At 41.6% G+C, this 576,716-nt stretch overlaps 3 protein-coding genes across 7 annotated transcripts; all 3 read left to right on the top strand.

The window, feature by feature from the left end:
• The first annotated feature begins 117,146 nt into the window (after positions 1 to 117,146).
• Positions 117,147 to 416,466, top strand: THSD7B (thrombospondin type 1 domain containing 7B). Of its 4 annotated transcripts, none has more exons than XM_071435444.1 (29): positions 117,147 to 117,279; positions 171,169 to 171,262; positions 173,252 to 173,425; positions 222,883 to 223,678; positions 231,914 to 232,168; positions 238,227 to 238,396; positions 249,665 to 249,820; positions 251,472 to 251,669; positions 279,164 to 279,355; positions 282,774 to 283,008; positions 284,703 to 284,818; positions 290,461 to 290,593; positions 291,583 to 291,686; positions 320,297 to 320,491; positions 324,550 to 324,813; positions 340,156 to 340,334; positions 383,311 to 383,444; positions 384,120 to 384,273; positions 393,362 to 393,503; positions 394,905 to 395,020; positions 395,504 to 395,621; positions 401,902 to 402,047; positions 407,023 to 407,182; positions 407,528 to 407,701; positions 407,791 to 407,886; positions 408,966 to 409,048; positions 410,006 to 410,198; positions 413,520 to 413,607; positions 415,326 to 416,466. In XM_071435444.1, exons 3-29 carry the CDS (start codon positions 173,287 to 173,289, stop codon positions 415,405 to 415,407), a joined length of 4,818 nt encoding a protein of 1,605 aa, XP_071291545.1. In that variant the 5' UTR covers positions 117,147 to 117,279; positions 171,169 to 171,262; positions 173,252 to 173,286; the 3' UTR covers positions 415,408 to 416,466. The 4 variants fall into 4 exon arrangements, with proteins under 4 accessions (XP_071291545.1, XP_071291548.1, XP_071291546.1 ...); XM_071435445.1 differs by having other exon boundaries at positions 117,154 to 117,308; XM_071435446.1 differs by lacking the exon at positions 117,147 to 117,279 and adding an exon at positions 119,099 to 119,152.
• Positions 416,467 to 436,172: 19,706 nt separating this feature from the next.
• LOC139593916 (carnosine N-methyltransferase 2-like) lies at positions 436,173 to 449,031 on the top strand. Of its 2 annotated transcripts, XM_071435450.1 has the most exons (9): positions 436,173 to 436,274; positions 437,636 to 437,888; positions 439,899 to 439,960; positions 441,276 to 441,414; positions 442,938 to 442,990; positions 445,965 to 446,072; positions 446,180 to 446,310; positions 446,618 to 446,711; positions 447,687 to 449,031. In XM_071435450.1, exons 2-9 carry the CDS (start codon positions 437,863 to 437,865, stop codon positions 448,040 to 448,042), a joined length of 969 nt encoding a protein of 322 aa, XP_071291551.1. In that variant the 5' UTR covers positions 436,173 to 436,274; positions 437,636 to 437,862; the 3' UTR covers positions 448,043 to 449,031. The 2 variants fall into 2 exon arrangements, with proteins under 2 accessions (XP_071291551.1, XP_071291550.1); XM_071435449.1 differs by lacking the exons at positions 436,173 to 436,274; positions 437,636 to 437,888 and having other exon boundaries at positions 438,307 to 439,960.
• Positions 449,032 to 473,187: 24,156 nt separating this feature from the next.
• LOC139593917 (histamine N-methyltransferase-like) lies at positions 473,188 to 487,945 on the top strand. Its single transcript, XM_071435451.1, has 7 exons — positions 473,188 to 473,300; positions 476,185 to 476,374; positions 477,655 to 477,707; positions 481,053 to 481,160; positions 484,548 to 484,678; positions 485,197 to 485,290; positions 487,494 to 487,945. The coding sequence occupies exons 2-7, from the start codon at positions 476,238 to 476,240 to the stop codon at positions 487,847 to 487,849; spliced, it is 879 nt and encodes a 292-aa protein (XP_071291552.1). The 5' UTR covers positions 473,188 to 473,300; positions 476,185 to 476,237; the 3' UTR covers positions 487,850 to 487,945.
• Positions 487,946 to 576,716: the final 88,771 nt, after the last annotated feature.

A 576,716-nucleotide genomic window follows, 5' to 3' on the forward strand; every position in this document is an offset into this window, starting at 1 on the left:
GAGTAAATCATTTGACCTTCTTGGTCTCCTGCCAGCTCAGACGGAAAATTAGGTAAAAAGCAAAGGCTTCAGTGGAAACTTGGTTCTGTGACTGAACTGAAGAGATGAAATGAGTAAATGTACAGGTGTTTCCCTGTGTGTACATGACTGATACCAACAGGAGCCACAGCAGGATTTAGACAAAAGACAGAAAATAGCACATTTGGCTTTTTTTTCCTGACTGAACAGTCTTTCATAATATGTAGCATTTCACTGGAAACAACCCACCACAAATGTGTTAAAACAAAGCAGTTCAGTGTGCTGTTATTACCAAAGTGCCATCCACGAGGAATGTGAATTTGATAACCACAGTAATTTTTTCTGCTCTTATGTTTCCCCTTGGCTTTGGCATGGCATTTGATAGCCCTCACTTCCACTTGTCCTGCCTTGAACAGAAGAGCCCCAGAAGTTCAGAAACCACTTTGAAAGATTCTACTTAATGAGTGGAAAGGGTTCCCACTCTCAGAATCACAGTTCCTACTTCTCCCATTCTCTCACACTGAACCTCAGTTTTCATTTTACCAATCTCTAAAGCATTTGCATTGAAATGTTCTCTAATATACTGAAATTAGCAGTACTTGAAAATTTGAAGATCAAGTACTCAATTAAAAAAATTGGTCTGCTTTGAAAAAAAAAATAGCTACCTATGGAAGTATGATGAAAGCAATGGCTGTAATTATGTTGAGGTTTTATTGCCTCTAGGAGGGAAGGTACAATTAGCAAGGGAAAAGAATAAAAATCATTATATAGTCTGAGCGGGAACTGAAAACAGATAAAAAGAAAAGTTTTACATTGTATTCCTTCTCCACCCACATTACTAAAGCTCCTTTAAAAACTGAAATTCTGGAAAAAACTGTTGCAGTTGTGGTTGTATCATAGGCCACTTAATCAAGGTTGTTATGATGTCACCAGATCTACAAAATTATTTCGAGTCTTACTGCCCACATTGCTTTTATAATTTTTCTTTGCATATCACTGTTACATTAGAAACTGTTAACACCAGCTGTGAGTTTGTTTGACATTTCTCTAAGAATTCAAGAGCTACTGACTTAGTCCTAGATGTAGTTTTATTGCATTGTGTTATTTTTATTACCATGCCATGGAAAACATGTTCAGATTACTGTAATCCATCTGAGAGAGATCTTATTACCTAAAAAAAGTGGGGATTTTGATCTTCATACATCAAAGGTAATCCTTTTCCACTCCACCACTGGTTTAGGACCAGCCACATGAATGCCACTAGTATAAGTGTTTTCTGAGAATGTCAGAAACCTCCCTGTTCCTCAATGCCTTGAGTTTACATGCTTTTTTATTTTTCTATCTAAAAATGTATAACTATATATTAATTATATTTCTTTTTTCCCTCTGGTGCAAAGCAGACTCCAGCCATAGATGCCTTAAAGCATTGACATGGAGTAAGCAAATTTTATTTCCACTGTTATTAAATCTGTGACATTTTCCCTATTTAAGAATTATTTTCTCATGTACTGTTTTCCTTTACTATGTGAGCCTAAAATGATTTTTATTTTTTATTTTTTATTTTTTTGGCTCTGAACATCTATTGCCTATGGACTTAGCCTGGTGCAAGCTACGTAAGGTGAAGGCGAGATAAAATCTGAACCTTGGACTAATCCTGTCCTGCAGAAACTCCAGCCTTTGAAATAGAAGTAAAACTTTGATCTGAGCTTCTGGGAGGAGTGTCTGAAAACAGGACTGAGATCTGAATTTCATGGCCTGATCCTGTCTTGCTGATTGGAATTGTCCTATAGTTACACTGAAGTTATTTTGATTAGGGTAGTAAAGGAAACTGTTTCTGATTCAGTCTTATTCACCATGCCTGGACTTCTTTCTCATGACTGATTAAACAAAACACCATTTATTGTGTGTGCAGGTTACCATGGTGACAAGAAACACTGAACACCAATGAAACTGATTAGAAATTGTGATTCTTTATCTTCAGAAACTTACCTTTTGTGTGGGGACTTTCTTGTAAGTTTGGATTCATGAGTTAGCTTTGGGAAAGCAATCTCTAAATTTGCTCCCACAAACATGATTTGGTCATAGGTGCACACTAAGAACTTGTATGTGCAAATTAGCATTTTCAGAAGCAAACAAAGGCACATCATTTGTTTAAGATGTGGATCTGGGAAGCCTGAGTCCTTTCCCAGATTCAAACACAAACATCTTGTTTGGCCTTGGGCCTTGTCACATTAAGACTTTTTAAAGCACTTGTTCTTGCAAGCACTTGTATTTTCAGGCACAAAAGGTACTTTAGGCCTGTTTTATTTCAAATATTCTGTATATCTGTGATTTTAGTTGTCATCTGTGAGAAATTTTACTTTTTTCCCACTCTAAAATACACATCTTAAGTCAAGGCAGTACAGCATAAATATTTTGTTTTCATGTAGTAGCCCACTGTGTGGAGCATCTTTTCACTTCCCTTTTCTGGACTATTGATGAGATCTTCTTAAAATCAGAATGATGTTGTTGTGTTCTTCTACCAATAGGTTCCACTTGCTGGGTTTGTTTGGTACTGTCTGTCTCAAACAAGTAGCATCAACTAATCAGGCCATTTTCATGAATGAATGAAGATTATACATAACAAAGATTATAGCAGGATGAACCTAACTTCAAAAATTAATCTAGCTTGGCCTGAATCAATTGTGTGGAAAAGAAGCAGCTTTGATCTTGCCCTGTGTAACGGAATTCAGTGGATTTTACAGTTCCTGTGAGTGCACCTGCTTAGACCTTGGAAGAGGGTGAAACATAAACATAAACAGAAATTATCTTTGCATTTATTCTTATATCTGTTAAAGACTACCTCCTGGATAGTTATTCATGTCTGGAGTGAGATTCCATCATTTTTCCTGTGTACAGGAATGCTTCAGGGACAGGCATCATCAGCTAATGCCTTAGCCCTTATAATTTTGTGGCAGACAATTCAGAGATCTTCAAGCAGGACTGGGGTGGAGAGAAGCTTAGCATTGCCAAAGTGTGAAACATTAATGTGGTGGGTTCAGTGTAAGGGATCTGAGGTTTTCTTTTTCCCCACAAAAAGACCCCAAACAAGCTCGCATGAAAAATGAATTGATGCATTCCATACAGAATATGATTTGTCCTGGCCATGGAAAGGTCACTGATAGGGCAGTGTAGGTAGGATTAGACATACAGACTTGGCTTGATGATTTATTTTTGGTTTGAAACTAATATCACTTTGCTGTTATACTGCTCAATTGCAGTCCATGACAGATGGGAAGAATCCACAGCCATTTGAACTGGTTATAATATTTCAGCATTTACCACTGAAACTCTCTAGTTCATTGTGTGTTATTTTAGAGAGAAGTGATTAAAACAAAAAAATAACATAAATCAAATTTTCTTTCTCTATTTCTTCTCTCTCTGCCCCCTCTTCTGTCTCCCCTTCTTTTCTTCTTTGGAAGGGCTCCAAGAGATACATTAGGAAATCTAATGCCAAATGCCAACAGAGACTCAACCAGTATCAGGATAAGACTTTAAGATTTTTTTTTTGTTAGTACATAAAAAGGCCTGCAAACTAAAAACTTCTTTATTTTACTGAATTACAGATAAATACTGAATAGCAGTCATCTCAATCAGACATGAAGCTTTTTGAAAAAATCCATTTGACTTTAATAATTGTGTAACAGCTTTTTCTCCAAAGCTTTGTTTAAAATAAAGCTTGGGAGTTTGACACCAAGACATGTTTGTTCCAGTCAGCTTATAGTAAAAGTGTTTAGTACTTCTTGGCTGCAGATGCCCATGAACTTTAAAAGGTGATGAAGGATTTTTCAACACATAGGGAGACTCAAGAAAAAGATTTTATTTGATTTTTTTTTTAAATTTGAGAATATTACCAAAAATATGTCAGAGGAACTGATGGCAGAATTCAGGACTCTTGACTCTGTTGAGCACCACCACTTTGCCAGACGCTGCTTCATTATTCCTGTGCTCTGTGGGAATATTAACTTCAGCAACAACTTTTGCAAGAGTAAACTTGTATTTGCCAACATTCTTTTGCTAGTGATATGGATGGATGAGAGCATTAGCAAGTTACAGACTATTCTTAATCATTGTTCTTGTGGTTAAATCTCTGCCAGAAGATAATGAAAAGTGGAAGGATTGACAGATAACAGCCTGGCACTTGTTTGATTGTCTAGGAGGTGGTATCCTGTGTAGGACAATTTCCTATATTCCTGTAATAAACACAAACTAAGTGTGGTGAATGAGATATTACAGTGCTAAAATGCATTAAAATGTCCAGGGAGATGGGTTCAAGTCTGTCATGGAATGGGCACTTCTTGGAGTTAAAGCAGCATTATATCCCACACAATGGAAAGATTAGGTGGGGAAAGGTCTTAATTTTGATGGACCAGAGGAAATAATCACACAAGAATGAAAGTGGAATGATGTCTTCAGCCCCTGCCTAGAGTTGCTGACTTTTTTGTGAAATTACATAGCCAGCTAGCTAAGAATATAAGACTTAATTGATGTACAGTAGGTATGGATGGAAACCTGAGACACTTCCTTAGGAACGAGGGATGAGCCAATACATGTCACAGTAGGAATCCTGCAATCCACTGAACAGAGGGGTTGAATGGTGCCACTAATGTGGCTAATTTCTGCTAATGCCACTAATAGTTTCTTTGTGGGCTAACTATTCTCCCCATGCCTTTCTCCACTGCAGTGCACTGAGTTTAGGCTCCCACATTCCCTGCGGGATGCTGGGGGCAATAGGCTCAGCTGACTGCACTGACAATATGGGATGTTACTGCCAAAGATACAGCAGAGGGATTTATCCTGTACAACAAATTCTGCCTGTTTCATATAAAAATCTTCCTCTGACAAACAAACGGTTGTATACACTCCAAAGCTAATCAGTGCTGCAAAACAAGTGGTCTTTGGTAGACAGCAATTAAGGAATTAGGGGGATTCTCTAAAAGGGAAAGTCCTTTGCAGTAAAATAGGTGCCATGAAAGTGACAAAGTGATTATGTGTCTTTGGTGTGGAAGGGAAATGTCCCGTCACACTGGCTCCAAGACCCAGCAGGTGGGTCTCCCACCTGAATGGTGCTGGGGACATGTGGCTGCACCTCGGAACAAAAGGAACATGAACAGTTTGGGATGGGCTCACAGGCCGACCCTGAGCCAGGAGATAAAATCTTGAAAGAAAGGAACAGGACTCAAATTCACTTTCCATTCTAAGGAGGAAGATGTTTTGGACTAGGATGAAAAAAAAAGGAAAACTGAGAGTTGTCGAAAAGGACTGTAAATAAAAGCAGGTTAGGACAATTTAAAGAGTCGATGTCCACTGTCTGATCATTTATTTCTTGAAAGAGACCAGTTCTTAAGTTGCTATGGACTAACTGATCAGTACAATGAGAATTCATCAGCAGAAACACAAACCTTTCCTGTTATTATTGCTAACCCATTTTTGGTAGTTGTTGTTCCCTATGCTCTGGGGACAGTTACAGGATCTAAGTCAATTGGTGGCAGAAGGGAGAGAACTTTATAAGAATGGGACAGAAGGCACGTGTGTGATGCACAAATACATCCCCATTGTTATAAATAATCTCATTTATTTTGTCTTTTTCTGGTCACTTTAATTCTATTCACTTTTGTTTCATATTAATTTAGTTTTCCTCTTTTAGTTTTCTATGTTCTAGCTAAGACAAAGAATGATAATTGGCCTGAATATCTGGACTGCTTTATGCTCTGGTTTTGCCTGCCTCATTTGATTATATCTGCTTTTCTATTTCCCACCTCTGTATTTTCTTCTAATTAGTTTTTTGTTTCTCCTCTTTGTTACCCCTCTCCTTACAATGGCGATTTCTGTCCAGTTCACCAGGAATTAGTTTCAGCCCCCCCAATTTACTTCTCAGTTGCCCAGTTGTGGTGACTTTCAGTCACTGGAGGCCTGGATCCTATTGGTACCTCTGACCTGAGCTCAAGGTTCTGTAGTGGGCTCTGATTAGCTGCTAACAGGGCCTGGGAGGAGAAACTACAAATCTCTCTATTGTGAAATAGTCTGACCTTCCATTTGCTGAAATCGGTGATACCCAGGGAATCAGGATTGGGTCCAAAGTCTTGGAAGAAGCTTAAGCTGTTTAAATTTTCATGTGTAGCAATAGAAATGGCATTTTTGGCTCTCTAAAGTACAGCTCTCACAAGGCCAGTGCTGCTGTTTATTCTCTCTTGCCATACTCTCTCAGTTATGAATTCATCATGTTTGAGACCCTAAAACACAGAGTCAAACAAAGCCACTTGCAATGATCCAGAGTCCCCATTACTGCCTCTCCTCGGCCATGGGTAGCTAGCCTTGCATACATCACCCCAGCAATATTTACCCAGAGCCATGAAAACTGCTGGAATTGTGCTTTGCCCCTGCTAGACAAAGTACACTTTTTAATAGGCATGGGTTGAAAGCAAATTGACTTTTTAAAGGGAAACAGGCTGCTCCTCAAAAACTATTAGAGATTCTGTCATCTGGAATATCCCTGTCGTGTTGACCTTATTTACAGATTTCATGAAAAATACAGCATCATAACATTGATGTATAGACCCTCTAGCATCCAATTTCTTTAAAGGATGCCTCCATATGAAATAAAGATGCTGGTCGTGAATCCATGCATGCTGAGGCAATACTAATGAGAGTGAGCACTGTGGGATATATTGCACACAAAGGCTTTTTTTAAATGTAGTCATACACTTTGGAAATAAAGCAATTTGGCATCTTACCATGGCTACAAATGAGGTGGTGTTATGGAAGGGGGAGTCAGGCAATAAAAGTGACAGTGGTGGGGTGTTATTGACAGCTCTTTTCGTAATTACAAACTGTGTATGCATCTATCCACATTATCCAACCTCTGGTCTTCTTTAGGAGTAAAACACAAGCACAGGATGGCAACATTTCATTCAGTCTGTTGGAATAACACTTTATCATTAGCAATTAAAATACCTCTTTTATTATTTTTATGCTTTTTATTGTTTCAGTGATGCTCACGAACATAATTTAAATGCTCCAAGAACCATACCAGACAAATAGGCAAAATAGACACAAATCAGGTGTTTTACAGTCCAAATTTACAGTGAAGAGGTCAGGATTCCTTAGGGATTCAGGGTGAATCTAAGGAATATTCGGGAGAGCTGAAAACAAGGCAAGTGATAATGTGCTCCTTTGTCTAGAACTGCAAATGGGAACTGCTCTGGGGAGCCTTTTGGAGAGAATAGACTTGAAACAAACAGGCTTGGGATTCCTGGGCCTTTTACTGATAAGGGCTGGTAAACTGAGAGCTGTAGTCCAAAAGATCGACCAAACAACAGTCTACTGATGCTTGGGCTAATGTGAAGGACATTGGGGAAGCGAGCGTCCAGTTAGGGGCTTTCTGTCAGACAGACTCGTGACTTCTCCAGTTGTTTTTAGTGTCTCCGTCTTCTCTCTTATTTAAACAAACCTAGCAAGAAAGCCTGGAAGTGTTTATTCTGCTAATCTTTCCTGTAATTCCAGGGAATTCTTTACTTGTCTGGAGTGCTTTAATACTATCCATGATTTCTGGGTCACAATACAATGGAAGTCGTTGTAAAACGATTGCATTTATGAAAGCGAATGTATGGTCATTTTAACAATTTATATATATGATTAACAAAATGACAGCAAAATACTAAAGATATTATCTAATTCTCTTTCAGAATATTTTCAGTATTTTTTCTCTTTTAAATTGAAAGCTAAGAGCTTCTTTTTTTTAAATTTGAATTGGTTTCAGCCTGTGAAAGTTATGCTACATGTTGCAAACAATTTGTTAGTGTGACATAAATTCTCATAATTCGGCATTCAGGAGTACAAGCATCCCACATACAAATACATTCAAAAGTACTTTCTAATAAAATAAAATAAAATAAAATAAAGCAAAATAAAATAGTGTTTTTGAGATAGGAAAGTATCTTTTGCCTGGAGGCTAAAGTTATCAAGAGCAAAGATCTTTAGGCTGAAACGAGGATGTCTGTTTGGCTTTCATACCTTGGCCAGCAGTGCATTTTGAGTCTGGTTTAGAAATTTACAGCAAGTGTTGCACACACTTTTAGCCTGCATATTTTGTGTGATCAATAGATCAGAATTGAATGATATCTGTACCTTAGAGTCAGCAATTCAATTTAATAGACAACTTATTAAATTATGCAGAACCTCATAGGTCTTTAAAACAATGTTAAAACTCAATTTCATGTTCGGCAAACAGTCAGCGTCGCTCTGTCAATGCCCAGTGAACACTGAGGTCATACAACAGCAAATTCTGCTCCGGGGTGCTCATGTAATGAACAAATAACCCCATTAAAATCAGTGGGGTGACTGACTTTACTATGGTGGGTACTGGGGCACGATGGGACTTTTATGGGAAGAGTCTCTTCCTGCTGCATCTGAACAGTGAGGAGCAGATGTAGATTACTGACAGAAATGGAGTTTAGATTTTTCACTGGCAGGTGGGAGCCTTTGCTGACAAACCTCAGCGTGTCTGTAGGTCAATGTGCTTTGATTATACATACTGACATATTGAGTTAGTTCAGAAGTAATCATTCTTCCAATAAATGATAAAATTATGTTCTATGCAACATTGCTTACTGGAAATTTGACCCCTGACTCTCATATGTCTCCTCAAATTGTGTGCAACAATGCAAATGTTCATACATCAGGGTGCTCTGTGCAGCACAAATACACCTTTTTGAGCAAAAGAAAAAACAAGTCCATCATGTTTTCTGTATTCCATTTTCTGTAAGCCTTGTGCTGACATGTTGGTATACTTTCAGCAGGTAAAATTAGCTCCTTTTCCAATAATGAAAATGTATTTCTGCCCTTAATAATGTGGGTTCTTTTCTATACACATCAATAGAGTCAGCTCCTTAGGTGGTCATGTTTTAACCTGAGTTTAAATGAGTGTTGTTTTTCTGAGATAAGTAACCTTTGGATATGACTGCCTGCCATTCTCAACTTGTGCCACCAGAGAAGTTCCTGCATTTGGAAGGTTTGAAGATTTCCAGTGAGCTCTTTGTTTTCACCTGGAAGAATTTAAACAATTAGTGGATGGAAACTTCAAGGCTGTAACTGACGAGTGTCCTGTCTTTGAAAATAAATTAGTTTAACTTATGGCTTATGGCAATTACAGCACATCCTATGAAATGATATTTATGGGGCCTCATCCATCTTAATCAGTTGTGACAGAAGGCACTTTGTGGGGAGGATTGAGCAGGACTTCAGAACAACTCATTTCACCTTCAGTTGCTTAAAGGGGAAAACTAAGGAAGTTCCACACTTCTGATTCAGTTTTTGCCAAGGCTGGAAAGTAAATTATTTTTATTAGTGCTGCTATTAGAGCAGTTTTATAGATTTTTGTTTTATGTCATCAAAGGCCTGCTATTTTGTACACTGGAAGGTGCTCCTGGTGTTGAGGGTGATCCCTGTGGCAGCAGTGCCCTCACTGATCCTGGCACAGTCCTTCAGGGTCTGGCCATGGTGTCAGACAGGGACAGGAGCTGATGGCAGGGTCCATCAACAGCCCCAGACAAGGCAAAGGATGAACCAGGTCCAGGATCCTTCCAGGGAGCCCAGTCAGGGCTAAAGGGAGACTGGGCCAGGGGTGGGACTGGAGACAAACCCACAGGTGGGTCCAAATTCCAGCAGGGGGGGGATGAGGCCCCAGGCAGGGTTTGGAGCTGATTGTAACACACATCTGCAGTGTGGATGCAGCCAGCAGGCTGCCAAGGTCCATCCCGAGACAGGCCTGGAGGCAAACATGCCTACAGAACAGCTCAGGCAAGGACTGAAAGCCTGGAATTAAATGGAGCCCTGGGGCCAGACCCCAGGGCAAGGGAGTGCCGTGCCAGGCGAGGCAGAACAGGGCCGTTAAGACCTATTAGTGCCCGAAAATCCCAGCATTTTAGAAAAGAGAATCCTTTCACTGAAGATCTTTGTCTACCAGTGGAAAATACAGAGAGATAAAGGAATTGTGCAACTCAGTTTCTCAATGTGTCTTAGTACCAGGTTATTTCTGTCTTTGCAGAGGCAAAATAATATCTAACTAATATTTTAAATATCTTTCATAGAAGGAACTACAATGTTACAGGGGTTAAGAGAATAATTGGGAAGCCTGTTTTGAAATTTTGTACCTTTAATATGTGATCACTACCAAAGCTCTGACAATCGATGACAGAATTTGAAATCATTTTAACAGTAATTTTGACTATTGTGTTTTAACTTCTGTGTTATTTGGCCATTAGATGCATTAACCCAGTGTGTTTGTCTAAAAGGCAGTGGAGAGGAAGAAGCAGGAAAAAAGAAATTATTTCTGAGTGGTGCCTTATCTCGATCCCACACTTGAGAGCTGTCGAGGGACAATGGTTGAGCCATTGGTTTTGAGAACTTTGTCCTAATCTCCTGCTGAGTTTACAGTAGTGGTTTTATCTAGGAAGGGCAAGCCCTGAGAATACAGAGGAATAACCCCCTTGTGACTGGGTGGTTCAATGAGGCTCTCCCTCAGTAGAGAGGTCACTGAGTTTTTGGGGGAGACAGGCTGGAGTGTGCAGTGTTTGAAAGAGCAAGGTCTGCCCATCCCAGTGGCTGACAAGAGTGAGCCTTTGACAAAGAAAAACCAGAAATGTCTGCAGCTCCTCACAGTCTCATTTTTAAATGACTGATTTGATCCTACAGTTAAATAATGAATGTTTTTGACTTCTGGAAGCTGTTTTGTCAATACCTGACGCCTGTCGTATGTCTGAAATGGAACTAAACAGGCTGATTCCTCTTAAACTGAACGTGCTTGACTAATCAATTCAAAGTATTAGTTTTACATTTATTTTTGTTTAGAAAACCAGGGCTAGGTAAAGACACATGGTGGCTATGAACAATGAACTTTAGCAGTAATGGAGGAATTACTAATGTCTTGTGCCTCACAGACTGACTTCCAAGTATATCCTTCCATATAAACTTATTTTTGTGGTTGTTGTACTCCAAATTGAATGCTATAATGCATCTTCCAAAACATCCTTTCTGGTTTTTATATTGCAGATATCTGAAGTGAGAAGAAACTCAAGGAAGTTTTTAATACTAAATACTTTTTCCCACTTGTGGGATCCCTGTAATTTATGAACTACCATGACAAATTTTGCCAAGCTGCAAAATTGAATGAAACAGAAGCAGCTGTTTACTTGGTAATCATTTACCATATAATTTCCATTCCCCAATGGTGGTACTACACTGCAATTAACTGATCAACAGTGATTATGAGTGCCAGGACTACTCACTTTATATTGGTGGCCAGCAAATAAGCTGTTACAAAATGCAACAAGCTAAACTGCACTTGAATTGCTGAAGGTACCAACCCATGTCTGGCTACATGCTCAATTCTCTCTACAAATGCACAAAGATAACGCTGTTATGTCACTTTTCAGAAGTGCAGTGTGAACCTGGATGCTGAGAGCCCATATAATGTATGTCATAGATAGATCAGTTCAAAAGAAAATCAGACTGTTTATATCAGCTTTTAGGAAAAGAAGTCCTTGTTTCAAAAGTTATTCACTGAGAAACAAAAAACCAGTGAGTTTATTTGCCATAAAGGAGTGGACTACAGGAGTCAAGGGCCTCTTGTCTCTTTTTGTAGAGAATCCTCCTCTGCTTGGCTCTAGAACATGGGAAGCACTGATGCTCCTGCTCTCCTATCAAGGAGAGATGGATGAGGGTGGCAGAAGGTATTACAGCTTTGTATTTGTGCAGCTAGTGAACACTAGAGGGTAAAAGTGGATTTTCTCATTCAGTGTCCTGCTGGTTGTTGGATTCAGCCTTCACCCATTTATTACCATTTTCATCTGTTCTTCCTGTGGAAATGTGGCAGGTATGGTGATGAGACCACAGAAGACTTTTCCCAAAACTTCCCATGAATTAAAACTCAGGAAAAGATTCCTCCTGGAAGGAAGGAAGGACAAAGATGGTAGTGTGTCAGCCAAGTGACTTGTAGCATGAGATGTTATACTCAGAGTTTTCCTATTAAACTTTAATTGGAGCCTTTTTTAAAAAATCTGTTGCTTTGTAGAATGGGGAGGCCAATGAAATATTTCTCCTGGCTAAAAACTGACTGGATATTTGGAATGAAGAGAATGGTAGCTTAGAAGAAGAAATTCCATGGCTTTCAAACTATAGATCAGTGGGTTACTTGCAGTTTCTTCTTGTTGTTTGCTCAACTGGTATTTTCAAATGTCTCTCTTTGTTGATTTTTGGCACTGAAATATGAGTAGGGGCATGACAATAGAAAGTGGAAAGGCACATTCCCAAGTTTTTGGGTACATTATTCCATGAATCTATTTTGTCGTTGCACATGACCAATTGACCTTTGAAACTGTGTCAGAAATAACTCCGCATCTTGATGGATGACACTGACCTTAATAACAATAACAAAAAGCGAGTAAAAAATGGGGTGCCTTTTCTTTGTAATCACCATGGACTGCTGGCTGTCAGACTCAGACTTTCCTTATTGTTCTTCTCATTTACAAGCCAGACAGCATTACAATGGTTTTTACTTACTGGCTACTGCAAGACCTAGTGTGGGGCTGGATAGTGCAAGTGCAGCAGCCAGAACTCCATGGTAGGACAGAAAGGGAAAGGAGTGGGAACTGACTTCAAATGTATGGCAGAGGCTTTGAGGCAAGAGTGTCACAGCCTGTTGGGGCACACTGAGACTTGCTGGTGTTTTTCCAGCTTATTTCTCCTGTAAAGAAAAGGCTTTCAAACACTGCAGTGATAAACACGGTGTTTGCACCTAGCAGCGTGCACAGATGAAGACATTTCTGGCTCCTGATAACACACAATATATGCGTTATTGTGTGTGTATTGCATTAAGAAACAGATGTGGATTAGATTCTTGTGGACAGATTATAGAATGTTTCCTTTGTATTCATGGCTGAAACGGACTAATAGGATTTACTTGATTCAGAGATCAGATCAGGCCTTGTTTAAAGGAACAGGCAAACCAAGAATGGGAGCAGCAACTTTTGTATCAGTACAAGCAGGGAGAAATAAAGAAATATAATGGCTGCAATTTCTATAATGCTTTTATCCTGGTGTGGCATGATACAACCTACTTATTATTATTATTTTTAAAAAAATCTTTTATGTAGCCATTCAATTGAAAATGTCATAGTTTTAAAATTTTGATAAGAAAGAGGTAGGAAATAACACAGCATCTGGAGTTAATGGGAAAATGCTATATTGATCTGATACACCTTTTGTGCCTCTAAGTTTAGGAAGCAGAGTACTCACAGTACACACTTTACTAAACTTGTCTGAAGAAGTGAATCCAGTATGATGAGCCTTTACCCTCATGCTTTAAAAAAGGCCTTTGTGAATCTATTCTGACTGGGTACTTTTCCAGATTTCATGCCCATTAAAGCATCAATTACCTGTGACATTTCTATCAGTCTCCCATTAAGTTTGCACTTACTAAATTTCCAGAAATCCTGAGCAAATTAATCCAGGCATTAATCAGACTGCAGAGGGAATAACTTAAAAAAGGAGGAAAAAGAGACTGGTATAATTTATGGTAATAGATTTTGAAATAAATTGCTTCCTTGAGTTAATAATGTGTTCTCTTGTGACTACATATTTGATATTACACTGGAAGCAGTTCTTTTTTGACTAGATCAATTAGTTATTGTTTGCACAGCACTTTGAAGGTGTAAAGTACCATGTAAATGCAGGCTTGTTGTTATTATTGCTGCCTCAGTCAATGATCTACCAAGATCATATTGCTCTTTGCAAAACATATTTAACATCTGTCTAGCTGCCTTTATCCACCCCATCAAAGTGGTTGTCTTTTCTTTCTCTTCCATTTAGAGAATCCTCAGTTGTGCTGGTGGGTTTTCAATTGGAAGGTTTCTTTCTTATAATATTCAATAGCCACCTCATTTTGCTGAAAAGACCCAGGAGGGAGACAGGCCAAAGTTATTATTGCCTATTATTACTTATTATTGCCTCAATTAAGGGGTTTAAAAGCCCCCCAGACCTGGAATCAATAAGATCAGAAACTGAATAAATTAGTTATTAGTTACTCTGTTTATTTTCCTCCTCTTACATGACTGAATCTCTTACCACAGGAATAGGGTTACATCTCTGTGAATTTCAAAGCCATTAGAGTTTTGAAATGGTAAGGATTAACTGAACTGAAATAAATACTATTTTCAAAGCGGCTTGTTTTGGGGCTGCACAGCAGGGGGACATTCTGCATTGTATGCTGAAGACAAGTTAGATATGGAGACACACAATGGGTAAGTCGTTAAGCTTCAGTTGAATTTAGAGGCTTGAAATACTCAAAGCTGGTGGGATTCTGGCTGTTTGCAAGGAAGCTCTCAGGTACTAATCCAGTCATTCCTAACAAAGAGGTGGAGTTGCTGAAATGCAATCTTGTTTTTCTCTCCTATTTTTTTATCTAACCTTATAAATATTTGAGCCTATTGCTGAGCTTCTATGTGGCACAGGACTCTGTACATCACATCCTAATTGTTCTTTCAGAACAAAATGAAAGCTAAGCAAAAAAATGGGAAAGTGAGAATAGGGACACTGCAGACATAGACATCTAAGAAATTGTGATTAATACCACTCACCGGTTTTATAACGCTTTTGTCAGGTGGCACTGGCCTGGAACAAACAATAACAAACCAACCATAATGTAACATCCCCTGAGAGCCATTTGGATCATGCAGGAGCTGGAGAGCCGACAGCATGAGCTCGTGAAAATTGCTCTAATTACTTGTTAGGATACACTCAGGAGTCTGGCAGAGGAAGTTGCGCTGAGCACCACAAATGGTGCAGCAGTGCCACCACCTGAAAGAAAGGGAGACTAAGGGGGGAGGAGAAGGCATTGAGGACAATTAACGAAAGCACGGTAAAGGGGTTTCTCATTCTGAAACCTAATGGAAACCCTGCTGCAGCCAGTCCCAATGAGGGTGGCCTTTGACCTCACACCCAGAGATCAGCTTGTTTCCATCTCTAGCTCTAAATCCAGGATGTACTGGCTATGGTACACGTGTGAAACCTGAGCAGTAGAGAAACAAAACTGGGACAGGAAAGGGTTTTCTCCTTGCATGTGTTGTAGAAGGGCACCATGAAGGATCTCTTGTTCCCTGAGCTCCTCCTGGAGACTGATGCTCCTTCTGCAAGCCTCCTGCTTTCCTTTCATGCTTTTCCTTTTAATCCTTGCACAGCATTTCAGAGGTATTAGAAGGTGAAAGTAGAGGTAAGAAAGAACGACGGCCTTTACACTCTCTTTACATCCATCTCATATTTGATGACTGGGTGACAAGATAGTAATAAGAAGTGTGATCACAAAGGAAATATATTTACTAAGGGATAGAGCTGAGCAACCTTGCCTTCAGGCTCTTATCTAGTCAGGCATACCTGATAGAGCACCAGGGCCAAATTATTGGAAAAAAAGAAGAATTGAACTCTTTCTGGTGGCAACTTGTGTCTCTGATATGTGCCAGGGACTGCTAAGATTTTATGTTAAATTAAATGCCCAAAGTTTGAACATTTCTGGAAGAAACCCCAATACTTATGGAAGAATCTCAGATGTAATGGTTAGGACAAGACAGAACATCACAGAAAGAGGTGAAAGCTCTCTATATAAATTGTTAATTTAAAGCTTTAAAGGATTTATGATTGTCATCCTTGGCTGATTTTGTAAAATGTCATCTTTGGATGATTTTGTGGTATTGTCATCCTTGGCTGATTTTAAAGGCCCACATACTGTGGCTTCTGGAGAAAAAGTAAGACTGAAATGTGCTGTTTAAATAATTAAAATTTTTAACCAGGAGTCATTGTAAATATTTTCTATGTGTGAAATGGTTTTGCATTCATAATTTCAGTTGCCACTTTTAGTCCTCTTCAATGCTGGTGTCTGGGAGTTGGATCATTAACTATCATTAACTCTTAGCAATCAAATCTCTGTTGTCATTAGGAACATTGCATTCAATTTAATATTGGTTATGTGGATTTGAGTTTTTGGTAATGTTTCATTTGTTATTCAGCATTCAGGCCAGCCTCCCCAAGCACTAACAGGTTATCAAAAGCAACTTTGTGATGATTAACCAGTCTCAGTCTTTGCTGTCTTAGTTATGTTAGGTTTCCACTGCAGATTTTAACGTGGATTTCTAATAAACACTATTCCTAAAAGTAAAGAAAATAAAAAGAAATAAATTGCTGAAGTGTTTCTATCCATTTATTGGCAGTGAATGATGAAAAACCAAACAGGTGCACAACAGAGAGGTCAAATCTTAGTGAGCCTGTAAAAACAAACTCTCCCTCCCTCTTTTCTGCTGAGGTGAATGTAAGAGGGAGCCTTCCTGTTTGTTTTTTCCCAAACAAGGAGGAAGCACTGAGCTTTATTTTCCTATATCTTGTTTAGCCACCTTGATTGGAGCCTACATTCAGGTTCCTTAATGGACAGCGTGTTATATAGGTTGTTTGAGGTTAAGTAACAATGGGGAGCATGGCTAGCACAGTTTCCCATGTCTCTAAATATAAACACAATAAGAATCCTGTTAAGACAATGAAGCAAGATAGAAAGAGGCTTGCTGCTCGAGCGTGTAGGTTCTTTTTCTTGTTTTCTGCCCATTATGTAAACTGACATTCTGGTTTTCCCATTTGAGAGCAAACCTCTGCCTTATCATCGTCACTGCAGATGTGCCCAGAGAGTGTTTACCAATAAGGAAAAGAGACATTGCCGTTGTCTGGGTTGTTATTTCCTACAACAAAGAATAGGGGAGTCGGGATGAAGGAGGAGGACGGAAGGCAGCCGGTGCTGAAACGCTGCAGGCGGCAATGTAAGCGGAGCCCCTGAGGCGCGCTTAGAGCGGCGCTGCCGCGGAGCTGCACCTTCCCCGGGCACTGTGGGTGTACGGGAGGAGCGCTCACTGCGGCCATGCTGCACCCAGACCCACGGGCACAGCCTCGCAGCATCTTGTGATGAAAGACAGCCCTGCCAGCTTTTCTCCCCCCACCCAGTGACACTCACAGCGGATCAGACCCTTCCGTGCAAGTTTGCGACACTCCGCTCAGACCGCACAAGCCATCTCTTTCTCACCTTGGTTTTATTCTACTGCAGGCCATTTACACCAAAATCTGTCGGGTTCGGCTGTCTGTCTCTGCCCCGACACGGGTAGAGTGGTTCTTGGGTGGCACGCGATGCAAAGGACGAGTCTGGACTCTTCAGCTTTTCGATCTTCAGGTTGTTTATTATTTCTTATCTACAAAATTTTCTGTCTGCCCAACAGAGGTCTGATCTGCAAGCAGTCACAGGCACTCTCTGACCACCCACGGGGTGGTCATGTCTTTTTATACTAAAATCTACGTACACAATATTTACCTTTATTTCCCAATGCTTTTCACCCATGTTAGCAAGTGCACCTCCACCAGAAACCAATCCCCAAGTGCCAACATCATCACAGGAGATGGAGGACAAGAAGAAGAAAGAAGAAGGACGAGACACGCCCTGATCCCTCCATCTTGTCTCCATAACCCCCCTGTACCAAAAACCCTAAAGTTTATATTTCACCCTCTAAATGTGTCTCTTTTACACCTTTTACTCTAAAGTGATTCTCTTGTCCTCAAACTCTTGTTACTTCTGTGGATGGATCAAAATCAAGCCACCAAACACTCTTGGCAACATTCCAGGATTTTCGAGACCCCCAAGGGTTCTCCTGGCATCTCTGGACATCGGGAACAATGTGCTGAGATCCCACAAAAATCAGCTGAGTTATTAATTAATGTAACCTTAATGCAAAAGGTTCTGCCATCAGTAAGGCCAACAAATATTTTCCAAGGATAGAGGAGAAGTTATTTCCACTAGAAAACTGAATTCTCTGCAAAAAAAGACAATACTTGCTTTGGAGCAAAATCAAATTAAAGTATAAACGGAGGCAGAATATAACAATTTGTAGGCTGGAAGAATGTTTGTGCAGTAATAACAATATTTTAACTGTTAAATATTCATGAATATAACAGAATTTAATAAAGACAAGAAAGTTACAAAATTCAGCTGAGCTCCGGATCAGAGCTTTTCTCCTTGCTCAGATACAAGATCACCTTCTGCCTAAAGTGGCTGTGACTGCTAAAAGGCAATTTCTGAGTCATGGAGTATTCAGGCTTGAGATTTTAGATTGCTTCTTTGTCGGGAAAAAAGTAAGTTAAATGTCTTTGAAAGTGTACATGAACTCCACCAGCCACTAAAACCTTCCTTCTAACCACACAGCTGTCACTGCACTTGTGGCTCTGTAGTTTCTGCAAGATACAAATTATAATTTTCCCTAAATAATCGTAGGACAAGGCTTTAACAGATACTTGATTAAGATCTTGGGGCATAAACAGTTAAAGAGTGTAAAGATCTGAGAAGTGGTTTTGCCTGTGGTACAAGCCTTATGCTGTTTGTTTCTCAGCGACACAAAAGAGTCTTTGAATTTTTGCTGTGGGAATAATAAGCACAGAGTTCAGGCCTCACTTTTGTGGCTAAGAGAAATAAAAACCAAAGGTAAAAGTGAAATCCTGACCCTGTTAACAAGTGAGTGTAGAGTGTCAGGACTTGAAGTCATTCTGACTTCTCCAAGCTATAAGTGTTAAAAAACCCAGCAGTGTTTATATTGGAGTGGAAATGCCTCAGATTCTGTGTTCACTAAAACCAGCTTCATTGTCTCTGCCGTAGCTGATGAAGAGATGCTCAGCTGCAGAGCAGCACAGGTATAACCAGGAGCAGAATTTGTGATCTTTGGGTTATTTGGGTCCAGACTCAGCCTCCAAGACAAAGTGTCACCGTCTGTGAGCGGAGGTTTGGCAGCTGTATTCCAGGTGGCCACTGCACTCGTATTAATATAGCTTCACCCTCTGCATTGATCCCTTTGTGACAGTTTGGAGATGCCATAGAAATGGAAAGCAAGGGCACAAGGTTACTTCTCCTGCACTGGAGTCACACACATAATATGTTTTGACCTCCTGGGACTTGATGGAGTGGTTCATTAATGCAGTGGAACTTATTCAAGACTCTAAGCTTTTTTCTGCCAGGTATTTGTCTCTTTTGTCTATATAATGATACGCCTTTTTTTTTCCTCTTCCTTTTTTTTTCCCCCCTCCCGAGAAATACTTGTTTCTAGAAAGCTATAGGGCTAATGAGCCTGGAAATTTAAAAGAAGCCTTTATGTAATTGTTATGGCACATTTTATATGCATTGCAACATCATATTCCTATGGAGAAGAAAATCTATATTTCTCCATCATACTTTAAAGACTAATTCCCTGGAGTAATCTCCATTCTTTACTAGTTTATTCTAAATAAAATTGATTTTTTCCTGGGAGATTAAAACCTGCCTTGAAGATTGTGAATGGTTTTGTTGTGCGGGACTTTATTAATAGACTCCCTGCAGCCTAATTCTGTTTATACAACTTGAAAACAATAAAAAGAGTTGACAGTTTTGTCAGTTGTGTTTGCTTTAAAAAAAAAAAAAAAACAGTAAAAAAAGGAAACGCAGAGCCCTCCTTGCCCTGATGTAGCAAGCGCCAGCGCTGTAAACAAACTTCAACGGAGCGTTTAGGAAGATGTGAGTCATTAGTCAGGGCAGAGCGGGCTGTTGGGTTTATCTGTGAAATGAAATGTTCCATCAGGCAGGGAGGAGCCCTGGGGCGCGCTGCGGAGCAGCACACGCGGGTTTATCGCCATCAGCAGGGGAGAAAGAGAGAAAGAGAGAGAGAAAGAGAGAGAGAGAAATAGAGAGAGAGAAAGAAAGAAAGAAAAAGGAAAAAAGAAAAGAGAAAAGGAAAGAAAAGAAAAGAAAAGAAAAGAAAAAAGAAAGAAAAAGGAAAGGAAAGGAAAGGAAAGGAAAGGAAAGGAAAAGAAAAGAAAAGAAAAGAAAAGAAAAGAAAAGAAAAGAAAAGAAAAGAAAAGAAAAGAAAAAAAAAGAAAAGAAAAGAGAAAAGCAGGGAGCGTGCATCGCTCCAATAATCGCATTTTGCACTGGCAGGACTTGCCCCTCGGAGGCGTCTGCCAGGCAGGGGAAACGGCACCGCCGCTAAACAAATGCAGCGTTTAACTGGTAGATAGGAGTGCAAATTTCACTGGTAGATAGGAGTGCAAATCTACAGTTCCTAGGCGATTGTATTCGAAGTAAGAGAAAGGAGCTGAGATCGAGGGTGTTAATACAGAACATTGAATTTTAAACGGGGTTATCTTCACGGAACTGAGGATCGCCTTGCAGGTGATCGGAGAAACTTCTCAAGGCCCTACAGTCGGATGCCTTTGTAATCTGCCTTACTTTGGGAGCTGAATGAACCGTGGCTTCCACCCTGGCACAGCACTGGAGTTTCTACTGCTATAAAAGCAGGGCGAAAGCTTTTTGTTCAAGATAATTTGACAAAAGTGACTTTTCAGCTTGCCTAGATTCCCAGCAGCTTAGTTTTGATATGGGTAAGGCTACCGCAGCTGAGTTCCGCCCCCCCGAATTCTGTCACCAACCCATTGATCTTAAAATTCCAACATTATGTTATTTAGCAGCTTGCATTCATTTAAGATACACAGTTTTATTCAAGACACATTCTCTATCTCTGCTTCGTGGCGAGTTGCTTCACATATTGGAATTTGTACTTAAATCTCTCAGCAAACTGTTACTTTAGAACAGATAAGGATAACGCAAACGTTTTTCTACATGAAACACGATCAAAACATCTTTCTTAGGTCCTTCCTAAAAACTTTCACTGTTCCTCCGCTGACAGATGTGCTCAGTAATAAACACGTGTATATATTCCTACTGATATGAGTTCAAACTGGTCTTAAATTTCATCAAATGATGCCCCGAAACTAATGGTGGTCTTTTAATTGTGGTAAACCAAAAGTGACTTCAGAGATATCAAAGCGTGATATGCATTTCAGTAGTCTAAATCACCACAAATAATGATCTTGTGACACTAGCACCTTGCAGTGTTCAATCTGAAATTTACATCAAAGTTTATAAAGTTTGTGTCCAAATTTTGCTGTGGTGGTCCTGCCCATTGCGCTTAGGCATTTTTTAAATGGAGAGATTTTGCTCTTTTGAATAAAATTGTAGGAACACGACTTATAAGGTGTCATCCATTCATTTGCAAAAGGGTTAAATTTCACTTTCTTTATAAAAATTCGGGAGATCCTTTCCCTAGAAAGGTAGGTAAAAGTGCATTTAGAACACATAGGAACGTGTTACGAATGGGTGTATCGGGAGTGGGTAACTTGAAAGGAAGCCTTTGTCACAGAAATGAGGAAAGGAAATAAAACCACAATTTCTGTTTGGCTGACCAGCAGGCTGGAGGTGTGAACCAGGTCAAGGAATCCCAAGCAAAGGTAGAGGCTGAGAAGTCTGAAACTCGAGAAAGGAAATGAGCTAAATATCAGTGTTTCTGAACAACCTGAAGGTTCCCGTGATGGAAAAAGTGAGCTCTTCTGTCTTCCCTAAGTCAGAACTTCAAAAGTTTTGAACTTTAGCTATCTTTTGTGCTTTCCGGTTGATATGGGAATTATCTTCAAAGCACTTATCTAAAGTTTTCTGTCCACATAAAAAAACAACTAACAACTTAAAAGGAATACTAAATACAACTGAAAACTGTATAAATCTACTCAATGCTGAGTAAAACAATTGTCCTTTTATCTGTAAGTAGATCGCTGATTCTGACACAACCACATCATACAGTGGGGGGAAGAGGAGCTCTAAAGGAATAGATAGGAGAGAGGTTAAAAAAAAAACAAAACTATTTTTATGTCCACGAAATATATTTAATTTTGCATGGTCTTTTATAGTATATTTATGTAAGACAGGATTTCTATTGAGCTAATAATAATCCAAGAAACATGCTGTTATAAATTCCTGGGATATATGTCCTTAAGGTTTATTTTTTTACCCTCTGAAAATGCATTAAACTAATAATGAATGGGGACTCCAGGCCCATAAATAGAAATGCTTAGCTTCCAATCTGTTTTTGGGAGAACTTGCTCAGTTTCATGGAGTGATTTGATCCAGGTGCTGTGTACAGTGACCTGGATCTCCTTCCAGTGACACTGGAGCTCATTGCAGGCAGCAGGATTAATTTGTGTGAGAAAGAGGAGAAAGCTGATGCTGCAGCCTTCTGCTGCAGACAAAAACAAGAAGAGATGAACAGTTAGATTTGTTCTCATGATAGCTTCAGTCTCATCTAGTCTGATTGTTGTAATTTAGGATGTACACACTAATGCAGAATAGAAATATATTCCAGTTTCTAGTTATGGCCTACAGTTGGTATCATCTGATGAAGTACTGAATTATTTTTTGAGTGATACTCTTGCTGCTATGATACTCCCACTCCTATCAGACTATTAAATAAAACTGAAACCATTTGCTGGTTTTCTAAGAAAGATAGTATTTTGTACAACTAGAAATATCAGGAACGAATCCAGTAGTGGTGAATGTTTTCTGTAGAGGTGGAGATACCACAGAAGAACAAGGTCAAACTGGAAAAAAACAAACCACAAAAAAGAACAAAAGCCACAAAAATTTATGTTTAAGAAAACAAATATATTCTCATTGTGTATTGGATTAAATTACATGTACCACAAATGGAGTTAGACTAAGGTAAAAAGGGTTGCAAAAAGAGAAAATCTAATCAGATATTTTAAAGCAAGAATAACATTTACATGCAAAAAACTGTAAGACTATTAGTGATATTATGCAACTTATTTGTGATGTGTTTTTCTGAAATATAATCAGTGTTGTTTGAACCTGGCCTTTTTCTTGGAAAATTATTTTCAGCAATAAGCAACAGAGGTGGAAAGCAGTGTTAACATTAGTCAGCTGTGAATCTCATTAATTTAAATAATGCTGCTCTCAAAACTCATCCAACAGCAACAGCTCAGTTCAACAATTTCCTTTTCAGTCCAGCTCATTGCTATCAGCCTTTTACCCAGTTTCCTCATCACCTCATAGTGTCCACAGAGCTCTGCTGCTCATTTTCCTTGTAGCACAAAGGCTGTTCCTGGAGTGCATACCCTGTTCACAGAATCGAAAAGAAATTGGACTGGATGTGGTGAAAGGGGTTAATTATCACTGCTAGCAAACCCCTTGTGTGCATGTGAGCCTGGTGATATGGGATAGTGGAGGTCTTTGGGAAATCCCAAACTCCTCCAATTTGTGTCCAGAATCAGTCTGCAGGAGAAAATCACCTGTGTATAAATATATATATATATATATATAAATTTTAAATTTTTACACATGCTTTGATCCTTAAGATTATTATGAAGGAACTTATTCAGCTTCTGAGAAAGTGCTTTAAATGAAGTATATTTGATATATATGTGCTTTTTAAGTTTTTGTGAAAGGTCATTTTTTTACCTTATAAAATATGCTTTGAGGATATACATCTCTGAGACAACCAAATGAAAACAAATACTTGCTATGTCTTATTCGTAGCAAAAGGTGGGTAACGAATAATTCAAGTTACTGGTAAATGAATTTCATCTTTACTTGACCTTTGAAAAGTAATAGAATAATAATCACAGGTCTCGCTCCACGGTTGTTCCATTGTTTTTAGTCTCCTGGTGCTGTTCACACACACAGGTATGGTGCTTACAGATGCATTATCATGTTCTCATTTCCAAAGAACTGCTTCGGGCAAACCGTTGATGGAGTGCTGCCATCTCTTGGTTATGCAAATTATATGTTGCAAGATATTAGGCACTTTTCTGAGATGGAAATGCCCTCCCTGAATAGCTTTGTTATGTGAAGAGTGATGCTCAGCTCTCATGTTCAACACATTTACAGACATTTTCCATTTAATGTATCCAGCAAGGTTACTAGAGATTTTTGAGAGGCTTTGAGTTTGTCCTTTCTATTAAAGATGGGGAGGTTGGCTTACCTTGAAGCTGCCAAAAGCATTACAGTGCTGTTCAGACACCCAAGCTGTGTGGACCCCTGTTATGTAGCTGGTGATGTTGAGGAGACACCTGCACACGTGGCACTAATGGCTATGGTTATGTGTGCCTCTGTAACTAATAGGTAGTAATGACAAGTTGTCCTTAGTGAGAGTCAATTATCCATGACCCTACAATAAAACACAAAGTAGAAAAGAACAGGCCGGTGATGGGACCAGACCCCTTGGAAGTATGGGCACAGGATGGTAGCAGCAGCCACAGGGTCATCAGAGGAAAGAAACTTAACAGCCACCCAAAATGTTAAAGTTCCTTTTCCATAATGCTGAAAATAATGTGGATTTAATCAGAACCTCAGGCACATTTCTCCCTGTGGAGCTAGGGGGACTTGAGTCAACCCACTTGTGGTATTCCAGGTGAGCTGCTCACTCAGGGGCACCCATTGCCTACTCCAAGTCCTCATAAAGCCACCACACTTTCCCTCAGAGTCCATTTGCCATGGCAGTTTCCCTGGGAGAGCAGGATGACAGATAAACATAAGACACTGAGCTGATTAAATGGCACACACTGAGCTCCCCGAAGGAGGGAAGCTGTGCATCCCCTTGGTATGCCAGCTCCTACATTGTATTATGCATTCTCCTCCTGGTTATTATCTTCTATAATGCAACTTTAAATTGGTTATTTATCCATGCATAAACATGTAGAAAATTCCACTTACTGGCAGCACTATTTATTCAGTTGGTGATAGGCATCTTTAAATACTCAAGTTAGGTACTTCCTGGTCTGTACAGGCTTGTAACATGCCACAGATATGCTGGGTAGATTTTGGTTAGCCCTTTGATCATTTACAGATATTCTCGTTAATTTTCTGCCTGCTAAGCAGTCACTCCACTGTTTCAGTTGGATTCAGGCATAATAATTAGGGCACAGGCTTTCAGTGATAGCCTAAAAAAAGGTTCCTGTAATAGCTCCACCTACAACAACTTTCCTGGCTTTCAGTGTTGACCTCTTTTGGAACAGTTCTAGTTTTGAAAAGGTGTGAAACGTCAATTTGATTTAAGTGGTGGTGAGTAAATAGGCTGCGTTTACACAAATACTTACAAGTTAGAGACATGACTGTCACTCTGTTTTAAAAGAAATGGTTGAAAATATACCTCCAACACTCTGCTCAGGGAATATGGTGTCTCTAATTAGCAGAGTAAGGAAATGACACATCTGCTGTATCCTAGGGACATGATACATGCATGGGCCTGAGTAGGAAAGAAAGGAAAATACCTTCTTAATTAAGCTTTAGTTTACTTTTCCAAGTTCATCTTTCTTTGCTCAGTTGTTTATAGTAGGTGACAGCAACAGTGGGAGACGAAATAATTAAATGAGATTTTTTAATCCTTGTTCTCTGTGTGAAAAGTGGCTGCAGTCTATGAAACACCCTGATGGTTTGCATACTCTACTGCTCTTTAAATATTCTCAAGTCTCCCATGTTCCTTCTTCAGCAGAAGAACGAGATAAATAGTTTTGCTAATTGGTTGATTCAGTTTCTCATAACATCATCTTTACCAAATTCCTTGTTAAGTGAGTGGGAAAGAAATAAAGACTGCAAAACTTTCAATTTTCTTGCTTTGTCTGGGTGAGGATCAAATATTCATGGAGAAAATGAAACACTTTCATGAGACTTAAAATTCAGAATAATTGGTTTTGAAACTACTGCCTAAGGACACGTTTTATAAAGCTTGGAAAAAATGGTCTGTCTGCTCTTACCAGCTGTAATCTGTATGTGAGAGGTGTAGTGGGGCTACATTGAAAATCCTTTTCCCTCCCTCTCCACTTCACCAACAGTGCAGCAGTTTAAAGAATGCGAAGGAATAAAGAATGTGAAGGCCTTCCAAATTCACACTTGTTGTTAGAAAGGTCAGGAAACCATTTCTCCTTGGCTGGTCTTGTCTATGTTTGCATGGCCAGTATGGCCACCGCATTTCAGCAGTGGTGTGAGAAAAACAAGGTGCTACCTCCATCCCCTACCAGGACAGCCTGAAACTGCTGTTTAACTTTAAGCCTACACTTCAGCTTTCCTTCCAAAGTGAAAGTCTCCTGCTGTGTTGCCAGCAGTGTGGACAATGTCACTCTTCACTGTATACATCAGAACCTTGGATGGGTTTTTTTTAGAACACTGTTTAGGTCAGAGAAGCATTTTGGAGGTAGAATAGCTATGTCTGCATTATGTGAGAATTCTGAGGCACCTGCAATGCTAGGACAGAAATGAGATTCCCTTCTGTGAGTAAAAATAGATAAGCTGGTGTGGCTGAACTAGAAAGGCTGCTGGAAATCAGGGAGAAAAAATGTTTCATGGCCTTATTTGATATACACTGATATTCATGTGTTGCATGTCAATTCTGATGGATATTCTCCACGGCCTATAGGACAACAATACAACCACCTGCCCTGCTGATTATGTGACCTCTCAGGGGATTGTTTCTGCTCGCTTACACCATGCCAAGTGAGCTGTAGTTTTCATTCCCATTCTACTCTCTTCATTGCAATTAATGCATTTGTGAATAACATAGTTATTTCTTCTCATACTTTCCACTTTCGTATGAGGAGAGGTTTTGCGCTTCCTGGACCCACACAGGGACACCCCATGCAGCTGGGGAGATGCCTTACTTTAAAAATACATTGACTAGTTTAATCAGGGTAGAAGTAAGTTATTCTTGTCTTCACTTCCTCAAAAAAGAAAAGAAAAGCTTTGCTTTTGATTCTTTCTCTTGTCTTTGTCAGCCACAGGCGATCAGAGGGTGCCCCACGTAAGCAGCTGACTGCTCTAAGGTTTGGAGGACACCAGTAGCTCCCTGGAGGTGACAGCAGCCGTGTGACAGCACGTTCAGAGTGTTGGTGATGACCAAGGAAATGCTTCCTTCCCCAGGACCCGAAGCTTGGAGGCTGACAGTGATAGAGTGAATGGGCCAACTCACCTTGCAGAAGGCAGCCATCAGCAGCAGAGATGGCAGTTTACTGGGAAATGGCCATTTCATTTTCTGTGTTTGTGCTAGTAAAGGACCCTGTCAGTACACATTCACACACACAACTCTAAGTGCAACTGTCTTTGATCGATTACACTGCAAGGAGGCTGCTTGTAATTCTTTGTTTGTTCCAGTTTATATACTAGACTGTCTCTTGGTCACCTTATTATTCTGATCCTTGGGTGCATATTTAATATATAATCACCTATTTTTAGAAATTATTTTATTTCCTGGCTCCTATGTTAAAGCTAATTAATATTTATACTTTATTCAAATAAGGGATGATTTTTTTCTTCTAGATATTTGACCTTGTATAAGATAACAATCCTTTCTCTGCTATAAAACTGGGATGTTTTCAATCACCCCTTTCTTCACTGATCTAGATGCTGGCAGTAAGTTTTACAAGCTTTTGTTTTATTTCCCACTCCTCTTAGATGCTCCCACACAAATGTATCTCAAACAATTGGCTATGAACTATCTATATTATTCTGATCCATATGTTGGTGAAATTATATCAACAATATTTACTGCACTGAAAAGCTTTGAGAGCAACCAAGAGAACATCAGCTTGCCTTGAAATAACTTTAAAACAGAAATAGGTTACATTTTTTATAGCTTAAGAAAAAAAGGTAAATATTGATTTGAAAAATTCATACACAGCCTTTTTTTGGTTTTAGTGTACTCAATAAAAGAAAAGAAGCATGCGTATGGGTCAGTTTAAAGAAAATGTGCAAATAATGGGAAAAATACTGACCAGTCACATTGTTCTAGCAGGTAGAAATATCTAAACCTTAACATCATTTGATTATGTGTTTTTGTGTTGCAGAGAGATTGCTATGTTCCAAGTTTTAAGAATTTCATGACACAATCAACTTACCAAGCTATCCTAGAGAAACAAACTCTAGCATAAAATTCAAGTACTGTAGAGACAGGTACATTTCTGCCATAGGTGAGCAGCACTGTCAGGTTCTAAAGTGAATTGGCAGTCACTCTGGTTTTACACTGCTTTTAAGGACATAGTTTTATTTGAATGCAATAGTTAATATAAGAATAGTTTTATTTTCCAGGGTGTGTGTGCTGTATTTCTACTGTCACTGTTCTTTGCAAGCTTGCTCTTGTGCTTCCTCAGGAAATTGAGATGAAAAAGGGCTTCCAGCTACACTATTCTGTGGCAGTGAAACTGTTTAAAAAGTTCAATTTTTATGCAAGTGAGTAAAGATTGCATATCATTATGCATATGTCCTCTTGATTTTTTGGTTATGGCTCACATGGCCCAGAACTTGAGATGACAGCATTGTTGGTGGGCATTTGGAAAGGAAGGCTGCTGCCTCCTCCCCTTTTCAGCAAGTTACAGAAAGCTGTGCTTCTAACTTCCAGTGGAATACCAGTACAATTTGCACAAGACAGAAGAAAACAAAAACCTGAGCTAAAGAGCAAAATAGAACACAAAGTCAATGAAGTTTATTAATAGCACTGTTAAAAAATCATAGATATCTAAGTGCATACATGTTGTCTGTGTTCCTGGACTAGTGAAAGCATCTTTTATAACAAAATTTTCTTCCAGACATAGCACAGAACTTTGCCCAGGACAAAACGGGAAAAAATGTGTTTAGAGTTCTTAAAGCAGACAAACAATTTCTGACACACTGACTGATATGCAGAGCAATCATTTGATGAACAGAGAAATCTGCCTTGGCATGATACTGATATGTTTTTCTTAAATAACTTGTACCATAGGGTGTAGAATGCACACCAAAATACACACCAAACACACACCGTTATAACAATTTTATTTTTTATAAAATACACATTAAAATACTCAGACCATGAAGTTCTACATGAGGGCTGCAGCATCCTCCTTTTTTAAAAAAGGACACTCTCACACTTCTTACACTGTTTGTGCATGAATAATCATTGCAGAATGAGTATACAAGTCCTAATGTAACTTGACATCCACTTGAAATTTTAAAGCTCCTTCTCTATGATGCAAAAATTAATGAGGATTTAATCAGAAACATCTGAGAATATGGGGCACAACTGTAAGCTACAAATGAGAGGTATTCACTAACATGTTACTGAGGAGAAAATCTGATGGATACTTTTTTTTTTCTTTATTTGTGAACAATTAATCAGGTGAATCTGTGCCCCTGAAGGCAGAAATGTTCTGAAGAGCAATGGAAATGTCCTCACAGTTAACAATAAACTGTAAGCGTTTTACATTTAAATATAATTTAACTAAAAAACAAGTCCCCTTGTTTAGTCATACAGAGACAAAAGCAGAATGACTTGTTTGGGGGGGGGGTTATGGGGTGTGGGGTGGGTTATGGGTGGTCTTTGGGTCTGGGGGGTCAGGGTGGTCTTTTTGGGGGGTCAGGGTGTGTGGGGGGTCCCTGCCACACTCACACAAGGGGGGGACACAGAGGACCACCCCAAAATGGGGAGGGAGTACAAAAGGCTTTTCCCCCAAATTGAGGGCATAGCAGAAATAATGAAATTACACCAAAATAATCCCCCAAAAAATGAGGTGGGAGGGAGGAATGATATCAATATATCTTTATTTTGGTGAGGGTACTGCTGGCAGGCCTTTCAGTGAAGAGTGACTAGCACCCAAGTCAGGAGGGATTTCTGTCTTGGCCAACTCTAATGATATTACTTTGATTATTTAAAATTATTAGGAATTAAATAATGATTTATTATTAAAAGAAAAAAAAAAGAAAGCTGAAAAATTGCTAAGAAGAATCATTAACTTGGCTGCATGTAATTTGCTGCCTGTGGGTCTTGAAAGGGTGTAGGTTGAGGACACTGTCTCACCAGAGGGGATGTGCTCTCTGTGAGGCAGAACTCAAGGATTTCAGTTCTGCAAAGCTAACAATGTAACTCTCCTTTCCTGAGGTGAATAGACTGCACAGGGCTTTCAGATCTAATTACTGCACAAAGTGGGAACTGCAAACAAAGATATAATCCCTATTGATAAAGTGATTCATAACACTGTAAGCGAGGAGATGGCAAACCTAATTAGGCTGTTTTATAATGATCACTTTCTGTATTTGCTGCTGCTTTATGGGTCACTGTTTGGGAGACAAAAGCAGCTGTGACCACCATGTGATCCAGAACCTCCTGAGCTGTGCTCAGCTCTGCTCTTTGACCCACTGCTGGTCCATGCAGTGTGTCATTGTCGGGCACCAGGAGCACCAAATTAACACTTGATACTGTTAAAGCTGACTCCCAAAAAAAGGCACTGGATTGGGTCATCCAGCTGATGACTGCTTGCCACAACATCAATCCACAATCCCCTCTTGATCCAAACATGATCACAGCTGATCATCCAGAAATGCTGCTGGCTTGTACTCTGACAAAATGAGTATATACAGTTTAAAAAGGAAAATATGAGATTGCAGTGCTCATTTGGAAACAGTGGGAATGGGAAGTCAGGAAAAATATATCAGGATCCTGACCTGGGAAAACCAAGCTGTGCCCATGATCTTCCATGCTCCAGGATGGAAATATGTCCCTGTCACATCACACAGTCCACTCACAATGGACACAATATAATGCAGATGTGGATTAAATACGCTGTTTGACAACTATTTTATTTTTTATAAACTTCTTCATTAACTTCATCCATTTGAGCAGGAAAGTTAAATAGGAGGGTAAGTCAAAGGGAAAAAACATCCAGACAGTCCCTATTCTTACTATGATTTTTAAGAGGATTTTCTTTTATTTTTAATCTGTTGTAATATTTTATGATGTATTAGTCTTTCTATGGATCACTGGTGGATAATCTTGTACTGCTGCTGATTTACATCACTGCAAGCCATGCCAGTGTTTGTACGACAATGTAAGGCAGAAGTCATTCAACTCACTTTCAGCTGGTGGAATTAAGAAAATTCATGCATATCCCCACTGTTCAGACCTTGAGGACTATTAATTGCCTTAAGATTAAGCTTAGGAACAGAGCAGAACACTTAATCTTCTAACAGGTCTAAATCTTATTTACCATTCAGCTACAAGCTCTTTATTAAAAAAAAATCTTCAGCAAGAGAAGGTTTTAACTGCAGAGATTTAACCCTTAACCAGATTTCTTGTTAGATTAAATCTGATCTAATAAGCTAATTGTTAAACATCTGATGGTGTATGTCAAATCTCTGTCAGTTGCTTATGGCAGTGCTTGTACCATGTGCACCCAGGTTTGTGGTGCTGTGTAAGGCTGACCTGTACATGAACCTCATTGATGTGAGTGCCATATTTCCATTCACATTGTTTTTGTGAGATGCTTTTTAACCCTAGCAGTAGAGGACCCTTTAAAATAACTGCAGGACACCCTTTCTCTCATACTTAGACATGGTATAATTGAATAAAGTGCTTCCTCATACCATTAGTGTCCATTGCAAACTGACTTTGTAATGCTGATGTTAGGAAGACCTGGCCTGGCATTTGATAGTTTTCAGTGACAAAATATAAGACAGCCAAGTGGAGCTATCAGTGATGTTTTGGGATCATAGGAGTTGAAACAACCTCCAGTGTATTCTTATAAAATATCTCTGCCCCAAGATCTGTAGAATACATGTGGCATTAGGTCCTCTTCTGTAAAATAGCAGCCTTTTGCAGAGTTTGCTAAATAGTCATGTAACACTTTGCATCTCCTCTGGCCACTGTTCTCTTAAAGTTAGAGGTGTTCTTCCATGTAATTGTGTTGGAAAATAACTCTAAAATTCTCAGTTTGAAGGAAAATAAGAGCTTTACCAAACACAGAAAGCAAGAGAAGATGGCCTCATACCTGTTGACAGATGAATGACTTTCAGTGCTGGCTTTGGCTAACTCTGTATCCTGTCAGCAGCCAGAGCTGTGACACTGCTGCTTTCCCCACCACTGCCAGTGCTGGAATTCACACAGAAATTCACATCATTGCTGCAAGGGAACGATCTGTGGTTCCAGGTGACTCCACTCCCATACTTGTGATCGAAGCAGGCTGAACAGGAACAAACCTGCTGGATCCCACTGGCCCCAGGGGCAGCCTTTCTGCACTGGAGCTGATTCAGCTCGTAGAATACACAGTGAATACACAGTGACAAATTACTAAAGGTCCCCTGTTCTTGAGAGGCATTCAAAATCAAATGGGAACAGGTAAGACCGCTGCACTCTGAAAGCAGGCTTCCTTTTCCTCTTTGAACACTGATAATAGCAATTGACTTGAGGGTGATAGTAGCCATCTCCTCTGAAAATAAACGAGAAGCATTTTCCATTCATCTTGCTGTAATAACTAAAGGAAGCAGTTTTTTCAGAGTGCGTAGAAACCAAATGCAATTATTGCTTCCTTCCTAACACTGACCCAGCAGCCTAGAATTGGTCCCTGAAGAATCACAGGCAGGTTGAAAGCATCAGCTGAACACACCATGCCCACAGGCGGCTCATTCACGGGGACACAGAGCACCAGGAAGATGCTGTCCCCACGGACAAGCTCACAGGGACATGGAGCACCAACCACTGGCAGGAACCACACGTGTTTGGGGCAGCTCACTGCTGTTTAGATTTTTATTTCAAAACTGCTGCTAAGAGATGACAAAGAACGTGTTCTCCTGTCTCTGGTTCCCCCCTCCAGAATGCGGGGATCTGTTATCCTGTGTCTGTGTGTGGGAACCCACACTGGCTGTCCAGGATGGCCAAGACCCCTGCCAGGGGGCTCAGAAGCCTTGGCACAGAGCCCAAAACACCTGTGGGTTTGATTATGACTCGTGGAGCATATTACCAACCTTATATGAAGATCAGCAAGCCACAACAGTTTAGGTAGAATAATAGTGAAGTTATCACGGGGTGAAAAAGTAGATTTTGGGGTTTCTGGAATTGCGGTTCACGAGGCAAGATGGAGGGAACTGGGCGTGTCCAGCCTTTCTCCTTCTTCTTGGCCTCCGTCTTCTGCTGTGATGTTGGCACTTACAGACTGGTCTAGAGTAGAAGCTCACTGTCTAACATAAGTGATAGGTATTGGGAAGTAATGATAAACATTGTATATGTAGTTTTTAGTATAAAGACATAACACCGCCCCGGGGGCAGGCAGAGTGCCTCTGCCTGTCTTGCTGAGTGGACCTCGGCAGGGCAGGAGAAAGAATTTTATAGATAAGATGCAATAAACAACCTTGAGACCGAGAAACGAAGAGCCCTGACTCTCTTCAAGTGCCGGGCTGGGAAAAGAGACTTTCCAACTTTTCTCGGGGTCACTCTGACAAGCTAGAGAGACCTCGACATCTGTGGAGCTCAGGGAGCTCCCGGGCAACTCCCCTGAGGCTTTCGGGATCCCCGAGCTGCCGGTGTCCCCGGGCAGCCCAGCCCGGCCGCTCTGCGCTGGGAGCGCCGGGGAAGCGAGGCCGGGAAGCGGCTCTGGCCGAGCAGGGAGCGAGCCGCCGCCGGAGGGCAGCCTGGTGTATCCAAACACCAAAAACGGCGTGGTTTAAAAACCAGCCCGGTCTCCAGAGATGAACTGCTCAACGAAAAACGCTTCCATGGAAATACTTGTTCCAAACCTTGAAGTCCGCCTGTGGTTTTGCAGACAAAGGCGCGGCCAGCACGGGGACATTATCAGGTGCCCTCACAGCCAGCGAGGGCTCGCAGCTGTCAGTCCAGGGAAATGCAGATCTTTACCCCTTCCATTTTCCTCAGAGGAGCAGGGAATTACGGGTGAGAGGAAAGGTAATTGTTTACAAACAATTTGATGGTGAAGATATGGGTGTTATGTCTTTGAAGGGGGTCTCAGTGTCTCTGCTGACTCTGGGCCGCAGGTTCCTTACAGGGCCCGGACAGCTCGGCTCCTGAAACAGACATGGGGCTGCACAAGCCCGAACTTCTGAGCTGTGGGGCACAGCAGTGGCTTCAAGGGGGAATATGTGCACAGCGGTTCAGGAAGGCTCTGCCAGTTGGGAAAGGAAGGGGGAACAGGCGGCCGGAGTCTGGGATAAAAGGGAAGCTGAGCCCTCGAAAGCCCGAGAGAAAAAAGCCCGAGGGAGAAAAGCCCGAGGGCTTGTGCGCCAACGGACTCTCTCCCTTTATTCGAATAAAAGCTGCAGGACTCCTCTGTCTCCTTTCTGGACACAAAGCTCTGGCGTTTGTGGATTCTCCTGACACTGGCAGGGCTGTGTTGCTGTGCTGTCTGCCGGAACAGGATCTGTGGGCAGCCCGGCTGCGTCCCCCCGTGAGGACAGGAGCGCTGCCAGTCCAAGGCTGCCACAGAAAATCAGGGGTAGTGCTAAAGCTGAAAGGAAAAGAGGGAAAGAAAAACTCACCACTCCCCAGTGTTTGGCGTTACACGTTCGGCTGTAATGGCAGATATATTAACCCTAAATTACATGGAAATGTCAAAGCAAATACCCCATGAAAGCATCTAAAAGCATGTTTATTCCCTGACACTCTATTGCCTTTGAGCTGTTATCCTATATCTGTGTAGCTATAATTTATAGATGTAAGAGGGAATTTCACAAAATAGGCAGAGGCAGATAAAAAAAAAACCACTTAAGAGGAGCAAACATCTATTTAAAGAAAAAAATATTACCTTGTGGTGGGGAAAGCTCTTATTTAGATTTTGGTGTTTGAAGCATTTCTTGGCTGACCACCACCAGAGGAAAAAAAATCAAAACAAAACAGTTTTTTGTCTCAGACTTTGCAATCAGCTAGTGGTGTCACCTCCATGTGTGGGTTTCAGATTCCTCTTGTCTGGAGGATGCTGGTGCAGGTCAGAGGTGGCACAGGTGCCACTTCTGCAGCTCATGCTGTACCACAGAGCTGAGAGAGCAGGGAAATCTTTTTGTACTGCATGAAAACAGCAGCTGATCAAATCATCCACCTGTGCATTGCTTTGGAGGAAACGAATCATGTGACAACTCCATTGAAAACAGCAAAGGAAGTTGGCTTCATTACCATTCAGGAAGGTGTCAAAGGATGACTTCCTATGAAAATGCTTTATAACACCCCTTATGTGTGTTTTTGTCTGATCCTTACTCTATCGAGTAAGACTTTGTAGAGAATTCAGCTTTAAAAAGTAGCTACCAGATGTGGATGCTTTCATGGTGTCCATAATGGAAAGACTAAAATAAAAACCCATAATGCATTCAAGGATACAATATTCAACAGGGATAGAACAGCCTATCCCTTAATATCTTTTGTGCAAATTTAGATCTGGATTAGGCTGAGGTGCAGAGCAGTAAGATTTGAAAATGAACATAAAGGCTGTGGGTTAATGTGGATGAAGTGTAGTTCTAACATGGTTTTTGCACAAGACTTTGGACATAAATGTTACAAGCCTCATGAGGCCTAGGGTGTGAAGAAGAAGGATATACTTCTATTTATACTGGAAAATATCCTTTCCTATTTGGCATCCAACTTAGAACTTCTATCCCAGGTATCAATTTGCATGCAAAATCCCTCAACTTTTGTTGTTATGGTTTCCTAAGTTCTTCTATAATTTATCAGTAGCCATCTAGACTATAACACCTCATACATTTTCCATGACATCTAAAAAGCTAAATTTCCCAGTAGTTTAAATTATTTTCTGTTCCAAGCACAGGTAAAAGATTTTTTCCTGTTGTCTGTCATTAGATTCCATACAAAGCCTTGTTAACTAGATGGAGTATGTAAGTGAAGTTTGTGATTGCTTCTTGATGCTGCAAGTCTTTTTGTGGTTGCAGGTGTTCTGTGGAGTTTAAATAACAAGACTTAGTCATAAGATGTTCAGTAAACAAGATGAATGAAAAAATTTGAGTATCAAAATAGTTCAGTGTCACCACCAGTGACACTGTGACAGCACAGTAACTTCCTATGCTCACAGCTGCAGGGACTTGGCAAAGGGACTGCACTCCTGATATTCTACAAGCCAACCTAAAAGCCAGATGGAAAGGCAGGAGGAGGTCTGGAAACTCCTGGATGACAAACTGTTGTGTCATAAACACCTTTGCAATGTATTTTAAAACTGAAAGGCTGGACATGGCTAAGCAGCATCAAGAGCTACAGTCTCAAGCTGGGGTTCTCTGGGATCCCTTGTAGCCACAGTAGTTCCTATTTGCAGCCATAGAAGTCAAGGTGATGCTTGGAGCTGAACTCATAGAAGCAAAGTCCAAGTAGCATCTGAAAATATTCACTCTAATCACAGTATCTGGATGTAAATTGCATTATAAATCTTGGATAAAGGCAAAGCTATATAAATTGCAGCACTAGCAGGCCTTTTGATGAACAGAACAGGAGGTGCTCTCTGACAGACTGCAGGGCAAGGATCTCTCCTTGGCATCTGTTCCCCCTCTGATGGTGGCTTTGGCTAATTCTCATTGGGTCTGTCCAGTTTGAAGATTTTTTTCCAGTTCCTATTTTCTGTAGAAGGGGTAGAGATTTACCAGATGTTTGATTGCTGAATTTACCTGGAAGATACAGACTGCTCTAGCTTAGAAACCTTTGGAAAAAGCCATATCTGGACAGGGAGTTCCTACATGTACAATATGGGAATATGGCACACCACAATGTCTCACCCTTAGTGCTGCCCCTGTGTGACACTTCTCCCTCCTGTCTCCCAGATTTCCATTCTGTTACTGGTGCTGTGTCCAAGAGGCCATGGAAGCAAACCCACAGGGAGCTCCATCAGGCTCCCTCTTGCTGGACTGGAGAGGGTCAGGATCTGCACCTCTGTTGGGATTTGGAAAGCTGGGAGGAAGACACAGGCTGTGCTCCTTCCCAGCCTCCTCAGGTGAGTATCTAGCATCTGTACACAGGAGAGGGAATTTACAGCGGGGTGAATAAATAAAATGTGAGGATCTGCCACACAGTCAGCATTTGTGGGATTCTGGCTCCTGAGTGTCTCTCTGATCCTTTGGACTGGCATATTTCCTCTGCAGCCATCAAACAGGCTTGGGCTGGGATGAAGAGGGAAGTCAAGCAGCCTCTGCTTCTGCTTGCATGCAGTGCTGGGGTTGGCTTAAGGACGTGAGATACTTACTGCTAAGTTTAAATTCAGAAAACATACCTACCTGTAAATCCCTTCTCCTCCCAGTGGAGGTGAAAAGACAGCAAAAGACCAACTGAAGTAAAGTTAAATTTGACAAAAGTAGGGAAAATAGCTATTATTTATTCATTAGCTTAAGCGGTGAATAACAGCACAGCACTGTAAGTGTGAATGACAGGAATAACCCAGTGATTCCCATATAGAGCCACAAAATCTGGATGTAGGCAGAAAGACTAGTTTGATGTGATACTGATGTAGACAGGTAATTCCAAACAGTTGGTGTGTATTATCTTAAATGCCATTAAACTAATCAGTTGTGAAGGTACTACAGACTTAAATTTTCAAATATCCCTGGATGACTTGAATATAATGCTATGGATCTGAAGTGAAATCTTCTTTTAATGGATTTAAAACCGTCGCACGATATTTGAAGACTTGAAAAATAATAATTTTCAGGATTTTGGCAGACATAATGTGAATTCTTTTAGGCTTAGAGGTAAGTATTAATAATACAGCTGAATGAATGTATTCCTTTTACTTTTCTGTGATTTATATATAGAAGAAATTTCACAATAAGTTCATGTTTTCAGCCTGTATCTTCAATTTCCTAAGTAAAAAACATAAGCACTATTCCAAAGACCTTTTCTGTTTCTTTTAAAATGTCACATATGTAATTATTTGACTGTAAATACAGGTCCTTAATATCTAAAGAGGAAGCCTAAAGAAAGAGGTTAACTGAAAAAAGATTCCTTTTTAAAAAGTGTGGGTTAGTTTAGAATGTGAGTTGTTTCAAATGTATCAGTTGAACTGATTCAATGAGGGAGTGATTTTTGGATGTTTTGGGTTTGCACAGCATTTCAATGGGTATTGTTCTCCCCATGCTTTGTTATGTACTGCAGACTCGGTGAGACATATCCTTACTGCTAGTCCTCTGTACAGATGTGGTTTTAGACCTGCATATAACCTCCTTCATTAAAAATACTGGTTTTGATATTAAAAAATGCTCTTTTCCTGATCCTCACAGCCCTTAGGAGGCAAGCCTTCATTTACAAGCTGTGACTCTTCCTGTTTTTAGAATGGTACAACTGAAGAGATACATTCTTGTGTGCATTATTTTGAGATTCACTAATTCCTTCAGTCTGGAAATACTGGCATTAATGTACAGCAAGCATCCATGCATATTGCACAGTGGTTTTACAATGGGGAGAGGCACACACATGAAATAGAAAACAAACACCCTAGGAATTACCTCCTGGGATTTCTTGAGAGAAAAGGCATTGATAACCAACAGAGGGTGTTTCAGCCTGTTAATGAGCAGATGTAGCTGGCAATCTTTCCTGCCTCACTCTTTAAATAAATCATTATATGAGTAAAGCCTAATTTCTGATGTGCCTTTGGTGAGTTGGTTGAGAAACATGCACAAAAGAAAGCAGTCCATGCTGCACCATTCATTAGGCTTCTTTAATGGTTATTTATGTGTATGTCAGAAATGTGTGGTGCTGGTGAGAATGGAATACATGAACAGCTGTAAAGGCAAAACAGTATTTTGGAACTTGTGCTGTTCGTTCCTGCTCATTACCCTCAGGTATAGGTATTGTCTGGGTGCCCATTTTGAGGACTTGATATAAAAAATTGCAAGTGACACCTTTTTTTTGGCAATGCCTTGATATTATTTTCTTCATTTGAGTTTTAAGAAGGTTTTTGATTTTGTCACATGTACTTGCCTGAAGTATTGGTATTTCCTCACATGATGAGTCAAAGATTTGATATAATTATTTAAGTTCAAATTGCGCTGTGTTTTGTTTAATCTCCTTTTATATCTGGGGAGCTCAGAAGATCCAGGCATTGTGAAAACATTTGTCTAAGTCTTAATCTTTTTATTTGATCCACAATGCTTCGTTTGAAAGCAGCTCAAGGACTTTCAAGACAAACAAAAAATCTCAATGAACCATTCCAACAGTCAAATTGAAAAATACCTGATTTTGATGTTGTGATTCTTTGGAAATCAAAATACTTAGATGTAGAAATTTACTATTTTGTATTCCTGTTTAATTATTCGGCACATTGATATAATTGAAAAAATAGGTGCAGAAAGGTTTTGAGATTTCACCAGTGAAGCAGTTAACCTGACATGCACTGAGCAAGCCTGGAGCTTAGCAGGAATGCCAGTCCAGAATTGTGGAAAACAGATACAGGAGGTTTTAAGAGGGGAACCATGGTTCTTCTAGCACTTAAGGAATTATGTGCAAAAATATATTGCTCAACTATCCTTGTGCCTGGTGACAGACATATTTAAGTTCTCAGTGATTCTTTCATTCAAAAGATGAAACTTTTGGAGCTCCAGTTTTGTGGAAATCCATAAAATATTTTCCTTTAATGTTTTTTTTTCCTCAAGAAAGGTTGCTTGTAAGACTGTGTTGCAGATGGCTATCAGTATCCATTTACAATTACATTAATTCATTTGTGACCAAAACAAATTAATAAATGTAGCATATGTGGATGCTCATTAGAAAGAAGTACTCCCTGACACCAAAAAGGAAGTAATGAGATGAATTGCTTATACTTGAGCAAGATCCAAGACGGTTTAAGGGAAATTGAGAAGGTCTCAGAAGATATTAATCACAAAAATATCAATAATGCTTGAATACCAGAAAAAGCAGCATACTCTCAAAAATACACAATATTTTTTATACACTAGCAATACTTAATTTTTATTCCTAAATTCTAGTCAGGCTGAGCTTCAAAAATGGGATAGGTCAGAAATATTAAATACTATGAAAACAAAATTAGCATCCTACTAGTTTTGGCTTCTTATTCCTAAAGTGTGCATGGGAGAAAACAAAGAGATCTGTGGCTTAGAAAAGCTGCTTCCAAAAGAACCTTAAGCTTGTAAGAGTTAGGAAGAGACTCAGTGTCACATACTGAGAAACTCAGACTCAGTAGAGCCTGTAAAAGTCAACTCATGAACTATGCCATGAAATGTCCTTAGTGCCATCAATAAAGAGACTTTGGGTTATCTGCATGTAGACAGGAGAGAGAAGGACAAAATGAAGTTGTATTTCATATCCTCTCTAGGCAACTGTGATAAAGTCAACTCCTATTTGTAGCTCTAAGCAAGAGGAACAGGACTTTGATAATTCTGAATCATAGATGATTCAGAGTTTTGGACTTGTATTTGTACAAGTGTTAAGGTGTATAATTCCTGTGGTTTTGTACTGATGGAGGGGATATACCACATACGTGCAAACACACAAGCTTAAATAGGTAAATTACTGCATTCCACCACTGCAGCTGCAATTACAGGGTCTTACACCTACATATTGCTTTTCAGCAGTGAAGAAATATCCAAATATGAATGAACCTCCTTCTATGCAAGGGCATTACTCTCATACTGTGCTCCTTTCCAAACTGATATAGATTGGTATATGAAATGAACAGGCATGTTCAGTGAGAGAGTGACAAAAAATTTCCTCATATTTTTGCATCTGAAATGGATGAATTCTCTGTCACTCTGTTTTTCTCCACAAAATATTCTGACATCAAGGCTGGATAGCATAGCAGTACAAAGGCCATTATCATGTTGATTGAGGTAAAGGGCAGCAGTGTTGGTCGTGGCAATGCAGAAGAGAAGAGAAATTTCTTACAGCAAAATTAAAGCTTAAATCAATTTAAATAAAAAACCCTGTACTATCCATAGGTAAGGCACTCTCACAGAATCTGGGAGCAGAGGGGGAAAAATGTGATGGGAGAGAGAATAAATCAGCAGAAAAGAGAAAACTGCCCTGGAAAAAAATCCAAGTAGAGCAGAGGAGAAACATGAAAAGCAAATACACTCCTTTGTTTCAGACTCAGCAAAGATGCAGTGTGGATTGCAGCTTGAGGTTAAAAAACCCCTCAACCTCAAGATGCTTGGGTCAAAAACCACCTGAGCACAGCTTCAACCCTCTCTTGCCAACATGTATCATTGGTTTTATCTGGACCTCTACAGCCTTTTCTTTTCTGGCCTTTCAGGACCCTTTATGGTCCATACCAAAGAGCTCCATTCTATACTTTTATTTCTCACACCCTACTTGTCTCTGCTTTTCACTGGCTCTGATAATTCCTTTAGCGTCTGCTCCTACCTACTGCACTGCTCCAGATCTCCCTGTCAAGATTCTTCTTTTGTATGATCCTGGTCTCTACATTAACCTTTCTCTTCTCTTTGCTTTTTCTTCTGTTCTGTTAGCATCTCTTTTCCATAAAATCCATTTGTAGTGTCCTGCCCTGCTCTAGACACCATCCTTGTGCTGGACCTCATGTGACTTTCCTTCAGTCCATTGTTTTTTTTTGGAGACTCTTGACAAAGCACTTTACCTCCCTTTACTTCAAATTTCACAGCTGTAATATGGTGATAATATTATTGAATTTCTTTGTAAAATGTTTTTAAATTTACCAGTGAAGCTCTGCATAACAGGTGAATATTATTTCTATTGAAATCAATAAGCACTAAGGTGAGCAGTGGGTGTCTCTTTAATGTAAGATCCTGTTTGATCTTCCTCTGTCCAGCTGAGACAAAGAATGTGCATGCTGTGTATCAAGTGCAGGCTGCAGCCTGAGCTCCAGCTCAAATTTATTTATAATACACAGTGTGTACATGATTTCAAGGTTATATCATTGGCTTGAAAACCCAGGATCTTGTCTTAAGGAGGGATTGTGAGCTGCATTTGTGGCTCCCTTCCTGCCATGGGTATGGGTACACAAGAGAAAGCGAGGGCAGGTGTGTGAGCTTCCATTCTTGATCTGATGGACATTGGAAGCACATTGTCAGCTGCACGGTAAGCTTTTTATGTGTGCTAACTCAAACATATGGTTATGGCTTTCCTTAAAATTTCTCAAAAAAAAAAAGTCCTTTCTCTCTATGTTGAGAATGAGTAAGAACAGTTCTCCCCAGAAGGTGAAGTTCAAAGCTGCTATTTCTGAGAACGGAAGTTTAGAAAGAAAATGCCACATCAGTTTTGGTTCTGGCATCTTGTGAGCATTTCTAGGTGTCTTTCAACTTACTCTTTTGTGAAACAAACAATACAGGTAAGAAGAGAGCTGGCATACATTTATCCTGCTTTAAAATGAAGGTTGTGTTGAAATTATTTCAGAGAGCTTTTTGGTTTTACATTAATTATGAGTTGTAAGCTTTTCTTAGTGGAAACATCTTAAACATTTACCTTGTGAAAACATTATTGCCAACTTCTCATTAGTTTTATGTGTAGCAGAATAGTATGATGTTTAATCAGGTACTGCAATACAAGATATTCTGAAAAGTATATAAAATATTGTGTGGATACATGTGTTTCCATAAATAGTTGTTAAGTTTTTCTACACCTGTGAATGCTAAGTGTTACACATTGGTATCAGATAGGAATTGGTGTGGTTACACAACCTCTCAAGGTCATTTTCACACCCAGATTCTAGTGTTTGTGGTATGATCATAAGCAATCTGTCAATCAGTCATATATCAATGGATATAATGGTGTTTATTTTTATCTTTGCTTGTTTGCTTGTTTGGGTTGCTTTTCTTAAATCCATTTAGTACTGATATTTTTACAAGAAGCCATTGTGCTCAAATCTTTTAGGGATCTTTGGTAGAACTGATCACCAACAATCCCAATGTCTTCCTTTATTTGTACCCATTTATTCCCATGTTCTGAACAAGCATGTTGGTAAGGGTGCTTTAGAGTTTAAGACTGTGCTGAATGTGCAAACTCCCACTATCCAGAGATGGACTCATCTCATTAGGTCTTGCTTAATTTCTTCTTCAGTGGTATTTTCTTTTTTCCTTCCACAATAACCTAACGTATAAAACTTAAAAGGTCTGCAGACACTAAGAAATGAAAAGGAGAGTGATTCATCTTGGCTGTGGACTGAACAATAGATTTCATCACTGTCACTGCTGAGCAGAGTTCCTTGTCTGCTCCTGACATGATAACAGTCAGCTGCACTACCAGCCTCCAGTGCCCCAGGAGGGAAGCATAGAATCTAAAGCTTTGTCTATACTAGCAAAAAAAAGAATTTAAAACTATTGAATATTTGCTGTTCCTAGTATAGACTTTAGTTCCTAGTATAGACTATAGTTCCAGTATAGACTTTATACAGAGATGGGAATATTTCTGGATATTTTTAATTAATCCATAGACTGTTTAAGGAAAGGAAAGCTTGGATAGCTGCTGGCTTGGTCTGCTCAGTGTTTAGTCCTTCCCAGGCCTGATCTGTGTGGCTTGATCAGAGTGAGATGGGGCCTTTGTTAAGGCAGAGGGGATGTTTAGGTTTCCTGCTGCAGTGCTGGTGAGTGGCAGCGACATAAACAAGAAGCTGTTTGGGTGGTGGGCAAATGGGGTCTGGTAAGAGGGATCAGAGGGGTCAGATCTGCACTTGCCCAGCAAGGCAGGACTGGGTCTGCTTATGATGGTGACCAGGTTGTTGAACCCTATCTCCAATCTGCCATTCTCTGAGGTAGCTTCTTCCTACCATTTCTCTTGAGGAAGGAACATACAGTTTTCTCTCCTTCTCTTCTGGTGTGTACCCAGCTAAATCTGTCGTAATCTCAGACCTTGCAGCTCTGCTTTCTCCAAGAGCAATGACTGTATAGTTCCTTTAAAGTGTAGTGTTTGCTCCAGTGAAAGCTCTTTGCAGGAGCCATGACTTTAAGGTTTTCCTTCAGTCATACCATTCTCCGAACCTGGGGAAGATGCAGCATCTTTGGGAACTCTCCTGGAATCTCTGCTCTGTCAACAAGCTGACCTCCATCCTCTCTTTCTATGAGATGTCCTGATTTGCTGGTGTTCAACCCTCACACTCCTGCCTTTGACAAATCCATTTGTGGGAGTGGAAATGGGATCCTTGGGTGTGACTCATTTGTCTGTCATCTTCCACGTTCATCCTGGACATCTGCTCTGCCGCCTTCGTCTTTGCTCTTCCTCCTGCTACAGCACAGGCACACAGGGGATTGTCACCATCTGCCCTAGCTGGTTATTTGCCACTAAATAGTGTGTAAGTAACATTTTGTTTGGTAAAAATAATGAAAGCATAATTTACTTTTGCAAACAAGCAGTTTACTTTATTGACAGTAGAGAGGCTTGTACCAAGGTGATGGAACTTCCTAACTTTTTATACTGAACTGCTTCTCTGGAAAAGGAGAAAACTTACTCCAAAGTGGAGATAAGAAAAATCATTGTCTGAACTGATACTATCTGAAGTCTGAGGATGGTGACTGCATAGACAGAGGTCTCCAGATTAATTTCTTGTACATCCAGTAGGATTAATCTTAGAGTGGCATTATTTTGGATCGGTGCAGTGTTGATGTAAGAAAACCTCTGGGAAAGCAAAGAATTATTTTTATTAGTATCAGGACTGAGCAGAGAAGTACCTGAGCAGAAGATACAGAAATGTCTGTTTGCATGTGATAAGCAGTAAATCACTTTATTTGAAACATTTTCCATGCAATATGTCACTATTGTCTTTGCAAGGTGCTTCTTGTATGTATGTGCTCCAGTCTCACTGTGCTCTACACTGTCCAAATATAAAAAAGAGTAAAAGCTATCCTCAAATAGTTGAAAATCTAAGTGAAAGGCAAACATAAAGATAAAGCAAACAGATAAAGGGAAGAGTAGAAGATGTAGGGAGTACAAATGGTTTGAGAGAGTGAGTCTTAGCCTTCTGACTAGTTCCTGCAAGAAATGTAGAGATCATGCTGGTATGGGGTTTTATGAATCATTTCGATAAAGCTGTTATCAAAGAATGAATCCAAATAGTTCCTGTTAAAGAAAACATTATCTTTGCAGTCTATTAGAATTCTTTCATTACTTGAGGACAGGAAATCTTGTAGCTACAATAGTAAATACAGTTTATGTGGATAAAGTCACTCAAAAAAATTATCTCAGTATAAGAAGGAAGTTCTCTTGCGGATTAGGGAGCTCTAAGAAGGTGAGAAATAAGGACTTGAGAAAAAGATTAATAGTTGAGCAATGTAAAGATCCATACTGGAACTTGTGAAAACCGTCTGGAAAGGCAATAAATGGTACTTTCTTTTTTTTTGTTGCTGACAAGGTGAAATTGCATGGGCCTTGTTAACTCTAAGAGATACCAGGAATGCAGAGGGATCAAATGGTGATCGAGCACTCAGCAATAAATGACAGGTGAACTTCAGGGTAGACAGCTGATGGTAACTGATGCTGAAGGGACAATTGGAACTAATCATACTGCCTGATAGATTCTAAATTAGCTGTAACAACTCCGAGAAAAATACTCGGTCATTGCAGGGAACAACATTGAGAAGGCTGCAGTTCAGTGCAGTCTAGAAAGAAATTGAGATGTTAGATTGTATTAAGACAACACAAGTATCGTTACAAGAATTTATAGTACACCTTTGCCTGTATTAAAGTGTTCAATCTCAGCATTCTATCTCAAAGAGCACATGAAATAATAGAAAAGGTCCTAAAGAGAGCAACTGAAATGATGAAAAAATATCAAAACAATTGCCAGAGAAGTAAATGTCAGGATATTTGAAGACAGTGCTAAGGGGAAATTAATATGGGAAATTGTAATAGATGAATGATAGTGAGGTGAACTCTCTTTTGTTATTTAAAATTAAGTGAAAAGGATGCTTCAATTAACTTTACCAAAGTGTAGTTAAAAGGCAGCAGACTCGATATAATGAGCAGAGCAAACTGAACACTCTGCTAACTGAACCATCCAAATGTTTTCTTTCTTGACACTTTGCTGAGGGAAAGATGACCTGAGATGTTCAGAGTTGGCTATTCCTTAGTGGTGTGTGGCCACTCTGGGCTCCAGGGCCTTGGTACCCCAAAGTACAGCTGGTCACCAAAGAGCCACAGCTGGCCAGTCCAGAAATGGTTTCTGATCCTGTTTTTCAGGACCAGACCTAAAATTGTACCTTGTCCAGCCTCGGAGTAACTGACTAACCCTTAAGTATTCTGGTGAGTGCAGCACTTTCTGTACAGGTGAACAAACAGCCCCTGATGCAGCCCAGCTTTCTGGCATCCCACACCTGAGAATTCAAACTACTGCTCATTTCTGCCTTTCTGCCTTCAGGCCCTTAGATGTTGTATCAAGGATCCTGTCATGAGCACTTGAGCAGGTTAATTACCTTTCACCCTGCAAAACTTCATTATCACCACCATCTGTTTAGTGAATACTTTATCTGGACAAGCTCTAGTCTGAGTTTTCTCCATACTGTACCTTTGATATTTTGTGTAAACTTTTAAAATGGGCAGATAGATGATGGTAAAATGATCAGAATATCTAGAATCTCTCATTCACTCCCTCAGATATGTCATTGCTCCAATTGAATAACTGCAGCATTTGCAATAATTTCCCTTTTTAGTCCTGTGTACCATTATTTAACCTAAAAATGACTGCTGATTTTTGGTAACTTAAGGGTGACTCATTTTCTAAAGTTCACCTAAAATAACTCTGTGAAATTTACCCTTTAATATAAATTTAAAAACAAATAATAAGAGTAGTATTTTTGTTATTTTTCTTAGATTTTCATGGGCAGAGCAAGTATGCTTTTACAGGAGGTTTGAAAAATAACATTGATAAGACAAGGGCAGCAGACAGGATTGGAAGATTCTGAGAGATCCCTCAGCCCTCTGAAATCATTCATGACTAAGTTTGTTTAACTTGTCCTTTAGTACTCCTGTCTGCAATTGAAACATTTTAACAGAGTGGGCAGTAAGATTAACCTCTTGCAAAACTTCTCTGTTATTTGATGACTGTTGTTGTGTCTCCTTGAGTCTTGGCTGAGTTAAACAAATGCAATTCTCTCAACCTCTCCTCTCAGAAGGTGTTTTCAAACCTTTGATTGTTCCTGCTGCTCTCAGCTGTCCAGCTGACTTGTTTCTTCCTGGAAGTTTGGTGAATTAAACTCCTACCGTGCTCCAGCCTCAGGCTGTGGCCTGCTGAGGGCTCCTTCAAACGTCCTATGTGTGACATCTTCATCACACACCTTGCAGAAAGGTAATTTTATTAGCAAAAATACTAACTCGTGTTCTGCTGGTAACTGTTTATCCTCCACATCTTTTTTTTTTTCTGAATTAATTGTGTTATTAGGTATTCCACATGTTGTATGTGCACAACTGATGATTTCTATGTAAGTATATTGCACTTGTTTTCCCTGAATTGTATCTTATTTGTATCTTCAGTTTGTTAAGATAAGTTTTGAATTTTAATCCTGTTTCCAAGAGTCCCTATGCATCCTGCCAGCTTGATATTATCTGTGAATTTAATTACTGTGTGTTTTATTCCATCATTGAAGTCATTCATAAAAATGCTGAATAGCACTGAGCTCAGCTTAGGCTCTTGCAGGAGCTTTGCTCAACACATCATTTCCTTTTGGCAGTTAACCAACAATTTTACAGACATTTTTTAGTGCTTGTACAATAACTTCATCGAGATTGTGCCAGCTTAGCTCATTTTTGACAATATCACAAGAGATTGTGTAAAAAGCTTTTCTGAGGTTAATCTAAAACTAATCCTCAGCTCAGAAGCCTATTAACCTGTCCTAGAAACAAGTCAGGCTGACTTTTAGGGAGCTTGCTATTTTATAGGTTGCCTTTCTCTGTTGTTAGACACTTGCCTGCCCCTCTGACTTCAAAGGTAAATCACAAATGGGTCCAGGTTTGAATAAAACCAGCACAAAACATTTCTGTTACTTGATTTCTTTCCCCAGACTGTCTCTTTCTATTTATTGCTAATGTATTTAGGAACTATTCTCATGTTGCTGTTTTCTTGTGTATTTATAGTTGTGCTTTAGCTTTTGTATTTTGTCTCTATGCTCCTGCAACCACATCAAGATATTAAATAGGAGGTAACTGGCTTTTGTTTCAAAGCTAAGCCATTTTTCATCTTTAATAAGATGACCTAGTGGTCACTGCTGGCCTGTGCTTTCCAAGCAGAGTGTTCACAGTTTCCTGCATTGTGTGCCTTTGCATATTTTCCAGTCTATATACACTGGATATTGACTCCATTAAAAAGACACAGCGTAAGCTCTTCTCCTGGTGTGTCACTCCTGTACATTCCTTCCTGTTCACGTTCAGATAAATAAAGTCAGCTGTAAGAGAGCTGATTTCCACTGGTTATAATAATTCTTGGTTTAGATGGCTTATTTCTTTCTCTTTCTGATGCAGCAAAGAGTTGGTGATAATTAGAAACAAAAGAGCTGGTGTGTATATTCCTTGTAAACGAAGCATATTTTGCTGCAACAGGGGTGATTAGACATGAGCTGTCAGCATATTCCCATGTTCTACAGTTAACTGTGCATTAAAAATAATAATGGGAATAATAACTTCTATTATACAGAGCAGAGATGCTTTGCAGTCCCTACCTAATGTGCTGTGGAAATGCAGCCTCCACCTGGGGCAGGTGACAATCGAAGAGCACAGAGCATGCCAGCTAAGTCTGGGAAAAGGAAAATGTTGGCAAAACTCACAGAGGAAAGGAATTAAGAAGAAGCAGGAAATTTTCTTACAGCCCAAGACAAACATTTCTGTTAATTGACTGGCCAGGGATGGGAGGATGTTCCTTCTTTTCTGTGAGTTATATGGGTAAAGGTTTAGTGTCTGCATTCTGGCCCAAAAAGGCAATTTCACATATGGCAGTCCCTGGCTGCCATAGAAGTTATCTGCTCTCTGTTACACAAGCATAAACTTCTTTTAATATTCCTCTCTATTGACATTTAACTGGGCTGTTTGTGACATTGAAATGGTGTGACTTACAAATCAACTCTGAATGAGGTAATGTGGACCTTTTCAAAAGACCTGATTATGGCACACTGTGAGTCTGTTTGAGATGAATCTGTTTGTTTGTGTTCACTTTCTGTTGAACTTTGGTGGCAATAATACTCATAAGCAATAATAGCTGATTTTTCTCTATGATCATTTGCATAAGAAGTTAGATGAGAAAAATGGTATTGCCCAGTGATCTGTGCATCATCATCATCATCATCATCTGTGCATCTAATCAGCATTAGCTGTGGAGCTCACGCTCCGAGCTGTAATACCAAGGAAAAGAATGAGAGCTGTGATTAGCAATTCTGAAAGATGGGGTGTGATTGGGGAATCCCTGCCCACAAGAGTGATTGAACTCATTCTCCCTCAGAGTGGAAGCTGCTCCTGGTAGTGATATGGATGTCTGTGTGCTATAACTTGGACTGAGGCCATCCTTTCTCCTCTGAAAGGTCACCGAAGAGCCATCAAACAGCAGCAGCTTTCAGCTTCATGTCAGAAGTAGTTTGCCAGTCACAAGGCAGCACTTCACAAAGTTTTAAATTCACCCTGTTACATCAAGAGCAATGTAATAAGCTCTGGTAGTCACACAGGACACGAACTATCTTCTTGCATAGCTCTTAATGTATGCTTTGTCATCCCTGAAACTCCAGTCTTGTATTGTGCTATTATAGTTAAGGAAGAATATCCACCTGGTGAATCACTCCTACTAAATCTGATTTACCTGTGGCAAAGCCTAAAACAAACAGCCCAACACATTCACAGAAGTGAGATGTACAGCTTTCCCTTTGCTATTCCACACACAGGATAATGACAATGGAAATAACAGCGAAGGGTACCAAGACACCTTGAGGAAATGACTGGTTGTAATCGTGCCTGACCTCTATCTGTCGCCCGTCCTTTGTTCCTGGTCTGTACAACAGTGGAACCAATGCACATTATTAAAAAACAAAACCAATTCTGTACTGGCTGAATGATAGACAGGGCATGTTATTTTTCAGGTCTACTGTCTTGCTTTCTACCACCTTTCTCTTAGTACCAAAAAAAGGGCAAAAGGAAACATTTATTTGTTTAAAAATGTGTGCCTTGCATTTCTCTTCTGATAACAAAACACCCAGTGTTCCTATACTGTTATTTATTACTGTGCATTGTCTGCTAAGGCTATGTTTTCTATCATGGGATTCAAATTGCTTCTTGTGCCATCAGCATTTTCCTTTTTCACATTTCTTTCAAGGCAAAATAGAAAATCTATTTCTCTGCAGTAGCAACAGTGATCTGGGAAAACTTTATTTAGGGTGAAAGGGAAAATAATGGAGTCAGAATAAGCATCTACTCTAAAAGTCTATTTAGAACATCAAACCCCAATGTATTCATAAGACAGAATTGTATCAGTTTTAAATTAAGCTCAAGAAGATATAGAAACATAGTGTGTAATGACCACCAACCTGTCTATTTGCATTGCAGATTAAAAAAATCTGAAGATGTAGTAATGAGGAGTTCAGATGAAAAGACAGTGTGTTTATGGCAGACAGTATATTTATTTTGCAGAAAAGCTGTGTGAAGGCAGTGCTACTCTTGTAATGATAAAACCTGGAGTGCATTTAAAACTTAACAAATGCATTTCCATCCAGGGTTATTGCACAGGAGACCACATAAATAAAAATTCAAACACTGCTTTCTTAATTCACACTTACAGTTACATTTAATGATGCCAGGACTTCCAACATGAGTAAAACCAGCAGGGTCTGGCCCATAAAAATGATTCTTTGCAGCTTGCCTGTTTTCTACAGCACAGCACTAAGATATCCTTTACTGTCTTTGCAGCAGCAGCAGCAGCAGCTCTGATTTAAGGAGATGCTGACTTCTACCCTCCAGCTCCTCATCCCTTTCCATGGTACCTCCTCAGCTGTAGCAACACAAGTCTTCATGGGGCCATTAGACCAACCAAATGTGGGAAAAAAATTACAGCCAGTACCCTGTCCTTTTTCCACACACAAATGGCAATGCAGAAGAAGAGATCTAAGAAGTTTAATGAGTGTAGCTCAAAGATAAATAAAAGCAGTCATTAGGCAATGACAGATAGAGAAGCAGGGTCTGGTTTTTTGTGCCAGACCTCTCCTCTAGTGCAGTAAATCTTTTAGTGATACAGTGGTCAAAAAAGAAAGGACTATGAAGGCAAATTATTTAGTTTAAAAAGCAGTACTTATGTACTTATTCCAGCATCTTCTGAATTTCAGAGTGAGCCTGTGTGTAACAGTAGCATTTACAAAATTTAGCTATTACAGGAACTGACAGGTTTATGTTGGACAGCTTAAACTTTCAAGTTATCCCCTTTTTACAGGTAATGAGAAATGATAAGAAATTCTGTCTACAATGCAAGAGAAAATAAGGAACATAAATTGCAGTGCAATTAGCTTCTTTTTCCTTTCTTCTCTGAATACACAGGCTAATGGATACCATTCAAACTGCTGGAGTCACAGATGGGGTACAAGGCTCTGTTCTGAAATCATTTAACTATGTGCTTAACTTAGAGATGTGAGCACTGTAAAAGCTGAAAATGCTGAGATCGCCTACTCTTAATCTTTAGGGGCTCAGTATTTTGCTGATCAGGGCTGGACTACTGAGCCTTTACAGGAATGAATGCAAGCTGATCTGCTTATGAGAGGGTTTAATGGAAATTTCATTTTCCCTTTCATTTAAAATTCTGTCAACAGTATGTCCTTCCTGGCCCCTGCAGGAGGAAGTGTATCTACATAATGCTTCATTGTTGCTGCAGCAAATGGGCTGTAAAGTAAATGTTCTAATTAGTCTTTGAATCATTAGGCTGGGTGTAGTTTGTCCGGCAGAATGGTGAGCTTGTTGGTATTCTAAAGAAAAGAAGAGAAAGTCCCCCGCATATTTTCATAGTTTCTTTTTGCTTTAAGACTGTTGTGACTCAATCGTCACTCTTCTGCTGCCTGTTAGCAAGGGGAGGATCCTTATTTTTGGTTTTATTTCTATACTTGCCATTTTTGACCTGAGAGGACAGCTTGGTATCCCAGAAACAACATTTACCTTAAATTTTTTACCTTGAGGATTTCAGGTGCAGTATAGGCATTCTGCTTCAGAGGATCATTTATGCAGATGAAAAATATAATTTTTGCCCTCCAGACTATTTTTTCACATAAGACATAGGCATGTCTTGGTATCCAAAGAGACTTTTATGTGGGCCTTGAATAATTTAGTGCTGGTACTAACAGCAATACATGCTGACATGACTATGTGTCACCTAGAAAATCTCTACAGAGAGAGACTGTCTAGCTCTGAGTACTCCAGTGAGCTCTTTGGAGTGTTGAGGTAGCTTTCAAGTACAGAAGAAAGAAGGAATAAATGTATGAAAAGAGAACCCTTGTGAGAGCTGCAAATGGAGTTTGGATGTACAAGATCCTCAATGTGTGAAATATCTGAGGCTCTTAGGAGGATAAATGCACAGTAATAAGTCAAGGAAGAAAGAAAATAGAGAAGCTTGAGATGAAATTCCACATTTGTAATTCCAGGTTGGTTTGGGTGTTCTAAAATTTGTGTTGTGGTATGAAAACTCTTTGAGGCTCTTCCAATTAAAGACCTTATTGAAACCAAAGTGGAAAAATGTTCTCATTTATCATGTTGGCTCTAGACTTAGTCAGTTCCCTCCAGAATACATCTACAGGCACAGAAAAGTCCTTAGGATTAGCTTGGCAGAGGATGCAGCCTGTAGTGGCAGCTCGAAGTGAAGTTGAGGAACTCAGGCTCACATCTCGCTAAGACACTGCCAGGAGATTAAACAAACAGTCCTGCTCTGCAGGAGGACTGCCTTTTGGAACAGTGACACTGGGAATTTCCCTGCTGCTGTTTCACCTTATCTTATCTATTAACATGTTTGCCCTGGGTTTTATCTTCACCCTGAGCAGAGCTGGGCAAGCAGTGATAGTGCAGATTGACATGGAGAGTGATGTGATGTGATCTGATTTGATCTGATGTGATCTGATCTGCCTGGGAAGCAGTTGGCTCAGATGCAATGCTAATGCAGAACAGCATTAAGAGTGATCAGATTTACTGGCACAGACCCGGCATCAAGGTTGGCTTAATGGCAAAAATGGCCCATAATGGCAAAAATGTCCCATCTGCAACTAGTGCTGTCAGCTGGAGTTGCACTAAGTCTCTGGAATGGCTGGTTGCTTTCTCTGTGTGCTGTGTGATGAGTCTATTACTGTTTATCTTGTAAATATACATTTAGAGACCTTATAAACCTGCCTGAATTGTTGCATCTGTAGACTAACTGCTCCTTCATAGCCTTGGTGGCTTAGTTAAAGTGCATGTCATTAACTTGATTGACTACAGGAGCTCCCAAGGTTTATCATACCAGTGCAGGTGCTGAACTGGAGTGTGGGAATAATTCGAGTGGCTGCAGCAGAAGAATAGGAGGCTGGAAATGTCATGGAGTCTCTCACTAGTGTATTTTGAGTCTCTCTTAACCTCACTTCTCACCTTTCCTACAGAAGTATTTGAAGAGAGAAAGAAATGTCAGCAAAGACTTTCAGAATCTTGTATTTTAGGTGCTGTAGAAAAGCAAAGTATTTTACAAGCATTCCAAATCAAATGTCTCCATTTAGGAAATAACAGTTATTAATTCTTTCGATCAAACTACTCAAAGCTTTTATTCTTGTGCAAAGATGTATCTTACAGCCTATTTAGGTTAAAAAAAAAACAACCAAAAGCAAGCAAACTAACAAAAAAAAGGCTTTAATAGGGGTTTATTATAGGAGTACCATAAACCTTGCCACTAAAATTGCCCTTTTGCAGGAGAAAAATGGCAGCTAAGTTCTCTCATTAAAGAGATACTGGCTAACTGCATTAAAAAAGATCAAAATAAAAAAAGCACTAGCTTAAGATAGAAAGGAAAATTTCAGCCCTTTCCAAATGCTGCCTCTTCCCATGGAGTTTGTGAACTTGCAACATAGAAAAACACAGTTTGGAAGGGACCTCTGAGGGCCATCTTGTTCAGAGTCCTCCCCCACACAGAACCAACGACATCAGGTCAGGGATTGCTCAGAATTTTGTCCTGTCTAGTTCTGAAAATCTCCAATGACTCAAACTGCTCCCTTGAAATAAAAAAAAAGAAAAAAAACCCATGAAACTATTTTGGAGGGATTGATCTGGCTTCTGCCTTTGGAATCATATGCCTAAAGTTCAGGCTTTCAAGATCAGTGAGCAGCTGTTGATTGAAGAACACAAAAATGGTCTCCGAGAAGGAGGTGCAAACTGTCCCTACACAGGTGTAGATTCCTTCTGAATAGCTGTCCTTTAGTACCTAAAGAACAAAACAAACAAACAAACAAAATGAGCAACTTTCCTCTCTCTTTCGTTTCATTTCCAAGCTAAATTTTAAACCACACTGCAGTGTTAGGAGTGCTGTACATAAAATTTTTGAAGTCAGGATAAAATGGAAACACAGACAGAGCTTTTATTACAGTGCTGCTAAGGACGGTGCTGTAGTAAATAAAGTACTGTTAATATTTTAAGAATGGCATCCCTGAAGTATCTTATAAGATATTTCTTCTCAACTGCCTTTCTTTAGCTGAAAAAAGGAAAAGTGGTTCTTGTAAACACATATACCTCTATCTTGTCAACTACGCATGGAATTTTTTCAGGCGGCAATTAAATTTAATTATATAAACTTTTCATATCCAAATTAAATACTTCGTTTTTATACTAAATATAAATTAAGAGTTTCTGAACTGAAATAATTTGTACATTTTTCATTTTTTTTCTCTAAGTGGACATTTACTGCCTTAGAATAATGAATATAATTATAGAAAAATGCCCCCAAAGGACAGAAATGTGCTTAGTAATTTTTATTCCAAGCAGAATATTGTAAGCTTGTGTTTACAAGGCTTGTCTTGTGCACGTGGGTGGATCATGAAATTATTTATCAAATTATTTCAAATAATTAATGAGATGATTGCAAATGTTCACAAATAATTCAAACAAAAAGAGATTACGTTAAGCGAGTAAATAATTGCGAACCATTTGCTTAGCTCAATTCCAAACGAATTCTTCCAATGTCAGGGAAATGAAAGAAAAGGATATCTGTAATACCCACAGATTGCTTTCACACTGCTCCAGCGCTCCCTCACTGATATGGAGTCATTGCCAGAGTTTTTCTGTAATTTCCCTAAATTGCTATGTGTGCATATTGTGTTAAATGGACTTCAGTCATAGGGAAAGTCATCTGGGGTCACTAAAAACTGAAAGACAAAAAGTGACTTAAAATGACTTAAAGGAGAAGTAAAGATGTAGAATGTATTTTAAAGTGGCTTTGGAGCAAGGAACATTTTAATGAACTATGGAGCACAATAAATGAGTTTTTAAGTAGAAGGAGAGGACAGAGATGAATGGGGAAAAAAAGAAATGGAACTGAAGCAACAAAATGGATCAGGTATGAGCAAAACTGCTCTGCCATTCTGTGAGAAGGAAGAGAGCAAACCTCATGAGTGCCAATTCATTGTGTTTAGAAAAAGGCACTATTTGTTTGCTAGGCAATGTAGGCCATTATCAGTCACTGATACTTCAAGCATAACATGGGGAAAAAACCATTAAAATAAGCTCAGGTTCTATTTTCCCTCCCCTCTTCACTTGTTAAGTGCAGGAACAAAAACCTCTCTTCTAAAAGATGCATTTATCTATTTATTTATTTACTATGTTACCTATCAAAAGTCAATGTACAGTTGTATTTGGTAATTTATTTCACCATGAAACATGCAGGGGTTTGTTTTCTTCCATGGAATATTTAATGTTATGTGAACCTCTACTTTACACTACTCTGTTGATAAGCTAACCAAAAGGGATATTAATTATCTCCTATTGGCCATGATGTGCATAATTTCAGATAACAAATGCAGAGCTGGACTGTGTGTCTCTTCTTATTTCCACTCTATCTCCATCTATTCATAGGACATTGCTAAAACAATAATGGAAAAAACAAGAGACTCAGACATAAATAAGATATCATAGGTAAATAAGGTACATAAGTTCACTCCACAGCAAATGATTTTTCACTACAGCTACTCACAAAATAGCTTTTTTCTTTCATGAAATATCCAAGTTCAAGCCTGACAAATATGTACAGAAATCCCTGGGTTGATGCAGGACTGATCCAGACGTTCTGAAGAGCTCCTGGGTGGGGCAGTCTGATGAATGGGGCATTTCAAACAAAAGTATTTTTGTTTTCAAGACAAAATTTTGTGGGAGATTTTTTTGTTGTTTGTTTGCATTTTTTCCTTGTTCCTTTCAGGCAACAGTAACCTTTCCACAGAAAGGGAGCACCACTAGTAATTGTTGAAAAAATAGAGTTGTAATTTTTTATTCATTTGTTTAAATTGGGACTTTTTCCTCATCCTTTCCTCCATTTTTTGCCTGCATTGCTGGGCTATGGCTGAGCCACCTGTTTCACAGATCTGTCATAATCCATTTCTTGGGTGGCTTTCTGCTCGTTGTGTTTAAATTAGAGGTAGGGAAGGGGATTGAAATATTCTCCTGCTACTTCATAAATGTTAATTCTTCTGCAGAAATACAGATGAGAGCAAGACTTTGTCTTCCCTTGTGAGACGTGTAAAATACACAGACAGTAAATGTTTGTACATGCTCAACAACAAGATAGTTTAGCAAATCCTTCCTTAATATTTTTTTCTATGTAAATAAGCACCAATAAATGTTTTGGCTTTAAACAACTTGATTGTTTAGCATGCAGAATTTTAGACATGTCAGCTCTGGTTGTTTGATTTATACCTTTGACCTATCTCTAATTATTTTAACCTTATAATTTGCATAAATCCAATCTTTGCTGTCAGACTTGGAAGACAACAGAAATCCCCTTATGCATTGTGATTCACTGAAGAAATTAGAGGTGTGATATGTTTTCATTTGACCCTTTACAATTTCTTCTAACTTTGAATTACTCCAGTGAATTTTTCTGTTGTTGAAAGTAAAAGATGTAGAGAACAGATTACTGCTGAGTGCTTTTTGCCTTCTTCTGACAAAGGGAATCGATGACTCCCTGCAACATCTGTGCTGTACCTGAGCTGCCCAGCTCAGCAGGGAGGGTTGGACTGTGGCTCTCAAGAAATTCAGGTCAGAGGCACTGGTTTGCTTCATTATATTATCCATCAAACTTGCAAACTCGAATTTGAATTCTGTTTTGAATTCTGCACGCTGACTCATCGTGCCATAGGGAATTCAGTTTTTTTAGACCTTTGGTTCAAGCCCCCTTTGAGCTGTGAGGATGCTGCCAGACTGCTATTGACACTTAGCACTGTATGAACTGGGAGATCTCTCTGAGGGGCAAATGGCCCTTTCTGGCTTTTCTCAGCTCCCTGGAGCCAGAGTGAGCATCTTTCCTGTGTGGGTGGTGGAAAAGTATGCAATGTGAGATGACAGTTTAAACTTCCAAAACTTATTTCTGTGGAAGAAACTGTTGTGAGAGGAGAAATGGTGCCCTTATCAGGCATGGTTTCATACATAAAATTGAAAAGTTTATTTAGTTGGCATTTGCCTGGTGCTTTACCCCAGTGCAGGAGGGTGGTTAGTACTTCTTTACCTCACAAGATGTGGTGACAGGCCTTCATCTGAAAAAACTGGGAGCTGTTCTGATGTTGCAATAATGAAGGCCATTTACTATCTATTAGCTCGGATGGATTAAAAGGTTAAACCAGTTTCTGGTGAAAATTAATTATGCTGAGAATTCAGTTAGAAGGGTTCTTTGATGTCTGGCATTTGCATGTCTGTGATGAGGAATAGGTCACCTGCTTTGTGCATAAACTCTCAAGGCTTACAAGAAGAGGAATAGCAAAGTTCCCTGCTAATCTACTTCTCCTGCTTAAGGATGAGTTTCCTACTGATGTGGAGGGAGTCACACCTCGCTGATGTGATTATCTGCAGGTTGGCTAACATTGGGCAGAAATTAGAAGCAGCTTTGTGGCTTCATTTAGGGATAATCTCACTCTCCTACTTAGCTACAGCAAGGAACTCTCCATCCTCTTTCATTCTGCTCTTCTGAAGGTGCTGGGGAGAAAATTGATACTAAAGGGTGGAAATGCAATATATTTAATAGTAATGTGACAAATTAGGCATTCATTGGTCTGGCCATGGGCTACATGACCCTTCCACACCATGAGGGTTGATTAGCTGCTGACTTTGTTCACCTACTGGAGTCCACCTCGGCACAGGCACTTCTGTGTCAGTGCTGGAGAGCTTCTCACTTTGTACACCTGGCACTTGCAGGCTTGGGCAGGTGCTGCCCCCACCTCCCTCTATGTCTCTGTGTCATGAGGCAGTGCCACAGGCTGTTGACAGAGTGTCTAACACAATTTGGGAGTGACCTAAGTGGCACTTTATATACACAAGTTCCTTTATGAAGAGAAGAAAGGAACTGGGTTATGATGACCTGTAAAAATAAAAGCTTTGAGAATGAGGTCAGTGACACATGCTTAGGAAATTGCTTGCAGTGAAGACTCATTGCCTTCAAGGCAGTAAATGTTACCAGTCTGTAGTTAATGCCTCGATGAGAAAGGTGCTGTATACTCAAGAAGTGGCAGAACCGCTCTCTTGGCAGCTCCTGACAGTCACACTGCTCATGGGGTTGGTTTCAGAGCAGCCTCAAGGATGTTAAAAATCTGCAGTGCAAACTTCTACAATCTGCTCACTTTCTCTACAGCCTCTGCTGCCTTCAGCATGAGAGTTAGTCATGTTAGTCACACGGCTTCCCAGCCCTCTTACAGACAACCTGAATTCAGAGTTTGAATGTAACTGCTGGTTTGTAAGCCTGAGACATCCAACTGACCACTCCAGTTACACTGTGAACAGAACCAAAAGCAGTGCTTGAGTAATTCTTATAATGATGGAATAGATTTGCAATTGTGTTTAATCTGAGTCTATTATTGCTGAAGAAATTGTTGATTCCACATAGGGCAATTAAGTGCTCAATACTGCTTCTACCTGGAGTGAGCCTTGCCTTTCAAAGAAAATAGAGAGCCCAGCCAGCTCTGTGTTTGCAGCACTTTGCTCACCTCTGCTTTTGACCTTTATGTAAATGAAATAGCCATTCCACATCATTGAAACCATATGCACAGAGCAGTTTAAAATATTGGCTACTTCTCGGGTCAGTGATGCCGGAACAATGTGGAAGCAACAAAGAGGAAGATGATTATGCAAAACAAGAGTTACCCTCTCAAATGAACAAGTCACAAACATTTTCCTTTCATGACACCTAGGAGAAATGTCAAGTTTGCAAGCAATTCGGATCTGCTAAATCCAAAACTTGCCACCATTAAATATAATCTGCAATTAAGTAATTATCTCCCTTCTCCCCATTGTCTTCCACTATACAAGAAGCCTTACTGGGAGTGAGGATTTTGTTAGCTGACCTGGTGATTAAGTTTTAAAGATATAGGTTTGGAAAAGTTGCAGTAAACTTACTTCCCTAAGTGCTGTAAGTGCCCGTTACTAAAGCGCACAGCATTAGAATAAAGACTATAATTCACTACCTATGACTTGTAACTCAAGTTACTCAAACTCTTACCTTTATCTCCTTTTGGTTAAGGGCTCTGGCTTCATGCAACTATTTCATTTCTAGGCCCACTCTTTACAGATGGAACATAATCTTTGATGAACTGTGGCTTGTATCTTGAGTATCTTTAGACAAGTGTTGCTTAACATCTCTACTTACTGTAGAACTATTGAAGATAGTTTAAGCCTAAATTCATCCCTAACAGTTCCAGGAAGGAAAATGGAGCCAGGAGTGCGTATTTTGCTACATGGGTTTTTTTCCCCTACTTCCCTTTATTGAAGTCTCTGACACCACTGCAGAAGAGGGAATAAAAGCAGCTGAGGAAGAAATAAGAATAAACAGGCATTTGGTGACTTTGTAACTCCACTTGTGCTGTGGTGGAGCAGTGTGAGTGTGTGGAAAAGCGAGCAGCTCATCACGAGGATTCCCACTTTTATCTGAAGAATATCTCTTATCCAGAAAGATCATGAAGAGCTTTGCACTCGGGGAAGTGTGAATAACACTGCTAAGTCCTTCTAGTCAGAGAGGTGAAAAGGCAGTCATTGGACTGGCAAAGGGTAATTGACTGATGGCTTCTGTGACCCTGCTACTCAGAGAGAGAAGGACCTTGTCAGTCAGACAAAAAATTACTGCTTAGGAACAAGCCCAGAAATTCAGTGATATAGCTGCAATTATTAGTTAGGTCTGTGCATTTTAACCCTTCACGAGATGCTTTAAAAAAGGAGGGACACACAGAGCTAGCAGCAGTTGGAAGGCATTTATGCCTTTAATGAGAGACATCCTGGCTGCTGGTGTCCTTCCTCTAAAAGCACAATTAGAGAGCAGCAGGAGGGAAGGGAAGATGGTGAAACCCGAGGGAGCTCTGGGATCTCTGCTCCCTGCAGTGCTAATGGTGCTCCTCAGAGGCACCTTCATGTAGGGGGTGTGATGTGTGCCTGGCAAGGAAGGCTGAAGGTCGCTGCTCCAAATGTTGTTTTTACATTGAAATGTAAAAGGAATTGCTCAAGCCTTATAGAGGCTGAGAGCAGATTTTGGCACAGTCTTCATTTGTAGCTCTCCCTATCATAAGATGAAAGCTTTGCGGTCCAGCAGGGTTTGCATGACCTCTACACCTCAAGGTCAGGCAGGTTTTTTGTCTGAACTTCTAAGGCTTTCCTTGCTGCTAATCTTACGTGTAGAAATAGAAATTTTTCCTGGCATGTAAATGCACCTGCCTCAAATCAAAATCTGAATTTGACTTCTTGAAGATGTCAAGAGAGATCTTTCCTGTTCCTGTTCTGTTGTGCAGTAGCTCTGAATACACTGACTTCTGGATTTTGCCCAAGGAAGATCTCAGAAGCCTCCTGTGGAGTTTTGTTACTGTCATCAAATGGACTTAAAAGAAGGAAAACAACTTGCTGTGTTTTCAGACAAAACTAACACTTTTTTTTTTGCTCCTTGAAGGCTGTTCAGAAGGGGGCATGTACTGTTTCAACTGGCTAGGACTTTCCTGGTGTGTTTCATCACTTTCTGATTCAACATTTAGGTCTTTGGAAAAGTTGCTTAAAGCATTGAGGTACCTTTTTTTTTTTTTTTCCTGTTTGAAAGGGAATTTCATTTCTTTAAAGTGTCAGCAGGTGTTTAGAGTACAGACTTTCAGCAAGGAGAACCAGCCTTTGTTATGTGTGATTTATCTGTGGGATGTTCCTTCATTTGTCATTGGCAAGGCAGAAAAGTAGGCAATGTGGAGGGAGGCTGGAGTGGTGTGAGCAAAGATGACTTGTCCTGGTAAAAGGCTTTTTGCTGGCCAGCTCTGCCTGAGAATGAGCAGTGGGGCTAGAGAAAGGCAGAGCTGGGCTGCAACGCAGCTAAATCCATTTAGGGCAATTTGGATCTGAATTCTTTCCGATTATTTGGCCTCAACTACTCTTGAGTGTCAGTGAGTGTAGTTGTAGAAACATATCCTTCTCTGCAGTGGAAGAGAGAATTGACTGTGCCATGTGTAATTGTAGAAATAAACAGTGTCGTTTTCCCTTGCTCTAAGACAGATTTCTGTGGTTGTTTCCAGAGATCACACAAAGGCTCTGGTCTGTGACTGAGCACATCACACCAGCCAACCTCTCTTTTGATTGATACTTGATATTTGCAGATGCTGTGGTACTGCAGATGGAGGTCATGAACTATATCCTATACTTTTGTCTGTCCAAATCTGGACACATGTACTATATATTAAGAAAGGCATTAACTTAGATAAACAAATTTATAATGAAGTTAAAAAAAAAACCCAAAACCAGACACTTTAATACAGAGTTAGGATATAACAAAATAGTCCAGGATCACTTGTTTCAGTCTCATAATTATCAGTTCATCATTTTTTGACCTTGTGTAGAGTCTGTAGGACACAGCTCCCGTGGTGCTGTGGCTGAGCTGACGCTGGCTGGGCACCAGGTGCCCACCAAAGTCACTCTGTCACTGCCCTCCTCAGCTGGGCAGGGGGAGGGAACTTCATGAAAGGTTCATGGGGAGAGATCATTCAGTTACTGTCACAGGAAAACAGGCTCGGGGAAATTAGTTTAATTTATCAGCAATCAAATCACAGCTGGATTAGGAGATAATAAATTTGATTTTTTGGGTTATAAAACCAAACCTTATAGACACTTTCTCCTCACTCCTCCCTCTTTCATGTCTCCCCTTCACTCATGATTTTCTCCACCTTCTCCCCCCACCAGCCATGCAGGGGGATGAGGAATGGGGCTGTGACCAGTCCATCACACGTTGTCTCTGCCACTCCTTCCTCAGGGGGGATTCCTCACACTCCTGCCTGCTCCAGGGTGGGGTCTCTTCCATGGGAGAAGTCCTCCATGAACTTCTGCAACGTGTCCTTCCCATGGGCTGCAGATCTTCCCAAACTGGGTCCTTCAGAAATGTGCAAACAGGCTGAGCCTCAGTCTGCCATCATTGTTATTGATTTGTATACACCTGACATTCCAAGGAGCTGATGAGTGTAGAGATAATACCTTGTGCTATTCAGTGTGTAAAATATGTCTTCTTTTTCCCTCAAGTGGAGCTGAATAAAGACTGTTTATTTTCCACACTCATTAAGTGAGGAACACAGTGATTGACTGTAGCTGTGAGGTGTACATATCCTATTGAAACAAATTATGGGCAAAGAGTTGTATAATTCATTCACTGATGTGAGCTAAGTTCATATAACACTGTCTCAATATCTGACTGATATTGCTGTTTAGTAGATGTGACATTTAAAAGTTTAATCATGATCCTGCAGCATTCACTTGGCTCATTCTAAATTGTGGAATAAGAAAGGGGGCATTTGGCATGCTTTCAGGCACACTGCTATCTGCTGCAAAGTACTCAGGAATATTTCTAAATGCATGGATCAACCTTTTCATCTATTGATCTCAGAATGTTTTACTGAGCTAAGTAAGAATCTATTAAAAAAAATAAAAAGAGAAGAGAGGTAGGAATGAAGAACTTTACAAAAATCTCTTTCTTCTGACCATATGTACAGGAGAGCAGTGTCCAGCACTCCTGTGGTTTAGGAGAATCTTTCAATGTCTGAGCTTTGAGGCTGATGTCTGTTCAATAAAGTGAATAAAGTGAGACTTTATTCATCTTCAAAATACCAGCTCTGTCTTGATGGTATTGTAGGTGGTTGCACAGATGAGGACAGTATGTATCACTTGTATCTCTTTCTCCTTGCTTTCACATTTTATGTTTGTTTGGGAATTTGAGCACTAAATCACAGGTGAAAAAAGAAAGAAAAAGTAAATTATATGTTGGTATTGAATATTTTCTTATTACAGACATCAAACAGCAAGACTGGACTTGTGGAGAACAGATTTAAAGTACTGAAATGTCAATGCTGTTATGCACATGGTTTAAATTACTTTTCCCAATGAAGAAGAAACGTGGAAATATGTTCAAATCTTTTGTCTGTCTTCAGTGACCTAACATAAATTTAGATTCACAGTTTTAACTTTGGTTGCTGTTTTTTTTCCCCCACAGTCAATTAATAAAATGCTGTTCTTGTAGATAAGTGTAAACATACTCCAAACTTTTAACTTAGGTTTACCTGAGACTTTATATGGACTGTTTTACATGGGAAAAGCACATAGCCTATTGGGAGGATTTCTTTTGCTAATTGTTTGGGGGATTCTGGAAATCTGAGTATATGTGATTCAGACTCAATTTGATCTTTTAAGAAAAAGACAAAAAGCCCCCCAAACCCCACCCCACATACACAGAAGAATAAACACAAATATTCTTTGGACCCTTTCTTGATATTTCTCTGAGGAGTGAAATAGGGTTTGCTTTTATGACCCTTTGAATATCAGCACTGGTTTGGAGAGTTGGGGTGGAAATGCCTTCCTTGCAGTTTGAATGTAATATTTTTGGAAGTTCAGGTGCTGGCATCTGTTGTGGTGGTTGGAGTCAGAATCTTAGCTTCACCAAAATGAAGCAGCTGTACTGGCTCTGGCCTCATTTCTTCCTCTGCCTGATGTTATGAAACAGGTTTAATGGTCTGGTTTTACCTGTATTTTCTTAGAAATCACCAGTTTGTAGCCATCTTTGTTTTGGGGCTGGGTACAGAATATCAGCATGTGTGCTTTTACCCCGTGCCTTTGAGCACACAAGGTGCCTGCTGGCCAGCAAGGACTGAGCCGCTGCTGCATCTTGGGAACAGCAGTTTTGGGAGCAGGGGTGAAGGCTGATACAATGGAAGGGGTGGATATAATTGTGATATTGCATTTCCTTAGTTTGGCCTTGATCTACACCTCTCCCAAGCAGTTTTTTACTGGCCTCATACAGTGGGTGCTCTTCCCTCCCTTTAGTTCTTGTGCAAATCTGTGATGTTCACCTAATGGCATTTTCATTGTACAGATTTAGTGGGGGAACAACCTGAGGCAGAAGGACAGAAGACAAAAAAAATCATAGTGCTGAGAGGCTCCAAACCAAACCTTCAAAGAAAGATTTTAGCACTTGCTGCTCACAAAATGTTTTGGTAGTTATTACATGTGATTGCCTCTCATGGTCACAGTGTGTAAAACAAAGCAAGGAGATCTTTTCCATTTTATACTGATGAGGAACTGTGAGGAAATGCAGATATTAAAGAAAGCCTACAGTTGAAACAGGAGTTCAACAAGGTTCAGGGAGAAAGAACCTTTGTTCAGTTCTCTCTAAATCCGTTCTCCTCCCTCCTTTTACCTGTGCTTTTCACTTCTCTCTAACTGTGTGTTTAACCTGCTTCTCTTTTTCAGTATCATTTACCCCTTTACTATTTCCCAGAAATCAAAAGCTTTGCTGGTGCTGGTACCCCACAAAGCCCAGCAGAGAGAACCTCTGAAGTGTAGAGTGTTTGTGTGACCCACGGGGGAGTGAAAGGTGCTTGCACAAGGGAATAAACCTCCTACTCCAGCCAAAGCAGAGGAAAAAGGTAGATTGTCAGTCAGGAGTCTTTTGGGCTCTTGTAAACTGGCGTGATAAAGCCATAGGTAGGGAAAACTTAATCCCATTTATTATGCAGAGATTAAAAGTGACTTTAGCATCCATGTCAGCGAGATGATGGATGAAAACTTCTTATTCACACATTCTCTCAGTGAACTCTATTAAGATGCAAGTCCAGGTAGAATTTAGTATGCTAATTTCAGAGCAAGTCCATTACACAGCTGAAGCTAACAAAATATGTTTCCTTAGTAGATCATACAGTGTTTCTCACTGAAAAGAATGTTAAATATTTTAAACTATTTAAAAATTGATTATTTAAGAGCAAAAAAGTGTTCAGTCATGGTTTCCTTTCTGGACCCAAAAAAATTCCCACTCAACATTTTATTTCTCAAAGCTCTGTTAACTTTTTTCCAGCCCTCATATTCTAATGAAAGTTACACTCAGGAAAGTTTTATGTACCCTTTAATACTGATTTTTCATTGGCACTACTTTCCTCACCCTGTTACCTTCCCTGTATGTGAAGGGGTGCAATCCCTGAGCTGTAATTTCTGTTATTGTTTCAGAGGAGGTAAAATCCCACTGGTGTCTCTCCAGGGAGTCAGACATGTGTTATAATCCTGAGTTACACAGCTAAAGCTGCTGAGGGCCTTTCTCCTGCTTCTCTCCAAAATCCTTTGAGTAGCATTATCTGACCCTCAGCACTCAACCCCAGCTGTACTTAAATACTCAAATACTGAAACACCAGGCAGAGGGAGGAGGCAGTGCCCATTCAGGCAGTGACTGCCACCCACAGCCATCCAGTGAGATTGTCAGAGCTCTTCAGTGCTAGGGAGGGGAACACAAAGTCTTTGAGTTTTAATGATTTTTTTTCTTTTAATTTTAACCATCAGTTTGTATCTGTTTTAACTTTCCTAGTGATTCAGTGGGTGGCACAGATTTTTGCAGGTGAGGAGGTTTTAGTCAAGGCATACCTGTAAAGGAACAGGAAAAGTCCACCTGACCCTATCTGGTATTTTACAGGAATGCTGAACAATTGTTAAAATCAGAGAGAATTCTACTGATTTAGATAGTGTTAAGTTGATAAACAGGAGGTAAGTAACCAGACTGTACAGCAAGTCAGGCTCAGATTTAAAACCTGAGCCTTCATCTCCTTGCTGCTATGCTGGTCCTGCTGGAACAAGTTGCTTCCTTAGGATGTTTGTCTTTTATTCCAGAAAAAAAAGTATAGGGAAGTAAAATAAGAACAATAAAAGAAAATACTTCCTTATTCACAGAGTATGTGAGTAGATGGAATGCAGATACAGACAGAATTTGAGAGTGCAGCTGTCACCACTGGCACAGGGATTGCCCTAAGGTGTGCCTGGATGTTAACTTAAGGTTAACACAGTCAATCTCTCCAGTAAAAATATTTTCAAGAGCAAACATGTTGAGATAGTCCTTTACTATATCTGCTAGAAATCAGTTGTGATTGGACTTTAAGAAAATGGCTTTTTTTTTCAATACTTCTATTTTTTATATCAGACATTGTAACATCTTCCATCCAATACATCTTCTAGGTACAGGTAGTGCAAAACTCATCAATTTCATATGTTCAGAGAGACAATGTATTAAGGAAGCTGTGACATATATACTAGAAATACTGTGTACCTGTAGGAAATACAGCCTTGTATTCCTACAGAACCTATTTACATGAAGTTATTGGCACCCAGAATTTCCATACTTCTGTACCTACCCAGCAAGCTGCTATAAAGTTTCTGTGGTCAGTCATTCCCTGCTTTGCACCTTATTTATGCATTGCACAGCTGATGTCAAATCAGACCTGGCACTTTGTTTATGCTGCACTTACTTTGCACAGATATGAAAGACTGACAGGACTGCAATGCAGAAAGGAATGAGACCCCTATTTCATGTGTGTGTGTGTGATCTTCTGGATTCTTTAAAGCAATACAAAAATGAATAATCAAATCTAAAGGTAGAGAAATTACAAGGAAAAATATTATTATTAAAAAAATCAGTGATGCCACTTTGAGGCTGAACATGCTGAACAGAGAGATTTGCTGAGGAAGTTTCTGGGACAGATGGTTTCTGAATGGATTGATGATACAACTGCAGTAAGACTACTCTGAGCTGGCTGTAGGTAAAGTTCTTTCTTTGAAAGTGTGGTGCAAATGTGAATAAAAGGGAAAGATTCAACTGAAAACACAGTAACCAAAAACCTCAGCCTAGTTTTGTCCAAGATAACAGTATTTCACTCTCTTTTTCTCCTCATTAGTTTAGATTAATTTGTGAAATAATTTCAGATGTTTTTTGTTGTTTGAATCAGAGTATTCTGTCCTATGATATAGGTATAGGATTCATTCATGGAGAGCTCATTACATGTTTGAATTTCCTTTTGTATGAGAAGCAAGCTTCTTACCAAACTGCTGAAATGTAAAGAACTAACATATATATTTTCAGGAGATATGTTGAACTGTAGCTTTTTCTTACCAAACACTTGATACTGGGAAGATAATGAAAACTGTTCTGCAGGTTAACTCACTTCTCCAATAATAATGGTAGCTCTAATGTAGATACTGAAAAAATATGGTTGCATTCCTAGTTGTAATAAAAGACAGTTGTGTTTTTATCAATTCTTTCCTGTAACCACTGCAAACAGGTAAGAAAGGTGCAGCTCTTGAGTGAAACAGGACAAGATTGAAGAGCTGGCAGATCCCTTTCTGCTGTCTGGTCATGGTCTGAGGGCACCATAAGTGAGGGCACTGGAGGAAGCAATGAATTCCCACTTCAAGTGGAGCTCAGTCAAAAATTAGTGAAAAGGCTTCAAAGCTGATAAACCAACTGGGAGCTGGAAGGAAGGGAAAGATGGTGTTCTTCCATTCTGGGGGTACACTCATGACATCACTGAAAGTGGTTTTAAAGTGTGAAAGACACAGGAAGCATTTGATCTGCAGACTGATTACCTGAGTGAAGTTCAAGTACAGAGCCTGGGCTGGAGGATGACGGCAGTCTGTTTTTTTCTGTGGTATCATGGAAATCGATCACTTGTCATGCACAGAGAGTTGAGAGACAAGCACCAGACATCACTGGACATAACCTTATTGATTTTCTTGATAATCAAGAATGAAAAAGTCACAGGGGAAACAAGAGACAAGATGAACTCCAGACCCCTGACTGGCTGATCTCTCAGTTTTACCTGTACTTACAGCTTGTTTGTACATGAAAGAAAAGCTCGTGTGTCTGTTCCTGTGCTTCTCCTCTGCTTTTACAAAAGTGGATTCTCTGAATGTGTGCTCAAGCAAAAAGAGAAAAAAAGAATAATCAGGTGCAAGAGTTGAAAACCAAAATTTTTGTGAGTCTAAACCCAAGTAATCATTTGGAATTTGTCAATAATTTGAACTTTCAACTTCAGCCTCCCTTACACGCATTGGCATTTTTTTGACAGTATTTCATTGCTAAGAAATACCTTGGATTTATTTTTCTTCCCAAACTTAGGTTTATCTTTCCAGAAAATGTGAAAGGAACATCTGAATGAATTCTTCTGCTTTTACTAGTTTTTCTAGGTCAGTGGGGTATTGTAATCATGAACAAATGGTTTAATTCTCCTGGACATCCAGCTCTGCTCCTACTCACTCAGATAACAAAGGCTTCCAGGATGAAAAAGTCCTTCCTATTAAGGCAAAAGCCAGCCTGGAATCCCAGTGATGTTTATTGTCATTTTCTGTGGATTTTGAAATGTGTCAGTCTATTCTCTGAGGTTATCATATGTAATAATGACAGTAATAAGTCACTGTGAAATAATTGCATTTCCAGACCATTCCAGGAGAAATAAACATCAGAAAATATGTTATGAAATAATCACAAAAATATTGTTAGTGTTTAAAGTGAGGTTTCCAGCTGCCTCATCCACCTTGACATTGCTTTTTTATGGGAAGTAATAGCACTGGAAACCTGTGTGTAATAAGAGAGGAGAGGGTGGAGGAAGGAAAACTTTCTTGAGCTGTTGTTTCAGCCTGGGGGTACAAAGCAGATCAGCCTCCTAACTGAGTGTTCTCTTCCTACAAATGCTGGAAACACATGGACAATTTCAGTCTCAGCTACAGGAATTTCAGTCAGATGCAATTCCACTGATTTCTCTGGAAACCTTTGAGTGATTCAAGAGAATAGGAAACCACAGCAATAATCTTTGCAATGAAAGTACTCTGTATTGGAGTGTTTTCTGGGGCATGTGCTGGGTTCTTGAAGAAGTGGGACAATCCATGGGTTATAGAAAGGAGGACAGGAACTAATTGTCAAAAATTGCAAGCACAGCCTTAGGGTTATTGTACTCCAAACTCTGGCAATAAGGTACAGGTTAAACTGGGGCCACTGCAAGCTCTTCTGGAGGTGGCAAAGGCAGTGGGACAAGAAACACAGATGCAGTTTTCAGTTTGGAAAAGCAGGATTTGCTCCATGGGTTGGTTTAAAATCTAGAGAAGACTTGAAGCACATGACGAAGAACATTTTAATTTTGCATTGAAGAAACTGGAAGACTTAAAACTTGCAGTCAGTAATGGAAATCAGCATGCCAGAGATCCCTCAGAACTGCAGGGAAAACGAGAACTTCCTGATGAGGTTTATATTGAGGTGCATTTTGAACATTCCCTTAAGAGCTGTTCCTGCTTCAGCCACAATATGGAGGGCTGTCCTGAGACCATCCTGGATGTTTCCATGCAGATGACTTGAGTTTTCATCATAGGTTCCAATAAAATAATGTTTAAAGTGATCGAGATCTCTTGGGTTAAGTACTCTCTGTTGTGTCTTAAAGTAGTCTTTAGCCACTACAGAAAAGACTGATAACTTACAGAATCTCCTCCTGAGAGAGCCAGTTTAGACTTTAAGACATAACTGAAGACTTTCCTGGGAAAACTTTGGAAGAAATACTCCAAAGTGCAATACATTTATCACCAGGTCTAAATTTTATGTAATTCGGGTTCTTTATGATTATATTTCAGTTGTTATACTGCCAGCCTTGTGCATTTTGTTCAGTGCCTGCCCATTTGTATGTTGTGTAATTGGAAAGCAGGATGAACAATGGGGAAATAACTGTTACACTGGTGCTTTTATAGGCTCTGTATCCAAGGAAGAGGCAGCCATAAGGGACTCCCCCAGTCCCCTTCCTCCCTCAGAAGAAATGTTCCACAGGGGTTGGTGGAGGAGTGATGCAGATCGTCTGTATTTTCTGGCCAAATATAGGAAAAAATGCTGACCTCTTTCTTGCATTGTCTTGCTGGAGTGAGGAAAGTGAATGAAGACTTGGGAAGGGCAGAGTTTTCTGTGGAAGTGCTGAATAATGCTGGGAGAGTGGGACTGTGCTGTGCCTGTTGCTGCCAGGGGGGATGGCCCTGAGGGAATGGAGGCAGAGGCAGAAATTCCAGGGCAGGAGAGGGGCTCTGCCTGCCACTTCCCTGTCACAGTGAAAATGCTCAGTTTGGTCCTCTTTTACAGAGCTGAAAACAAGTAAACACATTTAAGAGGGCTTCTTCTCTTGCACTTAAGAAATATTTTAAAACATCTTTTTATGGTCAAAAAGTTCGTCAAAAATTTGTTGTTTTCCACTCAAAAAGAGTGGAAAAGTACTGAGAGCTCTGAGTGTAAAACAGACAGGAGGTGGTCACACAGTGGCTTCACTCAGACATGGCAGATGCAGAGGTGAGAATGAATAAGTTTAACAGGAAATAGAGGAGAAAATGTGAGGACCCAAGAGTCTATGAGAGAGTGTGGCTTATAGGCATGGGGAGGGAAGGGGGCTCTAGGGGAGAACAGCTTGGCTGTGGAGCTTCTGCCTTGGATCTATGGGGCTGAGATTGATGGATCTGGGTGAAAAAGTTGGTGATGGAGAAAGAAACTGAAGAAGCAGTTATAGATATAATTTGAGGCATTGGGAGGCTTTTGCAGGTATAGGGAAAAAAGATTAGTGCTGGTTTGCAGAGAAATAAAAAAAAGTGTAAAAGAAGGAAATCAGTTCAAGTTCATGCAAAGAGACGGAGGGGAGGGAGAAACACAGCTGGAAGAGTGCTTGGGGAAGGGAGGAAAAGTAGGAAAGGAGGTCCTGATGTTCTGCATGAGATCCCTTTGGTACAGGGATAAAACCTAACAGCAAGGGGACGTTCTGTGGGACTGCCAAAGCTACCTTGGTGGGAGGCACAGAAAGAGCGAAGCTACAATTAAGTTTGTAAGAAAATGTACAAAAGGAGAAGGAGAATTCCCGTGGAGGCAAGAACAAAAGTGAACAGACAACAGAGCTGCACTGAATAGGTGAAAACTGCTCCCTTCTGCATCAGCTGTTCAATGGCACATTTTCTGTGGCACTGTGAGGAACACCTGCTCCGCTCCCCGTGATTTCTGTTGAGGAACCACAATGCACATGAAAGGTCCTTTATAAGTGACCAATTAGAGGACAAATAGAAACTGTTTTCCTAGCAGAAGTGCACTTGAACTGCAGGTTGAACAGAATGCTCTGGGAAGGATACCACTGTCTCTGGAGACAAGGACAGGCCAGTGGAGATGGAGCATTGCTGAGCAGCCCCTGCGGTGTGGGGAAGGGCGGGATGTGCATGTGGCTCTCCAAAGCCATCCAGCTCCATTCATGCTTCCTAGTTTCTACAGGCATCACTATTTTAGAACATATTTTTAAGCTAATGGAAAGGTTTTTAAAAATCTGTTGGGATTTGCAGACTTTGAAGAGAGGTTTCCAAGAAAGTAATTGGCTTTGCCTTCCTTCAGACACTGAAGCTCAATTTTCGGTGCAGGAGAGCATTAAAAACAGCAAAGAAAAATGGCCTAGGTGCATATAGTTGTAATACATGCTGCATTTGTAGCATCCCCAACAGGATACAAAAACAATATAGCCAAGGCACTTTGCTAGCATGAAAGAGCATCATTCCTTTGGTATTAGTTTACAGCACATGGAGTCATCTCTCACTTGCAGGAAAAGTCACTGAAATAATTTATGTCACTATTAAACAGCTTCTCTGCTGATCCATTGCAGCCTCAGCACATTAACTATATTTACCATCTAAGATACAGAAAGGATTCTGTCCTATCTGACGAGGAAGCAATAAAGTTTTAGTGAAATGGATGTAAATCAAAGTTTAAGTTTGCCCAGTAAAAATACATAAAGCTATGTTTCACATCATGTTTTATGCATAGCAGTATTCTGCATATATGAATAAAACCTGCATTTGTTGGTAAATACTGCTTCCATATTGTTGATTGTTTTGGTCTGTAAATTAAACCTGTGTACATGCAATGATCTAAAGAAAAATGCATTTTTTGGCCCATAACTGTTTGTAAAAAAGATGCATTGAATGGTAGGAGGAAGAGAGGAAACAGCCTAAATATGTAAAGCATTCACTTGCTGGCATCTTCTTGGTTTCAAGTGCACAGCTTGCTGCATATACCCGAATTTCTACTTTTCTTTTTGGAGCTTGAACTTTTGCATCGAGCTGTCACTTTATTAAAATCTTGCAGAGTGTCTCTGTACATGTCAGACTGGCCACAGGATGAGGTTTGTTTCTGGAAGTGCTTTCCTGGAAGATGATTTGGCCCCCAAGAACCCTTGTATGTATAGGGTAATGACACTTTACTTGGTCACAGGGGAACATAATACAAGCTTCTTCCGTCCTTGCTTTGGTAATCCTGAAATTATCATTCACTGACTGCCTTTACTCAGACAGTTGCTGAAATTCTGGGGTAAGAGCTGGTGGATGGCTGTGGCTGTTGTAATCAGGCCCAATGTTAAAATGTGGCTCCTTTCAGTGGTGCCAAAGAGCAGCAGGTCTGGGGGAGTGGGGTCAGGCCTGGGTGTGCTCCAGGGTGGAGTGGCAGTGCCCTGGAGATGGATTGCAAAGCTGATGGGAGCGGGGTGCTGGGTGAGGCCACGGAGCTCAAAGGAAGTGCTGTAGGGAAGGCAGCAGTAATAGGTCAAGGAAATTATCTTTTTTTTCTCCATGTAATTATTTTGTAGTGTGTTTGCCAACTTGAACCACACAATGTGATAACTGCTGGCTCTCTTAGGCATTAGCTGAAGCATTACCATCACTGTTTTAAATGTGGCGATGTGCTGGATGTTCTTCCATCCCACAGAGAGGGAAGAAAAGGCCAACCAGTGCCTAGAGAGAAAATCCTGCTGCAGACAAAGGGCTTTGTGTAATCTCTTGAAGAAGAAAGACTGTTTTTATGTGCTGGCCCTCACCTATCAAGGTAAAAATTGGGGAGGAATAGGATGCTTAATTTTGATACTATGTGATATTTCAATATAATCTATCATGGTTACTTTAATATATCCCTTTTCTGTGTATCTTGAAGGTTTAAAAAGTTTCCCTGAGAAATATCAGCAAGATAGAAGCTATGCTGAAGGAGGCAGGTATCAGCTGTCCCAGAAAAAGAATATTCAGAATCCATCAGAATCTGTAGCCATCACCTTTTATATGGACAAAGTTACCATGTCTGGCAGGCTGTCTCAGTGTGTCCAATTGTCTGCTTTAACAAACACATCTTTAGGCTTCCAGAAAAGTAAGGTCATTGCTTGGATGAGTAATCTGACACTTGGAAAGAGATGCAGTGGGATAGGTCTACTGCTCTCCAAACAGTGTGCAGAAAAATAATAGTAAAACTAAAAGATTACATATAAGCAATAAAAATAGCAGGTATCTCTTCCTAGGCACATCAATCCCGGCATCTTCAGCCCAGCCACGAGTTAGATGGTGAGGGAAAAACAGAGACAAAATGTGTCTCATTTCAGCACTGAAGATTACATGCCATCAAAAAGATAAAATTACCTGAGACCCTTTCAGATCACCTAAAAGTTGGGGTTGTGTATATGCGGCACATTGGAAAACTAGCCCAATTTATCATCTTTGCAAGAAAGCAAATACTTGGCAGGTTTTGTATTTTAAACAGCACTCAAAGTGCATGAAAATAAATAAATAAGGTAACCTTAAAGTCTAAGCCCAGGAATGAAAATCTGAGCAGACTTCAGCCTTCATCATCAGCTTAGCTCTCTGGGTGTGACAGGCAATTTTCCTTTTTAATTTTCTCCAGCAGTAAGGAAGCTAATGGTACATCTTAAAAGAAATGACCTTATCCTTGTAAAGCTACCTGAAGCTTGGCAGAAAATAGGATGGCCTCACTGTCTAAGAAAGGCTGGCTTGAAGGGAAAAATTCCCTTCTTTCTTGCATCAATGGGCTGAAGAATGGGAGGGAATATTTTATTCTTGTACGCCATTTTTATTCAGCTCCAGATATCATCCCTTTGGTGGTTTTTACAGGTACCATTTTATATATTTTTGGATTATGGATGCTCCACATAGATAGATATGACTCTGTTTGGCCAGAATAAATATTGTTAGGGCCAAATTTCTCAATAGCATACCTAGGTACAGACTGTTCCTCCTCACATTCTTCTTGAAGTCCACAGCCTGATGTGCATTCATAAAGCTGTGGGTTTGCTGGGCTTTAACATGGCAAGGGTTTTGATAAAATAAAAAGTATAAATTGCAGCCAGAGCTATTTCAGTGAGCAATCTGTCAAAATATCATTGGTGCTCTGAATTTGTCATAACTGTGGTGAGAGAAAATAGTAAATTCTGCTGTGTTTGTTTCTGTAGGGTTGCTGACCTGGATACACCCACATTCATTGGTAAATGATACATACAACTGTATTAATTTTATATACATACACAAACATCCTTCTCTATCATCCTCTGGGGTTTTTAGCAGAGCCAGGCATTTCCCCACTAGTTTTTGGCAGTAGTTACTCTGTTATCTTATTATTTCATCTGCTGTCAGAAAATGAAATGTTTAACACCACGAAATTCCTTTTTTAAGATGTCATACAGGACAGAGCCCCGTCACAGGGCTGTAGTTACAGGATGAGTGTATTTTCCTTTCACTGCTCAGCTCTGTTGCTGTTCTGCTTTTCATTTGTATATTTTCATTAGAAATGCAATGTTGCATCCTCTCATGATTCATGGAATTAATGAACTCTGAGACCCTGGTCTGTGCAAAGAGTACAATCTGGTACTTTGCAAATATTTTGAATGGATTTCCAGTTTTGTGGCCAAAAGCTGGGATTCCATGCCAATCCAACCATAGATGGCAAGGGAGAGCAGGAGGTAGAGCCCTGCCATTCTGGCACCAACCAACCCCCAGGTCCCTGTTGGGAAGTGTGTGTGGTTTAAACCTTCTGCCAAACAACTTGTCCAAATTCCCATTCTCTGTGTGGCTCAACAGAAAACTAAACCTGAGCATCACAAATGCCAAAATACTCATCTAACCACTGGACCATGTGTCCTCTGTTTAACTTGACTTTAGAATTTGCACTCTGCTGACTCGAATAGGACGGTTCACACGTCCAACTACTGTTATTACAGGTGCCTAAAGACTTGAGCACACATTGATGCATTGCTTTAAACTCATTTCACATTTCAAAGGTTTGCTTTGTGATCAAAGGGGCTGGAAACTTCTTTCTAAATGAAAGCAGACATTTTGGGACTACTTTGTCACTATAGCCACCACTGAAAAGAAAAGACTGGGAGGGAGGAGGGGGACTGGTAATCAAGTCAAAGCAGGCTTCTTTTTTCCTGGTCTGACTCTGCAAGACTAAGACTTGGTTAGAAAAAGGAGTATCTTCCCATTCTCTAGGTGTGTTTAATCAGGAAGATTTTGAAATGCAACAGGAACTCAAATGGAACTGAGAGTGCTTCTAATTGATCTAAAGAATACTTTTCTATAAGAGAACTTAGTTTTTCACCTCAACTGTGACATTTCAGAGCCTCCCCACCTGTCCTGTCAGGGTAAGAGTTACTAGTTTGTTACTAATTTTCTCACTTAAACCATCTGAAATGTAATGCATTTTCTTCATCCAAGGGCAAAATCTACCCACTTTGGCTGGACTGGGTCCATGTATGTGACTCTTTCCAGTTTGGTGTGGATCTCCTGGAACCCAGGTGGCCCTCTAGCCCATTGCTCTGTGTTTCAAGAGCTCTCACAGATCTGGCAACTGTTTTTCATGACTGGTATCAAGATGATCTGTAGAGATATCAGGCAGGGAGAAAGAGAAGATTCAGATGCTGTCAGGGTGTTTGTTTATTTGCTTTAATAGTTGCAGTGGATGTTCTGGGTCATTAGTTTCAATTCAGGAAGATTCAAGCTAAGGTCACTTAGCCCAGCTGGAGACAGCAGCTCAAGCTGTTTGCCTCCACATGTGGGTGGTACAGAGGCAGATGTTATTTTGGATTACTTTAATGTTAGTTCTGCATCCTTGAAGCTTTGTAGTTTTAAGTGTCTGAAGTGAGTGAGTGTCCTGGTGCAGACCCTTGAAATTTATGGCATCTGAGGGTCATGGTTTGAAGCACAACTCTATATTATCTTCAGAAACACAAGGAAGAGATCTCCTGGAGATAATGTTTTGTCAGACAATAATAATTGACTGGACCTATCAACACTTGTTTGCTCTCTGACTGCTAACCCTGACTATTACTGATCATGTAGCATGTTAAAGCTGATGGCTGACTTGAGTGATGTATTGATAGGGATATTTCAGTGGCTTTGAAGTCTAGAAGAGTGATGATTTATGGAGGCTGTGCCTTTAGAAAGGGAGGAACCATGTTGCAACAACAGGAGCTCAGAATGCGGGGTCGGTGGTTGTCACTCATCCCCCAGAGTCCCATTATTTGTGCCTTCATCCAATAGCTGAGGCCAAATGCTTTCAGATGTTTTATACCCCAGGACATGCCTGCTATTTTGGGAGCAAAAGGAGGTTTGGATGAGTTGCTGGATTTGTATTTGCAATGCTCCTAGTATGAGAATCCCTCACCTCAGGTTACCTTTTGGAAGTGATCTGTGAAAAATTTGAATATCCAAGGACTATTGTAAAGAGTGCTGTGTAATGCTTATGAGCTTAATCCTTAGTATAATCCCTAAACTTAGTGTATCCTGGCAAGTTTCCTTGAATAAGTGTACTTTGCAGCTAGATCCAGAAAAAGAATAAACTCCATGAGTTAAGCAGAGTGGCCAATATTCTTTTTTGAAATTAATTCTTGCTTATGTGGCTCTTGCATGGCAGCAGTTGCCTCTGCATTGAGTATTGAAAAAATAAATGTTCTTAATCCCCCAGAATCTCTAACACTATTTCTGAAAATTAATGGCTTCATTTGTTCCTCTTTCTCTTCTATTTTCTGCCACCTTTTCTCACATCTGTCTTAGTGAGCTTGTCAGAACTCAAGAAGTCAGCCAGTACAAGTGGGAAAGGGGGGCAGGATATCAAGGAATGTCTTTAGGACTTGGTAGATATTTAGTTGGAATGCTTTACAGGTGATTTTGTGTGAGAGTATGGGTTGGTGCTTGTCACTTTTGATCTGTGAACAAGAATACTTGCCATGAACACATCAATCACTTGGAATAAGAAGTTGCAAAAGGACCTGATCTTCCTTTGAAATACCAGTTCAAAGCCTTATTGTTCCCAAATTATCCTTAGGATGGAAAAAAATGGTAAAAGATGCTTTCCTGGTTAATGATAGATAAAACTGAAGTATCATTTTCCTTTTTTTAGAGCTTTGGTATAGATTTCTGGATATATTGCCTGATTTCTTAATGTATTTCCAAATTTCACTAAATCCTACATGTGGTTCTGGTTTTTAACCATCTTCATTCTGTGCTGGCTCCAGATCAATACACCAATTCCATGAGTACAGAATTTCCTCCTGAAACACAAAGATCAGAAGAGGGTCCTAGGAGGCGGTGGTTACAGACCCTTTTGGAGGGAAGGGGGAACACAGCCTCAACAAGGGGCTGGCAATCCTTTGCCTTGGCACTGTCTGCACCAGAGCTCTCAGGATATTGCTCTTAGTGAGGACAGTTCAACAAACAAACACCACAACTGACAGGGCAGAGCAGCTGAACAAACAGACAAGGGTATAATTTATCCCTTTCCCTGGTTTTCAGTGTCTATTTAATGCATTAGCTAACATGATCCTAACTGTGTGATGTCAGTTGTGACAGAAGCAGCTTCATCTGTTGTTTTTAGCTTGGATTTAATTTAGAACAAAGGAAGACAGGGCAGGAGGTGGAAGGGATGGCACAAGAGAGGAAGATGGGAGGGCTGGGCAGAGAAGAGAGAAAGGGCACTGTCACCAGTGACTGTGGGACAGAGAAGTCCCTAATAATCTTGTCTAGGCTTTAATTACTCGTGTCTTGGCTACAGCAGATAATTTTCTCTGACCTTGACAATTGTAGCTGTGCCAAATGCCAACTCTTTTCCTATCCCCTTGGTCACGATGGATCATCTCTGAGAAGGGACAGATCATCCCACATCCCACAGCACCAGCCTGGCTTTGTTGCAAGCACAAGGTTTTCTCTCAAAGTGCCTTCCAAGACATGTCTTGGAACTGTCTTTGTTGCCGTCCCTCACATTGCTCCTCATAATTCATTCCTGATGGAGCCTGTCTTGTTCTATTGCTTTTCTGGCTTCCTCCATGTTAGGTCCTCTTTGACTTTGGGGCTGAATCTGTCTTTTTATTATTTGTGTACAAGGGGCTTAGCAGAATGGGATTATCTCCCATGACAAGGGTTTTTGCACACCATGCTGATAAGCATGACAAAAATATATGAAAAAATATATTGGCAAACAGCTTTTCCTTGTATTTTAGTAATGTCTTTGGATATCTCTGTCTTTGGATATCTCTACCAATAACTCCCACTTTTCCCTTACAGTTAGGTGATGACCTCCAGGGTCATCAATACCAAATGCTTTTTTGTTTCATTTGGCTGAAGGTGCCACTGAACCTGGCTGCTATTGCCACCACTATTTCCATGTGAGTGCTTCTGCAATAACTGTTATTCACAAGCACATGCTAGGATACTGGAGAGCTGGAAAACTACTACCTATGAGGAAAATTAGAAGAAAAATTTCTGCCTTGAAATGAATTTATCTGATTCCTGTCTTCTTCAGATATTCAGATTGAGCCTTAAATACACAGAGGAATTTTTTATTCTTTCTGTCAAGGAGGATGAAGTAAGGATTCTGATTGAATAAATGATGTGTGTGAGGCATGTCTGATGACTAGCAATCACTGATTTACCCAGCTTTAGTTTTCAAACACTGCAATTGTTTCCCTATTTTGTGTCCACTGTCTCTGAAACTATATTATATGTAAGTACTCAGAATATTTTATATTGCCATGCTTCTTTTTCCCCAGGTTTCTGCCTATCTTCTTTTATCAGCATTGTAATGGCCTGGGCTTTGAATTGTTTTATCACTTTAAAAGAAATTGACTGAACAAATAATGTTGCTCTTTTGTTGATTGCCTTGTTGTCACTTAAATACTATTCCAATATAATGGGTAAGTTATTACTTCTAAGACAGATTTGCTACTACATTTTCTTTCTCTGGCTTTGAGAAGAAGGAAGTTCTCTCAGTCAAAATTGTATTTCTTAGGAAGGAAGAAGATACTGTGCATTTGAACATGATGAGAATAGTTGATTTTCAGTTTAGGGTAATAAAGTCTTTAATTAATGAAGAGGAGACTTTCAAAGGTAAAATGCAAGTGAGGTTCATGGTAATCCCTATGTTTTCTCTTTTCTTCTCTCATTGTATGACTCTGCACCTTTTTTGACTAGTGGCCCAATAAATAAATAAACACTCTTTCATCTATATTGCTCTGATTGTCTGTGAGAGAAGGAATGCAGAGCATCCAAGCAGGAGAGGACCAAGCCAGCAATTCCTGCTCTCATTAGTGATGTTTGGCCACACAGGCTTTGCCCAAGCCTTTGAAAGCAGTGCAGTTACTCTGAATTTACTGTAAGGAATTTGCCACAATGAGCTGAGAAAGAATGCAGGTCTCTATTAGATGTGTAAATAATTGCACATTTGTCACATGTGGAAAGCTGGCTTGATGTATGTGTAAAGATAACTGTTTCTTGATGAGCTCAAGTCCTTGAGTTTTAGTGCTTTATGGATAGTTTCAGATTTATGGATAGTTGGCTGAGACAGCACAATATCTATGCTTGGAACAATGTATTTTAGAACCTATGCATGCAGGTAGCAGGCCTGATATTTACATCTAAGGAATACCCCAAATGAATGCTGTAATCAATACCAAATCTGAAAGGTCAGCATCTCTGAAAGTTAATGCCCAGAAAGAGAAGCAAGTGGTTTTCCTTTTGTGAAAGAAGAAATCAAGAAACAGACATCAAGAAATAAAATACAGAAAAGGAAAATAAAAAAAAACACCAAACAAAATCTCAGCTCTCCTCTGCTTTTCAGAAAATAAGGGGTTTGTAAAAAAAAAAAAAAAAAAACACTTTTTTTTTTACCATTTATGTCTCTTCTAAGTGTGAAGGACCAGCTATGAAGAGGAAAATGCCCAATCAAAGGTGTCATATGTAGGAGAAAAGGAGCTGCTTGTTTTCAGGCTGAAGAGGTAGAGGTTAAGTGACAATTTGAAAACAGCTGACACTCATTCTATAAAAATCAGTGTGGTGTGCTTATTTGGAAAGGAAAAGAGTAAGAGCAGAGGTGCTGATTTCTTTTTCTCTTCAAGAAAGAGCTATGTCTAGCCTCCTGTCAAAAATAATTAATATTGTGAGGCATTAAAAAAAACAAAACAACCCTCAGAACCCCCAAAATGTTCTTTGCTTTGTGGCTGCCTGTATCACATTGCCCTGCAGCAGAAGCTGAGTGAAATCAAAGGCAGCTGCAGTGAGATTTTCACAGGGGGTGAGGCAATGGTAAAAAGGTGCATCAAGAGGGAAGGACCTCCTGCCTGGGTCAAAACAGCCTGAATCAGCTGCAGCCTCTCCAAATCAATATCCAGGATGATAAGGGGTATAAAACTTTTAGTGTTGGCCTGAGGAAATAGTAGGAGCTATCAGAGTCCACCTGAGAGGCAGGTGAGCAAGAACATGAGCAGTGGGAATGGAGCTGTGCTTGCCTGATGAGGAAAGGGGGTGCCCTGGGGGAGAGGCCTCCCACAGTCACATGGAAATGTCCCAGGAGGATGCAGGTACTGGTTCTGTGAGCCCTGCTCCAGACCTCTGTGAGGTTCCTTTGGATAGCCAATGGCACTGGGAATCCCAGGTGACTCTGAGAAAGTGGAATTGCTGCCCTGCTCAGGACCCAGGATGCCAGGCAGTGCTTAAAGATGCCCACGAGGTTCCTTGTCCTGTCTAAAGCGCACGGAGAGCATCCTGCAAACCTCTGTTTTATGACTGTTTTCATAAAACAGTGTTTAATTTGGTAATTGTTTCCTGTGGAAATATTATTTCCTGTGGAAAGCAGGAATATATATTGGGATAACAGATTGGGGTAACAGATGAAGAACACATCTATGAGCATGAATGTAGAATTATATAAAAATAGGGTTTAAGGAAAAAAAAAAGCAAATAGATATTAGATGTATTGCAATTTTCTTTTTAGTATAAAAATTATGTACTCCCTGCTGGGAGGGCCTTTATTAGTCTATTTAAACTGAAGCTTTGCAAATTAATTATGGAGGCAACTTCTTTGAATGCAGCAAAGAACTGCTGGAGCTTGCATGAGTCCTTGTGTCTCTTGCTTGATTTTGAAAAGCTATCAAAAAGCAAGCAGTCATTATAATTTATAGGTAACAGCGTACAGAAAAGCTTATTTGTTGCTACTCCACAGAGTTATATGCTAATTGTCAGCTACAGTCTTTTCTCCAAAATATGAGTCTGTCTGTCTAACCACAGTGTGGCACTAATGGTATAAATGCAGCAGAACACAGATGGAAATTAAACAGCAGCTGGGTAATCATCTTCATAAATGTAATATTAAAAATATCACAATCCTTTAATTTTTGTTCTGCTTATATAAGGCAGAGCTGCATGACAAATAGCTATCATAACTTTACTGAGAGAAATGCAGCTTGTGGCTGGTTTCAACCAAATTACTCTTTTGCCCTGCTGTCCTCACTGGAGCTTTTGAGTACCAGTGTTTACAATCTGGTAAACACCAGATCGGGGTCATAAGCACTCATTAGCCTCTCAGAGAAAGGCCACCTCTGGTTTGTTGAATATTGATTAGGAGGCACCAGAACATACCAGTCTGAAGCCACCAGGGAAGATGCTGAACATCTGAAGCATTCCCTCTGCATTTCATGAAGCTCTGGATCAAATCTGCTGTGGCCACTTTCATTGTTACTGACCACCTTCTTTGTCCTTCTGCTGTTCTACAGGACTGGGCACTGTAAAAAGCTGATTGAACAATAAACAAAAGTGTTGCTGTCACCCTGAGCCTCTTGTGGGATGGAGGAGTACACTGACAACTTAACTTGGCTTTTCCATCCCTCATGGACAAGCCTACTTCCTTTCCTTCCTCTGATGCATTGCAAGTGTAATGTGTCTTGTTCTGCTGCCAATACCACCACAATAGATTGCAGTGCTTCTCTGAATAGAGATACTGGTGAGTCATTTTCATCTCTACTGAAATTAATTCATGCATTTTCCCCCCCAGTTTGCATTGAAATCAGGTAACTTGACTGATTTAGAGTCCAAACTCACGACTGGTAAATATAGAAATCCCTTCTAAAGACAGTTTCTTGAAATTGGTAGCATAATGGTAAATACTGTTGAAGATGACCTTGAGGTAATAACTTCAAAAGCTGATAATAGGATTTATGCTCTGGTAGTAGAAGGTGTTTAAAAATTAAACAAGCAAAACATTGTTTCAGTATTAAAAAAACCTCATATGTTGTCTTAATATGTGCTATAATCCAAGCCTGACTGTGCATAATAAGCTTGTAATTCCATTGATCCATTGATGGGGAGATAACAAACCCCTGTAAATGGCAAATGGCTTGTGTGTGAGCAATGTGATATTGATGGACCTGCTGCAGTGCTGTAACTTTCTGTGTCTTGGCTGTGTCACCATCCTGCCTGGGGATGCCCTGCCTTGCTCAGTGCCCTCAGCAGGCTGGAAAGCCAACCAGTGAGGCTTTGCAGAGGATTCCACCAGTTCAGGCTCTGCTCTGCCTGCACTTGGCAGCCCTCACATCCTATGGGTGTGCAGACAGTGATTTGTGAGCATGCAGAGCTGCATAAAGGGATCCCTGGACTGGTTATCACACAGGAGCCACACCAGTTCCTTATGTTGCTTGAAGTAATTTTCCCCATTTTTCCCTATGCTCACAACAAGAATTTTCAAGGGGTTGACATTTTATGGTCATACACACAGTGTCATAAGGGAAGTGACTTTTTGATGTAAAGTTAAACATGAATGTTGAATAAATGTGGGATATAGATATAAATGTTAAAGGGGAGTGTTACAGTTAAAAGGAAGTGTTTAATATGGTGAAATTAGTGGCACAGGGAGGGCAAACTGCTCTTCAAATCATCTCACTCCCACAAAAAACTGCATTTAAGGCATGATCCTCCACTGTTGAAGTCAATGACAAAAAAAAATTTCCATACTTCTTTGATAAGTGAAGGTTGAAGCCTTAAAAGAGCTTTAATATCATCTTGCCCATAAGTTGTTTTGGAAAATGAAACAAGCTCCTTTAGACCTTTCTTCCCATCTTCTATAGCTCCAAAATCAGCAAAACTGATTATGGGCTAGAGATACAATCTCACTTCTCCTCTGCTGTCTAGGAAGTCCAGGTTTGTTTTTGCCCTTCTGAAGCATAGTCCTACAGAAAAGAGGAAAATCTATTTAATTTTGTTTTGCGTTATACACTCCAGAAAATGCAACTTTATCTATATAACAGCCTGTGGTGAGGCAGAGGGAAGAAGCTGCTCATCTAATAATGTGCTTGTTTCCAATTCAGAATCTTGCCACACTTTTGTGAGGCAACACTGATCCAATCCATCCTAATTGTCTCTCTTAGCTCAATGTGGGCTTCATAAAAACGAAATATTGGGTTCATGCAAAACAAGTTTTGCTTTGCTGAGCGTTAAAGTCTGCCCTTCTGATGCAGACCCTTATTTTTATTCAGAGAAAGTCAGTGGATGAGGCTCATAACTTTTTGGGAACATTTGTACCATCCATATGGTTGTTTTTTTCTGAAGAGCAATATGACTGGAGTTAAGGCATTTGCTGTTAAATAAATGTTTCTTGTTTTAATTTCTCATCACTCCCAAAGAGTTGGGATGGAAATCATAGTGCTTTCATACAGATGGAGCTCTGAGGTAGATTGCTGCAGTGATGAGGAGATATTATGGACTCCTTAAATGGTGTGTGGGTGTCTGGGGAGAGTGGAATACAATCTTGTCTTGAGCATCAGACAAGGTGGTGATGCCAAGAGCTCTGGTTCCAGGGGCAGAGTAGGAGACACCAGCTGCCTTCTGCCCAGATGCAGGGGCTGTTCACCCTGCAGTGCTGTTGTGACACACTGGTCACCCTCTAGCTCAGGTGTGTTTAAGCACCACCTTCTTGTTAGGTTGGTGCAAGAGCCTTTGTTTCCCCAAAAAACCTCACTGTTTCTATTATTTTAATTCAAATGGAGGCTTCATTAAGTGGGAAGTCTAGTTTACGTATTTGAGCCTCTCAAGATGTGGAGAGGAAAACATTTGTCAAGGATTATCCCCAGGGCAGGATGGCCAACTGAAAGGAGTGAGAGGGGGCACAGCTGAGATGCAGCAGAGCTGCTTGGAGGGATCTCTTGGATTCAGCTGGGTGCTCTAGACCCCAGCCCAGGGCTGCTAATGCCCAAAGGACAGCAGTTTCCCATTTTCTGACCTCTTTCCTTTGGCTTTGGGGAAGGCTCTCCTGGGGCTGGCAGACAGGGAGCTGCCCTGAGCTCTCCCCTGTGACTGCCCCTTGGGAAATGCCTGTTGAGGGGGACATGTGCACACAAATAAGAACTGCAAATACACCAAGATGCAAAAGGTGAATCTTTCAGTCTGTGTGCAAGCTGTGCATACCTTGATATGATAAAATGAAGTATTGCAGTGTTCAGATATGAGTTTGGTGGGAGGGGTTTAGAACATTTCAAATTAATGCAGTGTCAGTGGCCTGTAACTCAACACTGCCAGATCATCTTCAAATCACAGACCTCAACCTCTTTTCTGTTCAAGATAAGCCTGACAGCTTTCAGTCTAAACTGTTTGTTACATCCCTTGCCAAGATTGTATCCCACTAAAAATAGAGTTTATAATAGAAGGTACAGCTTTTAGCTATGAGGCCTTCAGGATGGCTCCATTATATTGCAGTTCTTTTAATTAAAATGAAGGGGGAAAATACATATAATAGGCTTGTGCTAATAAAGCATGAAATGAACAGTCTTACCTTAAGACACTGCTCTGTTTTTCCTTACTGTGTGAGCAGTTGTCTTTGTCTTCCTCAAAATACACTGAAATTGAGGGAAGATATTTTTTTTAAAAGGAAACTTCTAAGCCTTCCTATGCACTGTTATTCTGGCACTTTCTGATTTGTCACAGAATTGTGTTTAGGCATCTTTGGGCAGTGGATGGGAGCACAGTGGAGCCTGCTTGAATAGGTGCTTCATGTTGAATTCAGATTGCCAAGTGCTACAGACTGAATTGCTGGAGCTGCTGCATTAATAGGCTGGGATTTTTTTTCCCCTGTGTGCTTTCAGGAGAACTTGTACTGAAAAATAACTTTCACTTCTCACCTTAAACCTGGAGAGTTTCTCAAATAGTCTGTGGTGTTGTAAATCTGCAATACAATTGGTAGACTCTTAATAGTGATCATAATGCAGAAGCAAAGCTTTTATAGCAATATGACTATAGCTGGAAAGAAAATTGAATCTTTCCCCATGTTTTCTGAATTAAAATTTAAAACATGCAGCAGCAGTGTAGATCTAGAAGCAGTAGGTGATGTTGAACTCCAATCTTTGAGCATGATATTATGCCCCCACCATTAAATTTTTTTGCATGGTTGTACTCCATTTAGCTTCATTCTTCACATGAAATCTATGCATTTATATTTTTTATACATTTCCACCCAACAGAATTGGAGCTCTTATGCAATGGATTGAAGTGACCTCAGATGTTAACAGGGTTGAGTACAATAATGGCTGCATTAAATACCATTTAAACATTATATTTTGCTAATACTTTGAAGTATTTTGCATTAATGTGAGCAATGTCCACAAGAATATTGGTTTCTAAAAGAAAGAAATAATGCAGCTGTCAGGTTTAAATAGAGAGAAAGTTCATGCAGAAGTCAAGTTTGTCCATGCACTTTGCAGTAGAATTCAAAGGTGAGAGCAGAGCACGGGGTTCAGATGGGCAGAGTTGCCTGGCACTGAGTTGCCCCTGGGACTTGTGCCACTGACAGAGCCAGCACAGCTTTCACATGGGCTATAAAATCCTGGAGATCAAAGCAGAGGCAAGATGTAAAATATGTTAACTTCTGTCGCTTGCAAGGCTCAGAGACACCACTGTAGAAATAAAAAGTAATATTCTGAGTAAACCAAAATGACAGAACATGCATTGCAAGTGCTGCTCAAGCATATAAAGTGCAATCCAGCCACTAACTCGAATGAAATATTCTGCAAACTGTTATTGAGCACCAGCCTCGTGCCACAGAGTGTCTGCACAGAAGAGCTCTGGGTAAGAACTGGAAAAAGTTCTGATAACTTATCCAAAGAAGTCATTAGAGCTAGTAAAGTAAAAATTTTTGGAGTATAGCTGATCAATCCATCTGAAACTGCTGCTAAAAGGAAACAAAAATATATTTCTTGGTAGGAGTTTTGATGGCTGAAGTGAGGTTTTTCCAGAGTTGAAATGCATCAGGTTTCTGATAGCCATTATTAGATGAAATACTGTTGGGAGACTTCAGCTCTGAGCTGATCTTGTCCCATTTCACCAGAATTAAAGGGTGATTTGTGAGGTTGCTGTGGTGGGAGCAATAGCAGTAATTTTTTGTTGCAGGGCTTAAGATTTTATTGGGTGTTGTGCAAAGGAAAATGAAAAATCTCAATGTATGTTCTCAATTCTACGTTTCTAAAATGTGTAACGATGGAGCTTAAACTGGGCATTGCTTTTGGTGTGTGAATAGTGAAGAAAAGTCAGATTTTTCATCATGTACTGGCTGTGAAATATTTAAAAGTAATGAAAATAGTCCCGATAAAGATTTTAATCTCAAATATAATGAATGTCTATATATTTGTCTGCTCAAACTGAAATTGGATATTAATGAAAAAAAAAAGAAACTCCAAACTTTCTAGTCCTTCACTGGTAACAAGGAATGTGAACAGCACACTGGGCACTGTCTGTCCTGGTGGTGCCACACATCACATCCCTGCTCTTCAAACTCTTCCTGCTGCTCCCAGACTCCACACTGTGTTGTGATCCCTCAAGTGTGCAATTGCCTGTCTGAATCTGGGACTTCCTCCCCTGTTTGGGAGTCAGAGTGCTCCTGGTGTGCCCTTCCCCCCTGGCTGCACACCCTGGCCAGCCTCTGGCAGTGCCAGGTTCCCGGGACCGGGGGCACTGTGCACTGGGCAGGGGGTGGGATGAGCTCAGCCAGAGCTGCGCTGAGCAGGGACAGTTCCACCTTCTCCACACCAGGGAGGGGACACAGCTGCAGCTCTTGGTGGCACTTGCTGACTTGTCACAGCTTCTTCCTGAGCAGAATCTCCCTTGGAGTGTGTGTTTTGTGTGAACAGGACTGAATCCACTGCTTCAGGCGGCCAAGCCAGTGGCTCATGTGACAAAGCCTCATTCTTCAAGGGGGTGACTGCAAGCCAAGCTTTTCTCTGTGACTGGAAGCAAGAGAGTCACAAGTGGAGTTTTGGAGTCCCTTGAGAACAGCTGGAGTTGTAAATGGGATGTGTCTGATGCTGTGGTGGGAAATAGACCCAGAATCTCAGGCTTCTGGGGCGAGACATCAGTCTCTAATCCAGTCACTAGGGACAGACATAATCACACACATTAAAGACTTATTTTATGCCACAGACTGTGTGACTAAATTAGCCTGACATGTTTATCTAGATCCTTGTGCTCACATTGCATTTTAGCTGTGCTGAGAGCTGCCTGGGCCCTCTCCTTGTCCCTGCAAGGCGCTGCTGCAGGCTCAGTGTCCTGACAAGGACGCCTGCCCTGCCTCTGTCACACATTTGACTACATAAGTACCTTAAACTTGTGGGGTTTATTTCCACTGAGCTTTTCCATTTGGGTTGACATTTAGATTCTCAGCTAGTGCTAACTGGGTGTTTCTCCCGTTGTTTTAACAATGTTTTTCTTTCTGCACTTTTTCCAAGCACACCTCAGGGATACAGATGAGATTTGAAACTGGGAGCCATATCATTTGAGAAAAATTCAAACCCTTCAAAAAGAAAGAAACAGCAGGAATTATTTGATTTTCAAATCATGTTAGAGGGAAAACTTTATACAACAAGAACAGAAACAAATTTGTTTGTATGTTTGCTGGGGTTTTTTTTGCCAGGCCTCAGATTCAGGGTATCGAATGGATTATTATTGGTTCTTATCTAAGTTTAGAAAGAGCTGTGAATATATAATGAATACAACAGAGAGATTTCAGTGTTTATTGGTTTACTGGTTTATTGATGCTTCACTTGCCTGTCTTTGCGAGATGTGCCATTTATGAATACTTGGCTAATCTCCAAAGACAGTCGAGATTTGTTCCATTTATTGCTCTTCTGAGTTTGCCTTTTGGCAAAAAGTCTCAGCTCAGGAGCCATTTGCATATCAAGGCTCACAGGTCTCCTTTGAAAACCTGCCAGGTCTTGGAAGTCATGAAGCCTCTCACTTTAAATTAAGGGAACAATAATTGAATGTATTAATTCTAATTCTTAACATTGTTTTTGTAATAGGCATACTTAATTTTGCCATAACTTCATGTAACTGAGTCAAGATGGGATGCACTCTTCTGGCTTTCACTCAGGGGAAGTACAGGGAAATGCTGCAGAGGGGGAGGTCTTTTGGACATAAGTTACAACTAAGTTTATGTTTATTATGCCGATAAGGGAACAGCCAATGGAACACTGGTCATGCTGCTGGTGGTGTCCATAGGGAAAGGTCAGGCACAGTTGTTTCATCCCTTTTAGAGGGTTCTGAAGCTGTTTCATAAATGATGGTTTATGTTGGTCAGTGAAGCAGGGATTGCTGCACAGCTTAATAACAACAAGCAGAGCAAGAGGAAAATGCCTTAAACATCTCTGTTCTTGGGTGGAAGCAGTCTGGCAGCAAAGAGAGCAGTGGAGCAAGCACAGCTTGGGGTTGGACCCATTCCCCTGGAAGCTGGGGGCTGGCTGGGCCTGTGAGCAGGCTGGAAGCACCTTGTGGCACTGGCCTCAGAGGGGTTAGCAAAGGATGGCTTTTACCTTCCCTAAGTGCCTAATTAGAAATATGTCTCCTGAAGGAGCTTCAGCCTGCAGAAGGAGAGGGAAAGTGCTGTGCAAGGAGTGGTGAAGTGGTGGTGATGAGCAGAAAAAGCAAGGATTGGCAAATAGTGGGAGCTGCAAAGGCACAATCAAATGCTTGTAAAGGGCACTCTTGGGTTTGAGAGCAGGAGAGGGAGGAGGATCTCCTGGAGGCGCTGCTCAGGGAGCTGATCCACAGTCATTGAGAAGTATCTTTGCTAGCTACTTGCTGAAAACAAAATAGTGCTGCCTCTTGCCATTTTAGAGAGCAGGAACTGAGCTTCTCTCTATCCAGCACCTCCTTCTGTTCCCAGATCCTCATTTGTGCCACGGGAGAGCTGGACTTGTGGTTACAGAAAACAGCGGCAGTACTCTATCGACTCAAGCGCCCACAAACCACTTGTCACTCTTCACAACTCAGGGAGGATTGATGCCCAGAGAGCCCATCAGTCCAGAGCAGCAAGGCAAATAACACCCTAACTTATTTAATATTTATCCCAGACCTATACAGTGCTCCTCCCTCTGGAGGTCAATTCCAGTTTTTGCTCATTTGATCCATCTTTGAGCCAAATATAGAGGTGTTCTTTCAAGGGGGGAAAGAAAATGAGTGCCATCATAGGGAGCTTGATGGCAAATGTGCACCTCAGTGTATTCCACTGTCTATTCTCCCAACAATCAATCCATAAATGACCCTTTCCACTCTACTGTATAGCAGAGTTTTGATTTTATAAGCTGACCAGCTTCTTTCTGTTTCCCAAATCCTCCTATTGTGCTGTAACTGCCTTATTAAAATTTCCATGAGCATGTGGAAATTTTATAATAAGTTTCTCAATATGAAGTTCTAACAGTGACTGTTCAGTTTTGTAGGCTATAGATCATCTCTCATATGCTTTTGAATCAGGTATTGATGTTGCTCTATATTATAATGGGGTTATATTTCATTTTCTTAATGTCACATTTTTATTAATTTCTGATATTGGCACCATACTAAGTATCTTACTCATATGACCACAATCTCTTAGGTCAAAGATATAATTAAATATGCACCAGAAAGGTGTGGCTTGCATCTTGATACTGAAAATGACTTATAATCTTTATAACTCTTACATATCTTATGTTTCATAGGCAGGTGTGTCATATTCCACTTAATGCTCTGACAGTGAGGTTCTTCAGTTGTAAAGTATTTTTGTGTATTCTGTATTTCCTATCAGTCTTCAAATTGCTGTTCCTTTCACTTAACATCTTCTTTTTGCTTTGCCTCAGAATTTCTCCCCAGTCTATGAATATATTGATTCTGTCACTCATCCTTTATTACCTAATGAGTTTTAGTTGCACTGGTAGGACTTACATACTAATTGTAGTCTCCTACAGCTTTTCCAATGTGACACTGCTACTATGAAGGCAATGCTTAGCAGGAGAATTCTAGCAGTGGAAGTCACATGGAAGACTTGAAACAGTGAAAAGTCTCAAAGTCTGGGGAGCAAATAAAACCCCCTGAAATTTCGGTTCTGATGTGAAGGACAGCCTGAATTGTTATGTGTTGCCTCCTGTTATTGCAATAATACTGTGGGAAATAATGCTGTGAGTGACTTTCCTCTGGAACTGAAAGCAGGAAAGATGTCTGAGTGCAAATGGATACAGCTCCTGTTAGCTGCTGGTGTGCACAGAGGTCAGGGGAATTTGCTTGGTACAAGATATGGTTTATGAGACTTGTGATTTCCTGCTTTGTGTAGTTTGCCTTGCTTGGCATCTTCTGCTAAGATTAAGGGGAGGGTGCCAAGTAGCTAAAGCCAAAATATCAGTTGTGTGTTTTGGAAAAAGGAAACATTGTAAGATTAAAATACTCTTACTTTAATAGTAGCTTTTTATCAAGGATATAAGAAAGCCAGGTCTTGCATAGGGAGCTAGTGTGGAATATGGTCAACAAGGTTCAAAATTGTAAATTGGCTGAAATATGGAGCTAAATATTTAAGTTTTCTCTCTGAATAACCTATTCTAATGGTTTGAGTGTCAGCTGCATAAAGTTTGCACTATTTTCCTCTCCTCAGACTCCAGTGATGACAAATGTTCTTACAAACCTTTTGTTTTTCCAAATAGAAAAAGAAGTAATGTAGTTTCCCAGGATCCCTTTAGCAACAATAATGAATCCTCTGGCACTCCTTACTATGCATTTAATGTCAAGTTTACCTTTCACCCTTAACTCATCTAGACATTAACTGATCTATAAAATTCACTTGAGGATTCATTGCCAATTATAAAACTCTTGTTCTGAAATGTGGATTTTTTCCTTTACATTAAAACATTTTAGTCAGTGAAATATTTTCACGTCAAACAAATGATGGATGAATGTTTGATTGGTTCATTCAGTTTTGTGTTTTATTACTTTGTGGACCAGGCAGATATTATCCAAATTCTTCTGTCAATGACACCAATGGAAACCCTGACTAATCGTTGTAGTGAACGGCACTGATCTGCATTTTCACACATCATTGACCAAAATACAGCCCAGAGCACAGAGGAAGAGGTGGCACTAAGGGAAAGCTGTGAAGGATACAATTCCATAAAGCTCAGAGCAACTGGGCTTAGTTAAAAATCCTTGGAGCCTTGCCTTGCTACAAGCAGATTTGATTTTCGATTTTTCACTGTCTTTTCACCAGGACTGAGTGCTGCTGCTTGGTGGGAAACATTTGGTTTTGTCAGGGGCAAGCTAACACCTGTTCCTTAATGGAACTTCCATAGAAATGGCTGGTCCTGATGCTCTGGGAGGAATGCAGCGGAGGGGATCATCGTGGAAAAGCAAAAGTCAAATCCTCTTCTTCATCTAGAATGAGAGGAAAATGTGGAAGCCTTCTGCTCTGTTTTTTGGTAAAAGTTTGCTGACATGTTTTATGGACTTGGAGGCAGATATGATAAGATTAAAAGGGAAAAGAAAAGGAAATGGGGAGTCAAGGGAAAGCTGCTGTTTGGGGCCCCTGGATAGGACAGGAAGTATCTGGCACTGCCACCTCAGTCGGGTGTTGGCCCATTCCACCAGCTTCCACATGCACAGCCAGCCCCATCCCTGGGGCACTGATGTTATTTGGAAGGAGCTCAAGTGAAAACACGGTCAAGGCTCCTGTTTACCTTGAGGAAGGAGTAGAAAGAAATGAGGTGAAAGCTGTATTTGCAATGAATCACTCCCAGAAAATGGTTTATTGCAGGGATATCTATGAAAGGGAAGGGAGGATGAGAAGCACATGTATGAGCCCACCAGATCTATTAACTGAGGTTGTGCAGGGCAAGAATCAACAAGAGAAGATTTTGCACTTATTGCTGGAAAATATGTCAGCATCCCCTCAGGAATTCCAACTGCCCTTTGATAATAACTGCCAAAACCCAGTGTTTTCAGGATTTGCAGGTGTCAATCTAACTCATGTTTTTTCTCACCTGTGATGTAGATTTCAGTTTATGTTTTTTTTTCTCTTAAGTTTCTGTCAATGTGCTGCAAAAAAAAAAAAAAAAAAAAAAACCAGTCCAAAAAGTGCAACACGTTTAACCAGCAGACATCAGCTACGTAGATTTTAAATGTATTTGCATTACATAGTTAAGCATAAAATGGGTTTACTCATGGTCTGAAGTGTTCTGAATAATAAATTTTAAAAATGCTTTTGTATTTTCTGGAGAATGAGGCCACAAAGGTAATTTAGATGTCTCTTTATGATGGTTTATCTCAGTATTTTAAAGTGGTGTATCATTGTGTGAAAACTTTAAAAAAACCCAAAGCAACAAAGGAAAACAAAGCATGGTAACCTCTATTTGGAGTGGCTGATGACAGTGAATTGGAAATGTTAAACAAGAAAAAAAATGGCTGCAGTGTTCTGTGATAGTTCTGTGTATATACTTGACAAATGCTTTGATGTTGAAAACTCCCATTGTGATATTTTTCAGAAAGGAACACTTCATTTTTTTATTATCCAAACTGCTTTAAAAGTATGTCATTGTTTCCATGTTTACAGTTTATGTAGTCTAATAACAATGTTTAGGGAATAAAAGGCACTGAACACCTTCTTGTAGGGGCCAGAGACATTTCTTGAGAGTGAGTATTTGCAATATTAAACAGGTATTTTGCTTTGAAATGGGGAAGAAGAAACAGTCATTTTTGGGTTTTACTGTGAAAAGGGCAATTTGGCATTGGGCAACTAAAATACTGGTTGTACACCCATATATCAGTGAAATAGATTCTACAGCTGCTTTTCAGCTCTTGGTGCATAGCCAGGCTATGATAATGCCAGGAGTGCTTACCCTGCAATGCTGTAAACTCACCTGAGCTGCAATTACACACCTGCTTCCCGATGCTGCTGGGCTTAAAATCACCCTGGCTGCATCCTCTATGCTAACTGGTGTCTTAAATACAGGTATTTTTCAGTCTTTGTGGAGGTTTGTACAGCTTTCCCTCAGGCCAGGAGCCTGAGCATGGCTCCTAAATGCTGCAGTCTGGAAGTGTCAGTGGCATAAATGCCTGACACAAAACACAAGTTGCATTTTCTCCCCTTGCTGCTTGATGTCTGTCAGAGCTGGTGGTTCAGCTGGAGCCCTGCATGCTGGGAGAAGTTGGAGCTGGGTTTGTTGGGTTCTGGCTCCAGCTGGGAATGTCTGAATGTTTCCAGAAGGAAATGATAGCCTTGCTCAGGGCTGCTCTTACACCTTGGAGCATCATGGAACTCCCCAAAGTCAGAAGGGTTGTCCTGGCTTTATACCCTGGTTTTCTTCCTCTGTTATACTCAAGCTCTGTGTAGATTTTGAGTAGCTGTAGGTAGAGAAACTCATCCCCAAAGATGTTCTTTTCTTTGTCTGCAGAAGTTTCTGTCTTTCCGAGAAGGCAGGTACATTACACTGCCTAAACAACGTTTTTGAGATTGACTGTGAGAGTACACGGTGAGGCAGCACTAAAGACACTATAAATAGTGAATCATCTGTCGAAGACAAACCAGCTCCTGTAATGGAATCACTTGGATAGGTGCCATTTATCCTTATCATTTTTCTAGTGAGAGTTTTACATTAGGGGAAAAAGACATGAAGAAATGTTTTCTAGCTGCCTGCCCGTCATCCTTGAACCAAGATTTATACAGGAACTGATCTTTGTATCTTTAACATTTATTGGTATTAAAACACAGGAGTGTAACAAATAGTCAGACTCGCCATTTTTGCAAGATATCAGAGGTCAGGTATCATTTTTGTTTCTTTTTTTCTTTCTTTTTGGATGTCACAAGGTCATTTATGAAATAATATTTGGGAGGAATACGAAGAAAGTTAGAAAAGCTGCTGCCTGTCCTACTAAGCTATTTAGAAAGATTTACTAATGAGTCACAGTGAAAGAAGCCAGATGAGCAAGAATGCAATTATTTACACTAGATTTGCAACATGAGATGTGTAACAGCTACACCAGCTTAAGGAGCACCCAGCTGCCTCCCTTTGTCTCGGTTGGTGAATTCCCACCTGTGCTGTGGCTGTTCCTGCAATTGTTCAAGCGGCAGCACAAATTAGAGCAATGAAATTGTCTGGGTGGAGTGGTTTTTAGCCTGGATAATTTTACTGGTCTGCAGTGTGGCACCACAGAGGGGTGGCATTACAGTTTGGTGGCAGCTTAAAATAGAAATGTGAATGAACAGTTGAGAGCAGGGAGGAAGAGTAGAAACTTAGATTAATTTTGGTGCAGTCTTGGTATGTCCAGACCTGGCATAATTGATTAGAAGCACATGAACTAAATTCTCTTTCATTGTTTCATCTGGTTTCCTATTTTATTAGTCCATGTAGCTCAGAGTGAATAAAACCCAACAGTTTGTCTCTAAATGCTTTAATTGTTCACTGTACCATTCCCTGTAACAGCCTGGTGGAGAAAGTGGTAGGAAAACCTGGGTGAGAAAGATTCAAAACCAGCAACAGAGGGGGAGGAACTACCTCAGAAAAATAAGGTACTGTACGAAGCTGGGTCTAAACACAAGTCGAGACTGATTTGCTGGCAGCAAAAAGACAAGGAAAAAACCAAATGTGAGATGCAATAAAAAACCAATGATGGTGAAAGTAAAACAAAACTGTTTTCTGACTTAAGATCAGTCATTTTATTGATTTTTAAAATAAAAGCTCTATTTTCTTATGTGTGCCTGAATATACCAGGCAAAACGTAAACCCTGAAATGCTCACATAGCCTGAGGCAGCCCCCAGCCCCCTGGCCAATAACTCTTGTCTGGCTCGTGCTGCAAGTACAACAGTGTGTGTACTCTGCAAGGTCGTTTATCCACAAAATCCCAGAGAACTGCATCAAAAGGGTCAAGAACAAGCTATTTTGGATCTACACTAGGCAAATCACTGAATTTTTGTTAAAACAATTGTAAAAAATCACAGAGAAAGTTTAAAAAGACTCAGTGCAAAGGCACATGATTACTATTGTGCGTGTCTAGAATCTGCTTCTTAAATGTAGTTCTGCAGCGGTTAAACACTAAGGTACCCCTGGAGCTCAGATTTGTCTGACAGAGGAAATCAAGGGATAAAATCTCTTTTCAGACAAAGCCATACTGAAGCCTATGAAAGAAAAATAAAGACAGATGATGCTCATTGGGGGTGTCCAGAAAAATACTAATATGGTAATGTCTTTATATCTATGGATTGTGCAATTCCATTGCCTTCAGTAGAATTGCACCAGCTTAGCCTGCTGAGTATTTCAACCAGCACACCCATCTTTGCACTGGATGAATCTCCTGATAACAGATTTGAGAGGTGTGATTCAATATCTCCTGCTCTCATAGGCGCCAGAATGCTTGTAGCACATCTAGAAATGCAGGGCACTTGATCCTGCCAAGGAGCCCTTGCTTCTGTTGAGGGAGTTGCCAGTATAATTGCAGAAGGTGAAAGGGGTTAAGTCTGTGAGAACTGATCACTTGAGCCCCCTTTAGGGAGGTGAGAAAGGCACCGAGTGGAGTGGCACTGCTGAGCTGGCTCCTCTCCACCCCGGAGGGGTGACTCAGCATCCCAGTGTGGCTGTGGCATCTCAAAACTGATGTGGACGTGATCCTGATTTCTGACCAGGTATTGATTGAGAAAGGTGGAGTTGTGGGACAGCTGTGCTCATTTGGAGCAACTTCTGGCTGCCAGCAGGGTGGATTGGGGTTGGGAAAGAATTTGGTGTGGAGCCACTTGTTGACTGAGAAATGTGGACTTAACCCCACTAATTGTTCTAGTGCCCTGGGAGTTTTTCTTTCCTGGGCCTCATTTTGATAGCAGGAGTCCTCTGTGACAGTTGTGTAAATGCAAAATAGTTTGAGACAGAGTGACACAAACCCCCTTCTGTATTTGGAGGAGGAAGAACAATACATACATACCATTTCCATACAATCCAGCCCTCTGTGGTTGTTCTGCTTACTCCTGGGGCTCTGAATTGGAAACTTCTGCATTTAGGCACACACTGCAGTATTTTAGTAGTTATTTCAATTTCTTTCTGGATTTGCTTATACACAAGTCTTATTTTGGTTTTGGACTTTGCACAGTATTTGAAGAGAACAGCAGAAAATACAAGGCCCTTAATATTTCACGTTGGACTCTAAAATTAGCTTAATGCCTTTCATAAAAGCATCATTTGAAAGTGAGCCTTATGCTGAGCAAAAAATGAATTATTTTAAGTGAAAAGAATAATTTAATGATTGTATTTATCTGTAAATTTCTGTATAATTAGTGCAAAAATATATTTATTGATGCTTTAGCTTAGGTTAAAAAAGGGAATTAGTAGGATTTATAGAGATTTGAGAATTTTTCTTAATTTTGAGTGATCCTTGTAACAAGAATTTATTAGGGCTTTCCTCAAATGTATCAAAATGATCAAAATAAAACCAAAGACTCTTTGGTTTAAGTCTCTGAGTAGCCTTAAGACTACTTAAGATTAGTACTTGTAATCAGCTTTTTTCCCTGTTAAATACTGAGGGCAGTTCCTAGGATCCCAGAGACAACTTGCTGTACTGTGTCTTCTTCCTGACACTGTGCATGCATTGAGTCACAGGAAGCTATTCAGATATCCTAATAAGCCATGATAGAAAATCCTACATGAAATTCTTATCAGAACACAGCTTAAAAACTGAAGCCCTTCCTCAGCTCAGATGGAAGCTCTGATATCAAAAGGAAATGGAGTAGAAATCTTTCCATGGGCTCTGTTAGAACTGGCTGCAAAGTACTCTGGAGGTACCTAAAAGTTAGCAGGCGTTGCTTTCTGGCTGATACCAGAGAGAACAGATAAGTAAGAAACAGTCATGGATGAAAGGGGGAAAAAGCTTTCCATTTCACAAGATAGTGGTATTTGTAGGTGTAACTACAGCACCCTTGAGTAAGAAGAATGGCAATGTTCCTTGATAGTGCCTAAGACCTAAATTAAACTATGCTTTGCTCAGGGTATGAACAAACTGAAACACTTCTCTATTAACCATGGGCCATTTTGCTTGGCAAACTGCCTTGATATTTAAATGGTGAAATACTTGATAAAACCATGCTTTAGTCTGGTAGTGCTTCGATAAAATTAACCCATTAGTCAGCCCAGGACAGGCTGTCAGTCCCTCTGCAGTGATGGGACTGGTGTTGACTGCCAGCAGCCTCATCACTTCTTTTTCTTGTGCTATTCTGTATTACAAGAGAAAGTTAGCAGTTGAAAAGTTATTTTTATGCTAGTGCAGAGGCAATATCTCAAAAGGGAAGCTTCTCCTGGAATTTATTTTGCTTATCTGAAGCGAGATGTCCCACTGCAGAGCAGAGCAGCCACTACCTGTGTTTCTGTAACATGGACGAATGTGTCAGTCAAGATAATGACTATTCCAACACAATCTGGTCTCTTCATTTCTCCGTCCCTTTATTCCTTGACTTGTCATCATACCCACGCCTAGAAAATCCAGGTCAGCCTGGCTCCTTTCAGGCAAAACAAACCCAGTAACAACCCCCACACTATTAGCAGAGGATGGGGACAATTTCTTGACGTGTGAGGAAGGTTCTCAAAATTCCCTTCCTTGTGAGTCATCACGGAGAAGACCAGCATGAAAGGTTGCATGGCTCCCACACCCCCACCCCCCAGGCTCTCTTGTACAGACTCCTCATTAATGGAGGGATTGCGTTAAAAGGAATAAACCTTCCCTCAGAGGATCAATTAGCAACCTTAAAAATAGAATAAAGGAAGACAGAAGCCCTTGCAGAGCCTTTCTGCCAGTAGCTCTCCTTTGCAGTGAAAAATCCAGGAGTAAGCAGGAGTGTGACAGATGATGGAGAGGTTTCTGTCCTCGTTCCCTTTTAACACTTCCTTCACTGTAATTATTAGAGTGTTACTGGTCACAGCAATCCAGTTAGAGCTGCAGCAGCTCTTCCATTAACAGTTTCTATTTCCAGGGCTTTTCACTCAGTTGTAAATACGCGCTAACGGGGACAGTTTGGCACACAAGGCCTTACTGAAGGCACAAAGTTCAGAATGATTTTTCCATGCAATTGTTCTAAAATCTCAATATCTCATTACTGCAACAAAATTACAAGCATTGCAACGGTTTCTGTGTCTATGACTTTGAGTGAAGAGTTCAGCTATAAAACCCAATCCATCCCTTGGATCTGCCAGAAAGACCCTATTATGTCTACCAATCAATTGGCAAAATCTTGGGAAATGAAAGTGTTTTGATAATTAAATATCAACATGCAGCTGCAAAGGAATACTGAAATCTTTTTGATATGTATAGCAAAGGCAGAAGGCTTAAAGTATCCCTGAAAATGTCCAATGCAGACTTTATTTAGGAATTCATCTAAACAGTCAAATCTAGGTCACAACTAGATAGCATTGCCCAATGTGTCTTTAAAATTTCCTGCTACTTTATTTTTACTTTACAATTCATATTACTGCCCTCCTACAATTGGCCTTAAGTGTTACACTTCTCAAAAATGTTAAATGTATTTTTCAACACCCTTTGCTATCAGTAATTTGACACAAAGGACACAAAGCAAAGATTTCACGAAATACCCTTGGCTTTATCACATTTCATTATATAACATTTTGTGGAAGAGAAAAATGATTAAAATGTCTCAGTCCAAAAGTAGTTGGAATAAGTTGCAGATTGTGTATGTTCAGCTGCCCTTATACAGCTTTGATTTGTGTGGCCAGCACTTACTCAGCAGTTCAGTATAACTCTTATTGACCTTGGCAGCTGTCACATCGCTTGCTGGATTTTATGTTGCTGGAGGTGTCAGTGTTCAGGGGAAAGATGTGCAGAATATGCGTGGTTTTATTTGCAGGCGGGAATGAGGTAGAACCCAAACTGCATTTCCAACAGCATTATTTCACAGATGACAGTCACAGGAGACCTGTGACCAACTTTAACCTTTTAATAGTACGCATAAATTAAGGCTACGAGAGAATACTGAGCTGCCAATTATAGAAGCTGTAGTTCCAGGGTCTGTGATTAGCATATTCTTCCCTACTTGCCCCATGACAAAAATGAATAGCAGAAGCTTTATGAAACATTTTCTGAGAGCAGAAACTCATAGAAACTTATCTCCAAATAAATTTAGTGTGCAAAGTAGGTTAGTAAAGTTTCCATTAGCTACTAAATACCCAGAGTGAGAAGGTGGAGCAGAGTGTAGACTAACCTGCCAGTTTCCTTTGTTCCTTAAACAAATACCTGATGGGTTTTTATTGGCCTACAACCCCTCCTGCAGAATGCAAAGAGCGGAAGTCTTAGATTGACCTTCCCCAAGGCAGTCAAGTTCATCCTGAATCCTTATCTGCATAATGGTTCTGCAATAAACAGATGTGGCTTTGCAGCATTTGTAATATAAAATATAATGTTTTCTGAATGTGTTGGATGTCCTCTTGAGAGTGTCCCAGGGTGAGTTTGGATTTCAAGTCTGAATGCTGTTGCACCTCAGGGCTTTCTTTGGGAACATGTTTCTAGGTGGTGTGTGAGACTCTTGGTGTCCACAGCCTGGTCTGATCCTTGTGTGCTGAAAAGGCTGAGCTCTGTGGGTTTGGGGTTTTTTTCTGCTATATTTTTCACTCGGTTGATCCATCAGACCTATTGGCACATGTAAGCCACTACTGGGCATGAAATATGCCTGAGAAATGGCTTGTGGATGTTGCCTGCAGAAGCTCCCCACAGAAATGGCCTCAGCAACAGCAGCTGCAGCATCGTGCCAGCTCCTGCAGTAACTCTTGGTGACAGATGTCACCTTTTTGGAACGTCCAGAGCCATCTGTGACACTTTTATTTTGACCTTGTATTGATTAGCCCTTTGTTTTTTTAAAGTTCCAGCAAATAACAATGCTAATCCAGGTAAACCCAGTCACAACTGAAGGTCAGCATTATCTAGATGTGAGCCTCCAGCCCTTTCCTAATGGCAACTGAAATGGCGCCTGAAAGATTTTATGATTTTAGTGGACTTTTAAGAGGGACTAATTTATTGATATAATTCTGTATATGGTGATTTCAATCACTGTAGTTAACTGCACATGATTTCCCAATAGATTTAAAAATACAACATTTCATAAAAAATGAATAAGTTGCAAAAATTTAGAAGCCTCAGACTGATTTCAGTTGGTGTTACACCAGAGCATTTTTCTTGTATCCTGTGTTTACAAGTGTTTTTTAATCAAGTATAGAATAAAAAGCAAAATAGCATGAAGACACTGATATGACACTATAAGAAGTGCACATGAGCCACTGATTTCTACTACATGGGTAAAGCTTAACAGTTCCATCCTGTGTTATATCTTTAGTATTTTTAATGGCAGATATTGACTTAATTTTAGTGCTGTGCTGTGAAAAGTATCTAGACCACGTCCCTGCAATCCCAGACATTTCAGTCTGTCATACAAAGCTGAGAGAATTGCAGACTGATACAGGGGTTTTGCACTATTTCATTGGAACTAACTTTTCATTGACCTTTGGCAGAGAAATCTCTTTAACTACAGCCTGGTCTTTTATTTCCTGGAGAGCTGGAATCAGAGTTAATGAGTGTATATTGAGGTGAGAAACCCTGGTGCCCTTCTCTTGGAATCATGCTCCCCTCTCTATTTACCATTACAGGGTGGCTCTTAGGAGAAGCACACCAGCACCACAGAAATAAAGAGCAAAGCAGATGCTATCTCTTTGTTGCTTTCTTTTGGACAGGAAATTTTCAGTCTAATCCTAGTTTGGGGTTTCCTTTGTTTTCCCTTTTATTACAGAGAGGAGTATATTCAAACACATTCTCTAAGACCAAAATATACAAGGCTTTAGTTACCATGTTTAAACATGGCTTGGGAGCCTTTTCTGCCCTTTTGCTGTAAAAATGATGCCCTCTCTCCCCTTTCTGAACTCTTCCATGAATGCTTTGGCTATTCAAGGCCATGAAAAACAGAGTGGGAGACACTTTGAACCTCAGCAGCAGTGCTGTGGCTGTTGAACAAGAGCTCTGCCATTTCCTGCTGCCCACTGCTGTGTTGCAGGTGTGCCCCAGACGCTCAATCAGACACGTCCATTGCAACTGCTGAGTCAACAGAGTCGGGAGGCAGAGGGTGGCTGTGTCATACTAAATAGTTTTCTTTGCAGATCCTTTCCTTCCCGAGTCTCTTTGTACCCCTGATCTTATCGATTGAATTGGCCCTGCTAATTTAGCAGTCCTTTGGGCTGATGATCATAATTACAACACACAGCACAGCTTGAGTAAACAGGTCCATTGCAGCCCTAACGTTTTTGGCTGCCCGATGGCAAATAAACACGTTTGGCAAGAAAGTGCTTCTTTAATGACTTTCACTGGTTGCTACAAAGCTGGAGGAGCTGTTGCAGTGTTATGCAGAAGAGGGGAGCTATTCTGTATAAAGTTCAGCTCCATACACTTTTCCATGCAGCTTGAAAATTGTTGTAAGACTGAGTTCTTTTGAAGCAGACAGACATTGACAGGATTCAAGATAATTTTTATTATGCCTACCTAACTACAATCTTTCTATTGTAAATAATGAGGTAAATATTTATGCTTGATTTTATTTCGACAGCTATCTTGGAGTAGATGTGTCATGCAGTTGGCAGAGTAGGTTTTAAATTAACATGTTTGCTTTAAAGTTCAGTGGTAAAATGTAACTGCAGAGCAGAAAGTTGCATATATTATAGATAGTAATTGGAAATAATTATAAAATTCTCTGCTAGAAAATTGTGATGAAAGAACACTTAGATGAATGACAAATGAGCTGCTCAAAGTTCCAGTGATGACAAAGGTAAGGCTGTGTGGGCAAGGTTAATTCTCTTCCTTTGTGCATGTGCACTGCAAGTACTAATGGTCCCCCCTTGCACCTTGAAAGTTTTCTGCTGCAATCAGTGGGCAAGCCCCACACTCTTTATTATTTATGCCTACCCTTGAAGGTGTAAAACCCAGTACCATTAATTGCAGTTGGGGTTATGCTGTGCCCTGGTGCAGGCACTCAGATTCTCTTCATTAACCCAATACTACAACAGAATCTGGGCCATAAGCAAAAGCCCTTATGTTCATCATTATATATTCCTATCCCAGTCACTCTTCCCTTAATTTAGCTGCAAGGTAGGATAAATAATTCTGCTTTGCAAAATAAATGTTGTGAATTGGAGGGATTTGTGTTTTCCCTTCCTGGCATGGCATTGCAGCCCCTGCCAGGGGCAGTTTGCTGGAGGTGACTGGGGCACTCACCAGGGGAAGCTCTTGGTCCTGGGCACCCAGGGAACCCCCCAGGTGAGGCTGACGCCCACCAGCTGCTGCCCACTCTGCCAGGTGGCTGAAGTTTTGACAACAAAACCCACCTTAGATCCAGGGATTCAAGCCTTTAGCATTCCAGGTGAAGTCCACAGGGACTTTACAGAATCTGACAAAATCACCTCTTGAATTATCTTTTGAATTAATTTAAAACTTACATGCATTCAGTTCTTAAGTAGCACAGATACTTGCAGGCAAGTATTTGAAAGGAATTTAGTGATCCAAGATATGTCTTTAGGATGCAGCAAGGAGGAGTGATCAGTGTTGGGAAACAACTGATGTGATCAGTTTTAGCAGCATATTTTTCTGTCAGTTTTATCCATGCAGCTCTTTGGATAAAATAGATTTAGTGGGAGTTCTGGGCATACTGTGATTCATCTGGCTGGAGCACTTAAACATGTCTCAGCAATTTGTTTTTAGTTTAAACAGCATTTAAACTCAATCTTTTAAGTAGGTACAGACATTATTTGTACATTATTTAATCCTATGCAAAAATTTCTTCAGTTTATTGCTAGCTGTGATACCCAAATCAGTTTGCTGCCAGAACATCAAGTACTGTTTGATCTAATACAGCTTTATTGGATGAAGATTATACTGTAAGTTAGGTTTACTTGTGAAAGCCTTTCTTTCCTGTAGACAAATATTTAATATCTGCACTCACTTGTAAAGCTCACCTTACAAGAGAGGTACTTCAGAGAAAAATGTTATCACCCCCAACGTGACTTTACCTGCCAGGAAAGTGCAAAACTAGAAACTGTAAGAAAATGAACAGAAATAGTGTTTTCTCTTGGGTGTGATCCTAGGACAAGTGCCAAACTGGGAAAGTCCATTTCTGGCCAGCTTTCATTTTATTGGGATGTGACTGTCGAGCTCTTGCCCCCACTGAAGCCTGCAATTAGGTCAGAGGGATTTTCCATCTGCTTGGCCTTCACCTGATTTGTGGACTGTCGAGGTTCAGTCTGAAATGTAACAAACTGGGTAAGGAGTTTTTGGGCCACAGTAAGCTCTATATTTTCCAGTTAACCTTTTACTAAGTGTGAATCTACTTTTGGGATGATGGCCCTTGAGTAATGATTAGCTGTTATTGATCACTGTATTTTGAGGAAGAGTTCCTTTTTGGTTTTTTGGGGCTGAGCAGCCTGTCTTTGTGAGCTGGTGCTTTGCAGAAGAAGAATCTGTGAGATCATGACATATATAGGAGCAAAAAGAAGAAGTGTTTCAAGAATGTCCTGCTGTGGCATTATCTCCCCTGCAGAAGACAGCAGCTGAATTTGCACTCTGTCAGGGAGCTGAGAAGTCAGGCTCTTTCATATGACCCACAACAATTTCTAGAACAGTCTGAAGAGCAGAAGGTGATTTTTTTTTTTTTTTGACTCCTTTTACCTGGATGACAGGATGCAGACAGCCCAGCACAGATTTAGTTTATGTGGAGACATTCCCAGGCAGCCAGGTGCTCCCTTTGTTTTTAGCCCTTCCTCCTGTTTGCACTCCTACACGTTTAAATGAGCAATGCATGCCTGACTTAGGAGCAGCAGAGAAGCTACCTGATATAAATGAGGTTTCCTCTCTCCTTTCTTTCCTGCCTGAAGAAATCTAAATGAAGGATCATCTTTGTTATTATGAGACAAGATGTGCCTGGTTGTTCTGCAGGATTATTTATGAAGTGAATGCCAACAGGAGAGTTAGCTCTCTGAGGATCAGTGCTCAGGTCTGAGCTACTACCTTTGGCACAGTAATAACATCACTGTCAAAAAGTGGAGGGTTTTTTCCCCTTCAACCTACAAATTTCTTATAGCATATCTTTTCTATTATTTAAATTTTGGTATGATGTAACTCAGCTGTGCAATCTTCCTTGTGACTAGGCCCTTAAATGCTTGGCAGTTCAACTTTAAACTCTGGGAAAAGTGTAGGCATCAAAACATTTTCATAGAGGGAAGGAAGGTTGGTAAATATTAAAGCTATGTTGAATCTGTAGTCACAGGGAAGCCCTTGGATGCTGTGGAATACAGCACAAGGAAGAGTTCTCAGAATTATTGATATTCAGACCAATAAATGTCTGACATTTACACCTTGAGAGGATGGTGACTCTTCACCTTCCAGGTATGCTGCAGCTGGAGATCTTAAGCAACCACTTCTCACAGAGCAGATAATTGAGTCACATTAACTTCAAAGGTATCACTCGCATAAGAAAATGAGATTTAGTGCAAGGTTTATAAATATGCTATAATTAGACCATTAATTGTGTCATCTTTTTGGCACAGCAGTTGACATTGCCTGTTCCTGTAAGTGTGTGTTATTTCATAGTTTGATTTTAACAATTGTTTTGCCTCACACTGAGGAAGTTTGACATATGCGATGCTGACGATGTGGAAATAAGGCAAATCTAAGAAGACATGGGTTGTGCACGGTAGTTAATTGCCAGATTTTTTTAGTTCCTTATTGCAAAAACCCACTTCTAACAATTATTAAAATTGTGTATTTCCACTGACTAAAAGATTTGCTGGATGCCAAATGGATATTAGATCGATTTCCTATTAAATGAAGAAGAATTAATCTGAGTATACAATGAGACTGGTGAGCAGCAGGGTTTATTTTTAGATTATACTTTTAAAGCTGAACACTATCTTTAAGTCCAAAAGGAATGTGCCATTTCTTTCATTACTTTTTTACACTTGATTTCTTTTGGCAGGTTAAGACAGCAACTTTACATGAAATGGATGATTGGTTGGGAGATTGTGATTCCTGGTTTCCAGGTTATTTCTTTTCTAATAAATCATTTATAGAAAAAATGGTCTTCTGAAGTTGTCTCATTAGTCTTCATTTTTTCTGCCTTTTCTCGATTTTCTTTTAAAAAGACTCTGGTTAAATAACCACCGTCCTCTTTCAAATTCATGGGTGCAACTAACCCCTCAAAATGAACAAATGGCCCCACTTTGATCATTGCTGTGGTTAAGAATTTAGATTTCACTATGAATATAATACTGAAATCCTTTTCTTCTAAAGCTAGAGATGAGTCCCTGCCCCTTATTAAGGTCCCTTTTTGCCTTCCTCAGTACCCAGGGCGTTCATCACTGGCTGTGCACAGGTCCTGCCCTCTGCAGTAGCTGCTGCAGCCTGTGCTGCAGTGATCCCAGGCTGGGAAATGTTCTCTGGAGCTTGTCAGATCTGGAAATAATTTACTGTGCTGAGGGTCAAAATGCCTTCTCACTGCCACTATGGTTGTGAGCACAAATGAAATTTTAAAACTACCTTTGTTCTGCTTTCCTTAGTAGAGGCACTGGAATCCAGCCACCTCAGGCCCTAGCCCAGTGTGTCTGCCATTTAGAAAGTCATGTAGGGGTTTTTCTTTCATTCATTTTGCTGCCAGGAATCAAATATTTAATCATTTACAAGGATCCTTTTCAGATTTCTACATGGATGAGAAGACATCAATCAAATTATGGGCACTTGCTGGCAATTATGTGGACTTGGTCTGCCTGCTAAGAGGAGCATGAATGAATTTAGAGTAACATTTAATGCCTCAGAAAAAAATTTCTGTTTTGGTCATCTCCACATGAAAGTGTTAGTATCTGGATTCAGGTAAACTGAATAGCTTGTGACTTTCTCTTCCCATTTCCTTTCTCCTCACTGTGTTTGCTCTTGAAACTGAAGGAATGAAATCTGCAGGAGTCTCAGATTTTTCTCTAAAACTTCAGTCCATTTAAGCCAAGGTGCCCTTTGTAGGAGTTGGGGGAGCACTGAGTTTCCTCTGATTTATTTTCATTTGGGCTCATGTAGTTCTAGATACAAAACTAAAAAGAAAAACGTTTTTAATTCCTTCGGCACTGTTGGTTATAGCCAAAAATGGTGTAAATTAAAGAGAAGTTGGTGGCTTGTTGTGGATCACCCCTTTCAAACTGCAGCTGTTTGTTATCACTGTCTTACTCCCTTGCCAAGGTGAAGCCAATCAGACCCCATTGCAGGCTACAGGGCTTCAGAGAGGACCATAGGAGACACAGAATGGTGGAGGCTGCTCTAAATTTTGTCTGGCAGTTGGGAGTGTTTGAAAGTATAAAACCAATTTGGGGCTTCCTGCAGCTGCTGGCAGCCTGAGGTGTTAGATGGGAAAAGTATTTATCAAGGAACAAATATTTTTTAACTGAATCAATGCCTCAGAAAAGAGAAAGTTAGTTTTGAAGGATTTCTGAAGACTAGGAATAAGTTTCAGGGAGTCATGGAGGAAGGAGGTCTTTACAAAAAAATGTCTGACATGGTAAAGAAAACTATTATGTCTCTAGAGCAGCTGGGAACAACCCACCTTGTCTGATTTCCTCTGGGGACTTTTATAAGCAATTATTTTATTCCAGGTATGAAATTCTTCATCAGTTGCTACCAAGATTCAAATATATAGTTAAGTTTCTGTCATTCATGTTTGAATGAATGATAACATTGGCCCTGTTCTTGCTTTATTAATAGATGGAACTTTTTACAGCTTTGATTTGCTCATGAAAGGCAGGGTCTGGATGTTACTCCTTTAATGTGATGGAGTCAGATCCACTGCTGATAACTGTAGAATATCAGAATGGTTTGGGTTGGAAGGCACTTTAAAGACTTTCTCATTCCACCCCCTGCCATGGGCAGGGACACCTTCCACTATCCCAGGTTGCTCCAAGCCCCATCCAACCTGGCCTTGAACACTTCCAGAGATCCAGGGGCAGCCACAGCTTCTCTGGGCAACCTGTGCCAGGGCCTCACCACCTTCACAGGGAAGAATTTTTTTCTAATCTCTGATCTAATCCTGCCCTCTGTCAGTTTACTTCCATTCCTCCTTGTCCTATCAATTCAGCCAGGGTTGTGGCATTAGAGCTGTGCTATGCCTTTCCATATCCTGGAAGAACATGAGGATTTACATGCATTGATTGATCTTGTATAAAGCACACTGGCACCAATAGCACTGGTTCACCCCTTCAGGTGTTTTGCCCAAGGGATGCAACTATACTTTGGTGGGTCTTTGTTCAGAGGCCACCTTAGTGTGTGTGTGACAAATGTCATTGAACTTCAGAGCAGGAGATCACCAGTCAGTGAGGGGTGTTACCTCATCTACTCAGTAAAGGTAAATGCACAAGTACAGCACAAAAGCTGAGCAAATGTGTAATTTCCCCACTTCTTTACATCCGCTTCAAATATTTTGGTATTGCATCTTTCATTAAATGTTGTTTAAATCATCTTTTTACTGTGTATGTTTTCGTAATAATGAGTTTTAGAAGGTTGCAGAGAGACTGCAGAAAGGGAATGTTTTGCCCTTCAGACTGGTGAGGAAAGGCTTGTGCTGCATAAACAGGAGAGGGAATTAAGCCATGTCCCAGAGCTGATCCCAAAGAAATGAAGTTGCTTGTGTATGGTGTGGCTTACCTGCCCACACTGAAAATGAGACCTTGGCTCTGGTAGGAGCTTCCTCCTACAAGGCAGTGAAATCCTCACACCTTACACAGAGCACTTCAGTCACCAGCAACAGCTTAGAGTTACATGAAACACAACTAGGGGGGAAATCTCCCTTAGTCTGGAACTTTGAGAGAAGTATAAATCTTTTTCACTTGGGGTAGTATTGTATTTTTTGTGCTAGTGTTTTTCTGGTCCTTAGCACAAGAGATATCTTACTGGATCTGACCAGGGATATTCTGTCCCATATTCTGTGTTTGCTGGTGGCAGTGAAGATGTTATTCAGGGAGTGCACGAGTGCCTTGCCCTCCTGTGTGATCATTCCTCTCTTAATTCCCCAGAATAATTGAATTATGAACATTAGAGCATGATTTTTAACTGGAAGTAGATGACTCTGATATAAAACATGACTTATTTTAATATTGCATTCATATTTACAATGCCATCCATTTCTACCCCAAATAAATAAAATCTGTTCACACAGGAGCTGTAAATATTGGGGGTTTGTGGTGAACCACAAAAAACTGACAACCAACATCCACAGCTAATTTTATTTAAGTATACCTTCATAGTAACTGCTGTTAATGTGTGTATTATGAAAATTATCATGTCATGGGTGACACATAGGTGAAAGCTATCACCTATCATAGAGGTGGGAGATATGTGTTCTGTTGCAGAGCTTAGAGACCTATGCTAGACTAGGAAAACCCCAAATTGTAGGTAGTTTAATATTATTTTTAGTTAATATAGATTGCAACTGGTGAGCTATCATTAGTTGTCATCGGCTCACTGGTGAATTCATGTCTTTTAAATGATTTTTGAATGTGTGCCTACAGGCTCTAACAGGCTCCTTCGAGCAATATAAATGAATAAATCAGCAAGAGGTACCCACCAAACTATTACACCAGGGGGTGTAAATGGTGTAGAAAGGAAGCACTTAATATCAAATATTTGTCTTAAGCTGCTTATAACTTCTGAAGAACTGACTCTTCAGCTGCTGTTAAAATGCTTATTTTTGTGTTGTAGACAAGGCCCAGGTATCTATGTGAAAACTGAGATGTATGTGGAGTAGAGCTTGTGACCCCCATGAGTTAAAAATGAAGTTTGGGATGGGAAACAAAGAGAGACATTTTAATCATGGTTGCTGCTAGGGGATTTCCCTCCCCCCCCCCTTTTTTTTTTTAAATCTGAGTCATTGGGAGAAAAATGACATGATGACAGTTAATTATAACTAATCCTGCAGTGCTTCAACACAGACTAATATAAAGTTCAGAGAGTTCCACTAGCAGTTAGTTATATCCTTAGGAAGCAATGAGATTTTGCCTAAAATAGTTGTATTGTTTCTTGGCATCTGAAAAGAACCCCACATTGTGCAGTAAATTTGTCTGATGTGGTGCTGGAAACCAAGGATATAGTGAAAGAAGGGATTTTTTTGCATATGTATGTAGGTTCTAGGACTATGAAATGTCTTTTAAAATAGTTTTTGTTAAAAAAAATAAAATAGAGAAATGTCATTCAAAAATGAAACCTAGCAGTTAGTAAGACCATGGGTCAAGTGAACTGTTTCAACTTCTATAGGCATCCAGAATGGAAAAGAAATAACTGCAAAGCAGAGAAAGAAAAACTAGGTGGGGATTTCATTAATAAAGTTAGTAACTGTTGCCCTAATCAGTCAGTAATATTAAGGCATTCAACACCTCATGATTTTGCCTTTAGAAGGGTTTGGGTCCATTATTCCCCATCCTGTTGCTCCTCCTGGATGTGCTGCATAGGATGGCATTGTGGGAGATGACTTGTCATGGAAAAAAAGAGGAACAAATACACAGAACTAAGTCCTAAATGCTGTTAGGAGGCTGCAGTGTTTTTCTGGCAGGACAGTCTGGGTGGGAAATGATGTGCACAGCAAGCAAGCCTTCAGGAAAAATGAACCTAAACCCCTGGCTTCCCTGGAAGTGTCAGACAAATTCACTATCACCCTTAAATACAGAGGAAGAAAAATGTAGGGGATGATTTTTCAAACCTTAAAAAATGTAGCAAAAATAGTTTCTAATGTTTTGTGGCTGTTCTTGAACTTTGGTTGAGTTCTTTTCTACATATATCCCACCTACACAGATATTAATGATGTTTGAATTGAATCTTTACTATTGAATTGAATCCTTACTGCTGGAAACTAGTTAAATTTAGTATGTTATTTTCTATTAAAATTGCAAAAAAGTGCAATTCTAGAAAGTTATGAAAAGCTTGATAAGGTGACAGAAAGTTATGTATAATGCATGTATTGTGTTTGCATGTATAGACAGAGAGGACTTATGCTCAGGTATTCTAAGTGCTTTTCAAAGGTACACAAGGTGCATACAAATTCTGGAGAGTGCTGTGATGTTTAGTCATTAAACAGGTAGCCCCTGGAGAAGGAAAGGGACCTGGTGAGAAGGGAAGGCTTTTAGCTGAGTTGAACATCCCTCTCATCTTTGGTTCTTTAGGCATAAAGTGATGACTGCTTTCTAGTACAACAGAAATCAGAGAAACCTTCTGAAAAATGTGGCTGAATATTAATCTGTTGGCTGAATTTCTGTTTGTTCTTTCATCTCATTTCTAGTCTGTAATTTTAATTTTTTTTTGTCTTAAAAATTGCTGCCCTTTATAGAGTGAACATTTTCCTATTTCATGGGGTTTTTTCATGCTTGACAGGGAATTTAACAGCAGTCAATTGAAACAATGAATTGCATCAAGGTAAATGTTTAAGGCCAGGCAGGATGGAGCTCTGAGCAACCTGGTTTAGTGGAAGGTGTCGCTGTCCATGGCAGGGGCTTGGAACAAGATGAGCTGTAAGTTGCTTTTCAACCCAGGCCATTCCACTACCATAAATCTGTAGCATTATCAAGGCAGATGTTTTTCGTAGTGTTAGAAGTACTTATGTGTACTGGCTTTGTAAACCATTCATGAGATAAAAGCAGCCAAATCCAGTACAGTATGATAGGAAGTGAAAGCTGTTCATTATGAGTGTGCCTGAGCCAGACCAGATTTCTGCAGACATGCAAAAAGTGCTTACCACCACTGGCATGTTTGGAGGGACCATTCCTCTCTTCAGTGGATCCCCAGGAGAATGCAACAGGATCCAACCTCCTTGAGACAAAGTCCTTCTTGGGAACCTCCTGTGCTGGCATGTATCTGCAGAGCCCAAGGCGTGACTAAGGATGATAGGCAATAACTAAGCAGCATGTTAAAAATAGCAAGTCAATTTAAAATCAGCATCAGAATGCCATTATTGATTGTGTAGAGCAAATCCCCTACCTTGTACTCAACACTTAATTAAAGCAGTGGAACAGAAGCACTAATAGAGAGGAAAGAAAAAAACCCCAAAGCAAAACCATAATGATTAGAAAATATCTTTAATTTTAGTGTTCTGCTCCATAGTCATCAATAGATTTCAAATCTAATTACTAGTCACTAGCATGAGCCTTCTTTATCTCTTGTTATCACTTTTTCTACTAAATAAGCAGTGCATTGGGACAAAAAACCCTTAACACTTGACAGGTTCCCAGCTGCTAAATTATTGCCAGTTACTATTTGCAGGGAGACCCTTCTTTGAGTAGGTGCTTGCTGCTCTTTCTGTAAAGCAAGACTCCAATCAGGAAAGGTTAATAGCTTGTGAAGAGCCTCCATCACAGCTTTTCTTGCCCTGCCATGGCTGGTGAATAGGTGGCAGATGCATTGCTTCATGCTGCACCCTCCTCATGTTTTTCTTTAACCTGCACACCACAGTGCTTAAAAAGGACTTTCTCTTACTCACAAATGCAACTGTCGTGTTTCCTCAGACATTAACAAGAGTATCACAGTTTTAAGCTCTAGGGGCTCTAGCCAGCAAGATAATTGGTGTTTTGTAGGAGTTCTGCTCTGTGCTTTAATTTGTAGTGATTATTTATTTGGTAAGTGTTCCTCCATCTTCAACCCATCACTGGCATCAAAAGGTCTGATCCTGCATTCTCAAAAATAACACTCAACAGGATCTTGATATTTGAACAGGACAAATGATTCCAATTTACACCCTCTACTACCTGTGCCTTGAACTATGGTATGCAGTAAGGTCATGTGAAAAGGAGCTTTGTGTCCCTTGAGAAACACTTGCCACCATTTGTGGGGCAGTTGGGTGGAGAAGAATAGGAAGGGACAGATGGGTTGTGGGGAACAGGGGGCTGCTGTGCTGATCAGTCCCTGCTGGTCTGTGCCGCGGGGAGGATTGATTTCAAAGCCTGGCTCAGAAGTTATTTCAGGTTCAGGCAGGGATGCACACTGGGATTTGGGTATTGTACTCACTAATGGGTGGTGGGTTGGGATCCAGCATTAACACTGGCTGGATCTATTCACAGAGGTGTGCTCTAACTAGGATGTTGGTAAAGATAGATATCCTGCCTGAATGCATTTCTTCTGTTGCTAAAGTCATCATCTAAGGATATGATCACAACAGGGCTGCCATCAATTATGCTGGTACTCCATAATTAAAAATAAATTACGCTTGGTCCTTAATAGGACTAGTATTAAACTGAATGCCTGTTTAATCTCTGTTAAATCTGCCACAAAGAAATGACACCATGAGAAGTGTGAATGAATGATATCCCTTTTTTTCCCCTTCCCTGATTCTAATTACACATGATGGCACTTGCAGTGTCCCTTGTGAATGCACAAAATTGGTGCAGCAGGGGAAATGCAAGCTTCCCTGTGCTGCAGTCTGTTCATTAGCATCGATTTCTGAGGCACTGCCCCTAAGGATGAGAGGAGAATTTCTTTTTTCAGTTTCTCATGATCCCAGCTTGTAGTAGACTATTAAAAAGAATTTCTAAACCTCAGTGTAAGTTCTGGAGCAGTGAGAGATGTACAAAACTCATAACCCTCCTTTCTATGGAGCATTAATGCCCAACTAACCACTCCTACTTTGTCCCTGGCCTGTAACTCTTACCTAAAGCTGTGCCTTTGGGCTGCAAATCCATTGTGTCAGCCTTTCATTATCTTCTTGGCTTTCTGCTGCTTTTCCATGGTGCAATATGAAAACTGATCAACATTCCATATGGAAAAAGCTGTCATTTATTTGGTTAAGTTATGAACATCCTGGTAAAGCTCACATTTTCAGATTTCTTCTCCTGAGTTGTACTGGCTTTTATGGTACAGTGTAAAAACATCACTGTGACCACATTTACAAAGTCTTTGCTATCAGAAAAATAGAAACCTGATCTATTCATCCAGCTGGCTTTGCTTTGATTTGTACAGTCCCTTCTATTAACTTGAGGCACATGAATAAATGCTGAGTATTGATGAAAAGAGTCCCTATTTCCTGAGTTCCACATTAATTATTATTGGAAAAATTGCACCCAAGACACTTTCCCTAAGTTTTTTTTTTAATCTTCCTCTTTTGAAAAAAATGGCCATTGCAGAAAGAATAAAATTGAAGTCCAACTAGCTTCAGTAACAAATCATAGTGTGCATATTAATGATAAAGACTGAGAGAACAAATCATAGGTGCACCCTAATTTCGACAGCTCTTCATCCACATTACTCTAGTAACTACTTTTAGATAACACAAAAAGTGAATTATGAAAGTATTAAGAAAGACTTCCTAACAAATGCAGAATATATTGGTAGGGACACTGTAACAGTTTGCCCACTGCCCATTAACGCTGTAGTGGGTGGCTTGTACCGTTTTGCTCTGAATCTCTGCTCCCTGAGAAGCAGACAAAAACTTGGCTCTGTGTTTTTATGCAAGATTACCTCTTTGTTTTTAAGCCTGGAATGCCATGTTTTGAAACTGCTCTCTGTTCCTGCCTAAGCTGTATTCCAGATGCTGTGCAGGCAGGTTGGTTCAGGTCCCCACGGCACCGAGGACAGGAGGAGGTGGCTGCTTTGCCCATCTTGCTGAAGATGGACCTGCCTGTAGAGTGTGGCTTTCTGCCCAGCTCTGCTGGAACTGGCTGTTGCATCACAAGCCTTGCCAAAATTTTTCACAATAACAAGCTCCAATCTACATAACACCTGGCCTGTACAAACCAGGTCATTATAAACCTCATCCAAGCTGTCATTCAAGCGGCTTTGTTATTCCCTTCTTAGCCTGGGCCAGTCATCCATAAGCAGGAACTGGCTTAAACCTTCCAGGCCTCGCAGCACTCGGGTACCACTTTTCTTTCTTTGAGCCCCACATAACAAGGGGATCACAGGTAGCAGAAACATGAAGAAACAATGAGTGATCTGGGCTAAAACCCAACCTAACAGGTTACTCCGAGTTCCAAGCTCCTTCCTCTCTATTTTTGTGCTTTTATTTTCCTGTTGCTGCTTCTTGGTCTCATCCTTCAGCTTTTCTATTCAAATTGAAAAAAGCAGGTTTATTTAATGTATTTCCTGCATATTCACTCGGCATTAATTTCCTACATATCTTTTAGGTATATACAGTCATCCATGAACATTTTGAGGAAAGAGGAAGTCCTGAGGAAGAGAATCAAAGCCAAAATGTGTGTGATGAGGGGAGCTGGCACTCAGCTGGCTGGAGAGCCGCAAGGACTCTCTTGCCCTCTTGTGCTGCCTCTTCTTTTCATTAGTGCTACTCTTGGGGCTGCAGGGAGGAGCTCAGCCTCCCATATCCAGATGCTGGATTAGCTGCATTAATGCAAGCTCTGCATTAGCAAATTAAGCTAACAATTGCAGCACTGCAGTTCCATGTAGGCTTCAACTCCAGATTAACCATGAGGGGCAAAATGGGGCTATTTTTAGCAGACAGCACCACAAGGGCTGTGAGGAGGCAAAGAGAGAGTAACTGCCTGTAGTCTAGAGCCAGTCAGGAAAAAGGAAGTGTCACTTGCAAAAAACTCCTGACATTTCAAGAGGTGCCTCCTGTTCTGTATCAGGCAAAAATGAGACCTTTAAATTTTTTTCAGTGGAAAAAAGAGAGCAGTGAAGCTGGGGCTGGTGCAGCCCTGGTGGGTGCCCTCTACCACTCTCTCTTGGGGGCAGGGCTCTCTGACCTGGGAAGGAGCCAAGAAAAAAATCTTCTTAAAATCAATCCTCTTTGGCCAAGTGTTTCCACTTTGACAAATACAAATTTTTTCACAGAGCTTCGTTTGGAACACTTCTGACCAGCTGTGTGCAATCTCTAGTGAAATCTTCCCCAGAAAATATCCAGGATTTTATAATTCATGAGAGCAGTAGGACAGGCTGAACCTGGAGCCAGGAAGTTTGTGTTTCAATCTCTGATCAGGATTTCATATCTTATGATATGTATCATCCATCTCTCTGCCTTCATTTCTACTCCTCTGTCTCCCATCTTTGTAAGGTAGAACTCTCTGAAAGTAGAAACACTGATTTTTTTTTTTTAACAGCATCTACTACAATGAAGTTCTGGTTTCATTTTGAGTTTGTAAATGATGCGAACAATCCTTGCATGAAGATTTGACATTTCTGTAAACAGAAAATAAACTGAGGGTCACAGATGATGCAACCATCATCTATGGTCAATTAAAATACTATATATGTTGTTCTTGTTAAATGGAAAATACCCAAGTGAAACTTGACATTTTCAAAACTTGAGTAGGTTATCCCTTGGGCTCTTTAGCACACAAGGGACGTTCTGTTTTTTAACAGAAATAAGAACTATGTGAAAAGCAGGAATAGATATTGTAGTAATTTCCTTGTGCATACACAGTCACCTCTTACTGTCTGACTTAGATATAGGCATTAATTTTTCCTGAATAACTCCTAAACTTAATGACTGTCAAAAAAAAAAAAAAAAAAGAGGTTCTGCAGAATAATGCCTATTTGAATTTTTAAATAGTGCAGATAAAGTAAACTGAGATCATTCACTTCATGTATTTAAAAAGTGATGGATTCAGTATCCTCCCTGCAATCAATAAATGTTCTCTCCTTAACCGAGGACTTCCGCCAGTTTGGTGATCTCTTGCACTAATTACTTCCCTCAAAAATATGACATAGATGAATTTGAAACTAAATGGGACCAGTGTTGCTTGGGCAAAGATGGTGATTTTGTGTTCACTTGTTGGCCCTTCATTTCAGGATGGACATTGAGGAGCTGGTGCATGTCCTTGGAAGGGAAAGGAGCTGGGAAAGGCTCTGCAGCACAGGTCTGATGGGGAGCAGCTGAGGGAGCTCAGCCTGGAGAAAAGGAATCTCAGGGGGGACCTTCTCAGTCTCCTCAACTCCCACCTGGTGCAGCCAAGTGTGGGTTGGGCTCTGCTCGGGTAACAAGTGGTTAAACGAGAGAACGTGGTTTTAAGCTGTGCCAGAGGACCTTTAGGTTGGATATTTCTTTGGAGGAATTGGAAATTCTTTGGAGGCATTTCTTCACAGGAAGGATGGCTAGACATTGGAACAGGCTGCCAGAGAGACGGTGGTGTCACCATCCCTGGAGGCGTTTGAGGAGAGCCTGGATGTGGCACTCAGTGCCACGGTCGGGTTAACAAGGTGGTGATCGATCACAGGTTGGGCTCTATGATATCAGAGGGCTTTTCCAACCCAATCGCTTCAGCAATTCTGTGATTACCGGGAGCGGTTACGGAAGCACTCCGAGCACCCTCAGCACTGCACGGCGAGCAGCGTGAGGAGGTTGGTGACAACGCGCTGTTCGGAATCCGGTGCGGGGTAAACATACAACTAAAATTGAGCTTTGACGAGTTTTGTAGCGCTGGGCCGTGTTTAACAACACCCGTGGAACCCCCGCTCCCTGCGCTGCGAGCCGGAGCAACTTCCCGGCTCCCCTCAGCCCTGGGCCCTGTTCCGGCGCCGCCCGGCAGAGGGCGCCGCGCGCGCCGCTCCCGCGCGGGGCCGGGCGGGGGCCGGGCCGCGCCTCCTCCATCTTCGCTCCGCCCGCGGCCCCTCCGCGCCGCGGGGCCGAGCGGGGACTGCGCGCCCGTCCCGCCCCGCTCGCCCGCGGCGCCGGCTCCGCAGACCTCCCGCCGCAGCACGCCGCGCCGGGCTCCATGCCGCGCTCCGGGATGCCAGGAGGTGCGGCCGCCCCGCTGCCGGGGGAGAGGGTGGGTCCGGGGGTTCGGCTCCGGGGGCGGTGGTGCGGGTGCGTGGATGGCTGGACGGACGGACCCGCCGGGTCGCGCCGCGCCGCGCGGGAGAAGTTGCCGCGGTTTTGGGACCGCTCCGGCCGGGATCTCCCGTCTCGCTGCTGGTGGCATCCCCCGCGCCGGTCCGGCTGCTCCGAGCGCCCCGGCTGTGCCGCTGCGGGAGCAGCGGGCAGGGCGCGGAGCCGGCAGCCCGTGAGACAGGGCAAGTTGGGATGGGCACGGGCAGCGCCCGCCGCCGCCGCCACCGGCGGGCTCGGTGCGGGCACCGCCGCAACTCCGCTCCGCCGAGCAGCGCGGAAAGTAGCGCGGCTGCCGCGGGCAGCGCGATCGCGGCTGGCTCCGGGCTCTCTGTGGCGCAGGTTGGCTTCCAAACCCTACTTTTTCACCTGCCCACCCACCCCCGGTCACAGCATCGCAATGTGTTTGGGCTGTCTTTTTCCCTCCGTCGATTCTTCAGTCAGTGTTTTTAAACAGAGCACGCTTATACGCTCCTTCATTAACCGTTCATTACTTTGAACGTTCGTTCTTAATTTGTGCTCGTCTTTGTATTTATTTTGCGTATTATTATTTATTCAAGGTCAAACCGTATAGACTTGGGACTTTATTTATGTGAAGATATGATGAGGACTCTGTGATGCTGTTCCTTTCCTCCTCCTCCTCTCCCTCCCACTCCTGTGCCTGCCTGAGCGTTTCTGTAGAAGGCTTTTAAAAGAATAGATGAGGGTCATAAAAAAGTACTTGCTGACCACTGCCTCCAGTTTTTTTGTATAATTGAAATATATTGGTGAATTCCTCTAATGCAAACAGAAAGTCATCTTAAAGAATTGATTGCCTGAGGATGTAATTTTTGGAACAAGTTGTACAGGGAATGTATGTTGTGTGTGCAGGTGAGTGGCGTAATCTACCTGTTAGAACTGGGTACCGCTGAAAGTACCTGTGAGAGGATGTGATGGTAGAGAGCTGCTGTTTGTGCCTTGTGTCACACAGGTGCCTTGCATGGCTGCTCAACTTGCTTGATGAAATCTTCAAACTTTAGGGAAACTGAAAGAAGTAGTGAGCTCGTTAGTATCTGAAAAGATCCCAGTGGAATACCATGTCAGAGGTGAAAGAGATGGTGTTAAAGTGAGGTGCTGGAGTTCGGGGATGCTTCCCAAGGAAGGCGGGCAGGGCTGTGTCGGGGTGTGTGAGGTGTGCGGGCTCTGCTGTTCTCGGCTGGTCCACGGGGCTGAGGCCAGCTCAGAATGCACAACTTTGTGTCTTTGCGGGGGCATGCTCGGGGTGTTAAGTGCTGAATTTCCCTGAGGATGCAAGCAGGGGGATGCTGTGCCTGCCTGTACCTTACATAGTGCCGAGCTGGTTTTAGAGCATTGTGCAAGTTGCTGCTTTTACTGCTGCAAACATAGGCAAGGAGAGCATGACCCTGCTGTGAGTTGTGACGATTTTGCTGCTTGCTTTGGTGGGACTGGATAAAGTTTCCATTGTTAATTCTTACAAAAATTATCGAGACACTGTTCTCAGCAGTCTTTTCTGCAAGACGAGGGAAGCGCAGGAGATTGTACACTCTGCTTTTTTGTCTTGATTCTCTGAGGGGAAGCTGCGTCTAGTCGTCTTCCTACATGAAAACAGAGGATTTTCTTTTTTAGATCACAGCATTGAAAAGCATTTTCTGAAGAATCAGAAGTAAACATCATTCATTAGTAAACTTCCTCTTCTGCTTTGCCTCGATGATGTTTCAAAGATCCCATTTCACTCTGGTAATGGAAGACCAAAAGAGCTGTTAAGCTCCATCTGTATGCATTAGGGTAGGTGGTTGATTTGTACCCTGGGGCCATATTATCTGCTATTTCATTACTTCTGGATCAGTAATGATATTCAGGAAAACGGTATTTGTAGTGACTGCTTTCTAGGGATGCCTGCTCACTAGAAAGCCTCGCCGATAAGATCGTGCCTGCCGCGTGTTTGCTGACGTGCTGCGCTGGCGGAGGCACCCGGGCTGCTGCCTTCAGTGGCACAGAACTTCTGGGGTTTCTGGGTGAGAAATGGGGATTCCCAGGGTCTCCTTGCTCCTTAATGGATTTTTTTTTTTTTTTTGCTTAACCAGTATTTGGTGGCTTACTTGCCCTCAGGTGAGCTGAGCTCTTGTGCATGTTTAGACGCTTTCTTCTTTAGTGTTTGGGCACAGCTGCAACTACCCCAGTGGTTGGGAGCAGAGGAGAGCACATGAGGAACCTGAGTTGGGGCAGAAGAAATGTCCCAGATGCTGCAGGTACCCTGTGCCAAGCTCAGTGCTGGATAATAGCACAAAGGTAGCCATGTAAGAGTGGTTTTGGGCAGAGGAAAACCCAGGTGGTGATTGTACTTGGGAAGCTTTTGCCTCCCTGTTGGTAGGTGAGCAGGGGGGTTGTGGTGGAAGATGTGCTGTGATGTGCATGGTTTCATCCCGGTGTCCAAGGCAGCTAAGCTTGTCTGGCTTTGTAGGCTGTAAGCAAAGAATGGGATAAGAAAATGCCAAAAAAATAAATTACCCTGAGTTGACAGTGCTTCACTGACACCACAAGTACCTCTGTCTGCTTTGCTTCCCTGCCCTGAACCGCTGCTGGCATCCCTGTACCTTAACTGAAGTGGATTATGAAGCTGTGCAACAGGGATGCTGTTTCAGATTAAAGAGGTGGTGGAAATGCCCCCAGGCTGTTGTTCAGGGAGGTAAGTTTTTTATTCCCCATTAGAAGTGTATGCTGGGCTTTAATGGGTTGTGCTCAATGCTGTGGTTGGGGGAAAGCAGAGACCTGTCTGCTTGAGCCACCTGACACAGAGCTGGTTTGGGGAACTTCCCCAGGCATCTTGTAGGTGAGGGAAACTGACCCCATGGACTGCCTCAAAGTGTGTTCAAAAACTGTGTGTCTGGCTTGTCAGTTTTCAGGAACTTTATTGAATTTTGGGGGGCTTGTTCCAGTATGGTGAGACAAAAGCATTGTTTTCACAAGACAGAGCTGCTCTGTGGTTTGTTAAGGTAATAGAAAATGAAAAGTTGTCTGGTTCTGGCAGCAGTTCACAGGCTCCGGTGCTGCCGGGTGCGGCTGAGGATGGGGAGTCCTGCTGGGGCTGCCTAGGGGTGAGAGCTTGTGTGTTTTTCCTCTAAACCTGAGAAGCTGAGAAGCTGTGGATGGGCTGTCATGCCTTGTTATAACTGAGTTTTATGATACAATGGCATCAGACTTCATGGCCAAGCTCTGTGCAGTTATGTGTGTTTCTCAGTGTTCTAAGTCCTCTCACATTGTTGAGTTTTTGCCCACACATCATTGCTTCAGTTCTTTACCTGAACTTTGAGAATATTGATTTTTTTTTTTTAACTGAGATTGCATTCCAGCTTTTCTGTTATTTGCCCCAGTATCATGTAATGGAAGGTAACTGTGAAGGTGGGGTGTGAAATGGGGGTATGATTGCCAGGGGACACCAGGATGCAGCTGAGGGATGCTGAACTCTGCTGGGCTCCTTCTGGAAGCTGGGCATCCCATCTCATCCAAAGCTGCTTCTAGGGTGGTGAAGTGGGTGCTGTGGCAGGAGAAAAAGATGAAGCACCACAGGCAGAAGAAGTACTGTTTATTTGAAGACAAAAAGAAAACCCAGGAGTTGTGCCAGAGGATGAGAGCAGTGTGGGTCATTTAGAAGCAGGAGCTCTGCAGGGAATGCAGGTTTCTCTGCTTGCTCTGTGAGGCTGCAGAGACCCAGCCTCTGAGTCACTGCTGACCTGTCCTACCTTACTTCTGTGTCTAAGCACAAGTGCCCACTGACTGCAGTCTGGTTTGGAACAAGAGAGCAAAAAAATACTTTGCTTTGGACTGGCAAGCTTATCAAGAGTATGCTGGTAATGCTCTTTCTGCTTTGAATGCTTCCTTATTGAGTCATCTTCAGACATTCTTTTGTACTTCTGCTGTATTTAGTTAAAACACTTGAGTATTAAGGACATGCTGCATCATTTTTGTTGGGAATGCTTTTAGTTGTGCTTCTTTTCCATTGTGATTTTTATTTGTTAAGCTTTTGTTCTGATTGCAACAAAATCTTCTGCAAATTTTTTTTGGAAAAGCATCTTAGTTTTTCTTTTCAGTCCCATCTAACTACATATTTGTGTCTGAAAATAAGGTAACTACTTTAAGAGGGGATTGTTTTTTTTTTTCTATACCATCTGCACTGACAGAACAGGCAGCTCTTTTGAGAAAGTGAATGGAATGGGTAAGGAAAGAGGTTCAAGGGTCACCAAAAAGTGAACAAAAAGCTGTGTTAGTGATGCAGGGCCAGAATGTGTGTGTGATGTGTTGTGCCCATGCATGTCCCAGGCAGGTGGGGAAGGAATCCTACACAAGATGAGCTCCTGTCTGACCCCTGTGGTGGCTCCCTTGGTTGTGCAGACTCTGTTGATAAAGGCAGGATGTGCAAACCCATATACAGTGCAATGAGGTATCTCATTGTAACCTGAAAAGCTAGAAAGAAGCAGGAGAGAGGGAAAAGGGTTTTACAGGTGGAATGAAGATTTAACGGTACTTGAAAACTACGAGAAAATGGAGAAATAGTCACTTTCCTGACTCAGTTGCTTAAACAGAAAATGTTTGTGCAGGAAAGGGATATTCTCTTAGGGAATAGTGGATATTTTTGAAAGGTTGAATGTAGGATAACTTTATGTGGCAAACTTTTGATCCCAGCCTTGTTAGGAGCGAGGGGGATTCCTTATGTGTCTTGAGGTTGCCAGGAATGGACAGAAAGACACAATGTGCCATTTGGCTCTGTCAGACTGGCATAGCCTTCCAAAAGAAAGATAAATGAAACAATCTTTTCACTCGTTAGGTATAATTGTGGCTGTTTCTGATCCATCTCCCACAATAACCTGTAATTCACATTGGCATTGTTTCAGCACACGGTGACAGCAGTAGGGAATTCTGTCTGCTGTGTGTTCAACAGGGATTTCTGAAGAGGATAAGTTGCCACAGCACATTGTGGGATATATAAGTGTGTGTGTATATATATATGTATATATATATATATAGTGGGATATGTGTGTGTGTGTGTGTATATATATGTATATATATGTATATGTAATTTTTTGTCCATGTATAACAGGACAGTGGTACCGAGTCTTTAGATAGATGTTTTTATCTTGCTTAAGTATCTATTTTAACTGAATTGCTGGGTTTTCATTGCAAAATTGATGTCAGCAGATAGCAGAGAACAGAGCAGAGAGCCTGAGGGCACTGCAGTGTGGGGGAAATGACTCCTGGGCATTAACATATGCCTTTTGAAACACTTCTGAGAGCTGTAGGCTGCAAATATTTATGATTCTGTAATTGATTTCAGGTATCTGTAGTAAATAGGATATACACCTTTGGTAAAGGAGGAAGCAGCAGTCTCTGTGATTGCCATTTTCTCCAGCAATGGTGCAGTTTATGGAGCATCAATTTTTAGTGTGTGATATTTATTCAGGAAAGAAAACTTAGGTGGTGGGAGGCTTGACAGTCACGGCAAACTTTATTTTCCAAAGTCATCCTAACAGAAACATGCAATAGCATTTCTTCTTGTGCTTTTTTTTTTTTAATCTGTGTGTGCTTTGTTTTCCTATTTAAAAATTTTTCTGTGTTCTGCTTTGTGAAATGTTTTGAAATAGTCAAAAAGATCACCTGTCCTGTGTAGGAATATCTATTGAATTAAACTACTGTTAATAAAACAGAGAACACACTGGCTGTAATGGATGGAGGAGCAGCCTGAGGATGTGGCACAGTAAGGGTGAGCACTACCCCACTGTTAATGAACGGGATTAAAACTGGCGCTCATGGGCGGGGGAGGCTCTCCACGGGCATGGAGTCTGTTCTGTGCCTGCCTTTTTGTCTCTAGGGGCCTGAAACAGAGCTCTCTTCCAGAGCCTTTCTGAAGCTCAGCACACATGATTTGTATTCTCCCAGAGAGTAATTTGTCAGGAGATGAACAGCAATATGCTCAGTGTTTGCTGCAATAGGAAAGACAAGTCCAGTTAAAGACTTATTTCTTGGAGTAAAGTAATTTTTAAACTTTCCATCATAGAAAAAAGTCATAAATACCCCTGCCTGGCCTAGATTTTTTTTCCATCTCAAGTACTTTGGTGGCAAATTCAGGTGTGCAGGAAATGAAGCAGCCCAGAGCTTCCAGCTGGGGAAGACACAGGGTTGGTCCCATTGCTCATGAGAGGTCACTGGCTCAGAAGTCAGATGATTTGGGAACTTGGGAAATTTGTCTAGACATTGCGATGTATTGTTAAGTAAAACTTTAATGCAAAATGGAAATTGAAACAAAATAAACAAAAGGTTAATTTTCCCTGAAATGAAGCCATAATTTTTCTGTAATAAAACTTGGCTGACTAAATGAAAGCTTTAGTGTTGATTTCTAGCAGAGGCAAAAACAAAATAAGCATTCAATTCTAGTTCAGTTTTTTTCCTTTGGGAAGGAATGTGTGGGGTGTGTGGCACTTCTTTTTTCTCTTTTTCTAAATTTTTTTTTTTTTTCATTAACAGTGAAGCCAAATCATGTCCAGCTCTCTGTGCACTGAGGCTTTCTGCCTTCCTGTTGCTTCTTTGGGGCAGAGCTGGGAATGATTCTTCTTCAGTATCTGGTGTAAATTAGGTTTTATGCCCAGATTGGATGACTCTGAGCCACCTGATTGAGTGGAAAGGCTCCCTGCCCATGTCAGGGGGTTGGAGTGGGATAATCTTAAGGTCCCTTCCAACCCAAACCATTCCATGTTTCTGTGATTCTGTTGAAATTTGGTACTGGGATGAGGGAAAAGGGGTGTGTGAGTGACAACCAAGAGAAGATGGCAGCTTGGAATGGAGCTGTGATGTGATGGAGTTTTGGGGTCTGCCAGTGGGAACAAGAGAGGCAGGCAAGTGAGCTGGTGTTCAGGAATGGGCTTGGACTGTAAATGTGTTCAGAAAGCAAGTGGCTTGAAGCCTCTGATTGGCAGGGAGGGAAGAAAAGACATGAAAAGGAGACATGATGCAACTTTGATTTTAGTTATCTGCAGCAAAAAAAGGGATGTTTTGTGCCACTTTGACTGTGAAGGAAATAGGAGCCACAAATGAGAGGTTTAATGAGCAACAGGATGGAGACAGACACGGTGGAGGCTTGTCAGGATTTGTTTTTTCCCTTAAAATCTGTAAAACCCTATTCCCATCCTTCAAAAAGCCTTTATATATTTAGGAACATCAATGGTAATATATCATGTCAAATTCGTTTGTTATATCTGCTTCTATCATGTCTAATTTTGGCAGGAATTATAACACTAATTACATTTACTGTCAAGTTGATTGCCCCTTCCCTGTGCAGCTCTAGCTGAGCCTGTCTTGCTCTCTGTTTAAATAGGTATAACTTTTTTTCCCTGGCTATTTGGAAGAGTCTTGGCTGTGGAATACCCTTTCTCTGGGTCTAGAGAAATATCAGCTTTTCAGTCTTCCAGATGAGCTGTAACGACTTTCTTATCAGAGAATGTTTAAAGGAGAAAGGTATTGATTTCTTTCTATCAGATTTTTTTTTTTAAATTTGAGAGAGGGATTGGGATGGATAGAATATATATATATATATATATTTTTTTTCTTTTGGAGTATATGTATGAGGTATTTGCCACCTTGTAAAAGACTACCATATGTCCATATGTTAATTACTTGTTGAAAAGAAAATGCAAGATGCTTTGTGGGGCAGTTTTGAACATGACATTGACCATTCTTGGTTTTTCAGGGTATCAAATCAGCCTCTGTGTTTGACAGCTTAAAATACAGATTAGATGAAGACAGTGAATAGTAGACACATTATTTTGATACTGGGATGCTCTTTATGAATATTTCTGAAAGAAGCAACAGGGCAACTAAGTAAGAAGCTGTGGGGAAAAATGCGAGGCAGGAAGGTTGAGTAGGGAGTGATATTAGCAGGAATAAAGAAAATGGAACTTGGCACTGTGGCTGCACTGAAAATAATCATAGCAATAGGCATCCTCCTGCAGAGGATGATGAGGGGGAATGCAGTATGGGATGCAGAACTTCTATGGAAGCATTTTCAAAGTGTTTTTGCCAAAATACCTCTGGAAGGCAGAACCTGAACTGCAGTAGTTTGGAAGGGCAGAGTTTGGGAAGTATCTGATCCTGCAGAGGAGCACATTTGGAAGTGAAAAATTTGGAAATTACTTTTCCAAAATGAACTCCAGTTTGAGGTTAGGATTAATGCCTGTCTGCCTTTAGGAAGATACAAATAGTGACTATTTTCTGCTAAACTTGAAAAGAAAAATCCGAATAACACTACTGGGACTGAGAGTTAAAGGTCAGAAACTCTGAATAGCAGCATTAATTGCTCCCTTTAAAGGATATAAAGGATCAGAGTCTTTCAGGGCTTGTCTAAGGAGGAGAGCAATATTAATGTCAGTAAAGGATGATGCAGCAAGACTCAAAAAGGGGAGGGGGGAGGTTTTTTCGTTTGTTACTCCAAAATAAGATCAACCTTCAATTTACTTGGGTGTAACTTTTGAAGTATTGCAGTGTTGCTTCAGTTGGGTGTTGTGTTTAATACTTTTTATTCCATTGAGCAGGATCAAAGTGCAAGAAATATTACCGGCAGGATTAGATGTTGCAGTGCACACAGGATTGCCTTGGCCCATCCAGTGCAGTGAACTTATTTCCTTATTTTTTAAAGGTTTAAGCTCTTTGTTGAGATTGTTATCACAGCCTTTCAGCAAATGATGCCACACTTGATTTCTCACCTTTGTAATCTTCAGGTTTGAACCAGTCTTTGCAGGTTGTGCTCCATTCTCTTAGGTGGTGTTTTAGTGTTACTGACTCTAATTAAGAAATACGGGGTGCCTCAGAAAAAATGAATTATCTTATGCATACTCCTACTGTTGCTGACCTCTTATCAATAGTTCAGGCTATGTGGGAAAAATGTAAATATTGAGGGAATCAGTGATATATGATAGAACTTGTTGAAATGGATTATGCATTTTTAACATGGTGATAATTTTTAAGGAGCCTGGGTTCCCACAGCTGCCTGTGAGATTCTGTATAATAATGAGGCTATTTCTGCTTTCCTTCTCTCACTCATATATTCAGAAGATTACTTACATGCTTTTTCATGCAAGGAAGGGTTTGGAAATCAGAACTTCTCAGTGCTGAAGAAACAAATAAAAAGCTTTGTTTTATCTACAGTTAGATTTGCAAAGGAGTCCTTGTTGTAAAAGCACCTGATGCTAAAAATGTTGTTGGGTTTTTCTTACTCATTTTCTTTGCATGAGAAAAACCCTGTTTTCTCTAGGGAATGAGGAGAGTTGAGGGGAAATTATCTTAATTTTCAAACAAGAATGCTTTTAAAGTATTTACATTTGTTTAACTTCATAGCCATGGGTGGCAGATTTCTTTTTCTTCCCTTGATTTCATATATGCTTCTTGATGATCTGCTGAAAAAGATTTAGATTTGGCTTTTTCAGTTAAAATAAGAGAAAGTACTTGCCTGCTGACTATTTTTTTGTTTAACTTCTAGGAGCTTGCCTTCACTGGGATAGATTTTAGATTTTGTAAGCAAATCCTGTTGGACTATGCAATGATGTGTTTGGATTAAGTTTCCTTCCTATTGCACATTCTAGAGGAAAATGTATTTTCTGTTAGTCTGGTAGATGGTTGTATAGGATAGATTTTGATTGCTTCTGAAACAGCAGAAGTCTCCTAGGCAATTCTATTAAATCCCAGGTAGTTCAAGGGAGGGGAGGGAAAGGCTGGGCTCAGGTGAAATGTGCGTGAAGCTAAAAAACTTCTGATGCTGAGGATCTGGCATGGAACGTGGTAAGTAAAACATAAGGTTGCATACTAAAGATGGTTAAAAAGTTGTATCCAATACTTCCAGCTCTTTCAATACACTTTTAGAGTGCCTCAGTGTTCTTGATTTTTGCATTTTTCTCTCTGTATTTTTGTGCTTTCTCTAAAGATGGTGTGAGCTTGCCTGTTGGATCAAATAACAATGAAGAAGGAAAACACTTACGCTTAAACTCAACTTTAAATACTTGAAGTATTTAATTATAGTAAGTGTATTAAAAAAAAAGTTCAGTTGATATTGGGCAGAGCCAAGACTTATATGCTTAGGATGGACAGTGCAGACCTCATTAGGCAGGTGTTCAAGATCTGGTGTTCTCCCTGTAGACTGGATTTTTGTGCTAACAATGTTTGCAGTTATGCATTGTTGAAAATACTTGCATTTTCTGTGGATTCAAATCTCTGAAAACAAATGGTTGCAGGTTGAAATATTGGCAGCCTGGCAGGGTATTTAAGCTTGCACTGTAGATTACTGTTATATTTGTTTACTATCTGGGGATGCTGCTTGCAGAGCTAAAAACCCTCTGAGCTGATCATTATCAAGCTTGTAAAAGGAGTAGCAAAGGAGGAGTGTCAAATTCCGTCTGACATCCGAATAAAGGTTTTTTTTGAAGTGAGCTTATCTAAAACTTAAAAAAATAATACAGTAACTAATGCCTGACCTTTTAATTAAAAGTTCACTGGTTTTTTTTAGGAGTTAGTTCTGTCAAGATACTTTTGCAGTGTAATGCTCTTGGTGGCAGAGGTTTTTGTATTCTCCTCGACGGATGAATGATTAATGATCTCAACACTGCCTTCTGGATCACCTTGTAAGAGGTCTCCTTCATCAATCTGGCAAGGGGATTGTATGGCAGTTTGCACCCTAATTACAGTCCCCAGCTGGGGATGTGCTGCTTAACAGATTACTTGCAGCAGAACTGGAGTCAGTGCAGATATGGATGGCCACGCAGTTGTTTGATGCCGGGCTTCTAAAATTAGATTTCCTTCTGGAAAAAAACATCCACTTCATATAAGCAGTGCAGCAGATTAAAGTGTTTAGCTGGAATTAACTCTGTAACTGAAAGGTTTAATAATAACAGCGCTTCTGTGTTTCCCTGTTTTCATTGTTTCCCTTCCCTTCTCTTGCGGTCTGATAGACCAGGGCAGTATTGCAAGCCAGAAATTTTATTACTAGTGGAAACATTAAGGTATTCCACAGGGCAAAACAAAAGTGATTCAAAAGGTGCTTTTACAGATAATAAGTTTTAGCATTGAGCAGTTTACCCAGAAGGCAACAGATTATTTCTAGTGGTCTGTCATTATTGTTGGCCTTTTTTTCTGGCTCATTTGTGGTGTAATGCTGCTCTCAATTAAGATGTATTTCGGTGAGAACTATGAATGACAATGTCCACCAAGCATATTGCTAAGCATATACATCCGTGCCTACTGCTCAGGCTGACAACTCTCTGAGTGTGTTGCTGAGAAACAGCTCATTTAAGGACTAAGGCAAGGAGGCAAACTTGCACAGGATCCAGCCAAACACTAAAGCAAAGTGCCCATTTGGTATTTGAAAATGGCAAGATTTTAGGCTTGGGAAGGATGTAATTGCCAAATGATTTTCCAGGTTTGTATCAGTGTTTTAGGAGTCAATATTGCCAAAACAGATAACATTGTGAATATCATGACAATCTGGAAAAAAAAAATTCTAAGGTTTTTGTTCAATGATAGGAATTTATTTTCATGGTCTCAGGGTTTAGGTGCTGGCAACTTCCCACTGAGTGACATGTATTGGAAGGATAAAGGCAGTAGAGAGGGATACCAGTAGACTAAGGATGGAGGTGGAATATTAACTATTTGTGCTTGTATCCTGAAGAATATGAGAATTGAAGAGATTGATATTTGTGCTTAGGACAGTAGAAACCTTCAGCAGTGCAGTGGCTGCTGTGAAGGTGGGGGTGTGAATGTTTGACATCATCTAACTTGAAAGAGGAAAAAAAGTCTTTATTAGTCAGTGAAAAATTAGATTACTGTACCTGACCTGTGGTTTAATGCTGTGGAATGGCAGCGAGTCTGAACAGTCTTCTCCCTTTGTGGGAGCTTGACTTTTGGAGTATGGGAAGGAGCTGATAAGTGTGTGTCAAGTAGGAGTTTATCACTGTGTTATCCTAGGTTTGGAAGAAAATCTCGGAAGTTTTTACTCCTAGAGATGGTCAGTGATTGGTTATGCTGTATTTACTCTTTCTAGGTTTCCCTCCCATGAGGAGTGGAGGAGTTGACTGTAGAGTTGCTGTATTGTCTGGAAATCACATTACACTCTATGGTAAAAACACTTGCAAGAGATGGTTTGGAAGGCTCTGGTTTCTGTGACCCAGGTTTGCCCTAGGGTGGGACTCAGGGCTTTCCCTGTTCTGCTTCCCTCTTGCTCCTTTGACTCCCACCACAAGTGAACAGTCCTTCAGTGCTCCATCCTCTCAGCTAAAAACTAAAGGCTGGCTCTTCAGCTTCTTTTATTGTCTTGTTAAAAAGCAGATGCAGTGTTTTCTCCCTATCAGTCTTCTAGATGGGGGAGCAGCACAGTTTGGTGTTCTTGTGAGCTTCATCACTCTTCTGTTTGCAGAAGCAATTGGAAGGAAATGATCCAGGTCGTCGTTATTACTCATATTTTGTTTTTTTCCAGTTCTGCAGCTTCAGCTCCTTATTTGAGCTGCATTGGCACGTCATGAAGCTCCACATTTCGGTCTGTAGTCGTGCATATTAATAGCCCAGAGCTGCACAGCCTCTCCCTGATCTTGGTTTGCCATGGTGGCTCTCTCAGGTTTTGTTCCAGGACAAATACATTGTAGGTACTCAAGAGGAAAACATTTTCTCCTAAATTATTTTAGCAAATGGAAACCCTTTTTTACTCTGGCTGAAGACTTTGTCTTGGCTGTGAGCCTGAGAGATTTAAACATTTGCAGTTCCTTTTATTGTTCAAACCTGTGCAGCATATTTTAAGTGAGCGAGCAGTCTGTCAAGTTACTAGAAATCATTACTTTGCCAGAGAGTTATCGAATGGATGTGAAAACAGGTGTTTGTCAGATTTTTACCTTCTGGACTGAATATTTTTGATGTTTGGGAACTTTTATCTGCAGTCAGCCATTGTGCTTTGGAGAGGAGAAGGCTTAATTCAGATTATCTGAGCAATCAGGGAGCAGAGATGCGGGTCTGTGATTCATAATTGAAATTTAGCCTTTAGATTAACTTCATTAGTATGCTGTTGAACAAGGACAGGATGTTAATAAATGAAAAAATCCTTCTGGGTTTAAGCACCAAGAGCCGCAATAGGTCTTTGCAGTTCATGAAGAATTTTTATTTTTGCTGTGACAGCATTATTTTTGATTTGCCCATGCTCTTTGTCTTTATTCCTCAAAATTTTACAGAGATAAATAGAGAAAGTTTTATCTGATGTGAGATTAATCCCAAGATTCTTCTAGTGAAGCCATGTTCATAAGCCCCTCTGAGATCAAGAAAAGGAACATTAAAAAATAGACTTCAGTTTCCTTTCTAACTGATGATTTAGAGTAATGAGTGAAACCTGACTTATGTTCTTCAAAGACATGAAACTTTCTGAGGAACTAGAAACTACAGAATCTTCAGTCATTATCTTATAAATGTTTATAAAATGTTTATTCTACTGAGATGACAAATACTGATTTCTGATTACTTTGTAAATTCTTGATCTTGAATTTAATTAAAGGACTTTTCAAACCTATATGGTTCTGTGTATATCTCACAGTAGTCCATGGGCCATCAGCATAGAAGGAAATATTCAGACTTCTCCAAGTAGAATTTTCTTGCACGAAATGAAGGCTAATGTAGTTGAGTTTTAAATGACTATGCTGTAATGGAGGAAATTATAATTGGCTTTATTTGTAAGAGGGTTTTTTCATTTTTATGTAATGTTTTTATGCTTTTCATGGTTTTATGAAAGATTTTGATAGATTCTCATTCATCTCTTGTAGAGCAGTACTAAGAAAGTAGGTTCACCAAAAAAAAAAAAAAAAAAGCCAGTTACCAGAATGGAAAAGAAGATATTAGGGATTTTTTGGGTCCTTCCCATCTTCACAGTTGCTCTTGATCTGCCTAAAACCTGTAGCAGAATATTTTGAGTTGTCTGTACATTCACTCTTCAGCAGAGAGTCGTGCACTCGATGTAATCCTCTGTGCTTTGAGGTGCTGAGGCATCTGCTTCTGCAGGCAAGGATTATGGATGTAGCTTTTCTTCCTGCATTCAGCCTTGAGGGAAACACAGATTGCTGAACAACAGAGCAGATTGGTGTCTGCTGCTTGAAAGGCTGGGAGCTGAGTTTGAACTCCTGCATGGAGCCTGTGTGGGCCTGCAGGGGTTTGGGAAGCTTTGGGAATTGCTGCGGCTGAGAGCCTGGGATAAGGGCAGTTTGGAAAAGAGAAGTGAAGAGAAGAGCAGAAAGTCTGTGTTGTAATGAGTGGTGTGTAGAGACCTTCAGCATTTCCTTCAGTACTAGGAAAAGCACAGATTCTGATCTGACATACAGCAATGGGCTATGTTGCATTTTTCCACAGGGCTTGGCATGGGAGAGCACATGCTTAAGAAGCTCTAGAAAGTTGTGACTGAGAAAACATAGCTGGTATGGGGCAGCTTAAGATATATGGAGTCTAATATCTTCCATTGTTTATCCCTGTGGAAGATGAGTCCTAGCCAGTAGACATAGCTCACATCCCAAAATGTCTTAATTCTCACAAAAAGCTGTTGGGAAACCTTGACTTGAGATACACTGCTGGAGTGCAGTGGGGGAAAATTGCACTTTCAGTGGTTTCTAGCTCACTACAACCGCTCTGTAGGAGAAGTGAAATGATCCAGGACCAAAAATATAAATTAAAAGTAATTTTAAACATGCTTCCTATATATTTTTTTTGCATATTTGCTATGTCTTTGAGCAGTGCCCAGAGTATAACATATTGTGTTCAGTTTTAAGTAGAGAAGCCTGGTCTGTAAGAGTTTCCATTTTTCTAAGAGAAAATGATGCAGAGGGAAAGAAGAAAGAGAGCAAAGGGAGTAAATTGGAGAACTGTGGACTTTAGGTAACATTTAGCTGTAGTCCAATAGTACAAAGTTTGAATGATGAACTACCTGCTTGAAGACCAAAAGATAAACTCGATCTCCCCATAATCATTAACATTACACTTGATAGATGCTGTGAGAGCAAGCAGTGAAGATATTTAAATAAGGGATGCTGATGGCTTTGATTCACTTAGTGAAGTGGGGTTTCCAATAGGAAAATAATGTGAGAGAAATACATGAAATGTCTAAAGAGATTGGGAAAAAAAAAAAGTTTGCTTTTCAGGGCACCACTGTTGATATTTCATTTTGACAAGATGCTGTAAATAAATTCCCTGGAGATCCTCAAGAATCAAATATTCTTTTCCGTATTTTTTTTCTATAATTTAGACCATTTCTGGTTACCAACATTTTTTTATTCGTCTTGATCCTTAAGTTGGATGGAATCCCCTCACCTTGGCAGCACCAGCAGGGGAGTATATTTAGCCTTTGCACACTCGTGGAAAACTTGGGTCTGAGCAAGGGCACCCACTGCCAGGTCTTGGCTGTCCTCACTCAATAGCTTTGCCATGCTGAAAGAGAAATACATGAACTAGAGATCATGCTTAGTTCAAATGGCAAAATGCAAACAGTCATTTATGTGCAAGATCTGAAACAGTAAAATCCTGGATGGAGAAATGGGAGAAAATCTTCACTTCCTCGTTCATTTGCAAAGGTTAAAATGGGAAGGTTTGTCAGTGTGATGTGTTGGAGCCTCTCTTGATGTGATGGGGGTCAAGTGTTCCTCTTGCATTCTTGATGCTTCTCATAGTGTTAACTGGGGAATATTCATGAGTATGCTGGTGTTTATAGCCAGTCTGATGAAAGATGCAGACAAATTTAACCTTTTAACTATAATCGAGTTTATTTTTCTTACTCAGGGGTTAGCGTGACCAGTGAACTAAAATAGATTGTGCTTTTTCTTTATATTTATGCGGGTGAGAGGGCTTGAGGAAATGGCCTTAAGCTGAGATAGGGGAAATTCAGATTAGATATAAGAACAAAGCTTTTCCACTTTGTGGTGGAAAAGGGTGGTCAGGCATTGGAAGAGGCTGCCCAGGGAGGTGTTGGAGTGACCGTCTGTGGAGCTGGATGATGAGGTTTAGGGGTACAGTGGCAGTGCTGATGGTTGGACTGGATGATCTTAAAGGGCTTTTCCAACCTTGGCAATTCTGTGATCCTTTGCAGATCCAAGTGTGTATAATTTTATATAAAGTGATTACTTAATTACTTCTTACCTCAAAGAAGAATAAAACCCTTCTCCATCTTTTTAGTGATTTGACTGTCTCTGTATAAGGGGTCTCCTCTACTGAATCTTGTACCTTGCTGTGTAGAAACTGTGATTCCAAACAGAAATACTTAAAATACTCATTGCTAATTACTGGTCCTTGATTGAGACCATATCACAATGACAAGTACCTGATGTAGTGTGACTGACCCAGTCCATAAAACCTCTGAGAAGCCATAACACATGGATATCCTTAATCTAATGAAAAATTATGGTAATAAAGTTTAGTTTCTGTAAGACAAATGTGTATGAAATATAACCACAAGTGGAGACCTTTCAGTGAACTGACAGCTTTTCTGCTCTCTCTTCATTCTCTGCGCCATTTTTTCTACTCATCACTTCTTTTCATGGACACATCCAAAAGATGAAATGCAAAATGGGAAAATGTTGAAACACATTGAAGTCAGTATGAGGTTTCTTGTTGACTTAAATGGGAATGCAAAAGCTAGAGGTCCTGTCCTTAGCTTTAAATAAATTTCCCCTTTTATGGAAGCACTGTCTGGAAAAAGACCATCAACATGCCTTGGAAGAATTTAAACAAAAATGAGAAGGCAAGAGTAGAGTCTGCTTCCAGCTTTTAATATAACTACTTTGATATTCCAGATTTTCCTATCATCCTTTTCTTAAGCAATTCACAGAATCGCAGCCCGAGTTTTCCGAACGTCTGCTCGTTTGTGGAAGGTGTCCTGGTAGGCTGTTTCTATTGAAACAGAGCTTAATCTCTGGCTTCGTTGATCCTCTCTTTTAGTCAGAGCTGTCACTTACTTCAGGTCAGTTCAGGCACACTATAAATCAGGACCTTCTCACTAGTCAATCACTGATTGATTTAGTTTTGCAGCACTCCAAGGCAGTCGTTTCTGGTTTAAAACTGAGTTAATGTGGCCTAACGTTAATGTAGGGTTGTGCATATGGCTGGGAGTTTGTGGATTCTGGAGCCAGGACTGCTTTGTTGCTGATTCACAGTGTGGGCATAGGCAAATGATTTTATGATTTAATGTAGAAATACTTGCTGTGCTTCAGTCTTTGTCTTTTCCCCCACTCTGTGTTAACTTGAGTTCTTTAAGGCCCTGGAGTTGGAGTGTTCAGAGTTATGTGGCCTCCCAGGTACCTGGCAGTACTTGGAGATGGAAAACCATTTACCCTGGTGTGTGCCTCAGATGGAGACGTTTTTGCTAATGGAGCTTTAAAAAACAAAAAGCTATGTTTGCAAAGGCCTTTAACACTATTGCAGAATAATTGAAAGTAAGACTAAATGGAATTTTTATTTTCTTTTGAAGGTGTGTAAAGCCTTCATCCCATCCCTTGCCCTGTCTACACCACCACCCAAATACTGGAAACCCTCAAATCCTTTGCAGTACTGAATAGTGGATAGCGAGTGCATCATGATGGGACTGAATTCTGCATGATAATATTGAAAGTACTTGGGAGGGACCACATTCTCTGATGTGCAGTTTTGATTTCTGTGCTTCATACTGGATAAAGACTTACCAAGATTTGAGACTATTCCTGTGGAGGGAAGAGCTGTGTGTGATACTTGTGCCTCTCTGGGTTTCAAAGTTATCTCGTGTATGTTCTGTAGCCTTTCTGTAATCTCAGAAAATGGGAAAGCACTGCTGGTGTGAAGATGCTAAACATTTCAGTTTATTAGTGAAAATAGAAAAATCTCTTGAAAAACATCCACCTTTTAAAATGCAACAAAGTTCAGACTTCTGTAATTGTTTCAAAATTGAATATGCTTTATAAGTAGTAACAAGTGAAACCTGTTTTCCTGAGGCAGATGAAACTACAAGGATAACCTATAGCAAATCAAAAGAAAGTAGGAAAAGACTTTCATCCTGCTATTTCCCTTCTTGCAGTCTGTGGGTCTTCCGCTGTGGTGTTCTCCTACTTTGAAATTGCCCCAGTTAGGTTGGTCTGAAGTTATTGTTGCTATGAGAGAAATGTTTTTTACATTACAAAGGTGTTTCATTTAACTACCCTTAGAAGGTGGGTATTTTTTCAGTTGTAGTTCCATTTCCAAAAATACAGCCATCATCTCGGTGAGGGAAGTAAGGAAGTCTAAGAAATACATTTTCTGACAATATGTGGTATTTTTTTGTTTTTCAGGATGACTCTAAAATTCTGTTCTCTTGAAATAACAATGAGGAAATGCTTCTGGTTTTCTGGTTAGGAAAAAAAAAAGTGAACTATTCTGTCTAATCTGTGGAATATGCTTGGAACAATTCCAGAGCAGTGAGGGATCCTGTGGGCAGCGAACAGGATCCTGCAAGGCAGACTGCCCTCGGTGTTCAGCAGAGCATCTCTAACTTATTTAGCTCTTTTATGTCTCAATATTGGGTGTTGGCTGGGGAGTGATGGCTGCTGTTGTGTGCTGGGATTGCTGCTGGTGTCACAGGCAGCTGGATTGATGAATCAGGGCTCCCTGGGGGAGCTGTGCTCCCTGGGCCAGGCTGACACGGCACATGCAGCCACATTCTCAGCATCCTGCAAGAGCACAGGCAGAGACCGTGGCCAAGCTGCACATTAGTCCAAAAAGGTTCTTTCTGTGCATCTTTAGCTTCTTTAAATATATGCCTGTATTTATGCCAGAGTTTCCAAGTAATTATTCTGTTAAAACATGAATATTTGAAGTAACTAAAACAAATGAGGTATGATAACATGAAATACAATGGAATTTGCATAATCTGTTTAATAGATAGGAATTGTTACTGTGTTTAGTTTAATTTGTCATCATTTGCCCTGCTTTACCATTGTTTTGGATGCAAAAAAAAATCATGTCTAAGTACTTACTCTTCCACAGAGGCTTAATGGCATCCATAAGGGAGTTGGTTGCCTGACTCAGGAATTTGTCTGCTCATGTTTCCACCTCACCTTCTCTTTCCTGGTTCCTTCTTGCTACTTTAGACTTTGACCATGACAATACTTGAGTGGCAGTAGCTGTAGAGATGAGAATGAACTGAAGCCAGCCCTTGTAAAGCAGGGAGTTAATAATATATTTATAAAGATACTATATATAGGTACTTTGGTATCAATATATACTATTAAATAATGTATAAGGTATTTACAGGAAAGAAACTTCAGCTTTGCAGAAGCAATTGCACATACAATTACATGGCAATAAGCATCACATACTCTGTTGTAGGTATCAGTAATGTTAGACTGTTTAAAAACAAGTGGAAAATAGCTCTAAAAGTCCAAAATGGGCTAAATGCCATTGCAGATCTTGAAGCAGGTTATAAAATTGTTCAGAGAAATCTTTTGAGGTAGTAAACAGAATTTAAAAGCCCCACGTGACTTTGAAGTTGAGAATTGGAGCATCTTCTGTGAGAGATTTGTCAGTGTGGGAGAGCAGTGTTTTAGTGAGCTACTCCTAGAATAGATCCTGTGGGGAGCTCAGGATTATTGCAATCCTCTCCACCAAGTGTTGGGAATATTTGTTTGGCCTCACCTTCTTTAATAGAAGAAGTAAATGGTTGTGTGATAGGACTTTTGGGATTAAATAATGGGTTTTGATTATGTGGAAGAAAACGTGAGCTACTCAGCAGTGTGGAAGATTGGTCTTCAACTCCAGTAAGGCAGGTGGCAGAAATCCCTGTGTAAATGTTAACACTTAATAAAATCAAAGCTTTTCTTTCTGTAATTTCACCATGTTTGCAGTAGAAAGGGGAAGAAGAGGTTAATAATTTATAGTATGAACAATATGTTGTGATAATGCAATTTCTGTTCAAAGGCATTAAGGCATGAGTATGTTTTCTACTTTCATACATGTAATCAAAACCAGATTAAAAAAACCACAAACAGACCCCCAATTCCCCCTAACAAATCCCAAACCAAAAAAAAAAAAAAACAAAACCCTGAAAATAAACAACCCAGAGGTCTGATAGATGTCTGCTTTGACCTGGGAAATCTTGTCCCATGTCCCATCACCTCATATTTAAGCTGTTTGTTTTTAGAGACATTTTTTTGAGATTGTTCTTGCTTGGAATAATATAGTAAGTAGTAGGATGAAAAGAAAAATGTGGATAGCAGAGCCAAGAGGAGCAGTTGAGCTTTAGGGGAGGTGGGGCTCACTTCCAGCAGAGATGTCTGTGTTATGTGACCACAGTGCTGGAGGCAGTGCTGGACACGTGCAGGAGATGCACTTAGGGGCACATCCCTCTCCTGGGGCTTGGGAGAGAAACTCCTCCTGCCCTGGTTCTTCTGCCTACAAAGTGCTATGCCAAAGCTGCTTCTTTTTTGGCTTCCCAAGGGTCTGGTAGGAGGAGAAGCCACCTCAAAGAGCTGCTGGCAAGCAGTGCTACCTTCCAAGTGTTTGTTTCTTAATCAATTCCCTCATTTTTCTGTCACAGCTCCATCCTGGTAACCTCCGACAGGGATCCTTCCCTCCAAACAGCCTGACATTGAGTGAGGATAATGCACCGCTCAACGGTGGTGATGATAATGGATGCACTAATGTTATTTGACATGTATTTCATGTTAAAATTAATGTTGTCTCTGATGTTGTGAAGGTTGAATTCAGAGAAGATAATTGATTCTTGAGCTGAAAAGATGTCTTCAGAGTTGTTGGCAGTTCCTGGTAGTTCAGGTTGCAGGTGTGTCCTGGCTGTCATTCCACTTGCAGACTATCCTGGCAGCCTGGTGGGTGAAGTACCACAAGTGGACATGTCCAGCACAGAGAAACAGCAAAAACTGAGTGGTTTGGGAGATTTTTTTGCCTTTATACTAAAACCCCCAGGGTTTCTTGGAGTTACAAAGTGCCTGTATCATCTTTTTTTCATTTACAGCTATGTAAATTAAAATGTGTGTGGGAAAGATACATGACTGATTTGCAACTAGTACTAGATAATTTACTAATTACTTGTGTTTTCCAGTGTGTAGGATTATCATTTTAGAATAAAAAAGCTGCCTCCAGAAGCTCTTTTGAATTTGATTTTATAGAAGATAGTGAAGGTTCAGGTATTCATCCTTGGAAATTCTTTTCAGGGTGGTGAAGCAGCCCTGGAATGAAGCAGTCCTTCATCCTCTGATTCTGGGTAGAAATACCTTGGATGGCTGGATGCTTATGTTAGTTGCATAATCAACAGTTTTTAGCCCAATAGCAAAGAATTCTGGCACTAACAGGTCCAATCTGTGTTGTTAAAGCTTTTTGTGGTGGAAGCTATCATTCTTAATGTGGAATTGCCTCCTGCTGTTACAGCACTGGGCATGTCATCTAAATAAGAAAGAATCTCCAAATAATACTAGCCATGACATATTAAAAAGTTTATATGATGTTTTAGTTATTTAATAAGTATTTAAAGTCTTTTAAATGATACCTTTCACTATGAATGTGCTATGACAGATTTAGTTATTTAATAAGTATTTGAAGTATTTTCAATGATACCTTTCACTATAAACATGCTATGAGAGAATAAATGACATCTTTAACATTTTGTTTCAAAGTTCCTCTATATTTTCCTGAATTATCAAGTGTATTTTCCTTGTTACTTGATTGAGACCAGAAAAAGTATTGTTTTAATCCATTTTTGGATAAAGCAGTAAGACTCTAACATGCAGCAGTCTGACAAGATGTTAATTCATTGTAATATTGTTATCAACAGACTTCTAATAACTTTAAATACACCTTTGTCATATTAAATGTTCATGTGGAGGTAGAATGGGAAAGGTTGTTTTCAAATTCAAGGAAAGTGCAAAAGAGTGCTATTTGTCCCTAATTAAATATTGAGGACTTTTGTATTAAATATTTAATTGGCCAGCTGTATGGCAGCGGAGTGGTGGAGAAATGATAAAACCCTGCATTTGCACTTAAAGACTGTTTTTGGGCAGTCAAGTGACCTGTTGCTAAATGAATTGGAAGGAAGGAAGAGGCTTAAATAAAAATACTTTCAGTGTGTTTCCCACCACTGCTGATCCAGGAAAAGGGCCCTTGATAATCATCATGTGGCTACACCAGGCTCTTCTGAGTCATTTTACATATAAGTGCACTGAGGACCTGTTTCTGACTTCTGTTTTCTGAAGGAGTCCTGGAAGATTGGAAAGTCTGTAAGGCAGAGGAAAGCAGGAAATGCTCCTTCTGTGTGATAAGTCTGTATGAAAATTGGTATTAGACCCATGCAAATGGAAATGGTTCAGGTTGATAGAATCTTTGTCAGTTTTACAGACAACTTTGAAGCAGACAGTTACCAGAAGAAGTGAAGGTGTTCTTTCATGATGTGTGAAGTAGTCCTTGTCTGTTGAGGAGAAAGTGTAAAATTAAAAGGGATGTATCAGCCAAAACACTCAGGTCTGTTTTGAATACTCCATAGATCCAGTTCAGAACAGGTGACTGCACTATAAAAGATGCCAAGGCTGAGCTTTAGACATGGAAATGGACTACCCCTGTGAAATTGTGGGTTCGTAAGGCCTCAGGAAAATGAAAATGTACATGTGGTGTGAGGCTGCATCATGTTATCTGTTGGTTCGACGCCCTGGAGTTTGGGGTTGTATTTGCAAGCTTAAGTTCTGTGTCCCAGTAATCATGGAAGATTTGGGTTGGAAGGGACCTTAAAGACCTCCTGGGTCCACCCCCCCTGTTAAGGGCAGGGACAAAAACTTTATTATGAACCTTAGCAGTTGTTCTAGGATGCTTTGAGGAATGTATGTGTTGGGAACTCTGTGTGTGTGTCATTCCAGCCATCATGAGAGGTGGCATGAGGGTTCTGCCCTATTTGCTTATCCTCCCTCTTCCATCCTGTCTTCTACCTCTCCATAAGTTACTGATAAGGTGAAGCAAAGATCAGCTTCATATCTCAAGATGAATGATGTGACAACAGCTGACCTGGGCACACATTTGTCAAAAATTATTTTAGCCTGGAAACTGAGCCTTTAAACAATAATGAGAGATGTCCTGGAATGGATAGCATCAGTCAGAGAAATTTTGTATCTGAAATCTCTCTGCTGTACCCAAGGGAGTTTCACTCTAACTTTGAGTATATGGATTTTTGTGGTGTTTGGTTATGTTGTCTATGGTATATTAGGTTTAGGTCACAGCAGATGTGTGCTGGTGTCTCTGGGCTCAGGTTAATTGGATTATGAGGCTTTAGGAGTAGAAAGCATGTTCATCTTGAGCAAAGAAAGATGAGATTTTTGGCTTCCTTCTGTAGCACATGGTGCTGTGCATGTTCCTGGATCATTTGGGTATTTGACCCAATGGATGGTGATGCCCATGATCTGTTGTGTGTTTCTGTTTCACTCTGCTGCCCTGACTGCTGTGCTTTACTCTGGGCTTGGTTTGTTACGGGGTGCTTGCAGCTGCTGGTAGTGTTTGAGGAGACATGCAGGGATGCTTCAACTGCAGGTTCAACTTCCCCCACACCTCTCTGTGGCTGTGGCACTGAGCTCAGTGATGCAGGCAGTTCTTCCTTTCTTATGTTCCTTGAATACATTAGCTAGGTTTTTTCCAAAAGTGGTGCTGTTGTGAATTACTATTGTAATAAATGTTGCTGTTGAATTAATGAAACTTAAAAATAATTCCGGATTTCATTGGGATGTCACAAAGCTACATCTTTTAATAAGTGTGAATTATTGTAAAAAGTAGCAAGACTTACTAAAACTGAACATAATGCTGTGCAAGTGTGCTAGCATGCTATAAATTCTGCCAGTATGTCACATCCTGACATTTAGTAGCTTCATGATTCTGTTTGTTGGTCATTTCTGAGCAAAGAGTATTAATGAGAGCTACATAAAATGTTTTTTCTTAAAGAGTAGTGACTGTGAGGCCACTTCATGTACAAGATTTATGCACTCTTTTTAGTCCTTTTTTTTTTAACTAGGCATCACATATTCCCTCTGAATATTATCAGTGTGTGTGTGTGAAAATTGTTTTTATATTTTAAATTATCTAAGTTTTGTCACATATAGTGAACAAGGCTGTCTGGGGTTCATAGTACAGACCCAGAAATATTCAGTGAAGAATGTTGTGTGCCAGAGAGAAGAAGAATTGTTTAACACAACAAAGTGTAACTTGTGCTCATTCCTTGTGTGGGAAACTGAAATGGGAAAGTCTACCCAAGATTCATATTTATTTTCATAGTACTCTGTTAGGAGATCTTTCACTTTGTGAAGATTGTTTGTATTGCAAAGTGAGTTTCAGTTCTTCCTCTGACTTTACAACTGATGAATCCTTCCTCCCCATTTCTGAATTGCATATGTGCACCCACAGGGACAGATTCCATCTTTTGAATGTCTAAAACTTTTCCCAACATCCTTATGCAAAATACTTTTTTATCTGAAAACTCTTAATTGCAACTGAGACTCCTTAATGAAATATTCTGGTCTTGATTGAAGTTCTTCAATAATTTTTTCATGTTCCCAGTGGAATTTCTGGTAATTCACCACAGAGACTGTAGTGGTAGGATGGGGTGGAGATTTAGATTTACTTAGGATGAGGGATGCCTGCATTCAGATCAACTCTTCTTGGCTTCGTTCAGATCTAGGTCTTGGGTTAGTATTTGGGGATTCAGTTGAGTATTTTGAATAAGGAGCTGTGGTGAGGTGCATCTCTCTCGTGTTTTTGATGTAAAATATATGTGAGAAGGATAACCTTCATAATCTGCCAGAATATTAAAAAGTTACAGGATGAAATAAACCACTCCAGTTTAGTTTTAATGACAGTCATGGATGAAACCTGCAGCTCCTGAGTGCATAAGACAAGACTTAGAACTGGGAAAGTTGCTTTAATTTGGCCTGAAATGTGGTCCATCAGGAAGCCTTATAAGCAACTTTAACTGTATTATGCAATGGAAGGAAGCCATTACTTATCTAATTGCCTGGATTTTCATTAATAATGTAAAATTCCCTGCTTTTTTATTCCTCCAGGTGATTAACTGAAGATTTTTCTCAGTAATCTCCCCTCTGTTTTGAGAGAGGAGCAATGAACAGTCCAATAGATCTTTATCTCTGCTTCAGAAAAAAGGAACTGATGTGATTAACCTTTAGCAAAGATACCATGACTGTTAACATCTCATGTGGTAGCTGTGCTGAGCCAGTGCTGAACTGTTGGGAAGAAGGTTAATGACTGATCCTCAGGCTCTAAAGGACTTTGGAGCTCTTTCCAGTGCCTGAAGGGGCTCCAAGAGAGCTGGAGAGGGACTTTGGACCAAGGGCATGCAGGGGTAGGACAAGGGAGAACAGATTCACACTGACAGAGGGCAGGGTTAGATGGGATACTGGGAAGAAATCCTTTCCTGTGAGGGTGGTGAGGCCCTGGCACAGGTTCCTAGAGACAGCTGTGGATGTCCTGGAAGTGTTCAAGGCCAGGCTGAATGGGTCAGCTTGGTCTCGTTGAAGGTATCCCAGCTGATGGCAGGGGATTTTGAACAAGGTGGTCTCTAAGGTCTCTTTGAAACCAAAACATTTTGTGATTCTAAGTTAATCTCCCATCATTTAAATACAGTTGGAGACTGTTGGATTTTCACTGCTTTTAACTTTTGGTCTAAAACAACAGCAAAACTTTGGTGACAGAACATGCACTGAAATTATTAAATACTCAGAGTTACAGATGTGTGATTTTAGTGAGATACTAGGGTAATATCGTGAACTATAACAGCAAAGCTTGGCTATTTCATGTGTTTACTGGAAGCTGGAGGTGTGGGATGGTGGAGATGGCCTCATTATTTTAAATATGTTGGCTTATATTTAAATTTTACCTGAAAAGGTGTCCCTGGATTGTGCACTGCTGTGGTGGATTTTTTAGGAGAGCAACAGTTTGTTGGCTGGATTGCTAATGGCCATGGTGGGATCTTCCTCCATGAATTACCTTTTTCTCTCTGGGTTAGTGCCATTACCTTAACAAAGCATGAAAACTGCTAATTGCTAGAAATAACAGCTCACCATTGTGAGTAGCCACCAAAGAAATGTTGTATATAAACCACATGTGGTATGTTGTGGCATTAATTGGCTTTTATTGGTTTTTCTTAATGATAGTCCATGCTTAACATAATCCCAGGAATCTTTTACCTGAGTAAAGGCTGGGATCCATGAGCAGAATATCTGGATAAAGGCACGGGCTGCTGCTTCCATTCAAAACATTGCTGCGCTCCAGCTGTCACATAAGACAGAATTCTCAAATGTAATATTTCTTGGAATTTATTTTTGTAGAATTGTTTCTATGGCAGTTGTTATTTTCTGTGCAAATGGTGTGGTGAAAGTCAAATGGGTGAATGTTTCCTGAGGCTGAAGAAGCTTAGCAGAGCAACTGTTGCTGACTTTAGAACAAAGCAATCAACATCCATAACTAATGCCTCAACTTTTTAATGTGATTTTTAATATTTAAGTAGGAAAAAAATGCTGTGAGATTGTATAATCAATGCAACTGATAGATTTTAAGAAGTAATATTTTATTGAAAGTACTGCTTTTTTCAGGTTTCAATCCATAATCATTCAGTGCATTGTTTTTTCCATAACCACATGTTCATTATTTTGTTCAGCCAGCCTTGAACTAAAGGGTTGATGGATTAAACCTAATTCTAAGCTATTGCTTTATTTTTCTAGATACAATGTTAAATCCAGGGATACATTTTAAGTGCAGAAAGTTGTGATTACCATGCTTGTCAGAATCAAAGTAACGAGTGCATTCCAAAGTGAGCTACAACTTTAAAACAACTTTATAATTGCTGTGATTTTGCTGTTCAGCTGTAAGAGAGGAAAGCTTGACAGCAGGTCCATGGAAGTTTAAAAAAAATAAACTGAAGCTTAGACTTAAGTGCTGGCAATCACAAACCAATTTATTTTTGGAGGGCATCCCCTGGGATGCAGTAGGACATCGCCTAGGATGGGTTCATGAGTGAGCTCTGGAGAGCCTCAGCGCTGTGTGCACGTTCCTGTCCCAGTGTCTTGGATCAGTGTCCTTGTACTCCCTGGAGTGTTCTGTGTCTCCTCCAGCTTCCCCTGTGTGCTCAGTGTTCAGAAGCTGCCCTACAAAAGGGCTGGGTGTGCTGTTCCAACAAAGGTTCATTGACTTCCTTGCCCTGCTGTTTCCTGGAGGGAGTGCAAGGGTTATGGAGCGAGTCCAAGGACAAGGAGCAAGTCAAGAGGAGAACATGAAGATGCTCTGAGTCCTTGGGCCCCTCTGCTATGGACAGGCTGGAAGAGCTGGGACTGTTCAGCCTGGAGAAGAAAAGGCTCCAGGGAGACCTTAAAGCATCTTCCAGTGACTAAAAAGGCTCCAAGAGAGCTGGAGAGGGACTTGGGACAAGGGCCTGGAGTGACAGGACCAAGGTCACTGGGAGACACTGCCCAGAGAAGCTGTGACTAACTCACCCCTGGAAATGTTCAAAACCAGATTGGATGAGGTTTGGAGCAACCTGGATGGATGAGGTTTGGAGCAACCTGTGCTAGAGAAAGGCATCCCTGTCCATTACAGGAGGTTGTAACAAGATGAACTTAAAGTCCCTTCCAACCCAAACCCTGCTATGAGTCTGGGATTGGATTTCTTGGAAGAAGGTCATCTGTTGTCTTGTCATCTCTTCTGGAAGACTTCCAGCCTGACTGTCAGCTGGATAACCTTCCTTTCCAAGCAGGGTGGTGGCAGTGCCTGTTGCTGCTGCTGTCCTGCTGCTGAGCTGAAACTGTGTTTTTGTACAACAAAGTGTAAGTAAGATGCTGTCTGTGTTTTTTCTCAAATGACTTAAATACTCTGGGAAGCTCAGTGGAGAATTAGGTGTTTATGCATGGATGAGGAGAAGTTTAATGAAGAGGAAAACTACAGTCTTTACTCATTTCAGTCTTTCTACTGTTTTTCAAATAAATCCACAGAGAAGTCGCAATATTAACAATGTGCACCTATTCTTATTGTACCTCTCAGCACTTTACAATAGAAATTAAAGACAAATAAACCCCTCCAAACCAAACCCAGAGCCAAGCTTTGAAAAATGATAATGGGAAAAAACCTCAGAGCACTGTGTGTTTCAGGCTTTTCACTTTTTAAAAAATGAGGGACTCCAGGGCTATGGTGTTGTAAAGTGAACCTCTGCTTTAATTTTAATTGCCCAGGTGTTGAGAAATGAGAAAAAATTTGAAAGCAGGGGTTTTGCCCGGGCACAATCCTAAAAATAAATAAAATAATACAGAAATGCACACACATATCTATATGCATCAAGTGTTAGTTGCTGAGGGCAAGACTTAAAATGCTCTTTGGCTTTATCCTGTTCATCTCCCTGCACACATTTTGCTTCCCTGACCGCATGTGAGAAGGGGCAGCGGGAAGGAACTTACTCCATAGCATTTATATTCATAATTTATGCCTGCAGCCTTGAAATAATCTCATTTGTCTTCCACTGTTACCGGAACAGTTTTGCTAGCAATGAAGAATGCTGGGAGCAGTGAGGGATTCTGTTGTTTCAGCTTTTCATTTGTCTTCTGTAAAGAGTGGTTTTGAATAAAAAGATGAATCGGGCAGCGCTGTGTAATGCAATTGCCAGGACGTACCCAACCTGATTTTGAGGAGGCTCGCAGGACTCCAGCTTGTCTGTTCAATAGATAACCAGGTTTATTGGGCAGATAATGTATTTCTCTGGGGCACAGGGAGAGAGCATGTCAGACACCTTCTCCTGCCTTTCCAGACGATGGGCAGCGCTGGCAGCAGGACTGGAGCAGGCTGTGGCTTTGGTGGGGAAGCACAGCAGGGATGGAGGGAGGTTTTGGATCCCTGTGTGTCCCCTGCAGCAGCGTTTATCTGCCCCAAGGAAAATGTATACAGAAAGAAGGCGGGGCTCTGATCCTACTTGCAGCTGGGAATCATTCCTAAAGTGAGCTCAGATCAGGCAGGAAATGATTTCTGTAATGAGCCCTGACCAGGAGGAAGCCCTGCCCTGTGCACCTGAGCTGTGGCTGTGTCGGAGGTGAGCTGGGGGACAGCGCTGCTTCACCTGTGCTCAGTCACAAAAACAGCCACACAAACTTTAACCTGAGCCAACTAAACCATTAGCAGTCTGTCAGCAGCAGTGTGGCACTCTGCGTGGATTAATTTTTCCCTGTTGTCAGTAGTTCTGTGACTGTAGAGCGGCAGTGCCCCGTACCTGCAGTTTTTGTAGGTTAAACCAGCAGGTTGTAGACTGCACTGCAAAGTGGTGAACTGAGTCTGTAGAGAAAAAACAATTTAAAACTTTGCTTGAGAGGAATTTATGGAAGATTTTGGCTATTACAAACCCAGGAAACAAAAATGTTTGTGTTAAGCATTTTGTGCAGCTTCTTACCTTGTTTACTCTGGAGTATATCTGAGTGAGTGCTCACGATTTAGGATCTATTTGGTGTAAATTAGATTAAAAGTCACCCTTGGGGCCTAATTAAGCCATGTTATAAACAGGGCAGTAAGTTAAACACTTGCAGTAGATTTTGCAGATAACAGGTTTGAATAGATGCAAATAAATCTACGTTTTCATTGATACAGGAATTTTAATTGCTGTTGTTGGTTGATCTTGGGGTGCCTATTAAGAGCTCAGGACTGTGAAGCTGTGCTGCTTCTCCTGCACAATCCATGCTACCCCACCTCTGCTTGCTGTCTTTCATCTTGTGCGGGTTCTTTTCCCTTCCTCCTCTGCCATTGATACAAAAGAATATATAAATGCATTTTTTTTGGTTGGTCTAAGCAAAGGGATAAGATTTAAGAAATTTTCCTAAAGACTCTTTCTTGTCAATGAGAAATATTTTACAGACAGGCTTTGGTTTCCCCGTTGCACCAAATGCAATCACTTGCTGACTGATAATCAATTCTGCAGAATTTATACTTTATTAACTCTAATGTAGTATCTTCTACCTTGTTTCCTGAGAGCTAAAGGTGGGAAGTTTTTACCCATCTTCCCTTCTGTGTTCCCGATGGATGTTTCTGCGTTCAGGGATAAGGTGCCCTGTGGCATCAGCCAGGGCTCACACACAGAGGCTCTGCTGTGGCCGCAGGCTGAACCCTCAGCAGAGTCTCATTAACTTGCCACATACTTGGTGGGGGGCATAGAGACCTCACAAATGTGTTATTACTGTGCTTAATGAAGGAAACTACCCCTTGCTAGAGCACTGGCAAGATGTGTGTGTTTTCAGCTTGGCTAGTTTTATATTCTGTTAAATTTTAAATATTGGGGTTTTTTTTTAACTAAAGGCTCTGTGGAAGTAATAGGGAGCCTGCATTTTATTTTGTTTGATTGGATCTTGAATTCAATGCTGAAAGTGAGAGATAAATTTGTATTAAAATTCCTTCCCCTAAGGAAATTTGATAACTAAACTCCACATATTTTCTTCTTGTAATAGCTGTCTGATTGGCTTTTAATGATCAGAGTGTTTCTGAAGACTGCTCATGTAAAAGGAGAAAGTTGTTAACTTTAAAGTATTTTTATTTACTTTCAGAGTGTTATTATTGTGAAGTGCTTTGTGCAGCTTCAAGGGAGTGTCACCTTGTGGTTACCACTCTTCCAGGAAGTTTACATCTGATAGGATTGATCCTGCTGTTGTTGAAGACGACAGCAAAACCTTTCCAGAATGCAGCAGTTCTGTAGTTGGGACAGGTGACATTTGCTCTGATTGCTGATTTATAGGCACTGAGGCCTCTGCTCCCAAAATCAGGGCAGAGGGCTGTGAGTGGTGGTGTGGTTTGTTGAATTTGAGCTGTACTCCCTCTCCCACACAGCAGTGCCCAGAAGTCCTTAGCTGTGTGAGGCCTCTCTGAATCTTTTCCCCTAGAACAGCTCTGACATTTTAATCACCCTTGTGCTCCAGTGAATGTGGCAGAGATTCCCAAGAACTGAGCTGCTTTTCCCTTGCCATAAAAATAAAAGAGGGCCTGGGGAGCCCCTGTGCAGCAGCTGGGGATGCTGTTCCAGTGTGCCTGACTCATCCTGGGAGCTTTTCCTTTGCCTCTGCTGTGAGTCTGTGGCAGGTGTGCAGCAGCTCCCAGCAGTGCTGTTGGTGAACTGAGCAGAAGGTGAGTGCAGGCCTGGCTGGGGAGATGGAACAACCCATTCTTCTGGAGGCTCCCAAGGTGTGGCAATCCTGCTCCTGTCCATCAGTGAAGCTCTGACAACCAGCTCCAGGGCTGGTGACCAGAGCTAGAGCAAGCCATGCTTCTGTGGTTTACATTTTCAGCTAAAATTGAACAAAGCAGCAAAACTAACTTCCTCAAATCAGACTAAAGCCTAAATCTAACTTCTGCAGCTCTGCCTCAATTTAAAGCATTTACTCTGATTACCTGGTTTGGAGGGCTTCATGGCTGATCCATTTTCTTTATTTGGATTAAGAGAATAACTGAAGTGAATCATTGCCATATAAGATATGGAAGTTCAGATGTAGTTCATGTTTAAAAGGTTTATAATGAACTTTGTTAAAAATGTCTACTGATTACTTCTGGTGCACTAAAGTGCATATTATAAAAGCTGCTGATTTAAAGTCCATTTTACATAAGCTTATATATTGAGAACTTTAAATATTTTTTCAATATAAATTTGGACCAGCTCTTAAAGTGAGATTACACTCTGGGTGTTTAGGCTGTGGAGATTCCAAAGGTGTGTATCTCCACATTCTTTCAGGTGTCTTTGTAGACTAGAAGTCCTGTCCCTTCAACAAATCCTAAGGAAGCCTGGTTTTTATCTATTGCATAGATAGAGGTTTCACATGAAGTTTCCTAGACACACATTACTCAGAGGAACTTGCCACTGTCCCTGCTTCGAAATGCTTTAAAACCCTGTGGTTTGACCTCAAGCAAATGGCTGAATTCCTCCAGCCAGCCTCTGGCAGGAGCTCTCCATTCCCTGGGGTAGGTGTCCCAGCATGTGCACAGCTCCTGAGCCATTGTTAGGCTTTGCTCAGGAGTGGTGGAGCAGAGCATCACCTGGTCCCTCGCTGTGCACTTCTGGGAGCTGCACCTGCTCTGAAATAGCCATGTCTGTACTCAGCAGTAACAATTACTGAGCTGTGCTGGGGGAAGCCTGCCAGAATAGAGACCTGCAAACCTTGGAAGAGCTCCTTGTGTAGAAGTCTGTCTGTGTGTGTGGGTTTCTCTTCCCTGTGGGGGTCTGTGGGGACTGTCTGTGCCTTAATGTGCCGGTGTTTGGAGCTGTAAGCCCCAATCCCTGGGGGAACAGCAGCAATTGATGCTGCTGTACTGCACAATATCTTGTGGGAACATAACTTTGTCAAATGAAAAGCTTTAAGGCCAATGGCTCTAACTTACCCCATTTCCTTTTCATCTCAGGGATTTTTTTGTAATTTTTTTTTTTGGAGTAAGCGTAATACTCGTGAAGTCTTACTGAAAAATGGCTCACAATTATTTTATGGGTATCAAACACTGCAGAAGGACTGTGATGGTTAATACTGAAATAGTGAAACAGTTGGGGGCCTTGTACCTTGGCTAGAAATAATTGACTCATTAATCTTAACCACATTGAGCCCACTGCATGGGGGTCAAACATAGTTTAATCCTAATAGGTGGGAATATGCCAGATTACACTCCAGTTCTGACAGTTATTCTTCTCCCTGGAAAATTTGTTAATATTTTTACAAAGAAATTAGGAAGAAAGAGAGTAGAAGACACCAAGCAAGCTCTAATACATATACTGAGACAAAAAAGCAATGAGGCAGAATTTAAACCCTTACGAATGGGATTTTGAGAAATATTAGATGAGAGCCAACAAATGAGAAAAAGAAAAGGGAAGGATGTGCCTTTTTTGGAATTTGATTTTGCCCTGTGCTGGTTGGATGCTGGTCAGTTTCTTATCCCTTTCAAAATGGTTGTTCAGCCACCTGCTTGTCAGTCTCTACTCCCTGAGTGAGATGCTTAATGCTTAATACCTCAGTACAAAACAGTTTTTAAGCTTGAATTTATCTTCTATCAAATCTTTGTGTTACAAAATGCCACATTGCAATGTAGTGGTTGTTGACACGGTATTATAATTTAAATAATGTTTCTAACCATTGGCAAATACAGCTCAGGGTCTGGTAAATAATGGATGGAAATTACAGTCGAAATGGGAATGTTAAATAGCCATTTCTAACAGATGGTCATCAGAAATCATTCAGCTTATCTTTTATAGACAGCACAAACACAGATATCTGTGCTTCTGCTGAATCAATTTTTACGTGAGCTCCTTGAAATTGTGGAGCAGAGTCCCAGCACTAGTGGCAGCTCTGGGAGGTCCAGGTGATGGGTGGGTCTGTGTTGTCTGGGCACTGAAACACAGATCTGAGCGTGGTGGATTATGGATTCCTTGCCTTCAGGCTGCTGCTGTCAAACCTGTGTAAAAAGAATTGATTTTGCTGAGGAGAAAGTCTTGGGCTGGGGGCTGAGTAAGAGATGAGAAAGGTATGTCCTTCCTCCTGGCCCTCCTTCTCTCCATGCTGGAGCAGAGCTGCTGTGTGTGCTTGGGCTGAGGAGCTGGGTGTTAGAGCCACATCTTATCTCATAAATCAGGGATGATTGACACCTAAAACTGCTCCATGGCCACCAGTGGTGTGTTATGCACATGTACAAAAACTGGCAGTGAGCCCATCAGGCTGAATTTCAGACTCCATGTAACAAACACTTCCCTACGTTCCTGTGAAGGAAAAAGCTGCTTTAGAGCTCTAAGTGAGTTAGTTACTGCAGATGGATTCTCCTTGAAAAGTGCTTCCCAAGCTCTGGTATGCAAACTGTTTCTGTCCATGGCTGTGCAAGCAGCTGGTTCTTCAGTCTGTATTAAATACAGATTTGGGTTTTTTTTTGGTGTGGCTGTTTTGGTTTTTTTGGTTAGATTAAGAAGTTTGGAGAAAGTAAATATGAGCATGACAAGGAAAGGAATGGTGAGTGGCAGACCTTTTCTTTAAAAAGAGACAGCCAAGAGTAGGAGAGCACAGAGGTATCATGTTCTTGTTACCTGTGTATGTATAGCATGTGTCAGGATTGTCATTAAAGAGCCCAGAACAACAGGAGGAAAAGCCTTAAGCATTCTGTGCTGCCTCAGATGCTCAGTGACTGCAGAGGTTTTGCAGATGTGAGAAGAACAGGTCCAGTACTGCCAAGAGCTCTGGTAATGATACTGCAGGTTCTGGTACCTTTAAGCAAATGAAAAGATTGGGAAAGTTTTGTACACTCTGTAGTATTGCTCTCATTTCCCCCAGACAGCTTGGGTTATTAAGTAGCTAACCAGGGGATTGTAGGCACAAAAATGCTTCTGATCCCCAGGTGGAACCAACACAGGAACATCCAGCAGTACATTGTGGTTTTAGAGATGAACTTAAGGACTTGGCCACCATTATTTTTAAGCCAATAAAGTAATGAAAAAGGTGTTGAAATATAAAAATGCCGACTGAGACAGCTTCAGAATCAGATCCCATTTAACAGTGTTACACTGCAGATAGATGCCCATGGAGCAGGGGCTGTCAGCTGCTGGCGTTTCATTCAACAGCAAACTGAAAGATGAATGCCTGTGCTGTCTGATACTGATGTTGGAGTCATTGGGGATTACAGATGTATGAAGACAGACATGAAAAAATCAATATGATTTGGGGTTCCAGAAGTTGCCACCACTTCATTAAAATGATGCTCTGTGTCTCTCAGGAGGAAGAGGCAACTTCAAGGTCACAGGAGATGGCTGCTCCATGCTGTGGTGTGATAGGTGATAACACATGTGAATTGCAGGAGCACAGGTGATAGCTCTTGATGTTTCATGGGTTCTCCAGAGCTCTGGCAATTTGCAATGAGAAATGTTAAGGCTTCAGGATTTAACACAACTCAGACAAATAAATATGCTCTCCAGTGATGCTGATTTTCAGGAGTGGAATTTTATCCCAGGAGCAGCCTGAGTCTCCTGAAGGACTAGCTGATTGTTGTTGGCAAACTTGTGTCATAGTTTGGGTGTGCCTATTTAGATGGTCTGTATTGCTTAGTTACAGAAAGGAAGACATGGTGATAATTCTTGAGGATGGGAGGATGGGAGATTCTGCCCATCAGGGCTTTCTCAGACAGAACTCCTAAAAGGTATCAGAGATTGGACACGAAATACATCATTGCTTCTGCAAGGAGAAGCAGTGAATTATCACTGAAAGTGGCCAGATCTTTCTTCAGATTTGTCTTATGGCTCCTTGCTCTCAGCACAGACATACCTTATCAGAAACACTGATATCAAGTGAATCATCTGTGTTGTTATATAGCAAATAATTTTTGAGTAGCTAAAACAAGCTCTATGCTGTGAGTCTAGTCAAACATATGTATGTCGACAATGATACATGATTACTGTTAAACTTTATAAGTCATTTGTAGTGAGGTAAATGAGCTAAAACCAGGCTGGAAGAAGTATGCAGATTAAAAGTAAAATGGAAATGAAGAAGACTAGAAGGGAAAGGAGAGATACCTACATTTGTGAGAGTGCATGAGAAGAGGCTGTTCTTGTATAACACTTGCATTTGTGTTATACAAGAATGGGGGGTGGGAGGCATTCCTTGTTGGCACAGCTGTCTGGGCAGCAGGCTCAGTGAGGATGAAGAGCCTTACTTTGATTGGAGAGAGGCAGTGGAGATAAAAGCCAGAACTGTTCTGAGCAGCTCCATCCTCAGGAAAGAAGCATCAGGTGCCCAGCCCCAGCACTACCCCTGCCCTTGTCTCCAGCTCAGATGAGGTGCATGACAGGACAGTGGTGGGAAGGGTTTGGTTTGGTAATGGAACTCTGCAGGCCAGAAGTGCTGCTGAATTCATCTTCGCTGCTGGTAGCTCGAAGATGCTGTGAAAGGAAGCTGCAGCTAAAGAAGGACTAAAATTTCAGGTACACTTTGATATTTTTCCTTTGTGACACGTTTCAAGTGTGACCATTTAGCATGAAACCCTGACTAGTGTCAGCCTGACATTTTGTTCCCTGCCTGATGCTGCTGATGGAGTGGTGATGGGCAGATCCTGCAGCAAGGGATGGCTCATTGCTTGGGGAGCAGAGGGACTCTGCCTTCACAGAGAATGGCATCTCACACCAGGGTTATGAACTCTCAAAAGTTGGAAGAACTTCTCTAGGAACTTAGGAGAATGGATGAGACTGAAGGATGCCTGCTCCAGCTGATGTGAGCCAGTGGTCTTCCAGCAATTGTTTGGACTGGCTGATGGGAAGATGGCCAGTGGCTTAGCTGGCCATCTCAAGAATGACTTCAGGGAGATGCTGATTTTTCATACGCATGTCACCCACAAGTCGAAGAAACTGGTGTTTCTTAAACTTGTATAGAATCACATCAGTCACATCAGTTTATCACATTAAGGTGATAAACTTTGAGAGCAGTGAAGGTGCCCACCAGCTACTGGAGGTGCTTGGAAGATTGAGCATAGTTCTCAGCTGGTGTTGTCGAATTGTGAGATTTTGCATCCCCTGAGGATCATAATCTGCAGTGAGGGAAAGCAGATAAATACAGTGTGCCTGTAAGCATGTGGCTGGTGTTTGGTCATAAGATGGGAACTCATCTAGGACTGTCACTATTGGCATTTAACTGGGCAGGAACCTTAATCCAACATAAATTGTTATGAGGCTTTCAATTCCCTCAAATTAAGGCTTCAGCAGTAAGTTTCTTTCAAAAGACAGGAAGATTTCCTGGTGCTGCAGTGTGTGATGTATTATTTGTCTGCCCTTATGATTCAATTTTCTGTGTGCTGCTTAACTGCTGTGAGGAGCAAGGGAAAGCAGTTTGGTGTGGGAGAGCTGCTGTTGTGCTCAGGCACCCCTGGAGCAGCAGCTGGGGCTGGCAGAGACAAAGTCTGGGTTTTGCTCACTCATGGAGCTCCTGCCCTGGGGTGGCAGCAGGGTCCCTGCAGCAAGGAGGCTCCAGGGCACCCGGGTGACAGCCTGGGGAGCTCCCCCATCCACCCCATAACTGCAGGTGTGCAAGGACAGGGCTCTTGCTGCTGCCTCCCTCAGCACCCCAGCAGTACCAGGTTTGGGTTTTCTCTGTTGAGCTTCACCTGCACCAGCAGATCCAGAAGTGGATGTTAGTTCAAACCATCTGTGCCCCTATGGCTCTGTGGGGCTCTGGATCTTGGTCTGGATGCTCATTCAGGGTGCATTGCCACAGTCCTGTCTTGCAGTTTTGTACTGGGTATTTTAATGTAAAACATCAGGTTTGTATTTAAAAAAAAATTCCTCCCTCTCCCTACACTGTGCTCTTCTAAAGCATTAAGATGTGTTCAGGTGCTTTTAATTTTCTGTTGGATTTCTGAGCATCTCTTAGGATGCATTCAAGGTGGTGTCTGCAGATTTTATGTTGCCACCATGAAAGAGACAAAACTTCCTCTTCTGAGATAAAGGAGATTCTGATATAGTAGCAGAATTTACAGATTGGGTCCTTAAGGAAAAGAAACAAAGTAGTGGTGCACTGTAGGGGGATATGGAGGAAATATTTTTCCTGTTGTAGTAGGAGTGATTAATTTTAATTGTAGGTCTTGTATCATGCCAGTTGCAGACAATCAATTTTGTATCAAATAATATAGAATGTGTTGCCAAATTATATATGCTAATTGATTATGAGCTTGTGTGTAATGTACTATTAAATTTTATTTTTAGCCTGGACTGCCTGTGTTCTGCTGCATGGTCTGAACCAAATTTCATGGTGGTAGGTGTGTCCAAGGCAATTTCATTTCTGTAATTGTGGAGTGGGGGCTGGTGTCTGCCTGGAGCAGGCACAAACTCACTGCTCCCACAGGTGGGAAGGCTGCAGCATCCTGTGTGTGGTGAGCATTCCATGTGTGGTGGGCATCCCATCCATTGCTGCTGCCTGAGTGGAGAGTGGGGGTGTGAGGAGGAGTTTGAGCTGATGAACCAGCTGAGGTTGTGGTGAAACTGGAGGGAAGCATCTAGGGAGCATCCATACAAATCCAGGCCTCAGTACATCCATGAGACACCTCCTTAATTAGGTAAAACCATAAAGGAAATAAAGATTTACATTTTCCTCTCTGATGGGATTGTGCTTGAGTTAATTGCTTCTAAAATGAGAGCATAACTTTTAGCAAGGAGGATGGGTAGCTACTGTTTAGATTTCATTTTGATAATTTTCTTAATACTTTGTTTTACATCAGAAACCCAACTTGAGATGCAAGAGGCCACTTTTATGTTTGAGGCACTGTAGCACTGAAATGTCATGCTAAATAAATGTGTGAACTTGATTTCTGATGGATTTTTTCCTTCCATCTTTGCACTTTGCTGCAATACGTATGTGCTTTCTTGCTGTGATGTTTCTGAGAGGCTGTGGGAAATGGGGTTATTAATAAACACATTCAGTAAGTACATTAATGAGTGTATTTTATGTATATGACTGCACATCTGCATACATTACTTGCTCCAGGGCTTTATCCAGAAAGGCAGTTTTCCTTCTGGAAATAAAGTGAACCAAGTTTTAACCAAGGAATTTGTTTTAAGTGGATTAGGTCGCTAAAAAATTTCATTTGAGTTCAGTGATGGCAGACCCAGGTCCAGTATTGTAATACTTCATATCAAATGGCATAAATTCCTTTGATACAGGATTTATCTAGTGTTCCTTGTAGGCTTTTAAAGAAAGATTTAGAGAGAGCTTTTAATTCATACTGATTTTCTTTCTTAAAAGAAGTTGATTTTTTTGTCATAAAAAATTCATATATATTACACTAATTAAGAAGTGTATGTACCAGATCTGTCTAGACATAATTTTTGTAGGTTTTTTCTCCTTCCTCTTCCACCTCTCCTCTAGTGCAGACTTTTAAACTGGGTCCTTTCAGAAGGGAGTCGCTTCTTTACAAAAGCTTAGGTGTTTGCTCAAGCTGGGCTCTTAAAAAACATTTTTAATCTATCCTATTATTTTTCATATCCTATAGCAATATATAATGGCCTTTATTAGGATCGTTACAATGTCTTTTGAAATCCCCAAATAACACTTGGCATGTCAGGATTATATATAAGCATAACCTTTTTTTTGAGCGTGTCTGGAAATCACAAGGAGCCTGATGGACGCTTATTTTTCACAGGCTGCTGTTCTAACCCCCCTAAGGCAATCAGAAGAGAGCTTGCAGTAGTGTATGTAATGTGAATAATTTTGGATACATTTCTTTTTCATTTCTCTAAGATGCCTGTAAAAGAGTCTGGCTTCTGGAGCTTCTCATCACCTGCTTTCTGCAATCCCAGCCCATTTGCTGTGTCTTTTAAGGAGCACCTGAAATCACTGGTCACATTTGAGGGTAGTCCTAAAAAGGTTAGAATGATTTTTCTTTTTTTCCCCCCAGTCATTTTTTCCCATCAGTCAGACTCATACTGCTGCATTGGAATGGAAATGTACAGAAGAGACAGGGTTCACTGCTTACAAACCTGTTTGTTTGTTAATTTGTTACTTTAAAATTCAAATTTATAGCTATAAATGATGTTTAACTGCAAGAAGAATTTACATAAATACACAATTTCTTATTTCCCTACTCTTAACACTTTCAAAGCAAAGTGAGATCCATGTTTAAAGTACACATCATAGCTTCAGTAGAAGTTTTGGCATGGATACATGTATTTTCAGAATGGGTCTTTGGTCTGTTTAATGCAGGAAGTAAGACTGGATGTGCACAGTGATCTCCTTAAACAGCGTCAGTGTTTATTACCAAAAATGAAATTACAAATTTTGGGGGAAAACAGGTATCTCTTTATTCGTTCAGAAGTTAATTAAACAGTAGCAAACAACCTTTGAATGGGTTTTGAATTTACAGAAACCTGATTAGAATGGAAACAGGCATGGATGTTGAGCAGATTCTGGTGGGTGTGTTTGAAGAGCTGTTAAGGTATAGACTTGCATGAGGATACTTAGAGAAGTGTATATGTACAAAAGCAGAGTTATATTGCTGTAACTTCATTCCTAATTAACCTGTTTTCTTAGAATATTATGTTTATTTTTAGCTCTGAGAGCAACTCTGTCTTTTCTCTGATGAGAAATGCTATGTGAGACAAAAGGGAAAGTCAACTTCAGACTTATTTCTCTCTACAAGTTGTTTTCCATTAATTAAAAGATATTTAATACAGCAAATGTGTGAAGGGAGGAAATGAGCAGTGCTTTCCCTGTGTTCCAGTGTCTGTATATCAGTTTGAGTGCATAAAGTGTGCACTGAAATACCACAAAAATGGGAACATTTGTTCTGTCTCAGATCACGGATTGTGTTAAGGTTCAGTGTTTGCTGGTGGAGTGTGCAGGGCATGGCAAGATTGTGTTAGGCTGCCAAGAGATAACAAAACCATGCAGATAAATGTTTAGGTGATTCACTGGAGCTGGTGCATGACTGTTTACTGGCACTTCCATCCCTGAGAGGCCTTGAGAGGTTTCATCTCAAGTGATGCACCTTACAGAGGGTCAGAGTCCTGCTGCCGCTGATGCAGAGGCCTTCCCTTGCCTGGAGCAATGCTGCTGCCCTCTTCTGGGGTCTTGGTGCCTCCCTGACCCTGGTGTACCACTTCCACAATCTGTCAAACTGGCATCAGAATGAGATGGTTTTGCTCAGTCTGATTCTGATGCTGGTACAAGTTTTGTTAGAGATGGAGTCATTTCCCAGGGTCATCATTCAAATATCTGATAGCAATTGGCCTAATCCAGAAATAGAGGAGAAAAAGTCCTTTTTTCTTGTTGGTGTAGGATAGGCTATCAGTGTCTCTATAATGTTCCCTCATGGATTAAGTGCTGCTCCCCTGTAGACACACCAGACATCAATCTTGCCAGCAAAGAGGAGAAGCACCTCTGAGCTGGCCATCAGTTCCTGAGTATATGCTATCATCATTTCACTCTTGGGAGATGTGACATCTGTCACTTATTCCTGTGGGATTTGTGGCCTATTGAGTGTTGAGAGTGACAGCTGCTTCAGTGAGCCTGGCAGCATTGATCTGAGCCTGGAGAGTCCTCATGGCTTTGCTGAGGTGACCTTCTCTCAGGGTGGGCTCGCCAAAGGAGTCTGCAGCTTCTCTACGTTCTGTGTCGTTGTGAACCTGCCTTTGTTCTCCCTGGTGCTGGCAGCTCGTTCATCTGAAGGTAGGGCACACATTGATATTCCAGTGCAGCTCTTCAGCTGCTGGAGGTGTTGGCACATCACAGGGATCTGTGGGAAACCCTCCCTTTTGTGTGTGTGTGTGTGTGTGTGGGTGGGTTCCAGCCTTCCCCACGGAGCCACTGGCACCAGCCAGATCCCCCATGTGCATCCTGCTGCACCCTCATCCTTGGCAGAGGCTTACATCACTAACAAACCTCCTCAAGTGGATCCCTAAAAGCATTTTTTTTAAGCTCCTCCCAAATAAATTCCTTAAGATTAAAAATATATGGCTTGTAATAATGTCTCTATCTATTTTGTATGAGGTGGTGCATAGCTCTATCTGCCTGCTAAATGCTGCATATTGTTTAAAGCGTGTCTTGTGCTTTTTCTTATTGATTAATCTAAAATACAAATTTACAATTGATTCTCAAGTCTTGGATGCTGCTGAAAACCTCTGCTAGGAATAGATTTATATAGATGATATTCACTGCTGTTTCCAGCACATGGAAATATACTGAAGCACTATTTTTAGATGTTTTATATGCAGTCAAAAGCTTTTTGCTCACCCTCTTGCCTGTACTTTTATTTCTTGCAGTTTGGAGAGTTTTGGATTAAAATAAAGGGAAAATTAGGAACAACAATCAATTTACCCTTAGCCTTACAGTCCCTTATTACAATTGCTAATTTATCAGTGGGTAGGTACCTCTCTTTTGTAATGGATATTGAGGATAATTTTAAATGCAACTCTTAAGCTTAACAATTTACATAGTACTCTGAGAGATTAGTGGCTTCTGCATAAAGAGCTGTGTGCATTCCAGGGGTGTTCTAGAGCCCTCTTGTGTGGTTTTTTGATTGTTTGTTGTAATAATAATTGATTTCCTTAGCAAGGTGTTGACCTCTAAGTAAGTATTGTAGATTGAAGCAGTAAAACTTTGGAAAATTGCTTGGAAGTCTTTGGTTGGAGCAGTTTTCTCAACTCACAATTATATTGTGTTTGAAAGATTGGGCTGGGGTCCAGGAAAACTGTTGGATTTTATGTTCTGTGCAGGCTGTTTCCATGCTTCTGAGTTTGGGGTTACTTGGTTTTGGTTTGCTGTTATTTTGGTTTTTTCTGCCATCAAATGATCTTCAGTGCAACAGAAGCTGCATTTTCCTCTCTTCTGTCCTTCCTTTCTATCTCTGCATATTTACTTTCCTTGTTTTTTGAAGCCATTAACATCACTAGCATCAGGACAAAAAATGTGAGAGCCACTAAATAGGATTATGTTAAAATGATGATTTAATTGAGCTCTTACACAGGATAAGAAGATTGTCTTGTTTTGCTGAACTGCAGTTTATGGAGGTCCTTGGCAAGAGGAAGCCAAGTTGCTTTTGGCATTCATTAACACCAAATCCAAATCACTGCTAAATTTGTTTAGCAGGAAAAGTAACAAATAGAGGAAAAGCAGAGCCCATGATTTTAAGTGTATTTATATTTGCTAATATGTGTTTTCCTGTAGTTCAGAGGAAATTCTTCCCACAGGACAAAAATTCTGTTTTTTTTCCTGCTTTCTCTTAGAGTTGAAATGATCCTACAAAACATTTGCTGGCATGACAAAATCCCACTCTTGAAAGTAGGACGGGAGACATTTTCCACTTTCTACAGATCAATCTTTTTGTATCACTCAAAGCAATTGCAGTCCTTTAGAAAAGGACTCAGGTACTGAGTAAAAATTACATAGTAAGTGGAGTTTAGCTCTAGTTGTAACCCAGTTCCCTGCTAGTTTTACCACACAAAGAAAAAAATATCCATAGAATTATGACCCAGCTCTTGTACTGCCTCTGCCAAATATTGCCTGGTAGGCCAATTTTTAAAGAAATGCTCAGGGCTTGCAATATATTTATTTCTGCCATTTAAATTCTAATTTAATTTTAGATTTGTTTATGTAATCAGATATATTGGATTACTGCTGCTATCAAGTCCTGTATTTAGTTCAGACTCCCATCTTTCTGAGGGAAGAAAATGCTGCAGGAATGTAAAATAGTTCAAATAATGTGGAATTCAAGCCTCTGGAAGCAGATGCAGCTTTTAATACTGAGAGCATTGCTAAAAGAAGTCCTAAATACTTTCAGTTAGCAGGACTATTTTATTCAGGTATAAGTACAGCTTTTTCACAGCAAAAGCTGTTAATTTCTCTTAGTGTGAACCCACTAAGAGAGCTTCTGCCAGCACTGATTTCTCCAGAAGGTTGGCTCAATTTTTATTTAAATTCTGAAACACATAGAAAGGAAGGCTGAAGTCTGGTAAACATCCATCTGGGTGTGCTTTTACAGAAGGCTTTATGCATTAATTGACTTATTAATTCAGCTAATGGGGAAAAGTGTAAAAAGTGAGCAGGGAAGTCTATTAACCTGCAAAAGCCTGATGAGTTTACCTTGGCTAGTATGACAGATGTGTTTTTGAACATCTTTCTGCTGTAACCATCCCAAACTTCAGTGGACAAAGTGCAAGTCAAGTATGGATAACTGGAACTGAGGAATTTCAGCAGGTTCCTCCTACTGCTGGGTTCCTAAAATACCCCTGTTGGTCTTGGCACTGGAGTTGTTTTCCATCCTTCTCCTAAAGTGTTTTATATGCCTTGCTTGCAGCTTACAGGTGTGCCCTGTAGGACTGACTATATATAGTTATATAGGTTATATATATGGTGTATATCTGCTTTGTGTTGCTATAAAGGCTGAGATGCAGCTTTAAATCAAAAGTAGCCAGTGAACATGACTAATTTCTCTAGCAGCATTTGTTGCATAGGCCATGTCTATTCTTCCTTTAACCAGATGGAATCTAGTCCATATCAAGTTTTGAGTTATTTAACCCCATATATTTAAATAAAAAAGCCTTTTTTGTTTTTTAATGGTGCACATAGCTGCTAAGAGTAAAGTAAATAATATTTTCTGTAATTGCAGTTATTGGATTTACAGGTACTTTCTGCCTGTTTCAAAGAGAAGTATGAGTAAGGCTTTAAGAGAGGGTTGAAAGCAAGTGTGATGAATAGATAAAAGCAAAAGAAGCCAAAGATAGATTTAAATTGTATTTTAATATAGATTTTAGTAATATGGTAAAAATAGATATAATCACGAAACCTGACTATCTTAATACATTCCTGCAAGGCAACCTTAATTCCAGGATTTCTTAAATGCTGATTATTTGTAACTGTAAAATTGTTATAGTATCCTCTTTTGGATATAATGTACTGTGTCTAGCGTTTCCTCTCCAAGCTTCTGCAAGGGAGGAAAAAAAGGCAAAAAACAATAGAGAAGAATATGTGAGAGTGATGAAAATGACTCCCAGGGAATTAGAAAATAGAAGGGAAATGCAAGTGAATAAAGGGCTAGTTAGGAGGAGGAGCAAAATGCTGTAGGGTGAGAAAAGGTATAAGAAAACAAGCTGAGAAAAAGTGGTAGATGTAATAAAATTATATCTGTTGCCTTTTGGAAGAACTCAACTAGTTTAGTATGGGAGAGAATTAAGGGCAAAGGATAGAAAGGATTTGAGGATTAAGGACAAGGTGCTGAGGAGGAGATGTGCAGCAGGTGATGAAACAGGTGGCAGAACTGAATGGAGAAAAGAAAATGTATTGAGATGGAGGAAAGTCCTGATTGTGGGACTTGGATTGAGGGCAGCCACAGCCTCAGATCTCATGTCAGTTTGCATGAGCTTGGCAGACTGAGCTCTCTGCTGGGAACAGAAACAAAACAAAGAATTTGGGGACAGTGTCAAGTACCTTGTGAGAGTCACAGCTGTCTGGCCCTACTTTGAGCAGAAGGTTTGGCTGAAGTAGGGCTGTGTCTTGTCCTGGGAATGAGGAATGAATGCCCTGATGACTGTACTCACAGGGAAGAGTGGCCAGAGCAGGCAAGCAGTCTTTGGGGCAGTGCAGATAATTGTGTGATGGGAAAGGACATGGCTCAAATGAAGCTGATCTTGAGAGAAATGAAGCTGTGAATGTGGAGCTGTGGGAATGGGCAGCTGTGTAAATTCACTGTGGTTCACTGATCACCTTGCAGAACTCAGGGAGGAAATGTATCTTCCTTTTTCCTCCTCTCATGCCTATCATCTTCAGTAAATCTGTGCCTTAATGATATTAAGGAGACATAAAATAGAAAATTGTATTTAAAATCAAATTAATGTCCTATTTCAGTGAATGAGATTGTTGAAATAAAGCTGCAAAACTCATAAGGACACTACAATCACTAGGCAAAAATAAATCCACACAGAGCCAAATCCCTCAGACACAGTCCCTGTGACATCCAGTGGTGGAATAGGAGATGGAAGGACTGTAGGTGGCTCTGAGTTTTTGCTGATGGAATAAATGTTCCTAAAGCAACAGGAGAGAGTCAGAGGATAGGTGGAAGTTAAGGGAAGTCTCTGCTGGAAAGGTGCAGAAGAAAATGGAGGCAGAAATAAAAATTGGACACCAGTGAGCCGTTTGTCCTGTGGGGCAGGGAGAGAACACCCAGGCTGACACTATCTACAGTAGGAGATTTTTGTTTTGTGGAAGTGTTTCATCCAGGTTTGATGTTTGTGTGAATTTCACTCTGCCTGAATTACTTCTGTAGTAGTTTTGGCCCGTTTTCTCTGCTCAGGTGTTTAATTGTTTAGCTCAGGCCAACCACTGCTGGATGCATGAATGGAACCATTTATTTGGTGGAACTGGCAGAGAGAAAATTCGCAAAGATTAATCCTTTTGGTGTGGGAAGGGTTGTTAATCAGGGACTCACCAGGAAAAGTGGTTCTGGATCCTTGTGGGCAGCACCACCAGAGAAACCAGACAACACTTTAAGTTACATGTTGAGGCTCTGAAATATAAAATTAACTGATAATTTTCATAGGTCACGCTCTTTCCCATAAACCAAACTCATCTGCTGTCCTGGAGGGAGACAGAACAACTGGTCTGACTTCTCATTATCTCTTCCTATGGCGTTCCCTTATTGAATTACTGCCGGGTAGAGGCAGCAGATGCTCATCAAGCCACTGCAGGACTCCTCTCTTAATTGAACTGTGATGGGGATGACAGCAGGGAAGGTCAGGATGATGGGACCAGTGATGTAACGTGAACTCTGGTAGGAACAACCTGCACAGGCAATTGACCTTGCTTAAACAGTGTCACAGCGAGGTCTTTTAGCAGTTCATATCATTATGGTTATTTTTTTGTGTCAATACTGCTACAGTGTCAGGGCCCCCTGTGTGAATCATACTATAATGTGTTCAGGGCAAAGATATTTTTCACCCTAAAAAGATAAGACTTTCCTATGTGATAAAATACAGGGAGGGGCTATAGCCAGCAACAGGGGAAAATAAATGGGAATGGGAAAGGTAACAGAATCACAGAATTCCTGACTAGATCTTTGAAGGGTGGTGCCATCCTTTCTAACTGCCTCTGTGACAATCTGGAGCTTTTTGTTGCTGCCGTGCATAGTTAATCCTGGGTTGAAAGCAAGTTCACTTTTAAATAAATGTGCAGGTATTCTGAATGGGTTTTGGTAGGAAACCACATATTTTTACACCAGGTTCTGCAGCTCTTGCCAAGTGCCTGGGAATGCCTGAGTTTTGGGCACACATCCCAGGGCCAGCTGAGCTGGAGCACGTGCCTGGTGCTCTTCCCTCTCTGGAGGGGGTGATGGGGTGTGCTGGTGTGGCACTGGGCTGCTGTGTGTGTCTTCTGCAGAGGCAGATCAACCCTGGCTACTGCCATGGAGGCCTGGAAAACTTCCCTGGAGTCCTAAATGTGGCAGTGTGAGGAAGTTTGGTAAAAGGAGCAGCTCGTGCATTTCTGAAAATGAATTCCAGCTAAAAAGCAGATGCTGCTTTTCAGTACAAGCCTTATACCACTGTACTGTGTTGCTCTTGGTGAGTTGGAGTTTGTGTGGCAGTCAGTAAAAGCTGAATTCAGAGTGCAGTGTGTGCACATTGGCATCTGTCTGTGTTCAGGAAGCAAATTTTAGAGGTTCTTTATACCAATATTTGATGTTTTTTATATGTGTTTTTAGCCTTCACTAAGGCTTTATTTTTTATTTAATTTTTAATCTTTATTTTTTTTTATTTTAGCAATACTACAATTCTTTATGCTTTTGTGACAGTGTCTGCCTGGCCCACTAACATCAATGTTGTAAAGTAAATAGAAGGAAAATCAATGAATCAGTATTAAGGAATCACAAAATATTTTTAATTAATTTTGACAAATCCAGGTAATTATTTAAAATACATATTCTGACACGGGACCTGACTTATACAGAATTTTATTTTGTAGCGATGATGAAGCCTTGGTGATAGGAGACTTGATCACAAGATTTCATGGATGGTGTCTGATAGGAAATGAAGTCCAGTGTCAGGGCTTGATGAACTCTGTAGAGACTGTGTGTTCAGTGTTTGCCATGCATTGTGCTCTTCATTTTCTCCTTTCCTACAAGTTTGTTCTTTGGTGCACTGAAATAAACAGCTGATGGCAGAGGACGCATTGGAATAAATGTTTATTTCAGCACTTTGGAAATGAGTTTTTTGAAATGGGATCTATTTTGTGGATGTGTGTGTGTGTGTCTCTTCTTATTAGCTCATTTGGGTATGGGCTACAGCTAGGTAGTGCAAATGGCAAAATGCTAATGACTGCCTACAAATAGAGGCACAGATCTTGTGGAAAAGAAATGATTCTTAGTGTGTGTTACAGCAGAAGGAAAATTGTACATGTAAGAAGTACTGAGGGTGGCCTCTGCATGTTTGGCTGGCTATTTTAGCCAAAGCCACCAGTGGTTAGAAGTTCAACACTGAAGCCCACAGAGTCTCCCCAGAACTGATTAACAGGTAAAATGGTAAGATTTTCTGCCTCTTTGCAGTGGTTTCTTTGGTGAGGGGTTTGGGTGTGTGCATGCATTGCTCTGGTGGATGTGTGGAAGTGTAGAATGTAACAATTTAAATTGGGGATAAGCTTCAGCTACACCAGTCCTGTGGCAGGGAAGCAGATGGTCCTTCCCTGCCAAGCAGAGCCCAAGTCTTTGCTGAGCTCATATGCCTGGTGGTACTTGATTGTATTATTCTGACCTTGTGTTTAAGATTGATAAACTCTACGTGGTGGCCATATTCCAGTGAGGAGAGAAAAAAAAAACCTCTCTGACCTACAGCCTGTGATGCTGTACTAATGTCAAATAATATAAAGTAATATCAGAATGCAGAAGAAAATCACTGCAGTAAAGCAATTTAATTTCTGAACTGAAAGCACTTTAATGGAAATGCTCAGGAAATCTGCCATTGTTCCAGCAGCAGAGGTTATGAGGTTGTTTATTCTTTTTTTGAAACTCTGCTGCCTTGTAATTGGTGACTTTGAACCTTTCTGTTGTTTTCCGTGTGAATGGTCCTGCTGCTAAAGTAGGGACATGGCTCTCTACTCAGTCTGATTTCCAGGTTTGCCTTTTAAAGGAAAATAATTTCAAATACTAGTTTTGAAATGGTATTATACTGCTGAATGTGCATTATATGCAATGCTTTGCCAGTGAAGTGAGAGTAATCCTCTTTGAACAAAAACTTGCAATAGCATTTACTGAAATGGTGTTGGAAGTAGTGCCAGCTCCCTTTGCCTTTGTTTAATTGCAATTTAACAGTAATCCAAGATCTGTGCAACTGTGACAGCAATTCTTAGATACAGCTGAGTTTCAAAGGACCTTCAGTTCATCCACTGCCAATGATAAAAGCTACAGCAGAGCAGTGTATTGATAATAGACTCAAACTTTTCTCTATCCATTGAAAAATAAACAAAAAGAAACTTTTTTTGTCCCTCAAAGCTATAAAGTTTTGTTGTTACAGAAAGGATGTGCTATAATGTGAAGAAATCACTGAGCTTCCAGGCTGTGTTCTGCTGTGCTGGCTGAGAAGGCTGGCATGAGGCATTCAGCTATAATGTATAAGGGTTGTAAACATAACCTACATAAAATAACCCCCCAAAATTATTTATCCCCCCAAAAAATGGGTCTTGGTAAGTTTCTAAGGTGATTGTTGGTGTGTTGATGAGATGTTTGATTTGAGTTTCTGCAGCCTTTTTTTTTGTATTTAATTAAATATATAAAAGTGCACGAGCAGCCTGAAAAGGTTACTTAAAAGTTGTTGGACACTTTCTCTGTTCTGCTGCTCAGAAAAAAAAATCAATTCCTGAGTTCACGAGAGAAGCCTATTGAGAGTCTTGAGCATTTTGATCTTAATTGCTCTGCACTTGTTCCTGCTGCAAGGGGTATGATAATGGCCTGAAGAACATTTGTGAAGGTAAATTACCCTACTTTGAGTGCTGATACAACACCAAAAGGTCCGTGGCTCTTAAATCCCATTGAGAAGTCCAGGGCTTGGATTTCACTCGGGTCACACTGAATGCAGTTTGTAGAGGGAGATGTTGGGGAGCTCTTGGTTGTTGAGATCATTTCTTCTGCTCTCAGTGGGCCTGGGGGCTGTGGGTGGCTGTGTCATGGACAGGATGGTGCCTTGCACAAATTCTGGAATCCTTTCCTTGGAAGTCTCCTGCCAAGTGTAAATCACCCATGTTTGTGTGCAAATAAAGCAAGTTTTGCTTCAGCTGTGTTTAACTGATCTCCTGAACCAGGTTCCTGGGAAGAGTCTGCAAACCCCATTCACTTTATATTCTTGAAAGTCAAGTGTGTTCCCGTGGAGTGCATTGGAAATACTCAGAGTGAAGGAGAAGTAAGAGCAGCATTGTTTAACAGAACAGTTCTGCTCCAGCACTGTTGTAATTAAAGTTGTTCTACTGATGGAAAGTCTATTCTCTGGTGTTTTCCTTAATGTAGTCATAATGCATCAGTCTGAGCTCCCTTGCTGGAACATCTTTCATTATAATCCACTTAGCTAAGTTTATAATTAAGCTTCTAAATTCAAACCTGCTTTTGTTACATTTTTAGGTTGTACAGAGACTGAAGGAGGAAAACTTAGGATTCGTGTTTTTTACCCCAAACAGGTTGATGTAAGTTAAGAAGCAATTAATTGGCAGTACAGTAATTTCATATGTTTGCTTTTAAATTCCTGGGTCTTCTATAGCTTTGGAACAAGAATTGGATGCAATTGAATAGAAGAATAAAGGAAAATAATTAATAGATTCTTACTGTTTTGACTATGAACATCTCTAAGATACCCAAGCTTTCAAATATAACTGGTGATGATAGTGATGACTTACTGAGCTTTCTAGCAGTGGATTATTGAGGAGGGTTGTTGAAGTTTATATCTGAAGATGGACCATGAAATTTCTGTTGAGCTTTGCTGGTTTGGAGGTTGTGCAGGATTCCTCCCACCCAAAGCAGGCTGGTTGGGACTGTGCTCGTTATTTGGAAGGGTCTTTTCTATGAAGATGTGTGAACACTAAATACTTTTTCAGGCATTATTTACCCTTACAATTATTGTAGCAAATTACCAAAGAACTGTGCAAGTTAATGTTGGGATTCCCAGTAAGTGACCACTTAGGACAAAAGTGGTAAAGGTGCTGTCAGGCAGTTGTCAACCTGATGTATAAACCTCGCTCACTCGCTCTGTATGTTTTTAACCAGAATTTTCTCAAATGCTCCTGGAAGAAGAGCAAATATTCTCAGTGAATGTTTGGAGGTGAGGCAGTAGAGGTATAGAAAATCAAGCTGCCATTCTCATATGTGCAAAGTCACTCTGCTGAAATCACGGGGAGCGCTTGCAGAATCGAGCTTTAGTGTCGGAGCGTGACCTTGGGTGACTTTTTACACTGGAAGCTTCTGGCAGAGTTGGAAGTGGAGTGAACTTTGGGTGCCTCTGCTTTAACCAGAAGACTGTGTCCCTCCAAATGTGTAAGGAGAGAAATGTGTAGGGTGTGTTTTAGGTATGGAAGTGTAAGGGAAGTTTAGTGTAACTATGTTCATCATTAAATAAAAGACTGGGCACATAGGTACTTACATTTGAGTGCATATGTGATTATCCAAACACTTCTATTTTGTTACACTCCATGCCTGTAACACTAGCATTTGTGGTTTTTTGGAAATCTCTCCCCCAGGGATGGTCAGCAGTTCTTGTCTGTGGTGATCAGCCTTTGCTGCTACAAGTCAGGCATTCTGCTGCTTTACAATAGAACTAGCTTTTTGGATAACAGCTTTCTGAGCAGGCAAGGCCTCTTTATCTGAGGATAAAGAGTATGATATAAACATCCAGATTATCTTGGGATATCACACGCAGTGGGATTGTGTGTAACAGGCAAACAGTTGCACAGTTACTACTTACATTTGTATTAAGAAAATTTATTCATGATTAATGATGCTTATCTTTGTGCTAGACACCTGCCAAATGATTTATAGCCACGCATATCATCTGTAATAGCTCTTCTTTTTTGTTGTTGCTATTCAAAGTCTTTGGGATTATTCTAATTGCATCATGTGTTTGAAATGGAGAGAGCTACCCAGGTGTCCTTGTCAGCATTCCCATCTCATACAAAAAAGTAGGTCAGATTTACCCATGATGGGAAAGGTCACAACTCCCAGTGAAGTCAGGGGGAATTGAACTGATGTATGACAAGCTGAAATCATGTCTCAGGTTTGGATCAGTTTAAATGGATCTTTTTCTAAATTCAGTATTAAATACGTTGTAAATCCATGTTGGAGCAGAGCCAGGCTGAGCTTGCCTGAACCATAGAAATGGAGCAGAAGGATTGGAGAAACCCCTGCCCCTTGGAGACCTGCAGAAAGAACAACTGGTCCCTTCTTTACTGTGCATTATGTGAGAGTGCACAGTCAAATTTGGACCATCAGTCTTTTATTTTTTAGTGTTGGATGATTTTGAGGACTCTGATGTGTCTTGGACTAGCACAGTGCCTACCAAACCTGCCTTTGACTGCTCAGCAGTGGCTGGAAAATGGGAAAAGTTTCCCAGAGGCTTTTCCCCCTCTCTAGCTAAGCAGGGATTAGACTGGAATTTGGCTGTTGGATATTCCATTGAGAGTGAAGAATTAAATTAAATTTTGATCACTTCAGCAATAAGATACTTGTCAGCTGTGTACATGTTTACTTATTTCCAGCATTTTGTCCCTGGAATGCCATGCTTTCAGCAGAAATGCAGGTTTCTAAAATAAGTTTGCTTTTCAAAACTAGTTTGATTAAATTATGTCATTAAGAGAATTAGCAGTGGATTAGGAAATGTAAATGTGTAGTTATGATCATTAGAAAACTTGCACGTGTCTTTTTCAAGGCTGCCTGGATATTCCCAGCCATTACAGCTAATGATGATATCCTTGTTTTTCTAAACAAGATTCCATACCAACCAAATAGAGTGACAAGGATGCTTGTGACTAATCCTCCAAATATTGAAACAGCACCTCATTATTTAATTTCAAGAGAATCCATTAGTGCAAACAATGAACTGACCAGGCCTGGATTATAAGGGATATTGACTAAATCCAGATAATTTTGGAAGAGGGAGATATTTTTTCAGACTAAAGCATATGCCTTGAACATATTTAGGAAATAATATGTTACTGTGAAGGTGGTGAGGCCCTGGCACAGGGTGCCCAGAGAAGCTGTGGCTGCCCCATCCCTGGGAGTGTTCAAGGCCAGGTTGGATGGAGCTTGGAGCAACCTGGGACAGTGGAAGGTGTCCCTGCCCATGGAAAGGGTTTGGAATGAGAGGAGCTTTAAAGTCTCTTCCAACCCAAACCATTTTATGATTTTATGATATTTAAGCAATTCCATGAATTTAATGACTAGTCTCAATGAAATCAATTTTTTAAATATAAATTTCATTTTTTTTCTCCTTTTTCATCTGTGTTTGCCAGTTTACAGCTAGCCATTCTGACACATTTGGGAGCTGAGATATCATGTAACTAAATTTGATGTGAAGTGTTGGTGGCCTTCATAATGCAATTTATTCATGTTTCTGCAGATAGCATATGTTGCCTGTGCAATAATTTTTTATCATATCAGGACAGAGCAGCTACCGTTCCAAACTGTGTTACACAAACCTAGACACACAGACAAATTTTTATTGTGCATTGCTGGGGTGTAAATCAGTGGAATCTATTGAGCTCTGCTGGGGTGGAGGAGATTAGAGCCCATGCCATGGTGTCTAATTTATTTCTGTTTTTTCTGACTTAATGTAATCTCTGTTCTTGCTCAGTGGGGAGCAGCAGCCAGTTATCTTTGTAGTCCTGCCCAAAGAATGAAACTCCTTGTTTTGGGCAGGAGGCTGCTACTCCCAGGGACGTGCTGCTGTTTGCTGACCCTTTGAGTGCTGAGATGAAGGCAGCGCATTCAGAAAGCAGCTCCTGAGCCCTACTCGTGCTTCATTTAAAACCTCAGCATCTTTATCAGCTGTTATCTGAGGTGTCCTTGGATTTGCCCATTTCACATCCCTGCCTGTTTAGGTTTTGGAGGTTTTATGGCATTTTCTGGCCCTGGAGGGCTGCCCTGCAAGTGCAGTGAGCGCTGTCTGTGTAGGGCTGGGCGTGTGGCTCCCCTCCAGTGCTGAAATCTGAATAATGTCTTCCCTGCTTTTGTGTTTTTGTATGTGAAACCTACAGAGCTGGTGTTGGAGCCAGTGTCACTAACTCCTTGTCCTTCCTTGGCAGAAAGCTGCTGACTCTGTTTTCCCACCGCCATAGATGGTGACGGCGATGCTGAAGGCACTGGGCGAGTTGCTCCTCCTCAGCTCTTCTGTGTGAGGTGAGCAGCCATCCTGATGGGCAAAAAATGCTGAATTGCAGGGTTTATGGGGGCCCTTCTTCCCCACACCCCAGGACTTCACTGCTGCATTGGATTTCTGAATGATGCTCAATATTTGAGCTTGTGTGCTTCCTCTGAGGCCACTTGTGGTCTGTGTTACATTCCCTGGGTGTTGGGACTTGGTGGGCTGCATTCTGAATTAAATGTGAATTCTGAATGAAATTAACCCAGAAGACATAAGCAAAGCATAAATGTGGTCCCTTGCCCACGTTATTTGGTCAGGTTGATGGGTTTTTAGCTTGTACACGAGATGCTGTTCATCTGAAATCCAGGAATGAGCTAAACCAGATAACAGATATTACATTGTATCTTCCACTGTAGTTAGTCAATATCTGATTAAATGTAATTGCATGGATTTATCATGATAGAAACTGTTTCAAAGTAATTTGAATACAGCCTGGAATTAAAAGCTCTACTGTATATTCAGTGTGTACAATTTCCAGATTTATCTTCAGTTTCTTATCAAGAACGATGCTGTGTATTATGTGCTATGACAATGTTGCTTTTCATAAGGTTAGGAATGTAATAGAATTTTCTGGACTGAACTTCTAATAACTGATAATTTTAATGAAAATCACCAAGATTATGCCCATGAAGACAAATCTTGAAGACAGGTATTATCTCCATCCTTATGCAAGTAGAGATGTGACATTTTTACCTATAAAAGTAGGATTAATCACTAATAAGTAGAACTATGTGGAGAATTTAAGTATGGTATGAATACCTGGTATAAATACAAAAGCTGTTGCATCAGAAAAATTAATATGTAAATTTACGTCAGAAACTTGTTTGATGTGGAAGTACCATGAATGTTTTTTGAGATTTCTAAATTGTTTCCACCTGAATATGGATGAATCTAAAATAAGTTGAAACTCATGTAAAGTCTGCCTAAGTGTCTAGTTGGTCATCTTGTGGAATGACAGACACAAAGATTGGAATTACTGGACTGAATACGAATTTTTAAGATTTTATTTTATTGTGTGAGTTTCTTAATCTCTGCTGTTTGGAGCTTTTCTGTAGTACATAAACAATGTGGGTGTTTGCTGAAGCTGGCATTTAGGAGTTGGTCTCCTGCTTTGTATGGGAGACCCAGAGGAACATTCCTCCTTGCTTCCAGCACCACTCAGTGATTATCTTAATGAATTGTGTGGTGTAAAACTGCTGCAGCAGCAGGACTTGATCCACTCCAGTCTCATTCACAATGTGCTTCTGGTATTTGTCTGAAGTGTTGGGGAGCTTAATTAAAATCCCTTAGTCAGAGAGACCTCTCTGGAGCAATTTGTTGCTGACCTGGAGCTCAGTGATCCAAAGGGACTTGAATGAGTGTCCCAAATTCCACAGAAATGCCTGTGTAGTGTCTGGTTTTCCCTCTCAAGCTGGTCTATCATGTGCTAATAAGCAACCCCATTTCCCTGCTTTTCCTGCTGCATCACATTTCTAGTGTTGCTCTTGTGTATGCCATGTTTACACAGGGGTAGGAGCTAAAAACCCTTCCAGACCTGGATCTTAAATGTAGGGCATGGGTTTGGAGCTGAATTTTGTACATGGAATCCATTCTCACTTTGGTTTAGTCTGCCTATATCAAGACAACATTCCTGCTAAAGCTACCAGTGAAAAGAAGGCACACACCACACGCTGCCCCTGGGTCATTGCCATTTATTGTTACTGGCAGATTTCTTCCTAAGAGCCTGCTAGAAGCATTTACAGTGGTTTTGTAGGATGGGACTGTAGGTCCTCTGGGAGCTGGCCCTTCCCTTCTCTCTTCCCTTCTGCCTTTTCTTTTCTCCCTCTCCAAGTGAAGCACCTGCAACAGACTTGTCCTCATCAAATCCACACTGGCCACCAGGTTACCCTTAGGCTGAGCCTGTTGCCTTGGTGGTTTGAATATTTTAACAAGCCTTCTCTCTCTCTTTTTTTTTTTAATTCTAGGACCAAAGAATACAAGAGACTGAATTATCTGAATTATGCTTCTACAACAGAACTGGGTTTCTCCTCATTGGGCATGGCAGAGCCTGGGGAAGCCCTTCCTTTTGTTTGTGTTCTTAATGTTGCAAACAGCTGATCTGCAAGCCAGGAGAGGTCACCAGTTTGTCTGGAAAACAGGTAGGAAAAAGATATGTTAACTTCTCTACTAGATATTTGCTGTATTAAAGGATGACATGATTGTCCTTTCTCCATTCTGTTTTAGTTCAATAATAAGTTTTAAAAGTCTGATAATGTCTTCTGTTGTAATTTTTTTTAATTCTGAAAAATAGGAAGTTAATTTGTGTTTGACATTAGTAATCTACATGTCTGTTGTAATTATGCACCCAGAGCATAATTCTAGACTCCTTAATGCTTTTCATCTAAGAGTATTTTTACTAGATTATTATCCTAATATTGCTTTCTTTGAAATATTTAATAATTTTCTTTTAATTTTTGTATGCAAGGGGCACACCAGCATCTCTCAGGATGAGCTGAGTCAGAAGCCCATGCTGTTGGTCGATCTATTTGTAATTCCATTGGTGCATGTGGTGAATTATTTCTGTCCCTCAGTCAGGCTGGATACATGCAGTGCTTGAGTGTGTACAGGGTGTGGAAAGCTGTGAGGATGCTTTGGTGCTGGAGTGGGTGGGTGGGAGGTGGGGTGGTACAGCTGCACAGGAGCAAACATGGTGCATCAGATGTTTGTTTGTAGCACAACACACAGCAGCAGAGAATGTTCAATGAAATGGAAAGATTGGCTAATTTGGGAAATGTTTACTTAAAGTGCTTAATCAGAAAATACTGAACTGAACCAGGGGTTTCATTGCTCAGGATCCCTTTGAGGTTTGGCCTTTTGTGACTGAGCAACACAGCAATTAAATGTGATGGAAAAATAATTTCCCTCTTTTTTTGTGTTTTGTTTTGTTTTGGAGAGGTTATTTGGTATTTTGGTTATTTATTTTTTAATTACATTTCTGTAGAAGGTAATAGACTGAATTATTGGAATAATGAAACAATTTTTCTGGAAGAACTCCTGTTCTTCTGATAGGATCAACACAAACTTCTTGCCTGGCTGCTGGTGTGGGAATCTGGGGAAGGGCTGGTAAAGTACAGCATGATACTGTATTTCTAAAGACTTTTTCTTTACACTGTCTAGCATGTGAAATGAGGAGGAAATAAACAATGACTCTCTTTTCTCCAATTCACTGTTATTTACATGATTTTTGAACAAGCTTTGAAAGGTAGAGTTGTTTTCTTAAAGACAAATTAGAGCCTTCAGTGCTGTCTGTCTTCTCTTCTGTCATTAGGGCTGTGCATTGTAAATCATAAAACTTTAATTTGACTCGATGATTCCAGCTGAAAATAAGGAGCTTTCAATGCTTCAAAGGCATCTGGGGCAGATGTAATTAGAGCTAAGAAAATTTGGTGCCCAGGACTGTGTGGGCACCATGCTCTGAAAGCCCTCAGTAGGATTGCTGTTAAGGTTCCTCTTCCAGATGCACAAGAAAATTGTCAGTTCTTGTGACTCCCACAGTGCATTAAAAATATCTGATCTCTAGAGAGTCACTTTAAAAACTTTAAATCCTAAGAGTATTTTGATGTACTTTCCCTGCTTATGGAGCGGCATGGGGTAGAAAACAACTTTGAGTGATGTGTTTGCCAAATGAAAATACTTTGTGAGTTCCAGCTAAATGTATTGTCCCAACTGAAGAAAAAAGATTTTTCTCCAGTATTTGTAAACATTTCCCCCCTCCCTTTTTCCCCCCATTGAAGTATTTTGTTGTAAGTTAGATAAAAGTTACATCTAAGCCCCAAATGTTTAGTTCCAGGTTGAAATGAATAGTATGTTCACCCAAAACATTTTGTTTTGCTGAGAAACTAAGTATAATTTGTGAAGCCCTTGCAGTAGTTGTGAAGCATCAGCATTTCTAAATCCTGAATCTTTTGTTTTTGCAGTTTTCCTGAGAAATAACAGAATGGGCAGTGAATGGCAGTCTGCTGTCAGGGGGGCATACGGGGCTTGATTTTGTAAGCATTTTCATACCTTAACTGAAAAGGTTTTTCACTATGATTAGTCACGAAGGTTTGTCCTCCAGAAGATTAAAAGGAAGTGTTTTGGGAAGAGAGGGGTGGTGACTTAAGTGGAATAGGTGGATCTGGAGAGTAGAAGGGTTAACATAACCCCTTGTGGTAAGATATTAATAATAAAATATCCCTGGGATGTAGATCATGGAGATATTGATCTATTGAAACCTGTGGCTTGTATAATAATTGTATAAAAATCATCCTATCATTTGAGGACTTTTGTGCCCAACACAAAATAATAAAAAGTTAACAAAAGCACAGCACATTGAACCTAAAATTAAGTAAAATTTAAAATAAAAGCTAGGCAGATCCATTCCAATAGAAAGAAAAGTTGCAGCTGCTGTCCTTTTTCTCAATAAAACAATCTGATGAGAAATGAACAGTCCATAATGGGAAAGGGGATGATCTGTTCTGTTTTTAAATCTTGAATTGTCTGTTGTAAGCATGGCAAGTTACTTACCTGCTGGGGAGAAATGCAACTTCTTATTGAAATGTCATGCTTCATAATTAAATAAGATTATGCTACTGAAAGCTCTGACTTTATGAAAATGAATTCTTATGTACTGAAATAAATTTTCCTAGCACACACAAATCCAGGGAGGCATCCTTAATATGGATGGGGCTGGGGAAAAGGAAAAAAAAAATATCATATAATTGCTGCAGTTTATAACACAGACCTTTTTTTCAGCTAAATCCTTGACACTGTCTAATGAAGACTTGTACATTTTCATTCTGGGCTTGGTGGTCTTGGTCCAGGGGAAAACAACAGTATTGAAATCACTGCATCTAAAAAAACCCCAGGCTCTGATATTGTAAAACATGAGAACTTGGCAGTGTGAGGTAATTTTATACATACTCTTCCCTCAGCTATTCAGAGGCCTATCCACTTGCATGTTGCTTATTGGTGACCTGTCTTAAACCCATTTGTTTTGAGCTTTTGGCTTCTAGAAGTTACAAATTAATATCTGTACCCTGTGTCTTCTGGTTTCCAGACATTTCCTGTCAGATTCTCATTTAGTGGCCACTAAACATGAAAACAATAATCATATCAGCTAAATTACTCAGCAACATCAAATAGCCGAATCATTTTCTTGCACTTGCAAAATTTAATTGGACCTAAATTCTTGTAAATTAATAGTATTTAATGCAGTTGCCAATTAGCAATTTGAATATTTCACCATGTTAATTTTCTCCAACACTTGGGGTAGTCCTAAGAGTTCCTGGAACTTCTGCAATGCCAGTATGCCTATGTTTTAGTGATGGCCATTCAGGCTTTTAAAACTCTGTATAGAATAGTAACACATACGTGAGTCCACATCATAATTTTAGTTGTTTTTTCTTTTTTTATTTTTTTTTGGTGACTCTCTAAAATCTCTAAAATTTAGCTCCAAAATCACAATTAAGTGTAAGAAACAAGTTAATATTTTGAGTACTTTACAGGAGGAGGCTAATAATTAGGATTACAAAGTGCTGGAGTGTCTCTTTCCAGATACTCTTTTTGTAGCTCATGGATAGGTTAGGCTCCCCTTGTCTGCTGGTGTCTTCATCTCCTCCATAAACTGCACCTCAGGTATGCGCTGTTTCCCCAAAATACAAACAGAATGCAAGATATAAGGGACATAGCCCATAAAAGGCTCTCAGAGCTAAAGCAGTGACATGGGTTTATTTTTTAAGGAGGGAAACATTGTAAAAATGTTTTTTCTAGGATGAAAATGCCCTAATTTTTAGAAAAATAGTTATTTAATCGTGGTAGAAATGCTATCTATCATGGAAATAATCCTCTGTCTACTATGGAAGGGAAGGAAGGGATTGTTAGAAACCCAGATGTTGTGTCCCAGTGAGTTTTCCTGCTCTAGAAAAAACGAATCAGGATGGTTATTTAGCTCAGCAGGGACATGCTCCCTGATCTGAGTGGAAGAGCACTGAAAGTGAGGTATCAGACTGGGAAATGGATTTGTAATGATTCTGATCACAGCAGAGAGATTTTTACCTGAGGAAGAAACCATTAAACGTCTGGAGTTCCTGGGCTTTTGGGAGCCAGGTGTGTGAGCTGTAAGTACTCCTGCCTGAGGTGAACATAGGAAAACTTTAATTTTGGAGTTACTCCCTGTATTTGAAAGTCGTCCTTAAAATAGGGTTAGCTGATGGGTTTTGATCTTTAGTCGTTCTTCAGAAACAATCCATAATGGAAAAGGGACAAAATGAACTTTTCAGAGAACAACTTCTAATGTGGAGGAACCTTTGAACCACCCGTGAGTGTGGGTGAGCTCAGCCCTGGCTATGATGAAAAAGGCCTTTTGTTCTCTGTTCTCTGATAATACTGCCATAAAATGCCCTTTCTCAAGATTGTAATTTCATGAAGGTCAAGTGCTGGTTTGGAAGTGCCTTTGACCTTATGTCTTAAAAGACGAGCTTTTACCTACGTACACCAAATGTTAAAAGGAGTCCAGGTCTTCAAAGGACAGGAGAGCTCAAACCTGCTGAAAGGAGACTCAAAAATAGCTCTGCAACAAGTGAGGTATTCCAAAAGCCCGACAAAATGAAGAGTGATTATCTGTCCTAAATGAAGTGGTTTCTTTGTTTGATGGGACAACAGCTCATGAATGAAGCACAAATGGCTTTTTAGTGATCTTTGTGTGGTGTCTGGAAGGTTTGTGGTGTATCTGACTGATGCTTCCAAACTTCTCAATGTGTGGTAAACATTCTAATTGTGGCTTGTTCTTACACTGCTTTGGTGGTTGGAGTTTTAAATGCTGAAACTTTGAAGTGGAAATTTAGCCTTGATTTAATCAAACTTTGTATGATTCAGAGGATCTTCACTATGCTAAGAGTGAACACAAGTGGTGCTCCTGGGTTATAGATTGTAGTCATGTCGTATTGACAGCAGAAGCAGTTAGTAGTTTTAAAAAAACCTATTATGTTCTGTTCTCAAAATAACCAGGACACTGCCATAAACCTGATAATGAAAAGTTGTTCTAAAATGAGAAATCTTATTTTTACCTTTACTTTATTCATGGTCAGTTTATGCTTCTGTTCCTGAGCCAGACTATTTTTTAGTTTAAGTAATTCTTCTTTTGGTCATTGCTGTTAATGTATTTATGAATTGAAGACACCAAGCTTGTGGACCTCTGTGAGTAAACTTATTTCTTAGAACTCGTTGGTCAAATGAAATCTTTTCTTAGCACTGCTCCTCGGAATTATATCAAATCCCAATTAAGATTTCGCCTACTGATGTTTTACTGTATTTAATTGGAATTATAGATGTCTGGCTTAAAATATCTCAGAGTAATTTTTGAAAACAATGAACAGTTTTTGTAATGAACAGTTTCATTTGAAGCAGTGTAGTTGTTTTTAATGTGTTGGCGTAGTTTCATTATGTAACTGCTAAAAAAGCAATTTAAATAAAAAAGTAGTACTTCTAAATTTGTCTAAAATAATTACTTACAAATAATATTTTATGAGACAGTATAAATTATGCTTCTATTTCTACAGAACATTAAAAACGAATAACATTTGAAGATTCAAAGGAAGTTGTTTTGCAAAATTTTGTTAGGAGCAAAATTTAAAATGCTGGTTGATATTAGTCACTGATATTTGAGAGGCTTTAAGGGTGGCCTCAAAGCTAATCTCACATTTCCTCAGACAGAAATGCAGCTGTTTCAGATTGATAAATATTTGGTTTTCTTTCTTCTTTTGTTCCTTACAATTTCCTGTACACATTTCCACCCTTCTGTTCCATGACTCTCAAAATTTTATTACATTTGGTTCTGCTGTTCCATCCATCTTGTTCCACTTCTGATGCTGGTATCATCATCTGGTCTTATTTTCTCAACAGCTGAATCAAGCTTGTTTTGGGATGGTGGAGATGCACCCATTGCCTTAATTTATGACCCTTTGCAGGAGTTGGTCAATTCATGGTTAGTTGGGTGAGACATTTCAAAGTTGGTGGAGACCTTGTGTCCTCAACCAGGAAATACTTGACAGAGAACAAGACAAATGTGCACCAGAAGAGTTCCATAAAAGCTGGAGAAGCTTTCTTATGCTGGAACATCATTTTCCAGCCTGGTCTTTCCTCCAACTGCTTGAGGTCTGCTTTTGGGTTGGATAACTGCCAGGGCAGCCCATGGCACTCCCACCTGGGTCCTGTCCTAATCCCACCAGGCTCGAAGTGCTGTGCATGGGACATGGATGAAGGACCTGTGGCACAGGGAGTGCCAGCCAGCAGCAGAGATGTTGGAATAGCTCCTGGAAGAGTTTGGGATGCTGCTTAGAGATACAGGAATACCTAAACTGGTGCCTTTTTTCCTTGTCTGTAAAACTTGGCTTGTTTGTTAGCTCTGGTTTCCTGTGAGGAGCTGCGGACAGCACAGGGAGGTTCTTGGTGGCACTGCTTAAAGAAGGAATCCTTGGGTTATTACATTCTCCTAGAAAAGCACTCCAGCAAGCAGTATGGGCAGCACAGAGTACCAATCCAGCTAAAAAGGCAAGCAGAGGAGGAACTGAAAGAACGCTGAAATAAATGCTGAAATTAACACTTGATGAGCCTGGAGTAGGAGTTCTTTGGCAAAGGCGAGTGCTGAGCCTGGCTGTGGGCTGGCTGCCTTCAGGGGGGAGCTTTTGCAGCATGTGCCTGGTCATTTTGTTATTGCTGGGCATCCAAAACTATTTCAGCAGGCCTTTTACAGTAAGGCTGCCTGCTTTAGCAAACATCTTTGTCAACCGGCATCAGATGTTCAGTAGGTGGTGGTTTAAACTAGATTACACAGGAGATTCACACTAATCTTTTGATGTCCCTCTTCTCTTCTTGAGAATAATGGTTTTTGAGAATAAGGTGCTTTCTTCTGTTTTTTTGTTGGTATTGGGAAAAGTATGCTAGGCTTCTCATCCTTTTCTTTCCTCAATAGTTACTATGGGAACAGAGCTGGGGGTCACAGGGGAAAATCTGCAAAAGTGATTTCTTTTAAATAGTTCATTTTAAAAAATAAAAAGATAGCTTATTATTGGAATTGTGGTACTTTTCATTTAACTTTGTTGGATTGTATTGTTGTACATATTTCAGTCACAAAAGAAGCACAGTGAGTGGCAAGAAAAACAGATTGGGATATTTCTGTAGTTTTTCCTTGGGGTTAATTTTTTTTTAATTGAATGCAGCTGTTGGAAAGATTTCTGTTGTTATGTATAGGTGGTGCCTTAAAAATGGATGATCACATTTTCATCCTGTTTTAGTGGAGTACTAGATTTAATTACTCTGCTGCCCTTGTTCAGAACCCTGCAGGTTTTTTTAAAATAAGTATATCTTAAGGGTTTTACTTTGCCAGTTAGTTGAATGGCTTCAGTATATAAGAGTAATCTCTTCCTCATTCAGCTCTTGTGTAGAGCACAACGGTGGGTGAAAATGACACAAAATTGTATTAGAAATCCCTAAAATACACGCTCTCAGTATGCAAGTTATGCTGGTGACTCTTTCTAGGGACTCTTCATGAGGTTTGGGAAGTCTGCCCTCTGATATCCTTATTCCCTAGATACTTTTTTTCTTCTGCTGCTGTTTTTGAGAATAATCCTGCAATTATAATTTTATTCATTTTTCTTTTCTTTCCAAAAAGGAAAAAAAAATTACTTTGCATTCTTTCTTAGTTTCAAAAAATGTGGATGGCAAAAGCCAGGAACATGAAATAGAGAAATTGGAAGGGATATTTCATGATAATCCAGGTTATTTCCATAGTCTTGACATTGTTTAATTCAATCATCCTCAGCCAGTGCATAGATATGATGAAATAACCACTTAATGCAGTAGTTTTGAATGTCAGAGCTTTAGTTTGCCTGGACTGAGACCAGTCCAAGAGCAGGGTGTGATTCCAGGGACACTGTCTGGTCTCTACCTCTGCAGAATTCTGCATTTCCTTCTTCCAGAGCCCTTTTAAAGCTCGTGGTTGAATGTGTCTCCGTGTAGTGCTTGCGTGTAATAGTGATTTAGGATTATAGAGCTAAGTTTGGAAAAGCATGTTAAACCCTCATTATAGTGGTTCTAAACACATTGGTTCTGTGTGCTGGGGGTGAGTTGTAGACAGTTGCTGAAGCAGATCCAGCTTTTGTGTGGCATGTCCTGCAAGGCCAGCCATGAAAAATCACTTTTCAAATGAGAACTTAATAAAAACTTTGCTGCTCTGAACGCTAAGCCCTGCTCCCCGTGCGATTAGTGGTTTCATTTCTTTCCCAGCAGTTGGGTAATGATTATGGCTCCAGATGCTGCAGGAGTGATAAAGAGAGTGATTAATTTCACTTGAAAGGGCATATGTTCAAAGAGGAGCCAGCCCAGCGCCTCCAAGGCGCAGCCCAGGCTGCAGAGTGTGTGTGCCCTGGTACCCAGCTGATCCAGGGACAGCACCAGGCACCCTCCCTGTTACCTTCAGCAATACATTTGCTGCTTGCTTGTTGGATCATTTCCCCAGGATCTGTTTAAAAGCTCTGCACTGCTCTGTGAAGCAGCGCTGTCAGATTTGCAGCCATGGGGAGGGGCTGATGTCACCAGCGCAGCCCCAGTGACTGCGAGCCAGCTCGGGGCTGTGTTTATAGCCTGTACAGAATTAAGTGGTAATGAAGGGTTCGTGTTCCCTGGCTTAGTCAACAGCAGCTTTAAAGGTGTTCCTACGCTTCATTTGCAAGAATAGCTCGTGCTGTATGCCTCTGAAAAATTCTGACATTTAAAGCATTATATTTTCAATATGCTTAAAAATTAAATGTGCAAGGTAGGTACTTCTTTAAGTCTTTATCAGGACTTTTTTGACCCATTGAATAAGTCAACAGAAATATGAAACGTGACTGGGCGTGCCACCCATGTGGTTAAATCCAGGGGACATCTGGTGTTTGTGTTACCACCTGAAATTTTTCACTGTTTTGTGTCTTTTTTGGTTTATTCTGTCACCCCTGAGATTCAAAGACCTTCAAATTTCAATAGGGTAATAATATCCACCTACATGTGAGGCATGTTTTACTTCTCCACATGGTGACATTTATAATCATAACTTTCACAGGTTTGAAGCTGCTGAAGGGAAAACTTCAGTACTTGTGTCATCTTTAACATCTTTTGACCCATTAGTTACATTTATATCACTCATCTGCTTCTAAGCAAAATAAACACTTTTCTTCTATCTGTTGAAGTGGAAACACTGGATAGAGAAAAAATTATTTCTATACTTTAAATGTTCTATGCATTCAATAAATTTTGGTGTGTATTAGCTGCAGAGTTTTGAAGCAGCTGTCTGGATAGGGTACAGAATTAGAGTTTTTACAGACAAGGATTAAAAGGAAGCTTTATTGATTAAACACCAGAAACTTTCTGGAAGTTCTGTTATTAACTATAGCTCATAAGGTAGCACTCATGTTTTTATTGTCATTCCCTTAATATTCTTGGTTGCATTAATAAAATAATGCTGTATCCAAGCAGAAGTGAAAATGAATTTCAGTGAATTGTTAGCAGCTCTGTGTATTAAATGCATACGGTGTATCACTAGAATAACTTACCTAAACTTCAGTATTTTTAGTTAAACTAACTCAGTACATCTGTTTTTCGATTGGCATTAAATATTTCACAACCTCTGTATAGCTGTATCTTGACTTAGTTCTTACTGTGAAATTTGTGAATCTGCAGATTGGAGGTTGTGTCTGCATTTAACAGGAGGCTTACTTGGATTCGTTTTGAAGTTGTAGGAATCTGATAATGAGGGTTTATCCAAACTGTTAACTGTTATTGATCCCACTTTTCTCTTAAGGAAATACCAATCCTCTATCTTCTGCATTGCTCTGCAAAATGCCAAAATTATCTGGCTTTTAGATTGTCCCCAAACAATTTTAAACATGAGAAAATGTGCAAAACGACCTTCCCCAAACCCCGAGTACATCCTTGCCTGCACAGCACTGGGAAAATTATCCATGTGCCTGAGTGTTAAATATGTTGCCTAGATGTCAGTGCCTGTGTGTGTGTTTATGTTTATTTTAATTTTTTTATGTCACCCGTGTATAATTACAGTGTTGCCCCCCAGCCAGGGGCACTGGCATGGTGGCAGAAATAGAAACAGAGCTGCAATGTTTTGAGGAGACTGGGGATGGATCAAATGAGAGACAGGGAAGTCAGAGTAAGTGATGACAGTAATGTTATTGTGCCCTAAGGGTCTTGCAAAGTACAGTACTTAAAACCCAATTTTTTGCTTTGTAGATAAGTGAGCATGTCTTGGTTAAATCAATATACGTGTGCAATAGATGATAAAACTTGGTATTACATACCTCCTTTGATATTTTTCATACTTACTGCTTTAAAGGTAGCATTGTATTTATGTTCAGAACACTCCAAAGTACTTTATGCCTTTTGTTATGAGATTTCTAACATGTTGCTTGATTTAGTAATGGGAGCTCAGGCAGCCCGAAATTGTCACTCTCATGTTGGGTGTTTATTGATGGTTAATTGACTGCTGACCTTTGCCAGGACTCTCTTCAAAGAGCAGGGAGTGATACCAGGGGATGGTAAATTATGGAAACTGAAAAGCAGGTGAGAAAAGGTAATTCTATGAAGTTACATTTAAATTTTGAAGCTGGTTTTTTAGATAAAAACAAAGGTTAAAATCAAACAACTCCTCACCCCCACTGCTTTTCCCATAGATATTTCAATGTGCTCCAATATAAAAAAGAAAGTTTTACTTACTCTTCACTGTGATTTACTCGTCCTTGATTGATTTTTTTTTTTTTTAATGGATGAGCCAGCTTTCAAAGTGTTCAGAATGATTTAATTATTACAGCACACAGGGCCCCAAATCAGATTTAAGGTTTTTTTGATATAGTTTATGGAATAAACCAGCAAACAGATGCAGAGAATGGAAAGCTGCTGGTACTCAAATCAACTAGATGATTCTGCAGGCAGAGGATTCCCTGTAGACCTTAACTGAAAGGTCAGGAGGCAACCTCAGTATGTGCCATTTAATCCAATGTCATTGGGATAAATGTATTGTAACTGTGTGTCTGTGGTGTATCAGGAGCTAAAGAACTGGTAAAACTCACAGTATTCTGACTATATTGCCAAATAAAGCTATGCTACATTCAATAAAGCAATTACATAAAAGGCATTATAGTCAGCTTCAATTCCAATACCAGGAGCATGATCAATCATTTTCAATCCAAGGGATGGTCTAATCGCTTTTCATTGCTGCTTTGAAAGGTTACATTACTCAGTTATCTTGCAGCTGAGCAACCTTTGCAACCTTTTCATGTTTGCTTCATGTAGGATTTTATAAATGTTCTTTCTTTTACTCTCAGTGTTTTGGTATGGCCTGTTTAAGAGAGAGTTAAAAACTTTCCCTAACCTTTCCTCATCCCAATAACTTTTTACAGTTCTTAAACCTTTTTGGAGTAGAAGGGAGTAGAAGACCTAATTGTCATGATCAACAAACGTGATTTTTTAAAAAATCTGTTTATCTTTATGAAATCCCCTTTTTTCTCCTGGTGCTGGTGTTGCCACTTCTCATTCAATGGAACTGAGCATCCTGCATAAGTAATCACATCTGGCTTCATCCTGTGCTTGCTGCTGTGCAGCTCAAGGACTTCTCTTGCCTTGGCACAGTCCAGCCTGGGGTCTGGCTGCCTGTTTGCTGTTCAGGGTCAATCCTGTGACCAGCAGTGGTTCCCCTCTCTCTCTGTCTCTCTCTTCCCCCTCCTCTGCTTTGCTCCCAGCTGCGTGGGCAGCGCTCTGCAGGCTCTGCTACTGATCCCTGCCTGTGGGTATTAATGGATACTACCTGGGAAACACTATTGAATTCCTTCCTTAATCAGGTAATTTGGGAAGTAGTTAAGGACAATTGGGTTATCATCATTAGGGCAGTGCTAGTGAGTTGATACTTCTGTGCAAAGACATGAGAGAATGGGGAAAAGATTTCCATCAAGCTTTCCTTTTGCTTCACCTCTCAAAGATAACAGGTGTTGGACTGATAAAGTGACAGATGATTCAACTTATTAACTTTTTTCCTTTTTTTTTTTTTTTTTTTTTGTTTCCCCAGAAGCCTAGATACTTTGTGAAAGATCCTTATTTTCAGGTCTTGTGGAACCAATTCTAGCTAATACTTTTCTTTGCCACTTAGACAATATTACTCACAATGCAAAAGATTAACTTTTAAGCAAAAGGATACCTCCTTTTCTTGGAGACAAACCTGAGTAATAGTTACTTGAATTACTGTACCCTGGATGCTGCTTGTTGGCCCATAAATTTGTTCCCTCCCTAGACCAGTAAAATAAATGTATTTTGCATGAATGAGAGCTGAAAGGTCTGTAGCATTTTAGTTGTTTTTTCCGATGTAAATAGCCCTTGAAGCAGCTGGAAAATTTTAGCTTAAGAATAAATTATCAGAGATTTGTTCCTTTTTATGTCTTTGGTATTGGCAAAGCTGTCTTGTCTGTTAATGTATTGCTGATGGATTTTTCATTTATTTATTCACTAAATCCTAGCAGTTTCCTTATGCCCAACTCAAATACACATTTTAGTGCCAGAAACTGTCTTGTTATGCTATGGACACACAGACACATGTTCTGTTCTCCTTATCTTTAGGTAGCTGTTAACATGTGGAGGATCCATACATCTGAATGAATGTCTGGTGTGTGTTTATTTTTACTCTTTATCAGAACAAATTTATTCAGCCTGACTTCTATATGCTTTGAGCACTGACAGCTGCATGGAGGTGCCATAGGATGTCACAGGAATCTGCTGATTGTTGATGTCATGCATTATTCTGGATATTTTTTTTTTGTTCTTGTTAAACTAGGCTGGTAAATGCCATATGTAAAATTTCATAGCTTTTCCATAAAACTGTTCTAGTATCTTTCTGGAGACTCTGTTGATAAACCTTCCCTTAAGCTTACATACAAATTAAATGTGAGAACCTGCGGCTAAAAGAAGTTGCTCCAAGGCAATGATTCACAAGGATGAAAAATCAATAAAAGTTTCATTAAGAAAAGGGAAGAAAATTTAGACAGGCTCTTTGCTTTGCTTTCCTGTGGGAAGCAGAGGGAGAAACCATTTTATTCAGCTTTATTCTTAGAAATAGGGATCATAACGTGTATGGGGCTATTTTTGAGCGTGCTGCAAGTGGAATTATCTTCTGGAGAAGCTTCCTTGGCTGGTGACATGGAGCCTGTTCAGGTGGGTGTATTTCTGCAGGAGGCTGCAGCACAGAACTGCTGCCACAGGGAGATGTGTCCTCATCCCTGCTCCTCAGGGGCTCAGGTCACATCACGCTGCTGGGGGAGTCGATTTGAAGCCTGATGTGAGGGAAGCTGTATTTCCCCCCTGTATTTGGAAGGGTTTTCTGTTGGATCAGCAGTCTGCAGCAGCTGAGGGTGAGCAGTGGGAGGGCAGGAGGGGGCAGAAGGAGCTGGGGGGCTGAGGTGCGCACGCCAGCTCTGGCACAGGCACCTGCTCGGGCTGTGCGTGGGAACTCCTCCCTGCTGGAGTGTTGTCTTGTGGAAGCTGGACTTCTATAGCAACCATATTTCCCTGTCATAACTCTCAATCTTTGTTGTTTTTTTAGTTTTGCTATTAAAACTTGGTGATGACACATGTTAACAGTCTCCCGGTGACGGTCGGCAGTTGTACATCTGTTTGTTTTCATTAAATACTCTTTTTTGAAAAGTTTAAGGGCTGATCCGATTAAAACACAGTTAGGATGGAAAAGCTGGCAAGGTTCTCGCAGCCAAGAGCGAATTTATTTCTCCAATCTTGTTTAAAAAAGCAGGAATGCTGGCAGGGTTGAGTAGTAAATATGAGCTGTACATCTTGTTCAGTGAGCTTTTTCTGGATGCCTTGTGTGAACCGAGCAAGTGAGTTAAGTGCAACACACGTGACTGAGGCTCTGACAGGGTTGTGGTGATGGATTAAAATCAGATGAGTGAAGCTGCTGCCACCCCAGACCATCTGCCCCACTCTTTGTTGTGCATCCCAGAACAGCAATATTTGGTCTGTTCATGAATCAGCTTTTATAAAGCAGAATTTAGCCTGGAATTTTAAAGTAATCTGAACTGGGGCTGGTTTGCTTTAATATGCTTCTCCTAAATGGTTTTGGGGAGCTTTCAGACTGGCCCAGCTGTTTGATAAGGCATGCTAAAAATGGGCTGTTGTGTGTATTTCTGACCTGGGTAACGGGCTTGTGCTGCTCTCTCACTTCTCCCTGCTCTGTTGCTGTGTGGAAGTGCAAATGTGCACATTTATGTGATTTCTTTGCTCTGTGTCGTGTCCACAGCCCCCTGAGTGTCCCTGTGCCAGCATTGCCTACCCTGGGGGTCAGCACAAATGCTGCTCTCAGGCTAAAGTTTTCTCAATCTACACTGTTTACCATTTAAATCCCATGGAACCACTGTACCCATGTAAATATTCTACCTTAAGAGCAAGCTGCTATTTTTTGCTTCAATATTTGTCTGATAATGTGCAGTGATTGCCTAACTTGCATCTTCACCTGAACTGTAATTTGAGGAGAAGTTGCTTGGTTTTAGAGCAGAATTGGATCAAAGTTGATTAGCTAGAGCAAATGTGGTGTACCACAAACTGATGTTGGGTTGTGTTGAAAGCAATAAACAGGAATAAACAAGCGTATGGGGCTGGAAATCCCATGCCTGCAAGTGCCATGGGCTCTAGGGCAACCTGTTCACCTTTCCCAGGTTTTGAACAGTGGCAAATGAACAGATTGGATCAGATCTTGTTTCAGCATCGTCTGTTTCCACAGCTGAAGCTCCCATATGATCAGATCCTATAAATTATTTAAGACACAGAAGCTGTGTAACCAGAGTCTCCCCTAAAGGTTAAGGCTCCATCTGTTCTGCCAACCTCCAGGACTGTGCATTTCATGCCATTATCTCTTTTGCTGGGTGACATTAGGAGAGTCAGGAACATTCAAACCTTGCTTCCTATTTGCTGCACAGCAGTGAAAGCCTCACTGCATTAGCACCATACACGTGAGGTGCTCTTGGCTTATCTTCATTCTCAGTCAGTGAGAAAGGAGCTGAACTGGGCTGTGCACAGCACCAGGAGAGCTGAGAGATTTCTGTAAAAAGAAAAAAAATAGGAAAACCCCCCAAAAATCCAGTCTTTTGGGTTACTCTTTTATATAGTCTGTCTTGTTTAAAACCTGCCTTCAGTTTAAAATCTTACAGCTAATCAATATTTCAGTGATTCTCTGCAGAAAGGGGAGCAGCAGAATTTCCCATATAACACCACCAAATGAAAGGATTCCATGTGCAAGTGATGAGGACGATAAGAATGGAGTTTTGGAAATTGAAACTCCTTTTCCAAGTTTCTTCCTTTCAAAGAGCAGGAATCAAGTTTCTGAAAAGCTCCCTGCATTTTGCTTTGTAATATTAAAATGAAACATTGACATTGTTTTCTGATTTCTCCTCCAACCCAAGTGATGTGTATATTCCTAGGTAGTTTATTCTACATATATAAAATCCCCAGAGAAATGCATGTTCTTAAAATGAGCATAGCTTCAGGCGTAGGCAAAGGAGTATCACAGCTGTTTAGACTGAAATTATGGGAGTAAGGAAGGATGAAGTTTGGTCTCAGGGAGGAAGATGACAAACTTCTAAAGCTTAATTTTCAGAGCTTCATTTTCTCCTGTTCAGGTTATTGTGACCCTTCCTGGAGTCTCTTTCTTAAAGCTGGATGATTTCCTTTCAGGTGGAAACCAGGTGGGATTGTAGATAAAATATCTTTTGGGTAGCTCCTGTATAATTTTTCTAAGTATAATAATTATGTTTCAGTCTTGTATTCTTCTGATGCAAAACCAAACCCCAGGTACTGTTCCAGCTCTTTTTCTGTGAAAATTTAGAACTTTAACAGGCATGGTGATGACAGCTGCCTGGTACCTGTGATGTTACTGGTTGTTAGAAATGGTGTTAATGGGCTCTGTTCTGGGGAAATTTATAGCTCTCAGTTTTGGGAGAGGTGGAGAATAACCAAAGCTAAATAAAGTAGGTTGTTTTCTTTTTTTTTTTTCTTCCTAATTTGAGAAGATTTTGTGGCAGATTATGTTTGGCAGACTGGTCTGGCCTCATCCAAAGCTTTTTGTGTGTGTGTGACAGCTCAAAAGTGGAATGATTTAGACCCCCTTGCTGTCATATATTAGAGCTCAGCATTTTGCAGCTACTGGAGACAGATCAGACAGAGCTGATGTGCTTGGGTAGAGAACTCAGGTGGGAATTTATGGGTGGCAGCAGCACAGGCAGTGTAGGTCTCTGGAGAAATCCTGTTTTTGTTGTCTGTGGAGATCCTGCTGGGGTGGCCAGGGAATTGGCACCATGCCTGGCATCTCTGAGCCCTGGTCTTGGAATGTGTTTGCACTGGGCTGTGGTGAGAGCCCAGGAGCTGTGCAGCAGTTTTGGGGGGTGTCCCAGGTGTGCACCCACCCCTACTGCAGAGTAGGTGAGACACTCAGTCTGCATCAAGGATTTATCTCAGAGCTGAAAAAAAAAATTAAGAAGAGGCAGTTAAATCTCTCTTTATGCTTTCTGACTTTATGGGATTTCTTCCTTCTGTGCCGTGACTGAGGTTTTTTGAGCTGAATGCTGAAAATATAACAGAACATAAAAGCTCATAAATTTAACAGAAGGTAGAAAGGCCATAGAATGAATAAATACATTTACCTTCCAGGAAATACCTTAGCCAGGAATTTCTCTTTGTTCAGGTTGGGCTCTACCTTCTCTAGCATGTAAACTCCTGTGGATCTTGTTTCCAGAAAGGGATCTCTCCCAGAAGGCTTTGGAAGGAAACTTCAGGGCAGGTTGGGCATCCTTCCTAATTTTAATGCAATCTCTTAGCTTCTTTATACTTTTAAAGAAAGGGAAAGAGTGAGAGTGGCCTAGAGCTGCCATCTCTTTTCTCTCTCTTGCCCCTGCACTGCCAAGCCAAGACCTTTTCCTGCCTGCTTTTGTGTGGACCTGTCCTGTCCCTGTGCAGCTTTGCATCCATCAGGGAAAGAGGGGAAAAAAAGGTGAAATGAAGGTTAGTGGTTGTGTAGGACACACTGTGCTGAGGGCTCTGATGGAGTGGGAAGAAGGATGTTTGCCAGCAGGTTACCGTGCTCAGGGTCATCAATAAAAGGAAATGTAATTGTCACTTTTCTTTTACAATACTTTCCCTTGGATTGTTTTTCCCATTTCTCTGAATTCATAGCTGTGACAACAAATGCTGTTTATGGGGACCAGTCAGCAGAGAGTTAAACTCTGGTAAATGGTATATAGTTCACTTAGGCTTAGCAGAATTGCAGAAAAACAGAATTTACAGGAGAAAACGAACAATAAAATCCAACATAACAAATTGGGAGTTGCTAACTGCTGCTGTTGTGCAGGCGTCCTCATGCACTGTGACCTGCCAGGTGTTCTTTGTGCTGTTGTGAGTGCCTGTCTCTCTCTGGAGGGAAAACAATTCAATGAACAGACTGAGACAGAAGAGAGTATATGTGGTTTTCATAGCTTTGTCAGGCCTCTGCTTATTCTTAGATAAATTCTTTAGTGGAAGAAATAATAAATTTGATATTAAAATGCATCAGCTGCCTAAAACCACAGTGGGCTTTTATGTATCTGAAGAGTGGTCAAGCTCACCTGAAGTCGACATGGCATTATTTTTGCTCATGCAAAGATGTTTTGCTCCCTCTAAAATACTTTTCTCCCTGGTCAGTCCTCAAACTGATCAGTAATTTCCTTCAAGGGGCTGAATTAGCGATAAAATGTTTGTGAGTACAAATTTTGTGAAGCATATTGTTTCTCAATTTGTCAGAAAGACAGGCAGGGAAGGCTGTGACACCTTCCTGCTGCAGCTATTTGAGGAGCTGCTCAAATAATCCAACATGAATCAAATCAGGATCAAAGCACTTCATTGATTTATTAATGGGACGTAATTAACCAGCAAGCAGTGAACTGTATGTTCAGGGCCAGTATCAGTAATGCACCAGCTGAGCTGCAGTACAAGAGGTTTAATAAAACTTTATAAACACCTTTCAAGTGATAATGCCCAAAAGTTTCTATTCACCATCCCAGCTCCTGGTTGTGGGTGGGGTCTTCTCCCATGTGAGATGATGTGGATGTTGTGCCCTCTGCTATCTGTCTCCCACAGCTCTCTCCTCTCTGCTATAAGAAGAAAAATCATGCCTTTTAAAATACTTTTCAAGCAGTTTTCTTTCTTTGTTTCAGAGGTCCATATAATTCTTTGGCTGCTGCCTTATGGTCATCCTCTTCAGTGCTGGACAAGCACCTTTTTTGGCAGTTTTGGGTGCTCACAGTGCCATAACTCTGTTAAACTACATCTTGGAGAGGTTCTTGGAACTGCTTTTTCTGCAGACAATATTTAAATCCCAGCCTTGGGATTACCTTAACTTAATGTACTAAGCAATGTGATACAGCTGTGGCTACTCATCTCCCCACTTATCTCCATTGGCTTTGCAGCTGCATCCATTTCTGTTATTTGCTAAGTGGCCTTTACATTTATAAGGGGATTCAAGAATAGATAAGAAAACACTTGCCGTTTTTTGCTGTATTATACCTCGCTGTAAGAGACCAAATACTATTTTCATTTTAACAAAGAATACTTACTCATGTCCATAGCTGGCTTCCTCTGGGTAAATAGGCAGTTTGTCCGTAGTAATTTCAGAGTGATGGAGCACTCAGATAAATTTTTGGTATTTTGTTTAGTTCAGTTGATGTAATCTCCAGTCTCCCACTCTGTTTTAAACCAAAATATTACTCTGAATATCAGTTTATATTTCTGGCTTATTAAAGAAACAGAACATTTCTTGGCAGGCTATTGATCTGTTGCCAATTTACCTTTTCTTCTCCTTTTATTCTCCTCGTTCACGGTGCAGCAGAGTTCTGTGCTCGGAGTTGTTGCTGATGGGAAGGAAGTGTGGTACTGAAACTCACAGTGTCTTGCCAGTGCTGCACTTTGTGCACTGACAAGGCTCTTTGAAACATCAGAAACAATGGTAGGAATAAAATCTATTTTTAAAAAGCTTTTGGGGCAGGGCTGTCTGGGGTTCCCACCCAGAACTGTGTGTGTGCCTGGGATGGAGCAGAGGCTGCAGTCAGGGCAGTGCTCAGGAATATCTGATATCTGTGTGTGTTCTGGCCACTGGGGTGTCCTTCAGGGCACAGTGGAACCAAAGTGTTCGATCCAGGGCAGGGAATGGATCACTCAGTGTCCGAGAGGGATGGGCTGAGCTGGTCTAATGGTGACTCTACAGGACCCAGGAGGCACTTAATCATATTGCTGGCAGCATTCCTTTGGCTCCTGATATTCTTGAAACCTCATCTGTTTCTTAGCCTTGATTCTAACCAGCTTGCCCATCTTTTTCTTTACCTTTTGTGGTAAGTTATAAAGGCTAATCTCTATTAATTTTATTTTATTTTTTTACAGTTTTATGTTTTGCATGTTTGGATTTCTGTGATCCTTTTTAACATGCTCGTGCCCCGTTCTAGCTTTTGCATAAAGTACTTTGGAATGATCATTTACATCTCTTGTAAAGATTTTGTTCTATTTGATTTGGAACAAAATTGTTTCATGTGTATAGACGTTATCCTTTTAACAACAGTGTAAATAGATATTGAGTTGGTAGGCACTTCAGTTCTTTCACTTATGATTTTGCAATTAAGTCAGAACTACTCATAAAGCATAGGCTACTACTGTGTTGGAGTTTCCTTCTATTCTTTCTGGTGCAAATACCAGTAGCTGAGGCTCTCCTGGTAAATATCCAACCCCAAAATCTGTTGAAGAGATAATCTGAAATATTTAATCCAATTACTGAGTTTTTAAGGAAATATTTTACTGGCAATTAACCATGACTACCAGTAATTTTTTGAAGTGTTGTGTTGTTTTGACTGCATACCTAATGATGTTTTAATAGATGTCAACTCCTATGCAAATACAAGAATTAGAGACGAGGGTGGATTTTTCAACAGCACAAAGGATAATTGGGTGTCTGACTCATATCAAAAGTTAATACAAGTTGAGTGCCAGGCCCTTTTCGTGCCTCTGAGTACCTCATACAGAAACATAACTAGTCAGTGCTCCCACTATGTGACCCTGGAGCAGTTATGGGTACATTTAAGATTAATTTCCATTTTGGTTTTCTAGCATTAAATGTGCATGAGTTGGCTGAAGTGAGTGACACTTTTGTGTGTGTGTGTGTGTGTGGAGTAAGATGTGTCCTGTGGATGTTGGCTGGGGGTGATGGGTACAGTCAGTACTGCCAAGGTGCTTTTAAAATCCTTGTTGGGAGTGTCAGCTTGAAGACATAGTCTTGGTAGCTCTTCTCAGCTAACTACAGGCTCTTCATTGAAGGCTGAACATTTTGATAGCCAGGTGTGTCAAAACTGATCAGCTGCAAAATTGCTATTTGCGTGTGTTTCTTGAAAAGTGGTGTTATCTAAACTTTTTTTATTTTCTAAAATAGTGCTGTTATAATGACTCAGCCAAAGGAACCTCTGCTGACAGTAAAAGGAAAAACCAGACTTTGAGCCTTAGATGACATTCCTTGTTATGGTACAGGCTGTTTATTGGACTTCATGATTTCATGATGCCTGTCAGAATTCACTGTGTTGTTCTTTTTTTCTCCCTCAGTAATCAAGCTGGAATCTCATTTGACCAAGAAGTTAAATAATATTTCCTCCCTTAAGCTGTATAACCACATCTTTTTGTGGATACACTGGCTCTGGTCCAACGTTTGAGTCAGCAAGAATTTCCACTGACTTTGTGTGAGGTCTGCGGAAACAAAATGATGAACACCACAAACCCAGGCACAACTTCTGACAAATGGTGTCCCAGCAGACAGCTTGATTGCTGGGAAACATTAATCACATAAATGCTTCTTTGTAGTTTCTTTGTTGGTGTAAGGCCAGGAGATGATCTATGGGAGACTAAAGGTGTGTTTCTTACTGACCTTCAGCAAACCTTGGTTTTCCCTTCTGTCCAATGAGTCCAAGAGAGCAGCAGCAGAGGCCAGCCCAGAGTGCCCCAGTGGCTGCCCCTGTCCCCAGCACTGCCCATGCTGGCTGGCTGTCATCCTCTGTAAACAGGGGGAGAGTATAGAGACTTTTTGGTGTCCCCTTGCACTTCTGGCAGCCTGGACTTTTAGGGAGCCCTGAGCTGGAGATGGGAGCCCCGAGCTGCACCATTATGAGGGATGATAACCTTCACAGCCCTGATGAACTCTGCCATGAATCTGCCTAAATGACTCTTGAAACAATTTGTACTTCTCACATCCAACCATCTTAGAGCAGCAAGGCCCAACATTTAATTAATTGCTACCCTGCTATGGCAAGGCTGAAAGAGAAGTTTTGCTAAATGTATCCTTTGGGCTAATAAATCATCCTTTTCCTTACAGTTCTTTCTTTTTAACTGAATTATGCCTCGTATTTTTGTAAGGTTTTAAGAGTGCTGCCTATCAGCTAGTGATGCAGGGTTAATATTCCTTTTTTTCCTTTCCTCTTAGTGGTTCTCATATTGCATACCATAGGCAGTATTTGAAATATTTCACCCTGAAAACCTGAAGCATTCAGTGGCACTGAACATGGGACCCTGAGATGGTTTTTCCCATCTTTTGTATAACCTCAGCAACAATCATAAGCACCAAAGCCAGCTCTAAAATTTGGTTTAATAAGTCTTTATCTGTGTTGCTCCAAATGCCCTGCTATTTTCAGAGCCAGGCAAGCAGCACTGGCATGGTAGGAGCTCTGCTGCAAGGCTGGAAATGAACAGAGGAATTGTCTCCCCAGGAAACAGAGGCTGCACTGGGAATGCTGCACAAAGCCAAAGCAAAGATGATAAATAGACTCCTTAAGGCCCTGGATATTGCATCCTAAAGCTGAATTCCTCCAGGACTGTGTAGGTAGTTTGGTAGCACAGCTATGCTCTTCTTAAATATTAATTGAATCTACTGGCAACTTGCAACATTGCAATTTTTGTTTTCCCATTCTCTTCTTTGGGGAATCTGTTACATTTTCCCCACATCTCTGTCTCTGGTTCTGTCTCTTAAATATGTACTTGGCTGCTTGCTGCCAAATTACATGTTTAAGAGGTGAAAAGAAAACTTAATATCAGCCCTGTCATGGACCTTTTCCCAACCTTGCTGTGTAATGCCCATCTGTTGACCAGACTGATGGAATGAATGATGAGAGCTACCCTGTGAGATGTGTCAAGGTATTGAAAAACATTTTTTCCTGCTTTCCCTTATTGTAATAAAAAAAAATAGATCATTAAAACTGTTTTATGAACGTGAATGAGCTAGAAAATATTATGACAATGAAAGTTACTGAAGATAGAGAAATGAAATTTTAAGATGAGATTTATCTTCTTACTCTAATTTGTACTCCTGCTGTACTGTAAATGTAATAACCATCAAAATGAAAAATGCAACAGATTGATAATACCATTGAGTTTTAATTAAACCACTGAATTGAAAAGGGCCCAGATGGATAACTGGAAAATGTAGTTATAAGCCTGGTATGAAAAATGCTGGATTGCTAGCAATATGTCTTACAAATAAATGCTATGCCAAAAATAATCTCATTTTTAGAACATCTTCCTAAAATTAATCATTAAAGTTTCTAAAACAGATGGTTTCTAGATTTTATTTAATTTGGCTGCCAAACAGTTACCCTAGATCAGGAGTTGTGCTTTTAACAAATCCCTGTCTGAGAGGCTTGTCCAGTGCTGTGGTGGCCCAGGAAACACAGAGGTAGTGCCAAGGAATGTGAAAGCTGCAGTGAGTAAAATCATACCTTAAACTATTTCAGTGTGAAAATTGCATTAATTTGGCACTCAGTGCTTGACACACAAAGTGATTTGACATGAGATAGTGCTGAACACTGCCCAAGCAAAATACATCTCTTACTCCTGATATTTTTAAAATTATCATTTCAGTGGAGACTCCTAATCAGAGGTGGCTCCATGCTGAGACCTCCCTGGCCTCGTATCCTGGCACATTATTCCAGGTAATATTTTTTGCCACTAAACAAGCTGGTGTGTGAATTCATACCCGAGTGTGTGTGCACAAGTGAGTACAAAACCCTGGAAGTTTTCCTGATTTTATTTTCTGATGGAGTCTTCTGAATTTATTGTCAAATGGAATCTTCATCCTCGAGTTATTTTTGAGATACCTTGAAGGGAATCTTCATCCTCAAGTTATTTAGTAGATACCTAAAAGTAAAAAAGCACCAGTCAAATTAAATTAGCTGTGATCAAATCCTAAAATTAGCATAGAAAGTTGCACTAATCAATATCTTGTTACCTTCAAAGCTTGTTATCTGTACCTTCTCATGAATTAATTCTAGAAACTTTATGCTAAATGATGTAAAAATTGATCTAAAGCTAGAAAAAAAATTAGTGATCAATAAATTTCTTCTAGGCGGAGAGAAATTCATTAAATTCTATAGGTATTACATTGCCAGATATTCTTACCCTGCTCTGTTCTAATCACTACATTATTCTTGACTGAAAGCACATTAGCTGTAAAAAATCATGAAATGAGAAACAGAACATTATAAAGATTTTCTTGGGATTTTGTCAGTAATGAGTTGTGCAGAAAAGTGGAACACACTCTACTTGCCAGTGAAGATGTGCTGTGTCTGGTACTGCTTTACTCTTCAGCATAACTGTGCCTTTCATCATTGCATAAGGAATTATTTCCTGATAAATTTGGAGAAGCATAAAACGCACTTTTCTTTTTCCTACAAGAAAGATTGAGCTTGTCTTTCTCTACCTAAATATATTTCTTATAGTAAAATTGGGGTAGGAGTGATGAGGTTCAGCATGTCACTCGGGGAAGAGGTTGATAAAGCACTTTTTACTTTGTTGGCTTTCCCTGTGGTGATCACCTGTATAATTTTAGCCAGGTGTTAGTGACCATGGGACACTCTTTGGGCTGAGTCACCTGCTTCAGCTGCTGCCCAGTGCTCTGGCTGGGTTTTGAACCATGAGGTTTTATTTTCTGGCCCTGTGGCTGCAGTGTCTGTTCCGTGCAGCTGTTTGGAGCTGGGTTGGGGTTCCTTTGCTGATCAGCAGAGGTGCCCTGTGCTCCAAATTACATCATGTTTATGAGCCCCCCTGGCTGGATACAGTACTGGGGAGCACATGCCTGTGTGTGTGCTCCAAGGAAACCCTTTTCCTCTATTAATTACCATTTTCTTACCCTCTTTTACCTGATGCCAGATGTTTTTCATATCATGCTGCCTGCCCTTTGGCCTTTCTTTCCCTGTTCTTTTGGTACTATTTTTCAATGCTTTGGCTTCTCTATGGATGTCACTAGGAGTGAAAAATAGGAGTTGTTGATATTCATGTAAGTCACTTCCCTACTACTTCAGCTTACTTTGATGATTCAGGAGAGCCTACACATTATGTAAATTGAATAGCAAATATGAATTCCTATTGACAAGACAGGAGAGGTACAGTCTAAGAAAAAATGTAAAGCATGTGCCAAATAATAAATAATTGAAAGGGAGTTGAATTGTCAGAAAATACTGGTTAATAATTTGTGACTGATGTGTAGTACTATTGTAATAAAGAAAATTTCTTTTTTGTGCATTGTGTGTCATAGAATAGACACACAAATGTGAAGGTCCTATTTAAAGCACATATATTAAAAAGCCCCAATTTGACACTCTGCTCACATGTGGGTGCTGGTTAACTGATGTTATCCCCTCAAAGCAGTTAATAGAGAATAAGATACAATGGTGTTATGTGAACTTTCTCTTTTCCTGAATCTTGTATGTTTTTGTTTAAAGAAGAGCTACAGTGTGGGTTGAAGTGAATTTATCTGAGCAAGTCTGATTGAGATTGGATGAAGCCCAATAACACTTGTTATGTCCATGACAAATTTTGAGCAGTCACACTTAAATTGTCACAAGAAGTGGGCTTCTCTTGTATATCAAGGTTTCTAATGGATTTGCATCAGCAGAAATGAAGTGGAAAAATTCACATTTTTAATCACTGGAATCAACTTTCTAAAGTAAAGGATTGCCATCTGTTAGCAGTTTTATACTCAAAGCCCCCCTGGCTGGGCAGAGGGAGATGCCCAGTGTGTGCTAAAGCTCTTACCTTGGGGAAGCCTTCACTGGCATTTACCAAAAGTGCCTTTTAGGACCCAAAGCATTTCAGTACCTAGGAGCCCAAAGCTGTGCAGTTTTGTACTTCAGAATATGTGTGCTACCTTTATTTCATAAACCAAGCTAAATTTATGCCTAAAGTGCAGTGAATTTGAGGATATTTCATTAAGCCCCTAGTTTTGTAACAGCCCAGTCTCACAGATGTGTTTTTAAATGTCTCACAGGTTGTTTCATGCAGCTTGTGAGGAGAAGGCAGGCTGCAAATTCAGTCTGTGAGCATTTCACCCCAGCAGCTCTGGATTGCTCTATCTGCTAGTGAAATGTTTTCCAAGGGTAGATCTGAGGTGCCAGCCACAGTCTGCCTCACATCATTCCTTCTGTAACTTCAAATTAAGCATGTGTTCAGTTTCCCGGTGATTAAAGTGCTGAAATATTGATATTATAGATGCAGTATTTAAAAATTGCAGATGAATTATTAAGCTGAAACTTTAGACTCTTCCTCCTTCAAAGCTGAAGTCTGTGGTGAATGAATTGCTTTTAACAAGGCCACAGTGATATGTTAGCCTGAGCCAAAAGTTTGACAAGATGCATTAAAAAAGCACCTAATTATCCTGTAATTCAAACAGTATTATGGAAAGTATTTTCTTATTTAGACTCTCTTACTGTGTTTACTCATCCCACTGCAAGTTCACCAATGCATCATTGTACCCTTGCCCTGGTTAATTTGTGCAAACATGGCTTTGAAGAACACTTTTAGGGGATGAAGGTTATTAAGATTTGACAATTTAAATGATGTTTACTGATGTACTGCCATTAGTGTTAGACATTCATATATTACAGTGAAAAAAAAAATATTTTTTCATGCATATTTTATGGGGCTTTTGTAGTGTCAGAGCATATCTCACCTTGTGCCCTGCTGGGAGTTGGTGGCTGGGTGTTTTGGGGTTTCCTTGTGCTCTGTTGTTGCATGGTGTTTTGGGGTTTCCTTGTGCTCTGTTGTTACTCTCAGCCTCTGGGAGTTCTGATTTTTCTTCACTTGGAGGAATGGGGGACACAGAATAGCACACCTCTGATAGCAGCACAACTCTGAATTTATTCAGATGTAAGTGCTGCACTCTTTCAGGTTGTGGAATAATTTGGAGCTCACAGACAGTAAAATTTGGCTTTGAAAGTTTTGGTTTTTGACCTTTCAGGAGAGTAGTGTGTGCTTCTGTGTACTCCAGGTGTTTTAATACAAATATTACAGTGTTACAAGCTCTTGTAAAATAGTTTTATCACGAATGTAAGGAGGTGATGGGATGGCTACAGTAGGATGCACCTGCTGGGGAGTGGTTTCTTTTGATATAACATGTAGCTCAGTAATTTTGCAAAAATTTAATAATGAAAGTGTCTTCTATCACTCTCTGTTCCCATGACATTTAAGCCCAGGAAATAAAGGCAGGCATTTAGTCCTTCATACTTCAGAACAGTCTGTTGAACCACTGCCTGGTGAGAATGAGTTGCCTTTAGGAGCAGTGAAATGACTGAACCTCTGAGTCTCATTATTTTTTTTTACCCATGATCTTCCACAGCTATTGCTATTTGTTAATTCACTTGTAAAGCAGGTGTCCTGTCTGAAATTTTCTGAACAACCCATCTAGTCAAAGATAAAATCAGATATGAAATAGCTGTACTGTGAAGTAGAGAAAACTTTTATATACAGTAAAATTTACTGATAAAACTGGTGGTAGGCTTAATAAAAGGCAATTGATGAAAGGCAACATGTAGTCTCTGATATATATGAGGGAAAGTGATAAAAATGGTGGCTTGTAAAATACTCTAAGGAGGTCTTTTCCTGTATTGTGAGGAACAGCTGGGCTTTGCATGCTTCAGGGCTCCCAGTCATCCTCCTCAAACCTTTAGATCAGGGGAGAACAGCATTTGGAGAAATCCAGCTCCAGAGTGGCAGCATCCCAAGGCCTTCCCCCTTGTGAGGTGGGGTTATCCCACAGTATCCACCTTGTTCCAGCTGTGGGACTGCTGGTGAAGCTCTCACATACACCTGCAGCTCTGCTGCCATGCAGGGAGGAGCACTGGCTGTAGGACCAGTCCTGCAGCAGCAGATTATTGTCACTTGAGCTGGTTTGAGTTTCTGCAAACTCTTGCTGTATGGAAGGGTTGAGCTCACGTGAGTGTGGTGGCAAATACGCGATGGGGCAGAGAATGGGGGATCCTGGATGTTCTTCCCTCTGTAGAAAGGGAAGCTTTGAGCAGAGGTGTGTGCTTTTAGTACATGCAGGGCATTCATTTGGAGAATTAAAGTCCTCTGACATTGCAAAATAATGGTATTAATCTCTCTTTTTAAGAACAGAGGAATGTTGTGAAAGAAGATTATTTGTGTTTTATGCAAAGTTTTGATCCAAGTGTAAAGTGGCAAAATATTTGTAGTAATTCTCCATCTGTAGCAAACTTTTATAAACCAGTGACCCATCTGTTTCAAGCTGCTGCTTTGAAACTTTCAAAGTGCTGCATCTCAGCCAGAGCCAATACACTTGTGCATTTATAAATTCAGAGTTTTGCATGATGCATTTAGTTAAAGAAGTGCACCTGACTTACTGGGTTGTTTTTTTTTCCCCTGTACTGTAATGTTTCATGGAGTTTATTAATAAATAGCATTTTGTTACTTTTTTGCTGAACATTCAGTTTTTGGGGAAGAAAGCAACCATTTCTAATAAAAGCAACTGACTGTGCTTTGTCTTGCAGTTGTGACAGAAGCACTGAACTGCTTGAAGGGAACAGTGCTGGGCCTTGTTATTAGCATGGAAAACCATAATTATGTTTGTTGAATTTGAAGTCTGAAGTTCTCAATTCAAAATCCAAGGGTTTTTTTTTTTTGGTTCCCCCTCATCTGCATCATCACAGTTTTGCTCCATTTATTTCCAAAGTTGTTTTTGTCTCCTCCTTTTGCTTCCCCATACCTAGAGTTCAAGCATAAAAAGTTCTTTTAGTACTGCTTTTATGGGCTCTATTTTTGATTTTCAAAGTTTTCAAGGATTCACCTGCACACCAGACAACCTCTCACTCATTTTCATTTTTGTCTTCCAGTCATTACAATAATGAAAGATTTAGGAAATGCCTCACCAACAGCATAAGCCATCAAGTCCAAAGATGTAAACACATTACAGTTTCACCCAATGTCAGCTTTGCCTGCTCCACCAACATGCTATTTTACACCAGACTTTGGAAATCATTTAGTTGATTGATACAGCAATAAAAAGGCACTTAATAGCAGCCAAGATAAAAAGCTTTGCCTAACGTTCTTAGTCATGTGATAATGATCCTCACAGCATTCCAGACCTCCTTAAATGATGAAAGTATTGTACATAAAAATGCTGTTGGGAAAAAACTCCCTGCACTCTGACAGTTCCTGCTAGGCTGAGAGGACCAAATAAAAAAAAGTTCCTGTTTCCTCTTGTGACACCTGCCATTGCAGGAGAGTTTGGAATTGAGTGAAATTAGAGGAAAATGAACTTTAGAAAAGTGTGCCATCCTTTTTGGGGGTGCAGTTATTTCCTGCTATGCACTGATCAGACAAGGTTAAGCAGCAGTCAAAATAAGGCTGAATGTTGTATGATCTCTTTATTTATTATAAAATCTCTTTATTTATTTATTATCTATAAATTTGGTTGAGCAATACAAGTATTACTTTGCCATAAATATTTTCTGGGTTTTTCTGTCTCAGACTAGATGCAAATGTGTACTTTCTCCAGATAAGGGGCTGGGTATGGAAACACAAAAATGTGGATGGTTGAAGTTTTCTATTGAGGCAGTTTTCACTGTTTCAGGCAGTCCCCTGCAGCCGTGGCCGTGTGGGATCTCCTTCCCTGGGTCTCCAGTGAAAATGAGGTGTTTGTTCCTCTGTACTGAGCTGCACTTCATGGGGAAGGGCAGGGAATGGGTTTGGAGCTGCTGTCTTAGGAACACATTATAGGCTGTGGAAAATATTGAATGAAGGGCTTAAGAGATTATATGTATGAAGGAGAAAAGAATCAATTTAAGATGGAGAATCAGGGATTTTGCTATACTGGTCCATCCAGTTGATCTCTGCTGGTAGAATATTTCTTGCAAGATTGGGGCAGTTAAGATAGGAACAGTTGAATATGAGTGGACTTTTTCTGAGGGGCAAAGAGAGACTGAGAATAGCACTGCTGGGGCAGAACTGTGGATTAAATCTGTGCTGTTTAATTAGGAGCTTAATATTTGGTGTGGATGGGTAGTGGCATGATTGCAGAAGTGAAAATCCCAATTTAAACTCGGGTTCAAGGAGTTCTTGGTTTCTGCTCAGAAGCTGTTCACAATAGAAGGCATGTGCATGCTTTTCCTTTTCCTTTTTGACCCGGTTTTCTATCTTGTAGTGAATTAAGTCTTCCCCCATCTATCCCCATGAACCTGCCCAGTTTTCAGCATTTTGTGGCTCAACAGACCATTTTGGTATCTACTTCCCAGGGCTCAAAAACATTCCAGGCAATTAATGGGATATGCCTCCTGAAAGTAAGGATTTCTGAGGTAATACCTACAAAATACCCTTTGAAAGGTGGCTTAAATGTGTATATTCCTACAGAAAGAGCGGGAGAATTCAGAGCTTTATGTAAAGACAATCTTTAACCTCAGCCGTGTCTGTGTGGTGAGAGAGGAGCTTCTCTGGGCAGAAGGTCCACGTGTGGCCATGACCTGGGTGCTCCCTGCTTGCTGCTGGAAAAGCTGATTGCTCTCAATTAACCCTTGAGGGCCTTTATGACCACTCAGTGCATGTTCCCACCCACCCCATCCTCCCAGCAGTAGTGTTTTGGTCTTACAAAAATACCACAGGTATCTATCACAGGCTTGTCTCTTAAGTCCTGACACCTAGTCAATAAAAATTAGTTATGTGTGATTCCTCCTCCATCTGCGCTCTCATTTAAGCCAGTTCACAGAAAATCTTGAACAAAAGTGAAATTGCAGGGCTGTAGGTGGCTGCAAATTCCCAAATATCAATAGAGGGCATTTAAATATAATATTTTGCCCTTTGAAAACACTGGTTCACTTTTGTTTCTACACTACCCACTACTACAGGGTGATTTCTGTTTCATAGGGAACACATGATATGCCCAAATGTGGGCTTGGAGAAACTCTTCCCTTTGAACTTATATTTGTGGAGTTGAGTATCAAACCAGAAGGAAAATGCCTGAGGTGTTAGTGTCTAATTGACACTGAGTCACACTGCAGGCATAGAAGTTTTCTTTTTTTATTGTAAAAATACAGAACAAATATATCTAAGCATTCCAGTGACTTTCACAGGCATTGACTCAGACTGTACAGTGTTCCATTTTGGGATGAAATAGTATTCTGGTTCAGAACTGGCACCAGTCATAGAAAAAAAAAAGTTCTTTACCTGCCCTTAAAGTGACTATTGTGCAGAATTATCTGAGACTTGAAGTCTGAAGCGAGTGTGTATCCTGTTCTTAGACCTCTTCATAGATGAATAAATATATATGTATATATATCTCTCTCACTGATTCATTAGTTCTGAAATGTTTAAAGATCAAGCAGCATTCTAATTGTAGTTCATAATTGACAAGTGTGATTAACAGCACAACAGTGGTTAATCCAGATGCTGCTGCCAGTGCAAGGCTTGGTGGGTGTATGAGCTGCTGCAAATAAATTGACAAACACAGGCAGTGCTGATTTAGTAGAGGAAGCTTTTTTTTAAAAAAAATAAGTATTTGAAGTTAATAGGTATTCTATACATTGCAAATGACTATGAACCACTGCTCTGGGACACAGGGTACCCAGCCTTGGGTGTCCAGTGGGGCTGGAGAGTTTAAGCATCACTGCCTTGAGCTAAGTGGCCTTGATCCAAGATGATTTTGGTATTCTTTCCAAAGAGAAGAAATTAAAATATATAATGTATAATTTAAGAAGTGGTTCCCCATCCTTCTCTATCCATCCATGCTACCCTCACTGAGCTGAACAGTTCAACTCGTGAGGATACGGAGCCCTGCTCGATGAGTAGAACAGCAGAAAAAAAGTTTGGCAGTTAGTGAATTAGCACTGGAAATGGGAAATTATTGCCATTTCAGTTCTTAAGTTGTCACTGGAAAACAGGATTAGAGGGGGAAGGATTTCTCTAAGCCTCGGGAGAAAAGCTTTTGCAGTGGAATATTGAAGCAGGAGGAAATGCCTGTATTCTGTGCTATTAAGCACACTTACCAAATTGTTCAGTGCCAGTCACAGTTGGCTCTTCTGCTGTTTCTCTCATGTAATTCCTAAGAACAATCAGAGGAAGCTGGTTTATATAAAGTCAGCCTTTTCCCACTGTGCCTCTGTGGCTGTCCTTGGTGCCTGTGAGGTGGCTGATGGCAGTGAAGGTGTCCTGGCTCTGGGTGCCCCTGCTTGTACCTGCTGCTGGAAGGCCTGTCCTGGTGTAATATCCCAGCAGAAGGGTGATGCTGGCTGGCATTTTCCTGATCTGCCTTTTATTCCTCTTTTTTTTAGGGTAGTTTCTTTCCAATTTTTGTATGGCATATCAGATACTGGGTCTCATTCATCAGAACTACAAAATGCTTAAATAGTGTGGTGTAAGGAATAGTGGGATGTGGTGTGTATTGTTTGGAAACACCTGTGCAAACAGACATCCAGTGTAGATTGACTAGCTAAACATTATTTCTCAAAATTGAACATTTTTTAGAATACTATAGTGGAATTTGGAACACGCTGTGTTATCTTGGTTAAATGCTAGATGGCAAATCAAAAGGCTCTCTTAAGGGGGAGCAAATGGGGCTAAACCAGTGGCAGTGATGAGATGTTCTCACAGTGATTACTTGGGTTCTCAGGGGAAACTGTGGGGAACTGTGCAATGGAAATAAATCACATTGTGGCACCCATCAGTGTGCTGTGTATTGCTTTTCTTAAGCAGGGCTTGGAGCAGGGAGCATACTAAACCTAAAAAGGCTCCTGTCTGGGCAGAGAAAGAAAAGGAGCACCTTTAGGATGACAATAGAGAGAGAGTGACAGAATGGGGAAGAGAATAATTTGTTTTACCAGCACTGAGGTGGAGGTATTCTAAAAATGTATAAAAGAACAGAATAAGGTGTAGGTACATAGAATCCATTCATAGGGACTTCTTATTGTTTTTACCTTCCAATCTCCATGTTAATACCTTTGGGTGAAAGAATAAATAATTATTTGTGCTGTGGAGAAATGGTTTTTGGACTCATTTTAATGGGAAGTGTCACAGTGTTGTGGAAGGGAAAGAATTAGAGGTGTTGTGTTAACAGGGTTGGGAAGCAGAGGCAATAGCCCAGAGAGCTATTTTGAGACTGGGTGATTTCACCCAGAAGGAGAAAAAGGCTGCACAATCCCTTCCCCAAAGAGGTGAATACAGAGGAGCCAGAAGGAGCCCAAAGATCAGCTCATTCTGCCACTTTTAACACAAACAAACTGCTTGTTTTAACGCAGGTATTAACAAAAAAAAAACAAACCAAACCAAAACAAAAAAAAAGATTGGAAAATTCATGCAATTTGTTTTAATTTTATAATTTGGAATAATTGTGATCAATAAGTAGGCTCCCTTTTGCTTATAAGCTCTCATCACCAATATAAATTACTTTGTATTGTTCCCCTGGGGTTTTAATTGCATTAAGAAATGATTGGCCCTAATAAACTTCTCCAGTCTGTGATAATTATAATCAAATAGGATATCCATATAAAAGCACAAAATTATGCTGGAGCAAATGCAATCTTGATCATTAATTAGTGAACTATCAGAGGCCTTGCAGATGGTGGTAGTTTGGTGTTTTCAGAGTGAAGTCTGACCATTGCAGCCCCAGCTGTGTGTTGTAAATTTCTCTTTCTGTTATTCCTGCATCAGTAGACATCTCTGGGTGTGTTTATATGCAAGTGGTGCATGTAGTTCCCTGTAGTTTTTCATATGTGGAAATGTTACCAGGAAGGGTGTTTGTTGTTTCAATAAGACTGTGACCCTGGACAGTGCTTTACAAAGCTGAGAAAGGGATAAAAGTGCAGTTCATGGCAGGTAAAGCATAGAACAGCAATTCACAGGTAATGGTAAAGAAGAAGCTTGGCAGAAGCAGTGTCTTTCTGTAGAAACCACTGATTTTTTGGGGTTCTGTGAAGTGGAGGAGTTTGTGTTTGGTGGCAGATTGTGCCATGTTTTGGTGGCAACATAAGAAAATGAGATTTCTTTCCTGTGAGGGTGGTGAGGCACTGGGACAGGTTGCCAGAGAAATTGTGGATGCCCCTGGAAGTGTTTTAGGCCAGGTTGGAGCAACCTGATCCAGTGGAAAGTGTCCCTGCCTATGGCAGGGTTTGGAATGAGATGGTCTTTAAAATCCTTCCAACCCAAACTATTCTATGGTTGTATGAAATGGATGAATGAGGAGAGAAAGAAAAATGAAGTGGTCTCTGTGTTTGGCAGCCAGCAGTGAAATCAAAGGTGTGCTCTGACTGTGCTGGGCCACCACATTCTGCTCACAGAAAAGGTGGGAGAATGGATGCTTTGCAGCTCTGGGCATGTTGATTCCAACCCAAGTTGTTTCCATTTCCACATGGAAATATTTGAAATGAGGTAAAAGTTTAAAGGTACAATATGCTTCCTACCTCTGGAGTCCTTGGAGAAATACTGGACCTACAAAAAATGAATCCAAAGCATTACCAAGGGCAGGTGAGTTCATCTGCCAAACTCCCGTGAGATGCTGCCATCAAAAGTGTTGAGAGTACAGCTTTGTTTACAAAGAATGCCAGCCAGAACTAAAGATCAGGAGCATCATTAGACCAAGTTATCTTAGTTGAATGACACATGACTCTTTTGTGAGTGGTATCGAGATAGAATGTGACATTTTTGTCTTACAGTAAGTTCCCTTCTAGTCAAATGGGCATCACAGCTGCCTTTGAGTTGCAGGAAGACTTTGATTTCTAAATCCCATAAAGTGGATTTAGGTCCCAGTTTGCCTTTTATTGATTAGAAAGTTAAATTTAATTGCTTACGCAGTGTTTTTTTCCTATTTTACACATTTTATCAGTGAAATACAGGCCCGCATCTTTGACTTCAAACAATCCTATTTACATAATCAGCACATTTACCACTCTCCCTCACAGTTTACATATTGGTTGAGCTTGTCTGCCTGCAATGTGATCTGACCACAATGGCTAACCACTCCTCAGAGATAATTTACATTATTATTGCAATATGGATTAGGCATCAGTGGGAAGCGAGTCCGAGTCGATACGGAATTCTTTCCTGTGACTTCTTGAAAGAAATTATATAACAGCCTGATACTCATTTGGAAATTCAAGGAAGTTACTGAGAAATGTTTCTTGGCAAGCTGAAGTTCGTCAATGAAATTTAGTAATTAGTTCAGCATCCAAAATGTAGGAGAGAGTTAAATGAAAAAAAAGTAGGAATGATATGAAAAACTGAGTAGGAGTGCAGACTCTGCTCATGTCAAATTGACAAAACAGAGACCAGTTTGTCCCTGTTTCCCTTTGGAAGATGATGCCATGGATGCTTCTGTCAAGTGTCTGCTGGTCCTGACACTGCAAACCCCCCGAGTGAAGAACATGGATGTTGCAGGGGGAGATATTTATTCTTGCTGTAAAAGTGTTTTTCTCCTTGAGCTGGCAAACACATTCACAAAAATAGACAGGAAAAAACTGAATTCTTGTGCCTGCCCAACCAATTTATTTGTCTGGGGCTTGAATTCCCTGAAGAGAGGAAATATGACAGATTCTGCAGGAAATAGCAGCTGTTCTTCCTCCTCCCTGGGGCATGGTGATCAGTAAACCCCCCCTTACTTTTTATCAATGTGATTGGCACCAGTGCCTTGTTCTAATGGTCCAGCTGTTGAATGCTGTAATCCCTGTTGGCCTGATGGCACATGGTGTTATTACTGCTGCATGCCCTTTATTTATATTCTTGATGCTGAGTTAATAATTTAATGTAGCTTGTATAAGCAATTTCATTATAATTGAGTGATTTTGAAGGGTTTTTTAGGGTGACCATAAAAAGGTGTTTTCAAGCCTCACCAAAGTTTCTTTAGGGAAAATCTGTTTTTCCCATAAATTATGAATATAGAAAACCCTACAGACTTGTTGTTATGGATGGGTTTATTAACATATGAAACTTGAGAAGGGAGAGAGAAACTTGTACGTCCTTAATCTAAGGAAGAATTTATAATATGTTCTGATTAGTTGGTATTTAAAAAAAAAATTAAATCAGTTTCTATCATAAGTCTCTTTGTTATGCATCGTATTCTTCAGCTATTACATGTGAAATGAAATGAATTAGTTGAGAAGATTAAGGTCTGTTGCAATACCCAAGACTCTGAACTTTGTAGTCAGGGAGCCATAGTGACTTGTTTTTCCAAGGCATTGCAGTATCTTATAAATGTAAAGACAGTGAGGGCTGATGCAAAACATCTTTATTTCTACTTACAGAGGCTGATTTATTCCCAGACCTCAGGATTTGAATCTGTTGCATTACAGCAGGCATTTGTGTGTTTACCAGTGTTCTGGCACAGTGCTCTGCCTGGGCTGGTCTGGCAGAACCTGGTTCCCTCTTCCTGGTTCATTGCAGTCCTGGTGGGATTTGGGATTGCAGTTTCAGGAATAAAACCACACAGATCTGTATGGGCTGAGAGGACAGACAATCTCTTAATATGAGTCCAAGTGTTGCAAGGCAAATTTTTTCTCCTCTTGGTCAAGGAGGAAGAGGTAAATAAAGCCAGTTAATTAATGGCAATGTGGGAGGGTCATCAGTGTTAGTCCAGATCTAATCATTGCGGAGGAGAAGAACAATGCAGTTATTGTTGCACAGCTCCCCCCTTGTGCACCTTTCCTGGTGTTACTGTCCCCTTGCTCCCATGCATCCTAAGGCTGGGGTGTCACCCTGGGGAGGTTGTCAGCTCTGGAGTCTCCTCCCAGGAGAAATGTGATGCTCATGTTGATGGTTCCTTCTCTAGGATCCTGTGGGATGCTGTCCTGAAGGGCCAGGAAGGTACAGGGCAATGTAGGAGTGCATACGCTGTTTTATTCTCTCTTTATTGCAAAGTTTGCTGTGAGGCTTTCTGGACACATGGTGGGAAGCTTCTGCTTTCATAGTCTGGTGCAAACTGATGGCTTGTGGAAATAAATAAGGCTATCTGTGGATATGGTGTGTGACCACACATCCGTCATGATCAGGGGAAAATTCTTTGGGCAGCAACTGTTATAAGCAGGCAAATTTAGATAAATGGAAATGGTGACTGAGTAATCATTAATATTCTGTTTATGCATGAGTAAAAATGACTGTGGAAAAGTATTTAGTTGCTTAGTTTACCTGTCAAGAGTGTTTATTGGTTTAAGTTAGAATACTTGGGAGAATGGGAATATGGTACAGTGAAGTGGTTTGGGAAGAGTGATGGAACAGCAAAACTGGCTGATCTTTGAGTAAAAGAACCTATGGCAATGCAGCCTTACAGTGACCAAGCTCAGAGGCCAGGAGGTGTTTTCTCTGTTTTTCAGGCATTAAAGTAGAAACAGTTCAAATTTAGCATACCAGCTTTAAGAAAGGGTGTTTAAAAAACACATCCCATGAACAGTAAATATTGTTTGAAGAAACTGGAATATTTGTTTGTTTTAAAAAGATCTGAAGTTTATGCAGATTATTAGCCATATACAGCCTGCTTTTGCTTTCTGTTTATGCTTTTTGGAACACCCTTTCTATATGTGCAGCAGTATCAAGATTAGATATAGACTAAAAATCTTTCTGCATCATCGCAGAAGGAATACAAGTCATTTAAGATCAATTTTCAAAGATGATGAATATCTTGAATTTCTAAACTTCAGACAGGGCAGACTGTAAATGTTTTAAACATGTAATGAATATGGATTACATTTTCTTAGCTCCCTTTTCTTCATTGATTTTTGCATTTGACCAATCATTTCTCTTTGTATATGTAAAATATATGGCTTACTGTTCAAAGGATCCCAAATCAAATTGCCTTTATTTACCTCAGAATATTCTGAAATATTGTTATGGGAATCATAAGAAAGGAATAGACCTTTATAATACAATACTGTTTTCAAGTGGCTTCATTGAATTAAAGAATTCCTGGTGGAATTAAAACTCAATTAAGAGCAGTTATGTCAGTATCCTTAGTGGGAAAGCCAATTTTTCCTATTTGACAGAAGTACCAGTCTGGTTTGTCTATAGCTGAGTGTTCCCCATCTGCTGTGGGTGTATACAGGTTTCCTGTGGCTGGTGCATGGTTACACAAACTCTGCTCTGAACTTTGCAATTCTTTAAACCAGGGGAGAAGACCAAGAGCTGGATTTCCTTCTGGAAGAGCCCAGATAGCCCTTGCCATTTCTTAAGGAATTTTTCTGTAGCAGTTTATTGTTTTCTTGTGGTGATCCTGAATCTTCATGTACTGGTTAATGAACCAGCTGGGGCATGCTAATGAGCTGGTTCATATGGAAACAGCTTACTCATATAAAAGCAGCAAAACTAAAAGCCACTTGAAATCTGTGGTTCAGGATTATTAGCTAAGTGTTTTTATTGCCCTGTTCCCCAAAGTCACTCCTCATTCTGCCTGTCTGCATTCCTCTCAGGGGATTTGGAATAATTAGGTTACCAGATTTCAGTGTTTTGTTCATTGCCTGTCATAATCTGATCTTCAGAAGTACCCACAGCCTCCCTCATGACCCCCAAGGCACTGTGGAAAGGGTTAGGGGCTGGTTCCAGCATTTCAGAGCCCATGGTATGGCAGTCATGATATTTTACATATGCTCTGGTGTGTTGGAGACAGTCTGAGCAGGAAAACACTGATTGATTCCAAAATGTGAGCAAAATGGGATAATTTGGATATAAATATCTCACAGCACATAGTTCTATGTCTGTGTGTTCTTAAATCTTTGGCATCAGTTATGCACAATCACACATATATCCTTTTCTCCTTTTATGAAATAATTTATGATTTTTCTTAATCAGATATGTCTTAACCTATGAAGGGGAAAGGGATACTTGTCTTGGTTTATCTTTTCTGCCATTCCTGAGCTTGAGCAGGTGTTGGAAGGTTCCTTTGATAGCATCTCCTTTCAGTCAGGACTTTGGGCTCATCCACTCCTTTGATTAAACACTGGGGCAGCAACATTTCCTGTCAATATTTAGCAAGTTGAGGGATTTCAGGTGCTATCTGATGAACCTAAATGTGACCTAAATTGAACTGAAAGCAGCTGGAGGCAGGAATGGCCTTTTATCTTCTTGAATCGTGTTTGAAGTTATGCTAGTTCTTTGAGGTGTATTTAAATTAATAACCACTGCATTACCTTGACAATACTGGTAGAGATAACGTGGGATTTCCATTATTGTGGCCTGGTTTTTGATCATTTCCCAGTTACAGTGAGGATGATGAATGAACAACACCAAGAAATTATATTTTAAAACATTAGTTTTGCCATGTGGTGGCACAGGGGACCAGAGATGATTACCAGGGCTAATGCTTAATTTAGAATTATCTAAAAATTTTTACTTGACCCCTTTATATCAAGGTGAATCCGTGGCTGGCTTAGTTTATGCAGGTATCTGAGGCAGTCATGACATCAGTGTATTAGATTTATTGTGCAGGCTAAATTATCATTTTATATATTCAATAGAACTGCTCAGGAGTACAAAAGAGGACTCCTTGCAGTTGGATTTTCATGCAAATATCTTTATTTGTAGTGTAAAACAGTAGAACAGATAGGTGCTCTTGTGCAAATTACTAGCACTGTTTGTAAATATCTCTGCAATTGAAAGCAGCAGAAGTGCCAGATGTGCAATTACATTAGCACAGATATTCTACAGAAAGCTGCTTCTGTGAAACAGAAACAAGCTTAATATGAAAATCTTTGCTTTTGAGAGCATGCATGCTATGCACATCATTAACCTGTTAATTAAATCTATTAAGGGCTGCATTTCCGAGGCCTTGTTAAATGATTACTTACGTGTAAGAACGTCTGTTTCTAAAAAATCTTCACTTGCAAAGTGTGGGCTGGCATTGTGGTGGCAGATGCCTTTGTTTGGATGTGAAATACATGTACAGCATATGTGCATCCATATCTGATATATTCCCATGCCACAATTCTTTTATTTCAAAAAATCAGGGTGTGAGATCTTTTATGGCAACAGTGGCCAAATTTCCAAGTTCAAGATTGTCCATCTCTGCTCAGCAAACAGAAAACCTGAGTGCTCTCTGCCACATCTGGTAGTGGTTTTTGAAAGAAATATGGGGCTGTGCTAGCAAAACCAGCCTCAGGATTAGGTATTATCAGCTGTTTAAACATCTCAGAGGAGGTGGTTTTATCCCTTGTGCTGAAGCTGTGAAAATGTGAGTAAAGGTGTCCATCTGTTAGGATTTCAGTGATAGATGAAGGCTATTCAGAAATGCAAAACCACGATAAATTCAGGCTACTGTGAGCAGAACAGCTGCCAAAGAGGTAGTGAAGATCTGCCAGTCTGCTGAGACTGACCCCTAAGTAACTTCAGGGTGCAGTTTGATGTTTGAACACTTCCATCTTTGACTTACTGGAATTGATGTTCTGCTCTCAGCTTTCTGTATGTCAGAAGTGCAGATGCTGAGAAAAAGCATCCCAAACTCTGCCCCTTCCCCTAAAGTGCTTTTTCCCAGCCCAGACTGTGGGTTAACACCTTGCAGGACCTGCAACTCTTGGGCTCCTGACACAATTTATGGCCCAAACTATGATACTCTCTTCTCTGTTTATCCTTAAGCATTACTGGCTTTTGCACTATGGAATCAATCTCAGCTGGAAGAGGAAAAAACTAAATTAAAATTAAAACTAGTAGAAAATTTCATGGGTTAATACAACCCCTTCATATGATCCCTGGATCTCAGTCTGGCCTGATGTTCAGATCTTAACCTGACCATATTTTGCTCTCTTACCTGCATGTGCAGTCGTTTGGAATGATGCCTGGCAAAATCTGCCTCCAGATGGGATGGAGATTTTTCTTTCTTCACATACTCATCCAGAAATGATGTGCTTAGTTATATTTTGTAATTCTTGGCACAAGATTCCCAAGACTTTTCTTATCTTAACACCTGCAAGCCTGAATGAGGTAATGTAATCATGCTCCCTGAGTGCAAAATGAAGCATTTTAGTATTCTTAGTATTCTGTTCTACTGTCAAGAAGCAGAATTTATGATGTGATGGGAGTTTATTTCAATTAGGACATTATCGTCTTTGTTTTGGCTTTCCTGTTACATTAATTATGGAACTTTTGTGAACTAGATTTAGTTGTTGGTTTTTTTTATTATTATTATTTTTTTTTTATTTTGGGTTTGTTTGTTTGTTTTGTTTTAGTATGTGCTATATGCTTGTCCTTCTTCCCTGAAGGGAAAACCACTGGCATCTCAAAACCTTCCACCCTGCTATGCATTGGAAACTGCAGCTCTTTGAGAGCTCTCTGAGTTCTTTGCTCAGTCACCAGTCAGCAGCCAGTGCTCCCAGTGTGTGTGGGACAGTGAAATTGATTTACTGCTGGAGAACACTTATATTCCACATTTTGGCATAGCTTCTCATTTGGTTTATTCCTGCACAGCTATTTTCACACAACACAGAGAGTTGTGCTTTTCCAAAATGATTTCCCTTGAGAATATGGAGTGTCTAGAGTAAATGGAAATTTAATTATTAATAATTGAAAGGGGATAACTAAATATGGACTGTAAATAAAGTGAAAATGCCCAGTAAAAGCAGATTGTAGATTTCTACAATAACCTCTGTCCAGTTTTTATAGAATTGATAATGCACATGTTTAAAAATAGAACTTTTCATATGAATTAATTATGCTGTTGCCAGGGAATCGTTATTATAGGTGTTCTCCATCTTTGCAGAAATACTAATTAGCCGCAGTTGGGCTCCATGGGGCTCCTGCCCATTGTACAGCTCTTCTGTAATGTTTATTAGGAATAACGAGTGGCCCATGTGGGTTGAGAAGGTGTTTCTGTAGCAGTACCTGATGTCTGTGTTTTACCTTTTCTGTTCCAAGTGCTGTGGGCAGCCCCACTTCTGCTCCAGAGCCAGGGGACAGGAGCTGCTCCAAGGGGGGCTCACCAGAGGTCCCACCTGGAGAACTTCCCAGGAGGACACATCTGCAGGGGGATCAGCTCTGCAGGAGGCTGAGGGACAGGTGAAGCAGCTGCTCTGTTTCACCCCAGCCTGACTTGGTAGCACTTCCATGTGCATCTCCGGATTTCCATCCCTTTACCATCACATATTGATTGCTGTAGTAGCTGAAAATGTTTGTGGGCTTCTGGGCTGTGGTGGGTTATAAAATATGTAAGTTGGAAATAGGATGAAGCTAAGCAGAAAAATTATAGTTCTCCCTTAAAATAATGTCTGGAGGGGGATGCATGTGTTTCTGTGATAATGTGTTTGTGAAGTAAATTTCTGTACTTCAGAAAGGTTTTGCAGGTGTGCAGATTGCTATATTATTTCACAACTTTTTTCTCTGAAACAATTTTTTAATTTTGCTGTTATTTTAATGAACAAACATAATTTAAGCTTCATGAAAGAGTAAGAAAATTAGAAACTGCAGTTGCCACAATTTGGAAGAGGGGTTGGGCTCTATCTTTGGTGTTTTCTGGGTAATGAATTCTTACAGAACTAAAATAGGAATTCTCTGTGTGTCTTGAAGCTCGAATAAGCAGATGTTGAACTGCTGCCTCCCCCAGCTGTCCCAGCAAGGCCTTGTCTCAGGCAGTGAACCTTGGGCAGAAAGTTTCCTGCTGTGGCTCCCTCAGGAGTCCATGAGTGCCAATCTTCCCTGTTCATGAGTTCTTCCCTGTGAGGGGGGTGAGGCCCTGGCACAGGGTGCCCAGAGAAGCCTTGGCTGCCCCATTTCCCTGGAAGTGTGCAAGTCCAGGTTGGACAGGGCTTGGTGGTACCTGGCCCAGTGGAAAGTGTCCTTGCCCATGGCAGGAGATTGGAATGAGATGGTGTTTATGGTCCCTTCCAGCCCAAACCATTCTGTGGTGAGGTTCCTTGTGAAGATGCAGATGAGGTGGACTCTCCAGAGCTGAGTGCATCCCAGCTGGGCTCTTACCAGAACATGGACATGGGGTGAAATGCTTCAAGCAGGCTTTGCATGCTTGAAAAATATCTCAGAGTGACTGCCTCTGTGAAGGGCAGCAGTGTGTGAGAAAAGCAGAAAAAACTCTGTGTGAAGCTTGCTGGTGTGAAAGCAGTGGTGTAAGGAGCTGAATCCAACTGGAGAGACTTCAGAATCACCCAGTTCCTGAGCCAAGTGAGAAATAACCCCATTCACAAATCTCTCTCTCTCTCTCTCTCTTACTTTTACTTGCCTGCAAATATCAGAGTGGACCTCCTCAACTTCTTGTTTCATTGTGCTTGAAGGGATCTGAGATTTCCTGTGGACTGGGGAAAAGATTGAAGTGTACCTGGGGGCTCAGGAGAAGGTGCTGCTGAGAGGGGTGCCCAGCAATGCCAGGATTTCCCCACAGCCCCCACTGGTAAACGGGTGGTTTGTGTTACTGGAGGTGCTGTGTAACCTGTCTTGTGTTGATTCTGGGTTTGGTTTTTTCCCCGCTGAGAAATAACAGTTCCTGTTGGGGATTACAAACCCCAGAGTCAAGCTGGAGTGACTGAAGAAACATTTCTTTTGCTCTTAAGGTTACATTTACAAACACCTTACAAAGGCTATTATGTTTTAAAAAGAATCAGTTTCCGTCGATGTTTGGAATTCCAAAAAGGCCAGAGTTTGATTATGGCTATTTATAATCCAGCACTGAGGTGTTTTTAATCTCATACCCAGTAAACAATTTAGAGTTGTAATCTGTTGATAAGATCTATTTATCCTTTTTGTTTTTCAATGCACAAGCTTATATACATTACTTATTACTAGGTCTCATATCCTATTTTCCACTGCTGTCAAGGCCAGAAATCTGTTCTCACAGACCCTCAAAACGTGTTGGATGAATATGACAGAAATGTTTTGGAATGTGTGGGGGTATTTTTTATTTTTCTGTTTTTAATTGAGAGTTGAAAGGAAAGAATATTTTTCCCTGGGCTGTCTCCGGGGTGTGGGCACATGATTGAGTAGCTCAGCTAATACCATTTACATTAGTTCTTAATATTGGGAAATCCTGCCTTCCAGTGCCAAGGGGTTAGTAAATCTCTGTATTTTCATAAACAGCAGTGTTCATTACATTCTGCTGCAGAATGTCTTTCTTGCTGGAGTGTGTCTAGAGTGTTACAGCATATGGATAATAAAGAAAAAACCTGAAATGTAAAATTGGAACAAACTGCTGCATGGCTGTAAGTCACTAAATTTCACATTTATTCAGATCTGAAATAAGATGAATAACTAAGCTGCTGAATTGCTCATTTGTGTAGGTCATGAAAGTTTAAAAAAGTGCTGCATATATTTAAAATTAATCCCAGGAATCAGAGGAATTTTTTATGCCCTGTATGACACTCAGCAAATAGAACAAGAGTCTTTTGTATAGAATCTTTCATTCAGATTATAGTACAAAGGGATTTAATGAATTGCTGTTAATAATAAATAGGAAAATAATTGAGACAGTTAAGAATAGGCAAAGTAAATAATCTCTATTTTGGCTGAGATGTGGCAGCAGATGCAGGGCAAGGAGACAGGAGGGCTCTTTTAGAAAGCAAGGGAATGGGCAGTTCAGCCAACTTCAGCCATACTAACATTCCTTTGTATTATGAAATACTGAAACATCCCAGATCTGGTGTCCTAGACTGCAAAGATTTTAGCCTGTTTAGTCTGCAAGAAAATATGTGGCTGTAGGATCCTTATCTAAATCTTTAGAATTATTTTTCTTGGCATAATGTGCTGAGAACCCCAATGCCTTTGTATCATGCCAAGAAAAAAAATATTGGTGAGGAACTATGTTGTAATTTGTGTGATCTTCAACAGCTTTGGCATATGAAAAATAAATATACCTCAAAATCTCATAAAACATGCATAATTCTCATAAAATTACATTAAAATTACATAAATCTCATAAAACCTTCTCATAAAACAACCAGCTATTCTGGTGAAACATATTCAGTGGAATTTATTTTTTCTGTCTTACTAATAGTAAGAGATTAATTAGCTGTAGTGCCATTAGGAAATAGGGCTCGTGTTCTCTGAGTCAGTTGATACCTGTTCTCAGAATTCACAGGCTGAGTTGGAGCTTTGCACTTCCCATAACCATGCTCTGGTGGAAGGATGACATTCAGAGGGCTTCTGGGACATTTCAAACAGAAGTATTCAATTAAAGTGGATGCTGCAGGGATTTTTGGGGAGTTATGTCCTGTCTGGTGGAGTCACTCCTCCGTAAATGAAGTTTTACATCTTTGTTATGATGGATAAGAATTAGGAGTTTCTGTTCAAAAACAAGTTGTTAAGGTCTTGAACAATTGCTCCTAAATTTGATACTTAAACTGAAAGAGAGGGTAAAAATGGGTAGAAAATAGGACTATTCCAATGGTTGTCCATTAATTTTTTCAGTGTTCCTTCAGTGGAGCGTATCTCTTATCTGATACAAATTACTAACACAATATTCTGTTTTACTGATTGCTCATCTTCTGCTAAGTTTGCAAATCAGAGCATAGCAACAGGGACAGAGTCATTGTGGGAGATGCTTATTATTGAATGAATTCTCAGACGGTGAAATGGTTTCAATTAAGCTAAAATGTCACAATAAACAGAGCATAATTATTCTAGCAGTTCTTATGAAACAATAACATACTTACTAAGCAGCTCTTACTGGGATTTCTCTTGTAAGTTTGGTGTTCAGTGGTGTTTTATTTTGTCTGTAAAGTGTAATTATTATCTGTATAGCCTGCTTGCCTTATGTGTGTGTGACCTGTGTGTCAGAGAGCAGATGTCACTGCATCCTTTCAGACACAATTATGGTGCAGTTGTAGGTAGGTCTTGAAGGCAGGAAAAACAAATCAGTGCACAGTGCATCAAATAAACTCAATTTGCTGTGTTATTGCATGTTTTGAAAGGGGTTAGAGAAGCTGAGTGGGGTGATAGTACAGCTCTTTCTGGCTGATCAAAGATGAGAACCAGAACAATGTGTAATTTTGCTTTAACAGATTGTCTTGATTAATTAATCCCTTTCATGTCATTGCTTGTAGTGTTACAGATGCTCTGGAAGAAACAGTGGGATGTCTTTGTTCACAGTTCTTCACAAACAAAGACACCTCATCTGTCTGTTATGATTTTTGTGTGAGCCCAGCAAATTTTGTTTCACTTCTCATTTTTGGAAATAGTGATTTGGTTGAACTTCTCTTTGGCTTGGTTGACTAATGGATTTATTCATGCTGCTGTGTGTTTATTGGTACTTTGCAGATCTCAGTGGTATTTATTAGTGAAAACCTTTTGTTTTTGGCGTCCTGCTGGAGAAAGCCTTGCTTTGAGTTAGATGCTCCTACACAAAGAAACCCAGGTGGAAAAGGACCACGGGAGCTCATTGGTTAAACGTCATCACAGAGCAGGTTCAGCACTGAATGCACACCCTGAGGTTTCTCAGGGTTTGCTCAGTCAGATCTTGGAAACCTCCAAGGATGAGGTTCTGTAGTCCTTTGGGGCAGCCTGTTCCCAGGGTTATCCTCACAGCAGTGAGGTTTTTCCTTACACCCAGCTTGGAGCCTCCCTGTTTCCATGTACATCCGCAGTCTGTGTCCTGCTGCGATGAGATCAAACATCCATCCAGCATTTGATTAGGGTACAATACATAGGAGACAGACTGTCAAGCCTTTATCTTCATATTTTTGTACTTTCTGTAGACAGATCACTGTGAAATTAATTTCCTCTTATTTAGTCTTCTTCTTTAATTACCAGTGGCCTTCCATTCTAGATGGGGAGTTGTAAAGCATGTTTCTGCAGTTCAGGCTTCTGATGCCTAAATTCCAGTGGGTTTATAACACAGTTAGTATTATAATTCACATTGTGCTGAGATGTTTCTTTTAATTGACTCAGATAGATTTTGAGAAAAGTGTAAATTTAATATGAGCCTTCTAAAAATAATTAAATTCTAATTACAAAGCGGACTATTGACTAGAAGTATTTGCAGCTTTCTCCTCATTTAAGCTACTGAAAAGGATATTTAACCAAGCAGTGAAACACTGTGGATAAGTTTACTGCCACGTCCTGAGGAGATTGTCAGGAAGTGAAAAAAATCTATAGTAATGGGTTTTGCATCTGATTTTTTTAACCTTATTTTTCATGCTTCTTTTCCTGGTATGCCAAGAGCAGGCTCTGTTTTTAGCATGATTGTCAGGGAATAATTGCAAATTATAATATGTCTAACGACAGTGTAATTACTTACAAGTTCTTGCTTGGTGGTTTTTTTTTTTGTTTTTTTGTAATTTTTCATTCTAAATTCACATCTGACTTTAAATAATGGCCAGTTCTTGCTTTCTGGCTTCAGCTGAGTGTCTCTCTATCCTGTTAATGTTTGAGTGATCATTCTGCTGTTCATGAGTAGAGCAGTTCATGAGCAGCCCCCAGGAGAGTTCTGTGCAGTGGGGAAAGAGCAGTGCTGGGTTTGATGAGTGATCTCTGCTACAACTGCTTGGCATTCCTCCATGGGGGGGAGGGAGTTAATGCTGCTTTAATGCAATTCACTGTTTTAAGAAATAGTAAATCCTTGATTGGTGTAATGTGTTTCAAGGTCCTATTGGTGTGTTAAGTTTCGTTCATTTAATGCTAATGGGATTTTTTTTTAATGTTTGCTTTAAATATAACTGGTGAAAATGGAACTTCTTCTGTACAGAAACTTCCACATCTCTAAAAACTACACTGCCTTTGCTGAAGTGCTTCACAGAAATAAATAAGTTCACGATACAATTATGTTGTGATGCTTAATCATTGTCACTTTTCCCTGTTAATAAAAAGCCACCCAGGATTTGAGGTCTGAATTTTGACTATTACCTTTAGATGATAGTAATTGCATAATCTGATGTCTGGTTTCAAATCTTGGTGGCAATAGAAAAGATTATTCTGTTAGATCAAGGTGAAGTATCAAGGATGAATGTTTAAGTTGTCAATGGACCTCTTCCCTGTAACTGAACTTCAAAAGCATTTTTAAATATTAATTTTTTTTTTATTACTTAGTTTTTAAGCACACTGGATTCTGCTGAAAGCCTGTCATTAGTGTAGGATAGCTTGTAGAGCACACTAGAGTTTGATGCTGCCTTTTCCCATTCAAGGTACCTGTCATGACTGAGTCCTTACCTTGGGCTGATGTCTTTTGGTGTGAAACAGGCATAAAAAGGACACAGATTTCTGCACATAGCCTGAGGGATTCAGCAAAAGCTGGAGCTGTCCAAACCTCGAGGACTCTGCCATCCCCTCTTGCCCCAGCCTGTCCACCACTGCAAAAGGTGCCTGACTGAGGGCAGAGCTGCAGCCCTGGCTTGGAAGATGGGGCAGGAGGAACATGGGATCTATTGGAAAAGAAGTTTAGTTATATCCAGTTCCTGTCTGCTTCTCTCCTTTCCTAAAAGTACAAACATCAGGAGTTTTTATTTATTTATTTTCATTTTTCATTACTAAGTGTCAAGCCCCTGTCTCTGGAGGATCAACTCCTCTATTCACAGAGAAAGAACGATGGGATTGCCAACAAAACCACCATTGCCTGAAGAAAATACCTGGGATTATAATAGCAGCTGTTATGGGACTGGTTTTGGTTTTTGTGTGTGTTTGAACATCTAACTGATTCCGGTAGTTTTAAAATCAATTTTAAAAAAACCTGACTGCAGTAGCATTGCTTAATATAAATCAACTTATTTGTTGCAAGTTCATTTTCTGCCTTGAAAAAATAGAAATGACAGGGCAGTTGCAGTGTATTTTCAGGCAAGAATTATATATGCAATGTTTGTACTGAACAAAATGGCTCTTTTATGAGGTATTGGAAAGTTTTTAAACTTAGGAACGAGATAACACTCCCTTGAGATGATCATCAAAGTCCCTTTATTAGTTAAGATTCGGCCTGAGTGCTTTTCTCTACCTTTGCTCTTCAGTTTGCTGGCAATTTTCTACTTTATAGCCCTCAGTATTTTTTTGATTTGGTGGATTTTTATTGAATAATATTTTCACAGACAAATCGTTCTATTTAGCCTTGTCTGATTGCTTTCACTTGTAAATCCTCAAGTAAATTTCATACAATTACGTATGTCTGTTTGTGTGCTCCAGAACTGAAAACTACATTGCTGGGTTTTATTTTGGTCTAATTTCTCCTCCTCTTGAATGATGGCTTTGCCACGTCTCATAGTGCCACGTGCTGCAAGTGGAAACGATTTACTCAGTGTACCTTGAGGGTGATTATTTTCATGTATTTATCCTCACTGTTTTATCCCTTTGGATGATGACTCTGCTGCTTCCCAGTGCAGTTTATTCTGTTGACTAATTGCTCTATTAAGACTGTTTTCCTCTTATCTAACTTGACTTTCTTTTCCTATTAGATGATTGTTCTTTTATGATCATTTTTATATTAATTTGTACAAATGAAATTAAATATTCATTTGGGATGAATTTTACTGCTGCAGAAATTAAAGGCTTGCCTTTAATTTGAAGCACTCTGAGGCATTTTCTTTTTTTCCCCAAATTTCTCCAAGTGATTCAGTGATGTGAGTACACTGGGAGAAGCGACTCGCAGCCTTTAGGAAGCACTTAACCAATTTTAGAGACCAGCTGGTAGTTATTTGCTTTTTAAAATATGACAGGATATGGCTTATATTTTATATATAATTTATATTTTTTAACATGGGCAGATAGCGATAGGAGAAGGGGGAATATATTGAAATTAAAGAGGCAAGATTTTGGTGAGAGGTTAGGAAGAAATTCTTTAACCTCAGGGTGGGGAGGCCCTGGCACAGGGTGCCCAGAGAAGCTGTGGATGCTCCATCCCTGGAAGTGTCCAAGCCCTGGCAGAGGGTGCCCAGAGAAGCTGTGGATGCTCCATCCCTGGAAGTGTCCAAGGCCCTGGCACAGGGTGCCCAGAGAAGCTGTGGGTGCTCCATCCCTGGAAGTGTCCAAGCCCTGGCAGAGGGTGCCCAGAGAAGCTGTGGGTGCTCCATCCCTGGAAGTGTCTAAGGCCGGGTTGGATGGGGCTTTGAGCAACCTGGGACAGTGGAAGGCGTTCCATGGCAGGGGGGTGGAATGAGAGGAGCTTTATGGTCCCCTCCAACCCAAACTGTTCTGAGTTGATGGCTTAGTGGTTGTATGATTTTCTGGTTGTCAGGAGGATCTGCAGGGCAGCATTCTGTGCTATTTCTGCCGGTGTCAGAGGGATCTGCAGGGCAGCATTGTGTGGCTTTTCTCACCAGCCCCTCTCTTGCAGGTCACTGGGGCCGCTGCATCGGGGACTGCGGCTCGGGGGGCGTTCGCAGCCGGGCCGTCTGGTGCACCCACGCCGAGGGCTGGACCACGTTCCACGCCAACTGCGACCAGCAGGACAAACCCGAGAGCCAGCGGAGGTGCTTTAAAGTGTGCGACTGGCACGTGGAGCTGTTCGAGTGGGAGGTTTCGGGATGGGACAGGTGCGGGCTCGTCCCGGCTGCGGGCGCTGAGGCGGGGGCCGAGGCCTGTGTCACCGCTCAGCACGGGCTGCAGCGCCGCAGCGTCCGCTGCCTGCAGAAGCTGAACAGGACCGTGGTGTCCAGCGAGATCTGTGAGCACTTCAGCCCTCAGCCGCCTGCCGAGCAGGCCTGCCTGGTGCCCTGCCCGCGGGACTGCGTCGTGTCCCAGTTCTCGGGCTGGTCCCCGTGCGGCCCGGGCTGCGCCGGGAGCCTGCAGCACCGCTCACGGGCCGTCATCGCTCCCCCGCTCTACGGCGGGGCCCCTTGCCCCAACCTGACGGAATCCAGAGCCTGCGGGGCTCCTGCCTGTCCCCTCGGGGAGGAGCAACACACCTACAGCCTCCGCCTGGGCCCCTGGGGCCAATGCCGGCTGCCCCATCCTAAAGACGCGGAGCTGGCGGGCAGGACTATGCAGGATTTGGGCTCGGACTCTGGAGAGCGAAGCACGGCCGGACTTGGCGGCTCTCATCCCCAGCACCCAGCCGGGGAGGTGGAGATTGGGTACCAAACCAGGCAGGTGCGGTGTGTGCGCAGCGATGGAAAGCACGTGGAGCTGAGGTAAGGCTGATTCCCGCTCCGTGGCATGCCCGCTGCATTTGTGTGATGGAGCCCTGGCTCTGCCTGGCAGCACCACAGTGAATGAATCCCCTTCTTGAGTTTAAACTCAATTTTTAATGTGTTTTCTTTATGAACCTTTTCTTGATTTAATTCCTTTCTAGCGTATGTTGAAGATTTTGCATTCTTCTACGATTTGCGACTGTTTAAATTCATTTTATATTTTTTAATAATTCTCTTCTGGGTCTCTTTTTTTTTGTTGTTGTTTTGAGGAAATGGAATTATATATCACTTTGTGCTGTTGCTGGGCCCTGGCTGTGGGAGATGGAGGATCCATTCTCAGTCATGTACTGCATATATTTGGTATAAGAGGCTAAGATTGCATCAGCTTAAATCCTTCATTCTTATGAATCAATACAGGGTAAAATAAGTCTGAAATATTGTGAATATGCTAGAAGGTATATTTTGGAAAGAAACCAGTGAGTAAACCTGGGGTTTTCATCTTTACTGAGGAGCTTTCCTGTCTGGGTGTAACTCTTGGGTGCTGGTAGAGGATAGGTGACTGGCATGCCCATCTTTGATAGAGGTTGATGATTTCTGTCCTTATCTAATGTTTTATCTAATGATTTCTCTTTGTCTTTATAGGTTGCTTTGCTGTAATTCGAATGTGAAGGTTGCAGTAATGTGCAGCAAATAATGGAAAGATTTATTCTTTCTATTTCTCACATATAAATTTAAGCTGAGCTCTGCTGCTTCACTTCAGGTTGGATTTGGGTAGGTGCCAGTAGCTACAGATGACTGATAAATTGATTGACTTATGAGAAAGCCAGAATTTCTGGAGATCTTACTGTGTTCTGTTTTTCAAGGAACTTAGAAGTTCTTGAAAAATCCTTCTCTTGAATTTTGCAGAAATCAAGCTGTTTCTCAATAATCCATAGCTCCTGGCACCTGCACAAACTCAAATGGCAGAGAGAAGGGGTTATTTTGCATCCAATTCTCTACCCCTGTTAATTTCTACAGTGTTTTTGCACACACACTGAGGTGAAAATATGAATTCTAACCTTTTTTCTTACCCACTCCTATTACACCCATTGCCAAGTATGGAGTATTTTTTATCTGTTGGAAAAAAGTCAGGCTTTGTGAAATGTTCCAGCAGTTTCTAACATCTTGACTTTATTACTCTCTTATTATATGCTGATTCTAAATATACAGATTTTATGCTCATGTAACTGCTTGACTTTAATGGAGTCACTTGTGATTTATTCCACAGTGTGACCAGAAGCAGCTTTATGTCTGTTAACACTTGTTAACTTTCTCCTGCCTCTTGTATCTCATTTCTTATCAGCGGCTCTGGGAGGGAAATCCTGATTTTGTTAAAATTTCACTTGCTCTGCCCTCACACACTCACTGCTATATTTGCTCTAATAGTAGAAATGGAAACTTTCTATAAATGTTTTCTGTTTTACACACTGAATTTCTGGATGACAGTGCAGAGTTTTAGTTTTAGTGACTACCCCTGATCGAGCTGTCTTTTTCCTTGTTCCTTTCTGAGTTTTTTGCTGATCTAGCCCCTTTTTTGGGAGTGTACAGCTCCATTAGCCACCTCCTGGCAGTCTTTTTCTGCTGAGCTTGTGTCTCAGATTTACTGCAGAGCTGGGCCTGACCCATCCTTTACTCTTACTCTAAATGCAAGAGCAAAGCCCATTGATTGAGTAGAGGAGAAAAGGTCATGTCATGTTACAGCATCTAGACACTCACACACTTCTCCTTTCTCCTTTTGGACCTAAAATTCAAAGCTAAAAATCCAGCCCAAAATCCAGTCCATGTTCAGTTCCAGGGCTGGAGTGTCACAGATATCAAATACTCCTGACATTGACTCCCTTTAAGCATCCCCTGGTGGTGTCCTCCTCGTTTTGTTGTGCAGCAGATTTGCTGCCATTCTTCTGAAGAGCAGCCTGATCTTACAGATGTTGCTTTACAGCACCGGTGGTATTTTGGCTACTGATAAAGAAGAGTAAATGCATTTGCATAACCCCATAGTGAGGGCTGGCAGGCAGCCAAGTGTCTGCTGTAAACCAGGGAAGAAGTGCCTTATTTGTGCTCCTGCATTTTCCTGGCTGATGTTTCCCATTTTTACTAACGTTGCTAAGCAAGCACCACTGTAAATTAAACTTCTGGAAAGCTGAGGCAAGGGACAGGAATATCCCAAGATGTGCTTTAACAGTGGGCTCTGAGCTGCTGGTCTGCCAGGGCTGTGCCTTCCACCACTGCCCAGTTCTTGCAGGTGACAGGAGGGGTCAGCTAACCACCACCAAGGCCCACCAGAGGAGAGGGGCCACGTCCTCATCCTGCCTCCTAATTTATAATGAAATGGCAAAGGTACCCAATCTATTACCAAGGTTGTTTAATTTACTGGTGTCTGATTGCAGGGCTGTAAATAGGAATTACTTGGAGAGCATGTGGAAGGCTGGACATGCTGTGTCAGGGAAGCAGAGCTGGGGATGTTTTTGATTAAATATCTTTTCAGTCTGGAGGTTCTGCATTTCTCAAAAGAGAAGGAAAAGGGACAAAGGAAGAGGAAAGGGAGGGACAGACCTTTTCGAAAACACCTGAAGTGACAACAATTGAGCAGCCAAACATCAGTAGGCTTCGAGAGGGTTTGCTTTTGCTCAGAAACGATTTTGGTGTAGAAACGTTACATTCATGACAATAAAAGGCGTAACATCAAAATAGAATGATGCTATGGATCTGGTTTGAACCTTTTAAAGACTTTCTTTATTAAAAAAGTTGGATTTTTTTTCATACTATTTCAGATAGAATTCAGGTTTCATTTTAGTTCAGAAAAATGTTATCGTTTTGCCTTAAGCCTTACATCCAATAACAGATTCAAACACAACCACTTCCATGCATTAAAAAAATAAAAAATCTCTGAAAAAGATGCAAGAAATGAATGTGAAAAAATGCTGCTATTTTTGCTTTCCTGTCTTGTCACAGTTGTAAAAATCTGCAGAATAATGAGACAAAAGCACTTGAGTTCCTTCCTTTTTTTTTTAATAAAATGTTGTTTAGGTTAGATACTAAATTGCAGTTTGGTAAAATAAATGTGCATAGTTAGACATTGAAATTCTAAATAAATTTAACCTGATGTTCTAACCTGATGTGTGTGCTCAACTAAGCATACTGAGAAGTTAAAGTCAGGAGCAAACACTTAAAAAGCATTTTTTATTATTATTATTTGGATTAGGAGTCTTTTATGTACCTATTTCTTAAACTCTTCATTCTATGTGTAAGATGACAACAGTGGTATAATAGAGTTGGATTTGGGTTTCTGTTTACTTTACTTTGTAAGTGAAAATTCAGGTCAAACTCAGTCAAGGGACAATCCATCTGTCAAAGCGGAGGTGGAGCAGCATTCAACTCTTTTGTTTGCATCTGTAATTTAAATTTCCATTATCCATTTCCTGGTGGACTGTGCTTAACCACTTTGCTGTTGTATATTTTTAGGAAAAAAATATTTGCAGTTTCAGTGTTGACATTCTTCTGTTCTCTGGATGAATACAAAATTCTGCAGTCCAGAGGTGAAAATGCTGTGCTGTAAAATGCTATTTGATGGTTGTGATTCTGATCTGGGAGAGAAATTCTATGTTCACATTCCTCCTGGCAGATGTAGGAATCAAGCCTCAGTGCTCAGGCTTGAAAACAAATCCCTGAGCTGTTGGAGAAGGAGAATATTCTTTTCAAAAGTTTTGTCTCTCATTTCTTTTGCTTTTATTTAAAAGCACAAGAAACAGAGGAGCAATGATGGCTTTTTTCATTTCCATGAGTAACGATTTAGTGGCCAGGCATTGGAATAGGCTGCTCAGGGGATGGTTCAAAAGGTGTGTGGATGTGGCACTTGGGGATATGGTTCAGTGGTGGACCTGGCAGTGCTGGGTTGATAGTTGGACTCGGGGATCTTAGAGATCTGTTCCAACCCTAATGATTCTGGGGTTCAGTGGTTTTAGAAGTGGTGTCCAATAATAACTGTGGTTTTTCTCCTGTTCCCAAACTGTGCTGGGAGGCAGCTGCCTCTGTAGCCCCAAGATCTCAGAGTCTGCCAAGGTAGTGCAAATGGAAGCCAGCATTTATTTTTAATTAAAACAGAGGATCTGGTGCATTAAGTTCTGGAAACACCAAAACTTTGACATCTCTTTACTGATGTTTGTTTGGATTATAGGTCTCCCAGTTCCCTTTCCCTTAAGTCAGTTTTATGGCAGGCAAATATTCCCCATTTTCACCAACCTGGTGTAAAAGGGGCTGATGTTTCTTCTGCCAAAGAAACCTCTGCTGCACAGATTGAATATATGGTATCCAGAACAGTCCTGTCAGCACTTGAAGACCCTAAAAATACATTAGGAGTTCTCAGAAGTGTGCCTGTTAACACTGATTGCCATTTCTAAGGGAAATAAGTGTTTTAATGCTGTTAGAAACATGGCAAGACTGTCTGTTATGAGATGTTAATATTATTGACCAAGTGCAAAGAGCAGGTAGTGTGAACTCCAGCAGCCTGTAGGGCTGGGTCTTCAATTGCAGAATAGGAGACAGTGCTGAAGAAGAGGAAAAGATGGAAATGGATTGTTAACTTAGCTCACTTCAGGGTTGTCTTGCTCTGCAGCAGGTGGGTTTGAACATGAGTTCCCTGGTCAGGCATGGGACTCCCCAGGAGCCTTCCTGAGCTGCTGGGGGAGAGCCTGGCTGTGGATGTGGTACCCTGTGCTCCTGGGGCTGCCTCTGTGCCAGCAGCATGGCCATGGTGACAGCTTCTTAGTGTGCCCTGTTACTTTGCAGGTGATGCTTTCAGTGTGAAAGGTTTAACAAGAACTGCCTGTCTCACCCTGTAATGTAAGGAAATGCACTCACCTGTGCTTCTGAGTGCCTTGGTACAGCTGGGAAGGGAAGCAGGGGTGACTCCTGTGCTGTGCCCAACCTGATTTACTGGTGCACAGCTCCTGGGTGGTGTTGCTGCTTTTTCCAGCTGATGGACCTGTTCCCACTCATTGCCATGTGGTGGATGTGATGGCTCTGTGACTGCAGGGCATGTAGCACAGGCACTGAGCTGTTGGAAAATGTGCTATTTTTGGTGAGTTGCTTTTTGTCCAGAGCAGGAAGGTGGTGTGGTTCAGCTCATGGCTGCACAGTTTGTGTGTCTCATGGGGGTGTGTGTGGCTGGAGATGGAGGAGATCAGTGGGGCTGCTCTGTGGGCAGCAGCCTGAGGTGACACAGCCCCAGGGATGTGGAGCTGCACAGTCAGGGTGGTACCCAGGGCTGCTTTCCCTCCTCCTCTGCTGCTCTGCTCCAGGACTCTGGGAGTGTGAAACAGACGTGAGTAGGTTTCCTTCCTAGTGTTTTGTGTTTCTTTAATAAGTGGTTTATTGCCCTTCAGCACACAAGAGGCTCAGAGGGCACTGTGCCACTTGAGCTGCGCTCTGTGCTGCTGCTGGCTGCTCACTAATGGATCCATCCTACGCCGCAGACACCGCAGTGTGGGCTGGGAAACAGTTCCTGGGGTTTTACAGTGTCAATCCAAGCATGTAACACACAAAAAAGCATCACTTGTGTAAGTACTCTGCTGGATCACCATTACCAGATCGACCCCCAAGTAGAAGATCTAACCTGAGACATGAATATGTCAAAAATCAGTTTAAAACCAGGGCTGATAGAGTACCTCCTGTCCCCAAGACCTCGTTCCTGTCCCTGCTGGTTTGGACACAGCCACAGCAGCACAATCTGTGTCTGGTTTGCAGCCTCAGATCAGTGAGTGTCTCGCAGGTCTGGGCTTTATCTGTATTAGATTGTCCTAAATACATCTGTGTCTGAATTTCATGCAAAAGGGTGTTTTTACATTTGTCTTTGTGTTGCTCAGTGTCACAATTAATTTGACTTGGAGGCTCTGAGTGAGTAGGTACAAGTTAATTAATTTTCTTTCTGTTCAGCAGTTGCTTGTAATTCTCCCTCAAAAGCCTACTTGAACAGGGTGGAAATTGCCAGCTCCATGTCTCATTCACCTTGAGGTCAACAAAGTTAGCATCTTGCCTTTTATAGCAGGAGCAGTGGGGGAGATTTTCAGAGAAAAGGAGCAGCGATTCAGCCTCTGGCAAAGGCTTTTGCCAGTGCAAGGGTGATTTCTGGGCAGGGATGGCTTTCCCAGCCAGAGGGTTGGCAGAGGTTTGGAGAATCCATTAGGGGAGGTACTGGAGGCATTGTCTGGCTAAGAACTGGGACTGGCAAAGATCCTTTGAACCAAGACTCCAATCCAGATTTTTAAAGGTTACATTTTAGTTGGTGTTTCAGTAAAGATCAGGCAGAGCTAAAATCTCTTTGGCAGTGGTGCAACCCCAAAAGTGGATTTTGCTATTCACACTATATCTGAATGGGGAGTTTTGATTGTTTCGAGAACCAAGATCAGTTACTTTCCCTCCCCCCACCATTCTGTGTTCTTAGATAAACTTCAGTTTTCTGGTACCATCAGTTAGGACAGTGTCTTTTATATGCTACTGTTTTATCTACTGAAAATCAGGAATTATTCTTCCTTGTTAATGTTTTAGCATGGGTGGCTCCCCTGTTGGAAAAATACTAAAAAGGAAATAAAGTGACCATTCACCATTAATGTTCCAAAAAACCACTCAAAACCCCTAGTTTAGTAGGTAGCTGTATCATGATTATTACTTTCCAGAACCTTGTTTTGACAGAACTGATGTTTTGTACCAGAGACAGCTTTGTAATCAGTTCAGTTTGACTTGTAGTAGAGAAATGAGACATGTTTTTCAATTGTAAGCAAGAATAGTTTCATTTTGAGGGGGTTACGTCACAGGCTGTTTGTACTTGTTGAAGTTGTTTAAATAAACCTCAGTACATTCATTCTCACAGCACCTGTGAGATTACTGAGTTTTATTCTGGGCGAAGAAATCAAGACAAAAAGTTGTTATAGTTTTTTTTTTTGTTTACTTTGGAGTTCAAATCGAAGCCACTAAATGCTGGTGATTGAGGGTCTAGTCAAACTTGATGTATTTCAATGGGAATATTCCTGTTGATCTATGTGGAAAGGGGACCAATTTCTAGACTGGAGAAGGGAGTGGGTGCCCTTTATCTTCTCTGCTCTCCCCATGAGGCTGCCCAGCAATGCTGACATGATTGCCCCAGTCTGTTTGCTTTAGTGGGAGATAGTTTGGCCAAACTGTGCTGTAAGGAATAGCAGGAGAGGTAATGGCTGCTTCCCTGGCAGCAGCCCTGGATTTCACACCTTTTAAGTGTACTTGTGTTTGCTCCTTCCAGCTGGCAAAAGCTTTGACCACAAGCAGCTGGAGGCTGGAGAAGAAAAATTAGAGTTCACACTGAGTTCATCAGGTGTGGTCTTAATTTCTGAGGCCAGTTTGCACTGTCCATATAACACTATACAGAAGTCAAAATGTGTTGTAGCTTTGGGACTCTTCAAAATGTTATTCTGGGACTTTGTACCTTGATACCAAATCTCATCAGTTGGTAGCCCTTGGAATTTGGTTTCTTATTGTGTTTGGCCTAGGGCACCATTGAAGTGTTACAGAATGAAGGAGATCATGTCCTGATGTCAGCTGCAGTAATTGAGTCCCAAAATCCAGCCTCAGTTGCAGCATTCCTGAGTCTCTGGTTTTTTGACAGGTTAGAAAACCCTCTGATATTGTTTGACAGCACATGTTTGATAACAGCCTCATGGAACTGAGACCTTTCTTATTAGTGTGGGATTAATTATGTTTTGAAAGAGCAGAGTTGCTCAGCAGGATGTGGGATGGATGGATGGATGGATGGATGGATGGATGGATGGATGGATGGATGGATGGATGGAGAACATCTAGTCCTGTGTGTGGGATGTTGGAAGGGTTACCTGTGTCAGTATTTCTCTTGGGCTTGGATTTTGTTTTCCATCCAGGACAAACTGTGAAATTCTGGCTACACAGGGGCAAATATAATGCTTTGTGCATCTGTTTTAACTCAGATAAATGAGATACAATATTTACAAAGTACTCAGCATACAAGTTTGCACCCAGAACTCATTGGAAATGTATTATGTGCCCTGCATTCAAACTTCTCTTATTCCCATTGCCCTGGTGTTGGTCTAGATGTTCTGCCTGAATGACCATGGATTTCTTCTTGGGGAGTATGGCTTGGAAAAGAACTTCATTGAGCAAGACCTCCTCAGCTGTTGTACTGTGTTCTTACCGCAGCCTCTGCCTGCAAGACCCCGTGGGCCCCGTGACCTCCAGGTCCTGTGTCATCCCCAAGGACTGCGCCACGTCCGAGTGGTCCCCGTGGAGCCGCTGCTGGCGCAGCTGCAGCTGGGGCAGCGTGGCCGCGGGGCTGCGCAGCCGGCGCCGCCGCGTGCGGAGCGTGCCCGTGGGCACCGGCCGGCCCTGCCCGGAGCTGGAGGAGAGGGAAGCGTGCGGTGGAGGAGGGAAGGCACCGCTGCAGCCCTGCCCCAGGTATGGCCAGAGATGCTTCTTCCCTGGGTTTTGGAGGTAAAGAAGCCCCTGCAGATACTCCCTGCTCGGTTTGTGCATGGAGAGGGGTGCAAGTGGTGCTTTCTCTGTGTCAGACAGATCATCGATTTGGTCATTGTTAGCTGTCATTATTGGTATTAGTTCTTGTTACTAATGCTCTCTTTCAATTATTGCTATTTTCATTATTCCTATTACAATAATTACAGTTATATGTAGAAATAAATTTGAATTGCACCCACTACATTTCATATGTAGTTCGCATTTATCATATTTTAAAAACTGAGAGCAGTCGCTCTTGTTCTCTAAATGGCTTTTGTCCTGATCGTTGTTTCAGAGAATTTCATCAGCTGTGCAGAGACTGGGCAGGTTTCCACGGCTGAGCTTTTATTGGCTTTGAAATTTTAATTTTTGCATAAGATTTAATGATTCATCTTCATCTCCCCATAAAAAAATCCCAGTCTTGCTTGAGGAAGATGGGAACTGCTCAGAGGGTAATAGATTAGACTTTACTCAGCTTCCCTCTGCGTGCTTCTTGAAATGGGAAACTTTGCAGTCCTTGACAGCTTGCTTGGTTTGTGGTGTGAAGGAGAGGATCTCACCTTTCTGGTCTGTAAGCCTGTGCCATTATGCTTGACCAGGCTAACAGAGGAGCTCAATAGTGTGCTTTGCAAAGAAAATAAAATATTGCTTGATTTTTCGTGAGACATGCTCTGAGATTGACTGTAAAATGCTTTGGGATTGATAGAATTTTATATGCATGCAGAAAAATCTCCCTGTCTGTGAATGAGTGTGTTTAATAGGAGAGCTGTTCAGTGCTCAAGTCATGAGTTTCTGGGGCTTTTGCCAGATACTGCCAAAACCTTCTATAAAGCCTTTGCAAGATACATTTCTTAGGAAGGCATCGCCTGTAAAAGTGTCTCTGTATCACTGGGCTCATTCAAAATCAAATGCTGATCATTTTTATGCACCCTGCTAGCAGAAGAGAGGAAGTATAAAAAAATATTCTGTTGCTTGATTACATTCTAAGGAAAGGCTCTTACAGAGTGATTTTTGCTCCTGCCCAAGTGCACATCAATTTCAAAGACAATAGATTAACACATTGTCTTGCTGATTTTGTACAGGAGCGTGGGTGCAGGTGATACCTGATGGGGGGAGACTGGCTGGAAGTTAATCAGGGAGTGAACAGACGTGGGTCTATCCCTGGTTTCTCACTTCCCCTTTTTGACATTGCACTGTATTGAAGGGCAAACGGTTGTATAGAGCCAGGAGAGCACAAAAGGTGAGAACCTGCAAACCACTGATAATTTTTGAGGTGCCTCCCTCTCTGTATAGGAAGAAAATCTGTTCTTTTAGTGCATTGCTGCTCTGCCCAGGTTTTCATAAGCCTGTGAGCTCTGAAACCTTCCCCATCCCATTATGCCTCCCTACCTTGAAGCAACACCTCCAGGGCAGTACCTGCATGAGTGAGGATGAACTCTAATGTGCTAGCTCAGAAAAATAACATTAAACTTGCAGGTTAATAGAGCCACTTAGCTGAAAATATTAAAAAGTACAACTCTGGTATTTAGTTAATAGTTATTTCTAGGGATGTAATATCTCAAAATGCAGGTGGTAGGCTGTGACCTTCTCACACTGTGCAGAAGAATTTTACAGCAGTGCCTGGTTACTAGACTTTGATTGATTCACTCAGTATAAAGAAACAAGCGAGAATGAAAATCCATAATATTGCAGTATGTGCTGTGTGTCTACTGGATGTAAGGCTGTGGGGACCAGGATTTTGTATTAATGAACAGAAATAAGAAAAATGTATGTTATTTAGGTTTCAGCAGCTGGTAAAGGTTGCTATTGGTCCATATTTCAGTTTGCAGCCTGGTGATTTGGTGTTGGTCCTTGGGAATTGGTCACTGAGCTACTGGAAATAACTCAGATTGGAAATCAGTAGCTTTCCAGACATGGAGAGATGTAGTGTTAATCCTTGTGAAATAATACAAGAAACTTCAAATGTTTCTATTCTCCTTATTTGACCACATTCTATTTGTAAGGTAATACCTAGGAAGATTATGCTTTTTTCCCCATTAAATATATGCCATTTTATCTGTAGTTTGCTGAGGCTTGCCAAACAATCATCTTTTCTTTCTACCCCTTAAATGAAGATGATGAATTTAAGGAGCTGCAGTAGCAGAAATAAAAGAGGCTCTCCTTCATTTGTCTGGTCTCAAGACAAACCACTCCTTTTTTTCTGTTTGTCTAATCAGATTAGGTTTTAAATCCTTTAAGGTAAGACTGCTGTTTACTTTCCAAGTTCCTAGAAAACATCTCTTTTTTTAGGTTGATTTGGAAACAAGTAGTCTTTCCTTTATTTTTAGGGCAAGAATTTTCCACAGCATGCTTCAGCCACAGCAAAGAAAATGGGCTAGGACATAGACCAGAACAAGTTGCTGAGCAGAAGGAATGGGATTAGGAAGAAATTAATATTATATTTAGAAGAATATTAGGAAGAAATTCTTCATTGTGAGGGTGGTGAGTCGCTGGCACAGGATGCCCAGCAAAGCTGTGGCTGCTCCAACCCTGGAAGTGTCCAAGGCCAGGTTGGATGGGGCTTGGAGCCACCTGGGATAGTGAAAGGCAGGGGGTTGGAATGAGATGATCTTCAAGGTCCTTTTCAGCCCAAGCCAATCTATGATTTTTATGATTTTCTAGAGGCTGTTTTGTAATGCAGGGGCAGAGAGCACCCCATGGCTGCATGAAGATACATAGTGTGGGCTTCATGCACTGACATAAAAAAGCAGCAGCTTAAGAGGTTGCAGAGTTGTACTCCTCAGAGAGAGGTGGGTGAAGTTATATTCCAGTCACCTAAAAGGATCCAGAGATGACAAAAATACTTTAAGCCTCAGAACTGCTCAGTTAAATATAACCTCTATGCCCATGGCAAAGCTACAAGTTAATGGTCCCATCACAGGTAGGTGGCACAGGTGTAAATTTGCTGTTAAATGGGAAGGGCTTTTAATTTTATGGCTGAAGTTTACAATAACATCTATAATCAATAGTCTAAATGCAAGAAAATAAAACACTTCAACTGCATATAAGACTCCAGAGCTTTGTGCTTTGTTTTACCTTTGGTTATTTGTTCTGAAAGGATTAAGTGCTTAAAAAGCTTAAACACATAGGAGGTGATTCTACTTTCTTTTATTGTGATATAAATTTGGGGTAGTTCAATTAAAGTGAATGGGTATATACAGGTATAAAACTTGTGTAAACACTAAGAGCATAAGTCCTATAGACTAAAGAGACCAAGAGGTTGCCGTAAATCGGAAAGATATTGAGCCCTTGTTTGTTTCATAACTGTCACCGAGTCATGAGTTTTAAAACAATGTATTATATCTTTTTTATCCTTGATCTGTTGCTTTCATGTTCGCTGGGAGTAGGTAGATTTTCCAGAATTATGATTATGTCTTCATATCATTCATTTTGGTTGTGGTTGCTACGTTACGAGACAGGGATATAGCAAAAACTCTCCTTGCTTTGTTGGAAATTCAAAGCTTTTCAGAAGTTAAATGATGGAAAATGGGAATGTTTTAAGACTTGATTCTTTAAAAAAGGCTTATTGCTGAGATACAGGTGTGCTGGTATTACTTTGTAAATGAGGTTTATTATGCCCAAATTGAAGATAAGGCATTAGTGTGAAGTAGTAAAGACTGGAGAGGAAGTGCAGTGAACTGTGCTAGAAGGCCTCTGGAGTTAGACTTGGGCAGTGCCCTTCAGCCCTTTGACCTCCTGGTGGGCTTGTTAATGCTATGGAAATGTGTCCCTTTTTATGCCTGGAGGTCAGGATTTGTTTTTGGAGCACTGGACATGTGCAGGTAGGAGCAGACAGGGCTGAGGCTTGGAGCTGGTGCCAGTGGCACTCGGGAGGGCTCTCCTTGCCCATGCTCACACAAGTTACTCTGGGAGAATATATAAAGGATTTTTTTTTTCTTTTTAATTCAAGAGCTGATGAAGTTTAATTATCTCTCTGAGCTCAGATTTAGTTATTTTGCATAATTTTAATCACCGATGGCCTAATTTTCATAGGTGTTAATTCCCGCAGCTCACACTGAATAGGAGAAGCAGATGCTCACACCTCTGGAAATGAGTCTTTAGGATCTAGAGTTCACAGCTGACTTCCAAAACCAGATATTGATAATGAGTTTTACCTTAGTCCATTTTTGTTTTAAGAAATACTTATTTAAAGCAACTATGTCCATGGCTGTGGAAAGATGGGTGTGTTCTATATTCAAGATTTTAATTTCAAAAGTAGACCTGAAAAGCACAGATTTCTGAAGGGCTGTGGAGGAGGAATCCCCTTCACCCGGTGTTTGCTGAAGAGCACTTTTCATTGCCTTTATGGTTGCATTTAACACTGCAGGCCCAAGAAATGGGATTAGGAATTCCCAGAAGGAACTAGTGAGAAGAGGAATTCATGGCTGTGCTTTATATGTTGTGGGAGTTAGATATTTGATACTTGTCATGTGAAAAGTGTGCTCTTTATTATTTTCTTTGGGGGTAATGAACCCTGTGAGTGTACCCAGATTTGCACAGGATGCTTTGAGTTATTTAAGAAAGCATGACAGCTCATCTGAACAGTACCTGTAAATGCAAGTAATTGGCAGTATTCACAAATATTTTTCGTGAATACATTACAAAATTTTGGGCTAAAAACAAAATCATTCGCAAAAAAAATTCATTCACAAAGTAAGTTAAGAGAACATGTGTACTCCAACTAGTGTGTTTATTTTTCATATAGTTTTGAGATGCAGGTTAGCTTGCCATAACTGTCAGGAGCAGATACTGTGGAGAATAAACAGAATTATGATGTGGAAGGCTTTTTGTGCAGAGACACCCCACTGTGTTTGAGTTTACAGTGATCAGTCAGCAGTTAAGGAACATATGTAGTTTTAACAACTGTGGATCTGCTGTAAAAGGAGAGAGTATTTGTCTTGAGAATAAAGGAAGGAAATTATTTTACATAGTTTACATTACACAAACCCCAAAGATTCTGTGGTAAAAATAAACTAGGAAATTTAGAGGAGTGGAGGCATAAAGCAGCACAAGTGTGAACAGATTGGTTATAAAAACAGTATTGCCTGAGATTTGTGTTTGGGAAGATGGGGAAGACTTTGGGCTCTTATTTATTTACTCTCCTCAGACTGTGACCTGTGAATTAAAGTGAACTCTGCCTGTGGAAACAGTTGTGTTAGAAGTATGCTCTACATTTTCAGTCATGATGGGGAAATAAATTCTGCTTTCCATGGATAGACAGCACTGTTTTCCCTGTGGTTTTAATAAGTTCTTCCTGGCATTTAAGCTGATACACACCAACAACTGTTGTCTGTACAGCATTCACCTACCTGTGTCCTAAAATCTTGTAATTCCTTGAGAACCTTTAATGCTCTTTAGGTGTGAGTGGAACATAGAATGAAAGTATTTTTTGTCTCGAGCTTGCTGTGTATCACAACTTGTGGAAAATGGAATTAAATGAGATGCTTTAGCCAATCCCTTGAAGGAACTGGCAGGACCTTGGGCACTTAGAAAGGTGCCCCCTGTGGAAAAGCTGCAAGTGCTTGGAGCTCCATTGACAAATGGAGGATTTCAGCTGTTAGGGGCATTTCAGAGTGAGGTGTTCAGCTCTTGGCAGAGAAGGGTGGTTTAGTGCTTTGAGACACATGTTTGAAAACTACTGTTCACACTTAATCAAACCTCTTAATCTTCACTCATTTTTTACACTGTGCTCTAAGGTGCTGTCAGGATGATTTAGTGCTTCAGAACGCTTTGGAGATTGGTGCTCTGTCAAAAGTTTTACACAAGTGCTCTAGACAAATAGCACATACTTAACCTATGTAAATTTGACACTCAAAATGTTTCCAAACATTCCCTGTTTTGGGTAGGAAAGTCCTGCTATAAAGATTAAGCCCATTGTATTTTGTCATCTAATAAAGTACCTCTCCTCTTACCTGTAGTCTTTCAAAAACTAATTTTACCTGTTCTCTTTCTATTCCCAAAGGTTTGCCTGGAGGACTTCTGAATGGAAAGCTTGCCAAGTGTCTCTGCTTCTTGACCCGCAGGACCCTCACCACCAGAAGCAGGCAGGGCTCTGTGGAGGTGGCATCCAAAGCCGCGTGGTCTACTGTGCCCAGATCGTCGTGGAGCTGGGGACTCACCGGCCCAAGGAGGGTGCGTGCGCAGGGTCGCTCTGAAATGCTGGCCTGAGTGGATCTGAGTGGGAGAAACGGGAAGAAAAAAGTAGATGACATGGAGGCATTGGTAGCCTTTGGCTTGCTGGTGCCCTCCTTGTGTCCATGCTCACACAGGGAGGTGCTGCTGGGCACCAGAGGGAGCCCTGAGGGAGCCCTGAATTGCTGCCAGTTCTGTTGTTCGCTTCATTGGGAGAGTTACAAAGGATGAAGGAACTAAATTATGCTTGGAGTTGACTTTTCTTCCTCTGTCATATATCAGGAAACCCAGCCCCTTGGTAGCTGAATGCACTTATCTGTAGTGTAGTCTTAGTTTAGAATATAAAACAGGTTGTCACACACCATTCTGGATATGGCTTTAGCCTCTGCTTCAGGTTGATACACAGTCTTTCTTGTGATTTGAAGGGGAAAGCAAAAATAATATTGTCACAACTTTTGAGCAGACAGACGGGTTTTGGACTCTGGAAGTGAGTTATATTTCCTTTAGAAGAATAATAAGTAGTTACAGATTCACAATGAATAATTCATCATAGGCTGTTTTATTTACTCAATGTGGTGCTCTTGCAGAATGTGTTTTTGAGCAGAGATGTAAGATAATAACAACACAATATTGTATCTTATTTTTTTTTTTACTTACAGAGGAGAAGCAAGAGTTTCCTGGGTGCCCAGTGTGTGTCCCAGCATCCCTCACAGACTCTGAGGTTATAGAAAAGCAGACCTGTTTTAATCTTTATTCAGTCCATGCACAGTGGCTGATTCACCTCTCCCAGACATCTGGCACTCCTGTGCTCTCCCAGCACAAGCCTTCTCTCTTGTTCCACACAAGTGTGGACTTTGAGAGTTAGAAAAGTGCTGTTAATAAAAGGTGTGCGGCATTTATTGACTTTTCTTCATCCTTCTGAGCACTCCTGTTCCTTGCAGCTACTGTGGGGCAGGTTGGTGAGCAGAGAGCTTGAACTGACTTCATTCTCACTTTATTCTTTGTCAGAATTGTGAATTTCTCAGGAGGAATAGAGGAGTGCCTCTGAATTCCTTGAGCATTTACATATCTCATGACCAGAGTGGTGCTGCATATCCAGTGTGTGACCCACCTGCAGCTTTTTCCCTTGCTCAAAGTTCAGCTCAGCTTAAAAGTTGCAGGACCCTCCTCAACTAAAAAAAAACCCCACAAACCCTGGGATACCTCTTCCTTGTATTTACACTTCTAATCTTTAAAAATTCATATAGTCAGCTGGAAAAACCCAGCTGTGCAGAGCAATTGTACTAGTTATAAACTATTACTGTAATTTCAAAGCAGTAGTGCAGATGTGCAGTAGTGCTTGAAAAGTGAAAATCCCATCTACTATCAGCACAGTGACATGCAGATGGAACAGGGAAAGCCTTCCCTGTTATCCCTCCTCATCCAGGAATATTCAGTGTGTCTCATTTACTAGCTGACTAATTTTTGTTCTTTGAATAAATAAGGAATTACATTTTTTTTCTTTTTTCTTTTGGCAATCAAAACTGGCAGAATACTTTTATTTATCACTGTCTCATCTTTTAATGTACCAATTTTTCAGTGATGAGAAAATGAAGAAGTTAATTCTCTATGTATAAGCAAATACAGTGTCTAATTGCTACCATCAAAAGCACAGTAATTTTTCTTTCTTCAGCTCTTGAGTGTCCTTAACGGGATCATTCAGGAGTCAAACAAGCAAGTCTAATGGAATATTACCATCCATCACAGTTGTTATTCTTCTGGTTACTTCCAAAGAGAATTTGGACCTGGGCCCAATGACATATGTGAAGGAAGATTTTTGTCCCGTGGTCTCTCCAGCAGCATTCTGGGATAAAATATGTTGAATCCTACTTGGAGACAGGTACCATCTGTGATGTGTTTATACACACTGCTCAAAGCTCTTTTATCCCCCAAGGATGTCTCTCCCATTTTTTATTTGCCTAGTCTTGCCATCTATATCTTCTTTTATTAAAATGTGTGTTTGGAAAGGGAGCACCTGTTTCCTTGAGTCTCTATATATCAGCTGCTCAGAAGGTTAAGTCTACTGAAATCTTTCTATATTTTGATTATAAGGTTCCAACTTGAAGATACTGAAAATGGAAAACTCTCACTCAGGTATTACTTTAAGAAATGCATTGATAAGATTTCATATTTTTCTCCCCCAAGAGGTGACCTAACTAAGAAATCCCTGTCTTTTTCCAAGTGAAGTTGTACGTTTTCTAAGCCTTGAGGAGGATGTTCATACTATTAATATGAGTATTTGGAAGGAAAAGATATTGCAGTCTTTGAAGTGCTTGGTAATATTCCTGCATTCTGAGGCTGTTACAGCTAAATTTACATTGGTAAATGTGTAAAGTGCTGTGTAGTTCAGAGATCTGTGAATGTAGGTAACCCTAAATGAAGAGACTGTGCTGGTTTTAATGCTGACTGTTCTGTCCAAGGACTCCACATCCCTCCTCACCTGGGAGGCTTTTGTTCATTTAGGCTGAACTTTAACATGATTACCTTTCTACAGATCCTGCTGGTTTTAAGTATCTCACTGAATTTTAACATGTTTAAATTTATAATGCTTAATTTTCACAAAGAGGTTGTAATCTAGTAATTCCAGGGATGGAAGTGGCAAATCCGCATGTTTGAAATGATGTTGCTTTTAAAGAGGAGATTTTTTGCATTTTGCACAAAAAGTAGCACAGAATATGCAAGTGAGCTGCTTCTGGTACATCCCTTTCTGCCCTTCAGCTCTGGATACTCCTTGATCCCTGTGCCTGGAATCCCGTTTCTGGAACAAACTGTAGGAATGGTGGTGACCACCCTTCTTTGTACCTCTTTTTTAAAGTAAGTGTGTTCACTCATAGGAAAACTCTCTTAAGCAAAGTAGAAATGCACACCATTAATTTATTTTCAAAGCCAGACACTGCTACCATAGGACAGAAATGCTTTCTTCTCCTCTGCAAGTGGGCTTACAAAAAGAGAGAGCATTTTTGGGATTTTATGAAATTTTATCTGAAATGTATTGTTCCATAATAAATTTTAATTGATCTGGGTGAATATCACTAACTAGCAATCCCCAGTGTACCAACAAAAAAGACTTCTGGTAGGGAAGAATATTATGCAACAATCTGTTTATGAAACCTCTCCTTGTCTGGCAGTACAACTCTCCTCTCAATAAATTATTCCAGTGATATGGGAATGAAAATTCCTCTTAGAATCTGGGACTGGTGTCTGTATTTATGTTCAAACAGTTAATAAACATATGTGGTTCTACCTCAGGATTTTTTTACCTTCTTTTCTGAAGACCAGGGAGTATCCTTCTGTTTTCTAATTAATTTTGCCTTTTGGCTTTATCTGGAAACTGTATCTCTTTCTCATTAGTCTGGGAGATGGCAGTCTTTATAAAATACTCCAGAAGTATTTCCTCTCTTCTCTGAACTATTTACCTGCTCTCTCTAGTGGCTGGGATTGCTGCTCTTTCCATATTTTCTGTAGTTTTCTAACTAGGGTTCTGTCTGCCCTGTCATTCTTTCATAAAATTTGTGCCTTATATATCTTGACATTTTTCCTTTTTTATTTGTTTGAATGAGATCCAATTCACATCTTGCTTTCAGAATTTTCTTAGAGTGTTTTTGGAGCCTGTCTGCTTAAGTTTTAATTATAGGACTGAAAAGACCTTTGTGAAATAACTCTTCACTTCCTTGAATCCTCTTTATTGTTTACTCTGCATAGTAAATTTGGCTAATAAAATGTATCTCTTATTACCTGCTCAGCAGAAATCATTGCAGGTTCCTGTCTTCTTAATCTTTGTTATTACATCTGAAAATCCACATAAAATTCTCATGCCTGTACAAGGTTCTAAAGTTTTGTTTACATTTTTTTGCTTAATGAGTTTATCATATTTGTCTCCATATATTTGTTTTTATTTGGGCTTTAATTTCAGTAGCAGGTATGTGACACAGTTGTGCCTTGATTGTTTTTGGATAGCTTTAAGTGTAACCCTTCAAAACTATTTTGTGCAGAAGTCTCTATTATTTTTATATTCCTCCTTCCTTTGAGACACATTCAACCCTCACCTGTTAGTAGACATAGTACCTTGCCTTACTCCCCTGCAGTTCCCCAGCCTATACTAATTCTTGCTTTATTTTTAGGATACAATTCCACCTGGTTCATTTTACATCAGATTGGTTTTTTATAAACTTGCGTGTTGCCAGCTGTAGCAGCAAAACCTCCTTTAATCTGCTTAGAGCTGAGGACTTGGAAAATCCTCAAGTACCTGTTCAGGTCTAATGGTTACTCTCTGATCCATCCCTCTGTGTATTCCCTTATGTAGTTTTGTCTTACAAGCCCCTTTACTGGCAGAATCACAAAATGGTCTGAAGCTGAAACTGGTCCCCTGCACTTTCATCTAAGTCCTACTTCTACGAGTCTCAAAATGATTATTTTATGGCCTTTATACATTCTTGTTTTCCACAAAATATTGAACTTTCTCCCTACTGCTGATAGACAAAAATGCCTATTCCTTTCTTATCTGATGAGTGATTTTTTCAGATTCTTCTTGATTCCCATATGGGAAATATTTTGGCATTGTGTTTTGTTTTTCAGATATTGGTACCTCTTTGGACTTGCACAGAGATTAATTTGAGGAGTGTTTCCATAGATACGTTATTCTCTATTTGTTCTCATCGCTTTCTTTCTTCTCTATTGTCTTTTTTAGCTCCAAAATGTGCTGTTTTACCTCCTTTGCTCTGTTTGCTCTGTTTCCTAATGAGGGTGCCATGATTTTTTCCCTGCAAGTTCTTTGTTCTGCTCTGAATCATGACCTTCCAATGTGTGTCTCCTGGGGGATTAGTGTTTCAAACTGGTGCATGTGGCATCTGTTCAGTGAACTCTGGTTTTGGGAAGAGGACAATGCCAGTGGAAAGCCCAGTTTGAACGTGCCCCCATCCCCTTGGGTGCTAGGGGTCTTGTGGAGCACCAGGTCCAGCTCTTGAGGAACTGAGGTTGGTGTGCAGGTTGTTGTTATTTATGGCTTTTGCCATCCTGAATGTTGGATGTGCATCCTGCCTATAAAGGACTGTGTTGATGAAGATAAACTGCCTGTGGAGTTTAGGAGTTGATGCAGGTTATACCTTGTTGGAGTGAACCCTGTGTGGAGTATGAGCCTTATATTAAATGCACACTTCTTTTTTTTTTTTTTTTTTTTTTTTTTGGTAAATTTATGCTGGTGAAACTGCAGGAATGAGAAGATTAATTTACTCTACGGAAATTAGAATTTTAGGACTTTGATGTTTAAATCCTGTTTTCCTTGTCTGGTTTATGAAATTGAAAAGGAATAGGTTAGAATATATTAGTAATGAGAAAAGTTGACTAGGCCTGTAGGAGGGAGAGAAATAATGGTCAGCAGTGGTGTGAAAAAAGCTTTGTTGAGCTGCTCCTGGTGCAGCAACAGGAGCATCCAGCCTGGAGCTTAGCTGACCTGAATCAGCTAGAAGCCAGATTCTCAGGTGGAACCTCTCCCCCCCAAGGATCCCTCTCATCCCAAACTAGTTATTTATCACTGGGATGGCTGTATTGGCTTGAAAAGATGAGAAATACACCTCTGAAGTGTGAAATATATTCAGAGAAGTCTGTATCAGATTTATATTGCTGTGATGCCAAGTTATTGATCTGTAAGCTCACCAAATGCTGAGCAGATTTATGAGATACAACTCACATAATGGAAAAATAAATATGTAACAGCTGGCTTCTTCAGGGGAAACCCTGTAGAAGCAGGAGAGGAAATTATTTTATTCAGATTGTTGTAGTGCTTGACAGTGGTATTTAAATGTGCATTTCAGAAATTTGAGTTTGAATCCATTAAGAAAAAAAAACCCAACATTTTCCCTAATGTCTTTTAGAGGTGTAATACTTTTAATTCTTTCATATCTTAAAACTAATTAAACTAAAATGAAGTGAGTAATGTTTAAAAAGACTTTGACAGTGAAAAAAAGTGAGCCTCTTTTGAGGTGTCTTATAAAAAATAGGCCTTTTTTTTTTTGTCAATAAGCTATTTGTTATGACCCTGAATAGTTATCACTTTATAAATGCCTGAATTTGTTTAGCTGGCTGTGGTATGCAGCAAATAATATGTTACCCAGTGAGTTCACGTGAGATTCTAGGTTTTAGTCAAGGCTTTTATCTTTGTAAGCTAACATTTTAATTGCATCTGTGTTTTTATAATTATTTCCTTCCACTGGAACTGGATTAATTCCCTCCCAGACAGTGATGGTTTGTTCTGTGTAATTTTGTCCTGCTGCTGTTCTGAGGCTGGGGAGCTGCATTGTGTTCAGACAATAACAGGGAGAGAGATGAAAAATTAAAAGGATTTGTGTGCACGAGGCTACGCCACAAACTGGGACACTGGGGAGAGAGAAGGAAGCCAGAGGTGTCTGGAGCAGGGACACTGGAGATAAATGAAGTTTGTGTGCCAAGGCCAGCCTGGCTGCTCCCAGGATCCGTGTCACCAGCTTAGCTTTGGGCCACCTGTGCCACATCCCGGTGTCCCAGGCACATCCACAGAGGGTCCCCAAAGAGGTTCCTCCTTCCTGTGGAATGAACGCTCAACACAGCAGTGGGCAAAGCTCTTACAAGGCTTTGATGAAGTTTTCATGGATTTTCTTCCCTGTTTCATAGGTTTTCTTCCCTTCCCTTTTCTTTCCTTGTTTCTTCTCTCACCCTCTCTGGTGGTCTGCTCCAGCAATTTTCAGCATTTTCTGGCTAACAGCCAAAAGGCTCAAATATCCTGCAGAATCCTTTTTTGCTTTCCATCATTGGCTTTGCTGCTATCCCAGCATCCCTGTTGCCTCTGCTGTTTTTCCTGGACACGCTTAATGAATTGTCACCTCTGATCTGCTCAGTCATGTGGCTGCTGGTGGGGAGCCCCGTGCTCACTCTGAATTTTTGCCAGATATGTAGAGTGTTGTTAATCTCCACAAGTTCTGCTGTAGCAAAACAATGCAGTATCCCAGCTGAGATCATAGTCCTGTTGAGCAGCAGAGGGAGGACACAGGGATACTTTTTGTTTGTGTCACTTTAATAAAATTGTGAGGATTTTTATTGTTCTGAAATGCATTAAGCCATTGTTGCTCTTGGCAATCCACTATTAACCCTCTTTCATGCTGTGATTAGCCTTCTATTCATACGTTGTTCCTTGTCTATTAAATGGATTTTAATTGAAAATAGGCCTCCAACTTTGTGCTTAGTGGCTTCAAAACTAATTGATTTTTCCTCAAAGCATAAAGGAACCCTTTCCATCAGACATGGGGTGCATTAGGCCTTAATGGAGGGGTGCAAGGGACTGGGGTTGGTGCCATTTCCAGGCTGGACAGATGGCATTCACCACTTCTCCCTTGTGCAGTGTTTTGTTTTTGCTATAAAAATGTCTTTCAGATTAGAGAAATTGCTTGCAAATGTTGTGCTGGGTTTACCCCTATTGTGTTTTACACATGAAGGTGTTTTTATAACATAACTCTCTCCTTTGTGGTTTTCTCAAGTAATTTCCCTTTGTATTGATCCAAGTGTCTTTGGTTTATAAGTCCCAGCAAAGGCAGTAAGAGCTTTCACAAGGATATGCCATCCCTTTCTCATACCTGCCTTGTATCCTGGCAGTCTTCAATTTGGATTAGTTTTGCCACATGGTAAACATTTGGATTTATTGCCTTGAGAATTGAGTGCTACCTAAAGTATGTAAGAGGCAGACCTGATAATTTTTGTGTGTATTCCAGATATATTAGTGATATTTAGAAAAATCTCATTTTGGTTTTAGTTAGAAAAATACTTGGGTTTTCACTGTAAAAGGAAAATGTAGTTAAAGTCCAGGAAAAAAAGTGTTACTTACCTCCTGAGGAGTTGAAAAACCATATTTGACAGGACCCCCTGCAAACAAAATGCCATCCTATGCATTTCTGCCTCTTGTTTGGTCAGCATTGCTTTTAACATAGTGTGAGTATGTGTGCCTGCAAGTATCTGTCCACATGACTCTATTCAAAGATAATTTATTTATTGGCTTAAAATTGCATTATGGAAATAATCATATCAGAGCTGATTTTCTCTTCCTCCAAATCATTACCTCAGTAAAAATATATAGGGAAACAAGACACTTTAGAACCCAATTTATTATCTCCTGCTGGTAGCAATAACCTGAAAATAACAGCAAATAGTAAAATTCAAACTTGAGGCAAGACACTGGTGCTGGAACAGCTGCAGTTGCATTTATAAAGGATAGATTCAATATAACAGCTATAGAAATGTGCAATGTTTCAGAGGCTCCCAGATTAGTACTTGATTGCTTTTTCAAGTTTATTCTATAGATTGGGAAGAACACAGGATTTTAAAAGGTATGAACAAGTGTCATAAATAAGCTGCTACTTGAATCAGAGATGTTTCCTCCCCCTCCCACTCTGCTTTCCTGGCTTCTGCCTTTCACCTGTCTCCAAAAACGTGGCTAAGGTTGTTCCAAGGAAAATAATTACACAAAAAGCACTTTTTCTGTATGAATGCAGGAAAATGCCACTACAGAGTCAATTATTGAACGAAATCAGAAGGCTGGCCCATTCCTAAAGACATTCCTGGCAGCTCTGTTCATTTATCATAGGCATAATGTCAGGTTTTTTCCCTGAATAGGACATGCCCAGCCAGGCTGCCCATGCCATTTGGAGGCAGCAGTGTGTGAGGATTTTGGCATTTAAAGGGTTCACAGGAAAATTTCCCCTTATCATTCCTTTATAATTAAAAAAAAGATAAATTTGTTAGAGTATAAAAGAATGACCGGAGAAAATCACATCAAGCTTTGAAATAAACCAGATGGAAATCAGAGTTTTTAATCAAATGGCTGAAGAAGAATGAATTTTGTTTTAAAGAGGACCCTGCTGGTTCATCTTGTCACTCTGGGTGGAAACTGTCTCTCTATACCTGCCAGGTGTTGGAAAAGGATTGCATTTATCATTACAGCTTGGGTTTCTTGTTCTGGTCTTATTCCTGAAGACTGACTGGAGGACTGCAGTCAGTGTAGAGTGAGGAGCATAACCTGGCACAGACTTGGAATGTATTTGGATATTTGATCAGAATGGTATTTTCTGATTTACCTTTTCTAGAATGCAAAGAACTATGTAAGGAAGTGAGCAAACAAGCAGCCTTATTCCAGTGCCAAATGGGAAACATTTCCTGGGAGAAGAGCTCCTAGTGCTAGAATTAAATAGGGCATCAGCCCATGGGACAAAGAGGAGCAGGAGGGTGGTTGGCAGGGAGAGAAAGGCAGGAATTCCCATCAGAATGGGAAGAAGTCATCCATGAATGTGGGATGGGTTGTAGCCCCTTTCACTTTTTGTTATCAATTTTTCTTGATTTTTTTAATCCAAAATCAATTTAAAATCATCTTGGGTGCACTGGTTGGTTTTCAAAGAAGGAGAACCATCCAGCTGTATCTAGGCTTCCGCATTTAAATAGTTAAATTCAGTATAGAAACAGCCTAAAAATCAATGAGGAGGGAAGAGCCATTCTTGGCAACAACACCTTGAGTTAGAGCAAAGCTGGACTGGACTTTATTCCTTGGGTTGACCATTTGTACCCAGTTTTATTTCCTTTCCTTTGTCCGAGAGAACTTCCAGAAAACTGATACAGTTTTGCAAAGCTTGATGCTGAGAGGCAGGTTAAGCCATGCATGAGACTTCTTGGTAAAATAAATGCTCTTATCCTTAAAACTCTAAATATTTATCTCATTCTGTCTGTCACTTCACTTGCAAGGTTTCTAGAAAAGGTGTCTTTATGTGAGCGTTCAGATGAATTGGATTTATGCCACCTTGTTCTAATCTTTAAATGAACATGTCAAAGGCCTTACAGGGTCTGAGAAAACTTTCAGAAAATGGTCTTTTTTACCAATATATTATCTTTCAGCTTAGAATTAAATCACACTGTTGTTTAATCCTATTATTCTGATGAGTTGGAATCATAAGCACTGATATTGGTCTGAATATCACTTTAGAGTGATAGGTCTAAACTCAGCCTCAGGATGTGCAAATCAGAATTCGAGGTTGTGAATGTTAAATTCTTGTGTCAAAAAAAAAAAGAAGTGTTTTTCTTCAAATGATTAATTTAAAAGAAAATGGTGTAATATCAGAAAAAGGAAAGATTACTCATATGTTGGGCATGTTTTTACAAATTCTTTTAAAATCAATTCCATGCGTGGAAGCAAAGAAAAACAGACATGAAAAATAAAAATGAGGATAAAACAAACTCAGTAGCTATAAAAATTAATGAAGTCTTGGTAATGCCATGGCAAAGTAAACTCAAACAAGCCTTAGCCTTTTGAAAGACTGCTTTGATATTGATTTATCTAAAGAGACAGCCAAATTCAGCCCATAATGTAATTGAAATGCAATATCATATAATGACTCAGAGGACAGATTTAAGAGTCTTTCTTTCCCTTTCTTTTCCTTCCTCCCCCTGCCCCAAATAAAAAGGTGAGAGAAGTTAATTGAATCTAGAAATCTCTTATGATAAATGAAAATACAAAGAGAGTCAACTTTCCAAATCCATTGTCAGTATCAACTGAACTGGAGCTTGGCAGGGTTTGGGATTGGCTCCTTTCTGGAATAAAGAGGATTGGAGATCCATGGGTGCAGGCAGCTCAGGTAAATGTCTCTCCTCTCAGGCAGGAAAGATGCTTCGTGCTTGTGTATGTGCAGAGTAATCTGGGAGCTCTGCTCAGTTTTATTGGAAATAGGTGAAAAAATTCCAGGGTCTGGACACTGCATCCATAATCCAAAGATGGCAGTGCCCTGAAGGGCATGGGAATGGGGAGAGTCCCCTGTGCTGCTTGGGTTTTACTCACCTGCTTCTGCCTGGCTCCCTGTTGCACTGGGAGCTTTTTGGATTCCCTGCTTAGGTGTCTTTCTCTTCAGCCCTGTCTGAAGAGGTCTCCTTGGCCATAAGTGTGGGGATTAGATTCCAGTTTGTTACTCCAGCACTGCTGAAAATCAGCACTCAATCTAGTTTTAAAGCACCTGATTACCACTAAGAATAGTCTCAACTGGCTTGCTGAATAAGGGTGGTTTAGATAAAACTCTTAAGTGCCTTTCTGAACACAGGATTAACTTTTTTGCCCTGGGAGAGAAGACCCTGAAAAATCACTGGATTCTGGTGCATTCAGGAAAACTAAGGCCACCAGGGCAGAATTACCTTGATTTTATTTTTCCTTTTTTTTTTTCTCTTTTCCCTTAGTTGCCAGACCAGTGGATGGGAAGCTTTGCCAGGGTCCCGCCCCTGCCAGCTCCCAGCTGTGTCACCTGCCGTGCCTGGCCGAGTGCGCGGTGTCCTCGTGGTCGCCGTGGGGTCCCTGCCTGCCCGAGAGCTGCCAGCACCGCCATGGAGGGAGAGGTGAGCAGGGAGTGCAGCATTGCAGAAGGACTGCAAAAGCAGAGCTGTCTCATTGGACATTGGGGGCCTAATGTGTTTTTAAAAAAAATTAATCTAACACAGGATGAAGCTCTTGGATGTGCATTGTGGAATCTGACCTTTAAAAGCTTTTTGCCGTAATTCATGTGAGAAGAAAAAGTAGGATTTTTTCAGGTGCTTTTGTCCTGCACTGAACTTGTGCAGGATGATCTCTTGGGCCAGCAGCTGCCAGGCTGCCCCTCTCTGATCCCCCTGGAGGTCCTACTGCATGCCTGGGTTCCAGGGCAGTGTATCAGGATGGAGGTGCATCCCACAGCCCTGAAACCTGGACTCAGGTGGACCCAAGAGGTTGTTCTCATTGTTGGGGGTTTGGTTTAAATTCCTGGAAGAAGGATGTGCAAATGTAGTTCAGCCTCCCCTGGATTTTAATAGAAAGCTATACATGTTTGTTGCTGTGACACATTGAGATTCCTCACAGAGCCTTTCCTAAAGCTCTAAGTTGCAGAGATGGTTCTTGGAGTGCATGTCAGGGAATGGATATTATTGTTTAGAAATTAAGCTCTTCTGAAATTTCACATGCTTAAGTATGTGAAATTATTTCAACTGCTTAAGTTGAAATAAGAAATTAAGCTCAACTGAAATTTCACATGCTTAAGTATGTGAAATTATTTCAACTGGTCAAAAGTTTTCAAACAAAATGCGAGATAATAAAAAATAATATTTGCAAAAGCATTTCATGTTTAAATTGTTTTGAAAAATTTCTTTTTGCTCATTTGAGAACTGTGGAAGTTTGGTCTGTAATAATCTCTGGGATGTTTTATTTTTCATTTTCTTTTCTGTTTCATGACCAAAGCATTTCCATGTAGCCTCTACTAATGCTGTTTATTTCCCTTGCTCCAAGACCGTCAGAGGAAAAACCCACATGCATTTTTTTCTGCCTTTTTCTTAGAATTCTGTGTCATTTACGTAACAGAACTTGCTGAAAGATACTTGTGTATTAGTTCTGCATTGTATATAGCAACATGACTTTTGGTTTTATTCAGAAGGAGGTAGATTATGTAATCAATTCTATGATTATTTCTGTAACCTTTTTCTTCCACTTTACATTTGAATCTTCCAGTTTAATAGGATGTCATTTCAAAGAGGTCTGATATGTATTATGTATCAGAAAACCTTATGCCTTCATGAAACAGAATACTAATTTCTTAGTAAACTGTTCTGCTGTGTCTCAAAACAAATCCTTTCATTAGTGGATTCCCAGGCAGAATGTAGATGTCATTTATGTCTTCATTTCCTTAACTGTTTCTCTCTTTTTATCTTAATGCTGTTATAACATTAATATATGCATCGCTAGTAAATTTCTATATCCTGACATGTGTATTTCAGTCTAATGCTGATGAAAGGGAAAAAGAAATGTAAAAAATATGAGTTGCTGGAATTCTTTGCACACTGCTAGATTTTGCATGCCTGGACAGCTACAGTGCTGTCCCAGTCAACCCAGTTTGTAAATATTGTTCACTTGTTTGTCTTTAAATCCCCCAGCTCCAGATGCCCCATATAGTCCTCTTGCTACTAAATTATTGCATAAATATTTTTTTCTGTTGTCCAGTTAATCCAGCTCTGCTTTTTCCAGGCTTTAGGATGAGGCAGAGACAGGTTGTGGTGGATCCAGTGGGTACCCTGACCAGCTGTCCTCATTTGGTGGAGTCCATTCCATGTGAGAACGCACGGTGTCACGAGTGGGAGGTGTCACAGGGAGCCTGTGTGACCGACCGAGGGCACTGTGGGCCTGGACACCGTGTCCTGAAGGCTGTCTGCAAGAGCAGGAAAGGTGAGCTGGGCTCTTAAAAACCCCTTTGATCTTTGTGCCTCCTAAAATGACATTTTGTTCCAGAGCAATTGGCGCTTACGTACAATGGCTCCTTACTGAATGTTTTATGAAACTTTCAGATTTTTGAGTTGGCTGTTTTGCTTCTTAAAGCCTCAGGTTGGTAGAGCCAAGGATTTTGCCTGGAGCCTTCTGTTCCATTTTATCCTAAAGGGAATGGCTCACCAGTGCAGGTTCTATATTGTCATTTCTGGCCTTATTACCACAAAAGTGGGATATTTGTACTAAATCCGGGCTCTCACTGAGGTCAGCAGCTCCATGGTCATTTAGAATATCAATCCAGCTCCCAGAGCTCTGGTTTTAGCCTGTGGTCTGAATAATTCTCTCATTGGGATAACACTGTTACAGTCACGAGCAGGGATGCTCGGTTGTGCTGCCAGAATTAATACAGGTCTAAGATGTAAATGAAATGATTGTACTGAGTAATCCTTCCCTTGGCAGCAGTTTGAGACCTGCAGAGTGTTCAGTGTACAAGTTGCTAATAATGAATAAGTACATTTTTATGTGACGTTTACAAACAGCCAGCAAGATGTTATTTCTTGTGTGTGGTTTGAACCTCAGCCAAAAGTTTCATTTCTTGATAAGGTCACTGTTGTCAGATCTTTAGATTCAATTACATGGAGCACGATTTTGCAGTCCTTAGTCACAGCAAGACTGTGCTATCATCTCAAAAGTGGCAAAACTGTGCAACTTTAGAGCCTGATATTGTATCTGAAATGGAGAATTCCTCTTTTACAATTTCAGGGTGGTAACAAGTGGTTAATTGGTAAGTGGTTAATATAGTGGGTTGTTTACGAGGCACTAGAACCTGGCAGAGAGAAATAATGGCTGCTTTGTCTGAAAAACACAGATTGCCTTGAAATGTATTTAAATCTGTGTGGTTTTCTTGTCAATTTGTGAGAATGGGAGGAATAAAAGAAATCTTCAACTGTTACAAAATAACATAGCCAGAATGTCAAGGAGAGCAAAGAGCTTACTCTGAATTTTGCCCGAGTGGTCTCTGCTGATGTGTGATGAATCCTGTAGGTCCAGGCCAGCGGGGTGAGTGCAGGTGGAGGCTGGCCTTGCTGAGGAGCACCATGGATATCACACTGCTGAAGCTGTGCCAGCATCCATCTCTGTGCCCCAACTTGTGCTGGGACAGAAAGTGTGTTCCATGGCTGATGCTCACTGATCTCTGATCAGACTGTTCTCAGTGGCTATGACCTTCAGAATCCAGGCCTTTGAAGTGTCTCTTTTTCACTCAATTGTTCAACAAGGTGTTGGAAGTCTCACAATAACCATTTCAATTATTCTGTGCATGTTCTAGTTACAGAAAAAAAATTTGGTGGGACAGTCTTCCTACCCTGCCAGCCTGAGGCAGGCATTGTTACTAGATGTGATCAGGGTCCACTTAAAACTGAGAAGGTTTCACCAGGAAATGTGAAGGAAGGTTACCAGGCAGCTTAGAATCACTGCTTAATATTACTCTGAAGACTTTCTGAAGTCTTCATTGAGTATGAGAGGTCTGGAAGAGTCCTTACTGTTGAAGCTGGAAAAAGAGTCAAATTGTTTCTTCTTCTCTCAATTCACTAATGTAGTTGCTTTGTTCATAACCTTATTTATTTCCTTCTGTAATGTTCTTTTACCTAGATTTCCTTTGCTAAAAGTAGCCTGCTTTTTTTTTTTTTTGGATAGAAGTTGGAGTCAGTGTCAGCTTTGCTTAATGTGTTTTACTTGGAGTAGCTGGTTAGTTGGCAGTAGGAGGTCAGAAGGGAGTTATGTTAAACTGAGATGTGTCATTTACAGGTGAAATAGCACGAGGCCTTTGTCCATGCTTAGCATTGTACACATGCTCAGTATTCTGTGCAAGCAGTGGCCCTGCTGAAAGCTGTGTTGTGTGCTGCTATTTTCATTTACTTAAGCATCTTTTGTAGAATTCAGCTCTAAAATCCAGTGATTTATCCAGCCATTCTGTCATCCATGCTTGGCATTATTGCTCAGTATTCCTACTGAATGCCTGAAGGGATGAAAAAAATGTTTTTTGGACCCTGTTAAATGCCAAATCCAGTATATCATCAACTCAACAGTTCATTTGGGCCTGGAGTGTGTTGATTAGGGTACTTTGGGTTGTCTCTGTATCCCTGCCAGCAAGATGCCTTCATTACATACATTCATGTAAATGCCAAACTTTGTGATGTGGTGCTCTCCTCATGTTGCTGCAGTGTGCTCACTTCTCTTCATGAGCAGCTTCTGTGCTGTTGGCATCAGCTGTGCTGCAGAAGAGTTTGCCATCAGGCTTCTTGTGCTTCCCTCCCTTCTCCATCCTCAGTGGCTGAACCCATGTCCTTTGTCACCTGTGCTTGGCTGTGTAACACTGGGCTCTCCATGGCTCAGACACAGGAGGCCTTTTCTATGTGGAGTCTTGTTTTTTTCATTTGCCAAAAAGGAGCTTTTGGTCACCACATTTTCCTTCTCCCATGTGCTGTCCACAGTTCCAGCCCATGCCATGAGAGAGGTGAGTGGGGTGCAGGGGCTAAAGAAATTCTTTCACCAACTGGAGCCTCACTTTGAATCCCTTGTAGTGTCCTTTCTTTCCATGATAAAGAGCCATCATTTCTGGTGAGATTGTTACCCTGGGCCAGGTAACAAACTGCTGCTGGCCTCAGCTGGAGCTTGGGCAATTTGGGAGCAAGTCACAGCTGGGTCAAGCTCTGATTTGTGGGGTTTCTCTGAAGGCTTCCCTGTCAAAACAACATCTCTGTGTCAGGGCTTGCATGAAGTTCAATGATGTAACACTTGTGCTCAGCCTAGAGGTACAGAAATGGCTTTTTGCTTCTTAAATAGGTTAATTTGTAATTGTGAAGTGGTTCCACAGAGCACATACCATGGACAGCAGGGTTTTATGTAGTAGCTGGAATCTGTAATTTGTGATTTGCAGTGCTTTAGCACAGATGAGGAGTAATGAGAAGACAATAGTAATCTCATTACTTTGTCATTATTAGGTGTCTGCTCCCACCTAGGAGTGTCTCTAATCTCTGTTAATAAGTTACTGAATATGTGCAAGATACTCAGTGTCTGGTCCATATCCCTTGAGTGCTTCTCTTCTATATCAACAAAAGGCAGTAGTGTAATAAGTCAAATTAAATTAAATACTGTGTAGAAATACAATGTCAAGTAATGCATAGAATAGAAAGAGTTCTTTTGTGTGTTTCTTCTAAATAAAATTTTTTAGGATGGTGTCTTTTATTTAGCTGGTGAAGGTCAATGGATATATTTGGGAAAGTCTGTGAAGCCAAAAGAACAGTATAGGAAAATCGATGATTGTACTAAAAATTGGACTGTGTGTGTCATTGGCTACATTGATCTAGAATTCAGATAAAAGAATTTATTTGAAAGCTCTTTTTTTATATTTGCAGACACCTCAGGAATTATTTGTGATTTTTCTCAGAGTCGTTGTTTTTGGTTGTTCAACAAGGAATTGAATAATTGCCTTTTTGTAATGTGTTCTTGGGCAGATAGCTGCAAGTGTCTGACATTTGATTTTGGGCAGCCTTGATTAGCACTGACAAACATTATTGTGCATTGACCAGATGAAAGGAACTCCCTGAAAACTTTCCAGTTCACAAAACATGAACGTGGTCAAAACTTCTTCATTTTCAAATGCAGTTGTGCAGGAGCCAAAGCTTATTGTGTTTCATTTTTTTTAAGAGAATGACCAAAATAATCTTTTGCTTCTTTTGTCTTTGTAAGTGGTGCAAGCAGTTTGAGTGTGGTGAGTCAGGGGACATTCAGACAGCAGGGCTTGGCTCAGGGTCAGCAGGTAGAACTTGAGTCCAGACAGGAGTACTTGTCCTTCAGAGGTAATTTCACAGTTGTTTGATTTAGGTGCTACAAAATATATAACCATGTTGGGTTCAGGCTGATGGAGGAATTCGGGCACCCGTTTTATTGTCATTTTCCCGTATCTGTTTTAGGCTGCATTGATAAAAGAAAATGAGATTGAAGCAAAACAAATGTGGAACCAGACCTTGTTTTTAGAAATGCCTGTTGTGCAGCTTGTGCAGAGCAGTCATTATGGTAAGGAGTACAACCTGAGAACACATACGTAAAAGCAACTATAACAATAAACTCATGAAATAACAAGTATGACTCATAAAAGTAACAATTCATTTTCCAAGCATTTTATAAATGTTTCTGACGGTGCCATAAGCAAATTCTTGCCTATTAGCAGTGCTCTTGAGTAGATCGTAAAATGTTATTATTCAGAATCATACCCACAAGTCACCAATCTATTTCTCTGGAATTCCCATGTCATCATTTATTAATTTGCTTTTGCTTGTTCAGATTCCTACCAGAAGAACTATTAGTAGCAGAGAGGATTTCTCTGAGACAGCGAACAGCATGGTATCTAAGTAATCAAATATATGAAATAAGTCATACCCAAAGGCTTAATTGTTTTAATCAGAAAATTATTAGCTCAACAACAGGGATTAATGCAAAGGTCATGTGATTTTGCTGTATTCAGGCTCTTCAACCCTACTCCTGGTTAACAAATCTAAGCACAGTGCAAAAGCTGCTGAGTATTTGCCTCCCTGTACTGTCAGCTTGGGTGTCAGGGTTTCTTTGGTTTGTGGGAGTTAAAATTCATAGAGAATGGTTTGAGTTGGAAGGAATTTAGGAATCATCTCATTCCAATCCCCTCTGCCATGGGCAGGGATGCCATGGGTTTGCTTGGACAAACAATCCAAACTTGTTATAAATGGTGCCTTCATTTTAAGGAAGGTATTTATAAGAGTGCTGAATAATCTCTCTGTTCCTTATGCACAGGTCGGGCAGTGCCAGGGAGTTGCAGGTGCTGAGCCAGAGGAGCAGAGTCCAGAGGGGCCCAGGATGCTGCTGACTCTCCCCCTGTAGCACCTGAAGGACTGGTCCTGGGACCTGTCACAAAACCTCCATCCTCAGCACCTCCTGCCTCACCTGGAGCTCTGAGGCACCCTGGGGGTGGCTGTGCATCCTCCCCAGGCTCAGCTGATGAATGAATAACACCTGGCAGCTCTCAGGACTCATGGCTGGGGGGGTGAACCTCCCTGCTATGGACCATCTGCCAAAGGGGCAGCTCAGGAATAAAACACTGCAGCCAGAGGGGTTCTGGCAGTGCTGCTGAGAGGAAATTCAGCACAGCAGTTCTGCTTTGTTTTCCTGTGCCATCTCTTTGGTTCTAGGCAGTTGGAATCTAGAACCTGGTGCTTGCCAAGAAGATAAGAGGATTTTTGTTTTTCAGTGTTAATAGGTTCACTGAAAAAATACGTTTGGGTTGAAATACATCTGTTTCTGAGTTTCTGTTCCATCTGGCAGTTTTATTTGTAAAGCTGGGGAATAGTATTTCGGAGACAAAATGTTTTCTTTCAGCATTTTTTAGATTAAATGATTAATGTTTTGGGGTTTTTTTTGGCAAATGAACTAGTCTTAAACAAAATTAGGAATTCAAAATATTTTTAAAAGAGGCTGTTAGCAAAAGCAAAATATTCCTTTCAGATTAAAACAACATTTTGCCTTACATTGAATTTTTTTTCCTAAATCCTCCCCCAATCTCTCTTCAATTCCACTTTAAACATTAGTTTTAGCTTCCTTTTCCCTTTCCTTTTTTTCTCTCTTTTTTTTTTTTTTTGGTTCAGTGCCCAAACAGAAATCCATTATTCACACAACTCAATTGCCAGAGCAGACACTGAAATCCTGTTGGAATTGAAGCGAGGAGTAAAGGGAAGTAAGGTAATCAAAGCAGTGTTAGTTTAAGATCCAATATTACATTCTGCCAGGGCTTGACAGTGAAGCTCTGCACTTGGAGAAGCTGAAGACTCTTTGGGGGTACAATATCAACAGTGGAGTGCTCAGCTGCCTGTCTGTGCTTGCAGGTCAGTGCCAGTGTGTCCTTTGGTCCCCAAGAGTGTCTGTGAGCCCTGCTCTGCTCTGTGCAGAGCATCCCAAGGGGCAGGAGCATCCCCACCAGCTGAGCCTGAATCCTGCAGGAGGAAGGGGCTCCAAGGGCACAGGGCAGATGCTTTTCCTCCTTCAGGTCATGAAGGAAGAAGCCACCTGACCAGTCCTGTTTTAACAGGAGTCAGAGAATCACTTAGGTAGGAAAAGACCTCTTAGAGTCCAATCCCAGCAAAGCCAAGTTCTTCCCTGGGTAGAGTTAATGATTTTTCATTTTGCAATGGATTGATATAAAGTTGATTTGCAGATTCTGTTTATGCTTCTCAGAGAAAAGATATACCCTGTTCATTGTACTGAAAATAAGTTTGAAAAAAGTTCTTTCCTCTTAGTTCCTGAGTGTGTCTCCCTGTACCCTGTCACTGGAGCTGCTGATCCCAAACTGTTGTGTTTTCCTGACTTTTAGAAATGCAGATCCTAAAAGGCAGCATGCAAAAGTTTCTAGCAATTAGCTAAGATCCACATTTCTCATTTAGCAGCCATGGAGGAAGAAGGATATTGCAGTGTAGTAGCAGGGCTGAGTATTATGAGTGTTTGAGGAATCCTGAAGCATGATGTGTGAGTTGTTCAGTGGGTTTGGGACCTGTGTTTCTTGTAGTCATAAAGGTTGATGTTCTTTTTGAGCAGGCTGGTTGTTAACGAGCCAGGCGGAGTGGATTTAGTTGCCTCCATCAAGCCTTACCTTCCAGCAGCTGGTACCATGCCAAATATTTGATGTCTCCTGCTGGAAACATTTAAAAACTCAAAATGCAGATTGTGCCCTGCTCTAGGACTGCTGCACAAGTACTGTGAGGACAGACACTGCCATGTTCAGGAGAATTTACTGTCTTTGAATCCTATGCTGAAATTGATGTCTGCAAAAGAAGCAGAAGATCAGCTTCAGGTTGATTTTAAGGTAAGCTGCTGGAAAGTTAGAGCTTTCTCTGCTTAGTCACACTTTAACAGTTTTACTTCATTCAAGATTATAGCAAGCATGTGGCCTGCCAGCCAAGGAAAACAGAAATGGAAAAGTCTATAAATGATTCTTGTAGTGTCTGTGTGTGTGTTAATAACTGTCCTGCAGTCAAGAATATTTCTCTAAAGTACAGGCTGAGATATCTAATGCTGGACAGGTGGAAGGTTATGGGCTGGAATTGTGAGGTTAAACTCAAGCATACTCTGATTTATTTTCTTTATCTTTGGATGCAGATATGTTGCATGATTTCCAGCTAAGCTGTGGCTGTGCTTTTTCAAATGCTGGTGGTGTGTCTTGTGTCAGTCACCCAGAAGGCAGCTGCAGTTGGTATCCAGTGGTAATTTTAGCTTCTCATATTTGGCTGATGGAGATGTAGTGGGGTTTATCAGGAATAAAGCCAGCTTTCATCCTTCCTGTGCTGTCACTGTAATGTATTAAAGCCACCTGTGAACTTACTTTTTTTTGTTCCAGCTAAGTGTGGTCAGTGCAGAATGCCCTCAAATGAATTGCTATGCAAAACCATGATTCTTTTCAGTATCTAGTGCTCCTTTTTGATACCCTCTGTCTCCAAGAGATGTTTTACAAGACTTCAGAGCATTGCTGAAATGGTGAGGGCAAAGGCTGCTTCTTCCCTATGGCTGTTTCAGCAGAGAGGAGCTGGATTTTCAAATACCCAGCTCCTCCTTTGCACTGTGAGAGGGAGCAACAGGTGCTGATGTTTTTTAAAAATTAACCTGAGCTTCAAACACTTGTAGGTTAGGAACAAAGGGTCGAGGTAGCCCTTTCAGAAATGGGAGCTATAACATTAAGAAAAATATAAACATCAGTTAATATGGCAAGATCTGTACTGCCCTTTCTTTTTTAAATGTTAAGGAATAAGTTTGACCTATGTTGATCTGAGCCTTGTGGTAAAGGTTACCTAAAGAGCAGGGGGGTGTGTGTGACCTGTAGGTCTGTTACTTTGGTGCAAGTGCTCTGAAGAAACTTCATGGAAGGATTAGCATTTATATACCAGGCTAGTGCATATATATGTAGTTTAAAAGTTTTTTTTTAATAAGCTGCTTTTAATGTCTTGGCAGCCTTTATTGAGTTTGATGCTTTCTAACCTTTTGATTATGAGACTGAAATAAGGTTCTTGTATTGTATTTTGTAATTGCTGAAGTGTTTACAGCTAATTTTTTAAGTCTGGAAAAGAAATTGTATAATAGTTTTATTTGAGTTTGTCCCTATTGTAGAAGAAAAACCCAAGTTGTTTCAGTACAAAACTAGAAAAATACCTGTAAGTACCAACAGGAATTCCTGTTTTCTCAGTGAAATGAAGCATAAAATACCTGCTTGGCTGTTTTCTTTAAACTAAGCAAAACTTCACATACAGGTAGTTCATGTTCTTTTTGGAGGGTTATTGCATTTCTTAGGGAACTCTGGTTCAGAAAAAGATGTGAGCAAAATAAGATTGTTCTAGAATGGTGTTAAAATGTAGATTGATGACAATTCTAAAATTAACTAAGTGGCTGAAAGAGGAAGGAGATTGGAAGGATCTGTTTGCAAAGTATTACTAATGATAAAATTCTGCACCTGAGACTCAAATGCGGCTGAAAGCACCAGGAGGAGCAGGTGGAAGATGTGACAGTGAGGGTTCATCTCATCCCTAAGGGTTCTCTTTTCTTGGGTTAAGTGGGTTCCAAAGGGGATTAATGATTTCCTGGCTTTTTTGCTGAAGGGTTTCTCATATGTAGATATGGTAGATGGCACACCAAACTTCTTGACCATGATTTGAGACTTTAGAACTCACAGCTTTTTGGGCAATATGAATAATGGGGATACTTCACGTCATCTTTTTATCCTCCTCATCCCCAGTGGAGTCTCTAAGGCATTTGGGTTACTTTAATAAAATGTTTCAAATTTTTCTGGTGTTCAGCTAATGGATAAACTGTACAATGGCAAATTCTGATTTTCCTAGGTTGCCAGGCTGAATCAAACCAGAAAATAATATTTGGCACATGTGATATTTTTCAGATTCCTGATAGAGAGAAAATTGCCCAGTTCACATTTCAAAATTATTTTAGCCAAGACTTTTTTTCCTAAGAGAAATAGTCAGGACAGTATAAAAGGCTTAAATTAAACAGGAGGTCATTAGGGTGAAGAAATGACTGGCTGTATTTTATTGTATTCTGTGTATGAGGTTTAGTGGGATGGAGTGCAAATCCCATGACATGACTCATGGAAGAAAAAAATGTTTCAAAATAAGTCAGTTAAGTTCTGTATGAAGTAGAAATAAACTGAACCTGATTCTGCAGACAGGAGACTGGTAGTGAGTATCTGTGAGAAGTGGGGCTGGGGGCTGCCCTGCAGCTCAGTCTGCAGGAGGGATTGGGGTGAGGGAGAGGAGGGATGTGGAGGAGGAAGGGTTGGAGCAGGCAGGAGATCTCAGTGCTCCCTGTTCCTCGGGCAGGAGCTGCACCCGGGGTCTGGCTCTGTGCCTTGCTCTGGGTGTCAGCACCAACCTTCTCCCGAGGCTTAAATAAGGGAACAATTCCAGTAACTTCAATAGACAGCTCCTCACATTGATCTCTGACCACAGCCCTTCAGTGGAGGGAAAAAAGCAGGGATTTTTTGTGTAATTTAATCCTTCCCTGCTGGGTGGCCCTACAGAAAGCTTTTTCTGTAGCTGAAACTCCTTCGGTGCTGGACAGGAGTGATTGTGAGAGCCACCTTTGTACAGTAGTTCTTAAGGCTGTTGAGTGGAAATGAAAGATAAGTCCTGTACTTTCTTTGAGTTTTTTTTATCAAGCTGTTTATGAAGTAGAGCTGATTTAAAAACAATTTAGTCACTTGTTTTGAGGTTAATGGATGCTGGAGGGGAAGGCTTCTGACATAAAATAAGAAGTTTTGACAAACTTTTAATTAAGAATTTGGAACGTGGAAATTTTGGGGTAGTTCTGCACTACTGAGATTGGCTCTGGGGCATATTGGTTGGTCAGGTTTTTAAAGTAAATCTTCCTCTTAATTCTAATTAAGTATTGTAATGCCAGCACTCTTCATTAGGCAGCAGTTTGAGATTAGTCAGGTGGTAGTAATGGAAAGAGAAAAACACATATGAAGTAGTAGAGAAGTTGGAGAGCAGGGAAAACAGCTGTAAGATGTGGCTCCTAAATGCTCTTCAGCATTCCCCTGTTGGCAAATTTCCCACTGAATTCAGTGAGTTCTGTGGGACAGGATTCAGTCCTCACACAGATCCTGCCTTGTGTGGAAACACAAGTTCAGAGCACCTTGATCACCCAACCTCAGCTCTGAAGTTGTGACAAGAAATGATGCTAAGAACAGCTATAAAGAGGGAAAACACCTTATTCCCCCCAAAACTCTGAAGCCAAGCTATTATTTTAAGTGTAGATCACATTATTGAATTGGTTATCTGTGGATTGAATCTCGTATTTAATAAGTGGGAGCTGTTGTGAAGTGCTGGAGTGAATGTGAATTAGTGAGTTGAGAAAGATTAGCTCTGTGAGGAGATTGAGAACAATTTAAAATTCCATTGTATGGTGTTTTTCTTTCTGTCTGCATGAAGTACGGCTGTAATTGCCTCAAATTAGGTACTGCCTTTGTCTAGGAGAATTAAACAAGTAACAGGATAAGATATTTCATGGTCTCCTTCTAAATAAACAGCTTGTTCTGTTTGTATCTTTAGGCAGCTTGCAAATGTCAGAGCCAAGTTTGTGGAGAGAACATATATATATATATATATGTATGTATATGAGGTGGAGTTTCCTTAGAAACAGAATCATCCAGGATTGTTGGGTTGCATTTTAAAATTTGAAGCCTGGTCTTCCCCTACTTTGTAATTTTAGAGTCACCTTTTGTCATGGTTCTTAAAATAGATGCTTTATTAAAAAATTCCTATGGAGACATGGACTGTAAGCATGAATTTGCCCAGCTCCTTTTTGACAGCTGAGGTTTATGTTTTGCCATGAGTTACTTGATGGTGTTGTTACCAATGAACCCTCACATTGACCTTGGAATTATCAAGACCAGAAAGAGAAAAAACTGATAAAAATGAGCCAACACACCCCCATGGTCTGGGGCAGTAGCACACAGACAGCGCTGCTTTTTCCTTTCATATTCCTGAGAAGGAAAAAATAATCCCACAAAGTTCTTGGGTTGGTCTTGTGGCCAGTGCTGTCCATGGGGATTCAGGCACTGCATCTGGAGTGAGATGGTTATAAAGTGACTTTTCTGGAAGGAGGGAGAATCCTTATCTGGCAAGTGAGCAGGGAATTTTCTGGGTCTGGGTGAGCCCAGGGTGCTTTGCTGGAGGAACAAAGTCACTTCCAGCTTGTGTGAGGCTCACCTGGCCCCTTTCCACATCTCCTCTGGTGCTGTACCTAGATCTGTCCTTGATCTGGGGGTTGTTTCCATTCATTACTGGCAAATGTGGTTGTGACATAAACAACCACATTGTTTTTGTAGTGAAAATGCAGCAGAACTGAGGAGTCTTCATGAAACCTAATCAGTGTTGGGCAGTTCTGTAGAAGAGGCTTCAGAGCTGCTTGAAGCAGGGAGGAGGTGGACCCTGGCTGCCCATAGTAGACTATAAAAACCAAAATCCTCTAAGTTCAAATTGCATTTTTTGTTGCCACATGTGGAATTCCCATCACCCCCATGGCCTGGTTTCAGCGGATTTCCCAAGTTTAATTCCAAGTCAGCCCTGTTTGTTGTACACTTACTACTGTGTCAGAGGGGACTAGAGCCAAGAGGGTGTTTTGTTCTGTTTCATGGTGTTTGCAAATAAAGCTGAGTGGTTTGGTAACTCTCTTGGAAACTCTGAGACTCTAAGTTGGGCAGAGTGCTCCCTGGGCATGCATAGATCTAAGGATTTCACTTTCTTGCCTATCAATAAGTATCTTAAGGCCTTAACTTTTAATGCTATATATGACTAAAGTCCCAAGGAAATAATTCCACTACTGCTGTTCATTTATATCATTGGAGTCTGAATTAATTCAGCCTAGGCTAGGTTTTCTAATACATTATTTATTTAGGCCTTCAAAATGTCTGTGGTGCTGCATGTGGTTGACAGAGCATGTTCTTGTTTGTTAATATTATATGGCATCCTGTTTTCCCAAGACACTTCAATAAATGCATGTCTTTGAATAAAGCTGGGATTTTAACAGGCATTTTTTTTCCCTTGTGTTGTAACTGTAGCTTCCCAGATTCTTAGCTCTGATTTCTCTTCTCTACAACCACCTATTTTTAACAGTTCTGGAAAGATCTTCACTTCTTTAATGTTTGGTTTTGGGTATTTTTTTTAATGCTTTTTTATTGTTACTGATAGGTAAGGCTTTACAAAGTAACAGTTTGTGTCTTGATTTTAAATATCTAGCCCAACTTCTCCCACTACCCCCAGGCACTAGAATTGTATAAATACCCTTAAATTCAATTAAAAAATCCCTGACATGAAGGGTGGAGCACTGAGCTCATATTTTCTGACAGCCCACAAAACTTAGAAATCAAAAGACATCAGTGCTGTGTAAGTGAGGGTGAAACAAATGGAATACAATACCTGGAAATGAATGAGTCCTGTGAATGAACATTGGCATGTACATCCCCGGCCCCATATGAAGATTAAAGTGAGTTGTCTGCTCTAAAATTGCATAATTGCTTCTGTGACTGATTTGGTGCTGCTCCATAATAAGTTGTGAACACTGTATGCTGACCTGGTTAATGGGATGTTTACTAAATGGATATATTTGTGTAGTTTAATAGGAGGATGCTTGGAAAAATTAGCAGGATGAGAAAGAATGGCTGGAGAGAGTAATTTTTCAGCAAGTGCTGATGTTGTGAAGAGGAAGGCAGAGGCTGCCTTGCCATTGGCATGTGGGGGCTTGGAGGGGGAGGTTGGATGGGGCTGGATCCCTGATTTTCATGGAGCATCCTTGTCCTGAATTCCTGCGGGAGTGGCTGCTCCAGGTGCACTGAAGGTGCTGCCAGGTGGGGATGTGTGTGCCCCTGGGAGCAGCCTCATCTGCTGCCCTAACAGCTTCATTTGCTAAACTATCTTTCTGGAATTCAGCTATTTTAAGTACTATAGACTAAGATAATTATATAATGAAGTAATATTATCTGCAAATTAACCTTGGATCTCTGCGGAGGTTCAGAAAGAGCGAGATAAGGAGTTTTATCACAAATTGCAGACTTACTGGGTTTAACGTAAAGGCCGTGGCAAGTAATACATTTAAACTGCATTTAAGTAGTAAAGACCAGAATATCAAAGTCTAAAAGCAATAAACATTAAATTATTCAGAAAGTTTTTATATTTTCTTTCTAGTTTATATGTTCTTTTCGCACACTGTCATTTAATGAGGTTATATTCTGATTAGAGTAGAAAAATAAAAAAGTAAAATGTTTTATTTCAGTAGATAAAAATGTAGCTTTTAAAATATATCAGCTTGCCCTGTGTAGTCTGAGCTGACTGTACAATTTCCCCTTCGTTCAGCATGGTTGCTAACTAACGGATTTTGGGGGGAAAAGTCCCCCTTATATAGAGTTTCAATTGAAATCCATATTTTAATTTTAAGTGACAACTAATACATTTACCATAATCCCTTTCAAATATTCTCTGGCAGGGTTCCCAGACATATATTTTTGAAGGTTAAATGGTTTAGGATTTATGTACTGTACTATGTAGGTGTATTGGCTTTGAGTGTCAAGGTTTTGGTAGCAAGTGAGCTACAGGGGAGGAAGAGAAAATCAGGATTAAAGTGAAGCCTGGAGGGGAGGGAAAGTGTTTTAAGATTTAGGTTTATTTCTTATTATCCTGGTAATTAAATTGATCTCCCTGAGTGGAGTCTGTTTTGCTTGCAACTGCTGAGTGATCCCTCCCTGCCCTTAACTCACCTCATGAACCTTCCATGATAATCCATGATAATCTCTCCCCTGCCCAGCTGAGAAGGGCAGTGGCAGAGTGGCCTTGGTGGGCACCTGGTGCCCAGCCAGAGCCAGCCCACAACAGCAAGTCAGTCTGAATAAGGTACTGAGTTTATAGGGCCCCCTCATTGCCAGACACCAATTTGTGGCTCAGAAATGCCACAGCTGCAGCAGCAAAAGTTCCTCTGGTTAATGACCTGTTTTTGAGGGGCCCAGGGTGAGGTGCTGGGCTGAAAAAGTGCTTTTGGCTGGTTGCAGGGCTCTCTTGGGTATCATTACACAGGGCTGATTCATGTAGTGTGGATGTACCTTTCTGGCAGCTCAGAGTTTCGACTGTCCAGAAACACTGCTTTTTTTTAATAGGCTGAAATTGGCATGAATAAGCAGCAGTAATTGAAATAATATTCCACAAGGTTTACATTTTAGTATGGCAGTGTGATTAAAATTGGTCCTGCCTTTTCCTCTCCCTGGGGAGCCATTGTGTGCTCCATGGCTAATGAAGTGGAATGAGCACTGTGATCAATATTTATGGTGTCGCTCTGGGCACCTGCACTTCTTTCAGCCCTTCTTGCACTGAAAAGCTGGAGTGCAGGTTCCTGACTCGAGCAGTTAATGGCTCAGCTGCAGCTTGAGGAGAAGGCTGCAGACACTGCTCCTGGTAGTGTTTCTCCTGGGGGTCACATGCCACCTGCACAGATTTGCTGGTTCTCATACTGACTGACAGAAGTAGGAACTTGATTTTCTTAGTGAAGTGCCATCATGTTTTCCAGTCATCTTTTGGTGTTTGGGCTCTCCCTCTGTTGGGAACAGCCACCCTTGGGGTTCTGTGTTTTGCCACTGAGCACACAAATAAGATGACATTTTTGGACGTCATCTTATAGATGACAGAGTTTATAGACTTTTTGCACTCCAGTTTGCACTGCAGGTTCTGTATCTGCTGAGTTTATAGGCTTCTGCCTATGGCTTTTCCTCTTTTTACACTCCAGTCTGCACTACAGGTTCTGTATCTGCTGGAGACAGTGTTTGTTTAATTCCAGCATGATGCTGTGGAATATCTACTCTGCACTTTTGCACCTTCCCAGTTTGGGAGCTGCTCCCAGCTGTGCCAAAATATCTTCCTGTAGCTGCTTATGAAGTCCACAGACTATTTTCTGTCCAAATCAGCCTGAACTACTTTATTTTCTTGCTTCTTGACCTCTTCAAGGCTTTCCCAAAATAATAATATCATCTCTGAACTCTTGGTGGGTTGGTTTGTTGCAAAGTTTGCCCATTCCCTGGCAGTGACAGCAGCTGGAGGCAGTCCAGTGTAATTAGTAAGTATTTTGGAGACTTTGCCTTGGCAGCCCTATTAAATATGTGCAGTGAAAGCAGGATTAGTATGTGGCCTTATCTTTTTTTTTCCTCGTTAGGACATCTCGATGATCTGTAAGCTCATTTAATTGGAAATTAGCCATTCTTATTAACACAGGAGATACCCTTTGGTCTAAATCCTGACATTGGATGAATGTATATAGTCTCCACTAAGGAGAAAGAAAATGCATCCATATACTCTAGGGTGGAAATTTGCCCTTTTGTGTCCAGTGCAGTTCTCCTGGAAGAGAATTTCATTTTCTAGTAAAGGCAATAAATTTTCACTGCTCAGATAAGTGACTACAGAGGTTCATCATCAGGATTTGAAGAAATAAGCCTCCTAAGAAGATGGATGATGACAAGGGGAGTAAGAGTTGTTATCCAATCATTTGTCATGGTCCAGAACATTAAGATGTATTGGTAAGACCCCAAAGGTGTGTAGAACTTCCTTTTTTCCCGTGTGTAATAAGTCACCCTGTGCAGTCAGCCAGTATTGTACTGTCTGAAAACTCATTCTGTTTGCATCTCTTTGTAAACACAGCACACAAGTGTTAAAATCCTATATATTGCTGGGAAATATTCTACATATCATCCAGGTATAGCCCCACAACTACTGAAGAGAGAGGCTGACTTCCTGGGTCCTCACCTTCCTGCCCTTCTCTCCCTCCTCCATCCCACTCCAGTTGTTAACATTTCTGCCTTTCCTCTTTTGCTGTGAGTGTTCTGCTCCAGGCTTTCTCCAGAGACTTTTCCCTCTGATTTTTCTGTGGTTCCCTGCTCTGCAGCCCTTGCCCTTCTAGTTCTTCCCTTGTCTCAAAGCTTCAAAACCACAGAGCAGCCATGGGGGATTGTGTCAGCTAGTAAAAAACTGGATTAAACATTCATGGCTGTAGGAGTGCTTGTTAGCATATATGTATTAATTCAACATTTCCTGCTGGTTTTCAATATGTTGGGAGGTTGTGTTGCCAATGAGGTGACTTAAAGTCCGTAATGGAATAGGTTCCAACTAACTGCTTGAGACCAAGTAAAAATTTTGTTCTGCTTGTCTGGCTTCAGAGAAAAACCTTTCTCCTTACTTTTTAAAAGTGAGTGTTCCTCTCTAAAGCAGACATGGTTGAGACCACATTTCTGAGGGTTTTGTTGAATTCTGGCTTGGTAGCTGGGATAGCTGATTTTGAAAGTCCAGCTTCATATAAATAAGAGAGACACACCATGGTAGTTTGCTGTGGTGTGCTGCTCCCTGCATTGCTCTTTGGTTCTGGGAATTTGTGCAAAGGTGAGGTTTGACTTGTCTTGTCTGGGCTTGTTGTTGCACAGAATGGTTCAGTAGCTTAAATTTGATCCAAAATTGAGAGCTGGCACTGCCTGCCTCCAGGAGGACCCCATGAGTTTGGGAGCCCTTTGCACTATTTCTGGCAGCATGTCTTCAGGTCCTGCAGGCATTCTGCAAACTGGCCGTGGTGGGGAGACCTGGTCCTGTGGGTTTAGATGTTAAACATGTGGCTGTGTTTCCACGGAAGCAAAATCTAATTCTTCTGAGTCCCAGCCATGTAATTACAGCCATAATAATAGCTATCATTTTTGATGCCTCAGTGCCAAATGTAAAGGTTGTTGTTTCTGTTAATGTTTTCAGAGGACTCTGTTCTGCTGCTTTTTCCCAATTTGTGCCTTATCTATGACTGAACAATTACCAGGAATGTGATGAGGACATGGTATGCAGAAAGTCACCCCCTTGTCTCTTTTGCTGATGGCTCAGAGGAGTGTGCAGTGCTGCTATCTCAGCTGCTAATCAATGGAGCTGGAGCTAATGTGCGCAGTGACCTTTGGAGGAGAGAGGAGCTCTGCCAATATTGCACTTGCAGTTTGACTCAACTCTTACACTTTGTCATCTACTTGGCTGCAGGAGCTCCTCCCTCACCTGGATTGCTGGATCACTTGCTGCTCTATCCACCAAGTTAAGAGATACCCCAAATTTCTCTTGTGTGTTAGGCCTGATGTTTTCCTTGGCCAGGTGTCATTGTTTTATGGGTGACTCCTGATCCTCCTGGTCTAAATTCCTTTTCTGCTTCATTAATTTCAAAGTGATCCTGCATAGCTGTACACTTCACAGTTTGGGGAGGTCAGTGGGATTTTTCACTGCTGGAATTAGACACAATTTACAGCAGCCCACGGGTGTACAAAGGCTGTTCTCTAGCATTTCCCCTCTCTGCATTTTTATAGTGCTTAGGAGTCTGATGGATGGAGCTCTCAATTATTTAGTATCTATCAAGTTTTTGCTTACAACACCTAAACAAACACTAATATTACATAATTTTTTCTGAATATATAAGATATAATTCTGCTACAGCAATTTACAAATGTATGAAAAACACATACTGTTGCTTAACCATCCCTTTTAAGGGAATAGGTTTTGGATTGAAATTTTAAGTATGCATGAAGACAGTAAGATACCATTTGCACTGTTAGGATTTCAATAATGTATGGAATTAGCAGAGCTTTATTATATTTCTGTGCCTGCATGCCCTTCATAGAGTGAAAGTTGTAATAAATATAAGTTCAAAGGTAAAATTTTATTGCTGTGCATGAGGGGAGAGAAAATAAATTAGAATAATGTAATCATGCTCATATATGTTAAGAATTTTGAACAGTGTCTATTAGAAAGTTTGTCAAAATGTGCTTAGCTTTGAAAATACAGATTAACGCTGAAGGTTTTAATATTATTCTTCCTTATATTCCTATTCCTTACAAATATAAGTGTAAAATATCTCCTGCCGAAAGCAATTGTCGTGAAACGACACTTTCCTATTTTAATAGCTGAATAATCAGAACAAAAATATTTTCTAAGTTGCAGAGAGGTTATTGCTTTTTTCACACAAAGAAATTTAGTGGTAGAAAACCAAATTTTAGCTGGATATTCTTTGCTTTTTGTGTTTCTATTCTTATATGTGAAAAGCGTGTCCAAATGTCTCCTGACAGCTTTGACACTTCAGGGTGATTAAAAATGGGGTGAGGTGTGCTCATCTGATTCCATTTACTGATTCTATATTTTCCTTTAATCTGGTAGCAAAGTTAAAATAGCAGCTCTCCAACAGGAGCTGGAAAATCTGTTTGGGGATGATTGGTTGGTATCAATATGGACCCTTTGGGCTTCTTTTTTTTTTTTTTTTTCTTTTCTACTTGGGAGCAAATAAGGACCAGGTCAGTGTGGGAGGGCAGCTGCTGGCACTGAACCCAGCAAACATCAATTGTCTGAGCTCCCACCTCAGCACATGGTCCTTCAGCCTCTCTGAGACAGCCCCAGGTTGGTGAAATTTTGACAACAAAGGCAGTTCCTTCTCCTGGGTTTTCTTCCCTTACATTCCTTTTTGTTGTCCTCTGTCATCTCCCTCTCTTCTCCTTCTGTGAGCTCTGGCTGCACCATGAGGGCACTACAAAAGCATTGGCAATGACCCTGTTTTTTGACATTTTTTCATGCAGTCTTCAGGTTTTAGTTCTGTCACTCAATTTGGGAAAATGGAGCAGCTATTGATGCACACACCCCCTATTTTTTAATGTGTTTTAAACAGTTTGGATGCTGAATAATTGGGAAAAACATTGATGGCTTTTTTTGTTGTTGGTTTTTTTTGTTATTTTGTTTTCTTCCTGAAAGCAGCTGTCACCTTTAAATCTATAGAAACTTTCTGGAGAGAGAAAATATCAGGAAACTTTTCTAAATAATCAATTTTAGGTCATAATAAGTGGTTCCTGCCTTTAAATTCTTCTGTTGATGCCATGGTAGCTGAGATCTAAGCAGGATGAGGCTGCTGTTCCAATATAATCAGTGAACCAGTTCCAGAGGGTGGAGCAGTTTAGAGACCAAATGCAGTTTAAATGGCACTAGAGGAATGATGCACTACTGTCTGAAAATGCAGGCATTGTTATTAATGATGTAATTAAAGTTCCACCTCATAGGCAAAGTGGAAGCACACAGAAAATATTGTTAATATTGTGTTTCCTATATTTGATTTATCCCCATTTTAAGTACTAAATGAAGTATGCAAAACACAGTGGGAATTAAACACTCTGCCTAAAATTCACAGCTTTATTATGTAAAGTTGGTTCAAGCAGAGGTCAGGGTACATTAGCCAGAAGTAACTTAACCCAGCTGAAAAATGTCTAATGCACTTTACGTGCACAGTTGCTACTTGGCTAAACCTGGGTGTACAGTGGGAAGTTCTCCTCAAGAACCAGAGGTCATGGCTTGCTGTTGGTATTGTCTTGGTCAAGAACAGATCTCAGACATTCATCTAGACCCTTCACTGATGATCATCTGTGGTACTGGGTGTATTTTCTTTATTGCTATTTTTAAAGGCTCACTTCTGAGATTTGTGGATCAATTAGAGACAAAATTGAAAAAGATAGTAGTAATAATAAAAATAAAAAATAGCCTAGTATTTGGTCCTGCGGATTCTGAACGTTTCCTGATGGATAGTGGGAGCTCTCAGAGTTGCTTTATGAGCTTAGGCCAGACTCTGCAGCTGAACTAGAACACATTTTTGTGTTAACTGCTTCTAAATGAGCTCTTAGTTTTAAGTAGGTGGCATAAATCTAATTTTAATTTACTGTTTTCATTTTCTTTTGCATTGATCCTCTTTTTTGTAGAGATTCAATTGCAGACTTGGAGAAAGGGGTTTTTTTAAGAGTCCAGATGGTATTTCCAATTATTTATTATCATTAGCATTCACTGTATCTGAAAACAAGACTTTTGCCAACTTAGATCAACCTCATCTGCTGCACTATTGTTTATGAATTTTCAGTGTCCTGTGTTAATGCCAACTCACTTTTGGGGCTACAAGAGAAAAAGGGTCTGCTATTGCCAATATATTGCAAATTGCCAATTTACTTTGGGAATATCACTGGGATAACAATCAGTGATAGGTTTCTCATGCTTAGGAGGAAATGAGCAAGGCATGTCATAATTAAGAGTAGCATAATCTGAAGAAAAATCATAATAATCAAACCAGAAGGTACAAAAGGTTTGCATTTTTCCATGTCTGAACACAAAAGTTTTCTTTTTGGGGTCAATGTGAGACCACAATTAGTTTTCCCTTTGTAATAAGCCCCTTAGAATTTTTTTTCAAGTTTTGACATTGAAGATGGCACCTCAAGTTGTCAAAAATAAAATGTTTGGAAATTCACAGGTGTGATGCATTGGGTATAAAATGCCACCTTCTTTTTTTGAGCTAAAATGCCTGAATTCTTTTACTAAAATTATTCTCCCCAGTACAAAGATGTAAGATGAAATGGATTCTGTACACTATTGGAGTGAACAAGCCCACTTATATTTTTTTCCTTAAAGTTTTGAAAATATATGTATATTTTATAATATTTTAATACATTGAAATCATTTGAGTGATTAGTTTGTACAATATTTTGTGTTGTTTAGCATTTGGAACAAAACAGTACAGAGAAAGAAATAGAGGGACACCTGTTTCAATTACACCATAGCAGCAATTTCAACAATAAATCTTAATTGCAATCAGTCTTGATCAACCCACCTGTGTAGATTCCCCTCATTTACAAGGAAGAGGGATAATGGAGAGAAAATAAGGAAAAAATTGAAAAGAAATAGAGGGAAAAAAACCCAACCTGCAGAACACTAATATGGATTATGTTATGTTCTTATACTTTAAGTTTTCAGATTGCTGCGCTATGTTAATTATTAGGAACAGCAGCCTGAATTTCCCTGCTTTTCTCTGGGGATACAGTCAACCCTTGTTTACTTTCAGCTGCCACTTGAGCAATTTCTCTTCCATTCAGGAGGGATTGTGCAAACAACCATGAGGTACAGCTAATTCTGCTTCTGTGCCCAAGCTCAGCAGGTGAAGGTGCAGCAAATTCCTTTGTTAAGGAACAACTTGTCTTTCTTGTGTGGGGTAGGAGGCACAGCAGAGCTGATGTCTCTGTGGGTAACCTCCTGCAGGTGTGTTGGTTGTTTTAACCTTGAGTTTGGAGATGCTGCCCTGAGGTGTTCTGGGACCTTCTCTGCAGGCCTGGCAGCTGCTCACTGACGTGCCTCTCCTGTGCTGAGCTTCTGTGGAGCTTCCTTGGACTCACAAATGAGTTTTCTTAGGTGCATTTGCATAAAGAGAGAAAAGAATTGTGGATAAACAGTCCAAATTGCAGTAGAGGATGTATAGGGAAGGAAAACAGATACTGCTTTTTTTTTCTATACTCGTCATCATCTTTTTCTCATAACCTCTATAATGGTCACTTGGACATAGGTAAGGGACAGGATTGTGGCTAATTATGCAGGGACTTGAGATTTTGTAACATTTTTCCAGACATACATTGCTTTCCATATTCATTATCATTGCCTTTGTTCCTTTTTTGTACTTTTTGCTTTTACTTTTTCCTTATACTCCTGCATTGTTATTCCTTTTTTTTTCATTGTGCATTATGTGATTGAAAATGTTTTTGTAGTGGCATTTGACCAAGTCTTTTGAGTCAAAACCTTAAGGATTGTCTCATCTCTTTTATTTTTCCACCCCCCAAAGAATGTCCAGGTTTATTTGTGTTTGTTTCCTCTTGTCTGCCTTGAGTGGCTTGTTCTATTTCACAGCTTCACCTTCTTTCATGCTCTCGACCTCCCTTCCTCTTCATCTCTTTTGCATCCTCTTCCCCTGCGTGGGGCTCTGGTAATAGTGATGGACCAGTGCAATTAAATTTATTCCATACACCACTGCTTTTCCTGACAAACTGACACCTCTCTTTTCTGCTGTTCTTACCTGTTGACTGGCATTAAGCAAAGTCAGCCAGGAGCCAGGATTTCAGTGGAGTGTGACATTCATCTGTGGAGATGACTGAGCATTGCAAGTCCTGGATGCTTGCTTCTCTAAAGCTGGCTGTGCAATGTGGGGAAAAAAAAAAAAAAAATCTGTGATGTTGTGATGAGATGAAGATGTTCAGGAGGGTTGTAAGAAACTTCTTCTATTGTAATTTGATTGTTATTGCGTTTAAATGTAACATTTTCCTTAATTGATGAGATGCCCAGGCCAGGATCCTGCCAGCACACAGTTTCTCTGCATGCAGTTGCTCTCAGCAAACTGGCATGCAGTCAATAGGAATCCCTCCGAATTTACTGCTGTCTGTTGACATCTCACTCTGTTACAGGCAAGTATTTAATCAAAGTTTATTGTCATTCTTTTCTGAGATTTAAGTGGGACGTAAAATTTTACGATACATATAGTATTTTAGATGACAGCTTCATTATTTCCACTGAATAATTTGAAATGCTACAAGGAGAAATATTGATGGCAAACTGGTAATTGTCATTAAATATGCAGCATTTTTGCAGCAGTCACTTGTGCAAAAAATAAATTTTCTGAACTTCTAGGTAGCAGTGCAGAATGGTCTGAAATGCAATTCCTTTTTCTTGGGCCTTTCCCATCATGGAGGTCACTTGAGGCTCCAAACATGTTCAAACATGAAAACTTCAAAGTGACTTTGCAATTTTTCTTTCTAAAAAATGAGCATGGTATCATATTATTGAATGTCAAAAGGAGAACGCTTGGTTTGTTACTGAGTTGATCTTTTGGTTCCTGCTGCCTGATGGGATTTTTATTTTTGCTGCCTTAGTTGTCTCCTGTCCAGTGGACATTCCCTTTTTCCTGAGCCAGGAGGGATGTCTTTTGCAGGAGTAATTAAAAACTGTGTCATGGGAGATGGGCATAACAGGTCACTGGGAAGAATGAGGCAATGCACCAGAGCTGCAAGGCAGGGTGTGAAACAGACAGGTGCAGTTTATTATTGGACTGATTCCAAACAAAACATTCCTGTTGGTTCAGTGCCTCACCATGGAGTGCATTACTCAGGACTACGGGAGTGTCTTCTCCTTCTGGAATGCAAAAGACAATGAAAAAAAAAAATTAGGTTTCTGGAAAAAAGCCAAGCTCTTCAGTTCAAGGAGGGTTTTAGGTCATTCCTTATTTTGTTTCTCTTGTTGGGAAGAATTTAGTTTGCTTTTAGGTGAATGAAAAATTCCATTCAGGATGATGCTTCTCTGTTACCTTATTAAAGAATTCAAGTGAGAGACCAGTACATTAGGTCTTTGTTAGCATTTGTGAGCAACTTAGTTAGCAAATATATTTACAAAACTGCCATGCTTGTCTTCTCTTTTGTAATTATTATGCCCCGACATGAAAGAAAATGGATGAAATCTTTCCTGTAAAACGCTATCTGTTGGGTATATCGTGAGTATTTAGCTTGATAATTGCTAAACTATTCAAGTACAAGGCAATCAGTTTAAAAAAATGCCATTAGAGTTGGTCAGGATGCTTGCAATAAAGCATTTTGAATAGAAAACTGTTACATTTTTCTTAACTACAGCTGCTTTTAGGAAAGCAAGCATTCAGCGAGGCTGAGAACAATCAGTGCTTGAGGCATGAAAAAAAGAGCATGTGAGAGGGATCAGCTGGGTTCTGAGGATGCTGAGGGTGCTGTTTCAGTTCTTATACCTCAGGCAGACCAGAAGCTGGATCGTGTGGGTTGTGCTCTCAGGTGATGGTGTCTGGTTGTGCTCTTGCTCTCAGCTGGTGCTGGCCAGCACCCACAGGTGCTTTTCCACTGGGCACCCTCCAGCCTGGGTTTTGTGATCCAAGTGCAGGACCCAGCTCTTGGCCTTGTTGAGCCTCACAGAGCTGCCTCAGCCCTTGGATCCATCCTGTCCAGATCCCCCTGCAGAGCCTTCCTGCCCTCCAGCAGATCCACACTCCTGCCCACTTTGATGTTGTCCATGAACTTGCTGAGAGTGCCCTCGATGCCCTGGTCCAGATCATCAGTAAAGATGTTAAACAGGGCTGGGCCAGTGCTGGGCCCTGGGGAGCACCTGGTGACAGCCCCAGCTGGGTGTAACTCCAGTCACCACCACTCCCTGGGACTGGATGTCCAGCCAGGCTTTTACCCAGCACGCTGCACCAGTGCAAGCCATGAGCAGCCAGTTTCTCCAGGAGAAATCTGTGGGAAGTGCTGTCAAAGACTTTGATAAAGTCCAGATAGATACATCCACAGCTGTTCCCTCATCCACTAAGTGGATCACCTTGTCAGAGAAGGAGATCAGGTTGGTTAAGCAGGATCTGCTTTTCCTAAATGCATGGTGGCTGGGAATGATCCCCAGGTTGTGTTGTAGATGCTGTGTGATAGCAGTCAAGATGATCTACTCCTTCACCTTCCCTGGTACTGAGGTCAAGCTGCAGGCCTGAGGTTACCTAGATCCTCCTTCCAGCTCTTCTTGTAGCTGAGTGTCACATTTCCAGCCCCCAGTCACCAATCACCTCTGGGACTTTCCTGGACTTTCCAGCCAGGACTTCTGGTCAGAGATGGAGAGTGGCGTGGTGAGCTCTTCTGCAGCTCCCTCAGTCCATTTGGGTGGATCCCCCATCTGGCCTCATAGAACACACTTGTGCATGTAAAGATTATGGAAAGATCCAGAAAGATTATTCAGCCATATGTGAGATAAGAATTACACTTTCAGGGTACTGAGTGGACAGTTTGAAAGCTCTTGAGAATTTAATATTCCCTTTAAATCTGCGACAATGCATAAAGCACATTTCAGCTATGTCCTGTTCTAGTATTTTTTCATGGAAAATTAAAGATTATTGCCTCCCTTTGTAGTATACAGTAGTTTTCTGAGAATTCTCTGCCAGGCAGCTGGTACAGAAGAAATTCCCCTTCTGTAGTAATAGAAGGCAGTGATTAAACCTGAACACGGCGAATGGAGCTATAAAGTAAATCAAAGTGAGTGTTGAATTGTGCCTTCATGCACCCGGTGGTAAACTCCTTCTACAAAGCACAAAGCTTCCTTTCTTTGCCCAGGAACTGTGAATTGCAGCCTCTGTTTGCAGTGTTGCTGTCACCTGCTGTAAATCCAGTCTGAAAAGAAATCATGGAAGGAAGAAGTTGAAAGTGTAGTTGCCCCCCTTCCCCACAGGGTGGTCACCCCACAATATGTCACATGTGAGCTTATGGGTAGAAAAAGCCACCTCAAAGGGGTCCCAAGTGTTTTAAATCATCTTCTGAGAGAAGTGGTTTGAGTTTTTAAAAGTCTGGTTAAATCAGTGGAGAGGCTCTCTTGGCTTTCAACAAGTAGTTCTTCTCTGATGCTTAGATCTGTAGCACAGTCTGATTGGTGGGAAAAAAATTGGCTGAATTCAGAATTTGGTCAACATCATGGCACTGTCTGGCCATAAAGTCCTGATGTAGCAGATAACCTGAGCTGTGGATGGAGGGGTGGGGCTTGTGTTTCGGGGCCAATGTCCCACCTCATCCTGCCTGGTTCTGAAACCTGTCCCTGGCTGTCCTGTCAGTGATGGGAGAGGAGGACAGGTGTTTCACCCTGCTTCACCAAAGCATGTAATCTCTTGGTGCTCCTGTACCATTGACTCCTAAACCAGCCTGCCCTGGCCACCCTGCGTTTCCTGCTGCCCTGCAGACAAGCTGTCAAACCTTAGCAGGGATTTGATACTTGGGTGACTTGGGAAGACAGCTGGAATAAGCCTAACAGGTTTATTTGCTGTTTTCACATTGTTTTTTTTCTGAAGGTAGTTTTCAGCATTAGGTGAGCATCCAAAGCAGCAGTGGTGATACAGAGGCTGCTCAAAGTGGATTCAGCTCGATTTTCCTTGGGATGCCAATTGCAGCACCGATGGATGGGGGCTCTGTGTAGGGGGGTGGCACACTGAGTCTTTCCAGGTGAGCACAAAGGAAAGGGAGTATAAAACCAAAGTATTTTTAACCATATCTTGCAGTCTGATTGCTTGCTGGATCTGCTGTTCCTTCTCATAATACACTTGAAAAGTTTTATCTGTGCCTCGAGGGTGATGAGCCTGTCTTCATTTAGGGATGCAACTGCAGATAATAGCACTGTGCTCTTGACAGCTTTATGTGCTCACAGCCTGCCTCTCTTATTTACTCACTTGTAGATGTGGGCTCTTGTAAAAGCAGCTCAGTTTTCTCCCCTCCCAGTTATAATTGCTTCCTGGGCTGCCTTGTTACAGAGCCTGTTCCTGAAGCGTGAGGTGAAAGAGGCACTTTCTGCCGTTATAATTTTTTTTTTTTTAATGTATAATTAAGGCTGGGTAGTCATTATGGTTTTTTTCCCTAGGTTCATAATTAAAGAAATCTTGAAGGAGAGGTTTGTAACTATTATAGGGGCGAAGGAGGAGGTAACATGTGATGGGACCCTTTTGTTTATAAACAGTTGAGCTTCTAGAAATTTCAGATGTAGCTGAAGTTTCTTGAGGATCCAGAAGTGCTAAGTATTTGAACAGTGTAGCAAAGTCAGTCATGACTATTCATCACTTAAAACACATTTGTAAGACATTAGGTGTAATTCAGTACTAAGAGAGTTATATTTTATGAATTTTTATGAATTATAATGTCCTTGTAAATTCTATGCAATTACTCAAATTTCTTATTTAAAAAAATAGCTTATTTTCCTTTCTAAAAACAATAGTTCCCTGTGTTGTATTCCACATGACATCCCTCATGTGCCTTCTTTTGGTGCTCATTCTGGCAGTAGCTCTTTTGGTTGGAAGTTTTCCCCACCGTCCTTGTTGAAAGGGCTTTTGGAAAGATGCTTCTCATCAAGATGTCTGCTTTGGTCCAGGTCTCTTGATTCATCTGCAGCAGAAAGTATTTCTCTGGTAGCACAATAGATTCATAATTTTAGATCTGCTAGCTTTTTGGGTGAGAGGCAAGAATCAGAAATAAGAAATAAGATTGGCTCATTTTGGTGAGGCTGAAGGGGAAGGACCAAAACTTCTCTGGCCTAGAGGAAAAAGAAATCTGACTTCTTTGGGGACCTGCACAGTTTGTACTGTGGAAAATAAGTCCCGTAGGTAGAGATTGCTTGAAAACATGGGGCAATTATCATTAGTTCTGTTGAGATATTACAGCCTTCTATTGATGAAATTATCTCATTCCTTTCGCTTACCTGCTTCAGAGAGTGGACTGCAGCCAAGATGTCACACACTGAGCTTCAAACATGTGGTTTTTTTTCTTCTTTGCTTTCCTGAATAAATTTTTAAGATAGTTGTTCAGGTATTACACTTTGCAGCCTGAAGCCTCACCCCATGCTGTTCTGTAGCATATTCCTCCACGGGCAGGTGGACGTGTGACATCAAGTCAGTCTGTTTGGAGCAGGCTGTGGGTATTGAACCAGGCTGTGCCTCCCTCCATGTCTGTCTTGTTTCATTTGCTCCAGGTGAAGAAGTTCCACATCACCTCTGCTCAGAGCTTCCCCATCCCGAGGTGGTGGCTTGTGAAGTCCCTTGTGCCAGGGACTGTGTGCTCAGCGAGTGGTCCCCGTGGTCCCCCTGCTCCCACTCCTGCTCCAGCAAAAACGCCGAGGGCACTCAGAGCAGGAGCAGGTCCATCGTGGCCCTTCCAGCTGAGGGTGAGTGCTGAACATTTCTGGATAATCATTGTTCCTTCAATGCTTTCACTTCCTTTCCTGAGCCAAGAGCTAATCCCAGTTCCTCAGGACTCAGGGATAATACTGAATGCTTGTCTCTGCCGAGAGACTAAGAGATCTTGATGGGCTGGAGTTCATGTGTCACTTGGAGAAATTCTGTCACTGTTCAAAACTATTTACTTCAGCCTCTGAATTGCTGTCTGTTGAGGGCCTGTCTGGGTGTGAATTTGGTTCTGGAGAGCTTCATCCTCTACCAGTAAAATTGCTGCATGACAGAATTGTCATGCAAGTGTCTTTATATGGGAACTTATCAGTAATGATTTAAAAGCAGTGAGCTGTGGAAAATGAGAAAATGGAAAAGGATCTTGCTTATTTATATTTTTTTTCATGTAACAGCTGGAAACTGTTGACCTGCTTGTTGTAGTAAGTAAATAGCTCTTGATAAATACATGTCATTTCTTCTTGATCTTCATGGACATATAATGTATCTGTTTTTTTGCATATTAACATCAGTGATACAGCTATTTAAACAAACCTTTTTGTATTAGGAGTGTAGTCTTCTAATTCAGTTACACATATGGTAATTAATTTATGTGTTGGTTTATCTCACAGGATTTGGAAGGTCTTGGATCAAGTGCATAAAAATTCATAAAATGTGAAGAGGTCCAACAGACTAAAGCCTTGTTGACACAAAATACTTGCTAGTGCCAAAACTAGGTGCAGTTAATGCAGCAGCAAAACACTTTTAGATGCAAATCTAGTCCAGGACAAGTTCTGTTAAATGCTATTTTGTAAATTATAATTAAAGCCACCCACTGTTTCTAGGCTAATGTAAGGACTTGATCTTGCAAACCCTTACTCATGTGAAAGGTCTTCACATAAACATCCTCATAAACACTTGTGAAGAAAATTGGGACCCTTCAGGATGAAAATAATTGTTGATTGAATGATAATAACTACTACTAAAAAAGTATGAGATAGAGAATAATTAAAATGAAAATACAATTGGTCTCATATTTTCCATGGAAATAATTAATCCAAATAACAGATAAAACATGGAATTACAAGAGTGAAATGATGAAGGAGTGAATTCTGGAAGTACAGAAGCACAATCATCTTAGCCTGAAAGGCACTAGCCTAAAAATGGTGTACTCTGAATACTTGAAGTTTCTCTGAATTGAATACTTGAAATTTCTCGGAAAGGAATAATTAACTATTAAAATCAAACTCCCTGACTTTTTCTGTGCATCTTTAGCAATGGTGTTGTGATTTGCTGTGCAGAGTCACACATCTGTGTTCAGATAGTGACTGAAATTTGGGAGAGTGGAAGTGGAGTTAATACCATTATCACTGCAATGTTAAGGCAATTTTGAATTACCTGCTTTCTCTACCTTTTTCAAACCCAGCTCACACCTGACTTCTACAGAGCTCTGGTACCTTTGCAAGGGCCATTTTGTTTGTCCTCTGTCATTGGAGGAAGTGTCAGCTGTGGCTCTACTATTGAAGGACTTACTGAAATTTTGGGTCGTTTTCTCCAAGCTCTTTACCTGCTCCCAGAATATGATAACCAGGAAGCTGTTGATGAAACCTGTGGGACTTGATTTCAATCAGGTTTTAAAAGATAATTCTTTACACAGCAAGTCTGAAACTTGGTGCAAGAGGATATAATGGAGCAGACACTCCCAGCAGGTGTAAAATGAATTCTAGGAACTGCTGAACATCATAAATAATCTTTAAATGGCTACTGGAATGGCTAGGCAAGGGCATGTTGTCCTGCTTTCTTTGTACAAAAGTTAACGATGAAATGCAGAAAGTGGCCAGACCCTTTTGCTCTTTATAAAAACATCATCTCCTACTTGCAATGTTGCAGGCAAGTTTGGAAAAGACATTTTTTTTATATGCTAAGTTAAATCAGCCTTGTTTAGGAGAACTTCATTAATGTATTGTAACTAACATAGTATAAAAAAAAAAAGCCACCCTAATTTTTCCCTAGGAAGTTCAAAATTTGAGTTGGAAATGTTCTTTAGTTTTGCTTTTTTTTTTTCTTACAAATGGATCAGGCATTTTGCCATTTGCTTGTTACAATTTTTTATTTTTAAGATGGGTTTCAAACACACAAGAAAAAGAACTGGTTTGTTTTTTTCCTGCCAAGTCAGATTCTTCAGAAATAAGCTGCCTAGGACATTTTCTACTCCATTATCATTCTAAACATTTCTGAGGCTGAACTCTGTGTGGAACAGTCCATTTTCATGAAAAGATGAATGGTAATGTGACATGATTATCCAGTGGATTAGGTAGTTTGTCTCTTTTTCTTTTCTCACTGCTGTTCATTGTGGCCATTTGGGGCCTTACCTTTTTTCAGGAGGGTCAGTCCTGCAAGGCAGTAGGCATCCCTTTGACATCCCTTCATCTCCTGTTGATTTTAGTAGGGTGTAAGTCTGCTCTGAACCTTGTGGTATCTGTCCCCAGCACTTCAGCTCTTTCAAAACCTCCAGCACTTTGGCTGTGTCCCAAGTTAGCTGGGTCCTCCCTTCCTCCCTCCTGGAGGAGAATGGTTTTGATTTTGGTAATTTTTTCTTCTTTCTTCCTAAAATGACAATGCTTACTGTTAAATTTCACTGCATTACTCCATAGCTTTTGAGCTAGGATCATCTGCTTTTATGGATAAATTGAGGCTGCTGGCTGGAGTGTTACAGCTTCTGGGGAGGCTTCTCAAACTCCTGTACTTTGGGACTTTGTCACCAATTGCTGACAAAGTGCAGCAGTTAAGCAAAATCTTTGGACATGAGTTTGAAGGATGGTCCTTCAAAGAAGTGAAGGCTTCATGCTCAAAATGTGTCTTTCAAGTTTTCCCCTTCCTTGATTTGCAGATGTGGGTTTCATTTGATGTGTCCTGCTGTTATTACAGTTCAGCTTCCTCTGCTGCTCAAATCCTTAAGGCAACATGTGAATAGAGTCCAAATATGAGAGAGAGATGTTCCTTCTTGGGAGATTAGCAAGGAGAATGAGCATAAAAATAATGCTTAATTTGTCTTTAAACCTGATTGCATGTTTGCTGAGTGATACTGGCATTTAAATGGAATTAACTTGGCTGTGTGTAGGAGTTATTGATAAAGTAACTCAGAAATACACTTTGCCTGTTTTTGTTTCCATTATGCATTGGAATACAATTTTATGCAAGGCTAGTTTAATGAGGAAACAATATTTTAGAAGGTTGTTATTGCAGCCATAAAGGTCAACAGCTTTATTTAAGCTTTATTTTTATTTTATTTTTTTTTACAGGGGCGGGGGGTAAGAGAAGGTGTTGTGCAAACCTGACTTTTTAAAAAAAAAATTTCTGCATCTTCCTTTTGCCACATGTTGTGAGATGAGGATGTGGTGTTCTCTTGACCCTTTGCAGGTGGAAAAGGCTGTCCCCCTGAGCGAGCCCTGCAGGAGCAGCGCGCCTGCAACGAGCACCCGTGTGTGCATTTCTTCTGGGAGGTGTCCCCCTGGACCTCCTGCTCCGAGGACGTGCTGGGCACTGCCCTCAATGCCACCTCCAGCTGGAACGGGGACCCCACCTGTGGGGTGGGCATTCAGACCAGGAAAGTCTTCTGCAGGAAGAGCAGCTCTGGCCAGGTCACTCCCAAAAGGTATTTAAAGAAAGCTTGGTAGTGTTTTTTTATAAACATATATATACACATGACGTATAAACGCATTTTCAGCAAGTGTGTGAACTCTGCAGCATTGAAATAATTTCATTTCAGGACTAGCTCTCCAGGTACTACTCCATCACTGTTGTAACAGGTAAAGAAGCCAAATATCCAGCCCATTTGAACTTCCCATGAAAATGGAGGCAAAAAGCATGCTTTCAGTGGTGGAGATTTTTTACTGTAGCTCCTCTGCTACTTTAATTTACAGTTTTCGGCAAATACTTTCCCTGAAGGACAGGTGTGAGGAAAATATGAAATACATTTGAATATAATGTTCAGCAACTCCTTATTAGCAGTGCTTTAATCAAATAGAAAAAGTAAATAGATTTTGCATTATATTTACACTCCAATAAGGCAGTACCATATGTGTGATCTATATTGCTCACTTGGTTTATATAACTTTCATAATGTGATAGCAACACAGCAAAATTATGTATTCTGCAGTAGAAATACCCCAAATTTTGCTTTGCTTTACTAAATGAGGAAAATAAGTAGCACAGATGTTTTCCTTAATATCGAAAAATCAAGACGTTGCTAATTATTTTTGCACCATTAATGAGTCTGGAGACTTAGAACTGAGTTTCCTTTCCTACTGTAACTCTCAAAACAATGCTGTTTGTGTAAGCAGACTGTGCTGATTTCAGTAAAGTTAATTAACATTCTTGAGGTTAATGGGGTTAATTAAATAAAAGGAAAGAAATCTGGTATTCGTGTATGTCTCAAATGCATTGATAAGCTTGAACTTTACCTAATTAAACATATTATTTATAGAGTTATGTAATGTCTAAAATAGTTGTTTGCCCCCTCCACTCTTGAGGTGGTGTAAGAGGAAATGGAACTGAAGGGCGTAAGTTAACACTTAAGTAGCTGAATCATGGTTTTAACATTTTTTTTTCTTGTATGGATTAATGGCACATTCCCCCTTCAAATGGGATCATTTTGGGTTGCATGCATTACCAAGTATTGTTGAGTGATCTTTTTAATAAAAATTAATAAGGAGTAAGAAAAAGAGTAATTCCCTTCCTGTTTGCCCACTTGATCTGCAAGATCTGACAGATCCCATAAAATTGTCCCTTTTCTGCTCTTCAAGTCCTCATATATTAACTGTGTCTGAGACTTTTATTAGAATGTGTATGACATGTTTTCCATGTAGGAGTTAAAAATGAATGAAGAAAATCACAGAGCTCTTTGTACTGTATTGCACTTGAAACTATTTTTGTGTTCCTTGGAGGTTGAAAGTTGAGGAATATGTCATCAGCCCTTACAGACAGGTGGTTTGAAGGCTGTTGCATGTTGTGCTAAAACAGGACTACTTTATAAACATAACTACTCACTTTCTTTGGTAATAAATACATTTTTTTTACTCCCATGAGCTTTGTGGTTTTGATGTCACAAACAGAGCTACATTTAGCCTGTAGTCATCAAGCCAAGCTCCCCATTTTTTAAAAATATTTTTTTTTTTAATTGTTGAAACTTAATAAATTCAGCTGAGTTGTGTGAGTGAAAAAAAAAATAAGGCTTGCTTTGGCCAGGAGTGGTGTCTTTGATATAGCAGTGTGCTCACAGCCCTGTGAAAGTCTTAAGAATGGAATCTTTCTCCATAGTTTTAAGTTTTTATTGTGTTTTATCCGCAGGTGTCCGGAGTCCATCCGGCCCGAGGCGGTGCGGCCGTGTCTCCTGCCCTGCAGGAAGGACTGTGTTGTGACACTGTTCAGTGAGTGGACACCCTGCCCCACATCCTGTCAGCCTGGTAAGCCTTAAAGAAGTCAAAATTTGGGGGGAAAATTAGAGCATTGGCCTAGAGACATGTGGCAGATGAAGTTCACGCCAGTCCAGTAATTTTTAGGGCATTCATCTGCGTGAATTTTGGACCTGAGGACTTTGGACCTTGACTTTTGAGTTGATGTTCTTTGGCAGGTGGGATCCTTGTGAGCAGCTTTGGAGATGTGAATTCTCTTTGCCTGGAAAAAATTGTTTCTGGGTTTCTGCCTTCAGAGTCACAGCTCCAAGGCTCCTGTGCTGTGTGGCTGCACATGGAATTGTGCATTGCATATTGCACTTACATATCTAATGTAATTTTCTCAACCAGCCTGGGTGTATTTACAGGGGTGTGCAAGTACCTCCTGTGCTTTGTGGTTTTTCAAGGGCCAAACATCTTTGATCTTGTTGGTTAACTTTGAGGCACGAGTGTACAACAAAGTTTCTTTATAATCATCTAGTGTTGGGTTTTCTGATGAATTTGTGTTTCATTAATTGTTCAGATGAAAGTCTGCTCAGTTATCAGAATACTTCATTATTGTTGGTAGTTTCCTTGCCCTTCAAAGATTATCAGTGGATGCTTGTTATATTTTACAGGAAAATGAGTTGCTTTCTAAAACAGTGAATCCTGTTTTAATTAGCAATTTATTTTTAGACTTTAAATGAGCTGCCTATGAAGGAGTAGAATAAATTACCTGGTAAATTACTTTGTTTATTAAATAATAGTCTACAATTAAAATGAGAAGAAATTAATTATTTAACCTCCTTGGCAGTGTTATCATTTTAATATAATTCTAAATTAAAACTTCTTAGATGAGGGAGTTTGTTTTTTGCTAAATCTGTTATTGATATGGCTGCATTGCAAGATTTTTTTTTTAAATTTGCATTGCACAATTAAAACCACAGCATGATAATGAAATTTCTAAGCCACTATACATATGTGAGTTGTGAGGGGTGTTGTGGTTTTTTTAATAGAAAAGTTGTATTTAATGAAAGCAATATACAGATGGTGAATTACTAATCAGATCAAGCAGGAACAGGTATTGCCTGGCAGATTTAAAATTAATTGTGTACCAGCATAAGATCAGAACTTAGACAAACATGGAATCACTAAATCAGCTTTACACAGAACTTTACCAGTTGAGCTGTTTGTAGTTTATCTGAGGAAATACATCCAAGTTTACCATCTCACAATAAAAAAAGCTGACATTTTCCCTACATTTAAATGTCATCAGACAACAGTCTGTCTTCTGGCAGAAGATTGTCTGCTGCCTCAGGAGAGCAGCCAGCACTGAACTCAGGGCAGTGACAGATGGGTGGACAACATAATTCACAAAGGAAGTGCCACTGAGTCCCAGCACCTGTTGGGGAGGCAGGAGCAGGGAGGCTGTTGCAAGTCACTGATTCTCTGCCATTTCAGATACTTACAGGTGGCAACTGTCTACTGCAGTCTTCTGTAATGTATCTGTTTTACCTGGGCTTTGAGGATGGATTGAAAACAGAATCAAAGAAGCAGTAAGGTGGCTTCAGGATATGAAAGTGGTTTGAATGAGCAGCAGGTGGATTTTCCTCTGTCACTTGCTTTCCTGGGGGTGAAGGTGGCCTGGAGAGGCAGCTGCTTTCAGCATGGATGAGGTACTCCCTGGTCTGTCAGCATAGATTTAAAACAGGGAGATTAAAAAAGCAAACAACTAACAATAAATAACATTTTTCATCTTCCTTCTGAAAATAGATGGTACCTGCAAGTACCTCTTCTCTTCTGGGCATTGGCTATCCAGGAGGAAGGTTAGAAATTTCAGTTACTTAATTCTCTAAACAAGTTTACATGAAATGTTAGATATTAACTGTCTTATTTTTTCCCATGCCTTAAATCAGATTTGAAATGAGATGGGGTAAAAGTGGATAAAATGCATGGTGTGCCACAATAACAAATTCCAACAACCTCTGCCTTGTGTCAGACAGCCCATGATCTACCACTTCCAATCCTCATAAACACAAAACAGAACTGGTCAAAGTGGAAGACTTAAGAGCTTTTATCTCTACAAAGGTATTGGAGACGACACTGATTTTGGTGATTAAAATCCCAGAAAATCTCAGAAAATTTGTCTTTTTTTTTTTTTTTTGTGTGAGCAGAGTCTCATGTTGAGCAGACTCTGGCTTTCCATCTGCTCAGGATCAGAGTGGGAAGCTGGATGTTTTCTGTGGAAGCTGGACCTGATACAGCACAGTTCCAGGAGTGAAAAGGGATTTTGTTTCTCACCTGAGAATGGTGGTGTAGCTCTGTGAGCCCTGGGGGTGAAAGACAGAGGAAGGAAGGATGCAAGCTCCAGGGAGGAGTAAGAGTGGCTTGGTAGGAGTTGTGTGGCTCTGTAAAGGAGGAGAATGGAGGCTGGTGGCACAGGAGGGAGGAGTAGAAGCAGAGGTAAAGAACCCCTGAAATTCTCAAACAGCATTACCTGAGTTGCAAAGTCAAGGACAGAGAAGTTAAGATGGTCCTGAGATCCTGAGGCTTGGCTTTTTTTCAGGAGGGCAAACAGTCATAGCCATGCTGGAAATCAGTTTGGCTTTAAAAGGACAGTCCTCCACAGTGCTAGTACTCTGGAAAAATCAGGCTGTAGCAATTTTAACTGAAATATAAAAATTATGCTCATTAACATTTATAAGGAATGCTATAGAAAAGCCAGTGTGGAAATTCAATTTTGAAAATGGGGTTTGAGTAAGGTGCAATAAATGTTGAGGATAATTTAGTTTCTTGAGGTGGAGAAAATGACTGTGGGAAGCTCATTTAGATTTGGTACTGATTAATAGGAAGGAAATGGGTAAGATTCAAATGGTGGTAGATAATTTGAATGAAAATCATCACAAAGTGAGAGAGTTCATGATTCTTGGAAAGGAAGGATGGCAATATCAACAAAACATTAGGAAAAAAAATAGAGACTTCAGCAAACTGCAGGAATTGGTATCTACACCTCTTGGAACTTGTTCTATGCAGACAGAAGTACAGAAGACCTGGAAGCTCCAAGAAAGCCTCTCCCAGGGGCTGAAGCCCTCCTGGACTGTAATTCCTATTCTGAAACTGTGCTAATAGCAAGCCAGTAGCACTGGGGAGCAATGTGTAGGTCTGTATGTGATTTGCAAGTTCCAGGTTCAAACCATGAAGAGGAGCACCACACACATCTAGAGAAGCTCTTTTTTGTCTTACTATCAGAGCTGTTCAGGATCTTGTTTCCTTTTGGATTCTCATATTGTTTCACAAAGATTAGAATCAAGAATGCAAACTAAGCTAGAGGATATTAGACAGTGAAAATTGCATAAATGGATTAAAAATAAGGGGGAACTGAATGAAATGTACATTCTGAGAAATGGGGGAAGTACAACATGGGGAATGTGCAGTTGTTGCTGTTCTTTCCTGTCTGCAGCTAGCAGAAAAGGAGTGTTTCCAATGAGTAGCTGTTCACATGTCTTTGGGGTTGTGTGGATAAGAAGGAAGTAGTAAAGTAATGCCAGAGCATCAAGTGACTCTCTCATGGGTGAGAAATTAAGTCTTAAAAAACTAAAACTCAGTCATAACAAGGCAGACCAAACCAAAACCGTCCCTCTCACCTCTGCTCCTCCAAAAAGAAAGGTCAAGAAAATTGTAGATTACTCACTCAAGCTTCGTTATGTAGAAAGCCACAAGAACAAGGTATTACTCAAGATGTAAACATTTCAAGAATCAGATTGTAATAAACTGGCCAGTAAGGATTTATTGAGCACAAACTGTGCCCAATAAATTTAATCTCCTCTTTTTTTGACAGAGTAGCTGTTCTAATTAAGGGAAGTGGTAGATTTTTTGACACAATAAACTTTTATCAGGAAGCTGAGGAACAGTGGCTTAAATTAAATCACTCTTAAATGGGTACTCAGCTGCTTGAAAAATCTCACAGTGCATATAACAGTGAAAATAGTCTGTGTCTCCTTACTGCCTGTTGTAGTGTATTGATACACATGATAAGGTCCTGTGAGCCTTCTCTCCAAGATGAAGAGCCCCAGCTTTCCTGGTCTGACTCTGTGTGTCAAGTGCTCTGCTCCTAAATAGTCTCTGTGGCCTCAGGCACCTCTGGAGATGCAATGGACTACAAAATGAATGGAAGTCAGCAGTTAGAAATGCTGAAACACACCAGGCTTGTCAAATTCCTTGGCATGTTGTATGTGAGACCCCTGAGGGGTCACTGTACTGTGCCCTGGGGAGGCTGCATGTCCTTGGGCACAGGATAAAAGTGAACAATGAGAGGGAATTGAATTGGACCTACAGAGCTGGGTTTGCTTAGTTTAGAGAGGGGAACACTTAGAATGGATGCAGGCCCTTGCAATTTTGTAAATGTTATGCATTGTGTGACAGAGATAAACTCTTTTCTTCATGTAGTGGACAGAAGATAAAAAAGTTTAATTTCCAGGAGTGATGGTGTTAGATTAGATTTTAAGAAAAGGCTCTTTGTGAGGCTTTACAGGCAGCAGATCAGGCTGTGAAAGGAGACTGTAGGAAGCTGTAGAGCTGCCTCAGGTAGTGGCTGTGAAAGCAGCAGGAGAGGATCTCTCTGGATGTGCTTTTCCTGCAGCAGGGCAGCAGCTGTGCTGAGCAGCCTCCTGCCAGCCCAGTGTCCCTTTGCAGTGATCTCACAGGGGTGGCACATGTGCCAGTGGAAGCTTGTATGACTTGGTATTTTTAAAGTCAACATTTTTCTTGGATCTGTGCTTGTGCTTTGTGTTCATAGTGTGACTTCTAAGTTTTCCTTCTATTCTACTACATTGTAATTTTGCTGCTGCAGCTTTGCTCTTATTCTGAGCTGGAAAAATGATAGTCATAGAGGGCTTATTGGCCCACTATGCTTTCCTCTTTCAGACATATTTGATGAAGTCCATTATTTAAAGCTTTTTACATGGTCTGTAGCATCCATTAAGGAGTTCTCCTGAGATCCCTTTTTACTTTTCTAGCACCTGTTTTTGAACCCAGAGAATGCCATATGCAGTGGTTAAACCAGCTCTCAGTTTGCTCTTACCACTTACACAGCCAAGGATTGTGTTTGCTTTAGCTGTAGAGACAAATAGATAAATCTTGTTCTTGTCTTTCCTGCTGCATTCTGTGCATGGATTTTGTGAACTGTGTTCCTAGATGGATTGGTCTTGCATCAACTCAGGTTAAGTAGGGAGTTAGCCTCTGTTGGTTGCAATGGTTTTCCCATCAGGAAGTTATCATCTCTGATTTCTAGAGCCATAAAGATGGGTTACTGGTAGCAGCCTGAGACCCCCAGAATGTGTTCTTAGAAACAAAACCTTCCTTTATGACAGTTTGTTTCTTTGGCTTTTATTCTTTTTCCAGTTAAGGTGTTTATTTTCTTACTTATTTATTGTCTTACTTGATTTGGTGTTCTGATAAACAGATGTTTTTTGATGCATTTCTTAGGCTGTTGATTTATCATCCTTCCAGCTGCTGTCCTGCTGAACTACTGGTAATTTTAAAGGGACAAATGTTAGAGTGCTCATAGTTTCACAATATAAATGAAATACAGAGCGTGTTTCTAACCAAGGCAGCTAAATCATTAACTTGGGATGACAGCTGTGTCTGAAAGACAACTTTTTTTTTTTGCTTTACAGGCAATGCCACTGCAGTTAAGCAGTCCCGGTACAGGATTATCCTTCAGGATTCTGCCAATGGGGGACAGCCATGTCCAGACACCTTGTATGAGGAAAGAGAATGTGAAGATGTTCCCATCTGTCCAGTGTATAGGTAAAAACTGTTAGCTTGGAAATCTGTCTCTAGTGGGTGTCCCCTTCTCCAGAAATTACTCTTGTCCTGCACAATTTTCACCAGAAAATAACACAATTTTGGAAAGTGCAGAGTTTAAAACCAATGGTGTACCTTGCAAAATGTGTAAAAGTAGAGCTCAAGCTGGAGATTTCAGTAGATCTGGAATCATCAGAACAAGCACCAACAGACATAGCTCCTAGAAATAGTAACCTCAGGGTCTGATGTGTGTAAGGAAGCTGCTACTGGGAACTCCCCCCTCATTGTATCTAAAAATCAATGAAAGCTATTTTGGGACCACAAGCTCTAGAGTGCCTGAATCATAATTGCATGGTTATTGCAGAAACTCTTGTCTTTTCCCCTGGTACTTTCACTCCAGTGAATAGTACACACTTAAAAAGTTCTGATTAGACAAATAATACTATAGAGCAGTTACTCACTGCTCTTCATTAAGATTCTGTGGCCCATCTGTTGTGCAATATTAGTAAATAGAAAAGCATTATATCTTTGCATATGAATCTCCAGCCTGCACATCCCATGGAAGATGGTCCTGGAGCAGAGTGTGGAGCTGAAGGGAGTGCCAGGCAGGAGACACAATGCTCTGCTCTGCCTGATGCCATGGAAAGCTGCTTCCCATGGCTCGCCCACCTGTGAGCATGGAAAGCAGACTGGGAACAACATCAGCTGTATGAGAGCAGGAGGAGAGCCTGGTGCCAAAGCCCACTGGAGACTGGGCTGTGTATCTTACCTAACTTTGAAACATGCCCTGCAAGATGAGAGAGGGGAACGTTGTTGGACAAGGATGTGACTTCCTAGAGGGTGAACCTGGCATCTGAAATCCAGCTCCCGGTGCTTGTGTCAGGAGTAATTACAGCTTTGTGACTCCAAATGATTGGTAACTGGAGTTTGTGCTGAGATTTGTTCCCTGTTTTCCAGTTTGAAGCGCTTCATTGTTGGCTGTTCTGCTGCAGGTGGAAGAGCCACCGCTGGAGCCCCTGTGTGCTGGTGCCAGCCTCGGTGCGCCAGGGCCCGCCGGGGCAGAGCGAGGCGTGCGGGCACGGCCTGCAGTCCAGGGGTAAGAGTCTCCATCCTGCCCCCAGAGCTAAAGGTGCTGCACATGGCATTTAAGTCTTTGCTCTTTTGCAGTAGGTAATTTAGAAACTAACTGAAGTACTTTGCTGTTCTGATTCAGGGCAAATTTGGGAGAGAATTCTTAGAGGGGCTTTTCTAGGAAAGCAGATTAAATCGGACCCTCCCCCCAACCAGTCTGGGAGAAAAATACTTCTTTTCTACTCTAATTCTTTGGAGAAAAGTGGAAAAAACTGTTTATTAAACAATAAAACCTAAACAATATTAATCAATAAAACCCCTTGCTGCTCTAAAAGAGGTGACAAACTGAGAAAGTCCCCTCCCCAGGCTGCAGTTCAGCTCACTCGGTCTCTGGTCAGTCCCTCTGGTGCTGGAAATGCCGCGGCCCAGGCCCGGCCCGGTGGCCACAGGTGGAGCTGCTGGTGCTCTGCTGGGTGTTCAGTCCAGAGCAGGTTTAAACAGGTCCAAAGAAAAGGGGAAAAAAACCCACAGTCCGTGGAACTTCTTTGCTTCAGCTAGCTAAACTAACTAACAGCAAAGGAGAGCTCTGTCCCGCTGTCTGTCCATCTGCAGACAACACAGTCCAGGAGCAGGAATGTGGAGGAGTGAGTGCAGTGCCTGAAAACAAACTGCAGCTTCTTCTCTCCCCCCTTCACTCTCTGGAACAAGTCTTAAAGGTGCAAAACTTATTATTCATCGTAAACAGAACAAGATGATTGGGGAAAAAAGCATCATATAGTCACAACCTAGGACATTTATGAAATAAAGTGTTGGGAACTGCTTCCATTATAGAGTTGTTCTGCTGTTCTGGGCATTAAAGTACCACTAACACAATAGCTTGGAGTATAGGAGGAGATCTACACTTGATGTTCAAATATCCTAACCTGCTTTGCTGCCTAAAGCTGAAGTGTGTGAGCTTTAAATGAATTATCTATAGGCCTTTATGAAGTAATCCATTCTTTGTGCTAAAAATGGAAAAGATAATTTCCTCATAATTTTGAATTTTACTAATGGTTTGCCTGAGGCCTGATTTTCATTAAGACTGTTGAAGAAGTTCAGCATGGGTAAAGGCTTTGGGCTCCTGCCCTTGGCATAATTAAGCACTTAGAAATTAGTGGTCCCATTGTCTGAACAGAAGTGTTGAGAAGAATGTTCAGAGTATGCATCAGTCTGTAGTGGTGCCTGCAGATGGCTGGAGATGTGGTTGTTATCAGTCTCCTGGGAAATACAATGAAACCTTTAACAAAAGATTATTTTTATTGAAAAAAAAATTGCTATACAGGTATGCTAACTGAGGAAACTTGACATAATAATTTACTCCTTCACAAAGGTAGAAGCTATTCTTTAAAGATGAAATGAATTTCTTATATAATTTGGAAACAAAGGAAAAGAAAGAAAAGCCCTGACAGTATGTGGGATGTATCTGAAAGAAGAAATGTGTTTTAAACTAACACTCAAAGGAGTAAATATCTTTAACTAGGTTTTGACCACAAGCCTTTCCACAAGGTTTTCAAATCTGTAAATTGTATTGTTCAGCCTGTGTGAAGGGATGGTAATCTTGATGTTCTAGTAGGTGCATGAACTTTGTGTTAATCTTACTCTGACAGAAGTATAATAGAAGAGTATCACGCTTACTTTTACTGTGTGGAGAGCCCTCCAGTAATTTCCTAGGCTATGTTCTGTTCTAGGGTAATTGTGAAAAACCTACCTGGGTGAGATTAAGCAAAAATAGTTTCAGTGCCACATTCACTTTTTTGTAATTAACTGTGGCTTTTGTAACAGCTTCAGTTTTCATAATTACATGTAGTGATAGAACCACTCTGCTGGGTATTATTGAAGATGAGTGAGGTCTCAGAAAAAGGAAATCTCAGATGAAACCCATGGAAGAAGATTTTTAAAGATATTTTGTATGAACAGGAGGAGTGATCGCCACAGATAAGGCAGCTGAAACCCAGCTGCTAACTCTGACCATACTGTGTCTGGAAAAGAAGCTGCTGGGTTTTCAGCAGTTCTGTATCTTACCTGTGGAAGTTTAGTAAGGGAAACTTTCATAAAGGTTTTGTTAATACCTTTCCTTGCTGGTACTTGAGCTCCTCGGGAGTGTGCAGAGGTGCTCTGTGTTTTCAGGGAGCTGCCCTTTAGGCAGGGGAGATGTTTGCTTACATGCCTTGCAGGGGCTCTTCAGCTTGTAAACCTCAGTACTGGAGGACTTCTGATCCTGTCATTCTTCACTGGAAGGGGGTTTTGGACATATTTGTGAATTACCATGTGAGGTGATGCTGGGGATTTGGGTTTATTCAGCCTCGAAGAGTGTCTAGTGTGGAGTTCACATATGAGATGGAACCACACTTCTCAGAGATGCACAGTGAATTAACAGAAGACAAGTTACAGGCTGGAGTGAGAGAAACTCCCAAGTTGCCCAGAGAGACTGTAGATAGCTTGGAGATACTGAACACTCAACAAAAAAAGGTCTTGAGCAGACCTTTCTAACTTGGAGATTGACCCTGCTTAGAGCAGGCACTGGATCCTCAGAGGCCCCTTCTGTCCTAAATTACCTTGTTTGATACTGTGAGTCTGTGGGTGTTTTCAGGGGAATCTGGGCCATGACTAGAAGAATCCCAGGTGTAAGAGATAGTTGCTGCCTTCCTGCAATATTCAGGCATCCTGTGAATGAGCTTGCATTCGAGATATCACCACCACTCCACACAGTAATTGCATTACATAAAGTACAGCATCTTTAGCCAGTAAGTGCTTCTCCAAAGAGTATTCATATGAATTTGGCTGGTTCCTTTTTTGCTGTGTGACAGCAATTACCCTTTTACTTCTGAAGATAATCAGTCTCACAGTTCCTTGGAGCATCCATGTTTTAGATTTTTTTTTTCTCTCCATACCCTGTCGTATAAAAAAGAGGGTTTTAGTTTTCAGTGACTGTCATATCTAGCCAATTATATAAGAACATGAAATTCATATAAATTATTTCTAAAGGAAAAAAAAGTGTGTGTTTATGTGTACCTATTTAGGACAATGAGTGTACTGATGGAAAATGAGGTTTGAAATGACTTTCAAGCTCTGTTCTTTCTCTTGGCTAGATTCTGAGATAGATACTTAGAGATCCTGTTCCATGAGCTTTTTCACTGAAATTGCATGTAAACGTACTGCATAATATGCAGAAGATATCAGAGTTTGTCTCTGAATAATAAGCAAGCCAAAGAGATGACAGCTGTCTGAAGCTGCAGTTTTTTATGGTTTTATCTTGGAAAGATATTACACTAATTACAATAGCCTTTCATTTTTTATGTCAGCTTCAATGGACTAAGTTATTCAGCAAGCAGTGCCATAGGAAAGAGAAAGGTAGCCTTTAAAACTAATAAATATAGTTGTTATTTAAACTTAGTTGAGGCATGATTGGCAAAAAGCCCCCAAGACAGGGCACTCAAATAAAACAGGGTGAGGATGTTGCTTGACAGTTACATAAGACAACATTACTATCAGTAAATGAGGAGCTCTGCAAGCTTTTGTGTTGCTGTACAGCTGTCATTTGCCTCCACCAGGGACTAATTTACTAGGAGGTGTCAAGATTGTGAGAAAAGGTCCCACACAGGGGTGAGGGCAATCCCAAGCAGAAATACAGGCTGGGTGAACCATGGATTGAGAACAGCCCTGGGAAGAAGGACTCTTGGGAGTGTTGGTTGATGAGAAGCTCAGAGATGGCAATGTGCACCTGAAGCCCAGAACACCCAACTTTGTCCTGGGCTGCATCCAAAGCAATGTGGGCAGCAAATGAGGGAGGAGATTCTGCCCCTCTGCCCCACTCTGAGACCCCACTTGGAGCTCTGCATCCAGCTCTGGGGTCCTTGACATGAGAAGGATGTGGAAAGGTCCAGGGGAAATCACAGAGATGCTCAGAAGACTCAAAAATCTCTGCTATGAAGGCAGGCTGAGACCTGAGGTTGTTCAGCCTGGAGAAGGCTCCAGGGAGATGTTGGAGCCCCTTACAGTGCCCTGAAGGGGCTTCAAGAGAGCTGGAGAGGGTGTGGAGTGATAGGGCAAGGGGGAATGGCTTTAAACTGACAAAAAGTAGAGTTGGAAAAAAGTCTTACCTTCAAGAGTGGTTAGGCTGTGACACAGGATGCCCAGAGAAGCTGTGGATGCCTCCTTCTCTGAAGTGTTCAGGGATCAACCCTGGGATAGTGGAAGCTGTCCTTGCCCATGGCAGGGGTGAAATGAGATGAGCTGGATGGTTTCCAGTTCAGACCATTCCATGGTTTCATGAGAATTGCTTCTTCTTCAGGTGCTGTTTGGTGACTTCCCTTGTTTTGGATATTTGTGATGGAGGATCCTTCAGGAATGACCTCTCGTTTCAGTGCTGACATGAAGAGCTACCTGGGACACACACAGTTTTTGGAAAAAATGTGTTGCTCATTACAAGGGATTGTTCAGGTTTAATTAGTGGATGGAAAGCCTGTTTTAAGCAAGTGTCTTTGAAGGTTGCTTCAAACACCATTGGTGATGTAAACAGACACGTATTAAAGAGCGGGTCTAATGAGACTCTGCTTTAAAAACTGGTCCTGGAAATACACTGACAACATGATTATGAAAAAACGAGTTACTTTCCAAAAGCAAGGAGAAGCTGCAGCAATGGGAAATGCCATGTCTTATTTCTCCTGCTTCTGCCACTTTGCTTTGATTCATTTGGAGTGTTTCACCATATTTCCCCCCTGTTAATAAGACAGTAAGTCCTTCTCAGAGCTGTAGCTCCCCATCTCAAGAATACAGAAATGCTGTGACACAGAGCAGGAAATATTTTTAGACATAGTTCATTGATTTATGTACAGGAAAACAACAATGCAGACTCACCAATGCAGTAATAAGAAGCTATTCCTTAGCTTTGGAGAACAGAACTCTCCCTGTCTCACCAGAGGTCACAGGGTGGATCAATCCTGGACAGCCCCATTGAGCATCTCTGGGGTGCATTTCTTGTGGTTGCTCTACTGTCAGACCACACAGGATGTATTTCCTTTCCTGCTTTAGCTGGGTTGTAAATTCACACCACATGGATTTTGCTAAGATGGTTAGTGTTAAATATAATCTGTTACAGTTGAAAAGTTGATGTATGAATTGACAGTGAAAACGTGGGATGCAGGCAGCACCAGACTTGGGCAATTTAAGATTCCTGTCTCCTTCATTGCAGATTTCTGGCTCTTGCTCTGGAGCTTTCTGATAGCTGTAGGGACATTGCAGACCAGACTGGTTTTAGGCTGATTCAGACCAAGAGAAAATAATCATAAGAAAAAAATGGTAACAATCTGCTGTCTAAGTTTCCTGAGTGTGTCTAAATACACTGATAGTTCCAGTGAAGTCTTATATAAAACTTAGGCAGTACTATGATCACAAGTCTAATAGTGACCAAGTTAATGCATCATATTAAGCAAGATGAAAGGATGAGTTTAGATATAGCCTGTTAAGATTGTATCTACAGAAATGTTTCAAACAGGCATCCTTTAGCTGTATTATCTCATGTGTTATCCACCAGTAACTCAGTATAATAGCCAAATATACTCTTGTTGTTTCTCCTGCAATTATTTTATGGTAACCTCTTTATAATGAGATATGCCATCAAAAAAGCATCAGTGTTACTATTTTTTTTTGTTCATAAGATAAGTCACCCAACAGTTCTTATTTTCTGTTTTGTAGATAGTTAATATAACTGCTGATTAGCTAAATGAACACATAAATGTGATTTGAGTTGCAGAATGCTTTTGCACAGAATTACCAATTTCAGGAGGTACATATTAGAATCTTGTGACAATTTACAGGCTGAAGGCAATGTGATAACCTGAAGTTTATAAGGAATCCAATTATGACAGTAAACGTGGCAGAGACTCAACTGCTTCAATTTGCTGGTGATGTTTTTGAGCAGGACTCTTGGTGCAGTCCTGTGTCAATCTGTCCAGCTGACAGCAGCTTACCTGTCATCAGCATCTCCCTCCAGTATTAGGGAGCAGGTAGGGCAGGTAGGACAATGGCACCTTGAACCTTATTCTGAGGGATGCTGGGTGTTCATTTGTTGATCACTGTTTTTCCTGGTGGTTCTGGTCTAGGGTGTAACAGGTGTTACAGGGACACAAACAGAGCTGAACTTGAGTGGTCCCAGCCAGAGTCCTGGTCTGGAAGACACCTGCCTGGCAGCTGGTGGCATTGGGAGCAAATAATTGAGGGGAAAAGTAGTTACCAGTCAGGAGCTGAGTCTTGTTTGTGATAGATTTGAAAAGAACGTGAAGCAGAGTTTGTCTAGGATGGCACTGAGGCTCAGGAAGGAGATTGCCTTTCCAGAATGAAGTATCTTGGTCTCTTTATCAGCCATGCCTGCCCAGGGCTTCACCAACACTTTACAGATATAATTACATCATATCGCAAATTCACGAAGATGTGTTGCATTATTTTCCTCTTCTTGTTGATAATGCAATTTTTAGCTTTAAAACACATGGAGAGTAGCAGGGGGGTAAGTAACAACCAAACCAGAATTGATTCACTGTTCTTGTTTTTTGGTAGTTTGATTTCTTTCCTTGACAAGGCAGTGGGCTGGAGGTCAGGCAATAAGGTAAGGGAAAGGCAGCACAGATAATATTCCTTAACTTCAGGAAGACATTGAGTCCAGTCCCACATGAAACCCTCCCATGTGCACTACCAAAGTATGACCTAGAGAAATGCAGGGTGAGGTGGTTGTGAGCTTGTTAAAAAAACCCAATCCAAGCTCTGTTATCAGCTATTTGCTGTCAGTCAGGAAGGCTGTTTGAGATGGCTTCTGATCAGATCCTGACAGCTTCCCACGGGGCACACGCACCCTGGGCTGCCATCAGTGCTGTCACTAACGGTGTGGATGATGAACTAGAGAGCACATCTGTAACACATCTGGGTAGCTGCAAATTGTGAGTACTTTGAAGGGCAGACCAGAAATACATGTTGGGTAAATTTGAGCATGCTCTGAAATCAGAAAAGTGAAATTTTCGTTAAAGAAAAATGCAGCACTTGCACTGTAGAAAGGTGGGCAGCAGTACTGTAGAGGAAAGTCTGGAATTCAGACTTATATCTGGCATTATCCTGTGGTGAAAAAACACCCATCATAAAATTATGTTTTGCTTACATTTTCCTTTGTACCTCCATCTCCAAGTTCCTGAAATTTATTCTTCTGTTGCATAAAACAGAATCTATTTTATAGGCAATCCTCCCTTTTATTTTTGTTCCATAACACCTTCTGCCACTATAAGTAATGACAAACAGTTGAGGTCAGGTAAAAACACCAGAACTTTCTCTTGAGTAATTCCAATTCCTGGTTTGCCAATAGATTCAGAATAGATTAGAAACCTTTTTTTTTTGAAATATCCAAATTTCATTAACAGAAAAAAATTAAGTATTTAGGAGTCTACCTCTGGTGAATAGTACTGAACAAATTAAAATCTCTTGAGCTTAATGAAACTTTACCCTTGGTTTTGCATTTAAAACTAATCTTCATTCTCAGTGAAGTGTGTATATCTGCACACAGGAGATGGAGAGAATGATCACTACAGTATGGATGTGGGATTACATGAGTCCAGATTGCTTGTGTCAGATTTCTGTCAGTTTACATATAAGCTTTGATCTGTTTTTAACTGTAGATTTGATAATAGATTTGCTTCATGCAGAAATGTGTGTCAGTGTTTCACAAAGGAGGAAACAAGGAAAAATTGAGCAGAAGACAAAATGCCGTACTAATATCATGCATGCCTGTATGTATGCATTCTTAGCCTTTCCTGCACCAGTGGAATGAGGAAGATATCCTCTCCCAGAGAGATTTTCCATGGGATTAATTTCAGTTTTGTAGCATTAGAATTGGCTGGGAGCAGGAGGGGAGGGGAGGTGAGGGTACAGATGAGGCTATGTGAGGTATAGTGGACCAATCTCTCTGAGCATTTTGGCTGCCTTTGATATTCGTGTAGTTTAATTTATGAGAAATAAAATCACCTGTTTTCATAGAAATCAGCCTGGGCCAATTTCTTAAAACCTGGTGCTGTGGCAGAGGTGTCTATGCTAATGTTCATGGCTGGAATCTGCAGCTGGGCACTGCAGTGGGACATGGAAATTTGTCCTCATATTGTATTACATCCCACTGATCTTCCAGGTAATATGTTCTCCTAGATCAATTTTTCTTTCTTTGGGTGTGAGTTGATAGGACAAGGGGAAGAAAGATTGATACTGGTTTGCCAGTGACAGGTTATTCACAGAAGAGTGATGGTGGACTGCCCTCCTGTTTTTAATGGGGGATGTCAGCAGGCATCAGAGGACACTTAAAACTATATTTCAGCCTGGGTCTGCCCAGCTTGCACCTCAGGTACAGCTGCTCTAAGAGTATTTCATAGGCAGGGGGAGAATTGGCAAGACATTACTTTATAGACGTGAACTAATAGCAGGAGAGACTCTGAGTCATTTCTGTCACTGTAGCCTTATGCCAGCAACATAAAAATTGAGGAGACTCTTAGAGAATTTGTCCTGACAGCAATCTACAGTGCAGCATTTTATCCAAAGGCAACTCAATGATCTGTAGACTTTCCGTAAAATAAAGATGATGAAGACTGCATCAGATAAATTACATGTATTTGATTTCCTTCAAAACCAGGACAGTATATTCTACTCTGCAGAAGGGAATGAGCAGGCTCTCTAGCTTAACTATATATCTGAAAAACAAAACAAATATCAGCCTCTTAGTGCCACACAGAGCATTTGTTTTCTGGGGGAAAGGAATAAAAAGCCTTAATCAAGTAGAACAGTCTTTTGAAGCCAGAAGGCACGAACCCTGAAAATGTACACTAAGGGCATGTTATATAGAGGGATTGTTAAAAGATCAAAATAATGAGAAGTAAAGGAGAAGGACATCAAAGCTTGCCAGGCTGTGTATTTCTGCCTTGATTAGGAGGAAGGAGGGAAGAAGGGGGGAAAAAGGGTTTTAGATCAATAGGAAGTGGCCCAGTCACCTCAGACAGCACCATACAAATGTGTACAATTTACAGGAATTGCTGGAGCATCTCAGTCATAAAAGTCCCACAGGATCTGACAGGGCTCACACCATATTTAACAGGCACAGAGGGAGAGAGTTGAGATTGTCTTATCTGAAGGAAACTCCTTTTTTAAATGTAAGGGTAGATAGATTTTCATTTTGTCTTTCATCCCTCTGATTAAGTTCAGCTCTCTTTGGTCCTCCCAAGATTTCTTTTATCTAGTGTGGAGTCTGTATGATCTAAGCAACTATCGTTGGTTGGCAAAAGTCGTTTTTGGGGTCCTTTTTTAAATGATGGATTGTCATTAAACAGAGTATAGTAGATGAAAGAGGTCCAAGGAGATCCAAACTGTGCCGAGACTTACTCAGGAGGATGAAAGGCATAATGAGAGACATAATGAAGAGCAATCTCTCCCTCAAACTGGAGACAGGCCCTCTCAATTATGGCTTGTTTTTACCACTAGCTTCCAGTGATTTAAAATCCTGGTTATGAGCAGTTGATTCAGACTTTGCACAAAAATCCTGGGAAATTAGTATTCTGTGAGCAGTAGGCCTGGGTGGTGACATGTCATGGCTTGTGCAGAGCATGTTACAGACTAGAACAGCAATCTCTTCTGTGGCCATGGGTGGGTTGTAAACAGACCTGTTCACAGAGTCTTCTGTGTGCTCTGTATCAGAAATACAGAAGCCATTTCATCCTAAAACTGTTTTCTTCACTTAGAGCCTGAAACATGAAGGTTTCTAATCCTTAATATTTTAAATGAGCTCATTTTTGTTGCTGGTTTTTGGCCCCTGTGTGTGTCTGGCATACCTCAGTTCAATGGGGTAACCCTGCAGTGAGCAAACTATTGCAATTTCTTGATGATTTTCAATTTAATTGAATCATCTTTTGTTCTTGAGGCATTTGTGTCCTTGTTGGTCTCCCTTTTTGTTTGCTATTTTATATAACACTTTCACATCCCTCTTGTTCACCTCTCCATGTGGAGGCAGGCTCATTCAGTACTGATTTAGATCTACTTTTGCTTTTATAAAATTTTAATTTCCTGTATGTCACAGTTGTGCTGTTTACAACTCCAAAGACAATTCATGCCAAAGCCGCTGTGGTTCATAGGGAAATTGTTAAAAATTCATCTGAACTGAGCAGGATAAGATCCAGATTCTCTTGAAAATGGCCTTAAGGAGAACTTTTTTTCAAATACACATTTTGAATAGAAAAGCTTGAAGCATTACCAAAAATAAGCAAGTTTATTAAAAAGCTTTTATACTACTAGCTGTCAGGAAAACACTAGAGATGTTACTTTCACAGTTTTTAGCCAAATAATTTCTTTCTTGTCCATAATGGTCTCAGTCAAGTGGCTTATCAGCTTGTGAGACATTCCAGAGCCACTAATTGGAGGAATGAAGACCAGTTGTTTATACTTACAGTATGGTAGAACCAAAGGGGTTTAATTTGAGATATAGACAATACTGGGTTGAAATGTTGATCCTGTTTAAATCAATGAAACATTCAAGGACTCTGTCAATTGTTTTGACTTCCCCCTCTTACCTCCTGGGAAAAAAACAAAACAACAAACCCAAACAAGTAAACAACCTCCCCTCCAAAAAACCCTGAACAAAAACCCAAACCAGCAAACAGAAAAACAAATCAACAAACAAACCCAACTGTTGGTGAAAGGAAAATAGGGATGTTGAAAGGAATGCAGAGTTTGATTTATAGCATATATTGTTCATTGTCAGACTCCCGAGGTTTGACCTGTCTGGGGAATTTCCTTCAGAGGAACACGATAAAAGTCTCAGTTTGCATTTTCCCTTTTTCTGCACTACTTAGAAAGCACTTCTTAATGGAAATTATTGAGTAAAGTTTCTTTCAATAATTAAGAACTAATACTCACCATGAAAATTAGCATCCTAAGTGGCAGAGCTCATCAATAAGGCTTACCATAAATCTTCAAGCACAAGATTTTTTGAAGTGTCATGCCACAAAGGTGTAAAAGGAATCCTGATGTCATGTTTGTTGACTCTGAATTTGTATATTCATGTTACTCCAATTGCTTTATGTCTGCAGTAGAGGTTTTAGACATGAGTTTTCAATTTCAGAATAAATGAATAACCTTGAATCAAAATGTCTTTCAAAATTCCCAGCATCTGTCTTTCAAACAGGTGCACTAAAGTGACAGAACAGTAACTGGAAGTGACAGGGATGCTTATGAAGTGCTTGCACTTGTGAGAATACATCAGGTGTCTGTGAACTGGTCGATATTACATTTGCTTTGGGTGTCCAGTGGTGCTCCTTTCTGCTGGCACAGTTTCTAAATATGTTCAGAAATATTAAAAATTCTGAGTGGTGTGTTTAGCGCTTTCTAAACCAAGTCTGATGATTGCAGTAGTAATACTTCCAAACATTTTTCCTCTTGGAAACAAGCCTTCTCCACTTCCCTTATTGTCATCAATTTGGTTCTGAAGAGACTCAGGAGAAGATTCCGTTTTCTTTATTTTTAATAAATCAAGTGAAACTTCATCCAAAAAATTGGAATTCCGCTGAAATAAAATTACTACAGAAGAAAAAGCCATCTCTATACCTTGATGGCAATAGATAGTAATGAAAAATATGTCACCTTCTAACAAAGATTTTTCTAAAGTCAATTTTTTTGCTGGCAGCTGCTGGTTTTACCAGGTGCTTGCATCATTTATTAAAGGATTGCTGATATTGGCTTTGTGAAATAAGGAAAGTTTTGAATAATATATTCTGGTATTTGATAGAGTTCTCCTGAAGCAGAGTATTTTGTAGTGTTAAATTTGGATCTTGGATGTGAAGCCTTGTAGCAAATGTTACTTTTTACTGCTTTTGTGATCAATTCAGGTCAGTACTATTGTTTCTTTTTGACAGTTCACTGAAGTTTCAGCCCTGCAATCATATATTTGTTTTCTTTGATGTGCCCCAAGGTGATTGAAGTTATATCTTTCCTACTGTCTTTTAGATATCAACTTGCTGTATCTAAGTTTTTATCCCAGTCTTTGTGTATGCAGAAGAAGTGTCTGAATTCGAGGTATGCAGTATGAGGGGATCTTACCAAGCTATTAAAATGTGATAGGCTTGTCCAAGGCCATCTACTTCAGCCTGTGTTTAATTCAGGGTGAAGGAGATCAGCTCATCCTCAGGGGATGCGGGACATGCCGGGCAGCGCTCCAGCCACGGCTGGGACACGTGGCCTCCCCCAGCCACTGCCCTCACTGACCATGGGCCTTTGCAGCCACTTATTTATTCCTTGTGCTCCTGGAGGGCAGCTTCATAATAGGCACTTAACAGCATTTGAGAAAATCAAGCATAAATAGGCCGGCAGAAGTGAGCAGCTACTGCAGACATGAACTCTTGAGGGCATTTGGGCGATTATCTCTTCTGTTGCATTTTAACCCCAGAACAGAGGATGTGGTCACAGACATTCCCTGCTCAGGGCACGGTGGAGAATTTGTGGGACTGATGCCTCAGGTTTTAGCTTTTATATTTTTCAGATTCTGTACTGCTTTAGTGTGTACTTCGGAGCTTCATAGTAGGAGATAGTGAGCTCTCTTCACAGAGCAGGGAGACAAAGCAATTCCTTCTCTACCTGGGGACCAAGGAGAAATGATTCAAATTTCAGACCCGAGAGCATAAACAACATGGACTGAAGAGAGAAAAACAAGAAGGATGGGACTGAATAATCTAAAGCTGTAATTGGACAAATAACTCCAAGATGCAAATGGAGCAGAACTTATAAAAGTGAGAGACCCCGTGACTGGTTGTCCATTTTGTGACCATTTTGGTTCATCTTCGTGCAGCCCTGGCTGGGCTCTTGTGCTGCCCAAGGTGCATCCATTAAGACCTCCTAATAAATCCCTACTTTATTCTTTAGCTCTGTCTAGTCTCTGTTCTAGGTCAGCCTTCACAAGGCATCAGGACAGATCAGAACTGCCTTGTTGGTGACAAGTTGCTTTTACCAGTAGGTGCTTTTTCAGAACCTTTTTGCAAGGTTTACTTAGTGGAGCACACAAAAAGCAGTGCTGAACTCAATCCTGTGGGATTGGATGGGTTTTGTGCAAGCCACATTGCTGATGTAGTTGCATGTGAGCAAACCTCCAAACACACAGGGACAAATTTGTGCTTCATGGATAAATACATACCTTCAGTGTCTGGTTTCATGGAGTACAAATTTTCCTGTAATCTAAGCACATCTGCTCATTATAATTAACTTGTGTGATGTGTGAAAAGAAGAGCTACATCAGCTCTATGGCATGGTTAGATGGATTGCTTCCTCTCTGTTCCTCACAATGATTAATTGTAGCATTTATAGGAAGATGGCTGTTTTTCATTAATTTTTGGGTTTAGATTATATATCTGGCCCCTTTTTAAAGCTTATTTAAATGTTAATACTCTGCAAATCCGATATAAAAGCATAAACTTTGTAATTTTAAATACTTTGATGAGAAACAGGGCAAAATGTGTCTGCTCAAATTGTCTTATCTGAAGCCTTTCAAAGATGCCTTTCCTTATTAGATGAATTTCACAGGTAACTGTAAATACTGGAGGCAACCATGAAAGAAATGTAGAAGGATTATGGAGTTTCATTTGACCCTAATTGCTGGTGTTTCCAAGGGGCAGACTTAATAATAATGAAACATATTAGCAATTTGCAGTTGGTTCTGTGGTTTTGCAAGTATTACATTTTTTCTATGAATGAAATAATCACCTAATGTGTTTCCAGAAGTTAAATACACTTAGTTCTTGGGCTGTATTTGAAGTGGTGCAGCTGGAGAAAGATTGTCCTTCTGGAATGTCCTGGCTGGGTATCCAGCAGCGCTGGCAGCACGGGGGCACTGTCCCGGTCTCTGTGGTTCGGGACAGCGCCTCAGGCAAACGCTCTGTGCTGTGACAGCAGCGGGACCTTGTGGTGGGACATGGCTTGGCTTGTGGTACAGTCAGCAGGAATCAGAGAGCGCTCGCCAGCTGTGGTGAATCCAGGTTTATTGGGTGCCAGGGGAAACCAACAACCGAAGAGAATGAGGGAGGGGTTGCAGCAGCTTATAAGGAGGGAGGGACACAGGGGAGGAGTCAGTCCTTGGATGAATAGGGTTTCAGAGGGGAGTGGGATACAAAGATTGACTTAGGGAAAACCCCAATGGGGGTAACTTGAGGGTTGGGCCCCGGCCCCTGAGCGAATCACTCGAGGCTCTAGCTGGAAGTGTCTAGAGAGTTCTAGAGAGAAGGGTGGGAGCGCCAAGTGACGGACAGGGCACCGGGGAGGGATTTGAGAAAGGGTACATTGATCTCCAAGGCAACTGGGCAGGAGTTGGGATAACTGGCAGCACAAGGGAGGGAAGGGAGAACCAGGGCAGAACCATTGCATGATAGGAGGAACAGAGCAGTCCAACTTACACAGACACAACACAACATGTATTTGAATAAGATTTGATTATATGCTTTGTGGAATGTAAATGTTCAGGCTTGCAGTGGAATAAGTGATGGGTACACGAGTACAGCTGTCAAATAGGTTGATGAGGGGAGCCCAATGATCCTGTTGTATTTTCTCCCAGTGCAGTCATCGTCATCTTCCATTACTTGCAAATGAGTTAATGTGTTCTGTAGATGGAATTCAGCCACAGGTTTTTATTGCTGTTGAGTTTGCACAGTCAGAATGGCAGAAGCAAAAGAAATGATGTGTGGAGAGTATTGAGCAGAAGTCTGAAACTTGGGTAAAGTTGCAGGAGGAGTGAACAAAATTCAGCTTACTATTAAAAAATCTTTCTGGGTTGCTCAAATCATATTGATTAAATGATAAACAAAGTACTTTCTTGAAATCTCAGTTAACTGGCATAAACACCCTGGTTGAATTATGCTGCAAACAGAACACCATAAGGGAAAATGTCTTTACCAGTTACAGTTATATCTTTTTTTTTTTTAGGATTTCTTATTAAAAATTTAATCTCAGGGTTTGCTAAGAAGATAAACTAGACTCAACAAAGAAGCTAATGCAAAAATAAGCTATTGCAGTGGCATCAATGAACAGATACAATAAGCAAATAAGCAATTTGCAGATAGAGAGTCAACATCCCATGAAATGTTTATAAAGGTAATATTTAAGATCTCATAAAATCAAATTGTATTCAGATACAATAACAAAATTCAGTAATAAAACAATGGTGAATAGTCAGAGATTATCATAAAGCAAAAGGCTGTATTCCATTTCAGAGGTTTTCTTTAGTGCTAAACATTCTATGTGTTTTTATGTCATCTCCACCCAATCTTTGCATACCCAGTTACTCCTGGTTAGAGTGTGCACATCTGAATCAAAGTCCTGAAGGCATGTGCTTTTTGGTGCAATATAATTTAATTACTAAGGAAGTCATTTGGGATTCACGGTGCTGAGCATTTTTAGCATTTTTAGTCCTCAAGGAAACAAATTATTCTAAAATAAGGCCATTGTTCTTTTTGTTTCACTGTGTCCATCAACCTAGTACAGAGAGAAAATTGATGTATATAATTTTTTCTTTTTTTTTGGTATAGCTGTCCCCAAATGTTTTTGTGCAAATCAAAAATAAGCTGATGTTCACCTCTGACACATCGAGATCGGTTCCTCCGAGTTTGCTAGAGCCAGGATTCATTAGAGCAGACACTTTTGGACTGGCTGGTTTATCCTTGATAGCCCTTTCCCTGTAAGGAAATCCACTCCCAGGAGAGTGCAGCTGGCCTGGCCTGGGAAGGGTGGTGAGAGCCTGGGCCAGGTTTCCAGGGGATGGGTGGCACCGTGGAGGGTGTCTGGCTTTTTCCAGAACATTTCCAGGAGAATCCTTTGTTACCTGTAATGCCCATTGCTAATTCTGATTTTGCATGTTTGTGCTGCAGCCTTCTGCTTATTCACAGGAAACTGACCTAATTTTCACCTTTGTTGTTGTTGTTGTTGTAGTTCCAAGGGCAGTGAATAACTTTTGTCTGAGCTCAGCTGATCTCTCATACCCCAGAATTGTCCCCATTGTGGTTGTGCCCATTCCCTCAGAGAAGAGCTTTCACTTTGGCTTTCCTTTTTTTTTTTTCTAAGCTACACCTTTCTTCAGTTTTCCCTGCCAGCCCAGCTTTCCAGCATGCCTTAATAAGTTTTAATGCAAATATGTTTATATGAATGTGTTTGTCTACCTGCCCATCCCAGCTGGTTCCTGCTCATGGCTTACATTCTATGCTGAGTGAAATTTACTCTGTCTCCACCTTGACACACCAAATTTTACCAGTCATTCTCTATAAACTGTTTCAAAGATGGAAAAGATGTAAAATTTGTAGATAAAATACTTTTCACCATCATTTACATGCCCTGTAATGCTGTAGAAGTGCTGTACCCCCTTATGTTACTATTCCAGTCATGTGAATTCACCTGTTAAATATTGGCTGCAACAGGGTTTCACCCCAAAATACATGTTAGTGTGATAAAATGTGTAAAAATTTTCAGTCTGTTTTTAGGTAAATATATTGATATTGTGGCACCTTAGTTTTCTGAGATGAACTGTGATGTGAAGATGATGGAGGAGCCATCACAGTTTGGGAGAGGGATTTAGGTATCTCACCTGGCACTGCCTCTGTATTTCACAGTGTGGGTATATTGGGCAGCCTGTGGGGCACAAAAATCGGGTCCCACTTTTTTATTTCCTCATATAAGTTGCTCTGAGAAGAGTTGTTTAATACTGGTAGCAGGTGACTGTTTGCTGTTTATTCAGTGTTTTTGTAGGTGCAGCAGATTTTTGGTTGATAAAGAATAATTTGATTTTGGGAGGTGATTCTATATAATGTGTTTGTTTGAGGTTGTTGCTGAAGACTCACACTGTAGCTGTAATAGAAAGTGTATTAAACTGCATTTTAAACATATACAATAGAAAGGTAGATAAGCATTTGAAACATTAGAGAGTTAAACATTTCCTCATTTCTTCACGATCTTTGCTCATGCTTTTGCTATGAAAGAACCAATCTTACATCTTTTAACTTAGATGTAACCCATGTCCTTACTTCCAGTGAACACTTACGTTTTTTAGAATAATTTTATGTAACAATGTGAAACAAGCTGTTGTTCTATGGGACAAGACAGGATACAAGAATCTGTTCAAAGCCCCATATGAATCTCAGGATTTTTTGCGTTTTTATGTGGTGGAAAACATGGGAGTTTCATCAAGACTTCTCATTTATTGATAGACACATCAGTGTTGGTAGCTCCTTTTTTTTTCCTTTTATTAGGAAAAACTGCATTTACTAAGTTGAGCAGAGAAAGAGATTACATCCTGTGTATGTAGTTTATACAAATGCACAGTTCTCATCACTCCCAGGAGATAATGCGGTTTGGGTGGGGTTTTTTTAAATTTCTCTGTATTTTTACAGTTGTATGAGTACCTAGGACAGTGGGTTAATAGTTAAAATATCCATTTTATGCATTCCTTTATGATTTTCAACAACTAGAGAAAGACTTTTTTTTCATCTTGATGTTATCAGTAACTCTACCAACAGTACTTTGATACCTTTTCTTTACCTTTAGACAAAGTCCAAATTTGTATGTATTAACCATACACATTCAGTATATGGTATTTAATTTAATTTATGATTATTCTTTTGTTTGGAACCTTACATGGAAGCCTGTGAGGATGTCTTTGGTTCACACACCTAATGCTTTATGAGACGAGCAAGTAATTCAGGCTCTGTAGTCACCATGCTACGTAATGACTGAGTCATAATTTTTGAATTGACAGTTAACATATATTAAATCAGATCATCTATTTGAAAAAGTTGTATTTCATAAGCTGTAGCTGACAGTTTATTATCTTATCTGAGAGAACTCCTTTCTTCCTTCATCTTGCCTCAAAACTAATACCCATACAACTGAATTTTTGGTAGAAGTCAAGGTCACAGCTTTGGAATAAAGTTATATATGGGAATTGCCTGTCTTTATGTTGAAAAGGTGAGTAAATCAAAAGTACTGATATGGTAATCTTGCAGTGTGTTCTCTTGCATTTTATTGAAACAAAATGAAACATTTTCTTGACTTTCAAAAACTGATCTTGGTGAAACTTTCTTTAGAAAGCATCTTAATAAACCTATTTCAAAATGCCCTTAAAAAATAAATTTAAAAAAATCAAGAATGGCAGTAAATTTTAAGATGTGTATCTATATATCTTGATGCCAGATCACGCAACTTTTCTGGAAGGACAGGAGTCAGGAGTTTGAGGGTGTGATCCTATCTGGGTAGCAGAGGTGTGCCCTTGTAGTTGAGCAAGGGACTGCTCGATGCTCCCAGCCTGTCAGGCTCCAGTTCCCATTCAGATTCTTTAATCTTTTTCTGTGTTTCATCCTTTCCACTGCTGGGTTTTTCACTGAAATTTTGAACTGTGGGCAAAATTATTTTCAAAAACTGGCTCTTGTTCAATTCCTTCTTACCCCATTTTTTTTTAGTACACAGCAGTGAGATCTGCTGATGTGAGGTGAAGAGTCAGTAAAATAGAAATCAAATTTGCCTCTCTTATTCCTTTTTCGCACCAACCTTACAGGCCTGAATGAAGGCAGTGGTTTACTTTTCTTCTAGTATGTTGTTGCTAAATTGTTCATTAATTTGCAGTGAAGAGCCTATATATTATATACACATACACAATCTCCATACTTCCCCATTAGTGCTGCCTTGATCAGTTGAAGTAGTGTTACAGTCAAGGGGTTTTTATGGGGCGGGGGGTGGTGGGGGAAGAAAAAATATCTTAAATGACAAGATTATATTTTTTTTCTGAAATGAATTATGCATTATTCTGAGTAGGTGAGGACCGTGGATGAAATATTGGCATTTAATAATATAATGCCAGAACCTCCTGGCATAAAGTTCAGTAGCTAGACCAATATTTAAACTGTTGAGCAACGTTATTGCTCTACTAAACCTCATCACTTCGCATGTCTCTCTGCAAGACCTACTATTGCCTCAGGCTGTAAATGGAAGATGAGATTTTATTATAAGTCTCCTGGATTAGGTACACAGGAACCACACTGGTTGACACTGGCTTTGATATATATGAGCAAAAGTTTATATAATCATTTTTGCTGCGTTTCCATTCTAAAAGTTAATTAACTGATAAGATATAACCCTGGAGCGTGGGCCTTCTGACAGGACAAGACAAAGGTTTAGAGAGAAATTGAGACAAAGGTCTGATGCAATGAGTGATGGAGGAAAGGCAAAATGCCAGTGCAATAGCTCAGAGAATGTCTCACTTCTGTGTAGCTGTACAATCTGAATTTATTTGCCTGTGCCATGTCAAACTTGCTCATAGAAACAAATTACTATGAATTCCTGCTATGCTGTATTTATACTTTCATTATAGCAACAGCAAGAGTTGTTCTCCCAAGTACAGCACATTTGTATGGAAAGTTCCCTTTCCTCTGGGCTTCTGATGAATTAAAAAGCTGCTATTTACTGGTTCTTTGAAACACACAGTTAAAATTCCAAATATCAGTTCTCTCTTCTGAAAAGGAAGTGTGATGTGAATCGTGATGAATTTTCAAAGTATTCAGCCAGTTTTGCATTGAATTTTATTTCCTAAATAACTTACTCTAAAATGGAAGAAATAATTACCTCTTTGGGAAATTTTGGAAGTCCCTCTGGTTATGTTCCCTTGTTTTTAAGGGTCATGGTAGTGCTGGGCATGACTGGAGATAGAATTTGTTCCCTCTTCAGGGAAGGAAGGGTCAGATGTTCTTCTGACCCTTCCTTCGTGTCACTGAGGCAGCCTCAGGTGTGGTCCTCAGTGATGCCCTCCCTGGCTGGGTCCTGCCTCTCCAGAGGGGAGCACAGCCCCTGCTGCTGCTGCTGCTGTGTGTGGACAGGGCTGTGAGGGGAATTTCTGCTCTTACAGGAGGAGGAAGCTGATGATAAATCCTTGTGGCACAGCCACTCTCAAATGAGCATGTGAGGTAAATGTGGGTCTGCTGTTGTTGCAGTGGCACAGTGTGAATAGCCACCTCCGCTTTTTTACAAAATTTTATTCCAATTTAATTTCCAAAGATGACCTTCCCCTGCTTTAAGTGCTCCTCAATTTGAACCTCTGATCTTGTAATGACAGTTGGCAGAAACCTTCTGCATCAAGAAAGATTCACACAGAGAGCAATTTTATGGGAGAAACTGCTCTGAGCTCCAACAAAGATGAACAAAACTTCACAGGTGAAAAGAGGGTATAAGCTGAGAGTCTAACTGGTGATTTATTATAGCCAAGATTAAAATGATTTGTACTGGAAAGACTGTAATAAAAGAAAATGCAGCATAGTGCATAGTGCAGTGTCCCAGGCTGTGGTTGCCTGGAATCAAGATTACTAATCCTAATAATCTTTCAGCAGGGTGGAAACTATTTCTGGGTCTGATGCAATTTATGTTCTATTGTATTAATTTTTTTTTTTCATTTGATTGCTTTTTTTCAGTTAAGTAAGCCATCAGTTCTATTATGTGTACCAATGGTAAAGGAATCATGATAGAGAACTTTCTGTGTTTAAACATTTCACTTGCTATGCATGAATAACCCTATTGTGATCAGTGTTTGGATTGTGTAATTTCTTTAGAAACAAATGCTTGCAAACAAATGCTTTATTCATAGAAGAACCATTAAAAAGAAAATATAATAGGATCTGTTGTTTTCCTGTTGAAATAATTGTGAGTTTTCCCATTGTTTCAGCAGTAATGCAATCTGCTTTATAGCCCCCCCAATAATAACAACTTAGTGAAAATTTAAGATGAGTAGCAGCAGTCAAATAAGAAATGTTCCTGTTTTTTCTGCCCATAAGAAAGGAAGAGAAGATCATTGCATGAAAACCACAAAGTCCTGTAAGATACCTCCCTTTGCATCTTCTCTGATCTTCTGCCTTGTTTTTAAGAGATGAGAAGGTAAAAACAGATAGTCCCTTTAGATCTGTTAGCTTCAAAAGAGAAGTAAAAAGGAATGTACTGGCAGTGAGAATGGTCTGAGCAGCAAACCTGAGGGAAGATGCGTGTAATTATTTTTATTAAGAGGCAAAGCTATTGGATCTGCTTCATTCACACATGAAGAAGTTCAGTTAGCATGAGCCAGGGGAATGCCACTCCTAATACTTATGGAAATCAGGGTCTTTTCTATGCCCAGTTTAGAAATACAGCCTTCTTGGATTATTTGTCTCTCCTGGGGGATTTGGGTGTCTTTTTTTGTTTTGTTTTTTTTTCTTTTTTTCCTGATGAAGAATAGATTCCCTAACACAGGGTTTCAAAAAAAAATACTTTTCCCCTGCACAGTCGGAATGTTGGGGAAAAAGTAGGAAAAGCCATTCTGGATGGATAATTTACATATTATGTACATATGTATGGAACTCCCACACATCGGAGTGTGACTCTGCTCTTCCTGGGATTCCAATCTGCGCACTTAGTTTTCCCATTGAATAAATCTCCTGAAAACTCTCAAACATTTCATTTTTCAAGGCTGTGGGAGGGAAATTTTTCACATTCTCTTTCACATCCTCACTGCCTCTGTTACCTTTAATCTAAATACAGTGTCTTTACTGTACTTACACTGTGCTGACCCTTGAATCTCAAGTCCAGTATCTTTATTTTTCTCTCATGAGGTGGACAATATTCTATGATGGCTGAAAGATACTTAATTTAGATAAGGTGAATTATTTGAATATGCGTTTTTATTAGTTCCAGTCAAAGTAATTTCAGTTGCATTATCAGTTTTAGACTGGAGATGAGTAGCCAGACTTCAGACCTCAATGCATTTAGTATTTTTACCTATTTTTTTTTTACAGTAGAAAAGTGAGAGTGGAAAGTTTTATGCAGGGCCATATATACAAAATCCACTGGTGTTTCAGAGAACTTTGAGAGCAGTTTCCATGAGGTGAATGTAGATTAGGATGAGTTGAAAGGCTGTTGAAGGGCCTGTGCGTGTCCCAGTAGCTTTAGCTGAGCAAGGGGGCAAGAGCAGTGCGAGTTTGGAATACCAAAATGGGAAGAGCCAGAGCTGGGGAATGGGGAGCTGAGGAGGAAAGGTGGACTCAAGTCTTGAGGTGTTACCTTGGACCATCATATTTTAAATCTAATGCTGGGGCAGTTTTGGATATGTGGGTGTGCTAGTGTTGTTCTGGATTTAGTATCCGTGCTTCACTGCAAAGGGAGTCAGTGCTTGCTTAATCAGCTGAGTAATTTTCCAACTTGAGTTACTAGAAATACTGTAATGTTGTGTTTGTTTTCCATTTTCTCTCTCTCTCTCGTGTTATTTGGCATATTTGATTCTCTGTATTTACTGTCATCTCAATGCATGTATTTATAGCAGGATGGCTTAGTCTTATTTTCAAGTTGTGCAATAAATAATTCATCTTAAATATAACTTGATGATAGGCGCTACAAAGAAATTGAACTCGAGTAATTTTGGTAATTGTGGGCCACAGAAAGAGGAAAAAAATTAACATGTTTTTGTATTTTATGTTCTCTGAAAGGAGCATAATTTCTATCATTAATCATCTAATGCACTTCCATTGATTTTCTTTTTAATAGAAAATGAAAATAAAAGCAATTCAAAACCTATAATAATGTTTGGGGGAAAAGGAAAAAATTGTGAAAGATTCTTTAGACTGATTGCATAATGTAGAAGCACTCAGATTGCAGCTATTCTCTGGACAAAGTAAATTTGAAACATTAAAACTCATATTATTTTGCCTTCCTAGCCAGGCAGAGTCTGAACCACTTAGAATATGAAAACACTTGTATAAAAATAGTGCTCAGCATTAATTTATCAATTCTGTGTTCTGCATTCAGTGTGTGGGTGGGAGGAGGAATGGGCTTTACAGCAATGCACTTCTCTCCTGCTCCTCCTCAAACAGTGGGCAGTTGTGGTTCACAGATGAGGAAGAATAAAACCTCAAGTCACACAGCTTGGCAAAAATGACATGTGCAGCTCAGCCCTTACAGCAGTTCAGATCCTGTCTTCCAAACCAAATAATTGATCACCCCATCCATGAGTATCAAATTAAAATTGCACTCTGAGGAGTTATTTTAGATGGAACTGAGGTGAGTCCAGTTGAAGGCATTAAATGGTGCTGGAGGTGCCTCCCACCATGCTGGCCCTCAGCTGCAGCTGGAACTCCTTCTGAGGCTTCAGTGCCTACATTAACCCCACGCACATCTTACTGTGGAAAGGCTGCAGAGAGAAACCAGCCTAAAAGCAGCCACAACATGGACCTTTAGCTTGAGAAGGATGTTCACAGTTTTGCATGCTGTTTTTCCCTCCCTTCTAACTCTATCCCAAACTTCTCCCTTTTCCTATTACAATCTCTTCTCTGTGTGAATGCTTTGCACCTGACTTTTCTGCCCATTTCTTCCCTGACCCCTTTTCATGCAAATCATTTCAGTTGCTTTCCTTTATCTTTCAGTTGGTATTTACCATCTTTATTGCATCCCAAGCTCATCTCAGGCTCCCCTTGTTTGTTTATAGAGCCTGTTGGTTGGGATCTGTGTTTATTCAGTGCTCTGTTTGCATGGTGGCATTTGTCAGCCCTTTAGCACTTCTGTCAATATCATTAATAATTACAGGATGGGAAACTGGTGACCTCAGAGACAGTTTTCCTGCTGAATAACTAGTTGTCCCATCTCTTCCTCAGTTATTTATATGAGATTTGTGTCTGTGATGTCCTTGCTGGCATCATTTGTTCTTTTCCTCAGACTTACTTTTAATGGTTATCTTATGGTGTGTTCTGTAAGTCCAGACTTTGGACACACTTCATGGCAGGGAGTGCTGCCATCCAAAGGGGCTCCCACAGGGATGGAGTTAAGTGTATATTTATGTTCTTACAGAATCAGGACTTTTAAACTTCAACCTGTGTCTCAGCAGAGCCTTATCTTATGCCTTCTATTCTGTCTGCTTCTGGCCTGCTAAAATTAGGGGTTGCATTAACATACCAATAATAATGTAAATGTTCCACCTGGGATTCTGAAGAAACTTGTTGTAAGTATGAAGGAGCATCAATATAGAAAATAAATGAGGTTATGATGAGTTATGGGACTATAAGTATAGTAAGCAAGTCTAGACCCTTATGGTATTTTATTCTTTAGTTTTCTAATATATTATCCCTTAACTTCTTTTTCACTTCCCAGCAGTGATATGTGTAAGCAATGATGTGTTATCTCATTACATTGAGGGATACCAGGAATAATTATGCAACAGAAATGAGGCTTTTTCTGAACAAGAGGGTAAAGAGCTATATTAAAATAATTGCTTTGACTTTACATGCTGGCTTTGATTTTTCAACAATTCTTAGAATTTGAAGACAGGGAAGATTATGACCTTATTTTGCCTACACCTCTTGGCATTAAAGCTCTTGTCTAGCCTCATAGCTCATCCTTTTGTTCCTGTACTAATTCCAGTCATTTCATTTGCCCTACTGCATAGCTTTAGTTTTAGTGTTTGGCCTGAGTGTACCTTCCTGGAATTATCAGTCATGGTTTTCAGATGTTCTAATGACATTTAATTCCAGAATTTTGAAAACACTAATTTACTTTTCTCAAATTGAAAGTGCCATGGTACAATATAATTTTACTGGTTCATAGTTGATACTCTCAGTCTTTAGCTTTTTACCCTTTGGAATCTGTTGGAATGCATTTTTAAAGGAGAATTGATTGTAACTTAGGTAAATGAACATGATTACAGAGGCTGTCTGTAATTGGATTTTTACTTAAGAGGAATTAAATTTATGTTATGTTTCCTTATTGGAGGCAGTGCTGTGCCTGTACTATTTAATTCTCAATACAGTTCCTTTTGTTAGGATCATCTCCAATGCTCTGAAGTCAGGCACGAGCACCTGAGAGCACCTGAGTCCCCTCAGTTTGATGCTGACACCCTGCTTTGGTGATGCTGTAACATCATCCAAGGATGCCTTCTGTGCCTCTGCAATCTGACAGTGTGCAAACATTTGATTTCACCATCTAAAAGTTTATAGGAGAAGTGTCTGTTATTTACTTTCAATTTAGGAGAAATGTAGTTACAGAATGTAGCTCCCATATGCTTGCGTGTGCCATATGCTGAGATGCTGGCACGCAGACACGCTCTTGTGGGTGGGAATGCACAGCCAGAGACAGAGACTGTCACACTGCATATCCCCTTAGCAGTCCTTGCTCAGTCTCCTGGCAGGGCCCTGTAGCAGCAGAAAGGGAAATTTGCTCCCCAAGCTCTGCATTTAACACTTGACTTAAGCCTTGAAGCAAAGCATGCAGCTATTTTCATCGCTCATATTTATTGCTTCGTTGTGTTGGCACCTTCACAGGTGCATCCACACAGTCTGCTAAACAATTCCAGCCCTTCCCTGAAAAAAAGTTATTTTCTTTCAGCCTCTTAAACCTGGCTACCTTTCATTTTAATTCATGATCTCATGTTATCATTACAAGAGAAAGTGTTTTGGTTTTTATTTTTTTTGTGGCAGCAGTTCTTTTTATATCCGTGGAATTGCATTAAAATGTCACACCATAGTTTGGCCCCAAGTGTTTAATTTGAGTTTGGTGGGGTTGACTGGTGGTAATAAAAAAGAATAGTGGGAGTTCAAGAGGAAATCCTGCATTTTCTCTCTTGGTGGGAATGAATATTATAATTTGAAAGCCTTTATCTGGAAGTGTCCGATTATTAGCAGTTTTAGTCATATGTTTGTGTCCATTTTAAATGCTTTAAAGATGGTAGAAACCACACATTATGCCTAGGAGGGATTTGTTACTCTGATTTTTTTTCCTCAGTGCATAGGACTGCAAATGGACTGCATTTGCTCTCTGGGGGTATCCTGCTTGAAAAAACAAAAGAAATGTTGACATAACAGAAATAGCTTTGCGGTATGAGTTTATTTAAAACCATTGTGACAGAACTGAGGATTAAGGGGAAATATTTTTTATGCAGCATAAACCACATATGAGCCAAACCAATCAGTAGTTTGAAACCACCAAGGATAAATAATTTTATTTTCCTGAAGGTTCACTGAAAACAAATTTCTCTCATTCTCTTTCCAGAAGTGCCTGTATATGAAAATATTTTTCTCTTAGAAGTTAAAGCTAAGCAAACTGGGAAGTTTTCAGGAAGCAGAAATGAGGGGATTGGTTTCTGATGGAACCACTGGAGTTGGGTCCATTTTCTCCTCTGCTTTCTGCCTGCCCCATCCCAATCTGTTAAAATGCCCTAATGGGCTTTTGCTTGATCATTTTGTTTATTTTAGCAGTTCATGCAGCTCACCTCAGGCTAAGTTTTAAGCATGTAGCAAGAGTCACAGGAGATCCTCCTCCTCCCCTCCTTAAGGGGTTATGTCTCTTATCAGAGTATACATTAGACATTCTTTTCAGCCCCTTCTTGTCTCCATGCTTATACATATACATATCTAATTCACTATATTATTTGGTACTTTAACTTTCCTCTCTCATGTTTCCATTGTCAATAATTTCTTGAAGCTCCATAATCTCTGTCAAATATTTGCCCTGATTTCATATGTCCTTATATATATAGATCTATTTTAGCATCCAAATAGGCTCAGTGAACTTGGTGAATTATTTGAATGCTTAAAATTGTGGCTGTTTGTGCATGAGTTGGGGCGGTTAGACAATAACTGATCACAGCAGTGGGGTGTCTGGTTTAACATGGATAACTAGAACTTCTATTACTTGTCCTGACATCATTAATAGTGTCAGGAATGAGCTGTGCTTTTCTGGCAGCTCCCACTGAGCATGGCAGTGGGGTGGTTTGCTCTGGAATCACAATTCCTGCTGCGTGGGGCTGGCAGTGGAGGACGATGTTCGTGTCCCTTCCAGCCGCCGTTGCGGTGCTGAGGAGATGCTCTGCATCCCCTTGGCCACGCCTCACGTGGTCACAGCTGTGTGGCCAAACCTGGGGTGTCCTTGCTGAAGGCAATGAGGCTACACAGACCTTGGCCACCAGAGTCTCTCACTTGTTTAACCTTCCTGAAGAGGGCAATTACACCGTGTCCCCATGTGGAGTGGTGACCTCTGTCCCGTAATGAGGAGGGGAAGGCTCCAGGCTCGCAGCTGGAGCTGGGAGCTAGGAAGGGTCACAGCATTGGAAGTGAAAGGCAAGGATCAGCAATTTAGAGGTGGTTATTAATATGCTGATTTGCTGTCACTTGAGTCTAAAGAGACGTTTAACAATTGCTTGCCTTTTGCATGCTCTTCAAAATGCTGATTTTTTTCCATAGAATCTAATTACATTTTAATAAGATGTTTTTTTATTTTCAGGTGATTGCTAACCCATTCCTTTCTCCCATACAGTGCTATAGTTAAAACCCAAAAAAATCATGTGTATTCATTGCAGAGTTACACCCCAGTAAATCCTTTAACTGTAAGAAAACAGAGTTGTTTTTACCTTTCTTTTCATGCACTCTTACTCACATTAAATGCTGGCAACAAGGAAAATATATGCAGCCTCAAAAACCTGAATTATTTAGCAATTGTCATAAAATAATATCACAGGTTGTTAAAGTTAAATAATAAAATCTGTATTAAATAACTTCATCCTTAGTAGTTTTATGATACAATGTGTGGACTTGCCTAGAATCAGAGAGCTCAACATGACTAAAATCTCATGGCCAAATTCAGTTCATTACTCTATCCCTGAGTTTATTACCTTAATCAAGTCATGACCTGCCTTTGCTTTGTTTAACTTACACTGGAGGATATAAATAGCCTATAATCTTGGAAGTTTTATGAGAATTAATTATTATTAATGAAATGAAAGACTCCATGATGTGCAGGCTATTTTTATTTATTATAATTACTTACTATTAATTCGCTGAATTTAGCAAGTTTTATCCTAGGTTTCCTGTGACTCAGATTCATACATTAAATACTTTTGTTCTCTATCATGGCTATACAGTACCAATATCCACCGTGAAAAATTAATTATTACTTCTAAAAAAGGACAACAGACAAAGTGGGAGAGTATAAGAGGTATCACAATATTTAGGGAGCTCGATGTGGAGGGGCCAGATCTGGTACTTACCTTGCTGAAGGAAGCATTTAGCTGTAGCATCTACTCAGTCACTCCTTTCATCTGAAATATGGAAAAAATGATGGTTTTGGAAAAAGAAGCTTTCTTTTATAGTTTTTAGGGGCTTTTTTTTTAGCACAGTTTCAATTCCATGAGTAGCAAGCGCATCACAGCTTGTGAATCCTGGCCTCGACCAAATATGTTTTCTGGCACATGGCCACAGTGTTACCTATTTTCTTGCTTGATTGTACAATGTATCATTGGTTAAAGTGTCCCCACAACCTTTAAAATGACTGCTCCTTGAGAATATTGAGTTTATATCATCATTTAGATAACACACTGGTCAAACAAGAACGTGTCTTAATGGTTTTGTGAAATGGTTTTGTCACTCACTGAGTGACACACAAACAATGCCCTAAAACCAAATCACCTTTATCCTGTTAATCCAGGGGAGAGAGTCTCACACAGAACACCAGGACTGACTGCCCCGAGTGTAATACAGTGTATATATATATGAGAACATAAGATTTCTGTGCCCTTGCTTGCAGCTGTGACGTGCCTGTCGGAGCAGGGCGACCCTGCCGCCATCGGGGACTGCGTGCAGTGGGCAGGAGCGATGCCAGCCCTGGTCCAGGAGTGCCACATTCCCTGCAAGGATGACTGCACTTTCACCCCCTGGTCTAAATTCACAGCCTGCTCCTCTGACTGTGACACAGCCAGGAGCAGGAGGCGCTCGCTCACAGGTATAATCTTTTTCAATATTTGTCCAGTTGGGAATAATGCCCTTGCAGTGTTGGAGTGGTGGGAAGATCCAGAACATCCTTCATTGGTTTTTCATCTGGCACTGATCATTACCAGCCTTATACACCTTCCAGTACAAGAGCAGTGTAGAAAAGGTATAAAGGTTTTAGACGTAAACCAAATGAAACAGTGACCAGGTTTTGTGCAACTTTATCTGAGCTATTAATCTGGGGAGCATGCAGAAAATACACATACAGGAGTACAAATCAGTGTGATTTTCTGGAGGAAGTTTAAAACTGGAAGTTTTGTGCTCAGCAGTATGCTCCAGTTCAACAGGGCAAATTAATACCATGAATAAAGAAAACCCCGTACCATTGGAGCAGCTTTGTTTGATCTTTTACATCTGTTTGTTAAGCTCACCAGTTCAAACCATTTGATGGATCAGTCTTCCATACTTGCTGTCGAGGTTTGTTATTATGTTATTTGAATGCTGACCAAACTGAAAAGCTTTAAAACTCCTTAATATGAATAGTTTAGAACTATATATTTTGCTGGGAGTTGTCTTCCCCCACGTGCATAGTTAAGTAAAAAAGAATTATACTGTGCTTACATGGTTTACAAGAAATTTGCTGTTATTGTTCTTCTGAATGCTCACATCTTTTCATGTGTTGTATTTGAGAGCTAATATGTACCTGGCTTGAGTTGCTCCTTTAATAGGGGTGAAACTTCAAAGATATTGTCTGTGGAGTAGAGTGCTAAAATTGCTGTAAGAATATCTGCTGAGATAAAAGCTGGGACCTGAAGGGCAGCAAAATGTGGTGGCCACCACTGCTCCTTCCTCCTAGACTCACTTGTCCTTGGCTGCATGGCTGTCTTACTCCATTTGTTACTGCTGGAATGTTCTGTGTGTTTTACTAACTAACAATTACAGCACACATTTATACTGGTTTCAAGCTGCCATTTGTCAGTGTGGCTCATTAAAGGATAAAGATTTCTTTTTCACATAAAACCCCAATATTATACAATGCTCTGTAGTTTCTGGCAAAGAGCATATTCTAAAGTGTTCTCTATACCAGTGCCTGTATGTTTATAGTAGGAGAAATGCTTGATCCCTAGCAAAATAATAGGTGCCTGATATTACAAAAAATATGTAAAAAATAGTGAATAATTACTTACAGGTAGTTCTAAATCTGATTTTTCTTTATGAGCATTGTGGAAGTTACAAAACAGTTCAGCCCTACCTATCCCCTTTCTTACTCTGCTCTACATCAGATGGAGATCTGTTCAAGTAAGTGGACCTAAAAAGATTTGTAGTGCCCGAGTTCTGTTGGTTTGTCTCCTCACCTGCACTGCATTTGTGACCAACCACCACCAGTCTCTCCCATCCGACCTTGCTGGGTTCTGTTTTTCCTGCCAGGATGGAGCTTGTGGTCTCAGCCCGTGGCCAGTGAAGGTGTCCTGAAAAGCAAGCGGTGAACGTGCAGTGAGTGTCCCAGGTGGGGACGTGACAATGCCCCAGAGAGCAGCAAGGGACACCCAAATCAGACACTGGCTTTGGGTTGGCCCCCTCTCAAAAGGGGAACTCAGTGAGACCAGCACCAACTTGTATTTGCATAAATGCTTCTTGAAAAATAGAGATAGACAGAAGTCTTGAAAAAAATCTCATGTGCAGGAACTCAAAGATTAAGGAAAATGCTATTTTCAAAAGTATTTTGTGATGTTAAGAGACCTTTATCCATTTGCATTTCACCTCTCTGTAAGTGTGCATGAATTGTACCTCTTGTTCATCAACTGCGTGTGTCTGTTCTCAAGTGAATGCTTTGGCTTCATTATAAGAGTTCATTGATAATGTCATTTAGTGGAAATCTTCTAATTGTTTGCTAAGTATTTGCTTGCCCTCCACTCACTTTTTAATAGTATAATTCATTTTACTTTGTAATTCGTCATTGACTCTACATATGAAATTAGTCATTACTTTAAGTGAAAGACTTATTACAGAACATTTCAAAATTCAAAGTCATAATAATGGGAACACCATTTTTAGGTGAGTCTTCAGTTAATTAATACAGTCAGTTAATTCTCTGCATTATGGATACAAAACACTTTCTGTATTTTTAATGTTTCCTATAATTTTTATTTACAGTATGTATTACCTGATAATATTTAATATATATAATGTTTGTTAGTATTCAGAAATGTAATTAAAAAAGAAAATTCTATTTAATTGATGGGTTTATGTACTCAAAAAATTTTGGAGAGGGTATTTTTAGCAGCGATCTTTAAAGCAGTCTGTAAAGATGATAAAAATACACTACCACTAATTCTAAAAATATTTCTATGTGAAGAGTATGGGATCAATGTCACTTTTCCCCGTAAAATAGGGCTTTCATAGCAGCTTCATTTAGGGGGAAGATTCCAAGAAAACAGATGGCAGGGCAAGTTGTTAAAAAAACCAGTCACATTAGTATGAGATTATTGACATCCTTACCTCAGTGTGTTGTGCTTTGTGTCATGGTGGCAAAACATGGGCAAATCCCAAATTCCCATGTTTACTAACACAATGCAGAGCACACAACTGAACATACAGAGTTTGTGGCTTCTCAAACAGAAAAGGCTGGAAATGCCATTAGAGAGCTCTCAATCTAGTTAAAGTCTCTTAAAAGACTTTCCTTGAAGTATGGGGAGCTGTACCTGCATTTCCTCATAAATATATACTTAAAAATGTAAACATAGATTTATCTACCAAACTATAAAGATGCTGATTGATTTTATTTTTTTTTTTGCATCATTTTGTGCTGGCAAATTCTACATTTCCCAGAACTCTGAAAATACCATTTTGAAAGAGCTGGGGCTTGAAGGATGGTGATATTAAGGGTCTACAGTCAGGGGCCTTTCCTTGGTGGGTACATATGTGTATGGAAACAGGCTTTGATGAGACCCAGCTTGTCTGTGGTGAAATGGCTCATGGTTCCACACTGGAAAGGGGGTTGTTGAGTTATACAAGTTATCTTTTGGTTTTAGTATCTTATTTGTGTGCAATGAAGAGAAAACATTTTTTCTGGGATCAAAGCTTTAAAAGCCTTCTGCAAAAGTGTTTTTAGTGCATCCAAGATTCCCAAGGAATATTTTGAGGATGGCATTTTGTTGCTGATGCCAAATGCAAAGACGTTACTGAGCTCAGCCAGCATCAAGATTGTTCCTCGGCACACTGGCTGACCTGAGCCAAGAAAAGCATTGATTTTTATCTTTGGAGGCTGTGCACAGACATTTGTTCCCTTGAGCAGTTGTAGGGATGCAGAGAGCTTGAACTCTCTGTTTTGCATTATTTCTTCTTGTACTGGGGACCGACCCCTTCTCATGCCTTGAAGTCCTGCAGGACGAGGGCATGGAGAGTGCAATTGCAGAGAGCTGTACTGTGGGTTTGTTTGGATGCTGCTGCTGCTTCCTAAAACTACTGAAAGAGCTTTCTTTTAAAACCTGTTGAAGGAACAGAGCAAAGGAAAACATAAAAGCAAGCACAACCATTGAAATACTTTCCAGCACTAATAATTTACTGAGGATTATCTTTTTCTGTTTTCTTCAAAGCATGGTTTGTGTGCACAGCTCATCTTTAACTAATTTGTAAAGAAATCTCATAGAAGTTGTAGCTAATTTAGGGTCCTCTGGAAGTTCTCCTGGCAACCATTGATTGCGAACAAATAGAGACAAAACAATCAATTTATTTCCATCAGATAATTAGGGGAAAATGATATTATATGAAATTACAAAGCGGTTTCTGGGCAGACCATTTCTAGAGTAAGACTTTGTATTTTACTCCTTGATCTACCCATCAGAACAGTATTTCCAAGTTCTCTGGTTGCCCCTGGAGATAAGTACGTTGTCCTTGCACGCCAGAGCACTGGCAGCAGCTAATAGATGCTTCAGAATCATCCCTGAATATTAACATTCAGATTGTCTTGGTTCTAATGTGTTGAATTCATGCAAGTATAAATAATATGAGGCGTTGTTATCAAGAGCAGCAGAAGTTGAGCTAACGCGCCGATTTCTGTGGTCGGAACAGGGCGAAGCAGAAAGCGAGACAAATGCCAGAACACGGAACTTTATCCTCAAGTTGAGACGGAGCCGTGCCCCTGCGAGGCGTTCACCTCCCAGCCCCATGGGAATTGGTCTGACTGCATTATCAGAGGGGGTGCAGCCGAGCTGCAGCTGGGAATGCCGGCCCAGGGAGCGGCCAGGGAGTGTGGCCAGGGCGTGCGGCTGCGAGCCATCGCCTGCTACGACAGGAGCGGCAGACTGGTGGAGCCATCTCGCTGCAGCACTTCGGGTAAGGAGTGTAGAGCAGCCCTCAACACCTGTGAATAGCACTCTGTGGCTCATGGTGGAGCTTATCCCCCCAACACCTGTGAATAGCACTCTGTGGCTCATGGTGGAGCTTATCCCCCCAACACCTGTGAAGAGCACTCTGTGGCTCATGGTGGAGCTTATCCCCCCAACATGTGTGAATAGCACTCTGTGGCTTATGGTGGAGCTTATCCCCCCAACACCTGTGAATAGCACTCTGTGGCTCATGGTGGAGCTTATCCCCCCAACACCTGTGAAGAGCACTCTGTGGCTCATGGTGGAGCTTATCCCCCCAACATCTGTGAATAGCACTCTGTGGCTCATGGTGGAGCTTATGCGAGGTGTGTGCTTGCTGGAATAGCTCTCACAGGTTTGTCCTGGGTGTGGAACACAGTTCCTTGAATATCTTCTTATTGCTCTTTAATAATGAAGTTTTCCTCAGTGTAAGGGTCTGCTGGCATTTCTGCTATGGAAATGAAGCACAAGAAGGCTAAAGTTTGCTACAGTGCTAGAATACCAGAGACATTTCCCTAAAAATCCCGCAAAAGTAAAAGCTTCAGAGGAGGTGTATTTATTTCAGTCAGCATTTTGTTTGAAGATATCTCCTACTTCTGCTTTTACTTGTTTAGAATTTTTTATTCCCTTTCACTAAGTTTGGAGGTTTGCATGGTTGTTTTCAATGAAGGAATTTGCAATTTTCTAGAGACAATTATATTTAATTACAAAATGCCCGTGATGTCGCCTGCTGTCCCTCATGCCAGGCACACATGGCTTCAGCAGCCAGTGGTCTCCTCCTACAATTATCTGCCCGTGTTAAGCTCAGATTCACAGAGTGTATTTTCATAAATTCTTAGACTATATTTTCATGTCCCTGCTTCCTGGGACACTTACATTTCTTGTATAATCTAGTAATCTATATCAGAAAGAGGGCAGAATTAAAATCAGGGAGAGCAGGGTGTGTCATTGCATTTGGGTGTTTTTTCCCAATTTCCATGATATGCAGTTCATTGAATGGTTTAAGTTGGAAGTGACCTTAAATATCATCTCATTTCAGCTCCCTTCCACTATCCCATGTTGCTCCAAGCCCTGTCCAACCTGGCCTTGAACACTTCCAGGGATGGGGCAGCCACAGCTTCTCTGGAAACCTGTGCTAGAACTTCACCACAGTTAAGAATTTCTTCCTGGTATCAAATCTAACCCTGATACCTGTGCATTTGAAGCCATTCTCCCTTGTCCTATCACTTATCACATACATAAGCCTTTATTTTAGGAGCAAAATCTCAAGCTGGGCTGCCCCCAAACCACTGCTGCTCTCTGACTTAGAGCCAAAAGCCTTGGGTCAGCTTGGAGCAGGATGTAGCAGTTTGGAATTCTGCTGATGAGCTGTATGATGGGAAGGGGAGAAATGATGTCTCAGGAGGAGATTAAGTGATACAGTGAGCACCACAAGTGCTCCTGAGGGTATGAGGGAGCAGAGAAATCAGCTCTCTGGAGGGTCTTCATGATGGGGATCAGCAGCCTGAGCCACGTGTAATAAAAGGGAAAAAACCCTCCACCTTAATGAAGTGATTCAGTCCTGGAGTGAATTCCTCTTGCAGCTGTTGATGGCTGTTCCAGCTGGCTGCACAGGTTCATAAAGCAGCTTTCCATGGTTTGTGTTTCAACAATGTGCTTTTGTACCAACTGATTGTGCCTCTGTGGCCCATGAAGGAGGAGTAGTATACCTTTCCCCCACATTACCTTTTCTCCTGCAAAAAGGGAGCTGCTGGGTTTTGAAGGTGGGTTTGCCTGTGGCATGACTTGCTCTTTTGAAAAACTCAGGGTTTTTATCACTGTTAAAAAGGGGAGGTTGTCTATGCGTGGGGTTTTTCTAAATAACCTTGAAGCCTGTTTTCTGTCAGTGGTATTTATGTGGCATTTTTAATGATCTGGCTTCTCTTAGGGAGGTAGTAGGGAGTGGTAACTCCAGGGAAATATTGTTCACTTTGTTGTCTTCAGGTTTTTATGTGAGCAAAAATGATTGTGGCACTGCCCTGGCACAGGGCCCACGTCAGAGGCAGAGGGGTGGTCAGTGACTTTGGGCATAGACTGATTAAAAATGGGCAGAAGCTCCACAGGCTCCACTTCTATCACCTGGGACCTGCCTTCCAAGGTTACCCGAAGACAAGTCTGATATTTATGGTCTCTAGAGCTGGGAATTTTCAAAATCCACTTCTGAACACCTTATTGAATTAGTGATAGAAACAAATCATTATCCAATTAATAATTAGCAGAATGCTTTTCAACCATAATGGAGAAGAGCAATTTACAGAAGCATGAAGAATTGCTAAGCCCTGAGAAATTATTCATGTCAGTGTTTTTTTTAAGCAGCTCAGTTTGTCTTGCTCACCATTAGTATCTGGTGACCTTTTAACATTTGCTGGCTGGCCATGATTATGGCTAATTAATTCATTGTCTTATATATTGAATGGCAATCACTGTGGTATCTGGGCATTGTTCTTGCTTTATAAGGTGGGGATAAGCAGGTTCCTCTTTTACTCCTTTCAGGCTTCTCTTTGTTTCCTACTTTTTTCCTTCTGCAGTGCTTTTCCTTCCTTTCCCTTGAACCAGAACAGAAGTGAGAAGTTTTAAGACTTAGACCTCAGTTCTTTGATACGTCCTTTTGAAGAACTGCAGAATGTAGAAAGAGAGATGTAGGGATGTAAATTGGCCCTCAAGAGTAGCAGCAAATTTGTCCCAGGTTTGATAATGTCCTGAGTACATGGTGTAGGACAATAAAAATGGTGTAGAACAGAATAGCTTGTAGCTTTTTTGGAGAGCAAACTCTGGGCTCGTGCCTTCTTGCTGCAGTGATTTTCATTTTCCGTGACTGAAACCTTGTGAACTTAGACTTGAGTAAGGTTTATTTCACTTGGTCAATGTGACCTATTATGTGAGAGTATCAAAGTTGTCAAGTGAATATACAGTTCACTTGAGTCTGGTGTAGAAATAAACTGCTTAGAAGGGTTCTGGTTCTGGGGCCCTTCTCTGACGCTGACTTTTTGGAGTGATTCTGCATTTGCAGCTTGGAGGGCGAGGGGGGAGCCTAAACAAAAACCCAGTTCAGTTTGTTCATCTGTGTTTCCTACAAGTTTAGACTCCAACTGTCCTAAGCCTATTATCTGCAAATATATTAACCCTTGAAGCATAGCTTCCCAACTGGAAATGGACATTTTCTCCCCATTGGTGTAGTTACTGCAAGCAGAGTATCCCAAGGTCCAGAAAGAGTCAAGACAGAAGCATTCCAGCTGTTCCTTTTTGGAAATGCTCTGTCTACCTGCCTGAGGTCTACAGTTTGTTCTGTCAGGACCTGAAGCCCAGGCTGGAGGGAGGGATCTCTGCCCTGACCCACCAGAGCTGAGCAAGCCTGGTGTCAACAGTTTGGGTCAGCTGTAGTGGGCACACTGATCACCACTGACTGATTTACCCATCCTCACTGCTATTTAATTGTGTGTTAGCTCATGGTCATTAGATATGACAAGCTTAAAAATACTAATCACAGGCTTTTCTGGATTTTATTCCTTTCTATACCAAATCTTTTCTCCAGGAAAAGAACTACACTTTTTTTTTTCATAGCTGTCTTTTCTGATAAACTGCTTTATTTTGGTGGTGTCACCTTTTTCCTTGATCACCCATTCAATAAGCTTGAGAAATGAGTGATCTGCATTTTCCAGTTGAGCTAGTGATTTTCTCCCAGGTTTGGTTCGCCCTTGTTTTTCTTCCTTTAATTTGGAAATGCACCTATGAAATCATGGATAGAGGTAACTACCTCTAAATGCATCACAAAATTATAATTGGTAGTTTGCCTCCATTTTCCTTCCCATCAGAAGACTTCTTACATTGAGTTGAGCTCGCTGCTAGTCCAAAGAGTCTTCATTTTCTTACTGTGTCTAGAGCATCCTCTTTGGCCATGAAATTGTCCTTTTAATTGCAGTTCATCCGCTTCTCAATCTGTCATCTGAGCTGCTCATACTATTTTTGAATTTCCATCTCCTTTGTTTTGAACAATTTCCCGTCATCCCTTTCCTTCTCTCTTGTGTGCAATGCCAACAGGGTTTTTTTTAATCTTAGAGGAACACAGGGTGCCTCATCTGTTCCAAATCAAAGCTGGAGATTTCTGTGCACTTGCATGGAGGTTCTGCTTTTGATCCGACGAGCAATTTATGGAAAGCAGGAGTTTATGAACAGTGCTTATCCTATTCAAATTCTGCTGTGCTCACAACAACAGGAACCTGGAAGAAAAAGGCACCACAGACAAATAGATCCTGGTTTTAAATCACAGAGCGCTTAGCTGTGACCTGCACTCACCTTAAAAAGCTTTAATTATCTCTGAATTTATGAAGGGCACAGCAGGGATGCTCAGGCACCTCCTTACTCTCAACAGTGCAGTGTCTCCTTCTGTGAGCTCCAGCTTCTGGTGGACAAACCCATCCTAAAATGAAAATGCTGGGATTGACTCCCCCTGTTTTAGGAGAAAATGAGCTGTTTTCAGGTAGTTTTTAATCCTAGATTTTAATAATCATTCTGCAGTTTTTTATTTTTATAGCTCAAAAGCCATAAGCAGAGCCTAATAGGCTAAAGGAATATGAGTCAGATCTGTCCTGATCTGAAAGCAAACTTGCTGCTCCTACAAGGTTTTGGGAGAAAAAAATGAAAAAAAAAAAGGTTGAAAATGCAACATTGGATAGGTGCTTGTTTATTTTTGGAAGTGTATCAGTTTTAGTAATTACTGTGGTATGCATTTTTGCACATCTAGTAAATTTTATTTAGAAGAGTGAAATTGTAGAAATCCCTGATTTTGAAAACCTTCAGAAATAGGAACTTTTCTGAACAGACATCTCTCTGTGTTTTTGAAAATATTCCAAAGTTTAATTTTGTTCTTAGTCTGAGTGACATTTTATACTGAAATTTCAGTTTTTAGTACAACCTGTTGATTTCAGAACCCAGCTAGGCTCTCTGTAATCACTTCCCAAAGATAACAAAGACATCCTTGTTTTATCAACACTGCAGCACAGATCCAAAACACAGCCCCATACCAGAAACTGTGAAGAAAATTAACTCTACTCCAGCCAAAACCAGCACAGTCTCTCTCTGTGTCCTTTTTATTACATGGCTGTATTGCTACTGGAAAGCTTTTCAAGGACTGCTTGAGGAAGAAGCTTCAGCTAAAAATTCACCTTATTTTCTGTCTATCCCATCCCCTGACATGGGAATTAAGGCTGGATCACAGGACTGTCCTGCCCTCGAGTCCCCACTTCAGGACTCTTTGAAGCCATTGCCACCTTTGACTGTTTTCTGCTCTCTCACAGCTAAATAGCTTCTAAATTTAGCTCTGAAATCCTGGCTGGGTTCTGCTCTGGACTCTCTCAGACATTCCTACATGTCTCCTTGGGTGTGTGGTGACACTTTTAATTACAGCTGTGGCTGCCAGGGGGGCTGTAACACAGACACAGAGCCTGGGAAGGACCTGGCCTCCACTTCTTGTTTGACTATAGGATTTTTACATATTGCTCCCAAAACAGTGCTCAAAGAATGATGATTTATTCCTTATATTTTCCTTTGCTTTTTTTTTTTTTCTTTTCGTTTTCAAAATCTGTTCACCATAAGAAAATTTGGCCACGGTTCTTCCTTTATGGATGTTAAAAGACTTATCAAATGAAATTGGATCACAGGACAACTGTTCAGACATTGAGTTCTCTGTGTTTTTCTGGCAACAGAATCAAAGATAAACAGCCATCAAAAAAGTTATTTCTGAATGGGTCAAACTGGCTATCAAAGAAGCTTATTTAAGGCAAGGTGAGACTTCCCCTGAGGCATTAGTACACAGAAATGCACATTCTTCTAGGTCTTTATCTTCTTAGAGAAAGGAAGCATGCATCTTAAGAAAAAATATTTAGAGACTTGGCTTTTGGAGCAGCATCTTCTGTAAGTGCTGCATTTAGTCAGAGTGATGTCTGTTGTTACTCCTTGGCTCTAAATACACATCTTTATTGCTTATCTTCCTCCCCAAATTTCTTTTATGCTTTTTGCTGCATTCCGTAAAATGACCCCTTTGAAGAGGTGGCAGTGCCAGACTTTATGAAGGAATGGCTTTTTACTGCCCTCAAAGAGACTTTCTCATGTTTGACATTCACCATCAGCTGCCTCTTGCTGGACCACCTCTGCCCACCCTTGCTCATGTCCATCACTTTTGTTTCTATTATTGGGCTCAGTTAGGGGATTTTTTGTTTTGTGGTTTTTTACAGATTGATTAAAGCTCTTCCACGGGACTTGGGAATGTTTTTAGTGTAGAAATTGTAAGTCAGTGTAGAAATAGTGTATGGGAGCTTTAGGAGAGCTTTGATAGCAGGTTAATGCACTGGGTGATCTCCTGCCCTGATTTCTGCAGCAGGCTGTGGAAAGAGAATTTCCTTGAAATGTGGCCCGTCTCTTTGGCCTTAATAACACATTTGTCACAAATACAGCCTGTTATGAGGCAAGGCTCTAATAAAATGTTACCATACAAAGATAGACTTAGAATTAACATTTTTCTCTCCTTACATGTCATTCCATTTAATATGCTATATTGGAAGTATGAAGAAATATTTAGCCTAATCCTGTTCATGAATTACATATTCTAGTTCTAAGACCTCTGTCCTTCTACTGCTCATGGAGAGCTTCATGATCCCTCTGAGATGTGTGGCTGCACTGGGAAGTGAAGTGGGAGTTCGTAGGATTTCTCTCATGTCTTATGTGGGAGTTTTTGCAGCATTTTTAAACCTTTTTGTCTTTTGCACAGCTCTGATGAGCAGGAGTTTTAAGCAAATAAAAGGATGACAAATAATTTTTGAGTGGAGAGTGACAATTCCATATCTTTACCACTGTTGAGGACCCCTGTGGCAGCTGGACATAGTAGGTACTGTGGTGGAGTTCAGTGGGCATTAAAGGGTTTAATGTCTGACACATTCTGAAAATTTTCAGAAGCAACTTAATTAAAATTAAACCTAAACTTCAGCTCAGTCTGTTCTGAGGATTATCCTTGTGATACTGATGAGTAGTAGAGAATTTATCCTACCTTAGTCTGTTCCTGGGCCTGAAATACATTTTAATAGCTCTCTGTCCTCCAAGGTTTGCAAATGAGGATGGTGCAAATTAAATTACTGAGAGCTGGTTTGCAAATCTTCAAATATCCCTCAGTGCAGACAGATATTCCCACTGTGACATCTTGGCTCTCATTTGTATTTGGTTAACATGGGGGAGTGACCACTAACAATAGTGTTGTTTAACAGGATTGCATTGCCTTCTGCTTCTGAATTCACTGAAGTCCTCCAGCACAGGAGATTGAACTACACAACCAGGGAGCTCAAAGTCACACTGCAAAATGGAAACAAAAGTCTATCAGAAATTCAGTACATCAATACTCTGTGCTGGGGCCTGCTAGTGTCACAAAAACGTCCTGTTTCCCTCTCAAGGTTTTCCATCATATAAATGAGTCACTGCTCTCCCCGTGCCTGAGCTGTGGAGAACCAGGACTGTTCCCTTCTGCAAAATCGTGTTTTTGTCAGATGTTTTTTATAGTACAGCTTTATTCATGGAGGTCAGATGCTTCTGCAGCAAGGTGACCTCTAATAGGGGGAATGAAACTCCTTATGCAAGCAGAGGGGGCCTGGCAGCAGCTACCTGGATTTTGGGAAAGCACTCATGGATCTTCCTGGTGCTGGTAATGGTTAGTGGCATCCTTAAAACAGCACCTGTATAATTAAGTGTGCAGTTGGCCTTCTCATTTAGTGTTGATGGGAGAAGGGATTGAGGCAGAGTATTGATTTTAATGTATTGATTCGGGGGGTCACTATGTCATTCACCTCCTGTGACACTGGGGAGGGGGCTGTGGAGGTCACAGCTGGCTCACAACCTTCCCCTGCCTTTCCAGTGCCTGTGTGACCTGCTCGTGAGCAGAGGCCCTTGAGTTTGTAAATTAAAGAACTAGGAATGTATATTTAAAGGAAAAAAAACCTTTTCGTGCTGCTGTGAGCCCTCTTGATAATATTAATTGTGCACTGATCTAATTAGTGTTCCTGTCTTCTGCAGAGTCATCTGCTGGTTTATTTTGCCTGAAATAAAAGCAGTATTGTAATGCAGAATACATGCTAATTATCAGGATGCAGAGAGATGCATCTCCATGTCCCATTCTGTCAAATGAAAGCCATAACGTTGTTGTCCAAGGCAAGTTGTCTAAATGAGGCTTGTCTGTGTCTTGGGGTCACAGCTTGGCAGCAGAAATGAGGTGGCATATTGTGTTGACAGTGCCCAATGTCATGGCTTCAGAAACTGGCAGAAAGATGCTCTCCATGGAGGGCCCCAAAGTCGGAAATTGAGTTTCTTAGTGTGCTCCAGCAGAGCCTGAAACCATTGACCTTCAGGACATCTATGATTTACTGAGGGAGGTAGATACTTGCAGTGACATTTGGTGGCAGCTTTCTCCCAGTGATGGACCCTTGGCTCTGGAAGATTCTTCCTGCCAGGTCCAAATTGCCCAAGTCTGTATTGATCTTCAGAGCACTCTGCAGTGCACATCTGTTTTCAGAGCTGCTGTGCCATCAGGCCTCTGAGAGAAGTCAGGTGTAGGAGAAAAGGGAATTTGATGGTCTGTGGACAGTTTCATTGTGTTCAGGCTTTAAAAAAAGTCTTGTTTTCTTGTGTAAATATCATAATAATAATAAAAAATAAACACAGTTTCAGGTTTGTTTTAAAAACATGCTTGTACTATTAATTGAGTAGCCTGAAAAAAATATATGGTAAACAATCCATAATAAAATACAGTGGTCTGAGTCTTTTTTCCTGATGTATTGAGGATTCCAACACTGCTAAGGAGAGAAAAAAAAAAAGCTACTCTGTTTTATTTGAAGAAAACAGATGATTTTCCCAGTGACAGAGTGATGAGCAAAGTATACAGAAAAACACAGCTGAGCTACTCCCCTAACTGCTATTGATCCTAGTGGATGGTTTTTTATTTGAGTAAGGACTTTGTTAAGATGTCAGGGCTCCCAAGCAGCCAGGCCAGCCCTTCACCATGGGAGGGCAGCCCTGGGAAAAGGGAGCATCATTCCCAGAGTTGGTTTTGGAGCCTGGACAGACTTGTGCAGTGGATTTCTGCCCTCCTGCATCATGTGTTCCCTGTGAGATGAATGTACACTGTGCAGTCCTATTTATTTGCTCTATTTATTTGCACTCAGAAGGCAGCAGACGAGGCTCCTTCTCCGGAAGAGTTCTCAGCTTGTTCTGCAATCTGTTACAAGGAAAGTGCTAATTGATGAAGATTTCCTTATTGAGTTAAAAGATTAAATATATCAACTACCAGGGCTTGTATCTAATGCCAAGTGTATGCTTGGAAGTTCTTTAAGGAAGAAAACTGTAATGCAGAATCAAAAGAAATTAGAAATCATAATGCAAAGTCAGCATCAACCCAACTGCCTCCTCGGGATTTATAGAGTCTGTGAAATTGAGCAATAAAACCAACCTTTGGATGAATTTCAATAACAATAATGTTGAGTTAAACTTACCAGCCTTCTTTACAAGTCCTCTCTGGTCTATTTAGAATCTCTAATCAGTCTGCTAGGAGATAACGTGAGCGTGTGCATCTTTTGTGGAGTAAGTGGGAATAAATTAGCTAAGGGTCCATTATTTGAGCCTTGCAAAATATTTGATGTGGAAGTTATTTTTGCTGGGTTTTTTGGCTGTGCATTTACTGAATGTAAATTAGATTATCTCCTAAATTTCTCCGCAAACTAATAATGTGTAAAATCTCTCAAATCCTTGTGTACTGTAAAAAAAGAAGATTAAACATTTGTTCTGTGGCAAGATTAAATCCTTTTCAGCTGCAACTCAAGTTTTTAGCAACTTAAGTCTCCCAGACTTACTATGTTTAGTTCCCTTCAGTTAATAATTTTCTGCCTTGAAGCAGGATTTAGGTTTTGAGCAGGGATTATTTGGGACGAGGTGCTCCTCTTGCAGCTCACAAGCTTCTGGAGCTTTTGTTTTGTGCCACGTGGCCCATGGCCAGTGGCTGCCTTATTCTTGGCACACTGGGAAAGCCTCAGCCACAGAGCTATGATCAGCTGGTGGAGTTAAGTCTCTGAGCTGCAGTCTGTACTCCATGCTGAGTTTTAACCTGAGGTAAAGCAAGAGTTTTGCCTTGCAGGAGATCTCTGAGCTTCAGCTCAGCAGAATTTGGCCCACCAAATGCTGTGGTCCACCAAGCCTCCTTTATAAAGTCTTTAGCTATTACATTTTTAGCACTGCTTGGATTTACTGATGTTATTTTGTGATATTTCACAGTCAGTAATCAAGTGAATGTGAATATTAATTGCAAAATGAATCAATTTTTTTCCCCCTCTACCTTTGGTCTGTGTAATTAGAAACATTTCTCCTGTGTCACTGTCCACTCTGCTGCTCCCTAGTTTGTTAAAGGGTGATCTCTCCTGTCCCACAGACTCCAAGGGAAATTAGCTGTGTTATTACCAGTGGCAGCTGTGGTGATGCACAGAATTGTCCCTCTCACAGTAACGACCTTGAGTTTTATGAAGCACCTCAAGGTTTACTAACAAGGCTAGAACTGCTAGAAGTTTGTTAATTGAAACCATGAAATATGTTAGAGAGGATACAAATGAGTTTAAAGCAATTCAATTAGAGGTGCATCTGTTTCCAAAGCTGCTGGAGAAATGTTTATTTTCACATCACTTTTAAGCCAGCCTCTTGGAATGCTGCTGGCACTGTTGTTTAACACTGTGTGCAGACCTTGCACCCACAGCAAATTTATCTTTTGGAAGTGCAACAGTCAGGTGGAAGTGTCCCTGATGTTTGTAAAACCACTGATGTCCTTCTTCTCCCAGCACAGCCCCCTGTGGCATCACTGACATCCCCCAGCCCATCACCCAGCTGCCTCCCTGCTCTTGCCTTGGCTCTGCTGGGTGGCACAACAAAAATGGGACAAGAGGAGTTTTTGCACCATGTATTTGTGCCTCTCTGACACTGGCACAGGGTGCCCAGAGGAGCTGTGGATGCCCCATCCCTGGAAGTGTCCAAGGCCGGGTTGGACAGAGCTTGGAGCAACCTGGGACAGTGGGAGATGTTCCTGCCCATGGCAGGGAGGTAGAACAAGATGAGCTTTGAGGTCTCTTCCAACCCAAACCTTTTGTGATTCCATGACAGCCTCCAGAGCATGGTCCTCACTTTATCCACCTGCCGTTGCTTTGTCTCTGGGCTGCACAGGAGAATTGAGGTGAGTCAGGGCCGCCACATTGTGTGTCTGAGCATTCCCAGGACATCCTGTGTGATCTGTGGGTGCTTTGTTTGTTAGAGACACTTTAGAGACTCCATTTGTGGCTTGTTGAGCAACAAACACACTGTTCTTAATGAATAAATCATAGTAAAATGAGCTGTGCAGTCTAGATAAATGCATTTGCTCATCCCACTGCGTTGACAGTGTAGAAAAGTAGAAAAACAATAGCACTTAAATGTAGAAAAGGCTTATTTGGCCAACCAAATCAATTTTCCCTGCCAATTCCCAGTAGCATGTTTCAAAGTGCCCACTTAAATAACCTGGTGTTCTTGTCATTACCTCCTGTATATCTGTGTGTGCAGCTCAACTCTGTGGTGTTCAGGAGCCTGCTGTTGGCCCCACTAGGACAGAGGTTCTCATCTGCTCTGTCTGAATCAAATGAGCTTTATTTTAACAGTGTTTTGAGGGATTTTGAGGAATAATGATAGTAATAATCATTTTTAAAAGGAAGTTAGAGGAAGCCTCAAGAAATAATCTTAAGAATACACGGAAAGCAGGGTGAACATGGCTGAAAAGTAGAGAACATCTTTTTCTGTGGAAACAACCTGTTTGGTACCAGGTTTTACAGAGGGGAGAAAAATGAGGGATGTGATGGATGAGAAGGAAATTTAAGGATGACACTGACAAAACCAGCTGTGTAAACTCAGCCTTGAGTTGGTCTCCCAAGCTGAGCAACAATAGCTCAGAAATGTTATTTACTTTATTCATATTTTGTTATGGTAAGGTTATTTCTCTGGATAGTGGCTTGAATGTAGAGTTCTTTATTAATGGATTGTTTTAATAGCACATTGGCCTTGGGGCTTTTGTTTGTTTAGTATTGTGCATCATGCCAAAGCTACAAGTTTTCTAGGCATGCCAAAACTAGGATTATTGTGGGTCTTTTAAGTCCCCTGACAACAGCAAGTTATTGCTTGGCTCCTAGAGAAAAAAAAATATCCTAGTCTCACAGGCAATGGATGAGCTGAGTACAATGTTATTTTACTACTCATCATAAAAAGATAGCCATAAAGGCATTCTCTGTCTGAGCAAGAGAGTGCACATCACAGGAACATTTTTGGAGAAAATTTTGGTTGAATGAAATCTTTGCTCTATGAATGAACACCTTAGTGTAGGATTAACCCTAAGTGGTTGATAGAAGAGTAATGGCAGTCTGTGTGGAGAGCTTGAATGGGATATCTTTGGAAATTCTGTGGTTCACTGAGGAAGAACTCACAGCACTTCTGGGGATGGAATACAGCAGGTTCTTCAGTCTTCACAGACCAGTCTCTGTTGGAAGGGACCTTTTAAAGGTCATCATGTGAACCCAGTGAGCTCCACCAGGTTGCTCCAAGCCCCATCCAACCTGGCCTTGAACACTTCCAGGGATGGGATGGGACCACCCACAGGTTCTCTGAGCAACCTGTGCCGGTATTCTACCATGTTCATTGTAAAATCTTCTTTCTTGTATATAAGAAAGATGTTTATTATAACTTCTTCTTCATCTTATTTTTTTTATAGTCTGTTTCTTTTTTTTTTTTTGTCTTATATTTCTTTTTATTATAGACATAGATCTTGAGCTGCCTAAAGACTTAGCCCGTTTTACCTTCTCTGATAAGTTGATAACCCCTCTGACTAATCCTACTTTGAAACAAGGCACTTTCTTTGTTTCTGTTGAGAGTTAATTACCCAGGCTGTCACACAGCCCAAGGAAAGATGATATTTCTTACAGGGGTGGAACAGAACTCTTTAGAGAACTGCCTAAGAAATGCTTCTCATAAATCTATCATGAGAAAATTTCTTTTACTTATCATAATGTATTATGAATTGCTTTGAGTGGCAACCTAAGCAGGTGGAACAGAATATCAGTGGGTTATTTGAGAGTTTTATTTGGGGGAAAAAAGTGAGTCTGTTTTAGAAATATTTGTGTGTGTGTGTGTGCATGGATGTCATCTCACTGAGGTGAGCATACAAAGCACACAAAGTTGAAATATCTCAAACATTCCAATATCACTGGAATGGATTCAGTCAGAAATAATTAAGATACCCAATCCCAGTGGCTTTGGAGCTGCAAATGAAGAGGCACCACAGCAGAGAGAGATCAGAGGCAGCAAAGACAACCAGAGCAGTCTGTATGGGCACAGGTCTGCAGCACTGGGGAAGAGTTACAGCGTGAGTTAGGGGGGGAAATGATTGCAGCTGTCAGGCTGCGGGGTGGCCGCCGTAAAGAAACAGGAACAGCACCATCACAGGGAATCAGGAGAGGAGAAATAGAGCAGCACTGAGCTGAAGGAGCTGTTGCTGCTGCCGTTTTTTAAGGCACTGTTTACAAAAGCAACATCAGTATTTCTTGTACCTCTAGAAGGAAGATATTTTCCAGCGGATGGATGCCTAAATAAGCTTGAAACCTTTCTTGATACTGACTTCAGAGTGAAGAGCAGGAGGGAGGCAGCGAGTTGCTGCTGTGGGTTGATTCCCAGGCTGTGACATAGTTCTGGTTCAGAATGAGCAGCAGGCTTGGGCATGGTTCAGCCAGTAAATCCAACCAGATGAATCTCTGTGCCTCAGCCTTGGTGTCCATGGTTGTCTGGGGTTGTTGTCTGGGGTTTTGGACAGCAGCTGCTTCTGGTTTGAGTTTTGTTGTTTTGGTGGTTTTTTCCCCTCCATGCTGCAGCGATTGTCACCTGGGTAGATGGGGGAAACCCTTCCTAAAAGAGTCACAAAATGAGTTAATTTGGTATTCTGTAGGTGAGGAATCAAGAGGGAGTGTTCGCGTGATGCAAACCAAACAGAAATAAAGGGCATAAAAATGAGAAACATCAGAACAGTGGTAGGGATGAAGTTCAGTTATTTCTATAACCATCATTGCCAGAGCTGTCAGAGGGATGAAGCTGCCTCTAATAAAGGCTGATCTGAGCAGCCACTGGCTTTCATGATCTAACATGAAATCTCTTTTTTGTTTAAATTAAAATAATACATACAGACATGACAAGCAGATAATAGAAACCGGGGGAGAATGAATGCAGCATGGTAAGTAGGAAGGTGCAGGAATTATTCCACGCTGCCAACCCAGGACTGGTGCCACTAATTCCCTGGAGATCCTCAGGGCTTGGCCACCCTCTACTGCTGTTCTGCACACCAAGAGCTCCACAGCCACTGCTGGGCTCTGCAAAATCTCTCTTCCCATATGCCAGCTCATAAAACAGCTGTGGGGTTGTGCCTTTTTGGAGGAGCCTGTTGGATTTTAATTCATGAGGTGCTGGTCCTGCACATGTCTGGTGTTGTGATTGTAAGAGATGATGATCTTGTAAGGACTTTCATGTCAAACCAGCTTAAGGTGAAAGTAAAGCTTTAAAATGCCATTTTTGAAACCTATAAAAAGCAAAGCATTTGGAAAGAGGTACAAAGAGAACTTGTGAGGTGTGGGAAGCAGGTTTCATCTGCTTCTCCTAAGAATAAATCCCATACTGTTCCAGCTGGCAGGCAGGTCCCTCACACATCTGATGGGAGCTGCCAAGAGAAAAGCTCTGTTGCCTCCCTCATCCTGTGGTTCTCTCTGCTGGGGAGAGAGCCTGTGTCTGTCTTCTGCCTGTGCCAGCTCTGGAGATGGCCAGTGTAATGGAGAAGGAGTACACAACAGAGCTGTACACTTAATTCTCCAGAATTTGTCATGGATGGCCACAGTCTAATAAGGAAGGTAATTACCACATATTGGTGACCACCAGCTTCACAACAGGTACTTTTGCCAGCATGTGTCCTTTACATAATTCCTTTTTATCACTGCCTTCTTTGGACTAAACCAAGTAGAAATTAATTTTAGTCACTGCTGTTCTTCACAAATAACACCATAACCTCGCGTTGGATGGTGGTGTCAGTCTGCCAAATGCCTTCTCCTTAAGAAGTTCTTGTTTTGTGTTGGTTGCACAGGTCGCATCAGAGGATGGGAGTTGGTCAGTTGCAGTGATTAAAACCTGTCTTAAATCTTTGGTTTAGGTTACATTGAAGAGCCTTGCACGGTCCCGTGCCCGTTTGATTGCAGATTAAGCGATTGGTCCAGTTGGTCTCCTTGCAGCTCCTCCTGTGGACCGGGGGTGAGAGTCCGATCCAAGTGGCTCAAGGAGAAGCCCTACAATGGAGGTCGTCCCTGCCCCAAGCTGGACCTCAAGAATCAGGTGAGCCACGTTCTGATAGCCAACAGAGCTCTCTGTGCTGTGTTCTGAGTCAGGATCCAGAGTTCCTGTGCTGGTGAAGAAGGTAAAGATAGGAGTTATCTCTGGCACCACACCTTGGGTCACCTTTTGTAGGCAATCCTTGACCTTCTTGAGGACTGAGGGAGAAATGCTCACATATCAGCGGAATTTGACCTGAAGCACCATATTTTTTATATGAAGAAATTGTTATCTCCCAGAACACAGGAAGCCCTGGAGTAATAATCCCACCTGGACAGTGTGTAGACATCAGAGAACTCAGATGTCATGGATATTTTCAAAACTTTTTCATTCTTTCTGAGACTCTGGTTGCTGTAGAAACGTTTGTTAAATAAAAATTGCTATTTTTAGCAACATTTCCCTTCAACACAGCACAGGTTCCCTTGAACATTAATCTCTGTATATTCAATATTGAAGTATCCCATCAGAGGAAAATAATCTTTAAATTACTACTCTTAAAGGAAGATCAGCATCTATTTAAATGCTACTTAATGCTGTATGCATTTCTGAAAAGTGCATAGTGATTTCCTACGTTTGCTGATTAATTCTCTAGCACTAATTAACACTGATGAAGTACTGTTTAGTTTTGTCTGCCCTATGTTTCAGATTCAGCCATGAAAATTAATTAATAGGACAGAAACAGTCATGCTGAAGGAACTCCATATATATGTTATGAAGAATTTGAATATATATATATATATATATATAGAAGTACTTCAGTGGTATCATACAAAGATTTATTTGGGAGGTGCTAGAGGTGGTGGATTCAGTTGTTTTTCTGCACAACTATTGCTGCAGCAGTCATGTCCTGGAATGCAGCACCACTTCCAGCTCCTGAGTATGAACTTGCCTCATTTTCCTAACAGTTAATTTTATTTTCCTGTGAGAAACTTGGTAAATACTCCCTGGATTTTTTTTTTCCTTCTTCTTTTTCCTTATTTCTATTTCTATTTTGAAATTCATTGGAAGTAGGCTAACAGAAGCAGCAGGGACTACAGAAATATAAAACTGCTATAAAGTGTATGTTGTCCATAGCTCAGTGCTCTTCTTAATAGATCAGACAGATCACCAGAGAGGCAAAGTGAAATCCCACAGTAAGTGATAAGGTAACAATAAGCTCCTTTGTAATGAAAAGATACTGGGGTTTGTTACCCACAGACACAGCAGACTCCTTCCATTAATAGCAAACTTATTGCCATCATGTGTTGCTTATTCCCACACACATTAGAGTTGCCAGTTTCAAAAGCCTTTCAGAGGATATTAAAGGAAAGAAATTGTTCAAAGTTGGAAGTTATGTCTTTGTACAGTTTATTGGTGCACAGTGCTTGCAAAGTGCCACGGCTGGTATTAATATAAACGTGGTCGGTGCTTTTTGCCTGTTTACCAGGAGCACATGTCATGATCTAAAACCCACTGAATTCATTAGAGGCTTTCTGTTGCAGGCTGTAGTACAAATAATGTAGAATATGTGTTCAGATTTGTTTGTTTAGGTTTGTGGCTTCTTGTTTATCAAGGCATTCTTTTCAAGGTTAGTTGCTTTTTGAAGTTTTTGTTTCTTTCCTTGTGAGTTGATAAAACAGAAGCTATTTCTAACCGATTTGGCACACAAATGGTTTATCTTCTTGCAATTCAGATTTAAAGGCTTGAGTGCAAGTCTATATATTTCAGAACTTTTAGGGTAAGAAGAAATGATTGTGCTAATGAGAAAAGTGTATATATGCACACAAATGCACATGTTTTGCCTGTGATTCTGTTCATTGCCTTCCTGAATGCTCCTCAATACTTTGTGAGCTTCAGAAGGAGTTTTGCTCTGCATCCCCTGGGCTTGGACTTCCAGCCCAGATTTAACACACTGAGGTCCCTGGGCACGTTGCAGGATGCACAAGTTGCCTACCCAGATGGTGAAGTAAATGAGCTGATGGCTCTGCTGCTGAGCTAAGCTGGACACATACCATTAATCCACTCTCAGGCAGATTGTCTGCTGCTGTTCCCTCTGCTCTGGGCAGCTTTTAAATCCTAGAGCCAAGCTCTACAGATTCATTATATATAAAAATGTGACATCCTAATTATTTTATATAATCTGGATTAAATAACTGCAGTAAATGCTGGCTTTTGTTTGGTATCAGATAGGGGAAAACCATATAAACTATGTCTATATATATATATAAATTATACAGCAGTAAAGCAGTACAGCACCATTGTGCTGAGTTTTACTTTCCAGTAGCTACTGTGTGGTGTTTTATGCATTTGATAAGATTTTACATAACTTAGAACAAATAATGAATTCCTCCAGGTGCTAGTAGATTTCACTTATGATTTCCATTTTATTTTCTCCAGTATCTTTAATTATTTTGCTTTTGATTATTGCTTCTAAAGTTTGGTCTTGTTATTGCTTAATCAATTACTTTGGAGAATTCTCCATTTTTCCACTGTCTTATAATTAAATCCCTCAGTCGTTTTGTGTCTTTTTCTTAAGCCAGATAATATTTTCACCTCTTTTTGTGCAGGGTGCTGTCTAGGCTTTTTGGCAAACCCCTGTATATCCTTTTCTTCAGTGCTTTTCAGATATTGGACATGAATCTAACTGCAGTGTTACTTGAAATACTATTCTAGCAATTCTTTCTTACCATTTCCCACCATGTCTGGAACTCTGCCAGTACAGATATCCAGTAAAGCTACTGCTTTGGACAGTGGGACAATTTGCATGATCAAAGAAATGTATTTTGTGAATATAAGTAGTTATTTGAGTCACATAAGCTGTGTTGTAAAAGACTGTCCCCCAAGAGTCTGTCCAGTCATGGTACTGCAGCTTGCTTGTGTATTAAGGATAGAATATTTTAGGAGAAATTTGATTTTATACAGAAATAATGGCATGTTCCACTACTGCATGATACTCTGTGGAGGCTGTGCTCTTTATTCCACAGAGAGTTTGAGTCTTCTGGAGTATTTTGAAGCCATCCTTTTGTTCATCTGCCTGTAGAGCCTCTCAAGCAGCCCACTCTTTTTGCAAGAGATGTGAGACGTAAACTCAGAGTTAGGAGAATTAATTCAGCTTTTTTGTATTTATTGTTCTCATTGTAGGCAATGGACGAGGTTGAACCCCTCAAGATTTTATTCCAAGCTATTTTCTAATAGAGGTGCCAAACATTTGCATGGGCTGAATGCTCATGGTATTCTGATAAAATCACTTGATTTGATGTGGTCCCTTTAGCCTTAAACTCTGTCTGTGTTTCTGCCCTGTGAAATAAAAGGATAAATTACAGTATTTGGGGGAAGAGATGACAGTATTTTAACACAGCTCCGTGTAATATGCAGAATTACTTTTACCTTTTACCTCTGTTTGCAAATGGTTGAAGAGCTGGCTAACTACATTTTTCTCCATCTCTTAAAGAAAATGGGCTTTGCATGTAGGGGCTGTGCAGCTCTTATCTGAGGATGTGATTGCTTCTGAACAGCCGATTGGATTAGGGGGTCAGCTGGCAGATGTTCTTGGCTGTGCTGTGCATGTTAAAAGAGGTGTAGCATTTACATTTTTCCATCCCTGCTCTTCTCTGAATGCACTTACACAGCATGCAGTTGCTATTTAATATGTAGTTCTACATGATGAAAGGTTAAATATGAGTTAAGGGGGGTTTATTGCTTGAATATTCTTTTATAGGTTTTTAGGATTACTGTGAGAAAATGCATCTTATTTTCAAGACTCATGAATTCCAAGGATTATTTTTTTATTGATTGCCCTTATACATATTCTTGTCAAGGTTTTCCCTCCTTCTCCTTCCTCCCCCTCTCTCCCTTAGCCAATACTGCTAAAGGACAAATATCATAGCAAGTAGTTTATCCCCTCTATTTATGCTGTATATATTTAAGCAAACGTTTTTAAAGGATTGGGAGTATTTGTAATGGCAGGCATAGCAGGAGAAAAATGTAGTGTATTTAGAATGTAAACTTACTGCTTTCATTAAAATGAATATTTTATTCTTAATGACATTTTCTGGTGTTCACTGTAGAATATGAGAAATACAGACACTTTACACATTAGAATTGCAAGTACTGCTCCTGAAATTGCATAGAGGAGTTCAAGGAAAGAGAAAAGGAGGGTGGTGGTAAGCTTACAGACCTGACCTCTCAGGTGTAAAGATGTATGAATTTCTGGAATTTTTTCATACAAAGTAGCTGCTTTAGGTCCACTTACACTTCTGAGAAAACAGTTATTTTCAGCATTTTCAAAACTTTTAGACTCTTGTATTAAAAGCTAAGTTTGAACTGAGCATCTTTCATTGCTGTCACTGAATTAGCTCCCATCTACTCCCTGGCTGGTGAGTTGCATGTATAACCTTCTCCTTCCAGTATTAGGAATTGGCCTTCAAGAATATCATTATTAATGTACTAACTATAAATAGCTCCTGCTCAAGTCACTTCTTTTATAATACGGATTTCTAATTTTCAGAAAAGTCACTTAACTTTTTGAGGCACTCAGAGTCTCTTCCTTTCATGGATTTCAGGTGCCAGTAGTTCATTCCTGAGCCTGTATCAGTCCATCAGCTATGTCAGATCCCTTCCTGTGCCATGTGGGAAATCATCTATCTTGCATTTTTATCTGGCTCTATCAGCACTCATTTGCTTTAAGTGCAACTAAACTTCTGAGGAAAAAAAGGTCTTATTCTTAATCTCTGTTTTACCTTCAGAAGATCTGATTTCCTCCCATTCTGCCTTAAAGGAAGGAATTACAGCATAAAACATATCTGTCCTTTGATTCTAGTGCAATTTTACAGTATCATAAAAATGACATGTTTTTTTGCCTGCTGCACTAATGTGGGAGAGTTTTCAGTGTCAAAAAATAGCAAGAACCTCCTGTTTTCCTTTACACTTTTCTTGCTGTGACTGGAAGTTTTGGTACTAAACTGCAGTTTAGTTCGTTAAATGAGCAGAAGTAGGAGCCAAATCTGAGCAGCCTGAGCAGTATCTCACCTCCTGAAGTGAGTTTCCATGTGGGTAGGTGTTGCTTCACTTCCTTGGGAAATCAGACCAGTCCCATGTTCTCCTCCAGGAGAATAACCCTGTAGTGTCTACTCTAATTCTCAGCATGTATTAATTTTATATTCACCTTCAATAGCTATCCACACCTGATTTTCATTCCTCCTGCAGGTTTTCTGTTGAGTAAAGAGTCATATAAACATATTTTCACAATTGCCACTCATAAAAAGCTTTAGCTTCAGAAATTGAGCTGTTTAACAACTCCCTCAAAAGTATTTTTCCCTTGGCTATTTTTTTCCTAGATAGCTTCTTTAAACTTCCCTTTAATAAAAAAGCAACTTGATGTATGGTGTAATGCTGCTTTCTGTAATTGTGAGAGAACATTTGCACTTTGTGAAGTTAAATATGTTACAATGTCAATCTCCTTCCTGGCATTACTTTCAAATACAAAAAATTAAAAGCCTTGTGCTAATTAATTAAGCTACATTTTTTCTGCCTACTACAGCCCCTACCAAGTTTTTAATGAGATAGATATGAACGTTTGGTTTAAATGAAATTTATGTATTTGAATCTCTGGAAATAGGAATGGAACATCATTATTTCTGATTCAAATAGAGTTCCTACATTTGTTGTGGAAAGGAATATTTATTGTTCAATGTGATAGCTTTTTGCAAAGTACAGGAAAAGACAGGAATTATACCTAAAGTGCTCTGTCCTGTTGGTTTCTTGCAGAGGAGATGGAATTAAATTGGAAATCAGCCACAGAAAGCTGGGTGGCCCAGTGAAGAAAGTATTAGCATTTCTCCTAAGGAACTGAAGTTCAATTGGTTTAGGCAATACTTTTTTTTTTTTTTATTTTAAGGAAAGGAGTGTGGTTTGTGCTGAATCTCTTGTGGACAATATGTCATGTTGGAGGACCTGCAAACAGCGTGTGCCATAAATCAGCGTGACAGCATCTAACACTGAGACTGAACTTACTCTTGCTTGTCTTTGTCTTAGGAGCAGGAGAACAAGAAGGATTGATGCCTTGGTTATTCCATGGCAGCAGTTTTAATCTTGGTTTGTTTTTTTTTTTTCTCCTTCCTCATTTTAGGAAGCTTTTTTATTTCTTTTCTACAAAGTTTTGCAATTTGTTCTCAGTTTTAGGTTTGCAATCGTTAAGGAAGGGGAGATGCTGCATAACAGTGAAAGTGAGGACATAGCTTCTGTTCTAATTAGAACAAACACAAGAACATTCAGAATAAAAAATGTTGGTACATCTTCACCTTTTCATATGGTAAAAGATGTGAGAAACAGTTATTTGTCAGCTTGCATTTTATCACACATGATTTAGTCTTCTGAGAGAGTCAATTACTTCAGAGAGAGTAAATTACACTTTTGGCAAGTTAAATGAAGATTCTGACATGTTTTCCTTTTATTTGCTCTCTTTCATAACTCTTTCAAAAATTAATTCCCAAAATATGATCTCGTTGATTGCAAAAAATTGTTTGCTACAGCACAAGACACAAATGTGGAAATTTCTTTTGTGATAGATTCTACGCCAAGTCATGAAATTCATTACAGCAGTTTATAGTTCTAAGAACATGCCACATAAAAACTTCAAAACTTTTTCAAGTGTGAATGCAACAAGATGTTGGACAGGAGTGTGTTGAGCAGGAGGCAGCCTGGATCTGTCCAGTGCAGGGAGCTGCTGTGTAAATCTGAATCACGGAGCAGAGCATCCAGCAGGAGCAGAGGTGGGGCTGAGTTGGTAAATGAGGTGCTGGTGTTGGCCTGATTTAGCATCTATTACCATCAGAAACCAGTGTGAGGCTGTTGGTTGTTAATGAAGATTTTGGTCACTTCTTTCATTTTGTTAGTGGGCAGCAATGTCTTCAGATGGCCTGAATTTTCTCATAAATTTCTGGCAGATTCGGTGTGTCCCCAGTTTAAAGCTGACCCCGTTCCAGTGGATGGCTTTATTCCTGGGAGGATCAGGAGTTTGTTAAACATGGTCTGACTCACCTGCATGCTGTGAATATATCCCGAGCATTCAGAGCAGAAAATTTCTATTTTTCTGACTCTCCTTTATGAATAAGAAAGAATAATTGGAAATGAAGTTACTGCTCAGAGAGGGAGAAGGGACATGAAGATGTATGCTGTGTGAATTCATCTGTCAGAGCTCCTGAGCAGCCAGGAACTCTCAGGAGCCTCTTGCATGATGGTCATTAAAATAACCTTGGTCTTGCCTCTTTTAAAGTATTTAATATTGTTCTGTCTCTGTTGCTCTGTCTAGAGCAGTTCTCATTGATTAATACTTAACAAGTGTTAATATTTTTTCTGCTGCAGACATTTCTTGTGGCCATTGCTCAGAAATTATAACCAAATGGTTTGTTGGGTTTGCTTTGTTTTATGCTCTGTAGCTGATTGATAGATTCAGAAATGGACTTCATTTTCTTTTTATGTTGTTTAATTGGTTTCTTCCTCCAAGACAGCAGAATAAAAGTGCAGATGACCTTCTGTCCTCCTCTTGATGTCCCCCCACATGCCTGGAAGGATTGTGCCGGTTTTGCCGTCAGCTAAATGTGAGCACTTGAACCGCAAGCTGAATACATGAATTTTGCATCTTCTTTAAGTGACAGCATCAAGATCATCAGCATTGCCAGATTGCTGGCTGGAATATAAACCACTCAGAGATTTCAGATTTCAAGGCCCAATTACAGCTCTCTGAGTGGTTGTCAAATACAGCTCCCATGTCAGGGCTCCTGTTTGCAAGGGCTCTTTAACCAAAGTCGAAATACACTTTAGTCACATTCAGGTGGGTTTGGGGAGGAAAAATTTGAGACATCTCCCCTGTACATCAGTCTGGGGCTCTTCCTGCCTCCTGAACTCCTTGTTTTAGCAGAGCTACCAGGAAGAGAGTTGTAACTATGAGTTTGCACAAATTCAGCTAATTCTTCCTCATTGTCTATAAATCATGACACATTTTTGAATTATAAATAAGTGTGTTGCAGGCTATAGCCACCACTAGAAAAACCAAAGGTGAGCAGATTTTTATGTATGAATGAAATACCAAAGGATAGATTCTTCTTCTCCAATAAGATGTATATTCTGTCCATTCTAATTTTATTTACTGCTTCTCACTAGAGGATTGCATAAATCAGCAGTCCTGTGCAGTTTGTTGTGATTTATTGCTTAATTAAAAGTTATGAAGGTTTTTAATCTGTCTATAATTTATATTATTTTTGAGTCAGCTGTTTCCCATATTGTAACAACCAGGAAACTTGCATCCTTTTATGAAGGGAGCATTTTGTGAGCTCTTGGATTCATTAATAGGTGTTGCCCATAGTGGTGCCAGATTGACTTTGGAGCTCAAACTCAGAGCCAAAGATAATTAAATATTAGTGCACTTAATAAAGTTTCTCCAGCATCAATTACAGTTTGATGGCAAATGTAGTCTACGTGTTTTTTAGAGTTACAGATTAATTTTAAAAGGGATGCAACTCATGTGTGATTTCACAATGAACAGATGTTAGCTACACATTAATAATTTAAAAAGCAGGCTTAAAATGGTTATGTAGATTTTAATGGAGGATTAATTTGGTTCTAGTGCTGGACCACATGTTGTTGTCAAAACAGAAGTTTTAGTGTTTTATTTTAGTTTGGTTGTTGGAGGATTTTTTTTTTTTTTTGTTAATAGATTGCTGCTGTGCTTTTTCCGTAATTAAAGTTATAACCAGTATACAATTTAAAAACAGACTCTTTTTTTCTCTCTATATGAATTTCTATTGAAGAATAAAAATACTATGCAAAATTCAATTTTTGTAGTGATGGCAGGGGTGGCTGGCTTGAGAGAGAGCACTCATCTGCTTTAAACTTCAGTAGGCTTGTCTCCCTCTGTCTCAAATATCATTATTATTTGAAAAGACACGCTAGTTTCTCTAGCAAAGAAATCCTGGCATCATAGTTTTCAGTTAGAAGGTTTTGAGGTCAGTTTGGATTTCACTATGGCATGGGTTTTGGCAGGAATGAGGGCTCCCTTTAGCTGTGAGGCAGCTGCCCTCTGTTGGTTAGCTCAGCTTGGCTCTGGTTTTGTTTGTGATCTGTGTGACTTCTGGTGGGATGGATGGGAAGAGCCTTCCCTGAGTCCCAGCTGTGAGTGCTGTTAGAGAGCAGGAGCCCCCTCTCCTCCTTGTGAGATGTAACCAAACTCTCCACTGCTCTTAACCTCACTTTTAAGTTTTTTCCTACATACCTTCATGTGTAATTACAGTGGCGTCACTGAACAGGCTTCATTGTTTCTTAAACAAAAAAATTTGTTCCTCAATTTGTTTTGTTTTAAACCCTTTTCTTTGAAATAGTATTTTAGAATCATTAATAAAAACCATTAAAGTGGTTTTCTATAAAATCAGGTAGAAAATGTTGTATATCACATTAGATAAAAACTGTAGGCATCTTTTGGGTAGTCAGGAGAATTTTTATCCAGACTATTCTTTAGCACTTTGAGAACTGGACAAATATAAGTTAGAATGAACTTTGGCCATTTGAAATGCCAAACCAAATAATATCTGTCAGTTTTGCTGGCCAGTCTCCATTCAAATTCCAATATCTGTTAAGTTTAAATGTCCTTTATGCTCTTATAAGTTAGATTTAAATTATTACTTTGAATTTTAAATTATTACTCCACTAAGCAAAAGTGAGAATTTTTCCTTCTCTAAGTGATATTATGAGGTTCATAACTTTCTAATTAACTGCCAGGCATAAAGATATTTCATTCTTGTCTGAGCAAAAAGAATAAGATGGAAAAGGTTTAGCAGCCTCTTCTAAGCAAGACTTTGAAAAGGAATGAAGATCTAGTCATATGCTACTTTTGTAGTGTCTTATTGTATATCTATTTAAGTGGTGAAGAGAATTGGTGTCTGTTTGTTGATGCTGTTATGCAGTGTTCTATTTAATACATGGAACTCATGTTTTTCCTTCAATATTAGAAGATCTTTGCTGCTCAGTCCATGCTTCCAGGTCCTGCAGCTGCAATGCTTGGACAATCCTCAGGACTGGACATTCCCTCACCTGGTTTTGATTTTATTGGGAATGCTTAGTGGTCACTGCGTCCATCATATGGGTCTTTATCGATGTGCAGCTTTTCAACATTTCTTAAAATAAAGCCAGTCTTTTTCTTTAATTTCAATTCTGTGTACTCTCAAGTGGCCATGTGGAACATAAGTTTTTCTTTCTGCCGCTTTGCAGCCAGCATTTCAGATTCTGGGGGCACCAATGTTTTTTTCATGTTGCTTTTCCCCAGTTTGTAGCTTGGTTGTGAAGTTGGGCAATAAATAAACAGATCTGTGATTGTTGGAACACAAACCAGTGAGTACTTTAGCAACTGGAGTAGTAACAGATATTCACTAGAAAATCCATTGGAGAAATCAATTATGCTTTGAGTTTGTCTTGTTGAGAAAATAGGAGTACTTGGTCCTTTCAAAGGAGATACTACTCCAGTGATCAGCAGGTGGGCAGACAAAGCAGGCTTTATGGAGAGTCTCACAGGTGAGTAAAACAGTGAAAAAAGATTAATTTTCTATTCTGCATGTTCCCAGAGCAACCATTGACAAAACAACAGGCTTTTTTGAGAGTGAGATGTGTAAGATTGTATCTTACAGTGCACAGAACATGCACAACTCATTGGGACTGAGAAAGGAAAGTCATGATTAAACTCAGTTGGATTAAACATTTGCATATAAAAGAGGTTTTTCTTAATATTCATTTCAGGTCAGTGTTTGATAAATGACTCGCAGATTTTCATCAGCGTTCTCACGTCTTGGCTTTTGCATAATAAGAATCCTCACAGGAGTTGTATGCAAACAGCAGCATTTCAGCCTAGTTACTTATCACACAGAAAATTCAAAGTACAAGTTGTATTTGGGTCATATCTGCATGCTAACCTCAGAAATTATTCCCAGCTAGGGTTAGAATAAATATCTTTTTAACCTTACTTCTGTGTTTTCACCCTGTCATAATAATGTAGCATATCAGGGTATCTGGGAGCTTGGCAAATGAAGGGAAGAGATGATTTCTGAAGTCCTTCTGATAACACTAAAATATTTATTTGTTTTGGAGTAAAACATTTATTCTAGGAATTTCTCTTAGTCTAGTGATGCTGATTCTATGCACCTGAATGAAAATTAATTTGTGATTAAATCTCAAGAATAATCACTGCCTGACAGGATTTGGTTTAAAACTGAGGATGAGACACTTTTCTTTTAATGATGTTAAGGGAGTTACTTCCCTCTCCCTTCAGAGCAGCATCAGGGAGCAATTCTTCCCACAGCATCCTGTACCAAAAGGCTGTGTTTGAAAACCAACTGTGAGGACTTTGAGTGTGGATCCAGGCTCTGCATGGCTCATTTTCCACCTCCGTTTGTACTCCCCATGTGTGCCCAAACCAGTGATCAGCTCTTGGTGGGTGGTGGGACGTGTGCTCCAGCTGCTCCATGTGCCTGCTGGGTGTGCTGGCCCTTTGTGGCAGCTCCTCACTCCTGGAACATTCCCAGAAATCCCTGGCATTTGGTGTGGCAGCAGATGCAAACACCAGCTTTATGTCCTGTTTTCCACCCGGTGTTTTTTTAACTACTGTGCTGTTCCAACCAAATGTGTCCGGCCCAACTCTCATCCTTTAATTAAATAAAGGCAAATTTCAATTAACTTTTAAGACACCTGGAATTGGCTCGGCATTTTTTTATAAAGCAGTATTAATTTAAACAATATTTCCCTTTTTCTGGTCTATTCAGTGAAGGTGAGACCTTGGATCCAAGTTAGATGTAAAGCCCTAAAATGTGGCCTCCCTATAGAATAGTCAATCATTTCATGTACCAGGAATTTCCATGTCTTTGCTGGATTGTGATCCAATCTGCAGAATGGGCAACAGATGACATTTGATTTAAACAACCAAAAGGTAATTTTTTTGGCATGAGCTAATGTTTATCAATGGAGTTAATAATGAAAGAAACAATCAGTCTCCACATGGTTCCCTGAAATGTGTCCAGTAGTATTTGGAACACTGTTGGAGTATCATTTAAATGGTGAAATGAGGAACATTTGTTTTTTTAAAAAAAGGGTTCATGTGTTGCAAATGGGAAAAAACCAAATGTTTGGAGCATGTCTCAGAGTCACACGAATATGAGATGCTCTCAGGATTGTATTGCAAACATCCAAGGGAAAGGAGTATTCTTCCCAAAAATTGATTACAGCAGAGCCAGGTGAGGCCAGAAAAACCCGAGATAATGTAATTATATTTAAAGTAAAATAAAAGTATTGTCAGAGGTCTGTGCTTTCTGTTTCCTTAGTTTAAATTCCTGCTGTTAGAGTTCTTTCCCTCCATTGTGCTTTGGGGGAAAAAGACTTGTTTCTTTTCAGTTGTTTTTACTTCTATTGTGTTACTTGCAGTGTAGAAATAGATTTTGTTTAGGGAAGACTCCCACTTTTCAGTTTTACTATATGAAACTGCTGCTGGTCTTGTTATTATGTTTGATGTGTATAAGGGTAACTAAATAATGGAATTTAACACATCCTTCCTAATTTGCTGGGAGGTAAATTCTTCTCTTAAATAATAGGGAGGTAAATTCTTCCCTTAAATAATAGGCCTTTTCCTATTTCCATTAAATTCAATTTATTAGATGTCCTAATGGCTTGCTTGGAAACCAAAATGGGCCACTTTTGTGATAATTCCACACAGCCTTGCTTGGTTCCAAAATTGAAGCTGTTGCAAACAGCTTGGATTGGAAAAAAAATAAGCATTTTTCATCTAAAGACAGTTACTAAGAGCAAATATGTTGGTTCAATGTGGGTTTTTTAAATTATATTTTGTAACAAACTGTTAAAGATGAGTGTTTATCTTAGTAGCTTTACATGAGTCATTGCTTAAGCTAATTTATCTTTTCTTTGGTACCCCAGAAAACCTATTAAGAGCTGCTAAAGACAAAACCCAATTCATTACCTACTTGCAATCAAAGATCACTTTCTCAGTGGTCTTGAATTTAATTTGCCTTTAATTCGAGGTTTCATTAGGATAATTGTCTATTGGTTCACTTGTGTAATTGAAGGTTTGCAGGAAAATTAATGTGTGATCAGCTGAGGGAGAGGAGGGGTGTCCCACTGCCTGTTCCAGGGTCACACATGAAACACTCGTGGTGTTTTCACAGGACACAGGACTTGCCATAGTCACAGAAGCTGCAGACAACTGCATTTCCCAGTTGAAAACATTATTAAGTTTTGCTTTGGCATTGGGCAGATGATCTGCATTACTCCTGAAAGCCTGGCCCATCTTCTCCTGTTGAAAATCATTCCCAGGCTGAGTGGATGGGTATTTTCTTCTGTCTCATCTTTGCTGAAGTTTCCATTAGTGCTAAAAGCTCTGCTGTCCGGTGTTTTCTTTATAGGAAAAAACCATCTCTATTCTCTAATGATAAGAGAGGGATCCCTTGCAGCTTCCTGCCTCTGGACATATTGAAACCTTTTAGCCACTCCTTGCAAAATGTGAGCTTCATTCTCAAAATTGTTGTGTTGTTTTTCTTCTGCATTTCTTTGTGTTTAAATTTGGGGGATTAAGTGTCCAGGTTTGTACACTCCACACCAGAGAGGGTCTTAGCAGGGCTTTGTAAAACACTGGTAATTGCATCCCACCTTCTAGGGAAATTCTAAGCTAAAATCTTCCTCAATTTTTTGTCTGGTTTATTTCACAACCACATCACACAATGTTTCATCTTGTGATTCCCCCCTATAATGTCCCAAGACTGATTTTTGGGATGTTTTTAGTCTCCACATATGTGATCCGTGCTTTGTTCTCCTGACCTGCAGCCTCTCTCCCACACTCTGTCCAGCTCCATGTGGATCTTGCTCCACGCTGTCCCACTCCTCTTGTATAAAAATGTCATTTAGCTTCTCTCTTCAGTAAAATTTTAACAGGGCCATAGCTATTTGTGTGCCAGTATAATTGGTGAAATATTATCCAAGGCTGGCTGTCAGAGCATTCCCTCAGCAGTGATGCTAATAACTTCCCTCCAGCCTGACGTTCCCCATTTCATGCTGCTGTTGCTGTCCTACCTCTAGCCATTTCAGGCCAATTTAAAATTTCTGTACTAATCCCCCATCTTCTTCAATTTAACTAAAAACTTCCCAGGTGACACAACATTAAAGCTTTCCCAAAAATCAGACTGCCAAGATCAATTTAATTTCCTTTCTCTGGAAATTGAGAGGTTTTTTTCTCTGAGAAAGATGTCAGATCAGTGTGCCTTACCTGTATTAAATCTATGTGGTATTCCCCCCCAAATTCTTTTAACTTCACTGGCTTGGATTATTCTTTCCTTAATAATTGTTCTAATGCTTTGCTGCTGCTAAGCATAGAAGAAAGGGCTTTTAGTTGCTCTGATAACTTCTTTTCCTTATTAAATATAGATGTGACATTTATTATTTCTGATTGTATGATAGTCTTTGTGTCTTGTTAGATTTATTAAACTTGCTACCCCACCTGAAATTTTGTATGCCAGTTCATTCACTAGTTTGAATGGAAATTACTTAATTTCTGGACTTTTTTTTTTCCCCTTGAGCTTTGTGTTCATCTCAACGTTGATACTTTCTGTTTGATTATAGTCATTGACATCAATGAGAATTGAAGCATGTATTCATGTAATTTGGGAGTTACCTGCTGCCTTTGGTCTGCACTCCAGTGTAGCAGCTCTGCTCGTGAGCAGATTATCTCTTCATGTAGCATTTGTCACTTTTCATCACTTCTTTTAATAACTTCAGAGCAGCTCCCTTGTCCAGGCTGTGGCAGCTGCCCCTCGCTGCCTCCCCTGCTCTCCTCCTCTGCCATTTCCAAACCCTGAGGATGGGCTTCCCTTTGGTGCTTTCTTCACCTCCTCTCCCTCATCCCTGCAGGACTTGTTCTGATCTCCTCAGCAAGAGAGCTCTGGGCATGCTGCCTGTGAGGTTTTGGTTCTGACTGAGATGTAGATCCCTGCAAGTCCCAACTTCTCTGACTGAAAACCTCCAGTCTCCTTCCCCTGGCAGATCTTCCAGCCTTGTGAGCAGTGATTCCCGGCTGGGTCCCTCACTCTGCACAAGTTGCCCTTTTGAAGCCAAGAGCTGAAAATGCCAGACTGTCTTTTCTAAGGGTTCTGTGAATGTTGTGAATACTTTAATTTGCAGTTGTCATATAATCACATGCTTCAAATTTATTTTGTAACCAGCTCTTTCATTCCACTTCCCTAGGAGGAAAAAAAAATCTGAAATAGCACCTTGTTTCATTGGCTGAATGAAACTGTCAGTGACTGCTTTTGGGAATATCTGGTTCTAGTATTTTTATTAGCAGCATTTGTTCTGCAATAAATGAAAAGTCTTTTTTTTTTTTAAATAGTGGTCCAATAACACTGTTTTCATATGAAAATATCTCTCTGGAGGTCTGTGGTGTGTTGCTCAACAGTATTATCACAGTGAAACCATCCCAGTGTTACCTTCTGGTCCCATGACAATTTCAGCCTGGTTTTGATAAACTTCTTCAATAATTTAATTCACTGAGTCTCATTTGCCTCTCACTCTTGTGAATCTACATAACATCAGGTAAGTCCCTTCTGATTTATATGTCTGTAAAAAGAAACTTGAGGTAGCTACATATCATCTTTATTTGAAGCCTTGCAGAACTGCATTTTGCTGCTTCTCAGCAGGAAACACAAACATTTGTATTTGCTTCCTGCTGTGGGAATTGTAACGTTCTAGGAAGAGTTAAGATTTTTCAGTAGAACAACTAAAGAAGTATTTTAGTATGAATTTTGACTTACAATATGTATGTATTAGTACATCGACAGATACACACAAAGATACTGGAGAAAAAAAATGCAATTATGGGCTAAGTTGAACATACACTGTGTACTTGTTTTGATTGACCTAAATGCTCATTTATGGCATAAAATCAGTAAGAACTTCCACTGGTCAGTTGGAAGGAAATACCCATATAAGATACTGAGATGACTTAAATCCTGTTGAGATGTGCAGAAATCAATAGAGCACTTTGGTTTTGTTGCAACAGCTGTGCAGAAGCTGAAGTTGCTCTCCTCCTTTTAGTCAGGCATTTGGTCGTGCATTCACTGATTCGTGCTCAATCTTGCCACTCTTCAGCCTTAAACACAAGTTTGAGTATTCAACTGCAAGTGCCACATGGGAAATGGAGAGATGTTTAATGAGTGATTGATGTTTTTCACCTTGTAATTAAATGTTATCCATGAATATTTGTTCACATGTAGAGTAAATAGGAATGTATGATGTTGGCCAGCAGGTCATTGAGAAAATTAATGATGAGAAAAATTTTCTTAGAGGTGCTGTGGAAAAATTAACAGCACGTGTTAGTGGCCTGGATGCAATTACTGAATACAGCAAGCAAATATAAATATATATAAATATAGAAGAGAGAATGTAGAAAAGTTTAAGAAGAACTTTCAATCATTAGTTTATCCTGTTTGCTGAGAGCATTCACTTTTGGGGATGATAGCTCTGAATTCAGAGATAATAAAGACAGATCCTCATGAACAGTTTTCAAAAAGGTCTTTCAGTTCTCAGTAGTGCAAATCTAGGGAAAAGAACTTTTTTCCTGTTGGAAAATACCACTGTCATTTTTTTCTCACTTAATCCCCAGTCTGTAGAATGTTGAAAGGTCAGGCTTGATGGACTCATTTGGGAATATGTGGTGTCAGAGTAGAACAAAATGGACACTGTCAGTGGAGGTGTCTCTGTTCTGTCTCACCTGTCTGTCTGTCCCAAATACACTTAAATGACAAATTATCTGCAGCTGGAATGCTGATCCGGGCTGCATATTCATTTCACCTCTGCTCTTCTACCTCAGACTGTCATTAGCCAGCCCAGTCACTTGGTAGAGTGATGGGTTTCAATAAAGACACTCATACATTAAATTCTAGCTGCACCCAGGCAGGGCTTCACTGCTAAATAGCTGTGACATTCCCGAAGTGAGTGCTCCAGATTGGATAACAAGTTTGAAATAGGACAGACCATGATTATGAAAGTGCTTTCTAAATCATCAATGTGCAACCTAGGAGTTACACTTCTTTTATTCCTCACTTTAAAGGTGCTTTGTAGGACTTATTTCTTCTTTAATCAGCTGGTAAAAGCCATTTTCAGAGGCATATTCTCTCCTTTAGAAGAGAGAACCTGTGTATTGCAGTGTTGTTTATATTGACTATTAGAGAAACATTAAACTCTTTTGCAAAGCTAATGGATATACCCTGATAAAATGCACTCAGATCCTTACCCAAACAGCACATGAGAAAATCTGATCAGCTCAGAATGGTTTAGATAAAAAAACTAATGAGCATGAAGCCTAAGTAATGACTGCCAGGTTGGGCTCATTGTGTGTCTGGTGCTTTGGGCTAAAAAGGGGCTGTTTATATGATCTGCAATGATGGCAACTTTATTAAAAGTAGCATTGTTTTGGTCCCAGTACAAATATCCAAATTCCCTGGACAACTGCCTTCTTCTTTTTTTTTAATTTGAAAGTCCTTTTACTCTTCAAAATTAGTGAAGCATTCTTCTGTTAGTCATATAAAATCCACTTTTTATTAATGTGCATCAGCTCTTACCCACAGCCCAGACACTTCACCATAACACAGAAGGGGATAATAGGCTGAATTATCCTTAAGCAATTGCAGTTGTAACTATTTCATGTCTTATTGTGGTATGTAAATTTGATTCTTTGCCAGGTCCCATGGACATATCTTCATTCTGACTACTGGAAGGCACAGTGGGATAAATGGATTAAAGTAGAACTAGCTCTTAGCATTATTTCTTATCACTTTTATGGTAATGTCTTCACTGATGTAGTTGCTGTATGCACACAGAAGGCAACTTTCTTTCCCAAAAGTGGGAAACCCTTTCAGTATTGAACCGAATATAAAAAACCATAAAACAATGGGAAAGGATCAAAGAGCAGTGAAAAGAGTGGTAGTGCAGAGATTGTTTGGTCATTCAGGTTAATAGCAGACACAATGGGATGATGATGCTATTTTTGCCAGGTTGTTTTTTGACAGAAAAAGTACAGTGAATAGCAACCAGTATTACCAAGAGTTGTGCAACCAAGATGTTGTGTCTGAGTGGTTTTGGGAGGGAGAGGTGAGGCTTGCAGCAGGAATGGATCTCGAGAAAGTACTGAGAGCTGGGGAAAGAAATGATATTTCATATTAATTCCAGTTAAGTATTCCAGGAGGGTGGCATAAAGCAAGGTATAACAGAAGTTCAGCCCTGAGTGCTCCTCAGTGGTGTCGTTGATGGAGCGAAGTGGGGACAACTGAAGTGAGAGAGAGATGAGCTAAAATAATGTGTTGACTGGAGAGGAACACTTCAGCTATGACAGCCTAAGTGCTGGTTGAAAATGAAAGTTGAAGCCATGGGGGAGATAAAATTAGCTGTGGACAAGGGAGGGAGAAAGAAGAGCAGGCAAGCTGAGGGATAGCTCCCCTGTGCCCAATAAAAAGGAGGATAAGTGGAAGGAGCAAACTTATGAAAGGCATAGCAAAGAGACAGCTAACTCCTGCTCTCAATACAGTTATTCCTTGGTGCAGTATATATAAAATGGGATGGAACATCTTTGCATTAGAGACCAGCTTTTTTTTGTTCCTTGTTTGAAGCTGAGGCTTTTAACACCTCACAAACACAAATCACCAGTGAGGTGCTGTGGCAGGAGCTCTCCATCTGGGTGGTGAGTAGGGCACGTGCTCTTGCCTGTCTGCTCAGCCTGGGAGGGCAGTTTTGGCTGGCACTTTGTGCCTGCTGATGGTACTGCCACTCTGGAGTGTTCTCCAGCAGGCAGGGATGCAAGGCTTTTGCCTTTGCAGATGGAAGTACCTCTGCAGGGAATGTTTCCAGCTAGGAGGAGCAGGGAGGGGAGAAGTTCATCATCGCCAGCAGGTGGGAAATTTTGCTACTGGCACTTAGCTCATAACTTCAGGACATTTGGCCCAGCCTGGCACAGACCTGTGTCATGACCATATGTTCTGCCTTATAACACTGCCCTCTCTAAGTCTCAGAAAAGGTTTTTTCATTTAAATGGTTAGATCAATTATGTTTTATTAAGTGTTTTCTCACCAGGCTATTCATTAGTATGGAGTGTGGAGAAAAGTGGCAATGTGAGACTGATGGACTGATGGGCAAGCTGCAGACATAGGTGAGGGGTTGTTCCCCAGTCTCTGAGGCTTTCCCTGTGCCTTTGGGAGCAGGGACCAGCTGCCTGGGCATGGTGGAATAAGCTGCTGTTGCATGAAGGTCAGGCAGGAGCGTCCCTGCAAGGAGCCAGAACTGGCATTCCCTGGTGCCTGAGGAATGGATGCTCCCTTCCTTCAGCAGCCTCTAAAATACAATTGTTCTCCTCCTCTCAGCCTTGCCTCCCAGAACTCTTGCTGGCTCTGTCAGCCCTCTGTGCCCTCCCTGGGATCCAGCTCTGCTGCTGCCTCCAAATTCAGATTTTCAGCCTGCAGAGTCAGGGCAGAATAATGCATTCAGTTTTGCCTCCATTACTGATCAGCCGTGGGCTGCCTCAGAGGGCAGGTGGGTATTTAATGTGACATTTGCACTTGTGTAGGGTTCTGGCAGTGTCATGGGGGCCAGCTAATACAGGTGAGCAATTGCCAGTGGTGGCCTAGTCTCGTGAAGAACAGTAATATGACAGTTTATACTCCAGGCTTCTCTCTGTGGGATGATACTGCTCAAGGAAATTAAGCCTAAGAGATAATTTGGCAACAGGCTTATTTTAAATACTGATTAATGACTATTGCTTTAGTGCAGCTCCTGCTTTACTCATGATGTTTTAATATGGCAAAAGAATTATGATTAGTGCTCTTAGGTTTTTAATGTTCAGATAGTTAAAATGTCCCATAATAATCGCTCCCTTTAATACTCAGCATAACTATTACAGAGATATAACTGTGCTTTGGTGTTGAAAAGAAGGAACCAGGATCCCAATGTGATCGTGAATGCCTTTTTCTGGTAGCTTAAATCAAATCCTTGAATTTCAAAGTCCTTGGCAGCAAGTTTTAAGAACTTTAATTAAAAAAAGAAGTCTTCCATAAATTAAAAAAAAAAGATAATTTGTTAAAAGGAGTTCCTGAAATATTGCAGTAAAAATATAGTGGAATATATAGCAGGAAGCACAAGTAAAAGCTTCACAATCAGAAAACAAATTCAGATTCAGGGTGGCTGTAATCTGAGATGTACCTGTATAGCATACAAAGTGCCTCCAAGATTTGCAATCATTATTCTCGTGACATTAACGTGGTTTAGATCTGATTCTGCAATATCTCACACCACTGGAAGTCAGGAGTGATTTTCTAATAGAATTGCAAAAATACCCCAATAAGAATAAGAACAGACTTCAACTCTGCCAATCTGGCTGATCCTTGGAAGAAGCAAGAAATATTTGCATACATTTCCCCTCTCCTGCCTCAGAGGTGCTATCTTGCATGCAGTAGTTCATTTTTGCCTCACCCAGCTTGTAATTCTGTTGCTTTGGGTTCTCCTCTGTGGCTTTGTAAACCATGTTAAGAGTGGAAGGAGTGTGAACTCAAAGCATCCCTTGAAAAGAAGAGTCCCCCAGTGCCTGTGCAGGACTCCCACAAGGCTCAGAGCAGCATCTCAGCATTTGGAGCCTGAGAGTGCTCTGGGGCTGGGCAGTTTGTCTGAGGGAATATTTTATGTACAACCGTGTCTTGCAGGAATCACAGCACTCCTGCACTGACCCACAAGCTCTGCACCAGCCCACTGAGCTTGTCCTTGCCTCTGTCTCCCCCCAGGGAGTGTCTCTGGATGTGTCTCTGGATGCACTGTGGGGTTGTGCTGCCTCCCACAGCAGCCTCAGCCACCCATTTGGTGCCCCTGTCCCTGTGCACCTTGGGCAGTGTACCACACTGCTTCAGTGCATGGAAAAACCTTCTCTCTCTAGTTCCTTAAAGCCTGACCTTACCTTCTTCCACCTGCCATTTTAAGGTGATATCCCTGCTGGTTTTGTTGAGTTCTTTCCATGATGTCCTCTTCTTTGCCTGTTTCTCACTTAGCAAAGGCTGCTGTAATCTTGCCATTCTTCCTTCTTTATTGCAATGTTGTTTTTACTGATGGCTTGGCTGGTCTTGTCCATGTGTTAAAGTACCACAAGTACATGGTCCTTTCTCTCACTCCATGTGTGTTTCCTCAGCTGTTGGCTCCTCTTTCTGCTCTTTCTTCCTTCATTTGCCATAAAGCTAAATATGGACAATTGATGACCCTCACTGGTTACTTGGTGTGGCATTTCCCACTTTTTCAGGATGAATCCAGGAATGTCATATGTAGTTAACCAAAGCACCCACTGGCATTGGGCTGGCTGCTTATTCCTGTAGGAATACACCAAGGAAGGGTTGGAAAGGGCAGGCAGCAGTTTTGTTTATACAAGTGAGCAATTACCCATGGTGGGGCAGTTCAGCAGCTTCTGACTTTGTGTGTTGGTCAGGTGAGGATGAGGTGGAGAAAGGGGAGGTCGCTGATTGTTTTGCCTCTCATGTGAGTTTATCTGTGCACCTTCCAGCTCTGATAGAAGCAATAACCTCACTGAACTCATCACTGACAGCAGGAATGTGTAGGACTGGCTAAAGTAGGGACTGGAGCACTAAACATGACAGGGAAAGGAGAAACAGGAATGGTTTAGCTTCTAGAGTAGGATAAGTTGGAGATTAAAGAGAAATTGGGGGGAAAAAAGACACTGTAGAGGTATTCCCATTAATCTTTTAAGCTGGGAGGCTGCCATCCTTGCATAGTCAATGGAAGGAGGTGAGTGCCTATAACATGCCTTAACTAGCAGCCTAAATTGAGGGGTTTAATGCCACCTGTTTTATTGTTGTGATTCATGATCTTATTAACGCACTTTTAAAATGAAAAGAAGTGTCAGGCATCAAGAAGGATAAGGGGTAGGTGGAGAGCCTGAACATCTGGTAAATGTTCTGTTCTGTTCATTTTAATAATAATTTTGGGTGTTTTTTATTTTCCTCTTCCATTATTTTTAGGTAAATGAGATTGTAGCTTAGCATGAAACTGATTTTGGAAATAAATTTGATGGTGTGCTCCTTCTGTTGCAGAGGTGGCTTGATCTCTGTAATGCAGTTTCTTGCATAAATGCATGAACCTTTTTATGTAAGTTTATTGCTTGTTAAAGATGTGTCCTCAAGTGTAGATTACTACTTTAAAGGGTTTGTCCATGGCTCTGGCCAAAACCATTATTTGGGCTGTTTAATTCTGATTTGTTTAAGAAGCTGCCTTTACTGGCCACATTTCCTAATTTTAATAAGAGCTGCTGCTTTTTCTTGTGTTCTTACATTACTGAGCCTCTGGTATTTTGGCAGGGAGATACACCTGGGAGAAAAATTTGCACACCCAAACACAGCCCTCATTTATTGACAACTTACAAAACTTTGCCAATGTGTTAAGAGTTTAATATGTCTGAAATTCATTTTTCACAGAAAGTCAGTAGGAAATAGAAAAATCCTCACAGAAGCATCCAAATACAGCTCGACCAATTTTTTTTCTGTGTTCAAATATGTCATAGTGATATGTCTGGAAAGTGAGTGCCTTCCATTAGTGCAGCGCTGCACCTCAGACAGGTGCCCCGCTGGTGGCTGACCCCAATATAATTGTCCAGGACCTGCAGCAGTCAGTTTTCCTCTGGTGTGTCTCCCCCAAACCATCATCTCTTCCCTTAACTTTTACTCTAAAATCCTGTCAAGCTCATAAATGCCTTTCCCATTCCTTTTCCTCTCTGAGGGCTCACTCCTGGCTGACATGCTGATGGATTTGTAAAGGAAGCACTGATGGAGCACACTCCGTTCTGCCGCCCGACCAATTAGCAGTGCATCCAGCGGCTGTCCCTGGAGGGCTGCACAGGCAGGAGCCCACTCAGGATGAGAAGTTAGCACTTACAAAACAAATAATGCCTCATATGAGTTGGTAATTACTGAGTCCTTCAGTTCCCATGGCGAAAATCGAGATAGAAGTGGGTTTTAGCCCTTGTGCCAGTTTTGGAACTGCTCCCTTCAGCCTATGAAGTTGGAACACTCGGAGTGTGTTGATGATGTGCTGTGTGTGAGTATCTAGAGAGGGTTTATGGACCCACCAGCCTTCAGCTGTGAGCTGTGTTCTCCTGGGGATGTGTTGCTGGCGGTGTGTGTGCCCCTGTTCACAGGCAGAATGGGAAAGGGGGTGTAAAAGGCAACAAGGAGCAGAATAATGAACAGAATCCAGTGGTGTGGTGATGGTCACTTAAACTGTTAAAGCAGGAACTCAAGTAATTGTGAGTGGTCACTCAAATTCAAAGCTACATTTATTGAAACTGGGGTTAGAACATCTTGTTCCCAAAGGGTATCTCAAAGCTCATTCTGAATGAACATGGAGGTGTAAGTTGAAATGATTCTTTCGACCTTGTACTTTCTGAAAATTGTACTGACACTTGAAACATCAAATTAGCCAGGAGGTTTTTCGGCTATGATTTCAGAGATCTTTTATGCTGAATATTAAGGAGAAAGGAGCTATGCACAGAAAAAAAAAAAAAAGAAAAATCCCAGGTAACTTGATGAAAGCCTTATAAATAACTGTTTGAAAATAAGACATTGTCATACTGGAACTAATACTGCTATTGAACTAGTTGGAAAGTTATATTGACATTATTCAAGAATGTTTTATCTCTAGTACTTGTGATTCTAAGCTGTGCATTTACTGGATGTTGCCATTGGGAAAATGGACACCTATTATGTATTCTTCTAAGAAAGGACAGTCATCCGGGATTCAGCACATGGCTGAGCAAAGGAAGCAGAGAGAAAATTAATTTTCATAGGGAAAGTTGGGCAGAAGATGAAAAAAAATACATTAGAGAGGTGGCTGAGGGGAATAAGATAATCTAAAGACCAAAGATCACCTGTTGAACCAAATAAATAATTCAAGAAAACCCTTGATGCCCAGAGACCCTGGGCTGAATTGGAAACTGAGCTCTGCCAGTCCTTGCCTGCTGTTATGAATCAGTACCAGACAGCTCTACTGTACTGTGCCAGAGGCTGGGATCTCCCCCAGCTGATCTTGGCAGGCTCAGGCTCTGCCAGTGGCTTGTGCTGTCCTGAAACAGCCATAATTTCCCTGCCTTGCATCATGATGTCTGCTCTCAGAAATTACCTCCCACTGAACTGAGGGCCAGCTCACCGACCTACTTCTCCTGCAGGAACTTCCATGCCCTACATATACTAGGCTGAATGTTTTAAATAAAGATTTAACATTAATAAAATACCCATCAGCCCAGGCAGGATGATGGTGTTTTGGGCTTAAAGGTGTCTGCAGGGTGAAGGCCCATTGACACTTAGATTCCCAGTGCTTGGTCTGAAAGTGTGATTAAAGATTCTGAGGTGACTTATAGCCTCACACTGTTCTTGATGCTCATATTAAATAGCCACAGTCTCTGCAGGGAAATGTGCTGCAGCCTGAGGAGAGCTAGGTCAGGCAGTAGAGGTTAGTCCTTGGGTTTCTCATGACTTCTAGGAAATCTTGGACATTGCCTTGCCCCCAGGTTTCTGGAATCCAGTGCTGTGATCAATCTCAATAGTTGGCAGACCAAATGATTCTGGAAAACCAGCCCAATTGCAATAAATGCTTTCAGATTATTGTCCCAAATGATCTATTGAAAAAGGAACAGTTGAAGGCAAGAGTGAGCAAATGAGAGCATTTTCTGAAAGAGCAAATCACAGAGGGAGCCCCTGGCCATTTTTCAGGCTCTATCACATAATCAGAAGCATTCAAAAGCAGGAAGTGTTGGAGGGAGATAAGGGACATGTACATGAGGGCAGTGAGGTCATGGGTAATAATTGGCAAGAACCTGAGAGAAGCTGACCAGTCTAACCTCCTTAGGTTTATCTCAGAGAAGAGTAAAAACATTTATGCAGTATTAAGATACCCAGTTCCAGTTTGTGGGAGGATGCAGATAAAAGCAGCACAGAGCATCTTAGGAGCCAGCACGGCCTAATTAAGAAAAAATACTGAACGTAATCCCCTAAGACTCCTCTCAATGGTTCTTTGCTCAGGCAGCAGAGTTCAGCGTAAACAAGTTAAATATGCTGATATAAAACTGAATTGTGTAATAAACGTAGATAGCAAGCTTTTCTTTCCTTCTAATGCCTGGGAAGAGCACAGTAAGGGGGCCAAGGAGCCAGGGGAGAGCAAGCAGTGTAGTGTTTGAATGGAATGTTCCCCTTTTCCATCAAAGTCTGGGTTCAACCCATGTGTGCTTAAGCTAAAGATTTCTAGGACTTGTGTTTTCTAGCACCCCTGTGCTGCCCAGGCTGCTTCTGAATGGGGGTTTGGGCTGCAGGTAACTCAGCTGTGTCATCCCACTGCTGGGGGAGGGGGAAGAGCCAAATATTGGTGTGAAAAGGCATCTGGGGCTGAGCAGTGTCTGTGGGGGTTCCTAGCAGTTCCCAAACACATAAATATCAAAGAAAGACACTGTTTACACAATGTGGTGCCTGGGGGTATAATGGTAATGGGCTGGAATTAAGAGTGGAGATAGAGGCTGACTATAAGGAAGAGTCTTCCTAGCTAATGCTAATCAACCAATGCCACAGTGCCCTTTCCAGAGGGAAAGAGCTGTTAAAAGAGGACCAAATTAACTCTTCCTATAGGAATTTCTCAAGTTCATTAGATCCTACCAGAGGCCTGGGCGTGGGTTACTGCTGTGTGCAATTCTGCTGATGGAGTGAGCTATGGAGAAGATGAATAACCATGCTCATGGTCCTGTTATTTGTGCTGTGTCAGAGCAGCACTTGCCTCTGCTGCCATGCCAGCCTGATGGAGAATGTGACCTCACTGGAGATGTGCTTACATCCCCTGTCTGCTGCTGCTGTGTCTGCACTTCTGGTGTGCTTGTGGTGCAATGGAAACAAAACAATCCAAAAGAGACAGTATAGCAGAAAAAAGTCTGAATGCTTAGTATCATATTGCTTTGGGATAAAACAAGATAGGCTTCTGGAAGCAGTCAGTCTGAGGGGGGTAATTCTCACCAAAAGTTGGGAATGTGTTCTTACCATTAGAATTGATGAAATTGTCATTTGCTGTAAGTAGATGTGCTCTGAAGGAGTCTGCACATATTACTGTACCAAGCAAAGATAATCTTGCCTCACTGTATCCTGGTCTCTTCTCTATTTTAGAGCTGCCCCTGTGTGCACCATCAGGGCTTCCTTCAGTACTTCACTTAATTTTCTTTAAGCCTCCCATAATTGTTCCCCAAGGAAAGGTGTATTTTACCCACTGTGGCATCTCACCTCATCCCCAGGAGGTCCTAAAAGCATAGCCATTACAATAGTGTCTGTCATCAGCTTTTTCTCTGCCCCAGCCCTCCCTGCTGGTGATGTGTTTTGTTGATTCCAGGAATGCAAAAAGCACCAAGACTATAATCTTTGGAAAGCATCCAAGGGAGTTTTCCAGAAGGCAGGGAGCAGTGTTGAGGTGACTTTCTCTCAGGTGAATGCTGTGGTCCCTCATGCTCTTCTGCACCTGCCAGCACCTCTGGGTTGCTGCTGTGGGGGGCTCAAACAGTGCTGGGTGGTTTTGATGGCATTCCCCACTGGACAGATGGGATTTTTGTGTTCCTGATTATAGGTGGAAATCCCAAGTGCCAGCAGTAGGGATATCCCTGATGTCTTCTGCTTGTGTGAACCATGCAGCTCCTGGCCAATGTGCCTTTAGGCTTTTTCCTTTAGCTGCTTTGGTTTCACTCTGCAGTGCTCAGGTGCAGCTGTAATTGTTTTGTCTGGATGAGTGAGGAAAATAAATCCTTTTTCCTTTTGTGTGGGGAATCTCATGTCAGAGATATTTACAAAGAGCCCTCTGGCTGGCAGTGCTCCCCAGCTACCTGCTCACATCCCTTGTGTTTAACAGGAGCACATCCTGCTCCAGAGACCTCTGTTCAGTGCTTGAGGAAGCCAGGCAGGAACAGAGAGGCATAAATTTTGTGGTTTGGGTTGTTTATTTTGAACATCCTGTTTTGCTGACCATCACAGTGAGAGATATGATTTTTGTTGGTGTCCAGCAGTTGCCTGAGTTAGAAAGTCAGGCACTGTCCTTGAGAAGTATCTTCCACTGTGTTTAGAAGGGAAAAATGCTGCCTGAGGAAAACAGAAAAAAGGTTTATGTTTTCCTCAAAATTGCAATGGCTTTTGTTTTTATTAGGAGAAATATTTCCATGCCTAAACATGCACAAGCACAAATAAAATTTGATTACTTCTTTTTTCATTTCCATGGTGCAAAAGAAGGAATTCGTTTGGTGCTTTTCCTTCTCTGAAAGTTTTTGTTGATATCATAGTAGGTAACAGAAGGCAGCTCAATTTTTTGATTACATAAACTAAAAAAAACCCCAAAACAACCAAAAATCCAACCCTAAACTATTATTTATTCCAAATACAGTGGATTTTTCAGGGATCTCTAGCAGGCTATATTTCTCTATACCCATCTGAAGCAATGTGCTTTATGCTGGTCCTTCATAGCCTAGACTTGCCAACATTTGGCAATTAAAAATGCCATTTGGAAACTGTCTGATGTCCCTATAGCAAACACTGAGAGGAGTTTACTGCCATGCTCAAGTAGGTTTGAATGGCTTTTTGAGTGAGCAGTTACTGTCCTTGCTGTGTAGTGTTTGTGTCTAAGTCTAAAAGAAAAGGCAGTGAAATGTGGCTTGTTCCATGTCCCATTATTTAAAGGGTGGCTACAAAGAAGGTGGAGGCTACAAAGAAGGAGGAGTTGTATGGAAAAGGCAACAGGGAGGAAAAAAAGGTTTCTCCTTCCAGCTGGACTCAAGACATTTTTTCACAGTGAGAATAATGCATTGGAATAATCTCCCCAGGGAGGTGGTGGTTTCCCCAGTGTTGGACACTCCTGTGATGCTGGGCAGGCTGCTGGGCTACCTTGCCTAGACTGTGCTTTTGCCATGAAAAGTTGGACCAGATGATCCCTGAGGTCCCATCCAGCCTCATATTCTCTGATTCTGTGATTCTCTGAAATTTGTGTGTCTGGACACACACACTGGTGTGCAGCTGCTCTGTGGGAGAGGCTTTGGTACAAGCTGAATGGAGCTTGGCTCTTACACTGCACTGCTTGCTGAAAGCAAAGATTTCCAAGGTTGGCTTTGTGAAATAAGCTGAAAATAACCCCACAAGTGTTGCCAGTAGAGCAAATGATGGCACTAAGGTCACTATCAAGCTGTCAGTAGATATACAGGCATTAGCCTTTTAAGTGTTGCTGCTTTTCCAACTTTTCTGCCTGTTGCATGTGTCTCACACGATCAGAGGCTGTTACAGGACTTGCCAAAATCACAAAGGGATGATCCAAGTCTAGCCCAGCAGAGTTCCATGGATTCCCTGTTGCAAATAACTTTGTCATTGCATCTCCATGTGCTTCTGTCCTGCCTCAGACATATTTTGCTTTGTGTTATATTTTGTCAAGCCTTTGTAAAACATAGTGAGCCTCTTCCTTTAGTGTTTTCCTTTGTCTTTTCCTTGCCTTCATCCTTCACAGTGTCACTGCCAGTATTCCTTGTTACCATATTTCTCCTCTTTTTTTACTTCCCCTGAAATGCACTTCTGCACAGTGAATATTTGCCCTTCTTTGCCAGTTATTCTCTCTCTTTCTTTTCACTTTCCTGTCAATCAGCTCCTGTTTATTCCTAGTGATATCCATGCATACATGCATATATTTGTCCATGTGCCAGATACTACACACTGACCTGCAGGAAGGTCAGAGGTGCACTGCAAAGGAAGGGGTCTTAGTAATAAAAGCCAGCAGGAGCAGCTGTCTCAGAAACAAAACAAAGATCTGGAAGCCTCTATCCAGAGACAGGAGACTCCAATTTGCATTTCCAAGTATTCCATCTATTTTAGCTACCCCAGAGTTACAGTTGAGAAATGGCAAAATTCATTGATGAATAAATGCAGGCAAAGGAGTTTTTGCTTTATTTAAATAATTACTTTTTTTGTTTTCCTCCTTAATCCTGATGGTGTTGGTGCCATTGTGACTTAGCTAAGAACTGTATTCTCCTTTTGAATTCCAGCTCCTGTCTTGCTTAAAATTTAGTAGCTAGAGCTGATGCAGTAAATAAAATATTGTCATCTTTGGGGGATCCACATTTATGGGCTGATACATGAACTGGCTGAACTCCAGTGTGCCTCTGATCTATAATGCAGAACTGTGGTTTTTTGAGAGCCTCTCAAAATATACATGAAATCCACACAAGAATCCCCTCAACTTCAACGTGCAATTTGTATTTAAAGTATGTAGTGTGGCTTAATAAATGTGGTGCTCACTGGATGACTAATACATCATTTAGAAGTCTTCTGTGGAGTTCCTCATTCAAAGATCCTAAAACCAGGAGTACCTGAGGACGATGATGATGATAATGATGATGATGATGATGATGATGATGATGATGAGGAGGGTCTTCTTTGACCCCTTGTACAGGATAAGCTCCTTGTCTGCAGTCAAATCCCTGCCTAGCTGGGGAGGTTTGTGGAAAGGCACAGTCTTTGGCTGGAGGAGGAAAAACCCTGGATGAACTGATCCAGTAGATAATTTCCTTCATACTTAAAAAGTTCCTTCTTTGTTTATCATTTTAGGTTGAATTTGTCTAACTGAAGCTCTCAGCCTTGGGAACATACATCTTTATCTGCTAGCTTACAAAAGAGGTCTTCTAAGAGAAATTCTCTCTGTATATTCTCAAAAATAATTGAATCTCCTTTTTCCCACCTCTCATCTGAACTGAAGTAGGTTCCTTAATTTTCCTACTTTTAGGCAAGTGTTCCAGACTTTGAATTATTTTCCTGGGTTTCCTTTAACTGCTCTGTCATTATCAATGCTTTTACAATGAGGAGCTAGGACTGTAGGCAGTGTTACAACAAGTGTTGTTAATATTTAATATAATGGAAATTCTTCCCCCCTATTCCTCTATGAGGTATAAGGCAGCCCCAGGTTTCCAAAACAGAGTCTGGCAATCTGTGATTTATTCAAGGCAGCAGTGAATAAGCCAGCATAGAGCTCAGTCATGCTGCAGATAGATGGTTTCAAGCTGCTGGAAGATCTCTTTAAAGCTCTCTCAGGTGTCTTTTTGCTACTCTGCATCTGGTGTGATACAGCAGAGTTATTTCTTTTTATGGCTAAGCATTGCTATTTTATCTGACAGTGGTACCATACTCTGTTGACAGACCTGCCATCATATAGATGGTAACTAATTATATTGGTGTTTTAAATGTTTGCCTGTAAAGCAACAGAGGAAATGCCACCGCTCACCTTGGCAATTTGATTCTGGTCTTTATAGAGTTACTGCCATCAGTTGTTCCCCAGTTGGTTCAAATCCTTCAGATTTCTCTTCAACTTGGATACCTAAGCCTGGCTGTGCTTCCTGAGCTGAATCTGTGCCACAGCTGAAGTGGTACCTCAGTGTTTTACAAACTCTGCGTTTGTCTCATCATTTTGCTGTACTATTGGATCACATTCTCTTTATGGCTCTCTGCAATTCCTGGATCCAGGACAGTGGTACCACTGAGGGGCTGTTTGTTTCTCATCCTGTGTTCTCACTGTTGTCTGGTCAGTCTCTGGTCACTGTAGTTCTCTACTTCTCTTTCAACTTATTTTTTCATGCCATGTCACTAATTCATAAAGTACACCTTGGATTCTGGAATTCCTGTCCTCCAGTAGCCCTGCTGTCCCTCTCACCTTGGCAGCATCCACAGTCAGTAAGAATCATTTTCAGTCCATCAGCCTTACATTAATGAAAAGAAGGGATATGACTGGATACAGAACATAAAGCTCTGCAGAGCCATGTGTGTGGTTTCCTGCCAGTTTTACACTTTACTGTTCTGAATGTGATTTTCCAGCATTGTACTGCAGAGTATTAGATTAATCCAAACCATATTTCCTTAGCCTGAAGGTTTGTGAAAGGCTTACTAAGGTCGACATAATACCTGCCATTTCACCCCTATCCACAGCATCTCATCCTGTTACTGAAGAACATTACAATGATTTCACAGAGTTTGTTCTTGACAAACCCATGCTGCCTGCTACTCATCTCCTTGTTATTTTCTACTGCTTATAGATGATGTCTGTAGAAAAATATTTTCTGAAGAATAAAGGTTTGTATGACTGCTGTGCAATTCACTGTTTTCCTCATTTCTTCCTCCAGCTCTCTTGCATTGCACCTTCTGAAGATGCTGGGCATCTTGTCCCTGTCATTCCTAAATAACCCCATTGACACAGGAGTTATTTCAAGTGTCTCTTCCAGTTTGCCCTCCTTGTTGGCCAAACTTTCTGAGTCAGTGCCTATCATAAAAAGTTTATCTCACCTTTCTTAGTCTTCACCCTGTTGATCTTCCATTTTCTAGCATTCCCTCTATTGTAAATTGACTTGCTTTTAGTGTTGGGCTTTCTCTGTGTGGCTCCTGTGATAGGTAGTTGTGTTTCCCCTCATTTCTTTTGACTCTTCAGCTCCTTTCAGATCTGCTATTCGACATCAGTTTCTTGTCTCTGCCTTGTTAATTTTCCTTACTTTCTCATCTGCAATAGGCTGAGTGAATACTTTCCTTTAGACCATTTGCATGATCTTTAAATTACTGCATCCTCTAATTTATATCACATGCTATTTGCTTTGTTGCATTATTTAATTCTCTAAAAGGTTTCAGGTAGAGTGGTTCATGAGTACAACACACTGCAAAGCACAGCTGGGTTGTGTAGTCTCCATATGAATTTGCTTTCTATTTTCTCCTTTTACTTGCTGTTTTGGGAAACAGCCTTTTTCACTCCATTATTTCCAGAGTCATGGATGCATGAAGGTGGTGCTCCAGGGAATGGCAGAGGTGTGAGAACTGCTGAATCACTCATGCCCTGACATCCCCATCCTGAATGGTCGTACAGAGCAGGACTTGGTGCACTGGTGGTGCTTATTATAGGGTACAGGACCCTCTGGTATGTGAACAAATCAGGAATTCAGTGTTCTGGTAGGGTTCCTGCAGTCAGACACTCATAAATTCCTTAAAACCAAGAAAATACAACTATGTACTAGATGCTGGTGTTTGCAGACTATGGGCACATGTGCATGAGAATTATTCTGCTGTTCCCTCACATAATCATGGAATGGTTTGGGTTGTAAGGGACCTTAAATAATATCTAGTCCAACCTCCCCAGCACACCCCTAGGGATGTGTTCCTTGTCAGATTTATTTAAAAACCCATCTATTTACTTTTTATATAGCTTCTCATTAATCAGCAATATATAGGCAGTATTGATGTCCATTTAAATAAATACATACTGCAGCAAAAATTCACCATGATCAATACTTTTTTTCCCCTAAATTTTAGTGAAGCACCTATAAATGTTCAGATGTTTCTTGCTTGCTACAGCACATCCCAGTGGAATTCTGTAGAAGTCTGCATTTATTTGTGTGGGTTTGTGCAGGTCCATGTAAAGCATTTAACCTCAAACTACAGGTCAGTGATAGAAATGCAGGAATCTGAAAATTCATATTCCTGAATAATACAATTCATTGCCCTGAAAGAAAGGAATGGAAACAGAGAAGAAAGGAAGGACTGGAAACAGAGAAGGTGTCAGCTACCCCACAAGGTAGTGGCTCGCAAGCAATTCCCTCTTATCTTTTGGCTTGGGGACAGTGTATGTGCACTCTGATGTTCAAAGTAGGTTGGGTAGATTTAACTTCTGGCTCAAGGGAGCCTTTAGTTTATTAAATATGGATGTTCTTTCAGGTAGAAACATGGTTTCTCTCTGCAGCACATCACTTTCCTTGAACATATGCATTTGGGGAAGAAAACTCAGCTCTTCTGTACCTAAATCTTTTCTGTCTGGATCCACCTGCAAGAAATAGCAATAAAAACTGTCAGATTGTAACATTTGCAGGATTTTTAAGTGTGCAGTGGTGTGGCTTTAGCTGCCTTCACATCTGTGGAATTGTGTGGCTGGTCCCAAGGCTGGGCTCAGTGCAGCACTGCTGGGGGACCTGCCTTTGCCTCACCTGTGATTACAGGGAGAAAATCACTCGAGTTATTGCCGCGCCTAAACGCAGCGCTAAGGTCTGGCAGTGAGACAGCTCCCACAAACAGGCCGTGCAACAGGCTGTCACATCCCCTGCCTTCTGCATTATCTCGCTCTTCTAGGGAAATTTTCCCAGCTCCAGTTACTAATCAGGCTGTGGGTGATCTCTCTGAGCTCTGAAGCAATGGGATCTATCACTCATCCATCAGCGCCTGTCCCGCTCTCCCTGTGAGCATCCATTTCTGCCTGGCTGCTGCTGAGGAGGAATGAGACCTGCTGCTGAGTGGGCTGGGAGAGAGCCACAGTCTCATCCTGACAAAACAATCAGGTTATGGGCTGGTTTGCATTTCTATTCCTGCTTTTGCAGGAACATAAACTGGACTGTTTCTTGCTGTGACTGCGGGAAGCCTCAGGAGCAGCTTGCTCCTGCTTCCAGCCTTTGGTGTAGCCTCATAGAAGAGTGTTTCAAAAAACGTAACTTTCAACTGCCTGACACTCCCCAGTCTCTTCTATCTCTTGTCTATAGTGCTATCAATCAAATTGTTCTTGTCAGTTAACTGGTTTTAAATCTCATGTGGAAAAAATTGTCAGTTCAAGATCATACTACAGTAAGGACAGATGAGACTGCTCTTATTGCGTTAATTCATTCTTGCTTAAAGAAGTGAAAATAAACTGATAGGATATCAATTTGAACCTCTTAGACCTTGAAATGATTTAAAATCTCCTAAAAGAAAGGCTAGGGCTGAGCTGTGTCTCCAAGGCATCATTTTTAACTTAGCAGGAAACTCTGATGGTCTTTCCTTTAAATTGCCTATTGTCCAGATGCCTACAAAGAAAGTGCTTCTGTGGGACTGTTTGTGTTTAGTGACGGCGTTTATTTCATCTCGTGTGACAGATGACTTGGCTTCTGGATCGAGTAATTACTTGCTCACATCCTGCTGGGGCAGGTTTCTGACCTGCTGGAGCAGTGATTTGCTCTGGGAGCGCTGGCTGGCTGGGCAGGGAGCTGCTGTGGTGGCGGTGACAGGCTCCAGAACCCCGTGTCCCCAGGCTGGGGTGGCTCCTGCCACTCCTCTGTGGGGACTTCTGGGGTGCTTCAGTCAGAGGAGAGGAGAGGCGAGGAGAGGGACATGGCTGCTGCAGGCTTCGCTAATGACAGAGCTGCAATTAATATCTGAATACCTGAAAGCCTTTCTGGTCCCTTACGACTGATAGTCCATAATTGTGGGGTGTCTCACCAGATTTCAGGTTCATAGATTTTCTTAGATTTTCCAAAAAATTTTTTTATTGTCCTAAACTTTGATTGTGAGACACAGTGATGAGCTCTTGAGGATTACTGGATGGAGCTGAATGAACTCTGCTTTATTCTTCAGCATAGTAGAGCTTTTCATTCACTCACAAAGAAATGCTTGATTTCTGCTTGAGGTAATTTTTTTTTTTTTAAGACGGGGTAATCAAAGCATTGAATGCAACATTACATTGTGGCAATTTTATTTTAAGCAGATTTTCTGCCTTTTTTTCCTTTTTTTTTTTTGCAATATTATCATGCAGCAGCCAAACTAATGCATATATAATTTTCTTTCCTTTCTGCTTGTCATGCCCTGCTAACATGGACATCTACAAAGGCTCAGGTTGGTGTTGCAATCTGTCTTCATCTTGTTGTTCTCATCTAGTAAAAAAGGGCTTCGATGTTTTTTTCATCAATCAGCTTTTTTTTCTCTTCCTCTCTTTAAAACTGGATCCAACATTATTATAACATTACAGATTCATCCAGAGAGGTGCCACATTTGTTTGTTACCCCTGAAACTTCAGCTGTAGCAAAATGTGCTGTTTCAGAAACAAGGGGTATTGATTCATTTCTATCTACTTAAATTTTCTATGCTTGTCTGGCTTTGTGACAGGGAGGCAGCAGCACCTACAAGTTCTGAAATCTGAAAAAATGCACTGAAACTCTCACTAATGAGTTTCTGCCTTGTCTTAAACCCCTGTATCTGACATCACTGTAAGATGGCATTTGTTAGTATCTTACCTGGATTTAGTATTTTCTTGGTAGGAATGAAACATAATTAAAATGTAAAATAAAAAGCAGAGGCACAAGAACTGGCCCTTTGTGACTGTATTCTCATAAGCCCCCCCTTCCCACTTTAACTCCTCAATTTTTTTGGAAAACTCTGAGACTAAATTGTCTTGCCTGAGTATTTCAGGTAGAAATAAATACTCAATATGTGCAGGGTTATACTTTGTGCTATGTCCTGCTCCTCAGAGGTTGTACTGACAGTAAAATCATGAATAAAACCAGACAGGCAGGTTTGGGGCCAGGAGCTGCATGTTTTTTCCTGGTTTACTCGTGTTGAATGATGCCAATTTGGTATTTTAATCTCTGAGAAAAAGCACTCATGCTTTACCCTGTTACCACTTGGTGTTTCTAGTGCCTGCACCAATCTCACAGCAAATATAACCACTTACCACTTGTAAATATGAATTAATAAGCCTTGCTGAGCAACATGGTAGCTCTATCAGAGTGAGATGTAATGACTGGGGTTCGACAGAGCTCGCCTCAATTAACTTTCTAAACAAGGCATTTTCCACTCATTGCACTTAAGAATTTGGAATAAATCAGTGTCTGACTTGGAATATTTAATTATCCATTAGAAGAAAGTAAGGGATTTACTAGGAGCATTTTGTGAAGTCCAGCAAAAAAATAGATGAAGTAAAAGCATCTAAAGGCCATGGTGAGGAAAATGCAGCATCCAGATGTCTTTATAGCAAGAATACTCTGCTGCTTTCCTAATTTCTCCTCTTTTCCTCATTTTGCAGCCAGAATTTTACAGTGCTGCTTTTTTTGATGGCTTCATCTTGAAATGTCTTTATCTGAACTTTCCAGGATCTGATTTTAAGCTGAGATATCATCAGTTAGTGCAAGAAACTGGGCATTTCCAGACTGAGTCCACCACTCCCCGAGGGCTTCCTTGCCACCCTCTAGTAAATCACTCAACTCTTCATCCTCAGTTGTCTCATGTGTAAATTAGGATTTGAGTTGAGCAGTTTTGAGGATTGGGCTATAAATAGATAATCAAGAGCAGGGAAAACTTCACAGGCTTGATAAGTGTTTTCACTCTTTTCAGAGAAAATAATTTTTCAGCAGTTTTTGAAGTAGTGGAGTAAGGGTGAGGGGTCTGTTTGTGCAGGGGTTTCCATTCTGCCCACAGGGCAGATCCTGGGAACTGGAGCAACTCTGTGTCTGTGCTGTTGGAATTGCTGCCCTGCCTCTGAACTTAGAATAAAACAGATCCCATCCTTTTGCTGGATACAAAGTTTTAGGCAGTTTCAGGTTTTTTTTGGTTCAACACCAGTGAAGGCTTTTCAGAACCTCACAGAGCTCTAATTGATTTCCTTTTCTCCACACCACAAAGGAGGTAAGAAACACAAACTCCTTTGATTTGGTTGTAAATAAAAACTAAAACTGCTGAATTTGTTTCACAAGTATTTGTGCAGGGATCTGCTAGAGGCATACAAAATTCAGGAATTCTGATAATTTAGAAGTCTTACCACAGATCTGTTCAAACTTTTGTGCTCCAAGTAATTTTGAGCAATTTTTTTTTTTTTAGTTTTGGTGACTATTTGCTGCAGCATCCAAAGACCTAAAGACAAATATTCATCAATATGAAGCTGCTGCTTTGCAAAATCTAATTTGCTTGAAAATTAACTGTTCAACCAGGTTTAATACTGGTGAGTGGTTAGCATATTTCTGGCAATTGTGATCAATATATAAACCAGCATGAAATAAAATCAATTTTATTTTAAAGAGAACTATTTAATGTTGAAATTTTAATGAGATAATCTCTGTGATGTAGTGTTTGTTAATGTGCAAGTGCTGGTCCTTCAGATACACAGTTAATTCAGTAAAGCTTTTAAGTGCATGCTTAGATCTGCCAAATCAAGCACGCAGTTAAGTAATTAACAAAGCAAGTATTCAATTTTTAATTCAGTTTTAAAGAACTAAATAAAAGAAATTCATTGTTAGAAATTATCTGGTTGCTATTAAACAGAATGTGAAAGCAGCATTGGAACATTATAAAAGTTATTCAGTTAATATATGGACATCTTTCAACCAAAGAAAAGATTTGGATGAACGAGATGGAGTCAACATAGAAGTCAAGCTTGTAGATTATTACAATGAATTGACATTTTTTCAGATGTATTTCCACCATACTGTGGATCCATTTGTGTTAGGGAGGTTGCAAGAGAAGTGCTGGCTGTGGCCCACATGCCACCAGCTGGTGGCCATAAGCTCTAAGAGGAGGAGAACATCCCACTGCTGCCTCCTCTTGCAGCCTGGATATGCACGGAACATACAAGTGGTTATGCAAAAAGTGTTACAAGTGAGCAAATTGCTGTCCAGTGTCAGTAGCAGTGGTTTTAGCCTTTACCAGCAAGTGTCTTTGCAAACCAGAGCAGGCTCTCTTTGCTTTATGTTACCTTATCTGCCTTTACTGTTACTCATGGTGGTCTCCATAGTTGGAAAATGGGTTGTTATTTCTTTGGTTCTGACTGTTTCAATGTATTAGGTCTAATGTAACCTTCATGTAAGGGCAGCCATGTGAAATGAACTTATGTTAGCAATGAATTTAGCCCATTTGTATTAGAAATGAATAGCACAGAGGTAGTCCTCAGGGTCTCAGGCAACTGCTACAGTGATCAGTTTGGTTGTTCTAATATAATAAGCAGATATTGACTTAGTTGGAGTGAACACCAAGATTTACTGTCATGAAAGCTAAAATATCGACTGAGGGAAAACCAGAGTCAATATTTACCTTGAGGGACAATAAATCTTGATGTTCACTGAAATATGAAGTCACTATGATTTTCAGAAGTGTTGAACCTCATTCTAGTTTATTCTGCAGGTGCTCATCAGACAGGCTACCTGAAGTATAGGTATGAATTTCTTTTAATGAATAACATCATTTGAGGGAGTGCATTTATTTCTATAAGTCCTTTGCAAGCCTACATTTAAATAAGTAAGTTAGAGAACAATATAAATCACACCAAAGCTCTTGGGTGGTTAGATATTTGGATTTTTCATTAAAATGCAAGTATCAGCTATTAAAAGAGAAAATAAATAGATGAATACTTGAATATCTTGTTGAAGTAACTGTCTACATCAATAATGCTTTAGCAAGGGCTCAGGATTTGCGTTGGAGTGAATGGGAACTGGGTTCTTTACTAGGGTAAGCTTTAGCAGTCTGTCTCTTAAAAGGTAGCTTTTGTCCTTCTTCCCTTTAATTTATTGAGAACTGTGCCCATCAACTTGATTTTGGGACTCAGGTGTTAGAGCAGTGTTCCAGGTTAATTCCCACTAACAAAGAGGAATACAGTGATCCAGTCAAAGGCAGCAGCAAAACTCCCCTTGGCTTCAGACAGTCATCACTACAGCCCTTGGTTCATTGAGCCCAAAACCCAGCAGGTAAATATGAATCAAAATTGAGGAAAGCAGTTAATTTGCTAAAATGCCAGAAGGCTGTGTTTATTTCTTGAGGCAGTGAGGGATGAAGCCAGGCTGGTTGCCCTGGGTGCTGATCTCTGCAGCTCCTCGCAGGTCAAGTGTCTGCAGCTTCCAGCATCTTTCTCCCTCCATGCAGAACAATGGGTTCCTGTGCCTATTGCATGGAATTCATTTTATTTTTGTCCTTCAGGACATGGATTGTGGCACTGCAGTTCCATACAGGGGCTCAGTGTGAAGGGGTTTGTAAATGCACTGTCATAGCAGGTTTGCATAAGCTTGGAGAAGGGTGAGCATTAAGCAGATTATTTTCAAAGGAACTGTTGTCTTTGTGCTTGGGAAGAGAAGTGTCACAGCTTTACAAGGGACTTCTGTATCTGCAGCAGACTTAGTGGATGGCAAACTTGATGGGGGCCAGGAGACCATGTGTAATTTGAAGGTTGGATGCACTCTGTAACAGCCAGGGATCCATGGGAGCACATCCCAACCCCCTCCAGTGCTGGGTGTTTTGGGTTCCTGGGTTGGTGAGGAGTGAGGACACCACATCCCATCCCAGCCCCTGTTCAGAGTCAGGACAGGGGTGTTCCCATAGACTCAGGAGGTGAGAAGTGAACTTAGGGTCCTCTGTTTTGTGGGACCCACAGAAACAGCAATGCTTAGTCAAAACTCTTTGAAAATGAAAAATCAAGAGCATGTCTGTTTGACCCTCTTAAGTAGCACAGCTCCTAGCAAAAACAGAAATGGAAGGCTTCAAGGTTTGCTGTAGGTTTTTTCCATATTAAAAAAAAAAATAAAAAGGAGGAATTGGAGGTGATTGAAAACAAATTATGGCAAGCCAGGAGAGAAAATAGGAGGAAAACATTCTCCTGTGGAGGAAAGAACCACATGCCACATCACTGTGGTTTTTAAATTCAAAGATGGAGTTACAAATTGTATTCACAGCTTCCTGAACTCATTCCCACTGAGTTCCACCTGTGGAAATTTTGCATCTCCTTGAGACTCCCACTTAGGAGCTTAATGGCATCCACGGGTGCCTGTTGTAACTTGTTCTGAAGAAATCTGTCCCTCCTGGTGATGCAGGTGGTTATTTACATCTCCCCAGTGTCCCAGAGGTGCTGCCAGAGATGGCATTGCTCAGCATTGACACAGGGCAGAGCAGAGAGCTTGTTCACAGCAACAGTGTGCTGTGGTGTCAGCACAATAACTTAGGAAAACAGGTTATTTGTGACAGCTATAATTCAGGTTTTCAGTGGTGAGTGGAAGCTGGGGATCCTGACCGAAGAGGAAATACTGCACAGGTCAGCAGCAGATCACTGGGGATCTGAGGTACCCCAGGGACAAGCAGGCAGTGCTGTGTCCCCTCCCTCCTCCAGCACAAAGTGGGATGTCTGTCTGTCTGTCTGTCTGTCTGTCTGTCTGTCTGTCGGAGGAAGAGAGCTGATGGCACTTCACACATAATCGAACGTGTTTGACACAATCAGACAGCAGGCTAGAAGTGCTCTATTAATGGCTTTGTTATTGTGATCCTCCCTGCTCTTTAAAGAGCACATTTGAGGTATCACTTCACATTATGTGTATTTGTGTCAGTGCCTGTGGGATTTCTGTTTTGGCTCACAGGATCCTCAGACTGATTTTAGTTCATGTGGCATCCCATGCCTGCCCAACTCCGTCTGGTTTTCCTACACAGTTACCATAGCACGTAATGCCACAGGAGGTATTGACCACTAAAACCCATTTATGGTAAATGCCTGATGTTAAGCCTTTGCTGCTGTCCACAGGTGGGTTTTGCTGGTTAGGAGGGGTCTGAGGTTTAACAGATGTTAAGGGGAGCAATCAGAGGTCACTGAGACCACGAGATGGGATTCCCAAGCTCTTGGCCTCACCCTGGCTTCAGGTAGCAGGGTGAGTGCTGAGAACCTGCAGGTTCACAGTGGTATCCTCTAAGCCTGAGGAAGGGTTATTTAATAAAGCAAGGAAAAGAATCTTAAATCCCCAAAGCTGCTGTTTGTGCTGGACTGCCCTGGCTGCCCCGCTGTGCCTGTGGAGGCTGGGAGGGAGGGAGGCAGCACCTCCTGCCTGCTCCCAAATTCAGCCTCCTCTCCAGAAGTGTAAAAGCAGGAACAAGCCACCCAGCTCTTAATAGAACCTACTTATTAAGTTTTACCATTCTTGACACTGCCCTGTGAGGCACCTTCTCACTGGTCTGGCCCCTGGCAGCCAGTTTCGTCCAAGCTTTGCTCTTTGCTCATTCCCTCTGTGATGAGGAAAAAACTGATCATGCCTCAAGCACCTGTTTCCCTCACTAATCGTCTCCTGTGGATGACAGGGTGTTTTATCAGGCAACATAGGCAGGCTGTAGTTTTTCCTTCCCCCTGTGGAGCAGGGAAACTAATAAATACTCCCTGACTCTACATCCATCTCCTGGATGGATGTCTGTGGGGAACACAAAGGCTTTGCAGTGCCTGAAGAGGGATTGCTGTTGTCCCTGGCACGTGCAGGGATGTGGCTGCAGGAGTCCCTGGAGGTGACAGGCTGGTGGGGCAGGATGGTGGCTTCAGCTGAGCCCCAGCATCCATGGGCTCCCTGCTGGCTGCTGCTGAGCCCAGGCTTGGTGAGTGCTGCTTTTCTGTGTTCCCATGTACACCAGTTAATGATAACGAGCCTGGCTGCTCAGCTAATTAGCACTGCTTGTGGTGCTGCTTGCTCAGTGTGGGAAGCTCAGCTCTGAGTGCACTTTGTACAATGCACAGACACCTGTACACTCTGGAGCTGGGCCAGGTGCCAGTGCCTTGGTGCACAGTCCACATAGAACCAGAGAGTGGCTTCAGTTCAAATGGACCTTAAAGATCATCTCCTTTGCAGCTCCCCCATCATGGGCAGGGACACCCTCTGCTAGTTCAGGTTGCTCAAAGCCACATCCAGGTTTGTAATTTGTGCTTAATAATATGCCTAATAATATGTGCTTAACAATAATGTGCCCCTTTTGTTCCCTTCCTTTTCCCCTCCTCTGTGTGAAATGTGATTCTCTTACTGGTTAATATTGTCCTTGCCCTCACCCCTTCAAACTTTGATTTCCCTCTTTCCTGTGTTTTTACCTTTACATATTTTCCACTTTTCATCATCTGTTATTTTTCCTTCTCTGCTAAACCTATGCACAACATACAGACAGACCCACAGTTAAAATTAGTTTTGGACATTTTCTGTTTTGAAGGAGTTTTCCTTTTCAAGTTGTCTTTCTTCCATTTGAAATGAAGGCAATTTTCTGATGGGCCACCAGTTTTGTTTTCTGACTGGTATCTCAATTTTTTTGTCTCCAAAAGGTTACAAAGAGGATTTCTTTTTTCTTGTGGTTGCAACATGTCTAGTCATAATCTGCTATTTTAAAATGAAGCTGTAAATTATTAAACATGTGTCTGAATCTTTTTGGGGGGTAGATGGGAGGCAGGCTATTGATTTATAATTATTCTACGGGTGAGAATGAAATGGCTTCACAGCAGCAAGGCTGAGGAGGTTTTGGTATGTGGAAGAAGAAATTTTAGGTGTGTTGTATTTTTCCAGGGTAGCACATTATGCTTCATGCAAAGCAACAGGGAATACTGTATCTTCAAATCAGCTTCTGCAGACAAACCAGATTCAAAATAAATAACTTTTATTCATCACTGTAATAGAAATGTTGATGCATTCATTTATTTAAACCTAAAAATCTGCTGAAGTGCTATATCTCAGTGTGCTGCTTTTAACAACCTGAATATCTGGCACCTTTTATCAAGCTTTTGGCTGTATTTTTCTCCCTATGTAGATACCATAGTTCAGGTGAACACGCTGTCGTGTTTGATTAGGAGATATGTTAGAGATAAGTCACTTGCAGGCAAAAAAGCGTTTACCATTTTTGTGTATAAAAATGAAATTTGTAGGAGGCATGAAATTTCATTCTTTTATGGTAAATGGCTTATAAGAATGCATTAGAAGCAAAGGTAAATGAGTGCTGATTTTAAGTTTGTACCTGCTGAAACACAAAAGGATGTGGTACATACGATCTTGGTGAATGACATGTGATAGATTATCCTGAGAGCAGGCAGAGCAAATGAAATTGTAATGGAGTTCCTCTTCTGGCTGCAGGAAATAGCTGTTATTTATCCTGCTTCCGAAGATGCTGCATGCATACTGCTGTTCATTATATACTTAAAAATCCCTTGGCAAGTCAATAATGAATAAATGAACTGAAAGCCATTACAGCAGCCTTAGCACTGGGAGTGTAAGCCAGGATACTTTTCAGTGTGCTTTTTTGTGGGTGTGTTCTGCAGACACGCTAACCTGGACAGTTCAGCTGAAGAGTTTGGTTCTTTCTCCTGTCAGGTACACGAGACAGTCCCATGCTACAGTGAGTGCAATCAGTATTCCTGGGAAGTAGGACCATGGTCTCCATGCAAAATCAGCAGTGAACAAAATTCCCTCCACTGTGGAGAAGGAATACAAACGAGGGAAGTCAGGTGCGTGAAGACAAAAGCTCAGGTATTCCAGATAAAAAAGAGCTGGTATGTTCTTGCATAAAGCTGCAATATCTGGCCATCTGACAGTGAGTGTGTTGCTGAGTCCAGTGTATTGCAAATGAAAAGAAACATGTGTTTATGTGCCATGGTTTACAGGAAAAGCATTTCAGAGATTCAGCCTTGGTTTTTCAGGAACACGGCATGATATTTAAATTAGTATTCTTCAACCTAAATGCCATGTATACATAAAGCTCTCTGAGGTGCAAAGCCTCCATATTTTGATTTGCTAACATTTTCCCCAAGTAATAGCACTGCATGCACCAGAGTGGCATTCATTATTACTGAATATTCATTCCCCAGGCATGGGGAAATGCTGAGTTCTTTCCAAATGTTCAGATGTTACTAGCAGGAGCACTAAGATTTGTTCTCGCTGGTTGTCACTTTCTGTTTGTTCCTTTGTCAGCCGATCAAAGTTAAAATCCCTCTGTATGAAGTAACAAAAGCATGTTATGCACGTAGCTGATTTCCATTTGCATTAACATATTAGTTTTATTTTTTGACCAGCCATGCTGCTTGTAGCTGTTGTCATGTCTATGTCCTGTATGGAGTTGAGAAAACTTGTTGATACCCATTGTGCCTGTGATACTCTAATTAAAATGTGTGCTTTCTGTGTAGGTGTGTGAGCACGGCTGAGGACCACGGAGTGGAGACTGTGCCCAGCGCTCTGTGCAGTCAGGCTGAGGTCCCAGAGGCAGTGCAGAAGTGTACCTTGTACTGTCCCAGTGAGTGTGCAGTGTCTGACTGGGGACAGTGGAGCCCGTGTCCACAGGTAGGCTCTCCTGCCCGTGTCCCTGGCAGTGTTCCTCACACAGCAGTCTTTGCTTCTCCTTCAACTATTTCATGGCCTAGTTATTTTCTAGGAAAGTAAATTATTTTCTGAGGGATGTCAGGCTTAATGGATCCTGCCAGCATGGTTGAATCTGGAGATATTTATGTCTCTACAGAGACAGAGCTATAGAAAGTTGGTTAGTGAAACACATAGTTATTACTGTGACAGTTGATTCAACACATCCTTCCCCTTGGTGTGCTATGGGAGAGGGCCCACACAAGCAGAGTGGGTGAAGGGACAGTATTCCAGCTGCACTAAGAGCTGAATGCCTTAGGAAGTGTTTGCAGGGGAGACCTCTGTCAGTGGTGCATGACTGCCATAACAACCTGCTGGTAAAACCTGGGGGTGACACTCCTCTGGACAGGTCCTAGTCCTCAAGGAATGACAGCTCTCCCCTCCCAACAAACACTATTTCTGTCCAGTGTTTCCTCCTCCTCAAACACTTGGGGGAAGATTTGAGGCAACAGCAGCAGAAGGGTATGACAGCAAGGTGCCTGAACAATTTGTCATGTCATGAAATACTCAAAACTTTGTGAATTATGCAGGGAATTCAAGCCACTGCAAAGTGCTCTGTGTTTTCCTAAGTGTGCAAGATGGAAAGAAGTTGCAAATTCTGTGTTATGAAAAGCCTCTGGCCTCAAACCACATGACTTCAGATCTATTGTTTCTCCCTGATCAGTGTTGAAATAGGTGCCAGGTTTAATCTCAGAGGGTTTTTTTAATAGACTTGCTTGATATATTTAAGTGACAAACACATATTCATTGCCCCCATGTTAACAGGGCCATTACCAAAAGTTGAGTGGTTATTGGACAGGTATTTATACCAGTGCTGACACAGGTAATTTCCTTCCATAATATTTTGTGTAGCATATCAATATACTCGGTAAGAACATGTCAAATAAAATCTTGTGTTTCATATCCTGCGTTCACCTCCTCCTGAGCAGCATGGCTTTGATGAAGTATAACACTCTTGCAACCCATACAAATGCTTGGATACCTTTCAGAGTCCCACTGTGGTTGGGCTGTTTCTTTGCCATTGACTTTTCCAGGCATGGATTTTCTTCATTTTCACACGCAGTGAACTGATGCAGATATCCCTGAGGCTCTTGGGGGTCTCTCAGGTGCCTTGGTGGCAGTCAGTTGGTTATGAAGGACTGCTTGAAGCTTTAAGCACCCTCATATCCTTAAGACACACAGGCTTTTTGCCTGAAGGCTCCTTTTTTTGGCAATAGTGGAGCCTCCATAGCCCGCAGAAGCAGGAAAGGGAAGCCCAGAGCTCGTGGGCTGCATTCCATCAGGCAGCACATCTCTTGGCAGGCACAGGGCCCCATGCCACAGTCCCTGTGTCTCCTTGTACATCCCTTTGCCATGGTGGATGTTAATTCATAAATGTGAGGGCATCTGCATGCCAATGCAATTAACTGAACAATATGTTTTCACAAGCTGTTCTGCAATGCTTTGTTGTGAAACTGAGATGACTGTGTGCTGATGGAGCATGTGTTCCCATAGTTGTGTCCAGATACAAGAAAATAAACAGCTTGAAGTTTTATGGGCAAATAAAACCCTCCCTTTGATGAGTTTACTGCAGTGCTGTCTCCCTTTTACAGCTACTCTGGCTGTTTGTGGTGGGTTTTGAGAGAGAACCACACAGCACAGTCCCTCTCAGGCTGCACATGCTCCACATCTCCAAGGCGAGTGCTGGGCTTACTGTCAGTGCAGAATGACTGTGCTGTGCCACTGGTGTGCCTTTGGTGGCTGTGGGGCAGGGATTGAGGGAATCGTGGTGGCTGGAGTGAGGCACTGCCAGCACCAGGGTGATTAATGAACCTTCCATCTCCTGAGCCACCAGGAAAGGTGATCAATTAGGACAACTATGAGTCGAGGGACTCAAAAATTTCAAAAAATTTGGAAGATCACATCATATTATAATGAAAATTTGGAAGATCACATTGTATTGTAATGAAAAAACAAAACTGTTTATCCTGGCTGCTCTATTTCAAGCACATTTACATTTCATACCACAATAGTTGGCTCTCTTTTAGTCATAGCACTCAAGGGGCAGCTGCCAAAGACCTTTCCAGGAAGTCTTCCTGTAGCTCTGGTCATGTTTGGCTTGCTGGAGATAAAGAGGATTTATGAAACTTGACAAATTCTAGTTTATAAAAAATGAACTATCACAATTTCAGCCTCATCTTTGCCTGAGGAGCTTTTTGATTTGAGATATTTACCTAAGATTTTGGTGAGGTGAAAATTCTTTTCCAGTCGCTTTGGTGTTCTGCTCATGTTTTACAGTGTTGATAATAAATTCATCCTGATAGCAGAATAACTAACTCTTATCAGCTGAATATAAAAAGGCCTTTTAGATTATCCATTGTACCTTTGTCAATATGTCATTGTACTCTGGATACTTTCTAGGGTATTACTTGGTTTTATCTTGTAGCAATATTCTTCCCATGTGAGTTTTCCACTTTCAGGATGGTAAATGATCTTGAATCGTGTTGAAATCAATGAGTCATAAAGGTGGCGACTGCTTTGTCAATAGAAAGTATTTTCTTCAATACTTTTTTCTGCTAAAAGATTGTATTTGTTCAACCTTTTTTGGCTGCATTTCCCTTTTGCTTTTAAACACTTTTGTGGTCTTTTATAATTTCAGATGCTCCCACAATTCTTTTATGTGTGTTTTTCAACTGAATTACGTATTTTGCATCTTGATTATGGTACTATTTAACACTGCAACACAAAGGTAAATTTTAATGTTTCATCTAATGGTCAGAAGTGAAGCTGTCAGAAATACAATGCCTCAAGGTTGCTTTGAGGTTTTGTCTCTCTACTGGATCCAAGAATTGCATAGTAACTGAATTAAATCTTCCCTATTATTCTCACTTTTTCTATTGAGAGATTAAAACCATTCAAAATGGTTTTCCCTGTGGTTGAAGACTATTTTTTTGGCTTATAATGTTCTGTTCTTTGTCACTAAGTAACATCCAAGTGACTTAAATATCAAGCTTTAAAGTCATTTAACATAACAGTTTGAAGCTTGCTAGTTAAAAAATAACAACAAAAAAGCCAAAAATAACAAGGAAAAGAAAAACCAACAAAAACCCACAAGGAAATTAGGTTGACTTGCATTTTGCTTAAGAGATTTCATATTTGTTCCAGGGACAATAGCCTGTTCAGTCAGACATCATCACTTGATTGCTCAAAGACCCAGCTAAACAATCTGGGAACTGAAATCCTGTCATCTCTGTTACATATTCAGTGATGGAATAACACACGCTTCCTGTGGCGTCTCGACTTTGTATTCATCTGACTTGGAAATGTAATTAATTGACTTCAATTGAATTCATCAAAGCATTCTTAAAAAGAGTTAATATGCGAGTGGTGCTACAAGTCCCTGAAATAATTACCTCAAATCTATTTCGTTAGCTCTCTGTCGGCGGATGGCTGTCGCAGCCCCCGGTGTGGATTGGAGTGGCCTCCTTGCTTGCCTCAGCTGTTGGCATTTCTAGCAGCTAATTCCAAGAGGTCTGAAATTAGTTAATTATAGGAGGTTGCGTGTGTGGTGAGTGAGAGCAGCTGTCTCCATTTCAGCGAGCGTTTTCCTCGTGGATCGATGGCGATGTGCCGCGCTCGGGACTCGCGACAATTGAGTTATTATTCCCTGGAATCCACGGGGGGAGTGGGGCACCCACAACTGACCGGATTAAAAGTGTCACCAAGCGATACACAGAGCTCCCAGCTCTGCAGTGACTTCCCTTGTCGATGCAAGCTGGAGTTGTTACAGTTTGGAAATGCCAACTGGAAGGGAAATTGTGGGCTCCTGTAGGTGCCAGGAGTCACTGTGTGGATTACGAAAGTCTCCATCACAACTGGTGCCTGAACACAGAATAGGCAAGGTTGGAAGGGACCACTGGAGGTCATCTGGTCCTTTCTTTTCAAGCAGGATTCCCAGAACACATTCCTGAGAATTGTGTTCTCAAACAGCTTTTGGATATCTCCAGAGGAAACTCCCCAACCTCTCTGGGTTTGGCACGTACGTTTGGCAGAGGAACTGCAGTGTGAAGGCTGAACTGAAGAGTGAGGCTTGCACAGAGCTGTTTTTCTAGCCCAAGAGATAATTTATTCAAATCAAGCAGGAGGATTATGCTGGTCAAGGCTTTTATGGAAGAACATGCCCAGCTCCTTTTGCATACCTGTGACTTGGATGTTTTTGTATGTCTTTGTCAAAAAAAGTGGGTAACTGCTGCATTTTTTATATTCATTGTTTTATTTTTATTAATCTTTGTTAACAATCACTTTTTTAAAGTGATTTAAGTAATGATTCTGTGTGGAAGCAGGCAAGGTTTCAGAACCTGGATGCATCTGAGGAAGAAAATTTATGCAAATGCATTTTCATTTCAAAAGACTGCTCGTGTTATTGTAAATGGCTTGTTAAATTGTTACAAAACATCCACACTGGCATGAACAACGTAATGGTTCATTGCTCTGTTAAAAATAGTCAAATACGGTTGCTGCCTTTGCATTTACCTTATTTTAAGGTTGTATGTTTGCTTATGAATAGCCAGTTAAGAATAATGCAGCCAGCTATTTATAGTGCAGGATGCATTATACAAGCTGCTTGATAAATTAAACAGCTTAAAGGGCCCTGTAATGGGTTACAGCCTCTGTGCTGTACAATTATGATGCATATGAAAGCCTGGATCAATGTACAGCTCCTAAATTCCATGCCAAAGAGGGTCTAATAGTGTATATTAATGTGTGATATGTTAACAGCTCTTAGACTGGAACTTAGTTTCATAACCTTGCAGCTTTATTTCATTTTATACCCTTCTCTTCCAGAACAAACTTCCTGTGCTTTGTCAGTTCTGTGATTGTCTGAAGCAAAGGCTGGGTGCATCCTTTGTGTATGTTTTTGTCCCTCACTTTTTATGTTAGCTTTAAATAGTGACAAGTGGTCATAGTGAAAAAATAGCTTTGGCTAAAAGAAATATTTTAAAATGCAGTAGTCGATAGTGCCAGAAATTTCCCCATAGAACTAAGGTGGCTGTTATAATTTCTAAACAGTCCTTTGAGAAAAACCTTGATTTATTCCTGCCTTAACATTTTATGGACCTCTCATTGCTTCAGCATATTTTGTTTCTGTAGTGGTTTATATAATCTCACCTGTGGATCTGTGGCTCTAGCTCAACTTTTTCATACTATATGGAAAAGAATAATGGAAATGGTGAGGTTTAATACTATAAAGTAGGCTGGAACAGTACTGTTATACCCATAAAGAAACCTACTGTCTGTGTATGACATCCTACTGCTGTAGGCTATTGATGTGCCCCCTGAGGTGGCACCCCATTATTATTTTCATCAAAAAATTAATTCTGTTCCTGTTACCAGTTCCAAAGGACGCATATGGCAGAATTACCAACCCCATTGCTTACAGTCATCAACAAAGAATCTGAACAAGCAACATAGTCTGGAAAACTTATCAGCCAAACTGATTTGCACCTCATCTTGAAGGTACATAAAGGTCTCCAGGCCTCTGACCTTCCACCTCTGTGCACCACAGCTGCCTCCATTTCATAGGACTTGTTTCCTCTCCTATTATTTATGGCCAGTGGGCACCCATAATCATTGTCCTTCCTTGATCTATAGATCTTTATTCCTAGTCTGGGTGGTGGCAGAAGTGGGTTTCAGTTTCCCAGAATAGGGAACATTTGCTCTTACACCCATTTCTATCCCATGGTTACATTCCAAATTCTCCCAGCTATGGGAGAGTTAAGGGATTTATGACCACAGGCATAAAGTAAGTATCATGAGCATAAAAGATGATCTCAGAAATACAAGTCAAACTCCCACTCCTGAACACATCTGTTGTTGGCACCTGCCTTTCCTTATGCTTCCACTGTGGAAATGTTGGCTGATGCTGAGCACAAACCAGTTGCAGTAGCCTTGCAGAAGAGTAATGGTTCACTTAATGTAAAAAATATTTTAAAAGCTTCATCTGTGATCAGTGAAAGCACTAGTTACTAATAGAGCAGTAGAAAGTAAAATAATGTCTCTGGAAGTGTAGCATCCACTCAGCAGGAAGAGAGCAGTTGTAAATGAAGATACTCAGTAAAACATTGCTGAATCACAGTGGGCTTTATTTATTTAAAACCCCAGAAACTGTAGATTCATACATGCTTGTGATTAGAAACTTGGATCCCTTGGGCAGACCCAGCCTTGATCCATGTACCTGAATGGTACCTTCTCTGTTTTGTATGGAAGATTACTTGAGCAGTGAAATTAGTTTTGTCATTTTCTTCATTTGTGAGACTATTCAGAATCAGCCTGTTATCCCGCTTAAATCTTAATCCCATGGTAATGTGTTACTTTAGGTACTCAAGAAATAGTTCTTTCTTTTGCTGCCTTTTCTCTAAATAGATGGCTGCCATTTCTGTCCTCCTCCTAAGCCTGTGATTTGCCATTGATGGTGATTGGTTTTGCTCTCAGTATTTTCTAAGATCCACATTCAGGACTAGACATGCCCCTTGGCATTGCTTGTTAGTACCCTCAGCATCTCTCCACTGGCAACAATCCCTCTTCTTTACTTCACTGTTCACATCCGCTAATGACGTTGAGTCTGCCAATCCATTCCCCAGCCTTTGCCATGCCATAAATATTTGATTTTTTTTTTCCAGCCTGGGTTTTTGGAGGGGTCCTGCAGAACTGTGCACCCAAGCCCATTGAGATTTCAGGGTAGCTGGATACTCAGCTCCCTCTTGCTCCTTTGAAAATTCCAGCTTTCATCTTTTCCTTTGCAAGTCATTCCCTCCTGCTGCTTACTCAGTTCCATATATATTTGGCTCAGTTTTTGACATGGTTAACTTGAAAGAGCAAGGGCAGAAAATCAATTATAAAACTAAATTGACTTCTCAATTGACGTTAAGAGAAATTCAACAAATAATATTACAGGATATTAGTTACAGTTTGCCAACTTTGAATTTTTGCATGTTTCCCATGTCCTCAGCTTGATTAAATGAATGCTTTTCCTACAGAGATTCCTTATTATTCAAAACTAGTAAAAGTGGGGGGCTTATTGCATCAGCTTTGGCTTCTGAGCCCCATGGCTCATCAGCACAGTGAGAATTCTGGCTTCAGAGCATCAGTAAACCAGTTGTTTGTTTGGATCCTGGCAAACACCAGATAGATTTTGACCTGTTAGACTGGTCTGCTGCCTACCAGGAGGATATCTGAGAGGGAAAAGGGTCCTGCCAGCCAGGAAAGCTCTGGGGCTCTGTTACAGCACTGGGCTGCAACAATGTCCTATAATGGAGCACAACGGGGGCTGTGCTAGACAGGGGGAAAATACTATTTTATTAAAAGAATTTGCTTATCTACAAATGAGGCATATTTTCTGTCTGCAGGTTCTTATTTTAAAGGGAGCAAAAGCTGGTCTTTCTGAGCTGGCACAGACAGCTTCTGTCACAGCGTCCATTGATTTTTTTTTTTTCCCTTGGTAACATAATTCAGAGAAACATTAATTAGGAGTAGCTGCTGAGATACATGCTTTGATTTTTTTTCCTTAGTCATTTTGCTTTATTGGCAAATCATTTAAGTTATTAGTGTTAGTTGTGAGAATGAACAATCAGATTAGTTGTGAAAAAGACAGTAAACTATTGGTAAACACTTAGCATAGGTTAAATTTTCAGATAATTAGAAACAATTGGGTATTTTAGCTGACCAAGGGGATTCAAATAAGATTACCATTTAAAATGATTTGACAAGGTGTGTGTCAGCAATAAAAATGTAATGGATTTTCCTTCATGTAGTGTAAACATAAGGAAATAGGCCCTGACAATGTATTTTAAGACCAGACTAGACTTTTTTTCCCATTTGTTCTGATATTTATTATTTTCAGTTTTGCTGTCATCTGTGCAGCTAATCCAGTTTACAGCAGCCTGAGATCCAGATTTATGCTGCAAGGCCATTACATTTCCCTTTAATATTCACAATACAGGAATTATCCACACTTCCACCCGTGCAGTGTTCAGTGTTTGCAGGCTGTTTGTTGCATGGTAATAAGCCCATGGTTTTAAACTGTTAGTTATTTTTTGTAATTATAGTACTTCATAGAAAAATCATGTTTTAAATCCCCAAGCATTTATGAAAATATGGTTCTGTGTGCATTGTTTTGGGGTTTTTTGTTTTGTTTTCTTTGCTGTTCCTGAACAATCCTAATGAGAAACTGTTAGGAATTAAATGGGTCATCTTGTTCAATAAATGGTGGTGAATACTTTTAATAAGGGATTTATTTCCATTAGGTTTGCTGTGACTACCTCCACTCACCTATTCCTGTTACTGGATTGTGCTGCAGTGCTGTGAGAGTGAGGATCATGGGCTGCTAAAAACAAACAGTTTTCATGCCTGTGATGCACAAATAGCAATGAAAACCTGCCTCAGTTGGTTCATATTCCTGTGAAAATGTAAACAAGCAAATCCTGGTTTATAGGCAGCTGAACATCAGTATTTGGTATCACATACTCTGAAAAGTCACCTCATCTTGTCAGCATCATAACTGATAGGCAATTACAAATGTCCTTCTTTGAAATGAGTGCTTTGCTGTAACATCAGATACTACTTAAAAATGCATTAATTGTGACAAAAATCCTGTCCTGTTACTCAGTACTGTGGCTTTTTACTGGAAGTCTTGGAAGGAGGTGCAAAGCAGGGCACAGCAAAGTGGTGCACTCTTTGTCCCAATGTCCCCAAGGATCCTTATCAAAAAACATGAAAAATATAGTGTAGCAGGGCTAAAATAGCCAAATCTGGGTGGATAAAGGATGAGTTTGGATTCTTAACTTCGAACCACATTTCTTTTCTTTCATGTGCTTTTAAGTATTGTTAGAACAGGAGTGGGATTGCATCCTACCTCCATGTGGCCATGGATGTGCGTGAACAGCCCTGGTCTGTGGTGTCTGTGTGGTTTTTTGAGGTCAGTGATGTCTGTGTGATTTACTGGGGTCTCTGTACTGTCCATCCCTTCTCTGTCCAGGTGTGTGACCCCAATATTATGCAAACCCGAACCCGACAAGTGCTGAGGTCTCCTGTCAGTTCAAAGCCCTGCCCGGAAGTTTCACAAATGAAGCCATGCATTCTTAATCAAAATTGCTTCCAATACCAGTACAACCTAACAGGTAGGTACACATTTTCAATATACCCTTAGTATGTGTTTTTAGTTATGTTTGCTTGTGGTGTTGGTTAAAGCCTTGACATGGTTGGTTTCAATAAAGTTAATTACACGCCTGCATTTTTACACATTGGTGGACAAATGCACAATTTCTGTATTTAAGTTGTTGTTGGAAGTACATTGGAAATAAAGCATGCTGAATGGGATTTTCAATGGGTTATCAACATAATTAATTACAAAATTCCAATTAAAAGAGTGTCTTCTGTGTGGTTCTGGTGAAGCCAAAAATACCAACAGAAATCTGCTTTGAAGGCAGTATGAGTTATATGGGTGGGCATAGGATATTCAGAGCAAAATGCATTATTTAGGACCTTAGAAGCAATTGGTTCTGTTGCAAACAAATGAACAAAACAAAACTGAAAAATTCCTTTTGTTTTGACCAGCTGAAATAAATGAGAAAGGCATACAGAGGAGAGATCTAAGAGGAGTTTGGGAGCTGGTGGGAAGGGAGAACAAAGCAAGATAAAATATATGAATATAAACTCAGCCTTTTTGTAATAAAAGCCCTAGAAACAGAGGCAGCAGGATGATGCCTTTTTTATCATCACATTTCAGAAATGCAGAACATTTATGTGTTCATGTTTATCAGGGGTGGAAGACACAAAGTAATAGGTTTTCTTCTCATCCTTCTTATTTATTGGTGGTGTATGGAAATTTTAGTGGCTTCTGTTATGCTTTTTGTTTATTTTAAATGGTGTTTTAAAGCTTATTTCAGTTTAGTTGTATTCCAACCAACATAATTTCAGACACGTAATAAGATATTAATTTCCTTCCACTAGAAATACTGCTTTTATTTCATGACTATTAGAGTTTAGTTTTAAATAATGGATAGCTTTGCCTGGAGACAAAAACAGGTTAAACCAGAGTTCCCCTTCAGAAACTTCCCCAGCTGCTTTATCAAAGTGGAATTTTACTTCAGACAATAGAGCCTTGTACCTGTGCCAAGTGGATTGAGCTGATAGCCTTTATCAGTGTTCAACATGTGCACTCTGATGTAGCGGTGTCATCACGGGATGCGGTATGGGACTGAGGAGAGAACGTGTCTCCTCTGAGGCTTGCCTGGCTCTGAGAACAACTTTCTTTTGTGTGGGGGGTTGTTCTTGGCTGTGGGATGCCCTGACATGGGGAAGTGCTGCTGTGGGTGAAGGTAACACCCATGTTCAGGGCTTCAGAGCGGGGCTGGCTGGGGCTTTGAGCTACCTGGTCTAGGGGAAGGTGTCCCTGCCACGGCAGGGGATTGAAGCTACACAATCTTTAGGGTCCCTTCCAAGCCATTCTGTGATTGTATGACTCTCTGTTGGGTGTAAAGCTGAGCTGCAGCAGTGCCCCCTTTGCTTTGTGTCTGCAGGCTGGAGCGGGTGCCAGCTGGGTGCCAATGCCACTTGTGGTCACGGCGAGCGCCGCCGCCTCCTGAGCTGCCGGCGCAGCGACGGGGCCACGGTCAGCATGCAGCTGTGCCAGAGGGTGAGTGAGCAGCCTGGGACACACCCTGGGATTCCAGAGGGATGGGGGGCCTCCTGATCCACGCTAAGACATTCCCCACAAATGGGGAAAGGGTTTTGTAGGGTGCTGGGAGCGCCCAGCTGGGGGCTTTGGGAAACAGAAGGGTGTCCGTGGGTGGTGTCACTTTTTGACTCCAACACACGGGCCATGTCTACCAACCCTGCATCCCAAAGCTGGGGACCAGGGAGGGGATTGTGTCCTGCTGTTGGAAATCCAGGTTTGTCCTTTTGGTATGAGACCCAGACACTGAGGGATGCTTAGATGTGAAACTCTTCAACACTGAAGCAGCATTCCCCCATTACACCCTTGGGAAAGCTCCTCATAAACACCACTGGTGTTCTGCTGGTACCCCGCAGAGTTGCTGCCAGCTCTTGCTTGGGTGCCTGGCTGTGGCAGGAGGTGGCTGGGGCCTGGGGAAGCTGATGCCTGTGTTTCCTGTCACAGCTGCACCTGGAGAAGCCCGTGCCCACGAGCAGCCGGTGCGTGGTGGGCTGTGCCGTGGACTGCCAGCTCTCCCCGTGGTCAGCCTGGTCGCAGTGCTCCCACACGTGTGGCGCCGGCGGTGAGTCCCTGCCTGCCCTCCTGCCCCCCACAGCTCAGCAGGGCAGCACACACTGCACCCACAGGCCCAGGTGGGCTCAGGCAGTCCCTGAGTAGGGGTGCAGAGCTCAGGGAGAGCCTCGATCCACACCCGAATCTTTCAGAGGTGGTTTTGGACACTCCCGGGGTCCTGAGGTGGTGGGTGTTCAGAGCACAGCAGCCTATTTTCAAATTACTCTAAAGTGAAAACTGCAGCTTTGGGGAAAAGTAGTCAGATGTCTGGAGGATTATTTATTAATTAATTCAAACTCTCAGAATTCAGTCACAGCAACTGTTCACCCCAGAGATGGGGAGTATGTAAAGCTAGCAAAGAGCTTGGGAATGTTAAAAGTTTCTGAAGAGATTAATAACTAAATACAAATTCTCTGGTGAAGTAATTTTTAGGAACATAATTGTATGTTCCTACAACACACAAAGACTATTTTTCATTATTTAGTGTATGCCTCTATCTCCATCTTGCATCCACAGGTCCCTTAACATTTACATGACCCCAGTACCTTCAGCAAGACTTTCTATAGCCAGTAGTGCTCACCAGCATACAAAAAGTGAAAGGATTAGGACCTTTTTCAACGTATGTGATTTAAAATACCCTTTGAGTATTGACATTGAGGTTTTATTCTCAATAAGCTTGGGATTTTATTTCCCTGGCCTCTGATGTGCATTAGATGTACAGCTAATGGTCTTTAAGATTCAATAGCCATAATGTATGTTTGAATCAAATTCACTTAAGGTCAAAAAGAAAAAAGCTCTTAACTTCCATAAAATGATTCCTTCAGATGGATTCCAGAGATCAAAGCGCGTTACAGAGAAAGCTTAATATTTGGATTAGTGCTGTTCTTTCTTTTCTGAGCTTTTAGCCCGTTTGTGAAGTCGTGCTTTCTTAACAGAAATGAATAATTCATGGACAGTGTTTTAACAACAACACACTAGGAGTACTATTAATTCCAATTTTTTTTTTCCTTTAAAATCCATTTTGGATTGTTAATGCTTGTGTTGCTGAATAAACTTAATTTAATTTTTTGAGTGTCCTATCACTAACTAAGTTAAACAGAGTACAGTGCAAAAACAGGTTGGAATGTTTTTCTGGCTTTTAGCATGCTCAAGGAGCAGCTCACCCTATATAGTACCTGAAGGTTTTTTCATCCTGAGCTCTTATATTGCATAGTTTGCAGAAGGAGGTACTTGAGTGAAGATGCTTGTATTTGGCCCCTGTTCCTGAAATGCTTGTGCAAATTCCAGAGACTGGTTAAAGAGCTGCCAATGAGTACAAGGAGTTACTTCATGTCCTAAATCAGATGAAAGCTGGAAACATTTGTGCCCTGCTGAAAGAGACTTTCCAGTGGGTGTCTTGGCTTTGGGTGCCAAACCTCATTGAGGCTGCTTGAACCACACAGTCAAGCCCAAGCTCAACCTGGTTTATGGGTCATCCGTGAGCCTCAAAGATCATAACCCTGCCATGCTGCTGGTGAGAGCTGTCTTGTACAGGCCACTGTACTACTGCTGTTGTTTAACTTGGATTTAAAAGCTGGAGATACTGTCCTGTGAACCTACAGCAGCTAAGCAGCTGGGAAAACTGTCTTACAAACTGTGTCATGAAGAAGCCAAGTTTTGCTCGGTCCTTCTCTACCACTTGAACAACTTTGCAGGGACCCAAGAGTCTTCTGAACCTCATGCCAAAGCAGAAGCATCAGTGAAATGGAAGTGCTCTGCATCCAGGTTATTCAGAGCACATTTTATTTTCCTGCAGCCTCAGTCCTGATCTGACTTTTGCTGTATCAACTTAGGAGTGTGGAGCTACTCTGGACCAAGTATCCCTGGTGGAGTGACCCTGGCACCAGTCCTGTGGCAGTGGCCCTTGTGAGGCTCCAACAGCACAGACAGTGTCACTCCAGCTGCTTCACCGAGTGCCAGTGGGTTGTAAATACTCCTGGATGATAACAATAACAGAGAAGATTTTACTTGTGCACTCAGAGGAACACAGCAAGGATTTCCAGCCAGAAGGGTCATGGACTGCGACGCCTTTGAAGTCACCCTGGGTTTCTCAAGGGCATTCGTGGGAGTAGGATGGAGCCTCAAATTAGATAGGAAAAAACAAAGGATGACAACAAATGAGCTGTGGGAATTGGCTGTAGTAAACACTCGTAACTGCTTCCCTTTGCCAGTAATTGCCTAGTTTTGGTACAGCTAAAATGCAGGGCATAGGTGCTCGGTGTGCAGAAATAACTCACAGCAAGTGGAATGCAGCATTGCTGGGTCAGCTCACAACAATATTTTGCATTTCTGGCTTTTTTTTGGAGAGTGTGCAGAAGCATCATAAAGGACTTCAAAGAGAAACATAATTTAAATATAACTCAGGTCAAAATTTAGTGTTGCTGGATGTGTGTTTTCACTTGGTTTTTTACTCAAGGATTGTTGCTAACATTTTTATTCTGTTTTTTTCCAGTAACAGTTTGTTGTGATATATTTTAATGGGTGGTACCTCAAAGTGAGGTAACACTCGGGTGTTGTTTTATGAAATAATGCATTTAAACATGAAGTGGTGCTGCTGTGCATGTGGTGCTGGCATCTAACACAGTTGTGGTGCACAGCAGCCAAAGGCTAATATATTGATTTTTATGAATGATGATGAATAAAGCAGATCTCTCTTTCCTGCCTGTGCTGAGCCTGTGGAGGTGTGTAACTGATGTTTGCCTGTTGCAGCTCTAGTTCTGGGCAGCATCTGCTCAGGATGCTGGATAGGGCTTTATGCTGACACTGGGTTATATATAAGGTTCCTTATATCAGTTGTTGTACTGCTATGAAAAGATGTATGGAACTGCTTTAATGGATGATGCTTCCCTGGCCTGAACCAAAGTTACTGGAAAGATGTTTGGTAAGGATAATCCCCAGGAAATTAAATTTCCTTTGTTAAGGCAAATGAATACATGAGGATGCTGAATTTTTCTATATGAACATTTTCCAATCCCACATGGCTTCTCTCAAGGTCTCCAACAGGACTGCTAAACTACAAAACCACCTACAGCTGTGCTTTGCCACTTCCAAAGCTGACTTTATCTGATAAATTACAGGATTTACCATGCTGCTGCTCCTTACTCAGTCCTCAGACCCCCAGGGACCATAGCAGGCTGCAGAGAGATGCGAATCCCAACATCAGAGTGACCTGTGGGATTGAAGTGAAGGGGCACGAGGATGCACACAACGGAAAAATTTGCTTGTTGTATTCTTCCCTGGATCATCACCACTTTGGGAAAATATTTTTGGTGTTGCCTTCTGAAGAAGAGCTCCTTGTGATGCTTTCTCCCCTGCTACTCAAACTTGGCAAGCTCCAGTCTGGCAGTGGGAGATGTTGCTGGGGATGCCCCAGTGCTGCTGGAGGGCCTGGCAGTGGGAAGGGGATGAAGAGCCCTATTTATCACCTGCCCCACTTGCTTGGGACTGGACCTAATCTGACCTCCAGGGCTTATTTAAGTAACTTGATCCCTGCTCTGGTCTTGTGGTTCCTTGGTAGACCTGTGTTTCATGTGCTCTGCTCAAACTCACTGAACAGCTTACAATGTGTTGGTCATTGGGTCTGGGATGAAACGTAGCAGGAATTTGAATCTTCTTGGTTTCAGCTGTGACACATCACTTTCTGGGGATAAAGTGCAAGTAATGGCAAGAATTTTTTGGGGGTAAAAAAAATCTTACTCTTCTGATTTGAAAATATAATCCCATATTCCTGAGATGCAATTCTTGCTGCTGGCACAAAACAGAATTTTAAGTGACCAGCATTAGCAAGATTAGCCTCTTTTGTTTTTTCCCTTTCCAAACTAATTTGAGGATATGAAGAAATGTTTCTTTTCAATTTCAGCACACTTTTGTATCACATAACATTGCAGAGCAGAGGGATCAGAGATGTGGCCAATTCATTGGAAAATTAGAGAAAAAAATCAAAGGAAAATTGACGAAATAACTAGGATTGCTTCAACTCTTCTAGAGTTTGTATTGGAAACAAATTAATTTCAGATGCAGTGAGATTCTGTTCTGAATAGGCAGCAAAAGATAAGGCATTTAAAAATAAAAAATGAAGTATTTCTGCTACTTGAGTGGTAATCGAGCACCTAGATAATGTTTTTGGAGTAAAAAAACCCAGAGCCTTAAGAAACTCACTGCAATCATTGTGCAAAGAAAGGTTTCAATGAAATTTCTTTCTTCAGTTATTCATTCACAGTGTTAAAAGAAAGTGATAGACTGAGTCAAGCCTGACCACTGGGACTGTAGTGAGTTTCAGCAGTTTGGATAACCAACTGTAGGAAACCAAAATGGAAAGAAAAGTTGCTAATTCCTCTTTCTGTTCAATGATCTTCCCATTTACATATTGCTAGATACATGTTAAACAGAGTGTACAAAAGGAAATTATTTAGTTAATTAAAAGAGCTTGATGAATGCTTCAGGCTTTCAAGTTCCTCCTAATGAAATTGGATCTTCTAACCTTAGGAAACCTCCTTTTCCTTAGCTCCATGCAGGGAGCTGGTGCCTGGCAGGGTGCCCCAGAGCCCTGCAGCCACAGGCTTCCCACTGTTTCCCAAAGAGCCTTTTCCATTGCTCACCAACACTCAGCATTCAGCATTTAGACTAATTTGGCAAATCTGATCTCTGCATGAAGAGGAGGGAACAGCTAATTTTGGCCAGTTGGGCTGGGGAGAGCTGTTGTGGAGTTCATCTAGCAGCAGGCTGGGAGATTCCTCTTCCCTTGCTCTGATCTCTGAGCGAAAAACAGGACCTTTCCCTTTCCCTTCCCCTTCCCCTTTTCTTTTTCTGCTTTTCCTGTCCTCTCCTCTCCCATCCTTCTCCTCCTCCTTCTCCTTTCCTTTTTCCTTTCCTTCCTCCTTTCCTCTCAGCTGGTTGGATTTTTTCCACCTCCTAAGTATCTGATTCTGTGATGGCTGAGTGCACAGTCATGTGGGTAACAGCTTTTATCACCACTTCTGTTACAAACTCCCAAGGGCTGGGGGATTAAAACTGGAAAAGGAAGAAGTCTTAAAATTGGTTTTAATGGGTTTAAAAACAAAATTCAGTGGGTCAGAGCAAGGGAATAAAGGTAAGAGGACTTGCTAAGTTATACATCAGTGCCTTTTCCAGGTGTGTCTGCTTTTAATTTTTATTTGCTAAAATGTTTTGCTCTGTGGATAGTCATGATGACAGATATCAGAGATGAGCCTTACACCTGCAGTGTCCTTAATTAAAAATCATGTGCATAAATAGCTGGGAGAAGGATCTGGCTGGGTATTGCAGCCTCCCTGTTTTGCAGGGTGTTTGCTCCCCCTCCAGACTCCCTTCTGCTCACAAAAGCAGCTGAAGGGTGGTGATCCAAAAGGGAGAGCTCCACCACAACACCTTATCTCTTCCTTTGCACTGGCTTAGCAATTACCACTCGCCTCTGCCTTGTTGTATTTGTCTGCCCTTACTGCCCAGACCTTTCAGTTTTTAACTCAAATCCACACGTATTGAAAGACAGGGCAGAAATTTTATCCCCAGCACAATCTTCTGCATCCCACTGCATAAGGGCTTTTTCTTTTCCACTTTTCTTTTTAATTGGAGATGGAATTCTAATTGAAACATTTTGAGTGAAAACATTCCTGGACATAAATGGACAGCAAAGGAGGCAGAAATGGAATTGCTGTAAGTTTAATGAATATATTCAGTTTTATTAGTTCAAAAGTAGTACCATAATTGCTTTTTCCATTCAGTGGCTGAAGAAGTTTTCACCAATAATAAATAGGTTTTTTAATGGAAATGGTAGAAGTGGTTATGGACGGTAATAGCCACTACAGTGTTTGCAGTTTTCAAATTAGGTCCACATAATTGCTCATAAAAAGAAAATTTCATTTGTTAAAAATCTCTGAAAACATATTGAATGTGTAATGGTAGAAATGCTGCTGCCATAGGAATTATTTTCCTGTCATATTTAATAATCAGGATCTAGTCAAGTATTTAAATGTGTTGCATAAACAAATACTATATTTGGAAAACATACAAAACCATGTTTAAAAAGTGTGCTTGAAAATATCAGCGACTGCATTTCTTAGACTTAGCAATCGCATCCCTATTATCCAAACAGTCTTCCCAATTAATTGCTTTTTTAACAGATTTTAGCGCTGGGAAATGAACCAGGAATGCTGATAAATTACAAAATCTGTCTTTCTTTCCTCCTTCCTCTGTGTCTGGCTGTGTCTCTGCTGGCTCTGTGCTGTCTGTCCTAGGCCAGATGGTGCGTGGGCGCTCCGTGGTGCTGCGGGCGGCGGGCGAGGGCAGACCCTGCCCGGAGCAGCTCACCCAGCACAGGAGCTGCCCAGTGAAGCCCTGCTACAGCTGGCTGCTGGGGCCCTGGTCTCCCTGCACGGTCCAGGTAGGAATTTCTCCAGAGCTTCCCCCTGCCCGGGGTCAACGGCAAAATCCATCATCAGTTTGTGGGATTCATCATCAGTTCGTGGGCTCGAGGTGTGTCTGTGGCTGGTGGAGGTCTGCAGGGAAGAGGGGGAAGTTCAGGAGTGGTGAACCCCTGCCCCTCAACTTCCAGCCATCAGCTGCCATTCATGAGGGGTGATATGGGTTGAGCTCATGGAATTACTGTAGGGGATTTATGGATTGAATGGGGCTGACTGGGCATAGTCATGGTGACCTATAATTTAATTACATAAAATAACAAGAAAATAGATGCACTAGATATCAAGACAGCTAAGCCTTTTTTAATCTTTTTTTATTTCCTTTTTTTTTTTGAAGGAGTGTACAGCAGGTCTTACCCCCCAGGTCTCCAGTACAGTAGTGTGAGTTATTGTGTGAAGGGCTGGTTTCGACTTTCTCCTTACCCTGGCTATCTTTTTAATGATCTAAAAATGTCTGGATTCAGTTCCCATGTGCTGTCCCTATGCCTGCCACCTTTGCTCAGCACTGGGGTCATCATTTTTTCACTGGCAATGACTTCCATCAAGCTTGAATTGACTTTTTCTTCCCCTCCATGCTTTTTCTTCTCTCCTTATCTGTTAGATCACATTTCCAATATTAAAACATATTAGTTGGTAACCCAGTTTAAGCAGAGGTGAATCTTTCACAGTGAGGTTTATCAGCCTGCTTAAATCTGGCTTTGGTGAGATGGAGGCAGAAATGTGGTGGAATAGAGCCCTGTCTGGTCCCAGGGGACAAGACCTGTGCCAGATCTGTGGCTGCTTCTCCACATTATATTGTGTAGGAGATTGAAGCCAATAATGCACATAAAGGCACACATCTCTTGTGATTTCTGCTCTGCCAGTGCCTTGAATACCCACGTGGCTTCTCACAGTGGTGGAGGGATGTGAAGTGAATATGTGAGTGGTACAATAAGTACCCAGAATTGTCTTAGGTTTTCACAAATGAAATCTGGATTGTGACAGTCCAAGATCAGAGAAACAGAAGTATATTTATATTTTCTCTAATCAACAGCTCATTGCAACTACTGATGTGAATGTGGTCCTTATATGTGCTGTACTCAGCATGTATAAAATGTATAAAACATATGTATAACATAAATAGAACAAAATGATAGTATCAGCTGGTATTTTGTCTAGCTAACATAAGCAGATTCTGTTAAGCATCAGGGAAGAGACTTTCAACCATAGGAGCTAACACACCTGATAAAAAAAAAATTAGTAGGGAAGCTGAATGAAGGCCGTGGCTTACTCCAGATAAATAACATGTTGTGCAGATTAAATTGTGCCCATCCCAAACCCAGCTAAATTTCAGCTCAGAGCGAGTAATCACATTGTTCTGTAACCCAGATACCATCCCTGCATTCAGTGAGTTAGAGCCTGCTTCTCTCCTTCAATTACCACAGAGCAGTTTCTCTCCCCTTTGCTTTGTTTTGGAGAGAAGCCATTCTATTCATGTTCACTTCTCTTTAATGAGGTGCTTAGGAATTAAATGTAGTTCATAAATACAGGGTGATTTATTCCTGTGCTTTACCCGAAAAGAAGCTTAAGCCTGTGCTCTAAAGAAAGCTTTCAGAATTCCTGTTTTCAAGGATGCTTTGTGAAATAAGGTAAAGCATCCTATGGTAAAGCCATAATGCATGGTGTGAAAGTGTCTTCCTGTAATAATAGAAATGGGACAATTAATTATAAGGCTAAAATATTTTTTCCTTGTATTATAACTGAGACTGCAATTCCTAGTTGTAGGAGGACTATTTTATGCTAAATTGACTTCATGTGAATAATTAGAGGTGTCTTTGTGGTTAGGAATAGAGCCTGCTAAGTGTTCTGTGTTGCTTGATTCTCACAGTATGGAAATCTCTGTGTAATTGCACACATCCCAGGCACACCTGTGGCAGCATGGGGCATTTCCTCTGCATTCAGAGGGGTGCAGAACTTAGGAACTGGTCAGTACATGTAAATTTTAAAGGGTTACAGGACATTTATAATTCTTCTCCTAGAGTTGAAGTGGTTTACTCTGATTAGCTCAAAAAAAGGGAAAAAATTAGCAGTGTCTGACACTGTTCATTATTTTTTCCATTAAGGGAATATAAGTGGAATAGCCAGGCATTATCAAACACGAGCTGGCTGACATTCCTAAAAAGACTAAGAACCTTTCCTTTCTAATGGTTTTAAAAGCGCTCCCTTAAATGTGATCACACAACACTCCCTCATTAGAGAGACTTTTACCTGATTAAATACTCATCAACCTGGGAAAGCATTGCCCAATCAACATTTACCTAAAATTAATTGTGAACACATGAACTCCAGTAAAAGCCAAAAAGGGAAAACTTTTCTTCAAGGCACATCTGGGTGAAGCATCTCATTAGGGCTGTTACCTCCTGTCTTGTTAGGGTGTTCTGTGTGGGAAGCATCAGATGTGATGGGAGAGAGGGCTCGTGGAGATGCTGCCTTGCATTAGTGTGTTACTGAACTCCAGAGATTCCTGACTGTCCAGCACAGGAGATGTAAACCTTCTCATTTTCCCAGCAGGGTGAGAGGTGGAGGCTCCATGCAGGTGCTGGTGGAAGGGCACATATATCCTGTTTTTAGGAAACCCAGCATGGGTTCTGTGTTCTCAGTACGGTCAGCACAGGAGTTTTTGCAGACAAATGGCAGGAATCCTTCGTGGAAGTCAAATTCCCACATATTTCCAGCAAGGAGATCATGATGCAAGAGCCAAATCCTGGTCCTAGGCGAACCTCAGAGTATCACACCTTCCAGAGAAGAGCTTTTACAACAAAGAATTGATCCCTGAATTGAATATGTGATGGTTTCCTTGGCATCTCTCCTCTGATAGCAGCTATTCCCTGCATCCTCAGTGAGCCATTGCTGGTACAAACTTCCTCTGTTCCACACCTGTTGACTAGATCTTCAAGTGTATAATTTTGGGGACATGAATAATTTTGAAGATGATAAGGAAGTTAATGCAGTGCTCCTGCATTGCTTAAGACCCTTTCAGATATACCAAAAAGCATCTCCTACTGTAAGTGACAGTGTGACATTTTAAGTGTGTTCAGTTTATTGTAAAAAACCCATTGCTGGTCTTGAGAGAAAAAAAGCAAGTGGGAGCCATTGTTAAAAAGCAAATCTTTCTCTTTAGGATTGTTTTGAGAATTCATAGGTTTGGGTTTTGTTTTTTTTTATTCTAGACATTAGAAAATATGGATGAAGCTCCAATATAGTGTGATAGAAAAATGGAGAGTGTTGCCTGTGGCCTTTTATAGTGGAAGCTGTTGTACTGAAAAAATTTATTGTTTTGACCTATTTATTCCTCAGTATTCTTATTATTTATATATTGATTTGTATATAAATAATTATATAGAAGAAGTAGAAGAAGTATATTTTTGTCTGTAGAAGAAGTATATTTTTGAAAACTCTTCTTGTCTTCTCCAGTCATTTAGTCATTCTTTGAGTCACTTCAAACTGGAGATACTGCAGTTTGATTAGTGCCCATCTCCCCCAAGAATATTCTCCCTTTATCTTCTGTTCCCACCAGCCATTTCTAAGCACTCTAACCCAGTGGACAGCTGCATGAGTTTTTCACACACCATTAATCTCAGACCACAACAGAAGTTTCTGCAGTGAAACAGTAATTTAGAACAGTAAGTTACACACTGACTAAAGTGAAACACTGTTAAAAACCTGGAATCTGGCTGCATACAATAAATCTACACTAATACTTCTTTAAGATGCTTTAGATTAGCAGCTGCTCTAAATCCAGCTAGTTATTTCTTTTTATTGTGGATCTGCAGCAGAAAGGAGGGAGAGAATGCAAAAGCTGCCAGGTGTGTGCAGGAGAGGCGTTCTTGAGATTCCTGCTAGCAAACCTGCTGCTGGATGAATGCACTCAGTAGGAACCATTCTGTTCTGCAGATGAAGTCCATTATTTTAAAAGAATCCACTGCCAAGAAATCCAAAGGAGCATTTCCCTTGGTTATATAAAGGCAATGTTTCTTCCTTCTTCTTGAGTTTTGTTTACTGAATTTTTCTCAAGTGCCGTTTCCACAAGGCTTCAGGCGCGTGTTCATAAGGCATCATGCAGACATGAGGCACCTCAGCAGCATCACAGCTCCTCATCTGATGGGAATGAAACAATTCCACTCTCTAGAAATAGCCTCAGTGCTTCATCTCTCAGAGCATCCTTGGCCCTCGATCATAACTTTAGCCCGGGAATATTGATTTTTCACTAAAGGATGTTCTCTTCAGTAGTTTGGTGTATGCCAGGGTATTTCAGGACTAGGATTATGAGCATGGAGTGGCCCAGATGGAGCCTCCTTTTTCTTGTTCAAATGGGGTTTAGTGCTGACAGGTGGTGGCTGATGGGTTGGGTGTTTTGGTAATGTGTGTGAATGTGAATTGGTGATCTGTGCTCCAGATCTGGTCACTCCCTTTAGAACATGACACAGACAGCCCACAGTGCAGGAAGGATTTTTGCTGTTGCAGGGTTTAAATCATGTGAGTGCTCTTCTTGGGTTGTATCATCAAAGGAGGGTAGAAGAAATGTCTGTTCCTTATGAGCAAGCTCTGGTCTTGACTTCTTAAGAGAAGCCCAAAATGCCTGTACTCATCTAATTTGGCACTAATTAAGAATCAGTGAATTCATTAATTTGAGTAAAAGGCATGAAGGGCAGACCTCAGAGATGGTATTAATCCTTTATGAATGTATCCTCTTCCACACTTTTGATAATGACACACTTTCCTGTGTGGCCGTGCCCCTGCCTCCAAGCTTCTGTGGAGAGGTGTACAGAGGAGATCTCCATCTGTCTTCTCATAACTGGGGATACTGTTGAGGACTTTTCATATAGAATCAGCTGTGTTTCTTCTGTCATTTGCTAATGCCATTGATGTGTGCCTCTGTTCCCTTTCACCATCCTGTAGGGTGGACAGTGTGGAGATGGATTGCAAGTCCGCAACCTCACGTGTGTAGTGCATGATGCATCAGTTTCTGCTACATCCAAACCAGTAGAAAATGCATTATGTGGTGAGCTACCATCGAAAGAAAGTGTGCTGCAGTTACCCTGCTCTGTGCCTTGCCCAGGTAAAGGCTTTGGAAGGTCACAGTGAATTTTCTGCCTGTGGTAGCTGTCTGAGGTGGACATGCTCCCGTAGTTCTGAGTACTGTCAGGCCTTGTAGCACAAATCTGTGCTTCAGCAGATCAGATAAATGCTCAGTCTGCTGTTTCTAGACCATCTAAGAAAGTCTTCCTTTGTTTTTTGAGAAAATGAGATACGCCATGAAGCAGAAAATCCAAATATTTTTTACTACAGAGAGACATCCTAGGGATATTAAAGCTGCTGTATGCTTAGGTTAGCCTTATCCTTACCCTTACCCTTCAAGGCTAATTCTTTTTGAAAACCTGTGATTTCTTGTTTCAATGTGCAGGCGACTGCCACCTGACAGAGTGGTCGGAGTGGAGCTCCTGTGAGCTCACCTGCATCAGTGGCAGGAGCTTTGAGCCCACCGGGCGCCAGTCTCGATCCAGGGCCTTCATGGTGCAGGCTGCAGAGAACCGGGAGAGCTGCTCGGGACAGGAGATGGAGACACGGCCCTGCTCAGGTAGCTGGGCCACAGCTCTGCTTCCTGCCCACCAGGAGCTTGTCCTGGGCTGCTTGCAAGGTGAGGAGTAACTGGTGTTGGTGTTGCAGGAGGGAAGTGTTACGACTACCTGTGGCAGACCAGCCCTTGGCGGGACAACGTGCGCATGGTGTGGTGCCAGCGCTCGGACGGAATCAATGTCACAGGTATGTCCCCACACGGCCTCGCACACTTGTGAGTGAAATGTCCCCACAGAGGCTTTTCTGCTTCTGCATCTGTTGCTCAGAGGGAGTTGGGCATCCTTCTTTGCTCTTCCAGAAATTTCAGTTTGGATTTTTTGTGTGTAGGGAAGACCAACCTTGCTGTCAGCTCAGCATCACACACATATTGCACAGGAGTATTTGGGCTAATTGCCCTTACAGTCTGGCTGGTCATGGGAAGAAATCAGTGCTACTAAAACACATACTAAAGGGCTGCCTGGGCTGGCTTGCACAGCCCTCAGTTCAACCTTCCTGTGGCTGTGAAGAGCAGAAGAGAACATCACACGCGTGGTAGAGACCCCATCTTCTGTACCTCCTCTTCTTTTCAAAACACAGGAGTCTCAAATCACTCAAACTGTGAGATTCCTGCTGTTGCCATGACCTACAAATTCTGCCTGTGAAGGATGAAAAGGGGAATTCATGGTCAGAACTTTGAAGCTCTGTGAGATTGACAAAGGCAGTAGGGCTGCATGTCCATGGGATCTCTTTCAATATGCACAGGGTAAATGAGGAGAGAGTGGAAAGGAAAACGCAGATGTTCATGTCTAGTTCTATTTATAATGACTAGTTAGGATAATAACAAAAGTCTTATGTGCAAAGGTTGCCAAGTATTTAAGAACTCATTAACATGTTTTTATTCCTATAGAAGCACAGGCTTTCCCAAGTGAGGATGGGCAAGGGCGTTATGTGGATTATGTCTTTTTATGTAGATAAACCATTAATGAGGACACAGAAGATCTGCATCTAATTCTGGATTCTGTCCCCAACTTCCTATGTGGTCAATGGCAAATTGCTTAAATCTGTATATCTCTGTTCTCCATTAACAAGATGGGTATGATAATAATTCCCTGCCTTGTTAAGGCAAATTAATTAATGCGATGCCTACAGATATTATGTTAATGTGCTTAATAGACTAGTATTTAACTATATAAAATAAGCAGGCAGGCACTTCTTACACTGTGGTGATCTAAGACAAAAACATTTTGAAACATGCCTGTGAAGGCACTCAGTGTTTTCTTTTGCAGGAGGGTGTCCTCTTCGGACAAAACCTGCCGAGGTCCGGCACTGCAGCCCGCCGTGCAGAAAACCCTTCTCCTACTGCACACAGGTAACTGCTCACTGCAGAACAGGGCTGGGAAATTAACTCTGCAAGATTTAATCAGATTGCATCTTAGATTGCATTCCGGGACTTGGAAAATAGTTTAGTTTGTCCGTGGTACCACCTCGAGGATGTTGTGGGAATTTCATCCTGAAAGAAAACCATGAACCTGCACAAGCGATGTGGTGTTGCAAGTTTGGATTTGTTCTGTGGAGGGGTTTTGGTTTTAATCTTAAAATTAAACCTCTTGGTTTAATTTTAATTGAGTGCTGTTGTAGTGTTCTTTAGAAAAGGGACTGTTTAAAACTTTTGTAAAAGAGGAGATAAAGGAGCATCAATCACCTGTTTGGATCAAGAGTGTCAGACCCTCAGACAGACATTATAGGTATAAGACAATTAGCAAAGGAAAACAATATTAAAAAGCCATTTTAAAATAGAAATCCAGAAAACTGAGTATGTATTTAGCAAACCACAGGTTTCTAAAAAACCTCTTGAAGAAACTGCTTAGTCTGATCCAGGGTAATGGGTATTAGTCATAAGAAAGCTTCATTTTTATTTCACCTTGTGAAATACTGGAGTGGAAACGTGTGAGGAGGGTTTGGGTCTGTAGGAGGATTGGTTTTGGTTTGTCTGTTCTATTGCCCAGCAGGGTCAGTGGGAAAATTGTTACTTGCAAGAGGAGTTTGCCACAGATTCATGTTGTTAAGCCTGTTGGGATGAAAATGTTTATATGTTGGACTTCTTTGTAATTACTGACTCTTTTTCAACCAATTCCCCAAATATATTTGTGCTTTTTTGAACTGAAACAGGTTTGCAGGTACCAGTTGCTGGCTGGTTTGGTTTGGTGGTGGTGAATTTGCATGTGCAGGTTATACCTTGCAGTTTGTTCAAGCTTTCCCTGCAGTGTGCACTGTTGTGTGAGAGGGCAGTGCTTGGTTTAATGCTGAATTCCCTTTTATCTGCCAGAGAGGAGTCTGCGGCTGTGAGCGGGGCTACACAGAAGTAATGAGATCAAATGGGCTCCTGGATTACTGCGTGAAGGTACCAGGTTTAGAAGATAAGAAAGCTGATGTTAAGACCATTGCCGGAAAAAATAAACCTGTCAACTCCAAAATGCATGACATTTTCAAAGGATGGTCTATTCAACCTTTTAATCCAGGTGAAAAACTTAAATATGAATGGAATAGATTGTCTTTAGAAGGTTTCTGTAGAGGAAAGGTACAAGCTTTGTAGATGATAGCATCAGAGATTGTGTCTGGGAGCTGCAGAGCGACCTCCCAGTTTCCAGCTCGTGTGCTGTCTTTCATGCCTTTGTGCCTGTACAGAGGAATCACAATCTCTTATGTTGGGAGATAGCAGAGACAGAATGAAGCAATAATATTTTGCAAAAGTATGCTCATATGTGATTTGGGGGGATGTTTAGAACTATTATCTGATGATGTTTCTGGAAGTAATATGTTTGGCCTAGGAAAGATATTGATCACTAGTGCTTCAGAAATTTCAGAGCAGAAAGTGCTTAAGATTTCATTAAAGAAAACATTGGTTGTTTCTTGCCATATTTCAAAAACATATGAAAAGAATAGGGTAGAAAGTGTACAGTTTAGTCTTGAGGGTCGAAGTTACAACATTAGAAGTGTCCCACAAAGGCAAACAAGCTGTTGTGCCCAAGCAGCTCATCCCAGGTGGATCGTTGACATCCACAGCACAAAATCCTTCCCAGCTGGAACCACAGACTGCATGTGCCCAGATTGGTCCATTGCTCTAATGTCTGGTTCCCATTTTGATTGTTGTTTTGAAAATTAATTCACTCAAAACAAATTTCTGAAATGCAAATATGACTTTAAAAATGGGAAGCAAATGTGTCAGGCGCATCAGGTTTTACTGAAATGCATCTGTTCTCCTCGTGTTATGAAATACTGGCAGTGCAGTTCCTCCCCCTCTTCAGGTACCTGACATTGCATTTGTTTGCAATTAGTTCCTGATGAACACGAGACTTTAGAAAACATGTAGAGAAAGGTTCTGTTAGGGGGTTCAGGGAGCCATAATTCTGTCTGATATATGTGATCACACTTTGAATGTTACATTTACATATTTGATTTGCAGACAGTGGTTAACCTTTGCGTTGACAGTCTCTGGGCTCACAGAGCTCAGTCCAAAGCCCTTTAAAGTTGGCTGCTTTTCGATCAAGCCCTTCATCCAGTTCACCCACACAGTTCACCTGCAGTCTGAGTCACAGGTGTGGGGTTAATTGCCTTTTTGTCAACACCCCTGGCTCTCTGCAGGCTGGCTTAACTTGGGTATCATCTCTTTGCCTGGTACCTTTATGGAGTTAGAAAAAGGGAGGGAGGTGTAGGTAGATGCTGCAGTCCTCTCTTTTTAAATCAGCATTTGAGTCTGCAGCACTAAAAGCTTCTGGAGGGCTTTACCTCAGTGCAGCACTTGAGAGCCAACTCTCACCCAAGGTCTGCAACAGAAACAGTGATTGAGGCACTTTTACAGAACAGGGTGTTGCCTAATTTACAGCAGAAATGTTACAGAAACAATATATGGGAAGGGAATAAAGGTGCCCCATGTGTGCTAAGTGTGTCACCAGCCCTGTGGCATCCTGCAGTTAACTCTTCAGTCTGTATTTGCTCCTCAGACCCCAGCTCAAGGCTAGTGCTCTTCAAAACCCTCCCCTTTGACAAAATGTGTAATTGCTCAATGTGTAAGAGCCTCAAAGAGGCTCTCAGGCTCACTGGCCTGGGGATTTGCAGGGGTTACTGCTGGCTGGGCCAGGAAACCACTGCTACCTCCCCATTCTGCTCTTGATAGCAGGTCTGTGGTGAGAGCTGCCTGCATGGATGGCATTTTACACCCTGCAGCACCACAGTCCTTGACATTGTGTTGGTCAATCAAAGTGCCTTCTCCAGCTTATCTGTGGTTTCCCTTTCCATTTACAGTTTGGAACACTAATTTTATTTTGATTAAATGAGGCTGATGTTTTTGTTCTTCTATAAATGCTCTACAGGAGTGCACAGAACTGATTGCAAATCAGGCTGTGTTTTTCCTCTCTTAACTGCACTCTGAGAGGCCAGGGTTCAGGTACAGAAACTTTTCTTCAACTTGAGAGGCAATTTAAATAGCATTGTTTAAATTGTCAGATGACATGGTCCAGTGCCTTTCTGCTGGGGATGGAGAGCAGAGCTGCCTTCAAGCAGACATGCTGTGATGCCTTTATGGGGCTGTGACAGTTCCTTTGCAGGATTGCTAAGTATTTCTTGGCCATCTCCAGGTGAGAGGGCAACAAATTTCATACCTAGACTTCAGCAAAAGAACTCAAACAAACCAGGCTAGTCCTGATGAACAGAGCTCTTCCCCCATGGGAGATAGCCTGCAAGTGTTTGGAGGAGCAGAAAAAATCTGTGAGAGGTACTCAGCCTTTCCCCAAAGTCTGGAAGAAAAATGAGAAAGAATGGGATCTGATTAAATGTGTTTCCCTTTGAAAAAATTTGTCATTCAAACATAAAATGAAAACCAGGCTCAGTGATTGTCCCTCTCACTTGACTGGATTTGAAATGGCCTCTGTCAAACCGTGTCTGTGGGCACAGCACAGGCTCCTGTTCCTGCCTGCAGTGTGTATTTGCAGCTCTGCTGATGTGAATCAGCTCAGACTGCTGCTGTGGAAAAGCACCAAACCTGCTCCCTGCAAGGAAAGCTGTGCAGCCAGAAACAGAGCCAGGAACAGAAATATTGATCTTTCCAAAATTGCAGTTATTATTAATGCAAACCTTGTAATTAAGGAGCTGTCCAAGTGAAGTGTTCTGAGACAAGGGAATGTTTGAACAGCCTCAAGCCCATGTGTGCATGGAGGGGTTCCTGAAGGGCTCCTGGGTCACTGCAGCCCAAAGAGCCCAATCCACAGCCTTACCTTGTCTTAGAGCCACTTTTGTCTGCTGCTCTGTGCCCCAACCAGAGAGCTCTTTCCAGCTTTATCCCTCTTACTTTTACAAAGCCTATTCTTGTTTTTATTCTAAGCTGAATTTATTCCTATTTGTTGCCCAAGTGTTTCCCAGTTCTAAGCAGCTTTCCCACTTGTGTGCTTGCTGGTGTTTACCCCAAGTGACCCCCAAGTATTTATAGAGAACAATCCCATCCCTTCTCAGCCCTCAGCTAAACACATCAGGTGTTGCCTGTGTTGTCTGGGTCAGCTCAGCATTGAACTGCCTCTGCCAGAGCAGCCACTGGGCTCTGGAGGGAATGTTCCCCAATTACCCTGTGCCTCTGCCTCTTTACATTAAAGTTTTGTCTTTAAAATTAGGGATTATTTCAGAAATCTTCCTATCAAAAATATGGGGTTTAATTATAGCCAGTCTCTGCTGTGTTCCTCATCAATGATGCTACTAATTTCTCTTTAATTGATCTCTTAAAACTTTGTGTATTTTAGAATAAAGTTTTTTATTCTCTCCTACCTCTGTCCTTTTTCCTTGTCTTCCAACAGATGGTAAACTGAAGATATGGGTATATGGAGTATCAGCTGGAGGGTTCTTCATCATCATTTTCCTAATTTTTACATCCTACCTGATGTGGTGAGTATGGCAGGTATTCTGTCCTTAAATAACAGCTAGTTTGCTTTTATTTAAACAATCCAAAATACCCCACAACACTGCACTGCTGGCATTTGATGGTCAAGGCTTCAGGAAAGGATGGAGGCTGTACTACCTGAGTGCCTTCATTTGGCCCCTGCCTCAGAGTAATTAAAACTCTCCAAACTGTAAATGTTAACAGCTGTTACTGTGAAGAAGTTTGGTGACCATGCAGGGAAAGAATTATTTTGGGTTATCAATAGGCCCTTATATTTATTCAGACTTCTGTTGGGACTAGAAAGAGGTTTTATTATATTCTTCAAAAAAAGGATGAAGTAAAACTGAAGAAAGGCAAGGAGAGTGATTGGAACAAGGATCTGGCTTCTGCTCAAGGAAGGACTAAATAGAATAGGGACATTCAGTTGAAAAATGATGTTTGATGTGGGAATACAATAGAGATCTATGAAGTCATGAATGGGGGAGAAAAGGGTGCTATGGAATTTTTATCTCCCACAATAAGTGAAGTAGGAGGCATCTGATGAAATGGTTGTTTAAAATAAACAAAAGAAATTATTTTTCCAGCAGTGCATTATTACCCTGTGAGCTCGCTGCTGCCAGGGCTGTGCATGCCAGGAAGATAAATGGATTCAGAGATGGCTTAGGAGTTCATGGGAGATTGGGTCTCTTGGTGTTAATTGTGGTTTCTTGGCTGTTCGCTACAGCTCAGAAAATCCCGAAATAGGTTTTTGCAGTGAATACATCCAGTGAGAACATGTCCTGTGTCTAAAGCTGCTCTTGCCAGCCTTTGTTAAGGACAGGTAGCAGGTCTGCACCTTTGGGCTCTGGGGTTTTGCTGGGGGTGAGGGCTGTGTGCCCTCCTGCAGCACAGGGGAGGTGAGCCCGGCCTGACAGAGCCCACCTTGCCCTCCCTGCTTGGAGTACTTGGGATGCCACTGATGCCTCTGGGGGGAAAGAAAGGGAAAAGGGGGAAGCATCCAGGTGTCCTGCAATTCCCAAGGATTTGGCCCGAACTTACAAACATTCACAGTGCAAATTGGCCCAAGCCCTTTCCAGTCAGGACAGGCAACCAGAGAGTTGCAGCCGTGGCCTGATGGCATCACTGCCCACTTCCATCCTCTCTTCCTCCACTTCCCTTTCTCTCTCTTACTCTATCTCCCATTCTCTCTCTTGGGTTAAAAGCTCAAATAATAGCAGCTTAGGAGCTGCAGCTTCCTTATTTTCCAAGCCATGTAGCTCCATTTCTCTGTGGCTTCACAGCAGAGGATACAGAGGATTTTTTAAATAACATTACACACTTCTCCATCACTTGGAGGCTGCTGAGGAAATGCATTTCTCAATAATAATTATTGTTGCTTCAATACCATGCCAAAGAAAAATGAGAATATCCCAGTCCCAGACAGCTCATGTTCCAATTTTTCTGCGAGGTGTTCCTTGTTTTGTCAGCTGTGAGAAGAGATGGGAGACGAATGTGCTTTATTTCCTCTGCAGATGGGGAGCACAGCTGGCTGCCCCTTCCTGCCAGGCTGTGTGTCCATATCACACACAGAAAAGCACCAGGGGGGCCCTGTGATGCCACCCAGTTACAGCATTCAGTAGCCACCATGGAAAGTTGATTTTTTTAAATTGAAGTTTGGGGCTTGAGGATGTTTCTGAGCTTGTTACAGTTGGTAATTTTGTCTTCTGAAATGCTTTTCTTGCAGCAAAAAAACGAAGCAGCATCAAAGCCCTCCACCCCAGCAGAAGCCTCTAACCCTGGCCTATGATGGAGACATTGATATGTAACATAAACAGGAAATCCAAATGTAGACATCAACTGCCTTAACTGCTTTCTTTTTTGGAACTCTCCGACTTCTCAGTTTTTTGAGGAATCTCCTGATGTATAATATCCTGGGCAGAACAGAAGTATTGCAAGCTGAAAATTTTGCCACCTCTTTATTAAAGAAAAAAAATGGAGTAAAAAACTTGGATCTTGTGAAACTTTTCTGAAGAGAACAGCAACTACATCCCTTCCTGTTGAACAATGGGAATAACAAAAAAAAGAAAGAGAGAATCTACAGACATCAAAAGGAATTAGTTGAAAAAAAAGGCATGACAATCCCAAGGAAATTGTGACATTTACTGTAAATGACAAGTTTGACACAGCATCATTATGCACTATATTAGTGCAGGGTTCTTTATTCTTCACATACTTCAACAATGAGTTTTCTAGTGTTTACATTTCGTTCAAAGACTTTAAAACCAGATCATGTATTTTGAGAAATGCAAGGAAGAATGAGTTGAAGTGTCTGAAGTTATCAGGTTTTTTAAAGTTTCTTCCTTCTTATCCTGTTTTCTAGTCTGGAATATGATTTGGCTTCATTTCCACCTACAGGACAGAATAAGGATCGTTATGAAAAAGCATAGGTGGTTTCTTAACCAAGAATATTTTCTAAAGAGCTGAGTAGATAGGTGTTTTGATGAATGGCTAGAGGATTTGATTGTTTAAAAAGGATTTTAAATTAAATTAAACCATGTAGATACATTATGGCCAGTTTAAATTGTTATTCAGTTTAATTAAACTCTGCTTTTGTATTTAAATTTTCTTATCTGAAATATTTATAAATTCCTTTTTTTGACTTTAATTACCTGACCTCATTTAATATACATCAAACACAAATGCAGTTTGTAGAAGGTCTTGCTTTTTTAAATGTTTCAGAACCACTGAGAAGTTACATGTAAAATTCTGGGAACATTTGAAGAGGGTAAGTGTTTATAATAGTGTGTGTTGCAAGTAAGAAAGTGCCATCTTGTGGTATTGACTTGTATTTATAAGCAAATAAAATGCTAAAGAGAGTGAGAAAATTGCTTCTGGTATGTTGAATTAAATGTGTGTAAACGACTTGTGTTATTAGTCATTTACTGAGCTGGGATTGGCCTCGGATCTCAAACTCCTCTGGCATTGTTTTGTGCTGCAGTGATTAGTGAGAGAAAGAGCACAGACAAGTACAAGTCGAGAGAATAATTGCAGGTCTGGAGAATGCTTGGTCTTATTTTTAACTCAATGCTGCTGCTCATTCCAATAATCAGAAGAGAAAGAGAAGAATTGTTACCAGCCCAGCACCTTCCCCTTCCAAAGGTACCTGGATCATCACAACAGATGGGTAAGACTGGGGCAGAAGGCATTTCTCATCTTGTCATGTTGCTTTTCACAGCTTTGTAAAGTGGTTTGAATGTTATGGTTCTATTGAAAAAATGATGGAATTGCAGACAGGTTTCCTTCCCTAGGTCGGGATCCCACCCACCCAGCATTGCTCCTGCAGCATCCAATTGAGTGCCACTAAGGCAGGGTCAGGAATGTGCTTTTCTCTTCCCTCATTACAAGGAAAGGCTGATGGAATTGTGAGGGGAACTTGTCTCGTGTGTCTCTGGCCCTGAAAATGTTCTGCTGGCCCTGCTTTCCACCTTACAGCTATAACTGTTTATGGAATATAACCCAGGATCTGGTGTTTCCCAGTAACACTGGGATCCTAAATCTTTTTTAAGAGTGTTGAAGCATTGAGTAACATCTACAGAGGAAGAACTACAAGGGGAATAATGATCTGGTGTCATTAGGAACAACCCTGACAGATCTTAATATATTTTGTCTGTGGGATACCCTGTCAGCAGAGTGGTACTCTCTGAATAATGAAGGAATGAGCTCCATTAAGCCTGCTGTTCAGCAAGGCATTGGAGTGGGCAAGTTGGTGTAATAATAGCAAAAATGACAGCTGGAACATGTGGTCATTGCCCTCAGCATCAGGGTAAATTACAGTCCAAACTATGATGAAGAGGAGACTCTGGGGAGACCTCAGAGCACCTGCCAGTGCCTAAAGGGAGTACCAAGAGAGCTGGAGAGGGACTTTGGACAGAGGCATGGAGTGACAGGACAAGGGGGAATGGCTTCAAACACAGGGAAGGTTTAGATGAGATATCAGGAAGAAATTCTTCCCTGTGAAGGTGGTGAGGACTTGGCACAGGTTGTCCAGAGAAGCTGTGGCTGCCCACAGTGTTCAAGGCTGGATGGGGTTTGGAGCAGCCTGGGGTAGTGGAAGGGGGGCAGAGCTCTAAGTCCCCTTGTGACCCAAACTGTTGCGTGACTCAGTGATTCTGTGTCCAGTGTGGGGAGGTGAGGAGCTCCAGGTGCAACACTGCAGTGTGTTCATATTGAGGAGATGGATCTGGGGGTGTGGTCCAGTTTGGTGCCCCTTTCCCACTCTGTGTCCCCACCTGGGCACCCTCTGGCCACGGGGACCGGCCGTGGTTCCCACTGGGGCTGAGCGCCGCTGGCAGAGCTGTGGGCATGGGGTTGGAGCATGGGGACGAGACCAAATCTGCTGCAGTTCAGTGGTGCCCTTCAGGGAATTGTTCAGAAATGCCCAGGAAATGAGTGCACCTGTCTGACTTGGTAAAATAAAATAAAATAAAGCAGCAGGGAAGGCTCGTGGGGCTGCTGCTGCTGCTGCCGTCTGTACAGGAATCCGTGTCTGCTCGCCGTCCAGCTTGGGCAGCCTGCTGATTCAAATGTCACAAGGTAATTTAATTGCATGGATTTGATAATTTGGGATTGAATTAAGCTGTGAAATTGAACCAGTGGCCCTGCAGGGTCCATGAGGCTGAGAATGCAGCACAGTGCAACAGCAGGAATCGGTCACTTAGGCAGATACCAAGGTTATTGCTCCTTGTGAGAGCCCTGGGTATCCTGCTGGGGGGATTCCCAACCTCCTGTGGGAGCACTGGAGTCAATTCCTGCCTTTCATTGGCCAAAATGAGTCATGACATGGAGAAAGGATTACTCCAATTCATGCCTATTTGGGATTTCTGACCTTTTTGCTGAAGTATCTGGGGCTGGTGCCATCCCCTGCTGAAGACAGGAAAGAGATCTTGGTCCCTCAGGAAGGAATTCCTCTGCTCCCAGCTTGGGCATCCCATCAGCATGTGTATGTGTTGTGAGAATGGGAGGGAAAGCAGCTATGGGTGAAGAATTTGTTCCTGATACCTAATCTAAATTTACCTTCAAAGCTGTTCACCCTTGTCCTATCACTCCATGCCTCTGCCCAAAATGCCTCTCCAGCTCCCTTGGAGCCCATTAGGGGAAGGGGAAGGCACTGGAAGAGGCTCCCAAGTCTGCCTGGAGCCTTCTCCAGCCTGAAAAACCCCAGTTCTTTTAGCCTTTCTTCATAGCAGAGGTGCTCCAGCTCTCTGATTGTATTTTTTCTAAATGTATGATGTAATTTGCACTTGTGAGGGGAAGGAGCAACATAGTTTAAATAAAATTTTAAGTCCCGTTTTCAATTGGGAGGTCATAATACAGAAAAAAATTACCTCACTCAGGACCTTCTGAAAGATGGATCAGGCTACCTGATGTATTAATGTGCCCCAGGACAGATTATGGTTCTGTCTGGTTTAAAATGTAATTTAAATGAATGAACTTGCACGTCCTACAGCTGTGACACGCACCTGTCCTGCTCAGGAGCTTGATTGATGTCACCTCTGTGCAGATCTGCCTGAGCCCAGGCTGTCATGTGCCATCCATATGGATGTGCTCCTTGATTCCCAGAGCCACGACCTGGCAGGTGACTCAGTGGCTGTCACTTGGCTGCTGGCGTGGCCTGTGCCACTGAGCTATGGAGATGTCACAGGACCTGATCCCCAGCGCTGGTGAGGGAGGGCTGTGCCTCCTGCTCCTGTCAGACTGGGAGATTAAGGGAGTCCCAGGTAATTCCTGCTGGCTTTTTTCTGCACAGAGCGGGTGGGATGTGCCAGGGAGGTGTCACTGCTTGAGGAAGTTGTACAGCTGTGAGGGTGCCTTAGAGAAATCTGTTTGACCCATCAGGATAACCAGGAGTAGAAAGGTGAGTGTAAAACACCCGGGGCATTTGCAGGAGCTGCCATTGGACAAAGGGAACAGCACACAGTATTCCTTGTTCCTGCCTGGTAGGAATGAAAGAGGTGTCTTGCTGTGAAATCTGAGAGCAAGGAACCCCCCTCTTATTATTACTTAGATACAAAGATTGCTTTGTCATCTGGTTGCATTTACATTTGGGGAGAGAAGAGGAGATTTGAATGAATAGTTATAACAGTAATCACAGCAATGGGATGCTTTCTGTGGGAATTCTTAATGTGTGCCCTTTCATCCCACAATCTGATACAGTTTATTCATATTTTTAAATGTAAACCAGTGGTAAAATGGTCACATATGAAATGAGAAAATAACCCAAACTCCCATATTTGTAGACATTGGTAATTATGCTCATTTGCTTTGATTACATGTTTTGTTCCAATCATGATGGGCTGTAGGCAGATATGCAGGTTAAAGCAATCTATGGGATTTATCCTGCCTGTGAAGAGATGTTTTGATGGAATGAAAAATCAGATTGAGTTTTCTCCAATAAGAAAAATTGTTACAATTCTCCTCTGCTTCCTAACAGTTTACCTGCATGTTGTGAATGTTGGGGTTGTCACCTGCCAAGACATGGCTTTGGAAAAACTCCTCAGACATAATAACAGTGAAGATTCTTTCAACAGCACGTGGGTGAAGTGGAGCACCCAGCATTCATTTTTCAGATGAGGAAGATGGCATTCATAATTTTATAATTTTTGGGTGCAATCTGGCTCCTACCCTATGTGAGCAGGCTCCAAGTAGCTTTTCTTGCAGAAGTGTCCGAGCAGATGAGTGCAGCCCAGAAATGCTGTTTCCAGGATGCTGCCATTGCCCAGTGGTCACAGCACTGTTCAGCAGCCAGATTCGGCCAAGGGATGATGTGGCATTTCCTCTTTGCACTGCAAATAACCTTTGGTAACTGTTCTGGAGCTCAGAATTTAACTTAATTTAACTTAAACAGGAATTCACACTCTCTGTTGTAGCATCAGGCTAACGCATAATTGAGGTGGCAAAGGAGGGATGGATCTGATCTGAAGTCAGTAAATTATTCTTATTGACTTCATTTCATCTGATTTAGAGATGATCAGACCATTCATACGTTGTTACTGCTGCTTCCTGAGAGTTTTCCACCTTCACTGAGCTTTGTGAATATGAGTGCATTGATCCTGAAAGGCCTCATGTGGCAAATTAAGAGATTTAATTACACAATTTGCGTTTGCTTTCTACATTACAAGTCAATTTAGCTCAGTGACTGGATTAGAGACAAACATCCCAGCAACTGACAGGTCAGACCAGTGAAAGATACAAATGTTCCCTGAGAAACCTTGCCTGTGGCTGCTCTTCTGTCGTGAGCTTCTTGGCTTGTGTGCACTGGGTACACCAAATATATCCAAATTTGTCTAAGCGAGGTACTTGGGATGTACCTGAGGATGGAAATCCAGGATTGCTTCACTGATGGGATGCAACAGAGATTCAATTTATGGTCATCTGTGCTTTGAGAAAAGCATCTGTGTCAGTTGACATCTGTGTTTTTCCTGTTAATAGTGGATGTTTTAAATCTTTCCTCTGATGAAACCGAGGCCTTGTCCTGCAAGCAACTGTAAGCAGGACTTTGGAGAAGGGATTTCTCTGTGACAGAGACTTTTTTCTTCCATGATACTACGCAGAACTTGTGGGTGTTGTAGCACAGCTGAAGCACCAGTGAAATGTTTGTTTTGAGAGATATAAGAAGGACATTTGCTGAGACCTTGAGACTGTATGAGCCATCCCTGCCAGTGACAAACATGCTGAGGGACTGCCAGGGAGAGGCACAGCAGAGCCAGGTCATAGCACAGCAATGCACAGCAATCTCTTGCTTTCTCTTATGGCCCCACACCACCTTTTTAACTGGGTAAAGCACTTCATCTCCCAGTGCCTGACAGTCCTGGGGCAGATAAAATGGGCTTTTATAACCCAGTCCAGTCCTGCCTCAGGTCTGTATTGCAAGGGGCAGTGCCTGATGGGCTGAGCAGAGGAGCAGCAGACACATCCATCTCTGAGCTGTGCCCCTGCCCGGCGCTGCGCTCGCTGTGACAGTAGTGACATTCAGGCAGGCTGCTCATTGCTGCTTCTCCAGTGGTGATGGGCTGAAAATATCACTTCATGTACCAAATTCAGGCAGCTGATGGAGCCTGTTGAAGACAGAATTGAGATGAAAAGCTGTAATGCAGATGTGTCACATCACAGTTGTGTTGTCACTCCGTTTCTTTTTATGATACGGCAGATCCACAGCAATTAATTTTAAATGCAGTCTCCATCGCTGCAGAACAGTAACTTGAAATATTTACTACTTTATTTGCTTCATGCCAAGTGAGATTTCACTCAATTTGTCATTAGAAACACTGTTCTCTTCTGAGGAGAGAGTATATTTACATAAACTGCTCTCCAGTAATTCTGTGTTTTCTGCAGGAGCAGATTATGTGCACAAAAGTCTGCTGATGAGCCTGTGGGACTGAAGACAGATGTTGTGGAAAGAACAGATCTGTTCATTGCCCTCAGAGGGCCACAGAAAGGCCAAAGAGATCAAACTCCCATTCCTCTGTCATTCCTCTGCATGCAACAGGAATCCTCACTGACCAAAAAAAGGCCCTAAATCCAACAAAACCCCGACCTCTTCCATATTGCAAAGTTGTGCAGTGGTTTTGGTGTACCAGCAGAGCATGATTTGGAAATTAAGAGGTGCCATCTGCAATGGTTTTCTTGGATCTCTTCTAAAGTCTCTGAAAATCAAAAACCAGGAGACTGCCAGTCTCACCTAAACATGTGAACCTGGGAAGTGGATTCTGGGGGAGGGAGGGTGGTGGGAGCCAAATGCTGTGAAATTTGAAGCAAAATGGGGAATGTTGCAGCCCAGAGCACAGGGGATGCAGTGCTGGTGTAGGACCAGCTCCCTCCTGAGCCTCAGCTGTGGGAATGACTTGAAACTTGTCTGTCCTGTTGTTTTACAGAGAGAAATGTGTTAATTTATAAATCTGTCGAAATGAAAAACACACAGGAGGCTCAGGGGAGTCCTCACTCTCTACAACTCCCTTGCAGGAGGCTGGAGCCAGGTGAGCTCTCTGGATAGCAAGTGACAAGAGGAAACAGCCTCAGGATGCACCAGGAGAGGTTTGGGTTGGATGTCAGGGAAAATCTCTTCAGCAAAAAGGTGGCCAAGCATGGGACCAGGCTGCCCAGGGCAGTGCTGAGTCCCACCCCTGGGGGTGTTTTAAAAGCCATGTTGATGTGACACTTGGGGACACGGATTACTGCTGGAGGAGAGGTTGGAGCTCATGATCTCAAAGGACTTTTCCAATCTATTCTATTCTGTCACCAATCCTCTTCTCCCTTAAACTTCTGCTGTTCAAGGCACAAGCTTCTTCCCAGCCTGGAATCAGCCTGGCTTTATTCCATGGGTGCTGCAGTTCCATGGGTGTGACTGTTTGGCTACTGCCTTCAGGGCTGTGTTAAAATTTAACTTAAACAGGAAAGAAAATTCTATTGTGTTTGAAGATAAGCTCTGCTGCCAGCCATGGGGCAGGGACAGCAGTGATGCTGGGCCAGTGCTGGGAGCTTTGGGAAAGAAAGCCCTATTAAGATGCTGTCAGTGCCTGGATCTGTGGCTTGGTGCAGTCAAGCATGCTCTGTGTTTGACATTTTGTGTAATATTAGACACTGTCTGCTGCGTGCTTTGTTTCTATTAATTATCTTTCATTTCTTATCAGATTTGCTTACCTTTTTTTTATATAAAACTTTGGATCAGCTTTCTGAGACCAAAAAAGATTAAAGTGGAGTTTTTTTCCCTTGCTGACACTGAAACAATGAATATGGATCAGAATTTTCATTTCCTTTTTTTTTTTTTTTGCAACATCCATTTGTTTGATAGAGCAAGCTTACCAGCCTAGTTTTACTTTGATAAACCTAATAAGGAAAAAGCACTTTCCACCTCCATATTATTTTATGCCTTGTTTGTGACTTCGACATCCCTTATACAGGTTTAAAGACAATTTATTCTTTATTGCCCTTGAGTCATTTTGGGAGAGCAGTTGCGTTTTTCCCGACATAAAAATGTCCCCCTGTAACATGATGAATATTAAATAGGTGCTTGGATGAGGATGGATCAGTGTGCTCTGACCTGGCAGCTCCATTTATCCCAGCCATAGGGAGAGCTGAAGGGCTGGTGCTGTCTGGCTGTGGATGTGGGGCCATGCACCCAAATTACCTCCCCAAATGTCCAATTTCACCGTGCTGATGGTGTGAAGTCCCTTCTGTCCTGCTTCCCTAAGGGGAAAGCACTGCCCAGCTGAAAGCAGAGCTTGGCTGCTGAGATACAGAGCTGGGTTCAGCTCCTCTGCTGTCACTGCTCAGAGCAGGGCTGGACTGGGGGACTCTGCCAGCAGGAGAGAGGGCAAACACTTGGGCAAACATTGGGCAAACACCTGGGCAAACACCTGAGCAAACGCCTGGGCAAACATCTGGGCAAACATCTGGGCAAACACCTGGGCAAACACCTGGGCAAACACCTGGGCAAACGCCTGGGCAAACACCTGGGTTCTCCTGTGCTGCTGGGATGTGCTGCTGTCAGTGAGACCCTCACTGTGTCAGCAGCTCCCTCCCCACATCACCCATTTCTCCCTGTGAGAGGCACAGGGATGAGCATCAGCCTGGGAGCAGAAAATACCCAGGGGAGACTGAAAAGCCAAGGCAGGGAAGGGGGAAATGTGCAGATGAGCAAAGGGGGAAATGGTGGGTCCCTTGTGCTGGGTCCCTCAGCCCCTTCCTGGGCAATCCCTGTGAGGAAGGGCTGGAGCCAGCATCCCTGTCTGTCCCCTCAGCAGGACAGGGACAGCTCAGCTGCCATGGCTCCTGTGTGCCCCCGTGAATCACCCCCTGAGACAGAAAAATGCCTGGCTGTGATATTTCCCTCTGCTACCAAGACAACAAACTGACACCCTCCTACTATAAAGAAGAATTATGGGGAGGTGAAATGCTTTCTCATTCCTGTAGTCCAAGGACAAGGGATGTCCAAGGAATGTGAGGTTTAGATTAGGTATTAGGAAAAAATGTCTTCAAGGAAAGAGTGGTCGGGCATTGGAGCAGGTTGTGCAGGGAAGTGGTGGGGTCACCATCTCTGGGAGTGTTCCAAAGGTGTGTGGCTGTGGCACTTGAGCTCATGGTGAGCATGGTGGGGATGGGTTACAGCAGGGCTTGATGATCTTGGTCTTTTCCAAGCTCAGTGATTCTGTGATTCAGTTTTTCAGTGATTCTGTGGCAATCCTGGATGCACTGCCTCCCCTAACCTTCCATGTGCTCAATCTCTTCTCATGCACAGAGCTGTTGCTGAGATGTGAACTTTCCCATTCCTTGTGGATACATCCAGCTGCCCTCCAAGAGGAGGGTGAAGCTGAGAAACCCTTCTCACACACACAGGGCAGCACTTCATGTTAGTGCTGCCTGGAGCTCTCTGGAGTGGCCTTTCTGTGCTGCAGCAGGTGATGAGGGCCATGAGGGTGATTTGTGTGGCTGGATTTATAATTCTTTTCTCTCTAGGTTTTTTCTGAAAGCTGCATTCCATGAATTCATGCTGCTTTTTCTTCTGTTCCATTTGGGAACTGGTGGCAAAAGGCTGTGCTAATAGGGTGCAGTACAGGCACCCTTGCTGAGTCAAATACACTCATGTTATGAAAACTACTTTTCCATGTGAGAAGCATTCCTTTTTAAGGAATAGAAAAATTACAGTATCTTCACTATCTACAAATGCAAGGGCGACAACCAGGTTAATTATTGCTTGTTTTAGCAAAAATAGCAGTGTAATGCACAGGAAAAATAGTATGAACCTGCCCAAGATTGTTTTAACTAACACATTCTCTCAAGTGAAATTAAAAACTGTCACACAGGGAAGCTCCTTGGCCACCTGCAGCAGCAAATGTGACTGCCCCAACCACACTGTCCTGATGTGCTCTGAGCCCTCCCTGTGCCTATCCCTGGCTACTGCCCCACTCACCTGGCAGTCCTCATTCCATTGCATGGGAATGGGAGAGCTGGCAGCATTCTCACTGCTCCCCATCAACACAGAATTAAATTCTGTAAAAGTGTTGAGCAATAATAGATCTGCTAGAGCTAATGTATTAAGACCTTGAGGGTAATTAGGCAAAATAGTGTCTATTTGATAGACTCACAGAATCACAGAATGGTTTGTGTTGGAAGGGACCTTAACAATCATCCAGTTCTAGCCCCCTGTCGAGGGGATTTAGTGTCAGGAATTTAAACCCAGTGTGAATGCAGCAAAGCAAATGAAGATTCATGGTGATTCCCTGCACCAGTCAAGGCTACAAGAAAAAGCAGTGGGGAAATATCCACGTTCAATAGAGACACATCCTATTCCAATTTGTCAGGGCTGTTAAAGGTAAGAGCAGCTTTGCTTTGCCTCCAGGCCAGGCTGGACTCACACAGGGCCTGCTGCCTGAGCTTGTTTGTGTGCCCTGATGAATGGCTCAGCTTTTGGGTTTGTTTTTTTTTTTAAATTGACTTCCCACATCTTCCAGAGATTCTTGAAGGAGCCGAGCCCTGGCACCACGGAATGTCTCAGCATCAGTGGCTCTGGGATGAGGTGGGTGAGAGCAGCCTCCTGGGGCTCAGCAGCACAGGGGGGATCCCAAAGCAGCCAGTGGACACTGTGGGGTCCCCCCAAGCAGCTGTGGAGGAGCCCCAGTCCCTCGAGGAGCTGCACTGGGAGCAGCAGAAAGGGGCAGGCAGGGAAGGCAGCCCTGCTGTGATCAGCAATGGCAGAGCTCAGTCTCTGCACACTTGCACTGCTGTTGGGGTTTAACACCTTTTCCAAGCTTCTATTTCTTTCTAAACCATCAGTCCTGCCACATGGCAACACCAGCCACAGCTGCTGCTGGTGGTGCTGGCTGAGTCATCCTGGCATTGTCATGAAGGTGGGATCTGCCCTGACTTAAAATGCATTTCCTCTCTTAACTCCGACTTTTTGGTGCATGCAAAGATATGGAAAAGCCCAGAATTCATCATTAATTGCATCCAAATCTGTACAGCCTATCACAGAAATACAGGATAAAGCTTGTCCCTCCTCTGTTTTGCCACCCATGAGGGCTTTGTGAAGGTGTTTTGCCCCCTTGCAGTGATGGCAATAAGCCTTTAAGTGAGCAAATTGGTTTTGAGGTACTGGAGTTTGTACCTTGTTTGCTGCTGCCTTTCCTGCTGTTTCCATCCTGGCTCTGGGCAGGTACAAATAATGAATTAACTGCTGGATAAGCCCCATGCTCCCCTGAGCAATTATTCTGGCTTCTGCCAGAGCAGACTCAATTTGTCCTGCAATAAGTAGAATGTTCTGAGAAGTTAGTTCTGGTTCAGGTGCTAATCATCCACATCTGTGCAGTGCAGGTATTTTTTGGGGGGGAGGACCCAGTTGTGGGTCAGGATGCCAGACTGGCACATCTTCAGAGCATCTTGGTGCTTTTGGGGATGCACATGCCCTCCCAGCTGTGTGTGGCATTGACTCAGTTAGTGGAGGGAGGAACAGTGCAAAATATGCAATGACCTTGAGCACTTGGTGTTCCCAAGCTTGCTGCCCCGTCTCAGGGAGATCAGCACTGGTGATCCAACATGAATTTGAATCTCAAATATGTAAAATTTATTTGCAGAGGGTGCTGGAGGCTGGGAATGGAGGTGCTGGTTAGAAAGGCCATTTCCTACAGCTGCTTATTACTTCTGGGCAAGAAGTGTCATTGGACAGAAAGCAAATCATGGCAAACAGGATTTGAGCAGCAGTGGCCAGGCACCTGTAAGCCTCACACACCCCTAAACCCCAGCTAAAGATGAAACTGTGGTGACTGGGGGACCCCAGGCTGGGTCATGCTGAGCTGCTCAAGGTTTTCTCACTGTGTTGTGGCTCCAGGATGCTCAAACACTGTGTAAAATGGGGCAGGGTTGGGCACAAGCTCCTGATCTTGCTGTGCCTCAGGTTTCTGGGCCAGGATTGTGTGCAGTAATGCCCATTTTCCTGGGATGCCTGGGCCTGCTGAGAGGCAGTGGGGCTGGGTGCTAGGGGGGGTTTGGGTACTGGTCTGAGGAGCTGCCTGGATGGACAGACTGCTCCCCTGCTGGGCTCTCAGCCCCTGCACATCAGAGGCAAAGGGCCCTGACTGCTCAAAGCCTTTTGGGGGAAAAGAGGAGAAAAGGGCTGGTTTGTATGTTCCCTCAGAGATCCAGCGTTATGGATTGCACAGCAGCAGGAACAGCTCTCCAGGGCCTCCCCTGGACAGGGATCCACAGCAGGTGCAATGACCCCACGGGTTTTGTGCTCTGGACTGGGTGAGAAACTTGGCAAATTGCCTCTTTGCTGGCTCCGGTGAGGTCTTTGAGAGTTTCTATCATTGTAATCACCTTCCTTCTTTGCATAATGTTTTGATGAGTCAAAATTGCCTGGTGTGTTAAAACAAATGATCTCTGCACACGGTGATAACTATCTGCATAATTGGTGTTAATCACTGCTGAATCCTCTGCGAGTCTCTGTACCACAGCCCCTGCCTCGGCCGTACACACCGGTGGCTTGGGTGCACATACCCTGGACAGAATGATGCTCCCAGTGTCCAAAAAGCAAAGTCAAATGCTGAAAGGCTTTGAAAGTGAGATTTTATGGTCTTGTGCCCAGCCTTCAAATAGATGCAGAATCACAGTCAGTGTTATATCCTGTTTACTCACTTTGAATATATTATTAAGTGTTTATTGGTACCAAAAGAGCATAATTAAATAGCATGTCAGCTGCAGATCAACACTATATTGATGAGGGCTTGTGGCACAGGAGATGTGTGAATTTTATTAACATTGTCATTTCCAGTCCCCAGCATCATAAAGGACTTGGACATTTCCCATTACAGTTGCAGATCTACCTTAACATTGCTAAAGCAATCATAGTGTGGGAAATTAGATATAAACTGAAAAATAATTAAAGGCCTGGTGACAGCTTGATAACGCTGAATAATTGAAGTGCTGGTGACAAATCCTGAATTCTAATTTTCTCCCTGTAGCTGATGCTAGCAATCAAGATCAAAAGTATCTTTGTTGCTTCAGGAAAGCTCTCTGACATTTGTACCATGTAAGGAGGGGAAGGAAGAGAGATGAAAACCTTAGGTGTGGGTTAGGTTTGCTGACAGCTCGGAGTCCCACTAAATCCTGCAGATGGGAATGGGCCAGAGCTGACCAAGCTTCTTCCCTCCTCACTCCTAGAAAAGCATAAAAGCTGCAGGAGATACCTCCAGGAGCCTCTGCAATGTTGTTTGGGACACACACCCTGGGGAATATGTGAGTGCAGGCAACCAAGGACACTCACTCTGAGGGCAAACAGGACATCTGCAGCATGGGCTGCAGGGGCTGGGCCAGGATGGATGTGATGGCACCAGCCATGAGTGTGGCTCAGCTCAGAGGGGTGCAGCTTGCACCAGAGCTGCCTCATTTGCTTTTGTTCCCTGGGCTTTCTGAAGCAGTTGTGGTCTTGACACACTGAGGTCAATGCAGTGCTTGGTGCTGGTCCTCTGTGACTCCCCACATCTGCCTGGAGCTGTGGGCCAGCCCCTGCCTCAGCAGTCAGACCCTTCCAGGGGTAACTGGTTAAAATCTGGCTGTGGGGGAAGGAAATGAGATCCTGTAGCCACCTGAGAGAGCAAGGATAGAGAGGGGAGCTGGGGCCACCAGGGCCTGTCATCACCTCGGTGGCCATGAAGGACTTTGTGCAATAAAAATTACAGTTGCTGCAATGATAATTCAAATGGCATCCTTGTCTGAAAAGATATTAACTACCTTAATGTTGTCCAGGGCTCATGCTGCCCACTTTGCCTGCAGCCCTCTATTGCCAAGGTCACCCCAGACAGTGACAGGGAGCCTGCAGGGATCTGCTCTGTGCTGCAGATGTGGTGTCCACCCTCCCTGGATCTGTGCAGGTTGCAGGACACAGGGAGAAGCCCATCAGAAATTGGTCATAGCTGGAGGGAATGGCAGGGGAGCAAACAGCACTGAGATCCTTTTATTTTTGTCAGGATTCAGGTAAACATAAATGAACTGCTCAGGTGTGTTACAGCAGCACACAGCTTAGAAACTGGACAACATCCAGCACTTTGCAAGGTGACAGAAGGTAAACTGTGCTTAATGCTTGCAGTAAAAATCCCCTTTTTTTCTTGAATATCCTGTATATTGAACATTAACAACTGTAAAATTCCCTCTTTGCTCCCTATGCTGAAACTAGTCATCACTGTACTTATTTTTGTCTGACAAAACCATATGAAAATATTTTGGCATAACTTAGAGCCATATTTAAATAAAGCTGTTGGAGGCTGTAAATCACCATCCCTGGAGGCATTAAAAGATGTGGTGCTTGGGGACATGGTTTAATTGTCTGCCAGTGCAGGGCTAGCCACTGGACTTGATCTTAAAGGGTTTTTTCAACCAAAACAATTCAGTGATCCTGTGACTCCAAAGAGGTGAAAAGCCAAGCATCTCCCTTTTGCTGTTGGCTGTGTGTGACTGGAAGGCAGCACAGAGCCCTGTGCCCTCCCACAGCAGTGCTCCTGCCCTGGCATTGGTCTGTGCATGTTCATTGATCAGTTATTGATCTGAATTTGGCAGGGTAGGGAGTGGGGATCATTTACAGCACAGTGAGGAGCATTTTGGCTCTGGTTGCACATTTCAGACTGGAGGCAAGTGCCTTATCTCCTCCTTTATCTCATCCACTTCTGATCCCTTGTCAGTTATTTTAACATCCTTTGTATCCCACCTGACCCCTCATTTGGAAGCTCTTTGAATCAGGTATTGGATTTGCTGTTCAGTGCTCATTTGGCATTGCAGCAGAAATCAAACTGTAATTAATAAACAGAAGGAGGAAGTGCCTCTGTAGGGCTGGGGCACCAGAGGATGCTTGGGGAGAGACAGCACACCCAACACCCAGCTGCCCTCCCAAAACCCAGGAGATTTTGGGGTGAAATGAAGCACAGACTTTGCTTTGAAGGACTGATATTCTCCGTGAGCAAAAGCAAAAGCTGTTGGGAGGCAGGGAGGAAAAGGAAAAAGGCTTTGATGAGGTCTTGCAGTAGAAACCAACTCTGCTCCATCTTCTCCAGCAGACCTATGCCCACATTTAAAGGGTTTGCTAAACATTCCTGTAATTTAAGCAGTCTCTGCTGAGAGCTGCTGCTGGAGCAGATGGGACAGGGGATGCAGGAGGCACATGAGGCCGTGCCCTCACCAGGGTGAGGATGTGCCAGCCTTGGGTCTTGAATCAGGGTGACCCCCATGCCAGGGAGAAATGATGAAGAGGAGTCCATCTCATCAGAAGGCTAATTAATTACTTTATTATACTATACTATTCTATATTATATTACACATATTGTATTACATCTAAACTGAATCTGCCAAGCACTCAACTGCACACAACTGCCCAGAAAGTGGTGACTGTCAGCCCACAGTCCTAACACACTCACACACTTGGCCCTGATAGGCCAAGGAAACAAAACTATCACTTTGGGTAAACAATCTCCATATTGCATTCTACTTTGGCACAACACAGGCACAGCAAATAGGATAAGAATTGTGTTTTCCTTTCTCTGAGGTTCAGAGAATGTGAAACCCAGAAATATTCTTGGGAAGAATTGTGCCTTGCTTTTCTCTGTGAAGAGAAATGTGGTGACACCTGGGCACGCTGCACATGGTGTCAGTGCCTCGTGGCAGCACAGAGCCCTGCTGGCACTCCCTGCTGCATTTTGGGGATCCCCACAATGCCAGGGGGAGCTTGGCTCCAGGAGAGCCAGCAGAGCTGGGGGAGGAGGGGGGACACATCCTGCACATCATCCACACGGCCCTCCCCATGGTGCAAAGCCAAGGGCAGGATGGAGGTGCATTTTTCACACAGGGTTTTCACAGGGTTTGGCTCTGCTGCCTCTGCAAGGGCTGAGCAGCACAGCAGCAGATTGTAGAGGGACACAGGGCCCTGTAACTCTATCAGCTTTGATCAATTTTTCAGTCGAGTTGGGAATACACCAGAGAGCGTGTCAGCGTGCTTTATGGAGGGCTGCAAGTGCCTTCCATGGCTAATCCATAAAATGGGTTCCTGGAAAACAGACATTCTGTTGTCACCATGAGGAGACTGCTAAGCAGTGAGGAAAAAGCCCAGAGGAGGAATAGCTGGAATCTGCAGTGCCTGCTGCAGCTGCTGGGAATGCCCTGGCAGGGAAGGTGGGCAGCGAGGGCAGGGACACGGCCCTGCTGCCATCCCAGGGCTCCTCCAGCCCTGGCCCTGCAACCTCCTCACCCCCTGGCCCAGGAGCAGCAGCTGCCCCTCTGTTCATGCTTAATGAAGTAGAGCAGTCTGGTTTTGGCAATTAGTGGAGACCCAGTTGAAGACACCAAACAGTCCCCAGTGCCTCTGTTCTCCCAACTTTAAAACACTGATTGCCATGAGCTGGCAGCATTAGTGGCATGGCACTACCCCATATTTTGAGCATATGGAGTAGAGAAGACATTTATTTTGATAATATTTGAATTGTTCTCCCACTTTTCTGAATTTCTTGTTATGATACAATATTAATTTGCTTTTGGGGTATTTACCAGAGCCTTTTTTCTCAGACTCCCAAAGACACCCTGACATCCACTCTCCCTCCTTGCCAACCACTGAAAGCATTCATGAGATTGCTCTGAAATGAATCAATTTTTGGATTTCTTTCAAAGCATTTTCTGTGTTTTGAAGCCTGGAGTGCATTTTGGGTACCTTAGCATACTCCCAAAGCCAGAATTTTGCTGTTAAATATTTCCTAGAAGATCGATTTGGTTTTTTTTTTCCACATTTCACCTGACTTCAGGAGCTGGGAATTAATATAAGCACCAGATATCCTGACACTTGAGATAAAATAGTGAGAGTGGGTGCTCACTGCAGAAGGCCAAGGTGACTGGAGGTCAGAGCTGGCAATTACTGTAGGGCTGGAGCCCTCCTCACTGGCACAGCATTTCTGATGCATTGCAAGGACTCCTGCAGCCTAAATGTGCTCCTGGGGCACCTCTCTGGAGGGCTCCTGCCCTGGAGAGCAGGGCTGATCCTGCCTAAGCCTCTGCCAAGCCAATTCTCCTGATTTTGTCTTAATTATTCTTAGGACAACTGTGGATTTCAAAAGAGGAGAAACAAACAACACACAGAAAAAAAAAAATTACCCAGATGTCGGGTCCGGCTGTCTGTCTCTGCCCCGACACGGGTAGAGTGGTTCTTTGGTGGGCGCGATGCAAAGGACGAGTCTGGACTCTTCAGCTTTCGGTCTTCAGATTGTTTATTATTTCTTATCTACAAAATTTTTCTGTCTGCCCAACAGAGGTCTGATCTGCAAGCAGTCACAGGCACTCTCTGACCACCCACGGGGCGGTCATGTCTTTTTATACTAAAATCTACGTATACAATATTTACCTTTATTTCCCAATGCTTTTCGCCCATGTTGGCAAGTGCACCTTCACTAGAAACCAATCCCCAAGTGCCAACATCATCACAGGAGATGGAGGACAAGAAGAAGAAAGAAGAAGGACAAGACACGCCCCGATCTCTCCATCTTGTCTCCATAACCCCCCTGTACCAAAAACCTTAAAGTCTATATCTCACCCTCTAAATGTGTCTCTTTTACACCTTTTACTCTAAAGTGATTCTCTTGTCCTCAGACTCTTGTTACTTCTGTGGATGGATCAAAATCAAGCCACCAAACACTCTTGGCAACATTCCAGGGTTTTCGAGACCCCCAAGGGTTCTCCTGGCATCTCTGGACATCGGGAACGATGTGCTGAGATCCCACACCCAGAGATTTGACTACTGAGGAAATCTCCTGGCTTTTCCCCACAGTTAACTGCTCCAAAGTATGGACATTTTCAGAGATTACCAGTTTGCTGAATACCATTTTCTCCCCTGTGTTCAATCTCAAGTACCTTTTCTTTCTACAGCCTATAAAAGAAGACTAATCCACAAACTGAAAGGCAAACCCTTTCCACTTCCTAAGTCTTGGTGCAGGGAATAATATTGAGCAAGAAGCAATTGCACCATAACTGCTGCCTGAGGCCTGATTCCTACAGGATGAGAACTCAGCAAGTGATAAGTTTCCAAATGACCTCTGTCAGCTCCTAAAGAGAAAAAGGAAAGACAACAGCAGCCCCGGTGAGTGGGAAAGGCCAGCTGGAGCTCAGCGTGATGGGATCAAGGCATAGCAGAGAGCAGAAAAGTGTCCTTGCATCCCCATCTAGTGGCTTTGGGTAAAATAAATCCGTCGTGCTTTGGTTGGGACCTGCTCTCCCGTGCAATCTGCTCGATGGCAGATATGCACATTGCTAAATTCCATGTGCCAAAGCTGCTGGATTTATCTGTTTGTGTAAGTGCTCCTCAGGGTTTGAGAGATGACAGGACACCAATGGAAAGGAAGCTTTGACCCAGCTGCCAAAGAAGAGTCAATTTAGCTGAGGTTTCTCTTTTTAAGAGTGGGACAGACCAGAAATGTTCACAGAACAGCCAAAGTCTGTGAAAGGTGAGCATCCCCCACTGGGCTCATGCCCACTCTTACACTGCTTCTCTCTGCTCCCCGATGGAAATGTGGCTCATCATCCTATGTACATTCCAAGATATATTCCAGTTTTGTAACATATTTTTGCCTGGCAGAGTGGTTTTTCCTGGGATGCTTTGGCTGCTTGGAGCGTTCAGATCCCTTCAGTTCAGATGTGGTGTGATAGCTGGGCTCAGCCTTGCTTCAACAGCAGGTGAGTAAAAATAATTTAAATTCTGATCCTTCATTTCCTGCCCCCCTCAATTCATCCTCTTGAACCACAAGAACCTCTCAGGGACCAGTCTCCAGCCTTAGTATTTGCCCTGCTGACTTTGAGCTAGAGACAAAATCTCTTTTGCTGGAAATTCCTCATGTTTTGGTACAGCAGGATTTGCAAATACCCCTGTTTTGGAGTGCTGTTCCCATTGGATGTGTTTAATCCTGCTCATGCTACTGGCAGCAGCACAGGTACAGCCACAGAAATTTAAATTCCAAGTGTGTTTTCCTGGCTGAAGACTTGTGAGTTTTTGAGGGGTAAAAGACACATTTTACCATATCTGTCTTTGCTCTCAGAGATATCTTTTTTGAGTACTGGGTGGGTTGTAGAGCAAAGCTGGTGTTCACCTTGAATCAAAGAGCCTTTTTTGCAGGCAGCCACAACTGAACTTTCCCTCTGCCCTTACCTTGGCTCTGTAATTACAACTACATGAGTTAGGACCTCTAGTCAAGTGGGTTGGAAAGGGTCATTTTAAAAGGTCTGGAAGAGCTCTACCAGGATCCAGGCTTTAATAGAGAGGCAGGAAATGTTGTGTTTAAAAAAAAAAAAAAAAAACACCAAAATTAGCACCAAGGCACAAATACTTCAGGTTTTTGGGAGGTTGAACAGAAACATGTCTGGAGCCCAGCAGCAGTGAGGGCTGCTGCCCCCAGGGAGGGATGGGTTCTGCTTCTGCAGTGCCTTTTTTTCAGCATTTATCAGAAATTATGTTCTTTTTCCCATAGGAAAATATCCTATATACACATATTTAAAAAATACTGTTGCTCAAACTCCAAATCTACTGCTGCCCAGGATTAAAGGATTAAAGAAAAACAACATTTCTTCCCTTAATTAGAAATCTTGTTGTTAACTGTGAGGAAAATGGGTGCTACAGAATTGCTGGTTATCCTTCTCTCTACCAGAATTTGCTTGATGGAGAATAACATGTTTGCATGAAATATTTCACCTAGGAGAGTACAGAAACTACAGTACTTGAGAGGATTAGTCTAAAAAACTGAAAATATCTAACTGATGAAAACATTTTTATTAAAACAGGAAACTGCTACAGAAGAGCTTTGCTCAGAAGAAAATCAGAGTTACAGGCAAATCAGAGTTACAGGAAAATCAGAGTTACATTACCTGAGCTTTAATCGATTGTTCTAGGTGGATTTGGAAGAGTCTCAAAAAACAAAGTAGTAAACATGGAATCATACATTGGTTTGGGTTGGAAGGGACCATTTAGTCCTACACCTTCTGCCATCAACACTCTAAAAATGCCAAGGACCTTCCTGACAATCATCAGCCTAGAAGCTGATTGCTATTTAGAAGGTAAATTCATGGAAATTTGATGTCAAACCCAGGCTTTCCTGCCTGGAGATGCAGGTCCAAGCTTGTTGTGGTGAGCTGATAGAGATGGAAAATGAGAGGGGCTTGGGGCCATGGGCAACACCAGCCTCAGGCAGGCTTGCCCCGGGGAGGGTGCATGACCCATTTCTGCAGGATCAGCCCCAAAGCGACCTCGGGAGCTGCAGAGCAAACACAGTGGCTTTGTTTTCCTCCCCTTGCAGCCCAGCTCTGCCTGCAGCCACCCTCCCTCTCACTGAGCAAAAAGCAGCTTTTTCAGCTGGCAGGGCAAACAGCGTTGGGAGCGGATTGAGTCACGAGCTGGGCAGAGCAGCCGCAGGCAGGGCTGGCAGAGGGACGCCCTCCAAGGGCACGGCTGCCAGCGGGCACTGCCCACAATGTCCCCTTGTTGTGGGCAGAACAAAGGCTGCTCTTGGAGGCTAATGCCGCCTCGGGGGGGCTCAGGGACACGGGGAGGGGAGCAGCACCCCGTGGGTGTACAAGGAGGCTCCCCAGGGCCGGCAGCTCCAGGCTGCTGGACGTGTCTCGGCAGCTCTGGGAGGTATGGCTTCCCGTGGGACCCGCGGGGTGCCCAGCCCTGGCTTTGGCACAGGGGGCTGGGGGTGGCGTTGGGTGTCACAGGGACACTGGGACAAGGCAGAGGTGGCTGGGGGACACGAGGCTGCTGCGGGGGCAGTGCCTGGGGCTCAGCTGGGACGCTCCAGGTGCATCATGGTTGGTGTCTGGGATGGAATCTCTGGTGGGACTGAATGAACTGATGTAAGATCACTGCCCATGTGGTCATACCAGGAGCCAAAGGTGCACTTTAGACCTAGCAAAGAGGTTCTGGTCTTCCCTCACCTGGAGTATTTTGGATATTTTGTTGAAGAGTAGCAATGCAGTTGTTTCTGGCTTAATGTGATGCTGTGGACCTGCCTTGAGGTGGATAATTTAAATCCATCTGGAAGCTAAACCTAGTGCAAACCAAGGCAGGCCACTTGATGGTGAAGCATCTCCACCTGAGGTCCCTGGTCTAAGGGATCTGTGTGGGGCAGGAAGTTCTCTGGGGGTCTCAGCAAGGTGGGAGGTTTTATCTGCTCGGTCTGTTCTACCTGTTGTCTTCAGGGAATGGGAGTGATGAGGATCCTAATGCTGCTCTTCCCACTAGTGGACCTCACTCGGAAATACAAAGTCTTTAAATCCTTTCTTTTTTATATTCATGTTATGAGATTTTAGGCAAAAGAAGCACCAGGTCTGTGGGTGAAGGTAGGGGAAAAATCCAGAGGGAAGCACAGGGAGCACCCAGGATTTTCTGTATTTCAAACAGTGATCACTGCATCTTTGTGGGGACCTCCAGACACCTCTGCCCCGGATAGCTGTCCCCAAAAATATTTCCTTGCTTTCTAATCCCTGTGGCTAGCAAGCAGAGTGAGCAGGCTGGGCTCACTGCCCCCGTGCTGGCTGCGTGGGGCAGGACAGGGGGTGCCAGGCTGCCGGGGCTGCAGTGCTCGCTAGAGTTTCTGCCACTGAGCCCCATTCCCCCCGAGTGACAGACGGAAAAATCGCCTGCTCAGGTCTCCGGGCAACCAACGAGCTCCAGATCCCTGGGGAAGGCAGGGATCTCCCAGCGCATCCCCCAGGCAGCAGCGCCGCAAGGATGCAGGGAAGCGCTCCCTCCCTCCTGCCCCGGGCGGCGAGCAGGAAGGACAGACCGGGCTCACAGCACACTAAAAAGGGACGGAAAAGTGCCCGCTCCGCCCGGCTCACACCCTCAGCCACTGCTACTCCGGCTCCGAAGGCTCGGCAGTCCCAGGGTGTCCCTCGTGTCTCCCCCGCTCCATGAGAACACGCTGCGGCCGCGCTCTGCCCCCGGGGCTCGGGTTTCCCCCTGTCCCTGCCCCGGTGACGCTGCTGTCCCCACAGGTCCGGCAGAGCCGAGCCGAGCCGAGCCGTGCGGGACATGCTGGCCTGGCCTGGCTGAGCCCGGCCCCGGCCCGCTGCGGGTCACGGAACCGTAGCGTGTCCGGACCCACGAGGATCATCAGCCCAGCCCCGTGTCCGGACCCACGGGGATCACCAGCCCAGCCCCGTGTCCGGACACACGAGGATCATCAGCCCAGCCCCGTGTCCCGGCACAGATCCAGCCCAGCATGGAGCCGGCTCCGGAGCTGAAGAGGTACCGGCAGGGAGCGGGATGGTGCTCCCCACCTGCTGGCTCTGTGTCACAGATGGGTGTGCGGGAGGTGGGAGGAGCAGCAGATGTGCCCGAGCCCTGGGAAGGATGGGGGCTAAGGGGGAGAGCTTTAGCCCCTCCACAGCCTAAGTTTAGGAATAATGAAGCTAATGAGTTATGAAGATATTCTTGCAGTTGTCTTCCTACAGAAAACTTTTTCAACTAAAGAGGTTGCATCACCTAAAGTAGTAATGTGACTTCCCTGCAGCTGCTGTCCATGTTGCACCCAGCTCTGTTCATGGAGGGAAGAGGTTTACCTTGCAAGCTCAGTCTTAGCTGGGAGCTGTGGCAGGACCAGCTGCCCATGGGCATCCTGCTCCCTGGCAGTCCCTGCCTCAGTCCTGGGTATTGGGGTCCTGGGGTGGGCAGGACCAGACCAAAATGCTATTTGCAAATTTTAGGATCTGGTCTGGATTTTAACCAGATTTTAGAGGAAGTCCATTTGTTCCTGTTTCACCTTCCCAGCAACAAGTGTTAATCAGTCTCAAATCTAACCCCTGCCTGGCGAAATGGCAAAAGTGTCAGTGGAAGAGATCTTGGCATCATCTGTGCTGGTGAATGCTTGTGCTGAAGTCTGTTCAGCTCTCCTGGCAGGTCTCCTGGCATGGCTGGAAACACTTGACCTGTCAGAAATGGAATTCATGTCCTGCACAGGAAAAGCTATGCTACTCTTCGGCATTTGAGTGGGAGATTTACTCTGAAAAGCACCTTGCTGGGCTCACCCAGCTGAGGGGACAAAATAACCCTTGGGGGTTTTGGTGGGCAGAGATGGAAGAGGTTGGAGGCTTGAGTGGAAATTGGAGGGATTGGCCTGCAGCCAAGCTGGAGATGATGGACGTGGGCTGGTTCTGGCCTCTTCCTGATGAGCTTCTGAGAAGTCTTTCCTGGGGAGAGGTGAGGTCAAGGTGGTGGAAGAGAGACACACCCCATGGACATGAGTTACATGACTTTGGCACTGAACTCAGATGTAATCAGCTGCTCTTGCAGGACTCTGGAAGTGCCCCAGTGTCTCAGTCTTCTGGGACCTCTCAGTATTTTCTTGCCTTCATTGACCAAAGCAGTGCAGTATTGGCACGTGGCCACTTCCTTGCCACATGGCCAGCATGGTCCCTACATATTTGTATCTCAAAGCCCCACTACAAACTCCCTTCTTTACTTTTCCACCTCCTGCCTTGTTTTTTTCTTCACTTGGGATTGTTTTTCCTTGGCAGAGGAGACTATTGGGCTGGGATCTGCTATCTCAGACTGCCTGCCCTGAGGCATTTTCTAACAGCAAAGCCTTGTTGTGTCTAAACACATTATAGAGGATATCACCCCTAACGCTTGCTGTGCATCTCGAAATGTGGTTACCCAGGAGGTGACTCTTCCCTTTGCATAGACAGCCTCATCCCAAGCCTGTGTTTGCAGAAGTGAGGTCCTTGTTCCAATTTAAATGCATCCCTTCCTTTTTGCCTCACTCCTGTTTTATGTATGAGGCACATTGTCAAAGGAAAATGAAGAAAGGAAAATGTGAGTCTGATGCCTTCAGCTGCAATGACTGGTTAATGGTTCTGCAGGGGTATGAAAACCTCCACAGCACATCTCAGACAAACACTGGAGCAGTGGCCAGTTGTGGATGCCCCATCCCTGAAAGTGTCCAAGGCCAGCTTGGAAAGGGCTTGGAGAAACCTGGGATAGTGGAAGGTGTATCTGCCCATGGCAGGTGATTGGAACAAGATGAGTTTTGAGGTCCCTTCCAACCCAACCTCTTTTATTGACTCTAGGATCCTATGGCTATGATCAGCTACAAAGAAATTTTGGCTTTCTCTAGTAAAAAAGAACAAAATAAATTATGGATTATCAACAGAGGAAAGTTTGTCCTGGAGCATCTTTCCTTTGTTCTGCATTTTCAGTGCAGCTTCAAAAAAGCATACAGGTTCTTCAAATAACTGAAGTGCTATACTTTCCTTACAGGAATAGTTTCCCCAGCATGAACTTTGAAGCAGAGATTCTGACAACACCACACGATAATTCAGGTATTTGGGAGAAAAAAAAAAAGAAAAAAGGAATTAAAGTAAAATGCCCACTCAGGTTGCTATCACTACAAACATGTTTTCATTCTTTTGGAGTTAGAGATTGTTAAAAAAAAAAAAAAGACAAAGAAGCAGGATGGTAATCTGACTGCAATTCAGGTTATTTCAGTTTATATTAGGGTAGAGTTCAAAGAGTTGAGGACAGACATTGATGCCTTTACCTCCAATGGGGCTGGACCAGGAACACAGCTGCCAAGGACATGTAGTTTTGGAAACAGCAGAGCCATTCAATTTGAGATTGCAGTGTCCTGGATGAGACATACATGGTTCTCTTACTAGTGGTGACTAAAAGCAGGTGATAAAAATGCAACTCTTTGAAAGGCAAAAATGGGGATGAAAATATTCTGCCAAGCCCTGTCCTTCATCCTCATCTCATTTAAGAGGAATAGCTGACTTTTCCCCCACTGAATGATGCCTTTTCAGCATTGATCTGAGACAGACCCAGCACAGCAGGGCACCTTCCCTTAGTCCTGCCTTTGCTCCTCAGCCCTGAGCAGCTGGCCAGAGCCTGTGCCCTGGCAGCTGCCCTGTCTTTAGGATGGGACAGCAGGAAAGGGAGACTTTGCAAAAATTGCTTGGAACCCCTCGAGTATCCCTGGGTTTTGGCTCAGAGGGAGAGATCTTGGTGTCAGTCACCCACATTTGAACAGGAGCCCATTCAGTGAAATGTTTTGCCATCAGTTGCCCTCCTGGCCACGAGCTGCAGGTCCCAGCAGGGAATTCCCCTCCCTGGCAGCCCATTTCAGTCCCCTGCTGTCCAGAGTCACAAGTGAGATGCACAGGGTGGACTATTTTTGCTTCAGCTGCAGGTGGCAGTGTTTGTGTTGCATCACCCCTCCTGGGAGGTGTGCCAAGAGCTGCCCCCCTCAGTCACTCTGTCCAGCGTGGGCACCAGTGACAGCCACAGGCCTGGACCCACCGTGTGACTCTCTTCACCTTTTCTTTAGTCTTCCAGAAAACCCTTCCAGTTCCATCCCTCGCAAACAGAGCTCCCCACATCTGGCTAAACATTTTGGAGACATTTTCCTCAGGCTGTCCTGTAATGATGAGTCACTTATCAAACCTGCTGATATGAAAGGGTGCCCAAGAATAATTTTTGAGCCCTGAGTGTGAACAGGTTGGAAAGTTTCTCCTCTGCATCATTTTCCCAAATTCCTGGCTCCTCTTGGGTTAGGTTGGGTTTCTCCCATGAGGTAAGTGCTTTGACCCTTCACATGCCCCAAAGCCTCTAACATGCAACCCATGTTTGTTTCCCAAGAGCTCTACATGATCCCTTCCATGAGAAGCCTCACAGCTGAGGAGTATGTGGAGGCCTTTAAGTCATTTTTGGAGCACTCAACAGAGCACCAGTGCATGGATGAGTTCAACAGGGAACAAATGCCCACCATCGTGGCTGGGTAAGGAGCACTGCCCCCAAGGTGGGAAAGCCATCTGTTATCCTGGGAGCCAGCAAAAACTCTTTTGGGGGCAGGAATGAACTTTAAATGCTTTTCAGTTTTAAGTCCCCTACTCGTGGTTTTTAGGATATTCTGTTTAATGACTCCAGAGTAAGTGCTGTTTCAATTAATACACTGTGCTGCCTCAGCTTATGTTAAGGAAAGACTCAAGACCTCGTTCTCATGTCCATCTCTTTTCATTAGCTGCTTTTCTGAAGATTAAAATTAGGGTTTTTTGGTTGTTTGTTTTTGATTTTGTTTTTTTTTTTTTTTTTTGTTGGTTTTGGTTTTTTTTCCTGAAAGAAAGCTTTCTTGTGCTCTCTCCCTGCTTTTGGGACTTCATCACATCCCTCCAAACAGAAACACATCTCTAATTCTCTCCTAGTGGCTAATTTGTGGTTTTCCCAGTCCCCTAAGACCTCCTTATTTCTATCCTAAGTCGATTTGCCTTGCTTAAGTACCAAATGATAATCAGTTTTGTAAAGTATTGATGTAATATCTTAAGGCTGGATAACTGCAGACAGCTTCAGAACAGCCTAGATCCAAAGCACAAGAAAGTTCTTTCAAATCTGGTTAATTTTTGGATGTCATACGAACTGTATTTTTCTCCATTGAGAAGAAAAGCTTAGGCAGGCAAATTTTTATTCTACAGATCAGACATATATATATAGAAAATAAATAATAAAATACTAATAATTGAAGATTATGTTAAGAAATTTTAATTGTGAATTTAAATCATGGACAAACTTGTGGCTTTCTAGGATGCTGATTTTGGGTTTGTCAAAGGGTCTTGACCCTCACTAGGGCCAAGGCCCCTGGACTTGCTCACACCCTTCAGGACTTGCTGCTCATCCCATTCCTGTGGAATCATTGCTGTGGTGCCTCCTGAGACTGTGCTTGGGAAACTCAATCCCTTGGCTGTTATTAAATATTCTGCTAGGTAGCATGTGACTGGAGTATTTTAATAAGCAATTTTTTTTAGGTAAAAAATGATTGAAGATTCAGACCCTCCTAATTTCAATCCAGGATTAATGTCAATAAGAGATGATTTCTAGTCTCCTGAATAGCTTCATGGTTTTGCCTTTTCTGGATATTTATATCCAATATTTCCTCCTGAGGCTGACAAGGTTTTCCCCACTCACTTTGTCCCTGCTTCCCCAGCAGTGCCATCCCAGTCAGGGACAGCCCCTTTACCCTGGGCTTCCCAGAGGCTTTTTTTGCCAGCCACAGCCTGAAGAAATCTCCTTGGCAAAGGGTGAGAAACTCTGCACCGTGGTGCCTACTGTACTTTGAAATATGAGCTGGCTGAGCCATGCTGGTTATCACCAGGCTCAAAAGGGGTGATCAAATTTCTGTCCCAATTCATGTGCATAACACGAAAATTTCCAGGCTGTAAGAATGAAAACATGAAGTGGTGTGACACAGTGAGGTTAAGTAATTTTATTTCTTTGTGTGTATGTGTATATGTGTATTTATCCTTTCAGTCTGGGCACTGGAAAATCGACCCTCAGCGTTCTGGGAGTTGGGAGTGGCACAGGTGAGGAGTGTGGGGATGGGGCACGGGGGGACCTGTGGGCAGCAGAAGGAGATGCTGGAAAATTGGGCACTGAGGGTTACTCAGACATTAATGGCAGCATTTCCTGCTGAAGGGCAGAAGGGCAGAAGGAAGAGTGGAGCTGGGATAAGAGGAGTGCTCCTTCCCTTCCTTCCCTCTCCATCTCCCTTCTGAAACACTGCTGCTCAGATCTTTCTGGGCAGTGAGAAATGTGTCATTTTAGCTCAGTTTCTGCCTCTTGGTGACTCCCACCTGACTTCATTTGCCTCAAAGCAAGGACTCCTCCTTCTGGTGAGGTACAAGAACATCTTCAAACCTTGTTGGAGAGAATTAGAGACACTGGAGAGGTTCTTTCCACCCAAAATCCTGCCTTAGACTATCCCCCCTGAAGGGATATCTCCTTTTGCTTTGCTTTTGGGGATCCCAGAGGCCAAGGCTGGGCAGTGCCCTGCTCTCAGCAGTGCAAAATCACCTGGCCACAACCATTAGCTGATGCAAAGCTGCATCAGCTTTTTCAAGACATGTTTCTTTGTTACTGCTGTGTTTTTACCCAGTGATAAGTAGGGTTTAACTGCAAATGATATTTTTCCCCAGAGAGAATCCTATCCTTTGGAAAAATAGCTTTAAAGTTGTTCTAAATGCATTTGTGTTTAAAAAAAGCCAAACCAACAAAACAAAAAAGTGGTGAAACAGCCAACTTTGCTCCTAGGGAACCTGGGAGAAAATAAAGAGTAGAGAAAAGAAGCAGTGGTTTGATTTGTCAGAGTTTACTTCTGCTTTGAAAAGTATTTTCAGCTGAATTTTAAGTGCTAATACTTTCAAATGAAAGCATTTTTCTCACTTTTTTTGGTTTTGTTTTCCTGAGTAAGAGAAAATTAGCATCTGATTGTTTTCCCCAACTGGGAATATGTTGGAGCATATGAGAAACCAAGCAGGAAGAAATGATTCAGTTCTCAATTACCCTCTATTTTCATTAAGTAATATAAAACAGAAATTCTGACTCCACAAAAGCACAAGGGGAAAATGAACTTTTAGCATCATCCTTAATTTTCCTTATGTCCTCTTCAGAGAAGGTTTTAATGGAAAAACAAACCCTCTAAAATTTCCTGTGTTTCCTGGATGATGCCAGGACAGGGGTCCAGACCTGTACCCACGTCTGCAAGAGCTGGGGCTGGGCAGGGAGTGAGCTGGAATGGCACCAAGTAAAAGGTTATATCTGATCCCTGACCTTTTCAGAGGTGGACTCTGGTTTCACAGAGCCCCCAGAATTAGTTTAGTTGATGAAAATATTAATGGGGATTAGTGGCCGACTCCACATCCTGAAAGCCTCTGTTGTGCTCCAAATCACGTTTTTCCACTCACCCCACGTTTCCTCATGGCTGGTTGAACTCTGAGCTGGAACTTTCCAGTTGCAGAGAGGTTCCAGTCCCATCCCAGCCTTGCTGTGGTCAGTGCTGGAGGGCTGTTGCTGGCAGGGAATGCTGCAGCAGAGAAGTTCCTGCCCTAGAGTGCTGTTATTTTACTGCTTGTTTTTACAGACACCCTGGTTGAAGATGTTATTACCTGCAAACAGTGCATTAAGGAATTTGACAGAGATGGAGTGAAAAAAACCTCCAAACTTAAGCAGCTTTTAAGGCATCCACCTGCTGTAGGTGCATCCATTTGCCTCCATCAGTGGCTCCAGGGCATGGGGCAGCAATGCTCTGCCTCTGGCCCTGCCCCAAGCCTGCAGGCAGCTCTAAGGGCTGCTGCTCCCCAAACCAGGCACTTAGACACTGGCACCCAGGACTGTCACTAATGATTCAGCTGCTTGCTATTGGGATCTGCCTTCCTGTCAGCAATATTGGTCCCAGTACCTTTCTTCAATGGATGCAGCCTCAGCCTCCTCCCTTGAGCCTTTGGCCAGCCCTGCCCTGCTGCCACTGCATTCCTCACGGGCCTGGGGTATTTTTTTTCTCACTTCAAAAGACTCCTCCTTCCTCGGATGTCCCAGTAGTGCTGGCATGGCTGATATTTCCTTCCCTGAATTCTATGTACTGCAGCACCTGCCAAGGATGACAGCTCTTCCCATGGCTGGTACATCAGCTGAAAGAGCAGGGAGGATGCAGGATCTCGTATCAAGACCTCTCTGTGTGACATTTGCAAGGACTATTTTTAGGCCCCACCATCAGCTACAGACAGGATTCTTGCAGAGGTCTCATCAAGGTGGTCACATGTGCTGTTTATTTACTTAGTTTGAAGTTAACCAGGGGGACTCATACACTTGGCATTTCTGGGAAGTAAGCAGCATGACCTGTATCACCTCAAAGGAGGCTGGAAATTTCCTAGAACAGGAGGACAGACTGCTGCTTGCTCCGCCAGAGATCACACAGGAGCACCAACAGCTAAATTTGCAGGGCACTTCCACTCAGATATGTGAGTCTCTACCTGTATTTCCATCAGTTAATTGATGCCCTGGGCTGAGGCCATGTGGACAATCCCCAAAGAGGGAGGATCCAGGATTCTGCATGTCAGTGGGTCTTTTCTCTTGTGATGCAGTTCCCCAGGTGCTGGGGCTGTGTCACAGCAGCCACTGTGTCCCTGGGGCAGCCCCAAAGCCATGCAGCTGTGTCAGCTGCCTCCTTGCACCCATTCAAACTTTGTGGGGTTGTTGAAAACTGTTTCATGGTTATTTTTGTAAACAGTGAGCTGTGATTCTTTTGGCCTGTCTGTCCCACAACCCAGGGTATTGCCATTAGCAGATTTCTGTGCTGCTGCTTGTCTCTGCCTTCTTCTCAGGCTCCTCTGCACCTCTCTGTCAGCCTGAGCAGTACAGTACCATGGTAGGAGTATCACCAGGCTCTGCCACATGAGCCACAAAGCAGAACAGGCCTCACTTCTGCTGGGGGATTTCCTGGCAGGAGTGGTTCACTGACATCCTTCCATTGCATTTACCTGCTTTGTGTTTATTGAACAGGTGAGCAGGATTTGAAAATGATCAGGATACTGCAGGCTGTGCACCCAGGGGTCTTCATTGACAATGAGATTGTGGAGCCCAACCCACAGCACGTGGCATCTTACAAAGGTAAGGCTACACCTGCTGCCTGGGTTATAGCAAGGACCATCCATTTGAATGATGAGTTTTTCTGCTATTTTATGAAATTCAGGGTTTTCTTCTACTTTTTGAAACAGAGCTGGTGAATCAAGCTCCAGACCTGCAGAATGTTTCTTTTATTTGGCACCAGCTCACTTCCTTGGAGTATGAACAGCAGGTGAAGGAGAGAGGCACACATAAGAAATTTGACTTCATCCATATGATCCAGGTAATGGCCATTGCTTTAACACAGGGCTATTGGATTTAACTACCCCCTCCAGTTCTGCTCTATGCTTGAATTTATGACCAGAACTGAGCACTTCTCTCCCACAGCAATTCTGCAGAAGCTCTACAAACACCAAAGCTGGCAATGCTCAGTGCTGTGAGGTGTCCCTAAATGGGCATGTGGAATCAGGAAAGGCTGGGAAGCATCTGGAACAGAATTTAAAACATCTCTAAGAGAAAGAATTTAAGCCTTTGGAGGGTCATTGCACTGTGGAGGAGGAATAATGGCTGTGTGCCACTGTCTCTTCTAGATGCTGTACCGTGTGGAGGATATTCCCAGTACTATCAAGTTTTTCCACAGCTGCCTTGACCATCATGGTAAACTCCTGATCATAATTTTGTCAGGTAAGGGAGACCTTGTATTTTTTTGCTCCATTGCTGGAGTTTTGAAGATATTTGAAGTTTGAGAGCCACAAATATTTATCTGGGGATGTCAGTGGTGCTTATTCTATAGTAAATAACTAAAAAAAAAAAAAAATGCTGGATTTCATATGGAGAATGCAATCTTGGGCTTAGCCTTGGGGCCCAGTGTCTGATGGGGCCACTTTGGCACAGCCTTTGTGCTCTTGCTTCCTTGTTTATAGAATTGATGTAGTAGAGAGAAGTGTGGCTGTCCATCCTTCCTCATAGTGAAATCAGCACTGGATAAAAACAACCTGAGCTTTGGGTGGACTCATCCTTAGGGGTCTTTGTACAGCAATGACCCAGAGCCCAGATGCTGCTGAGAGCTTCAGGCTTTATGGCAGGACAGGAAAAAAGAGGCACAACATGATAGCACTTAAAAGAATTGAGTGTTTCATCCCTTGTGCCATTCATGAATCCCCAGCTCACAGTATGGTGGGAAAAGCACAAACTCCCATGTTCCCCATAAAAACTGCCTCTCACATTGCCTGTAGGCTGTTTCCCTTGCTGTGTTTTTGAGGTATGTATTGTTCAATGAGCACTTAATAATTGAGGTTTGATGTGTGAAAACATCTGCAATGCTTTGGCCAAGGCACAGTTAAGAGGCAGCACGGGATGTTCAGGCTCAGCACATTGGTACCTCTGTGTGTACCCTTCCTTCTGGGCAAATTCAGAGCTGGAGGCATCTCCTGGGTGTTTCCTTTAAACAGGACACTTTGGAGGGAGGCCTGAGGGAAACCAGGGTTCTATGAGGTGCAGATATTTATGAGTAGTCTCGAGTAAGGGGAAAGCTCTCCTCCCGCCCTGTCAAGGGCTGGCCCAGCAGTGAGGGAGCTTTTCCAGCTGGTTTCATAGTTGATTAGCCGGTGTTTGACTGCCTTGGCTTTGCCAAAATAACCTTCCCTGGTGCCCCGGCAGACAGCAGTGGCTGGGCCAGCCTGTGGAAGAAGCACAGGGACTGCCTGCCCGCCACCGACAGCGGCCACTACATCACCTGCAGCGGCATCACCGAGGTGCTGCAGAGCCTGGGCGTGCAGCACCGCGTCTACGAGCTGCCCTCGGGCTGGGACATCACCGAGTGCTTCGCCGAGGGGGACGCGGTGGGCGGCCGCATGATGGATTTCCTGACGGGCACCAAGAACTTCCTGGGCACGGCCCCGCCGGCGCTGCGGCGGCGGCTGCAGGCGGCCCTGCGCCAGCCCGAGTGCAGCAGCACCAGGGACGGCAGGGTCATCTTCAGCAACAACCTCAGCATGATCGTCGTGGAGTCCTAGAGCCCGCAGTGTGCCCGGACTTGTTGTTAACACCGTGCATCCGGCCTGTGTTTCAGTGGGAGTTGTGCTTTGTGTGGGCAGCACGTTTGCACAGCCACGGACGGGTGTGCGCGGCCTGGGCGGCTGTGAGGGGGTGGCGGCCCTGTGCTGGACAGGCACAGAGCTGCTGCTGCTGCTGCCGTGTGTGCCACTGACGCCTTCTGTCCCCTCTGGGTCACCAGAAACTGATGAATTGTGAAGGCTGACCTAGAACAGAGGCTAGACAGTTAAAGAATAAAGTAGGGATTTATTAGGAGGCCTCAGTGGATCCACCTTGGGTAGCACAAGAGCCCAGCCAGGGCTGCATCCAAGATGAACCAAAATGGTCACAAAATGTCTGACTGGTCACAGGGTTTCTCACTTTTATAAATTCTGCTCCATTTGCAAATTGGAGTTAATTGCCCAATTACAGCTTTAGATTATTCAGTCCCATCCTTCTTGTTTTTCTCTCTTCAGTCCATGTTGTTTATGCTCTTGGGGCTGAGATTTGGATCATTTGTCCTTGGTCCCCAGGTAGAGAAGGAATTGCTTTGTCTCCCTACTCTGTGAAGGGAGCTCACCATCCCCTAATATGAAGCTCAAAAGTTCACACTAAAGCAGCACAGAATCTGAAAAATACAAAAGCTAAAACCTGAGGCATCACCAGGACAAAACCAGCAAGATGTCCCTGCTGCTTTGCACCCAGGTAATGGCACTGCACCCAGGCCTGAACTGCAAGTTGCTCTGCACTAGGCTATTTCACGTGGTTTTATTGGCATAGACATTTACTGCCCCAAGTCTCTCAGCATCTCACAATATAGACATGTCTTAAAAATTTATCAGCCTTTTTGTTTGGAGAATGTTTTGGAACCCAGGATGATACTTGCCCTGTGCTCTTTCAAGCAGACATTAATTTTGTTACTTTCTTACTACTGTTTGTCTCCATATAAAATAAAAGCAATCTTAAAACAAAAAAAGTCACATCTGGTTCTGCACATGTGGGATTATAGAAAATGAAGAGCAAAGAGGTCATTGAGTTAAAAAACCAAAAAATATGCAAAGTACCATTTTATGGAAGGCATTAAGGGTTTCTTGTAAGTGAGAAAGATGAGCCTGAGGATGTGGAAGAGCTGGGAGAGAGCTGCAGCTTGTCCTTGTGCTGCAGCCCTGGGAGGCAGCTTGGCTCTCTTGGAGCAGCATCACTGCAGCACAGCAAAACAACCAACAGCATTAAAATATGGTGTAATGTGGGTTAAATGTTAATATAGGTAAGTTAAAACCAGTTCCCAAGGGTCTTGAGTTGTTCAGGGGGTGGAAGGAGGTGCTGCCAGGGCAGCCAGCTCCAAAGGGAGATGCCACTCAGGATGCCAGTGAGGTTTGGATCTGCATTTGGCACTGTGGTGCTGTGCAGACCTTGGACTGAGCACATGGGGAAAGCTGCCTGCAGTGTCAGCAGCCTCATTGCAAACAGCTCTGAGGGGGGAAAACCCAGCTCAGGTGGGAAATAGCTGCAGGCACAGAAGCCATCTATCTCTATGTCTGATTTTTCCATGCTTAAGGTGGGTAGGACACGCCTGTGTGCACCTGGAGGGGCTCAGGTGGAGGTGTGGTGTGGGTCAAATGGCTTCTTCCAGCACCATGAACACATGGGTTGTCACACTGGCTTGCAAGGCATTCCATGTCACTGTCACCCAGAGTCCTGCTGATCCTGCTAAAACTGTCCCACCCCACCCAGCTGAATGCAGTTACTGCCAGGGGCAGCATCATCCTGGAAAGGTAATGAGCCTCTGGAATCATTGTGTCTCCACTCTGTCCTTTGGGGTTTTTGGGTATTTTTTAGGTTTGGGTTTTATCATATCTTTTTGAAATGCAGCCATTTCTCCTGAAACTACTGTAACAGGAAAAATGAGCAAAATAATGGGAAAACAGCAGCATGATATCATCTCCCTGGCAGGACTGAGGCACCCTGACCTGCAAGTACTATTGCTGTCAGTTCTAGAAATGTCAATCAGAACTGGACAACCTCCTCCAGAGTACCCCATACCTGTGCACAAGCTTTTCCCTTTGATCCATCCTGTTGTTTATTCCACAGGCATCCCCTTTGCTGGTGCTGGCTCCCAGCAGCTGGGCTGTTGGACAGGATCTCAGCACTGCTCCCATCAGTGTTACCCTTCCACTATGAATTCCCATGGTTTGTATCCAATCAGCAGTGGTGTCTTTGTCTCTACTGGTAGATTAAGAGGAAAAACAAAAGGTACAATAAAACAGGCTTGCTTTTCAAGCTTCAAAGAAAAATCTACCTGTTAATCTGTGCAGAAATTTGGCACAGTACAGGTTTGCCCAGATCTTCCCCAGCCCAAGAGGTTTTCCACCCCTGCACAGACAGACACATTTCCAATAAGCAGGTACTCAGCAAGACCCACCTGTGAGCACAAAATATACCCACAAAATTGTAAATCAATGTGAAAATGCTCAAAGAAAAGGAGCACTTCAAAGCAGACTGCTTAGTGACAGGCTGGGGAGATGAAACAGGGCACCCCATTAAAAACACAGCTGATCAATGCTTTATATGTAATTTTTCCTTTGATTCTTCAAAAGCAAGTAGTTTATCAACAACTCTGCTTGTACACCTGGAATAAATAGCATCCTTAGTGTCCCATTTGTTTATATATTTATTCTTTGGTGAACGTGCTGTTTAATAAGTATTTGTTTTGCTTTTTAAAAGACACTCTCCTCCCATGCAGAATTTCAGACTGTGCTTCCCCAGCAACAGAAGTGTGGCCACGAGAGGGCTGCAGCAGCCAGCGGAATAAATCCACCTCAATCCACCTCCCAAAACTCTGGGAACGCTGAGCTGAAGCAGCAGAACCAGACAGTCAGGCAGACAAATGCATTCAGCTTCCTCTGCTGGCTCATCACACCCTGATCCCAGCAATTGGGACCACACCTTTTCCTACTGCAGTCATGGGCTCTGACTCTGGGCTTTGGTTTGTAAAAAAGTCACGATGACATAGCACAGCTGCCAAGGGATGCAAAAAAAATCTGCTGTTGGGTTGGTTGTTTTTCTCCCACTCCGTGGCTAGAGTGCTGCTGCTGGAGCTCAGGGTCTGCAGACAGGGACCCAGGGAGGGAAATACCAGGAGGGGATGGCAGGAGGGAGAGGCTCCTTTGAGCCAAATTAACCCTGCTGAGCTCAGTCCAGGAGGAGCCGTGCTCCATAATGAGTTCCATGGCAGTTCCCATTAGTGAGGAGCCAGTCCATGTCTCCCAGAGGGAACTGTGATGCTCCCTCAGCACCAGTTTGTTCCAGCCCAGAGAGAAGGCTTTTGTGGATAACCATGCAGTAGGCTGCCCTGTGCTCTCTGCAGCAGAATCAATGTCTGCAAAACCCAAACTGTGCAGTTTCACATGGAGCAGTTGCAGATTTTATCCTCATTTCCAGTTCATAATATGCCCATTTCAATGCACAGCTCTGATTGTGTTAAAGCCCCCTAAAAAGGAGCTATAGAGAACAAGTCTTTACAACATCAAGGATGGATAATTTTAGTTTTACTGGGCCTATATGCAGTCTTGGGGGCTGAATGGTTTGCCTTTGAAGTGTTAAGGCTTCTCTACTCATGAATATCATCAGGGGAATGAAGGTAGCATGGGAACTTCAAAATCTAGGAGCTGGTTTTTGAATAATCTCATCAAAAAACAAGCTTAGTAAAATACTGGAGCATATACTAAAAAGATTATATTTAATCTCAATAGGGGGGAAAATAAAGAGCCTGAACTTTTTTCCCTCCCCCTTCAACATTTTCCCACAGAAATCTGCTGAGGCTTATATCAAGCATGCAGGATTGTGCTCACATTTTTGGAGCTTATAAAGGCCTTGATAGGAATAATAACCTCCTGGATAGAGCTCTAGAAAGGTATTTATCATCCTGCTTTTTAAACTGAATATTTTTTTCAAGATCATATGCTCCAGACTGAGGATGAATATCTAATCCAAGTCTGAAATATCTTTATTATTGAGCGTCACTCCTTGTAGTCACTCCCCTCCCTTACTGAAGTATCAACAGAAACTTAAATCTTGCTAAATGGTGAAAGTCCTCTTAGGCATGGAATGTGTTGCTCGTCCCCCATTCTCCTTTATTCCTTGTTAACAACAAATAAATAAAAAAAAATAACAACAAATCCCTCCAAGATAAATGTTTGGAGTAGAAGCTCCATCTGGAAAGATCTGGTGCCTGAGGAGGGTGTGTGGAACATGTGAGATGGCAGAATCCCAGAGGGGCTTTTCTTCTCATCTCTGAGAAGGAGCAGGGAAGAGCAGAACAGGAGTTTCATTTCCACTCCCCACTTCTGATGACACGTTTGATTAGACGTGCCAGCAAATTGCTAGAGAAAACATATGTTTTGTCATACATTGTAATGATGGTTCCTCTGGTGAATTCATAAGTGTGATAAGGAAATTTTCAGAGCGGTCTCTAAGTCCCTACTGCTTTGTTAACATTTTTTAGCATCCTATTAATCACTCTGTATGTATCTGTCAACAGCTGATATTATGGATTAAGGAAGATTACAGCTCATTGCTCCAGTGGCTGTTTTCTTTAGGATTTAACTCTACAGGCACTTTGCCACTTGCCTCCCTCTGACAAAACCAGCCCCTTGCTTTTGCAAACACTTTGCAGTGCTTCCCTGACTAAGAGTGGGTTTACTTTAAAAAGTATCAAAAGTGCTCGCCCAGCAGGGAAATGTTTTGATTTTATTATTTCTGGAAGAAGGGCTAACACCCTTTCAGTGCTGAACAAAGAGTCCCCAAGATCTTGATTTACAGATGTTTCCATGTAGATTAATGTTGACTTTGTTTTGTCATGCTTGTGCAGATCATGTCACTTGTTATTTGGGAAAGGGGATGTTATTTGAGGAAATTGAGAAAAAAGTTTTACAGGTTTATTAGATTTAACTCATAGAGTTTCTCCATTGTTTATTATCAACTGTAGGCCATTCTCCAGTTCTATGTATTTGTTATCCACTCTGGGATACAAAGAAATCCTTGTAACTCCCATGATGCAACAAAAAGCAGAATTAACACCTGAGAATCAAACAGCTCACCCATGAATGACTGTCAGACTAAATGTATTCCCCCAAACTTACTCCCTTGTGCCAGGACTTGTTTTTATGCATAAAAACAATAATGTCAGCAATACCGGTTTTGACCTAGACATTCTTCCTGAGCTTATTTAATTCTTACATCTTGTCTCCAAGGCCTTGTCATTCCTTGCTCCCTTCTCTGGCAGAGCATCTCCCCACCACAGCCTCATCCCAAAGCAGCCCAATTAAAGAAAACTTGCCTCCCATGCTCAGAAGATGCAGGGTCATGGCCAGCCTCTGTCCTGGCTCACTTGCAATTCCTGCCAAATGTTAATGCAGATTTCTTGCTTCAGAGCCTCAGGTGACACAAAGCTGCTCTGGGTGTTTTACTGGGAGCCTCTCACCCCATTACAAATGTCCTAAAACAACAAGCACAGCCAGAACCTGCCTTCTCTGCACTTGGTGCAAATTATCCCTGGGCCACTGCTTAATGTTTATTATTTCTGATGATTTGAAATTTTAAACTGAGGGCATTAATATAACCTATAGTTCAAGGCCAGGTAAAGGGGTTAATTGGAGAGGAAATTTTTGCTTTGCTGTATGGGAGAGCTGCATTTTACTCCCCCTAACCCCCAGCAAATACAGTCCCCAAATTCATTCTTGTTTTGGTGGGAATTTAAATAAATCTTTCAGTTCCATCTCTTGGCCACAAATTGCTTCTAAACATAATTAGCCTTTCTACTGCTACTGGAGCCTTGTATATTTATGTGTCAGTCCCTGGAAAGTGTAGGAATATATAAAATTTCACTCAGGCTTAGACAAAAACTCCTCCTTGGCCAGAATCCTGTACTTTCAAGGGAGGGAAGGAAAGTAAGGAATATATAAAATAGACAATATTCTCTATCTTTTTTATACTTCCCCCACCCTCCCCTGCCTTTTGGAAACCTGTCTGTCAGGGACCTTCTGTGCTGAAGGCTGCATCCAGACAGTCATCCCTCTTCCTTACCTTTCCTCATTCATTTCCCTGATTTCTTTCCACATGTTTTGCAAAAAAAACCCCAACAAATAAATCCATTTCAATACCTCTGCACACTCACTTTTTATCTTGGTGAAAGATATCTCCTTTTTTTAATATAATTTCCTTTAATGTGAGGATCATCTGGCCAAATTTGATACACACCCTGACTGCAAAACTGTCGTCTTCTGATTCCAAAACCAGGCTAAAAATTATTTCAGAGATAATCTGCTGTCCAAAACCTCTCATTTGGCTGTTGAACAGAGAAACATTGAAGTCTGAAAATGCAAAGGAAGGTTCATGTTTGTAATTAAGGGCTTCCCCTGTTCCCAAGGTATCTGTATTTTCACAGGGCCCTGCCATGGGCTTTCCCAGGCTGGCCATGATCACTTCATCTTGCTTGGAACCAATTTTCCATCTTTAAAACCTTCCTTTCCTTGCAGGCAGGCCATGAAGCTGGATCCATTACTGCAAGTGAGAGGTTTTATTACTGAGGTGATAAGTGTCATGCCAATACAATAGTAATAATAAATAACTTCTCTAGAAGTGTAAAAGGGCCTGACATTATTAATTGCATTTTAAGCTCTTGCAGCGTGTGTGGATCAGGATGGAATGCAGAACAGACCAAAGGCTTTTTTTCTTGCTTGCATTTTTGCTCTTTGGACAGAAATGTGTTTTGGTCAGCTGAAATATCCTTGGTGTGCTGAGCCTGCAGCAAACCTCTCACCTGTGCAAGCCCCATCAGGGCTCAGATGTCTCTGCTGGGATATAGAGATGGAGGAACACCCCTCTGACAGGCAGGGGAGGCCTTTTTTTATTTTTTTTCCCATTCAACAGTAAATGTGAATTCTCTAAATCTTCTCAGTCCTTAGTAGAGATGGTGTCAGATGGCTTCAACAGGAGGCAATGCTTTTAGATGCTTATGAAAGACGTGATTTCCTGCATCTCTCCTGCAGGCTGTCATTCATTGATGAATGTGCAGAGGGCCTCACAAATGCCCCAAAAGTGACTAAAGCTCTTGGTTAAAGGCAGAAATTGGTCCCAGGTGCTGCAGGGCTCTGGCACAAAGCATTGCACGAGGCTGCCTTGTACATCTGAGCTGAGATGCTCACAGGTCAGTTCACTGAGCAAAAGCAGGTCACATCAGCAGATTTAATGTGTCCTTTGAACCTCCTGCACCTCATTTTCTGCCCTCTGCTATAACATTCCTCTTCTTCTGATCATTTAGTAAGGGACAGTTGTTTCATTACAATGGAAATAAAAATAGTTGACACAAAAGGGTGGAGTTTTGCCTATTCAGAAGGACAGTGAAAAGTTGCACTCCTGAGTTGGCTTGAAGAGAGTGAGCGTTATTAAGTGGTGACATGAAAAAGACCTCTCAAAGGAGATAATGCCTTCATCCAATTAATCCTTCCTAATGAACTTACCCTTCAGAGGTGGGCAGAACAGTTTCAGCATGAAGTTTGCTTCCTGTGATCATTTGTGCCAATAAAATTCTTGTGAGGAAGCTGATGAAAACTGACGTAAATGTGCCTGAAGTGAATTTATTTTGATATTTGACTTGTCAGGAAAAGAAAAAAAAGTGGTTTGTACATTTCAACTTGATCTGCCATTGTGCTCTCTCCTGATGATCCCATTCTTTAATAACTCCTCAAATTATAATAAGGCTCCTGGGCATCTGCTTCCCTTTGAATTTGCAGCTGAGAAAATTCCACATTTGAATCACTTGAAAATGGAGTTTTATTTGATAACCCGTATTTTCAAGGTGGGTAACTACCTTGGTGAACACCTTGATGGTTATTTCAGTAATAGTAGTCTAAAAATACTCTTCTGTCTGTGAGAAATCGGGATTGAGGAAAAAATCCTTTTCCCACTCTGTTATAATGATACTTTGCACTGAGGCACATTCTTTTATCAGCATGTTTTATTCATCAATGCACCAGGCCCTCGATTGGTTTTGTTTAATTGTGATTCTCTTTATTCCACAGGCTTGGAAGTCCAATTGTGTCATTCCATTGCTGCTTTCTCCTATGCTTTAGAGATCTCAAGAAAGAAAGTGCCAGGAAGGGGAAAAAAAATGGGTAAGTTCATCCAAAGCAGAAGTTGTCAGACTAAAAAAAATCCAGAGGGAGGAAAAAAGTCAGAAGGATTGATAAGAAAATTTTAAAAATCATATATTTATGATGTATTGGTTCTTTTATAAAACTGGGAGCTCCTGTTTATCTGCAGTTAGAACTGGTTCTAAAGTGAGACACCACCTCCAAATGAGAGCACCCAAAATTATCTACCCAGCTCCTACCTCTGTTTTAATAACTCACGTTTGTGATCTGATTTTCGTCATGCCAGTGAGTATTTTTGCAGCCTTAAAAAAAGAAAACATGCCTGGAGGTTAGGATTTAAGCTGATAAACTGAAATTCCCAGATTTTAAATATTGGCCACTACAACTTGTCCACTGCTGTAAAATGATTCAGTGAAGTCATCATGAATAGCAACTCTAAGTCTTCCCCATCGCCAATTTAACCAGCAAAAAAGAACTCTTTAATGAGGACAATGGAGCTGATAGCTGGGGAGAAATTATTTTCCAGCTGCTACACGGTTCTGGGGTCATGATAAAATTAACCACTTTGAAGTTGTGCAGCCTGGTTTCATACCTCAGACAAAGAATTGGGATAATTTTTGAGCACTGCAAGCTGCTCATACTTCTCCTACTGCTTGTGGCAAGAAGGAATAGTTTTTAACTTGCACTTTGTTCAATATGGCAGTGGAAAAGCCAGTGTATCCAGCCTAGTGCATGCAGGTGGTGGGCATTGAATTAGTATTTCTTTTCATATTCTGGAAGAGTGTCTCAATCAAAATGAGACTTTATGGCCTGCTTTTAATTTCACAGTCATAAAGAGGAACATGCAACTTTTCCAGAGAAATAATTAGGTATTACAGAATAAAGCACGTCCCCATCAAATAATAATAACACATTTAATTAAGTGGAAGACTATACTAGCTCTAACAGATTTTACTGTCTATAATTTATTTCTAGATTAATGGGTATTTTGTAGTCCACCAGTCTACTAAGTATGCTTAGTGTATAACAATACTTTTCTTAGTTACTATTTCTGTTTCTACTCCATGTTGACTAAAAACTACTACATCCATTCTTTTCAATTCATACCTTGGTATGGTTTCTTTTAATGAAAACATAGTTCTTTTGCTCATTTTTTGCCAGTCATTTAGCCCTGGGGCTAAACCAGCTGATATGTATTTTTGTTTCCCTGGTGGTCCCATGGATGAGCTTGGATTAGAGTGGGTACTCATCTAAATGTAAAACACATGTAATCACTTGTAATTGCCTGGAAACTGGCAGGAGGTTAATGAGTGCAGACTGTGGTGCTGAGCTGGACATGCAGGTGGTGCAGTGGCTGTGGGAGCTGAACCTAAGCCATCATGAGGCTCAAAACAGAAAAGGACATTTCTGCTGCCCCCAGTTTTCTGTGTTCTTTGATTTGATCTCCTCTTTAGGGAGCTTTGGGATGAGCCTTGGGCAAGGAGGGGATGTGCTGCTGTTGTCTTCCAGAGCACAGCAGGTCAGAGGAGACCTTCCCAGAGCTGGTTTAAAAGCTCAGACATGCTTTTTGGCTGGTGGCTGAGCTGATGCTTGAGTGACTCCTCTGATGGTAAAAGACACTGATGCATCAGCACCAGCCAACGCCAGAGCCATCTATTTACCCAGGGAAGTGCTGCAATAGATCAATGTTCAATGCTTATTTGTGCTTCACTGCTCCAAGGCACAGAAACTAATTACCAAAGATAAATTAGCCCTTGTGACAATGACTAAGAAATACACGTCCTGGGATAGACCACCTTGACCACAAACACACATAATTCTGCCTCTGACGAGGAGCAGCAGAGGGTTACACAGCTCATCCTTCACCAGAGCTCACTCAGGGTGCAGTGCTGCTGCCTTTGTCCGTGTGCTGGAGAGCTGGTGACCATTTGCTGAGCCCCTGAGTCTTCCTCTTCCCTCCAGCAGCCACTCACTTGACTCCCCTGTGTCCCTGTTTGCCCAGCTGTGGATCAGCAGCAGAGCAGGAAATAAAACACCTTCTGCAGATACCAGCAGACCTGGCTGATGGCAAACTGTCCCCAGGGGTTTTGAGTTAACACATGAGCTTGGGAGCTTTGCTTTACACCTTGGCTGCTCAGGAACTGCAAATGCCTCGCTCTGTGTCACCTGTGCAGCAGTCAGGAACAAAAGGAAAGTTTTCAATTTAGGGTGTGGTTAGAGTTTTTCTAGCTAAACTCTTGGTGTTCCTCATGGCAGCTGTAATCAGCAAATGAGAACTTGTCAGGTTTGTAGTGGCACTGCTTCAGTTATCCCTCCCCTGGACCTTTTACTTCTCTCTTCCTGCTAAATTTCATGGATCTGAATCCAAAACCATCTACCCTTATTCTCTGACTGGAGCTGACTCAGGATGGATCTCTGGGAGTGCCTGGGAGGCTGCAGGCCTCCTCTAAATTTTCCCTGCAAGGAAAGCAGGGAGAGAGCTGCTTCCATTAACTTTTTACCCCGAGCCCATACAAAAAAATCTTGCTAGGCTGGGCACTGCATTTTCCATGAATTGTATAAAAACAGAGTACAAAGCCATTATGGATTCGACCCTGCTCACTGTGTCCATTATAACAAGCTCAGGAGAGACCTGCAGGAGGAATAACTTGAGTAGGGAAACCTTGGGAACACTCACAGTGCCTGGGGGAGGGTCATGCCAGTGTCAAAGCTCCTCTGTAAGCCAGGTTGACTAAATTGCTCTCAGATAACTCAAAAATGGCTGCACTCTTCCCTTCTCCATAGGATGAACCCCTATCAACTGATATATCTCAGCATTCCCCTTGCCCTTTTCACCTGGTTGTATCTCTGTGGCACCACAGACCCATCTCATGCTGGAGCAGAGCAGTCTGTTCCCCTGTGCCATCCCAAACTGGGCTTTCAGCTCTCAGGGACATCGATTCCTCTCAGTATCATATCCCAGCTCTCCTCTGTACTGAAGGCACCCCCCAGGTTTGGGGCATCAGCACATTTTAATCACCACAATCTTCCTTTTCTGCCAAGATCATTAGTGGGAATACTAAGCTGAGTGACTGACCCTTGAGGAAGACCCTAGAAAATGCCTCCAGGTCTGGTGCTTCTCTGAGCACTCCTTGTTGCTGGACCTCAGGTATAATTAAGAGAAATAACCTGTATTTTTATATCATTTTACCAAGCTAGTATTTTCTAGTGTGAAAATCCTAATTGCTGCCTGAGAAAGTGAAGCATCACTTCTGTCTCTGTGACATCCTCTCTTCCCAGCCAGCAGAACAAAGCACCGATGGAGTTTTTGCAGCCAGACTTGTAAGACCCCCTGTGCTGGTTGGGGTGGGCACATCAGCTCTGGCTCCCAGGAGTGGGGACACTGCCCCTGTCTCTGCCAAGCCATGGACAGGACTGGCTCCAGCTCTTAACCCAGATTTTACAGCATCTCGTCAAGCTCTGGCCTGGTTTGCAAGGTACAAACCCGAGGGTTACACCTGGGTGGGATTGTGCCCCCTCCTCCAAAGCCGCCTGGCCACGTTAGTTGCAGGTAGTTTTCCATAATTTTGGTTTCTGGCAGCAGAGGTCAGCATTGCCCTGCTGATGGACAGCCACGTTCGCACCTGCAGGGAACAGCAGAACATCACAAAATCAGTTTTCATTAGTCCTTGCTCTCTTGTTGTGATGGATTGTGTCTGAGCTCCAGCAGCTCCTGGAGGGGCAGGTGACCGAGCCACCATCTGTGTCCCTGGGAAGTGACAAGGGAGGCTGTGGGGTGGCCTTGCACATGCCATGGGTTGTTCGAGTGCCTGGGGACAGCAGGGACGTACTCAGGGTGCTGCCATGGGACCTGTGGGACACCTGTGTCCCCCTAGAGTGGCAGCAGGAGAGAGGATAATCCCCCCAGAACCACAAACATCCCCAAACATGGACAGGCAGTGGAGCCTGGGGGCCTTGGCCATGGATCTGATTTTTCTTGTTCGTGTGAGGACTGTATTTGTCTGACTGATTTATGTGTTGTTAAATGGCTGAGGGATGTTATAAGCATGTGACTCAACTGTTATTGCATATAGATAATTATAGCTCTTCTAAATAGCCTATATTGGACACTCTAGTCAGTCCATTGAATAATTGCTCTCTCTTTGTAAACATCCTTTTGACACAAGGTGGGTCCAGAAGGGGAAACAGAAATGTGAGCCAATCCTCCAGGCATCTATCTATTCCCTAATTGCTCTGCTATGTCCCTAATATTTTTTCCTGAGCTGGGGAATTCATCTTTCTGACTAGAAGTAGTCTTTATCTTGAAGTTCTTGGGGTTTTTACCTACATACTGAATGACTCAGCCAGGTAGTCTCCAATCCATATGTTCTGCACCATGCTGAAGTTACACCACCCTTGACACATAATGAAAATATTGCACACCAAAGAGCCAGCAGCTGTGCAAGCCAAACTGGCTGCCTCAGTGTTGTTGTCAGCCAAAGTCCCAACCTCATAACAAACCCTGGAAGTTGTTGACAACAGTAGTTTCCATGCTGTCTGACACTGATTGTGTGCCTCCACTTGGAGCAGGGGAATGGCACAGGGCAAAGCTGTCCCCAGCAGCCTGAGTGGCCTGTGGGGACAGTGTTGGCAGCCCTGCAAAGCAAAGTGGCTTTGGTGCTTCCACAGATGGACAAGATGCTGACCAGCCTTTAGTCTGGGTTGAGGGAAGTGGCTTCTATCTTCCCCTTTGCACTCCAGGAGGTACAGAATTTTAGGAGATAAATTTGGGCTGAAACCCTAACAAAAATGATCAGTTTGAAGGCTGGATTTGGTGTATCCTGGTAGTGACAGGGAAATTCAGGTGCAATGGTAAAGCTTGGCCTTCAGCACTGGCTGTCAAATTGAAGATCAACATGAAGTCCCCTCAAAGACGTGTGTGATGTGAGAGACTTTGTGGGATTGTTCAAGGGAAGCTGCCTAGGGAGCCCAGGACTGAACTCTGTTAAAGGAATGAACCCTTACTGCCATTCCCTTAGTGTCCCTCAGGCATTTGTTGAATCTCACACATTTCTGTGCTTTCTTATAATTCCCATCTCTTGCAGATGATTGCAAGGCCCATAAAAATTCTGTATTAGATCTCAGATGAGAAATACACCAGTGGCACAAGGATTAACACAGCAGCTTTGGTCTCAAGACATTTGGATGTGGTGCCACATGGAGATGAAGAACTCACAGTGTGGTGGGAGCAGCCTGGGCCCTCCCTGGTGCCCCCACCTCTCCACCCTGCAGTTTGAGAGGTGTTTTCTATTGAGTTCATAAAAAGAAACACCACACAGAATCCCCTGGCTGTGGCAATAGATTCAATCAGTCTCAGTCCATTAGCTTAACTAATCAATAGCTTTAAGTGCCATAATGCTGTCTCCTACTTCATCACAAAAGCTGCAAACTTACAGGAGGCCACGTGTAATTACAGGCACTCTCTCCATTAACTTCAGGGAAATTAAACAGCCAATATTTGGGTGTCTGGCAGGTTACTTCTCTCAGGAAAGCTGGCACATCCAACTCAAACAGAGCTGATTAATGGGAAAAAAGGCACATTTTTATCAAGGCTTTTCATGACATTATCATGTCACTGTCACCCCAGCAGCTCAGGATGTGTTTTGGATGGCAGATCTGCACTTTGTGTTACTGGCCTCAGCTGCAGAGACCTGAGACAGAGATGTGCCCCTGATTTGGAATGACTAAAAAAGACCCCACTCCCTTGCTCTGGAGTGAGAAAATCCTTGGTGAAAATTGCAAGAAATAACACCAAAGGGACAAAAACCCCCACAGGTAATAGTAATATTATTATATTATTATATTAGAAATATTATTATTATATTTTCTAAAATTGTTATAGTATATTATATAGTAATAGTATGATATTACTATTAAGTAATATTATGATATTACTATAGTATTATTATATATTGTATGTAGTATAGTGTATATAATATATATTATAGAATAGTAATTAATGTTAATAGTAAACAATGATAATGACAACAACAACAACAACAATAATATTCCTCTTCACAACTTTTTTTTGCTTGTTCCCATGCTGTAAGTCCTCTATCTGGAAAAATGTTGGCTCTAAAATTTTATATTAAGCTCCCTTTAGTCTGCCTCTGGGAAGGCACAAGTGGACCACATTTGCATTTTCATGCCTGAAGGCTGGAGGCTGGACCTTTAACCCTGCATTACCAGCAGCATTCCAGAGCCAGGGGGTATAGCCACAGCCCAGGTCTCTCCACTGGGCTCTGAGTTGTAAAACTCATTAACTAGAGCAAGCCTGTGGGTTTTTTTCAATTCTTTTTGCCATAACTGTAACCAATTCCAGTTCTCTTTGCCTTTTCAGGTACTGTCCCCATCCTTGTGTATCCAAATTTGAAAGATATTCCCTGCTGCCTTCCCCCACTCTTCCCAGTTCCCTTGGAATCTGGATGTCACTGCAACAGGAAGACAAGCACCCAGAGCATGGCCAGGAGGTGACTCCCACCACTGAAATCAGGAGCAAATCCTGAAGTGCTTCTTTTGTCCTCATTAACTTTGCCAGGGGTTGTCAGAGCAGAGACAAAATCAAACCCAAGTGAAACACCAAATATGATCTGCAGAGCAGGCTCATCCCAGGGTAGAGATTGCAAAGAGTATTCCTGCTCAATAAAAGCATGAATGCACCTATATATAAAGAAACTCTGAGGCTTTTGTCTGTGGGAAGATGAGAGGTGAGTAGGGATCAAAATAACAAGATGGCAATGTAGCTTTCTAATAGAAGTCTTCAGAGTAACTGGTCCCAGGTTTATTTAATCAGGAAAATAGCTGTGAGTTTAAATAACTTGCAATATAAAGCCTGCACAAAGGAGAGTGTGAGCAGGCTGGGTTGGATGGGTCTGTATCTTGCAGGAGGATGTGAATTTGAAAGAAGCAGTGACACTTGGAAACTGCCTACAATGGCACCAGCTGGATTGAGGGGAGAGATAGAAATGGTATTGAAAAAATATTATTTCCAGCAGCACTTGCAGGCCTACAGGGCAGAAAGGGAAGCGAGAGCAGGGATCATGGAAAGAGATAAGAGGGCAGGTGAAGACACCACGCTGGGAATGGCAATTGCTGGGGCTGTAACAGGAGCAGGAGCTCAGAGGATGCAGTCAGGGACAGAGCTGCCTCCCCCAGGTCTGCAAACTGACAGCCAGGCTCCCTGCAGGCATCCCTCACTGCCCCTTCCATCCCACTCATGGCCTTCTGGAAAATTCATTTTTCCGGACACAATTCTTCACATCTGGCTTCAGAGCAAATAAACACACCTTCAGTTTAAGGCTTGAGGAGACAACTGCCATTTCTTTGGGAATGGTTTTTCACAGAGGGGAGGATATCCACAGTTCTTCTAGGGAAGCTTTAAGATGGCCTGTTCAGCATGTCTGGCTGAAGCATGAATGGGCTCTGCAGGGAGGAGCTTCCAGTCAAGGCTCCTGTTGGCTGCAAATTAAGTTGTAATTAAAAAAAAATTAAATGACAGCACTATCCATGAAAAGCTCTTGTACATTTTCACTGGAGCAATGTTACAGCACTATGTCAAGGGCTTTTGCATGATCCATGTACCTCGCACTGATAAGTACTAGCAAGTAAAAGCAGTGCTTTTGTACTGATATTTCACTGTGAAATCCCACATTTGCAATGTCTTTTGGCAGTAGGTGGTACACTCAGCTCCAAAATTAATATATTAGCTTGAACTGTAGTAAAAAAAAAAGGAGTATAAATTAAAGCATGGCTGTGTTCACAGCCAAACTTCAGCATGGCTTTGGAGAGCAGCTTTGTGCATTGGCAGGTGGTGATAAAGCAAGGGGGAATGGTTTTAAACTAAAAGAGGGCAGGTTTAGATTGGATGTTAGGAAGAAAATATTTTCTGTGAGGGTGGTGAGGCCCTGGCACAGGGTGCCCAGAGAAGCTGTGGCTGCCCCTGGATCCATGGCAGTGCCCAGGGCCAGGTTGGATGGGGACTGGAGCAACCTGGGACAGTGGAAGGTGTCCCTGCCCATGGCAGAGGGTGGAACAAGATGGTCTTTAAGGTGCCTTCTAATTCAACCCATTCTGTGATTCTCTGGCCGGACCAGACCCTGATGGGCTGCAGACCCTCTTACTTTCCACCTGCAATGGCAGATCCCAGGGTCTAACTGCACGTGACAGTGGCTGGTCATAACATCTGGCATTAAAAAAAAAAAAAAAAAGGTGAAATGATTGTTAATAGCAGTTTGCAGAACTGTCAGCCTGTTTCTGTGGTCCTGCCTGCAGTTTGTTTAGTGGCTGTGAGTGGCACAGGGCCATTAAAGCTCACTCTGCTGGGTGTGCTTGCTGAGAATGAAGGGCTGGAGAGGCCAAGGTCATGGCAGAGCAGCTCCCCCAGCCAGCCATGCTGCTTGCAGCATCACTTGATCTTTATTTTTCTTATTCCTCCACCTCTGACCCATTGTGAGGCCCGGGAGAGATAAAAACAGCAGGAGCTGAGCTTCACCTCCCATCTGTGCCCCAAGGGGAGGCCTGGGGCCACACAGTTCCCCTGAGAACATCCAGTGCTGCTGAGTCCTCTTCCCACACAGGCACTCCTAAAGCTCACTGGCTCTCTCTTTCCACACAGATTCTCATCAGGAACCTGTGGGAACATCCCCGTTGTAGTGTGTTGTTGTTATACTTTGTAATACTTTGAAGTAGCTTTGTTTTGTATTCCCATATTTTTCCCAAATGGTTTATCCCAGACTGTACCCCCCTCCCTTTACCTGTGTTATCCCTCTCCTGGGATGAGATCATCCCCAAACCCCCACCCTGGCTCTCTGTCAATCACTCAGCCTCCCATCCCCTCCATCCAGAAGTTTCAGTCCAGGATGTCGAGTGATGAGCCAGAGGCCAGGGGTCAGCCCCCCAAGCCTTGCCCCATTCACTGTCCTAAATGTCCATTCCCCAGTACCCATCCCTTAGGGTCACTCATTGGTTGGTAAAATGTTTTCTACTTTTGGTTTCCACCTCCCTTTAAATGTGACCTTGGCACCTCTCCCTGGGCTCTGGGCAGGAGGCCCCTGAGGTGCAGGAGCTCCTTTGGGACTCCTGGAATAAAACCTTGGATTCACCCCTGCTAAGAGTCGGCCCTTTCTCTTCTACCCATGTCTCTGTGTCTCTTGTGCTGCACAGGCGCCCAGCCCAGGTGCCCTCAGCACCCTTGGGGCACAGAGAGTGTCTCCCTGCTGCCAGCCCAGGTGCCCTCAGCACCTTCGGGGCACACACAGAGAGTGTCTCCCTGCCAGCCCAGGTGCCCTCAGCACCCTCGGGGCACACAGAGAGTGTCTCCCCCCAGCCCAGGTGCCCTCAGTACTCTCAGGGCACACACAGAGAGTGTCTCCCTGCTGTCAGCCCAGGTGCCCTCAGCACCCTCGGGGCACACACAGAGAGTGTCTCCCCCCAGCCAGGTGCCCTCAGCACCCTCGGGGCACAGAGAGTGTCTCCCTGCCAGCCCAGGTGCCCTCAGCACCCTCGGGGCACACACAGTGAGTGTCTGCCCCCAGCCCAGGTGCCCTCAGCACCCTCGGGGCACACACAGTGAGTGTCTCCCTGGCAGCCCAGGTGCCCTCAGCACCCTCGGGGCACACACAGACAGTGTCTCCCTGCTGTCAGCCCAGGTGCCCTCAGCACCCTCGGGGCACACACAGAGTGTCTCCCGCCAGCCCAGGTGCCCTCAGCACCCTCGGGGCACACACAGAGAGTGTCTCCCCCCAGCCAGGTGCCCTCAGCACCCTCGGGGCACACACAGACAGTGTCTCCCTGCCAGCCCAGGTGCCCTCAGTACCCTCGGGGCACACACAGACAGTGTCTCCCTGCCAGCCCAGGTGCCCTCAGTACCCTCGGGGCACACACAGACAGTGTCTCCCCCCAGCCCAGGTGCCCTCAGTACCCTCGGGGCACACACAGTGACTGTCTCCCCGTGTCGGCCATGTCGGGCCTGCCCCCGGTGTCTGCCGACTCGGGACTGGCCCAGGGTTCCTGAGAGGCTCCCAGAGAGACAGAGGCATATCTCACCATTGTCATTAAGAGGGCAGAAGGGGGAAAAGCTTCTGGATTGTAAGGAAAAAAAAGAAGAAAAAAGGGGAAAGAAGAAAAGAGAAAGGTAGCTGAGTGGTCTGTAGGTGCTGGGTGCAAAGCCCCATTTTCAGGATGCTGTCTGCTGTCCCAGGAAGCAGAATGAAAGGAATGTGGAACATTTCAGAAAGAAATACGGAGCATTTTAGATCTAAAGGTTGCCATGGTGATGTAATGCCCTAAGTGGTGCACGGGCTGTGCGCTATAGAGACACCAGGGGTGCCACCCCTGTGCTGGCACTGCCAGCTGCCATCCAGCCCAGGATCCCACAGGCTGAGGGGAATAAATTTTGTCTAAAGGACACTCTTCACCAGGTCAGGGTAATTCACATGTGGGGTTTTGGCATGAGTGGTGGCTTACAGACATCTGAAGTGTTCCTAATACAGACAACTTCACACAAAGATTTTGATTGTGAGAGTTGTAAGCAGCTATTGCTGCCATTGGAGGGGAATGAGTGTGCCTAAACCCTTTCCAAAGCTTAACAGAAGTTCCCACAGGGAGAGATATGAAGGGCATGAAAATGTTACACTTCAAGCAGAGAGATTTAGGAGGCATGTGAGCCACATGTGAGCCAAGGAGTTCCAAGCGGAATATTCAAATTATGCTGTGACGGCAGGCACTGCTCCCCCTGCATTGCCCTGTCAGAGCAGGGCACAGGCAGACAGCAGAGCCATGTGCTCAGGGGGATGATGCCTTTCCAAACACAGCCTAGAAGAAAGCCCTTCTAATTTTGGTTGATTGCTTTTCAAGTGTGGCTCGTTCAGATCTTCTTTGTCGCACCAGCTCTTGAGGGAACAGCTAGAGGAGGAGGAAAGGGGAAATTAGTAACGTGGAGAAGGTGCCAGTGGGAAGTGGATATTGCAGAAATAGCACAAATATAGGAAAGACAGTGATCTTTTGAGCCAGGAATGTTTGTTTTGGGAAAAACAACTATTGCTGTTACAAGTGAAAATGAATTAAAACATGGGCAGGTGTGAAGAGCTGCATGACTTCTGTCTCACTTCATGCTTTTGTCATTTGTGGGGCTGAAGCTCCACTGAGTCAGCCTGGTACCAGGGGCAGCCCTTCATGACAGTCTCTGAAAAACAATGCCCAAGTTGTAATTTTTAATTTATAGGTTGTTGGGTATTTCTGTCAGTTCTCTCCTCATATCGTTGCATCTTCAAAAGGGAAAATAATTATTCCCATATATGGGTAAAATGCACTAAGAATTGTTTTGTTTTTTTTTTTCATAATGAATGATGATTGTTTCTTAAAATGTGTAGAAAACCTGAATCAGCAGCAAAAGTGGCACAAATAAAAAGCCATCTCCTCTTGCCTGGCATAACTCTGCTTTCCCATAACATCAATAACCTGAGCCAGGTCTTTGCTGAGTCCTTCATGCTTCTCCAGCACAGAAAAAGGTTTCTGGGCAGAGATTGCAGTCCCCAGGAAAAAATGACATGCACTCAGGCTAGCAAGAAGCTGGGCTTTTTGTGTCTGGATGATTTCCAGCAGCATCTCCTTCTACCAGCTCCTCCTGGTGTGGAGCACCTGTTGGTGAAGGTGTGACCACCCTCAACCACCTCCAAAGCCAGGCACAGTAATGAAATCCCCTTACCAATGGGTTTTTTTCAAATTGAATTTCTTTCTGAGATCAATTCAATTAAGAATTTCAGTTTCAAATTGCTAATTGAAATGCTCTAATATTTGGGTTGTTTTTCAGTCTGGGAATAGAGCACTGATTTGTTTCACTAATTGCAAGCCAGGAATTTGGAGTGCTCCATAATGAGATATTTCACAAACAATTTTTGGTTCAATTAACTTCAGGAGCGGGAAAAGCAAAATTATTTTAACTAAGGCGCATGTTTGTAAAAATTTAATATATTCCTCTGATGTATTGGGGAAGATAAAAAGACACATTTGTTGAACAAATCATTTCTCAGCAGACAAATTCAGGTTTTGCCTATTGTAGCTTCTCTGTGTATTATGACCACAGAAAGTGAAATACAGCTAGATATTAATTTTTTTTGCTCTTTTCTGCCCTATTTTTTTTGTACTATCATTGGTTTAAAAGGCATTTGGATAATGTCCTTAACAAGATGCTTTAACTTACAGCCAGCCCTGAAGTGATCAGGCAGTTGGATTAGATCATCATTGTAGGGTCCTTCCAAATGAAATCTCTCCTCTCCTCTCCTCTCCTCTCCTCTCCTCTCCTCTCCTCTCCTCTCCTCTCCTCTCCTCTCCTCTCTTCTTTTCCCATCCCTGTCTGTGGCTGGGACTGTCCTGCAGGAATGAATTAATTGCAGGGACAGGAGTTGGGAGCTGCTTCCCTCTGGTATGAAGAGCTGTTTCAGCTCAAAATGTGAAAGGCCCAGTTTCAAGGTGATGGTGCCTGTGTTGGGTTTGAGGGGGGACAGCAAATCCTCACCCAGATTACAGGGGAAATCAATGGGGTGCAGCTGTGGGGGAGAGCACTGCACAAGCCCAGGCTGCTGTAGGTGCCAAGCCCAGCCCAAAGCCGTGGTGAGGATGTGTTCAGACACAGAGCAGGGCAGGGACAGCCATGCCCAGTTCCCCCAGGACACCCCATTTGTGCATTATGGAGCTGCAGGAGGAGGGGTGCCTGTGGCAAGGCCCCTCTCCCCCTCACAGGGCAGCCTGCACCCGTGGCCGCGTATGTGTGCATGCAAAGCTTTGGAAATTTCCATTTTAATAAAAGTAACCTTGGAGGAGCATGAGCAATAACCTGTCTGTTCTTTGGCACTGACAGTTCAGTTGTCCTGACAAATGAGATTTTGCGAGGCCGGCGCAGCGCTGCCGTTATCAGCCCAGCTCACATCAGCGTGTGCTTTATTGGGACACAGCAGAAATTATTCCTCAGACATTAAACAACGTCTTGCTCCTGCTTTTATCAGCCAGATGTAATGATACATCAGATCCAGAGGTAAGCCCAATAAACTCCTGGATCTTTGGGCTCAGATGTTTGGGCCATCTACAAATGCTTTGAAATCTGGGAGCTCCTGTGTAGCCTTTCCTGCTCCTTCTGCCTCTTTCCAGTTTCCTAGACCTGACCCACATACTCTGTGTTATATTAAGGCAGGGGGACATGGATCAGTCTCCTGAGCTTAGCTTTTCTCAACTGAGGCTCCAGCCTCTGGTCCCTGCTCCAAAGGGATGGATCATTCCCCAGAGAAGGGTCACTGCAGCCTCCCATGTGAGGGATGGTCTGTTCTGGCACTCCCATCCCTTCCGAGGTAAAATCAACATTGCACAGCCTTCATCTCCTCTCTTCATGTAGGCAGCAGCCAGTCCCAATACCCTGCTTGTACTCTGGATTTTGCTAACTTAGGACTTTTCCTCTCTGAAGGCATCAACAGATTCACCAGCTAGCACAGCTCTTCTAAACCGTCAGTGGATAATTTTTTTTCTGCTATTTCCACTTCTGCCATGGGACTGATGAGGGTGTTGGAGCTTGTGGATCAGCACAGCCCCAGGGGGTATGGCTATTGGGCATCCTGGGAGCCTGGAGCAGGGCGTGATCCCCTCCCCTTTCCTCCACCCAGGGCTGTCTGCCAGCATCACTTGGAGCATAGCTGGAGGAAAAGGTTTCAGAGATTCATTTGGACCTTTAACTCCTTTCCCCTTCTTCCCAGAGTATAAATTTTCAGCTGTACTCTAGAGAAGGAAATAATCTGCAGCTGTTGGCTGTTCCCACCTCTTGACTCACCTAAGGAGCCAGTGACAGCTACTTGTGTCCTTGCCAGGTTCCCAAGGGGACTTGTCTTACTCACAACTTTGTATTTCAGTATTATTCTACCTCACAGTTGTCCAGGTACCTACAGAGCTGTGAATTGTCCCTTGAGCTGTCATGATAGAGAAATGTTTAATATATTATTCCCAACATATTATGCCCTTAGGGCTTGTAGAATTTCCTTTCAATAACTCAGCCTCCTGCTATCTAGGACAGTGCTGTGTGTAGGAGGCCACAGGGTAGAATGGGACAGGAAGGTGATTTTTCGTAAATAAATATTAAGAATCTGTGGCTGCCCCATCCCTGGAAGGGCTCAAGGCCAGGTTGGATGGGGCTTGGAGCAGCCTGGTCTAATGGAAAGTGTCCCTGCCCATGGCAGGGTTTGGAATGAAATGATCTTTAAAGTCCCTTCTAACACAACTGTTCTATGATTCTGTGATGGTTCTATGATGTCAAATAGGTGTACAACCACCTTAATGAACAAACCCATAGACCTGCCAGGTCTGTGGATGGCCAGCTCCTCTGCAGGGTGTCATTTACAGAATGGTTCTGGGCTCCATCCTGGCCCTGGTCCTTCTCTGCTGGTTCACAGCCTCTGGCTCAGCAGGGCCCTGCCCTGGGCACTGGGCTAGGCAGTGGTGCAGCATCCCCAAATCCCCAGTGTCCCTGATCCAGGCAGCACTGAGCACACATCACACTGAAATGGCTGGGATTTTGCTTAAAGCTCACACAATGAGTCCCCAGGGGAAATTAAAGAAGCAAATTAACAGCAGCATCTTTTATTTTCATAATGCACTTAAAAGCACCAGATGCATATAATCTTTATTTTTGGCTCTCTAAACTTAGGCTTTCATATTAAATGGCAACTGGCACTTGGAAAACCCATACTTAATGCTCTACAGAGGGGAAAAAGTGTGGGCCAGATGCACTGAGTTTATTTTCTTTAGACCAGCTTGCACAGCTTTGGTGATACCAATTAATACAGATTTCTAGAACTGCACAGAAAACCAAACACCAGTGATGTTGCTGCCCAGCTGTGTTTGAACAGCAGTGCTCATCACCAGTACAGAGCCAGGACAGGGCTCCCTGGGTGGCAGCTGTGGCTGCAGAAGGGACATTTGCTGGAACACTGCAGGCCAGCAGAAGCTGGCTTGATTTGTGGCTGATGGGGTACTTAGAGTTTTATTTTCCTCAAAACACCCGTTGAAAAGAAAGTCATAGAATTAGAGAACCACAGAAAAGGGGTTCAAAAGGACCTGAAAGACCACCTAGTCCTAAGCTCCCCTGCCATGGGCAAGCAAGTCATGATTGTTGATTTCAAAGGGCAAAACTGCTGCTGGTCTCCCCATTCTGCCTGTGTGGATTTGGCATCACTCTTTGAAGCACAGAATCATAAAATATGGTAGGTACTAAACACTGTGGCATTGCTGCTCCTGGTGAGGTCTTTAATAAAGGGCTTTGTATCTCATTCCCTCAAACTGGAGAGGAAATGGTGCTGTGAACGGAGAGAGAAAAAATTGCACTGGGTGTTGCCTTCACACACAGTCATCGTTCTCGTTCTGGCTGAACAATTTTAACTGTTGATATGAAATCTTCATTTGAGTAAACTCTCAGCTAAATGTCAAACTGCAGCCATTCTCCCTGTAACTGTGCCTTTGAAAGCATTGTTATTAATATTACTGGTATTATTTTATGTGACTTTTATCTTGTGAACAGCTCATTTCTCCTTGAACAGTTCATTTCTCTATCTAACTCCAGAAGGAAAACTTCTTCATTTAACTTAAAAAAATTCCTTCTTGCTAAACATGGAGAAACAAAGGCAAAAAGTGGGGCAAACGTGTGGTGCCCTGAACACCAAATCACAATATGATGTGGGCGTCAGTGGTTTTACCCATACTCATGTTCCTTGGGATAAAACTGCTCCTGACAGGGCTGCAGAGGGTGCACACAACTTGGAAAATGCTTAAGCTCTGTAAAGTAAGGGATAAGAAGAATATCTGCTGGCTAGAAAACCAGCTAAAAAAGCAAAGTTTTCTCTAGTGGAAGGGTTCTATAGGCAAGCTGCAAATGATGCTGCCCATCACCCCATGCCACACACTGAGACAATTATTGCCAATTTGTCAGGAGCTGCATTTTCTATTTTCCACTGGCAGGGCTTCATTTGCCACCTCTGCTGTAATTAACACAGGGGTAGAGCTCTGTGTCTGGATCTTCCCACGGCAGGGTGGCCGTGCCAGGTGTGTCCTGGGGGAGAACTGGTGGGGAACACATGGAGAGTGGACATGGATGTGGCTGGGTTGGAGCTGCCCCCTGCCTCTCCAGGCAGCTGGAGGCTCTAACTCTGCCTGCTCCATCCTCAGCAGCTGCTGCCACATGAGGCTCTAACTCTGCTCCATCCTCAGCAGCTGCTGCCACATGAGGCTCTAACTCTGCCTGCTCCATCCTCAGCAGCTGCTGCCACATGAGGCTCTAACTCTGCCTGCTCTTCCTATGAGGTTCTAATTCTGCTCCATTCTCAGCAGCTGCTGCCATATGAGGGTCTAACTCTGCTCTATCCTCAGCAGCTGCTGCCATGTGAGGTTCTAACTCTGCTCCATTCTCAGCAGCTGCTGCCATATGAGGTTCTAACTCTGCTCCATCCTCAGCAGCTGCTGCCACATGAGGCTCTAACTCTGCCTGCTCCATCCTCAGCAGCTGCTGCCATATGAGGTTCTAACTCTGCTCCATCCTCAGCAGCTGCTGCCACATGAGGCTCTAACTCTGCCTGCTCCATCCTCAGCAGCTGCTGCCACATGAGGCTCTAACTCTGCCTGCTCTTCCTATGAGGTTCTAATTCTGCTCCATTCTCAGCAGCTGCTGCCATATGAGGGTCTAACTCTGCTCTATCCTCAGCAGCTGCTGCCATGTGAGGTTCTAACTCTGCTCCATTCTCAACAGCTGCTGCCTTATGAGGTTCTAACTCTGCTCCATCCTCAGCAGCTGCTGCCATACGAGGCTCCAGCTCCTTCCTCAGCAGCAAAGCCTCTCCCGTGACGCGGCCCCGGGGGTGGGACGGCAGGGATGGGATGGGACGGGGCTGGGTGGGAGGCGCCTGGACGGGAAGGTGGCTGGGTAGAAAGGTGGCCGGGTTGGGAGGGGGCCAGCTGGGAGCAGAGCCCGGGAGCTCAGCAGCGTCCCTCGCACAGCCCCGAGGGGCACAGGGCAGCCCAGGTAAGTGTGGGAGCCAGCGCCGGTGGAGCGGACTCGGTCCGGGCGGGATGCCGCTCTCTCTCGCTGGCACACGGGCTCCTGTGCTGGAAAACCCAAAGCTCACTTTGTTTGCTGCCTTCACGGGGAGGGTTTAAAGGGTTTTATGGCGAGTTTAAAGCAGGTTTTACACTGCTGGCACAAAGTAGGGACGGATCAAGTAACTGCAGCATAAACAGCGTTTCAAAACTCCTCAGTCTTTCTAGGGAGCCACGGGTAAGTTTCGATTATCCTTGAAGGGAACAAGCCCGAGTGAATACTATTACCTTACAAGTTTCTAACAGCCTGATTCAGAAAACAGTCCTGTTTTCTGAATTAAAAAGTTAAAGAGAAGTTAAAAGAGAAATCCTTTCCTTCCTTCTCCTTACGCATTTTTAAAGTTAACTGGCCGCAATTCAAACAGCAAAACAACACAGAATGAAGTAAATGGGGCAAATTCCAACAGCCAAAAGTGTAATGAAAGAAATGAGACAAATTCCTTGAACTGCATCCAACATGAAAATGAATCTCGGCTGCTCATTAGAGACTGCTGAGCAGGGGAGGTTGGCAAATGAAATCACAGGAAGTAGAGGGAGGAACAGAAAAAAGGGTCAATTATCGAAATCTCCTCTTATAAACTGCAAAACTTTTTTTTTCAAGATTGAAGGTAGTAAAAATATATTAGTGGCAAACAGCAAAGCTTCCTTATGCACTTAAAATAAAAAGGAGTCAGGCATAGCAAAGGAATGGGTAAACACAAAGTACATAATTGTGTTTTCAGGGTAGGTTCGTGGTGAGTAATTCCCATCCAAGGTACATCCAGGAGTTTCCTTCTTTACTGTCCCTGGAAAAATTCCCACTTGGATTCCCCAGGGTAATTCCGATGTTGTTGGGTGTTTGAGTGCTGCTCATCTGGGTTAAGGAGGGGTTGTCAGTCAGAGGCTGACAAAGTTTTTAAAGCTGTCCCATCTACTTGTTACCAGTGTTGTACCAGTTTGTTTTTCATTAGTGCTCTTTGAAATGCTCAGTTTTGCTATTTTTTCACTTGAAAGTATCCTTGCTGTCTGAGAAGGTGGGGAGCAGGGAGTGTACCAAAGCCAGTCTGCCTTGGAGGCACTATGGGTGGAAAATCAACCTTGGGACCTGCTCCAGAGGTCACCACTGGTCTTTGGGACTGCCACAATGAGAGCAATTATCAGCCATTGCTAATTGATTATGAGTTCTCAGCCATTGCCAATGGCTCTGGTAGCAGCACTCACTGGGGGAGGTGAATTGTCACCAAGCTTCACCATGCCCCTTCCTGCAGGAGCCTTTGGGATCTGAGGAGATTTGGCCCACGGGCTGCAAAACCAAAACGTGTCACAACTTGGATTTTTGTCACAGGCAGGGAAGGAAAATGGGCAAAGCCAAGCAGCTGATGCTGTCATTGGAAAGGGGGCAGGAGAGGGATCTGGGCAGCTGCTCAGCATGATGGCTGTCCCTAGAAATAGTTCCTAGAAATAGTCCTCCCTGCAGCAGACAGAGAATAAGATGATGGTCAGGCAATGTGGATCTATCAGGAAGAAATAGTTCCAAGCCCACCTTTCTGCAGATGTTCAGGGGAGAAGAAGATGGCACCGTTGTGTATGACGTTCTCATAAACAAGTGAGGAAGATGTGGCCTTGATGAGACAGGTATTGGGTGGGTGGAAAACTGGTTGCAGGGTCAGAAAATTTGTCAGTTCAGTGCCAGAAAGGGAGGCAATGGCAAATATGGACCTGAGCCTGTTGCTTTTGTTTCTGTTTATGGTGTTAAGGAGGAATGAGATTATTTGTGTTATTTGATGTGCATCTGGGAGGGACTTGAGCAGAGGCCAGATTTATAATTCAAAGGACCAGAAGAGCCATCTGGGAAAAGCCCATGATTTGAATTCCAGTCATGCTGGTGAGTGAAGGCAGCGGGTGCAGGGTCTCAGTGGAGCCAGGGAAATCATCCCGGTTGTGCTGGGAGCCAGGAAAAGAAATGGCTGGGAGGGTTTTGTGCTGCACTTCAGCACCAATGGGGTTTGGCTGAAGACAGTCCAAAGGGAACTGTAAAAATAGCAAGAGGTGGCTGGGATGTAACCTCTGCAGGAAAGCCAGAGGGGGTGGTAAGAGGCACCAAGGAAATGCAGTGCATCCTTCAACATGGGGCCCCTGAGGAGGGAGAGGGTTCCCTCTTCTCCTTGCCAGGTAGGACAAGATGTGATGAACTTAAACTGCAGTTTAAGAGAGGATAAAGACATCTCTGTGCACTTTTTAAGGTACAGTCTGGCACTTCCCCACTCTTGATTGCCTGTAAGCCTGGTTTAGCACAACAACTATTCCAGTAACTCACGTGGCTTTGGTGAATTAGCTACTTAACCCATGGGAATTGTACCATTATCTTCAGAAGAACTAGAAAAATAAAGTGCATTTATGAGGTTTTTATTGTTTTCACCCCACCATCAGCATTCCATTTAAGAACATCAAAAGATTAAAAAAACAGATAGAGACATCTGCCAGCGTCTCTGGAGATGAGTGTTGCACTTTCTTCTAATCCAGAGCCAGCCCTTGGAGCCTCTCCATGACTTCACAAAACAGAGGATTTTTTTTTTTTTTGTATTTAAGAACCATCTAAATACCCTTTTACTGTGTTTAAACAGAGTCCTGTGTCAGCACAGTTAAAAAATGCTGGCACTTGCTCTGCACAGATTAAAGATGATAAATTACCCTTTGCTGCTTGAACCCCATTTGCAGTTTCTATTGCAAGGTTGTGCAACACTCCGAGGCAGTGGCAGGGCCAGGGATGTGGAGCAAAGTCCAGGTGCGGGCTGGATTTTCCCCTCCAGCACTTTTCATTCCTTCTCTAGCCCGGAGAGAAGAGCTGCAGGGAGCAGCCTGTCCCCTCCTGCAGCCTCCCAGCATGGCTGCACCCATGAGGAGTTTGCTGGCAGATCTTGACAGATACGTCCAGTCCTTCCGCGTCTTCCTGGAGAGGTCCACGGAGCACCAGAGCATGCAGGAGTTCGTGGAGAAGCACCTGCCAGATGTCATAGCCAGGTAACCCCAGCTTGGCCTGAAGGACAGCCAGGGCCACGGTCCCAGGGGGTGCTGGCCCTGGGGGCTGCCTGGGAGAGGCAGATTGCTGCTCCCTGCCCTGTCTGCTGGCCTGTGATAGCTTCCATTTTGCACACGTGGCTCTGGATGTTGGCTCTCCAGGAGGGAGGCTGTCACAGACATGTTTTCTGAAAAATCCTTTTTTTAGGATTTTTTCTCCTGAGAAGCCTCAGGAACAAAATGTAAACAATGGTTATCTGCTGCTGTGGAATGCAACAGGTGCATCTGGGATTGGTCTCATGTGGTTGTTTCTAATGAATGGTCAATCACAGCCCAGCTGGCTCAGACTCTCTGTCTGAGACACAAGCCTTTGTTACCATTCTTTCTTTTTCTATTCTTAGCCAGCCTTCTGATGAAATCCTTTCTTCTATTCTTTTAGTATAGTTTTAATATAATATATATAATAAAATAATAAATCAAGCCTTCTGAAACATGGAGTCAGATCCTCGTCTCTGCCCTCATCCTCAGACCCCTGTGAACACCATCACAGGAGACTGCCTAGGCAGGGGGAGATAAGGCTGCATTGTTTCCTTGCACACAAAAACAGCTGGCCCTGAATCAGCTCTGAAATGCTGTAACAGATACCACATTCTAGCATCAAACTTGATGGAAAGCAGCTTTTTAAAAGCAAGCTTTTCAGGTAATATTTAGGGTTTGTCTAGGATGGCTGGATCGTGCTCCTGCTTTGCCTGCCAGTGTGTGTCCTTTGCTGGACCCCTTACTTTGCAGGCTGGCTTGGGAGCAGGCACCCAGCATCAAATCCTGGCTCTGGGGAGGCTCTTCTCAGGGCTTCATGGCTCTGCCAAAGCCTCACTGAGGGATTTTAGAAGCATTACACTCTCCCCTCTCCCTCCCCATTTTGCATAATGCAAAAGTTCTACAAATAATTTTTAAGTTGCTGGTCCAGACCCAGAGGGCTCTGTTCCTCAGAGCACAGACACAGAGAAGGTGTGTACTTGCTTTTGCTTGTATTCATTCATAATAAAAGCAAAATGCTACCTCTGCAAATTGCCAAAATAATTGGAAAACATGAATGTCCCAAGGGGAAGAGTTCTGAATCTGATCCCTCCTGCCCACTCACAGACATGCCTGTGTACACACATATTACATTTGGATTTTGCCCTGCAAATTTTAGTCTTAATGGGATCTCCAGTGTCTTACATCATGCATGGAACTCTCTTTACTGGACAGCTCTCCTAAAATGTATAAATAATGTTTTTCAGTATTGGAAATGGGAAGTCTGCAATCAATGTTCTAAGTGTTGGTGGTGGAGCAGGTACGTATGGACTTCAATATTGGTATACTTTTTCCTTCATTTTTTTCCTTAAGAATAGAGGACTAAAAGTTGCAAAAGGAGCAGAATGAGAAATAAGTCTTTCCTTGATAAGCCAGCTCCAGGGGACAGGTGGTGTTAGCTGGTGTGTGACCACATCATCTGAAAACAGCTTGTGCCTCCCCACTCTGATTCCTCTCCGTCCTCCACAAAAACCTCTCCTTCTACAGCATCCCTCCTCAAAGGCAGAGAGAAGCTTTAACCAATCCACAGGGTTTCTATACAAAACCAACACAAGACAAAACAAAACAAAGGCAGCAAAAAAAAATGCACCCAAACCCCAAACAAAATAATGTCTGAGATTCCTGAGAATATTGCATTTTAACCTGCATTACAATATTCTCCCCTGTACCTTTATTGAGGTGGTAACTCCCATCACTGCTATGTAAGAGCCATGGCTGAGCTCTGCTTTGGCTGTATTTACTGACCACCATCAGTGTACAAGTTTCTGCTGGAGCTACTGTCCCCCAAAACAGTGGGGCTGAGCATGAGCTCCAGAAGAAATACAAATAAGTCTTTTGTCTGACATTCATTGAGTGTAAAAACAATACCAGTAAGATCAAGTAGCTTTTCATTAAGTTTTTGCTTAAGTGGCCCCATAATTAAAACCTATGTTTCCTTCTCTGTCCATTAAGTCACCACACTTAAATTTTATATGAACAGTTAAATCTAGTTTAAATGCTGCAATCATACCATCACCAAAGACTAACCTCAGTTTTGTTAGTGTCTCCTCCATAAAGTAATTGTATGTAAATGGAAAGTAATTGTATGTAAATGGTTGGCATTAGCTATAAAACAGACAGTGTGACAGAGCAGGAACATTGCTCTCCAAAGGAAAGCATTCCTCTGGAAAAAAAAAAAAAAAAAGAAAGAAAAGAGAGAAAGAAAGGGAGAAAGAGCAAAAGAAATAGAAAAAGAGAAAGAAAGAACGAACGCAGTGCGGTTCTTCATCCTGGCCAGAGACAGTCCAGCTTGCCATCAATCAGTAATGGGTAGGCAAAGCTCACTTTGTGATCTAAAAATCCCCAGATCACCGAACCCCATCTGCTCACTGGTTTGCTCTCAGCATGGCCGTTGTGAGGCCAGGAGGGATCCGATCCCCAAATCCCCCCTCACAGCCGATCCCGGCTGCTGCGGGAGGGCAGTGATGGAGCTGCTGCCCTGACCCCACCTGCCCCTGCTCTTCTCAGGAAGGAGGCACAGAAAAAAAGCATTTCCTCTCTGCTTTTCCACCTCGGGAGGCAAGAACCCATTAATGCAGCATTCCATCCCATTAGATCCCATCCCATTAGATCCCATCCCATTCCAGCCGCCCGAACACCGCTGCCTTATTAAGTTCACACTCCGGCGCGCTGCTCTCTGTACCTTTAAAACCCATCAAAGGCATCAGCGCTGCTCTAAAGTAGCAACTGGGCTATAAACTATCCCTTTACGTAAAATGTTTAATTAGAAACTTAATGGCGAACGTAGTGGTAGCCTTTAAAAGGTAATTGTGTTGGAGAGTTTAAATAATTCGGATAGCCTAATTGCCAAATTGTTGATAATGCAAGCTGCCACCGATCTGAGTGTAAAATGCCTCGGGACACTTGTTTGCATATAAAAGAGCTAAAAGTGAAGTCATTTAAGGCTGTGGATTAAATTATGAATCAAAGGGGTGGGTTTTTTGGTTAAAAGCAGTACAAGGGTGATTTGGCCACACAAGAACAGAAGGGAATATTTTGACCTATCTGCATATGGAAATACAAAATTAATTTATTTTTTTTATCAGGACCTGCACAGCCTTTTCGAAGGACTAATCATTTTATGGGAAGTTGGTAAAGCAACCAAAAATCAAACTATTGCAGTGGTTAATTTCAAATTCTGTGTTCCCAAATTTTACCATGGCAGACTACAGAGTACAAGGCTTGCAGCGATAGCAAAGCTGCAGCTATTTCTGCAACTCAGAAATTCAATTTCCCTCCCTCAAAGAACGTGCTTCCAGAGATGCCATGTGAATGTTGGTATTGCTGGTTGCTTTAAGAAAGAGATGTAAGTCTGAGAAAATGCAACTCTTCCTCACTTTGTGTGTTATATCCTCTGGGCACTAATGAGCAATTTAGTGCCTGGTGTTTTCCTTTTGTTCCTCGAATATTCTGCACTATGGGGCTAATGCTGAAGTGGTGGGAGTCCAGGTTGTGCAGCTCCTCCTTCCACAGCCCCTCAGCAAGGGCCTGTCTGGCCATCAGGGTGGCCTTCCATTCAGTGCAAAACTTTGTTCATTTGTAGGGAATTTTATAACATGGAGTTTTGTGCAAGCACAAGTAAATCTTCCAGGACAAAGCTAGATATTTACTTGTAACACGACCCCTGGACCTATTATTCACTGTAGTTACCCTCTGTTTCACTCTTTCTTAACTTCATTTATTCTGCTGTTATTTTTTTCCACCTAAAATCTATCCAAGCACAATAAGCAGAGGTTGGAGAAAGTTGAGCAAGCCAGCTGGATATTGTCCCTGGACTCATGCCTCAGTCAGAAATATCATCCTCCTGAGTTTCCTCCACTGCAGATGGGGTGAGATGGCTGAGAATGATGGAGCTATTTTTAAATTTTGAAATCTTGGATCTACCAGTACATCCATCAATAAAACAATTACAGCTGGCCTGAACAGTGTTTAGAGAGAGCTCTTCCTCAACAGAAACATGAAACACAGGAATCTCTGGGGTATTCTGTAAACAAGGGTTAGCTAAACACAAATGGTATGTGCTCCATTCATCATTCTTTTGGGAAAAGTCACAGGACACTGAAGACAAACAGATATGAGTATTGTCTCTGATCCCAGTGTAAACACATATTCCCTTTCCCTCCTCCACATGACCTTGTAACCAGTGAGGTGCCTGGCTAAAAATGCTCCTACTGACTCCTAAGCAATCCTGCCAAGTTTGCTGGAGCCATCAGAACTGGCACCATGAGAGGATCTCATGGTAGGATCTCCCCCTCGAGCTTAGACCACGTCCAGAAAAAGAGAAGTCAAGCTTGACTGTGTCAGGTTTTCCCTTGGCCCTGGTGGTGCCAGTCAGAGGGGAGAAATGAAGAGAGTTGGGACTGATATTTACATTTTCCTCAAATCCTAGAGCTCAATCTTCAGTTACAACCTACTGAGAGTGCAGAGCAGCTGCTTGGCCCTGTGTGGTGCACCCATCCATAAATGGCAGAAATCAATCTGCCAAGCTGGGAGTGTGATGGTGGTGGAGATCTCCTTTGCCTGAGCTTTGTTTTCATTCTCTGTTTTGTGTCTCCTGCTTCTTTAGGTGAGATGGACTTGCAGATCCTCTCAAAAATACGAGCCAGATATCCTGGGGTCACCATCAACAATGATGTGATAGAGCCAAGTGCTGACCAAATCTCCAAGTACAAAGGTATTTTTACATTAAATAAATTATAAATTTAATTTATTGAATTAATTAATTATTTTACATGCATTAAAAAGTGTTGAAAGGTGGATTATCCTATGTTCAAATGCCTTCTTGTCAGAAATGTCTCTTAAAAGTTAAAAAAATTCAAAATTTCATGCTTTTTTGCAATCATTGCTTCTCAACAATGTTCATTCTCATTGAAATCTTAGTCTCACACTGCAAAGATCTCTCAATGGCAAATGCTTGGCTAGATAGACTTTAAAAGCTAAACAGGGTGGGAAGTGATGGGTGATTGTATGGGAATGGAGTGAAATCCCAGCTTTTCAGACAGTTTTTCTACTTCAACTTGTGTGGAATCAGGATCCTTCCTCAGCATCAAAGGGAAAATTTTAGTGTCTCATGGTGATTCTCTCACATCTTAAAAATCGTTTCCGAGAAATACCTAAAGCTCACAGTGGGGCACTAAATTAGAACCAGGCTTTGATTTAGAAAACACAAGAAGGAAAGCAGGAGTGATAGGAAAGGCTTTTGCCGTGTGCTCTGGGGCTCAGAGCTTCTTTCCTTCCCCCAGCCCAAAGGTCTAAGCAGCATTCATGGAGGAAAATGGAACATTTTCCGAGGAGGACTGAGTGTTAACGAGGGTACTTTGACCAAATTGCCCTACAAAGTGAGCATTAAACAGCAACGCAGGGTTTGATTATCACTGGATTAGAGCCCACCAGGATTCACCTCCTGGTGGTGTTGAGGGAGGTGACACCAGCCCTGAGCAGAGCTCACCTGGCCAGAGAGCCATCCTGAATGGATGTGACAGCAAGGAATGAAGCATTTCCATTTGGAGCTGGAAATGCTCCAAATGATGGTGAATACCAGGCTGTGAAACCACACTGTAAATCTCCAGTCTTGTTCTTGCTCAGGTCCTTAAAAATGAAGCATTCCCATTGTGAATCAGCTTGTGGAAGTCAAAGGGAAAAAAAAGCAGCAATCCCTTTCTCCCTGCAGTGAGGTAGCTCAGAATCACTGGAAACACCAAAGGCTCCCAGGACAAACCTAATTTTTTATATCTTTCTCAATTTAACACAGACCTGATCTTTTAAAAGATGCCTTGTTCAAAATCCCCAGTGCTCTTATATTCCTGCAGGCTGAAGTGGTGAAGGGTGGGCAACACAGCATCTTCTCTGTTTGTGCACTTGAACAAAGAATTTCTGTCCTGTCTGGGCTACAATGGACTGGATTTGCTCTGAATCTTCCCAGTGGTCCCACCATCTACCACCAATTAACTGGCAGTCCCATCCTACTGCAGCGAGTTTCTTTCCAGAAGAAAATTAAAGAAAATATAAAATGTTGTCCTTATTTTAAGTTTTATGCTAAACTAGAAATGAAATATTCATCTGAATTTCTTTCTTTAAACTCTCTTATTTGGTAATTAATCATGTCCCCAGTAGCTGCCATTAATTAGGTTTCTGAGGCCCAAGATTTTCTGTAGAGAATTAGAAAGATTATCTGCCCCTCTGAGGATTCAGTAGTTGTGTTTTCTGCCTCACCAAATGCTTTCTCCATGGGAAGGACTAGCCAAGCTCACGAGAGAAACTCCTTGCTGGGATGTGCAGTGATGAGAAACTCGGGTTAGGCTGTGGCATGTGATGGAGGCTTTCCTCAAAGCTTCATGGGCAGGCTGTGCCCTTCCCTCACTCCTGGTGGATTCCCTTGGTGGCCATGGTTGGGGGTGTTGGTGGCCCCACAGCTGGGCTCCATCACCAGCACAGCTGCAGCAGCCCAGTTCTGATGGCACCCAACAGCTTCTGGCTGGGAAAAGAACCTGGGGTGAGCCCAGGGGAAAAGGAAGGAAAACTTTTCATAATGGATTCGGATGAATATTTAGGCAGAAATTTACCACAATCCCATAACGAATTTGCACTTCCTCGAGTTTGGACTTTGAAGGCCCAGCCTGGAAAGCAATTCAGTTTTCTTCCCAGCTTCTCCTTGCAGACAGACCCACAATTAAACTGAACCAGATTGCCCTGGATTATTGGTGAGGGGATAAGAGCTGCTCCTGAGCTTAGAGCAGCAAATCAAATCTGAACTGCCAGTGCTGGGGCCAGTGGCTGATAAATGGAAGCTAACAGAGTAACAGTGGCAGCATCTGAAAGGGGTGGCCCATTTCCAGGCACAGAAGAGAGGAGATAAGCACTGATGGAGCATTTCTCATCTGCCTGACGGGGACGTGTCCAAATCAGAGCCCAAAGGGAGGAACATTGTCATTAGTGCTGTAGAGGCACTGGTCTTAGCTAACAGTGCTGTTCTGAGCATGTGTTCTGTAGCTAAGGCTCAGCCTGCCTTTGGGCCATGTAAGTTTTAAATTGATGCTAACTCCAGTGAAGCACAGGAACTGAATCAGGGGCTGCTTTGGCCTGGAGCAATCCTGAGCAGCAGCACAGTGAGAGGAGCTCCATATGCCAGCAGATGGACATTAGTATTCCCTACATTATGAAATTACCTCTCAGTTTTGCTCCCATAAAAACAAAGGGAATGCAGTGATGAGCCAGGCCCTCGGTGTAACTTATTGTTTGAATCCACTTCTCCAAATTTCTGTTTTCCTCAGCTGCTGATGTGCATTGTGTTGAGGTCTGAAGACACTCCATGTGTCACTCCTTAAAGCTCTTTGCTTTAAAACACTGACATCCATTTTTCCTGAGGCATTTGGTGAGAACTGTGAGCTTCTGAAAAATTGGTTCAACACAGAAGCCACTGAATGTCAAGAGAAGGGTCCTTGCTTTTGGAACAAAGCTCCTTCACTCTCCTGCCATCCCAGTTACACAAATTTAGAAGAACACATTTGCTCTTTCTGCCCTTCTCAAACTTTCAATTGTGCTTCTCTTCTCAAGAAACCCCTGCTTTGATCCATCCTTGAGCACCTGTTTTTATTTGGAGAAAATCCTCCACCATGGCCTGACTCCTGCTCAGCCATGGGGGTTTTGTGTGCCCCCCACATAAGTGCTGGGGCCATCAATCCTCCTATTCACCATGAAATGTGCTGCTGGTGGCCTCATAACAATTCACCCCAATCACCATCTTTTAATTCAGCTTGAGCCAATCATGGGGAAGAATTTACTTCTATTACTTCTATTTTTTTTTTAGCTCAGGTAAACACCAGAAGAGCCTAAATGAGGGAGCAAAGGGAAAAGCAACAGACTCTTAAGATTTTGTCCTGTAAATCCCTCTACAGCCTTCTCCTGACATATGGGCTAAAAGTTTAAGATATTCCACTGTTGTGTTAAACTGGTACCAAAACTCTCTACCTAAATAGGGCTTCTGGATGTATTAAAGCTCTGAGTGGAAATCAGCCCCATATTTGCAATTATAAACTCTGCCCTGCCTTCTCCTCTGTTTCAGAGCATGTGGCTCAGGCATCAAACCTCGAGAACATAAAGTTTACCTGGCACAAGGAGACAGCTAATGAATATGAAAGTCGAATGAATGCAGAAAAGAAGACTAAAAAATGGGACTTCATTCACATGATCCAGGTAAGAGTGTCTGCAAAGAAAATGCTGCCAAAGACTCAGCTGTTAAAAGTATGCATGAAGTATGTGACCTCATTATCCACTTGTAGGGGAAGAAAGGTGAGTTTACTTCCCAGTAATTTGAAGTGCTTTAGCATAAATGAACTGCAAAAATGAAAAGCAGCTTTGAGCACAGTAGTCCTATTAACCAGGCTGTGGGTGGCAGTCAACTAAGAATACATTTTAGCTGGTGTCTTCAAAAGCTCCTCGTCCTTTCCATGAAATTGCCTTTGTATTTCCAAAGCCTTCACTGAAGAAAGGCAAATCTCTTCCTCTCAGGTTGATGAATAACATGAGCTCAGACCTGGCAGAGCCAGAGAGCAGGCAGGGCATGACAGTGGGAGCCCACTGCCCACACCTTCCTAAGGTGCCTTGTTGCCCCTGCTTTTCTGCAGGATTGCTCCCATTTGGTTCCTTTTAACGGTGTTATAATAGTCACCAGGATGGCACTGCACATCTTTAAGCATCTCTGCTTCTTCCAGATGCTCTATTATGTGAAAGATATCCCAGCAACCATCCGGTACTTCCACAGCCTCCTGGACTCACAGGCCAAGCTCCTCATCATCCTGGTGTCAGGTGAGAGCGGCTCCCCCAGCCCTGCTCAGGCAGGAGAGGGCTCTGAGGACCTTTGGGGCTCCTGTGTGTAGCACAGGCCACAGAGGGGAGCAGACATCCCCTGAAATCTGCCCTCTCACTGCCTGTGTCTGCGTAGATTTATCAGCCAAAACCCCACATCATGGGCACAAAGCATCTCTCACTGCCTTCCCCACCTTACAGCCTGCCCAGTGATGGATGGCAGCAGGGGCCCTGCAGCAGGAAAGGCTCCATCCTGCAGCTCTCACTCACAGGAGCCCCTTCAGCCTCTGCTGTGTGCTGGGAAAGGTTTTCCAGGCTGGGCACTGCATTTTCTCTCTCCCAGAGACTCGTGGCATTAAGCAAATGGCGGTGGGGGGCTCGGAAGGGCCATACAGCAGGTGTTGGAGCACATATGGTTCATTTTCTTTTCAAACTGCCCATTTCCTTAATATCATCATTTTGGGTACCAAACAGCGTTCTCAGGCTGTTTCAGATCTCACAGAGATGCTCTGTGGTCAATCCAGCAGGAAAGTGTTGGAGCAGAGTAAACAACAACCTTTTAATGCTGTGGGCAAGGTATGCCAGAGACAGTGCAGTGGTGGAGTCTAATTTGACTCTAGAAAGCCTTTAATTTGCCTCAAAAGCTATGGAAATTTCAGCTGTGTAAACAGTCACATCTAGCAACTCTGAAAGCCATGTTAAGCATTATTTGTTCAGAGGTTTAAGCTTAATTTCTCATTGAATTTGGCCACCTCTGCAAACGTGATGAAGTTCCTTTTATTTCGTTCATGAAGGACCCACTATGAAGGGACACTTCTGACCTGAATTTATTCAACTACTTTTTTTTTCCCCAAATGATTTTGGTTTGAAGTGTTTTCAAGCAGTTTACGATAAGAAATCTGTGTTTGAAATGAGTTTAAAAAACCTGTTTGTGTTCTTTGGCTGAACAAGAATAGATCACAATATCAGACTATTGCTGATTACCTGAATATAGTTAATTAAAACTCTTTTCCAGTTACTTAACCTGTCCCTTTGGATATTCATAAAATGTGAATAAAGGAAAGAATGTGTGCCTATTCAAAATTAAAATTATTAAAGTTCTGAGTTCATGAAAAGTATTTGAAGTCCTCTCTGAGCCAGATGGTTGTGTTTTCTGATGGAGCAGAAATGGCTGGGGGCAACAAAAAAGTGAGGTAGAGGAGCAGGACTCTGAACAGCAGAAAGGAAAAGAAGGGGAAACCCTTGAGGAAGGCAAGAGAATAGAGAGGAGAAGGAAGAAATGCCATTAAAATGAGCAGTGAAGGAAAAGGAGTCACTGAAAGATCACCAGAACAGAGCTCATTTCACACAGAAGGCAATGCCATCCCCAACACAAGCACACCAGGTAGTTCAAAGCCGGCCTGGGAGCGGGGCTGGCCGGAGAGGGCTGGGGTCACTCGTGGCAATCCCGATGTGCAGGGGCTGTGGCTCTGCTGCAAAACAAAAGCAGAGCCCTATGCTGATCCTTGGAGAGCCAGCCCGGGAATGCTGGTTCAGGGAGGGGATAATTGCTCGGCCCCGAGTCCCAGCACACTGACACCAGCGCATTTCCTGCAATTGGCGCTCGCCGCTCAGTTTCCACCGGGTGAAAGAAAATATTCTTGCCTCTCTTCTAAACACCAAACTGTTTATTTGACTATAAATAACTGTTTGCAGATCAAGCAACTGCAAAACCACGAGGAACTGGTTTTAGTACCTAGGGAGAATTGTTGTTGAACTGCTCATCAGGCTCAAAGTTATTTTCATCCTGTCCAGTCATTCTGAGTAATCCTTCTAAAAATTATTTACAGTGGTAATACCAAATCAGAGATCCAGGCTGGGGGAAAATAAAGACGTGAAGATGTATGTGGGGATTTTTCAGCTTAGCCAGCTAGTTTGCTTTATAAAATGTCTCTTGAGAAGAGGTACACAAGTGTGAGCTGCTCTGGCCTCAGCTGGAGGCTCAAGGAGGGTGCTGGAGCTCCAGGGTAGGTGCCCACCCACTCCTGCAGCCCCCAAACCTGCAGGGAAGCAGCCAACTCCACTGTGCCCCAGGACATGTCCCAGCTCTGGAAAGATCCCACTTGCAATGATGACAACTGCTAAAAAACCCAGACAATCAAAACTGCTTTCAAATAGTGTTTTTCCTTAACTCTGAGTGTTTTTCTGGTGTTTTATCTCTCAGGAAAGAGTGGCTGGGAAACGCTGTGGAAGAAGTATGGGCCTTCCTTCCCCCTGGAGGATCTTTGCTGCTATGTTTCCTCTGGTGATTTGCCCAGGATGCTGGATTCAGCTGGGCTGAAGTACCAGCTCTATGAGCTGCCATCCCACATGGACATAACCAGCTGCTTTAGTGAAGGGGACAAAGATGGGGAGCTTTTGCTGGATTTCCTGACAGAAACACTTGACTTTGCTAAAACTGCCCCTCCTGAGCTAAAGCAACAGGTAATGGAGGAGTTGAGAAAGCCTGGCTGCAGTGAAATCAGAGATGGGAAGGTGTTTTTCAATAACAGCCTGGGTGTAATAGTGGTTGAGCCATGAGTTAACCTCTTCTTCTTGATTCAAAGCAAAGAGATACAAACTGTTGACAGCTGAAATGTATTTTTTCATCTTTAATAAATGGCTTCATTTACTTCAGCACTGATAATAACTTTTGGAGCTTGTTAAGAAATCAGTATTGACATCTGTTGTTTTAAGTGAGCTTTAATACTTGATTAATTCTGCACTAATCTATGACTGTGCAACTGACTAGGCAGTAAATTGTGCTTTATCATACAGATGTTGTGGAATCAGCTATAACTCAGGCCATCCACTCAGGCACTGCAGGAACCTAAGGAATTATTCCTTAGGAATAGTTATTCCCAAGGAATAATCCAGAGCTACATGTACATCCACCATCTTCATTTGAAAACTCTCTGCAGACTAAACAAGCAAATTGCAGTTTCTTGGTGCAGCTGGCAGACACAGAATCACCAGCCATTGGACAGACCTTTGATGGGATTTCTTGAGCTTGTGACTTCCAGATGTGACAGCTGCAGCTACTGAAGGTGTATTCACACCTGCATGTTCAGTGTCTGCCTGCTCCTGCCTCTGCAGGCATCTCCATTCAATGGCACTGCTCCCCTTTCTGTGTTTTTACTCTAAGATGTGTCTGCTGAACAAGTTGTGTGGCACTACAGGAGGGAAGCAAGGGAAGATGGCTGAGGCACAGGGTTGGTAACAAATGTCCTGGAGAGGTGGAAAGCAGTGGTGAGCCCTGATGCAGAGTCTTTGTTGGGGATGAGCTGCTGCAGCTGCACAGAGCTTTTTTTGTGTTTTTAATTAACCACACAATGCTTCTGGTCCCAGCCTTCCCCTGGCCTGTGAGCTTTGTAATAAGGAAAATGTAAAAATAAACTCTTGATACCAAAATGACTGGTGTCAGAGTTTATTTTCCAGTAGCATTTTTTTTTTCATTTTCGATGGCATTGTGTCAGGTAAATCTATTCACTCTACAAGGTATTCAGCAAGAAGGGGGTTTCACCTCCTCAGCCTCTTCTCCATGTGAGGCTGTTGTGGTTGATGCATTTGTTTTGCTAAATGATTTTATAGTTTTCAGAAGTGTTTTCTCTCTACAAGGCACAATACGTAGTGGGATACAATAGAGTCGCTTGAATGGATTTAACAGCCTGAATACTCGATTTATCCCCTGAGACAGGTGTGATTTCTGCCATTGAAATAATTTGATTCAGTGTTGAAATGGTTTACTTTAGGTAATACTTTAGCTGCAAGGAATTGTGTTTATATTTGCACACACATTTCTGATACAATATAGATTATTAATCATTTGAAGTGATTTCAAGAGATCATATTGGGCGTAATAGCTGTTTATATTTATTTTAGGGCAAGTTATTTGAAACACAAACATCTCCTGGTGCTCAAATGTTAATTCAGGTGGAGTTTAGAACGTTTCCATGATAATCCTCTGTTGGACAGAACAAAATTTATTACCACTTTACCCAGTTCTGTGCACAGGCTCCTGCATTAGGAGACCTCAGTGTATCTGTGAGCTGCTGTGGTCACATGCCAGAGCAGGAATGAAAGAAAATCTCCCATTAGAACAGATTGCTGCATACATTTCTAATGGCAAACAAATTAAAGTTACATTTATTTTCGTGGCTCTTTTGGGCTGTCAGTGACCTTTTCTAAATGGGGCTTGCAAAGCAGGTGACTGCTGAATATTGCCACATCAACCCTGTCAGGGGTGAGATATCTCAGGGAGCCACAGAAATGCCAGAATGAAACCAAAAAAACACTAATCCAGCAACAAAACCCAGCAATAAGATGCCCTTGAAGATCCTGCTGTTTTATTGTTTATCAGACTTTAAAAAAAACCCCCAAAAAAAAAAAAGAGAAAAAGGGGTTTGGTCTGAAAATGTGGAAGAGAGCTGGAAAGATGAGAAGCAGCAGAGCTGATCTGGAGAGAACAGAGGAGGATTTGACCACACACACACACACACACACACACACACACAAATATTCAGTGCGGATGCACAGAGAGCTTCTTCCCCTGTTTTGCTTCTGAGAATTTCATTAAAAACTGGGAGGGGGAAAATACAGTAAACTCCATTTTGTATCTTGCAACTGCTTGTGTTAAGGGGCTGGGGGAAAACTGAATCAGCAGAGCACCCTTAAGGGGCAAATTAGTTTTAATTTTAAATTTGTAACACACACGTTTTCAAGAAGCAAGCACTTTAAGTATTTTTAGAAGGAAATGAATGTGGGGAAGCACAATTTTATGCTCATTTTACCATAAAAAACGAAGGATGTTCTGTAAATCTCTCAAACAACTTCCTAATAGAGTGGAGAACCACATTTTCATGTGAGAATCACCCTAAATTGTACAGTGAGACACTGCTATTCCACAGCAGGGTTGGGAAGTACAGTTTGTCCATGGACTGGGATTTGCACATCAGTCTGTGCCAGGGCCTCATCCCTTCCCCAATTCCATGTTTTCCTGGCTTGCACCCCTAAAAAATTAATCTGTGGGCTTTCTACAGTGGTTCATTGAGAGTAATGATATTAAACCGGCACAATACTGATTGGATCAAGTTTGGCTTCAGGACACCTGTATTAAAAATATACCAGAAATGATCCTGAAAGCTCTTCGTGCATTGGTGCCTCTTTCTGGCTAAATACATATTTGAGATATGAAATGTGACCCTGGGTAAGTGCAATCCTTAATATTGCATCCCCATGTTTTTCTCAAGGATGGCTCTGAGCAGTGCTTGTTTTTAAATTGGAGACTTTCCTTTTTCTTTTCATTTCATGAGCACATAAACCTGGAATAAACATTCTAATGCAGGTACAGGAGGAAAAAAAGCTGGAAGGGGGGAGGGAGGAGGAGGAAGAAGAGGGAGTCTTTTGAAACAACAGGCAAACACCTGGGCCTGTGTCCCTGTGATAAGTAAAGGAGAGCTTGTGGCTCTGCTGCTGTGTCAGGTGATTGTTTCCCAAAGGAATTCCCGTGGCAGGTTTGCTGTGCAGGGAGGGGAACAGCCCCATGTCCAGGAGTGAGGCACAGCTTTGGAGCGATGCCTCAAGGGCTGGGGGCAACCACAATGGGGCTGAGCCCCTCCAAAGGGCCCAGGCTTCATGCACATGTCCCTCCACATCAAACACATCTGCCCAAGCAGCTTCAGGGCTGCTCCTTTAAATCATACACAGGAAAATCTTCTCACTGCTCCGTTAATTACTCCAGCAAATTGAACAAATGCACTCACAGCTCGGCTGCTGTCACCACTCCTGCATTGGGGTAATTCATGCTTGCAGCCCATGATAGGATTTTTAATGTCATTACACAGTAGGGCAAAGTCTTCATTTTTAATAAAAATACAAATGCTGAAATGAAACGGATTAATATCTAATTTTACATCTTCATTTACATGATGTGCAAAATTATCTTAAATATTTGTTATGGATGGAGTGGCTTTCCACCAATTTAGGCTTCTTTTTTTTTTTTTCATACTGGAGAATGTTAACAGAAATTGTAGCATAAATCATTGCCTTGTAGAGTACCAGAAGGTGCATATAAAAACCCATATCTTTACTGCACATATTTCCCATTAACCATAATCTATTAGTAATTGAAGTTCATTACAAATTCTTGTAGACTTTATTGCTATCATGCTGCATGACATGGTGAACCTGGCTTGCATAACAAGAAGTCCTTGCTGGGAAATATCCTATTAACAATGACAGTGCATTTGTCATTGTGATAATAAATCCAAAGCTGCCTGTAGATTATAAATTATTGCAGCGCCATTTCCACTGTTGTACTTTAAAAGTTTTGTCAGCACTTCCATTTTTCCCCCTCTTTATGGGCAGTTATAACTTGACCATAAGAATCTGCAGTGAGCTGAATCCCATCTCACAAGGTCTCACTCTCAGAGAGTGTTTCTTCCCCCAGTGAGATTCATATTTCAGCCACATGAAAACCTTGGAGGCAGAAGCTGTGTTTGTGACAGATTTTCAGGTTCTGCATTTGCACAGATTTTAATTGGAAAGCCCAGGCCACTTGACAAGTAATTTGTCCATGATATTTCTAAAGATTGTGGTAAAATTAAAAGAATTCAGCGAGACAAAAAGACGGGAGCTCGGCTGAGCTGAATGCTCGCTGGTTCAGCACCTGAAAGAGCTTCTGTCCTTATCTCCAGGTGCCAGAGACTTTGGGGAGCCATTGGGTAAACCCTGCTTCTCTTCAGAGGAGAAACTGGAGAGAAGTGATTCTCCCCATAGGCCTCACAAAGGTGTTTAGAGGATTAATTACTAACGCAGAAATCCAGGCATGCACTCAAGCCATCCTTCTCCACGTCTGCGCAATTCTTTCCTGTGTAAGTTTTAAGTGTTATTAAAAGAAAATTGCTATAGAGTTGAACTTTAAGTGTTAATTATGACTCAAGATATAAATGACATCAGGTCAAATCATTCACAATTTAACTCCCTAATTGACTTCAGCTCTCTGCACCAAGGGATATCTCTCTAGCTGAATGCATCTGTCTATCACATTTCTCAAGTGCCTATAGCAATGCATCCAATTAGCTGGACGTAGCCATTATGCCTCAACAACTCCTAAATAGAGCAGGATGAAGCCTTCATCTCCCTGAAATAATCAAGGAAATTTTACCTCTCACCAGGCCAGGTTTTCACATCATCCTGCAGTACATGCTCTGTTTTTAAGTACTGTTTGCAGGTGTGGATAAGGGATCCTGAAGTAAATATGATAATTTTCTTTTCACATCAATAATGCCCTTCATCTCGCAGTGCCCCAAATTTCTTTAAAATCTTGATGTGCAAAATCACTTTGCTGCACCTCAGTGGTAAGTGGTCTCCTGTGTGAAATTCAGCAGCTGTTGGATCATCCACGGCACCATTTCCCAACGATTCCTGTCAGGATGAGGAGGAGGAAGTTGGCAGTCAAATGCTGAGGAGCAGAAAGCAATTTCCTGGGCTGGTACCGAGCAGGGGCACAGGCATTCCAGCAAAAACTGTAATCAGCTTCCCCTTTTCCTTGGCAGGAGAGTGGGGGGACATTGGGCTGGGACCTGGGGCTGGCTCAGGGTGAAGACCTGGCACACCCAGCAGCTCACACTGGTGGTGGGACACAGTGTCTGCCATGGATGGGCTTGGCAGCAGCTTTGCGTGGCAGTGCCCTGGTGCTGCCCAGCAGAGCTCATGTGGAAGGCAGGGATGGATCTGATGGGTGGAAAGGGGAACAAGGTGTCTCCCCTTTTTGCTTTAATGGGAAGCAAATTTCTCTTTGAACTCGCAGATGGATGTGAATGGTACCCAGCACAGTACCCAGTGAGTGTGTGGTACTGCTGTGAATGACCATGGTGCTTTGTTCAAGAGCGGTAAACAGCTCTAAAAAAAATTATCAGAAAAAAAAATCATTCCAATGCATTGCAGATTTCTTACCCAATGTTGTGTGTTTTGTTTGTATTATCTGGGCAAAGAACACCAAAACCCAATGAAAACAGAATTAAACAAATTAAACACTCTTTGAAATCCCTAAACCTAAACCATGTCATCTTTCTCCATTTCGAAATCCTCAATCTAAAACATATCATAGTTTTCCACTCAAGCAGAATAGAGAGACCTAATATCTTAATGCTATAAATACATTTTGATACTTTTATAACCACGATTTTACAGAGGTCACAGGGAGGTATCATTTATTTTGGTGAGGGTAAGTAGGCTATTGGCCAGCAGATATAATCCCTTTGTTTTCTTAAAAGAACAGGAAATGACAGCGTCTGGAGGCTGTTTCAAGGATCCCGTGTGCTACAGTGGATCCTGGCGGAGATGAATTAGTGGCCAGGGTATAGGTGATCTTGCCAAAAATGAATAGCAATGCAATTTATCATACCCTTCTGTAATTTATCTCACCACCATGTATTAGATTAGATAAAGACAGAAAGACATGTGAATTGGATGGACTGGACTAATACTGAAAACTTACACCTGCTTTTATTGAGGCTGACAGGAAGATTTCTGTTGCCTGCATTGCAATCAGGATTTGGCTTCACATTTTTAATTTGCTTTGAAGTATGATCTTGTCCAGCAACGAGAAAAAAGCTAACTCAACATTAAAGTTTGTTGATTGTGTCTGCTATTTCTTTTTCAATACAAATTTGTTCCATCATATATTTCACATTCAATCAATTAGAAAGTGTAAAGCTAAACAAAAACTCCTCAACACTCAGAAGCTTAAAAAGAGGAGCAATAAGCAGCTGTGAAACTGCTGCAAACACTCATTACATGCTACACCGTTTTCAAGGTAACAAACCAATTGTTTATTTTGTCCCCTTCCAACAAAATCCATACTTCAAAATCCACTTTTCTTACCAAATCAGTCTGTCTGTAAGACAAAGAGTGTGCAGCTGGGAGTGTTTACCTAGAACAGCAGAAAGATGTGCTACACTGCCTTCAGATTCAGGAGCAGCAGCAGCAGCCACCTTCTCCAGGCTCGTTGGGAGCAGTGATTGATATCTGTTCCTTTGCATTGCTTTCCTCTCATATCTCTTTGTCCTGCTGCTATAATCGATCACAGATTTTTCCATCAGGCTTCATGTCAGATTAGGATAGTGAACATGACTGGCTTAGAACAAACTGCTTCCAAGTGTACCCAGGCAAGCCTGGGACCCAGCTGCTCTAAAAGCCATTGTTGTGGGCACATCCACAAAGACAGTGCAGCCAGAATAGGCTTTTCTGGCAGGGCTTTGGGATGGCTGCTCTCTGTGGAACCTCTTGTGATCACATTTCCACTGTGGGGTGTGTGTTTTAAGTGAGGGGCAATTCCTGGCTCATCATTTTCCTGATTCAGGCAGAAATTTCTGCTTAGGACTCCATGGATGTACCTGGCAGGACCTGCACACGTTTTCTACCTGTGGCTGGAGCTGCAGTCACACACAGCTTTTGTGTTTAGTGCTTTATGTGTGCTATCAAGAACTGCAAGGAGGGAAAGCCCAACAACTTTCCCTGAGTAGAAAGAGATTTTAAACATTCACTGAGACCAGTCTTCCCAGGAGAACTAAAATATCAGCTCCTTACTCAAACAGTTCTTTGGGGGATTAGTGCTTGTTTTTATAGTGCCTAGCACAATTGAGTCTCCATCTTGGTGGGTGTTTTAGGTGCATTTGTTGTATAAATAACAATTTTTATTTTAATGTGAAGAACAGAGCAGAGGGCTGTAAGGATTTGATCCAAATTTGGATCAGTGATCATGGATGAGCTTGCTGACAGCAGATGCTGTTGCTCAGATCTACAAATCCTGAAAGAGGAGTTGACCCATGGCAGCTGGGTGACCTCTGGGACTTCTAGAAGAGGAACAGATACTAAACTTTTACCTGGCTTCAAGAGAAGATGAGAATGTAGTGAATGAGAAGTGTTTTAAGGAGATCACCCAGTGCAGGACATCCCTGACCTGAAATAGGTGCAAAATTACTGAGGCAAATTACCCCAAGTGCTTGCCCTGTACATATAAGATGCATAGGAGAGTCACTGCTGGGTACCTGTGACCACAGCTGGAGAAATACTGAATAAATAATCATGATGATACAAACATTTAGAGCTTGTTGTAACCCATGTAACAACCACCCCTGGAGTTACTGTAGAAGACATTGTGACAGAGAGGTGTTGTTACCCATTTGACACAATAAACCAACCCCTTTTTCCTAAGAGTGCCTGGCATCTAACCCAGGAGCAGCATCAGGCCACTGCAGGCAGTGCTTGCACAGGAGCAGGAGCTCTGGCATCCTGCATTTAATGCCAGGGAAGACACAGGCAGTGGTGCATTAGTGTAATGCTCCTAAACAAATTCTGAATAAAAGGTGTTTTGCTCTGCATGTGTAAAAAACAGGCACTCCTGGATTTTGCCATGTGAGAGCAGGTGCTAAGAGTGCCTGAAATTACAGCTTTCTGGACAAAAAAAAAAGCCTGAGAAAACTTGAGAGTTACAGAATATTTCCATCAGGAGCTGGGACAGGGATCTTTCCAGAAAGATGTGAAGTGCTGCTGAGATGGATGTGCTGCCAGGGCAGAGGGCAAACTGTGAGATAAATGCTCAGGTGCTCATGGGCTGCTGTAATGCTGCACCAGGTAATGGTCTGGGGGGGTACAAAGACAGGATTGAAAAAAGCACAACTGAAATCTTGCACTCTGCCAGAGCCAGGGTTTTCAGCACAGACTTTGAAGTGTTTCTGTGTCCTACAGGTCCTGGCTACTCTTCCTCTTGCCTTGCTGAGGTTCTGAGGCTGTGCCTGAAGACAGCACTTGCCTGAGGAAGGAACAGGGGTCTGCTGGAAGGCAAAGGATGATGGCCAAAGAAATCTGGAGTTTCTTACCTTGCAGGTGAACCTCAGGCTGAGCAGCTGATTTGAACTCTTGGGCAGCTAACCCACCCAGCAGGAAAGGTTAACCCAGATTACTGAGGGAAACCTCATTTTGGGAGGATTTATGGAGAGGGTACAACTGCCCTGTGTGCAAGCAAGGGCCCCAGATGCCACGGTTTAGTGTTCAAATGGCTCATCCCAGTGTAGGGTCATCCATCACACATTGCTCTGGACTCCCAGGCCAACACATACAAAAGTCTGTCTCACAACAGGCACAGCCTTTTCAGCTCCCATCTGCCCACAGCAGCCCTTCCAACGTTGCTAATTACATCTCTGCACTTGATTATATCAGCTACAGCTCACCCAGAGCCACAGCCACACTGGTGTGCCCAGGGGGGATTGTGCTAATAAATAAAAACAAGCACAGGGTCTCTGTTTAAAAGCCCATTTCAAAGCCCAAAAGTTGGAAGCTCAACCTCTGGACAACCACACTCCCATTGGTGTTCCAAGACTGCTTTATTTGTTTCCATTTTCTTGCTGTAATTCAGTTCCTCATGGATAAGTGGCAGGATGCTCCCACTAACAGTGCATGGAGGGGTCAGTTTCTTTTGCAGAGGAAAAGAAAGGAAAGGAGAGAGGGGAAAGGGAAAGGGAAAGGGAAAGGGAAAGGGAAAGGGAAAGGGAAAGGGAAAGGGAAAGGGAAAGGGAAAGGCAAGGCTGAGAATTCCAGGTCTTCCCAGAACAGGTGTCCAAGGGGAAATGGCCCTCTCAGGGAAGAGTTTCTTCTCAGCTGTTATGAAAAGCATGAAAAGTAATTAAAACAACCTAAAAATAGAAAGGTCTCTTTTTTCTTGCAGCCCAAGCCAGCAGCCCAGGCTGCCCAGGCTGTCAGCAAGGTGCCCTGGGGCCATGCCAGGAGCACTGAGGGCGCACACCCAGCCAGGGCAATGCAGAGCAGAGGGGTTAAATTACCATTTTCAGGTGTTTGTTCTGGTCACTGGACATGTGGCCAGGATATTCAGCAGGGGCCGTGCAGCTGTGCACACCCCAGCACTTGTCCCCTCTCCAAAGGATGGGTGAGACCCCCATGGCAGTGGGAGCTCCAAGAGCTCAGTGAGATGGCTGCTGAAGGGTTTGTAGGCTCACAGCCATGGTGAGATTTAGGAATGGGCTTGGAGAACAGCAGGCATTCAAAAAGAAGCTTAGAATGCCTGGAAAGGAAATTTGGCGAGTGCACACCTTAGAAAAATCTGATTGTACCAACAGCGTGAGCATAAAAGGAGCAGGGAATAGGAACTTGTGTAATGGAGTTCTAATTATAATTCCTTTTGTTTTCCTAAAGAACATTAAAAAGCCATGATGTGACCAACGACTCAAGCCCAAAAAGTACTTCCAATTTTATTTTTATGCTCATCGGGGCCCTTTGTTAATTTACAGCTAGTGAAATAATAAACAAAGCTGATCTCCTCATTTGCATCTGACACTATGGAAATGGTAATTTTTAAAAGGTTACCCAGAATCTGTGTGAAGCTTTGATTTCTGTCATTAGCATATTTAAGTCTAGTTTAAGAAGTGTTTCCTCCCTGAAACACACATTTTGCTAAAGGCTGTTTTGTGCCCATAACCATTCTGCTGCTCTCAAAATATGATGCCCTAGCAGGCCAGAGCCAACCTGTGCACATGAAATAAGTTTAGTTTAATGTTGTGTTAAAAGGATTTGGTCTCTGGAGCAGTCACTCTGCTCAATAACATGTAATAATCATATGCCTTCTATTTAGTTTCCATTTAACTTGCCCCCATACAAGCAACGAATCCAGTTTAATTAAATGTTCTTTTAAACAGCAAAAAATGACACAGGTTTGTATTTTAAAAAATCTACACGCCACGGGGCACCCTCAAGACACAAAATCCTAATAAAGAGGCTGTAAGACACACAGCTAATAACAGAGAGCCAGTTTGACATTTGCAGGGTAATTTAGTGAACCAAGTGCTTCCTTACAGGCTTCATGTGGCTGCAGTGCCATTTAATGGAAGATGAAGAGCCATGTTTATAATAATGCTAATAAACAGCTAATCTGGAAATTGGGCTGGCATGTGGCAGAGGGCTGTTGTGCATGTGCAATAAATGCTGAAGGCTGTCAGCTGATGCTGGAATCCTGCTGCAGCATTAATCAGCAGCCTGGGGTGGCCAGGCAAGGCTCGGCCTCCTGCACCCCATGAGTCCCTAGGCTGCTCATAAGGTGTGGAAAAATGCACATTAACCATAAGGGATGATAACAAGGCCAGGAAAGGGGCACTGCAGATGCCCCTTGCAGAGCTTGAAACAGCCCTGAAGCCCTGGCATTCAGGGGAGTGGCTCTGAGTTCAACAAGTGCTCAGTGCTCATCCCCATAAGGGGTAAAGAGAGGCATTAAAGCCTTTGAGACCAGGCTGGATGGGGCCCTGAGCAACCTGGCCCAGTGGAAGGTGTCCCTGCCCATGGCAGGGACCTGGAATGAGATGATCTTGAAAGTTCCTTTCAACCCAAACCACTCTATGACTGACCAAGCATCCCCTCTCAGCTTTATTCTTCTCTGATAGTGTAAATCTGGTCTAACCCTGGCCAATTAGTAATTTAAATCCTCTTTCATTGAGGGCATCATAAGGTAGAAGAGGTAAATGAGGTAGAAAGGAGTGGTAAATGCTTATTTTTCCCCTTTAGAAGAATCAGGATCTTTAATAAAGTAAGTATTAGGGCAATGAAGAAATAAACACTGAAAGCATCTCGCTCATTACTAAAATGAAAATGCTTGCTAATATATGCAGTGCACCTGGAAATGCCCATTCAAATAATTACAAAAGGGAAAAACACCAGGGAAACAGGCAAGCATGAAGACAATAGCCATTAGAAACAATATTAAATTAAGCACGCCTTTTGAGATCTACAAATTCACTGATTAAATTGTGCATTACAAACCCTGCCTTGACTTCACTCAGCTGGAGTCCTGGGGCAGACCTGCAACACATGAAAACAGCCTCTTGTTTTGCATTGAGATGAAGTCAGGGCTGTTCCTAACTCTACTTAGTCCTGGGGTTTTTTAAAGACACAAAAAAATAACCCTTTTCCCCCCTAACCCCCCAGATTCCAGCTAGCAGAAGGCATCACACTCCCCCAGTCTGTGCAAAACAAGGGCAGAAAAAGCTGCCATGCAGCATTAAGCTTGGCAAATGGCACAAAACCCACCAAAAAACCAGCAGGAACCTTCTCATTGATGAAAAGCCCTTGAGTGTGGCCACCTGTGAGTGTTTGGGTGAGTTTGGCTTCATCCAGGACAGGGAGCTCCATGTTTCCCCACTGAGCCCCTTCCCACTCATCTCTAGGGCAGAGCAGCTTCTCACACAGTTTTGGCAAAGGTGCCTCTCACAGTGGGGCAGAGCAAGAGGGGAATTGAGATATTCCCCTCAGATATTCCTGGGACAGCTCAGGGGGCAGCAAATGTGAGCTGTGGCTCTCTCAAGGCACCCACAACCACAGGGATGTTTGAGTGTTTGTGCAAAGAAAGGATGGAATTGAGACCAAAACGTGACCTTCCTGGTGACAAAACTGTATCCTCTCACAGAGACATGAGAAATGAGGGAGGACAAGTTTATTAATACATTTATTGGAGTGCAGGGTTGTTTATCACCATTTTCCTATTGCTGATGAGATTTCCAGGGCTAATGGAAACTCTCCCACTTTGTCCCGTTCTCTGAGAGATCTCCTAAAATTGATTGTGGAAGCCAGCAACCACTTCCAATTGATTTTGTGTCATTAACCATTAAAAACTGTGTGCAGCTTTCACAGAGTTCTTTCTGCTGGAGAGTGGGCTTCTGTCTACCAGCAATCCCAGTTTGCTGCTAAAACAATGAATTGTCTGGGAGGGGAGTAAAATAATATAGAAAACTCTTTGAGGTGATACTTTCTTGTAACAACACACACACACACATAACCTGTGCTCCTTCTTCTTCCAAAACCCCATAGATAGGCAGTTGTTAATTTTTTTCCAGCTTTTGGCTTTATTTAGTGACAAGAAAAGAGCCAAATAAACATAATTTCTGCTTCTATCCACCCAGCTCCTCCTTGTTTTTCCCTAGAAAATGAGGTGCTTCTGTTTAGTTTGTTTTTAGGGAATCTCCTAATACACTTCCTCCCCTTTTTCCCTCAAAAATTTCCAGCAAGCCAGAAGGAAATAGAGCCTTTGAGAAGCCTTTTGTCCCAGGATAGCAAAAGTTGAGGGCTCCTCCCCTGTTCCTCAGGTCAGTCCCTCCATCCAGAGGCAATCTGCAGGTGCAGACAGAAATTCCCATCGTGGCTGCTGATGGGCAGGGGAAGCAGCGAGCTCCTGTGCAGGCTGTGGGGCTCATGCCAGGTGCTGATCACACTGAGGCATCTCCAGGGACATATTTTGGCAATCTGTGTAGGTAAATGAGGCCTTTCCCAAAGCCAGCCTGTGAGAAGTGAATTCAGGATGAATTCAGGATGACTCTGTCCCTTTCATACCTAAATAAGAGAACTCTGTGGCCTGAAGCTGACAGAAGAGCAGGAGAAAACTGGAGTCCCACAGACCCTTTTCCCTCCACAAGCCCATCAGAGAGGGCCCTGTACACCTCTCCCACATCTTTCCTGCTCACATTTCCACTGGCTGTACCCAAAGCCCACAGCACTGATGAGCTGCTGAGGGGTAGATGACAAACCAGCCACCTGGAATGCCACTGAGGGGACAATGGGGAGGTGACAAACAGCAGGACCACCTGGAATGCTGCTCTGCTCAGGTGTCCTGGTCACAAATGGAGCAGCACTCTGACTGAGGGATGGAGCCTCTGTTCCTGCAGGGAGCACATTCAAGAGGACAGCTTTTGTTTCTGGCTTGGTAATTAAGGCTTGAATAACCCATAAAGTGACAGCTAACATATTAAACACCTTCTGTGTCTTAGGAAGCACAAAGTGGGTGTCCCAAATGGAGGCTCATATGGCCCAGCTGCCTCAGGCCATATGGTCACCCTGCTCCTGGCTGTGCCACGTTCAGAGGCACAGCAGGGTGACAGTCAGGGTGCTGGCCTGGGCCAGGGGTGGTGGCACACGTGAGGGTGACAACCATGGTGGTCACAGAGAGCCCTGCTCCACGTGCTTTCTCTGTTAGGGTTTGTGGACTTGGTTCAGCTCCTCAATTTGTGGTATGTGGAGCAGCCAAAATAATTCTATGCGAAATAAAGAGCTGAGAGCAGATGCAAATAGAGCTAATAATACAGGCATTAGGAAGGGAGCCAAGGCACAAATTGCAGAATTGAGTGTGAAAGGAGAAGTCAGGGGAGGGAAAGGACTGTACATAGCCTGTGCTGCTCAGGGGACACAAACATGTCCCCAAAGAGCAGCTGTCTGTAGCAAAGGGACAGCAAGAGGCTGTGTGGCCAGACCTGTGGTCTTGGCACAGGACAGGATGCCAGCAGGATGGTGTTCACGTGGAGGTTGTTCATGTCCCTGCCTTTTGGGCTAGAGCCCATCAAAGAACAGCAGCAGGCAGGGCAGGGACATGCCACACCACACATTTGTGTCACCTGTGGAGGTGGGACAAACATCCTGCTCTCACAGAGGTGCAGGACACACCTGTGAGGGGTCATTTGCTGGCACCAACATGGATCACCATTGAGCTGCAGCCAGGTGTTCCAAAATAGCAAAATGACAGCCCAGGAGAGTTGGGGTGGTGATGAAAAATAACCCCCAATCCTTGGATGGGCATGGATAAATGCAGTGTGGGAGGTGGGACAGGTTTGTCCTGTCTTATGGAGGTGGCAGCCCCACAAACAGAGCTTAGACCTGGTGTGCTTTGTAATGCAGGCACAACAGCACAAGTGGTTAACAGCAGCAGAGCAGTCAGGGATGTTTTACTGCCATCTGCTTGATAGCCAGTGTTTCTGATCCATCTAAGGTCAGCAGTGCATTTTGGTTGGCCCTCAGGTGAGAGCTGATGATAATGCAGCCTCTCCACTGGCCCTCCACTGCACCTATTTAAAGCTGCTCAAAGAGCCTGAGCAACTGCATGTCCTTAAGCAGAAAACTTCAAGTGCCTTTTTGTGCCAAGTGCTCTTCAGATTAGACCAACCTTCAACTTGAAATGGGAGGAAAGTCCTTCCAAAGAGTAACAAGAGGGCGATTAAATACACACTTCATAGATTCATACAATGGTTTGGGTTCAAAGGGACCATAAAGCTCATTCAGTTCCAATGCCTCTGCCATGGGCAGGGACACCTTCCACGAGGTCAGGCTGCAAAAATCCCTGTCCAGCCTGGCCTTGGACACTCCCAGGGATGGGGCATCCACAGCTTCTCTGGGCAACCTGTGCCAGGGCCTTACCAGCCTCACAGGGAAGAATTTCTTCATAGTATCTAATTTAACCCTGCACTCTGTCAGTTTACAGACATTGCTCCTTGTCCTGTTGTTCCATGTCCTTGTCAAAAATCCCTCTCCAGCTCTCTTGGAGCCCTGCTAAGTACTGGAAAGGGCTCTGAAGCCTCCCTGGAGCTGTTTCTCCAGGTTAAACAACCCCAAATCTCTCAGTGTGCCCCCAGAGCAGAGGGGCTCCAGCTCCCAGAGCATCTTCCTGGCTCTTCCCCATCTTTGTTCCAAGAGATCCATCTCCTTCTGGTGTTGGGAGCCCCAGAGCTGGAGGCAGAGCTCCAGATGGGGTCTCAAGAGAGCACAACAGAGGGGCAGAATTGCTCTGTTGCCTTCCTGGGAAGTGCACGTTGCTGAGTCACATTGAGCTTCTCATCAGCCAATATTTGTCTATAACATCTTTCTGCCCAAGATGATCAAGTCAATTCTCCTGTAGATGAGCATTTCTGCTGTAATAAAAATGCTGTGGAGCAAACACAATGCAAGTCCACACTTCTGAAGTATTGACTGGAATGATTTCTCTCCACTCTTCTTGCCCTCAGCTTTCTCTGGTGGCTCCCATCCAGTCTATTGCATTCTTAAAATGAGGAAAAAACCATCCCAATTTCTTAATCACATGTAGTGGAATGGTAGTGATTTCCTTCAATATCTCTCTGTGCCTCTAGGGAAATATAGTCTAGGCCAATTTCTGGCATCTCCCTTTCCTAATCCCCTATGTATGCCAAGGCAGAGGGTTTATTTAGTGGTGTGGAAATGTCCATGACTTCAATAATTTTTGCCTGCTCTGTTTTCTCATTGCTGGAGGAAAAATGTTAAAGGATTTTTGGTATTCTGTTTTCCTTTTTTTAAAAATAACACTATGAATCAAAAAATGAAACTTTTTCCTAGAAAGTTTTTGTTTTAAGTAACACCTAAAATTGCAGTAACAGAATGGAATATGAGACATATTCAAACTCATTTGATTGCTCCCTTGAAGGATTTCAATGTACATAATGAATTTTCTTGTTTAGCTGGAGCACTCATGGCCTCTGCCAGAAGTTTCTTATCTTCTCAAAATTTTAGGCTAGAGAAATAGTTTTCTCTCCATAATACAGGTAGGGAACCAAGATGCAAAGACCTGAACCAGATTTCTAAAATCATTGTTATCTCTAAACATGAGAGCAAAAACCAAATGGCAGCTCAGGAGCTCACACTGTGTGAAACCAAGAGGAGTTGGTAAGTATTTTTATATCTTTCAGTACCTGAATGAGGTGAGGACTGAGTCCACATCCAGAGATGATGCAGACACAGCCAAACACAGAGCAACACATGCAGGAAGTATCACACTCGCATTCTCTGAAAAATCCCTTCACCCAGGATTTTTCTCTTGGGAAGCTGAAAAGCCTCAGAGAAAAATGAAAACAATTCTTCTCTCATTTGCTTCTCCTGTGTTTTGCTCATGTGGAATGTGTTTGAAGATTGTTTACCCACAGGTGATTGATTCTTTCATTGGATTCTGCTGTGAGTTGTTTTCACTCTTTGGCCAATCAGTGCCAAGCTATGTTGGGACTCTGGAAAGAGTCACAAGTTTTCATTATTATCTTTTTAGCATTCTGTAAGTCTCCTTTCTGTATTCTTTAGTAGAGTATAGTTTAGTATTCTTTATTATAATATAGTATCATAAAATAGTAAATTAGCCTTCTGAAAACATGGAGTCAGATTCATCATTCCTCCCTTCGCCAGGACATCCTGGCAAATACAATAGGGAAGAACAGAAGAGTGCTGAGGGTAATTAAACAGATGTTGTGAGGATGCTGTCTGTGTCACTGTGTTTGCACAGGCAGGCATGGTCCATCTTTGCCAGGATGGCAAAAATGGCTCTTTAAATAAATGTTCTAGATGAGCTGAATCAGACTGAAAAGTTTCCCTCTTTCCTCTTCATTCCTTTTACAATGCAAAGCAGAAGATACCTATGCCAAAGCATTTCATTTCTTCCAGTTTTATTGCCAGCCTTCAGGCTGCCTCATTCTGGACCTGCTGCAATCCAATCTGCTCTTGCTAATACTTCAAATATAATATTTATAACAGCCCAGGTTGAACCAAAGGCTACTTGCACTGACAGATGTCACAAGCTATAGCTCTCCTTTCCATTTTATTGTTTGGTAGCTTCTGGCAAAGAGGGAGAGGATCTGGTAATGAAATGTTCCTTCTCTGCTTCAAACTCACAGGAACATTTTGCTGTGCTGCCTTTTATTCATGGTGTAATCAGGTGGTAGCTGGTTGGTTATCAATGTGTTATGCAAGGGAAGTTTATGTGATGGTAGAGGATAAGATATATTTCTGATTTAATTATCAAGCTGGAAGCTTGATATGAAGTTTTATACTTGTGGTTTTGGGGGAACTTGCAATGCTATGGACAGAAGGACCCTGTTCTGTAACAGGGGAGTAAAATCATTTCTCTGTGACTAAAGATAATGAGTTCTGCAGGACTATAAAGAGGCGTGGAGCTGTTTTGCAGATAAAGCATCTCTGTGGTACTTTGCCACAGCAGAGCAATGGGGAAAATTCTGCAGGGAACAATCTTCTCCTGGCAGATGGCTGGACCAGGAGACCTACTCAATATTTTCCATGTCTAGTTTCCATGATTTATACAGCATCATCCCTTGGAAAAGCAATTCTGAGAGGACATTATGATTCCATGATAATTCACTGTACTTGAGAGAAAAGAAAAAAGCCTATATAAATATGTGTATCCCCTATGGTTGGACCTAACAGACTTCTTCAAGTCCTGTTCCAATTTTTTTAACTTTCTTGGCTAGAAGAACCACATGGAGCTTTTTGTTAGCTGGCTGATTAAGCAAATTTCCATGGGAATACCAGTGATTTTGGGGGGAGAGTTCAGAGAATGGTCAGAGGGGAAAAAGAGGGGAGTGAGAACAATCAGGCCCTGCTCTGTGCAAGAGCTAAGCCCAATCTCTGGGAAGTTCCAGACTGAAGACTCGGTGCCTCCTGCCCTGGACTTGTGCCATAGCCACTAGAGCACTTGTGAGCTCTCTCTGGAGAAGAAGGATGTGTTCTCACATAGGCAGAGAGTAAGGAAGGTGATGGAACAGCAAAAAAACCTGTTGGAAGGAAAATAGCTTTCCTCCACTCTATTCAGGTGCCTCATGGGGGACAGTCCTTCTGGTTTTCATTAGAAAGAGAAGTGTGAGTCAAGGGAGAAAGTAAGATCCAAGGGGAGCAAAAAGCAAATGTTTTGCCCTGTACAACTCAGTTTAATGTTGCTGGCACTGGGAGAGTTTTGCATTGCTCTGTTATGAGCTGTCACTCCACATTGCAGAGCAATGGGACACAGCTGCTGTCCAAGAGCAGCATTTTCCAGAAGTGAAGATGGAAATTGCCATGTTCATTAGGACATCAAAGACCAGAAATAAAGATATTTCAGATCAAGGAAACATTGTCAAGCCAAACTGGGATGATACAAAAATGTACAGACCAAAGAGCCCATGATGGCAAATGGCTGGAGACAGATGATTTTGAAATTCCCAATTAGCTTTAAATCAAACTAGCATGTCACTTAAAACCAGACTAAGCAGAGGACGATTAAGTCAGAAAATACACAAACAGAACTTTGCTTGTGTTTACAGCTGCACTCTGTCCCCCACCCTTGATCTTTCTGTCCAAGCACAGTGTGGAAAGAAGGCTCAGAGCTGTCCAAAGGCCACACACAAGCAGAGTGCAGAAATCTGACTATTTATGGCTACAGCATAGCATCCACTGACAACTCCTACTTCATACTTTTGTTCTTTTCTGCAAAGGAGCTGTGCTCCTCTAAATGCACAATTTTTTGTAAGGCAAACCACCCTGAAAGCTGGATGCCCTCATCTTGTGCAGATTTAATCTTAAATCCACAAAAACATTTAAAAAGGTATTCTGAATGCAAAGTAAATAGCAATTACCCTGACAGCTTCCCTCTTTCAGCAATGGACTGCAGCTGTATTTGCTCTTGGGCAGGGAATGGTTTTCACTTAAGCTATGGTGAGAGGAGGACACAAATCCCAGAATTTCGTGACCTGGAGGAATCCCCACAGCACAGACATTTGGGTGTGAATGGAGTCCTCTGCTGGAAAGGAGCCTGAACTTGTTCTTGTTGCTCTTGGACACAGCTGGCCAGGACAATTTACATTGCCTGGAAAACAGGAAAAAGAGCTTATGTCCAACTGGTTTTGCTCAACTACTATTTTCTCAAAAGCCCCAGCCTCAGCAGTCCTCAAGAGGTCTCTCCAACTCCTTTAATTTCTTAATACATGTAAAGCCAAACAGAAGAAAAACAGAGCAGAAGGTTCACTCAGTTAAGCTCTAGATTGACTTCATCCAACTTAATGCTTTTTAATCACTCTTTGAACAAAAGATTTAGTCCTCATAATCCTCCTTTTGCTCAATTTGCTGCTCCTTACTTTATGAAATCTACTATTTGTTTGGTTCCTCTGATTTCCACCCCCTATATGAGTCTGTGGGAGAAAAAAAGTGGCTAATATCACAGGGAATATTACTTTCAGGAATAAAATAGACTAGAAATAACAGTGCCAGCTTTTCTTTTATGGCCCTTCATTGGAAAGGTGCATGCAAAAGGTCACAGAACCCTTTCCACAGGGTAACCTCCTGAGCTGCTCACCAAAACTTCTCATCAGTCTCCAGGAGCATGGCTGCAATTAGACCTGCTGATTTCAAGGCTAGTGCAACCCTTTATTGGGACAACTGAGATTTGATTTGACATTTAGAGACATTTGCAAAGGAATTCCTGTTGTAGGCTCTGCTTCCTAGCAGCGTCCAGCAAGGTGGCCACCACTCTCCCAGATATTTGAACCTGGTTTTGCCTACACATATTCTGACTGGACTGGGATGGAAATTGCCAAACCCAGCCAGTGTGGTGGGCTGGGCTGGGCTGTCCCAGTTTTGGTGCCTCTCAAAAGCCCTGAGACTCCCTGCAGGAGCCCCTGGTGCTGGGGGTGCCTGGCTTTCACCAGCTCCTGCCCTGCAGCAAAGAATAACTGTGCCCTGACAAATAAGTCAGTCTTTCCTTTCCAAACATTTATCTCTGATTCATTGGGCCTTCAGGTCTGCTTAGGAGAAAGTAATTCAACCTCAGGATTTCAGCTGTGAAGAAATACACTTATGTGGGCAGGAGGAGAGCCAGACCCACAAATCACTGTCTCTCATCACCCAAATCCTGTTTTACCCTGGATTTTAGCTGGTCTGTTTTGAACAAAATCCTCAAGAACTGTTTGCAAAGCCCCTATCTGTGCTCACACCTTTCCTAATTTTCACAATATCTATCCCAGGCTACAGATTTTCTTATGGGAGAACATTTGCAAAATAAAAAATTAAATGCTTGTTATCCTTCTTAGTGTATGTAAAGCTAAAAATATCTCATCTTCCATTAGTTCCTCCTTCAAAATAAATCAAATATCACTTTTAAGATACCATAAACTATTATATACTTGAAAGCATTTATTCTCCAAGTTGATCACAAATAAGTGCAAATTAGTCTAAAGTACTGAATTTTATCTTTCAATTAGACAATTTCAGTGGAAGTCCTTAAGAAAACTTATTGCTGTGCTTCCTACTATTCCATAAGGTTGGACAGATGTGATCAAATGCACCCAACACATAGGATATCTTCAAAATTCTCCTGCCATCATTTTCTCTTTATGAGAAACAAAGAATATGCCCTTAAACCAGGTGAAGGAGAATGGACCATACTCTCAGACTTGAACTGTATCTGGATTGTTTTGGAAAACTGGAACATGATTTCCTCTGAATAACAGACAGAGCCCCAGGCACTTTATATGTTCAAAAATTAAACTTACAACTGGCATACATCTGGCAGTGCTCCTGTACACGAAATCCATTTGGTTGGCCAGATGGCCTGAGACTTGCAGCTTTTTAATCTCACGCACAAAGCACTTTAGGCCGGAAAAAACAATAAATACAACATAATACAGCATTATGACAAAAAGCCCCTCTTATTGGTTTTCCAGCTATAGGTACGGAAAATTATGGGCAGAGTAAGTAGTACTTTCACACTTTAACTTCCTAAAATGTGCTCTATCCTGTGACTGCATTCTTTTCTCCTCCATCTCTTATATCTAACTGATCCTCAGTGAAGGGTGAGTGATTCCTCAGGTACAAGGTTGGATGCTGGAGGCAGAGGATGGCTTGATCTTCCACAACTCTTCTTTGATGAGCAAGAGCAGGACTGCAGGATCCTAATATCTCTTTTACTTGTGCACTCTTTGGGATAAAAATCCCACATTGCCCTTCTGCACTAAAAACAGAGACAGATTTAAAAAGTGCATTTTTCTACTGTCAGTATCTTCAAGCAGCCAGGGGCCAGAAAAAACTAACACTCAATTTCCTTTGGTCTGAATGCACATTTCTTTTTCTCAAATACTTTCTGTATGTTACCAGGGAAAACCTTTTCTCTCATTGACCTCTGCAGGAGTTCTAGTCCTTCCCCTGTATTCAACTGATCAGTTCCTGTGCCCTTATCTGTTTTTTTATGCCACGTTCTATTAAAATCAGTGTAAAACTCCCACTCTGTGAATTCATGGCTCTGTGAACAGCCATCCACTAAGGCACTGTGATTTGACCACAACCTTTCACCTAACCCACCCCACCACTAAATGAGTGGCACCAGGATGGGAGCACCTTGCTGTGAGTTTGTGTTCAGTGCTTTGGTGTTCTCTGCAGCACAGCAAAAATGTTTTCACAGCTGTGTGAGTGAAGCAGAAGCTCAGACTCCTGGTGTCCCACCCGTTCTTGCACTAAAGCTGCACCTTACCTGTCACAGTGATATTTTCTGAAAAATCCTCTTTGCCCAGGATTCTTCTCCTGGGAAGCTGAGAAGCCTCAGAGAGAAATGAAAACAATAATTATCTGATTGCTTCTCCTGTGCTTGCTGCTCTGGAATGTGGTCTGGAGATTGTTTATCCAAACACGTGAGTTGTTTTAACTTAATGACCAATCACGGCCAGGCTCTGGGGAGTCAGTCAGGAGTTTTTATTATTCATTCTTGTTAAACCTTCTGTCTGTATCCCTCTCTTTCTTTAGTATAATTTTAGTATAGTATTCTTTAATATAATATAATATCATCAAATAATAAATCAGCCTTCTGAGAGCATGGAGTCAGATTCTCATCTCTCACCTCATCCTGGGGACCCTCACAAACTCAACAGTTACCCTCACTCATCCTTTCCCAGAACTATCCCTTCCTCACCCTCTCTTTGGAAAGGGTCATGGACCACCTTTGGCTCAGACTGCTGTTATTCACCATGCAACTAATTCACTCAGAATAGCAGGGTTTAGGACACACTGATTACTTCACTCACTGGCTCGTTTCATCTTTCCAGTGATGCCTTCCTTGCTGGCAGCTTCAAAGGCATCTTAGTGGATAAACTGCCTGACCTACTAAAAGAAGTACAAAGAGAATCCCCTTCTCAATTAATTCTTGTGCTCCAAATTCATACTCAGATTTGTTTCTGAGCAGCTTTCATTCCTGTTAATCAGCTACGACAGTTTTAGCTCCCTTGAGTTGTTGCTTGGCTGCAGAGCTCCTCCTGTACTGTAATTTTCCCAATTGTTTTAGGAAACACTGCTGCTGCTGAAATGGCACAGGCCTGGACCTCAGCTGAACTGAATCAATATCTCCACCACAGGAAATTATTTCAAATTCATTAAAGTTAAAGGAAGCAGATTTATGTCACCTGAGGCTTCTGTCCCTAAATGTTACAGAGATAGCACATATGTACTTATTGCCTAAAGACCTGGTCCAAATGCTGCTTCACACTCTTCAATTCCAGAGACACAAGTAGCTGAGGGGAGATTGCTCTACACACCAAAGATCCTACAGCAAATCTGTGCTTCAAGGCAAGGAGGTGAATATAGCAAGAGATGTTCTCAGCATAGATGGGAAATAAGCACTGCTGTCCTTTGGACAAGAAAGTGGAAGCTTGGGAAAGGTTCATCCAAGGCCATGAGGAGTGCCCAAACTGGGAGAAGAGGTCAGTGACCTTCAGCTGCCAGCTCTGTGCTCTCTGCCCTGAGCACAGGGCTGTGCTGCTGTTCTCACTGGATGAAAGGAAGATGTGTGTTCAGAGTCAAGATCTGAGGATTTGTAACAGAAACAAAGGGAGGGGGGGAAAAAAAAGGACAAAACTATAGTAGTTTAGCTACTGTCTGGGATGGTTACCTACAGCATCTGAGGCTTGTAGACAAAGATTTGAGGTGAGAAGCAAAGCCACTACATAAAGCCTTCTCCTCATCCCCCATATTCCCCTTGCTGAAATCTCTTCAGCTGGACAGACAGACACACAGCACAGCTGGGAGCAGAGGGCTGTAATTCAGACTCCTCACTGCTAATTTATGAACCCAACTCCAGCCAGGCAAGTTTGTCAGCTCTGGCCCATGCCTTTAATGCTATTAGTATTCTGGAGGGTCTATTGACGATTTCATGCCAAATCAATTTTGGCACATTAAAGTGATTTGTCAGAAATCCAGCAAAAGAGCTTCCTTAATAATTCAGCTCTCAGACTCTGCAATGCTGGTGGGAAGGCACTATGTGCCTGCATAGGTGCCCTCAATTAGCTCTAAATATTTCAGAAAGATTTTACTGGAATTTAAAGTTTTTAACACATTTATTTTAAACCTGTGCTTTTAATTTTAACACTGAGTAGTAGTATGCTTCAAGGTAATTTTAAAAGAAAAGAAATAAATATTTTCTCTAAGGAAAAGTATTTGCATTTGCAAAAATTAACATTAGATTGTGAAAATGTACACTAGCAAAGTAGCCCTACAGTACTTGATGTTAGTCAGGCAACACAGCTGTATTTCTGCCAAAACAACGATGGTGCACAAATAATCAAATTTATCAGTGTCCTTTGTGGGGCATGTATCAGCTCCTTCCAAAATATTCAAACTTTTCACCCCATATGTGGTTTCATCCAAATGTGACAACCCCCCAGTTTTAGGTTTGTAAATTATACATGTCTGAGATGAAGGACCAGATTAGCTGACTTTATGGGAAAGGTTATTTACACCACACTTCAAGCTATAAAAAGAAGGAGCATGAAATACAAAGTTCCTCTTACCTTTGTGCTTGGGGTGAGGCACGTTCAGAGGTTCAGTCAATGCTGACAGCTGGGAATGCTAAAGAACATGGAAGTTCAGCTGCTCTCTGGGTTGGATGTGCATTAGCAGTCACTGGTTTAGGGGTTTTTTGTTGAATTATATCAGTTACCAAAGAAACAGCCAAGGGTGCTAAATAGTTTGCAATGGGAAACAACCATCACCTGACCTGCCAGCTCATTTAATGAGTGTTGGAGTGAATGTGCTGCAGCACAGAGACAGAACTGTCTGGGGCCCATCCAAGAAGCAGTTCCACCCAAATTCAGGACAGCTAACCATAAAGGAAAAGGAAAATAAACATTTCTGCCTTCCCATTGTGGCATTTACCATCTCTCCCTCTTTATGGGGCTTGGATGGGGCCCCAGCACCAACTGAGGGCTTTGGGTGCAGCTGTCCAAGAGGTCTGGCAGAGCTGGCACTGCCTGGCACTGCCACCTTGCTGGGCACTGCTCCTGCAAAACTCCCTGGAGTGCTCCACGCTCTGCTCCAGGGCTGGGCTGCCAGCCAGGGGGGCACCTCCACTCAAAACTGCTTTTGGGGTGACTTAAAATAAGATTTGGGAACATAAAAATTACCCCCCACAGCCTGTAATGTGTGTGGGAGTCTGGTAATGGATCTGAGCACAGTTGTGTGTTACAGAAATAGATGTCACATACAGGAAAAATCAGTGTCTTTCCCTGACTTTCCACCATGCAGGATGGTCAAGGAGACCTTCACAAGGAGACTAAAGACAATGTCCCAAAAAACAAAGAGCTTATTTTGCTCTAGGTAAATGTACTGCTATGCATGGGTGGCTTTTCCAGTTCTGGCACATTGCTTCAATCTTTTCTTTCCCACCATGTGAACAAATGTTTGCTTGCTTCAAGTTCAAAACAGGCTTTCCAAAGCAAAATCCATCCAGATGGTCACCAGACTAAGGGGGGAGCCTCAGATTGCTCTAAACAAGTTTTTAAACTAAAGAAATTGTTTTCTACAGTTTTCCTCACTGATGATGCCTTTTCTGCTGTTGCTCATGACACTGATAGAATAAGCTGCTTTTGTTGATTAAAGCTCCACAATCCCATAGGCAGCCTAAATCCTATCAAAAGGTTCATCTTCTCAGATGTTCTTTTAAAGTTGTTTAACTATGGTTTCTGAATTCTCCCTCCTATTTCAATCCTCATAGCTAAGCCCTTCATGCTATCTTTATGTAGCTCCTAGGAATGACATGAGCACTGCATGCACTGCACATTTAGCTCAAAATACCATCTATGTTATTTTTGTACATGTGTCCCACACAAAATTGCACTCCTCATGTACTGCATGGTAGTGGCAGAGTCAAATTTAGCAGTGATTAGCCCAAAGCAGGAGGGTCTTCATCACATCCCAGCCCTCCCCATCCTAAGATGTTGTGCAAAATCCCCTTTCCTAGACAGGGAATTTCATAACAAGTAAGAGTGCTGCAGAGCACTGTGTGGGCTGGGGGATGCTGGAGGAGCTTTGGGGCTGCTCAGTGCTACGGGGATGCTGTGGTGCAGCTCAGGAGGGCCCTGGTCACCATAAGGCAACCAAAGAACTTGAACTACCGAGCTTCCATCCCTGCTCCATTGCTGTGTGTGACCTTGGGAGCACAAAAATCTCCGCCTGAGTGAAATGGGGCGAAATGTTTTCCTCACCTCCTGCAGTCAGCAGGCTCCATCCCTGAAAGCTGCTCAGAGCCTGTGAACACAGTGTAGGTACAATAGATTGATAGTCTTTCCATTAACTTTGGATGAGACCTTATAGGCTTTGTGCATTTCTCTCAGTGCTCAAAGTAAGCAACTATCCTTATTTCCATCTGTTCTTTCTCTGCCTGTGTCCTTTAAAAGCTATGGCAAAGGCTGATGAGGTTGAAAGTACCTCAAGAAATAAGCAAAGTGAAACAAAATCCCTCATCCAAGTATGTCTGCAAAATATATATCTATACATAGGATCAAGTCTGAAATTTTTGCAACATGTTTTTATCAACCATTATGAAGATTGTCTTTGAGGCTTGGGTGAGTGACAGCTCCTCATCAGCCTGTTCAGGTCAATGGCACAGCTGGGGTTTAAATAAGTAATTTCTGAGTATTGGCATGTTTTAGTTACAAAACATTTTCATTTTACAATCCTTGTAAAACTGGCTCAGAAATGGACAGTGTCATTGACTTATTTGAGAAGAAAAACACAAAAAAACTTACTACAGCTAGAGAAATCCAGTTCAACAAAAAGATCACTTCTGCCCAGTAGAGTCATGCTCACCCACAGCAATTGTATTTTTTACCAGATGTTAAGAGAGATATAAAATCACCTGAAACAAGACAGCTAAGTATTGGCTTGTATAAACCCAGCTGCAGGAAAAATGGGAGCAGCCTCTGTGAGAAGGGGAAAGGCAGGGTGGGGATGTGGTACCAGCACAACCTCTGGAGAGAGAAAAAAGAGTTGTGACATCCTTAAAATTGTGGTCCTAAACCTCTCATGTACATGGGCTCTCTCTTGAACTCTGTTTAAGTACCAAATATCCTCCTAAAACCTCTCCATAAATCTAAATTGCCAGCTCGTGGGGAAGGTGCAGGCTCTTACCTGTGCTAGAGATTCTCTATTACTCTGCCTGCAGGAAGGGTTGGGAAATGGTGTTGCAGCCCCCTTTAAACACTGCTCTGTTGGTAATAACATATTCAGAGACTTGGAAACATGATGAATAATTAAGAATAAATCCAGTTTCATTGCATTTGAGCCTTGATAGCATGTTTGATTTTTTTTTATAATGCACTCTCAGCAAGCTTTAGCATCTTTCAAACATCGAAGAAAAACCTGACCAGAGGCAAGGGCTCTGGGAGAGCAGCACTTGCCTCAGCTCTTCTGCAGCAGGTTCAAAGGATGTGGTGAAAGAATGGCCAGGGAGGTACTGCTCTTTCTCACAGGTGCCACAGGTCCTCAGGGGAGCAGAGTTCTGTGTTTCCAGCTCTACAGAGTAGAAAAACAATGTTGGTGTAAAGTCAGAGCAAGAGCAAGGGTCAGGAAATCTTTGAAAAACTTCTTGCTGGACACTTTTCAAACTGAACAAAGTAGGTGAGAGCAGGGGGAATGGTTCATTTCACTTGCAGGATGATTTTCATGTGAATTCAGTGGGATTATGAGATGGTCTCTTCCTAAGTGGGATGGTGTGAGGGATAAAGGTCAGACACTGAACATTTCCAAAGGATCCCATTCTGGCATGCTTTGGCTTTCAAAACATGTTTAGAGTTGTTCAGACCCTGCTCAGGAAAGGACAGCATCACTGACTTCCTTGATAAGCATCAAAAGAGGAATAAACAGAAATTGACACCTGACACTGAGGTTGCTCCGAAATTCATATTGCTGCCTTTGTTCCATCAGTGAGCACAAGACACCCCAGTGCCTATGGAAGCCTGGATTTCTGCCAAAGGCTCCTGGGAGCAACTTCTCCTTCTGTTAAAGAGGCTCAGCTTTATTTATCCAAACAAATCAGTTGGCAACAAAGGTGTTAAATTCCTCTAGTCACTACTAGCAAACACGGGTAGGAGTGAAATGCCCATTTGAAAATGTGTTTCCATCCGTGTGTGGATAGGCCTTGGTGTCTGGAAGTGTTATCAAGGTTAATTAGAAAAATTATCTCATCAGAACAGAAAAGAATCAGGTGAGTGGGATCTGTGTGCCTGAGCCACGCTAATCTTCCCCTGCTCGGTTTCAGGTGCAGCTGTGATCCATCAAAGTCACTTGGCTGTGCAGTCCCTCGAGGACACCACAAGTTTAGCCCAGTGTGGCAATTCCTGCATTGCACCCTCAGTGTTAATGAACATGGGTGCTGCCACTCCTTCCTGCAACAAAGCACAATCAAAAAAAAAATTTAAAAAGCAAGGCTGATGTGTCCATGCCATTAAATACTGTTGTCCTTTGAAAAGGACATGTTGTTTCTCTCGGTGGTTTGGGAACACTTTCCCTCAGTTAAAAAGAAATCGTGGCCTTTCTCTGTCTCCATTGTCATTTGATTGTTCTTATTCAATATTTACTTACATGGTCTTTAAATTATTTTGTTTTCTTCTAATAAAATATGATGCCTGGCCAGGCAGGGCAGTGAATAGGAGGTGCAAAGACACTGCAAGAGTGTCTTTCAAAAGAAAAGTTAATGGTATCACTGAGTCTGTACTTGCTCAGGTTCCACCCCACCACATTCTTCCTTTTTTAAGTGGGCAGTCACCACCACTCATACCTTGCTGGTTGTTCAGGCCATTGATTTTGAAATGTTCATTGTCTCCTTCAGTAAGGTTTTTATGGATCAAAAAGTCTCACACAGCATGATTCAGTGCTCATGCAAATTGGGTACTAGTTGGAAAAGATTGTAAGAGAAACCAGGTATTTCTCTTGTCAGCTATAATGACATTTCTCACACTCTCCTTTGGGAGGATTTTGCTATGTCTCTAGGTCCCAGCCTTCTCTCTCATCATTCACAGCACTCATTCCTTTGACCTCACTTTCAGAGTGCAAGATTTAGCCCACGATGTCTCCTCCAAGATAAATAAACTGCTCACTCTTTTGTTTTGTCTTTTTGAGAGTCATCCACACATAGGATGCAGGCCTTTGCCTGATACCTCTGCTTGGGCACTTCTACTCACACAGGGTGGAGGACAGAGTTTCAAAGTGCCAGCCTGGGATCAAGAGGGGACACAATTGTCCCAGAATTGTCAGCATCAAGATCTGCTTTTACATTTCGCTGCACAGCGTCACCATAAATAAAATGGAAAATCACCGTTCGCTTTCTCCCTTTATCAGTCGTTGTCCTCTCTGCCGTGGCAACACAAAACAAGCACGAGAGAAAACAAATTAAATTACTCTCTGGTGCATGAAAAAATAAAGTAAAAAGCCATTTAGTCCAGAATTCCCACTGGAACTGTCAGGCAACAGGGACAAAAGTCTTGTAATACCGCTGCCGTGATGTGCGGGAGCATTCAGGGCTTGTTGGTCTCCCGGCAAGCACCGTGCACAGGAAGGCACCAGTCCCTCTGCAAGGGATGCAGGGAGCCATGGGACCATGCTTCAAACTCTCCTGGGCATTAGGAAGTTCCCACAGCCACCAATTCATTAATCACAGCTGTCCTCACAACATCACCCCTACAGCTCCAAAGTCAGAGCAGCATTTCCAGCATAGCTCGGGCTGCCCCAGACACTCTCCAGCAGCAGATCAGAGAGCTTCCAATCTCCAATTTACCTGGAGTGTAACACAGGTTGGCTCCTGAAATGCATTTTTAAAACTCATTTTGATTCCTGTAGAACTCACAATTAGAGACCATCTTCTGTTGAGAAGTGTTTGTTTTGTTCCGTGCTGATTTGCAGTGTCCCTGGTGAGCAGTTAACAAGATGTCAATTAATCATGCAAATGGGAAGAAATAGGTATAATCTTAGCTCTACCTGGAGCTAAGATTTGGGACTTCATATAGTTACTTTTCTCTTATTTGTTTTGGTTTTGCTAATAATTTGCATGACTTTCTACTTTTGCTGTTAAAGAGATGCTCAATCCTTCCACTGTGTCTTTGTCTTACTGGTCCTGAAAGGACAGGACCAGTAAGAGTGAGAGTAGTTTGCTATAAATGCTGAAGAAGAAAAAAAAAAATTGGTTTTGTTTCCTTCTCATGAAAAATAATCCTTATTAGAATTACACTATTCAGAATCATAAATGCTTAAAATGCTCAACACTTAGAAGACTACTGAGCACCAGAAAGTTTTCTGAGAATGTATTGCATAAAACCAGATATATGATAGTAAAGGATAATTTTGCACTGATGCTCTACATTTTTTGCTATGTATGTATATATTCTTTTTCAATACATACTCTGGTAACTGTGACCATCCATATGTGAAATGGCTCATAATTTGTAACTTGTTCCTATAGTTTTAGCAGGACTACATTCCATTTCTGGCAATGAAATGATTATTTCACATTGAATGCAAAACAATTTGCCCCTGTAAGGGGTTCCATTCCTTCAGAAAATGTGCACCTCCTGCATGGACACTGCCCAGGTTGTATCCATAAATCCAGATTTTCTCCAAAACATGGTGCTTCCTGGGAATATACAAAGTAATTTTGCAGTTCAAAAAGGACAGGCATAATTTTATCACCATGCTGGACATTGCACCCACAGATATGAGGTATTTGCAGTCCCTGAGCCCAAGCCAGAGCCTTCATTAGTCATAGAACTAGTTTGGAACATGTTTAAGGTTTTAGGGCAAAATGCACAAACTCACAAGATGCAGGAGGGCGATGCTGCTTGGCAGAAAATGTGGCTGGGCCCAGGAAAGCTCACACAGAGCAGTGCAAGGGCTTCAGCTCAGGCCACCATCAGAAAAACCACAAGCTATACCAAGCCTGTTGAACCCAAGTGTTTTCTTCATCTTCAGGCAATGAGACTCAGGCCTTCCATGCTGAACTATCCTGGAGGATTCATCAGGGCCAACCAAATGGTTTCCCTTGCATGACTGCTTAGAAGGTTGAATCTGAGTAATTGCATAGATTCAGAGACCTGGGGAGCAGAGAGTAGTGCTGATGGTGCCCAAACCCTGAACTCACCAGCAGAGAGCCAGACAGGGGGAGTTGGTGCTGGCAAATTTCCACTGAGGACATTTCCTTGGCTGCCAGGCTGCCCAGGCAGTCTGCACCGTGCAGCTGTGGGTATTTCAGGGTGCTTTGGCTGCCCCGCTGTGTTTGACATGATCCAGGACCAGATCAGTGCAGCATCAGCTGGGGACAGGGGTCAGGGGGACAGCAGGGTCCTGGTGGAGATCCAGGAGAGCCCTCCTGGCCCTGCATCACCAGTGAAGGTGAATCTCCTCCACCACGGGCAGAAATGCCAGGCTGAAGGTGAGGAGGCCCTAGAGGGACTGAGCAGGGCTTGGGGACAGGACTGGTGGCCACACATGGCTGCTCCCTGCAAAGCCATGTCCTGTGCCACTGTCCTGTGCCACTGTCCTGTGGGTCTCATCAGTCCTCACATGTCTTTTCCCCTTCCATCCATTGGGAGTTTCCCCTCTTTAATTTGATTTTGCTGTTCGATGTTTTCCTGAGCATATGCACTGATTTTTCTTTTTTTTTTTTCTTTTCCTTTTTTTTTTTTTCCTGGCAAAACTTATCCAGTGATTATTTGAAAGGCAGCAAAGGCATCTGGGGAGTTCCTCTTGTGCTGTTATGATTTAGGCTTGAAATTGCTTAATTGCTGTTTCCTATACTCCTCATTTTCAGTTCCCTAATGACTGTATCAATTTGTTGCCTATTATTCCCAATGACAGGGCAGTGTTTTTTGTGAGTGTTTCCATAAGCCATTTTAAAAACTCTTCCCTATGAGCTGCAGAAGGATCCAGCTTTTTGTCCTGGTTTGCCCCTTTGCTCCTGGGGACAGGAGAAATTCCCACATGAGGCACCGAGGGTTGCAGGCAAGATTACATCTGGTTAAAATTTCTGAATTCCACTAAGCATGCTCAAAGATTTCCTGAGTTTTCCTATCACATATTGCTTTTAATTTAAATTATTAAATACTGATGGGATTCTATTGTTGTTTTTTTTTTTTTTGTGAGGAATTACAGTGGTTATAAAGTTATAAAAATCTCGAGTTAAAAAATACACAGCAAAACAAGGACAACAGATGCAGAAAGGCAGGAAAGCAAAATAGTGATATGAACAAGTGAGAGCAGTGGAAAATAAAACAGGCATAAATTAACTCACACTTATACTGGGTTAAAATAGAAATTAGTCCACAAAACTCACTGCTACAATATTTGTGAGGCAAATTATCAAATCCAGGATGTATTTTTAGTGTTGTAGCAGTTCTCAACCCTGGGACAAACACCCTGCAATTGATGCAGACCCCCAGGGTCAAGCAGGGACCCTTTTCAGGTCAAATTTGTGTAACAGACTTGTGACTGTTAGTGCAACAATATAGCTCATAAATCACCTTATATATCACTAATTATTTTTTTCTGTTGGACAGAAACTCACTTGTTTTCTCTACTCATATTTTGTTGCATTTGCTTTCAAATGCCTAGTTCTGTATTTCAGCATTGAAAGGAATAAAGACATGTTTCAGATCTCTCTTTGCCATCTTGTGTTTTCAAATGTTAATCTTCTAGTTTGTTTGATTTTAGGAGGGACTCAGAGTTGTCTCTGCTGTCTCCACAACCTCAGGTGTTGGTTAAAAAATTCCTCATTTTTATTCATCCTTTTATGTCGATGAGCACTTTGCCATGAGCCAAACACAAGCTAAACTTTACCAATTATATCTGCTACAAATGTCTTTGCAAACAGAAATAAAGCTAACAATCTATTTTTGATTTTCATACCGGCCATCGGGAGTAGTAACATTTAAAAATGGGTTATGAGGAAAAGAAGCAAGCCCATGAATGGTGTCCAGGGTAGTAGCAGCCCTCTGGAAGCATATGGCACAGTGTTTGGGGATGACAGGTGGTAGCCAGTGCTGAGAAGGAGACTCCACTCAGTTCCAAGTGCTACAGGAGGATATTCAGCATATGTCCCTCCAAGAAATCTGTGTGAAGCTGGAAAAGGAAATGCTAATGATGCCTTCATGAATTATCTCCTTTCCTGGCTCTGATGGAGTAATTTCAAGCTTCTGACACATCAGATTATTACCTGATCACAGAACCTCAGAGGAGCTGCTGACACTAATGGTCACTGATATTTCTTGACCAGGATTTACTAACCAGGATTTAATATCTGCAGTGTGTGACAAGCACAGCTTCAGCCAGGAGGTGAGGCTTCCTCCAGGGCTCTGACCTCTTGTGGGTTTTCAATCAGGCTGAGAGAGTTGGGGCTGCTAAGCCTGGAAGTGCCCAAGGCCAGGTTGGACAGGGCTTGGAGCAACCTGGGATAGTGGAAGGGGTCCCTGCCCATGGCAGGGGTGGAACAAGAGGAGTTTGGAGGTCCCTTCCAACCCAAACCTGTCTGTGATTCTGTGATCCTAACACTCTGCTTTTGTTAAGTACCTCATTTACTAAATTTATAATTTTGCCTAATTCCATTTAACCTCACCTTTAACAATCATTGGGCATGTTCCAATTTTCAGGATTTAATGTCTGGATCCACAAGGCAAAGTCCCAGTGAGCTGGACCCACAGGGCTCTGAGTTCCTCCACATCAGGTGCCTAATTTCAAAGGTGCCATCCCATATTGGCAATTTTGTTAACCTGCAAGTTATCTGGAAAGGTCAGATCTCAATTCCATGACTCACATCTGAGAGCTCACTGTTCATGGTATATTTTATTTTTCAGCACAGCTCTCACTGGAGCTCCTGAATAACTTACAGGTTGCACTGTCATTTCATGTAAATTCACATACAGAGAAAGTTTTAAACTCAAAGAACTGCCAGCCAGACACACAGCTGGACAAATGCCAATTTTTGTCCGATTTTATTCAAAGCATTTACAGCTTACTTGGTTACTTTGATGTAGTGCATTGGGTCAAAATACCCACCAAGCACTTTTTTTTTTGTGTTTGAGGCATGTATTTAGAATTAGCTTAGACAAGGTGCATTACCCTTGAATTATCTGTGTGAGCTAAAGCAAAGCAGATGCAGGAAGAATGTGATTATCTTGGTAATGTTTGTGAAGCAGATGCAAATGCTAGCAGTGGAATAAAGCACCCTTCTCTGTTACTAATGTTGTTGCCACCAGGTTAATAATCCACTGCACATCCACCACCTCTTTACTCAGTCTACTGGCCAGACATGTGAAAAAAATATGACTAGGAAAAGGTCATATCAGAAATATCTACTTAAATTAGGTTTACCCATAGAAACATTGAACAGACACTCCTCTGGCTCCTACAGCATCAAATCCCATAGCTCAGTAAAAGCAAGAATCATCTTTCTGTGCCCTTCACTTTCTTTTTCAATTTATTTCCCCTCAAAAGAGGACACTATAAAAGCACAAGCACACAATGAGACCTAGCACAACGCAGGTTCCCCCCTGCAATAATTTTTTACCGCAGGTTTGGTGATTGCTGAGCGCAGAAGAGAGAAGAAAAGGTTTGCAGCTCCACACTCTCCTAGGCAGCACCCTGGGCCCAGCTCAGCCAGGTTTGGGGGTGGCAGGGAAGGGTGGGGGCAGCCAAATCATCTCTGGGTTGGCAGCCAAGGCTGACCTCAGGAGTCCTTGTGGGGCAGTTCGTTTTGCCTGAGGGTGATGAGGTGACAGGCAGGTGCTTTTCAAAGCTGACTGCACTCCATGTGTTTTTGTCTGTAAAATGTAGGAATGTGCCTCCTTGTTGAAGGAGTGACCAAATTATTCTTTGTCTGCTTAAAAAGGCAAAAAGCCTAGAAGCTTCTCTCCTCAATTTGGTAAAAAGACACCTCGTAGGTCCTTTGGGACTTCACCTCAAACCTAGGGCTACCCAATTGGACAGAGGCCAAGAGGTCCTGCCTAGGTAATTCACTAGAAAAAGAAGAGAACAAAGGAAATAATCACACAATACACAAACACTTTTGTGGAGCGTTTTAGCAGGAACAAGAACCTCTTGCCCTTGGTTCAGTTTTTCTCTGAAAGAGCTTTGTTATTTTGCCTTTTATGAAACTTTTTCTGTTTCCAACACTGCCTCAGAAGCCACCCTGCTAATTTTATGCCATTCAAGGTAGCTGGGCTATCTCAGGTGTGATAGGTTCTCTGAGAGCTCCTAAGACCTGGCTCGAGGAGAAACCTATCAGTAGAGGACCTGGAAGAGGCTGGAAGATGCTCTGGTGTGATCACATTCACCTTGCCTTCCTTTTGTCCTGAGCTGTTTAACCCATGGCAGAAAATCTGCAAATACCCAGTCTTGCCTCCCTGGACAGGGCTTGGAGCAACCTGGGATAGTGGAAGGTGTCCCTGCCCATGGCAGGAGGTAGAACAAGATGGGTTTTGAGGTCCCTTCCAACCTAAACCTTTCTGTGATTCTGTGATCCATACATTCTGCTTTTGTTAAGTACCTCATTAACTAAATTAAGGGAACTGGTTTCACTGCTGTGCCATGGGCTGGGGCCATGGCCTCCCTCCCTGAGCAGGCACTGCTTTCATCCTGCCTGCAGGTGCATCCTGCTTGATCCACACACAGGTGAAGAAGAAGAAGAAGATAAAGGTCCTTCATCCCTCTCTGTCACTGGAAATAAACAGGAAAGGTGGGGAACCTGGTGCTGTGCAAGGCACTAAGTCATACCTGACACCAAGTTATAATGTGAGATGAACCAGAAATGTAAGGACTTTAACACTCAGCTCACAGCAGGCTGGAATATGTGGAAATTTTTCTAGGCATGAGTCCTTCATAGATTTCAATCCTTGGTTAAAAAAAAAAAAAGAATTCGTAAAGACATCACGCGTTTGCCTACTAAAGGAAATTGACAAAGGAAAGATAAAAAACTTATATATTTCTATCACCAGCCTCCTAGGGAATAAGTACAGAGCTCTCTCTTAGTCCTCAGCACCGCATAAGATACAGAATGCAAAATTTCCTCCTTGAAATATTTTGGCACAAACAACTATTCTGCACTATTTGTTTAGAAATCCAGTGGGGCTTCACTGAATAAAAGCTAGCATCTTCATCCTGGTAGTTGAAATCAGAATTAATTTCATGCACAATTGGCAGCGCAGAAGGAACCTCCTTGATATCCAAAGAGCAAAAGATTTTATGAGGCTGCATATGTATTTATGATTATTTAAGGTTCTTGTTATAATTGAAGAACCTTTAAGGAGAGGAGTTTTGTATTTTAATTTGCATAAAGACAATAAAAACTCTTTGAGAAGCAATTTCTTTCCATATAAAAAGTGAGAACATAGCACCTTAGTGGCACAGACATCTGTTACTTAAGCAGCTGCCACCGTGCAAACTCCATCGAGCAGCACAATCCACCAATCAGAAACCACCCAAAATACATCTGCAGCCAAAATTCAGTGGGTGGCTGGGAGCCTCCAAAAGAGGTTGAGAAATGATGGGCTTTTCTTCAGAGTCCTCATTGCACTGAGGGGCCCAGTGGCCCTTGTTTTGTCCCTGGGTACCGAACGCCGCTGCAGCACGCGGCTCCGGAGCCGCTCCTGGTGCAAAGTTAATCCCCCTGATCTGCAATCTGCAATTCCTGCCCACAAGATTCATACCCACAGAGCCCAGATAAATCACCCCTTCTTTGTTTCTCATTATGGCTGTGCTGCAGCACCCTCACTCGGGAGCTGATGTATCAATATCTCTGCCAGAGGTTAAATATTGCCTTGGTAAGTGCTGCGTGCAGAGATACAAACTCGCAGGGCCAACTTCAGCAGCCCAGCAGCAGCACAGGAGAAGTCTGGGGCTGATAAGCCCTTTCTGAAGTCAGCTTACACTTTAAATCAGGAGTTCATGAAAGGCATTAAGAAAAACTATTATATTACTAGAATGGATGGCAGTACAGTTTATATGTTACACCTTGAAGTAAGCAGCAGGATTTTCAATCACTTGATAACCTTGAAACTGCTAAGGTATCAAATTGCTATCATGAATATTGTACAGGAGCAGAAATAACTCAGAAAGCTTCCTTTGTGAATAATAATGTGGGAAAGAGCAATGTTCTTCTGGGCTAGGCTCACAATAGCACCGACAAGCAAATAGACATGAAGGCAAGGCATGTACTTAAACAAGCATATTTGCATTTGACTATATATCATCAGTTATCAGGGCAGCTGCATCTTTACCTGGCCCACAGAGAAAATAAAGAGCCTGCTAGATAACTTTGCCATGCAGGAAAAAGAAATTGCAAGGGACTCATGTTTATATATCCACCTGAAACTATTAGGATAAATGCCCTCTACTTTGATGGGCATTATGTATTGAACAAGTATTTTAACAGAACCACAGTACAGATCCATCCATGCAGGAATTTAATTTAAAGCCCCAATCAACGTGTCTTCCTGGTTTGCATGCAAGAGCTGTCAACATATCTTGAGCCCTGGTTCTGGTTTCATTCACTCTGGATGAAAATGCTGAGGTTTTCCTGCATGAGAGAAAGCTGAGCCAGCCCTCCAGGCTCCCATGTTTATGCCCCAAATCAGTGGAGTTTATACCAAACTCTGGTTTTGTTCTGAAGTACAGCATGGGTTTAGTCTTGTGGCATTTTCAGGTGACACAGCCTACTGAGATCATCTGACAGCCATGTGAAAACTCAATGTCTGGAGTGATTCATCATTGTGTCAGATTGTCCTGCACTTTGTCACAATGACTGACAATAGGGGAAACTTGGAAATAATACAAAGATTCAATGCTGGCTGATAATGCCTGCATTGTGATTAGAGCAGGCGGTGAGCACGTGAGGAGAATGATAATTTTGTCCCCCACCCCCAACTTCATACTGCTTGTGCTTTCAACAGCTGGGTGTCTGCACTTGCTTTCTTAATCTTCACTCCTGTGGCATTTTTAAGTGCAGAGCCTTTTTTTCCAGCATGTTAAAGAGCCATATTATTACAAATGCAAAAAGAAGTAATATAGTGGAAAAAGGTAAATTCTGCCAGTACTGTCAGGCACTGCTGGGGCAGGAACATCTCTGGTGGACGTGCCTGTCCCTCCCAAACCCAAACCTTATCATGGAACCACACCAGCATCATATATAATGGTAAAAACATGTGGAGAAACACTTCCAGGAATGCTATAAAACCCAGCAAGCATAGGTGAATTTGCATGTGGAGTGGGATCTTGCAGCAGGGTCTTATAAAAAAATAATCAGAGAAAAATATTCCCTTTATTTTGCATTGACTCACGATAAAGGTTTAAGGTAATTGCTCAGCCAGAAGAGGTGGTTGCAGCAAGTTACATGTTCTGAAGCTGTTCAAGTTTTATCAGTGTTCACAGCAACAACATCAGAGACCATGGACTTGCTGTGTAATTAATTGGGAGGAAAAGAAAGGCCCTCCCTGTGTGCTCCAGCTGCCCAGGTAATTTTGTTGGGTAAAGAACAAGGGGGAGAAAAACAAACAGTAGCAAGGACCAACAAAACAGCCATTGCTGTGTCTACCACAGTAATGCAGGCAGCAGAATTTCTCCCATTTCTGAAAATATGAGAGGAGCAAGTGGCTTTGGCTTGTGTCCCCTGTCCAGAGAGGGGACAGTGGCCTGGCTCCAGGGTGTGAAGGATGGGACAATCTGCCTCAGTGGATTTTCCCTGCAGAGACTGGTGTAGCATGTGCTGCATCACCAGACAGGTGATTTTTAAAAACAGAGGAGTGCAAATTTCTCTGAAGAATCTTACCTGCTTACAAACTCAGAGTATATTTATAATTTCAGAGCTCATTCTCACAAGCAACCCACTTAATTAGATGTGTGCTATTGTGTTTTAGAAGCTGGGCCCTTGGAAGTAAAAGAAAAAGAAATTTCTGTCAGAAGAAGAATGATCCAGTTATCTAATTGGCACTAGCAGTGTATTTTTCTTTAAGCAAATCCCAAGTTTAAGAGTAGTCAAAATTAAAAATGGGCAAACCTCCTGCAGCCTTGGTTCTGTGCTGTGAGCCACTGGCTCTTTGTGTAAAGAGCTGCACGATGCCAAAAGTGGTTCAACACCTCAGAGAGAAACCAGAGAGAGGATCTGACTCTGGCCTTGCTTTTGCTGATTTAAAGCTGAAAAATCCACAGGCCAAGGTGGAGTCACTCTGAACTGGCACTGCTGCACCTGAAAGAAAATGAGATCAAATTAAAACAACCAGAAGTTACCTAATTTCCAGTGACCACAGCTTGGCATGGGTTAGGTTTGTGTGAGCTGGGAGCTGAGGTGATTGAGGTTATATTGGAGCCCAAAATGCAGTTTACTGTGGTCACTGAGCATTTTGTCCCTAGCAAATATGGGCAAACAGCTTGAAAGTGTTTAATGAATTGGTACATTAATTTAGGCTCAGTGACACACTTCCATCCCTAACTGTGAAACTGCTCTGGGAACACAGCTCTGTGCTTTTTCTAATTTCAGGGTGCTGGATGAGGATACAAGAACAGGGAAGGTGCTAAAATACATCTACACAATAAATGATCCATAGATTACAGAGATGTCAGAAGCTTTCTATTAGATAGAGGTCCACAAACATTGCAAGCTGAGGGAAAGAATGACTTTATGGATGTTGAAAAATCTCATCATTGACTTTATTTTCTTTAAAATGAGCAGTAAAAAGCCAGACATATTTTTTCACTCTGTTGCTTTGGCAAGATGAGTTTGAACCATCAGCTGAAGGTCTCTGGCCCTTTAACTTGTGACAATGGTGATGGAAGATGCAAGTTTCCCAAAATGTTTTAACAACCAGAAGAGTATCTGTCCATGTAGATATTAGAGATAGAGTCAGTGTGGAAGCAATACAAACCCACAATGAGATTGCAATCTAAACATCTGGGAAACAATTGGTATGTTCAATCATTCAGGTGTAATCATGTCTGGCCTTTGGACTTCCCATCACATTTTCCCAGTTGTTTCCTTCTTATAATTAACACCTAGTATCGAGTACAAGATTTTTTATTTTTTATTTTACAAAAAACACTCTTCCATGTGGATTGCAATTATCTTTGCAATATTTTAAAATTGAGAAAACAGCAAAAAATAAAGAGCAGCTTCATTTTTAATACTCTGGTTTAATTAAAAAATTGTTCAAGTAATTTAAAAATGTAGGCATTAAAATACCAATTAAGCTTAAGGCAATTTTTCCTATTAATTTTGATGACATCAGTAGAGGGGTGTCACATAAAGGTGACCCCTTAGAGACAGGTTATTTTGAATTTAACATTTGACTGTACTAGTGCTGAGAGAAAATGAATTAATTTATGGAGAAACTACACCTATTTGGTTAATCCCAACAGGCTGAGCTTTGAAAACCACGTCACATTTCTCACAACCAGTAACTTAGCAAATGTAACCTCCTTTCAAGGTTTTAATTGCAAAATTTTATTTCTCAGATGTCCTTTTTGGGTGGCCACCTCATTGAAAAGTTGAAATATTTAAGTATAGTTTTAACTGTGCAGTATGAACAGAACTGGAATTTATTGTTTGAGATAAAGGCTATTCTAAAGTGCAGTAATTATTTCTAAAACTGTTTATTGTTCTAATTCTGTGTTGGTGGTTAAATGATAACATGATAAAATTCATTTATTACCTGAACTCTAATGCTGCAAGGAATAGAGCAAGTTTTGATGGGGGCAGTAACACTAAAGAAAGCACAAATTTCTATATCTAATTTGAGTATTTGCTATTAAAGTTTTGTGTGTAGCTGGACGCCCTAAAAAGCTCAGAATGGACGACCTTGCAGAAACACTGGGAGTATCCTTATGGACCCAGAGAAACTAATTCTTTAAGCCAGCCTGGTTATGATGGATTTAAGTTAAATTGATCTCATTTCATTTGAGATCTTAAATTGGTTAATGAGGCTGAAATATGCTTTATTTCAGGGAAGTCGTACTGATCTGGACGAGGAGCAGAATTTATGCTGACGTTTGAGTCAAGTGCAAATACCACCATCACTTCTTCATTACCATGTTAACTGGTGTGATCTGTTCTGCTCAGCAGAACTTGAACAAAATGTCAGGTTCCTAAATGAAGAAGCTCCTGGCTCTCCGTGAGAAACTGGCTGATTGGTTAAAAGTACTTCAACCTTTATTTAATTCATGCCTTATAAGTGCTCTTTGGCAGGAGCTCTTGGGATCTGATCTTATGTCACACTTACTGAAACTCATTTAATTATTGCAGCTGAGGAGGGCAGGGAGATGGTTATCTCACCAGGAAAATCTAATCCTCTTCTTTATCAGCTTAAACCCCAGCCCAGGGAAGTTGCTTTGGATGCCTGAGCTTCCCTCAGCCCCACCCGCTGGTAACTGGTTGTCAGTACACGACCCTTCCTTTTGGTGTTTTTGGTTTTTTTTTTTTGTTTTTTTGTTTTTTTACAGAGGTGATTTCTACCAGAGATTTAAAAGGGTTTTGTAAGCAGATGTCCACGGACTCCCTGAACACAGACCCTGTCCTGGAAGTCTCTGAGCTGCTGCTCCTAGCCATGCTAAGGTCATTAAGGGTGGGATTGCGGATATCCCCAGGGGTGGTTTCAGTTGCCAGATGAAATGGATGGGATAATTTGGATACTCTGCAACCCCAGGCAGGCACTGCCAAACCAGGGACTGACTGTGCCTCCATGCTGCCACGGTGCTGCAAAGGGGCTGCAGCCCCAGTGCCTCTGCAGCACAGGTTAAAATCGAATTTTAATATACACCAAACTCCTGCCACAGATTTATAACTGCTTTTTATGGGTCCTTGCTAAAAAACTTTTATGCCTTGTTCTAAAGAGAGGGAAAAGGCACAACCACACATACTCTGCCCTTATGAGCAAAACATGAAATGGTTTTGATGAAAAGTGTGTGCAGAATGAGGGATTCAGCCTAAGGCTAAAGACAGAGAATCAGTGGCTTTTATAGCTTTGAAAATTGGCCTTATGACCATCATTAAATTAAAGTATCTCTCCTCATGGGGGACTTTCATTTCATCAGGGGTTGAACATCTCTTAGCACAATTAGTCACCCCCAAAGTGCTGCCATCATAAAACTTAGCATTTTGAATTGTAACTTAAGAAAACTGGAAAAAACCAAACCATTTTGAGTGAGAATGGTCAGTAGTGGTGAGTCTTAAACCAGGATGGTTAGACTGATGAAAAATTCTTCTCTGCGATTCTCTTGGTACAAATTCCAACCTGAGCAACATACAAAACAAATGGTATAAATGTTTCCTTTGAAAACTTTTGTGTATTTCATGATTACACAGCTTATGAAGTTTAGGAGCCTTGGGCAAGCCAGCAAATGTGTAAGAGGAAGGCTTAAGAATTGTTTGTATGCTTGATTTGTTTTACAGTGCATTTGGTCTTTAGTTTTGATTGGATTGTCTTACTGAAACATGAAGGGCATTTAGAAAGTAAGAAAGTGAATAGGATACATTTGCAACTATATGCCCAAAAGCAAGATCTTAATGTCAGAAGTAAATTATAACAACTTAGGTTACTGATGACATACATTATAATTCAAAGCTTGGCAAACCACATCAAGGTTGTTCATACCATGATCTGACAAAAATATCTTTGAAGTCTTGTGTTTTTCAGAATTTATTTGTCCTAGGAACTTAATAAATAAAAAGCAAATATTACAAAGGTAAACCTATTCTTTCTAAATGCATCTGAATCTTTCTAAAAATTAAAACTTTAGGCCAATAATTGTCAGAGTAGGATGGTTCTCGGGGGTAAGACAGGTTTCAGCCATCATCTTTTATTCTGGTGGTTTGGGGTGACCTTGAAGTGTTTTCTAGGGATGGATCTATAAAGGACCTAGGTCTAAACTTGGTGAGGGTATCCCAGAGCTGTAAACCCTTCTGCAGGTGGTGTGGGATGTACAAATATGGGAAGTTTTCCTTGTGAGCAGCAGAGAAACACGAGACTCCATGTTTGCCTGGCACATGGTGGCTCTCTGTGTGACCTGGAGCATTTTCCATCCCAGCACCCCAGGTCCCTTATCCATGCAGAGCCAGCTGCAGGGCTGAGGCCAAGGGTGCCAGCACTGGCTGTCCCCTGGCACTGGCAGGAGCAGAGCAGCTCTGTGCAGCTCATTGCATGGTAGGAGCATCCATCCCCTCCCTGAACACAACTGCAGCCCCCACTAACCCACAACTCCTGCACTTTCTGTACAAAGGACAAGTTCTCCATGTTCCCTACTCCTTAACAGATTTCTCTTCCATTCAGTTGTCAGGTCTTCCCCAAACTCTCTTAAACCTTCAACATCCACAGCTCCTCTGGGATGGAGCTCCAAATTTAAATCACAGGTTTGGTGGGGGAAAAAAAATAAATCTCCTTTTGTTTGTTTTGAATCTGCTCTTGTTTTGGAAGGGGGACTGGAAAGTCCCTGCTCACTTTCTCACTGCCACTGGTGATTTTACAGATTTTTGTCATATCCCCATCACACACTTTGCAAGCTGAATGGTTACAGTCTGCCTGCTTTGTGAAGGAAAGCCTTTCCAGCAGCTTAACTCATTCGTATCACAGGTACCTGGTTCAATGCCTGATCTCTCCAGTGGGATTAAACCACAAATCTCCCATTTCATGGTGACTCAACACCAAGTTTGTCTCCTGGGTGAAGTGAAACTCTCACCCCGGCTCAGGTTTTATATAAACAGAAGAGAGAGAAAGCAGGGAGTGAGAGCAGCCACTTTCTGCAGGGGTTCTTAGGGGAATCATGGACTTGTGTTTCAGTCCCTGTTCTGCTGAACACTTCACTGTGTTGTGCTGATTGCTCAGAGCTCAGGCACCTTTTGCTCCAGTGAATGAGAGTCTGGTTTAACTGCACGGTGAGTGATGACGAGGAGCAAGGTGATTGCTCCCAATTTACTCCGGTGGAAATGGCTACCACTTTAGAATCAGGCCCACTGGAAACCCAAAAATAAAAATATTCACAACCCTTAAATATAATAAGCCTGATTTGTCTTCATTTCAGCTGCAATCAGCCAGAGACATCCGTGCTGGAGTAAGCCTGAATGAAACATGAGAGGGCACATTTAGGTTAACAGTGCCTGAATTACTCTGGGCTTAGATTCTGGTGCAGGGTTTTAGTAGGAAAGGATCCATGTCATCACTGTGTCCACACACTGGAAATGCCATCTCCTGGCATGAGAGCCACCACATTGTCACACCAGCCCCCAGCAGACAGGGGCTGTGCTGGGGCTGGGCAGAGCTCCAGGCTGAATCTGTGTGGTTCTGAGCATTCCACAACTGCTGAAGCTTTCACCTAGCCCAGATTTATACCTAGCCTGTTAGCAAAACTCCTTGGGGTTTTTGCTTATTCTGGAAGTGTACACATACTGAACTAGGTCTGTTCTCTCAGCAGAGCAAAAGAGATTTTTGTTTTAGAATGCACAGAGTATTGCCATTTGTTTTCTGGAAATCCTAAATCTCCCTGAGGAAAGTTCACAAAAAGTAAATAAAACATAGTAAATTAAAAATCCCTTAAACCCACACTATTTAGCTTTTAAAATTTTGTAATTTTTGTTTGGTATTGCTTGCTAATGATGTTGTCTGTAGTGTTCTGCCTCTACTCTGGTCTGTACAGAAGAATTGTGTATGTTTGTAGACTTTTCACAGCATATGCACAATAACTGCACTGTGCTCTGCTTGTCTGAATGAGAAATTAAAAGGGAGTTTTCATACGGAAAATTAAAAATTGGTAAGAGCTACAAAAGTCTATTTAATGCATGCTACTTATAACCTCCTGAAAAGAAACTAATGATAGTGCCTGAAAAATCTTACAACAGCTCTGAGTACCCACCAGGGCAGCAAGATTTGCTGTGTTATTTATATGTGCCTCAACTTCTGGAAGCAAAGCCTGGGCAGGGTATTTCAAGGCACTAAACTCTTAGTGACTAATGCACAATGCCATTATCAGGCACTAAATGCTTCTTCTTCTTCTGTTGGTTTGGTTTTATTTCTACTTTTGTACAGCTTCCTTTGTTAAGATAGTGGCAATGAATCAGTCCTGTGCTCCTTGGGCCGGGATCTGGTGCAGTTTTGACTCTCAGGATACCAAGATGAAGCACATCCACTACTGGCATTTTCCTAAGAACCTTAGACATCTCTGACATCATCACATGAGCAAGAAACATTTAGTTCCCAAACTGCTTTACAAGAACATTTAATTCTTAGGATGAGAATGTCTAAGCAATGCCAATTTATAATAGAGAAACCACAGAAGCCAGGGGGTTTGAAAGTGAATGAAATTGGTGGGAGATTAGAGTTTGGCCAGCTGGGATATGTCAACATTTAAGCAAGAACACCTGACTGTTCAGGAGAGAATTCCAGTTCAGCCTGGATTGGAGTCTGAGAACCCCCTGGAGCCTCATCACTTTTATTTCTGCAAAAGTTTCCCATCAATAAATCAGTAGTACAGGTATCACAGAATCCCAGGGTGGTTTGGGTTGGGAGGGACCTTAAAATCAACTCATTCCAACCCCCTGTCATGGGCAGGGAACCTCCCACTAGACCATGTTGTTCAGGGCCCCATCCAAGTTAGCCTTGAACACTTCCAGGGACATTTTTAATAAGTGTGTTAAAAACCAAGTCAAAACAAAGCCACCTGCTCTGCCTGTTCTCCCAATGCACCTTGAGCACAGGAAAATGGGAAGCCAGGAAGTCTAGATGGATTTAAACAAAAACCAGACTCACAGTTCTGCTTCAGAGGATCAAACCCCACAGGTTAAACTCTTCAAGAGCCCAGACATGTAAGAAGCACTGAGCTCACTAAACCAGACCTGCCAGTCACTTACTATGTTTGATATTGATGAAATTAGGAGCCTCAGGGATCACTGATCAGACAGAGCAGCTTTCCCTTGCATGGTCACTCCGTGGAACAGAATTCTGGAAGGAAAGGAGGGTGCCAGATGGAAATGTCTCAGCCAGCCCTGCAGAACTTGGGCCACCCCAAGCTTTGCCCCAACGTGATCTAGGCTGGATGCCTGCCTCACCTGTCACAGCTTCCATACCTTGACTTGGCATTCCAAGCACCCTCTACAGCACACACTGAAAACATGCAACCCAGACAGCAAGGATTCTAGAGAAAGCAGTAGTTTTCCCACTCGACATCTGTTGGTATTTGAGGAAATTATGAGTTATTTGCCTCTTCCAAATACTCAAAAATACTGCAGTGTTTCTGAAAGCCCAGGGGTGGGATCAAGGGCAACTCCAGATATGTAAACACCACCACTGTGTCCATTACACAGCTGACAGCATTTATGATCATTGGCTAATTGGGAAAAAGTAAAATGCAGCCTTGTGGCTGCTCTAAAGCACCAGTGTTTTGATTTTTTTTTTCTCTTTTTTTAAAAAGAAATGAAATATATTTCCACATTATGTTAATTCTAAAGTAAATTTCTACTTGCTCTGTGAAAATTGGAAGTCAAATGAAAGGGAACTAATCTGGGGATCTTACTGTGGGAGAACCTGCAGCGTGAACTCAACCAAGCTATTAGACACTGGAGAAACCACATGGGAGGGAGCTGCTGGAAACAAAGCTTCATAAGTTCCACTGGCCACAGAATGACTCATTTCTTTCTTAGTTTAGGATTAGCCCTTATAGGAGCAAATGGAAAAGCTGTGAGAAACTCCAGCAGGTAACTAATTACACAATGCAAAATCAAATGCATCCCATCAGATATGTTCTTTACCCTTCTCTGAGTATGAAAAGGTACTCCAGCACCAAAAAAAAAAGACAAAAATTTCAAGGAATTTCCATGTTTCCATAGATTTTCTGAAATTATTCCTTTTAAAATAATGCAGTAAGAACTGATGTTTTTGTGAAAATATTAATTCTTTTACTGAACTGCAAATGCCACTAGCACAAAGGAGGAAGGGAAGCATGAGCCAGATGCAGAGAATTGCTCCATTTGCTGGCAGTGTAGCTATTTATATGTTGACAAACAGTTGTGCCAAGAGCAGATGGATATTTTCTAGGACTGAAGAACTGCTAATTGTTTGCTGCTGTTCCTCTCAAGTTCACAGGGGAAAGCCATTGGTGTTCTGCAGAGCAAGGCATGAAGACACCAGTTCAAGGCACACATTTGGCAAAGTGGCCCAGCGCCTCCTCTGCCGGCGTGGGGGATGCCCTGCAGCAAGAAGATGCTCTGCCAGATGTCAGCTCAACAACTCCCAGCAAAGCACAGCCACAGGAGCAGCACTCCCCAAACCTTCTGTGAGTCCTTCACCGAGCTGTACAAAGAGTGCAGAGGTTTTCAGCTCAGCCTGCTGAACCTCCTGAGCCTATGAAGGTTTTACAGCATCTCACGCGTATTTGAATCTCGTGGAAATATAAAAGTTTTTACACCACCACAATGTTGGATGATATCTATTTAATCTGACAGGGAAAAGGCATCCTTCCATAAATCTGTGTATGAGTTACCTCAGCTCTGCTTGTTCCTATCTGAGGCATGCACTGCCCACTTACTGACATATCAGATCCTGCTAGAGCCAAGTGTGAAAAAAGTGAAGGCAGATGAAGAGCAGGAAATGTTTTGGTTTGTGTTTATTTTTTTTTAAACTGAACTGCTCTTAGCCCACTTTGGTAAAAAAAGTCACTATCATGTGTCTTGATATTCTTATATATATCAGCACCAAAGCAGAATTTAGTTAGCTTAAAAAAGTCTCAGATCTGATTTATCTATGAGACACACTTCACAACACAAACCAATTTTGCTGTAGTAATACCATGTCAATATTTCTTGACAGAAGACAAATGTTGTTATTATTTTGCCATTTCTTACCTTTGTAAAAGTTTAGAATTTTATAAAATGACTCTTCTTTACATGTCAAAATGGTAAGTTGTTGGAAAGAAAAAAAATTGAAGCCATTCTTATATCTATCAACAGTGATGGATTCTACAGTTAGGTTAAAAATTATTCTGGCTCAATATTGATGTTCAAAAAATAAAAAGTAGGTGATATTTTTAATGGATATGTACATTTTCGTATCAAAACTGAAGAAAATAAAGCAGGAGAAAACCCATGAGAGCTATTTTTCATTGTGTTTTTTGGTATTAAAAAGTATTTATCTGTATGCTGTCTGCTGGACCCAACTGTGCAATATGTGTAGACATAATTTCCTCTCCATAGTGGTGATCTCCAGACAAAGCAGCCTCTCTTAGCTTTGCATTCATCCTCTCCTTGCCCCTTCACTATGTGGAGAGTGACAAATATAAAATATCACCTCTGATTTAAATTGAGTTTAAGAGATTACTTTAAAAAATTACTAAAAGTCTTGAAAGCAAAATACTTTAAGATTGTTCTCTGCCATTTTTTAGACATCTCTACAATGCTTAATAAATACAACTTTGAGGAACCATGCCTTGCACTTCCATATGGATCTCCCTTTCGTGCTGGTCTATTCTTGTTTCTACAATTAGACCTTGTGCTACCACAAAAGCTTTACAAGACATGCAAGAGCCACTTATCTCTGCTTTAAACTGAGATAAAAACTTCCAGGGTTTACCTTTGGGATTACCTGGGTGTGACTGCCATGGAGGGGAGCAGATTTGCCCAGCTGATTCCAGATGTGCAGCACCTTGTCCAGCAGCAAGCAAGTGAGCTTTGCACACCCTGTTTTGATCTAAACTGGTGCCAGGGTCCTAAAGTGAAGCAGAGCATAGAGATGAGGCCCCAGGTTTTGTTCTGCAGCACCTCTGCATGCTGCTGCTCACCAGAAAATGTCACATGGAGCACAATTTACAGTTTCATCCCCAGGCAAGCCAGGATTTAAGGACAGGGTAAAGAAACTGTGTGATGGCAACAGAGCACTTGGAGAGGGAAACCCAAACGACTTTATCCACCAAGTTATCCACCAGAGAATGAGGGCACTGCTCTGTAATAAAACATGGTCAGCTCTGACCTTTGCAGAGCACGTATGCATCAATTCTGTTACTTGTTAGCCCAGCCAGGACTCAGAGATGCTCCTTCCCAAATCAAGGGTGAGCAAGTGGCAGTTCACAGGTTCCTCATGAGAAGCCTGACACTGAGGTTTGATATTTAAACTGTGCTCAGCCAAGTTACCAGTGAATGCAGAGATACAGCTTCAAATATGGGTGTTGAAGCACAAATATAAATATGCAGCTATATGATATCTGTATTCAAATGAATTATGCAGACCAGCTTCAAGAAGCTCTGAGTTTGTGGAACAGAAAGACCTCAAAGGATATTATGATCAAATTTAACCAAAGTTACAGTATTTATATAAATACTCACACACTTTTTTTTTAATATAGCACCATCCCGATTCCTTTTTAATTGTAACAAATCAAAGCCAAGAAAAACACTGCACATTTCATTTCAAACTAAGGATTGCAGAATGAAAGCCTAAACATTTTCACTTATCTAAGGACCAGCTGCACTGAAATCACTGAAATTACTGCTGTGTTTTTATTTATATTGAAACAGCTATATTGGCCTAAAAATGACACAAAGGGAGAATTAGGCCATATATTTAGGTTCAGCACATTCTATGGCTCACTTTCATGCTGATTATTTTGCTGTTTCCCAACTCCATGCTGTGTAAGTAGTTGTGGATGATTATTTTACATTGCAGCAGCTATAGGAAAGGTTTATCAATTCTTGCATAAAAGTAAACTTACCCTGTATTCTGAACCTTGGGAACAGCCTTCATTTTTGCCTTAATCCTATGTATTATATAAGAAGAACATAAAAAAAATTACCTTAAAAATAAATTACCTGGACTTTAATCTGAAAATTGCACAATAACCCAATTACCGTATTTCAGAGATTTTGGAATTATTTTTGTTTGCTTGTTTCCTTTCTTTATTTCCTTCCTAGCACTGGCACAATGTCCCACAGAGCACATTGCATACATTCCCAGGTATAAGCTGGGGATACAGCAGGGTCAGTGAAAAGCAGAGCATATTTCAGTGCATATTCCTGTAAAATTACCATGCTTCTCTCCTTCTTTATCTTCCACCAGAGACACTAAGCAGATGATTTTGCAAAGACTTATGGATTCATTAAGTTTGAACCATGCCACATGTTCCTCCAACTTCAACAGAATTGCTCACACACTGAATTTAAGCACATACTTAACTGTTTTCTTTATTAACTCTCTCAATTCTGCATGGAATTCATGAGCAGTTTTCCCAGTGTTCATGTAGGTTTCAAAAATAAGCAGAGAAGCAAACCACTCAAAATAAAATAAAATAAAATAAAATAAAATAAAATAAAATAAAATAAAATAAAATCTGTCAAGGAGGCTAATATGCTGCTTTACTACACCAAACATTTAACTTGATTAATTTTGGGGAAAGGCAATGACAGAATGTATTGAACCCCTAATTCTTTATCTTTACAAAGATAAAGAGACTTATTTACTGAAGCTAGCTTATTTACCAAAGCACATAGAGCCACACTAGAAGGAATTTTTTCCCAGTATCTTTGGACTTTTAAAGGGTGTCTGATATCTATTTTCCAAAAGCTCTTTATGTACCTACACATGAAAATGCTGCTTTTTCTATGAACATAACATGTTATTTGGAATCAATGCTATGTGTTCCCTTGTTAGAACTGTAAAAAATTATACAGATAAACAAATTTGTACTGCAGCCTCTGATTGAAAGTAAAGATTTATGCACAGCAAACTATACAGAAATTAATGACATGAATTTACCTGATACCTAATGATTTTAAGTAATTTTTGGGATAAGTGTATGCCACATATGATAATTTTCCTATTGTTATGATTTCTATCAATTTCTCTTCATAGAATTGTGACTTTCTATTTCCCTGTCATATCTATTTGCAAAATGCTTTTGTAAAAGCTAAGAAAAAAGGTAATTAAATTTACATCCTCAGAACAGGAATGTGGTTGTGCCCCTGATTTGTTTCACCAGCAATCAGGAACTGCAGCTACAAAATATAATTTCATTCCTCACCATAAAAATCACCTACAATACAGACCTTCCTTTCTAATTTTAGTAAACGAATGTATTTCTAAATCCCCCAAGTTCCTGTTCTTCACTCCCCACCAATCTCAGCCTATTGCTATGTAGGAACCTGACACAGGGAGCAATTAATCCATGCTGCCAAACACAAGAGGAATGTAATGCTTTTTCAAATATCAAATCAGTCCAATTTCATTTAGACTTAAATGATTTTTCTGGTCCCTCTTCATGTAGATACCTCTGCAGTCAATTAGCATTGTCACTTTTAATCTGTAATACTCAGATACTGGTCATTTCCCATTAGAGGCTTATTAAATAGATTCTTATGGTCAGATAGACCCTTCTGCAGTGTAATATCTGAGAGAGAAAACTGACAGCCATTATGCAGCTGGCATTTACTGAAAGGTTAGATACTGCAGATAACCTTAATCACAAATTACACTGCATGCCAGTGAGCTACCTCACCACTTCACAATTCCACCTGAACATTCCCCACCCAAACACTCTCAGGTTTCCGCTCAGCTAAGCTTAACCATCTAGATGTTTCCTAATTAAAATATTCTTATGCTTTAGAGCATCAGGCTTTCATGTTAGATGGAAAAACCTTTTCAAGAGCTTTGCAGCTCCAGAGGACTTTGCTGCCTGTAAAGCCACATTCCCCTGAGCTGTGGGCACGTGTTCTGTGCTGGATCCCACCGTGCTGCCCCTCTGGCTTGATGAGAACTTGTCATTTCTGAGGCTGCCCCTGCTAAATGATTCATTTGGAGGAGTCCCACGAGCAGCTCAGCCAGGAGGCTGAGGGGGGACAACTTCTGGCACCAAGAGCCATCACAAGCAGCTGAGCAGTGACTTCAGATGTGCTGCTCTGGCACGGCATGGAGCTCAAACAGAATCAGAGATTCTGAGAGTGATCTCTTCTCTACACAAAGATGACAGCACAGGAGTCCAGCTTAGCAGGATTTTGCCAGAAAGAACCCTCTCTTGTCTTGTTAAAAGGTACTCAACACTCTCTAGCCCAAGTAGAAGACAAAGATTGGGGCTTTTTAAAATAAATTTCTGATATTTAATCATTTTTTTGTGACAGGTGATTTACTAAAAAAAATATTGTAAAAAAGTTGAGAACTCCTTTGAACATAAAGCCAAAGGTAGTGATGGGTTGGCTGGGATCTAGGTAGATGCAGAAATCAATATATCAACATTGATATATTGATGTATCACTATTGATATATTAATATCAATCAATATATCAATATATCAATATATCAATATATCAATCATTATGGCCTTAAATAGTGACAGTTAAGTGCAACAAAACCAGGTGATAAACTGTCTGATTTGTTTATTTGGTGCCCTTCAGACTCAATAGAATCCCACTGATTTAATGAACAGCAGAGCAGATCTGTGTGACCCAAGTGCTTGAATCACTATTGGCTTACTGGGATGAGATCATGGCAAAGATTCTACACAGCAATCCAAACTTCATCAGCAATGCTTGAACTATCAGCAGTGCTGGGGGCATGAGCAAACCTCTACTCTCAGTTTTGTTGTGGGGCTCATGGTTGTGATGGCAAATACAGGCAGGATGGCTTGGCAGCAGGGACAGGGGGACTGCAGCTGGGTTGTGGTTTGTGGTGTGTCTTTGAAGACTTCTTACTGCATGGACACCACATCTAAACCTGTGGCAAAATGAGGAACTGACCATGGATCTTCATGTTCTGGCTCTTAGACCTTCCTCCCACTGCAAATCTAGGAAATACATAATTTATGCAAAAACTATCTCACTATTAATTAGTTACTGCCAGTTACTATATTCACACAGTAGATATTTTCAATATGCAACTTTATCAAAATATCTCTTTCATCCTGAGCACTGCATGTGCATTTTTTTTTTCCCTCCTCAGATTTATTTAAGTGATTGCCTCCCTGATCAGTGCTCCTGATTGTTTCTCTCTGGTGGCTCAACAGCACGCACGGAGCTGTGCTGCAAACTGACAGGCAGCCTCTCCCTGCACGGAATAATTCAATGCCTCATTAAAAACAAGAATTAGACGTGGCTTTGGAGATTAGTGCCAAGAGAGTTTTGCCATTTTACATCCCTGTTGATGCACACTGGAGGGATGTGGAGCGTGGATCAGCAGGGCTTCAATCAGAAGACTCCACAGAGGTCACTGTGAGCAATCCTGTGTGGGCTTTCTCCCAAGTCACAGGGATATGTGTGGGTTTGTTTATTGCTGAAATCCCTTCCAAAGCACCCCTGTTTGCACAGCATTAGGGTGACCCAGGAGAGAAAAAATGGAATAAAAGCCGAAAGCTCAGCATTAATGCTGCTCCTCGTGCTTACACATCAGAATAATTCCTGTCAAACCCTGAGACACAATAACACCTATAACACAGTCTAACTTCTCTGTGCTCTACAGATAAGTGTAATATACTTCAATTCTGGCTTGATTTTATGTTTGTGTGAGATCTACAAAATAAATTAAGACAAAAACATTAAGCAACCTCCAGTTGCCGTCCTCTCTGTAATATGCTTTTCCTATAGAGGATGAAGAATAGCAGCTCATGGGCACAATGAAAAGGATTTGCACGTTCACATTTTGAGGCTATCAGGGAAAATTTGGTAATGAAATAGTTTCCCTTCATCCTTTTCAAGTCTCTTCTTGAACCTTGAATTGGAAGCCAGAAAAATGCTTAATATCCTACCAGCTTCCCTTGCTGGACAGAGAAGGGGTTACACTAAGGGTGGAGTTATATGAAGGATTATACTAAAGCAGCCTGACTTTTCTGGCCATGGGGACTGACACAAGTCCCTGGGAGGAACCTCCTTCTATTAATCTCTCTGCAAACACAGGACTTGAGGTCAGAGAAGGACTGAGAAGCCCCACTCTGTCCTTGCAGAGCCCGTGGACAGCAGCCAGTCACAAACTGTTCAGCACTACTCATCAGGAAAGCTCCTTGGGGCAGGGAAAGGCGGCTCCTGCAGCCCTGGAACACAAACCAGGATTTCTGCTCTGCTGTTGCAGAGGAAAAGGACAATCTCTGCACAACTCCCTGCAGCCCACATGCTCATGATAACCAGAAAGAGTCTCTTTGTGCACAAGTAATACAAATATTACACAGCTGACTACAGGGAATGAGAATGAGGGACCAAGCTCTAATATCCATTAACAAATAACCACTGTTTCATTAAGCTGAGCGCTGAGGACTGTGCAGAACAGAAAACCACAGTGATTTAATATAGATTTCTAGTTGGAACATTATGATACCTGTAGAATACTTTACTAAATTACTGATGTCAGTTGTATTTCTCTTTGAGACTAGGGAAATAGGTTATTGGCACAATAAAACATCTAGAGGCATTTAAAATGTCAGTCTAATAGCAAGAACCAGTAAGGCTTTTAATTACCTTCTGTGCCATTTTTTTAATTGCTTCAGTGGCTGCAGTGCTTAGTGAATTCCTGACAGAGCAGCTGCAACTGACTTAATTTAAAATGTTTTTTAAGCTCTTGGAGGAAATATTAAGAAATACAACAGAAATCCAGGCAGCTACATGGGATATTTTATGTGGTGCATGTGAGGAAATCTTTGGCTGTTTGCAGCATGGGCCAGAATGTTTTGAAGAGCAGGAATGGATGTTCACATCAGCACTCCCCTGCTCTGAGTAGATTCTGTTGGCTGGCTTTTGTAGGAGCTGTGTTTTGGCAATTCAATTCATAGAATGCAAAACTTATCCCTCGTGGTCCTGGCAGCTGCAGAGGAAACACCAGAGGCTCAAGAGAAAGGCTGAGTGCCAGAAAATGTCCCAGGACCTGGGTAGTTCAAACAGAACTTATCCTTATCTTGCAGATGCATTTGCAGCTCTTGAGAGCAAACTCTGATTTTTCCTTCAGGAGAGAAAGCTATTCTGTTAACTGGGAAAAAATCATATGAACATTTTCCCCTAATTTGCAGATAACTGGTGCACTCCACCCAAGGATTATCCACAGTGATCACAGAGGTGAGCCTGAAGATTACCAAATGTCCAAGAGAGCTCACTTTTTTTCCCAGCAGAGAGGAAACAGCCACCTGCAAAGTCTCAGGCTCCCCCAAACCCATGTGCCACCTGCAGTGAAGCTCTCCTGAGCCCACCCTTCCCTTGGATAAGCAGTTTGGGCTCAGGCCCCACTGTCCCAAACACCTCCCTGCCACCAGGCTCTCCACAGGACAGGTTCAGATGTTGGCCCAGTGCTGCTGAAGTTTCCTGGCAGAGGGAGGCTGGGACTGGGAAAATCACAGCAGAGTTCCAACCTATGGCTCTCTGGCAGGGCAAACCCATATGCTTTCAGGTTTATTTCATACTACACTGCACTCTGTTAATAAAATGGACTTTTAATCCATTTGAAAAACCACACGGGGCACAGATCCATCTTGCAAACCTCTCTTTCCCTCCTGGGGTTTATCTCGATTAGGCTGTAAAAAGACATCATTGAAAAGGATTAGCTTAACACCTCCTAGCATTGTTTCAAAGGGTGTTTCTACCCTACAAAAGCACAGCAGTGTCACATTCTGGCTGGAACGTGGTTAAAGGAAACTTTTTTTGCTAATAACACTGCAGAGGAAATATTCTACTGCAGCACATGCAAGAAGGTGAGGATTTCAGCCACACAAGTTGTATACAAACTAACAGTGCCTTATGTACTTCAATAAATGTAGGCAGGGCAAAGTTTTAGAGACATGGGGACACATCATAGAAACAGGAAAGAATGTCATATTCTTAATCCAACATACTGATACTGGTGGACATTTAGAGTCATAAAATAAAACTATTAATCAAAAAATATTGGATTTTTTGTTGTCAATTCCAAATGGAAAAGATATGCCTTTTCTAGCTATTAATTTTGTCTTACATTGAAATTGGGAGAAAAACATAGACATGAGATAGAAATGTACTGGCAACCTTTCTAAACTGAGGCTTTAGCTAAATATACAGAGTAGTCCTTAGAGTGAATATTTAATAGCAATTTTGAAGGTCAGCTAGAGTCAGTAAACCATTTATAAATTACCCTGAAAAATTCTTTTGATGAGTCCTTGCAATGAATCCTTTTTGTGTAAACTACAACTTATTCTTCTGGGCCCTTTCCAATTTCATTCATACTCACATAAATCAACTGAAAATCCATGGAAGTCAATGGAGTTACAATGAATACAGTGAAAATTTTTCATTTGATTTTTCTAGGAAGTGTAAATTCATTGCATCAGCTTTTCAGGATTAGTATAGTTTTAGGAAAATGTGATGGTGACAAAATCCACCAGAAGATTTTATGCTCCAGTACTCTAAAAATTAAGAAACACTTGTCATAATTTAAAATAGGAGGGGGGTGTGTGTCAGATTTTAAAGGAGATGGGGGAACTGGACCAGCATCTTTAATTTTAAGTGAGATGGTTTGATTTAAAGAGATTTTTTGTCATTATTTTAACTCAGAACATGTAAAAGAGGTTTCAGTTTGTGACTGTCTTACAGGGCAGATTTTATTCTCCTTAGCACACCATGATGTCTTGTTTGCTTGAATATAAAGAGATTGCATCTTTTTAGATGTGCACAGATGCAAAGGAAAAGCCAATAAGTCTCTGTGCACAAAATGCATCATTGTCATCAGAAATAAGAAAGCCTGGCCATGTGTGCATTTTTATTTTGGATTTACTCCAAAAGTCTCCATATAACTGGGACAGATGTATGATCCAGTACAAGCATTTCAGTGTCTTACAGTCAAATCTCTTTTCAAAATGAGTGGGTCTCCCTTCCTTTTTTACCCACCTATGTTCACAAACAAGCACTCACTTATTTTTTTTGTCAGCTTTGTCCAACACTTTGGACAACGTGTTCAAAAGCTGTCAGCAGGTGTGCACTGAAACAGTGGGACTGCACCAGGCTTTGTTTGTCCAGAGGATTACACCAAAATATCATTGAATAACTGCAGCCAGGTGGACACCTGAAGAACCCCCTGGATGCAAGGAAACACCTTCCAGCACACTGACACCCAAGCCTGACACCCCAGAGTTCACAACAAGGATTCCCTCAAACATTAAAGCAAATCAGGTGCCAGTTTTACTTGTTTTAAACCACAAACATTCTGGTTTCTTGGTTGCAGTTCCATTTTCATGAAAATTTGATGCAGCATAGGCAAGCAAAAGAGTCTGGCAAATCACCTCCTAGAATTAAATACTCCTGTTAACACCTATTGATTTCATGTGGAATTAAAATATCTGAGGAGAATACACAGCAAAATCAAGTCAGCAAGGTACATAAGAAGAAGTCAAAGAGGACAGGAATGTTTTTAACAATACCTTAACATTAAAATAACATTTAATATGATCATTTCAGCTATGTTGTATTGCAAAAGGATCCCTGTAATCTGTAATAAATGAGGGGAAATATTCCCATATTTCTCCCAGATGTAGGATGTGTTGTTTTACTCAGGGGTTTTCCCTCATGTCAGAAAAAATTGTATAAAACCATCTAATATTTAAGTACTGTTCTATAAATTGATATGGTAAGAGTTCCAGTGGACCCTTAAAAATAGGACAGGTTAGAATAATTTTTCATACCTAAATTCTGAAACTCATTCAGACACCATAAGCAGTGTACTGGAAGGCTACATTTTCTATCAGTTATCACTATCTTCATTCATCTATCAACCTTTATTCATTGCTAGGTTCATATTATAGAATTTTATTGGATCATTGACTAATGCTTTCTATTTTTCTGCTTCTGATTAATGCATTTATTGATGCAAAACCAAACAGATATGACTTTTGGGAATAAACAGCAATACACTGAATTGAGCTTTAAAGTTGGTTTCTTTACCAAAGTGTGTAAAAATAAAGAATTAAAATATCTGCTTCCATTCATCATTTCACCTACACAAGTTCCAGTATTCTATTACATGAAAGAGGTTTTGCACTTGAGACAAAAGTTTAATTATTAGGCTGCTGCTAGAATTGTGATGTATTCTTAGGTAGCTATATTACTTGTGATCTCCTAGCAGCATTTCAGTGTTTTAATTTTAACCAATGAGACACTTCATTTTACATCTCCAGAACCTTGTTAAAGACACTGAACAACAACAAATTTTTTATTGATCTTAATGGAGGTGTTCAGTGTTAACTTCATTTCACTCTGACATCCATTTTAATTCCCTTTATTCCTTGCAGTCTTTAGTTTGGCATAGGACAATACAATTCATTGAGGCTCTAATATGTTTAATTATGCTCTGTGGAAACACGTTTAAAATTCATTCCAGTTCTAACAGATGCATATAAGCCAAATGCTTCCATAAAAAGGAAACTGGAGACTTTACAGATTCCATTCCATGCAGCAGGAAGGGAGGGTAATCCCTTTCCCATCTGCATATTTTGAGCTGTTTTGGTCTGTGAGTTCCTAAATCTGAGTTTATAACTTGAGAAAGGCAAACTCAGCATTCCTGAGCAAGCTGCAGCCAGCAGGTTCCAGCAGCCCTGCCTCCCCCAGGCACAGAGCTGAGCCAGGGAGGAGCCCAGACGGGTGCCTGGAGCCTGTTTGCAGAAGGAGGACACCTGCCAGCTGAAAGGTAGAAAGGTGAATGGGTTGGGACGTGCTCTGCACTGCTCCAGAGAGAGCATCCCTGGAATTATAAACATGGGAACTGCAGCAGATCCAGCTCAACCACCACAATTCAGCCACCTCCAGGGCGGTGCCAATATGTGGTGGTACTGGGTATGGGTATGGGTACTGCTATGAAGAAACCCAAGAGGCAGAAGCAGAATTTTATGGAAAAAAAATCAGCATTAATTTCACAAATTAGCCTGTTCTAATTGCATTTATTCATAACTCTTGCAGTATCACTGCTGGTCACTGAGATCTGATAACCTCTAACAACACTGGTGTTGGAGTCAACACTATACCCATCCCTAGCATCCAGCTCCCTGACTCACCCAAAAAAATCCTCCTCTTTGACAGGATTTGGGCATGCATGAGAGCTCCAGGTAGTGCTACTTCCATTAACTCACCTCTTACTGGAATAACACATATAATTGAATGTGCATTTTGTTTGGATGCTGACTTTTGCCTAAACATCCACCCAGTTTTCCATTCTCCTCTATTTTCAGTCACAAATTTCCTTCACTGGCAAGAAGATCCTAGAATTAATTCAATTCCTTTTTTTCCTTTTCCCTTTGGCTGTTGTGAACTTGAATGTCATTGTACTTTTCTCTGTTAATGATAAGGTTAACAGTTTCCTTTTTCTGGGTTGTTTTGGATCCACCTTCTCCAGCAATTTTATCTTTCCTGCTTTGATGTGAGCAGTGTTACAAACAGTACTCTAGACAATGTCCAACTCTACCATATGGAGCAATAAAAGTTCTTGGATTTCCTTATGATTTATAGCACACAGGATGGGTAATTCAATTCACTCCACTGCTTGATTTGTTTTTCATTGCCAGTACACATCGGGATGAATACTTTAGGGATTATTTTAATGCAGAAACACCCAGATTGCTTTATTTGTCTAGATATCAGCACATTTTCTAGTCTATGAATGGCTTTTGGTTTCATTGTTTATTCACTTACCTGAGCTGAATTTCATTTGTCATTGGTGGGTCCCATCATGCCGAGGTTTTCCCAAATGAGCTGTGCTGAGCACGTCGGACTTTTCTCTTTGCACACTCAGTTACTTTTAGCTGGTGCTATTACTTGGAAATTCAGCATAGAATTAAGGGGATATTCTGCCCCTGCCAGCCCAGCCTCCCTCTGCACAGGACTATAATTTCCATCTGTCTGACACTAATTCAACATTCGTGTTTCGGCATAAGGCCACAACATTCCTGCTTAAGTCTGAGTTTGTGACACATGGCCACTAGAATTATTCCAGCTATATTTAGTTTTCACTTTTGACTTTAAAATCCCTTCTGGACTACTACAAAAAGTCTTCCAAGAATCTAAATGTGATTACCTCTAAGTCTTCCTTAAGGACCAGGAGAGCAACAGTTTATTTTCCTTATTAAATGGTTAGAGCTGCTGTTAGCCCTCCCCAGGAACTTTTCCCTGAGGGAGACGTGACTATTTCATGGACATGGGCATGCTTCAAATTGCATCTAGCTATCAGCAAGCCTATAAAAGTCATTCAAATGCTGCAAAACATTTAAAATGGAATATTTTTTAAAATACTTTTTCCAATCAGAAGTCTGTCTGTATAATACAGCAAGCTCAAACAGCAAACCAATTTATTTACCATGATCTAAGAATGCTTATCACACCTGCTGGAAATCCTGGTTTCTCAGACAAAAGAGATAGTCTGTAAAGACCACACTTTAATTTTAGTGCTTCCCTGAATCTCTAAATATGAGAATTTTCCTTGATTCAGGTGCACCATATTTTAAATCCCCCTTATCTTCCAGAAGTGTTTAAGAGATGACTCCTTCTATCAAAGTCAAGCCCAACAAATCTATAAGATAAGCAATTCTGTCACCTTCTAAAGTAAAACTTGAGGAAATTACTAAAAAAGTAAAAAAAATAATATAAAAAGTAGGGACAGATGTAATGTCACACATGAACACTAAAATCTAGTACCACATTATTCAAAGTTGGAAATTCCCTCCAGCAAGTACAACTGGATACTTCTTTCTCCCTATTAATATTTCTATTTGCCTCCAGACACTACAGAAGATAAATTTAGGTTAAAGTATTTTTTTCTCCACAGACTTCTCAACAGAACTTTAAAAAATCATTTTGCTTTACAGAGGTTTGATACTACACTTCCCTAATTTTATATTGAACATCTGAACATATTAGAAAATTATAAGGGTTTAGAGGAGGAAACAATCCCCAAATTTCAGTGGTAATCCTCTACTATCTATGGATTTCTCTACTGTTGGAAGACAACAATAGCTTGTACTGCCCTTGTTGTGTCCTTTAATGCCTTTGTCTCTGGATTGCTGAATCATTTCACACAAGAGATGGTTATTTTCACTTAGCAATGCATCTGCCAGTGTTCTGAGCAGCAATGTTTGCTAAGGGAGCTGTGTCCACACGGGAAAAAAGCAGTTCCCACATCCTTTGAAATGCTAGAGTGAGTAAATGACACTTTTCTGATGGAATAATATGATATAGGATGGGATGCTTGAAGGAGGCTATATGGCTGTATTAAATAAAAATATTAAATAATAAAAGCAAGCCAATTCATGCAAGTAATTCCACAGACCTGAAGACATGTCTACCTCAAGCTTTCAGTTTCATGAGCTTCATACCACAAGGAGAATCAAAGCACAAGATACAACAAAGGAATCTGTTTTGCCACCAGTTTACAAAGAGAAGATTTGGCATGAGAATGGCCATGATGTACTATATAAAAAAAATCAATAAAACACAAATCAAAAATACTAAACACATCACAGTGAGCTATTGTAGTATATGGTAGAGATAATTCATGCTGTATATGTGTATAAAATATTGTAGAATCTAAGATATGTCTGTGACCACCCTGGCTGGGAGCAGAGTCTTATGTTTATTCAATTAGTTACCGGACAACTTTGAGATAATATCAAGTCTGTTAAAGTAAGAAAGAAACCTTCCTGGGCCATGAGTGCTAGTTTCCTTGGAATGTCTAAATCACTCACACCTGGGAAGATTGCATCTACCATACTCAAGAACCAGCATCACTGTGCTACATAGGAATACAGGCTCTACCGAGGTGCTCAGCCATCCGTCTGGACCCCTGGACCTACCTTTGTCTGTTCCTGCACATGTACAGCCCCAGTTCTACCTGTGAAGAGACACAAAGGAACGTTCGGTTATCCCTGCCCCAGGCAGAATAAACTGTATACAAGCTGGCTGCTTGAAGCATTGGGGTGAGCCACTGGGGAAACGCTGGCACTTTGTCGGTCGGATCTCGGCTCACACAGCGCCTGCACCCGGGGCTGACGCTGTCTCGGCTGTGGTGGTTTTTCGATATTCTATTTTTTGTTATCGATTTAATAAATCTTTGTTAAATTTTTATTGCAAATTTGGCTGCCGATTTGATCATTTATAACACTATGTTGCTTAATTTTTGCACTTTAACTTTCACAGAATCATACAAGCCTAGAATGGTTTGTGTTGGAGGGACCTCAGAGATCACCCTGCTCCAAGCCCCTGCCATGGGCAGGGACTCCTTCCTCTAGCCAAGGTTTCTCAAAGCCCCATTAAACCAGGCCTTAAATTTTAAGAAGTCCCTCTCCCTTACATATTCACTACCTCCTGTGCATTTTTCTTATTATTATTATTATTTCCAGCATGACTTGCAACTTGCAGGAGCTGAGCTTGGAGCAGCCAGTGAGGATGTTTCTGCAGCAGAACAAACTGCACCAAAATCAGCACTGTATTATCTCTACAAACATGGACTCGTCCTTCCTCATTTTGCAGCTCTCAATCTAATGGATGTCAGGGTATTTAATATGGCCCATTCTTCATGGAGAAGAGTCATCCCATTTGCTGCTGTGAGATTGATAGTGCCGAGTGCTATCAATCCCCAAAGCTCTGATGCAGGCCATGGACCTCAACCAAGGGATTCCTTTCTGTGCTATCAATCTCACAGCTCTGTGCTCTCTCCAAGTCTTAAATCAGTCTGGTTGATATCTTTCCAGTTTCTGTATTCCTGCATCAGCAGTCTGGCTAAACGTGGCCATCATTCACTACCTCTGTTTCAGCAGTGGTTACAAACAAAATATCACTTTTATTATTGTCATTACTATTTATTTTTATTACAATAACAACACTGAGGTGATCAGTGCTTTTCAAACCTAGGAAAAACCACAGATGTCATCCCCCAAAACAGAGAGATTTTTACCAGAGTGGGACTTTCAAACCTGTACAGCACAGATAAATACAAACTTCAACAGCTTTGTGTTGAATAACAGGAGAGTGCAACATTTCTTCCATTATGGATGTTTCCATCTTTAACTCACTGAAAGCTCCTTCTGTTGGAGTGGAAAGGGACAAGTGGCCCTGCTCTGAGCACTGCTGGTTACTTGCCTAATGGCCATTAAGTTGCCTCCCTAAATACTTCAAAAGGCCTTCCATGTTTTGTGGTGCTGGAAAATATTGTGTGTATTTGTGAACATTAAAAGAAATATTTCATTAGTTTTCCCATCTTTTTTTATTTAAATGACTTTTTAGACTTAGTTTATCCATGAGGATTAGTATTTACAAATAGGCACTCCATAAAAATACCAGCAGAATCTAAGTCTTGGAAGGTAAGAGAAAACTTCAGTTGCAAGCCTATGGCTCACACAGAGAACAGTTGAAATGTCTCTCATATTCAAGTCTTAATATAAGCTGATAATTAAACCCTTTACCATTATTGTTGAATGTGGATTTTAAATCCTTAAAATATGGGAATGTCAAGTCACCTTTCCCACTGAGACAATTTAACAATTGAAATTTATGAACCATATCCTTCATTACGACTTCCATTATGTAAGGGGATCTTAATTTTAAGCCCATTCAAATTTTCAGTGGGAGGAGGATGAAATGGTATGAACTACAGCTTTTACAGAGCTGCTTCCATACAAAAATGATTAGATAATATCCTGCACCAGTATCTGGGTCTACACAGTGATATTTTATTTTTCCCTTTTGTTCATCCTTCCCTAATTAATATGCACAATAAATATTTCTGCGCAAGCACCCTGCTTGGAGTGCCAAGATGAGAAATGGGAATTGAAAATCAAAAATTTAGTGGAGACTCTATTTACTGTTTATTTTTGCTGCCCATAAAGGCTGTCACAAAGACAGAGGCCCAGCCATGCTGCTCACTGGGCAAAACAACTCCATTGAAATGTCAGAGTCTACAAGTACAGCTGACCATGGACAGACAAGGAAAGGGAAAATAATGCACATAACCAACTCTGAAAAAGGGGAAGTGATCAGAGTTAGACAAAACAGAGGGTGGGGAAACAAGAAAATAAGGATTGCCAGCTGATGGAGATGGGGAAAAGTAGTGCTGGACCCACCTTGAGTTCATCTTGATTCCTGCAAAGGCTCTCCAGTGTGAAACTTGCTTGCCTTTGCTGGTGGAAGAGACATAGGTACAACCATAAAGAAGATTAAATTAAATACAACCCCTCCTCCATCGTGCAAGGCTCAAATGGGAAGTTCAGCTAAACAAAGTGCTCCACCAGAAAAAAAATAGTGATCAGTGAAAACACAGAGAAATGTTCTTTTTATGTGATCAAGTTTTGGAATTATTTATTAAAAAAATGAAAATTTCATATAAAAACACACAGAGATGAAATTAAAATGTAATCCTGGCCCAAGGAGCTGGATTAAGTAGATGTTTTAATTACTAAGGAAAGGTCTTTTATTAGTCTCCAATTTATGTATTGATTTTCTCTGATTAATTTATAAATGTGGTCTATAGAGTACTTAGAATGAAAGTTTTTGTAAGCACTGCTGTAAATACCTGATTTCTCTCTCATCTCTCAAAGACAGATTTCTTTATTTTAAACTAAATTTCTTTTTATTCTACAAAAGACCTCATCTAGTCACAACTTCAGTCTGCAATGAATGCATCTAGTGAACTAATTTATGCCTTTTTTTGAATTATAATTACTCATTTTTTATAGAAGCTGTGATTCCTACAAGAAGAACTGATTGAACTTTCACTGCTTACAGCGTGAGCCTATAAAGATGCTTGTATGAATCTTACAGTAATATCTTTACAGAAGACAGAAATGAGGATATAAAAACCTGAAATACAGTTCACTTAGATTGCAGTTTAGTGGAAGTACATGACACTTTATCAGTTGTATAAGTCCTCCTAACTAAATTATGTTACAATGATGATGCCATTAATCATGCCTGCAGTATTTTCCCCATCGTAAGAGATATCTCCAATACACTCAGGCTCTCCTAAAGAAAAATACCACACACTCATTTATCCTCTATTAAAGAAAAATAATGGCAGCAAGGTAATTACTAGCAACAGTGATGTAAAAACCAAAACATGAGCATATGCCAAAAACAATTGGGAAAAAATGAACAGTAAATTCTATCAGTAAAACTGTCCTGTTTTTCAGCAATAGAGCAAACTATAAAACAACTCCATAAAGCTGTTAATGCAATGTAAATCAAGGCCTCTAGAACCAAGGTCATGCAAAAACTGAACTTTCTGAAGTCAGGAGAGGAAAACTTTCTGAAGTCAGAATATAAAATTATATTCTATGGCGTATATACTATCCCATCTGTTAAATAATGGGGGTCAAGATGAAGTGAGAAAGGGTGTAAAGCAGCATATAGGGTAGGAATGGGACAGAGCAGTCATCAGTATGCAAAAACCATCTGTTTAAGGGAAGAATAATTTAAAGGTTATTTCAACAAAAGCAAATTAACTGCAGAGTTCAATATCTGCTTTGTCATTACAATCCACCCTAAACATTAATGCAAAGTGCAAATAGCTAGTAATTCTCTCACCTCATGTGATGCTGGATCACAGAGAGTTTGGAAGAACCATTTAAAATGAGTTACTAAGCCCACTATGGAAAAAAAAAATTCCTTATTGGCTTTCTTTTGGAGGGAGGGTAGTTCTGCTGCATTGCAAAGAACAACCTGTGATGTGATATTTTACATCTGAGTCCCCAAAGCTATCAAAAAAACCCCTCATTTATCATAAAACTCTGACTATAACTGCAGTGGTTCAAATGCCTCTACACAAAAAAATGGAATTGCCATGGCAATGGTCCCAGAAGCCAGGACATGTGCAGGGAAGATGGGCAGGCACAGCAAGGGAACTCCAGGTGCCCCTCCACAGCACAGGCATCACGTATTTAATACATGTTAACAAATTTATTCGTTACATGTTCACATATCATACACCCAACGCTCTCAGTGAAGCTGGCACTGCTCCACCAGGCAGCTCAGCAGAAGACAAATGAAAGTTTTATCAGCCCTGTTTATAACAGTTTCTATTCCTTCAGTGTTTCCTTAAAATCACCTCTGAACTGAACTCCTTTTTTTCATTGATTTAAACTGTTTGAGTAGAAGTGTTTTTCAGGTGCCTATGCTTCTCTCAATGCAAATCAGTGTTTTTATACATTGCTGCAGAGAACAGCTAAAATTACCACAGCAAACTATTTAATTTTCCTATATATCATTCTTACATTAGGCTGAAAGCTCAAACTGTTTTGCAAAGGAATGGAAATGCCAAGAATGACATGCAGAGGCTTCATCTTCCAAACCTGCAGTTGGTTGTTAAAGGAAACACAATTTTCTGGGTTTTACACAATTAATCCTGTTGCATTTACTTACATTTCAATGCCTGCAAAGTGTTTCTGTGCAAGTGCTGAAATATGTGCATGCAAAAGCTAAATATGTGCAGGCAGAAATGCGTCATTAGCCTCTGCATGCACAGCAGAGAAAACTGGAACAAAAACGCCCTAAGGAAAAGATCCCATGAATTTACAGTTGAAATGGTCAAAAACCAATGGCTAAAAAGCAGCATTTAACCATCCAGCAATACATTGTGCTCATTGTTTGTTTTAGGCTTTTTGTTATATGGACTCCAGCATATGTGTGGGTGTGTATGCATCTTCTGGGCAGAATGAGAATTAGATCAGATAAAATACATATCAGCTCAACAGGGTGCCCCAAAACACTCACCAACCAACCCATCCATTGCTGCATTTGCCATCTTAAACAAATTCAATTTCTTTCTTTGTGATAAAATAAGCCAGTTCAAAGCAGATAACATCTCACAGTAATGAGTCCCAAAGCTGCAATTTAACACAAACCTAGCAATTCTATTATACAACACATCCAGTTCATTAAAAACAACAAGCCAGCTTGTATATGATCTGTATCACCACAAATCAAACATCAGCAAACCAAGCTGCTGGGAGATGCATGGTCCAGTTGAAAGAAAAAAAAAATTAAGCCATGTAATCACCTCAAACAACAGCAAATTTAGATTTAGTGTTCAGATGAATTTATGTTCATGAGCCATTAATTGTGAGATAAAAGCTGTTCTCATCCAGTAAACTTTAAAAGATCATAACTCTCCCCTATATGAACTATAGTATATTCACAGCAAATATAGTCACATTTAATGTATTATTCCACATATCTGAGTTTATTAAAATATATGGCTTACAGTATCAGAGGTCTGGTTAATTATTATTAGCTTATTTATTGGAAATCTGTGTGAAGGACAACAGAAATCCATTTACAAGATATCACTGAAATAATTTGGACCCAGTCCTTCATTTCATGAGCTGCTGGACACTTGGCAACTCTCATTATCTTTAATGAGAAGCTTCCAAACCTTTTCAAAATATGAACTGGGCACAATGGGCCCCCAGCTGAAGCATCTTATATATTTTAGCATTCACACCACTATAATGCCACCAGCTATGTTGCATTATACTTGCTTCACCTTGCTTAATGGAAAGGATCTATCAGGTTTAATGCTAATGAAATATTTTAAAATTCCTCTAGGCTCAATAAAAGGCAAGAGACGTGGCCCACACATAGTGTTCAAGCGGTCAATTCTAGTTTTAAAGCAACAATATACAACTCTTTCTTACAGGTTTACCATTTTAATTGCTCTCTCTAATCCAATTTTACACCTAATAGGCCATTCAGGATGCTTTGAAAGTAGTGTACATGTTACTGCAGCAATTTGCTTAGTGCCTCACCATCCATCTCCTGAATTACTCTCAGTGTGTTTGCTGCCACAATGTCTGAATATTCCCAGGACAGAATCTGGGAAGAGCAAAATGAGGCAGGGAATGTCCCCTCAACCCCAAACAGGCTCTGTGCCTCCACACATGCACAAGGGAGATTCCTGGGATTCAAGATGTGCAGTTCCTATGGCCATCCTCCCGCCTCCCACAGAGGAAAAGCAGGAGCTGGGTTATTCTGGCTTTACCCACACAGGAAACAGAGGTTCCCATTCATTTCTCTAAATGCTACAGGCTGTGTCTTTCCATCACAAAAAGTGGGATCCATGACAAGTACAAATCACAGCCAGTGACAGAAAAGGCCAAATCTTCCCAGTGATGATTCTTGTTCTTAATTGCAGCAGAAGGCAAAAGGACATTTCTTGCAATAATCAAGGCTACGTTACACCAGCTTAACAGGGAAGCGAAGAGCACAATATTAAAATCACCACAACAAACTGCTGACGTGCCAAAGAGAGCAAAGCTGTGCTTATTACAAACTTAGCTCATCCCTACAAGAAAATCAACTTTAAATTGACTTATGCTTCTGTGCTGGCTGAAGAGGGACCAGTTCTACTGCAGGGCAGACACAGAGATCAGGGTGCCTGGAACAATCTGGGTACCTGCTGGGATTTTGCTGTTGTGTGCCTCGATGTTTTGGGAGCAAACAGGCCAGAGTTGTGTGCCTTGCTCACAGCAGTGGTTTCTGAGAAGCTGAATGCTGTTTTCAGGGCTTTTCTGGGGTCATTAACTCGGGGTTTATATATTACAGAACAGATTTAGGAGGGTGCTCACAGGGTCTGGTGTGGGCATTTGTGTACTATGGGTTTTCATTTCTATACAGGTAATGGCAATAGGAGCAGAAAGGCAGTGCATTAATTAAAATCCAAATGATTTAGAGAAAACTTAGTGCTGCAACTTTGGCAAAACCTGAGAAATTACTCTGCCCTGACACTGCCTCCAGAGACCCCTTGGCCTCAGGAGGAAGAAGCAGACACTCACTTTGCATGAGGAAGGGAGTGAAGGATGAAAAGCACCAGTACACAAGAAATTAAAATTCAGAAATTTCATCTTGCAACCATCAAAACCTCACATTTTTTCAATGTTTCCAAATGTTTTCAAAGGCTCTTAAATTCTTTGAAAGAGCAGCACAGCTAGACACTTTGAAACAGAAATGTGAGGCTTCCCAAAATACCCCAGGGTCAGGAAATGTCAGTCCTGGGTCAGTCCACAGTAAGAGAAATTTGCCTGACAAGCTCCAACAGTGCCAAGATGCCATGAAACTTGAAAACCAAAAAACCTCCACTTCTTGGAAGTGAAGGGAGGATGGATAGGGAAAAAAATCTCTGTTACATTTTCAGCTGGGATGTTCTAATTTTATGGCAAGTGAATTTTCTCCTGAAAAAAGTGACTGTGATGGCAATTCCCCAGCCCTCAGTCCTGCTCTTATCTGCAATGCTTCCCTGAACTGGATGGACAGTGAGCAAAATCCTGGAGGCTTGGATCATTTAGGCAGATAAGGACACATTCTGCAGAAAGAGATGTGCTTCCATGGGCTGGAAAACCTCACAAAATACACTGAAATGTGTCAGCTAAAAGGCACCAAAAAGCCACGGATGCCTTCCCCTTTAGGAGAGTGCAGAGTGCCAGGATTCAAAGATATGAGCAGTGTTTAACAGGCACCAGCTGCTGCCTCCTGTGCTGGGTGCACAAGGCTGCAGATCACATCATGCCTTGCAGGCTGGATTCTGAGATGTTCAGCTTTGCAGCGAGGGAGTTTGGGGATTAATACCTTATTATCACAAAGACACATATAATTCAGCAGTTTGCTTAGTTTTGAGCAGGGTCCCAAGCCTGGCACTTTGCACAAAATCTATCTTAAGCCAAAACAATTACAGATTTCCAAACAAGCTCCCAGTTGCTGGAGGGGGGAAGAGAAGGGCAATGAAAACCTGTTCTAAATAAAATGGACTTCTAGTGCCAGTGAGCTGTACTATCTAGTCTTTGTATCTCAGCCAGGTTTTCAACTGTCAGAGATGGGATCTGAAAATTGAATTCAATAACAGGATTTTTAATCTTTAGAGACACTACTTGTCTCTGAACAGTGGTTGAGAGGAGCTAAACAGAGAAGCTGATCAATGTGTCATAAACACAGGGTGTACAAACATATATACAGATACTGTTTGGTCAGAAATGTTTTGCAGCACCATTCCCAATTCACAGAGGGCTTTTGGTTAGCAGGTCAGCCAAGGTTTCATCACTACTGCATATTTCAGCTGCTCTAACAAACCCAGAGCAATCTTGCAATGGTAATCTTTTTAACCTCTTATTTCACAAGTTTTACTCCTTCATTGTAACAGAGTGAATTCCTACTATAAGTCTTTCCAACTTGATACAGTCCATAAGTTGAGCAGTACCCCTTTATGATACAGACATGTGTTACATGGTGCTAATACCATGCAATAAATCAGCTACTGTCACCTATAGCAATTGGTAGTTTTAAGTTTGCTGCCAAGGAGCCAACGTGAGTGTATGTTTGCAGACATTCATTTTAGTGTTCTGTTTCAGTGACTTAAAAGCCCCCAAAACTATAGTTTGCATTGATACCACAGACACACTGCCCTGTGCTTACTTTTTTTTTCTTTTTTTTTTTTGTGGAAAACAGTAAGTCATTGCTACTTTGGCAAAGCTACAAAATGAAGTGACCAAGAACTACAGAGTTGGCTCAGAAATGTGATCTGTGTTTGCCTTGCTTGAGAGAGGGCACAGAAGCAAGGCAGGACTTCAGATATAAAACATACCACATAACATTCTCAGCAGAAGCTGTCAGCACTATTCCTCCAGCATAGTAAATTATGCTGGAAATTAAATGAGAAATTACTAGTTTTCCAGATTCTATACATTAAGAAGTGATATACAGTATGAAATATTGCTTCTCAGACAAAGCAGCAGCTCTCGCCTCCAACTCTATACCCCAACAGTCACCAATGAAATATAATTGCTGGCAAGAGAGAGGTAAAAAATGAATCAGTGGCTTAAGCATGAAACTGCCAGTAAGCAGGCAGACAGGGAACCAAAAGGAAGCAATCTTCTCGCATGGATTAGCTTGTTTCTCTCTGCTAACTCACCACAATTAATACTACATACACCAACTACTTGAAATACAAAATAAAGAGAAGATAAATCATTTTGGTAAGCTACTGCCATTGCCTTTAACTGGAGCAAGACGTGCAGTAGCATCAATATCAGGCTCATTGAAGGAGACATTAGGTTCCTCATTTTTGTTGTGCTTTTAATGCTTTATTTTTTCATAACTTATCTTTTTGAGTAGAATGGAAGCAATAGAATGCAAGACAGTTATTTTACATCATCACCACGAACTCCTGCCATATGCTTAGTTCTGTTTCCTGAGTAACCTCTTTGTGTTTTCTCATTTCCAAACCACAAAGAACTCAGAGATTCTGGTAGATGCCTGTGCCCGGAGGCAGGTGATGCTGCTGTGACCCAGGGCACAGCTCAGCCTCCTGCCCATGCAGAGATGCAGCCTGCCCCAGAGGTGTGAGAGGTGCAGCAGAACACCCAGGCTGGCTTTTGCCCTCACTGGGACGCAGTTTTCACTCACAGTGTGCAGCACCTGGGGCTGACAGGCCAATGCCAGCAGGGGACTTGTCACAGACATCTTTTCACTAAAAATCCTTTCTTTAGGATTTTTCCTTCTGAGAAGCTGAGAGGCCTCAGAGACAGAATGCAAACAATGGTTATCTGCTGCTGTGGAGTGCAACAGGTCCACCTGTGATTGGTCCATCTTGGCTGTTTATAATTAATGGCCAATCAAGGACCGAGCTATCTCGGACAGAGTCTGAGAGAGCTCCTTTGTTATCATTCTATTCTTTTTCTATTCTTAGCTTAGCCAGCTTCTGAGGAAACCTTTCCCTTCATTTTCTTTTTAGTATAGTTATAATGTAATATATATATCATAAAATAATAAATCAAGCCTTCTGAACATGGAGTCAACATTCTCATCTCTTCCCTCATCCAAGAACCCCTGTGAACATGGTCACAGGGATTAAAATGGTGAAGGTGAATGACGTCTGCCTTGCAGCCTCCTGCAGCAACCCACCCCATGAATGGTGCACATCCAGATCCTGATCACCTTATCTGGGCCTCCAAGAGCTTCCCGTGCTCTATCCCATATTTTCTCAGCCATAAAGTGCTCAAAGAAGAGTATAGGGAAAAGCATTTTCATACTGAAGAACTTCCCTTGTTTTCCTTTCATTTTTTTCTATATGTGTTGCTTTCAGAGCTGGCTCTGCAGCTTCTACATGATCTTTGCTGTGACTTGTTTCATCCTGTAGCTGGAAAGCAAAGCTAAATTTCTGGCTATCCCTACATTAGGGATAGCTGCCTTTATCCCTGCCTCCTAGCCTCTGTGACCTTGGGAGCCCCAGGCAGGAGCTGACATTACTCCTATGCTCCATACAAACCTATATATTCTGAACTCACAGACATAAACCTCCCCATATTTAAAAGCAATTTTTAGCTCCTGTCTTTGAAAGCTAAATGCCAGCTGAAAACCTGGCCAAGATACACAGACAGAGCACTGTCCATCTCAAGCCACTTCTCTGAGCATCTCAAACTGCCCTGTACAATTATCAAGTCAGTTAATTGCACCCTGTAGGTGGTCTGCATATGGGCTGGGACAGGCATGATCGGAAGGCAGCAGTTTGCAATTTCTTTTTTTTTAAATTCAGAAATAATTTTAGCTCATCTTTTACCTGCAAGCTTACATATTAAACCCAATTAAAAATGCACTTTGTTCTTTAAAAATGAAACTCAATATCAGTCACTCTCCTTTTATCTCTTCGGTGCAGTGGTACTGCTGGAGAGAGAAGTAATTAATGAAGAGAATCAAAAAGTTTCCAAAGTGTTTCCTCTTCACAATATAATCATGATTATATTAATGTAGTGTTTTTATTAAATGAAAATCAAGCCAACCTAGGCCTGTGAGTGTTGCTTCACAGGCAAAGAAACCTTTATTAGCATTCCCTAGCTGCTGCTGCAATTCTTTCAGGGAAGTTTTATTGCTGCAATATATATTCTCAGGTCTGCTACTAGATTTTTGTCTTGTTTATGGAATTTAAATGGTGTATTAGACTAAATTCTTCACTCTGCCTCTTTCCAGAAATGGAGATCCTAGACAGATGAGTTGATGGGAGGAAAACCAAATAGAAATAAGCCCCCTAACACTTCTGTATCAGAATTCAGTAAGCAGCCACATTTGTATCAGATATCAAATTCTCTGCTGACCTCTGCTGAAGTTGTTGTGGGAACAAGAGCAGAGGAAACATGGTCAGGCAGCTGCAAGAGCCTTGTGCTACCCTGATCCCTTCAGGCTGTGAGGGTGCAGCACCAGAACCGCAGCTCTGCAAGCTTCAGAGTAGAGTCCTGGAAGTGTTAATGTTGGAAAAGCCCTTTAAGCTCATCCAGCCCAGCTGCCAAACCCAGCTCCACCACCATGCTCACCATTAAACCATGTCCTCAAGAGCCATACACGTTTTTAACCTACCCATTCCATGGAATAATAACTGCTCTAAACCTCAGCTGGTGCCATTTCCTCTCACCCTGTTCCTGGGAGCCTGGAAGATACTGAAACCCACCTCACTACATCCCTCCTGTCAGGGAGTTGTAGAGTGAGAAGGTCCCTCCTGAGCCTCCTTTTCTCCAAGCTGAGCCCTGCCAGCTCCCTCAGCTGCTCCTTACGAGCCTTGTGCTCCAGATCCTCTTCCAGATCCATTGCCCTTCTCTGGACTCACTCATTCCAGCACCTCAACATCTTCCTTAGAGAGAGGAGCCCAAAACTGAGCATGGAGCTTTCTCCTCCCTGCCTGTCCTGCTGGCTCCTGGGACACCCCCAGAGAACCTGTCCCATTCCAGGCCAGCTCTCACACTCCATGCCCTGACCAAGCTGGGATCCCACGTGGTTTCAATGCATGGAGCAGCCAGAGGGGTGGACCTTGCTCTGCCTCTGCTCTTCCCATCAAGAAGTCCTAAAGCAGAAGAGCCCTCAGTACTGGCCCAGCAGTGCACAGACTCTGTGAGTCACTGGGGTTATATCCTCTGGGCTGAGATGTCCTTCCCCTCTTAGACAGTTTATTTCCACTAAGCAAACCATCCCCAAATCCATATAGTGACTGCCAAGGTGCCCAAGGAAGAAATTAGGTGGAGGCTTTTCTCAAATGGAGCTTTCTCCCCTGTCCTACATTTCAGAAGGGATGGGGCAGGGAGTGCCTGCCTTTCCCCAGGGTTTCTCTCCATCTGGCAGGCAGTTTATGTAAATGAAGTCATGCTGTGGCCCTCCCCTTGTTCAAATGGGAGCAGACAGCTTCTTTCCCTGCAGCATTTTGGGCCCCAGGGCTTAGGTTTAAAGCCAGAATAACTCTACTGAGTTCAGTGGAGTTACACTAACATTAAAATGGAGGAGTCTGAATCTTTGCATCCTTAGTACTCCAGTCTTGCTGGCGTTATTTTATTTATTCAGCTCGTCTTTCCAGAAAACATCCAATTTAGATAATAGCTAGTGGGAGAAGCAATCCCCTTTAGGGATCAGCAGTGGTTGTTATATGATTTCTTAACAATTTTCTCAGTGGCAAACAAGTCTGCTACTGAAATAGTACTTCTGTAGCATGTCAGAGTACAGCTTCCAGAACTACCTAGGTCTATTAGAGCTGAGGAAAAAAACCCCACAGATTCATAATGCAAGATTGAATCATTCACAACAATTCAGAGATTACTTGGTCTCCTTTTCTCTTGGTTAGGTTGTGCTTTTTTGGCCTCAAAAGGCCAAGAGACAGTGCACAGATGCACCCTCAGTCCAAAAGAGGGGCCGAGGAAAGCTTTTTTAATAATTTACTGCTGGCTGTGTTGGACTGCTTGGCACGTTGAGGCTGTAGCATTGTTGATGTGTAACGTGGCTGCTGGCACATGTAGAAGATAAAATGTGCAAATATTTTAGGGCTGCTGGAAATGGTTAATAACACCAATCAGTGCAATTAAATCTATTTGGACTTATCAGCCTGCTGTTATCTGTGCACCCATGGATGAGAAAGACAAAAGGTCAGAGTGGGATCTTCTGGCTTTCCATTTCTTGGTGGTGACAAACTGCCCTGCCTCAAGCACTGCTGTGGTGGGGGCTGTGTGGGGTGTGTGAGGGTTATTTCTCCACACACAGAGTTAATGATTCAGCAGGTGGATCTCTGCTAAAAATTCCACTGATGATACACAAAAAGCACAGCAAATTTAAGCAGTCTTCTTTGATTATATGAATTTTCTGATAAAAATCAGAAAATAAATCAAACTAAAACTCTCTGCTAACATTTATTAGAAAGTCTGGCATTTCTCATTAGCTGCTTTGTCATTAATTCACTTTATTTTGGTGGGCTTAAATTGAAGCTTACTTTTTGACAGCAGTCAGGAAAGCTAAGAAATGTGCAAAGAACACATTTGTATCCAGTTTTGAGGGTCTGACTGAGTCTCCTGCTCATGTAGACCCAACACTTCTCCAAACTTCATCTGACGCCCACATTTCAGGCTACAGCCCATAACTATGGGATGAAATGAAAAATTCTGACAACAATGAGTTGATTTCATCTGGAGAATTAGCAAAGTACAAAGGAAATAAATAAATGAATAATAATAGATACATTAAAAGATGCTTGTAAAATCTACAAGAAAAATTCAGAGCATACACAACAGCACCACCATTCAGGAACAAGAGAAGCCAGATGGATATGACAAAGGGAACCTTATAAAATTTAATAAAGAGAAGCACAAATAATCCCCAAACACAATATTTGTTCTGGGGGTCTTGGTCAACAGTTGTATCAAGCCCTGAGCAGACTGATCTGACCCCAGAGCTGATCCCACTTTGAGCAGAAGTTTGGAGATTTCCTGAGGTACTTTCCAACCTGAATTACTCCTATAAAGCACTCAGAAAAGGTGTCTAGCATCTTGTTAGCTATTTAGACAATCCCCTTGGCCTAGCACAACACCATCCTACCAATAATCACTGGAAAATATGAACTTGGGGAATGCTTCAGAGCCTGCTGATGGTTCAAACTACATGTGCAATACACTCAGGGTATCTTCTACCTTCAAGTACACACCAGCTTATGCATCTCACATCCACATCCACAGTGTGATGAGAGTAACAATGATTTTACAAAGACCTTTGGAATCACAGGCATGCCATTAACAATCTTATCAAAATCCTTGGCACTAACACAGCCCAACTTTGCCAACAGTTAGCTTTCCTGCTAGCAGCAAACTCTTCTAAGGCAGACTTGCATTAGTCCTTGTGCTCTCTTTGAAAAGCTTTTAAAAGAACTACAGGAACTGTATGCAGGTTTTGAAGTTTTCAAATCACTGGAGTTGTTGCAGCAGAGAGCTGGTTTGGAGCAATGGCAGGCAGAGGGGGTCAATCTTATTGTCAGGGACTTTGGGATAAAATTGTCTTCAGGAAACAATTGCTAATTTCCACTGACTTGCATTTTGGGGGCATGCACAGCCTCATAGCAAATTTATACAAAGAACAAGATTCTCTGTTCCACCACTGTGTTTGTGGAGCAAGTGATTATTACTGTAGATATTTCCCAACTTTTCTGAGTGGGAAAGGTTGAGATAATTTAAAAAGAGGGCAGGTTTGCTGTTATTCAACAGGCAGAGTCTTTTTTCCCTTGAATCTGTGCAATACTCCTCGCAATCACATTTTCAGTAAGAAATGCCTGTATGATCACAGAAGCCATCATTAAACACCAGGCAACCACTCCTTGTTCAATTGTAGCATCAGATACACACAAATATCAAATACTATTTGCATGATATCCTTCATTAGCAAAGGTTAGTTACACCTCTTGCACTTGTAAGGCTCTTAGCTCTTATCTCTAATTATGCTCTGGCTTGCCCAGCTGCACAGGGAAATTGCATTGATACAATCTTTAGAACTCACTTAGACCTGCAAGAGCAGGTTTGATTTAAATTACACAGATATCACTGACTCTACCTCAGGAACCCTGAGATCAGAATGTGCTGTCTATTATTAATAATAAAAGGATTCAGAATGGATTTGTCATGGAATGTGAAGCAGGGCAGGCTGTGCCTCCTGGGACGTGACCTGTGAGAAACAAATTTACTCCAGCATATTATCTGAATAAAGGCCTGGTATGAAACCCAGGCATGTCAATGCAAGGTGCTCAGGGGACCAGCCTGGCAGATCCAGAGGGAGAGCTCTACATACTGCATCAGCTCCCTGGCAGCTCTACCTGTCCTGGGCACAGCCATAAAGGCAGAAGTTTACAGAGGTGAAGAAATGGATAAACTGAGCAAGATCCTGAGGCTTTGGGGCTGGGCTTGGGATGTGGATGAAACCTAAGGGCTGAAGAGATGGAGATTTCACTCATCAGACTGAGGGATCCTAAAAATGAGTAATAATGAGGCTTATATATTATAGCCAGTCGTCCATACAGCAGCTATGAATAGTTTCTAGACATACAGCTAGCTGTAGCTGGCTGCAGTGAGGAGAGCTAAGAAGCTGATGGGTTGAATGAGCTGAGGTGGTACTTTGAGCAGGCAGGATGGGTGGGTCAGGATGACAGGGACATCACTTGATGAGAATTCCCCTGGAGATGGGATAGTGTAGAGGGCAAGGATCATGCTCTTCTCCACCTTTACTGGACAAAGCTCTGGTGAAGGAACTGGGGCACCTGGGAAGAAAATCAAAATGCTTCTCCAAGTTCTGTGCCCAGCACCTGCCATGCCATCTGCTGCCACTGCCAGTGCCACCTGGGCAAATCTCTGCTCGGATGGAGCACCAGGGACTGCAGCCATGGGAAGGGCAGAGATGACATCCCACAAGCTTGAAGCCACAGTGGCCTCTAAAAACCACAGGCAGAGCTGTTCCCACTCTGACCAGGTGTACCACAGCCATCACACACACTGCAAGAGATGGCTGAGCAGCATTTGACAGCTCTGACCTATGTTATACCTCTGTGCATAATTGTATTTTTCATAAGCCAGCTGAGATTAAATGAGTTCAGATATTGACTTTGATTCTCTGGCTATTAAAACATCCACATTTGCATGTATTTCATATAACTTGAGAATATTTTAATTCATCAAGAAATAGTGCAGATGAAAGTTCTCTGAGTTTGTTTGCTTATCTACACTCCATGTTCATTTACATCAAAGACTTCACAAATTTCAGTGCTAAGTCTGATATATTTGAGCCACAAACAACTATTAAATACCTGCATTTTCAAATAAACTTAGATTACATTTCATAATTGCAATAATGAATATACTCTCCAGTATTGTCTGACATGCAGAGAATCAACTTAAGTGTCCTCAAAGGGAAATTGATCAACCCCCTGACTTTGATCTGGACACGGTTTGTTTGAGTTTGCAGAGGCCCAGAGTGGAATTATAGCAACTTCTAACTTCCTAGCATGGTTTTTGAGGTTAGAAAATAACTGTTTGTTTTGCAGAAGAAAAAGCCAGACCTTAGATTTAGTAGATATAGGTATGGCTAAATGTTTGTGCTGTTTGTATGGCTAGAGCAGGGGAGATAGATAGGAAGTTTGACCACGAAATTGCTTTTTACCCCTTTTGAGACACCGCTCCAAGATCCTGCTTTGATTCACACAACACACAGCCTGAACAAATAGCAATTGTGTGGCTTGGTTACTGTGTGTGTTGTCAAGCTGCAGTGAAGTACCTCACACTTGTGCAGGGGGGGAAGAATCTCTGTTGTGGCCCTTTAAAGCTCAGGGAACTCAAGTTCACAGGGGAGATATCCTCCATGGCCCAAGTGTGTCTTGTTTCCAGATGACTCACCTGAAGAGATGAGCTCCCTGCTGTATTACATTTTATGGGCTACTAGAGGAAGAAAGATTTTGGTTCCAAGTGTGACAAGGGATCTGATTTGTAAACAGGAACCATAAAGAGTAAGCTGCTGCAAAAGATAAAATAGAAATGGTCTAAATGTCATAAGCAGTGCTGGTGAAGGGTCAAATTTTTGGATTAAGAAACATTTCAGCCACTAACCTCAGAAAGAGCCACACTCCTCTTGACAATATCAAAATTCTCTTGATAAAAAGGAGCAATTTACTGCTACACAAGAGTTACTGTGCCTTTTTTAACCCAGGCTGTGTTATAATCCCTCCCTGACAAACAGCCAAAGCCTCTTGGTGTCCTACAGGCCCAACACTTGTAGGCTTGCCAGGTTACCACATGGGAAACCAGTTCGTGAAACCCTAAACTGCAAAGGAACCAAGCCAAATGCCATATGGACAAACTGCCAGTTCAAATGCTTCTGCGAGTCTTGGTGTTCCTTTGGAAGTCTGGCTTGAGTGAATTCTTCCTCCTGCTCAAATACTGCGTCAGACATCTACAAGGTCAAGCCTTGGGAGCACTCCTGGAGTTAATGCATTTATTTTTTAGAACAGCAAGTTCACTGATTAGCAGACTTACATCAGAAATACTCAGCTATTAAGCGTCCCCAACACAGCTGCCTCAGGGGAAGCAAGGAAAAGGTAAATAACACAGAGATGGGATGAAATGAAACAGAGTCATACACAGGAACAGGAGCATGGCAACTTCCACATCTTGATACCAGGAGGTGCTGCTGGGCATCCTTCCAAGAGGCAGTATTAATTAGCAAGTATACCCAGGCCCTGATTTCACAGTCCTCCAGTAATATTCAGTCTCGCAAGAGATTGCAGCAATCTTGGCAGCTCTTACGTAAGATTCACATTTTGCAGACGAAGCTGTCCACTGTGCTTCCCAGCTGAAAGCTGCAAGAACTTTCTTTCCCTGTCTCATTTCATTAGCTCTGACTTGCAGTGATCACCCCCACAAGACCCCAGCCCACGCTGAGCAATGGCTGCTGGAGTCTCCAGCCAGTTCTGAGTGACACATCCCTGGCAGAGAGTCCAGATCCAAAGGCATCACATGTATCAAAACTGCTGCATTAACAGTAATTTAATAATAAGCTATTAGTAATTTAATTTAAGTGACAATTTTTGCCCTTTTCTATCTTATTAAACAGATCAAGTTGTGTATATATTGAAAATGCTCTGTTCCATTGTGGTTGCTTTATAAATATGTTCCTATTTCAGTGAGGTTACAGAGCACATAAAATTTTCATATAACTGAAATGAGCTGTGTAGGGTAAAAGTAAATGCCAGCAGGCATCTAAATATTGTAGCATCTGTTATATTTTACACTCTGTGATCACAAATCTTATAAAGCTTCGCTGCATTTTAGCAGCATTCTTCACAAACTATTGAAGATTGATGGCTAGTGTAATTGCCATATCTGATATGCTATCATTTTTAATATACTGAGCTACTGCAACTGTCCCTTTCTTTGTGCTATCAACCTATGTCTATTTTATGTTTCCACAAAGAGCATATTGTACCAGCAGCCAGTTGTATTACTACCAACTAATATTTTACACACTGTAGTGTTATCTTAATTTTCACTGCAATACATTGTTATATGTAAGTACAGACAATACAGGATGGTATGTAGCAAGATAAAAACATGAGCCTTCCTTTCATAAACAGTTACATATTTCAAAGGTATTATATTTTTATTCTTTTTCTTGTTGGTTATTATCTGTACTTTCAAGATAAGACTGGTTCAATGAAAATGGACTTCTAAATTTCATACACATTCGCAGATTATATTATCCAGAAAGAACAGTGCATATGCAAATTCCTAACTAAACTGAAATTTGCTTAAGTAAAAAACAGAGCCTGGAGTTAGAAGGAGATCTAACAAAATAGTTACATGCATAATGAATATCTATTTAGAAGCACAAACAACTACCTCACTGCTTTTCCATCCATCCTGCTGACTAATGATGTGCACGATTTGAAGAAAAAAATTAGTTTTAAGGAGCAGCACTAGCACCTTGTTGATCAATTCAACAGGAAGCTCATGAAAAAGAAGCAGATAAAGTGCATTTCCTTGGCTAATCAAATAGAGCTCTCATTTGTCATCCCCAGCCAGGGCCATTAATCCAAACTACATTTGAAATACATGCAACTGCCTTTGCTTTAACTTCTAAATAAATACAGCATTTCTGCTGGTGATGAGAGCACCATATCAGGCAGAGCTAGCTGCTAATTTGCCCACCAAGAGAACTCTTTTCGTTTACAGACAGCATCCAGTTGCCATTCTGTTAGCTCTGACTCCAGAATATCAGAGGTTTAAGCCAACAAACATAACCTGCCCTTTCATTAGTTGTCTGCAGACACAGGACATGCTAACTTTGGTGAACATCTATAACAATTCAAGCTAAAATCTGGCAGCAGGAGCCCATGTTTGAACCCTTCTTCACACAAAAAGCACATCTGGCTACAGCTGAATTCCCCATGGGGGCTAATAATTTCTTGGTTTGCATGAAAATGCTCTCAGGGCTCTCTCGAGAGCAAAAATTTCTGCATATTGTTTAACTTGCTCATCTTACTCTCACAGGGCTTCTAAATGTGCATTAACACCTATGGGTGTAATAAATTCAGAGGAAAGGTGTCAGTCTTTGAGTAACAAACCTCACTCTTTTGAACCTTGTTTCCATGAACAATATACAAAGTCAAACATTTCTCATTAGCTGAAAAAGAATGAGAATGCTTCAGAACAGCAAAAGTAATAAAAACCACTGAACATCTGCAGAGATATGGTTTAATGAACAAAGACTATTGAAGGCACTCACTGTCCTAATTTCCACTAAGTTGACAGACAATGCCCCAAAACTGCCTTTCATATCCAACATTAACTAATAAGCTAATCAGAGCATAACAAGCCATTTGTGTAGGACTTTAAAATAAAGAATGGCAAGTATAGCTCTGTAACATATGTAGCATTTTGTTTTTGTTTTTAAACAAGAGAATGACTTGTTTTGCTAAAAGATGCACACACTTATGCTGAATAAGTCTGCTCAGTATAAAAATGCCCAGATTTGTTTAAAATTGCAGTACATTTTATCGGAGTCGCAATAAACTCCACAATTGTGAACTCTGGCCAAAACTCCTTGCGAAGCCTGTAAGATGCAGCTTGCCATAGTTCTGCCATTTGGCACTGAGCTGATTTTCTGTGGTGACCCTCTGTGCACCCATCAGTTTAGCTTCAATAGGTGCTTGGCAAAAATGTCCTTTTCAGATGCTCCACAGGACCATTCAGTGCATTTTGCTGCAGACACTGAGCTTTACTCAATAGAAAAGCTGTGGTTAAAACTCCTATTCCATGACTCAGTAGAAATATTTTATTAGAATTAGAAGCCATAAGAGAGATGTAAAAGAAAGGAGGTTTACTCTGAGCTTATTTTTACCCAGAACTGAATTTGCAGCTGTGACATTCATGTCCCTTGTGGCTCCAGACTTGGAAACTGATCTGAAAATGTCTTTGGGGAGATATTTTGAAGTCTGTCTTCTGTGGTCATTTGCTTGAATCTTGTATCCTCCCCATTTTTTCTAAAATGCCAGCTCTTTGGAGCAAAGCCTTCCATCTTCTGATTGTTGTATGGATCCCAAGACTAATGCTGGGACTAGTCAGTGTGGTTTGGGACTTCAGTGATGGTGTGATTTAGTATAAATCACACACTGTGTAAGCTGAAACTATTCTAAATTATAATCATTATTGTAGACATTAATTTTTACTAGGATGAATCCATGAATGTACAAGCAGGCATTTAAAATTTAGCATATTCAACATAATTTTATCTAGTCAGTGAAACTATAGAAGACTAAAGATAATGAACTCAAAATTAGATTGATAGCTACTGAAACATATCCAAATACATAAAAATAGAGGTTATTGAGGGGAAAAAAAGTTACAGTGCTGCTTTTTAAGCACAGAGCTCAATCATTTACCTCATTTCATTTCTGAACTACTCCCAGGTAAGGGCACTTTAGGCCTTTCAAACCTAAGATACCACATTGCCCTTCTCCTCAGTGACCTGGGCTGCACAGATAACACTGGGAACATGAAAGGTGATCATTTACCTCACACAAAAACTTCTTATCATAAGAAACAGTTCAAACAGGGAGCTCTGCTCACATAGGATAAACCCACCAGTAAGCAGTGAATTAAATTACAATGGATCTCTGAATCTGATGTGCAAAAATCTTAGCAGGGGGTTTTGTTTGTGGGGTTTTTGAGTTTGTTTAGTTTTGTTTTTCTGTAACAATTCCCCATTCCAATACTCTGTGGAGCTGCAAAAACATCCATGCTGAACCAGGGGAAGGGCTGTATTTTCTAGCATCAGTACTGGTATATGGCAGCTTAAGATCCCTGTGAAACTACTGATCCAGACTAAAAACCAAAATTTGTAGCAGAAAAAAAAAGACACTGAAGTGAAGGCTTTACCTCTGAGATTAATTTAAACAAAGGTGTCCAGGTGCAAACTGGTAGTTGAGAAACCCAGAGGCACAAACATGGTGTTTTATCTTATCAAGCTGTGGCATTTATGGAGAAAGTTTGTATTTGCATTGCTGACTCAGTTACAAGGTATACAAAAACGCTGACCTTTGTGATGTTTGTTTTATGCAGAGGGTATAGAAATACACCAATGTTCCAGTTACAAATGAATAAATTGTGCAGATAAAAATTTTATATTGTATAGCTCATGACATGTCTTTTGTTCTTTGAAAAGACAAAACTGTGTCTCCTGATCTTTGAAAGTGGAGATGAAAAATGTCCCTCTGGCTGCTGAAGGATATCTTCTCACCCTGAAGGAAGGGAGCACAAGGAGCTGTACTTGAACCTTGTATTCCTGGGTCAGTATGGGTACAAATACCATGAAATCATGAAGGTCACATCTCAGTGTGACAGAGGACTGAACCCAAGACCTGCACCCAGGAAAGATCTCAACTCAAAGATTTAAATTCTCTCTGGTCTCTATCCCCACTTCCTCTCCTATATCATGGAAGGAATAATTTTATTAAGCTTCTTCAAAGTCATGAGCAATGAATGGAATTGATGTTTGCAATGTGTTTAAACAAGAAGAAATGTGTGAGTGATAAGTGCTCTTGCAGTTATTGATAACACTGAAAAATCTGCAGAGGTGGAGGAGTTGGTGCCTCAAGAGCTGGGACTGCTTTTAAAAAGACCAAGATCCTGTTAGAATATATTGGGTAAACAAGGCAGAGTGAATAAAGGTCTTATGTGCAGTGCCAAGTCAACAAGGCTTTTTTTACATGATCCCATCATTCTGCTGACAGATTCAGCAGCTGCAATATCTAAAGCAAGACTAATTTGATTCCTCTTGTGTCTGTCAGCAGTGACACTCCATGACCTTGGTGGGAACCAAAGAAGGAAGAGCACTGAGAAATCCTGTTAACAGAAGAAAAAACATGGAGAAAAAAGTGGAGCCAGTGGTTGTTACAAGACCCCAGGAGCAGCACTGTGTTAATAGTCCCACTGGGAATGGAGTGTGTCTGACCACTTGATGTCAGACTTGACCCACATTTCAGTCAGCCTCCAGGGCAACAGAAGCTTCAGATTAATTTGATATAAACATTACTACACTTGAAAGATGTATTTGGAAAGGCATTTCTTTAGAACACGAGTTGTAGAAGGTCAAATATATGAAATAACATGAAAAGCAATATTTGAATCCTGACCTACTCAAAGCAGCTAATAAAGCTCCTCACAGCAAGAAACTCACATGGTGCTTAAATCTTAAAAACATTGAAAACCTCAGACCCGAACATGTATTTGGACACAGGGAAGCTTGCTAAAGCTTCATTTCAGGCACAGTTCCCCAGAAACCATCAGACAGAAATTTGGCATCCAGCACTCAGTCTCTTGGAAATACAAAACACAGATTTCCTTTCAGTCCCCAAGCAGTGACATTGATCAGCCAGTATCAAAGCATTGATCACTCTTTGCAAGGCAGAAAACTCTGAAGCTGTGACCTTACATCTCCTTCCAGGCACTGCTGTAGAGCCTGTGCTGATCCCAGCCTGCACCATCACCTTCCTGTCCAAGGTCATCACCTTCTGAGCTTCTTGCCAGGACAAGCATGAGGTGTTCAAGCAATCACAATTTTTTCCGTTGCAGAAATATGGTTTAACAAAATGGAAGAAAACTAATCATCAGCTTCTAATATGGACAAATAAGCCAATTCCTCATTACAAATAGTTCCATTTAAACACTTGAAAAAGCTTTTCTGTCTTTCTTTCTATCAAAGCAAGTGAATTAGCCAATGCTTAAACTGCTTAACAAAGTCAGGTGCCTTGGATTTAAACTAGATAGAGAAATGCCCCCAACTGCTCCTCTGATGGATGAGTGGTGGTAGACAGAGCAGAGGAAGGAGTGTGCCACAGGGCTCCAGAAATGGTAAGTGACAGAAGCTACTCCTAGGAGATCTTTATCCACCACCTAAATCCCCAGCTCAGGAAAGCATTAACCAACACTGTTTAATTTAACTGTGTGTTTAAAGTTGCACTGTGCTCAATGGGATGGAAGCATTTAATAAAAATTATACCGGAGCTTAAATGACTTATGAAAGAATGAACTTAAAACTGTCCCAAAATACCTCCTGAATGATGTTCAGGTCTTCACAGAGGCTTGGATATCAAGAAAATTAGACTGGGTCATATGAAGAACTAAAATATTAGCACAGAAAGTGCAAGGCAGTGAGAAGGAAATGGACAATTGGGTGTAAATTTAAGCATCTCCAATTTATTCACAAAGTCACCTCTCCAAGACATTAGTGCAGTGAAGTTTGGCATGAGCTTAGATTTCAGTGGCTTTAATAGGGCTTAAGCACTTTATTTTGCTGCTGTCAAGGTTTTAGGGATCTAAACCAATATGGCCCTTAAGTACAGGATTCTCTGTATTTTTCTCAAGCAAATGAAATAAAAATAAAAAACCCAGAAAAACATTGGCTGCTTCCTTCATGCCACAGTGTGGAATACATGATGATTTGTGCAACCTGCAGCAGTGATGTTATCTTTATCAGAGCACTCAAACACCAACATTCATTACCACAGCCTCAGCGACTGAAATCACTGGTTTGAAACATGCAGTGCCATTTTCTGCTCTGTACACAGATTTTCAGCAATCATAAAAGACAGACCTTTCTAGTACCCAGTGAAGCAATAAAATAATCTATATTCCCTGTGCAGAAGTAGAAAAAAACCCCCACAATTGAAACAATATAGTATTAGCAGAGTGTAACACAACAAGCATTAAAAATAAAGCAGGATGTGAATGATTGTTAGGTAACGAATAATAATCACAGGAGCACTACCATCTAAGCAATTAGATTTCAAATAAAGTCTATTAAAAACAAACATAGGAAGAGGTGGCTGAGCACTTTAAAATCCATTTTATTTAGTTATTGCTGTCTGCAATTTATGATTTTTTCTCTTTTTTTCAGAGTAGAGTTTTATTTTACTAGCAGTAACAGAAGAAGGTAAATATATAATTTACCAGCTTCCCCACAAAAGGCAGAAAGCATAATGATTTCATATCTCCTAAAAAGGAGCCATCTCATTTCTCTGAATTTAGATGATCACAGCAGAGAAATGGCCCATGCTACTGGAACAGAGAATTTATTCTTGCATCTCTTGGTCCTGCTGCTGGCTAGAAATTTTTTACATTCTAAGGGAGGATGTAAAACTATCATACACCTGCTAGTGTCCTGTTAAACAATGAGTGGAAGCAAAAAAGGTGGATTTGGGTTTTTTTTTCTATCTATTTCCTCTAATAATCCAGGTTTTACTCTGAAGCCTGAAGATGTGAAGGACCCCCAGAAGAACTTAAGTCCTCTCAAAGTGTTTGGTTTGGCCTGGCAAGTAACAGCCTTTGGAAAATTTTGATGGAAACCATCTAGTGGTAACAGAGGTGCACAAGACATGCAAATTGTTCTGATTCCCTCACAAGCTCTTTCCTTGTATATCCACTGCTGTATTAAAGTTCAGCACAATTATAGATTCTGACAGAGGTTTCTTAGTAATCTGCACCAACACCACAAAAACTGCATTTACAGCTCTAGAGCCATCTGCAACCTCCTCTTCCAGGCAACAGGAAAAAGAGAAGATTTCCTGAATGGTATTCCAGGCAAACCCTACAGAGAATTGGAGCACGGGTGGCCCAGATTGGAAAATCCTAATATTCCACATTAGGATTTTTATGCCAGACACTATAAGCTTCTCCCTTGAATACCCAATGTATAGATGTCAGATGGTACATTTGGGCTATGAAAAGAAAAATTTTTCTTGATCTGAGCTTTGCCAGAGAGACTTGGGAGAGTTTTTTGTGGTAGAGAGTGAAAAGTCTCACAGTGTGTAAGGACAGTGAGCTGAAGTGCTTGTACCATCTGGATCATTGCATTTATTTCCTTACCAAGGCTCTAATATTTTCAGCCTTTGATCAGTTTATGACTTTTTAGTGCATGGGGCACTACTACTGCATTCCATAATTCCTCTAGTTTTCCAATTTGTCCCTGTGCCTAAGTGGAAAAGTTATGCAGCAGGGAGAGATCAGATCATAACTTGTTTTGCTTAGATTTGTTCCTCAGAATTTCTGACAATAAATGAAGTGCAGGCTTGCATGAAGGTGGCCTGGGGTCAGTGGGAGGGGGAGGGAGGAGATTCTTTCAAGAATGCTAATAAATGTTGCTGCCTGGGACAATGAATCATGTGGGCTCTATGAGGTTGAATTTGTAGGTCTTTTATCCAGGTGGCTGAACAGATTGGAAGTAAACTAACACATGCCTTGGAAAGGTCAGAATGGCCACAAAATTCAATCCCTTCACAGCAAAACACGAAGCCACTTTTTCAGCCAAGCCCTCCTATACTAAAAGGAGGAAAAGTAGTTCTGTAGATGAGATTAATTCAGTCTTGAGAGATTTCAAATTTCAAATTCTCAACATTTTTAGAGTTCTGCATGTGCTTAAATTAATTTCTGTATTAAAGCCCAATTAAAGCACCTTTGCAGTCAGTGTGATTATGTGGCTTGACACCAAAATCACTTTAGCATTGATGCTGATATGTCCAGCTTCTTTTCTTGGGAAAAAAAGTGGCAAGGTACAAGCACATAGAAGATTTCAGATATGTAATTTGGGAAGGAAAAGATTCTGTGCTGAAAATCAGAGATCTTGAGGATGCTGTAACATTTTTTGGGTCTAGAAATAAACTGCCTCAACATTTTTCTGCACTATGTTCACATGCACCAATGAAGAGCAGATGCAAAAGGTATAAAATCTGGTTGTTTTTTCCAAATAAAATAAGTTAAAGCAACTATATTTTAGCCAAAAAAATATTTTATGTAAAAGATCCTTTAGATCTAGAACACAAATGGAATATCAGCTATTTTTAGTAGCATGAAATTTTTTCTAACCTTTGACTCAGAACATCCTACTAAAAGCCTCCTTTGAAAAGCATGAAATATCTGTCTAAATGTCTATATTATTTAAACCAGCAATTAGAACCAGATGTTACTGCATTTTATATTTAGACACCAAATTTCAATATCTTCAACAGAAAGAACTCTCTTGAAGGACAGAAGGAATAATTTTCAAATGTAATTACAGCATATTGTTGTGATTCTCTCTCATTAATTTACCTGATTGCAAAGTAAAATTAAGTGAAGTTATATTTAAATTTAAAATTGGACCTGTGAGTAATGTAACATCTTATTATCTTACTGCATGGGAAAAAGTAGTTTTAGTGTATATTTCACATTTCATTAAACTGTCTATGTCCTTCATAAAGCTGTTAAAAGACCTGGAGAATATAAAAATGCCACATTTATGAGTACACAGCATGTTACAGCAGGTTTGTAATGAATCCCCCCAAAATGGCAAAGTTGTTTTTTTTTATATAAACCTGTAAATGTACTTGAGAAAAAGCATGTGATGTAAGTAATTGTGACTAAGAGCACTTGACTAATAATGACACTGAGAAGTGCACTCCACCTGCCCAGTGTCACAAAGACTTTGTACCAGTGCTGAGAACAGAGCATCCATGTCAAGATCCCAATCCCAAGGGAAAAGTGAACCCAGCAGCCCAGCCCTGAGCCTCAGGCACCAGAGGCAGCTCCTGATTCACCAGCAATCCTCTGGGATCACACACCAGGGTGTGTGCCTCGCTCTTTGGAGCTAGATCCAGGCAATGCTCCTGCCAAAAGGAGGCAGTAAGGGATCTTCCCTCCACAGCAGGAGCTTCACTTGGCTGCTCCTGGAAGCTCCTGGCTGGGAAATGCAAGCACTCCAAGCAAACAAAAGATCAGTGTCGCTTCTGGCAGCACCAACAAAGAGGAGAAGATTGTAAGGCGGTTATTAAGGGCTGGGGAGAAGCCAAATGCTGAAATGTTGTGTTTCACTTGCAAGTAGGCATCTGCAGCTACCAACAGTAGTAAAAAGGGATTATGGATTTTAAAAAATTAAATTAAAAATTTACAGTGGTACTTCCAAGCTACAAAAATATTTAGAGAGCTGTAGTTTCATTAAAGGCCCAACCTTTGTGGATGTGATTGGAGAATCCCCTCATATTTGATCTGCTGCTGTTCTGCAGACATTACAGTCCATATCCAGACAACCAGACAAAAATCCAGACATAAAGCTGCTAACAGCCACCCAACATTTTTCTTCCATAAATAGAGATTCCCAGTTTGCTTTTCTTAATAATGCATCTTAATATAATTTTTAATCTTTAGCAGCCAATCTTGTTCTCAGAAAAACTATCTGCCACATTAACAATAAAATAAATGGCAA

This window comes from Agelaius tricolor, unplaced genomic scaffold, assembly GCF_023055355.1.
Source record: "Agelaius tricolor isolate 1412-34295 unplaced genomic scaffold, bAgeTri1.0.p SCAF_10, whole genome shotgun sequence".
NCBI classification, from domain to species: Eukaryota; Metazoa; Chordata; class Aves; order Passeriformes; family Icteridae; genus Agelaius; species Agelaius tricolor.

What these genes read in the sequence shown, in the direction of transcription:
- THSD7B (XM_071435444.1), top strand. Translation starts at nt 173,287, where the DNA reads ATGCTTCTACAACAGAACTGGGTTTCTCCTCATTGGGCATGGCAGAGC. An exon ending in GGAAAGCACGTGGAGCTGAG is followed by an intron (nt 223,679 to 231,913) that starts GTAAGGCTGATT and finishes TTCTTACCGCAG; the next exon opens with CCTCTGCCTGCAAGACCCCG. An exon ending in ATACAAACGAGGGAAGTCAG is followed by an intron (nt 383,445 to 384,119) that starts GTGCGTGAAGAC and finishes CTTTCTGTGTAG; the next exon opens with GTGTGTGAGCACGGCTGAGG.
- LOC139593916 (XM_071435449.1), top strand. Translation starts at nt 439,777, where the DNA reads ATGGATTATCAACAGAGGAAAGTTTGTCCTGGAGCATCTTTCCTTTGT. An exon ending in GCACGTGGCATCTTACAAAG is followed by an intron (nt 446,073 to 446,179) that starts GTAAGGCTACAC and finishes TTTTTGAAACAG; the next exon opens with AGCTGGTGAATCAAGCTCCA. An exon ending in CCTGATCATAATTTTGTCAG is followed by an intron (nt 446,712 to 447,686) that starts GTAAGGGAGACC and finishes GTGCCCCGGCAG; the next exon opens with ACAGCAGTGGCTGGGCCAGC.
- LOC139593917 (XM_071435451.1), top strand. Translation starts at nt 476,238, where the DNA reads ATGGCTGCACCCATGAGGAGTTTGCTGGCAGATCTTGACAGATACGTC. An exon ending in CCAAATCTCCAAGTACAAAG is followed by an intron (nt 481,161 to 484,547) that starts GTATTTTTACAT and finishes CCTCTGTTTCAG; the next exon opens with AGCATGTGGCTCAGGCATCA. An exon ending in ACTTCATTCACATGATCCAG is followed by an intron (nt 484,679 to 485,196) that starts GTAAGAGTGTCT and finishes TGCTTCTTCCAG; the next exon opens with ATGCTCTATTATGTGAAAGA.